The sequence below is a fragment of the Pantherophis guttatus genome, chromosome 13 (assembly GCF_059756535.1).
Source record: "Pantherophis guttatus breed Tessera chromosome 13, ASM5975653v1, whole genome shotgun sequence".
Taxonomy (NCBI): domain Eukaryota; kingdom Metazoa; phylum Chordata; class Lepidosauria; order Squamata; family Colubridae; genus Pantherophis; species Pantherophis guttatus.
Window position 1 is genome coordinate 23272114 of NC_142075.1, and position 521981 is coordinate 23794094.

The 521981-nt window shown below is 44.8% G+C and overlaps 5 protein-coding genes across 16 annotated transcripts; 2 read left to right on the forward strand and 3 right to left on the reverse strand.

Moving 5' to 3' along the window:
- Positions 1 to 1002: 1002 nt before the first annotated feature.
- On the reverse strand, positions 1003 to 309189 carry LINGO1 (leucine rich repeat and Ig domain containing 1). Of its 12 annotated transcripts, XM_087878154.1 has the most exons (7): positions 308753 to 309120; positions 279131 to 279337; positions 216427 to 216470; positions 177764 to 177920; positions 113324 to 113394; positions 86324 to 86584; positions 1003 to 3279 (listed from the first exon to the last, which is right to left on the reverse strand). In XM_087878154.1, exons 6-7 carry the CDS (start codon positions 86462 to 86464, stop codon positions 1423 to 1425), a joined length of 1998 nt encoding a protein of 665 aa, XP_087734280.1. In that variant the 5' UTR covers positions 86465 to 86584; positions 113324 to 113394; positions 177764 to 177920; positions 216427 to 216470; positions 279131 to 279337; positions 308753 to 309120; the 3' UTR covers positions 1003 to 1422. The 12 variants fall into 12 exon arrangements, with proteins under 12 accessions (XP_087734280.1, XP_087734279.1, XP_087734282.1 ...); XM_087878153.1 differs by lacking the exon at positions 177764 to 177920 and having other exon boundaries at positions 308753 to 309129; XM_087878156.1 differs by lacking the exon at positions 86324 to 86584.
- A 90434-nt stretch (positions 309190 to 399623) lies between these two features.
- CIMAP1C (ciliary microtubule associated protein 1C) lies at positions 399624 to 408492 on the reverse strand. Its single transcript, XM_087878201.1, has 5 exons — positions 408228 to 408492; positions 406235 to 406413; positions 404117 to 404227; positions 401956 to 402069; positions 399624 to 400507 (listed from the first exon to the last, which is right to left on the reverse strand). The coding sequence occupies exons 2-5, from the start codon at positions 406362 to 406364 to the stop codon at positions 400029 to 400031; spliced, it is 834 nt and encodes a 277-aa protein (XP_087734327.1). The 5' UTR covers positions 406365 to 406413; positions 408228 to 408492; the 3' UTR covers positions 399624 to 400028.
- A 13132-nt stretch (positions 408493 to 421624) lies between these two features.
- CSPG4 (chondroitin sulfate proteoglycan 4) lies at positions 421625 to 472782 on the forward strand. The gene is made up of 10 exons (XM_034409454.3): positions 421625 to 421922; positions 455382 to 455545; positions 456211 to 459783; positions 461111 to 461590; positions 462776 to 462952; positions 464543 to 464741; positions 465700 to 465834; positions 467216 to 467379; positions 468181 to 468364; positions 469356 to 472782. The coding sequence occupies exons 1-10, from the start codon at positions 421826 to 421828 to the stop codon at positions 471308 to 471310; spliced, it is 7128 nt and encodes a 2375-aa protein (XP_034265345.2). The 5' UTR covers positions 421625 to 421825; the 3' UTR covers positions 471311 to 472782.
- An 18564-nt stretch (positions 472783 to 491346) lies between these two features.
- On the reverse strand, positions 491347 to 504189 carry SNX33 (sorting nexin 33). Its single transcript, XM_034409457.3, has 2 exons — positions 500645 to 504189; positions 491347 to 493161 (listed from the first exon to the last, which is right to left on the reverse strand). Exons 1-2 carry the CDS (start codon positions 502074 to 502076, stop codon positions 492908 to 492910), a joined length of 1686 nt encoding a protein of 561 aa, XP_034265348.2. The 5' UTR covers positions 502077 to 504189; the 3' UTR covers positions 491347 to 492907.
- A 1915-nt stretch (positions 504190 to 506104) lies between these two features.
- On the forward strand, positions 506105 to 516681 carry SNUPN (snurportin 1). Its single transcript, XM_060689496.2, has 9 exons — positions 506105 to 506210; positions 507845 to 508019; positions 508904 to 509096; positions 512199 to 512303; positions 513122 to 513218; positions 513363 to 513460; positions 514203 to 514280; positions 514861 to 514941; positions 516254 to 516681. Exons 2-9 carry the CDS (start codon positions 507862 to 507864, stop codon positions 516572 to 516574), a joined length of 1131 nt encoding a protein of 376 aa, XP_060545479.1. The 5' UTR covers positions 506105 to 506210; positions 507845 to 507861; the 3' UTR covers positions 516575 to 516681.
- The last annotated feature ends 5300 nt before the right edge of the window (positions 516682 to 521981 follow it).

Here is a 521981-nt window from a genome sequence, read left to right on the forward strand (position 1 = left end):
CATTGCCCAGGCTACCAGTGTCCCACCCCATTGATTATTTTAGGTGGGAACCGTTAAGAGTGGGATATCTGGAACATCTGGAGATGCAAATACTCTCTCACCAGATGGGAACATGGCACAGCATCTTGAAATCATGGTCTTTGGCATGATGCTATCACCTGAAAAACTCTCCAAAATCCATAGCAGAGACATGAAGGCCCAAAGGTAGCTTGGCTATTGCAGATCAGATCATTCATTCATTTAGTTCATTGTTGCCTGTTCAGACTGTGGCTCACCCAGGTCTCAAGCTATGGAGATATTTCTCATCCCTTGTCACCCGGTCCTTTTAACTGGAAGATCAAAGCTGGGGCTTTGACCATGCAAAGCAGATGTTCTACCACCATAGTACTATTCTCCCCTATGGAATTTAATCTGGCCTGATGGAATTGGGATACCTTGAAGGTGATCTCCATCGGGATGAAGAATTCCTTGACAAGGGAGCAGAAACACCATTGAGAATAAAACGGTCAAGGAACCTCTGGTTCTTCAAATGTTGCTGAACCTAGCATCATGCAAACCAGAGGTTTCTATTCCTACAGCATCATTCCAAGAAATTTGCCCACTGATATCGGAGGAGGCCCAGATATGCAGCTCCCAACATCTCCTGCTATAGTGGATGAAGATGTCGCAACATCTGGAATGCAATTGGTTCCAGGTATTTAATATGGACATATCATCCTTTCTTCTTGGATACCCATACTGTGTCTTAGCAATCAATTCAATCCAAGAAACCCAAATCAAAATCAACGGTTCAAGAGAGACAGAACACTAATAAATTATATCCCCTTAAGGGGTACATTATATATAAATCACATCTCCTTGAGGTTCCTTCATTATCAACAGGTAATCCTTATTTCTATCTGAACTGTATCAGAAAGCCACTCTAATCCAGGTTTGAAAGGAAGGACCAAAAGAAAAGGAAGCGCACAGATCAAAAAGTCAAGATGTTGCATTCCAACTAGCTATAGGAAATAGGTTTTTTCTTTTTATTATTTCAAGTTTTCATAAAAATCCGTAATTATTGAAATCAAAAGTTACAGAGGAAGTATGTAACTTTTTATGGTTTGTTGTTTTGAATTTTTGTTTTTTTCAGTTTGCTGCTGTCTTTTTAAGATCGACACAGAAGTCCATCAGAGTTGTGTCCTACAAACAGAGGAAGATTCTGGAGACGTCAGCAGAACATTTTCACAAAGGAGGACAAGGAGGAGGAGGAGGAAGTGATGCGGGATTGTGGGGAGAGAAGGAGGGGGCTGGGAGAGCTGAGTGGAGAGAAGAGAGGTTGGCATTTGTGTTGACTGTTTGTAGTCACCGTCGTCATCGTTTGATAAAAAGAAACACTGCCCGTCCTTAGTAGTGGTGTCTCTGTTCGCCAGTTCTTCACCCTCAGATCATTTTCATGTTGAACTTGCGCGGCGCATCGGCAGCGGAACTGATGCCCGCATCGGATTTCCGTGGGACGTACTCGATTTCGATATTGTGCTTGGTGTTCCCTTTGCCTCTGCTCCAAAGGAAGAGAAGCACCAGGCAGAAGAGCACGACTCCCAGGAAGGAGATGAAGCCCATGGTGGTGGCGATGATGAGGGTCTTGATGTCGAAGGGGAAAGGCACGGTGGCACGCGTGCTGTTGGCATCGCTCTCGTTCGGCTGGTTGGAGATGAAAGCGAAGGTCTTATTGGGTTGGTGGGGCCAGTCGGGGGAATAACTGCGGACGTGCAGGTGAGCCAGCATGGTGTCATTGCCTCCGGCGTTGCTGGCGATGCATAGGTAGGTGCCATTGTCCTGAATCTGGGCGTAACGCACCTCCAGAGTGCCATCGGGGAAGACGGTGAGCCGCCCGTTGGTTTTGGTCGAGATGAGGTGCTTCCTTGGCGACAGCCACATGATGACCGGAGGTGGGTCTCCATCTGCACGGCAGATGAACTGCACGGTGTGGCCCTCGTCCACAAAGATCTGCTGGGGTTTGCGGTCCCGTATCCGCGACCGGCGACAAATGAAGTAGTTTGGCAGGAGCGCCTCAGAAAAATCCTTGAACTGTTTCCCCTGGACAAATTCAGGTGTGGCACAGGTAGGCTGCCGCTTATTGAAGTTCAGCCTCCAGCGACGTCGGAAGATCCAGAGAAGTCGGCAGTCACAGGCCAAAGGATTGTTATCTATGATAAGGGTTTCCAGATTCCCCACAGAGTGGAAGGCTGATTCTTCCAGTGTATTCAGAAGATTCCCTGAAACGTTCAAGATCCGCAAGTAGTTCAGGCCCCGGAAGGCGTATGGTTCCACCACGGAGAGTTGTCCCCCAACCAGCTGTATCTCCTGAAGCCTGAGTAGGTCGTGAAGCATGGAGCCTTCGATGCTGACAATGGGGTTGTAGGACAGGTTCAGAAACCTGAGATAGACCAGGTGCCTCAAGGAGACGTAAGGTATTGATGTCAGGTTGCAGTGGGTGATGGACAGAGATGTTAGGTTGAGTCCATACAGGCAGTTGGATGTCATGGTGTCTAGATAGGGCCAATGTGAAATCTCCAGGACCTTAAGTCGATACAGCCTCTTAAAGGAGTAATCCCTGATGGCGTTAATATTCAGGTGGCGCAGCTGTAGCACAATTAAGCCATGCAAGTGAGAAAGGGCTTCCGTAGGGATGGAGGTCAAGTTGCATTTCTCCAAGGTCAGATGTTCTAAGCTGTTGAGGCCACTAAAAGCCCGGTGGGAAATATAGACAAGATCATTGTCCCCAACCTCCAAAGACTTGAGGTTGTACAAGTCCTGGAACATATAATCCAGAAGAATCACAATTTTGTTCTCACTAATGTCCAACTTGGTGAGGTTGCTGAGTCCCGTAAACACCCCAAGGGGGATAAGTTTGAGCCGATTGCTCCTAAGACCAAGAGTCCTGAGGTTGAAGAGGTTATTGAAAGCCCCGGGCTCAATGCCACTGATAATATTCTCGTTTAACTCCAACTCCTCCAAGTGAGGAAAGTTGACAAACTCATCCTGGTTCAGAGTCTTGATGCGGTTTTTCCCCAAATCCAACAGTTTGGTCTCGGTGGGGATGCCCTCAGGAACAGTCATGTATCGCTTCCGGTGGCAAGTCACCGAGCGTTCCTGGGCAGAGCAGTCACAGCGGGGTGGGCAACCCGTGGCAGAGCCTGAGAGGATGGATCCCAACATCAAGATGAGAATCGGCTGCCAACAGGCTAAGATTGGGCAATACATGCTCCACTTCCCCGCCACCATCCTATCTTTTACCTGCAGAGGAGACAGGAGAGAAGAAAGAAAACAAGGGTGAGGAACCAGGGAGCTTGCTCGTGCATTCAATCAATCAATCAATCAATCAATCAATCAATCAAAACAGAGCTGGAAGGGACCTTGGAGGTCTTCTAGTCCAACCCTCTGCTCAAGCAGGAGACCCTATACTGTTTCAGACTGTCCACTCTCTTCTTAAAAACCTCCAGTGATGAAGTACCTACAACTTCTGAAAGAAAGTCATTCTGCTGGTTAATTGGTTCAATACATTAATCAAAATGCTAATTAAACACAAATAGTCCTCAAATTATAAATTCATTTAGCAACCATTTGAAGATAATGGCCTTGGGGAAAAAAGGGACTTACAACCTGTTGGTAAACACCCAGTCTGGCAGAGAGGTGGGATCAAGGCAGGGGTGAAATGCTCCCGGTTCAGACCAGATCACCCGATCCGGTAGCGATGGAGGCGGGTGGTTCGGAGAACCGGTAGCAAAAATCCCTGCACCCCCCAACATGCCCAGCTGAGCCGCACAATCATCAGAGGCTTTTTTTTTTTACTTTTAGAAGCATTTTTTCTACAATCTCTTCGGCCGAAAAAATGCTTTTAAAAGTAAAAAAACCGCCTCTGATGATCGCGTGGCTCAGCTGGGATAATCAGAGGCTTTTAAAAGCATTTTTTCTACAACCTCTTTGGCCGAAGAGGTTGTAGAAAAAATGATTCTAAAAGCTTCTGATGATCCCAGCTGAGTTGCCTGATCTGCAGAGGCTTTAAAAAGCATTTTTTTACAACCTCTTCGGCCAAAGAGATTGTAGAAAAAATGCTTTTAAAAGAAAAAAAAACCTCTGCCGATCAGGCAACTCAGCTGGGATCATCAGAGGCTTTTAGAAGCATTTTTTCTACAATCTCTTCGGCCGAAAAAATGCTTTTAAAAGTAAAAAAAACGCCTCTGATGATCGCGTGGCTCAGCTGGGATAATCAGAGGCTTTTAAAAGCATTTTTTCTACAACCTCTTTGGCCGAAGAGGTTGTAGAAAAAATGATTCTAAAAGCCTCTGATGATCTCAGCTGAGTTGCCTGATCTGCAGAGGCTTTTAAAAGCATTTTTTTTACAATCTCTTCAGCCGAAGAGGTTGTAGAAAAAATGGTTTTAAAAGTAAAAAAAAATAAAATTGGCGACACCCACCCAGTTACATTACCCCCCCCCCAAGCCACGCCCACAAACTGGTACTAACAAATTTTACATTTCACCACTGGATCAAGCACAGGGTTAGCCTGGAGTCATCATCCTCCCTTAACTTTCTTGGAAACATATCTATCTTCCTTAAATCAAAATGGAATCAAATTTAATCATTGTCCCAACCTGGCCCATACCTGTATTCGGTTAGAACCTGTATTTCCCATCCCCCTTGCCTATGGCAACTCGAGAGCACGCCAGGGATGCTTTGCCAGTTGACAGTTGGGTTTTCACCAGCTGTGCTAATAATAAACAAATAATAATTCATAATAAATTCTTACTTTGAGGAAACTACAGGCCTCGGAGTTTTGATTTCATTAGGTCCGTTACTTGGAATCCTGACATTAACTCGACTCTGCCGGACCCAAGGTTTTCCCCACCCAAATCGACAAATCTGGACAAAATTAGATGTGACACCAGAAGACGGTGCCTCTGCCCTGTATCAGTGGGGATGGCAAGATACCCCTTGTTGCGATTGTGGTGCTGATATGCAAAACATGTTGTGTTTTGGTTACCACCTTTAAAGCGCTCCATGGCTCAGGACCTGGGTACTTGCGGGACCGCCTACTACCACCAATAGCCTCCCACCGGCCGATACGCTCCCATAGAGAGGGGCTCCTCCGGGTGCCGTCGGCCAAACAATGCCGACTGGCGGCCCCCAGGGGGAGAGCCTTCTCTGTGGGGGCACCTACTATCTGGAACGAGCTCCCCCCGGAGATACGGAGGATCCCGGATCTGCGCACCTTCCGCCGCGCTCTAAAGACCTTTTTATTCCACCAGGCGGGCCTGGCCTAACTTTCTCCCTCTTTTTAAACAATTTTTAAACAATTTTAATATTTTCAATATTTTCAATATCTTTTAATTTTCAAAGTTTAAATCTGTTTTAAATTGATTGGGGTTTTAATCTGTCTGGGCCAAATTATTTAATTCGATTTTAGTTCTGTTTTTTAAATTTTGTATGTATGTATTTTATTGTTGGCTGTTCACCGCCCTGAGTCCTTCGGGAGAAGGGCGGTATACAAATTAAATAAAAGTAAAGTAAAAGTAAAAGACTACCCACGACACACGTTCTCTGGTTCTTTAGAAGATCAGCACAAAGCAACACCAGAGGATAGCTGAACTGGACATCCAGTTAAGGGGGCACTGCCGTAGCCCCGTAGAAGTTCTGGATATAATTATGCAGATTGTGTTTGTGTGTGTGGTTTTACTTCTCTTTGTCATGTTCTCATCATACGCTACATAACACGAGGTTGAGAGACTGCTTATGTTCTCCGAGAAACCCTGTTCAGGGATCCTGTTGTGTCTGGTATATCAAATAATCTGGCAGAAGTGATGGCTTTGTCAAAGCCTCACAATCATACGACAGCTCCTTCGCCTTATCGGAGGGATGCTAACCCTATGACTTCTGGGACCTCCATATTTTATGTCGCTCAAGCTGTTACAAAGGATTGCGTTGTGTTGATATTGCCTATTGTCCCCGATTCTGATCTGCAGCCCCAGGAGCCACGCTTATCTCCATTGTGATGTACATGTTCAGCATTCGCTGTGGCTATTCCTTTTTACGGCCGGGGATGGGTGGAAGCAGCATGTTCCTGTTTGAGGTTTGGAGGGATGGAGGCTGCCGAACGCTATTTATGGCTCTTGACTATGTACATCGCTTTCCTGGTGTCTGCGTAGATTTTTTTTTTCCTTCGTTCGACAGAGATGTACTGCTTCAATTTCTGCAGGAGGCATGGCCCTGACAGTACCAACAAGACACTGATGTTCACAGAGAAAACTCTGAATTGGAGATGTAAGAATATAAGCAGTGACTGGCTTAATTTTCCATCCATCCATCCATCCATCCATCCATCCATCCATCCATCCATTTATTATTTATTTATTTATTTATTTATTTATTTATTTATTTATTGGTTCGATTTATATGCCGCCCTTCTCCGGAGACTCAGGACGGCTTACAATGCGTTAAGCAATAGCCTTCATACTTTTTGTATATACCTGCTTAGTAGGGCTTTCGCCCCCACCCCCCCAAAGCGGTGTTCTTTTTTTATACAAAGTCAGCTTATTGCCCCCACAATCCGGGTCCTTGTTTTACCTACCTCGGAAGGATGGAAGGCTGAGTCAACTTTGAGCCTGGTGAGATTCGAACTCGCAGTAATTGCAGGCAGCTGGCAGCTAAGTGCTACTTTAACAGCACTTTAGTCCACTGCACCACCAAGGCTCTTGGTGAAATAAGATCATTGCTCTTATTAAATCAGGTAAAGGCACCTACACTCTTCTCCACTGAGTAGTAATGGAGCTATCCAGCATCCACGCAAATGATAACTTGATAAGCTATCCCAAATGATAAGGGCATTGATAACTGCCCTCTGAGCTGGTATCTTACTGGGTTTTAATTCCCTCAAATAACATCTGGAATGCCGCTGCCTCTTATCTACCTTACATATCCGAAGAATCAGAGAAGGGGAAAAAAAACCTGGTTTCACAAAACATCTTTTTCCTCTTGTTATGCTCATTTAGACCTGTCATCTTGCTGATAAGGGGATGTTGTTTTTGCAAGTGTGAGGGGAAAAAAAAAACGGAGAAGAAAGAATAGGCATTTTCCTTTTAGGAGAGGGAGAAAGGAGAGGGAAGAAACACAGCTTCAGACAGGTTAATAAACTTCCTAATGATTCTGAATCAGAACAGCGTAGTAGATACTACTCTAGACTATTTTACAGCCTGACAAGTGGAACGGAGCAGCAATTGGGATCTATTGTTTTTTGGTGTGTATGTGTGTGCACAGTTTCACACACACTTAGAACATTTATGGGGTCCTCTTGTTAAGACCGATCGTTGTTATGTTCCTTAAGAATCACATCTATTGTAGTCTCTGTGTTTTTTGAGAGAGAGAGAGAGAGAGAGAGAGAGAGACACTGAAAGGAAGGAAGAGAGGAAGTAGAAACATCACTTGCCAAGCAAAATAGTGTCATCAAGATTATTAAAGAAATCTAAGGAGTCTAATTAAGATGAAATTCAAAGCTCATTATATTGAAGAGAACTTCAACGGATGCTGGAATGAAATGTTTCACAGATAGCTTCTTGATGGAGAGCTAATCTTCCACCAAAGGGAGAGGAAGAGCGTACTTGTCATCCCTTGATATAACAAGACCTATACTTTTAGGTGATTCATCCAACAGGATGATGAATTCCCAAAGTGGACTTCTTTTCATTTTGAACATTCAGAGGAACATAGTTCTGATTTACACACAGAAAAAGAAGAAAAAGCCCAACTATTTCCTACTGCAGGACAGACCTTCTCCCCACCCCAGTTCTCCTATGCAACACAGGAGCTGAGCTAACTTTGGGGTTGCATCAGAAGACATCAGCAGGGAAGGTTCTACCAGCGTAACTCCACCAAACATCCTATTGACCTCTCCCGACCGAAACTGTTGTTCGATCAGGCAGCCGCAGGATGAGTGGCGACCTAGCAAGCTCCTTATCCTATTACCAACATCTTTTCTTGATCTACCTACATGAGGATGGGGAGATGGTTGAATGCATTCCATTTGGATCCCAGCTCCAAGGTCCACAGGGTGGAACAACAACTGATGACCTCCTTTTAGTGGTCCACAATAGAAAGCGTCCTCACTTATTGTATCAAGGTATGGCATGCCGGTTTGACAGTCGCGGATAGAAAAACATTACAGAGCACAAAACATTGTGAGCTGTCCCCTGATACCACTAGGGCTCGCTGCCTTAGAAGAGTGAGGAAACTCCTCAGGGACGACTCTCACCCTGGTCATTTATTTATTTATTGGTTCGATTTATATGCCGCCCTTCTCCGGAGACTCAGGGCGGCTTACAATGCGTTAAAGCAATAGCCTTCATACTTTTTGTATATACCTGCTTAGTAGGGCTTTCGGCCCCCCCTAAGCGGTGTTCCTTTTTTATACAAAGTCAGCTTATTGCCCCCACAATCCGGGTCCTCATTTTATCTACCTCGAAAGGATGGAAGGCTGAGTCGACCTTGAGCCTGGTGAGATTCGAACTTGCAGTAATTGCAGGCAGCTGGTGCTACTTGGTCATCACTTCTTTACCCTCCTACCATCGGGAAGGAGATATAGAAGTATAGCCAGCCACACAAACAGGCTGAAGGCCATCCGTGGGCTGTCAGACTCCTAAATGCAACATAACATCATAACTACATAGTATGATGGACTGCAGGGCCGGCGCAATGTGTAACCTGTTCACACGGGTGCAATAGGACTGGGTGTTTTGTTAATATGATTTATTGGGTTAGGGGTTTTCTGTCTTCACTGTGAGTTGTATTGTGTTGTAGGGGGGGGAGGTGCACTGAGGGAGCTCCACCAATCTCATTGTACATAGTGTTGTGCACTGACAATAAAGATTTGAAATTGAAATTTCCAAGCTCTGAGTAGACCTGGAGAGTCTAAATGACAACTTTGTGGACCTCTTTAGGGAAAAAGTCCAGTAGAAAATCCAAATTGACACCCTCCCAACATATACCAATGGATTATATAACCTGCCATTTAGTCGCTTCCCACTTTGATGTGATAACCTTGATGACTTTCGTTTCTCCTTCTGATAGCGGCCAACAATTTCTTTTCTGTCTTCTCTTCAATATGCAGGAGCCGTTCTCTTCCTCTCCTTTCCTTCTTAATCTTAATTTCCCAAAGCTGAAACAGATTCATTTCTTTCTGCCCGGTCTTCATGTCTTCCAGATGCTTTATTGTTGGTACTGCTCTTCCCTGATAAGTTCAGTGTCATTAATATATTTGAATATATTTATCCTCAGAAAGCCCTTGGATGGGAGGCAAGGGCCACTATCTCATTTTCTTTTATTACCCTGGCCTTCATTTATCTGGCAATGCGCAAAAACAACATCTCAATACATTTAGATAACGAGATGTTGACGATAAAGACGGGGATTGTTTACAAAATGTGGTGTCCTGAAGAGGCAGGTTGTACAAATTGCAATGGAGGTCACCAAGACAGGCTGGGACTATATTCTTTTGGGTCCAATCTCTCTCACCCTTGCTTATATCAAACTAACAGATCAAGAATAAGATTGGTCTTGAGATACTTTGAGAGGAACACCTTCCTGTCTTACTCATTTATGCCCTTAGACCAGATCAGGGGCCTCCAACCTTGGCAACTTTAAGACTTGTGGACTTCAACTCTCAGAATTCCTGGCCGAGGAATTCTGGGAGTTGAAGTCCACAAGTCTTAAAGTTGCCAAGGTTGGAGACCCTGGACCAGAGGACTATCTGTAGTCAATTTGTCTTATCCAGAAACTTCAAGACTTTCCCTTTGAGGAAGGTTGGGGCTGCCAACCTTCCTCAGAGGGGGGTCAACCTATTCTCCAAAGTACCGAAGACAAGAAAAGAAGGAATGGATGGAAACTAATCTAGGAGAGAAGCAATCTAGAACTAATTTCCTGACAATAAGAACAATGAACTTGTGGAATGGCTTGTATCCCAAAGTTGTGGGTGCTCCATGACTGGAAGTTTTCAAGAAGAGACTGGACAACCACTTGTCTGAAATGGTATAGAGTCTCCTGCTTGAGCAAGGGTTGGACTAGAAGACCTCCAAGCTCCCTTCCAACTCTGTTATTCTTGACTGGAGAAGATAACAATGTACAAATACCTCCAAACTGAAATAACTTTGCAGTATGGGGGGTTAACTGTGAAGAGAGCCACTCCAACATTAATCAGCAACTCTCCGAAATGGTACAGAAACTCCTGCTTGAGTGGGGGTTGGACTAGAAGACCTCCAAGGTCCTTTCCAACTCTGTTTCTCTATTGTTACTGATCCTTCTCCTGAATCAAGTTGGTTACTCCATCTAGTCAAATATTATAACTTGATTTCTAATAGTTGGAACACAATCCAATACTGTCACATATTTCACGACACCAAGAGCTGCATTCCAGCTGTTTTGGATGTCGGTTTTGACCAACCCACACCATCCTGATCCACTGGTTAGGACCCTCCATACCCCAATGGGCTATTTTGGTTGCGAGGAACAGCAAAAAACACATGTGCCCCTGTTCCACATGTGAGCTCCAATGAAACGTTGCTTTGAAAGAGGAATCTCAAATCATTACGGCGTTAGAACAGGTTGAAGAACCTGAGCCGAGGCACCCTTGATTATCATTAGGTTTTGACACCCACTGGGAGAATCCAAAATAGAGACCAGGGTCTGCATGCTTCCTTAGGCATGTCCACAAAAGAATCGGGAAATGAATGGAGATCAAGAAACCAGGAGGGCCCAACTGGAATGAGAGTCAACAGGTTTGTCTTGATATCTCATGTAGCTTTCAAACAATTCAGACCAGAAAAGCTGGCTTTGAAGGGCTCCCAAGCAGGCCTGACATCCTGAAGAGCTGCGATGATCAGAAGAGGGCCAGCTGGAACCATCCTCTGACTTGATAAATGGCCAATCTCTAAGTTCTCCAAGAATCCCTTTAGATGTCCATTCAAAAACAATGTGATAAAGAGATCGTGCATGGTAGACTTAGCACGGCAGCAAATATATGGCTCGCTTTACAGAAGAAACTCCTCTAACTGAAGGCTTGTCATGGACAGGTATCTCTGTGAAAATATCATTTTTATTTCTAGGCTGAGCAACTCACTGCCGCCAGACTCTCTTCTCCAGCTCATGGGGCCTCTGACTGCAGATTTCAAGGCTAAAATTGGGTAATAAACCACACAACCCAGCGTACTCTTGTTTTCTGACCTTGGACAGGAAACAAATGAAAAATAGATAGGTATAACTTAAAGAATCTTCCCTCAAAGCAAGAGAAGGAAGGAAAAACAAGGTTTGAACTCCAGCCTCCTCCCCCCAAGCCATGGTCACTATTACCATCAAAAGACCAACACACATCAAGTTGTAACAAATAATTGTTTCTAACTGATGCATGTATGCACATAAACACTTGTAAACCTAAATAAGTGGTGGCACACTTTCATGTTCTGGAAATACGTAGCAAGAGAAGAGAATATTTGTAGCACAGGGTAGAAATGGGGTCTCTGAGGTTGGTGTTTTGCAGATGTTTCATTACCCAGCTAGGTAATCATCAAACATTTCATTACCCAACTAGGTAACATCATCAGTTTGGGTAATGAAACGTCTCCAAGAAAACCACGCTCAGAGGGCACCAAGGACCCCACAGTTCAACCCTGAGCTACAAAAAAGTTCTTCTACTGATAATCAAGTCATTAGATGTTTCATTACCCAAGTAGGTAACATCATCAGTGCACTCATGATATTACCTACTTGGGTAATGAAACATCTGCAAAAAACACCACCCAATTCAAAGCGCACCAAGGAGTCCAGGTAATGTTGCTCTTCACCCACTAAGGAACATTAAATTCGAACACTGGAGTAATGCTATGATATTACATAGGGAGGCTGCCCCTTTGTCTACCAATCTATCTTCAAATTTATATGGCTGACTATCTCTCCAATTGAACACTGGATGACATATGGAATAAAAAGCATAATCAACCTATAAACCCCCAAAACAAGTCAAGTCCCCTCAAAAATCTCAGATCATATCTGATGAGCCCACACCCATCCCAGAGTTCCTGTAACTGACACATTGGTCCCAGTCCCTGGCTGAAGATTGACGGCTTCAAGGTCTTCTGAAAGGCTAGTAGATTTAGGGCCTTCTGTGAGGGAAAGCTCTTCCAGAAAGAGCTTCCAAGACCAGAAGACAATGCTTCTAAGGATCTTCCAAGGAACACTGCTTGAGGGAGAGGAAGTGGAACATGAGGACTCTGCCAAGTTCTGGTGGGATTTGTCTCTAGGTAGGTTGGAAGCTGGCTGGTATTATCTGGACTTGGAAGTGGACCAAATTTGGGCCTGTTGAGCATTTGGATAAGGACTTATCAAAGAATCCCCAGATCTGTCAGCTAGTGTTAGAAGGTGAAGAACATTTCAGAAGAAAGCAGTTGCAAACCCAATTTTGTAGCATGGCTACGAAACAGCCTGGATCTGACTACAAAATCACCAGAAGAAAGCACAAAGGAGACTTAAAGAAGGAACATTTTCTCTGGAAGATTTTCTATTCTCCCAATTTTTCATTGTGCAATTAAAAAAAAAAAAAAAACTTGAGAGGAACATTTTATTGCCTATAGCAATGGCTGTCTGTTCAGAATTTTGTGAAATATAAATCAGGGCAGTTCTGTAAAAATCTTAAATGGAGACCCTAAATTTTCTATTAGCTCATTTCCAGGCCCAGGAAATGTGTATTTTAAAAACAAAATGGCAAGAAATGGGGAAGGGGAAAAAAAACCCACCCCTCAATTCAATGAAAAAAAAAAAAGGAAAATGGACCAATCTGGAGCCCAAAGAAATGACAAGAGCCCATAAGCCACAATTCTTAAAGGGCTGTCATGGGGAAGAGGACTTCAATTTACTCTCCAAAGCATCAGAAGGCAGGAGAAGAAGCAATGAATGGAAGCTGGTCAGAGGGAGACCCAACTTGGAAATAAAGAGGAGTTTCCTGATAGTAAGAATGATCAATCAATGGAAGAGCTTCATCAGTGGAGGTTTTCAAAAAAAGATTGGACAACCACTTCTCCGGGATGGTATAAGAAGGATATAGGCAGGAGGTTGGACTAGAAGACCTCCAAGGTCTCCTCCAGCCCTATGATTCTGGAAGGAAGGAAGGAAGGAAGGAAGGAAGGAAGGAAGGAAGGAAGGAAGGAAGGAAGGAAAGAGATAATGGGTGAAAGCTGGTCAGAGGGAGATCCGACCAGGAATTAAGGAGAAATTTCCTGACAATCACTCAATGGAACAGCTCGTCTCCTGGAGTTGGGTTCTCCATCACTGGAGGTCTTCAAGAAAAGACTGGAAAGTCATTTGTCCAGGATGGTATAAAGACTCCTGCCTTGGGTAAGGGGCTGAACTAGAAGACCTCCAAGTTCTTTTACAGCCCTACGATTCTAGGATCCTCTTTCTACTTAATCTTTGGAATGGAGACGTGTTTATGATCTTGATTTGTCCTCTTTGATCATTTCAGAAAGCACCTTGACTGCAAGTTTTGGGGAAAAAAAAATCTACCTATTAATTGCCTTCCCACTTCAGACTTCTGGGACCAAAGGTGACGCCTGTGTAAGCACCGGTGAACCCTCCGTGAAGGAGAAACTATGCTGACAGAGCACAATTGGGGCAGGACTTTTTGTTAAAAAATGGAGAGTGAGAAAAATAGTCCCCAAACAAAGTTTTGGAGTCAGCTAATTAGGGTCCATCATAAATGACCTCTCTGAGGGTCATCCATGAACCAGCTGCGTCTCTGAAGGATTTCATTTCTGACTTCAGCAGACCGTTCAGGGTGGAAGAGCCAAAGAATAAATGAGAAGTGAGTCAGCAAGCACGGAAGGAGTGCTGGGATACATCTTAGCAGGTGAAGATGGAAACTACGGGAAGGACCACCTTAATTTGGTATGTTTTGGGGTCTTCTGTCTGCTCCTTCTGATGTTTGTCCTCTCTGCTGGTTTTCTGAGGAAAAGATCTAGTCAGAAAATTTAGAACATTCCTTCAAAAAGGAATAATTTGGGCAGAGATTGGGAACAAGGTATTGATGATGTTACCTAGATGGGTAATGAAATGTCTGTAAGGAAACAACCAAGCCCAGAAAGCACCAAGGACCCCACAGTTCTCCTCCTCCTCCTCCCACCAACCCCTCTCCCTACTACCCTGTTTCCCCGAAAATAAGACCTCCCCTGATAATAAGCCCAATCGGGCTTTTGAGTGCATGCGCTATAATAAGCCTCCCCCCTGAAAATAAGCCCTCCCCGAAAATATTTAAACGCAGAGCTGGAAATCAGGTAAGATGGCAAGAGGAGCCCCATCTTGCTCCACGCGCCCCAAAATAATAACACCTCCCCGAAAATAAGGCCAAGCGCTTATTTCAGGGTTCAAAAAAAATATAAGAGAGGGTCTTATTTTTGGGGAAACATGGTAGCGCTGATGATGTTATCTAGTTGGGTGAAAAAAACATCTGCAAGAAAACAACCAAGTTTAGTGAGCACCAAGGATCCCACACTGGGAACAATCCTAACCCCAGTTATTAAAACAAATAATACTGAATGGTTTTTATGCTACTTAAAGAGCTGTCTGAGAGCTTTGCAGAAATTACATTTTATTGCATATTGTTATGAAGCAGCCAAGCTTCCTAGAAGAGCGGATCTTAATCCCTCAAGGTACCCTGGCCATGGTTGATGGCAAAACTGAAAATTAATCTCTGCGTCTCCATTTTGGAATACCAATAATGGCCCTTAGGTCTGAACTTTCGGGTGCAAATGCTTGTGGTTATCCCGGCTAAATTAAGTTTGATTGAACATAGCTCTGTTTTGGAGATAAAGACTCCAGGTTTACAAATAAATATTTAATATCCATTCCTGCTGCTCCGAGAGACCTCGGGCTCAGGGCTAAGAATTCCTCTAGATATCTGCAAAGCAGCAAAACAAAAAGAGAAAAAGGCTTTTAGTTCCAAAAACATTTAAGCCTCTGCTTTCCACACACCATTTATTTGCAGGCTGTGAGGACACCACCGGCTTAACTTGCTTACTGAATTAAGCCATTTTCAACAGACCCACATCAAAAGGATCTTGCTAGGAATCCCTGTTAAAGCTGCTTTTCAGTATGGAATGTCCACCAAATGGACCAGGGCACTGATGAGATGTTTGGAAGTCCAGGATCCATACCTCCCTCCCTCTCTTCTTCCCTCCCTCCTTTTCTCTTTCCTTCCTTCTTCCCTCCCTCCCTCCTTTTCTCTCTTTCCTTCCTTCTTTCTTCCCTCCCTCCTTTTCTCTCTTTCCTTCCTTCTTCCCTCCCTTCTTTTTTCTCCTTCCTTCCTTCCTTCCCTCCCTCCTTTTCTCTCTTTCTTTCCTTCTTCCTTCCTCCCTCCCTCCCTCCTTTTCTCTTTCCTTCCTTCTTCCCTCTCTCCCTCCTTTTCTCTTTCCTTCCTTCCTTCTTCCCTCCCTCCCTCCCTCCCTTCTTCCTCCCCCTCCCCACCAACCAGGAAAACATCAAATTACGGCTACCCACTATGCCTTTAGGATCCCCAAATGTATTTGCAAAAATACGTGTTAGAGTTGTGGAACTGGGCTTCGTACCACCTTGACTTTACACATGCTGTGTATTTGTTTTAACCCAAGGAGGAAACGGTCTGCTAAGGGCAGAGGGCAGGCGCCACAGATCCAAAGGCTAATGTGCTGGGGGAGTGGGGGGGGGTTGTTATTTGAATCTACTGTGCTTTCAATGGTCTTTTCTTAGTCTGGAGACTGTAAATTCTGCTCCCTTTGTAACCCTGGAGAGAAGTGTAAAGCAATCAGTGGTACCAGATTGATCTTCCAAGATCCCAGGAGGATCCGACCAGATTGGCAGTGGAGATGTTCTCCAATGCTTCCCCCTCCCTCCCCCCTCCCCCTCTCTTTCTGTCTTTCCCACTCTCTCCCCTCTCCCTCCCTCCCCTCCCTCTTTCCCTCCCCCTCTCTCCATTCTTGTTTCTCTCCCTCCCTCCCTCCATCCCTCCCTCTCTCTCTTTCACTCTCCCCCTCTCTGTCTTTCTCTCTCTCTCTCTCTGACTTTCTTTCTTTCTGTCTCTGTCTCTCCCTCCCCTTCTCCCTCCCTTTCCCTCCCCCCCTCTCTCCCTCCCTCTCTCTCTCTCCGTCTCTGTCTTTCTCCCTCTGTCTTTCTCTCTGTCTCTCTCTCCCCCTCTCCCTCCCTCCTTCCCTCCCCCCTCTCTCTCCCTCCATCTCTCTCTCTCCCTGTCTCTCTCTGTCTTTCTCCCTCTCTCTTTCTCTCTGTCTTTCTCTCTCCCTCCCCTCTCCCTCCCTCCCTCTCCCTCTCTCTGTCTGTCTGTCTCTCTCCCTCCCCTCTCCCTCCCTCTCTCTCCCTCTCTGTCTCTGTCTCTCTTTTTCTCTCTCTCTGTGTGTATGTGTTTGTAGGTAGTTGATTACTTGTGTGTGATCGAAGGAGCGTAGGCATGCTTTTTACGTCCTCTAACAATACGGCACACCCATTCCTTTCCCTCCCCCCCCCCATGTCTAACCTTTACTTCTTAGGAACTCTGCTGCATTGAATTATTCTGTGGATCAATTCCACCCAACAACACAAGCTCCATTTGAATGTGTGTGTCTCGCTGTCTGTGTGTGTTTGTGTGTGTGTGTGTGTGTGTGGTTTCTTAATTACTTCAGCAATCTTCTGCTGGAACCCTGATAAATATTTTACCAGACGTAAAGTAATCTGGATGCAAAAATGTCATAGGCGAGTTGATTAAGAAACAACCCAAACTTAGACAGGCTTTCTACATGCTTTCCATGATGACTCCATTATCCCTGATCCATGGCCGAATTAGTGCCTTTGGGAACGGAAGTCCAAAATATCATGAGGGCATCGGCTGCCTATTGCTGAACAGTTCCAGCAACCGTTCTTTATATGTTTGAGCCTCCAGTCCCCTAATCATCTTTGGTGCTCTATAAACCAGTTAAACCAGTTCATACCAGTTGATCCTTAGCTCTGTGGCTGACATTTCTCTAAAAGAGGGACCCAGGTACATGAAATGAATGCTCAGATTCCAGTCACTTCCTGCTTAGTTCTGAATCCCAGTTTACGGAGGAATGCAAGCATTCTGCTTCACTTCAAGCTCTTTTCTACCTGATTAAGAGTTTGTATTTTTTTTTGGGGGGGGGGGTTGGATCTTTGTTATTGTATAGGTTGCCTGCAGCGAGAACTCTACATGCACAGAAATACATACATCAATCGCCATAACAGAAGAACGGGGAGGAAAAGTGATGGAGTCAGCAGAAGTAATGGCAACATTTAATTAGAGAAAAGAACTGCTTGGTTTCTACTCAGATACCGCTTCTGGATTTTGTGCTCAATTTTAGAACAAAGTAAAGTTATGTCAGGCGAGGAGACCCGAATTCATTGGTAGCCTCACATTGCAAAGAACAAGGACATACCGTATTTTTCGGAGTGTAAGACGCACCCTAGTTTTTGGGGAGGAAAATAAGAAAAGCCACCAAGAGCCTTGGTGGCGCAGCAGCCTAAAGTGCCGTTAAGTAACACCAACTGCCTGCAATTACTGCAAGTTCAAATCTCACCAGGCTCAAGGTTGACTCAGCCTTCCATCCTTCCGAGGTAGGTAAAATGAGGACCCGGATTGTGGGGGCAATAAGCTGACTTTGTATAAAAAAGAACAATTTTTTATAGGGGGGGCAAAAGCCCTACTAAGCAGGTATATACAAAAGTATGAAGGCTATTGCTTAACGCATTGTAAGCCGCCCTGAGTCTCCAGAAAAGGGCGGCATATAAATCGAACCAATAAATAAATAAATAAATAAAAAAAAAAGCTGATTGGTGGGTGGATCGGCTTCCCGGAATACCCCCAATCAGCTGTTCCCAGAGGTGAATTTTAGCAACAGTTTCGTTGGTTGTGAGCTCTGTGCCTTGCTTTTTTTTTTTCAGCCTCTGAAACTTCTGAAACTCTGTTTCAGAAAAAAGTTTTTTTTCTGCCTCTGAAAGCCTCCGAAACAGAGCTTCAGGAAAAAAGGCTTTTTTAAAAAAGCTCTGTTTGGAGGCTTTTTTTCCGAAGCTTCTTTCAGAGGCTTTTATTCTGAAGGACTATCTGTACTCTGTTCAATCTCCTTTCTTTGGTATTGGTATATAGATTAACCTCTTCCGATCTGTTGGTTATTGTGTCATTCTCCAGATTTGTTAGCATAGTTTAGTTAGAACCTTTACTGATTCTTCTTTTGTTGCTTGCCATATTATTTTAGATGAAAGCCTTTCGGAGGCCTTTTTTCTGAAGCTTCGTTTCTGAGGCTTCTTTCAGCCTCTGAGATCTCCGTTTGTGAGGCTGGGTGGGGCTACATTTGGAGTATAAAACGCACCCTCTTTTTTGGGGGGAAAAAGGTGCGTCTCATACTCCGAAAAATACGGTACATTGTTTTGCAGCTACTATTATTGTTGGACGAGCAGGTACAAAAACAGCCAGGGAAGGGATTGAAGCCTAGGAAATGGGGCCCCTTGTCAGTCAACATGAGTGTTGATTTATCACCAACTTATCAGGTATTTAGGCAAGGGCACAAGGAAACAACAGCCAATGACTTATTAGCCAGCCATCAACACCCCAATCAACAACTAAAAAAACCCACACACAACCAGGCATCACACAGAGAATAGCTTAAAGCACACTCTGCTAGAGAGACGTTCCCTGAGGATGGGCTCCAGCACAAGTTCAAAACCTTGGAAGACTAAACCTCTGGTCCCATATTATATAATGATATAAACTGTAGTGGCACAGTGGTTAGAATGCAGTACTGCAGGTTAACTCTGCCGACTGCCAGCAGTTCGATTATGACAGGCTCAAAGTTGACTCAGCCATCCATCCTTCTGAGATCGGTAAAATGAGGACCCAGATTGTTGGGGGCAAGATGCTGACTCTAAACTGCTTAGAGGGCTGTAAAGCACTGTGAAGCAGTATAAAAGTCTAAGTTCTATCTTCTAAAAGTCCTTCCTTCCTTCCTTCCTTCCTTCCTTCCTTCCTTCCTTCCTTCCTCCCTCCCTCCCTCCCTCCCTCCCTCCTTTCCTTCCTTCCTTCCTTCTTTCCCTCCCCGAGGTTAAAATGCAGTATTACAGGCTGACTCTGCTCACTGCCAGGAGTTCGATCCTGACCAGCTCAAGGTTGACTCAGCCTTCCGTCCTTCCGAGGTGGATAAAATGAGGACCCAGATTGTTGGGGGCAAGATGCTGACTCTAAACTGCTTAGAGGGCTGTAAAGCACTGTGAAGCAGTATAAAAGTCTAAGTTCTATCTTCTAAAAGTCCTTCCTTCCTTCCTTCCTTCCTTCCTTCCTTCCTTCCTTCCTTCCTTCCTTCTTTCCTTCCTCCCTCCCTCCCTCCCTCCCTCCCTCCTTTCCTTCCTTCCTTCCTTCCTTCCCTCCCGAGGTTAAAATGCAGTATTACAGGCTGACTCTGCCCGCTGCCAGGAGTTCGATCCTGACCGGCTCAAGGTTGAATCAGCCTTCCGTCCTTCCCTGGTTTGGATCTTGAGCACTATTTTTGGAAACCGCTTTCACCCCATTGTCTTCTCCAGCTTAGATGATTCCTATCCTTCCTCCACCAGTAACATTTTTTCATGCACCTCAGGTACACACCTCTAGATATTGTGCAACGTTTCAGAAGCAATTGGCCAGACAGCTAGGGAAAGGCTGTGGTGAGGAGAGATCTCCTAAATACGAAGAAGGGAGCAGGACAAGAGGAATAAATCAATTTTATGTGGAGGAAAGAGCACCGTGTTCTGAGATAATGTCCTCTCGGCCTTTTGATGTTCTCCATATCTGCAAGACCAAAGCATTTTTTTCACTGCAGTGCAGAAGGGCTCCGTGTTTTCTATCAAGAGCGAAACGAGTTGGGAGAAAGACTTTTTTTTTTTTTTTAAAAAGGAAAACTAAAATTCTTCCAGGTTGCAAAAGGTAGAGAAACTGTAGAATCATCTCCCACGAGAAACGCTGGCAGTTTCATCACTTCAGGCAAGAGGTTTAAAAACTAGGTTAGATAAAACGGAGGAGAAGTGATCTAAAAAGGGAACTGGAGGAAGGGGGGGGGGCTCTTGCCTGCACAGAGCTTGGCTTGAAGCCTAAGCTAGCAGGGGGGCTGAGGAAGATGGGATCTGTGGTCCAACATATCAGGCGGCACCCAATTGTAGTCAGCTGTCTTTATGTTTGACCTGAAGGTCAATATTGATAGATGCATGCTGTCAGGACAAATCAAATTTCCATGTGGTCCTTGTTGCTCTCTGGGCTTGGTAGCTAAGATAGCACTGATGTTGTTACCTAGTTGGGTCGTGAAATGTCTGCAAGAAAACAACCAAGCTCAGAGAGCAACAAGGACCCCACAGTCTCTTTCTCCTCTCCTCCGCGAATTCCACTCCCTTCTAGCATTGATGACGTTACCTACTTGGGTTATGAAACATCCACAAGGAAACAACCAAGCTCAAAGAACACCAAGGACCCTGCAGCTCAACCCTGAGTTACAAATATTCTCTTCCAGCAAACATGTTTCCAGATCCTTTGTACAAAGTAGACATTTACAATTGAGCAGGAATGGACGTCTTTTGTTTACAGTATGTGCCAATTTAAACTCCAGTCCAAGATTTCCAACATCTCAGGGGCTGCCCCAAAGAAGAGGGAGTCAAGCTACTCTCCAAAGCTTCCAATGGGTGGAAACTAATCAAGGAGAGAAGCAACTTAGAACTAAGGAGGAATTTTCTGACACTTAGAACAATGAATCAGTGGAACAACTTGCCTGCAGAAGTTGTGAATGCTCCAACACTGGAAGTTTTTAAGAAGATGTTGGATAACCATTTGTCTGAAGTGGTATAGGGTTTCCTGCCTAAGCAGGGGGTTGGGCTAGAAGACCTCCAAGGTCCCTTCCAACTCTGTTATTCTATTCTATTCTATTCTATTCTATTCTATTCTATTCTATTCTATTCTATTCTATTCTATTCTATTCTATTCTATTCTATTCTATTCTATTCTATTCTATTCTATTCTATTCTATTCTATTCTATTCTATTCTACCAAACAAGCCACGTTAGGGGTTCACCAGCTGTGGGGACCCCATCATTGTTTCAGAAGAAATCTTTCGGATCATCTGAACCAAATCCATGGTTGGAGGTAGGCCCTGCATTGACCCAACCCATGAAGGCTGATGATCCAGCAAGGACGGCCAACCCACCATCAAGAGCACTGTTGAACGATTCTTGCTGTCAGATGCTTGTTGAGTCAGAATCTATTTTCCTGAAGTTTCCTCTGACTATTTCTAGTCTCACTACAGGGAATAACACAGAACCTTTTTGCTCTTAGGCCAATCTTTCAATTATTTAAAGGCAGCCACCACATCTGCTCACGAAACCTTTTTTTTTCTCCAGACTAAATACGCTCAGCTTCTCCATCCAGCTGAATTATTTCCATCTAGTTTGCCCAGTTTGGACATGTTCCACTTTTTCTGGGCTTTTCCTAAAACCCAACACACCATATTTGATTGCTAGATCATCTCCTCGATCATATCACGACAACTGACATGGCACTAAAGCATCGTGATGGGAATATGTAATAGTAAGCCCTCGGTTTACGATCACAATTGAGCCCAATATTTATGTTACTAAGTGAGACAGTCGTTAACGTGAATAATGACCTTTCTTGCCACAGTTTTTTGAGTGGATCACTGCGGTTATGAAATCACGGGTGTCAATCTGGCTTCCCCATTGCTGGTTGCAAAAGGTGATCGCACCTGACCCTGGGACACTGCAACGGTCATAAATACGAATCAGTTGCCAGGTGCCTGAATTTTGATCATATGACCATAGACCATATGACTACTAGGACCGTCCTAGGCTTGAAAGATAAACAGAAGTCACTTTTTTTCAAGGGCTGTTGTAGGGAGTTTGAAAAAGTAGAATATAAAATATAAAAGGACAAGAAACTTTTTCCTGTTGTGGCCCACCAGCGGCCAGTGGATGTGGTAGCAGATACGGACAGTGAGGAGGTTGGGGAGGAACATGGGCCAGTCCTGGAGTCTGGGGAAAGCTCTGATGAGGGCTCTGCATCAGAGGCAGAGAGGGGGCCAGGGCCGTCTGACAGTTGTCAACTGCCTTCGGAGTCAGACATCAGTGAGGCAGAAGGACAGCTGGATCCTGTTCCCAGTGTGCACATGCGCAGAGCTGCCAGGAGAAGGGAACAGCTAAAGAACAAGGGTCGACTCGGGAGTAAAGCCACAGGTAGATGGTGAATGGCCCCTCCCATAGGGAATAAAGAGGAGCGAAGGAGAGGGGAGTTTGCAGGAGACAATTAGTTCATTTGGGTGAAGATCTGTTCCTGCATTCTTGCCAAGTATTGCGGGCATCTGAAAGATATCGGCCTGTCCACTCTCCAAGCCTGATAAAGGTCGGTAATTGGGAGCTATCTTGAAAGACTGTGGGAGAGGAACGACTTTGCTGGAGAAGGAATTCACTATACATTTAATAAAAGGGGTTTATCAGGACGAGGACTCGGCTTCGTGCTGCTGGGGAAGCCAAAGTCAGAACATTTCCCTTCCTTCTCCCTTCTCTTCTTTGGCGTGTTCTCCCTGAAAGCTGGGTTCCCTTCCCTCCCTCTGCTTCTGTGAGAATTCACCTAAATTATTAAAAAAAATGGCCCCAGGGAATATCCAGAGAAAAAGGAGGGGATGAAAGGTGGAACTGGGAAGGAACGGAGTTGACAAGAATCAAGTGTGATGGTGATGATAGCTATTCCGCCTCTGTGGTTATTTCCATAGACGTCTCTTCTCGGGCGGGTTGCTGTTTGCGTTATTGATTGCTCCATCCATATTTGCTGTTATTGTTCCATTCCGCAATAAAATAGATGGGAGAAAAACAGACTGCGTTCGGCCACATTTGCTTCTGTTCATCCTTGGCACGGAATGCAACTGGTGGAAAAACAGCGAGAGGATGAGTCGTCTTGTAGCTTTGGATTTAAATGCAGGTTTGCGGGAGGACGTCCGATTCGTTCATTTGGGGAAGAAATATTTCGACCATCCACGATCTGCCCTTTTCTCCAGCATTGCTGAAAACGGATACGTGCCTCCTGGGTTCATAGGCCAGTGATGGGTTTCAAAATTTTTTAACTACCGGTTCTGTGGGTGTGGCTTGGTGGGCGTGGCATGGCTTGGTGGGCGTGGCAGGGGAAGGATATTGTAAAATCTCCATTCCCTCCCCACTCCAGGGGAAGGATACTGCAAAATCCCCATTTCCTCCCGATCAGCTGGGACTCGGGAGGCAGAGAATAGATGGGGGCGGGGCCAGTCAGAATTTTTACTACCGGTTCTCCAAACTACTCAAAATTTCCGCTACCGGTTTTCCGGAACTGGTCAGAATCTGCTGTAAACCCACCTCTGGTTCATACAATAAGATAAACCAGTGTTTCTCTAACCTGGGCAGCTGGAAAATGCATGGACTGGGGAATTCTGGAGCCTGGGGAATTCTGGGAGTTGAAGTCTGGGAGTTGAAGCCAGCCTGGGGAATTCTGGGAGTTGAAGTCCACGCATCTTCCAGTGGTCCAGGTTGAGAAACATTGATATGAAACCCTAAGCAGGTTAATCAAAAATTATAGTGATTACATAGCGTGCTAAACCCATGTTTATGCCAAATGCTGGCTTAACACGATGGTCTGAGTGTTAAGACAATGGCAAAGTTCCTCTGATAAGATGAACCACAAACCATCAAGTGCAATCTTAGGCTAATCTTAGCTGTTATATAAGCTTAACCAAGCAGCTTCGGAGCTTTCCAGGTATGGCCGGTTGCTTAGTGACCATTCAGAGTGATGACTCCAAAAGCTCCATTGTGGCCATATGTCGAGGACTGCCTTAAATCTGGCCGTTTCTGAATGGGCTGAATGAAGTTCAAGGCTGCCGTTATACTGAGGCAGCACACAACAGCCAAGCCAAGGAGATATTTCTGTATTTCTTGGAAGGGCTCACAAATCTATTGTTTAATATATTATTTTTTCTAGTCGTTCAAAGCCCAGGATGGGGAGAGAAGGGCTTGGAAGGTCACCCATCAACTAATTTTGGTCTGGCCTTGACAATTTTGTTAAGCTCCGGACTCTTCAGTTCTATCATGAATCATGTCTGGGTTTTTTTTTCTTTTCTTTTCGTTTTGCAAGAAGAATAAACCGAGCCTGCGCCTCTGGGATCAGCGTTCAGCAGAAGAGAACCGGTACGTGACAAGGATAAAAATCGCTTTAATGCTCATCTCTTTTTTTCCCCCTCACCTTTCATCGATTGCTTCGGATGAGGTGAGCAGACCACGTGGATCAAGTTGCTTTTCCTTTTAGGAATGTCTGCTCTGGATGTTTGCATGTTATTGATGGCATCTTTTAAATGCTTCCCCGCCACCCTAATCATGGTCTCTCCTCCAGGGCTGCTCTGGGATTTCCAGACCACTGTTCACCGTGGGTGGATTCTCTTGGGAGAAGGTGAAATCAGTCACCAGAATCCACTATGGGCATCTAAGCACCAATCAAATGACATTTGTGGGGTCCTCGGTGCTCTCTGAGCTTGGCTGTTTTCATGCAGACGTTTCATTACCCAGCAAGGTAACATCATCAGTCCTGGAAAGGAGTGGGGTTTGCGGAGTGGAGGAGAAGGAGGAAAAGGAAGAGGAGGAGGACTGTTGGGTCCTTGGTGCTCTCTGAGCTTGGTTGTCTTCTTGTAGATGTTTCATTACCCAACTTTGCTTTGTTGATATACAGGTAGCTTGCTTGCAGATCAAAACCATAAATCACAAGTTCATTTCCCCCCCCCCTCAATTTTTATGCCCAAAATCCATAGGAGGTTTCCAGTCATCAATAAACATAGATGGTACCTTTTCTCTAATCAAAGAAGTCAATTTGTCAATTCCGTCGAGAGCTGTCAATTTCACCAACCAACCCTCCATAGTGTCAAATCTTTCCCTTTCGGTGCATGTAATAATCTCGCTGCAGTAATTATATATTGAAAAGAGCCTGCTCAGTCCTGGGCTTTCTCTCGCTGAGCTCCTTGGCGGCACGTAGACCAGCAACACCCAAAACCTCACAGCTTGACAAGAGTAGACAATGTCAAAATACTTCCTTGCGGTGGCCTGATGAAATAATTTCCCATTGGAGAGCAATCCAGTTAAGGTGCTGGTTATGAAATTAACCGTAATTACACGAGAGGGAAAGTGGATGTTTTGCATATTGATGAAAATGGGGTGGGGGGAGGGAGAGGGAGGGATGGAGAAATCCTGAAGAACTTCAGGGATGGAGAAAGCCATTCCAATTAAAAAAAAGGGAGAAGAACCAGGTTGCTTCTACTCATCCTGAAGAACTAACACCTGGTAGGATGGACCACATCACTTAAAACAGAATGGACTGCAGGTGGTCCTTGACTCCCTTTGCACTTCTGTTGCAAGCTGCCCAGAGTCACCTTGTAAGAGCGATGAGTTGGAGACCCCTGCCCTCTCTCTCTATGTATATATATATCATATGTCACATACATACATACATACATACGAATGGTAGATAGGTAGATAGAGATAGATAGATGATAGATTTATTTATTTATTTATTTATTTTGTTCAACGTGTATGCCGCCTTTCTCCGAAGACTCGGAGATGATAGATAGATGGATAGATAGATAGATGGATGGATGGATGGATGGATGGATGGATGGATAGATAGATAGATGATAGATAGATAGACAGACAGAAAGACAGACAGACAGACAGACAGACAGACAGACAGACAGACAGACAGGCAGGTAGGCAGGCAGGCAGACAGGTAGAGATAGAGATAGATAGAGAGAGCGAGAGCGAGAGAGAGAAAGATAGATAGATAGATAGTCAGATAGACAGATAGGGAGAGAGAGAGAGAGCGAGATAGACAGACAGACAGACAGGTAGGTAGAGATAGATAGATAGATAGATAGATAGATAGATAGATAGATAGATAGATAGATAGATATAGATAGATGACAGACAGGTAGGTAGAGAGATAGATAGATAGAGAAATATAGATAGATAGACAGACAGAGAGAGAGATAGAGAGAGAGAAAGAGATGAAGAGATAGAGAGATGAGTGAATGGAATATATATATATATATACTGTATATGTGTGTGTATATATGTATATATATACATACACACACACACATGCACATACACATACACACACGAATGAATGAATGAATGAGAATTTTAAAAACATGACCTTCAGTTTGTAGCTGAAGTAGCACAATCCCCAGCCGCAACTACCCCACCCCCCCCCACCCCATAGCCTCCCTTTCTGCCAACAGTGAGCGTAAATCTGGTTTTCTCTCGAAAGCCACCAGGGAAACTAATGAGTAAAACACAGCAGAGCGACAGGCAATGAAAAAGAGGAGATGAACAGAGAGAAAAGGGCTGCGGGAGAATACGAATCAGGAGGAAGGAAAAAAGAAAAGAAAAGAGACATCTTTTGCAAATATCTCTCTGCAAATGTGGCCAGATGTCTTTAAAGGTCAAATTTACAATACCCAGGAGTGCAGGCAGGATGTGTGTGTGTATGTATGTATGTATGTATGTATGTATGTATGTATGTATGTATATATATATATATATATATATATATATATATATATATATATATATATATATATATTTATATATATATATATATATATATTTATCAACCGGCAGAAGGGAGGATGGCGAATTAGCACCGTTTCGAATGTAGATCTCCAGGGCTTAAGACCGCAATCCTGGGCCAGGTCGGCTCCTTCTCACTTGGGAAGCTGGTAGCCCCATTGGTTGGGGCCAGGATGAAGAAGAAACTTTATTTTTTTTTCCCCACCCCCCTTTTCCTGACAAGTCATTTAAACTAAATGGAGCTAATAGGATTACTCTGCGCTTCATACATATAATCCTCTTCTTCTCTGGCTTTCAAACTAGAACGTGTTAAGGCAGAGTGCCGGGGTCTTCTCAAAAGTCCCTTATGCAGTGGTGAAATCCAATTTTTTTAACTACCGTGGTGGGCATGGTATGGCTTGGTCGGCGTGGCAGGGGAAGGATACTGCAAAATCTCCATTCCCACGCCACTCTGGGGCCAGCCGGAGGAGGTATTTGCCGATTCTCAAACTATTCAAAATTTCCGCTGCCGGTTCTCCAGAACCTGTCAGAACCTGCTGGATTTCACCCCTGCCCTTATGGCTTTGGAGAAGCATTTGTTTTAATCTTTTTTTCCCCCACTTTTGATTTATCAACTCAATCAAGGCATGGCCATTCCTTGGATTTTCAGATGGCGGGATGATCCTGAATCTGGCACGGGGTTCCTGGTCAACTGAATGGGGTTCCAGGAGCCCCATCCAATCCTGGATCCAGCAGATCCAGGAATATCCACAACCTCAGAGATGCAGATGATACCACTCTAAAGGCAGAAAGTGAAGAGGAACTAAAGAGCCTCTTGATGCGGGTGAAGAAGGAGAGTGCAAAAGTTGGCTTGAAACTCAACATTAAGAAAACTAAGATCATGGCATCCGACCCTCTCAATTCCTGGCAAATAGATGGGGAAGAAATGGAAGTAGTGACAGAATTTATTTTCCTGGGCTCCAAGATCACCGCAGGTGGGGACTGCAGCCAAGAAATTAAAAGAAGCTTGCTCCTGGGGAGGAAAAACATGGCAAATCTAGAGAGCGTACTAAAAAGCAGAAACATCATCCTGCCAGCAAAAGTGCGTATAGTCAAGACTATGGTTTTCCCAGTTGCAATGGATGGCTGTGAAAGTTGGACCATAAGAAAGGCTGAGCGCCAAAGAATGGAGGCCTTTGAACTCTGGTGCCGGAGGAGATTTCTGCGAGTCCCTTGGACTGCAAGGCAATCCAACCGGTCATTCCTAGAGGAGATCAACCCTGACTGCTCTTTAGAAGGCCAGATCCTGAAGAGGAAACTCAAATGCTTTGGCCACCTAATGAGAAGGAAGGACTCCCTGGAGAAGAGCCTAATGCTGGAAATGATTGAGGGCAAAAGACGAAGAGGACGGCAGAAAACGAGGTGGCTGGATGGAGTCCCTGAAGCAGTTGTTGTGAGCTTAAATGGACTCCGGAGGATGGTAGAGGACAGGAAGGCCTGGAGGAACATTGTCCATGGGGTTGCGATGAGTTGGACATGACTTCACAACTAACAACAAAAGATCCAGGGGCAACCATGACCTGATAACTGAGAACCTCCATAGGCAAGAAACGGGATCATGAAGGTCTCCATTATCCTCTGTATCTTCAGTTGCTGAACATCTAAAAAGAGTGATGATCACCATCTAGAACTCCATCCCATGGCATGCACAAAAACAACAGTGGACAACTTGAATTGGCCCCCTTTTCCACGATTAGCAACTTGCCTGGAAAGGAAGGCCAAGAAATGCATGGAGCAGTCTTGCAAGAAGTCAGACCAACATGAACATCGGTGATGGGGTCCTTGGGGCTCTCTGAGCTTGGTGGTTTTCTTGCAGATGTTTCGTTACCAAACTAGGTAACATCATCAGTGCTAGAAGGGAGTGGGATTTGCTCCTTTTCTAGCACTGGTGATGTTCCCCAATTTGATAATGAAAAATCTGCAAGAAAACAACCAGGCTCAGAGAGTACCAAGACCCCACAGTTCCCCTCCTCCTCCTCCTCCTCCTCCTCCTCCTCCTCCTCCTCCTCCTCCTCCTCCTCCTCCTCCTCCTCCTCCTCCTCCTCCCCCTCTTCCTCCTCCTCCTCTCCCTAAACCCCATTTCCTTTTAGCACTGATGACGCTCCCTAGCTGGGCCATAAAACGTCTGCATGAAAACAGCCAAGCTCAGAGAGCACCAAGGACGCCCACCAAAGCTCAGTCCTGAGCTATAAATATTCTATATTCTCTTCTAGTTGGACATCATTCAAGATTCAGACTGAAATCTTCTCAAGCCGCATCTGGAGATGTCAAAATTGGATATATTAAAATAATAACTCCCATTGGTTTTTCTATTTTTGATCGTGTGTCTTTTTAACTCGGCACCTAGTAAGCTTTATTCAGAGAGATAAAAAGAAATTGCGAGGAGTTTCATTCCAGGGCCTTTGTGCATTTCAGATTGCAGCTTTGAATGTCTTAACCAACATCTGCTGGAGTCCTTAGCTCTTTATGGTTGCTCATTAACATAGTTACATTTGTAATGTGCTAATATCATTAATATTTTAACTGCTGCTCTTTGATCGTTCTTATTGATTCGCTCTATAACTTCCTTTCTCGGTTTTGTCCTTTTGTACCTTCCTATTTCTCGTTCTGTTTGCTTACCGTAAGCCACAATGATTTAACAGAAAAGCAGAATATAAATATTTAAAGTAAAATAAACGAAACAGCTGAACAGGGCAAACACAGGAGAGGAACAGTTTGTGTGCAGAGAAGGTATTTCCACATCTAATATGGAATGTGGGGCAGAGAGGGAAGGGAAACAAGTTTAAACAACGACACTCCTGGAACGGTGCGCTAAATAATGCCAAGCAATAGAGCAATATTTATCTCAAGTTTGGCAACTTGTAGCTGTTGTCTCAAAGATGCTTTTCCAAAAGGCAACTGGAACTTTTCTTTCTTTTTCTTCGAAGACGTTTCGCTTCTCATCCAGGAAGCTCCTTCAGTTCAGAACTGAAGAAGCTTCTTGGATGAGGAGCAAAACCTCTTCAAAGAAAAAAAACAAACCAAAAGTTCCACTTGCCCTTTGGAGAAGTGCCTCTGGGACAACCCTAACCTGGATGATTGAGAATCTCCATAGACATTGAAGCTGTCTTGACTTCAACTCCTACAATTCCTCAGCCAACCACACCAGCCCAAGATATAAAAGTCAATGGGAATTAAGGTAAAGGTAAAAGTTCCCCTCGCACACATGTGCTAGTTGTTCCCGACTCTAGGGGGCGGTGCTCATCTCCATTTCAAAGCCAAAGAGCCAGCGCTGTCCGAAGACGCCTCCGTGGTCACGTGGCCGGCATGACTCAATGCCAAAGGTGCACGGAAAATGCTGTTCCCTTCCCACCAAAGGTGGTCCCTATTTTTCTACTTGCATTTTTTACCTGCTTTCGAACTGCTAGGTTGGCAGAAGCTGGGACAAGTCACGGGAGCTCACCCCATTAGGCGGCGCTAGGGATTCGAACCGCTGAACTGCCAACCTTTCGATCGACAAGCTCAGCGTCTTAGCCACTGAGCCACCACGTCCCCTTCAACGGGAATTATGTTTTAACAAATTCAATTTTGACATCTTCGGATGTGGTTTGAGAAGTTCCAGGCTGAACCTCGGCTAACCGATATCCATATTGGTCCAACATGCTGGCTGGGAGTTGAAGTCCACCCATGTTGGAGTGATCAAGGTTGAGATACGATATATCCAAGGTGGGATGCCTTTATCCTGCCCCGCCCCCCAATACTGGATATGGTCTCATGAAGCCTTCACATTCAGTTATCATTTAGAAGGCGATCAAAATCTGAATTCAATGTCCTTTGCCAAGGAAATGAAATCAAATGGAGACGTTGTCCCCGGCGTTGCTAAGAGATATGACTTTATATGGATTAGAAGGGAAAGATGGATGACCCTTCTGTCTTTTTTCTCTCTGCTATCAGCGTGGACCAATAAGCTGCTTCAAAATGAAACGCCATCCTTCCTTGTCATCGATTTATAGGGCTTCATGTATTTTGCGGATACTAAAGAGAAAACAGGGGTCGTCCTGGCATTTATTAGCATTTATTCAATTATGCAGGTCAGGGAGGCAATTAATGTTCACCTGCCTTGTCACATCAATTGTTCATCTATCCATCCGTCTTTAGAGAGCCGGAGCTCACTTTGGAGACAGCCCAGGGCAAAGTTAGGACTGAGGCCAGCTCAGGAATGGAAGGCGGGAGAAGGAAACTCAAATCAGGGTCTTTCTTACCAGGAAGAGAAGCCATTGATCTTCACTGGGTGCTTGGGATGGAGGCAGCATCATCAGAGCCAGTGGTGAAATCCAATTTTTTTTACTACCGGTTCTGTGGGCGTGGCTTGGTGGGCTTGGTGGGCATGGCTTGGTGGGCATGGCAGGGGAAGGCTACTGCAAAATCTCCATTTCCTGCCCACTCCAGGGGAAGGCTACTGCAAAATCTCCATTCCCATCCTACTCCAGGGGAAGGCTACTGCAAAATCCCCATTCCCACCCCACTCCAGGGGAAGGATATTGCAAAATCCCCATTCCGTCCCCACTCCTGGGGGAAGGAGATTGCAAAACCTCCATTCCCACCCCACTCTGGGGCCAGCCAGAGGTGGTATTTGCCAGTTCTCTGAACTACTCAAAATTTCCGCTACTGGTTCTCCAGAACCTGTCAGAACCTGGTGGATTTCACCCCTGCCTTGGAGGTCTTCTAGTCCAGCTTGTTGCTCAGGGAGAAAACCCCCATACCACTTCAGACAAATGTTTGTCCAGGCTCTTCTTGAAAACCTCCAGTGATGGAGCCTTCACAACTTCTGGTGGCAAGTTATTCCACTGGTTAATTGTTCTCACCGTCAGGAAATTCCTCCTTAGTTCTAGGTTGCTTCTCTCCTTGACTAATTTCCATCCGTTGCTTCTTGTCCTGCCTCCTGGTGCGTTAAAACATCTTTAAATGCAACTCAAAAAATGCATTTTCCTCCTCCCCTATTTTGGGTTCCTCTCCCTCTTTCTCCATAACAGACAGAAGGGGAGAAATATCAGCTCCAAAGAAAATTGAGCTGACAACTTTTTTCAGGATAATTTATTTATCTCCCCGTCTCCTGGAGAGTGAAACCATTATAACCTCACTCTCCCTCCGCCTCTTCCCTTTTCCCGCCCCCACACCCAGTTGTCTTGGTGACCAAATTTATTCAGTCCTCACACTTATGACAACAACAGCGTTCCCACGATCAAAATCCAGGAGCTTGGCAACAAGCGTGTATTGCCATCCCGAGATCATCTGATCGCTTTTTCAACTTTCTCAGCCAGCTTCCTTATCAAGCAAAGTCAACAGAGGGAACTGGATTCGCTTAACGACTTTCAGGATTCATTTAACAACGGCAGTGATTGGCTTAACAACCATATCAAAAAAAAAAGTAGTAAAATCAGGCGCCTTTGCTTAACAAAGGAAATTCCAGTTCCAGTTGTGTTCGTAAGGTGAGGACTAGCCGCATTAGTGGATTTAAATCCATCCTTTATTTTCTGCAGATGGCGTACGTCAGAGTTTCTCCACCTGGGAGTGAGAAGTGAGCAACGCTAGTAGCTCCTAGAGACGTTTCTTTTTGTAGCCGTGACAAGTGGCACTTGTTGAACAAGCACCCAAAAAGAGCTGCAGCTGGAAGTTTATAAATAAATTTAGACTTTCAGGAAAGAACGATTTCTGAAGCTGAAAATCGCAAACTTACCACTTGGAGATTGCAATGTACAGCTTTAGTAGCATCTTCTGTTGGGGGAAAATTGTAGCCCACGACGCTTAAGTTTGCCTCGATCTCTAAGCATAGTTCTAAAGCTTTTTTTAAAAAAAATCTTATTTCTTGCGGTAACGGTTATCTCTGGGTCCTTAATTCTTAGCCAAGGGAAAACTTTGCTGAAACGGGGAAACGAAACTTGAGGAATTGAGAACATCCTATAAGCTAGGACAGGAGTCAGCAACCTGCGGCTCTAGAGCTGCATGCGGCTCTTTGGGCCCTCTGCTGTGGTTCCCTGTCAGGTGATCCCACCACTGGCTGACCCCTCCCCTCGCCCTCCCCTCCCAGTCACTCCTCACCTGGCCTGAGAAGGTAAGGGCAACGGCAGTGGATGGAGAAGTGGCCAGGGCAGAGGGGGAGAGATACAGAGAGAGGGGGAGAGAGAGAGACATAGAGAGATAACAGAGAGAGAGGAAGAGAGAGGGAGGTGGAAGGAGGGAGGGAGGGAGGGGAGAGACAGATATGTCAAAACTGTTTTGTGGTTCCTGGTGTTTTTTAACAACCAGTTCTCTGCCCTAATGACCGGCTGGGTAGGTGTGGCTAGGGGGGTGTCACATGACTGGTGGAAGTGAGTGACATTGAGTTGGCCAACCAGGTTTTGTGGCTCCCGGTGTTTTCTTTTCTGTGGGAAACGGGTCCAAATGGCTCTTTGAGTGTTTAAGCTTGCAGACCCCTGAGCTAGGACAATGAATGGTTCCCAACCTTTCTGGTTTGCGTGGCCCGGTTCTGAATGGGTCATTGTCCCAGCCCGGCGGGTTGTTGGGGACCCCTAAGCTAGGATATCTGAAACTGCCTGCAAGCACACATAAGGTGAGCATAAGGTATGATTTCACGACATCTTCCGAAATATCTCCTAATCGCTCCCCGAAACTGTAGAGCGATTACAGAGAATTAGGGAGAAGCCCAGCTGAATATCTTCTAAATTCCCTCCTTGATTGGTTTCCATCCATTGCTAATCAAGGAGAGAAGCAACCTTAGGCCGAAGGAGCATCTTGCCTTCCCAGAAGTTGTGAGTGCTTGATAATGATCAAACATGGAATTTATGTTACCAATGGTTGGAAAAAAAGGGGTGGGGATGAAGGATGTACATTTGCATTGTTAAGCGAATTAAATACCCAGACAATGAGATGTTCATTAAAGCACTTAGAAATGTATTTAATAGAAAATCAATAAAAAATAGAAAACAGGGAAAAATAAAAAAAAAGAGGGGTCCCAGCCTCTGGTAAACATAGTCAAGATAGCAACCACGATGGTTACAATCTGTCTGCTTGGGTTTTTTTTATGTGTAATGAATATTGTTCATTGCTTTGTTTCCTGTATTCTGTTCTGCCCCAGCTACGGAACCCAAAGAACGCAGCACACACAAAGTCCGTTCAAACCTTAGTTTGCTAAATAAACCAGTCTTTACAACAACGGCTGGTAATTAACTGCATTAACAGCCGCCAAGAATTCAAAGAATAATAACTGAAAGCTTACTGGGGTTGGCAGAATGCCCAGAAGCAATTTGCAGGAAGCTGATAAGATAAGCAAGACAAGACACGAAGGTATGTGAACGAAGTTGTTCCCTGCAAATTGCTTCAGTCGGTGTTCCTCCTTAAATAGGCTAAGGGAGTGGCCAATTAACCCCAAGCCTTACTCTCGAGGAGACCTCCTCCGGAAGAGCCACTCCTGCCTTTTCGCAGCTCTGCGCGCCTGTGCATCGAGAAGAGGCTCCTCCTCTTTGTCCTCTTCACTTAAGGGAGCTTCTGGAGGTTCTGAAGGCCCTGGCTGAATCCCCGCCTCTGGCACCACATCTTCTCCAGCCTCCTCATTGTCTGACTCGAGTGCCAGCTGCACAGGCTGCTGGCACAGCACCACACCAGCCTCCTCACTGTCTGAATCAGCTACTAGCTGCAGAAGCCACCGACGGGCCACAACATATGCCTTATAATTATATTCCTACGTTACTACCAAATAAATATTTCCTAATAAAAGAAAATAAAAGAAGAAGTTGTGAGTGCGCCAAAACCGGAGGGTTTTAAAAAGAAATTGAACAGCGAGAATGATATAAAGAAGTCAGCCTTGAGCAGGGGGCTGGACTAGAAGGCCTCCCAGGTCCCTTCCTATTCTGTTATTCTATTTTGTTTCTCAGGTTAAGTAATGTTTCAGTCAGAGTTTTCTTTTTTGTTGTTGTGGTTTATGTGACAGCTCCTGCCTATTCCTCTCAAGGTCATTTCTCTAATTCTCTGCAGTGATGGAGTAGGGGATTCAACTAGTGTGACCCTTCATATATTGCTTTGACAATCTTATCCACTGTGAAGTCCCCAGAGGGGTTAGATTTTGCCAAGCAGTCCACGGGACCACAGAATTGGGGGAAAGATGGTTTAGAATAGTGGTCCTTAAATCATTTTAACCCTCTTAGACAGTGGTGAAATCCGATTTTTTTTTTTACTACCGGTTCTGTGGGCGTGGCTTGGTGGGCATGGTGTGACTTGGTGGGCGTGGCTTGGTGGGCGTGGCAGAGGAAGAATACTGCAAAATCTCCATTCCCTCCCCACCCCTGGTGGAAGGATTCTGCAAAATCTCCATTCCCACCCCACTCCTGGTGGAATGAATATTTGCAACTTGCAAAATACACAGCAGCTCCAAGAAATGGTAACTCACATCCTCTGTTTACTTTACAAATTAACAGAGTTGGAAGGGACCTTGTAGGTCATCTAGTCCAACCCCTCGCCCAAGCAGGAGACCCTCCACCATTTCTGACAGATGTCAGTCTAGTCTCTTCTTGAAAGCCTCCAGGAATGAAGCTCCCACAACTTCCGAAAGCAACTTCTATTCCATGGGTTGATTGTTCTCACTGTCAGAAAATTTCTCCTTATTTCTAGGTTGAATCTCTGCTTGATCAGTTTCCATCCATTATTCCTTGTCTGGCCTTCAGGTGCCTTGGAAAATAACGCGAACCCCTTCTTGCAGTACTTACTTCTTACAGTACTTCTACTTACAGCAGGACAGCCTACTAACTGGAGTAGCCACATCCCTTCACTAACCACCTTTCCACCCCCAGGAGCATAACAAATTAAAGTTTAATTTGTGTGTATTGTTTAACGGACTGCTAAATTGGCCACGCCTGCCCAGTCACATGACCACCTTGTAACGCCCACCCACCCGGTCTGCCCCCCCAACAGTCTGAGGGACCGTGAATTGGCCCCCTGTTTAAAAAGTTTGAGGACCCCTGGTCTAGTTTAACGAAAAGAAGGACCAGGGGTGACATCATAGGAATCTTCCAATATCTGAGGGGCTATCACAGAGAAGAGGAGGCCAACCTCTTCTCCAAAGCATCTAAGGACCAGCTGGCATTTAGCTTTAGAACATTGGGCAACAAGCAAAACCCACAGTATTTCGAATTTCTGTTCCTTCAACCCTTCCCTGCATCGCTTCCATATGCAATTAGGAAGACAGCACGACTCAGATCAGTTGCACTCATTGGGAAAATAATCCATTAGATGGGGACATCTGTGGAAGAGTGAGGTTGGGTGGGGTGGGGTGAAGGTCAGAAGATGGCAGCTGCAACAGGGCAGTCCCAGCCACTCTCTATGTGAGCCCCTCTTTGCAGAAGTCCCAGGGTGTGAATTTTTAAGTCGCTGCCAGAGTCTTTTGCTAGCTGCAGTGTAATCCGAGCCCTGGACGAGAGAGAGAGAGAGCGGTAACAAATCCTGGTAATACGGCTCTAAGTGAAATGAAAGCGTAATGATACGTCAATTTCCATGTTGTAGTACAAGGCTGACACACTACAAGGTGCGACTTCGAGGTTAATATTCAGGGGTTAGTGGAGAACGCCCGATCTTAAAAGCCAGGCATTTAATGCGCTTGAAATGGAAGTATATACTCTTTTGACGGTTCAGATTGTATCATGCTGTAGTAACAAGGAGTGCCAGGAAAGAAATTGCATTACAGATACATTGCAGGGAGACCAGGATTGAGGGGTGGGGGGTGGGGGAGCAGACCCGTGTTTCTCAGCCACGGCAGCTTGAAGGTGTGTGGACTTCTGGAGTTGAAGGACTCCAAGAACAAAGGAAGGAAGCTCTCCGGCAAACAGAAAATGAGTCCTCTCCAAAAAGAAGCCAACCACCAGGATTTTTTGATGTGCCTATACCAGGCCTGGGTTGATTCAGATGTCCTGGGAAACCACGGCTTCCCAGGGCAGATAAACCATACTGGATGATGATTGAGCACAGTTTCCTTTGCTTCTTCTCTTTCTCTTCCATAACTACTCAGGTGTGTTAGAAGAAACATCCTTCTGGGTTCAGCTCCAAGTGGGGAAAAAAAGACACTGGACACATGGAGACTGCTTGGAAAGATGGTTTAATGGTGGACAGGATCACATGGTTTGAGTTCCTGAACAGAAAAAAAGGGGCGAGATGCAGCGAGTCCCTGGGTTTTATGACCTCTCTGGCTTTGAACTTCCTGGGGCCCCGAAAGAGTATCCTGATTGGTTGTCAGACTCCCAGGGGGTGGGGGTCTCAGCTAGCCTTGCTGGCTGATGTAATCTTCCCAGGTGCCATGTGGTGAGTTTCTGTTGCTAGATGGGTCCTATTGTGTTAGTTTCTGTTGCTAGATGGGTCCTATTGTGTTGCAGATGATGGTCCATTGACAAAGGGGGGGCAGGAAGGTGGGAGCTGCTTTGTCTTTAGAACATGTTTCTCCGTTTTTCAACCAGGGAAATATAATATTCTGCCTTTTTAATATTTCCTAACATATTTCATTCTTTTAGGAAAGGGGTGGGTGCTAACTTCCTACAGGTGGAAGGTTCAACTCCTATTTTTTTGAACAAGCCACAGTTCTCTCTGATATCCATCTTTATTTTGTTTGTTTGTTTGTTTGTTTGTTTGTTTATTTATTTATTTATTTATTTATTTATTTATTTATTTATTTATTTATTTTGTTGAGTATGTATTAGATAATATATATAAGTATAAGCATGAATTGAATACATAAAATGAGTACAATTAAAGGGAACATTAGGACAGGGGCGGTGTGCACGCTGGTGCTCTTATGCACACCCCTTACAGACCTCTTAGGAAAGGGGTGAGACAGTGGTGGATTTCGAATTTTTTTTACTACCGGTTCTGTGGGTGTGGCTTGGTGGGCATGGCTTGGTGGGCGTGGCAGGGGAAGGATACTGCAAAATCTCTATTTCCTCCCTATCAGCTGGGACTTGGGAGGCAGAGAATAAATGGAGGCGGGGCCAGTCAGAATGTTTACTACCGGTTCTCCAGAACTGGTCAGAATCTGCTGAAACCCACCTCTGGGATGAGGTCAACAGTAGCCAATCAAAGGGTTAAAATTTTGGGGGTTTTGGGATTTAAGAGGCATTTGATTGAAATCTTTTGTGCAAAATAGCCCCTTGAGTTGGGACCCTGCCTTGTTTCAAATAACTATGGTTTCCTCTGGCTGACTATCTCCAAAACCCTATCTACCTCAGATCGTTCATTGTTTAAAAGAGGAAACAACTATCTTGATCTCAAGCAGCAGAAAAGCGGCTCCATTGGGGAAGCCCTGATTTCATGTTAGATCCCGAATCGAGGGTCTTGCTAAAGAAACAAGAGTTTGCCCTAGGTTTAGAAAACAATTGCTTTAAATATGGAAATATCAGCAGTTAGGGGGAAAAAAAAACAACCCCAAGCACACAACCAAAATAGGATGCATTGCAATTGTTGGCATTATTTTACAATTGTTCAACTCTCAGATGGGACATGTTGGTGCTGTCAATTTTTGGGCTACCGACAGAAGCAGAGATGTGGGAAGAAAGAGTCGCAACTGCCTTATCCTTTGGCAAGAGTTATCTTTTGGTTAGAAAGAGGTCCAGAGCTCGCCAGCCTAGGATGAACTTGGAAGCTAAGCAGGACCTGGTTATTCTTTGAATGGGAAATGCTTAGGAAAATCCTCAGGGCTAAGATAAACCGGAAAAGCCAACCAACCAACCAACCAACCAACCAACCTCTATCCTAGAAGAAGACAATGGAAAACTATGGTCATATCATTGCTACAAAGGATTCAAAAAAGCTTCCATAGCTTGCAGGACTGCTGAGGGGACGGTTAGAGGAGGAACATTTATTTATTTATTTATTTATTTATTATTATTTATTAATTAATCAAACAATCAATCAATCACATTTTGAACACCATTTCCCAAGAACTCCAGCCCATCTGCAACAATGACAGACCTCAACATATACAACATATACAAGCCACAAGTTTCCTCCAGTTCTCTCTCAAGCCATCCTGAAACTGAGCATTGCCCCCTGGGTGAGTCACGCTGATAATCCCACCACCGCCTCTGGATTCCTGGATGGACATGTTGGCAGTTAGTGTTGGATCAGCCTAAATTCTTTCTCTCTCTCTCTCTTCTGTCACAGCATCTCCAGCCAAAATTCCTACCGTTCTTGTGTGAACAGTCATCGAAGCTTTATCCATGCTGAGAGACTTTGCACACGGAGCACATGGTGTGGTGAGTCAAGCTATTTTTTTTTTAAAAGCATAGTTTTGGTCCTTGTACACAATCAAGTAGGGAGTATCACTCACACACAGATTCATCCTGCTGTTTTCTTAAATTGATGGCCCTTGTTACACGGTCTTGTCTCTCGAAGCTAAGCTAAAGGTTTGTAGAGATTCTCAGTCACCCAGGTCATGGCTGTCCCAAAGGTGCTGTTTCAGGAGGCAACTGGACTTTCCTGTTTTTTCTTTTGAAGACGTTTCGCTTCTCATCCAAGAAGCTTCTTCCCCACTATCCTGTCAGAGCTGAAGAAGCTTCTTGGATGAGAAGTGAAACGTCTTCAAAAGAAAAAACAAGAAAGTCCAGTTGCCGCTTCAAAAAGCACCTTTGGGACAAAGCTAAAGGCATTTCCATACTTTCATAATTACTTGAGGAAGGTCAACTGAAGCTCATGAGTAACTGGACTTGCACTAAGCCAGGATTCGGGGCACTAAGCCACAAAGAGGTGGGTCCCTACAGCATAGTAAGCCAGAAACCATAGCTTGTCAAACCATAAGTGGCTGGACTTGCACAAGATGCTAAAACAAACCATGGTTTAGAAAGGATAAGGCCAAAGTTCAATGCATAGTTTGAGCCCATGGCTGAACAGACTCAGGAGACACCAAGCAAGTAGGATTCTGCCCAACTGGTCGGTCGGTCGGTCGGTCGGTCGGTCTGTCTGTCTGTCTGTCTGTCTATCATCTATCTATCTATCTATCTATCTATCTATCTATCTATCTATCTATCATCTACATATCTACCTACCTACCAACCTATCTCTTTATCTACCTACTACATCTATCTATCTATCTATCTATCTATCTATCTATCTATCTATCATCTATCTATCTACATATCCATCTATCTCCATATCTATTTACCTACCACCTACCTACCTACCTACCTACCTACCTACCTCTATCTACCTACATCCATCCATCCATCCATCCATCCATCCATCCATCCATCCATCCATCATCTCTCTCTCTCTCTCTCTCTCTCTCTCTCTCTCTCTCTCTCTCTCTCTCTCTCTCTCTCTCACACACACACACACACACACACACACACACACACACACACACACAGAGAGAGAGAGACACACACTTCCCTGGAATCTTTTTTGTGTGGTTGATAAACATTATTAAAGAATAAAAGTTGATGGGGTTGGTTTGTTCTAACTCTTTGTCCAGGACTCTTAGAAGTATGTTACCCAATCCAACTGATGATGATTGGGTGCTTGGTTTTGACACTAGAATAAACTAAGGGCACTTTGATTTCATCAAACACCTACGCTCCTTTTATCTAAAGATACTTAAATTAGCCTCACCAATCAAACCACATCCACAAATTGTGGACTACAGCTTCCATCCATGTCAGTAGGTTGGGGACAATGAGGCCAATGGTCCAGAAATCATGGTTTATAGTGTCTATCGCTCCTACCAGATTAGAGGCAATGGATCTGTAATATGCTACATGCAGGGATGAAGCAAGCTCCTTTAGCTTCTCTCCCAAAGCATTGGACTTCATCTGGACTTCTTTTCAGAAGCCAAATACTCAAAGCAAAGCTTTAATCTGCCAGAAAGAAAACCCACATGCTTCAAAGAGTGACATATGATTCAAGACCAAGGGCTATTATCTTTGAAACCACAACTGGATCATATCCAGCAAGGCTTGATCAAAGAGCTCTAATTTGTAGGTTGTGGTCCATCCTTAACATAGTTATTTATAGTAGAGAAAGGAACCAACAGAGCTGAGGGACACTTCTCAGCGACTTTCACGCTTCCCTGGTCTGGGCCTATCACAGAAGGGGAGAGATGGTCTGATTCCACTTTCTCCAGCTTTTAGATCAGTGTTTCTCAACCTTGGCTACTTGAAGATGGGTGGACTTCAACTCCCAGAATGCACGTTGGCTGGAGGATTCTGGGAGTTGAAGTCCATCCACCTTCAAGTGGCCAAGGTTGAGACATACTGCTCTAGATGGTTTGGAATTGTGCCAACAAACACAAAAGATGGAGGTAAGCCTTGAAAAAAAAAAGGACAGGTCAAGAAAAATGCTGAAACAAGGAACCCTAACATGGCCTAAGAAGGAGGAGCATGTTTGGAGATCATGGAATAATCAATGTTTGGGAGTGGGCTGCTTTTTAAAGGAAAGGATAAAGCATGGCTGGCGGGCATTTGGAACAGAACAGTTCCATATTGTAACCTTCTGTCTCCTGCCTCTACATGAACATCTGGAGAAACTTTCATTGGTCCAGAAGCTCTTTTTCAGAATTCTTGACCAATCTGGGGCATCTCTAGCCTCAACTCTGATGATGTTACTGAGTTTGGGTCATGAAACATCTGCAAGAAAAGAGCTAAACCCGGAGAGCACCAAGGACCCTTCAGCCTCAACTCATCTACCGGCCTAAAGTCAAGTTGTTCTTCTCCATTGTTTTGGTCAGCGTTCCAAGTAACACCTCCAACCAACAAAAGAAAACTCCGAGGCTTGCGTTCCCTCAAAGTTCCATTTTATTAGAGATGTCATATTGGCACATCTGGGAAAACCCGAACCTGAAAGCTGCCAGGTTTTCCCCACCCAACAGAAAGTCCAAGTCCCTGCCTAGCACCCACATGTCCATCACATGGTCCAGTCAAAGCACCATCCCAACTGGAGATGCCTCCCAGTTCCAGCCAGGTGCAGGGCAAGATGTCCTTGACACTCTGAGAAAGGAATGTTACTTTGACTATATATCCCCCTGGCTCCATACAACCCCCCCTCCCACTTTCTCGCAGTAGTAGATGTGGCAGGCTTGAAGGCCCAATGCAAAAGATGGCTTCCAGGCCTGACAGTTTTTTGATGTTCTTCATGCTTCAGTTCCTGTTTGGACCGGGTTTTTCCAGATGTACCTGATCTCTTTCCCATCTAAGCTTTCCCTGGGATGCTTGGTTGTATTTGCACAATTCATGTCACCTGGCCCCTAAATTCACCCCTTTTCTGAGTTTCCCTAGGATACCGAACCACAAACAAACCCAACAATCTGGGTTTGGACGGGAAGCTAAGACTCTAACCAAGGTAAACCTGAACCAAGCTTCTCGTGGCTTACAAAAACTAGCTGAGTTTTTTTGCTAAGTTACTGAAGCATGGCTGATCACAGTTCATTGTCATCTTTAGTCTTGCGGTGCATTACTTCTGTTGGACGCATCGAATGTTTTCTTAATTAAAAAGCCGAATACATTTCCTGGGGAAAAACAACAACAAAAAGCCCAATCTTATAGGCATTTGCTTCCTGCTCTATCAGCACTTCTATCTGGATTGAGCATCGCCGCTTCATTCCCAATCCTTAACCCGGTTATCGTGAAGTTTTTAATTCTGGAAATCTCTCTTGTTTATGGCTAAAACTGCTTAACCGATGGTTATCAAGGGTTCTTCTGGAGAGCATGTTGGTTGGAAAAAGGACCATTCCTGCACTGAGAACTGATGTGGTTGTATGGGGCAGCATGGAGGAGATATTTTCAGCTTGTGGGACTGAAAAGGCTCGAGTTCAAGTTCTACCAGGACTTTCATCTGGCTTTTATGGTATCTTAGGTTCTATTCATGAGTTTTTAGTAACTTAGGAAATTGCATGATAGTTTTGAGCGGGCAATTTATAGGGCAGTTGGGAGGTGGGGCTCAGGGAAAAGATAAAAGAAGGTTTAGGTGGAGAAATCATCAGATCCAAAGATTTGATGGCAGGGAGAAATAAAGACTCTTCAAGCTGAACTTGGCTTCTGGGGATGACGTTGTCATAGTTTTTCTTGGCAATAATGTGGAGGGAGATTTCCCTTGTCTTCTTCTCCAGCCTAGATCATAACCTGGAATTTCATGATGGCTGCCCTCCAAGAAAAATACATTATTTGAGGACTCTTGGAGCTGTTTGGAAGTAGAGGGGCAAGCTGTCATAAAATAAATACAAGTAATATTCAAGTATAACTTGGTTAGGGTTTATTTTTGAGATCTACTAAGATCATCCTAGATTGATCGTGTGCTATTAAGTTGGTGTCAATACTTAGTGACCAGCTAGATGGATTTTCTCCAGGAAAGTGGCCAACCAACTTGGACCTTCAAGTCTTCCAGTGGTGCTACACTAGTCCACCCATCTTGCATTTAGGTGAGAAGTTAGGCTTTCAACAATAATCGTGCCTGAAGGAAACATTCTCAAAGATTCCTCTTGTAGATTAACAAATATCAGCACCAGTTTCCATGGATATAAAGCTGTCCTTCTCGTGGTTTGCCTGTGAACTGAATGGTCCAATTCAAGCAGCAAACCCGGTTCATGCATCATCCTAAACCATGGTTTATTTAAGCACAGTTTCCAGGAAAAACCATAGGCGATCAGATGCTAAACCAAAGAAACTCCATTATGGCTTATAAAAAAATGTTTGAACTTAGCCTATAAACTATTATTAGCAGGACATCTTAACTAGGGTTGGAAACATTCCAAATTTTCAAACCAGTCATGATGATTTAAGCTTCTTCTCAGCTTTCTTCTTCTTACTCTGCTCCTGAGACAAACTGACCTCCTATCTTAACCTTACAAAAGTTGCCAGTTTGAGAATCCGTGGCAAATCAGAGGGAATACAAACCATGGTTTGTATTCCATAATTCATAACTTAATTCCTTAGTCAATAATAACCGTGTCCAATAGTACAAAACATAATTCCTTATTCTATTCCTTAAAGATCCTTTAACTGTGGTTTAGCCTAATGTCTGAAGCCGGAAATAGGATTTCTGAATACTTCAAGAAAGTTAGCACTGTATTTTATAATGTTATCAAAATGCCCAAATACTAACGTGGGAGTAATATAACATTGTGATTCTGAGTGATAGAATGCATCTCTCTCTGTGTGTGTTTTAAATACAACAGGTCAGAAATTCTAACACCAACTGAGTAACAGGCAAGAAATTAACGAGGAGTAATTAGCCCAAACCAATCGATGTATCGATTGTTAAGATTTTCAGGCTAGTTGATCAGTAGAAATTACCAGTAACAAAAGGTGGCAATAATCCTTTGGGGCGGAAATGTTTAGATCTATCGAAACAGTTAGAAATAGGCTCCCATTTTACAAATGGGACACACTGAGGCTCTGGGCTGTACAGTTTTATCTGACTGGACATTATGCATAAAAGACTATTTATTGCATTATGGATCTGAAAAAGAGCTCCTGGCTACATACAGGAAGAGCAGAAATTTTGCTTCCATGCTTTAAAGCTCCCCAAACAGCAGAAGCCACTATGCCTTGATGCTCCACTCACACAAAGAGATGTTTCACTATGCGCATCAATGAACTGCCGTGGGGTTAAGGGGGCGTAGAATCAGGTACGGAAACTCTTATCACCACCTAGGTGTCTCTCTTTGAAGTCCCTGGCATTCACCATACAAAAAGAAATTTTGGGAGGGGGGAGGGAGGGGGTAAACGCGAAGACTCCGGTCCTTGTTCAACATCTTGGACAGCAGTGCCATTGCTTAAGTCAAGCATCTGATTGAAACCCAGGCTAAATCTCAACTCCTGATTTTCCCACCAGCCTCCCGTAGTTAGGAGGAACAACTGCTTGGAAACGGTCTGGACGTTGGTTGCCACACTGAAAAAGGTACCCCCCTTTCATTTCTCAAACGGTACCCCACTACTTCTGGGGGCCCACCTGGTGGTCTCCGGGAGGCCCATCCTATCCAGACCAAGCGGTACAGTTCTTAAGTCCCCCCCCCCCCCAAAGTCAATGACTCTCCATCTATTTGCCAAGAAAAAGCAGCATCTTTGAAATGTGACCTAGGGGCCTCCTGGAGAAGAGAGAAAGAGTCTCCCACTTTTTTTGGGGGGGGGGGAAGAGGAAAGAGACAGGAAGAAGGGGAGGTTGGATGGGAGATATTTGTGATGGGAAATAAGCTGGCAAAGCAGAAGGGTGGGAAATGAAGAGGACACAGCCAAGAAAACCCCCAAATTTGCTTTTCAGCTCTTGGAAACTGTCCACAATGCTGGTCTTAAAGCTGATCTCTCCCTCTTTCTCTCTCCCTCTCCCTCTCCCTCCCCCTGTCTCTCTCAGCTAAAGCCCACCCTGTGCTCCAAAAAAACGTGTCCAGACCCCCAACTCCCATTGACAATTCAGGTCTTTCCATCCAATAGCTTCTCTCCCTCCCTCCCTCCCTCCCTCCCTCCCTCCCTCCCTCCCTCTCTCTCTCTCTCTCTTACACACACACACACACACACACACACACACACACACACACACACGGAGGGGGGAGAGGGAGAGGGAGAGGGAGAGAGAGAGAGAGAGAAAGAAAGAGAGAAAATCAGGCAAGCCAAAGTGGATCAGGAGGACAGCCGGTGGCACAAATACAGCACACACACACACACATAGGCACCCTGGTTGTGTAAGAACAGAGGGAAAGGGGGGCACAGAGCCGCAAAGACACCCCCCTTGGAAGCCAGACAAAGCCCCCCTCTCCACTTGCGCCCCCCCCCAAGGATACCCCTCCCCAGGACCCAACCCTTGCCTGAGACACACACAGATCAAAGGCGTCTTCTCTTGCCTCTGGCACACGCAGGCTTCTTCCAAAGATTAGAAAAGGAGGGGAGGGGGTCCAGACAATAAGCACACACCCTTATCACCTTCACGGTGGGTGAAAACACAGGTGAATTGTCCCCTTCTCTCCCCCCCACCCCCCACCCGTCCCCGCTCAGAACAATCCACCCCACCGGCGTGCAACCATCCCCGGTACTCACAAACTTCGGAGCAAACGCGCTGCAGGCACCCAGCTCGAAAAAAGACACATTACAGCTCCGGTGGGGGGGCGAAACCGGCTCCTGATGGAGCGGGTGGGGGGCGGAAACGACACCTCTTTCCTCTGCCCCCCCCCAAAAGGCGTAGAGGACCAAATCTCTCCAGGAGGGGGAGGGGGTCGCGATGCCCCTCCTTCCCTCCCGGAGCCTAGCAGCTCTCCTCCGAAGCATCGCCTTCCCAACTGGGATTGGAGCAGCGCCCCCCCCGCCCCCCTCCCCCGCCTGCGAAATCCGGCTCAGAAAGGCAACCGTGCCCGGATGCCGAAGGAGGTATTTTCAAACCTCCCCTCTCTGCGCCTCCCCGCGGCCCCCCCCGCCCCCAATAAATCCCGAAGCCTGCAAACGAGCCCAGCATCCGAAGACTGTCGGGAGAAGGGTGGGGGGCAGGCGCGCATCAGGAGGGTTGCGCGATACCCCCCCCAAACCCCCCCCAAACCACACAAGCACCCCGAGAGAGCCGGAGCAGAGTTGCAACCCCCCCTCCCCTTCCCCCTTTCCCCCCTCCCGCCGGCGATTCCAAACCGAGCATCTCCGCGATGCCGAATCCGGAGTTGGAAAAGGCGCAGGGAATCCGGATCGGGGGTTGTGGTTGGTGGCGGCGGCGGGAGGGGAACGGTGGGGGGTAAAAAGAGGGGGAGGGCGGGGGGAGGGGGTCCGTCCGGGTCCGGGGTCTGCAAGCCAGGAAGGCGTCCCCCCTCCCCAATCTCCCCCCCCCTCCTCCCGCAATAGCAGCCTTCTCCCCCCCTCCCTCCCTCCCTGCCCAGAGACCCCAAATCGAGCATCTCCAAGAATCCGGGGTTGGGAAGGCGCAGGGAATCCGGGTCGGGGGATGGTGGCGGGAGGGGAACGGGGTGCAAAAAAAAAAAAAAAAAGGGGGGGGGTGTCCGCCTAGGGTCTGCAAGCCAGGAAGGTATCCCCCCCTCCCCCAACAGCAGCGGGACCCCCGCGGCCCACAGGAGCCCCCCCCCCCGCCCTGATCCGGAGGGAAGACGCCTTACCTGCATCTCTCATTCTCGCCGCCCGCCTCGCCCGGAACAGAAACGGCCAGGTGGGTCCCACCCGGCGCCGCCACCGTTCAGCGCAGCGGCGGTGGCAGCATCAGCATCAGCAGCATCAGCAGCATCAGCGGCGGCGGGGACGGCGACGGCGGCGGCTCCCCAACCTCCGCCCGCCCGTCCGCCCGCTCCGGCGAGCCAGCCTCCCTCCCTCCCTCCCGGGCGTTCCCGGCCTCGGGTCGAAGAAGCGCGCCGCCGCTGCCGCTGCCGCCCCTCTTGCCCGCCGGCTGGGCTTCTGGCTCCTGGGCGCGCCCCCTCCCCACCTCTGCGGGCCGGATCGGGCCCCCGCCCGGCTCCCCCCCCCCTCGGCCGGCTGCAGCAGCCAAGCCCGGCGCGCCTTCCTCTCTCTCCTCCTCCTCCTCCTCCCGAAGGACAGGTGGGGAGCCAGGCAGGCAGGCAGGGGCGGGAGCGCGCACGCGGGAGCGGCGGAGGGAGCGCGCGCCGAGGCGCGGATTTGGGGGCCGCGCAGAGGGGAAAAAAAAAAAAAGAAAGAAAAAAGAAAGGAAAAGAAAAGAGGGGAGACTCTGACCGGCGCCCGCCTCTCCTCCTTTCTGACTTGGGGAGGGGGAAAAAGAAAAGAGGATGCTAAGCGCCAAAGAATAACCAAGATGCAGCCGGGGAGTGGGGGGTGGGTGGGCTTCAAATGCCAAGAGGAAGAGGGTTGGGGGGAGAGGAAGAAGGAAGGAAGCGATGTTGGGGAGCTGGAAAGGAGGAACGAGGACGGGGGACCCCTGAATCTGGGGGATGGTCGCCTATTATGGTCTCTATTGAGACGGAGGCAAAAGTGGCAGAAGGAATAAACGGGGAGTGGGGGGGATGGAGAGGAAGGAATGGGAAGGGAGGGGCAGGTCAGGCAAGGAAAGGGAGGTGTGGAGCTTTTTTTTGCCCCCTTTGGCTTCTTCAGAGAGCTGGGGAGGGAGGGAAGGGGAAAGGAAAGGAAAGGAAAGGAAAGAAGGAAAGGAAGGAAGGAAGGAAGGGGAGAGAGAAAGGAAGAAAAGAAGGAAAAGAGGGAGAGAGAAGAGGGAAGGAAGGAAAAGGGGGAAGGAAGGAAGGAAGGAAGGAAGGAAGGAAGGAAGAGATGGAGAGAAAAGATGAAAGGAAGGACAAGGGATGAGAGAGGAAGGAAGGATGGAAGGATGGAATTTATCTTCACAAACAAACAAAAGAAAAGGCTTCTGGATTTTCATTGCCTGACATTCTACACCCAGGGTCTTCAAGAAAGGGAGGGGGAAGGTAATTTGTTGAGAAATGCTTCACTTATTCCCACCCACCCACTCAGAAAATAAGATTCTTAAACTGAACCATAAGGAACCTGGCTTTTTTGATGTCCCTTATGTTCTAAAAGAAGGAGGAGCCACCACTGTTGAATGACCACAGCTGCTAGGTCAGGTTGGGTCAGCTAAGGAGCCACATCTAGCTGATCTTGGTTGATTTGGAAAGCTAGACCTTGGTTGATCACAATCCTCCAGGACCAGGAAGTCAAAAGCATCCCTGAAAAGAGGCCTGGTCAATCTCTTCCATATCAGGCCAAGAAAACATCATGGAGCCAGCTCTGAAGACCTTGAAAGTTGAGCTGGACTCAACATGACATCACTTCATACCATGACCTAACTTGACCCCACATACCCAGGGCCTTGCACAACAGTTCACCAGACTGCAAAATCTGCCATGAATTGGCCAATGGGAGAGGGATACCACCAAGACAAGAAGAGGTTGGGGAGGACAGGATGGAAGTAGAAAGAAGAACATGGGCAGCTGATCTTCTACCCATGCGCGTGCCGGCCAGCTGTTTTTCGGGCCTTCTGGGCCCACCAGAAGTAGGTAAACAGGCTGTTTCCTGCCTCCGGAGGGCCTGAATGGGTGGGTGGGGAAGGCCCATTTTTCTTTCTCATCTGGCTCCAGATCCTCTCTATGCATCTGGGGAGGGTGAAAACAGCCTTCCCCACCCCCTCAAAGGCCCTCCGGAGGCCCAAAACAGCCTATTTCCCAACTTCCAGTTGGACAGGAAGTGACGTTTTTTGCTGTCCCCAGCCTCCAGAGACTCCTAGAGTGCCAGGAGCAGGGGGCAAGGGGGGTGGTCGTGTGCACATGCGCAGAGCGGGGCACATAGAATTATGGGTGTGGGCATGTGCACGTGCGAACCTCCCCCACCACCCACTCTTGGCACTCAATGGCAAAACGACGGTGGCAAGTCAAGGACTGCCTGTAACCCTCAGGCCTTGAAGAAACCGATCAACTATGGCTGTTTTCCTTCTGGTCTGAGCCAAGGAGAGAGAGCTTCCTTCCCAACGAAGTAAACTTACTTACCGGATTACTCAGAGTAAGAGGGAGGGCAGAGCAGAAGAGCTGAAAAAGCCCAAGGAAATGGACCTCAGGTTGCCAAGTGCATCAGCTGACGCTTCCTACCCTTGGAGAAAACATTTAAACTCCAATCTTCCCTTTACAAATGGTGCTCAGGTGAAGTCCTTGACACTGAGTTAAAAGCCTGGTCATTATGCAGCTGCTGATATTGCTCATATGACTTGATATCTGTTAATTGGTTGGGGTGATACTTCATTTGACTTCCGATCCGTTTTCAGACAGCTGCAGTTCAGCGAATGTCATCCGATATATTTATTTATGGGTTGTATTTTTAAACACCCCTGTAAATTGCCTCAGCGGGAGATGGCACCTGCCTTGATCTTGTTTGGCCCCAAAGGTAGGTGAGGGCTTGAGCCTGGAGTGGGGCGTCAACGGAAATCCCTTGGGGTTGTAAGAACAGGAAGTTGAAAAATATTTGGGGAGACCACAATGGGGAACGGCTTAGCACCATTGCCAAAACGACAATAGGGTGTCCATGAAGTCACATGGACTGTTGAGATTACTTCTTTCATAGACTGGGTTCTAAACCATCATCTGTTTCTAGAGGAAGTTGATGATGGGATCAGAATAATTAGATTATGGAATAACAGAATAACAGGAGAGTTGGCAATGGACCTTGGAGGTCTTCTTGTCCAATTGCCTGCTCAGGTAGGAAACCCCTATACCATTTCAGACAAATCTCTTCTTGAAAACCTCTACAACTTCTGGAACCAAGCTATTCCACCAATTAATTGTTCTCACTGTCAGGAAATTCCTCCTTATTTCTACATTGGTTCTCTCCTTGATTGGTTTCCATCCATTGCTTCTTGACCTGCCCTCAGGTGCATGTAGATTCTACAGGTTCTACAGATTAACAGAGTTGGAAGGGACCTTGTAGGTCATCTAGCAGAAGGCTCTACAGAATTTCTGACAAATGGCAGTCCAATCTCTTCTTGAAAGCCTCCAGGGATGAAGCTCCCACAACTTCCAAAGGCAACTTCTGTTCCATGGGTGGATTGTTCTCACTGTCAGAAAATTCCTCCTTATTTCTAGGTTGAATCTCTCCTTGTTCAGTTTCCGTCCATTATTCCTTGTCTGGCCTTCGGTTGCCTTGGAAAATAGCTTGACCCCCTTCCTCCTCTCTGTGGCAGCCCCTCAAATAGAAATAGAGAGGCAAACTTAGTAACACACGAGTTGGCTTAGTAGCAGCTTTCACTCCTTGGCTCTTTGACCCAACCTCCTCTGTTGCTTCTAGATATGTTAGGACAGTGATGGCTAACCTTTTTGCCTTCACATGCCAGGAGTGGGGGGGGGGATCGTGCACACGCATGCCCACACGCATAATTCTATGTGCCCTGCTCCCACACATGCATGCAACTCCTCGCTGCCCCGCTCCTGGCATGCAATGGCTCGGTGGGCCCTGTAGGCCCGTTTCTCTCTCTCCCCAAGCTCCACAGCCTTTTTAGGAGCTTGGGGAGGGCAAAAATGGCCTTACCCACCCCCTTGGAGGCCCTCTGGAGGCCGGAAACGGCCCATTTGACAACTTCCGGTGGGACTGGAAGGCCCGTTTTTTGCTCTTCCCCAGGCTCCAGAGCCTTTCTAAGAGCTTGGGGAGGATGAAAACGGCATTCCTCACCCTCCCGAGGCCCTCAATGGCCCATTTGCTGACTTCCGGTCTCACCAGAAGTTGGCAAATGGGCCGTTTCCAGCCTCCGGAGCAGCTCCTGGGTGGTGGTGGTGGGGAAGGCCGTTTTTGCCCTCTCCAAGCTCCTAAAAACGCTCTGGAGCCTGGGGAGAGAGAAAAATGGGCCTTCCCCACCAACCCCCGAGGTCCTCCGGAGGCAGGAGACACTGTTTTCCTACTTCCAGTGCGCCGAGAAGGCCTGAAAATCAGCTGGCCAGCACGCGCATGCACGCCGGAGCTGAGCTCGTGTGACCACCGATATGGCTACACGTGCCACCTGTGGCATGCGTGGCATAGGTTCGCCATCATGGTGTTAGGACAACCAACCCATGTTTGTCCCAAGACTTCTGGAAGATGCCAAGTGGGCAAAGATCGATTGAAATCTTTAGGAACTCTACTGCTTCTTGTAAACCCAAGAGATCTGTTCTCATGCCTTGCTTTATAAGTTAGGCTAGCCAGACACTGAATTTAGGGATCTCAGCAAACAGAGTCTCCTCCTGGCCACTGATGTTCACTTCTTCTTCTTCTTCTAACTTTCTTCCTGGTTCCAGGCTCGTCGACACACGAAGCCAAGATCAAAGCATACGGCGGACGATCTCTGAATTCCCCATATGGCTGAGACAAAAGGGGGGGAGGGAGAAATGAAAAGGGAGAGGGCTGTAGCTGATGCTCCTCGCAAAGAGAACATGCTATTCCCACCCTGTGCCGCCTGGTTGAAATGCAGACCAGGGCAGTCTGCTCCAAATGGTAATCAGTTTGTCTGCTTGCCATGTGGATTGTGTTCTGCTGGGGCCCAAGCCAACCAGAACGCAAAAGCTGGCTCGGTTTGCAAAGCAGGTGGCCGTGGACGAAAACTGCGAGACCTACAACGGGGTGGTGCGACGGGTGCGTGCGGCTCTGTCCTAGCTGATGAAGCTGTTGCAGATCGGCAGGTCAACCCTGTCCTGGGGTAATCTTTCTGTCCGTGTGCGTGTGTGAGTTTCAAGGCTGGTCGGAGCAAACTGGAATGGAAGCCAGGCAAGAGGGTGTGTATAACTAAGTCTAATCAAGGAGAGATCCAAGGTAGAAATAAGGAGAAATTCCCTGATGGTGAGAACAATTAACCAGTGGAACGACTTGCCACCAGACGTCGTGGGTGCTCCGACACTTGAGGTTTTTAAGAAGAGGTTGGACAACCATGAGTTTCCCGCAGGCCTGGGGCCGTTGCTCTCGCTCTTGTGATTTGGCGAGATCAGGCCATGAATGGCGTGAATGAATCTTTAATGTTTTTAATGTTTTTAAGTTTTCAATGTTTTTTTATAATTATTTTTTAAAATGTATTGTGAATCGCCCTGAGTCTTCGGAGAGGGGCAGCATATAAATTAAATTAAATTAAATTAAATTAAATTAAATTAAATTAAATTAAATTAAATTAAATTAAATTAAATAATTAAATTAAATTAAATTAAATTAAATTAAATTAAATTAAATTAAATTAAATTATTAAATTAAATTAAATTAGTTCGGGATTGTATAGGGCAATGATGGCAAACCTTTTTGGCACCGAGTTCCAAAAAGGGATCATGCGTGCTCGTCTGGGCTGCAACCCCGGAAGAGAAACTGCCCAGGATGCATGCGCGTGCCGAAAAATGAACTTCCGGTTTCAGCCAGCTACTCTTCCGGGTTTCTAGCGCGCAACGATCAGCTGGCCAGCACGCACGCTCACGCAGGAAATCAGAAGACCAGCTCTTCCAGTTTCCGGCACTGTCACACGCAAAAAGGCTAGGTGATTGTTGCACACGCATGCACACTGGAAACCTGGAAGAGGAAAGGGCGCTGCTGTGAGTGCCAGGCAACATGGCTCCGCCTGCCATGAGTGCCAGAGGTTCGCCATCATGGGTATAGAGTCTCCAGCTTGAGCAGGGGGTTGGACTAGAAGTCCTCCAAAGTTCCTTCTAACTCTGTTATTTTGCTATTCTGTCTTCCTCCCTCCCTCCCTTCTTTCTCTATCACTGGAGGTTTTCAAGAAGAGCCAACCCCTTGTCTGAAATGATCGTGATGGCAAACCTATGGCACATGTGCCACCTGTGGCATGTGGAGCCATATCGGTAGGCACGCAAGCGCTGCCCTAGCTCGGCTGATTTTTGGGCCTTCTGGGAACACCGGAAGTCGGAAAAGGGGCCATTTATGGCTTCCCGAGGGCCTCCGGGGCGATGGGGAAGGCTGTTTTTGCCCTCCCCAGGCTCCAAGAAAGCTTCTGGAGCCTGGGGAGGGCGAAAAACTGGCCTACTGTACCCACCGTACCATTGTGTGCCAAAAGGGGGGAGCGCAGGGGTGTCGCACGCACATGCTTGAGGGGGTGGGCTGGGCACACTAAATTATGGGTGTGGGCACGCATGGGTGCGACCGCCCAAGGCTCCCCCCGCTTTTGGCACATGACGGCAAAAAGTTTAGCCATCACTGATCTAGGGTCTCCTGCTTGAACAGAGGGTTGGACCTTGGAGGACCCTTCCAATTCCATTATTCTGTTATTCTGGAGGTGAGTAATGTTCCCACCGTTTTAGTCTTCGGGAAAGGTATCAAAACCTGGTTTTGCTGGTTGGCCTCGAGGCCTCGAGGGAGGCGCTCATCACTGGAGGTAGTTGATGAGGTAGGAAGACCTCATTCCCCCATTCTTACTTCTGGGTTTAATATCATTTTTAAAATTTCAACTCGTGCCGTTTCAATATTTCAATTCTATTTGTCTCTTTGCAAGCCGTAAGTCGCCCAGAGTCGCCTGATGGGGGAGATGGGAGGCATAAAAATGTAAACAAACAAACAAACATCCTGCTTTCCTCATCTGGTTCCTGACTGCCTTCCCGATATCAGTTGAAGTTTTTTTTTAAAAAAATAAGTTGAGCTTCTCTTTTCGACCATGATTTCAACCATCATGGAGGCGTCCATCTGTTTTTCTCAAAAAAAGCATGGAAGCGATTTGCTCTTTCATTTCTTGGGGAAGGGTTTTTGAGTTTCTTCATCCAACCTCATATCCACCTCCCTTGTGGATTTTTGGGTAGCCTCCTGGGGTGAAATCCAGCAGGTTCTGACAGGTTCTGGAGAACCGGTAGCGGAAATTTTGAGTAGTTTGGAGAACCGGCAAATACCACTTCTGGCTGGCCCCAGAGTGGGGTGGGAATGGAGATTTTGCAATATCCTTCCCCCAGGAGTTGGGTGGGAATGAAGATTTTGCAATATCCTTCCTCCTGGAGTGGGGAGGGAATGGAGATTTTGCAGTATCCTTCCCCTGCCATACCCACCAAGCCACGCCCACAGAACCGGTAGTAAAAAATTTGGATTTCACCACTGGTATAGAGTTTTCTGCTTGAGCAAGGGGTCTCCCAAAGGTGCTTTTTCAAAAACTTTTCTTCACTCAGAACTGAAGAAGCTGGTTGGATGGGAAGTGAAACCTCTTCAAGGAAAAAATTCCGGTTGCCTTTTGAAAAAGCATCTTTGGAACAACCATGACCTGGATGACAGAGTATCTCCATAGATATCTAATCCAACTCCACCCCCCTGCTCAATAGGACCCCCATACCATTTCAGACAAGCGATTGTCCAGTCTCTTCTTAAAAGCCTCTATAGATGGGACACCAACAACTTCTGGAAGGAAATCGTTCCACTGATTAATTGTTCTTATTGTCAGGAAATTTCTCATTTCTCGGTTGCTTCTGTCCTTGATTAGTTTCCATCCGTTGTTTCTTGTCTTGCCTTCTGATGCTTTGGAAAATTGGTTTCCCCCTCTGTTGGGAAGACTCCCTATTGCAAGAGGCATGGAGACGTGCTGAGAGTTGAAATCTAAGATCTGGAGAAAGCAAGCCACTTGACTTCATCCACCTTAGAACAATCCTTTCAAAATTTTGAAGAACCTAGGCTGGCTTTTGTGTTCTCAACCTGGGCTCAGAACATCAAATGATGCCCATTTAGAGATGCCTCATTTAGCCCATCATCTCAGCTTCCCAGAGATAGTTCAACCCACCAATAAAAAATTCAATTCATCGTGGTCATTTCCCAGCAGGACGTATTCAAGGCTGTCTCAAATTGGAACTTCACTACAACCGTAATGACTAATTATCATTGACAAATCTATCCAGTATGAATGTGTTTCTTCTCTTCTTCTTCTTTTTTTTTTTCACATCTATTTTCTTGGAACTTGATGTACCTCAACATAAGGGCTATTCTCAGTTCCATGGCTACATAATTGATTCCAAGATTTGAAGCTGCTGGATCATTTTCTTGCTAGCTAATCTCTCCATGATCCCTGGTTGCCAATAGACTCCAGTCGTCAATGAGCAAACAATGTCAAGATGTTCTAAAGTGAGGCCTCCTACCATGCTGTCTTCTAGACAACTGCTAAAATGACAACCCAGAGCCTATTTCCTTGCCTGTGACCCATTGTGATTTCTGAGATAGTAAGAGGACTCACATTTTAGGCACAACCTATTAGATTCGATACCCAGGAAATTCTAGGTAGATCTGAAAGTTCTAGTGATGATTGGCAGAGAAGAAGATGGACTGATGACTCGAGCCCCCATATGGCAACTTCCTATGGATCTGATAACCATCACAGAACTGTAGGGAATCTCAATATGGGTTCAGATCACCTCATTGCACCTTGCACATCATGGACATGTGAAACTGAAAGTGATGGTGGTCAGATGTTCTTGGAATGGCCTTCTAGAACCCCAAGAAATGACGGTCTTTGCAAAGTGGGGTCAGAAAGGTGAAAGATGGCAGATGCAATGGGATGAGCACTGCAATACAGTTACCATCTTGACTTTTTTCCCCTTATCCTGTGGGTGGGGATGCTCCTTTGGGGTGTTGTGACCTGCTGGAGGCCAGTGGACCTGGCAGCAGAGTCAGACAGTGAGGAGGTTGGGGAGGAACTTGGGCCAGTCCTGGAGGCTGGGGAAAGCTCAGACGAGGGCTCTGCATCAGAGGCAGAGAGGTGGCCAAGGCCATCTGATAGTTATGTGCAGCCTCTGAAGTCTGACAGCAGCAAGGCAGAAGAACAGCGGGAGCCTGTTCCCAGTGTGCACATGCGGAGAGCTGCCAGATGACAAGAACAATTAAGAAAACAGGGTCGACTTGAGAGTAAGGCTTGGAGATGACTGGCCCCTCCCATAAGATATAGAAGAAGAGCAAATGGGCCGTGAACTTTTGCAGGAAGCAATTAGTTCATCTGGCCAATTCAAGATTTGAACATTCTGTTTGTGCCTCTGTGCCAAGTTTGGCCTTGCCCTGCGTCTGGCAATTAGTTCTCTGGCAGCATTCCATGGGAGATAAGGTGGGTGTTGATAACCTTCCTCTGAAAGACTGTTGATCAAGCCTTGTGGACTGTAAATGAAAGTAATTTACAGTCGTATAAATAAAAGCGGTTTTGCAGGACTAAGATTATGCTTTATACTTTCGAAGGAAGCCTAGGCCAGAACACGGGGAACTCTATCGGCCAACAATTTGGTTGGCACCAAACTGCGGGAAACATAGATGATAGGAGGGGTTGCATTTCTGTGTTGGTCAGAATACCTCGAGTGTCATTACTATGACCATCGATATTCTTTTGCTGGGGGTGGGGAGAACATGTGAATGAAAGTCTCAGAGCAAGGGTACAGGAGGAAAAAAAAATGAGGATGAACACCAAACCCTCCGTTCAGTGTGGATGTGACAGTCGGCATCCCAAGGAATGAAGCTTGGATCGGCAGCCGTATCACCGAGCTGAAAGTTTTGAGTCAATCCCTCCATTGGGTTTTGTGTCAATTGTTCAATAGATCAGCTCTGGGCAGCCGTCCACCATGGGCTCATCTTGGTCTTTTTCCAGACAGATTGTTGGCAGTTGAAAATCATTAATACTTCAGAGAAGAGGAGGAAGAGCTGGGGATTTGATCAAGATAACGAAAAGGGCGTTTTTTGGAGGGAGGAGGGGCGGGTGCCGCCGAGGGAAGCAAAATGCCAGAGCATCTGTGTGTATTTGTCATTTGGAAACATGTTGGAGAGTGGGAGGGGAGAAAAAGGGGGGAAGGAAAAGGAATCGAAGACAGGAGGGGTTGAAACGAGGAGGGGGCGTGTTGGGGAGCAGAGCATTTGGAAGCGAAGGAGGGGAGAATGGCTATTCTGGGATGTCTCAAAAGGCACGGGGTCAACTCACTTGCGCTGAACAGATTTTTTTTTTTTTTTTTTGCACCCACGATGAAAAAAAAAAAAGATTAAAAAAAACCCAACAACGAAAGAAGAAGACACCAGAATTAAAGCCCTCGGAACGAATGGAGAAAAAAAACGTAATTGAAAGAGAAACCACTCTCCACTCCTCCCTCCAAGGCCTTCAGCAGATTTTTCTAGTTGGGCTGGGATCAGGGGTGTGCAGATCGTCGATTATGACATCCGGGCGGGTGGGCGGAGCCTCCTGCCACTTTTACTACCGGTTCTAAAGAACCGGACAGAACCGGGAGCAACCCATCACTGGTTGGAATCTGTTGCGTGGAATTGGGATCCAAGAAATCGGAGAGAGATGATGCCCCTGTTTTGGGTGCAAGAAATGTCAGGATTCACACACAGCGGAAGCTTTGAAAGCAGGTCAGAACGGGCAGTATGGAAGTTGATGGATCCCTGGCTTGATTCTTTTACCTATCAATACACATGGCTAGGCTGACAAGCAACCTCGCTGGGTCCCTCTTTCTCCCAAAGCCAGGAAGCATCCTAAGGGAAGACAACCCTAAGGGAAGACACCCCTAGAGCAGGCGTGTCAAACTCAATTTCACTGAGGGCCACATCAGGGTTGTGTTTGACCTCAGGAGGCCAGGCAGGCGAACCGGTAGTTGTGACTGTGCCTCATTTGGATTATGCTGAGATGGCTGGCTCAACAGCCAGGCTGATTGCTGAGCTCTTGGCATGAGATGTCAACGAGGTGAGGCCTGGCTCACATCGCGTGGGAAAAGGCCCTGGAGGAAACCAAGCTCGGGAGACGTGAGGTTAAGACACCTGCGCCTTGTCTTGCTGCGCCGCTCGCTTGCTCGGCAGGTGAGTGTCAACATTAGCAGCAGCAGCAGCTAGCTTTCGCTGAGTGAGTCAGGAGGGATGGCCGTCAGCATCTTCTTACGAGGAAAGCTCTCCTCCTTTTTTTTTTTTTTTAGGCAAACATTTTCTGTAGAGAAATGGACTTGGCAAACTAGCGTGTTCCTTCTTATCCGTTCCCTCTGGTGCATTGCCTTTCCAGCAGCTGTCTTGACTCATCTCTTCTCTTTGGGCAAAGTTGCTGATGGTGTTATCTCCTCTGGCTTTGTGGTCCAGGCTGTTAATGATCCTGACTTGTCCAGCAATCCGTAGCTACTGAAGGTTGATGATGAAGGGCTGTCTTTTCCCAGTCCTATCTACTCAATTCGCCAGAATGGAGAAGCAGGGAATGTTATGGGTCAACTCTCTTAAGGAGGTCCATCCAGTGGCTTCTCCACGGTGGCTCCCTCCCTGTGGAGCATCGTCCTAGCAGAGATAGGATTGGCCCCAAACCTTGTTATGCATTTGAAAGGACCTGAAGACATGTTTTTGCCCCCAGTTGGGGTCTAGGATTCCAGGGTGGTAAGGGGCCCATCAAGTGGTTGGAGGGAGGAAGAGAGAGAGAGATAGAAAGAGAGGTTGATGATGGAGAGAGAGAGATATGAATGAATGGAAGGATTGGATGGATGATAGATAAATAGATTATAGAGAGAGATCAGAGATATAGATGATAGCTAGGTAGTTCCATTGCTAGATAGCTCTATCTAGCTAGGTAGCTAGGTAGCTAGGTAACTAGCTGGATGGATGGGCAGATGGCAGACAGACAGATAGGAGACAGAGAAATAGAGATATGATGGAGAAAGACAGATGGACAGATAGATGGATAGATAGATGGATGATAGCTAGCTACATAGCTAGATAGAGCTATCTAGCTATTTAGCTATCTAGTTATCTAGCTAGGTAACTAGGTAGCCAGATGGATGGATGGATGGATGGATGGATGGATGGATGGATGGATGAACAGATGGATGGATGGACAGCCATCCATCCAGCCAAATAGATAGGAGAGAAAGAGAGATATGATGGAGATAGGTAGAGAGATAGATAGAGATAGAGATATTTGTATTCTTCTAGGATGCCCAGTGGCTGCCTCCTCAAAGAAACCAGCCCTGCCTTTGTAAAGCTCCATTTTGCTCTCCTAGATTTAGTGACCAGCCCTCCCCCAGTACTCCTGGCATCTCTGTTCTCCCCCCTTCCTCAACACACATACATCAAAATCCTGCTGAGCTTTGAAAAGGGGCTCCGCTGGCAAGAGATGGAGAGGTTTTTAATTACTCTCATTATTGCTCAGTAATCCTTTCTTCTTTCCCATTTTCACACATTTCTTCTAACAAGCTGAACTAAAGAGAAATTTCAGGGGGAGGGGAGTGGAAATGATCAAGTCTGAGGGGAAAAATGCTTTTCGTTGCTTTGATGAGGCACTAGCAGAAGCTCTTGGATCACTCTTGGTTCAGCTTGAAGATGGGTTGACTTCAACTCCCAGAATTCCCCAGCCATTATTGGAATTCTGGGAGTTGTAGTCCACCCATCTTCCAGTTGGCAAGGTTGAAAAACACTGCTTTGGATTTTAAGCTTTGCCCAAGGTGTCTCTGAGATTTTTCCCCTTCATGGTCCTTTGAGTTGTCCCTCATTTTGAGAACATCCCCAAAATCTGCAACCACCTTTCAAAGTCTTCTAGGCCCTCTTTGCTCATCCCCACAGCCTCTTTGGATTCCCCCAGAAGAGGCTAACAACAGACATGGTTTTCTCCTTTTTGCAAACGATGAGTAACTCATTGCTTGGCCCCCCAAAACATTGCTCATCATCGACACCCTTTCCAACTCTCTCTGGGCTAGCATTCCAACGTCTTCGCAGAGATGCACTTGAGAATGATTCACCGTCGCCAGAGACAAGATTGTGGAAGGGGTGGCAAGTCCACCCACTCTTCCGTTGAATAGTGGCCACGGGGAATAAAATTCCAAATGTGTGAAAATGCTACCCACTGCCTGGGGTGGCAACGGATAAAGTCAATGTCCATTTAAGGCTGTGTGTTGAATTAGAGAAATGCCACCTTTGTATTACTCAAGAAGAGAGCAGAGTAAGTGTGGCTTGTAGATAACATGAAACAATAGAGATAGTCGTTGACTTACAACCACAATTGGACCATACTTTCGGTTGCCAATTCTGTGCCCAATTTTACAATCTTTTTTGGGCCACAGTTGTTAAGCAAAGCACTGCAGTTGTTAAATGAATCCTGCAGTCTTGCCATCAAGCAATACCTGGATTAGGGTATTGTTGACTTCTTGATTAAAGGCTACTATTAATCTTGGTGTTAATCTCTGTTTATGTGGGTGTTGATTGCCAGTGAGGAGATATTCTGGTCTTTTTGTTACCTTTTTGGCTTTTTGATTGTCTCTTTTGAATGATTCCTAATCAATGAACTACCAACTCAGACAAACAAGCTAACAGTAAACAACAGCCTGATCAAGGAACTCCCACAAACACCAACATTTGTATATAAACAGAGAGCAAACCCACTCTTTTCCAGCACTGATGATGTTATCTAGTTGAGTAATGAAACATCTGCAAGAAAACAACGAAACTCAGAGAGCACCAAGGATCCTACAGAAAGATCCTACCCAGATAAGCATGGATTAACACCAGACAATCAAGCAAGCGAAAAAAAAAGAAAAAAAAAATATACTGTTGAAGCAATTGTATATAAACAGAGAATCCTTCTAGCACTGATGATGTTACCTAGTTGAGTAACGAAATATCTGCAAGAAAACAACCAAGCTCAGAGAGCACCAAGGCCCTCACAATCCTCTTCTTACTTCTCCTCCTCCTCAGCCTTCACTCCGTAAAGCATTGAAAATGTCACCTTGTTGGGTCATGAAACATTTGCAAGAAAACCAAGTTCAGACAGCACCAAGGACTCCACAGAAAGAGAAACCCAGATAAGCGTGGATTAACACCAGACAAACAAACAAGCAGAAAACAATCAAGAAACTAGCAAGAAAAGTAAGGGAAAGTTAAGAGCTTATAGTTAGTTTGTTTATGTTAGATTATGTTTGTTAAATGCAATACCCTGTATTTTGCTCTGGGAAGTTGGCGGGGGGGAGGGGAGGGAGAAGGGAATGGGTGGGGGGAGAGGGGGGGAATTTGTTTGTAAAACTTTTTAAAACTTTTCAATAAAAAAAAAAAGAAATTAGCAAGAAAAAAAATTGCCACATTCTCACCAATTCTGCCAAGACAAGCAATTGTATATAAACAGAGACCAAACCCCACTCCTTTATAGCAATGATGATGTTCCCTAGTTGGGTCATGAAACGTCTGCAAGAAAATCACCAAGCTCAGAGAGCAACAAGGACCCCACAGACCAGGAACTCCTGCTTTAGAACTCCTGATCATCCTGATTTTTGCACACGTCTTTCTTTTGAGCCATGGTGACACAGTGGTTAGAGAGCAGTACTGCAGGCTAACTTCTGCTGCCTGCTGGCTGCCTGCAATTTGGCGGTTCGAATCTCACCAGGCAGGCTCAAGGTTGATTCAGCCTTCCATCCTTCCAAGGTGGGTAAAATGAGGACCCAGAATTGTTGGGGGGCAAGAGGCTGACTCTGTAATCCGCTTAGAGAGGGCTGTAAAGCGGTATATAAGTGCTATTGCTATTTTAATGCCCCTCAATAATGTTCTTTAGAGGATCTGAATGTCAGCGCCAATCCATCAATCCCTACCCTCTCTTCCTTCCCCCTCCAAGTTTGCGAGTGACAAGTACTCTTCCGAGAAGGATTAAAAGCAGAGAGTAAGAACCATATAAAACTGCTGGTAATTATGTGCAAAAGGGCCTTCCATAATTTATAAAGGTAGAGAATATAAACATTTCCGTGCCTGATTCATATTAATTCATTTTGGAGGGTTAATATCCACATCGTGCCCTTCATTGACGGGAGCACACCGCCTTCCATCAATAATTGAATATATAAAAGAGAAGGGAAGGTTTCTTGTAAATATCTTGTTAGCAAAACGCTAACAAAAGGGAAGTTGGTTAGCTCTGTTAGTTTTCACCTCTCGCTCCTCACCCTAAACAAAGAGACGGAATAGCCTGCGGTGAAAACTTGCGTCTGGCAGAAAAATCTCCATTTTTCTCTATTATTCTTTGATATAAATATAGATAACACATTATTCAAAGGTTTTCCAAAGATAACGTGAACCTGTTTCTGGTTTCAAACATATTATTGCACCAAGTTTTCCTTAGTCAGTGTACAATGAGGACTAGAAACCTGCATATGAGCTGGAGTCCTGAAATCACATGACATAAATTCCATCCAGTGCCTAAGTCTGAATGACCATGGGGATTCTTAAGACTACTAAAAAAAACAAAAACAAACAAACAAACAAACTGGTGTTCCTATTTCTGGTTCCAAATATGCTATTACACCGAGTTTTCCTTGGCAGTGTACAATATGGACTAGAAACCTGTATTTGAGCTGGAGTCCTGAAACCATGTGATATAAACTCCATCCAGTCTTTAAGTCTTAAAGATCGTGGGGATTCCTAGACCACCGAAAAAAGCTGGTGACAATGTGTTTCTGTTTCGGTGTTGTGGCTATCAGTCGCCGGTCCCTCCAGCAGCTGAATCAGAGGAGGAGGAGGAGGAGGTGTGGGAGTCGGGGTCAGCATCAAGGCAACCTGAGAGCTCCAAGGGGGAAGAGGGAATGGAGATGTCAGAGAGACAGAGGAGGAGCCTGGGCCATCCGTCAGCCCTAGATGGAGAGTCAACAGCCCCCAGGTCTGGAGGTGGCTGATGAGGAAGAGGAGGAACAGCTGGGTCCAGTGCCTGATGCGTGGATGTGCAGAAGGCAGAGGAGAGGAGAGCAGTGGAAATCTATGGGCCGGTCCTTGGGACGGAAGAGCCACCACTGCTAGCAAAGCACCACGTTAGCTCTGGGATAAAAGGCAGGGGCCAGAGATGAATAGATGTTGCAGACATTTATTCATCTCCCTGACGGACAGACTTGTTAGCCTGCTGTAAGAGAGAAACCTTTTGCCGGGCTGACTGGCGCTCCTAATAAAGGAATCATTGATTTAACTACAGAGCGTTTGTCGTATTTGGGGAGCTGGGTCAGAACATTCTGGTTCCAAAAATGCGATTATATCAAATTTTCCTTGGTCAGTGTACAATAAGGACTAGAAACCTGCACCTGAGCTTTGAAATCACATGCTATAGCCACCATTCAGTACCTAGGTTTGAATGACTGTGAGGATTCCTAAGCCGGAAAACCCAGGCAGGGCTGCTCAAAGGATTTGAGATTCAACAGCTCCACTGTCTATTAGAATAAATCTCCTTCTGGGCCATCTCTCCTATAGCAGCTGGCAGGAAATAAAGCTGTCATTGGACTGTGTTTATACTTTCATTGAGTTATTTGAGAAAACAGACCGAGGGAATCGCCGGCACTTTGGACCATTTGCCTGAGACCCTCCGTGGACAGACCGCTGTCTCCTGCAGTCAATTTGTCCTCTTGTGTTTGCTTAAATAATTCAGCACCAAAGTAAATATTCCTCCACTGAGCATTTATTTCCAAACTGAAAAATTGTTGGTATCCAAGTTAGGCACTTGGTGCTAGGCAAAGGCCCTGGGAGGACATAATAGAATAGAATAGAATAGAATAGAATAGAATAGAATAGAATAGAATAGAATAGAATAGAATAGAATAGAATAGAATAGAATAGAATAACAGAGTTGGAAGGGACCTTGGAGGTTTTCTAGTCCAACCCCCTGCTTAGGCAGGAAACCCTACAGACAAATGGCTGTCCAATCTCTTCTTGAAACTCTCCAGTGTCAGAGCATACACAACTTCTGGAAGCAAGTTTTTCCACTGATTCATTGTTCTAACTGTCAGGAATTTCCTCCTTAGTTCTAAGTTGCTTCTCTCCTTGATGAGTTTCCACCCGTTGCTTCTTGTCCTGCCCTGAGGTGCTTTGGAGAATAGCTTGACTCCCTCTTCTTTGGGGCAGCCCCTGAGATATTGGAACACTGCTATCATGTCTCCCCTAGTCCTTCTTTTCATCAAACTAGACATACCCAGTTCCTGCAACCGTTCTTCATATGTTTGAGCCTCCAATCCCTTAATCCTCTTTGTTGCTCTTCTCTGCACTCTTTCTAGAGTCTCCACATCTTTTTTACATCGTGGCGACCAAAACTGGATGCCGTATTCCAAGTGTGGCCTTATGAAGGCATTATAAAGTGGTGTTAACACTTCGTGTGATCTTGGTTCTATCCCTCTCTTTATGCAGCCTAGGACTGTGTTGGCTTTTTTGGCAGCTGCTGGACACTGCTGTCTTATATTTAAATGGTTGTCCACTAGGACTCCAAGATCCCTCTCACGGTTACTACTCTTGAGCGAGGTACCACATATACTGTCCCTGTGCATTTTGGTTTTCTGGCCTAAATGTAGAACCTTACTTTTTTCACTGTTGAATTTCGTTTTGTTAGATAGCTCCCAATGTTCAAGTCTGTTCCACAATCTGGTTGCGTGGCCAATGAACAAGGAGGGGAAGAAAGCACGGCTGTGCTTGGTAAGTCTTCCTTGGTTGGAGACAAATGGAGAAGGTTGGCATCTGACGGCCATCGGAAGTCTGCAGAAAAGACCATGTTTTGCAAGAAGAACATGGAAGGTCCAATCCTCCAATCCTTGTGCCTTTCAAGGTGGGCTTTATTCCACTGGTGGGATCTTGGAGGTCACCATGAACAGCTGAGCCAACTTTGGAGAGCCAATATAGGGAAGGAACACTGAAAAGGAGCATGTCCCTCAGTCAATTTAAGGGATCTAGTTTAAAACAGGCACAATCTGGATAGTCTTTCATTTATGGAGTCTTTGGTGCCCTCTGAGCTTGGAGATTTTCTTACAAATGTTTCATGACCTAACTAGTACCTGATAATTACCATTCTTACCAGAGCACCATCAACACTCTAAAAATGCTGATGATGTTACGTAGTTGGGTCAGAAAACAACCAAGCTCAGAGGCCACCAAGGACCCCTCATTTCAACCTGAACTACGAATCTTATCCTTTATCAGATAAAGGTCAACCTATAAGAAGGACATCAACTTCTAGAGAAGTATCTGCTGACCTGATTATCCCCATGAGTGCCCAGCAACGGGTACATCAACAAAGTTTTGATGTATCCCCGTTAGCTTGTCCATATTTTGGGCTGGGCAATCAAGTTGCATGACCGAGTTTAGCTTAGTGTGTTGTGTGAACGCAACCATTATGATTTGCAAATCATGGTTTATGGAGCCTAGGCGTTCCGTAAACTAGGAACCTAACCTGTGTGTGGAAGTGTTTAATAAATTATGGCTCACTAAATGTGTCAGTTAGCATGACTTCAGAAATTCTTAAGGATCTCAGTGAGAGATTGTAAGCTTTTATTGATTGTTGACATGTATGACGGGAGCTGAATTAAGATGGAGTATTTTTCCAGAACATATGAGAATCAATTTAGCGTAGGGGTTAAACGCATCAGGCTAGAAGCCAGGCGACTGTGAGTTCTAGTTCTGCCTTAGATATGAAAGCTGGCTGGGTGACTTTGGGCCAATCAACAGGAGACAGTGAATTTTAGTCCCGCCTTAAGTACAGAGCCAGCTGCTTGACCTTGGGCCAGCCATCCTCTATCAACTCTAGGAAGTAGGCAATGGCAAACCAGTTGCAAAAATCTGGCCAAGAACACTGCAAAAACTAATTGAGTCACCAGGACTCAAGACATTCTTAAACAAACAAAGCAGATAGATCTTTTTTTTTCCAGATTATATTTTTGAATTGTATTTGGTTTGCTTTCGGGATAACAAAACTACATTCAGGTTTGTTTTAAAGTAGTTCTGAGCCTAACTGGCAGATATATTTCCCAAATTACTTTGGATGTTGTCAAAATATACCAAAAATAAGAGCAGGCTGTTTATTATCCAGAGGAATGGAGAAGAAATCTATTTGGTTAACACGAACTGATCGAATTCGCACTTCCCAGGCCAATAGATAAACGTAATTATATTTTGATACCCTGCTTTTGTTAGTTTTCCAGTACAGTTCTCCAATTCATTAAGTTCCCTATCAAAAACATCCAGATAACATTTCATGGCTTCTGAGCAAGTTTTGTCCCACTAGAGGTTGTTTCTTCTTCTTAACTTTCAAAAAGTTTTATTTCTACAAAACTTGATTTCCACTTAAGTTGATCAAGGCTGCTTTTTAAACGTGGGGGAAGTAGTGTTTTAATGCCAGAAGCATTACCACGCACCACCTAAACATCGGGTATAAATGGAATGTTGTACGAATACACCAAATTTTTTTGCTGATACATGTACAGAAATATCAAATAGGGATGTTTAAGATGTCTCAATTTCTCTTTAAAGTTTTTAAAGTCTCCTGTCACTACCCCTGTCTCTCTCTCTGTCTCCTGATTTTTCTTTTCTTTTTCTTGATGTTGTTTTTGGCATTTATTTACTTATTTATATATATACAGTATATATGCCACCTTTATTTTTTTTACATATAACTCAAGGTGTCATACATATTCAACACACCTTCCTCCAGACTATATATCTGGTTTTGCATATATTAACAGCAACTAGAATTATATTTGGATGTTGAGATTCCGTCAGAGGGAATGTAATTAAGAAAAGATTAGAATGCACAGAAATGGATAGTTTAATGCTCACTGTTAAGGATAAAGAAGAAACAGGGTATTTTTTGATATGGGATGTATTTTATCAATGGCTAGACAATAGAAACAGAAGTTAGAAAGGAGGAGACATAAAAAGAGGAAATGTTAATGTGGAGAGTTGTTAAGGAAGATGATATTAGGTATTATTATTATATTATTAATATTATTGTGATGAATACTACAACAAATATGTTATCTAACAAAATGAAATATGCAATATTTTGTATATGAAATATACAAAATGAAATAAGAACATATCTAACAAAATGAAATTCAACAGTGAAAAAAGTAAGGTTTTACATTTAGGGAAGAAAAACAAAATACACAGGTACCATATATGTGGTACCTTGCTCAATAGTAGTAACTGTGAGAGGGACCTTGGAGTCCTAATGGACAACCATTTAAATGAGCCAGCCGTGTGAAGCAGCTGCCAAAAAAGCCAACACAGTTCTAGGCTGCATAAACAGAGGGATAGAATCCAGATTACATGAAGTGTTAATACCACTTTATAATGCCTTGGTAAGGCCACACTTGGAACACTGCATCCAGTTTTGGTCGCCACGATGTGAAAAAGATGTGGAGACTCTAGAAAGAGTGCAGAGAAGAGCAACCAAGAGGATTAGGGGACCGGAGGCTAAAATATTTGAAGAAAGCTACCAAGGCTGAGAAATACACAGGCTTAGTCATTTCCTCTGCCAGGAATCTTGAGAGTGAAAGCGGAGCGCAGCGGCTGCCATCAAAGCAGAGAAAAGGGGAAGGTGAACAGCCTATCTTGTTATGACAATTAAGATGAAAAAGGGTGACACCTGCATTTTCTCTCTCTCTTTTAAAGCGAAGCCTTCACCTGAAAGAGCATTTTAAACAGAGACGGATTTCTCCCAAAATTGCACATCAAGGGCCTGTCTGTTAGTTCAATGCTGGCTCAGGGCAAGCGAAATGTAAACACCGTTGCAGCTTCTGGGGGGGGGGGGGGGGAAATCAGTGCCCATTAGATGATGTTCTTCTCCTCCTCCTTCTTGTTTTCTCCTTGTTTTCTCCTCCTTCTTTCTTCCTTCATCTTTCTTCCTTCTCCTCTCCTCTTCTTTTCTCATTCTCCTTCCTTCCTTCCTCTTTTCTCATCCTCCTTCCTTTCCCCCTTTCTTCTTTCTTCCTTCTTCCTTCCTCCTTCCTCCTTCTCTTCTCTTCTCCTCTCCTCTTCTCATTCTCCTTCCTTCCTTCTTTCCTTCCTTCCTTCCTCTTTTCTCCTCATCCTCCTTCCTTTCCCCCTTTCTTCTTTCTTCCTCCTTCCTTCCTCCTTCTCTTCTCCTCTCCTCTTCTCTTTCTCCTTCCTTCCTTCCTTCCTTCCTTCCTTCCTTCCTTCCTTCTTTCCTTCCTTCCTTCCTCTTTTCTCCTCATCCTCCTTCCTTTCCCCCTTTTTTCTTTCTTCCTCCTTCCTTCCTCCTTCTCTTCTCTTCTCCTCTTCTCATTCTCCTTCCTTGCTTCCTCCTCTTTCCTTCCCCCTTTTTCTTCTTCCTTCCTTCATCCTTCTTTTCTCCTCCTCCTTCCTTCTTCCCCTTCCTTCCTTCCTTCCTTCCTTCCTTCCTTCCTTCCTTCCCTCCCCCTCCTCCTTCTCCACCACCACCGCCCCACAGAGCAGAACCAGGGAAGTGTCAGATCATACTTGTGCTCTACCAGTTGACCTTTCACCCTTGGCTAACCCAGCCTGCTGTTCCCACCTGTCTCCGCTTGAAAACGCGACCTGTTTGGCAAAGCCAGGGAGCAGCGGACGTCTGAGTCTCAGCTTGTAAGCCTCCCTAGAGGGCCCTCGTCTTCTCTCGCTTTGATTGCAAATCCCTTAGGATGTCCCCTGGTGGAAGAATCTAACGTCAGCACCAACAGCTTGTGTTTGTCCACCCTGGAGATCGTGCAGGGCAGAACAACGGACAAATAACGGCAGTTAATTAAAGGGCTGGAAAACCGCAGAGAAGCCAGAAAGACGGTGCGATCCATAAATAGTCTTCCACGTTGCTTTCCTCTCCGTGCACCGAAACAGGGACCCCACTGGGACAGCATTTGCATGGATTCTGGGCACCGGTTCATGGGGGCGTGTTTAAGCCAACTGGAATGCACAGAGGGTGGGTAATGTGGTTTGTCGGTTTGCCTCTTTGGGGACGATTTCCCAAGTCCCTCGTGATATCCTCTTTACTCTTCTGCAATAAGCCAAGAGTTGGTAGGCAGGAGTACTATTGGAAGTCGCACACAATGGAACATCTCAACTGAGTTAAGAAAGCACAAATGGCCTAGACCTTTCGTTCGTGTTTGTCTGTGTCAAATCACATACTCCAATGTTTGGGGCCGTGGGTGGCCGAAGTACTCCCGACACTACTTGAGAAGCCACGGTGAAGATTTGGCCTTCATTGGAACAACAGTGTTCACTCTTGTGGAGACTCTGAAGCTTCTCAGGTGGATATCCAGGGGGTATCATGAAGAGCTGCTCGGGAATTTATGGGGCTTGGAACATGTAGTTACCGTTGAATGTCCTCTTTCTTGATATGTGAGGAAAGTTCTCCTGAACTTCGTGCAGATTAGCTTCTGGGGGAAATATGGATCCAGCCTCTCTTCGATACAACCCTGTTGATCTACACTGTAAATATATGCAGTAGTAGATAATTTATATCTTTCTTGTATTTGTCCTCTGTCATTCCCAAAAAGAACAATTCCGATTTGACGTCTATGTTTGTTAACAAAATTTCTTCCAACCAACTTTTTCGATTGCATGTGATTCCAGTGGCGTTGATAAGAAAGCCAACTCCCTATCGCAGGTTTATTTTCACCTCCGTTTGTCCAAGAGGTCTCTATCGTTGTTATTTGTGTAAATCTAGCATTAGAGAAGTCAGGGTATCATTAATATGAATTCATTAGCCAGCAGGCTTCCATATCTGAGATTCTGCTCTGCCCTCTTAGATCCCATAAACTCATGGAAACAGGTTTTTTAATCATTGCCTAGCGGAGCTCTAAACACACGAACAGTTAATTATAATGGCAGCCAATTGCCTTTTTGATTCCTTCACTGTTGAAATCATTAGTAATTATCAAATTACACTCAAGCAACCAACTTGCCTCAAGGGGTCAGTCTGTTAGTAAGGCTAGGGAAATGATGGGAATGTGTAGGTGGGAGAGAATATAAATATAAATGAAGATTGACAACCAAGAGGATGGGAATTGACAGGAGGAGATGCATGGCCTGGACTGAGGGGTCGCTTGCCCCAGGAATCTGCTACTTAATGATTATTGTCTGCACAAAGATGGAAAGGCTGAGTGATGTTCGCAGCGGAGGATTGGTTAGCGAAGATGATGGAAGATGCTAAGATGACGTCTTTGAGTAGAGAAAAGGCAATATATTGCTGACATCAATCAATGACGGACTTTTTATGGGAAGCCAAAACAAAAATAAAATAATGTATGAACTTCATATTTATTGTTCTGATAATTAGACTAGATTATACAAAGAAGACAGCTATGTCGTAACCACAGAGTAAGAGGTAAGCATATAATTGTACTGATGCTCAGGAGAGACCAAGAATCACCCAAGGCTGACCAAACATAGGAACCATCTGGAGTAATCAGACGATGATGTAGAGCCTCTAAGCCCCTGGACTTGGAAAGTAGAGAGCAGAGCAGAGCGAAGAAGCTCATGGAGGCTCCTTGCCAAACGAGGGAATAACTCTCTTGATTAAAGACTTCAGTCTGATTTAAGAGACAGCCATGAGCCCTGCTCCTCAGTTAGAAACAACCATCGGATCTCTTGCTGTAGTGTGTTCTTCTCGGGATTCCTGCTCCTGAAACTCCGACCACAGAGTGGTTGACAGTTCTGACTTGTCTCCAGGGGTGAAATCCAGCAGGTTCTAACAGGTTCTGGAGAACCGGTAGCGGAAATTTTGAGCAGTTCGGAGAACTGGCAAATGCCACCTCCGGCTGGCCCCAGGGTGGGGTGGGAATGGAGATTTTGCAATATCCTTCCCCCAGGAATGGGGAGGGAATGGGGATTTTGCAGTATCCTTCTTCTGCCATGCCCACCAAGCCACACCCACCAAGCCACACCACGCCCACCAAGCCACGCCCACAGAACCGGTAGTAAAAAAAAAATGGATTTCACCATTGCTTGTCTCTCTGAATTTTGGGCTGGATTTGAATTCTCTTCTGCAGGGTCCCTACTGAACGTGAAAATACCCAGGCCAGCTTTCTTTCCCACAGACTCTGTTCTGATTTACATTCCTTTCCTCGTCTGCTGTTATCTACTCTGCCTTGAGTAAATTGCTGTTCTCACCTAGCAACGAAGAGCGTGTGAGTTTAAAACCTGAAACGGGACATATGTAGCCGCGAAAGATGCAAAAGCTTCATCGTTCACCCCATTGCAATATTTGGCACCCAATAACCTTGATCCCATGTCTCTCAAGGGCACGCCTCCCCAAAAACCTCTTCCCCAGATTCAACAGGTATTAGAAGCACAAACGCTAACACTAATGTTGTATGTATTGTTTTTTACTTTGGCTGTTCACCGCCCTGAGTCCTATTTTGGAGAAGGGCGGTATAGAAATTTAAACAAACAAACAAATAAATAAATAATGATATTACTTAGTTGCAAAGTGAAAGATCTCCAAGTAAGCCACCAAGCTCAGAAAGTACCAATGACCCTACAGTCTTCCTCCTCTTCCACTCCAGAAACCTCATTCCTTTCTAGCACTGATATTGTTGCAAAGTTGGGTAATGAGATGTCTCCAAGAAAACAACCAAGCTCAGAGAGCGCCAAGGATCCCACAGATAACAGGAGTTTATTTGGCGAGAGCTGCAAGGAAAATAGGCATTTACAGTTGAGTTTACAGGTAGCCTGACACTCTATAGATCAATCTGAAGAAACAAGAATAGCATGCACAAGCATTTAAAGCAAGATGTTGATGCACTTCCTACTGGTGAATTTAAGGGAGAACAGTGCACAGAGGATAAGCCAGTTCTTATTGTGAATCTAGACAGGTACACAGGTCTCTATTGGCAGAAGGCAAAGGAGACCAGAGACATCACTCATGTCGTGATGTCAACACACGTGTGCTTCCTATTTCTGCTGAATCAGTACAATAGAAAAGAAATTGAAAAGAAAGTATATATAAATAGAAAATCGGGGTTGCTTGGATACCACTTTGGAAAATATTGAATTGAAAATAAATACAACAGTGGAGAGAGAGAATGGAAAGAGGAGTAGAGGGTTACATGGGAGGGGAGAAGAGAGGAAGGAGAGAAAGGAACAGAAGAAAGGGAAAAGGGGAGGAAGAAAGGGAGGGGAAATAAGAATAGGAGAGAAGGTAAGAAAGGGAGGAAGAAGGGAGGTGTGGGGGAAAGGAAGGGGAAGGAGAGAAGGGGAAGGAGAGGAGGAAAGAAGAAAGTGGAAGAGGATAGAAGAAGGGAGGGAAGGGAAAGAGAGGAGAAGGAGAAGAAGTATTGTTGTAAAATAAGGGAGGTGGAATGGTAAAAGAGAAACCCCGAGTATAGCCTAATTTTTTAGGATTTGTTAGTTAGATTTGAAGAATGAACTAATATGAAAAAAAATTCTATTCTATTCTATTCTATTCTATTCTATTCTATTCTATTCTATTCTATTCTATTCTATTCTATGAAAGTTAAAAGAGAATATGTATGATTAACAATGGATAAGAGACTGTACATTTAAGACATGTTTATGAGAAATAAAAATAATTTTTTTTCCAAAAAAAAAATCTGTATGACCGACCTGTGACTTGACTTTCACCTTATAATTCATCTTCAAGACAGTGGGATTAACACAAACCCAGATTAGTAAATCTGTCCTGTTCAGATTAGAAACTTGTAAATTTGTTTTCTTGTTTCATAATCATTGCGTTCTAAATAAAATCGGCTTATTCCATAAAATGTTTTTTTATTCCTGTCTGACAGCAGGGAAACAACTATTTCGTAAAATTACCCAATTTGGTTTCCATTGACTTTTTTCTTAACCTAGTAAATACTTACTTGGGTAGACACTTTTCCGAATGAATGTATTTTTGTAGTCATTTTTCTCCAAAGACAAGCAATTTCCTTAAAATAATGGCATTTCTCTCTCCCCCCGCCTTTCAGGTGATATTTCATCAATCCACATATTTTTGTGTGTTTCTTTACCCACCTACCCCCAAATAAAAGTGTGCACTGTTCCTTAATAAATTTGAGCAGTATATTGGCACGTTTAAGGAAGCCGAGATTTTAAAAAAGCAAAGAATAGGTTTTGTAATGGTATATGTGGGTGGCCTTGGGGGATGAGGAGAGGACATCAGAGGGAGACGGGGAGGGTTAAACACCAGGAAAATCAGGCAATCCAGACAGTTCAAATGGGTATAAAGCAGGGGTGAAATGCTCCCGGTTTGGACCGAATCGCCTGATCCGGTAGCGATGGCGGCGGATGGTTCGGAGAACGGGTAGCAAAAATCCCTGCCCCCCCCATGCCCAGCTGATCCGCGCGATCATCAGAGGCTTTTTTTTTCACTTTTAAAAGCATTTTTTTCTATAACCTCTTTAGCCGAAAAAATGCTTTTAAAAGTAAAAAAAAAAGCCTCTGATGATCATGCGGCTCAGCGGGGATCGTCAGAGGCTTTTAAAAATATTTTTTCTACAACCTCTTCAGCCGAAGAGGTTGTACAAAAAATGGTTTTAAAAGAAAAAAAAGCCTCTGATGATCAGGCAACTCAGCTGGGATCGTCAGAGGCTTTTAAAAGCATTTTTTAAACAACCTCCCTCGGGCTCCTGTAGTGACCGCCTGTAGGAGATGACAGTCTGTTGAGAAATACAAAGTATAAGTAAATAAATAAATAATAAAGCAAGCTTAGGAAGCCATCAGAGTAAAGGGGCAGGAGTCCCCAGTGGCTCAACAGTCAGAGAAAGAAATTTAGGAAGGACCTGTCTTAATCAGACTGTCAAAAGTGGTGGTAGGAAGTTTGTACCTCTCAGATCTGCAAGCCGGTCTTACCAGGTAGACCAGATAGGAAACATAACCAGATGAGCTAATTCTACTTTATTATAAGGCTACCTTAACTGAGCGCCAAAGAATGGAGGCCTTTGAACTGTGGTGCTGGAGAAGATTCCTGCGAGTCCCTTGGACTGCAAGGCGATCCAACCCATCAGTCCTAGAGGAGATCAACCCTGACTGCTCTTTAGAAGGCCAGATCCTGAAGAGGAAACTCAAATACTTTGGCCACCTAATGAGAAGGAAGGACTCCCTGGAGAAGAGAGGGCAAAAGAAGAAGAAGGGACGACAGAGAATGAGGTGGCTGGATGGAGTCACTGAAGCAGTCATTGTGAGCTTAAATGGACTCCAGAGGATGGTAGAAGACAGGAAGGCTTGGAGGAATGTTGTCCATGGGGTCGCGATGGGTTAGACAGGACTTCACAACTAACACCACCACCAATACCTTAACTGACCTTTCACTGACCATTAAAACTCCTGGGGCCTCCTTCCTCTCTTGTCTAATTGTTTCCTAGGAAGCATCTCTTCTCCTTCTCCTGCAAGGTCAACCACATACTCCATTACAGACTTAATCTGTGACGGCCCTTCCGCTACTGATAGTCAGTTATCATGAATTACTTCATCGGGTCTAACTCCTATCCCTTTTCCAATATTCTTTCTCAAAGAATTTGGCTAGACTTGTCTGCTAACCATACCCACTACTCTTAACTGTTCTGGAGGACATCTGATTCATCTGGGGCATCCCATTCAAAATCTTGTTTTTGATTTTCTACTTGGCTTCCGATTAGATCCAATGAAACTCATGGGGGATTGGGAGATCATTCACAGAGAACTTTGCACCCATCTTCTCCAACATGTTTTCTAGCTTTTGTGGAAAATAATAATAATAATAATAATAATAATAATAATAATAATAATAATAATAATAATAATATCCTGAATCTGTGGCATTCAAAACTCCAGAGAACAATCCAAGCAATTTGCCAGAAGTCACCTATAACCCGAAAGCACCAAAATAAGTATTGTCAATAGTGGATGGATGGATCACGGTTATGACTTAGAAGAAAGAAGCTTCCTAAATTCAGATTCAAGGCCAGCGGCCATGTACTATAAATGGAGAGAATGAATGCATGCATCTGGGAACTGTTGAATAATCCATTTGCAAATTGTTGGCAAATGGATATTGCATGAGATCAGATTCTTGTAGTTCAGTTCAGGACAATGGTTACCCTGGAGGTAGTATGCAGTTCTTAAAGGCCTTACGAATCAGATCAAGGTCTACAGCTAGTGTCTCCTGAAAGCACACAACAGAAGTAGAGAGGTAGCAAAAGTCTACTCACTCTTTTTCAGGACGCTTAATCTTCATTCTCAGTCCATCATGAGGATTTGGGAGAAGAACGCATTCAAAATTAAATACCCAGCAAGCTTGGTTAATAAGAACCTCAACCGTCAACATCTAATTATAACGCCACTGTCCAGCTGCCCACATGAAGTTTCACAAGCTAAACGTAATGCTAGGACTTCTAATCCAACCTGGAGGGTAGCTGGAGGAGATATTGGCAATTTCTGGAGTTCAACCAAGCGGTCCTTTGAAGGCATGCAGATGTCTTTACAGCTTTCCCCAAAGATCAAAAGACAAACCAGGGGAGACATGATACAGTAGCAGTTTTCCAATATTTGAGGGGCTCCTACAAAGACAAGGGGGTCAACCTATTTTCCAAAACACCAGGAGGCAAGAGAAGAAGCAACAAATGGAAACTAACCAAGGAGAGAAGCAACCTAGAGTTAAGGAGAAATTTCCTGACAGTGAGAACAATTAACCAGCGGCTTGCCTTCAGAAGTTGTGGGGGCTTCAACACTGGAGGTTTTTAAGAAAAGACTGAAATGGCATATAGGGTCTTCTGTTTGAGCACGGGGTTGGACTAGAAGATCCCCCAAGGTCCCTTCCAACTCCATTCTTCTATGTCCCATGATCTACTTCGAAGCAGGTGAGGATTCCAGGATTAAGCAGGATGAGGCCCTACAAGGTCTGAGACTGTTCTTAATGCCGTATCGTTCAAGGCAAAGCAGGTGAGACAGTCCAGCCTTAGATTTCCAATCAAAAGCTCGTGGCTTGCTTCATTAGAAAAACACCAGCGGCCTTTCCTGATGTGAAAAAGATAATTATTTCTCCCTCGTTGGAAGTGATTGAATTTCTCTGTTGGTCGTGCAGAGAAACGCCGGGGTGGTAGACGAACCAGTCCCTTCCTAACCAGTATCATTTTTTTCCTATGCATTTCCCAATAAAGCTCCAGTTTCTGCATTCGTGACCTCAGGTCCCTTCCAACCTGATGATGCCACCTGTAGAGATTCTCAGTCATCCAGGTCATGGTTCTCCCAAAGGTGCTTTTTCAGGAGGCAATTGGATTTTCTTGGTTTTTTTTTTTCCTTTTGAAGACGTTTCACTTCTCATCCAAGAAGCTTCTTCAGCTCTGGCAGGATAGTGGGGAAATGGAAGGATTTATATAATACATTACATATCCCGCCAGTGGTGGTGGGGACTGCGGGAGGCTCTGCCCTCCTGCCCCGACGTAATGCGTGAGCAAAGAGCATGCGCAGAAGGCCATGCGCGTGTGCAGAGGAGGCACGCGCAGTCACATTTGCAAACCAGTAGGGAAGGTAGGGAAGGGACGCGGTGGCTCAGTGGCTAAGATGCTGAGCTTGTCGATCGAAAGGTCGGCAGTTCAACGGTTCGAATCCCTAGTGCCGCGTAACGGGGTGAGCTCCCGTGACTTGTCCCAGCTTCTGCCAACCTAGCAGTTCGAAAGCAGGTAAAAAAAACGCAAGTAGAAAAATAGGGACCCCCTTTGGTGGGAAGGGAACAGCATTCCGTGTGCTTTTGGCATTGAGTCATGCTGGCCACATGACCACGGAGACGTCTTCAGACAGCACTGGCTCTTCAGCTTAGAAACGGAGATGAGCACTGCCCCCTAGAGTCGGGAACGACTAGCACATATGTGCGAGGGGAAGCTTTACTTTTAGCTTTACGGATTGGTTGCATAAGGTAACAGCATTCCGTGCGCCTTTGGTGTTGAGTCATGCTGGCCACATGACCATGGAGACGTCTTCAGACAGCGCTGGCTCTTTGGCTTTGAAACGGAGATGAGCACCGCCCCCTAGAGTCGGGAACGACTAGCACATATGTGCGAGGGGAACCTTTACTTTTAGCTTTACGGATTGGTTGCATAAGGTAACAGCATTCCGTGCGCCTTTGGCATTGAGTCATGCCGGCCACATGACCACGGAGACGTCTTCGGACAACGCTGGCTCTTCGGCTTTGAAACGGAGATGAGCACCGCCCCCTAGAGTCGGGAACGATTAGCACGTATGCGCGAGGGGAACTTTCACTTACCTTCCCTAAAGGTAAAAGGTAAATCTCACCTCTGCATCCCCACTATCCTGTTAGAGCTGAAGAAGCTTCTTGGATGAGAAGCGAAACATCTTCAAAAGAAAAAAAAAAAAGACAGTTCAGCTGCCTCCTGAAAAAAGCACCTTGGGGACTGATGATGCCATGTTCCATGTTCTAGTCATCCTCACAGAGAAGTGAGTCTACTTTTGCTCTGATTTGGGGTGTTGTTGTTTTTTCTAGCTTCCCAATCTAGTCTGCACGCTGGGAACAATTCGGCTTTCTCTCCTGAATTATTTGACAGTTCTACGAACTCCAGATTTGTTCTAAGCATGTGCACCTATGCCTTTGTCTCTGTGTGGGAAGACTCCACGGTTAATTTGGGCTTATTTGCCATAAGATTTTGACGTTCTTCTAAGTCCACAAAGCTCCCCACTGAGCTGCGAACATCTGCTAGGCTTGCTGTCAAGAACATTAAGCAACCTATAGGGGGTCTGTCAACATGTTATTTTTTTAAAAAAAATTTATTCCCCCCACATCCCCCAATTTTGCCCACAAAAAAATCTTGGAAGGCTCATTTCAGCCTCCAGGAAGTGACTTTAGTTCACAAATGTACAGCTGCCTCTTCACACCAAAATGTCACAATGTGGGTTTTTTTTTTTTTTTTTTTAAGGAATAGGGAAATTGAAATCCTAAGCCAAATCAGTAATTTGCTTATCTGCGGCGAATTTCAGATAGAAATTGTTTTTTTTTTTTTTATGTGATAGTGTCAGGGTTCTGTGGCGTGCTATTTATTTATGGGATTCGGGTTTTCTGCCTTTTCTGGTGAGCTCAAGGTAACGGGACTCCAGGATCCACTACAAATGTTGTAGCCATTTTATGCTTACAACAACTAAGCTAAATTGAACAAAAAGTACCTTGGAGTACTCATCTCAAACGATCTAAGCCCCAGAGCTCACTGTAACACCATTGCCAAAAAGGCATTAAGAGTTGTTAACCTAATCTTGCGTAGCTTCTTCTCCAGTAACATTGTACTGCAAACTAGGGCATACAAAACCTTTGCTAGACCAATTCTTGAATACAGCTCCTCTGCCAGGAATCCGCACTGTATATCGGACATTAATACAATTGAGCGAGTCCAGAGGTATTTCACGAGAAGAGTCCTCCATTCCTCTGCTAGCAACAGAATACCTTATGCCACCAGGGTTGAAATTTTAGGCTTAGACAACTTAAAACTACACCGCCTTCGGTTCGACCTAAGCATAGTACACAAAATTATCTGCTACAATGTCCTACCTGTCAATGACTACTTCAGCTTCAACCGCAATAATACATGAGCACACAATAGGTACAAACTTAAGGTAAACTGCTCCAAACTCGATTGCAGAAAATATGACTTCAGCAACAGAGTGGTCAATGCCTGGAATCAGAGGTGGGTTTCAGCAGGTTCTGACCAGTTCTGGAGAACTGGTAGCAGAAATTTTGAGTAGTTCAGAGAACCGGTAAATGCCACCTCTGACTGGCCCCCTCCCCATCTATTCTCTGCCTCCCGAGTCCCAGCTGATTGGGAAGAAATGGGGATTTTGCAGTAACCTTCCCCTGGAGTGTGGAGGGAATGGAGATTTTAGTTGAAAAAGTTTTTTATTTTATTCCCCCTGATAAACATATCTTAAATGTACAGTTTCTTATCTAACATACATATTTTCTTTTAACTTTCATACTAATGCAATCTTCATCCTAAACGATTTAAGTATATTCGGAGTTGCTCTTCTACCATTTCATCTCCCTTGTTTTACAACAATCCTTCTTCTCAATGCTCTCTTTCCTTTCCCTCCCTTCTTCCATCTTCTCTTCTACTTTCTTCTTTCCTCCTTTCCTCCTCCTTCTCTAGGAATGGAGATTTTACAGTATCCTTCCCCTGCCATGCCCACCAAGCCATGCCCACCAAACCACACCTACAGAACCGGTAGTAAAATTTTTTGAAACCCACCGCTGCCTGGAATGCACTACCTGACTCTGTGGTTTCTTCCCCAAACCCCCAAAACTTTAAGCTTAGACTGGCTACTGTTGACCTCACCCCATTCCTAAGAGGTCTGTAAGGGGTGTGCATAAGTGCACCAGCGTGCCTTCCGTCCCTGTCCTACTGTCCCTATTTATTTATATCCAGTGGTGGGATTCAAATAATTTAACAACCGGTTCTCTGCCCTAATGATTTCTTCCAACAACCAGTTCATCAAACTGCTCAGAAAGTTAAGAACCGGTTCTCCCGAAGTGGTGCGAAATGGCTGAATCCCACCACTCTTCGTATCCATTTTCTGTATTCATAATCATGTTTATACTTATATCTGTTATCATATACATGTTTGACAACCTAAATAAATAAAATAAAAAAATAAAAAAAGAGAGAGAAAGAGAGGAAGATACCAGTGGTGAAATCCAATTTTTTTTTACTACCGGTTCTGTGGGCGTGGCTTGGTGGGCGTAGCTTGGTGGGCGTGGCAGGGGAAGGATACTGCAAAATCCCCATTCCCTCCCCACTCCAGGGGAAGGATATTGCAAAATCCCCATTCCCTCCCCACTCCAGGAGAAGGATACTGCAAAATCTCCACTCCTCCCCAATCCTGGGGGAAGGATATTGCAAAGTCCCCATTCCCTCCCCACTCCAGGGGAAGGATACTGCAAAATCTCCACTCCCTCCCCAATCCTGGGGGAAGGATATTGCAAAATCCCCATTCCCTCCCCACTCCAGGAGAAGGATACTGCAAAATCTCCACTCCTCCCCAATCCTGGGGGAAGGATATTGCAAAGTCCCCATTCCCTCCCCACTCCAGGGGAAGGATACTGCAAAATCTCCACTCCCTCCCCACTCCTGGGGGAAGCATATTGCAAAATCTCTATTCCCACCCCACACTGGGGCCAGCCAGAGGTGGTATTTGCCGGTTCTCTGAACTACTCAAAATTTCCGGCTACTGGTTCTCCAGAACCTGTTGGATTTCACCCCTGGAAGATACCGAATGGCCCAAATTCACTCAATGAGCCTCATGGTTGTATGGAGACTTGAACCCAGGTCTTTCCGCGCCCAAAATCTTAACCCCTAAACATCACCTGCGTGATGGTTATTCAGTACTTAAATGGAGATTCTTCCTTCACAGCGCTGTTTTGATTCTGCTGAGCTACAGCAAAAATGAGAAAAGAAATGATGGGTTTAAATTACAGGGGAGAAAAAAAGCGAATTCTTTCCCAGCTTGATGGAGGGGTAAATCCACGCTTTTGAACAGGCTCGGTTCTTGTATGCAATACAGATTCATTCTGAATTTTGCCGGGTCAAAAATGCGTAGCTCCAGCTGAATTCACGCAGAAGAGGCTAAAATAAAATGTCATATAATTGGCCAGGTGAGTCTTTTCGAGCGTATCAATACTAAGACCCTTTTAGGGTTTCAACCGTGATGGAAATTGTGCTTCTGATTTTCTAAAAATGACGGTTAGAAGTCATGGAAAGCTGTTTTAGTAAGTCACCTGTGGCCGACCCCTGCTTGTTAGGGTGGGATTCTGAGCAGAAAAATGCTAGGTGCTGAAAGACAAAATGACCCCTTCCCAGTGGCTTCTGTGCAGCACTCTTTGGTTTCTGCTTCTCATTAAATTTTTTTAAAAAAAATCAAAATTATATAACACAGGGCTATATTTTGCCCAGCTATTCTCATTCTTTCGGATGAAAAGAATTCTGTTTTTCCCCTACCTCCATCCTCCGAGGAGTTGGCAGTTAGTCCTCAGTGTATGGCCACAGTTGGGAACAAAATTTCCATGGCTAAGCAAAGCAGATGAGAAGCGAGTCGCACCTGATTTTATGACCTGTTTTTGTCACAGTTGTTAAGTGAATCACTGCAAGTGAATGGTGTGGTGTGAATGTTTAGGGAGATTCTCCATCATTCAGGTCCTGGTTGTCTTCCAAGAAAAAACAAGAAAGTCCAGTTGCCTCCTGAAAAAGCACCTTTGGGACAGTCACTAAGCAAACTTTGTAACGTTGTAAGTCAAGTACTCTTCCATCAGTAAAGTTCCCATAGGTCGCGTCTAGGGGGTCTTGCAAGTTTCATGACCAAGGGGGTCTACAAATAAACACGGATGGCTTCAATTAATTAAATCAAAACAGAATCCCCACTTTGGGGCTTTCATATATCAAGAAGTAACGATGTCAACGTATGTCATGCACGGACCCTTCCCAAAAATACACAGAACTCCCAAATATGATTGAATATACAATGAGTCTTCTTGCTACAAGGTAGGCGGCTAATAAATTTAATAAATAATAATACACTGAAAACTTGATGAATAATTGGTAGAAACTCAGAAGTTTCTTCTGAAGGAGATTAAATATATATATATATTTCTAGAAATGGAGAAGGGGGGCAAATTTTGAGGCCCTGTCAGAATAATAGACTTGGAAGGAACCTTGGAGGTCTTCTAATCCAACCCTCTACTCATTGCAGACAAATGGTTATCCAATATCTTCTTGAAAACTTCCAGTGTTGGAGCATCCACAACTTCTGGAGGCAAGTTGTTCCACTGATTCATTGTTCTAACTGTCAGGAAATTTCTCCTTAGTTCTAAGTTGCTTCTCTCCTTGATGAGTTTCCACCCATTGCTTCTTCTCCTGCCCTCAGGTGCTTTGGAGAATAGCTTGACTCCCTCTTCTTTGTGGCAGCCCTTCAAATATTGGCAGACTGCTATCATGTCAATCCCTAGTCCTTCTTTTCATTAAACTCGACATGTCCAATTCCCATAAACGCTCTTCATATGTTTTAGCCTCCAGCTCCTTGATCATTGCAACTCATTTTTGCTAATATATATATATATATATATATATATATATATATATATATATATATATATATATATATATATATATATATATATATATATATATATATATATATGAATGATTGCATTTGGCCCCAAGAACAGCCAACTTTCTGGATCTAGAAAAGCATTTGTTTAGCTTTATGTTAGATTTATTTATCATGCACAACTTGTCACCTTTTGAAAAGTACTCTTCTCAGGCTGTTCTTCCTACAGTTGAAATCTGACAAGTGGGAGACACTGCAAATGTCACTCTTAACAAGACGCCGCGTATGTGGTATGGATCTTGTGGCTGTGTTAGATCATTATTTCTGGAGATGCCCTTTGTATTCAAAGAAGAAAGAGAGAAAATGGCAGATCATTGGGAGTTAAAGTTAATATACTGGGCAATTTAAGAGGAGACAATCTGAGTTTTTTGTCCTTGGTGATCAATTCATTGAAGGGATCAATGATTCCTAGTTCTATCAAAACAAGGAAATTACCAAAGAACATCCTGCTACTAAATTAAAAGGCAGCCATTCTGAGTTTTTGTACCTGGGTGGGGGGGTGGGTGGGATGGGGATCTTGAATGCAAAGAAATGTACAAACATAGAACAGAAGTCTCCAAATTAAATGTTTCCTCCTATAATCCCTGGAAGCTTATTGCTGTTAGAGCAAAGGAGCACAGCTGGAAGGTTGTATGTTTCCTCCAATTCTTAAATAAATCCCCTGGATGTTTCCAAGGGCTGGTGTTAATCTGGAATTTTTAATGTGACAGAAGGAGAAGTTATTAAACAGAGGGGAAGGAATAATATCAGCCGAATGTAATTCATTTCCATTCTTTTCCATTTGAACTTTGAAAGTGGGTCAGGAGGGAACATTTCTCCTGGCTCTGCCCACTCCGGGGAGGGCAAAACTCTGCAGAAATTTTGCATGACCCTCCGCTTCCGTTGGAGACGCAATGGTTTTGACCTGTGCAGAATGCAGAATAACAGCCTGATAAGAGCCTGGTGGCGCAGCAGACTAATAGCCTGTTATTAACATTCAGCTGCCTGCAATTATTGCAAGTTCAAATCTCACCAGGCTCAAGGTTGACTCAGCCTTCCATCCTTTCTAAGGTAGGTAAATTGAGGACCCAGTTTGTGGGGGCAATAAGCTGACTTTGTATAAATATACAAAAGTATGAAGGCTGTTGCTTAACGCATTGTAAGCCGCCCTGAGTCTCCGGAGAAGGGCGGCATATAAATCAAATTTAAAAAAACAAAACAAAAAACAAAACAGAGTCGGAAGACATCTTGGAGGTCTTCTAGTCCAACCCCCTGTTCAAGTAGGAGACCCTAGACCCGTGATGGCGAACCTATGGCACACGGAGCCATATCGGTGGGCACGCAAGCGTTGCCCTAGTTCAGCTCTGGTGCACATGCGTGTGCTGGCCAGCTGATTTTCGGGCCTTCTGGGCCCACTGGAAGTCAGCAAATGGGACGTATCTGGCCTCTGGAGGGCCTCTGTGGGGGTGGGGAAGGCCATTTTCACCCTCCCCAGGCTCCTAGAAAAGTTCTGGAGACTGGAGAGAGTGAAAAACGGGCCTTCTGGACCCACTGGAAGTCAGCAAACGAGCCATTTCTGGCCTCTGGAGGGCTTCCAGGGTGGTGGGGAAGGCTGTTTTCGCCCTCCCCAGGCTCCAAGAAAGCTTCTGGAGATGAAACTCAAATATTTTAGCCACCTAATGAGAAGGAAGGACTCACTGGAGAAGAGCCTAATGCTGGGAAAGATTGAGGGCAAAAGAAGAAGGGGACGGCAGAGATCGAGGTGGCTGGATGGAGACACTGAAGAAGTCGGCATGAGATTAAATGGACTCCAGAGGATGGTAGAGGACAGGAAGGCCTGGAGGAACGTGGTCCATGGGGTCGCGATGGGTCGGACACAACTTCGCAACTAACAACAACAGTTTGGTACTCAACTTCTTTGAAACTCATTGAATTTGGTACTCAGCACATTTTGATGTGAAAATTTTGTCCCGGTACTCATTGTTTGTTTGGTACTCAATGCATAAGTTAGAACTTGTTGGTGTCAGCTGCCTTCTGACTCACTACATTATTCCTTATGGGGAAAAATTGTTTGGTACTCATCGTTTTCGGTACTCATCACACCTCCCGGAACCAACTAACGACGAGTACTGTGGAACCACTGTAAGTTGAGAAATACCTGAATATTCGAGCCATATGAACAAAACCTTGAAATGAAGGTAGATTACAATCTGGCACTAGGGAACTCTGGGTGCAGCCTTCCCACAAGACTGGGATTTGTAGCTCAGATTAACTTAGATGAGCGCTTAACTTAGTAAAAGTCAGCTTCTTAAATTAAAAGAATGAGGCTTACTGGTAAAACCCAAAGTCTGAATTATAGGATCACAGAGCTGGAAGAAGACATTTGGGTCATTGGTTAAATTGCTTTGTTCCTTCCATTTACATCAAACTCCACTTCTGGAGACTCTCCTTGACAGGTGGGTATCAGTTTCCGCTTGAAACAAATCCTACAGCTCAGCTCTTCAGCTATTCTTAGTACGGAGGTTTTTCTTACTGTGCAAATAGGATCTGCCCTCCTGTCACTTAAGGCCATTATTCTGGATGTCCAAGATTCTGGGATGATGGAGAACTGGTTGCTGCCTTCTTCTGTTAGACATGCCTTTGAGGAGTTGAAGGATACAACGACAATCATATCCCACTTTTGCCTTCTTTTCACAAGGTTATGCATACCTTCTGTCCAGTGGTGAAATCGCCTTTCACCTTTCAGCCCCAATCCAGGAGCCCTCCCTCCCACATGCTGGGGTAGACCAGGTGTCTCGATAAAAAACCACTTAATCTCTCCCTTGGCTCAAGATGATGAAGGGAGGAGAACTTGTGGCTCAGAGGTTAATACAACGGTAAAACATGCAGGCGGCCCAAGTTCAAATCCAAGTAAGGGTATGGCTAACAGATGAGAGCTAAATAGCTTGAAATAGATCTATACTAGTCTCCCTTTATTTATCAGCAAAATATAATACATATATGTATGTATGTATGTATGTATGTATGTATGTATGTATGTATGTATAGTATATATAAATGGTATAGCTCTGTTATTCGGTAATTCTGTTATATATATATATATATATATATATATATATATATATATATATATATATATATATATATTTAGCTTTATTGATTAACCTATAGGCCATATCAAAATACAAGGTTCAGACCCATATCATTGGTGCCGAAAAGTTTCGCCATCATGGTCTAGATGCTTCATAGCCCATGGGCCCTGTTCTACTAAAATATAGTTCTATTTACTCTGCCTTTTCCGTGGCACTCATTTCTTTAGGTTTCGAGACAGTTCAAAAGGGCACAGAGAACAAGCCAGAATAGAGAGCGGAAGAACGCAGATAAAATGAGCTGTTAGAGGGAAACTCTCCCAGGAGAAGAGACAAAATGCGATTTTGGAGCCGTTGATGTGATTATGCTCGCTCGCATTTCCCAGTTATGCAGGTAACTTAATCAAGGCCACGGAGTCACCGTTATATCAAGCAGCCTCAAGATGAAAGCGTAGACTTGCCAGTATTCTGGGTGAAGTTTGTGTTTGGGGAAAATATTGCTTGGTTCCCGAAGTGGAGAAATGTTCATTTAAAATGCTGCTAGTTATGTTGCATAGGCAACTCACCTGACTGGGATTTACAGTCAGCCCTTGATTTGCAATCATTGGTTTAGCAACCGTTCAAAGTTACAGTGGTCCTGAATTACAATTGGCCCTCACGCTTACTGTATGTTTTTATATTTGAATATTGAATTTTATGTGTTTTTTATCGTTGTGAGCTGCCCTGAGTCCTTTGGGAGAGAGGGCGGCATACAAGTTTAATAAAATAAAATAAATAAATAAATAAATAAATAATGACTGCTGCAGCATTTCCCACAGTCGCACGATCAAAATCCAGGGCTTGACAACTTGGAATGAATTTGTGATGGTTGCAGCTTTCCAAGGCCACGTCATCGTGACCTTCCCAGCTGGCTTTGGACAAACAAAGTCAATGGGGGAAGCCGGGTTCGCCTAATGACTATGTGACTCACTTAACAACTGCACTTAATTGCTTAACAATTGCGGCACAATTGCTTAACAATTGCGGCAAAAAAGGTTGTAATGCTGGGCATGAGTCTCTTTACAACTATCTTGTGGAGAAGGATGAGGTTGAGAAGAAGAAGAAAAGGAGGAGAAGAAGAAGGAGGCAAAAAGAAGGAGGAGGACGAGGAGGAGGAGAAGGAGGAGGAGGAGGAGAAGAAAAGGAGAAGAAGGAGAAAAGGAGGAGAAGAAGAAGGAGGCAAAAAGGAGGAGGAGGAGGAGGAGGAGGAGAAGAAGAGGAAGAAGAAGAAGAAGAATCTGATGGCAGATCTGTTCCTTACTTTCTGGTGGACACGCTTACAGTCTTGTTGTTCCCTCTTCCCACATTTCTGCCACGTTGTCGCTTTTCCATCTCTTGGCTGGGTTATTAGCTTTACAGCCATTGTCTTGGATGTGAGCAGCTCTGGTGCTTCAAGGGACATATTTCTTTCCTGACAATTTCGTAGATCTTCTGCTGTATGAAACTGACACTACAATTATTAGGTTTTACAGCTTCGCCTCATCTTTATTCAAAGAAAACATACACAGCTTTTGCTGGGGCTCTACAATGAAAGAGAGAAAGAGAGAGAGAGGGAGAGAAGGAGGGAGGGAGGGAGGGAGAGAGAGAGAGAGGTAGGTTAGATGTAGATGTTCCTGTACACAATGCCAGCTATTGTGTAGAACAGGGCTAGGGACGGACATACACACATACACCACCCATATTATCTATCTATCTATCTATCTATCTATCTATCTATCTATCTATCTATCTATCTATCTATCTATCTATCTATCTATCATCTATCTATCTATCTATCTATCTATCTATCTATCTATCTATCTATCTTATCTATCTATCTATCTATCTATCTATCCATCCATCTATCTATCTATCTATCTATCTATCTATCAATCTATCTATCCATCTATCCTGTTTCCCCGAAAATAAGACATCCCCTGATAATAAATCCAATCGGGCTTTTGAGCGCATGCGCTAAAATAAGCCTTCCACCAAAAATAAGCCCTCCCCAAAAATAAGCCCTCCCCAAAAATATTTAAACACAGAGCTGGAAATCAGGTAAGACGGCAAGAAGAGCCCCATCTTGCTCCACATGTCCCAAAAATAAACCAAGCGTTTATTTCGGGGTTCAAAAAATGTAAGACAGGGTCTTATTTTTGGGGAAACACGGTATCTATCTGTCTGTCTGTCTATCTCATCTGTCTCTATTTATCTCTTTCTCATCTATCTCTTTCTATCTGTCTATCTATCTATCTATCTATCTATCTATCTATCTATCTATCTATCATCTATCATCAATCTGTCATCTATCTATATCTACTGTATATCTATATCATCCATCCATCTTCTCTCATCATGTTTGCCTATCACCTACCTACCTACCTACCTACCTACCTACCTACCTATCCAATCTCCATCTCCATCTCCATCTCCATCTCCATCCTCCCTCCCTCCCTCCCTCCCTCCCTCCCTCCCTCTCTCTCTCTCTCTCTCACACACACACACAATTTACATCTGTCTAACCCACAGCTCTGGGAATTCCTAGCACTCTGCCATGCAAATCCTTACCTGGGTCTGATTCTGCTTAGCTTTCTAAGATCAGCCAACTCTAGCTAGGTGCTGCCACCAGCTGTAGGCTGAAGGTAAAACCTTCTCCCCCAGTCAGATTTGATTCATGTGAATTCCTGATAACTTCATAAAGACATCCATCTACGGTCACAATATACAGTCCTTTTCACTAGGGAGATATTTTTTGCTGCCAAAATAATGAGCACCCATCACTCCAGAAGGCAGGCTATTCCACTGACTAATTGTTCACACCATCGGGACATTTCTCTTTGGTTCTGGGTAGGATCTCCCTATGAGGAGCTTCCACCCATTTCTTCTTCTCCTGCCTTCAGGTGCTCTGGAGAATAAATTGCCCCACTTCTACCCTGTGATAGTCCTTCAAGTATTGGAAGACTGCTACCATATCACTCCTAATCCTGCTCTTCGTTAGGCTAAACATACCTAGATTAACAGAGGTGGAAGGGACATTGGAGGTCATCTAGTCCAACCCCCCGCCCAAGCAGGAGACCCTACACCATCTCTGACAGATAGCAGTCCAGTCTCTTCTTGAAAGCTTCCAGGGATGAAGCTCCCACAACTTCCAAAAGCAACTTCTGTTCCATGGGTTGATTGTTCTCACTGTCAGAAAATTTCTCCTTATTTCCAGGTTGAATCTCTTCTTGATCAGTTTCCATCCATTGTTCCTTGTCTGGCCTTCGGGTGCTGTGGAGGATAGCTTGACCCCCTTCCTCTCTGGGGCAGCCCCTCAAATACTGGAAGACTGCTGCCGTGTCTCCCCTGGTCCTTCTCTTCACTAGACTAGCCAGGCCCAGTTCCTGCAAATGTTCATCGTAAGTTTTCACCTCCAGCCCCCTAATCAGTGGTGGGTTGCCCCTGGTTCGGACTGGTTTGCAAGAACCGGTAATAAAACCAGCGGGAGGCTCCGCCCACTGACCGAGACATCATCATAGGTGATCTGCGCATGTGCAGAAGAGTGCGTGTGTGCGCGATGCGAACCGGTAGTAAAGATAAGTAGAACCCACCCCTGCCCCTAATCATCTTGGTTGCTCTTCTCTGCACTCTTTCCAGAGTCTCAATATCTTTTTTATAGTGTGGTAACCAAAATGCAGAATTCTAGGTGTGGTCTTACTAAGGCTTTAGAGAGTGGCATTAATACCTCTGTTGATCTTGACTGTATCCCTCTGTTAATGCAATTTAGGATTGCATTGGCTTTTTTGGCTGCCGCCGCACACGGCTGGCTCATATTGAATTGGTTGTCCACTAAGACTCCGAGATTCCTCTCACAGTTATTACCTTGTTTCCTTCTCCCTTCATCATACTCATGGCTTGCACGCCCAGAGAAATGGATGACTTGAGTGGCTTCAAATATGGCCGCACACTCCTTGCATACAAAGCTGAACCTCATGTGGGGAGCCCATCAAGCTGCCCAGCTGGACAAAGACTTATCTGCTGCCTCTCTGGTGTTAGTTACATGTTGACTTTATGGATCATAGCTAGTCGAGGGTGATTGGGTCCGTGCTTTTGGGGGGGTTAATTGCACATTAAGCATCTGCTGGTGTGCCAGCGAAACTGCCTTCGTTCCGGGCAATTAATGCTACCTGAGTTTGGCCATTAGAAGGTTTTATGCTGGGATCCACAGGTAACCGAGAAGTCAGGGGGAAAATGGCTCGCTGGTGTCTTTCCCGCATTAGGGCAGCCACTGCTGACAATAGAAAGCAGATGTAGAAGATGGAAATTGCTTCCTAGCTGGCACATCTGAGAAATGCATTTGCTTGGCAGGGGTGAAATAAAGAGCAGCGGAGAGTCGTGCAAAGTAGCTTCATTAGAAGTCTGGCTAAGAACGAAATTTTGCTGGCTGGAGTCAACAGCATCTCTGGAATACAGCCTGGTGCTGACATAAGATTCCTAGAAGGTTCAGGATGGAGAGCATGGGGCCACAGGAGGATTTGGAGATCTGGAAGAACATCCTGAAGGAGTCGCTGATGTCTTCTCCTCTGGGTTCAAAGGCAGCCCTTCTTGTTTTCCTCCCAGGGTAGAACTGTGATCAGATTTCCTGGTCAAACAATTGGGTCACCAAATCCAATTGTTGCTTTCCCCTTTGTTTGATGGCAGGGTTATTCGGATCAAGGATGGGCCCCTTAGGATCTTCCTTAGTCAACAGTTATACTGTGTTTTAAGATAGCTCGTTTTCTTCCCTGTCTTGTAGCACATAAGACCCACCACCAAGATTCTAGCTTTTCACAAGAGCTGCTGTGGATGTGGTCGGAGTGGGCATACCAAGCAAATCTGCTTGGAGTTTTGGACGATATTTAATAGATCCTTCCTGCCTCCCTGTTGGCGAACTCCCAGTTAAAGTGGAAGGAGGAGTCAAGCGAGGGCCTAGTTTGGAATCCTTGCGCAGCCACAAGCAGCATCAGCTTGATCTCCTCCAAGATCCCTGAAGCTTTATCTGGCCATTCCCAGGGAAAGGCAAGCAGCCTGAGTAGATTCTTGTAACATAAACAGCAGGTAATAAAGTTACTGATTTTCATTATTCGCACACTGGCTCTAGTTGCTGGCACCGAGTTGCATGAAACCAGCAGCAAATCACAGCGCAACGAAGACACGACAGCCCATTGGGGACCAATGTCCTACTAGAAGGGTTGGTCTTAAAAAGACTTCTTCCTGTCACTGCCTGCCATAGCAGCGATGACACCTGCTCAGCTACAAATCATTTCCAAGGCTGGCACTTGTCTCTGGCACTGAGATTGAAAAGGCAGGACAAAAGGGGAGAGTGTTCATTTGACAGGAGTCCAACATTTGGAGACATTTCAGCAAGGCTTGGCCAGATGCTGGGAGCAGGGCTCTGTGGCACTTTCTGTCCCTGCACTGGGGCATCTGCATGCAATATGGAGAACAAACGGAACAAAAAACCCCCAACAACAACGACTGAACAAAACTGTTCTCGGCCTCTCTCTCTTCTGCCTCCCCTCTCCCCTTTCCATCCTCTGCATTTGAACAATCCCAGCAGGGCAAACAAAGGAGATAAAAAGAGCTTTTCCTGCCTGGTTTTTCGTGCAGAACGATAGAGGTGAGAAGACAACAAGAAAAATGGCGACAAGGGCATCGTTGGCAGGGAGGCAGGGTAGCCCTGTAGGAATACAGGCTACAATCGGGACCAGAAAGTCCATTGCTGACCGAGGAGGCCAATTTTACAATCTTTTTTTTTTTTTTTGGCACCATCGTCAAATGAATAACTATAGTCATTAAATGAATCACACAGTTATTAAGCGAATTTGGCTCCTCCACATTGGCTTTCCTCGGAAGCTCTCTGGTAAGGCTGCAAACAGCCATCACATTAACCCCCAGGATACAGCAATTATTATAAATACAAACTGGTTGCCATGTGCCAAAATTGTAGTTGCATGACAGTAGGGATGTTGTGATGGTCATAAGGCCAAGGACTAGTCATAAATCACCTTTTTTAGGGCTGGGATAACATCAAGCCGTCTTTTTTTAAAAAAATTCATTTCTCAATCGAGCCTGGTGTTTCTTAACAGTCTCCGAGTAATAACCAGATTGCGCCCTGCTCAGCTTTGCCCGTTCAAGCCAAGACAGACGAGTCCTTTGATAAATTGGGTTTCTTTTATTTATAGAGCCCCATTTGCCGCCTCCTTCCTCTTTCTTGTCAAAGCTTCATGCGCAAATTGGGCGCAGAAGTTTCAGCCTGACATCAAAGATGGCTCTTTCGAGTTAAAGGGAATTGTTGAATAAGTAGAATAAGTAGCATCCGTTTGATTGTTCTATCAGATGGGGCATTTTGCTCCCACCATGTCAGCAGTATAAGTGTCTTACACTGGCCCAACTCAGAGGAAATAACTCATTACTCAACGCGGTACTGAACCTGGGCCTGGTGGCTCAGCAGACTAAAAGCATTGTGATTAACACCAGCTGTCTGCAATTACTGTAAGTTCGAACCTCACCAGGCTCAAGGTTGACTCAGCCTTCCATCCTTTCTAAGGTAGGTAAAATGAGGACCCAGTTTGTGGGGGCAATAAGCTGACTTTGTATAAATATACAAAAGGATGAAGGCTATTGCTTAACGCATTGTAAGCCGCCCTGAGTCTCCGGAGAAGGGCAGCATATAAATCAAATTAAAAAAAAAAAAAAAAAACTTCATCCACGGTTATCACTGCCTTAACAAGGAAATTGGATTTTGATTAAGAGCAATGCATCAGTCAGGATGACAAACCCTGGGTATAAAGCAGTGGTGAAATCCAAAATTTTTCCCTACCAGTTCTGTCAGCGTGGCTTGGTGGGTGTGGCTTGGCTTGGTGGCAGTGGTGAAATTCAAATTTTTTTATTACCGGTTCTGTGGGTGTGGCTTGGTGGGCGTGGTGTGGCTTGGTGGGCGTGGCAGGGGAAGGATACTGCAAAATCCCCATTTCCACCCCACTCCAGGGGGAAGGATACTGCAAAATCTCCATTCCCACCCCACTCTGGGGCCAGCCAGGGGTGGTATTTGCCGGTTCTCCAAACTACTCCAAATTTCCACTACCGGTTCTCCAGAACCTGTTAGAACCTGCTGGATTTCACCCCTGGTATAAAGATAACTTATGGGTTCCCACCTGGTTCTGCTGTGTTCCAGGCCCTGCGCAACAAAAAAGGCACATCAAACTTTCCCATCAGAATTCACATGGCATCTTGAGCCATCAAGGAGACCCAAAAACCCATGGCTCTTTGGCCTAATCAAACTTAGCAGGTGATATGAACATACTTCCTAGATCTTTAAGTATCTTGGTTAGATGTGTCACGTTGAGTAGTCCTGATGATGGTTGATGTGAACATTCAGGCACTGTCCTCCCTGGTTAGGTTTCAACGAAAGGAATATTTGCTGTGACACGGCCTTCCCGGTTGTACGAACGATCCACAAAGTCCTGGGCTCACTTGCTCCTCACTTCCTAAATGCAACCGTCAACCATGAAGTTGGCCGAACTGTGGCCATTTTCTTTTGGTTGTTTTTCTCTAGGGAGGTTTCTCTTCTCATGGCTTCGGGGCTGACACAGCCTTGGAGCAAGAGGGCCAGGGAGTGGGGGTGTAGAGGTAGCTGGGGTGTTGTAGCAGGGGTGAAATGCTCCCAGTTCGGCCCGTTTCGGCCGAACCGGTAGCAATGATGGCCAGTGGTTTGGAGAACCAGTAGCGATGGGAGCTCGAGGCTCCACCCACCCAGTCATTGTTACTTCCTGGTTTTAACCTGTTTTTTACCCTCTGTGCATGCGTAGAAGGGTTTGCACATGCGCAGACAGTCGCCGTGTAAGCCTGTGACGAGCATGTACTTCTGAACCAGTAGGGAAGGTAAGTAGATTTCAACCCTGTGTTGTAGTCTAAATAAAATTCTTTCCCCTAGGAATCAAGGACGTTGGGGCAAGTGTTCGAAAGGTGGAGACTTGAGGTCACCTAGCAACTGGGCTGCATGCTGATTGGACCATGTGACTGGAGACTCTGGGGGGGTGGGAAGTGACAAAGTTTTATTTTTAATTGGGTGTAAAACCGGCGGCAATTTAGAGCCGGTTTTCCACCAAGTCTGTGCCAATTTGCTATGTCCCAATAAAATGTTCTTTGAGGAAATTGCTTGCCTCGGAGTTTTTATTGAATGGGATGTATTACCTGGAACCTTGACAGCAACATTACTAGGAGGTGAACGCAGTAGGAGAGATTATAGGTAAAATACCAAGAACAAACGATCAACACAGTTGAGATTTCCAAAGATACAGGACCAATCCAACCCCCTTTTCTTTCTGGGTCACGTCTCCATTTTCCTTCCAAATTTCTCATCACCTGGTCCCAATCCTGAGCTGGAAAATATGGTAGACCTTCTAAGGAAGGACTCGGCTTCCATGCATCTTGGGTAACCTGAGACCCATCTGAAGTGAACGATGGATGTTACTCGGGTAACCCAGATGTTCCCAGCCAAGATAGCACAGCCCTCAAACGTTCTCAGGCACAATTTATTATTTCCCTCTACCTGCAGATTGGGAAAAAAAAAAACCTGCTTTAATGATAATTGTACAGCCTCCGTATTTACAGAAAGCAGCTAATCCGCCACTACCCAGTGTGTGAAGCTATAAATATGGATTCTGCGTGTGTGTGTAAGGCTGTGGTGTGTTCCCAATTCTCTTAGGCAGTGTGAAACTTAATCTAAGCAGGTGATTGCAGCACAGACGGCCTGTGGAATGCCAAAAAGGACTGGCCATTGGACAGATTCACCACAAGGCCCCTTAAATGAATTTTTGAGTGCCAAATGAACTCGGCGGGATGAATACAATTTGATCCTTAAATGAGAGATCTGGATATGGTATTGACCTCTGAGGAGAGACTACTCATTTGCAGCTTTCCATTCTGTAGGTTAACTTGGACTCCTGCCTGGACCTTCCTAACCTCACCCCTCATGCTAGCCACATAGGCAGAACACGCGTGTTTTCGAAGCCCCGGAGGACAAAAAGCTAGCCACAATGCTGTCTCTTGCTTGTTTGTATACAAGAAAAAAAAATCTGCAAGTTTTTCACTGTAACAACATTGCCAAAAAGGCATTAAGGCTTGTTCACCTAATCTTGTGTAGCTTCTTCTCTGGTAATATTATTCTACTAACTAGAGCATACAAAACCTTTGCCAGACCAATTCTTGAATACAGCTCATCTGTCTGGAACCCGCTCTGCATATCGGATGTAAATACAATTGAGAGAGTCCAGGGATATTTTACGAGAAGAGTCCTCCATTCTTCTACCCACAATAAAATCCCTTATGCCACCAGACTTCAAATTTTGGGCTTAGACAACTTAGAACTACGCCGCCTTTGGTCTGACCTAAGCTTAGTACACAAAATTATCTGCTACAATGTCCTACCTGACAATGACAACTTCAGCTTCAACTGCAACAATACACGAGCACACAACAGATACAAACTCAAGGTGAACCGCTCCAAACTCGATTGCAGAAAATATGACATTGACCACAGAGTGGTCAATGCCTGGAATGCACTACCTGACTCTGGGGTTTCTTCCCCAAACCCCCAAAACTTTAACTTTAAACTGTCTACTGTTGACCTCATCCCATTCCTAAGAGGTCTACGCAAACACATGCACGTGCATTCCGGTTTGGGCACTCGGTGCCGAAAAGGTTTGCCATCACTGAACTAGGCTCTCTCTGTGTTTGTGTGTGTGTTTACATGCACCAGCTCACCCCCACTGAGCTACCTATTATATACTTTTTATTCTTTTGGCTATTCTGGTCTCCCCCGTCCGTATCTCATCAAAGAAGATGGATCAGTTTCATTTTTCATTTCATCTTTTTCAATAAAATGTCATCTTCCTTCTATCCTGTCCAGGCCAAATGCAATAAATACAGTTATTTCCAGCCCAGGAAGGATTCGGCATGTCCCTGGTGAGGACTCCATTAAAAGACCGAATAAAGCACAGAGGGGGTCACTTGAGGTCAACTTTGAAAAACCGGAGACCCAGGCTAGATTTTATTTTTCCCAGAGTGATGATGCAAATCACAAAACTCGGTTTCATTTTCCCCACACACATTGGAGGGTTTGGAGTTTTGAAGGTTTGAAGAATCAGGAGGCCGTGAGTTCGATCCTCAGTAGAGGCAGATATTTCTCTCTCTGGGCATGTTGAGAATAGATCTGCTGAATATAACTCCGCATTGGCAACAGGAAGGGCATCCTGTCATTAAAACACTCCGCTAGCTCCATTCCGTTGCCCCGACTCCACCCCGCAAGGGATGATGGGGTCATTAAATGAAGAAAATGATGATGATGATTGGAAGGTTTGGAGTTTCCAACACTGTTGCAGAGGCCATCAGGGGCCACAAAACGTGCCAAGCATTGTGTGGCACCTCCAGGGCAAACACATCAGTTATCTTTTGTGGATCACGGTTGAGCTCATCAAAAGCACGTGATGAATTGAGCTGTGGATGATGGAAACGTAAACCATTTTCAATTTGTTAGCTGCTACGTGGCCTCCAGGATTTTTGGCTCGCTTCCCAAATTTGCATTTTTGACAACTCAATGCTTTTCTGTCACGTTGACTAAATGTGGACGAACCTGATTAGCATTCAACAACGTCTCCTGTTTCCTTCAGTTCCATAACTCTTGGAATCGGAGAGAGTCATATCTTTGGGACCTTGCTTTGCAATCTCTACCTCAGCTTAAAGAGTTTCATCCCAGGACAGGAGTGGGCAAGTAGGGCACCTTTATTTATTTATTATTTATTTATTTATTAAATTTATATACCGCCCTATTCCTAAGGGACTCAGGGCGGTGAACAGCGAACGATAAAAATACATGTAATACAAACGTTAATAAAAAAAACCAATTAAAATATACTAAACACTCTGGTCCTTATGACCCGTGGATGATGGTGAACTTGGCTTGATAGATCCAGAAAGTTCTGAGGCCTCTAATTTTTCTCAAGGAGGCCTCCAAAAACGGAGTGTTTTCTCTTGGAGACACCTACCATTCTTCTTCTTCTTCTTCTTGTGCCATATCCGTCATCGGACGTTGGCGATCGTGTTGGCGATCCTATTTTTATCCGCAGCTGCATGAAAAAGGGCTGCTGAGTTTTGACAAAACCGGTCCCTTAGATTTTGAATACATGAGGTTCTTCTTACACCTGGACCTCATTTGCCTTTAATCTTTCCCTGGAGGATTAAATGGAGGATGCCGTATTTTTCCGGGTGTCCGAAATATTCTAACTTTCGCTTTTTAATGGCTTTGATGCAGGGGTGAAATCCAAAATTTTTTTCTACTGGTTCTGTGGGCATGGCTTGGTGGGCCTGGCAGGGGAAGGATATTGCAAAATCTCCATTCCCACCTCACTCCAGGGGAAGGATACTGCAAAATCTATATTCCCTCCCCTCCTGGGGGAAGGATATTGCAAAATTTCCATTCCCACCCTACTCTGGGACCAGCCAGAGGTAGTATTTGCCGGTTCTCTGAACTACTCAAAATTTCCGCTACCAGTTCTGCAGAACCTGTTAGAACCTGCTGGATTTCACCCCTGCTTTGATGGTTTCCCTTGGCTTTCCCAGGCGGCTTATCACCTCCTCATTTCTGATTTTGATTCTGACACCTACCATGGCTCCTGCCATTTTCAAACTTCTTTCAACCAGCTCTTCTTTGGTAGTTTGAGTGGGAAGCTAGAGAGCCTTGGTTCCTTCCTTAAAACCCACACCCTTAGAAAGTGGAGCTGCCATCCACGTCAGCAAATGTTCTGCTGGGAAGTGGTAGCTGGGAGTTAAATTTTTTCAGGTTAGTGGAGACGGGAGATTTTTACTACCTTTTATCCCCAAGCTGTTAAATATGTATGGAAGTGGCCATACCAGAGATGTACTTAAATCACTGCCGAAGTGGAATTTTAAATCCCCCTCTTTTTTCTCCCCCTCTAACGATGGAATGTATTTTTTCCTCCATATCTCCAGGTGATATATACCTCCAAAGAGACGTCAGAGAATGGAAGAAACGTTCGACTTTGAAGTATCCTCCTTTGCACCTGCCACACAAAATGCTGCTCTTGTCTGGAATCCAGCTAAAAGGCAAGGCAGATCACGAGAACTCCATCCCCGTTATGGCTCGATCTGCCCAGGAACAAAGCGCGGCACCAGGAAGTAGCGGCCAGGTGGCTTATGGGTCAAAAAGGGTTGGCAGAAGAAGAAAACAGGTGAAATCCAAGAGTGGAATTCTTTCTTGCCCTTCCTTTTTTTAAAATGGCAAACTTACAAGGTGAATCGACTCCTGGAGGTTCGGCAGGGTTCGTGCAATCCTCTAGCCAAAGATCGCCGGGATTCAGCGAACCCCCAAATGCCACCCCTGGCTGGCCACGCCCACCCTGCCCCTCCTACCCCACCCCGCCCCTCCCAGGAATCTCCACGCGGCCCGTTCATCATTCCAGGTAAGTGAAGGGGCTGCACGGAGAGTCTGGGAGGGCAAAAAAACGGGCCTACCGGAGCAGTGGTGGGTTGCCCCGGTTCACACTGGTTCTATAGAACTGGTAGTAAAACCGGTGAGAGGCTCCGCCCACCAATCCCGACATCATCAGAATGCTTCTGCGCATGTGCAGAAGAATACGTGTGCACGCGAACCCCATTGCGAACCGATAGTAAAGATAAGTAGAACCCACCCCTGTACTGGAGGTTCTAGAAGTCCGGCACCGGGCATGTTTCCAGCCTCCGGACCGTAGGGGAAGCTGTTTTTGCCCTCCTGGAGGCTGGAGGGAACCCTCCAGAGGCTGGGGAGGATGAAAAATGTCCCCCCGCATGATGCAGGCAGCTGACTAGGCCATGCCCACCATGGCCACGCCGACCCAGCAACGGGGCAGCAAACCCATTGCTATAGGATCTCAAGCCCCCCCCCCCCAGGTGAATCCTTGTACAACACTGCCCAAACCAACTCATGGATCATCCGTGCAGGAGGAGAGACCCAGGAGTGCCACTGAAGGCAAGTCCATCCAGGGGAAAAGAAAATAAAACTTTTCAGAAGAGGAGAAGTTTGGGAAACCAGTCTGCTAATCTCCAAGCCATTAGAACAGATTTGTCCTCACCGGCACACCTACACACTCCTTGGCATTCATCTGCGTTTGGACTAGCTGGATTGTTAAATGGGACGCCCACACATCCTGTGCCACCTCCCTGCTTGGTATCTGCCAGCATTTGTTACGCGGCGTGCTTCCATTCACACTCGCTAATGCACACGCCTCCCCCCCCCCTTATGCTCAGCCCCAGAAACATGGATCTCGTTTCTACCTATAAGAGTTCACCGGATCGGGCAGATTTAGAATTAAGGAGATCTGGGGACGTCTACGGAGATTCTCGGTCCTCCAGGACCTGGTTGTTCCAAAGGTGCTTTTTCAAGAGGGAACTGGACTTTCTCGCTTTTTCTTTGAAGACGTTTTACTTTTCCTCCCAGAAACTCCTTCAGTCCTGTAGCTTAAAGGCTAGCTCGCTTACGAACTGAAGAAGCTTCTGGAATGAGGAGCGAAACCTCTTCAAGGAAAAACCAAGGAAGTCCAGTTGACCCCTTAAAAAAAACCTTTGGGACAACCATGACCTGGAGGACTGAGAACCTCCGTAGATATTTAGCTATATGCCCTTTGCAGTGGTGGGTTTCAAAATTTTTTACTACCGGTTCTGTGGGTGTGGCTTGGTAGGCGTGGCGTGGCTTGGTGGGCGTGGCAGGACTACCTGTATTTAATGAAAGTGACATCGGAGGGAGAGAGAAGGTGGAATATTTGTGGGGATGGAACTTGACTTTGGCTGCTGGAGACGAAGCCAGAGCTGCGGGCGACAACTGCTCTTCCATCCATTGAATTCTTGCATTGGTTCGCCAGAGATTAATTTTAATAAGCTGGCTTTAATAGCCGGTTTAATTTTAATATGAACCTTGCAATTCAGCCAGGTGGAAGGCGAAACTGGAAACCTCAAGCCAAGTTGAGCAATGAAGGTTTCTAAGCCTGGATATTGATGTTAACTTCTCCAGAGGATGATCCACCGAGATGATATTAAAAGGTAAGATAGAGAGGACAGAATAGTGAAGGTTAGAATATAATAGAATAACAGAGTTGGAAGGGACCTTGGAGGTCTTCTAGTCCAACCCCCTGCTTAGGCAGGAAACCCTACATCACTTCAGACAAATGGTTGTCCAACCTCTTCTTAAAAACTTCCAGTGTTGGAGCATCCACAACTTCTGGTGGCAAGTTGTTCCACTGGTTAATTGTTCTCACAGTCAGGAAATTTCTCCTTAGTTCTAAGTTGCTTCTCTCCTTGATGAGTTTCCACCCATTGCTTCATGTCCTGCCCTCAGGTGCTTTGGAGAATAGCTTGACCCCCTTCTCTTTGTGGAAGACCCTCAAATATTGGAAGACTGCTATCATATCACCCCTAGTCCTTCTTTTCATCAAACTAGACATACCCACAGAGGTGGGTTTCATCAGGTTCTGACCAGTTCTGGAGAACTGGTAGCGGAAATTTTGAGTAGTTTGGAGAACCGGTAATACCACCTCTGACTGGCCCCCTCCCCATCTATTCTCTGCCTCCCGAGTCCCAGCTGATTGGGAGGAAATGGGTATTTTGCAGCAACCTTCCCCTGGAGTGGGGGGTGTGGGGGAATGGAGATTTTACAGTATCCTTTATATGGTTTATATGGTTCTTCAATGTAACGAAAAATCTCTCCAATTCTGTGGTCTGTCAACTCGGAAGTATTCAATATTCATTGCATGCGATTCTCCGTTTCTTTCTTAGAAACAGACAATTTTTAAACCGAGTAGCCTGCAGGGAAAATATATTTAAAATGGTCTTCTTAAACCATTTAAGTCGCAGGGACGTTTCTCCCAGAAAAGCATTCTTGCTGTTTATGAATACTCACAGAAATATTAATATCGCACAGTTTTGGTTATTGTCTTAGGCAGGGGTGAAATCCAGCAGGTTCTGACAGGTTCTGGAGAACCGGTAGCAGAAATTTTGAGCAGTTCGGAGAACTGGCAAATACCACTTCTGGCTGGTCCCAGAGTGGGGTGGGAATGGGGATTTTGCAATAACCTTCCCCCAGGAGTGGAGAGGGAATGGAGATTTTGCAGTATCCTTCCCCTGCCACGCCCACCAAGCCATGCCCACAGAACCGGTAGTAAAAAAATTTGGATTTCACCACTGGTCTTAGGGCAAAAGACACCTCAAATGACACATGTAGACTTTTATCCCTGTCAATTTCTGCCCAATTTCCTCCTCTGCAATCTTAGGGAAGCAGAGGGAATTTCAAAACAAAAACACAAATAAAAATGCTTATGCATCAACCCTTTTTCTGGAACTCCTTTCAAACGGAGAGAAAACGCTTGGTAACTTTTTGAAGTGTTGTCGGAATATTTACTTTTGTAATTTTCCCCTCCCTTGTTTTTCCCTTTAGTGTGGCTTAACACCTAACAGTGTGTCGGGAGAGAAGGGAGGAAGAGGAAGATTCCGGTCTCACCGATTAATTACAATTACTCACCAAATTATAAGCGATGCCACCCTCCCTTCCTCTTTCCCATTCTTCTCCCCTGCCAAATCCACTCCAAAGTAGACCAGGGAGGGGGAAAAAAAAGGAATAGGAGAAAAGAAAGAAAAAAGTGCATTATTTTGTCAGCAAAAATCCCTTTCGCAGAGGCTGAATTATATTTAATGCACGGAAACCAACATTATGCAAAAAGCACGGAGGGAAAAAAAAAGATAACCATTGCAGCCTGACCCAGAGCCATTGGGCTCCTACTGTTATTAATCCTGAGTGACTTCAATTAGCTGTAAAATAGCTCTGAATACGGAGGGCAAAGATGTTCTGCCTGGATGATGGGAGATTACAGTTAATCTGCCCTTGTGGTTTCCAGGAGCAGTTAAACAACTTCCCAGAGGAATCCGCCTTGAGCAGGAAAATCAAGATGGACTCCCGAGACCCCTTAAAGGAGGAACGCATCGACTCTGGCAGGAGATTTTGTGGCTAACGTGGACCTCAACCGATGTATAGAGGGTCATCCTGAGATAGCAGTGTGCAGCTATAGGTCTCCTTTTCCTCCTCCTCCTCCTCCTCCTCCTCCTCCTCCTCCTCCTCCTCCTCCTCCTCCTCCTCCTCCTCCTCCTCCTCCTCCTCCCTTTCCCTCTTCTTCTTCCTCCTCCTCCTCCTCCTTTTCCTCCTTCTCCTTCTCCCGTCCTCCTCCTCTTCTCATCTACCTCCTCCTCCTCATCTATCACCTCTTCCTCCTTCTCCCTCTCCCTTTTCTCCTCCTCCTCCTCCATCTCTTTCTTCTCTTTCTTCTCCCTTTTCCTCTTCTTCCTCTTCTTCCTCCTCCTCCCTCTCCTCCTCCTCTTCCCCCTCCTCATCTATATCCTCCTTCTCCCTCTCCTTCTCCCTCATCTCCTCCTCCTCTTTGTCTTCCTTCTCTTCTTCCTCCTCCTCATCTATCTCCTCCTCCTCCTCCTCCTCATCTATCTCCTTCTTCTCCTTCTCTTCCTTCTCCCTTTCCCTCTTCTTCCTCTTCTTCTTCTTCCTCCTCCTCCCTCTCCTTCTCCCTCCCCTTCCTACTTCCTCTTCTCTTCGTCTTCCTTCTCTTCCTCCTGCTCCTCCTCCTCTATCTCCTCCTCCCCTTTCCCTCCTCCCCCTCCCCCCTTTGTCCTTTTTCTCCCCCCTTCCTTTTTGAATAATCACTGAAAAGAGGCCATCGGTAGCCACAGCCTACCTGTCCTCCATTCTTGGAGCACTAATGGAAGGGGGAAACACCCCCCCCCCATTTCTGATTTTGGATAACGGAGGTTGGGAAAGAGACAGGTGGGAGAATCCCTGGGTTTATGGACAGGAAGGCCTGGAGGAACACTGTCCAATGGGATCGCGATGGGTCAGACACAACTTCGCGACCAACAACAACGACATAAACTGCCGTTTCCCATACGACATGAAACTCAGGGTAATGCGGTGACCCCGAAGCCTTCTTGGAGGAAACAAGGACTCCGATCGGTAAACAAGGTATTTAAAAATATCAAAAGCACACCTTCCCCGCCTCCCTCACACTCTTAAGTGACTCAAGGAAGGTGTTAGGAAAGTCACTCTCTCTGCCGAGATGTCAGATTGACACCATTTGCTGGAGAAGACCGGAGCAAAGCACATCAAGAATCCCTCGTGTGTGCTTCTCTTTGCACTGGGGCTACACATTAAAAGCTTTTCAATTGGCTGCAGAGACCCTTTGATGTGCATCTTCTAATTCTCGCCCGAGTTCCCTTGCTTTGCTGCCTTCATCCTGGCCCGAAACGGCTCTTGAAAAAATGTCGAAGTGGCCCTGCCCTCTCCAGGCTCAATGGTGCCATGGAGGACCTTCCAAGGCCACCTGGACGTGCCCGGAAGATGCCTCTCTACTGAGCCAACGAGCAAAGTCCTTCTCCAAACGATCAGGGCCTCAACGCTCCCCCTTCGGAAACTCAGGCCTTCCATCAAGGCTTTGGGAAAAACCCTTGCACGGAAGACAATCCTATTTTCTTTTCCCTCCCTTCTCTTGCATCTTTGGCGCTAATTAGTAGATTGCAAACCTCTGGGGAGAGAGAACGTGCTACGATATCTCCCAGGGATTTATGTTTACATTCTTTGCAAAGAGTCCCATTCACAGATAACTGCTACCATTAATTTAACTGCGGCGTGTTTGAATGCACAGCCGAACACCAATTGTATCTACTATCTGCAAGCTTGGGGAAAGTGAAGGAATGCCACTCCGTGCCTGCCTTTAAATAAGCTTGCCCTAATTTGCGAAGTCCCAATCAATGGATAGGTCAGGAGGCAGCTGTTTGTCAGACAAGGCATCTCTTTGGATTTTGGGACATGCTTTGGGGAGCTTCTGGAGCTACGGGGTGGGGTGAGGGACACCGTCCCTGCTTTTAAAGGGAAGAGGGTGGGGATTCCTGGTTTGGTTATGCTTTGACATTATCTTGCTGTGATGGCAATCCTCATGGAGGTCAACCACTCTGCATGCCTCAGCTTGGATAATGCTCGGGTCGACATTGAGGAAAGGAAGATGAAAAAGGAAAAGGAGGAAAGGAAACAAGAGGGAGGGAGACGGGAAGAGGAAAAGGGAAGAGAAGGGGAGGGTAGGATAGGAAAGGTGCCATGAGCCGAAGTGGTGCAGTGGTTAGAGTACAGTACTGCAGCTACTTCAGCTGACTGCTAGTTCAGCAGATCAGCAGATCAAATCTCACCGGCTCAAGGTTGACTCAGCCTTCCATCCTTCTGAGGTGGGTAAAATGAGGACCCAGATTGTTGGGGGCAATATGCTATTTAGTATACTGTCTTCGGTGTAAGCCGCCCAGAGTCCTCGGAGAGTGGGCGGCATAGAAATATGACTAATAAAAATAAATAATAATAAAAAGGAAAGAAAGAGGAGGAAGGAGGAAGAGAAGGGAAGGAAGGAAGGAAGGAAAGAAAGAAGGGAGGAGGAAGGAAGGATAGATGGAAGAGAAGAGAGGGAAGGGGAAGGGAGGGGAAGGGAGTGTGGGGGGAGGTGAAGAAGGAGGGAAAGAAGGAAGGAAAGAAGAAAGAAGGGAGGAGAAGGAAGGAAGGAAGGAAGGAAGAAAGAAAGAAAGAAAGAAAGAAAGAAAGAAAGGAGGAAGGATAGATGGAAGGGAAGAGGGAAAGGAAGGGAGGGGAAGGGAAGGGAGTGTGGGCGGAGGTGGAGAAGGAGGGAAAAAAGGAAGGAAAGAAAGAAGGGAGGGAGGAGAAGGAAGGAAGAAAGAAAGAAAAAAAGAAAGAAAGAAAGAAAGGAGGAAGGATAGATGGAAGGGAAGAGGGAAAGGAAGGGAGGGGAAGGAAAGGGAGTGGGGGGTGGATAAGGAGGAGGAAGGAAGGAAGGAAGGAAGGAAGGAAGGAAGGAAGGAAGGAAGAAGAAACATCAGAGATGTTGGCTCCAAGCCAACTGCCTGAGATTTTCTTTCGTTCCCCCAAAGGAGCTCTAATGCCTTTGCTGGATGAACCTGTTTAAATGCCTCAATATTTAACTCTCATTCAACAGTTCCTCCTTCAGCCCCAGGAGAGATGGAACCGAAGGCACGTGCTTCCTTTTTTTCCCTCCCTCCTTTCTTTTTCTTTCTTTCGAGCTGCTGGCTTCAGAATTCTCCACTTGATGATTTCTCTCTTTTAAAATGCATCGCTTCCCCTTTTGAATGGAAAAGACTCTGAGTGGATGGCCCTGGGCGTGGGGGGCACATTTGTTGCATAAGAAAGGAGCCGGTGCTGATTTTGTAAGCCTCGCTTGAATCTCCGATCCCTGGGGGTGGGGGTGGGGTGGGGGTGGTGGAGAGGGGGGAATCTAAACAGCCCTCTACTTATTTAAATCCTAGCAAAAACCCCAAAAACCTCTGGCCTGAATTTGCATTTGGTTCTTTGCTGGTCCCCCTTGCTTGGGGTAATAGTAGAATTCCTATTTAATCCTCTTAATTTTAAACATTTGGTATTCACTTTTTAAAAATATCCTTTTATGGCATCGTCAGCGGCCTGGAGTTGCTGTGACAGTGAGGTGGCCAGCATAAAATTTTAATAAATAACTACATAAAATAAAGACATAATCGACCATAGAAACTCTCTTTTCCAGGTGCTCCAATTGAACCAATAAATAGGGAAGGGCAGAATTCACTAAGCGAGTGTCTCAACTGATTTGGGAAGAAGAAGCAGGAGGAGGGGGAAGAGGGAGAGGGAGAAGAAGAGGAGGAAGAAGAATAGGAGGAAGAAGAAGGAGAAGGAGGAGGAGGAAGAAGAAGAAGAAGAGGAGGAAGAAGAGGTGGAGGAGGCAGAGGAGGAAGGAGGAGAGGAAGATGAGGAAGAAGGAGAAGAGGAAGAAGAAGAGGAGGAAGAAGGAGGAGAAGGAGGAAGAGGAAGAGGAAGAAAAGGAGGAGGAAGAAGAGGTGAAGGAGGAGGAAGAGGAGGAAGGAGGAGAGGAAGATGAGGAAGAAAGAGAAGAGGAAGAAGAAGAGGAAAAAGAAGAAGAGGAGGAAGAAGGAGGAGAAGGAGGAAGAGGAAGAGGAAGAAAAGGAGGAGGAAGAAGAGGTGAAGGAGGAGGAAGAGGAGGAAGGAGGAGAGGAAGAGGAGGAGGAAGAGGAGGAGGAGGAAGAAGAGATGAAGAAGAAGAAGAAGAAGAAGAAGAAGAAGAAGAAGAAGAAGAAGAAGAAGAAGAAGAAGAAGAAGAAGAAGAAGAATGGGTGGCTCTAACATCCTAGCTTTTCCAAGCTGTTCTTCCCAGCACGGCTGGCTTTCAAAATGCCTTTTTTTAATTCTGCTTTTTCTGTTCCACCCACTCACAGGGTTTTTTTTTTCTTTTTTCTTTTTTGGGTCTTTCCTTCTGCCTGAGCTGCCATCCTTCTCCTCTCGCCCACTCGCCCAAACTCCCTCGGTGCTGCTATTGTCCAGGATGACATTAATAAGCTCCCTGAAAACAATGCAATTATGAATTATGCCTTTGTGGCGGTGGAATTACTAATTATTGCTCAGATAAATGGCGATATCATTGATGAAACGCAATACGATCGCTGCCTTTTGTTCATGTTTGTTTTATTTGGGGTTGAAAAGACCAGCCTCCTCGCTCCAGGATGCGGTGGAGGGAGGGAGAGCTGGAAGGCGTACTTCTGGCAGGCGCACCGAGAAGGCCTCGCAATTATTCCCAGGCTCGCTGAAAGTCTCTTGAAAAACCAAGATTTCGGGCCAACACCCTGTTCTTCGTTAATTCAATTTTAAGAAAATAAAATTAAAAAAATGTAAAAGGCACGTCAGGTTTGCCTCCTTTGCACGGAAGGGATATGAATAACGGCGTAAGAATATTGCCAAGACTTTTTATTAGATCTGAAAAGCCTTTTTTTGCCCACCAAGGAAACACAGAGAAACTGCTTTGAGAATTGCTCCTTGGGGAAAGCTTGCTAGGGAAGGAGATGGAGTTAAGCAGCCCTACGGGGCAACTCTGGAGTTGTGTGTTTGTTTTCGTTTCTTCTATTTTTTCTTCCTTCCTTCCTTCCTTCCTTCCTTCCTTCCTTCCTTCCTTCCTTCCTCCCTCCCTCCCTCCCTCCCTCCCTTCCTCCTTCCCTTCCCTTCCTTCCCCTCCCCTCCCTCCCCCTCCTTTCCTTTTTCTCATTTTTATTTCCTTCCTTCCTTCCTTCCTTCCTTCCTTCCTTCCTTCCTTCCTTCCTTCCTTCCTCCCTCCCTCCCTCCCTCCCCTCCTTTTCCTTTTTCTCATTTTTATTTCCTTCCCCTGCCCCCCTTTCCGCCTTCCTTCCTTCCTTCCTTTCTGAGCCATGGTGGCGCAGTGGTTAGAGTGCAGTACTGCAGGCTACTTCTGCTGCCTGCCAGCTGCCTGCAATTTGGCAGATCAAATCTCACCAGGCTCAAGGTTGACTCAGCCTTCCATCCTTCCGAGGTTGGTCAAACGAGGACCCAGATTGTTGGGGGCAAGACACTGACTCTGTAAACTGCTTAGAGAGGGCTGTAAAAGCACTGTGTATACAAGTCTAAGTGCTATTACTATTCCTTCCTTTCTCCCTCCCCTTCCTTTTCTCATCTCTCTTTCCTTCTCCTTCCCCTTCCCCTTCTTTCCTTCCTTGAACACATTCGATAGGGAGGCTGCTTAGAACTGCAACAGCAAATTTACCACCTTGCAAATACTCTGCAGAAATTCACTGGAACGGAGCAGAATCCTTGCCAGTTTGCATGTTTGCAAACCTTCTTTCTCACCTTACAGCCTGTTCTACATAGGCAACATTTTACCTTTGTCCTGGGAATAACCTAAAAGGATGTGTCGAGTGAGTGTGTGTGTCTCTGGGAGGTTATGTGCATGCAGGAAACACGTCCTTTAAGCTGTGTGTACAGTAGTCCTCGAATTAGGACCACAATTGTGCCCGGAATTGATACAGTGGTTAAGTCAATTTCACCTGATTTTACTACATCTTTTGCTGTGGCTGTTAAGCAATCATCATTTAACATCAAGCGAAACCGGCTTTCCCCGTTGACGTAACTTGTGGGAAGCCCCCTGGAAAGTCTTTTTTTTTTAGCACCATTGTAACTTCAAATGGTTGCTAAGTGAACATTGCAAATCAGGGACTACTTGTATTTAGATTGAGGGATGCTCTAGGGAGATGGATGTCCTCCTTTAGCTGTGGGGCTGCTACTTTTCTGAACTTTTCATTTAAAGAGAGGAGCGTGGGACATAAAAGGTGAATCATCTCATTGGTACCATTAGATGAGGGAAGTCAATACCTAGAGCAAAGGTGTCCAATCTTGGCGACTTTATGACTTCTGGACCAGTGGTGGGTTGCTACCGGTTCGCCACGGTTTGGCGAACTGGTAGTAGCAGTGGTGGGAGGCTCCGGCCACCCACCTGGACATCATCAAATACGCTCTGTGCATGCGCAGAAGCTTCTGCCCATGCACAGAAATGATGCGCACATGCGAACTGGTAGCAAAGGTAAGTAAAACCCACCACTGTTGTGGACGTCAACTTCCCTGAATTCCTCAGCCAGCCATGGGGAATTCTGGGAGTTGAAGACTATAAGTCTTCAAATCTCCAAGGTTGAATAACCCTGGAACCAGAGTGAACATGCGTCTAGGAAGGTCTGAATCTTTTCAATTCATCCTGGGGCACAAGAGCTAAGAAATCTATTTTGTTAATTGGCCCAATCTCAAGACTTCTGTGTGTAGGACAGTGGTGGGTTGTCCCTGGTTCAGACCGGTTTGCAAGAACTGGTAGTAAAACTGGCAGGAGGCTCCACCTACCGCCCCGGATGTTGTCATTGGCGATCTGCGCAAGTGCAGAAGCTTCTGCGCATGCACAGGAGCTCGGCACCCGCACAATCCCGTTGCGAACCGGTAGTAAAGGTAAGTAGAACCCACCCCTGGTGTAGGATCTCATTTTCCGTCCGGATGGGAACGACAGAAGAAAATGGGGACATCCATTTCAACTGTCCATTCAATATGGACAGTTGCTGGCCAGATGGAGAGAAGATGCTGAGCACATTGTAAGCCGCCCTGAGTCTTCGGAGAAGGGCGGCATATAAATCAAATTTAAAAAAAAAAAAAAAAAAAAAAAGATCAAAAAATTGGTATTCTGCAGCAGGATGAAAATCTGATAAAGCAAATAAGAGATGAAGGTCAAATGCACATAAAAAGGTTGTATAATGCATTATTGGAAATAGACTCAGAAACAGACTTAGTCAAGGATTGTATGATAAAATGGACACAAAATGTAGGTGAACCAATAATGATGGAAACATGGGAAAAGATATGGGTTAGAAATGTAAGATTTACACAAGCACAAAATTTAAGGGAGAATTTTTACAAAATGTTTTATAGATGGCATTTAGACCCAAAGAAACTAGCTTGTATGTATCCAAATTTACAACCCAAGTGTTGGCGATGTGAGTGTGAAGATGCTACATATTTTCATATATGGTGGACATGTAAAAAGATTAAGGCTTTTTGGATAAAAATATGGTGGATTATTCAAAATATTTTGAAGAAAAAAATTAAATTTACACCACAGTTTTTTTTGTTGGGAATAGTTACGGACTGTACTGTAATAGAGACTAAGCTGGTTTTGAACTTAATAACAGCTGCCAGGTTACTGGTGGCACAGTACTGGAAGAAGGAAGATCCACCTACTATTGAGGAATGGACATTAAAAGTTGTGCATTTGGCGGAAATGGCAAAAATTTCATCATACCTTAAAGACCATTCAAATGAGAGATATATATCGGAATGGAGAAAATGGATTGATTACATACAGAAGAAGTATCCGAATAAGAAGATTCACATAGCTTATGAATGAAATAATATTAAGTAGTTTATGTTTGTTTTTTCTGAGTTATAAGGAGTTAAGGACCTAGGGAGAATAAGAAATGTAATAATTTGTTAGCTTATTTTAGTTTTTGGTTTGTGAATGCTATACCCTGTGCTCGTTCTGGGAAGTCTAGGGAGGGGGGTGGGGGGAGGGAGGAGAAGGGAAGGGAAGGGAGGGTGGGCAGGGGAGGGGGGTTGAGGGGGGAAGGGTGGGGGGGTGAAAATGTTTGTATCTTTTATAAAACTTTTCAATAAAAAAAAAAAAAAAGAAGAAAATGGGGACATCAAAGCAACACCTAAAATCTGTACATCATTCATCCCACTTCCCACGCCAGGGAACACCTGCTGTACAAATACGCGCACCCTCCTCCCTTCACCGCACTGTCATGTGTGAACCAAGCTGCTAATGAGCTCAGAAACACAGAGACACTTGAATTAACATGGTTGAATGGAGACAGCCTTGCCCAGTTATGGAGCCTCCCAGATTTTTTTCACATTGGGAGGGCGGCTGATGAATTCTTGAGCCCAACACTATTTTTTCTTTTCAATTAACAAGGTCAAAGAGGAGCCATTCACTCAGGCGGGCTTTTTCAAAGAGGCAGAACGCCTTAAATATTTCATCGAAAGTAATTCCCCACCCCTGTCAGAAAGCTTTCCTTTCCTTTTTAAGAAAGACATCTCCTTCCCACCCCTTTTGTTCATGTCAGGATGTAATTAAGCATGAAAGATCAGAGTGCATAACAAAAAGACTCAACAACCCCATGACTTCGCTGGCTTCCTCCAACCAACCACCTCTTTCTCCTCATTTAACATTAACACGCCATCCTTGGGTGAACACAGAGCTGTCAAGATGGGATCTCATGCCCCACTTGTCCTCGGAGAGAAGAAGAAGAAGAAGAAGAAGGAGAAGGAGAAGGAGAAGGAGAAGGAGAAGGAGAAGGAGAAGGAGAAGGAGAAGAAGAAGAAGAAGAAGAAGAAGAAGAAGAAGAAGAAGAAGAAGAAGAAGAAGAAGAAGAAGAAGAAGAAGAAAGAAAGAAAGAAACCACTTCAGATTGCATCCAGTTTTGTAGACCATGAATCTTGGAGAACCACAGGTTTGCAGAAGAGACAGGTACAGAATAACAGAGTTGGAACAGATCTTGAAGGTCTTCTAGTCCAACCCTCTGTTTGAGCAGGAACCTTTCTGGACAAATGGTTCTCCAAGTTGTTTCACTGATTAATTGTTCTACCTGTCAGGAAATTTCTCCTCTCTATCTCCTCTCCTCTCCTCTCCTCTCCTCTCCTCTCCTCTCCTCTCCTCTCCTCTCTCCTCATCTCATCTCATCTCCTTTTCTCTCTCTCTCTCTCTCATCCATCCATCCATGTATCCATGTATCCATCCATCATCTATCACCTATCACTTATCATCTATCTATCTATCTATCTATCTATCTATCTATCTATCTATCTATCTATCTATCTATCTATCTTCTTCATCATCATCATTATTATCATCTATCTATCTATCTATCTATCTATCTATCTATCTATCTATCTATCTATCATCTATCTTTCTACCACCATCTATCTATCATAATCTAATCTAATCTAATCTAATCTAATCTAATCTATCCACTCATCCGTCTCTCTTTCTCCTAGAAATCTCTATCAGAGCCACATTAAGTGATCACGTAGCATTGGTCCGTCCAATTTTACTTCCCATGAAATCCCTTCTTTCAATTTTGCTGCCAAAGGAAACAATTACCCTTTCAGGTGGCAGCAGATACTTTTAAGACAATCGTCAGGCCATAGGCAGTTTTTGGGGACTAGACGGAGAATTCCGTCTCCCATTGATTTCTCTCTTCTTTCTCACTTGCAGAGTGCTCCGAAAATGAAGTTATTGGCGGGTGTAATGTTTTCTCTACCTGACAATTTATGCTGTTGGTTCTCCAGGAAAGTGCTGACCTCTGCATTGACAAACCATCCCTGGATAGACATGTTTCTATAAATAAACCTGCTTTCTTTTCCTCTGACTGAAGGGATAAAGCTTTCGATTATTTTGACTTGCGTAGCTCATTCTCTTTCCCAGCCTTCTCTTACTGGCTGGGTTAAAACTACAGAAAACCCTCCCGCGATTTAGATCCGGCATCCATCTTATTTTGTCTTTGGTTTCAGCAACGGGAAACCTGCCTCTAAAACAATCCAAGCTGGTATGACAATCATCGCAGATGTTTGCACAATGCAGTAAATCAGCCATGCCGAAATGAGTGCCTTTAGACTTGTTACAATTACAGCTTCCAGAATTTCACAGCCAATGCACCCGAGACGTTTCAAGGGGGACCCGACTGCAGCAAGCAACAGTACACCGTGGTTTGCTTAACTATAGTTTATATACCATTCAACCCCTGTTGGCTGAATTCGAACGACCGTCAGAGGCTCATTCCCCTCACAGCAATCCTAAACAGATCTGGTTAAGATATTGTACGAACAAGGCCATTTTCTCAACTTTTAGTTCCTGTCCTGTATCTTTTTCTCCAAGTAGGAGGTGAACGTATTTACATGATCGTGTTAAGCTGAGACTTCCACTAATTTGAAGGACCATTGACTTAAGTTTCCTAAGTCTGATTTTGGAAAATTATAAAGGAAAACCTTGAAGGAGCCCTACTTGTGAAATGAAATTTCTTCAGGTGTGGTTCTTAAACCCATTGAATGGATCACAGAATTACATACCAAAAGTTTGAAGGTACCACGGGGAGCATTTAATCAGGTGTCCTGCCCAGGACATGAATCTATCACTACAGATGTAGAAGAAGAGCAAGCAGAGTTGGTGGATGGAGTTAAGAGTGTCATCAGCTTAGAGTCGTTGCATTCCCACAAATGATCCCAATCCAACCTCTCTTGAATTCTGTTGATTCTTATCTAGCACCAATTTAGTGTTGACCGTTAGTTGACTAACTTCTTGTGCATGAGAAATCAACTAGCTTAATTAGAAGTCAATGAAGAGTCCTGATTCTTTGCGCCTGACACATACAGTTGCATTCTAGTGCAATGGCTTCCTTAAAGCCCCCCCACCCCGACCCACAGCCAGAGAAAGGGACGCTGGAATCATCCTGATAGGTTTTTTTTTCCCCATTAAGAAACTAAATTTTGTTCTGCACTGAAACCTCTCCTTGTTCCCTCCAGAGAGCTGTCAAGCTGGGAAATTGCCGGAGAACAGCCAGCTCTGATGTTTGCTGTCTCACACACTGCCTTATCAAACTGACAGTTCACAAATTTTAATCTAGGATTCTGTACATACAGTACAAGCTGGAACCTGCTCCTGTCTCTTCTCAGTGTCCTGGAGAGAGAGCGAGATAGAGAGAGAGAGGGAGAGGGAGAGAGAGAGAGGGAGAGGGGAGAGAGGGAGGGAGGGAGGGAGAGGGAGAGGGAGGGAGGGAGAGGGGAACGAGGGAGAGCAAGAAAGGGAGAGAGAGGGAGGGGAGGGAGATGTGAGAGGGGGAGGGAGAGAGGGATGGAGGGGGGAGGGGGAGGGAAGGAAGGAGGGAGAGGAGAGAGAGGGAGGGAGAGAGAGGGAGGGAAGGAGTAGTGAGAGGGAGGGAGGGAAGGAGGGAGGGAAAGAGAGAGAGAAAAAGAGAGGGAAGAAGGGAGAGGGAGGTAGGGGGAGGTAGGGGAGAGAGAGTGGGAGGGAGGGAGGAGAGGGGAGGGAGGGTAGAGGGAGTGGGAGAGAAAGGGAGAGAGGGATATATATGTATGCGCACACACACACACACACACACACACACACACACACACACACAGGCTGGAAAAAAGGGGCCAGTGATTGTCACAGACCAAGAAGGATGAAATGCAAGAGAAGACTCTAGAAAAATCTACGGTCTGACACATCCAGGGTCATCCAATCTACCCTCTGAATGCTGCACCTTGGCAGCCTTTTGTTGGAAATTTCTCCTTTTAGAAAATAATAATATCAGCCAACGGATTTAAGATCTAACCTCTAGGGAAGTCTTTCTCAACGGGGCAACTTTAAGATTGGACGGACTTCAACTGTGAGAAGTAGACTTTTTCCTCAAGTACAATATTTTACATAAAGAAATATGGGACTTTGGAATGAGTAGAAGGCCATCAAGTTATTTTTCCACGCTGAGCAGAAGAATCTAAAATCAAGTGACCTGCAGGTCAACTGTATCAATGAACACCCATAGATACATCATGCTCCAATGTGCAATAGAAAATTCCCACTTGTCCAAACCTTGGGTGGTCTATTTTCATCGTTCAGATACATCCCACAGATTTCATGCTGTTGCTGGAGGAAATACAGGCAGGCTCATACTCTGGACTTCAACCGAACAGAATGTATTCCATTTCTTAGGAGACTTCTCAACTCACCTAAGCAAGTGTAGGATGACCAGTTTCCAGAGATGTAGTGCTGATCTTCCCCTCGCTGGTCCAATCATGCACTGAAAATGAAAAGAAGAAGACATTTTGAGATCGGCTGCCTCACAGAGAATTACATTCTTCAGGAGTGACTTGGGGACCCATCACTCCTTCAGGCCAAGCCACCTCCTAAGATTCTGGTTGTGAGGCTTCAGTAGGAATAACTCTTTGGGGTCTATCACATTGATTGACCAGAGGAAAAAAGCAAGCGATCAATAAAATGTATGGAGTAAATATGGTGATATAATGGTCTGTGAGAATGGCCTTGGGAGGCAGGAGGGAGGGAGCTGAAAACAGCACAACCGGCATTGAAAAGGTGTCACAGACCACAGAAAAGGGGAATGGTGGGGAAAACATTTCAGAAGACACCCTCCCTAGTTTTCTGAAGAGTAAAGGGGAAGAGGTAAGAAAATATTTTCAGACTTGCAAAATTATGTTAATGTAACCTTACAATAGGGATAGAGTTAGTGGAGCGGAGCAGAGCAGAGCAGAGCAATGTAGGCAAAAGAGAGGCAGAACCTAAGGTGGAATCAAGAGAAGAACCAGCCTAGAATTATTACATTCCCATAAGCAATCCAAGTCCAACATCTCTTGAATTCTGTTAACTCTTATTTAACACCAATTTCATGTTGGCCATTAGCTGATTCTTGGAAATAGCCATGAGCAATAAATCAGCTTAACTAGAATTTATTGTGTGCTCTTGATTCTCATGCCTGACATGTTAATGCATGTAGTTGTGCTTCTTATTTGGGCAAATTTGCAGGAGCTAACAGGTAAGCAAGCAGGCGACTGAGATTACGACTTAGCAAAGAACAAACAGACATTGAAAACTGTAGCAAAGCTTTAGCCGTTGCTAATTCTCATACAAGAAATGGCCAGCGGGGCATCTGCTGCAAGGTTTGAGCCAGCTTCAATTGTCACACTGATGACAAGAATAATTGAATACCTCCAGCGCAAGCCTATTAAGCCGACATCAACCAACGCTTTATATAATCCTATATAAAAGGATGCAGAAGGGAAGAGAACAGTTGAGGAGGAATATAATTGGAAACACAGCTTGAGAAAACCTTGCTGGCACGTGGAAGAAACACGCCAGCTTTAGTTCTCAGACAGATGGCATCAGCCTGGAGATTTCATACACAGGTGACAAAAAGTTCCAGGCCTAACATTTTCATTGGCATATTTCAGTTTTGGGCAAAATGCCAAGCTTTTCAAAAGATCATCCAAGCGTAGATCTACCCTGACAAGGAATGAAGTCGAATCATGGTTGCCTAGATCTCAGGGTTATCCTTGGAGTGGTGCTTCTCAACCATGATCATTTCAAAATCTGTGAACTTCAACTCCCAGAATTCCCCAGCCAGCATGGGATCGTCTCATCCCTTGAGATGAATCAAGTCCCAAAGTGCCAAAGATTGGAGAAACGATCGTCAGATTAAAGGACGCGATTCCAGTCTTTGGCCACCCAGAAAGATTTCACAGAAACTCTCTTTTTTCTTGGAAGGACCCCTCAGAAGACACGGATATTTCTTGCAGCTGAAGGAGAATTGGTAGGGAAAATAAGGCAGATAATTGTCCTCCTGCCAAGCCTGGGTTTGCTTGCTATGCCCCTGAGGACAAAGACATGGGTCAAATCCTGACGTTCTCCAGAAGGTTCTTCAGAAGTTGAAGTTAGGAACACTGCCCTGTGGAAGCATCTCCTAGCTGTCCATCAAATGGCTATCACTTCACCCCACCTCAATCCCATTCACAAAGTTTGAATGCCTGAAATCAGCGTTGGCTTGGTGTAGCACCAACCCTTTCTGGATGCTGTTTTCCTCGCTTGAATTGGCAGGAAAGTGACAGCATCAAGCCAACTCTTGCCTTCCCATCAGCTTTCCACATGCGGGTAAGAGGACACTTTAACTCCCAGCAATCTTTTTCCCAAGGAAGGCACTTAATGCAGTATCATTAAGTCATTGCTTCCCTTTCTTTTCTGATAAACCAGAAAGACCGAGATGAATCCCTGCTTACAGTGATAGGTGTATCCTCCTGCCCTCTAATCTCATTCCCATTCAGCAGTTGCAGCCTGCTTCACAATGCATTAATGAACAGTTTCATAGCCCAGATGCAGAACTGGGATGAAGCAAGCCAGCAGCATGTCTCTAGACGAGCCAAAGCTGGTCTGAAGGGAGTTGAACAGAAGTGACATCTCCCCAGCTACTTCCCGTGCATACATACTGTATCAGGAAAGCCTTAAGAGGTCAATAAGTTAAGCTTGGTTCTGGGTAACTTCCTGGAATCCACATCGAAGTGGTTGCCCATGGTCTCCAAAAAAGGTCCATGATGCTTCTTGATGTTCTAGTCCAGTGGTTCTCAACCTGTGGGTCGCGACCTCTTTGGGGGTCGAATGACCTTTTCACAGAGGTCGCCTAAGACCATCGGAAAACACATATTTTCGATGGTTTTAGGAATAATTTTATGGTTGGGGGTCATCGCAACATGAGGAACTGTATTAAAGGGTGGTGGCATTAGGAAGGTTGAGAACCACTGTTCTAGTCCATCCCATTGGCCTGGGATTCTCAGGGGATGTCCCATTTATGGACTGATTTGACCCAGTTGTCTTTAGCTTCAGACATCAGCCATGGTCAACTGAAATATTAAAGAAGAACCTAATCTACATATATAAAAGCCAAATACAAGTATTATATTCACACGCTCTGATGCTAAGGAGCTAGATATTCTACTCCCCCTCCCCACCTGAAAAGAACTCTGTTCCAACTGCCAGTTCCCTTATATTAACACCCTCTGATGCTACCCCTTCGCTAAACTGGGTGTGGGCATGGCCAGCGCGTAACTCATCCGGCCTGCGGGCTGGGACATTCTACTCCCCTCCCCCTCTGTTCCAACTGCCAGTTGCCTTATATTAACACGCCCTGATCCTATGGAATTACACATTCTACATTAAGTTTCAGGCTTTAAGTGTCAATTTATCACATAGTTTTGTAGTGAAGTACGGGCATCCAGCTAGTCATGAATAAACCCTTTCCTCATGAGGAGTCTAGAATCCCTTGAGATGAATCAAGTCACAAAGTCACAAAGATTGAAGAAATGATCATCGGATCATTTCAGATTCAAGGGAATCTTGAAACTCTACCATCTGCATTCCCTAAGGAAAAAAAAACAATGTTTTAAAATTCAGAGGGGACTTTCCTACACCTCGAGAAGATTCTTCAGGAATATTTTCCCCAAGATCAGGGAATCCCTGGTCCTCTTCAAGGTCTCCAGGAATAGAGAACTTGTTCCTCACGGTCCTTATTTCCTTAAAACCCCCATCTTCAATTGGTTGGGTTTCATTACACATCCATCCATCACATTACAAGAACTTAGATCCACAGGCAAAAATAGTAAAAAAATAAATAAATAAATAGCATGTCAATTTTAACACTGAAGGTCTTAACTTTAGAATCCTCTCTCTGTATTTAAGCGATATCACAGCATCCAGGGTGTTTGCACCACCTAGTGTCCAGCTGTCCAGGAAGGCTGGAAGATCAATCCGTGGAGGGAAGAGGGACCTCTTATCTTATCCCACTATCCCCTCCCTTCCCACTCGGGATCTGTGGAGGATTTACAGAGAAGAGCCACAGAAGGACAACATAAAAATAAACTATGGTGGATTGTTTCTTTATAAAACAAACCGAAGAGCATTTATTTATAGCTTCTCAACACCTTAGAGGCTTTCTCTCCTGGGTGTGTTATCCCAAGGTACACAACATGATGTGCAATCATTTGGAGTTTTGTTCAGGCTGTGTGTGCGTGTTTGCCTCTCCTTTCTCTGCCTGACATATGTCCTCTCCCATTCTTTCTCACATTCCACTAATTTTGTCTCCCTGGGGGCGGGACCCAGTTTAGCAGCTGGCTTGGGGGTTGTGTAGTGTACCCTTCCTTTTGGAGAACTTCTCTTCCAGATCCAAAGGGTGGAAGCATTAGAATAAGTGGAGGGGCAGGGTTTTTTTTTTGGGGGGGGGGGGGAAGGAGGGATGAGTTATCCCAGGCAGAAGAACAGATCAAAACCCTCTTTCTGAATCTTATCTTTCCACTTAAGTCTCTGATGGCAGAGAATTGAGCAACCCCCTCTCAAAATCCTCAATTTACCCACTTACAGCTGAAATATTGTATTGTAAGGTAGTGGAGAAAAGATGACAAGAAATTCTTCCTTCCTTCCTTCCTTCCTTCCTTCCTTCCTTCCTTCCTTCCTTCCTTCCTGCCTGCCTGCCTGCCTGCCTGCCTGCCTTCCCTCCCTCCCTCCCATCTCCCTCCCTCCCTTGTGGAAGTTTTACTTGACTTTGTAATGTGCCATCTCCCTCCTTTTTCTCATTTTCATTTCCTTCCCCTTCCCTTTCCCCTTCCCCTTCCTTCCTTCTTCTCTCCCTCCATTTTCTTTCTTTCTTTCCTTCCTTCCTCCCTCCCTCCCTCTCTTGTTGGAGTTTTACTTGGCTTTGCAATGTGCCATTTTTAAGAAGTCTGGTGGGAATTATATAATCATTTGCAGAATATTATAATCATTTGTCTAGGGGAAGGGTCAAGGTGGGTACAAGGATGAGCAATTTGCCGTCCTCAAAAGTCCATGGCATGAGGCCAAATGGTAAAGAGGGCTAGGGAAGGTTGAATCGGTCTGCAGGAAACCATCTGGTGATGTTATGATAATACCAGAGCATCTGGCCAAAGCTGTCGGCCTGGTTTTGGCTTTGAAGTGGGACTAATTGTGGGGATTTCAATTGGAGACACATACCTATTTTGAGCCTTGGACACGTGGGGATGTCAAACTATGCACTTGGGGGCATTCATGGTCTACCGTCTATGGATTGTCCACTTGCTACCTAGCCACCGATTTTCCCCATGGTGCTGTCCTTGCTCGTGGAACCACCATAGATCATCACCTGGAAGCCATCTCTGGGAGTTTACAAGAAAAGATTGAAAAGCTATTTGTCCAGGATGGAATGAAGATCCCTGAAGGAGGTTGGACTAATAGACCTCCAAAATCCCTTTCAGTACTAGGATTCTACATTACTTTATGCAGCTAGTACTCCTATTTTACAGAGCTATGTGAAACCATCAAAGATTATCTTGAATTCCCTTTTTTCCCACCTTTATATATGTGCTCTGACTCATTGCCACATCCGTTTTTGATGACTGTTCTCTCTTTTTTTTTAGAAAGGGAACACAAAAGTTAAGATGTCGTTCCGTGAGCATTTTCCCCAATGGACACATTATGGGGCTTTCTTTGTCCTAATGTCCCCATCTTTCATGTATTTTTTTCCTAAGATCCACTTTTTAAAAGCCATTCTCACCAGAACAATGTGTTTTAATGTGCCTTTCCCTTAGCATATGGGTCTTTAAAAAAAAATCATTAAGGCTGTAAGTCGGTGAAAATAAGAAGTTCAGAAGAAGAGCACATTACAAATTGGTACATTTTTAGAGAGGACAAATAAGGTATTTTTGGATCGAGTGGTAATTTCTCATCCAGCTTTATTTTCCAGGCCCTTATGCTAGTCAATCCTTTTTTTTTTTTTCATTTCGACCACTTTTAAAGTGGGCAAAAGCATTTCTGAGTTCATTACCTTTTCCAAGTCAACCTAAATAACAACGGAATTCCTAGGTAGTTCTTAGCTGTATCCTTTCTCTTGCAATGACCCTGGGTGGCACAATTTCCCAGTCTGAAGGCAGTGTAGGAAGTTAGCACCCACCCCTTGTCTAGAGGAATGAAATATTTTAAGGAAATATTAAAAAAAGGCAGAATATTATGTTTCCCTGTATGAAAAATGGAGAAGCATGTTTTACAGACACAGCAGCTCCCACCTTCCTGCCCCCCACCCTTTGTTAATGGGACAGAGGTAGAAACCCAATCCTTTGTCAAAGGACATTTGCAACACAATAGCAACAGAAACTAACACAATGGGACCCATCTAGACAGAAACTCACCACATGGCACCTGGGAAGATTACATCAGCCAGCAAGGCTAGCTAAGACCCCCACCCCCTGGGAGTCTGACAACCAATCAGAGTACTCTTTCTGGGCCCCAGGAAGTTCAAAGCCAGAGAGAGCATAAAACCCGAAAAACTCGCTGTATCTGCCCTTTTCTGTTCAGGAACTCAAGCCATGTGATCCTGTCCACCATTAAACCATCTTTCCAAGCAGTCTCTATGTTTCCAGTGTCTTTTTCCCCACTTGGAGCAGAACCTAGAAGGAGATTTCTTCCAACAGCAGGAAAGCTGTTCCTTCTATGGTTAGAAACACCATCCAAAGAAACCTGTAAGACGTTCCAAAGGGTTCTAGAGCAAAGTTTCTTAAACTTGACCACTTGAAGATGGGTGGATTTCAACTCCCAGAATTCCACAGCCAGCCATGCCCAAACCCACTCATTTTCAATGTCTATGGAGATACTTATTGATCCAGGTCCTGGTTGTCCCAAGGGTGTTTTTTCAAGAGGCAACTGGACTCTCTTTGTTTTTCCTTGAAGATGTTTTGCTTCTCAACCAAGAAGCTTCTTCAGCTCTGAAGAAGCTTCTTGGCTGAGAAGACTGAAAGATTGAAAGACTTATCTGAGAATACTGAAATGGAAGAAGATTCTTGGTTGAGAAGCGAAAGGTCTTCAAGGAAGAACAAAGGAAGTCCAGTTGCCTCTTGAAAAAAACATCTTTGGGACAACCAGGACCTGGATGACTAAGAATTTCCATAGATGTTGAAAATGAGCAGACTTCAACTCTCAGAATTGGCTGGGGAATTCTGGGAGTTGAAGTCCACCCATCTTCAAGTGTCCAAAGTTGAGAAATACTGTTCTAGAGAATGAAGAGGGGGAAAAAAAACAAGAAATCTGTTCTGCAGGAACGTCAATTGCTCGGGAAATTGGGAGACAACTTGGCTTTGGCATCTGGCTCTTTGTGTTTAGCTGCTCTGACAATCCATCTGAGTGGAGAGAAGTAGGACGGCAATGTTTTACATCAATCATCTTGCGTGAGTCGTGATTGGCATCCCGGATGACGTTCCTCATCAGAGAAATGAATCCTGGCGCTTCAGAGATTTGGCAAGGGAGGCCTGTCAAGTGTAAGTGTTCTCCAGCAAGAGGGGTGCATGAAGAAAGCAACTGCTCGTAAGTGATGAGGCTTTCTCTCCAGAGCAACATCTCACGCCAGCCAGCTCCTTCACAGTCTGGAGGATTCTCAAATCTCACCCCACAAACATCTTTTGAATGAAACTAACAAGGACTCTGTGATAGAGATACCAGTTCTAAGGAAAACACCCACCCACTCATTACATGGCAGGGAGGAGTCTGGGTTTTTTTTGGGGGGGGGGCATCACTTTGCTGCTGTGATGGCACTTTGGGAGACTTTGGGACAAAGGCAGACTGCCTAGGGAATGGTTAGATAAGAGAAGGCATAGCCCTCAGCTGCACCATGGGTGGGGCAGGAAGTCAGAAGGGACCTTCCCTAAATTCTCAGGCTGTAAAGGAGATGGGGGAAGATTTGTACTTTCAGACTTGCAAGACTGATGTCAACCTTCATAGGTAGACCAGAAAAGAAACACAACCAAATTCTACTTTATTGTAAGTCTTACATTGACAGAATCTTGCTAGTCTGAAAGTACCAATCTCCCACCATCTCCTCTACAGCTCAAGAAATTAGGGAAGGTTCCTCTTAACCAGGGATGGTATTCACTTACCTTTGCTACCGGTTTGCAAATGTGAGCGTGTGCACGCACTCGCTTTGCTTGCACGCGCCACCTCCGTGCATGTGCCACCTCCATGCATGCACAGGGCCTTCTGCGCATGTGCAGAGTGTCCAAAACTTGGATAAATGGGACATGATTACATCCGGGCGGGTGCCCGCAGCCGCCGCTACCGGTTTACCCGAACCAGATGTAACTGACTGAATACCACCACTGCTCCTAACCCACCCACTATCCAGCTGAAGGTTATGTTGCCCCTTATTTGTCTGTTCTCTAGGCAGCACCTCTTTGCCTGTCTCCCAAAATCCTTCTCACAAGCCATGCAGCTGCATCTATAGGTCATTTAAATTTCTGCAGTTCAAATTAGATTCTATTGGTCTTTTGCTGTTCTCCCTGTCTCTGGAGATCTCTGGAGAATATCCAAATTTCCAACCCCCTTTTTTATGTACATTAGGTTAGGTTAGGTCAGGGGTCTGCAACCTTAAACACTCAAAGAGCCATTTGGACCTGTTTCCCACAGAAAAGAAAACACCGGGAGCCACAAAACCTGGGTGGGCGTGGCCAACTCAACGTCACTCACTTTCACCAGTCACATGACTCCCTCTCTGTATCTCTCTCTGTCTCTCTCTCTCCCCCTCTTTTTGTATCTCTCTATCTCTGCCCCAGCTGCCTTTTCAGGCCAGGCAAGGAGTGACTGGGAGGGGAGGGCGAGGGGCGGGCCCAGCCAGTGGTGGGATCACCCGACAAGAGAGCCACAGCAGAAGGCCCAAAGAGCCGCATGCAGCTCCGGAGCTGCAGGTTGCTGACACCTGGGTTAGGTAAGGTAAGGTAAGGTAAGGTAGATGATAAGATAAAAAAATGAATAAAAATAAAATAAAATAAACCAGCTTGATGAAAAGGAAGGAGATGTGTAGAGATATCAGCAGAAGATCAACTATTCTAATTTGTGTGTGTGTGTGGGGGGGGGGGGTGTTACTTGCAATTTACAAGCAATCGGGGATCCAGTATGGATCATTTGGTGACCTTCTGTGCTTTCACTGCTGAACTCGGTCATCAAGGACCACCCTAAAAGTTTCTGGCAAAGGAGAGGAGTGGTTTATGATAAAAGCTTTTGCCTTGATGTTATTATCAGGAAGTGACAAGATAATAACCCTGGTTAAAAGTATGAGAAACAGCCCCAACTGAAAGTTAAACATGCATAAAGCACCTGATCCCAGACGGAATGGCTGTTAATATTTCATAACAGAGCCAAGCCATAAGAGGTAATGAATTAATGCTTTATATACTAGGAACCAGCCCAAACTCCTGGAAAAGAGACAGTATCCTAGCGACAGCCGAAGCAAATAAGGATCCCTCCACTGTCTTTTTATACGGGGTCTGTAAGATTACCAAATACTTGTAAAATATTTACTACCATTTTGGCAAATAAAGCTAAAAGCAAAGAGCTTCTAATTACACAGACCGAGATTCAGCTTTGGGTTTTCATCAATCTGAAATTTCACAGAGGTGGTAGACAAATAATCCACCTTCCCACGCGGGATCCAAGCACAACCTTATTTAAGAGGGTTCAAAAAGCAACAACGCCATCGGTTGTCCGTTGGACAGAACAGAATGACATTGTCTGTAGAAGATGACCTGGCTGAGCCCAAGGGAGGAGGGGTCAAATTCCTTGTGTATCCAATCACACTTGGCCCATAAAGAATTCTGTTCTATTCTATTTTTTTTTAAATTTGATTTATATGCCGCCCTTCTCCGGAGACTCAGGGTGGCTTACAATGCGTTGAGCAATAGCCTTCATCCTTTTGTATATTTATACAAAGTCAGCTTATTGCCCCCACAAACTGGGTCCTCAATTTACCTACCTTAGAAAGGATGGAAGGCTGAGTCAACCTTGAGCCTGGCGAGATTCGAACCTGCAGTAATTGCAGGCAGCTGAATGATAATAACAGGCTATTAGTCTGCTGCGCCACCAGGCTATTCTATTCTATTCTATTCTATTCTATTCTATTCTATTCTATTCTATTCTATTCTATTCTATTCTATTCTATTCTATTCTATTCTATTCTTATTCTATGCTTTGGTTTTAATTTATTTATGTTTTAATGTAGATATATTTTTACGACTGTAAGCTGTACCTTTTGGTAAGATTGAAAGCAAACAAACAAATCTAATCTTAATGCTGATTGTCTCCAGCCACCAGGAAGCTGAGTAATATTATACAGTAGAAGAGAATATTTGTAGCTCAGTGGGTTTTCTCTGATGATGCTATCTAGTTGGGTAATGAACCATCTTCAAGGAAACAACTGAAACTTAAGCTTGGGGAGCATCACCGTATTATTCTTATTTGGCATGGACTTAAATATAAGCATATTAAAAATCACAACACAACATGTATGAATTTATCTATATTTGCGGATACATGTGTACATACCTATATCTCTATGAAAAATCCATCTATTTGACCACTATGGGTCAACTACTGCTTGATGGCACATAATCCATCCATCCAGGGATATATAAATTTTACAAAGGTTATCTAAGGACAGCAATGCCATGATTTAAACTGAGATCTGCTATGGTTAAAAAAAAGAAAAAAGGTTCTTGCAACTTCTTAAGCATTTGAAAGATTTGACGGAGCCTTGTCAACCTCTGGAGATTGGGCTCCACGCTACATTAGATGGTAGGATGGATTCAAAGAACTAGGTGGGAGACAACCATATTTGGTATCAGTGATGGGTTTCAAAATTTTTTACTACTGGTTCTGTGGGCGTGGCTTGGTGGGTGTGGCGTGGCTTGGTGGGTGTGGCTTGGTGGGCGTGGCAGGGGAAGGATACTATAAAATCTCCATTCCCTCCCCACTCCTGGGGAAGGTTACTGCAAAATCTCCATTTCCTCCCGATCAGCTGGGACATGGGAGGCAGACAATAGATGGGGGTGGGGCCAGTCAGAATTTTTATTACCGGTTCTCTGAACTACTCAAAATTTCCATTACCGGTTCTCCAGAACTGGTCAGAACCTGCTGAAGCCCATCTCTGGTGCTCTCCTGCCCAAATTCACGATCAAGTCTGAAGGACGGAACCAACTTCTGAGCTTATGATTCCTCCTAGTCTTCTCCTTGCTACCTCTTGGCTTCTGAGAGGCTTAACTACTGAGGGACCATGATTGTCTAATGCAGACAGCTTTGAGTTCCTGTGGTGGGAAGCAAAGTCTTGGCAAGGTTGAAAAAAACCACAAGCCGGCCTCTCCTGGGTTTAACTGGGGAAAAGACAGTGAGCAAAGGTGGAGCAGAAGAACTGCCCCTTTCTCAATGCCCCTCCCCAGCTCTCCCATTGTTTTGCTGTTAATTAATGAATGGGAGAGCTAATCGTTGCATGAAACTCCTCATTATTTGAAAAGCCCCATTAAGACAATTTAATTACTGCGCAGTTCGGGCAGCTCCCACTTGTCTCATTAGATCCAGACTGGGATGAACAGGGGTGATGAGGAGGCAAGATAAAATAGCGATGGGAAAAGAAGAAGGAAGTATGATGCATGTAAGGTTACAGCAAGATCCTCAGATTGGTGGAACTGGTGGAAATCCCAAAATCCCCCAACCAGCCATGCTTGAAATTGCCAAGTTTGGAGACACCCCCCCCCCCCCCACGACCTACTGTAGGTTCCTTGGGCCATTCCTTATAGTGATATTTTTTCCTGATTGCTTATTTGTACCCATGACTATCATTAAGTGTTGTACCTTATGATTCTTGATGAATGTATCTTTTCTTTTATGTACACTGAGAGCATAGGCACCAAAGACAAATTCCTTGTGTGTCCAATCACACTTGGCCAATAAAAAAATTCTATTCTATTCTATTCTATTCTATTCTATTCTATTCTATTCTATTCTATTCTATTCTATTCTATTCTATTCTATTCTATGACTATCATTAAGTGTTGTACCTTATGATTCTTGACGAATGTATCTTTTCCTTTATGTACACCGAGAGCGAATGCACCAAGACAAATTCCTTCTGTGTCCAATCACACTTGGCCAATAAAAAATTCTATTCTATTCTATTCTATTCTATTCTATTCTATTCTATTCTATTCTATTCTATTCTATTCTATTCTATTCTATTCTATTCTATTCTATTCTATTCTATTCTATTCTATTCTCTCTCAGCCCTAGGAAGAAGACGACAATGACAAGGGCCAATCACTTCCAAAAATCTTGCCAAGAAATCTGCAGGGGGGTTATCCAGGCAATTGATTTGAAAGCACACACACATACCTACACACCGACACACCCGCACAATTACAAGCATTTCCCAGCTCCATGCCATCTTCAAAAGTGTCCCTCCTTTCCCCACAAATCCATCTCAGAATTACTGAAGCATTTTCCTCTCTCCTGGAGCTTCCAAATCAATTTGGCTTCCTCCTGACCTTCCTTCAGACATCTGCATGCACACACACACACACACACACACTCACACACACACACACACACACAGAGAGAGAGAGAGAGAGAGAGAGAGAGACCCCATCTTTCCTTTTTCCCCTCTCCCTCCCTTGCGCATGAAGTTTTGGGCTGGCGAAAAGAGAGTCTTAATCTCCTCTGTGCAATCTCACTTCGCTCTGACGGCCAGGCTGCTCTCGACGGATAAAAAGGGTTGCTTGGATAAAGTCAAGCAGGACTCACAATGGGGTGTGATTCTGGTTACAAAGGCATGCAGGAATGAGGCCTGGAGAAATCTCCGCAGGCAGGAGGAAAGCGGGCTGCTCTTTTCAAAGAGGAAGAAACGGTGGCAAAATAGCATGTCCTGTTTAGCCCCAGGATGCCTCCGAATGAACAATCTGGCATTTCGGCCTCACAACAGACAGTAAGACTTTCATGGCCGGTGAACACGGTTCTATTATTACTATTATTTTAAAATTCGGTTTATATACTTACATCCCCGAGTAAGGATGTTCAAAGCCACTCACAGTGGAAAGAAAACGAAACAAACAAACAAACAAACAAAAAAGTCAGGGGAAGGTGGTGTCCATATTGTTTCTTGAAATATCTAGCAGACTTTAGAATCTTTAGGTATTTAGGTGCCAAGAGCCCGTTTGGTGTCGTGGTAAAAGCAGCAGGCTAGAAACTGGGAGACTGGGACTTCTAGTTCTGTAGGCATGAAGGAGGCTGGGTGACTTGGGGCCAGTCAGTCTCTCTCAGCCCTAGGAAAGAGGCAATGGTAAAGTCTAGAAAACTGCAAAGACTTGTCAAACCAAAAACATCATAAATTGTGCTCATGTGATGGTGGGACCAGGGGTGAAATTCAGCAGGTTCTTACAGGTTCTGGAGAACCTGTAGCGGAAATTTTGAGTAGTTCAGAGAACCGGTAAATACCACCTCTGGTTGGCCCCAGAGTGGGGCGAGAATGGAGATTTTGCAGTATCCTCCCCCTCTTCGGCTGAAGAGATTGTAAAACAAAATGGTTTTAAAAGGCTCTGATGATCGCAGCTGAGTTGCCTGATCGTCAGAGGCTTTTGTTTTCTTTTAAAAGCATTTTTTTATCTTTTAAAAGAAAAAAAGCCTCTGACGATCAGGCAACTCAGCTGGGATCGTCGGAGCCTTTTAAAACCATTTTTGTTTTTCAACCTCTTTGGCCGAAGAGGTTGTAGAAAAAATGCTTTTAAAAGGCTCTGATGATCCCAGCTGAGCTGCAAGATCATCAGAGGCTTTTTTTTTTTAACTTTTAAAAGCATTTTTTCGGCCGAAGAAAAAATGCTTTTAAAAGTAAAAGTAAAAAAAAAAAGCCTCTAATGATCGCACGGCTCAGCTGGGCATGGGGGGGTGGGGGAGGGCAGGGATTTTTGCTACTGGTTCTCCAAAGCACCACTCTCATCGCTACCGGATCGGGCAATCCGGTCCAAACCAGGAGCATTTCACCCCTGAGCATATCACACTGGGCTAATTGTTCTTGTTGTTGTTAACGGTTAACACTTCTAGTTGACTGACAAAAAAACAACAACAACAACCCTTTTCCATCTACTAAGGACAGATGGGTGGAGACCTCTCTGGCCCCTGGATCAAGGCTCAATTGTGTTCAGCTTGTAACTAACAGTCTGATAAGCAAAGCAAGGAGAAAGTTGCATCTTTTCTTTCTGAAGTGAGCCGTTCCTTTGTCCTTCTCTTCTGTTCCTACGTGGAGGTTGGTCCTTTGCTAAATAAATGTTTCTTTCTCATCAGGTTGCAAAGCAATTAACTTGCAGGGGAAGAATTTGCATAGACTGAAGAGCGAGTCAATTGTTTTGTTCATTCCTTTGCTGCAAAGGAACTTAGAGCCAGAGGTCGGCGCCGAGACCCAGTCTGTTGAATAGGAAGCAGGGAAAAAAAACAACAAAAAACTAGGAGGTGACTCGAATCAGTTGGAAAGGGGTCTTGGTGGGGGGGGGGGCAGGATGTGTGATTCAAATGGAATCCATTTATGCAAATAAACACATTTTCATTCGGATCACAGAATCCCACCTACACCCTACCCAGTGCAAATTTGCTTTATTCAGACAGTCATAAATCACCCTGGAATATGTCCTTGCATGCTGACGGTACGGTTTCATGATTGGTTCGTTGGTATATTTCCGTCGGTATATTACTTGGGTGGGAGACAGCCAGGAAACCCCAAATTGTAGGAGAGACTACAAATTAAAAATGATAGAAAAATATTTGTAGCTCGGGTGGTAGATGTTGGTGGTGGGTTTTTTTCTTCGGGTTTGCTGTTTAGCTTCCAAACATTTTGACACCAGGCTAGAATAGAATAGAATAGAATAGAATAGAATAGAATAGAATAGAATAGAATAGAATAGAATAGAATAGAATAGAATAGAATAGAATAGAATAGAATAGAATAGAATAGCAGAGTTGGAAGGGGCCTTGGAGGTCTTCTAGTCCAACCCTCTGCTCAGGCAGGAAACCCTACACCACTTCAGACAAATGGTTATCCAACATCTTCTTAAAAGCTTCCAGTGTTTGAGCATTTCCAACTTCTGGAGGCAAGTTGTTCCACTGATTAATTGTTCTAAGTGTCAGAAAATTCCTCCTTAGTTCTAAGTTGCTTCTCTCCTTGATGAGTTTCCACCCGTTGCTTCTTGTCCTGCCCTCAGGTGCTTTGGAGAATAGCTTGATTCCCTCTTCTTTGGGGCAGCCCCTGAGATATTGGAAGTCTGCTATCATGTCACCCCTGGTCCTTCTTTTCATTAAACTAGACATACCCAGTTCCTGCAACCGTTCTTCAAATATTTTAGCCTCCGGTCCCCTAATCCTCTTTGTTGCTCTTCTCTGCACTTTTTTCTAGAATCTCCACATCTTTTGTACACCATGGTGACCAAAACTGAATGCAAGTGTGGCCTTACCAAGGCCTTATAAAGTGGTATTAACACTTCACGTGATCAGGCTAGATGACATCTTCAGCGGGACTTCGGTGGAAGCATCTTGTTCCAGTTCTTCATCGTTTTTATTGCTCTCATGTGATCATATAGCTGGTGAGTTGTGTGACCAGCTAGTCATGCCGTGTGACTTGCCTGTGACCCGAAAGGACCCCTGGCATGACAGGTCACACACAATGACTGATCAGTCCCATGTGTCAGGGTTCCAGGTAACATACATGTAGCAAACAAAACTCCAAGGCAGGTAGATTCCTCAAAGAACAGTTTTATTGGATATGTCATATTGGCACAGGCTAGTGAAAACCGACTCTGATTATTCCCACGGTTTTCACCTAATTAAAAGTAAAAATTTGTCTTTATATGAAGAAATATATATATAAAGAAGATCAGTACAAAATGTTCTTATCGGTGGCACTGAGCCCCAACAAGACTTGCAAAAATGTACCCCACTCTAAACCCTAACTGCTGGAAATGTAAAAAAACGTAAGGTACCTTTTTTCATGTATGGTGGCTTTGCCCAGAAATAAAAAAATACTGGATTAAAATACAAAAATGGTTAAATGAAATTACACATTGCCAAATAGAATTGAAGCCTGAACTGTTTCTTCTGGGGATCATTAAGGGAAAATATCCTAAAAAGATTAAATATTTGATCATTCATATTATTACAGCAGCGAGAATTGTACTCGCACAAGCCTGGAAAATGTCTACTACACCGACAGATTGTGTAATAATCTGGAAAATTTTTGAGTGTGCAGAAATAGACAAACTTACTATAGAATTAAATAACAAGGAAGACTAGGGATATTACTCAACCTGGGAAAACTGGTATCACTGGATAGAAAATAAAAATAGGAAATATATAGATCAAAATAAGACATAAATTGTGTTTACATATATTTGATCAAGAAGGAATATCTGAGAATATATGAATAGAGTTAAGATTTGTGTACTGTTGGAACAACATTGAATTGTATAACTATCTTGGACGTATTTTTGTTTCAGATGTATTTGTATTAGTATTTTAATATTTTAAATTTTAATAAAGGTTTTTTAAAAAAATTTAAAAAAAGTAAAAATTTGTCACTTTCCCAAAACAACCCATCCCATGGCCCAATCAGGATACAGTCCAGTTGCTAGGTGACTCCAGTCCCCTCCTTCCAAACACCTGCAGGAATGTCCTTGGTTCTCAAGAGAAAAGTATTTTGTTTTGACTATAAAACCCCAACTATCACTATTCACCCCTCCCTGTCCCTCTTCTCCAGTGTATCAGCGGTGAAGTCTCCAAATGGCCTCAGTCAGGCCAGCTTCAGGGCTGACACCACAACCCACCAATCACGTGACCACATGGGAGCAATAAAAGCAGTGAAGAACTGCTGTGGGGCCAGTCAGAATTTTTACTACCGGTTCTCCGAAGTACTCAAACTTTCTGCTACCGGTTCTCCAGAACTGGTCAGAACCTGCTGAAACCCACCTCTGAGGTGATTCCTGTCCACCATTAAACCATCTTTCCAAGCAGTCTCCATATTTCCAGTGTCTTTTTCCCCACTTGGAACTAAACCCACATGAATATTTCTTCCAACATAACTATGCCACGGAAGTCCCGCCCCTTTTGTATAGCCTTTCCGTGGGAAAAAGGGGCGTGGCTTTGGTCAGGCAGCTGCAGTGGGCATCTCAACTTTTCTGATTCCCCGAAGATGCCCTCGCGTGTTTCATTTCAAAATAAAAGTATTTCACATGTTTACTTACCAGACATGCCTTTAACAATTTTCTCTCCCTGTTGCCTTAAAAATTATATTAAAAAACAGGAAATCACTTTTGGAAGCCTCTGGGGACTATTATTATGGCCGTCCAAGCTCACATCAAATTTCAGGGCTGCGGGATAGGCCCTCTATAAAAATCACGATCTTCCATAAAAAAATGAAAATAAAATGAAAATGCTCTATATCGGTTGGGATTTTTATTCTCCTTCCTTCCTCCCTTCCCTCTCATTTCCCTTTCTTTTCCTTTTGTTTAGATCCCGGCTGAAAATAACTTCAATGATTATTTGGGGGTAAGTAGCACACATGTTGCTTTTTACATTTTCAAGGTTACTTCTCATTAGAGGGACCAACTAGGCTGATTAACACAACACACAATAAAGAACAAAACCCCAAAGACAAGTAAACATTATGTTTGAAAAGGTTTGAGAAGTAGATTAGAGGGATTTTAGCAACCTATCCACTGAGGTTACTAAGAAAGAGGTGGAAACAGGGGTGAAATCCAGCAGGTTCTAACAGGTTCTGGAGAACCGGTAGCGGAAATTTTGAGTAGTTCGGAGAACTGGCAAATACCACCTCCGACTGGCCCCAGAGTGGGGTGGGAATGGAGATTTTGCAATATCCTTCCCCTGAAGTAGGGTGGGAATGGAGATTTTGCAGTATCTTTCCCCTGGAGTGGGGTAGGAATGGAGATTTTGCAATATCCTTCCCCTGCCAAGCCCACCAAGCCACACCCACAGAACCGGTAGGGAAAATTTTTGAAGTTCACCCCAGGTGGAAATAATGTCAGGCTTGATTAGATAATCTTCCTTCCAGATATCTTGGACAGCAGGTCCCATAATTCCCAGCCAGGCTTAGGCTCTCCCATTGAGATCCTCCTACAAGGATCCAGGGAATGAGTAAGAATTTAATGGGTTTTTAATGGGTGTTTATCATAATATAAGCATTTTATAAAAAGTAGGCATCACTGCCCAGAATCACTGGGAATCGGACAGCATATAAATCTAATTGAATAATGACCTGAAAATAGAAGTAGAACGACAGTGGAAAAAGAAAGCAAAGATAGTACCAATGGTAATAGGTGCCTTGGGTGTAATCCCAAAACATCTGGAGCACCACTTGAATACCACTGGCATTGACAAGATCACCGTCAGTCAATTGCAAAAGGCAGCTTTACTTGGAACAACTTACATCAACTTACATGATAACTTTAACAACATCAAACAACCACATCCTTGAGAAGGACTCGGTAGGTGGAAAAAAAATGCCCAATCCAGTGTAAAATCTGTCTGACTGGGTGACCAAACTTAATAACAATCCCAAAACATCTGGAGCACCATTCAAACACTATTGGCATTGACAAAATCCCTGTCAGTCAATTGCAAAAGGCAACTTGAATTGGAACAGCTTACATCCTACGACGAGACCCCTAACATCATCAAACACCTGCCTGTCGCAGGTCCTTGGGAAGGATTTGATAGGCGGACAAAAATGCCAATTTTGGTCTAAACACCTGTCTGACTGTGCGACCAACCATAATGCCTTTGTTGGACGCTGCCTAGACCCTGTTAGGAACTGAGTAGTCTCCGCATACAGTATTATAATAAACCAACAGACGAATAAAACCATTTAATGCTTTTTAATTTTCATTCACATGCTCTCCCTCCCTCCTTCCCCCTCCCTCTCTCTCTCTCCCCCCCTCTCTCTTGCCTTAAGCCTAGAGATGTTAGACCTCCTAACCAATTCAGAAGAGAAACATGGAGATTTTCCAATGCCTCAAATTCTACGTTGCAAGAGGAACAGAGCAGAAACAGAATAACGGAGTTGGAAGGGACCTTGGAGGTCTTCTAGTCCAATCCCCTGCTCATTCATTGCAGGAGACCCTGGACCATTTCAGGCAAATGGCTTTCCCGTCTCTTCTTAAAAAAAAACCCCCAGTGTTGGAGCATCCACAACTTCTGGAGGGCAAGTCGTCCCACGGATTCATCATTCTCATTGTCAGGAAATTCCTCTGTATTTCTAGGCTGGATCTCTCCTTGATTAAAACTCAACTTTAGAGAGAAAACCTTGCTACGACCTAGCCTGCTTCTTCGGGAATTCAGAATAGAGTCCCTGTAAAAGCCACCGATTTACAGTGTGACCCTGGCAGGTTTCAAAGTATACAATATCCAAAATAATCTTCGTCAAACAGCCTCCGCCGTCGATCGTTTTCTGGGTCCCAATTACAATCACTTGCCAGAGCCCGACTGGATTCAGTAAAATAATAGATGGCAGGCAACTTTATTTGTGAAGTGTTATAAATCTCACCAAATTCATCATGGTGGATTTACTACAGCTGGGGGAAAAAAAATATCCTATGGAGAATAGCAAGCATTTCTTGTCGCTGGCAGCTAGATGGAATAAATCTGCCCAGGAGCCGAAATTGTTTAAGCAAAGATCGTTGGCTTTTGAATATTTGGGGAAGAAGAAGAAGAAAAAAAAGGAAGAGAAAAATGTATCTAGTCAAGGTCAAAGCTGTAATTCTCTTCTATTAAAAAAGGGAGGAGAGCAATTTTGCTTTGGGAAGTCTGGCCTAAGAAAGCTAAACAGTGTGGAACAGAAAAAATTAGCGTTAGAGGTAGACCTCTACTTATGACCGGTTACTTAGCAACTCAAGTTATGACGCACACATAAAAAGGTACTTAGGATCTGTATTTCAAGTTCCAATGGCTGCCACCACCACCCTCCCCAGAATCACTTGATTGTGAATTACAACATCTTTGTAAAATGTTGGAAATTGGTGTTGATTTCTGGTTTCTAGCAAAAAAACATGCATTGCGGAGAAGGGGCTGATTTAACGACTGTGTCTTTCACTTAATGAGTGTGGATTTACTTAACAGCTTTTGCAAAAAATGTTGTAAAATCAGATCGGTCCATGTGACAACCCGCTTATCCTGACTTGACTTATGACCGTAATTCTGGGCTCAATAATAGTCATAAGTCAAGGACCACCAGCTCTCCTCAAACGGTCTGCTTATCTTAACTAAAGAGCTCCCATCTAACAAGGAGTTAGATCTAGGTTTTTGAGATGCAGTCATTTCTTAGTGAGTTTGTAAATGAATAAAAATAGTGGAAAGGGGGAAGGCAGAAGATAAACTGCCCTCCAGATGATGACCAAAACAGAGAGAAAAATGAAGTCTTCACAAGACCAAAGATAGGATCTAGGCTTACTTAAGACAGAACCTCTGGAACTCAATAGTATTAATACCACTTTATAATGCCTTGGTAAGGCCACACTTGGAATACTGCATTCAGTTTTGGTTGCCATGATGTAAAAAAGATGTGGAGACTCTAGAAAAGAGTGCAGAGAAGAGCAACAAAGATGATGAGGGGACTGGAGGCTAAAACATATGAAGAACGGTTGCGGGAACTGGGTATGTCTAGTTTGATGAAGAGAAGGACTAGGGGAGACATGATAGCAGTGTTCCAATATCTCCAGAGTTGCCACAAAGAAGAGGGAGTCAAACTATTCTTCAAAGCACCTGAGGGTAGAACAAGAAGCAATGGGTGGAAACCTATCAAGGAGAGAAGCAACTTAGAACTAAGGAGAAATTTCCTGACAGTTAGAACAATTAATCAGTGGAACAACTTGCCTGCAGAAGTTGTGAATGCTCCAACACTGGAATTTTTTAAGAAGATGTTGGATAACCATTTGTCTGAAGTGGTATAGGGTTCCTGCCTATGAAGGGGGTTGGACTAGAAGACCTCCAAGGTCCCTTCCAACTCTGTTACTCTGTTCTGTTCTGTTCTGTTCTGTTCTGCCCTGCCCTGCCCTGCCCTGCCCTGCCCTGCCCTGCCCTGCCCTGCCCTGCCCTACCCTACTCTATTCTATTCCTTAAATAAGACACAACTAACTTAAACCACACTGTTTGCCAGAGGTCTACTAATAGGATAACTTGATCTGGAAGCCAACCCTGTGTTTTCTTCACTTCTTCATGCAAGGGTTGGTCTGCCATTTGAAAAAAATGGACGTCGACTACATGAGATTATGGTCAGGTACGCAAATGGCCTTAGATTGAACTTTTGATAACTTTCTACTAGTAATACACATTTCTCTCCATGTTCGAGGACAAAAGGATTGATCACCAAAATTAATTGATGTCTGAAGGATTCAAGAAACATTTTATCCTCCGAGACATCCCATCTAGGTCCTGAGATCACAAATGTATGAACAACACAAGCTCTTGGCCAGATCTTCTTGTTCTAATTTGATAATTCTAGATTCATCTTATTGTAGCAAAGTAGTGGAGTCTGATTATTTTACTCATTTCTTTTGGTTACAGGCCTCAATGCTATCCGGGTGCCTCTTTCCTTGCCAGAAGGAAAGAGGTGCCCTTTGGGATGTGGCTGAGATGTGCAAAGCCACAGAGGCTGCGAAACAGGGAATACTTGAAAATCACTTGTTCCCTTTGGGTATTCATCACCAAGTTAAATGCAAAAAACGGGCATTCCATCTATGAAAGCTTCGCTTAACATTCCTTCCGGCGGGGATTTAAAGAACTATTTTCTATAAACCGTAGAAAAGTCTAAGCAACCAGAAGTCTGACTGAAATCAGCCTGATTTTCTACACCGCTTTAAGAGACTCCCACGGAAGGATGCGATCGATTTCCCACATGAGTTTGAAAGTTCCAATTGGATTGGATTGTTTGGTCTGTGGAGATCAATTCAGATGTTTGAATAGGCTCAAAGGGATTCAGGGAGTCCAATGCTCCTTACTGGATCCGAAACCCGGGATTTGGGGAAGGACTGAGGAACAGAAGGGTGCTTTCCAGAATACTATTGGAAGGGAGGGAGGGAGGGAGGATGGAAGAAAGGAAGGAAGGGAGGGAATAGAGGGAGGGAGGAAAGAAGGAAGGAAGGAAGATGAAGGGAGATAAGGAAGGAGGGAGAGAGGGAGGAGGTGGAAGGAAGGAAGATGAAGGGAGATAAGGAGGGAGGAGGGAGGAGGGAGGGAGAGAAAGGGAGGATAGCAGGAAGGAAGGAAGGAGTGGGAGGGAAAGGAAAGAAGGAAGATGAAGAAAGAGAGGGAGGAAGAGAGGGGCAGAGAGGGAGGATAGAAAGAAGGAAGGAAGGAAAGAGAGGGGGGAGGAAAGAAGGAATGAAGGAAGATGAAGGAAGATAGGGAGGGATGGATGGATGGAGGAAGAAAGGAAGGAAGATGGAGGGAGATAAGGAGGGAGGAAGGAAGGGAGAAAGAGTGGGCTTTGATGTTTCAACTCCATTGCAGCTAAATGGCAAATAAATTAACTCAGCTCTCCGCCGCTATCACTCTCGTGGGATTAGACAAACCAGAAGCTGTCTTGATACACCATCCTGGGTACAGAGCTGCCTGCCGAAAAGGAAGCATATCTTTGTGCACCAGGTAGTCAAAGCGCGCAATTTCTCACCGCTGCTTCAAATGTAGATAACTTTAGAAGGCGATTTGTTAATTTGCCGAAGACACGGCTGTCAGCGGTTACTAATGAGGATCGCCATGAATTACTTCCCCACAACGGAGGTGGGATCCTTTGCAATAATGCAAGCGGGAGACAGGGTTTCATTGTTGAGTCCGGCTTGAAGGCTTTCCGGGCCTTTGACCTTGGATTTGGTGGGAAAGAGCTGGATGAACCAGAGGGCACCTTTCCTATAGACTGTGGATCAGCAATTACATTCAAAAGCAGCCGTTTCCCATGCATAGCATCGTTTCCTCCTTCTGTCCTCTTAAAAATGCACTCTTAAAAGGCGATGACTTTTGGAGCAGCTCCAAAAAGAGATTGAGCAGGGCTGCTATAATACAGAGCAGTGGATTTCATGCCTGCTATTTGCCTTAGACTTCCACTGTTTATTCATTTGTAAAACCAAGTAAATATTACGCTAAACGTCTCCAGTGCATTGTCTGACATTGTCTCAAGAACATCTGGTGCCAATAAAAAGCGTATATTCCTGACATTTTCTTTCCGTCAACTCACTCATTTCCCATGCAACCAATCCAGGAAAGAGAAAGAAGAAACCAGCAGGGAGGAAGGATAGAAATGCTCTAAAACCATGATGAGAACGGCATCAAAACTCAAACTCTATTGCAGCGCTGTGGACTCTGTCCCAGATTTAGAGGACAGACGCAAGAGACTAAACTGTCAACTAGCAATCTGCATTTTGGCTTAGCAAAATGAACTCAGCTGGCTTCAAAGGACTGGAGCAACTGAAACATCTTAACAACATACATACAATTCTGGCACCATCTGATGGAACGTCTGATTGCTAGGATCGTCTGAACCCCCCATGTTTGCATGTTTATTGCTTGCATCCTTGGCACAGTTTCCAGACCCAAATGTAAAAATCACCCAGGGGGTTGAGTCCAAGCAGGGTAGACAGCTCCAGAATCAGAGAGGGGAGCCCAAGAGGTGAGAAAGCTTGCTAACACGTTTTGAAACCCTGATGGGTTACCATGGTAAATTGGTTTTTCTGGCACAGTTTCGCGGCAAAGCAGGCTGTGTCCCTGTACCCACTTGGCATCCATGCCTGCCCTTTCCTCCTTGCACAATTAATCATCTCCTCTGTTAATGATGATTAATAGTTGGAAAACTCTCCCTTCGTAATGGCAGAGTCTGTGACTTTTCTAAACTCTAATCGCCCAGCAACCTTTGCTCTTGTTCAGAGATGCCGGTACTAAAATGACATTTCATGGGCTGGATCTTAATTTAGAGTAGAACCATTCCATTGAACTGGATTTAAGCTGTGGGCCACTAACTAGCTCTATCCTAAAAAGCAGAACACGACATATGTAAACCATGAATTGGACAACTGAGCTTCCATTTTTGTTTTCCTTTTTTGCTCAGATCTAATAGTGCAGAAGCCTAAATATGGGTGTCCTTGAAGTCCACCCATGCGGACTGAGGAATTCTGGGAGTTGAAGTTTATCTAGGACGACTCAAAGTCCACACTTGCTAAAGTTGTTAAGGTTGAGGAAAACTGGGCCAGGGTACTTTCTCCTCCCAAACAAAGGAAGCTGTTCTGGGGATGGTGTCAGGTCCGAAGAACCAAGAACGACATATGGAATTACTCCTAAGTAGTTTCTTTATCGTTGCTTGCCTACAGACAGAATCTTGCCAGACTAAAGTGACCAGCTGCATAAGTTATACTCTGTGAACTCCTAGGGAGAATCCACCTTGTCCTCTTCCTGCCTGCCATACATTTCCAAGCTCTGCTGCCTTTTTGCCTTCTGAGAAGCAGCACCTCCCTTTTGGGACTGCAGACTCCATCTTCCCCCATAGAAGGACTAGCTTTGACTTTTCCAACATGATCCACTTCAGGGGTGAAAAGCTACCAGTTTGCTCCAGTTTGGGCAAATTTAATTTAATTTAATTTAATTAATTCAATTTATATGCTGCCCCTCTCCGAAGACTCAGGGCGGCTCACCCTCACGAATTGGTAGTGATAAAAACTACCGGTGATAAAAACTACCGGATCGGGCGAACCGGTAGTTTAAAAAGCTACCAGTTTGGTCGAACCGGTAATTAGCTACCGGTCTGATCAAATCAATAGCTTTTTAAACATGCAGTGTGGGTTTGGTGCGCCATGTGCATGCGCGGCCAGCGAACCGGTAGGAAACTGGTTCAGATTTCACCACTGATCCATTTGATCCACTTTCTTGATCCACTAAATCACTATTTTCTTACACCCAAGAAGATAAGAGTCAGTGCAGCGATTCACAACTTAACCACTGTGGCAAGAAAAGTTGTAAAATGGGGCAAAACTCACTTAACAAATGTCTCACTTAGCCAGAGAAAATTTGGGCTCGATTGTGGTCGTAAGTCAAGGACTACCCGTACCACCCAATCTTTCAGCATAACACAATACATCATGCCATTTCCTGCTGGCAAATAGTGGTCATGGCATTTTTTCCTCCCCCCTTTGAACTTTTTCTTCTTAGAATGCTTACTCTGTAAAGCACAAGAATCTAAGCTTCTGAGTCCAATAAATCATTATGAAGTAACCACATTCAGTTCTCTTTTGCTCACTTTTATATGCGACACAATTAAGCATTCGCTCTCACGCGTCTCTCTCCCACTGCCAATTCTGGCTTTAGTCATTCTAAATACTGCCTCAGTGTCTTCCAAGTCCTCCATCATATTGTCAAGACCTACCGCTGGTGCAGGCACCATAGGCTAAGATAATCAACAAATGTCACCTCCCAGGGATCAGCCTCACCAAGCAGCTGGAGTCCTTCCAGTACCATAGATGGTGTGTCAAGGTTTAAAAATAGTGCTTTTGACACCAGGATCCTTCACAAAAGCCTGGGCATCAGAGAGTAGACCAGACCCCATAGTGATGGAAGGCAAGAGACAAAGTTGAATTGGCTTTGCCTTTCGGCACAAGGAATCAGCTGGGAACCATTGCTATTTGTGCACCATGGCTCCAAATTTATGCTTGAGGCTAATGGTTAGTATAATTATTAGCGCATGGCATTGTTACAGTAGCCAGCAGACCGCAATGCTAATGCAGAGTAGTAGTTTGGTTGGCCAGTGTACGAGCCCTGTTATAGGAAATGCTTGTGCACTTCTCAAGGTGCTCCACAGGAGGGCAAGCTGGCTTTGCACTCAAAAGACTCTTCCTACAGTGTCACCCAAGGCCTCCTCCCTTCATGGAGCTGCCTTGCAAACAGGCATCGCAACCGGGAAGGTTCAGAGCCATCAGGAATCTGACTGCCTGCATAGAGCACCACTTGTCTCCCTATCTATCTACCTACTTGCATAGGACATTCTTCCAACGGTTGGGTGGACACAAGCTGAGACGAGTGACAGGAGCTCACCTTGCCACCCAGTGCTTGGCCTCAAACTGCTGGAGCTGAGACCATCTCCAGCATCAGGAAGCCACTGAGCCACCATACCTCAGGCTAATGGTTGTTATGAGTAGTTATGGTAGGGTCTTAAGTCTTCATGACTCTTAACAGAATATGAATGGAGAGACCCCTTCCCTAAAAACCAAGGAGTTGATGCCACTCCAAATTAAGCATCACCAGTTCAAAGGTGATGCTCATTTCTTTCCTGGAGAAATTTAACACAATTTCCCTTCTTGTAATAACATTTTCCCCAGAACATGCTTCATTAGGCATGAATGTCTTTGACCTTTTCAGTGTTCTGCAATCGGATTGGCCAGCCAGCCAGCTTCAAGACCACTCAGCAGCTAATTACCCTGTGGGGACTGAGAGAAAGTGGACAGCCAATCAAAATATAGAATATTGAAAAGGTCAGCCTGGGCGATACAGCAGTATAATTCATTCCATTTTGAAGACATTGGGACGTTATATTTCCAGTGGTAGCTATTATTTCCTTGGCCAGATGAGGAAAAATAAAATTCAGCATAAAGTTTCTCTCTGAAATGATTTGCATATACAGGATAATTTCTCATAGCTCTGGTGGAGAAAATGTCAGCGGTGTAGAACAGGGGATACTACACGCTTACTACATATCACAGAGTGCTAAAATGCTCCGCCCTTGGATGGGAAAGAAAGTGGTGTAGATCTGTTGTTGTTCAAAAAAAGAGAGCCACATTCTGTCCTCCTCTCCTCTCGTCATGCTCTATCTGCTCTCCAGAATCTGCAGCCTCCTGGGCTTCTCACCTTTCAGATGGAAGACCACAAGTGAAAGGTGGCACAGAGCCAGGTTTCAAATTAGGATGTAAAAGCCGACTGAATCTGCAGAAGACTGAAGAGATGATTCACTGGAAAGAAAATCACAAACAGAAGGGCAGATAAACTCTACTCAAGGAATCTGTAATCGACAGGAAAATGGAATCAGGAAACAAAAATATCTTTTTGAAGGGAACTGGAGTCACACCGGGATGCATAAATTGAAAGAACTTTGTTTATATGCGGGAACTGAAAGCCAACATCGCAAAAAGGCATCGACAAGAGTTATGAACCCACGGCCAGCTTCTCGTGAAGTTGAACTTGGTGTGATGGCACACACCCTTCCCAGAAACACATTTTTAATGAAATAGTTTCATTTCTGGAAAGAAATAATAGTTTTACAGATTGGAAATGGAGAGCAGGAAAGTTCTTTCTGCGCCAACTCAGAAAGCTCAAACTGCCCAAGGAGCTGCTGATAACAGTTCTACAGAGGAATGATTGAGTCTGTCATCTGCACCTCTATAACTGTCTAGTTTGGCTCTGCAACCCAACAAGACAGACACCGACTTCAGAGGATCATTAGAACTGCAGAAAAAACCATGGCTACCAACCTGCCTTCCATTGAGGACCTGTATACTGCACCAGTCAAAAAGAGGGCTGTGAAAATATTTACAGACCCCTCGCATTCTGGACATAAACTGTTTCTACTCCTACCCTCAAAACGACGCTATAGAGCACTGCACCCCAGAACAACTAGACACAAGGACAGTTTTTTTTCCCCAAACGCCATCACTCTGCTAAACAAAGAATTCCCTCAACACTGTCAAACTATTTACTAAGTCTGCACTACTATTAATCTTCTCATCGTTCCTCCTCCCACTTATGACTGTATGACTGTAACCTTGTTGCTGGTATCCTTACGATTTATATTGACTGTTTCCTAATATAATTTGATTGCTTATTTGTTCCCTACGACTATCATTAAGTGTTGTACCTTATGATTCTTGACGAATGTATCTTTTCTTTTATGTACACTGAAAGCGTATGCACTGAAGACAAATTCCTTGTGTGTTCAATCACACTTGGCCAACAAAGAATTCTATTCTATTCTATTCTATTCTATTCTATTCTATTCTATTCTATTCTATTCTATTCTATTCTATTCTATTCTATTCTATTCTATTCTATTCTATTCTATTCTATTCTATTCTATTCTATTCTATTCCATTCCATTCCATTCCATTCCATTCCATTCCATTCCATATTCTACTCTACTCTACTCTACTCTACTCTACTCTACTCTACTCTACTCTACTCTACTCTTCTCTCTTCTCTTCCCTTCCCTTCCCTTCCCTTCCCTTCCCTTCCCTTCCCTTCCCTTCCCTTCCCTTCCCTTCCATTCCATTCCATATTCTACTCTACTCTACTCTACTCTACTCTACTCTACTCTACTCTACTCTACTCTTCTATTCTCTTCTCTTCTACTCTATTCTATTCTATTCTATTTTTGGTAACAAGAGATAACTGTCTATGGAGATTCTCAGTCATCCTATTCATGGTTGCTTTTTCAAAAGGCAAGTGGACTTTATTTTTATTTTGAAGAAGTGTTGCTTCTCGTCCAATGAGTTTGTTCAGTCCTGACTGAATTCAGTTGCCTTTTGAAAAAAGCACCTTTGGGACAAGAAATGGCAACATTTCTTGAAACTCAACGGTTTCATTTCAAGGTGTTTGTTCTTGGACCATAATGTGAGATGGATGACCTGCATTGTTTTCTATTGATATTATGTATTGACATTGTGGGTCTCTAGGGCAGAATAAAAAAAACCCTTAAAATAGCGGTCCATACTAAGAAGAGCTGCTGATGTACTGGGTTGAGTTAGCATTGTTCATCCATCATAATATCTCAAGAAGGTAACATTGTGAGACACAATCTCTAACTTACTCTACTGCTCAGGTTGGTTTTCAATATATCTCTATCTCAGTAATTTGCCTTCTACTGTAAGACATTGATCCAACTCCGGATTGCTTTGGTTCTTCTCCTCTATGCCTTTTCCAAGACTTTGAATTTTAGGGTCTCAAATCCCAACCTCTGTGCGGGAATCAAATCAAAACACCTGAAACAGATGACTGTCCAACCTCTCGTTATAAAAAAAAACCCAATAAAGGAAAACAGGAGACAGCAACACAAACAATAAATCTTACTTTAAGATTCAGAGGTTTATTTCATGAGCAATTTGGAACCCCATGAACAGCTATCATAGCAATGCAACTTCAGGACAAAATTTACATTATTAAACCATTGCAATGGGGTCCAATGACACATAGTTCATGTAGCTTTTTAGGGCCTACCATCCTTCTGAGGAAGGGATGTGGTGGCTCAGTGGCTAAGACGCTGAGCTTGTCGATCAAAAGGTTGGCAGTTCAGCGGTTCGAATCCTTAGTGCCGCGTAACGGCGTGAGCTCTCTTGACTTGTCCCACTTTCTGCCAACCCAGAGCAGCTGTGGCCCGAATCAAAGCAATGGTTGATCCTGAAAACACACCATTTAAGTAATAAAGTCTTTATTTTAAAGGAGGAAGGGACATCTGAGGTTGGTCTGCCACATGTGCCACCAAGTTCCAGATTTCCTGGCCAAGCTGGCTATGGCCATTTTTTTTTAGCACAACTAGAAGGGACTTAAAAGAGACAAGGTGGCTCAGTGACTAAGACACTGAACTTGTCGATTGAAAGGTCGGCAGTTCAGCGGTTCGAATCCCTAGTGCCGCGTAACGGGGTGAGCTCCCGTGACTTGTCCCAGCTTCTGTCAACCTAGCAGTTCAAAAGCATGTAAAAAAAAAATGCAGGTAGAAAAGTAGGGACCACCTTTGGTGGGAAGGTAACAGCGTTCCGTGCGCCTTTGGCATTGAGTCATGCCAGCCACATGACCACGGAGATGTCTTCGGACAGCGCTGGCTCTTCGGCTTTGAAATGGAGATGAGCACCACCCCCTAGAGTCAGGAACGACTAGCACATATGTGCGAGGGGAACCTATACCTTTACCTTTATCCTTCTGAGACTTATGGACTCTGGTAGTCCAATAGGCTATTTGTCCTTTTCTTACATTCTACATGAATAGATAAAAAATGGACAGCATCCTGTGTCTCAGGGTCTTTGAAACCACTGGTCAAACTTCTTAACTGGTAAGAAACTTTTCTTCTAACATTCCACTGACATCTCTGCCTTCCTGCCCTAAAATAACTAAATTATTTAGTATCCTGCACCCTCAAATGAGATAGAACAGGTCTTCATTTTTTTTTAGACTACAGTACATGACCTCCATTGAGAGGCTTCAAAACTGCTATCAAATCTCATCTTAGTCATCGTTTCTCAAAATATATCCATCTCTCTTCATAGGAAATGGTTTCTTGCCTCCTTATCATTCTTGGTGCCTTTCTCTGAAGTGTTCCAATTATTCTAAAGTCTTAAAGGGCGATGCAAAGAATTGGGGGAAGTACCTGAAGTGAACTCTGACCTGTACAGCAGGAAGTGGAATGATTTTTTCCCCCCATGACTTCAAAATTATACATTCTTTGAGATAACATAACTATGCTTTTTTTGGAGCCAATTATGTTTCCACCCGTTTCAGGTGGAGATCCAAATGTCACATTTGCTTTGCTGAATGCTTTTCTGAAGTTAAAGATATATTATGTTTACACCCTTCCCACAATCTATTAAGGATATTGCCATATATAGAGAGAGATGCATACAAATATACACATACACACTATGAAAGGAAACAGGTTTAGTTTAATCTTTTTTCAAAATTAAATCTTTAACATTTGACAGGTTTTCCTAAAAAAGAAGAAAGCTCTATCTATCTATCTATAAAAACGAAAACTACTCATGCATTAATCTCCAGAACCGTAAAACCTGCAAACTTGAAATTTGCCACGTATGTTCCTCTTGGCTTCTAGGTGCTCACTAAGAAAGGATTTTTTGAAATGTTCATCAGAGCATTAGTATTTCCTATATTATTATTAACATGCTCTGATGCTAAGGAGTTGTACTCTCCCTCCCCACCTGAAAAGAAATCTGTTCCAAATACAAAACACAAGCAGAGGAGAGGAGTTTCACTTTCAGTTTTACTCTCACAGCAGCAAGCAGCTTTACTATAGAACAATTGAGCTAAACCACGTCCAGCCTCCTTCCTGTCTCCTTCTTGCTCACACAGCAAATACTGTTGGAGTTTCCAAACACCCCGCAACTCTCTCACACACTGACAGGAGCCAGATGAATACCAATGGATGCTGCGGGCTGGGACATTCTATTCCCCCTCCTCCTCTGTTCCAACTGCCAGTTGCATTATATTAACACACTCTGATGCTATGGAGTTACACATTCTACATTAAGTTTCAGTCTGCAAGTGTCAATTTATCAAGCCCGAGCACATAGTTTTGTAGCGAAGCATGGGCGTCCAGCTAGTACTCTAGAACAGAGGTCTTCAAACTTGGCAGCTTTAAGAATTGTGGAGAATTCTGGGAGTTGAAGTCCACGAGTCTTAAAGCTACCACATTTGAAGACCTCTGCTCTATAACATCAGGGATATTTTAGTGAATCAATCAGAGCGTATGCCTGCCAAATGATAATTGTTTTGGGGGTCACCATAAAGCGGTCATGTTCCAATTTTCACCCACTTCCCCAGCTCTTGAGTTTAAGAGTCCAGTCAACTTTTAATTTTGGTCCTACCTCTGTTGTGTCATACCAGGGTAACAATAGTCTGCTATAATAGAAATAAATGGACATCAGGTTGTGGACATTTCCCTGTAGTTGCACGTGTTTATCATTCCTAACTGAAAGGGAAATAAACTAATTTAAAAGGATGAGAATGTCATTGTGCAGCAGAGCTGGTTATAACAGTATTCAATTAACTCGGTATTGATCCAAGTGAAATTAAATCTGGGGAGGGAAAATTGTAGAAGCGCCCGCTAACAAAGTGCAAAAAAAGATGGGCACAAAAGAGGAAATTTGATTGGCAATTTCTTCATTTAAATTTGATTTTCTCCTTGGCTCCATTCCTCAGTTGCTTGGGACGATTTAACAATGACAGTAAAACATCACTCTTTTTTTTTAAAAAAAAATCATGTTGATTTAACCTCTGGCATGCAAAATTGGATAGCCTGAGTGGTAATTGATACATCTGGGAATTGACATCCTCACATCCTAAAGTTGCCAAAGTTGAGAAATTCTGTGTTGTGGTCTGCCAGCAGCCTGCGGAGCTGGCAGCAGTGTCAGACAGTGAGGAGGTTGGGGAGGAACATGGGCCAGTCCTGGAGTCTGGGGAAGGCTCTGTGTCAGAGGCAGAGATGAGGCCAGGGCCATCAGGAAGTTATGTGCTGCCTCCAGAGCCTCCAGAGTCAGATATCAGCGAGGCAGAGGAACAGGCAGGGGGAGCCTGTTCCCAGTGCACGCATGCGCAGAGCCGCCAGAAGGCAAGAACAGTTAAGACAAAATGGATGACTTGGGAGTAGGGCTTGGAGATGATTGGCCCCTCCCATAAGACATAAAGGAGGAGCAAAGGCGTGTGAGCCTTTGCAGGAAGCAACTTTGTTTGTTCTGGTCGGTTTAAATTCTGAAGCTCCGTTTTGACTCTGTGCTCCGTGTGGCCTTGCAAAGCTAATTGCCAATTAGGTCTTTGGCAGCATGTCAAGGGAGATAAAGGTGGGTGCTTATCAGCCTTATCCCAAAGGACTGTGGCAGACTTCTGTCGGAGTCTTTACCAACTATCTGTGACTCATCATGGGCTGGGAATGAACATAATTCACAGCTGTTGAGATAAAAAGAGGGTTTTTGGGACTAATCATGTGCTTTTTACTGTCTCATGAAGCCCAGGTCAGAACATTCTGCTTAAAGGAGACTTTGGGGTGCAGGATGGTGGAATCACAAAAATACAAACTCTGGGAAGCACCGCTGCTGGTGGCCAGAACGAGAAGACCTCCGAGGCCCCTTCCAGCCTTATGACTCTACAGTATTTGTATGAAAGCATGACTCCAAGACTTTGAACTGTGGCTACGGAATTTTCTTAGCAAGGTTTTTGGAACTGGGTTTCCCTTACTTTCTTCTTCCTAGGGCTGAGAGAGAAGGACTGGCTCAAGGTCAACCAGTTGGCTTCATGCCTAAGTCAAGACTAGAAGTCATTGTCTCCTGGTGACTGGCCCAAAGTCACCCAGCTGGCTTTCAAGTCTAGGGCAAAACTAGATTTCACCACCTCTTTGTGATTGACCCAAAGTCACCCAGCCAGCTTCCATGCCCAAGGCGGGTCAAGAACTCAGCATCTCCTGATTTCTAGCTTGATGCCTTCACCACAACAACACTCAACTGGCTCAATTAATCTGTCAGACAACTGCTGACCAGTAAACATCATATCTAAAGTTTCAACCATGAGCTATTTTGCTTTTCTTGCATGGAACTGCCCCCTGCTGAACATCCTCCTTTGAACAATATATAAAAAGGATTCGCTTGCAATTTGCAGAAGGGATGATCGAAATACAACTCCTGTTAAAGGAGAAACTTCGCTGCCCTCTTTTTTGGCACAGCGCTATCTGTAGCATCAAAGCAAAACTGTGTAGGGTTCAGAGCTGTTCCGCTAGTCAAAGAGACCTTTCACCCATGCGCAGCTCGGCCCCAAAAAGCTACATCCCCTTCCGTTTCTATAAACTTCTGATTTCAAGGCCAAAAAGAAAAAAGAAAAAAGAAAAAGAAAGAAATGGAGCCATCTGTCATTGAAATTGTTCTGTTCTTTCACTTAGAATCATAAACAGCCATATCCAAGAGAAGAAGCTATATCAAACATTGGCTGGAGAAATGTGATTTCCTCTGCCTTTGGGCAGGCGAGAAGGGTGCTGTTTGCCTGGCTTGCAAAGTAGCCGAGAGAATATTTGCACCCAAATCCTGCATCAACTCGCCAACAGCCAATTTACCGCGGAACAACTCATTGCGGGACGACAAGCGTTACTCGGCTACGGCATCAAAGAAATGGTGGAATAAAATCATGAAAAGAAGGATGCAAAAGGAGGGACAGAATGAAATGTGGATGACGAAAATTAAAACAACGTCTTAATTTTTTAAAAAAAACAATTAAATCGAAATGTTAAATTGTTCGGTGGCAAGTTGGCTGCGGCGAGTTGTCCCGCTCCGCGAAGAAAAGGCCTACTACAAACGTTGAGGAAACAGGGATGCAAAGGACTCTCCAATTTTAGCCACATCTATTTTAGGGATAGGGACACGGTGGCTCAGTGGCTAAGATGCTGAGCTTGTTGATCGAAAGGTGGGCAGTTGAGCGGTTCGAATCCCTAGTGCCGCCTAACGGGGTGAGCTCCTGTGACTTGTCCCGGATTCTGCCAACCTAGCAGTTCGAAAGCGGGTACAAAATGCAAGTAGAAAAATAGGGACCACCTTTGGCGGGAAGGTAACGGCGTTCCGTGCACCTTTGGCGTTGAGTCATGCCGGCCACATGACCACGGAGACGTCTTTGGACAGCGCTGGCTCTTCGGCTTTGAAATGGAGATGAGCACTGCCCCCTAGAGTCGGGAACGACTAGCACATATGTGCAAGGGGAACTTTACCTTATTTTAGGGATGCAAATTTCAAAGTCCGCGGAGAGGAGACGGGGGGGGGGGGGAGAGAGACGTTAAGCAGCGTTTGCCCTTCTGGTTGGAAGCCCACCTCCTGCCGCGGCTGTTTTGACAGTCCCAATTCAGTGGCTCGTACGATATCTCTGCCTTGTTAAAGGTAATTACGGTTCTCCCTGTATAATGAGATGGTTTTTAAAGGCCATTCAAAAGAAATTTTCCATAATGAGGTTAAGGGTTTTATGGTGTTATACATCATGGGAGCTGGTAATTGGTCGGATCCAGGAAGGAGCATCCTGATGGGAGGAAAAAAAAAAAAAAGCCCGTGAATCAGCCAGTAACTCTCCCAGGCTTCCCAGGATAAGCTCTGGATTTCCCTTCCTTGAGGGGAAGAGAAGGCAAAGGGAGCCATAATGGGAAAAAAGGAGAAAAGCCATGGAAAAATTAGAGTTTCTCAAGGGCCTCGAACAATTCTCAGCAGTGTAAGTCTTTATTCGATATATGACAGCTCTATCCGACGTTGCATTTTGTTCTTTCAATCACATCCCCTCCAAAAGATACAAATTTATGCATCAGCGTTTTATTTTAACATTTCAACAGGCACCAAAGTGCTGAACTTGCTGTCTGGGCTATGGGGAGTCCTCAATTTGTGATCATTCATTTAGTGACTGTTTGGAACTGTGCTGAAAAAAAGCAGCTGACACCCCCCCCACCCGCCCTAGTCCTTGCAACCAACTCTCCGGGTGCCTCCGGATTTGCTAGCAGGAGATGTGACGAAGGCCAGGTTTTATTTCGAGAGGCAGCACCACAGCCACAACTTGGCAGTGACTAACTTGGACAGATGGTAGGAGAGGCGGAAGAGGGAGAGGAGGGAGAGGAGGAAGAGGAGGAGGAGGAGGAGGAGGAGGAGGAGGAGGAGGAGGAGGAGGAGGAGGAGGAAGAGGGAGAGGAGGAAGAGGAGGAGGGAGAGGAGGAAGAGGAGGAGGAGGAGAAGGAAGAGGGAGAGTAGGGAGAGCAGGAGGAGAAAGAGGGAGAGGAGGAAGAGGAGGAGGAGGAGGAGAAGGTAGAGGAGGAAGAGGTGGAAGAGGGAGAGGAGGGAGAGCAGGAGGAGAAAGAGGGAGAGGAGGAAGAGGAGGAGGAGGAGGAGGAAGAGGGAGAGGAGGAAGAGGAGGAGGGAGAGGAGGAAGAGGAGGAGGAGAAGGAAGAGGGAGAGGAGGGAGAGCAGGAGGAGAAAGAGGGAGAGGAGGAAGAGGAGGAGGAGGAGGAGGAGGAGGAGAAGGTAGAGGAGGAAGAGGAGGAAGAGGAGGAGGAGCAGTTCACAAAATAGAGAAAAGCCTTTCTATAATTTGTGTGTCTATATTTTTCTTGACTGTACACCGCCTTGAGTCCTACGGGAGAAAGGCGATATAGAAATATAATAAATAAATAAATAAATAAATAAATAAATAAATAAATAAATAAATAAATAAATAAATAAATAAATAAATAAATAAAATGTTATAACTGAATTGTTCAAACTTTCACCTGGAGGTGACAAAGAAGCATCTCGACTGGCAAATCGTGATCTACCTGGCACTCTTAAACTTGCTCTTCCTGCAATGGGAAAAGGATTCCTGATTGATCTTGGGAAATATTGCATCCAGTTTTGGTCACCACACTATAAAAAAAGGGTTGAGACTCTAGAAAAAGTGCAGAGAAGAGCAACCAAGAGGATTAGGGGACTGGAGGCTAAAACATACGATGAACGTTACAGGAACTGGGCCTGGCTGGTCTAGTGAAGAGAAGGACCAGGGGAGACATGATCACAGTCTTCCAATATTTGAGGGGCTGTCACAAAGAATAGCCAAGCTATTTTCCAAAGCACCTGAAGGCCAGACAGGGAACAATGAATGGAAACGGATCAAGGAGAGATTCAACCTAGAAATAAGGAGAAATTTACTGACACTGAGAGCAACCACCAATAGAAGTTGCTTTGGGAAGTTGTGGGAGCTTCATCACTGGAGGCTTTCAAGAAGGGACTGGACTGCCATTTGTCAGAAATGGTGTAGGGTCTCCTGCTTGGCTGGGGGGTTAGTCTAGATGACCTACAAGGTCCCTCCCAACTCTGTTAATCTGTACAAATGGAGAGAGGAGATCTCTCAACTAGATCTTTATTTTCCTAGAATGGGATGTGCCCTTTGGCTCTGCTAATTTAATCACCTGGCAAACAGTCTCAGCATTAACTTTTGGTCCTCCGCGGTTTAAATTGGGAGCCGTCTAAATGTTCGCAATTAAAATTTCAATGAACGTGAAAAAGGAGATGCAGCTGGGAATAGTTTTGCAACCTTTCTCCCCCCCCCCCCCATCTCTTTATATACTGTATCTTATACACACCTGCTCGACCGCTACTGATTGGCAGAAAGAGATGGCGGGGGAGAAGGAGGAGAAGAAGAGGATATTCCCTTTCAATGTCACCCATGCTTCTGCTCCAGGCTCACCGTTGCCAGATCTCATTAGTCGCGAAAGAGAATTCTGTAAACGTTCCAGCCAGTTTCAAGCGGATGATGGATTCGTGCGTGAGCTGCTGCCTCTCTTTTGGAACTTCTCTGGTTCACAGCTTTAAGCAGTGGCTTGCAATTTTAATAATGCTAATATAAAATGCTAATAATAGAGCACGATGATCAATATTCATGGAGATTGGCAGTGTATCAGAGGCTTTAACAACCCGTAATGTGACATTGAAGGAGGAGTGAAGCCTTGGTGGCACATTTTCACAATGTGGCGTATCCCATAAAGGCATCATTTGCCATATATAGGCAGTCCTTGACAGTTCACTTAGTGACCATTTCAAAGTTACAACTAAAGAAAAGTGAGCTACGACCGTTTTTCAGACTTACGACCATTGTCGCATCCCCATGGCCATGTGATCAAAATTCAGATGTTTGGCAAATGACCCATATTTATGACGTGCGATGACCCATATTTATGACGTGTGATGATCTTTTGCAATCTTCTGACAAGCAACGTCTGTGAGGAAGCCAGATTGACTTAACTACATGTCCCTAACTGAACAACTGCAGCAGTTCACTTAACAACTGTGGCTAGACAAGTCGTAAAATGGGGCAAAATTCACCTAACAAATGTCTCACTTAGCAGCAAGAAATTTGGGGCTCCATTGTGTTCGTAAGTCAAGGACTACCTGTCATTTATGCACTGGGAAAGGAGAAATGTTTCACCTGTTCGGGGTTTAATGTAGAAGGATAGTCTCAATATCCACGAAGAAGAACATTGAGTTGAGAAGGTGTCAGACAAATCCGGGAGAAGACTCCGTTTATAAATAATTGGCACTCTACTAGACCACATGTTCATTTCAAAGATTTTGATCTTTCCACAATGAACCTCAAGTGAGAGGTTCCTGATGGTTGGGGAGTCTTGGCAGGAAACTGTATTTCTTAAAGACAATCAAACATTCTGAACACTGCAAAACAATTCTGAGAGCTCCAAAAAGGAAGTAGTAAAATATATATATCTAGACCGAGGCAACATTGCTCTAAAATCATGTCAAAGGAATATACTAAACTCTAAACGGAAGGAATATACTAAATGTACTAAAGCTGCAGCAATCAATGATCGAAGAGACCGAAATGATAGGAAAAGCAGGACCTTCTGATCATTTATGGTGGCCCTGCCTAGTTCCACAGAGCCATTGAATTTCGCAATGTGGCATAATTCATTCAGTAGACCCTAGAATTGTAGGAAAAATGAGGAAAAGGAAGAAAGGAGGAGGAGGAGGAGGGAGGGAAGGAAGGAAGGAAGAAAGGAAGGAAAAGAAAGAAAGGAAGAAAGGGAAAGAAAGAAAGCAGAAAGAAAGAGGAAGGAAGGAGGGAAGGAAGGAAGGAAAAGAAAGGAAGGAAGGAAGGAAGGAGGGAGGGAGGGAGGGAGGGAAGGAAGGAAGGAAGGAAGAAAGGAAGGAAGGAAGGAAGGAAGGAAAGAGGGAAGGAGGAATAATTCATTCCTTCTTTTTGCTTCATGAGTGATGGTGCCTTCAGAACAGGTCTGCAGCTGAAGAACTTAAGCTATAAAGGCAGCTAAATTAATTCTGGGCCGAAAGGAAAGTGAATGCATGCCGACTATTTAGGTCAATCCCAAGATAGCCGTCGCCCACTCAACCAATGTAAGTATCCTTTATGAGCGCATAGAGGCATTGTGTGAATGGTCATGGGTACCCTTTTTCTCTAAACACCTTACCTTGCTCTACGGTGGGATTAGCTGAATTCAGTTGGCTGTTGAGCAATGAAATCCATTTTTTTTAAAAAAAAAATTGCTCAAGTCAGGTGCATTAGAATAAGAAACGGGAGAGTGTGGAGGTTTTGTGTTTCACTACCTGGTGTGTTCCTATAAGCCAAAGAGCTCTAGGGTTTTCTGCCTAAGCAAAGGGTTGGACTAGAAGACCTCCAAGGTCCCTTCCAACTATTGTATTGTGTTGTGTTGTGTTGTGTTGTGTTGTGCTGTGCTGTGCTGTATTTTGTATTGTATTGTATTGTATTGTATTTTGTATTTTGTATTTTGTATTTTGTATTGAATTGTATTTTGTATTTTGTATTTTGTATTTTGTATTCTATTCTATTATTCTATTCTATTATGCTATGCTATGCTATGCTATGCTATGCTATGCTATGCTATGCTATTCTATTCTATTCTATTCTATTCTATTCTATTCTATTCTATTCTATTCTATTCTATTACAGTGAAGGTTTGCACACACTCTTCTTTTAATACAATTTGGACAATCTCACTTATAATTGCTTAAAAAGCCTAGTTCTAGCAGAAAAGAGAACTTGCTTTCTATATATATATATATTAAAAAAAAAGGTTAAGCACCTTAATTAAGAACTTTATTAGATGCTATTACAGAAATGGCTCAGGGCAAGCCTCTAATTTTTAGATTTTTTTAAAAAAAAATCTTCTTGAAGCTGCCTACGAAGAGCGAAATCTCATCCGAGCTGAACTCCACTTGCGGGAAACTCAGTCCATATTATTTTCTTGGTCAAAGTACAGCAGTTTTCGGCTTCATGGCCGCAGTTGGGACCAGAATTTCCTTTGCTAAGCAAGAAGGCTATTAAGTAAGGGGCACATGTTTTTATGACCTTTTTCTGCCAGGGTTGTTAAGAGAATCACAAGGTTGTTCTGCGAATCCAGCTTCCCCCATTGACTTTGCTTGTCAGAAGCTACCTGGGAAGGTCCCAGACAGAAATCACATGACCATGGGGATGTTACAATAGTTGTAAGTAAACATGGAAGGGCTACACCAAGGCATTACTCAAGAGCAAGAGAGAACATCTAAATAGCTTCTCAAATCTAGGAGAAGGAGCAGAGGGAGGAAAAATGCCCCAGATTATTCCTGTTTACTCAAGAGCTCCTCCCATGGAACAGTGACATGGCGAGGTTTCCATTAAAGAGTTTAATAGGACAATGTAGGTTAATAATATTAATCATCAGACATGTTCTGGTCTTTTGTTCACCACAATTCCGCCTGCCCGCTCTCTTGATACCAGGGTCTGGGTGCCGATATAATTGATAGAATCCCAAATGTTTATTTTCCCTGTGTACTTATTCCTTATGATATATAATTACTATTATTAACACACATACAAAGAATGTAATTAGATCTTATCAAGAGATCTCACTGCCTACGATGAGCGAATTCTCCCCTCCTGTAGGATTTTTTTTTTTTTAAATACTTAGCGTTCATGAGAGCTAAAACCAAAAATGAAAGAAAGAAAATATAAGAAGGGATGTTTTCTTTTGGCAACATTCACACAATGTAAGTGCTGGGAATCGTACTTCAACAATATCTGAACAGCCTTCAACTTTCCTTACAAGAATACGAGATTATTGCCTTGCTATGAAAAGATTTACTGTAGGAGAAGAGAAGGCAGAAATAAGAGGGGGGAGTTAAGTGAGTCATTCGTTTAGAATTGCCACAAATGATCCAAGCCCTTCTGAATTCAATTGACTCTGATCTGGTTATTCTGACCTAGGCTTCCTGAGAAAGCATAAATCACAATCTTAGTCCCAAAAACCTCTTTTATTGAGACGGCTGTGAATTATGGTTATTCACAGCCCGTAATGATTCACAAACACTCCATGAAGATTTCAATAGGTGTCTGCTTGAGTTCACACAGTCTTCCAGGGTAATGTTGATCAGCACCCACCTTTATCTCCCTTGAAACGCTGCCAGAGACCTAATTGTCAATTGGTTGTGCAAGGCCAAACAGAGCACAGAGTCAAACGGACTTTTCCGAGCTTGAATTGACTATATGAACTAATTGCTTCCTGCAAAAGCTTGCGTCCGTTTGCTTTGATGTCTTATGGGAGGGGCCAATCATCTCCAAGCCTTACTCCTGAGTTGCCCTTTTTTCCCTTAATTGTTCTTTCCTTCTGGCAGCTCTGCACATGCGCACACTGGGAACAGGCTCCCCCTGTTCTTCTGCCTCACTGATGTCAGATTCTGGAGGCTCTGAAGGCAGCACATAACTCCCAGATGGCCCTGGTACCCTCTCTGCCTCCGATGCAGAGCCCTCATCTGAGCCTTCCCCAGACTCCAGGACTGGCCCACGTTCCTCCCCAACCTCCTCACTGTCTTGAATCTGCTGCCAGCTCTGCTGGCTGCTGGCAGCCACAACACTGGTACTGATTCAGTGTTGCATTTCAGTTGACTAGTTTCTCGTACATAAGTTTGAATTGATTCTTCTATGGTCCTGATTCTTTGTGCCTGGCATTGATCTACTCACAGCCGATCACATGTTCCAGATTCGTCTTTCTTCCAATGTCGCGAATCCAACCCTTTAAAGGCCCTTCAAAGGCAATGTCCTGGTGGACAGCTGGCTATCAAAATCCCATTTCTAGAAGGCGATAGGAAGCTGAGCTACATCCGTTTACCTGGCCAAACCAAAGAAGTCCTCTTATCGCCGCTTATTTTGTAACAGAAGCTACCAAAATAGATCAGAAGAATATATCAATGTATATTTTATTGCTCAGAGCTTCAGGCAGGCAGGGAAAGATGCCAAAGAAGCTAATGAGGATGGTTTTGAAAAGAGAGGAGCTGCCAGGTAGACTGGCACATCGGTGAGTTGGGTTGCACTCCTGTGCGCGATACACACCCGCAACAGCCACCTCGCTGAACAAAAGGCAGCTCAAGGGATCAGGAAATGGGGCACTGTCAGCCCAAGGCAAGAGCTGCAAACGTCAAGACAGGGAAAGGATGGGTTGTTTTCAGTTTTTGCTGGGACCAATTCTGGAATACGGATGATAGCTTTCAGTTATTACAGGTGTTCTCAACTTACTACCTATGGCTGGGAAAGTTGGGGCTTAAAAAAACAAGACAGGAAGAAATTCAACTCATCTGAACTATGGTGCTGGAGAAGGCTCCTGAATATTCCTTGGACAGTAGAGGTGACCAACAGGCAGAGGTGGTATTCAGTTGGGAAGAGTTAGCGGTAAAAGGAAACCAGGACACCAATGAACATGGTGGCTGGACACCCTCAAAGGTGACACCAGCTTTGAGTGAAGAACAACTCAAGTAGTGCAAGATCAGAAGATACAAAGAGGCTTTTCCATTGCTAAGGCAAGGCAGTGGGTTAAGCCCGATTTTGTGACATTTTCTTTGGCCATGGTTGTTAAGTGGATCACTGCAATTAAGTGAATCACACGATTGTTCAGTGAATCTGGCTTCCCCCATTGACTTTGACTTCAACTTTGAAGTTGACCGAACTGTGGCCATTTTCTATTGGTAGTTTTTTTTGGTAGATTTATTGATTGACTGTTTCCTAATATGATTTGATTGCTTATTTTATTTATTTGCTCGTTAAGTGTTGTACCTTATGATTCTTGATGAATATATCTTGTCTTTTATGTACTCTGAGAGCGTATGCACCAAGACAAATTCCTTGTGTGTCCAATCACACTTGGCCAATAAAGAATTCTATTTTATTCTCTACGGAGGTTTCTCTTCTCACTGCTTCAGGGCTGACACAGTCTTCGAGCGAAGGGGCCAGGGAGTGGGGGTGTAGGGATAGCTGGGGTGATGTAGCCTAAATAAAATTATTTTCCTTGGGAATCAAGGACATTCGTGCAAGTGTCTGCAGGGTGGAGACTGAGGTCATCTAGCAACTGGGCTGTATGCTGATTGGACCATGTGACTGGAGACTCTGGGGGGAAAGTGACAAAGTTTTACTTTTAATTGGGGAAAAAAACCGGTGCCAACTTAGAGCCGGTTTTCCACCAGGAATGTGCCAATTTGATATGTCCAAATAAAAATGTTCTTTGAGGAATTTGCCTGCCTTGGAGTTCTTATTGAATGGAATGTATTACTTGGAACCCTGACACACTGCTTGTTGGAAGCTGGTTGGGATGTTTGCAAATGGTGACCACATTTGCAAATACATTTGCAAATGTATTTTGATCATAATACATTTTGATCATATGACCATAAGGATGCTCTAACAGTCATAAGTCTGAGGACTTTTTTTCAATTCTTCAGTCCCAAAATGAATATTGTAAACCAAGGACAACCTGTTAAAAGTGACAATGGCAACTGATTATCTTCTCAGGACCGAATGAACCAAAGACCTCAAAAATATAAGGGAAAAATGCTGGAGTTCAACCTGGCAATTTGAGTTTTAACTTTAGAACAAAATTGGAATTTGCGCGACTGCGGAGCAATCGTTCGATGTACCCCATATCTTTACTTCTAGAAGTTCTCCTTTACTCTCTCCCTTCTCCTATTAGGAAAAACCCGAAGCTGGCTTTTATTTCCCCCCAAAAAAATAGCAAGGGAAGGAGACTTTGAATGATGTATGGGTGCGGGGGGTTTGCCATTTGTATGACTTAGACGGTAACACGTCGGCATTCCGCAAGTGTGATATTTGGAATATAAATGTTTATACCCGCAGTCTCCCCAAATGTTCGGGCTATCTAATCAGTAACAGGAGACACAGTGACCTAAATTGCATCTAAGATGGAATACCTGCGTTAAACCTTGCTGAGACAGAGATAGGGAGCAACGGTATGATAGATCTTCAGGTAGATATAAATGCATCGGGCAGAGAAAATATGCCAGCCCAAATAAATGAAAGGAAGATAATGAACTCACACCTCACCTCGCCAAGGATGTGGAGCAGGCAGGCAGGGACCATTTTTCTAGGGGCAGGAGATGAGAGGGCCTCGGTCCGATGCCCCCTCCCAATCCCCCTTGGGGGCATAAATCTTTCATGTCCCCCTCCCACCCCCAGACAATGAGGTCTGGAGAGAGGGGGGGGGAGAGAGAGAGAGAGAGAGAGAGAGAGAGAGAGAGAGAGAGAGAGAGAGAGAGAGAGAGAGAGAGAGAGAGAGAGAGAGAGAGAGAGAATTAAATATTTCATGAGACCATGGTCAATCCTGCTGATCCTTTTCAGCTGATTTTTCCAGGTCTGTTTTTGGCACCAGCTCGCTTCCTCCTGCAAATGATGGATGGGTTTAGGAGCAGCCAAACCTCTGAGCAAATCCAAGTTAATGTGATTAATAAATAAATAAAAATAAAAGCAGTCATAGAAGAGAATGTTTGTAGCTCAGGGTTGGACGGTAGGGTCCTTGGTGCTCTCTGCATCATGCAGAATACAGACCAACAGAGTTGGAAGGGACTTTAGAGGTCTTCTAGTCCAACCCACTGCTCAAGCAGGAAACCCTGTACCACTTCAGACAAATGGCTGTCCAGTCTCTTCTTAAAAGTCCCCAATGACGGAGCACCCACAACTTCTGAAGATGATGTTATCTAGTTGGGTAATGAAATGTCTGCAAGAAAACCACCAAGCTCAGAGGACACCAGAGAAAGATAAGCAGGGATTAACACCAGACAAACAATCAAGCAGAAAACAATACCTCAATCAGGGAACTACCCAGTCAAGCAATCAACAACAGTCTAATGAAGGAAGCACCAAGAACAAGCCCTCCAACACTGACAGGGCAAACCACTAGCACATAAACAGAGAACAAACCTCACTCGCTTCTGATGATGTTACCTAGTTTACTCATGAGATGTCTGCAAGAAAACAACCAAGCTCAGACAGCACCGTGCCCATTCTGTCTGCCCCACCTAGGAAGAACTGTGAATTTTGTCCAGTTCTTTTCAGAAAATGGAGAAGAAGATTCTGTTTCACAATTCACAAAATACAATGCAGACCCCAGTTTACAGGTTTTAAATTCAGCATCACAACCAGAGCAAACAACCAGTACTGAATTGTAACATATTTCTGTAGGACAGTCACCAAGGAACAAGGAATCAATAGCAAAGCAATCCCGTGGCCATTACTTTTTTTTGCTTGCGAGTTCTCCATGTTCTTATTAGCTTTCTTGAGTGTCTTCAGCATTTGACGTGACCCAGATGTTCTTCTAATGCTTTAGAAACTTTGGGATTTCTCTGCTTCTCTTGGATGGGTTTTCCCTCCATTTCCAAGGAAGACAGAGAACTGCTCATCCATCTCATCCCACCTTACATTTTGAAGAACGTTGAAACATGTTCCACATCAGAAAGGGAGCCAGGCTATCAGCTCTTGAGCAAATGCCACCATCTGCTATTGTCAGAGAAGTTTATGGGCCTGTTTTATCTCATTCTGAAAGTTTATGAGAGCTGAGATGACATCACCAACCATGCTCCCCACAAAATGATGTGTCTCTGTCCACGGTGATATTTTACAGCAGAGGTCTTCAAACTTGGCAGCTTTAAGACTTGTGGATTTCAACTCCCAGAATTCTCCAGCTGGGAGTTGAAGTCCACAAGTCTTAACGCTGCCAAGTTTGAAGACTTCTGTTTTACAGCATCTCAAGGTGCCAAAAAGTCTTTTAAGATAACAGATTTTTTTTTTTCAGATTTGCCTCAGTCCAACAGCTTTAGAAACTCCCGTGGTCTTGGGAGGGAGGATTTATAGTTGAGAGAAGGTGAGAGAAAAATCCATGTATTCACCACAAAATGGAAAATGATTAGAACAGAAGTCTGGTCATTGACCAGCAAAATGAATCAAGCGGCAGGCAAAGACCTCTGCATAATTTTATTTCTATCGATAATTTGCTTTATGGTCTTTCTTTTGTCTGGATGTTGAAGACATCCATAAAATCTTACAAAGGCTGTTTCGTTCATGTTTCTGCTCCGAGAAAGAATCCATGTTAAAAGCTGTCCAGTGTCTGCTGGAGCCATCAAGCAATTAAGAGACCATCAGTTCTCCAGGCATACTCAAGTGACTTTCTCTGTTAGAAAATAAATGTCTTAGCCATGAGATGTTCTATCTTCACGGCCACTAGCTTGTATGATAGGTTGACCTGAGAGATCATGACCGAATCAGTTACCCAGTGGGTTCCACTGTTGAGACACGAATCTGGATTTCCAGATCTTCCTTCAACCCCGGAAAAGATATGCCCCAGTGGCTCTTGGGGCTATCATCTCAGGCTCTGTGGTGGGTCTCCACACAGTGTCCAGGAGTCTTCCTTTTTCTCATTAGATGCTGCCCCAACTCTAACAATAAAACTAGAGATGGATTGTTGTCTTTACCAATTGCCCAAAGTTCACACCAAGATCACATTAAGAGGAGCTAGCAGTGGGAGAGGATTGGTTGGATGATACTCCTGGAGAAAGCAATGGTGTAAACCCCACATTTTCATTCTAGGGTACAGGAGGTCGAGGTTCAGTCTGACAGCCCCCCATTTCTACCTCTCAAAATGCCCATCAGAGCAAGGCATTCTGGGAGATCTAAAACGGCGGCCATCAGCCCAGCACAGTTGGGAGAGCTGGTTTTCCTCCAGAGGAACCTTACACCAAGGAAATAAAGGAGGCTTGAAGTAGCTTTCATAAAGTAAGCACGATGTTCAAAATCACAGCAAATTTGAAAGAATGAAGCATCACCATGCTGGCTTTCTCCCGTTCCCTCCTTTCAGTTCACGGTCAAAAGGGATCCTGCTGAATGTTAGGGTGGTTTATTTCTGACTTTCTTGTTTGTGTGTTCCTGGGAATGTTGGGTTTCTCTGAGCCTGTTCACACATGTCTTGAGAAGCAGACAAGGGAGGCACACGTGACTCATTTGGGAAAGGACGCAAGAAGAAAGAATGACTTTAGGTTGTCTTGGGTGTTTTGTTTTTTTTTAAAAAAAAGCTGGGGTGCTTGTCACAATCGAGATGCTAAGAAAGCTTCATTTTCACTGTCCTTGGACAGTCTGCTGCGCTCCCTTTTTGCTGTTAAAATTCATGTTGCACAGAATGACAAGTGTTAGTTACTATGACTGACAGAGCAGCCACAGAACTATTACTGGAGACAAAGCAAAGGGGGAAAAAATTAATCCATTGATGGGAAGGTGAACAAGACCAAGGTTTGAATGTGCTTCTCTCAACCACCATCTCCTCCTCTTCCTCTTCCTCTTCCTCTTCCTCCTTCTCCTCTTCCTCCTCCTCCTCCTCCTCCTCCTCCTCCTCCTCCTCCTCCTCCTCCTCCTCCTCCTCCTCCTCCTCCTCCTCCTCCCTGTCTCTCTCTCATTCTCCATGCCCAAAAACAGACATAAGCAATCACTTCCGCCTTTTCATCTCAAATCCCTGCAACCCGCAAAGCAACTTATTTGCATTTTTATTTGCAGTTGTAACTCAACTCTTCATCCGGTGTGCTTTCCGCACAGAGTAACTGGCCTTAATTTAATTGGAATTTGAAGATTATTTGAAGCAGCGACAATAAGAATTTGCTGGTAATCTGTTCCATGAGAATATGTTGTATTTATATTTCCTTATGACGTAGGTTTAATTGCTGATGGCTTCCAATGGGAATAACTTGACAAATCTCTGAGAAATTTGACACGGCCTGATTGATCTTCCTCCCTCTTGTAAAAACCAGATCATCAAAACAGAAATGCATTTGCGGATTATTATGGTCTGTCTGGAGGCAAGCTGAATTTTTGATACTGCTTGTGATACACTGGGACTACAGACGCTGCCTTTCCATGGTCATTTTAATATTTCAAAGACAACATATTAGTGCAAGCAGCCCAGAGATGTTATTCAGCAGGTCTCCAGAACCGGTAAATACCAACTCTAACTGGCCCTGTCCCCATCTATTCTCTGCCTCCCGAGTCCCAGCTGATCAGGAGGGAATGGGGATTTTGCAGTAACCTTCCCCTGGAGTGGGGAGGGAATGGATATTTTATAGTATCCTTCCCCTGCCACGCCCACCAAGCCATGCCCACCAAGCCACACCATGTCCACCAAGCCACGCCCACATTAGTGGTAGTAAAAAATGTTTGAATCCCACCACTGAAGCAGCTCACTTTCTTGAGTGAATAAATACCTTTGGGGGAGAATACCTGGGGGTCTCGGTTCCATCCCTGAGGAGAGGGAATTAATGTATTAGCAGAAGCTCCTGAGAATATCACGGAGCAGCAAGGAAATAAATCAATACCTCATTGAACAAATCAACTTAGGTTTCTCACTTGGGACACCAATGATCAAATTATCTTACTTTGCAAACATTATGCAAAGACCCAGCTCTCTGGAAAAGGCTCTAAGGCTGGGAAAGGTGGAGAGTAGAAAGAAAGAGAAGAAGAGGGCAATCAGCAGCGAGCAGATGGACTCAATTACTGTGGCTGGACCTTTGGAAGATCTGAAGGACCAGGTTGGAGACAGAGCAAAATGAAATTCAACGGTGAAAATAGTAAGGTTCTACATTTAGGCAAGAAATACAAAATGCACAGGTACAGCATATGTGGTACCATGCTCAATAGCAGTAACTGTGAGAGGGATCTTGGAGTCCTAGTGGACAACCATTTAGATATGAGCCAGCCGTGTGCAGCAGCTGCCAAAAAAGCCAACACAGTTCTGGGCTGTATAAACAGAGGGATAGAATCAAGATCACATGAAGTGTTGATACCACTTTATAAGGCCTTGGTAAGGCCACACTTGGAATATGGCATCCAGTTTTGGTTGCCACGATGTAAAAAAGATGTGGAGACTCTAGAAAGAGTGCAGAGAAGAGCAACAAAGATGATTAGGGGATTGGAGGCTCAAACATATGAAGAATGGTTGCAGGAACTGAATATGTCTCGACAATATGTCTAGTTTAAGGAAAAGAAGGACTAGGGGAGACATGATAGCAGTCTTCCAATATCTCAGGGGTTTCTACAAAGAAGAGGGAGTCAAGCTACTCTCCAAAGCACCTGAGGTTAAAACAAGAAGCAACGGATGGAAACTAATCAAGGAGAGAAGCAACTTAGAACTAAGGAGAAATTTCCTGACAGTGAGAACAATTAATACTTGCCTCCAGAAGTTGTGAATTCTCCAATACTGGATGTTTTTAAGAAGAAAGTGGATATCCATTTGTCTGAACTGGTGTAGGGTTTGCTGCCTAAGCAGGGGGTTGGACTGGAAGACCTCCAAGGTCCCTTCCAACTCTGTTATTCTATTCTATTCTATTCTATTCTATTCTATTCTATTCTATTCTATTCTATTCTATTCTATTCTATTCTATTCTATTCTATTCTATTCTTCTATTCTATTCTCCAGTTGTCTTTTGGGAAAGAACCTTTGGGACAATCATGACAAGGATGATTGAGAATCTCCACAGATATCTATGTGGTTGCTAAGAATCATTGACTTGATGGCATGTAATCAATCAATCAATCAATCAATCAATCAATCAATCAAGTGGAGGTAAATCACAACATCTCTTGCAAACCTGGAGAATCAGAGACCTGATTTCCTAACTAGGTTTTCTAGGATCACTCATATTCCTAAGGACAGCCACAAATTCAGCAGCAAAGTACCTTCAGCCAGCACTGATCTTTTCCCTCTATTTAAGGAACAAACAATACACACACACACACACACACATACATAACACACGTCCCTGAGCACATCTGCACACAAAAATCCTTCGCCGGGTGCACTTGTATACTTAGGTCTAATTGTTGCTGCTCGGAATATTCACATTTACCGAAACGTGGCAAACCATCTGCAGATGGTGATCAAAAGCTTTGCATTGCTATCTGCTCTGGTGTTTATTATTATTTTATTTTTCCAGAGGATTTGATACAGGAATTCCTTGAGTAACATCTAAGAAGAAGCTGGAAACGATTGACAGAAGAGGAGACAGAAAGAAAGAAAGAGACAGAAATCGCGACGAAGGTGTCCAGATGGCATTCTCCCCATCACTTAAGTGGGTTGGCACAGAAATGGATAACTTTGAAAAAGTTGGTAGCTTTGAGGAGAGCTCAAGTCAGTTTACTGGCATTTTATTTTTTGTTGATAAAAGAAATGTGTCGAAAGAATCAAGATATGGATTTTGGCATTCTTGTTTACGGAGTAGCATGTTTCTACGTATGCTTTAAGAAGCCCCACTGTTGAAAGTCTTAAGATGAATGTAAGAATTATCAACTCAGAAGTTTTACTTCTTCTGCCATTATGGTCATAATAAATCAATTTAAAATAGATGAAAATGCTGATAATTGGAAATGGGGATGACACTTTGATATACTTCATGAGATGGGACATGAAAGCTCCTGTTTTGAGTGGAATTGATCTTGGCACTAAATTAAAGCATAATTTGCCGCAACTGTTTTGCTCCTTACAGCATCTCCTTATGTAATAAAGATTATTAATTTGGATGAAATGAGCACCACTGTATCTACAATGCAAACATAAGTTTATGACTACCCATTGAGAAGAATTATTGACTAGACTCTATTTACACTGCATGACACGGAGGAAGATTTGAGTCATAATTTTAGCATCCTGCAGAAAAAGCAGCATTGAGGAAAGCCTTCTCAGAAACAAAGAGAAACAGAGAAATTGGATATGTCTAGTTTGATGGAACGAAGGACTGGGGGGACATGATAGCAGTCTTCCAATATCTCAGGGGTTGCCACAAAGAAGGGGGTGGGGGTGTCAACCTATTCTTCAAAGCACCTGAAGGCAGGACAAGAAGCAATGGGTGGAAACTAATCAAAGAGAGAAGCAACCTGGAATTAAAGAGAAACTTCCTGACAGTAAGAACAATTAATCAGTGGAACAACTTGCCTCTAAATGTTGTGGGTGCTCAAACACTGGAAGTTTTTAAGAAGAGATTGGACAACCATTTGTCTGAAATGGTACAGACATTTTGGTCTCAATGGTGGTCGTAGGTTGTGTTGTGACCCAGGCCCACGTAGTTTATTTATTTATTTATTTATTTATTTATTTATTTATTTATTTATTTATTTATTATTGTGATTTATATGCCGCCTTTCTCCCGAGGGACTCAAGGCGGCTTACAAAATGACAATTTCCGATACAAATCACAATAAAATTAAATTAAAATCAACACCCCAATTAAAACAGTTTAAAATTATAACAGTGTACATCCAAACGGATCAGTTGAGTTGATAGAAGAGCCACGTCTTCAGCTCACGACGGAAGGAAAGGAGGTCGGGGGCTGTCCTGAACTCGGTGGGCAATCCATTCCAGAGGGTCGGGGCTCCCACAGAGAATGCCCTCCCCCTGGGGGCCGTCAGCCAACATTGTTTGGCCGACGGCACCCTGAGGAGGCCGACTCTGTGAGAGCGCACAGGATGATGGGAGAGCGGCAGGAGATGGTCCTGCAAGTACCCCGGGCCTAAACCATGAAGGGCTCTATAGGTAAGCACCAGCACCTTGAAACGAATCCAGAACGCCAGTTGATATATATATATATTTATTTTATTTTTTAAATTTGATTTATATGCCGCCCTTCTCCGGAGACTCAGGGCGGCTTACAATGCGTTAAGCAATTAGTTGATATTAAATGCAAAACAGCTCCAAAAAACAAACAGATTTTATTAAAACAGCTGAGAATTAACTCATTATCAGAGTATTCCAAATTAAATGAAAGCAAAGTCCTCAAAACACCAGTCTTTAGGTTATCTCTGACCTTGGGATAATTAGGCAAACTGCCAAGAGCTTTTCTTGGCAACAGTTCAGGAACAGAAGACGCTGACAAGAAAGAAATACATCCAAACACGAAGCAAATCTCTCAACGGTTGTTTTCCAGCAAAGAGGCCAAGAGCCTTTGCTGGTCTCTTAAGCCTTATGGGAGGGGCCAATCACCTCTTGGCCCTACTCCTGAGTTGTCCTCTCTGCTTTAGCTGCTTCTGCCTTCTGGCAGTTCTTCTCATACATGCACTAGGAACAGGCTCCTCCTGTTCCTCTGCCTCTCTACTGTCAGCCTCTGGAGGCTCCGGAGTCTGCACATCACTCCTCGATGGCCCTGGCCCCATCTTTGCCTCCGACACAGAGCCCTCATCCGGGCCTTCCCCTGACTCCAGGACTGGCCCCTGTTCTTCCTCAGCCTCATCGCTGTCCAACTCTGCTGCCAGCTCCGCAGGCTGCTGGCGGACCACAACAGGTTGAAGCCTACCTATATAAATTTGTTTCATATACACAACAAATAAACGACAATGAACACGGCTGATTTTAGGACCTCCAAACTATCTGAAAAGGCAAATCGCTACACTACTATTTCAAAGGCACGCTAAGATTGATACCCTACAAAGCAGTTGGGAAAGTCTCGGCCTCAGCAAAAAAAAAATTCTCGATGACATCTCTACTGAGAGCTACCCAAAGCACCTCTGGGCATTTTGCAAAAGCGAACTGAGCTCTGAGATGTTGTTTGTATGTCAAGAAGCGGTAAATTCAACGGAGGGGCAGGAGACCAGAAGCTGTTGATTCGTTTCCCCCGAAAAAGGGGGAATCAGTGGCCTCATTTCCTGGGAGACTTTCAGGAGGCACCGTGGTTAAAATGAAGCGTGCATCTTCGGGATGTTTGGCAAAGGATCATGTGAAGAACTTAAACAACCGTTCCTTGCTTTTTGAGGGCAATCTTTTTCAAGACTGATGACATGCTTGATCCCTCCCTCAGTCTCAGCCTGGCCATCTTCTACAGGATCCTCCCTAGTTTTCCAGAGCGTAAAATTAATAGGGGCCCTTTCAGACTGGCAGGATTCTTATGAGCCACAGTGACGCAGTGGTTAGAGTGCAGTACTGCAGGCTACTTCTGCTGACTGCCAGCTGCCTGCAATTTGGCAGTTCGAATCTCACCAGGCTGAAGGTTGATTCAGCCTTTCATCCTTCTGAGGTGGGTAGAACAAGGACCCAGATTGTTGGGGGCAATAACCGCTTAGAGAGGCTGTAAAGGACTGTAAAATGGTATATAACTCTAAGTTCTATTGAGTCCCTCTTTCCTCCCTTCCCTTCCCTTCCCTTCCCTTCCCTTCCCTTCCCTTCCCTTCCCTTCCCTTCCCTTCCCTTCCCTTCCCTTCCCTTCCCTCCCTCCCTTCCTTCCTCCCTCCCTTCCTTTCCAGTGGTTAGAATGCAGTATTGCAGGCTAACTCTGCCCAGTGTCTGGAGTTCGATTCTGACTGGCTCAAGGTTGACTCAGCCTTCCATCCTTTCGAGGTGGGTAAAATGAGGACCCAGATTGTTGGGGGCAATAGGCTGATTCTGTAAACCACTTTGAGACAGCTGTAAAGCACTGTGAAGTGGTACACAAATCTAAGTGCTTTTGCTAAGTGCTATTGGCTATCTTATAATAAAGATAGAACTAATGTTGATGGTTGTGTTTGTGGTCTCCCTCGAAGGGCTGACATCTGTCTCGCAATTCTGAAAGTATTTATCTCCTTCCCTCCCCCCCCTTTTACTTTTCAGAAAACTAGGGAGAGTCTCTTCTGAGAAGTTTCCCACATCCTCCCTCCTTCTGTGGGACACCTTTTGCATGACAGTTGCCCAATCAGTTGTGGTTCTTCCTTCTGTCTCCCAAGGTCATTCTCACAGACCATTCGAGGTAAGGCATAAATGTATATTTCTTTAGAATTTAGAAAAGTGTCAAATATTCTCATTGAATTGTCTGGGGATTTTGCTGGAAGTCTGGTGTCCTTTGGTGTTAGAGGCAAAAAAAAAACACAAAACCCTTTCAGCTCTTTGTTTTATCCACGCAGGCCTTTTAAACAATGAATTTGATGTTCCTGTGACATTCATTATTCTTTCTTTTGCTTTCTTTTTTCTTTTAAATTACAGCTTGGAACTGCTAATGAAATCTATTTTCTACCATCAGAAAAAGGAGATTTTGGAAAATGATTCATTTTAGCCTTTTGGAAGTTTGGCGGAGGGGTAGGTGGGTTGGATATTCATTTTCTCTCTCTTTTTTTTGCAATTATTATCTTGTATTTTTAATATCACAGTAGTGTTTGACACCTTTCATTGTAAGTTTCCTTAGGAAGGTTTACCTCAGAGTAGATGCACACCAGGGCAGGTACGGTAAATTACCTTGTGTGAATGAATGAAGGTGCATTTTATACTTCTTTTTTCATTGTTGCTTTTGAGAATTTCATCCCAGATAATGGATGGCGTAACTTATTGCACAGGATTAAATTATATTTATTGAGAGTGATCCATGTGAACAATTTGTGTTAATTGGTGTTTATTGAGAATGATAAAAAGTCTCCTGACTTAATCACTTCCTAGTTATTGTATATTACTTTTGGGCCTTAGTTTATGCAGGACTCTTAACTCAGGTAAGGGAAAATCATCTCAGTTAGTTGCATGTGTGTGTGTGTTAATTTTAGACCCAAACATGGTTTAATACCCTTATGTTATGGGACTAATATCTTGCAGAGCAAACCAAGCTGAGTAGGATAGTGGGATACTGATTCTGTGTTCCAGTTCTTGGAACAAAGACAAAATCCTAGACTAACCCTGCAATGATGAGGCTTATCTGGGCATGCCATCGCTGTCTCCACTTCCATTCTAGAACCCCATCAGCTGCTTGTGGAGAAGATCATTCCATTCCATTCCATTCCATTTCATTCCATTCCATTCCATTCCACTCTCCACTCCACTCCACTCCACTCCACACTCCACTCTCCACTCTCCACTCCTCTCCACCCACCCCACCCCACTCCACTCCACTCCACTCCATACTCCACAATCCACTCTCCACTCTCCACTCTCCACTCCTCTCCACCCCACCCCACCCCACCCCACCCCACCCCACCCCACCCCACCCCACCCCACTCCACTCCACTCTCCACTCTCCACTCTCCACTCTCCACTCTCCACTCTCCACTCCACTCCACTCCACTCCACTCCACTCCATTCCATTCCATTCCATTCCATTCCATTCCATTCCATTCCCACTAAGTATCAGCCCCTGAAAGCCTTTCTCCTTCTGTTAACAATATTATCCCTTCGACATTTTGGCCCACAAAACGGATCCGAGAACTTTGAAGCACCATTTTTGCCCACCTTCAACATCCCTGCCACGTTCTGGCAGAAGATGCATGTTTCCAAACCAGAGTCACCATCCATCCAGAGGTCTTCCACAAAACACGGATGTTTCACAGAGGGAAGAGAACCTCTTCGATCTACAGACCTTCCGTCTTTCCCGTTGGCTTTATTTATTTATTAATTTATTTTGCCTCGCCGAGACCGGCCTCTGAAGCAAGCTGTTGCCTTCTAGCTATAGCAGGAACATCCCTGAAGATGTTTTGCTTGGCTTGTAATGAATAAGTAATCAGACCCGGAGACACCGCATCGCAAGTCACATCCTGACAGCTCGGTACAACTTTCTCTAAGCGCTCAGATCTGCCCGTTCGCCTTTCTGCAAACATTAAGTCATGGGGCTTGACTGGTAGCGGCTGAGATATCTCTAGGCACAGACATCGCCTGTGGACATGTTTTGTGCTCCTGGGCAGCCCAACCAGCCCAGATAATTTCAAGAAGGAAAAGCAAGAAAGGAAAGGAAAGATCTAAACACTGCCTAACTTGTGGAATTGCATTCAGGTCTATTCAGATCTAAGTGTGGCTAAAATTCAGGATCTCGGCCTGAATTTGGTTGGAATGATGTGATTAAAAATTTATTCCTGTGTGGTGAAAGATTCAAGACACTGTTTTGTCAACAGCCAGCTGCAACCCCCTTCATTTTCAATGGGGGGGAAAAAAACCCCCATCTGCTTCCTTGCCAGATCACAGGAAGGATGGAACATAGGAATATACTGGTTCTGAATGGGAAGTAGTTTAGTTGCTGGGATTCCTCCAACCATATCCTTTTATTCTCAGTCAGTCTCCCTAAAGAGCTTCTGAAAAACTTGTGCTGGGAAATAATTACTTTCAGTTTTAGACAGCTGTCAAAGGAGGCTGACAGATGTCTGACTCTATCTGTGCCGGTGCCTGAATCTAACAATGATGACCAGATGTGGGGGATACAAAAATCTTGGGAACTCAGGTTCAAATCACAGCCTAAGCATCCCATTTTTAATGAACAATAGTCTTCTGGTTGAAGGGCTCCTCCGTGAATGGTGAACCCATGCCCCCTTGATGGGGAGTGGGTGGACTACAACTCCTAGTATTCACAATTACGATGTTACGATGGCAGGGGAAGGATATTGCAAAATCTCCATTCCCTCCCCACTCCAGGGGAAAGATACTGAAAAATCTCCATTCCCTCCCCTCCTGGGGGAAGTATATCGCAAAATCTCCATTCCCACCCCATTTCAGGGGAAGGATACTGTAAAATCCCCATTCCCTCCCCACTCCTGGGGGGAAGGACATTGCAAAATCTCCATTCCCACCCCACTCTGGGGCCAGCCAGAGGTGGTATTTGCCGGTTCTCCGAACTACTCCAAATTTCCGCTACCGGTTCTCCAGAACCTGTTAGAACCTGCTGGATTTCACCCCTGATCCAGACACAATAAAATAACAGGCCCCATTGCCCTGTACATGATATATTGTTATCAAATCACTAGTTCTCATGAAATCCTCCCATCCTCAATTCTTTGAGAAATATAGATATTTTCCAGATTGGAAGATACCTTAGTAAACAATCATATAAAACTTGGCATTATGGCATTAGCAACAAATACACAATTTTTTTTTTAACAAAGAGATATCTTGTGTTGACTCAAGGACTTTCTGCATAATTCAGCTACTGAACAATACTTACCTAAACTCCTTAGCTAAAGAATAAAAAATCTGCAAGAAACAGAGCTGTAAAAGAGGACTAGATATGTCTCCAGATGCAATTAATGCTATTGATTTATTGTAAACGCAAGTGCAGAGAATGTGTCGTCCAGATCAAATTGCTTGGATTGAAAGTCTCTAATCTTGCTACTGTCTCCACTGACCCACAAACGCAAGGGCACCAACCCTCAGACGAAGCAACCAAGAGCCCAGAGAGAAATCGTGAGTTTGCACCACGAGAAAGGCACAGCCTTCTTCCGCAACCATCTAATGTAAGCATGCATAAACAGATGGCTCCACTATGTTAAAGCTTTTTTTTTTAACAGCCTTCCAGCTTCTGCTTCCTTCTGATAATAAACATTTTTCTGGCTCGCCTCCTGAAGGAATGAAGGGGATGCTGTAGCTTTGTGTAATTGTAAATCTTCTAAACTATCTACTTACCAGATACTTTGGTGGAGAAAAATGCCCTGGTTTTTATGGCTGATTTGCATCCTGCAGTATTCAGATTAGTCTCTGAAAAGTAGAGTTTTGCTTGCTTGTTTCCGGGCCTTTGCAGAAAGACAGACACCACGGGTCTGGGATTCATTCCAATGAACGCTGGGACCAGGGCTATAGAAAATGTAGACCGTAAAAGTTCTAGAGGTCAATCCTTTCACAGCTAGAGCACAAGATAGAAGCTCTGAATAATTTGTTTATCTCTCCTGGACCAAGTCAAGGGTTTCTCTTCCATGTCAAGCAAAGACCAAGTGAGCAGATGCACTCCGGAAGATCACATAAGCATCAACAAGATTGTGGTGAAGGTTTTCTAGTTTGGCTTCCTAGCAGTTGCTCTGCACAGCGTATGGCCTCTGATTTTGGAGACAGCAAGGTGTTTTGGAGACTCGTACTTTTGATGGATCCAATTCTTCATGAGTTTGGATGGCAGCAAAAATTTAACTACTCAATCTTCTTTTTGATACTGTTGCTAAAGGAAGGAAATCCACCAACATCCAAGATAGATGTTGATCCATCTATGTTGAGTCAACCCAACATTGGTTTGCCTTGAAAGACATACAGGTAGTCCTTGTTTAATGACATCTTGTTCAGTAACCATTCAAACTTATGGGGATGCTGAACAAGGGGGATTAATAACCAGTCCTCAAAGTGACTGCAATCTGGGCATTTGGCAACTGGTCCAGAACTCCAACATTCATAGCATCCCACAGTCATGTGATCGCAATATGTGACATTCCCCCTTGGCTTACCAGAAGCAAACTCAATGGGGAAGTCACATGTTGCAATCATGTGAGGTCCTCCTCAAATTGCTGTTGCTAAGTGGCACAGTTATGTGATGTTGTTTTTATGTCTGTGTTGCTTAATGATGGACATTCTGATCCTGATGACTCTCATTAAGTCAGGACCGTCTGTATCCGGGGTGAAATCCAGCAGGTTCTGACAGGTTCTGGAGAACGGGTAGCGGAAATTTTGAGCAGTTCGGAGAACCGGCAAATACCACCTCTGGCTGGCCTCAGAATGGGGTGGGAATGGGGATTTTGCAGTATCCTTCCCCTGGAGTGGGGTGGGAATGGAGATTTTGCAGTATCCTTCCCCTGCCACACCTACCAAGCCATGCCCACAGAACCAGTAGTAAAAAATTTGGATTTCACCACTGGTCTATATGGTCAGTGTGTGGAAGGCTACATTTGAAGGCCAGACCCAAAATGGAGGATCAAGATGGCTTGGGAATTCTGGGGATTGAAGTCCACACATCTTCAAGTTGCCAAGGTTGAGAAACACTGCCTTAAAATGAAAGAAGAAAGAGGAACTGAACACACCTGTGTTGTATTGTGAATCATCTTTGCCCCCAACCTCATTATTATCTGCCAAGCTTGACGTAGGGGTAGATATGAAGGAGAAGGAAGAAGAAGAATGATTCCCTTGTGGAATCATCCATTCTACAAGGGCAGCTCCCCAAACCGGGATATATACAAAAACATTAAAAATGCAGATTAAAATCGACAACCAAAGACAGACTAAAATCATTTAGGAGCCTGGAGGAAGAGATGCATCTTGTAACTTGGCTAAACACCGACAGGCTGGCAAACTAACCCAGCTCCCAAGTGAGTCTTTTCCACAGCTCGGGAGCCAAGCAGGAAAACGTCTCCTATGTGCTAGAAAGATGGACTTCCGACGGGAGGGCCCTCTTCCCACCCATCTTCTCTGCTGGAGAGAAGTCAAAGGTGAGAGCCGCTGCAAATTTCATTCGGTGCTCAGAGGTCAGGAGGAAATTATAAATTTCATCACCGGGAAAAGATGTGTAAAGCATGCCACCAGCTGTTTTAGCTGTCAAGTCAAGATGAGTCAGCTCCGAATATACCTTTATGTTTCCCATCCCTTCCGTCTCTGGCTCTCTCTCTCTCTTTTTATTCCTTTCCTCCCTGCTATTGTTAGTCCTATGATTTCCAAACCCCAAATTAAAGATTCATGCATGAGATTGCGTACATAACTCTTTTGCCCAGTTCAAAGCAATAACAATGGCGGAATGCAAATCGGGCTGGCCGGCTACGATTCAGCTGGAATGAGCAACTTGGCATTAATAAGCGAGACAGGCAGGCGGGAAGGGACTTACAGACTACAATCCCTTGTCATTATGTATTTCTGGGCACCACCCAAAGCATTTTTCAATGCGGAGAAGACGAATGCAAATTCCCACTGAAGGACTAGTGATTCAAGGGACCACAAAGCTCCTGTTCTTCAAAGCAAGGAGGTCAGTGGTGGGTTGCCTCCAGTTGAAGTTCACAGATACTGGCCAGGGAATTCTGGGAATAGAAATCCACATATTCTTCTGGGGGAATTCTGGGAGTTGAAGTCTCCCACATATCCTTATGGGGAATTCTGGGAGTTGAAGTTCACAGATACTAGCCAGGGAATTCCTAGCTAAGGAATTGTGGCAGTTGAAATCTACTTCTTTTCTGGGAGTTACTCTACTTCCTAACCACGGAATTCTGGGAATTGAATTCCAGCTATCCTTCTGGGGAATTCTGGAAATTGAAGTTCACAGATGCTGGTTGAAGAATTCGGGAGCTGAAGTCCACTTCCTAGGTAGGGAAGTCTGGGAATTGAAGTCCACATATCCTTATGGGGGAATTCTTGGAGTTGAAGTCTCCCACATATCCTTTCGTGGAATTCTGGGAGTTGAAGTTCACAGATGCAGATCAAGGAATTCTGGGAGTTGAAGTCTACGTCCCAGGTAGGGAACTCTGGGAATTGAAGTCCACATATCCTTATGGGGAATTCTGGGAGTTGAAGTTCACAGATACTAGCCAAGAACCGGTAGTAAAACTGGCAGGAGGCCCCGCCCACCACCCCAGATGTTATCATCGGTGATCTTTGCATGTGAACCGGTACCCTCAGGTGCTTTGGAGAATAGGTGGACCCCCTCTTCTTTGTGGCAGCCAAAGCAGCTGAAGGCAGAACAAGAAGCAACAGATGGAGACTAACCAAGGAGAGAAGCAACCTAGAACTAAGGAGAAATTTCCTAACAGTTAGAACAATTAACTAGTGGGACATATATTATTCAGGTGCATCATGGCCATATTAAATAACCAGAGGTTCTGGAGAACTCTATTATCTCTAACCCTTGTTGGAAGAGTTGCTATTCCTGATGGGCCATTCCAAGACTCCAAACCCAATGGGGCTGGAACAGGGAATCCCAAGGCTCCAGATCTAGATCCATCAAGCACACCACATCCCACTAAATTTCTGCTAATAACTACTTAAATCAATTCCAGGTTATGCCCAACTGCCTCTTCCATATGGTTGGCCAAGAAGATGTGTAGAGGTGGGATTTTTCTCCATGGCTCCTGGGCTAAATCTGGCCTGCTTTTCAACTCCACCTTCCTTTCACCAGCTTCTCCCCTTCCACCAAATTTGATCCCATTATGTCCAGCTTTTGGAGAGAGTCATCCTGTGGGTGGAGAGATGGACAGATGAGGGGACCTCTGAGTCCATTATCTAGTTAGTTTCCTGCATTGCCCAGAGTTGGAAAAAACAACAACAACAAGGACCTGTAAGACATTGTCTCCTTCTACACGCTTTTTACTTTCCTGATTTTAACTCTTAATTATAATTAATAATTTTACTTCTTGCGCCTGGTTTAATTGCGGCTTTTAATGTCACGTTTTTAAATATGGTGGTTTCGTTGCTGTTGCAATCACCCAGGAGACTTTGTCGTAGGAAGGAAAAAATACAAAATCAATGCTTGCTCCAGCTTCAAAGAAGAGTAGACCCACCTGCTTAACAACACAACGGCCCACTCAGCAAAGATCAGCTGCTTCTGTCAAGGGCATGTTGTTTCTTTCATTAGTTTGCATTGATCCGGGGATATTTATAAGGCTCCTATCACCTTGTCACACCAGCACAAAATCTTGTTTGAAGATAGCCATTAAACCAAGAATCGTAGCGGCCTCCCCAATTATTATTATCTGCGGTTTGGTATTTCTGTAGCCACACCAAGGTAGCCCGGACTTGTCTTGGAGACATTTAAAGAAGCATCAGCACTTCATTAATGAAGTCTTCCAAATCCATACAACAACCTACTTCCCAATTCTGGCTAAACAATAAATAAATAAAAGGATGCTAAGATTAAAGTCTGCAGAGTAAGTCACGAGTGCTTCCCTGGCACAAATACTGGCTACAGAATCCTCACGATCTGGGCTTAAGGTGAGCAGAGGATTCCAGATGAGCAGAAAGGGAGTAATTATTTTTCATAAAATAATGAAGATGAAATCTTTGTGCCTTTGTCAAGTCCCACCCAAGCTGGGCCAGGAGACGGATTTTGGTACGATGTCACTCGTCATCTTGACATCCCTTGGTGTCAATATAGAATCTTGGAAGCTGCAAAGGAACAATTTCCCACTCTCCATTATTTGTGAGTTCCTTGAAGAGGAGATTCTGAAGGAGCTGAAATGTTTCTTCCTAAGTTTATTGCCACCTGGGCTCAACTGTGTGGCGGAATGTAGTCTGGATTCCCAGAAGGGAGAGGCTGCATTCCAGAGGAATAAGAGATGGATAGCAGAGTTTAGATTGGTTGGGTGGGTGGAAAAGCTTCAAATTAACTCCTTCTTAGAAGTTCTCAGAATATAGATTCGGTAATGCAAGGAGCGTGCTTCTGTTTGGCAAGATTCTGTCTATAGGTGAGGAACTGCTTAGAAGTAAGTGCTTAGAAGTAAGTCTTCCTTGGTTTTGGAGCCTGACCATTGCCATTTGAGATAAGTTGCAAAGAAATTCACTTTTCCTTGATGCTTTATATCTCTTCTCCTTTCTATTTCTTTTCTAGACTCCTCACAACCTCTCATGAAGATGAAGATGAATAAAGAGAGGAAGAGTTAATGCTTCATCCTCACCGAGAACAAATGGATAGAAATTTAATGGGTATATAGACACCCATTATGGAATAATTCCTGCCATGTTGATAAAAATATCTCCAGTGGAAGGGACTGGTGTGGTTCAGTTCATAGAAGATATTAATGTTGGCTGGGGAATTCTGGGAGTTGAAGTCCACCCCTCTTAACGTTGCCAACTTTGAAAAAGTTTGCATTAAACCCAGTGGTGAAATCCAATTTTTTTTACTACCGGTTCTGTGAGCATGGCTTGGTGGGCATGGCAGGGGATGGATACTGCAAAATCTCCATTCCCACCCCACTCCATGGGAAGGATACTGCAAAATCTCCATTCCCTCCCCACTCCTGGAGGAAGGATATTGCAAAATCTCCATTCCCACACCACTCTGAGGCCAGCCAGAGGTGGTATTTGCCAGTTTTCCAAACTACTCAAAATTTCCACTACCGGTTCTCCGAACTTCTCAAAATTTCTGCTACCGGTTCTTCAGAACCTGTCAGAACCTGCTGGATTTCACCCCGATTAAACCTCAACTTAGGTTTACCACCCAAAACTCACAATGGTTGCATTCCTATAATGTCTCCAAAGAAGTGAATATAGTATTTTGGCTTAACTCAATGCAATATGAGTTCAAGAACATGCTACGAGAGACTGACTAATTGAGTGCGTGGATTGTGTTACCTGCGGTAAAAACATTCTATTTGAACTATTTTTTTTTACAGGATAATCTTTCAGCTGTACCTTGAAACACGTACAGCTTTTGTGAATTCAAAGGTGTTAGGAAACAGACGGAGATCTTAAAGACAACTGTATGTTTATGCCATTAAAAAAATTCCATGTATGAAAAAGTTCCATTTCAGAGGGACTAACTCGCACATCACAGCTTCTTGCTGTTCTCCTCCGGGGAACATTAATTGATCAATGAATGTAGATACCATAAAATGACCTCCCCATGTTTGTCCCCTCCTCTTCCTCCACCATTCACGTCTCTCCTCTGCTCCACAAGGTGGCAGGCTTTGAAATGCAAACCCAGGAAGGTGATTATACAAACCTTGGCTATCACAGAAGCATCCTGAATCTTTGTTTAAAAGAGCCACTTTGGGGAGCATTGAAACACAGCTGTTTGCGGCCAAGGATGGCAACGCCAAACAAACCACGCCCGACCCGACAAGGAACGGCTGTCCAAGCTTTTGTGTCTGAAGGAAGGAAGGAATAGCACTTAGATTTATATACCACTTCATAGTGCTTCACAGCCGTCTCTAAGCTGTTTACAGAGTCAGCCTATTGCCCCCAACGATCTGGGTCCTCGTTTGACCGACCTCAGAAGGACGGAAGGCTGAGTCAACCTGGAGCCTGGTGAGATTTGATCTGTCAAATTGCACCAGCCGGCAGTCAGCAGAAGTAGCCTGCAGTACCGCACTCTAACCACTGTGCCATCACAGCTCAAGGAAGGAAGGATGGATGGAAGAAAGGAAGGAAGGAATAGCAATAGCAATAGCACTTAGATTTATATACCACTTCACAGTGCTTTTACAGCCCTCTCTAAGTGGTTTACAGAGTCAGCCTCTTGCCCCCAACAATCTGGGTCTTCGTTTGACCAATCTCGGAAGGATGGAGTCAACCTTGAGCCAGTGAGATTCGATCTGCTGAACTGCTGAACTAGCAGTCAGCTGAAGTAGCCTGCAGTATTGCACTCTAACCACTGCACCACCTCGGCTCTCCTTAATCCCAGAAGGACCTAGAAAGGGTGCCAAAACCACATTCATACAACATGAACTCTACTCTTATCTCTCTGATTCAGTCTTCCAAAGGAAGAGAATTTTGGAGACATTCTCATGGTGAATGATGGTCTTTCTGCTCTTGTTTTGTAGCACATTGGCCAAGGAGAAGGTGCAGACACCCTGCCTTTTTATTATGCCATTGTCCCTTTATGGATTTTTCTCTGGCTTCTCACACTTTTGGCCAAACCAAGAGAAGACCTCAAGAGGAATTATCCCTGGATCTTCTAAGCAGGCCATGCTTCTTTCACCAACAGAGGAGATTCCTACTATTAAGAAATGGTTGGAGATGTTCTCCTTCCCCTGGAGATGTTTGCAGAAATGGCGCTCCCAATTTGTCATCCCTCAAGTCTGGTGGAAGATCCCATAGGCCATTTATAGGTAGTCCTTGACTTATGGCCAAAATGGAGCCTGCCCATTATGGTTATAAGTCATGATGGTCATGAACCAGTCATGTGTTGATCAACCTGATTTTATGACCATTCCTTTCTAGAGACCATTAAGTGAATGCAGCCTTTGCTATTGGCCAGTTTTGCCGAAAACAAGAAATAAATACTGGTTTTCAATTAAAAAAAGTCATAAAATTTGGTCATGTGATGTGGGGGAGGGCAGCCATTGGAACTTTGGAAGTGGATCATAAATACCCCCGGGGAGGCCCATCGTACGTTTGAATTCTGCTAATTGACTTGTCATAAGTCAAGGACTCTCGGTATTCCATCCTTAGACAACCTGGTATTGAGACTACAAGTCCCAGGATTCCCAGGGCCTGTTCCGGTGACCATGTTCTGCCTTTGCAGCTGGGGGACGGAAGGCAGCGGGTGGAGGGTTAACTCTTGGCCAGGGGAGCAGAAAATGAGATTCCAGTTATTAGTTGATTTATTGCCCTTTCCTCCATCTGCATTCAGGACTCGGAAGAAAATGTTCCACTCCAGAGCATTAAGCATTTTCAAAAGAGCAGGAACATTAAAAATTGAAATCATAAAATAGACATGTAAATATAGTGGAGGTAAATGGGGTAAGCGAGGCAGCAAGCCAGCCAGCCAGCCAGCCAATCCCACTACCTCTGTGTCATTTTAGGGACTCCGTGGTGGATCTAAGTTGGAAGCTCTTACCGGGATAGAAATGGAGAAGAAGAACAGTCCATCAAGCTTCATATTGTCCACTCGACTGGCCATTTGTCTTGGGAATCTCCTACATTTGGTAAGACCACACTTGGAATACGGCATCCAGTTTTGGTCACCACGATGTTAAAAAAAAGATGTGGAGACTCTGGAAAGAGTGCAGAGAAGAGCAACAAAGATGATTAGGGGACTGGAGGCTAAAACATACGAAGAACGGTTGCAAGAATTGGGTATGTCTAGTCTAAAGAAAAGAAGAACTAGGGGTGACATGATAGCAGCGTTCCAATATCTCAGGTGCTGCCACAAAGAAGAGGGGTCAAGCTATTCTCCAAAGCACCTGAGGGCAGGACAAGAAGCAACGGGTGGAAACTAATCAAGGAGAGAAGCAACCAAGAAGAAATTTCCTGACAGTGAGAACAATCAATCAGTGGGACGGCTTGCCTTCAGAAGTTGTGCTCCAACACTGGTGGTTTTCAAGAAGGGACTGGATGATCTGTATGGTATTTAGGGTCTCCTACTTGAGCAGGAGATTTGATTAGAAGACCTCCAAGGTCCCTTCCAACTCTGCTGTTCTGTTCTGTTATGTTTTATGGATGTTCTCCTAATTTCTTGGCTGATTGTTGGGAGCTGCCCTGCCTCGCAGGGAGTTGGGTAGGATACATGTTTCATAAACGTATCTTTATTATCACAGTTGCCATTGTTAATTTGTTCATCTTCTTCATTTCTCCTAAGGGCCCTTTGAGGTCAATTCTTATTGTGGATCTCGATTGAAAGCACATTTGCAACAAAGACTTGGTCAAAAGGCCTGCAGAAAAGAAGGCAGAAAGAGGCTTCTATTGTGTCTAATTCCTCCTCCTCCTCCTCCTCCTCCTCCTCCTCCTCCTCCTCCTCCTCCTCCTCCTCCTCCTCCTCCTCCTCCTCCTCCTCCTCCTCCTCCTTCTTCTTCTTCTTCTTCTTCTTCTTCTTCTTCTTCATGACCTTTTGCCGAAAAGAAGCATTTGGGGACACGTGGTGGGCGGTCATACTTTTCTCTGCTAAGTGATTTCTTCCAGCCCTTTGGCCACGTTGCTTTCACTGGGGTGTCAATTTGTGTTTATTTATTTATTTGTTTGTTTGTCAAACATGTACAAGATAGCAGGTATAAACATAAACAACATAAACAAAGGAAGTAAGTACAGATAAATGGGGACAGTAGGACAGGGACGGTAGACAGGCTGGTGCGCTTATGCACGCCCCCTTTATGGACCTCTTAGGAATGGGGTGAGGTCCACGGTAGACAGTTTGAGGTTGAAGCTGTGAGGGTTTGAGGATGTAACAACGGACTCAGGTTGAGCATTCCAGGCGTTGACCACTCTGTGGCTGAAGTCTCATTTTCTGCAATCGAGTTTGGAACGGTTTCTCTTGAGTTTGTATCAATTGTTTGCCTGTGTATTATTGAGGTTGAAGCTGAAGAAGTCATTGATATGTAAGACGTTGTAGCAGACAATTTTGTATACTATGCTGAGATCAGACCACAGGTGGTGCAGTTCCAGATTGTCCAAGCCCAGAATTTCAAGCCTGGTGGCATAAGGGATTCTACTGTGAGCAGAGGAGTGGAGGACTCTTCTCGTGAAATACCTCTGGATTTGCTCCATTGTGTTAATGTCCGATATACAGTGTGGGTTCCAGGTGGGCGAGCTGTATTCAAGAATTGGTCTGGGAATTGTTGATGTCTATCCAGCACAGAGAGATGGATTGCAGGCCTCTGTCCACGTTAGATTCCCAGGGTTTAGTGTTCTGCCCCAGCTATGGACCCCAAAGAACACAGCACACACAACATCCGTACAAACCTTAGTTTACTAATTTAAGCCAGTCTTTTCTGAACAAAGGCTGTTAATTTAATTTCATTAACAGCTGACAAGAATCCAAAGAATAATAAATCAATTCTGAGGCACAATATTTCAGATAACTGTAATCTTACTGTGGTTGGCAGAATGCCCAGAAGCAATTTGCAAGAAAACTGATAAGAGAGAAACAAGAGCTGAATCAAACGTTTTCTGGAATCAAGACACGAAGGAATGTAAACGAAGTTGTTTCCTGCAAATTGCCTCAGTCGTTGTCCTTCCTTAAATAGGCTAAGGGAGTGGCCAATTAGCCCCAAGCCTTACTCTCAAGAAGACCTCCTCCTGAGGAGCCACTCCTGCCTTTTGGCAGCTCTGCACACCTGTGCATGGAGAAGAGGCTCCTCCTCTTCTTCCTCTTCACTTATGGGAGCTTCTGGAGGTTCTGAAGACCCTGGCTGAATCCCTGCCTCTGGCACCACATCTTCTCCAGCCTCCTCATTGTCTGACTCGAGTGCCAGCACCACACCAGCCTCCTCGCTGTCAGAATCAGCTACTAACTGCACAGGCCACTGACAGGCCACAACAGTTAGGATAGAAGCCATGTAAGAGAGACGGACAGGGAATTTCAGGCAGGATGGATTTCCAGAGGTGGGCGGTGAGAGAAGGAGTTGCAAGGAGAAACAGGGCACAAAATGGAGAATTGTTGAAATATTTTCTTTTCTGAAAACGAAGGAGGGACGGTTTCTTTCTTGGCCTTTTTCATTTCAGCCCATCCATCCTAGATTTTGGGATGAATAGGAGTGCTTTTATCCCAAATCTGGAATTTTCGTGGCTTAGCGGTACAATACAGGTAGTCCTCAACTGACAACGGTTCATTTAGTGACTGTTTGAAGTTACAGCGGCATGGAAAGAAATGACTATTTTTCATACTTATGACTGTTGCAGCATTCCCCATGGTGATCAGAATTCAAACGCTTGGCAACTGACTATATTTATGACAGCTGGAGTCTCCCAGGGTCACGCAATCCCCTTTTATGACCTTGGAGTCAATGGGGAAGCCCAATTCACTTAACAACTGTGTGACTAACTTAGCAACAATAGTGATTCGCTTAGCAACGGTGGCAAGAAAAACTGTAAAATGGGGGCCAAACTCACTTAACAAATGTTTTCTTAGCAACAGAAATTGTGGGGCTCGGATGTGGTCATAAGTCAAGAACTATCTGTAGAAGGCTCATGGCTGCACGGGGGCAGCTCACTTAACAACCACGTTGCTTAGCCACAAAAATTATAGTCGTAGTCATTAAATCTGCAACGAATGCAGCGCGCATCGAACAAATTGCATCTGTTTTTTTGTAAATCAGATTCGACTGCTGGGAAAAGCAGAATTTGTTCTGTTAGATTTAGATTCTCTAAATCTAGATTTAGATTTCTGCCTGGAGTAGCAGACGGATACCCAAATATTCCCTCCCCCCTTCCCCCCCCATAAAGTAATTATGTGGGAGGAGTGGGCTGAGTTATTGGCCCCAAATCACCCTGAGAGCTTGCAAGATCTGAGGTGGACTCCAGCCTGGGTCTCAACAGTCCTTGGCCAATAACTTAAGCACTTTACTACCCTGGAAATTGGAATAAATAAAAACTCAAATGCCATCTGATTTAATACACCGATAACATTGATTTATTATTTCAAGTTCCATCTAGCAGTCGGAGAACTCTGCGACATAAAAAACAGATGAAGCCACTTTGAGACGTGTTTTCAGAGGCAGTAGAATGTCATCGGACCCTGAAATGGTAATAGATCTCCTTCCCCTAGAGGTGGGCGAAGAGGGAATGGCTGGCCCAAAGTCGCCCGGGTGGTTTTCATGACTAGGTGGTACTAGAACTCACTGTCTCCTAAGGATTAGGCCAAAGTCATCCAGCTGGTTTTTGTCACTAAGGCGGAACTAAAACTCACCATCTCCTGGTGATTGGTCTAAAGTCATCCATTTGGCTTTTATGCTTAAGGCGGAACTAGGACTCACCATCTCCTTGGTCCAAAATCACCTAGTTGGCTTTTGTGCCTAAGGTAAAACTAGAACTCACCATCTCATGGTGATTGGTCCAAAGTCACTCAGTTGGCTTTCGTGTCTAAGGTGGAACTAGAACTCACCATCTCCTGGTTGTTGGTCCAAAGTCACTCAAGAAGCTTTCATGACTAAGGCAGTACTAGAACTCACCATCTCTTAGTTTCTAACCTGGTTGTCTTCACCACCAGACTAAATTGACATTTTTGGTCATACTCTCCAGATTTCAAACAAAATTATCTAGCCAAGCAAACTAAACAACTAAACTGCTTCTCTTCCATCCCATACCTGAACAAACTTCCATGGTTTCCCCACCGTTGGGTCAGCGTTCCCAACTTAGCAAGTGATCTCCAAAAGGACCCCAGGCCTTGAATGAATACAGCAATCATGGCAATAATCAGCCATACAATTTCTGCAATTGTGGCTGTTGGATAAGAAAAAACAAAACAAAATCCAACCAATGTTCTCCTCGCTTAGCCCCCTAATTGGCCAATTCACAACTGGCGTGATTGCGAACATGTATCTGGGGGTGGTGAGCATGGCAAGGGGAAGATCCTTCAGATGACTCAGTTCTTCAAAGCTGTCCAGGGAAGGCAATCTTAGGAGAGATACCGATGAATGCAAACCAGCTTCCAATGTCCACGTAACCATTGTAATTACAAGCTTAGTGTCTAATCACAGCTATAATGTCTGTAACAAGTACCATATAATGAGTAATGGAGTTGCTGAAAGGTTTGCTAATTCCTTTGGTATGCAAGGCACTAGAAAACACCTAGCATTGTTTGGAAGTAACTGTTCTAATTTTCTTATGATGGATCATCAGCAATCTTTTCTAAAGCTGACCATGTCAGGCCCCACAAACCAAGAATGACGTGTGGAATTACCGCTAAATAGTTTCTTTATGGTTATTTGCCTACAGATGGAATCTTGCCGGACTAAAACCACTTCCTGCATAATTATAGATATACTCTGTGAACTGGTAGGATGGGCCCCCCTCCTCTCTCTCTCTCTTCCTGCCTACCAGACATTCCAAGGTTGGCTATGTCTTTGCCCTTTTGGGAAGCTGCCTCTCCATTTTGGGACTCCAGACTGCATTCCACCATTGGCAACCTACTACAGATGAACAGATGAACTGATGATGTTATCTAGTTGGTTAATCAAATGCCTGCAAGAAAACCACCAAGCTCAGAGAGCACCAAGGACCCCATCAGTCAGCATTTCTGTCGTGCATCAACTTAAATCCAATATATTCTGCAAAGGTTTGAATAATCTTGAGAACTCTAGAACATTTCACTGGGGGAGGGAGTCTCCATGGGCAGGCATTATTCTAGAACGGTTGTCTTAAAACTGATCCAGGCAGCACCTTGAAATAGCTACAATCAATGTTTCCACAGTGATGGAATTGAATTATTGGACCCTTTGCTAAAAGCTGAGGGGAAAGATGATTTGCTCTTGAGTCATGGACGTGGTGGTTCAATGGCTAAGACATGAGCTTGTCAATTGAAAGGTGGGCAGTTCAGCGGTTTGAATCCCTAGTGCCGTGTAACGGGGTGAGCTCCCATGACTTGTCCCAGCTTCTGCCAACCTAGCAGTTCGAAAGCACGTAAAAAAAATGCAAGTAGAAAAATAGGGACCACCTTTGGTGGAAAGGTAACAGCGTTCCGTGCACCTTTGGCGTTTAGTCATGCCGGCCACATGACCACGGAGAAGTCTTCGGACAGCGCTGGCTCTTTGGCTTTGAAACAGAGATGAGCACCACCTCCTAGAGTCGGGAACGATTAGAACATATGTGGGAAGGGAATCTTTACCTTACATCAGGGGTGAAATCCAGCAGGTTCTGACAGGTTCTGGAGAACCGGTAGTGGAAATTTTGAGTAGTTTGGAGAACTGGCAAATACCACCTCTGGCTGGCCCCAGAGTGGTGTGGGAATGGGGATTTTGCAGTATCCTTCCCCAGGAGTGGGGTGGGAATGGAGATTTTGCAGTATCATTCCCCTGCCACGCCCACCAAGCCATGCCCGCAGAATCGGTAGTAAAAAATGTTGGACTTCACCACTGCCTTACATCATCAAATGTCTACTTCTCTAAGTCTCACAAGCAGCTTTTGATGTTCTTTCTGGTCCACATGAGCACAAATCTGAAGATGATTCCTGGCTGGCAAGCCATCATTGGCACATGCAGATTAAAATTGATTAAGAGGCCATTGTCCTTGGAGCGGAATGAAAAGAGCTGGAGCTTAAGATCCGAGGCTTCAGTAGAAGGAGGTCCCTATCACAGTGGGATGGAGAGCTTTGGATGTTTGAGACTCTAAAGATAATCAGCAAGCTCCTTGGTTGCCAGGAACACAATGAGAACAGAAGGGCTAAATGAGGCTTTGCAATGCTCATTTTCTATGCAACGAATGTTTGATTCTGTCTAATCTCACACTATACCAAGCTACCCCATAGCTTTCTTTAATTAAAAGCACACTTGTGGTTTTCTGGACTGACTTATTAACTTTGGATTCTGGTTCCAGTTCCAGTCTGAAAACATACCACAAGGCAACAACAGAGTGGATGGCCAAAACTCTCCAGGACATACAAGAAAGAAAGAAAGAAAGAAAGAAAGAAAGAAAGAAAGAAAGAAAGAAAGAAAGAAAGAAAGAAAGAAAGAAAGAAAGAAAGAAAGAAAGAAGAAAGAAGGGAGGGAGGGAGAGAGGGGGGAGGGAGGGAGGGAGGGAGACATTGGCTGAATTGCTGGTCTCCCCAAAATGGGTTCTGATCGTAACCAATTCCTAAAGAGAGATTCTGTATGAAACCTACTTAGGGAGCTGTCCCAACTTCTGTTAAAAGAGAAAGGCCAAACTTTCAGCCCTCTTATCAAATTCAACCAATCTCTGCAGGACCACTGATCTTGGAGCTGAGCTCCCACCACGACAACCTGCAAGGATTACCTTTTATTCTGCCAGCGATGAGAAGAAATCTGAACAGGAGGAGGGAATTCCGTGCAGCAGAAAGTTGAGCCCTGATTCACCAGTTTGCAAATCGTCCCACAATGGATATAATATAATGTGCAACGGAACTTGCAAAATTCCATCCCTTCAAAGCTGTTAGAAGCCTGACCTGAAATCATCTTCGTTCCTGCCCACTGGATAACCCTGGGAGCATGCAGAAATCACCCTTTGTCAATCAAGGCTCCTTCCAACCGACTAATTACTGCAAAAAAAACCCCAAAAAAACCCAGCATTTGGTTAAATTACTGCAATTCCCTCTCCTCACTTCATACGAAAAGGAATTGAAACAAATTGCCAGCCTCCCACGGACGTTTTCAGAAGAGGAAGTGTGTGAGTTGATCTGCTGGAAAATCTGGCCAGTTGCTGAAAAGAAGAGTGGCAATGCAGACCAGCCATCATTTTTCTGATCTTAATGAGGGTCCTATGTTGAGGGCTACCTGTATGTGACTGGAGTAGAGGACAGGTATTAACTTCCTGAGAACTCATTGAACACAGCAGAATAGCAGAATAACACAGTTGGGAGGGACCTTGGAGATCTTCTAGTCCAACCCCCTGCTTAAGCAGCAGACCCTATACCAGTGATGGCTAACCTTTTTGCCATCGCGTGCCAAAGCGGAGGTCGCGCGGGGGGCTCGCGCATGTCCATGCCCACACTCATAATTCAATACAACCCCCCCTCACTTTTTTTTTTTTAAAAAAATTGATTTATATGCCGCCCTTCTCCGAAGACTCAGGGCGGCTTACAATGTGCTCAGCAATAGCCTTCATCCTTTTGTATATTTATACAAAGTCAGCTTATTGCCCCCACAAACTGGGTCCTCATTTCACCTACCTTAGAAAGGATGGAAGGCTGAGTCAACCTTGAGCCTGGTGAGATTCGAACCCTGCAGTAATTGCAGGCAGCTGGTCTTAATCTTAATAACCAGCTTAATAACAGGGTGCCTTAAACCCCTGTACTACCAAGGCTCTTCCCCTGCTTTTGGCACATGATGGCATGGTGGGCCCGGTAGGCCTGTTTTTTGCCCTCCCCAGGCTCCAGAGGCTTTCTAGGAACCTGGGGAGGGTGAAAACAGCCTTCCCCAACCCCATGGATACCCTCCAGAGGCCTCCAGCATGCGTGCTGGAGCTGAGCTAGGGCAACGCTTCTGTGCCCACAGATATGGCTCTGTGTGCCATCTGTGGCACGTGTGCCATAGGTTTGCCGTCATAGCTCTATACCATTCCAGACAAATGGCTGTCCAATCTCTTCTTAAAAACCTCCAGTGTTGGAGCAGCCACAACTTCTGGAGGCAAGTCGTTCCACTGGTTAATTGTTCTCACAAATTCCTCCTCAATTCTAGGTTGGATCTCTTCTTGAGAAGTTTCCATCCGTTGCTTCTTGTCCTGCTTTATGGAAAGCTTTCCCCTCTAGCTTGACTCTTACCATCAGGTGCTCAGAAGCACCTGCACCCAGCTTGAAAGGCACAACTCGGAGGGAATGTAAGAGGAACTTATTTAACAAGAATGAACGCAGAACGTGGCCCACGGAGACCTCTGCAAAAATTAATCTGATCATCCCTGTTCTCCTATTTTAATTAATGTGCTCCCGAGACTCAGCCAAGAGCCTCCTCGCACTGCAGGCCCCCATAATAACACACATGTGCTTCTCCCTCTTTCTGAGGGCTGTGGATTTATGTTCTCAGCGCCTGAACAAAACAAGGACATTGCTACAACAACCATGCCATGAGCACCACACACATAAAGACGCTTCTTATTTTGCACGCTTAGTGCACCTAAAGAGGAGGAAGCTCTTCAAAACGTTGGCAATGCCATCATGGCTTCTGATCCCACTGCGGGTGTCCTTGGATGGGAGGTTGCCATTGGTGTATTCCAAAAATTGTGGGCATGGTGTCCTTCCCCCGTCCATCCAATTCCATCCCCTGACTCCTTTCATTCACCTTTCGGTCATTTTCCTGCCTCTGATGTACTTGTAACCTGGCCTCCTCACCAACTCAACATTTACTGGACTTCTGCGGCTGGCCTCATTGCCCTCAAAGGAAGAACATTGTACATGAAGACCTGGATGCCCATAAAATCGTAGGGACCAACCTGTGGCCTCTAAACCATTCCTTTATGAGGGCCTCTTGTAGCCACAACTGTCACAAAACAGCAGTGTGCCCTCCTGCTATTTTGAGCCAGGACAGACCCACAAGCTATGGTGGAATTCAGCCTTAATAAGGGCTTGATATGAGCTTTCAGGAACAAACCTTCTCTGTGTGTGTGTTTGTGGGTGTGTATTTGTGTGTGGGTGTGAGGAGGGGGCAGAGAGAGAGAGGGAGAGAGAGGGAAAAGGGAAAGGGAGAGAGGGGGAGAGAGAGAAAGAGAAAGGGTGTGTGTGAGAGAGAGAGAGAGAAAAAGAGGGAGAGCGAGAGGCAGAGAGAGAGAGAAAGAGAAAGAGGGAGAGAGAGAGGGAGGGAGAAAGGGAAAGAAAGGGGGGAGAGGGAGAGAGAGAGAGAGGCAGAAGGGGAGAGAGAGAAAGAGAGAGGAGAAGGGGAAGAAGGAGGGAGACTAAACCCTCAAGGTCTAGATATTTCTTCTACCCCATGATTTTTGACTTCTTCCACCAATCTTGGTTTTCCCCTCCCCCCGCCCCCAGAAATCTTAAAGTGTAATCCCACTTAACTCCTAATTCCTGCTATATGAGTTTATAAATTAATCCTTGGCGCTAGAAGGCTAAGTGTCAGCAGAGATGAATGAGATCTTTGACGATGATTACGTCTTTTTCCTTATGCAAGGAAGGAAGGAGAGTTAACTCTCTCCTTACATTTTCATCCGGCCGAGCCAAAGACAGGAAGATTCCTTCGGGAAAGACGAAATGAGCGCTGGCATCTACCCAGGACTAAGAAAAACTGAAGTCCACAGAGTCCAACTTCCAAATACACCGAGGAAAGGAACAACTCAAGCGCAAAGCCTATGGGAACGTCTGGATGGACTTAATAGGGCCCCCTCCTTTAAGTAAAGGCATACAGGAAGTCCTCCTTTTAAGACTCTAATTGAGCCTGGCAGTTATGGTCATAAGCTATGGAGATCATAAAGCGGGCTCACTGGACCAGATGTGGGATTCATTTCTCAAACACGGGCTTGCTCATCTCCAACCCAGCGTCGTAATCAGTGGTGAAATCCAATTTTTTTTACTTCCTGTTTTATGGGCGTGGCTTGGTGGGCGTGGCTTGGTGGGCATGGCACTACCAGAAATGTGAGCGCGCATCACAAAACATGGCAATTCTCATGCGTGCAACGTCAAACAACACGGCAATAGGATCGTGAGTGCCGTCCACGCATGCGTGCATCATCAAAAACACAGCGATATAGGACGGGATTGTGCCCGTCGCCATTACCGGTTCGTGTGAACCGGTACGAACCGGCTGAATACCACCTCTGGACTGGACCCGATTTTGAGACCTTTCCTGTGGCAGTCGTTAAGTGAACTAACTGGTCATTAAACAAAACTCATTTTTGCTATAGGTTTTTTGATGGAACCAGAAGTAAATGGCCATTTCCCACAAAACCCGAGTAAGTCTTTGTGACTGCAGGGCGCTGCAAAGGGCAGGTTGCTGAGCCCCGATTGTCACATGACTGGGGGGGGAGGGGAGGAATGTCAGAACTTCGAAACTGAGTAGCTTTTGGAGGGTCTGTTGTAACTTTGACCAGTCTCTAAGCAATAGTCATTAAGTTGAGGACTACCTGTATAGACTTTCAGATCCATCCATCTATCCGTCCATCTAACTGAAGATGTCTAGAAAAACAGAAGTGATACCCCAAGCTTCCTCCTAGATTTGGGGTCTCAAAATTCCCCTGATTATGATTATGGAGTGGCATTAGGGCATTAAATCTATGCCATCCATTGGTTATGGAGTACCTCCATCTTAAGCCTTGAAGATGCTCAATTTTTTTACTCCAAGCCAACCGAGTTTTAAAGGGAAGATTTTTGAGGAAAGGTATATTTTTTTTTCTACAGCTTATTAATAGAACTTTCTCGGCACTCTTTCTCAACATTTTGCAGCTACTGTTGACCCCTCAACTTCCATGTCAAGATGATTTCCTATCTCTCCAGGGTTTGGGGCTTCTTGGAGTGATCCCAATCATCAACATAGCATGCATGATATCAACGTGATCCTAACAACCAATCAGAGTTAGCCATGCTACTATTCGTGGCCAGAACGTAATCTTGAAATCCCAGAATAATTTTAAGGAAGGGTTAATCCCTGACAACTGTAGGAAATGCCCCTTTTGATCCAGTTCTACAGAGGAATTATTGAGTCTGTCATCTGCACCTCTATAACTGTCTGGTTTGGTTCTGCAACCCAACAAGACAGACCCAGACTTCAGAGGATCATTAGAACTGCAGAAGAAACAATTGCTACCAACCTGCCTTCCATGGAGGACCTGTCTACTGCACGAGTCAAAAAGAGGGCTGTGAAAATATCTACACACCCCTGACATCCTGGACATAAACTGTCTCAACTCCTACCCTCAAATCGACGCTATAGAGCACTGCACACCAGAACAACTAGACACAAGGACAGTTTTTTCCCAAACGCCACCACTCTGCTAAACAACTAATTCCCTCAACACTGTCAAACTATTTACTAAGTCCGCACTACTATCAATCTTCTCATCGTTCCCACCACCCATCTCCTTCCACTTATGACTGCATGACTGTAACTTTGTTACTTGGATCCTTATGATTTATATTGATATTGTTTCCTGATTGCTTAGTTGTACCCTATGACTATCATTAAGTGTTGTACCTTATGATTCTTGACGAATGTATCTTTTCTTTTTATGTACACTGAGAGCGTATGCACCAAAGACAAGTTCCTTGTGTGTCCAATCACACTTGGTCAATAAAAAATTCTATTCTATTCTATTCTATTCTATTCTATTCTATTCTATTCTATTCTATTCTATTCTATTCTATTCTATTAATTTTCCATGGTTCTATTCTATTCTATTCTATTCTATTCTATTCTATTCTATTCTATTCTATTCTATTCTATTCTATTCTATTCTATTCTATTCTATTCTATTCTATTCTATTCTATTCTTTTCCAAGACAAAGGAAACCTAGACCACTAGTTTCCACCAAATCATCTTGTCACATTTGAGTTTCTCCTTGGAAGAAAATGAAAAAGCAGATTTTTTTTCATTCATGAAAAAAAAAAAAAACTCATGGCGGGCAAATCCCTTGTGCTTTCTTCAGCTTGGCGAAGTCCTAATAATCATACATCACGAAATGTGTGCTAATGACCTTTGGAGCAGCAGAAAAGCAGGCGGTCTTGATGTGAGGAGGACAGCTTCTTCAAGCCATCGTTGACGGAGAATCAATAAATAAGCCAAGTCAGGATTTTTTTTCCGTAACCTTCACAGCAAGGACCGTGCATTAAGAGGGAACGCATAATTACCTGTATAAATTGTAACAAGTGGGAGGCTTCTAAGATGTCAATAAATCTTGATTCTTATGAACCTCGCTCCCGTGCACTCATGATTGACTGCAGCCAGTCTTAATTGCAAGGAGCAGCTGGGTCGCAGGCAATGTGGCTTCCTGAATGAGGAATAAGGTGGGGCATTTGAAAGGTCTTGACCTCTGATGATATCCATCAGTGGTTCCTTCCCAAGGACCTTGGGCCACGGAAGAGAGTCAATAGCAGGGTGCAACGGTTGGGGAGGTTGAGCAGCAATTATCTGCCCAAGAGCAGATTCAGATGCAAGGGATATGACTCCACTTTAATATTCGATGAAGGCATGGACCAGCCTAAGGCTGCCTTGATGGTTGATGCTGTCCTTCAGCCAGAAATTAGCAGCCAGGAAGCTAGAGGACAAAACACAAGACCAAAGAGCCACACTTGGCAGAGGTTTTATCTCCCCCAACATCTGTGAAACCTTATCTGGCCATTCCCAGGGGAAGGCAAGCAGTGTGGGGAGATTCTTGTAACATAGGTGTAAACAGAGGTAGGATTCAAAAATTTTAGAAACCAGTTCTCTGCCTGGTTGCTGGCTGGGAATGTGGCCATGGTGGATGTGGCCTACTCGGCTTCCTGCACCATAGTGGGGGGTGGGGCATTTTCACCCTCCCCAGGCTCCAGAGGCTTTCTTTGAGCTTCTGGGAGGGTGAAAATGGCCTCCCCGGGCTCCAGAGGCCCTCCGAAGGCTGGAAACAGGCCCATTTCCAGACTTCTGAAACTTCCAGGACGCCTGTTTTTTGCCCTCCCCGGGCTCCGGAGGCTTTCCTCGAGCCTCTGGGAGGGCGATAATGGCCTCCCCTGGGTTGTGGAGGCCCTCTGGAGGCCAGAAACAGGCCCATTTCCAGACTTCCAGAACTTCCGGGAGGCCCATTTTTCGCCCTGGTGCTGCACTTACCTGGCATCCAAAACGGGCCAAATGGAGACTCCTGGGAGGGGCGGGGAGAGGTGGGCGGGGCCAGACAGTCCTTGCAACTACCGGTTTGGTGAACCAGATATAAAATTAGCATCTGGTTTGCCCGAACCAGTCCGAACCGGATGAATCCCAGCCCTGGTGGTAAGTAATAAAGTTCCTGACTTTTGATATTCACAAGTGGCTCTGGTTGCTTGCATTTGACATTAGCTTAGGCATCGTTCTGATAGGTCCGGAATCCTTGTTTCAAATGTTTTTGTAAGCCCTCTGAAGTGGTTTAGCAGTGAAAGATGGGGTACTCCTCTACTGCACTGCACAAGCCCAGTTCCGCTTCATATACTTTGAAGATGAGCCAGCCAGGTGGTCCTCAGGTTTCCGGGGCTCCGGCACGCGCTAAGATCTGCTGGCTGTGTCACTGCATTTTTTTATTTACCAGCTGAGCTCTCATTTCTGGACTACCAGACTTTCCGTAGCTTGCCAAGAATCCTTATCAGTAAGCTAAACTGCGCATGTCCACCCACATTCCTTCACACACACTTTCCTTTGTTCTCTTGCCAGAAAGGTCCGGCTGAGAAATAGCCGGCACGAACTTTTTCAAAAATGTAACTAATTAGATCAGTTAGATGTTTTATTTTCTTCATAACTTCATAATTATTTAATGATTTTAAATTTTAATTGTTGTTTTGTTTCTGTGTTTTTAAATAGGCTGTACACTGCCCTGAGTCCTTCGGGAGAAGGGCGGTATAGAAATAAAATTATTATTATTATTATTATTATTATTATAACAAATAAATGAGTTTTCTTAGAAGAAATATCTTCGGGTTTTGTTTTCTTAAAAGTATGCTTGCAAGGAAAAGCCTCGATCCACTCCTCTTAATCAAGGTGCGATTATCCCAAAGGCAGAATGGGATTAATCAGCGCCCTGACAGGCTGGTATGCATGCACACACCGGAAACCAGAAGAGCAGCTGGCGATGGCACGCATGCCCACAGAGAGGACTCTGTGTGCCACCTCTGGCACACATGCCATAGGTTCGCCGTCACCGCCCTAGACCATTTCAGAATTGGATGCCTGGTCCCTTCTTAAAAACCTCCAGTTACTGCAGCACCCACATAGCTTTTGATATTGCTCTGCTCAGTTTTGCAACCATTCTCGGTGGTGACTGAGAGAGAGAAGAGTCTGGCTTTGCATTCCCCCCCCCCCGCCTCTGTCTGTGGCACACAGAGCATGCTCAGCCCCCCAGAAGAGGGGCAAAAGAAGGGGTTAATTGGGGAGCAGCCTGGTCTCCAGACCTGGTGATAAATTAGCCCAGAGATCCAGGCATTTCGTGCAGCTGCTTTTCCCTCTGCCACGTATGACAATGTGATTAATTTTCTCTGCCAATTAAGCTCATTTATCATTGCCACGTGACTCCGCTTGGAGCCCGCAGGAAGGGAAGGCAAGGAGACCGGGAGAAAGGGAAGGAGGGAAGATGGCAGAGAAGGAAACTGAGGCCAGAGTGGGGGGGGGGGGTGTCAGGTGACCAGAAGGGAGCGAAACTCAAACCCACCGTATGTTCTCAGCCACTGATTCTGTTAAGGAGGTGAAGAATCATCTGTTGAGGAGCATGGGATTTAGATGCCTGCACCGAACGGAAGGTTGGACTCTGTTGCAGCCCCCATTCTGATGTGTGTGGGGGGCGGGGGAATCTTCTGGTAGGTGATAACGATGCTGGGCTGCAACCTCTTCCCTTTTGTATAGTCCTCAACTTACAACAATTCATTCAGGGGCCATTTGAAGTTACAACAGCCACTGAAAATAATAGCTAGTTTGGCAGGGGTCTGTTCTCTGAATTTGCTGTTTAACTCCCCGACGTCTCCTTAACCAACCTAGCTAACATCTTCAGTGGGGTTGTGGGCTGATGGGTCTTGTTCGTTTACATAGGCTGGGGTGGGGCTGCTGGGGCTTCGCAGGGGTTCGGGAGAACCTCTAGCTAAGATTCTGTGCAGTTCAGAGAACCCCCAAATCCCACTCCTGGCTGGCCCCTCCCACCCCACCCTGCCCCTCCCAGGAGTCCCCAGGCGGCCAGTTTTGGATGCAGGCAAGTGCAGGGTGAGCGCGGAGGCTCAGGTAGGGCAAAAAATGGGCCTACCGGAAGTTTGGGAAGGCCGGAAACGGGGCCGTTTCCAGCCTCCGGAAAGCCTCTGGAGCCTGGGGAGGCCATTTTTGCCCTCCCGGAGGTTTGAGGAAAGCCTCCGGAGCCTGGGGAGGCCATTTTTGCCCTCCCGGAGGTTTGAGGAAAGCCTCCGGAGCCTGGGGAGGCCATTTTTGCCCTCCCGGAGATTTGAGGAAAGCCTCCGGAGCCTGGGGAGGCCATTTTTGCCCACCCGGAGGTTTGAGGAAAGCCTCCGGAGCCTGGGGAGGCCATGTTTGCCCTCCCGGAGGTTTGAGGAAAGCCTCCGGAGCCTGGGGAGGCCATTTTTGCCCTCCCGGAGGTTTGAGAAAAGCCTCCGGAGCCTGGAGAGGCCATTTTTGCTCTCCCGGAGGTTTGGGGAAAGCCTTCGGAGCCTGGGGAGGGCAAAAACATACACATCCCGCCGTGGTGCAGGAGGCCGACTAGGCCACACCAACCATGGCCACGCCCACCCAGAAACCAGGCAGAGAATCCCTAGCTAAAATTTTTGAAGCCCACCCCTGTATATAGGTCCTGGGTGGTAGGTTGGTTGGTTGGTCTTGTAACTGACTGAATCCCAAGACTGGTGATTCAAGACTAACTGACCACCCAGGACCTATATAAACGAATAAGACCCTTCACCCCACTGAAGTTGTTACCTAGTTTGGCAACGAAACGTCCGGGAGCTAAACAACAAGCTCGGGGAACAGACCCCTGCCAAACCCTACAACTCAAGCGATGAATATTCTCAATATAATAGTTACTATTAGTTTTAATACCCAATGTTTATTATTAGAATAGTTATTAAAACAAAAAGGGTTGGATATGAATAAACGCAATAATAAACATATTTTAGGTTAAACAGTTCCCCTTCTTTTTCTCCCCATTCCCCTTTTCCATTTCTTTCCCTGTTCTTTCCTTCCATTCTTTCCATTCGTTTATGCTGGCTTTCCATTCCGTTCTTCCAGAAGTATTATGGGTTGTTTTCTGCAATCTTCTTCCTGTGTGTGTATGTGAGAGACACACAGAGATATATATATATTCTCTCTCTCTCTGTCTTTCATTCTCTCTCTCTCTCTCTCTCTTTGTCTTTCTCTTTTTTCTCTCTGTCTGTCCTTCTCTCTCTTTGTCTCTCTTTCTCTCTCTTTCTCTCTCTTTCTCTGTCTTTCTCTTTAACTGTCTGTCTCTCTCTCTTTCTCTCTCTCTGTCTCTCTCTCTCTCTGTTTGTCTGTCTTTCTCTGTCTTTCTCTTCTTTCTCTCTGTCTGACTTTCTCTCTGTCTCTCTGTCTCTCTCTGTCTGTCTTTCTATCTTTCTCTTCTTTCTCTCTGTCTGTCCTTCTCTCTCTTTGTCTCTCTTTCTCTCTCTTTCTCTCTCTTTCTCTGTCTTTCTCTTTAACTGTCTGTCTCTCTCTCTTTGTCTCTCTCTGTCTCTTTCTCTCTCTCTGTGTCTCTCTGTCTGTCTGTCTGTCTTTCTCTGTCTTTCTCTTCTTTCTCTCTGTCTGACTTTCTCTCTCTCTGTCTGTCTGTCTGTCTGTCTGTCTTTCTATCTTTCTCTTCTTTCTCTCTGTCTATTTGTCTGACTTTCTCTTTCTCTCTCTCTCTTTCTCTCTCTCTCTCTTTCTCTGTCTTTCTCTCTGTCTAACTGTCTCTCTCTCTCTCTTTGTCTCTGTCTGTCTTTCTCTCTCTCTCTCTCTCTCTCTCTCTCTCTGTGTGTGTGTGTAGTGTGTTCAGAGAGCTCAGGGCTACAATCCATTCCAGAAAGCACACTAATATATTGTATTTCCCATGCCTGTGAGTCTCTCTTAAAAGCATTCTAGTACATCCAAGGCTCCAGGCTCCTTTCTATTCATTAATTCAAGAACTTGTTTGCAGCCATCAATTTGTTAAAAGAGAAAAGGGTGGGAGTGTGTGTGTGTGTGTGTGTGTGTGTGTGTGTGTGTGTGTGTGTGTGTAGGGGGTGAATGGAAATGACATAATGTGCTGACCCGTGGAAAGCAGAAGCCCTGAGGTTCTAGGAATCCATTTATATAATGGACGCCAACTGCATGAAAGATCTCACAACCGAAGGGTCACCCTTGAATATATCTCCCAAAGAACCGGCAGGCACAATCTCAGCTGCCTTCTTCTGCTCTCTAAAAATTAAAAAGCTGCAATGGAAGAACAAGCCCTTTGGCCACAAGATGTTAGAGACCTTAAGTTTGGGGCGCAGAGGTCCATAAATTTACCTTTTTTAAAAAATAGGACAAACAACGGACGAGAAGCAAAACATCTTAGAAGAAAAACCAGAGAGTCCAGTTGCCTCTTGAAAAAGCTCCTTTGGGACAACCATGACCTGGATGGATAGATAGTCATCCAATAACTTAGATAACATGCATCTATCTTGCCTATCGGCCAACATCTCAAGGGAGAGGATGGGTTTTCCAGGACGGGGGATCTGTTGACACCTTCCTCACTCATGTCTGGTGCTGACTTGGTCTAACACAGGGCTCAGCAACCCACGGCTCTGGAGCCGGATGTGGCTCCTTCATCCCTCTGCCGTGGCTCCCTGTCACTCAAAATATGTGTCACAACCGGCAATGTGCGACACCCACCGGCACACAATTTATTGAGCTTTTTGACCCCCGGTAGGCCAACCATGGATAGATAAGCTTTTTTATACATAGCGTAAAGGTAAAACATGATATATGCAGTGTTATCTTCATTTTAGATGTCAAAAGGGTTCTGTGACTCCCGGTGTTTCCTTTTCTGTGGGAAACAGGTCCAAATGGCTCTTGGAGTGTTTAAGGTTGCCGACCCCTGGTCTAACATCTCATTCTCCTTCACATGAACCTTCCCTGTTAGACTTCCCTTATTGCTAATTGAGGGGTAGCTTTTGGCTCGCCCCTTACCTCGCTTTCCAGCCTTTTGGAAGCACCATGTTCACTCACTGCCCTGGTATAACGTAGACACCATCAACTTGTAGATCAGATCAATATCTGGGCCTCACGCTCATCAGAACGAGTCATACTGGTAGAAAGCTTTGGTTTATGTCAGCTAAGAGATGAGCGTGGGATGAAAGCCACAGGTGTTATTGCAGTGGTAAAATTCAATTTTTTTTACTACCGGTTCTGTGGGCATGGCTTGGTGGGTGTGGCAGGGGAAGGATACTGCAAAATCCCCATTCCCACCCCACTCCAGGGGCAGGATATTGCAAAACCTCCATTCCCACCCCACTCCAGGGGAAGGATACTGCAAAATCTCCATTCCCATCCCACTCCAGGGGCAGGATATTGCAAAATCTCCATTCCCATCCCACTCCAGGGGCAGGATATTGCAAAATCTTCATTCCCACCCCACTCCTGGGGGAAAGATACTGCAAAATCTCCATTCCCATCCCACTCCAGGGGCAGGATATTGCAAAATCTCCATTCCCACCCCACTCCAGGGGCAGAATATTGCAAAATCTCCATTCCCTCCTCACTCCAGGGGAAGGGTATTGCAAAATCCCCATTCCCACCCCACTCTGGGGGCCAGCCAGAGGTGGTATTTGCCGGTTCTCCGAACTACTCAAAATTTCTGCTACCGGTTCTCCAGAACCTGTCAGAACCTGCTAGATTTCACTCCTGGGTTACTGGAATGTAACTTGTAGCCCTTGAATGAAGTTTCTAGTGGAGGAGACTCCATGTGACCTGACTGTCTCATTGGAAATGTCTTTGGGAAAAGTGTCCTTCCAAGTCACCAACGAGCCAAGTCAACTCATTTTATTTTGGAAAACAGCTTTGAAAAAAGAAATCTTTTGCACACAAGCTAGGGGTAAGTTTATCTTCTGAGCTGGTCCAACACAGAGGAGATGGAAGCCAACCAGTAGTGGGTTTCATTTACCTTTGCTACCGGTTCACTATTGGGAGCGCGCATAACTTCTGCATAGGCACAGAGCATCCGTGATGACATCCAGGTGAGTAGGCGGAGCCTCTCACCACTGCCGCTACCTAGAATGCCTAGAATTCTACCTAGAATGCTAGCAAATATTGGAAAAAGGCTTTCCAAAAAAATTGGGTCCAAAAGCGAGATCAGGTTGAATCATAGACAGGGCATTATTGTTTTCATGCAGGGAAGCGTTTAAAACTGGGAAGCATTCTTAGGAAATAGGAACAGATGGGGTTTATGTATTATGGATTAAAAGTGCAGGAACCCTCATGCTTATCCTATTGTCTTCCGAGATCTTCCAAAGACTGCCAAGCAAGGCAAAAAATTATGTTGCCCTTCATGAATTAATTCATGTCCTACTTGATGAAGTAGCAAAATAATTAGTGAGAAAACTAACCTAGCTTTAGCCAACAGGCTTCATTTATTACTGCTACTATTATTTTTTTAATTGTCTTCCCATTTTCCTCCTCTTCGTTGCCTGTAATAACTGTATTAGCTGTTCGGCTGATGTAATGAATAATAGCAGCGAGGCCTCTTTCAGGAAATCGATCGTTCCCAATATTTGCACATTTAGGTGAAACCTTCCTCCTTTGCGATCTTGCTAGAAATGGATATGAAAAGGGGAAGGCGGAAAGGAGGGAGGGAAGGAAAGAAGGAGAGAAAGAAAGAGGAGAGGGAGGAGAAAAAGGAAAGAGGGAGGGACGGAGGGAGGGAGGGAGGAGAGAAAAGAAAGGAGGAATGAAGGGAGGAGAGGAATGAGAGAGAGAGGGAGGGAAGGAAGGACGAAGAGAAAGAGAGAGGAGAGGGAGGAGGAAGGGAGGGAGGAGAAAAAGGAAAGAGGGAGGGAGGGATCAGAGAAAAGAAAGGAGGAATGAAGGGAGGAGAGGAATGAGGGAGGGTGGGAGGAGGAAGGAAGGAGAGAAAAGAGGGAGGAGACAAAGAGGAAGGAAGGGAGGGAGAGAGGGAGGGAGGGAGGAGAAAAAAGAAAGGAGGAATGAAGGGAGGAGAGGAATGAGGGAGGGTGGGAAGAGGAAGGAAAGAAGGAAGGAAGGAAGGAAGGAAGGAAGGAAGGAAGGAAGGAAGGAAGGAAGGAAGGAAGGCTCTTCAGAATTACCTAACTTGTCAGGCTAAAATGCAGTTGGGTTACTTGAGGTTCAGTATGTCCTGAGAATCCTTGGATATTGTCTGCCTTGGTGCCTCTCCTTCATGCCACACAGGACTTTTGCCACCGGCTAAGGGCACCCCGGATGTTGAAGGGGTGAGACTTCTACACATGTCCGCCTCTCCTCTCCAGTATATTGTCAGTCATTTGCAACACCCCTCCCCCAACTCTATAGCGATGATGCTGACATATGATGCTCCATGTGCCACATTGAGTTGCTTTAAATGCCAACAGTTGGCACATGTTGGGGAAGGAGAGAATCAGGATGGGGGAAGGCGGGAGGAGAATTTAACTCTTTGAAGTCCTGATCCAAACAATTACTTCCACTAAATTTATTCTCCGTCTTGGGAGGGAAGTTTCTACTGAGACCTCAGGTTCAAGAGAGAGAGGGGGGAGGGAGGGAGGGAAGGAGAGAGAGAGGGAGGATGGTGTAAGGTCTTTTTCGGAAGGAAAATGCTGAGATTCTATCTCCTTCCTTCCTTCCTTCCTTCCTTCCTTCCTTCCTTCCTCCCTCCCTCCCTCCCTCCCTCCCTCCCTTCCTTTTCTCTCCCTCCCTTCCCCTCTCTCTCCTTCCCTTCCCTCCCTCCCTCCCTCCCTTCCTTTCTTCCTCCCATCCTCCCTCTCCCCATCTCTTTCCCCCTTCCTTCCTTCCTCCACCCTCCCTCCCTCCTTCCTTCCTCCCTTTCTCCTTCCCTTCCCTTTCTCTCCTCCCTCCCTCCCTCCCTTCTGTTTCTTTTCTTCCTCCCTCCCTCCCTTCCTTTCTTCCTCCCATCCTCCCTCTCCCCATCTCTTTCTCCCTTCCTTCCTTACTTCCTCCACCCTCCCTCCCTCCTTCCTTCCTCCCTTTCTCCTTCCCTTCCCTTTCTCTCCTCCCTCCTTCCCTCCCTTCTTTCTTTCTTTTCTTCCTCCCTCCCTCCCTCCCTCCTTCTCTACTTTTCTGAAAATATTTTGTGATTTTTCATTCAAGGGGATAATCTACCATTCCCTATTCTACCATTTCAAGACCCCTAAAGACACCATTTGTTTTCCAAGTTCACCAACATTTTCTTTCCCTAAGAAAAAAAATAAAGGCTTCTATCTTTCCACCCGATTCTCAGGTAGCTTGAAATTTTCTTCCTAATTTCTCTGGATGGAGCTTTGGAGCTGACGGATGCTAGGAGCAGCACCAAGGGCTCCTTCTGCTGTTTTCTCTAACCCACCTTTCCATCCTTTTGAAGCCTCCTGGGCTTCCCATGTTCCCCAGGACCCTTGGGGCAAAATCCTTGGGATGAAGAGTAGCACATCACTTATTTATGTTTTCAGCGTATATAATTTTTACCTTTTTTATGGTAGTAAGACCCCTTAAGGCAGTGTTTCTCAACCTTGGAAACTTGAAGATGGGTGGACTTCAACTCCCAGAATCCCCCAGCCAGCGCTGCTGGCTGGGGGATTCTGGGAGTTGAAGTCCACCCATCTTCAAGCTTCCAAGGTTGAGAAACACTGCCTTAAGGTAAGCTGGGTGGCCTATAAATTAAATCAGTTAATCAATCAATCACGTGGCTGCCATCCTTAGAAAGCAGGTTAGGAATGGATGACGCAATGCTTGCACCCACTCCCATCCAGACAACCTTGCCAGCTTATCGTTAAACGAGGTCAAGGGACACCACGCCGTCCCTGCCCGCTTCGCCTAATTCCCCTTCTCCTTCACCAACAAGTCTGCAACCCAAGACTTTTCCTGCAAGCAAAAGAAGAAAAGGCAGGACAGTTTTTCTGGCTGCGGGAACTGGCTACTTCCCACCACGTTTTTCCGCAGCATGCCACGCTGAGGAGGGTGGGTGGGTGGGAAGACATTCTACGGAAACGTGGAGGCAGTTGGTAGGCATGGTGTTTTCACTCCTAGCAGCAATCACAACCTGTTTGCAAAAAAGAAGAGCTGGTGGGGAGGGGGGGTGGGAAGAGGACCCCACCCACCTTTTTCCTGTTTTCCCTCCAAAGGTAATCTGAGCTGTCACAAGATTGACAGCACAGCCATCTGTTTGACGGGAGAAATCCTCTTTCCTGGTGTGAGAAGAGCTGCAGATTGGGCTTCATCCCCCTCCCACCCCCCAGCCATTTTTGTGTGTGGGGGGGATTCGTGCCCGAAGAAGATCTCAAACCCAACATTTCTGGTGTCTTTTTCATTATTAAGCATGAGACTCAGTCAACTGACCATTTAAAAATGTGTCAAAATACGATTGACTGGTGCTAATGGTTGATAAGGGTTGCTGCCAGCGTCCTAGATATCAACCAAGTACCTTCTTAAAATATATGATGTTCCAAGTAGCTTAGCTTTTTGCAGTTCCTCTGGTGTTATTGCAGGAAGCTGCAATTTGTTGATGTACCTTATAAAATTCTTGGACATGGTACTAAGTGTCCCAATGACAATGGGTATCACTGTCACATGTTTCATCCATAGCCGTGTAGTTTCGATGGCCAGGTTGCGATATTTCGTGATTTTTTCCAGTTCTTTTTCTTCGACTCTGGCATCTCCTGGTACCGCGATGTCAATAAATTGTACGTTTCGGTTTTCGACAACTGTCAATATCTGACGTGTTGTGTTCCAAGTGACGATCTGTCTGTATTCAAAAGTCCCACAAGATCTTCACCTTCTCGTTTTGTATAACTTTTTCCACTTTGTGTTCCCATGACTTTTTGGATACAGATAAGTCGTACTTTTTACATAATGACCAGCAACTCGGTAGTGTCTAGCTTTGTAATTCAGATTTGCAAGATTCTGTTAAGGTAGCCTTATAATGAAGTGAAATTAGCTCACCGGGATGTTTCCTGTCTGGTCTACATAGGAAGATTGACATCAGTCTTGCAAGTCTAAAAATACAAATCTCCCATCGTTTCCTTTACAATCTGGGGCCCAAGCATTGGGCGCTATCTAACAAAATGAAATTCAATGGTGAAAAAAGTAAGGTTCTACATTTAGGCAAGTAAAACAAAATGCACAGGTACAGTATATGTGGTACCTCGCTCAGTAGTAGTAACTGTGAGAGGGATCTTGGAGTCCTAGTGGACGATCATTTAAATAGGAGCCAACCATGGGCAGCAGCTGCCAAAAAAGCCAACAGAGTTCTAGGTTGCATTAACAGAGGGAGAGAATCAAGATCACGCGAAGTGTTAATACCACTTTATAAGGCCTTGGTAAGGCCACACTTGGAATCCTGCATCCAGTTTTGGTCGCCACGATGTAAAAAAGATGTCGAGACTCTAGAAAGAGTGCAGAGAAGAGCAACAAGGATGATTAGGGGCAGTGGTGAAATTCAATTTTTTTTTACTACCGGTTCTGTGGGTGTGGCTTGGTGGGCATGGCAGGGGAAGGATACTGCAAAATCTCCATTCCCACCCCACTCTAGGGGGAAGGATATTTGGAAATCTCCATTCACACCCCACTCTGGGGCCAGCCAGAGGTGGTATTTACCAGTTCTCTGAACTACTCAAAATTTCCGCTACCGGTTCTCCAGAACCTGTGAGAACCTGCTGGATTTTACCCCTGATTAGGGGACTGGAGGCTAAAACATACGATGATTGGTTGCAGGAACTGGGTACGTCTAGTTTAATGAAAAGAAGGACTAGGGGAGACATGATAGCAGTCTTCCAATATCTCAGAGGCTGCCACAAAGAAGAGGGAGTCAAACTCTTCTCCAAAGCACCTGAGGGCAGGACAAGAAGCAATGGATGGAAACTCATCAAGGAGAGAAGCAACTTAGAACTAAGGAGAAATTTGCTGGCAATGAGAACAATTAACCAGTGGAACAACTTGCCTCCAGAAGTTGGAAATGCTCAAACATCTTACTTCACTTTATGGTTTGCAACTGCTACTGCTGCTGACTTCATTCATCTGCTCTTTCTTCTAAATCATCCTTCATCTTTTTCTGCCCTCTTCAGTTACCCACTCACATGGTTTCCCATCTGATAGAACACCCATTTAATTTCTTTTAACAATAATGCTAAAAATCTCTCTGTCAAACTCCCCGACTAAATTCTGAAGTCTAATCTTTTAATGAAGATTTTTTTGTGAAATAGCTCCACTCTTTGGGCTGTCATTAGTGAGGGTGGGAGACCCTGGGCTTCCCTCGCAAATGATGGCTTATTTGCTCACGAAACGCTCCATAATTGCATATTTTGCTTCGGGAAGGGTGAACAAGATCCAAAATCAGTGTCTAGTTTGTCTCAACATATTGAATGCCAAAAGCACCACGCTAAGATTTCGGAGGCTGTTCTTTAGACTAGACATTCCGAATAGCTTCAGGCAATTCCTTTGAATAAATCAGCTTTATCAAGTTAAAAGAGACCAGTCCTTTAAGAGTGATGGAGTGGATGTATATGGAGGCTAGGGGGGCAGACTAGTTAATATGCTAGACCAAGAACAGGAAAACAAGTCTTCCACCCCCTAACCCTAACCCTAACCCTAACCCTAGCCCTAGCCCTAGCCCTAGCCCTAGCCCTAGTCCCAACCCTAACCCTAACCCTAACCCTAATCCCAACCCTAACAGTAAACCCAACTGTAACCATAACTATAACTGTAACCCTAGTCTTAGTCCCAGTCCCAGTCCCAGTCCCAGTCCCAACCCTAACTGTAACCCTAGTCCCAACTCTAATCCTAACCCTAACCCTAACCCCAACCCCAACCCCAACCCCAACCCCAAACCCAAACCCAACCCCAACCCCAAACCCAACCCCAACCCTAACCCTAACCCTAATCCCAGTCTAACTCTAACCCTAATCCTAAACCTGCTTCCAAACAAGAACAGACAGAGGGGTCTCGAATATGGCTCAGAGGATCCTCTCCGGTTTGAGTTTGTAATATTTCCATAGGTGCCCATCTTCAACTATTCCCTGGGGATGAGCAAATAAAATCTTTTAAGTGGTGTTTCTCAACCTTGACAACTTTAAGATGGGTGGACTTCAACTCCCAGAAAGTCCCTGGATGTCTTTGTCACAATCCAGCCTATCTCACTGGCTTTCTCTGATGGGGAAAATTGGAGGAAGGTATGTTCTTGAGCTTCTGGATCAGGATTGGGTTCTACTTACCTTTACTACTGGTTCTCAATGGGGCCACGGGCGCGCTCTCGCTTTGCTCGCATGCATGCACAGAAGTGTTCCGATGACATCGGAGTCGATGGGCGGAGCCTCTCTCCGGTTTTACTACCGGTTCTATAGAACCAGTCCGAACCGGGGGCAACCCACCACTGTTCTGGATGGCAGAATATAACTCTTAACAAATATGTGAGTAAGTTTCCTCCGTGGTTTATTTTCTAGCTTGGGAAATGAATCAGATGGAAGAGTTCATCATCATCTAGCTTGGTTGACCTCCATAACTGTAAGTTCAGTTATTTCTGGGAGCTGAATGTAATATTAATTATCTGGCCTGGTTTTTGAAAAATAAGAGTTTTATTCCTACATATGGCGAAACTAAACCCAGGAAGTAGGGAAAACTCACATGCGTGGTGAGAGTTCATATGGGTTACTGTGTGAAGATTCTTTGTCTAGTTGTAGTGTTTTATTCACACAAACGAGTACGCCAAAGAGAACCTCAATGGAACTATTTTCATCGCTTCTAAAAATAGGAACTATCTTAATTGTAGCTGGCCTTTGAACAGCAGTTCATCAATGTACAAGTCACTTGTAGATTGGGGGAAGGGGAGGAGAAATAACTTCACAAAGCTGCAAACCAGATCAAAGCACTTATGATCCAAGATGTCAGCACACTCTTAGTTAAACCCGAGTAAATACTACAACAGAAGCACGCGGCAAAAACAACAAAAAAACTTGCGGCACCTTGAAGATAGGGGATTGTATTTTGCGGAAGCTTAGCCTATATAAAAATGAGCCTTTTGATACCGCAAGACCCCGCTGTTGACATCGCCGTCTATTAACATGGCTTTGAAAAGCTCTCAAAAGGAACAGAAGTTACAACAATGGATTTTTAATGGGAAGAAAGCCACGCAGCTTGAATTTTACGCCCCGGTTATAAAAAGGCATTGATAAATCGAGGAAATCCAGAGAAGGCTACCGGGTGGGAGAAAGAACTGGAAATCAGGTCCTGTGTGGAATGGTGAAAAGATCTGGGTAGGTTCTGCTTGTAGAAGAGAAACGTAAGCAAGGACGAGATGACTATTTTGAAAGATCTGATGGTTTATCATACTGTAGAGCAGGGATGGCGAAGCTTTTCGGCACCGAGTGCCAAAAAGGTCGCGCAGAAATGTCATACGCATGTTCGTCAGGGCTGCGCTCCAGAAAAGTCAAACTTCTGTGTTCTAGTGCACATGCGCACCCAACATTCAGCTGGCTGGCTTGCAAGTACAGGCCAGTTTTTGGCACTGCCACACATGTGAAGGGATCGCGCTCTGGAAAAGCCAAACTTCTGGGTTCTAGCAGGCATGTGTACCCAACGATCAGCTGTCCAGTGCGCATGCACAAGCCGGTTTTCAGCACTGCCACGCATGCAAAGGACAGCTGATCGTCATTTGCACATGTGTGCCAGAAACCCAGAAGACAAACAGGCAAGGCCGCATATACCGGGAGACATGGCTTTGTGTGCTACTTTGAGCACATGTGCCATAGGTTCGCCATCACAACTGTAGAAGGCTTGGACTTCTCGCTTACTCCAGAGACTAAGACCAGAACTCATGGTGGTGAAACCTCAAGGATGGCGATACGGGTGAGACATGAAGAAGAACAATAAGAACTGTCAACCAACTTACCACATGGAATGGTTTCTTCATCTTCACCAAAGGTTTTTAAACACAGCTTGGATAGTCCTCTACTGGGGATAATGCAGTGAATCTGGCAGCGAGCAGGGTGTTGGACTTGGTGATCTCTTGGGTCCTTTTGATTCTATGATTCTGTGATCGATTCTATGATCCTATGATTGATTCTATGGTTGAGTCTATGTTCTTATAATTGATTCTATGGTTGAGTCAATGATTCTATGGTTGAGTCTATGATTCTATGGTTGAGTCAATGATTCTATGGTTGAGTCAATGATTCTATGGTTGAGTCTATGATTCTATGGTTGAGTCAATGATTCTATGGTTGAGTCTATGATTCTATGGTTGAGTCAATGATTCTATGGTTGAGTCTATGACCTTATGACTGATTCTATGCTGCTGTGATTCCTTCTGTGATTTATTCTATGATTCTGTTATTCACTGTATGGTTCCATTATTCCTTCTAGATTCTACAATCTTACTAGGAGCTTAAGGAGAGATTTTTTTTTTCCAGCCAAGAAAGGCTTATTTGTTCCAAGATGTGGCAGCCTTTAACTCCAATGAATGTCCTTCATTTCCTGGAACAGTTCCACCAGAGGTCAGACCTGCAGGTGTGCAATGCACTCAGGGGGCCGAGTTCTTTCTATTAGGTATCTTAATATGGAATTGAACTTCTGGCTTTCATCGCCTACTTACAGAAAATGTAACAGCCACGGAATGCTTTTACGCTTCTGGCAACAGTGGGGTCAAAATGATCTGCCCTGCAATCAGAGATGAATTACCAAAAAAAAAGAAAAAAAGAAAAGAAAGAGGGATTTGTAATGCCCTCCTCGCTTCCCTGGTTTATTGCAAGAAGATGAACTCGAGATAGAGATAACTCAATAAGGAGCTGTTTCCAAACAAGAACATACAGAGAGTTCTTGAATACGGCTCGGAGGATCCTATCTGATTTGGGTCTGTAACATTTCCATAGATGCCCATCCTCAAATCTTCCCTGAGATGAGGAAAGAAAATCTTTAAAGCAGCGTTTCTCAACCTGGGCAACTTTAAGATGTGTGAACTTCAACTCCCAGAATTCCTCAGTCAACCATGCCGGCTGGGGAATTCTGGAAGTCCAAGACCCACCCATCTTAAAACTGCCAAGGTTGAGAACTTTTGCTTTAAAGTACCAAGGATCTCAATTAAGAAAAGATTTACCTATCAGTAGTGTCTGACTCTAAGGTGTGTGTTTGATGTTCGTCTCTGTTTCTTGGCTGAGGGAGCCGGCATTGTCCGAAGACAATTTCAGCGGTCATGTGATCAGCACGCCTATACACCAAAGACTCACAGAATGCCGTTTCCTTCCCACCAAAGTGGCACCTATTCATCTACTCGCATTTGCATGTTTTGAATTGCTAGGTTGGCAGAAGCTGGAGCAAAGATACGGGAGCTCACCCCATCTCATGCGGCGCTCGGGTCTCCAATCTGAGCTGTCAGCTTTCCAATTGAAAAGCTCAACATCTTTAACTGATGAGCATTGCGGCGTTCAATCAGTGGCAATTAAAAGGGGCAAGCATGGCTATATTTCCTTGAAGACAATGTGCATTAAACCACTAGCAGATTAGAAACAACATGAAAAAAAAAACATCTTATTCTAAAGGTTTCAAGCAGAGGCAAAGAATAAGACTAAACCCAGAAACTTTCAGCATCAACAAAACATTATCAACCACCAAACCAGGAGCTCAGCCCTTATGTGAATTCAAAGAGCTACATCTAAGGTCCAGAGATGAAATTCAAAAATTTTCCCTACCGGTTCTGTGGGCATGGCTTGGTGGGTGTGGCAGGGGAAGGATACTGCAAAATCTCCATTCCCTCCCCACTCTGGGGCCAGGCAGAGATGATATTTGCCGGTTCTCCAAACTACTCAAAATTTCCGCTACTGGTTCTCCAGAACCTGTTAGAACCTGCTGGATTTCATCCCTGCTAAGGTCCCAAAACAAAGGGGGAATGATCATAAAGTTAGAGTAAGAAAGGAGTGTTGGTGCATTTCCCGTGTCCCCTTTTGTTCATTGAGAAATGTGTCTCCAAATAAATATTTTAGAAAATCTGCTATTTGTTTGTAGGCTTTATCTTAGACGTCTAGGTATTTCTTTCTTTCTTTGGGAAAGAATTTAAACCAGACCGTATCAGGAAGGGGAATGAAATAGATATGTCAAAGTGGGAAAAGGAAGAGGGGTTTGGAGAAAGAGAACAGGTTAATTCCTTCGTAGCAAGATGCTAAATATGTCGTCTTTCTCCGAAGCTCCAAAAGGTGGACCAAAGCTTCACCAGGAATAGGAGCAAGCAAGAGATGGTTCTGTTTTTCTTCCATCTGACCTCTTAATTCATCTCGCTGGCTTCTCTGGAAATAGCTTTGCACAGACATCTCTTTGATTCAGGGGTGGGCTTCCAAAATTTTAGCAAGGAGTTCTCTGCCCAGTTGCTGGGTGGGCGTGGTCATGGTGGGCGTAGCCTGGTTAGCCTCCTGCACCACAGCGGGGGAGGGGGGCATTTTTGCCTTCCTTGGCCTCCGGAGGCCTTTTTTGAGCCTCCGGGAGGGTGAAAATGGCCTCCCCAGGCTCCGGAGGCCCTCTGGAGGCCTTCCCGAACTTCCAGTAGGCCCGTTTTTCGCCTTCCCAGAGCCTCCATGCATGCCCTGCACTTACATGCATCCAAAACAGGCCGCATGGGGACTCCTGGGAGGGGAGGGGTGGGTAGACCCAGCCAGGAGTGGGATTTGGAATTTTAGCTAGAGGTTCTCCCGAACCCCTGCGAACTCTGAGCAGCCCCACCCCTGGCTTTGATTCTGTCCTAACCCATCCTTCTCCTTTCAAATGATTCCCAATGCACAATGCTTCTTCTCCATTCCACCCTTCTCTTGATCAATTGCTCTTGGTATTTTCTCTGGATTAGTGCAAGAACCGAGGAAAGGGGTAGAGAGAAGCCAGTTGCAGGAGGGGGTCGTCGTTGCCCTTCCCCTGCCCGTTTTTCCACCCTTAAAAACCTTCCTCCCTTTGATGTCTACAGAGGCAAAATGTGAGGGATGATCCCATCACCCTGATTTGGGCCCCCAGGGGGACTATGATCAGGAGAAAGACGGTGCTATCCATAACTATTTAGTCCTGCTTTTTTTTCCCCCAAAGCTCTTCACCCAAGCATTTTCAGATGCTTCCTCTGTCAGGGATCATTTAGCCTGGGGTGGGGGGGGACTGTGATGCAGCCGAACAGCTGGTCCTGTAATTGGAATTTAGGTGTTTAATCTCACGGTGACGATTCATAATAGAAGCAACTTCCTTAATGCTGAAAGATGAAGGGGTGCCTATCTGCGCGGCTCCAAAAAAATGGAAAATGAAGAGACAAAACTCAGATAAATCGCAGGGAGCGAGGGTCTCGTTCATTTTAAGGGATGGAAAAAAAGAAGGGCATTGGGTTATTTGTTTTTGTGGGGTAGCAGATGATCTTCTACCTGATTTTCTCAGGGCCGGGGTCCTTCTCATGTGGCCTTTGCTGGGCCTGGGTCCTGTAGAGAAGCAGGGAGATGACCTTGAGAGAAACAGACAAGAGGGCTGAAAGATTTCTCATCTCCTAGGAAACAAGATTATATTTGGAAGACGTACAGGTGTGGGTTCCTGTCTATGGAGATTCTCCATCATCCAGGTCCTGGTTGTCCCAAAGGTGCTTTTTCAAGAGGCAACTGGACTTTCTGGTTTTTCTTTGAAAACCTTTCGCTTCTCATCCAAGAAGCTTCTTTGAAGAGAAAAACGTCTTCAAAGAAAAATCAGAAAGGTAGGTCCCTTCCTGATTTACTGGGATCTAAGAAGGATTAAGTACGTAAGAAGTACCTAAGAAGGGACGTGGTGGCTCAGGGACTAAGATGCTGAGCTTGTTGATGGAAAGTTCGGCAGTTCAGCCATTCAAATCCCTAGTGCCACATAACGGGATGAGCTCCTGTGACTTGTCCCAGCTTCTGCCAACCTAGCAGTTCGAAAGCACCTAAAAAATGCAAGTAGAAAAATAGGGACCACCTTTGGTGGGAAGGTAACAGCGTTACGTGCGTCTTTGGCATTGAGTTATGCCGGCCACATGACCACGGAGACGTCTTCGGACAGCGCTGGCTCTTTGGCTTTGAAACGGAGATGAGCACCGCCCCCTAGAGTCGGGAACGACTAGCACATATGTGCATGGGGAACCTTTACCTACCTAAGAAGGATTGGGACCAGCCCTTTGGGGTTGATCAGGAAGCAGACCCTATAGCAGTGTTTCTCAAGCTTGGAAGCTTGAAGATGGGTGGACTTCAACTCCCAGAATCCCCCAGCCAGCGCTGCCCTATAGGAAAACTATATCTATAATCTATAGTACAGGGAGGCCTTGACGAATGAACTAATTGTTTTACAATTGTTCAGAGTTATGATGCTGCTGAACAAAGTGACTTATGACCGGTCCTTGAACTTATGACCATCGCAGCATCAGGTGTTTGGCAACTGCCATTCGCAACGTTCCTAGCAGGCTCCCAACGAAGGGGAAGCCAGATTCACTTTTATGACCATGACGATTTGCTTACAGATTGTGATTAAAAAAAAAAAAAAAAAAAAGGCTGTAAAATGGGGTGTGACTCACACAGTGACTGCATTACTTTGCGATAGATTTTTTTTATTTATTTATTTATATGCCGCCCTTCTCCGGAGACTCAGGGCGGCTTACAGTGCGTCAAGCAATAGCCTTCATCCTTTTGTATATTTATACAAAGTCAGCTTATTGCTCCCACAATCCGGGTCCTCATTTCACCTACCTTTGAAAGGATGGAAGGCTGAGTCAACCTTGCGCCTGGTGAGATTTGAACTTGCAGTAATTGCAGGCAGCTGATGTTAATAACAGTGCTTTAGTCTGCTGGGCTACCAGGGCTCCTAAATTCTGGTCCCAACAGTTGTCGTAAATCAAGAATTACCTGTAACAGAAGCTTGTAAACCTGATAGTGCTATGCTTCCTCTCCCTTTTATGTCCCAGTGAATATCCCAGCCCAGATCTTGCTAGAGATCAGCAATTTCTTTGTTTATGGTCAGCACTTCACACTTCTGCTAATTATCCCCAGATATTATTCATTATGTGTGTCTCATAAAAGCCAGCACTCAGCATCTAAGGCTCTTAATTTCTCTGCAATCCACCAACTCTGTGTTGCTTCTTTTTTAAATTGTCCAGGGAGAACAGAACAAGTTCTACTTCCCCACCCACTCACCCAACAGCCCCGGAAGGTTCCCTGGACAGTTTAAAGCCAGTCGGTATCACGTAGCCCAATACCACAGGGACATTACTTGGGAACAAGTTGAAAGAGGAGGAGGAGGAGATGCTGTAGGACTGTGATGGCGAACCTATGGCATGCGTGCCTCTCTGTGGGCACATGCGCCATCACCAGCTGCTTTTCTGGTTTCCGGCGGACACATGAGCACCAGCCACCTGGTCATGCTGGAGCGCCAGAATCCCAAAGACAACTGGCTGGTGTGCATGCATGCACGGAAACCCAAACACCAGGTGGCCGGCGCACGCATGCACGTCGGCCAGCTGCAGGAGTGGGTTCCGCTTACTACCGGTTTGCAGCGGAAGCAAGCACACGCTTGTTTTGCTTGTGTGCACACGCGCTCTTCTGCACATGCATAGAAGCTTCTGCGCATGCACAGATCACCCATGATGATGTCGTGGTGGGTGGGCACAGCCCCCCGCTGGTTTTACTACCGGTTCTATAGAACTGGGAGCAACCCACCACTGCCCAGCTGGTCTTTGTGTTTCTGGCGCTCTGGCGCACATGTGCATTCTGGTTTGGGCACTCGATGCCGTAAAGGTTCGCCATCACTGCTAGAGGAGATTGTAGGAGATGGCCAGGCTGAGCCCAAGGGAGGGAGGGGTCAAACATCACAAGTCCCTTTCCCCCCTTAAGAGATCTAAATCCATCCCGTATTGACTTCCTTCTACTCTTATCTCCCACTAATTTCCCCTGGCTGTTAGTAGTTCAGATTCTTGTAGAGAACTCACAATAAATCTTTACACCTATCTGAACTGCCTGGATCTCCTGATTTTCCAGGTGCTTGACAGAGTTGCTTTTTAGATGGCTGAAAGAAAGCTGGACAACAGATCTGATGAATCAGCCAAGCTTGACGGCTAAAGGCCATAGTAAAATGAGTGGAACTGAATGAATGGAGCAACAGAAGGGTATTTCCAAGATCATTTCGGAATGGAAGATTTGCTCTATAACAGAACTAGGTGGAACTCAAGCTTTTGAATGCCCCATGATGCCATGAGTCACTTAGACCTCCATCCCTGGAAGAAAGTCCTGTAGCCAAATTCACCAAAAACCCAGGAGGCTAGAAGGGAAGACGGCCACCACAAGGAGGAGGTCAACCAAGCTCCTCTTCATTTCAGAGTTTGCCATCAACGCGAAAGAAGATGAGGGCACTTAACAAGCAAATCTCTCATCTGCTTCTAACAGGCTTTCAGCATAAGGCTCACTGACAGCTAAGCTCTGGATCCACTTAAAAGATCAGATGGAGGCGAAACTGGTGCTGGAGAGAGAAGTGGACATGGCTCTCGCTATCATTTCCATCTGGGCTTGGTGCCAACAGGCAGCAGCAAAGAAGATCTTTGTTGCCAGCTGTGGCAGCCTTGTTACTCCTCCTCCACTCTCCTTCCTGAGACGGGGATGGCAAATAACAAGGATTCCCATCTCGTGTTTATTTGCACATTATGGACATTTTACGTTTAGGTGGGTGGAGAGTTTAGTTGGTCTGCTTTCCAAAACAATTTTCAAGCTCCCTGCTAGGATTGAAGAGCATTTATGGCCTTTCCACCAGATCAGCTCTAGGATTGTCTTCAAGTTTCTTTCCCCATTGATTCGCCCCTCCAAATCTAACTAGGAGAAACTGAGCATGGTCATCTATCTGATGCCATTCACTCTCCTATGTTGTGTGTGCTCCCATCCAGGGACTGGAAAAAAATGTAGAAGACACAGTGGTAAGGCACCAAAAGTGGTTAAGGAAGTAAGACTCAGAGGGAGAAATATGCTAGCATTTCATCACAAGAAGATTTAACCTGGCCTAAATCTTCTCCCCTTTTTAAATGTAAATTTTAATTTGTTTTAAATTATGGGGTATTTTAAATTCAGCCAAATTATTTAATTCGTTTTTAACTTATTTTAAACTTTTGTATTTATGTGTTTTATCTTGTGGCTGTTCACCGCCCTGAGTCCTTCGGGAGAAGGGCGGTATAGAAATTTAATAAAATAAAATAAAACTAAAAGAGAGGACATTCTACAATGAACCTTCTGTTCCAAAATGACGTAAGGATCATCTCGGATGGAGCAAGCGAATCTAGATTTTGCAGAGTCTACATCTTACAGATATTTATTGAGAACTCACCTCCCACCGCTCAATAGTTGAGAAAAATTACACAACATTCAAGAAGCCCCCACTAACAGTCCTGAATTAATCCTCCTTTGAATGTGACAGGAATTGTTCTTATGTGGTTGTCCACCCCTGTCTCAAGCACAACCACAGCCAAGAAACGGCTCTGTCTACCACCATGCAAAAATATCTACCAATCATCCGGCAGAACTTCCTAATTTAACATAGTCACACAATTGGAAATCTATCCATGACAATTCAGCACTGGACTGAGCTGCACAGTTTGCTTAAAGAGGAGAAGGGGGGATCCCATGTTGCCTAGAATGAGCCAACATGCTTTGATTTCTAACTCTGTGACTGTGTGTTGCCCAAACCTTGCTCGCTTGTTTATTTCATGGTTCAACATATTGTATTGTGCAAACCCAGAAAAAAATGGGTTAAAGACAACAATCAGGTTCAGCATCCTGTCAACACGGAGCCAGTCCTCCCCAGTACTGCAACATGGGTTTTATCAACCATCTCTCTGTTTTCCCAGTTCCACATAACCAATTCATTTGTCACTGAAAGCATAGAGCATCGTCTTGCCATCTGCGATGGGCGAAGATCATGTCAGAAGCTCGTTCTTGAATAGCTCAGGTCATGCAAGAAGAGAGAAACTGAAATAACACCAAGGAGCAGGAAAATGGGGGAAATATGTTCAAAATGAAAAGAAATACTGGTGGTGTTTTTTTTTTTTTTTTTTTGGAAGGCCTTTGTATCGCATTGCACATGTCCCCTAGGGCAGTGTCTCTGAACCTCAGCAAGTTTAAGCTTTCTGGCTGGGGAATTTTGTGAGTTGGAGTCCACACATGTTAAAGTTGCTGAAGTTGAGAAACACTGCCCAAGGGCACTTCTTCTAGCGCAAATGCCCAGCGTGACACATTCTTCTTGACCTCACCTGTGAAAGCCTTTGCAGCAAAAGCAACCTTGCAATTGAGAAGGTTTGGAGTTTTGTGGATGTCAACCAAGTGGATGTGGCTTGGCGGTAGCAAGCCGGGAAAATAATTGAATTCATGTCATGCTCAAATGTCTTCTATAATACTCCAGGAATGAGCAAAAGACCACAGTGAAAATCATCTGTGCAAAACCCATGGCGGAATCAATTACAGACCAAGGGGAGACATGATCGGGCAAGTTACATTAAATAGATTATTGGTGAGAAAGAAAGGAAGGAAGGAAAGAAGGAAGGAAGGAAGGAAGAAGGAAGAAGGAAGAAGGAAGGAAGGTAGGAAGGAAGGAAAGAAGATAGGAAGAAAGGAAGGAGAAGGAAGGAGGAGGAAGGAAGAAGGAGGAAGATAGGTAGGAAGGAAGGAAGGAGAAGGAAGGAGGAAGGAGGAAGGAAGGAGAAGGAAGGAAGGAAGGAGAAGGAAGGAAGGAAGGAAGGAAGGAAGGAAGGAAGGAAGGAAGGAAGGAAGGAAGGAAGGCATCTCACTTCTTTGCCCTTTACAAAAGCAAATTACTTACGAAGGAAAGTAGGAAAATACTGAATGCCAACTCCTTGTCCTTCTTTCAACAAATCCCACTTAGAGCAACATTTGCAATCCTCTTGATTATTAACCTATTTCTTCTAGGCAAGAAATGAAGGACTAAAGACCCCTCTATGAAAATGATGGACGGCTGCGGTGGCATGAAAAGAGGGCTATTTGGTCATTCCTCTGCAGACCAGGAGAGACCTTTAGATTACCCACAAGTAATCCAGACACTCTTTCAAGTCAATAGACTTTTCGTCATCATCTTCTCAGCCCGAGAACTAGAGATTTTTTTCCCTCACTGTTAATTTCAGTGGGTCCTCTCTAACGAACTCTCCATCATCAACATTTAGGGATCCATCATCAAATGCTGTTTATCTATCACTTCTAAACCGATTCTTTGTATCGATTCTTGAATTGATTTTAAAATTTCATCTCCTTTTTTGTTTTTCCCTCTCCTCCCAAACACACACGGATTTATAAAATCTTAAATAAAACAATTAATTTTCTGGATGTAGCTGGAGCAATAAGGACACCTCAGAAAATATTCTGTACAGACAATAAGAATCTTCTCCTGAATCAACATGGTTTATTTTGTTATTTATTAGGGTTTTTTTTTAAAGAAAAAAGAACAAGCCTTTAATTTGTAGGTTATCTGAGCCCTGTGGGGTGGATGAGCTTGTATTCCAGGCCGGGAAATTAAAGGTTTGGGCAACCTCTGCTCCACCTCATCACACATCACTGATTTTTCTATTACACTGTTTTTCAATGGTTTAGCATTTCTACCTTGCTGGAGGCATTAATTCTGAGAGAAACAGACCTAATGCAGTGGGAGCATACAGATGGGAAGGCTCTTTTTGCATCCACAATGCGCTTTGCTGCCAATAAAGCATCCTAGCTGACTTTCCTCCTTCTTCTTCTGAATTCTACTATTCCCTTTTGTTACATCCACAAATGTCTCCTCTGCTTTCCACAATTCATTGTTCTTTTGTCAGATATGTGTGTGTGTGTGTGTGTGTATGTATACACACACACACACACACACACACACACACACACACATACAAGTGCAACACAGGGCAGATTGATTTATCACTACCTTAAAATATGAATAACGCCCTTTAAAAAAAATAAATAAACACAAGGTCAGTCTTCAGGAATAATAGACGGGATGTTGACTTGAAAAGAAGGAAAGGGGGAGCTTTCTCTTTCTGCCTTCATTGACATGAAGAAGTCAGAGGAGACCACGGGCTGGGGACTCCAACATTGCTACCTTCTGCCTTTCTAGGTCAGTCCTGCGTTCCCACCTCAGATACCAATCCTTTTATCGGGAACAGGATTGTTGTGTTTGGAGGGGCACGTTGAAATTCCCCACAAATCGCACCTGTGGGTGTGAAACTGACAACTGTGTATGTCCTTAGTGCAGATACGAAGTGGAAGCTATCAAACAGAGGAATGTCTTGAGTATGAGTTAGATGGAGATTGGACAATTGTGCAGCACTTCAGTACCATAGACAGCTCCTACCGAGTTCTCTTGGCAATCTTAATATCCCATTCCATCCCATCCCATCCCACTCCACTCCACTCCATTCCACTCTACTCCACTCCACTCCTGTCAGAGTGTTTACAGCGTGACTACTATTTTGAGATAACCCAGGAGCAAAATACAGGACACAGAGGTTTTGTCATTACAAACAGTGGTTTATATGCAAGTCATAAATATATACATACATGTGCTAAGCAAAGCCAGTCAAACAGTCTTCTGTATATAAATGCCTGTATATAAACCACTGTTTGTAATGACAAAACCTCCATGTACTGTATTTTGCTCCTGGGTTGTCTCACAATAGTAGTCACACTGTAAACACTCTGACAACTCCACTCCACTCCATTCCAATTATACTAATTCTAATTCTGATTCTGATTCTATTCTAACTTTATTGCAGCAGAAACTGACGTCACTGTAAGTGAGATAGATTTTCCGATTAGTCCTCTTCTACAAAATCGGTGCCCCAATTTTTTATAAGGCTCCCCCGTGTCTCTTTTCAGGGCAATGCAATGCAAACGGATCCAGTATGAAATAGCCAGTGGCTCAGGAATTATTTAGCCACTCTCAAATTGTTGGATTTTGGCAATGTTGAACTACCAACAACCATTACTTTGTGTAATCAGTGTGGGATCCCCCATATGCTGTGGTCATTCATAACAAGCCAGATTTGATCCACGAGTATTGCCTGCATGAGAAAATATCTCCTTATTTTATTATCATTTAGATGGTCCTGTTTTAGTTTAGTTCATTGCCTTTACTTCGTCCCAGGAGATTTCTTAAGACCCTTGGGGGTCACCATATAATATCTGATGAGCCACAGCTCAGAGCTGCCCAACCATGAAAGTTTGTTTTAATCTACCTGCTGTTTTACTAAAATAAGCAATGGATCTCCACAGGGGTGCAACATAAACACAATACTCTATCTTATAAAATGGAGAGACTTACCAGGAACAGCAGTCTGGCTAAGGTCTTCTGTGTCGACAAGATTCCTGTAAAAGAACACAGAGATGCAACAATAGGTAAATAAGTTTGCAGAAGAGCAAAATAACTCAGCTCAACCCAAACTTTTAGGAAATTTCCATACAACTCAACAATTAAACCAAGGCTGTTCATAAGAGGCACTGGATTGTAATCATTTATGGGGAAGAACAAACCTATCAATGGTTATCTGTCTTGGTGGCGGTATAAAAACATCAGGAAAAGGCCAGGGGAGCAGGCTACCTAAGAAGAATTTCTGAGGAGTCACAATATGCCAGCCCTACAACCCCAAACTTCTGCTTGGAGACTTCCTTGTTCAATCACTGTAGGGTGGTAAATTGATCAGTCCATCCATCCATCCATCCATCCATCCATCCATCCATCCATCCCAAAGGTGATTTTCCAAAAGGCAATTGGACTTTCTTGGGTTTTTCCTTGAAAACATTTCGCTTCTCATCCAAGAAGCTTCTGAACTGAAGAATGAAGACGTTTCTTGGATGAGAAGTGAAACATGTTCAAGGAAAAACATAGGAAAGTCCACATGCCTTTTGAAAAAACATCTTTCGGAGAACATTGGATGATTGAGAATCTCCATAGATCATCCATCCATCCATCCATCCATCCATCTCAAATGGGTTCCACCACCAGATACAATTGGACTATTTTGCTTGGAGCCTTCCTGCTACAAACATCATTTATCAACAATATCAGCTGATGTTGCTTATGATGCCGATTAGTACCCAAGACAAAACAGGACGAGCCATCCTAAGAAAAGGGGGAAAGGTGGACATCCTGCTTCTTCCAAATTTTTGCTCCATTTATTCTTTGCTTTCCCACTCCATTTCCCCCTTCTAATCAATGAGTCTGATTCATGATCTGTGTCAAACACCAAGAAAGCTTACTACTTCACACGATATCCACCACCTCTGGACTACTCCATTTTAATCCTTTTTCCTGGTCAAAAAATTACCAGTTGCTGGAAGCAGAAGTTCATCTCCACTGACGAGAGGCATTTCTCCCCTACAATTGTTATCCCCCCAACCAGTTATTAATGGGGATTAGAAAAGATTTGAATATGGTTAGAAGAAATGACAGAGACTGGAACTCAAACCAGAATTATTCTTATTAGGAATGATAGAAGAAGATCTAAGTAAAGGGTTAACATATTTAATATTGCATATCATAACAGCGGCGAGAATAGTTTATGCCCAACAGTGGAAGAGTGAAAACATGCCTAAAGAAAGGGAAATAATAAAGAAAATACTACACTGTGCAGAATGTGATAAACTGATGCTAGAACTGAAAAATAAAGGAGGGACAGAATGCTATGAGATTTGGAATAGATTTTATCAATGGTTAGACTTAAGGAATAGAAGTCGGAACGAGTAAGAACAAGGATGCCCAGATTGAAACAAGAGGCAATATATGTAATATATATGTAAGTGTAAGCATGTATAAGAGGTTAAGCATTTGTATATAATTAGTAAGTAGTAATGTATATTGAATACATAAGAGACTTGTGTTTTACTTTATATGGCGGAGATATCGCCCAGATGGTTCCACCATGTACACATTTTTTTAACAATATTTAAAAAAAAAATTTTTTTTTTTAAAGGTGAGACTAAAACCTTGATTCAGAGGTGGGTTTCAGCAGGTTCTGACCAGTTCTGGAGAACCCGTAGCAGAAATTTTGAGTAGTTCGGAGAACCGGTAGTAAAAATTCTGACTGGCCCCGCCCTCATCTATTCTCTGCCTCCCAAGTCCCAGCTGATCGGGAGGAAGTGGGGATTTTGCAGTAACCTTCCCCTGGATTGGGGAGGGAATGGAGATTTTACAGTACCCTTCCCCTGCCAGGCCCACCAAGTCACGCCCACCGAACCAGTAGTAAAAACATTTGAAACTCACCATTGCCTTGATTCCCCCAAACATCTAGATCACCGGTCTCTTTGAAACCCTCCCCAAACCCCGGATGAACCCATCAGTCAGATTCCCTCGTATCCACCTTCAATCATTTTTAACCACTAATTGTTTCTATAATGATTCTGTAGACATTTGCGAAGTTTGCTCGGTTCTTTATTTCTTTAAATAGAAACCCAATTCTCACCATCCCTGGAAGGGCTATCAATCTGCTTTACCAGCAGTTTTCTAAAACTTCTTTTTTTTCCCCCCATCTTTGACTCCTCTTATCTCTTCCCGACAGGGAATCCAAGAGGAAAACAAGACCGCACCAAGGCAGAAGTGCCAAGGGAAGGTGTTGTAATCATCTAAGCAGTAGAAAATCAACTGTTTTGTGTTTTGTTCTCTCTCCCTACCCAAGTCGCTTGCCCTTTCCCTTCCTTCTAAGACTGGGAGCTGTACAATTTGTTAAGATTGATCGCCCACCAAAACAGAAGAAATAAACTCAATATAATTAACTCAGCCTTTCTGCCTGCTGGGAGGGAGAATTTTTTTGTTTTTAATAAAAAAGAAAGAATGCAAAAGAGGCAAAATAAAGCTATTCAGAGCCTTTGACCAAGTTTCTCTTTCCTGTGAAATAAGAACCCCTTTTGCACCACCATGTGGTGAGAGAACCCATATCAGTGGTGAAATCCAAATTTGTTTTTACTACCGGTTCTGTGGGCGTGGCTTGGTGGGCGTGGTGTGGCTTGGTGGGCGTGGCAGGGGAAGGATACTGCAAAATCCCCATTCCCTCCCCACTCCTGGAGGAAGGATATTGCAAAATCTCCATTCCCACCCCACTCTGGGACCAGCCAGAGGGGGTATTTGCCGGTTCTCCAAACTACTCAAAATTTCCGCTACCAGTTCTCCAGAACTGGTCAGAATCTGCTGGATTTCACCCCTGCCCCATATGGAGATAGAGCCCTTGTGGGTCTTTCTCTCCCCCCCCCCCCCAATCTACCTGCTGCTTTGATTTCAGATACAGTGGACAACATTCAGAAGGAAAACATGGGATCCGTACAACCTGTGTTTCCCAAATTTGCACAACTGGAGATCAACAGAGGTTAGAAAAGAGGGGAACTTCATCTGGAACAGCTGTAAGAAGGACTCCCCACTGAGGCTTGACCTACATCAAAGGTGTGGATTTTTTTCTCATAGTTGAGAACCTGAAAAACTGTGTCTACTACAGGGATCGGGGCTTCCTAAATCAAGAGAAGTCCAGTTGTGATCCTGAAGGTTTGAGGCAAACCTTCAGGATCTTAGCAGAGGGACAAAAATTGCACCATATAGATTGCAATACAGAGTGCAATAAGAGCCCTGGGTGGCACAGTGGTTAAAGCGCAGTAAACTCCGCCTACAGCCTGGAGTTCGATCCTGATGGGGCTCAAAGTTGACTCGGTCTTTCAGCCTTCTGAGGTCAGTAAAATGAGGACCCAAATTGTTGGGAGCAAGAGGCAAATAATGCTGATATTGTAAACCACCCAGAGAGTGCTGTAAAGCACTATGGGGTGGTGTATAAAATACAGAATAATAATGGAGTTGGAAGGGACCTTGGAGGTCTTCTAGTCCACCCCCTTGCTCAAGCAATGGTAGGAAGTGGTAGGTAGGTAGGTAGGAAGCCCTATACCATTGATGGCTAACCTTTTCCGGATAGAAGTCTAACTTCTATTGCTATGGTTTTGCGACTCCAGAACTTCCCCAAATGTTTGGATTAGACGCTTTCTTTCTTAGAAGGAAAAACGCTTGCAGAATCTCAGGGAATCTGTATCAATTTTAACCTCTGGAATCCATCCTTTGGCACTACATCAAGAGCCTACTGTGGCCCTTAAACTTGTGTGTGTGTGTGTGTGTGTGTGTGTGTGTGTGTGTGTGTGTGTGTGTGTGTGTTTGTAAAGCATAATTTTCACTAGCAGGAGTGAAAAGCCCGGGACTAACAGTGTGGTGTCGAATGGGCTGGGCCAAAGCGTGTGGGACGGAGGGACCGTGGCTGATTGGCCGTGGCAAATGAGCGGGGGCATGGCAGCCGAGGAGAAAAGCTAGAGGAGAATCCCCTGAGGTGGAAGCCTGACGGAGAAGCAGGCGCGACCAAGGGTAGGAGTCGAAAAGTCCCATTCCGGGTTTTAACAGCAACAAGCTTGGTCTGTTGGATGTGGATTGTTAAAGAGTTTTTTTTTTTTTTAAAATAATAATAATACTCAACTGATCTGGGGAAATTCATGGAATTATTTTGGATCCCCAGAAGATTAGATAGATCTTTGGAGAACCGTTCTGTTTGAACACAGCTTTCGCCCACTGAGTGGCCTCATCAGCCCCTTCCAGAAAGGCAACTAAAACCCAACAAATGTTAATCCTACATCAACCAACTTTAGCCTGCTGTAGAAATGCACCTGCGAGATCTCAACCTCCTCTGATGAAACATGCTTATATGGACATAAAGGTTCTGAAAGCATCTGGGCAAATTTGCTTACTTCTGGCTTTCAATAAAAGCCAAAAATGGACAACCTGATCCTAGAATCATAATCATCCCACTCTAATCCTTTAAAGTCAACTTCCCAGCCCCAGGTGCAAACTGAAAATATGGGGGGAGGGGGGGGGGGCAGAAAGCCATTCATTTAACATTGAAGGAGTAGATTGCTTGTCAAAGAACGGAACCTTTCAGAAGGATCTAAGATTAGCTTCTAGACATCCTTCAGGAAATGGTTGGTTACTGGCACTTAGGCAGCTACGAAACTGCTGTTTACATTTTTAGTACCAATGTCTTGAAGGGAAGACTAAAATTGGCAAGAGTTTGTCTCATAAGCTGCCCTTATGTCTGTTAGCTGCCCCTAATGCCGTGGTGAAATTCAGTCAGTTCTCTCCGGTTCGGGCGAAATGGTAGCGCCAGTGGCCGGAGGCTCGGGCCACCTGCCTGGATATCATCATGTCCCATTTTTTACCCTCTGTGCATGCACAGAAGGCTCTGGGCATGCATGGAGGAGGCACGTGCACTCATATTTGCGAACTGGTAGCAAAAGTAAGTGGATTTCACCCCTGCTCTAATGGCTGCAGGAACATGAATTCTGAGATTTTTTTAAAAAAATAAAGAAACGGATGTCTGGAAAGCAGTTAAAAAATGAAGCATGTCCTTCTGGGCTGATCACGTTCTTTGTCACAGGGATGGAACAAAATTGGCAAACCCCAATTTTGTCCTGCTCTTCTAACTTTATGTGGCAAGAGTACAATAAGTGGCCTATTTAACAAGCTAAAGGTCAAACTAATAGAGACCAAAATGAGCATTATTTGTTCAGGTTAACCTCTCCCAATCTTCCCCAAACAGATGTCCTTCCCATCTGTTACATTTCAATCCTCATCATTCCCAACCCTCCATTTCCCCCAACTTGGCATTCTGTGGATGTATTCAAACCACGGCTCCCATGATCCCCAGCCATGCTGACTGGGGATTATGGCCAGTGAAGGTCAACGCCTAGGAAGATGGCTGAGTTTGGATAAGCTGTAAATAGGTTATGCTTTAGTTGTTTAATGTCACAACTGACACCCATGTTCACCGATACCTGAACAAAGAACAGGTGGCGAGCCGAAAGATCAGAAGTAAACAGAAATCAGAAAATTGAGAAAGAGTGGAACAAGATAAGCATTCTGGAAAATGTTCTCAGTTAGACATACTGTACTAGAAGGCATGGATTTCTGTAGTAAATGAACGGAACCTTTCAGGATTTCATTAGAATATGAGCCCCTTAAAGTTAGAAAATGTTACATCTACACTACAGCAGTCATTCTCAATCTCGGCAGGTTTAAGATGTGTGGGCTTAAACTCCCAGAATTCCCAGCCAGTCATTGAGAATGACTGTTCTAATAATCATCTTTGTTTTTCAATCTTTGAGGTTGAAGAATGTTGCAGAAATTGTTTTCTAGCTGGTGAAAAACTGCCCAGCTTATTAAAGTTATTTACTTATGGAATTTAGATCCTTTGGATCAATTAGAAGAGTCCACACTGCTAGGAATGATGGGTTCGTGATAATACCATTCCTTCAGAGCTCCTTGGTAGAATCTATTCTGGAGAAGATGTGGGCCAGCAGAATATGGACATCTCACTAAAGTTTGCAGGCAAACAATTTAAATCCATGAGGCATCTCTTAAATTCCATCTTGTAGGATGATAGATGAGCTAAGCATTCTGGTTAACAGTGAACCCAAGACACAGTAGGAGAATGTCTGCCCAATTTCTCTGCCTTGAATGTGGTGGATAATTCTGAGTGATGACTGCATCTATAGAAGTGCTCTCTCTGTGTCTCTCTCTGTCTTGCTCTCTCTCTGTCTCTCTCTGTCTCTGTGTCTCTGTCTCTCTCTGTGTCTCTCTCTGTGTCTCTGTCTCTCTCTCTTCCTCTGTCTGTCTCTCTGTCTCTGTCTCTGTCTCTCTCGCTCTGACTCTGTCTGTCTCTCTCTCTGTCTCTCTCTTTCTCTCTCTGTATGTCTCTCTGTCTTTCTTTCTCTCTTTCTCTCTGTCTGTCTCTGTCTCTCTGTCTCTCTCTGTCTCTCTCTGTGTCCCTTGTCTCTCTGTCTCTGTCTGTTTCTCTCTTTGTAAGTCTCTCTCTATGTCTGTCTGTCTCTGTCTGTCTGTCTCTCTCTCTCTCTGTGTGTGTGTGTCTTTCTCTCTGTGTGTCTTTCTCTGTCTGTCTCTCTGTCTCTGTCTGTCTCTGTCTCTGTGTTCCTTGTCTCTCTGTCTTGCTGTCTCTGTCTGTCTTTCTCTTTGTCTGTCTCTCTCTCTGTGTCCCTGTCTCTGTCTCTCTCTGTCTGTCTGTCTCTGTCTGTCTGTCTCTCTGTCTGTCTGTCTTTCTGTGTGTCTTTCTCTGTCTCTGTCTCTGTCTCTGTCTCTGTCTCTCTCTCTCTCTGTCTGTCTGTCTGTCTGTCTGTCTTTCTCTCTCTCTCTTTCTCTCTCTCTCTGTGTGTGTGTGTGTCTCTGTCTGTCTGTCTGTCTCTCTCTATCCCCGTCTCTCTCTCCCTTTTCAGTGGAATTCTACACCATTCATTGTTCCCTTCTCTTATTTGCATCACTGGAAGATCTCAAGATCATCACTATTATACCGAGATGCAACAAAGGAAGCAGAAAATAAAGCATTTACTAAAAAGGTTAGAGAAGTTATTTTCCCCTTCAAGTTGCCTAAGAGTTGACAAGTCTTTTTTCTCCTCTTAACAGGATAATCAGTGGGCGTATCAGCTGATCAAGAAGGGAAGAATGAATGGTGGGGGGGGCACAGGGTGGGGGGAAACAGAAAGGAAACACAAGTCGAATCAGCGCCTGCCTCAATGGAAAACACACACAAGGCGATGAAGGAATTAATTATATTACGGTTAGGCAGGAGAAAAGCAACTGAATAGTGAATGAAAGTCAATGGCACACTGATGCAATACGCTTAGTGACAGGTTGTCTCAAGCCTACACCGATTCAGAAAATGCATTCTTTCGCTGGTATTGCCGCACCCAAGATCAGGAGAGAAGCAGCAACAAAGAGAATCAAGCAAGAGAATGATCCATGACAACCTCTGACCAGGCAGGTGCCCCAAGCCCACCGACTCAGATCTAGGAACCACTTTAAGGCAAGGACATTCATTCTTCAGGGTGCACAGGAACAAAATCGAATTAAAAGATGGAGGAAGGAAACCATCGAGCAAGGAATAATATTAAACGAGGATCTGACTGAAGGCTCAGACCTCTCATATAGTACTTGGAGGACCTTGAGTAGGTTGAGAGTTGGAGTGCCTAAGTGTAAAACCATTATGCTCAAGTGGAGGATTTTAGCTGATAACAACACACTGAGTGAATGTGGAGAGACACAGAGCCCAATTTGTCTGCTGGTATGTCAGATTCTACCTGAAACGTGTACCAATAATGACTAATTTTTTTGGCTAACAATGAAGCCAGGAAGGTAGCTTCATCTGGGTAGTTTAAAGTTTGATGTAGACAAGGAGGAGGAGGAGAAGGAGGAAGAGAAGGAGAAGAAGAAAGAGGTGGTGGTGGTGGTGGTGGTGGTGGAGGAGGAGGAGGAGAAGAAGGAGGAAGGGTAATAGGATTTAGCTTTGCTTCCTGCATTACTGAGAGAGGAGAAGGAGAGGGGAGGGGGAAGGGGAGGAGAGGGAGGAAGGAATGGGAGGAGGGGATAAGAGGGGAGGGGAGGGGAAGAGGAGGAAGAAGAAGAGGCTGAAAAGTTGACTTGTCTGCCAATCCTTGGACAGGAGGCCTCCTGCATTCTCTCTTCTTTCTTTCTCTGAGCTTCTTACTTAACATGTTGGACATTGAAAGATTTCTGCCCACTGAGCTTCATAGCAGTGCGATTGATTAACATTACATCAGAGGCAAACTGTTGTAAGACAGATATTCATTCACTTTGACCCTGAAACACCAAAGGATACTGCCAAACATAAACAATGGCTCCAAGCTAGCCAGTGAGCTCTGGCCTAGATCAATATCCACAACACTCAAGATACAAAATTCTGACACGCATCTGGGGAAAACACGGAGATAAGGACCCCTGCTGCTCCTTCTGTTTCAAAAATTGATTCAGAATCAATTTGAAGCGTGAGCACAGCCTTCCCTAAGTATTTCTCTGAGTTGGATTGTCATTGGAACTGAAAAAAAAAAAAACCAATCATTTCCTTGGCTGATCTAATACAATTTAGGGCTAGGTCTACAGGTCCAATGGTGGGACACGGTGGCTCAGGGGCTAAGATGCTGAGCTTGTCGATCGAAAGGTCAGCAGTTCGAATCCCTAGTGCCGCATAATGGGGTGAGCTCCCGTTGCTTGTTCCAGCTTCTGCCAACCTAGCAGTTTGAAAGCAGGTAAAAAATGCAAGTAGAAAAAGAGGGACCACCTTTGGTGGGAAGGGAACAGTGTTCCGTGTGCCTTTGGCGTTGAGTCATGCCGGCCACATGACCACAGAGACGTCTTCGGACAGCACTGGCTCTTCAGCTTTGAAACGGAGATGAGCACCGCCCCCTAGAGTCGGGAACGACTAGCACACATGTGCGACGGGAACCTTTACCTTTACTACAGGTCCAAAGTATCTCAGCCCATCCTAGGATGGTTGGTGTGGAAGTAGAATTAGAAGCCCTTCCATGTATGCTGTTGGAGGACTCAGAGAAAAGCAAGAACGTAAAGAAGAAGGAGAAATAAAGGAGAAGGAATTTATGTACCATTCATTGAAAGGGTGGAAGACGTCCAACTGGAGTCCAGAGATAATGAGATGAAGGCTCAGCTTGGCTTGTTACCGAAAACACGCTGCACCCTCCCATCCTTCCTTGACATTATTGTAATGCTGAATGCTTTGGCCCGGCCCGGCATTTTCTTAACTAAAGAACTTCTCTCCAGCTGAACCAAAGTTTTTTTCTGCCAGCTCAGCAAGCTATCTGGTGTGCATTTTATTCACCTATGAGCTTCACAGAGCTACAGCATCTTTTTAAAGTCCCATTTCCCTGTACATTTACATACGCTCTAATGTCGTGAAAAAGAAATCGGTTCAATTCTTGAGCACAGCCAATGTTTATATATTAAATTTACTGGCCTCCCGTCTTGTAACTCTGGGCGTCCAATGTCCAATGTTTTGTGATCACCAAGATCTGAGCTGACACTCAAACAATGGAAAGACCTTTCATGGAACTGCTCCAGTGGTGGGTTGCCCCCGGTTCGGACCAGTTCACAAGAACCGGTAGTAAAACTGGCAAGAGGCCCCGCCCACCACCCCGGATCTCATCATCAAGGCGCGCACGAGAGAGAAGCGAGCGTGCGAGCGCAATCCCATTGCAAACTGGTAGTAAAGGTAAGTAGAACCCACCCCTGAACTGTTCCCAATAATCCAAGTGGCTCAAGACAGGAGCTATATCAATAAACAAGATTCCTTATCAAGGAACTACCAATAAGAAAATAATACTTCCACCAACACTAGCAGGACAAACAGAGTATACTAGCAGTATAAACAGAGGGCAAAGCCCACATTTCCTTCTAGCACTAGTTGGGCCATGAAATGTCTGTAAGAAAACCAACAAGCTCAGAGAGCATCAACAGAGAAGAAACCCTGATAAGCAGGGATTAACACCAGACAAACAATCGAACAGAAAATACTACCCCACTCAAGGAACTACCGACTCAGGCAAACCACAATATATTGCTTCAGTTGTTCTATTCTCAGAAATTCTTGTCTAAAGCCAGACTGATTCTTCCATTAAAGATGCTCCTTTGAACCAATTGCTTAGCCAGAAGAATTGGCTTCTGCTTTGATTTTTTTTTCCAGAAAAAAAAGGAGGGCGTGTTAACAAAGGAGAACCATTAGAGAAATATTTTCCTGAGATTGATTCTGTCACACTCGAGTTTTTGCTAAATACCATAATGGTTTTCTGCATGAAAGCCCGCACGGCTAATAATATCGTTGATAATAAACAGTTGAAAAACTTTGTTCAGAAGGCCAAAGATCAAACAAGACAGCAAGTAACATGATTCTATAAAAGGAAAGTCAAGCTTCAGAGATTTGATTGTCATGGACGTGTTTGCTTGGCAACAACGAGGAAGGAATTAGCTGATGATGTCTTCTATGGATTGGTTTAAAATCTGTTTCTGGAGGATAAACTCAAGCTGGAGAAGCAATGAGCAGCTTCAGAGAGGATGGGACTTCAGGAGAGTCAAGAGGTTGGCCATAGCGAGATGGGTAGCATCCAAGTCTAACGAATAACCACATCACTGGACACTAGGAAGGGATGCGTTCAGATCATGCAGTTGGGGCCACCATCCTAAATATTGGGGTCCTTGTTGGACATTTCTACATAGGTAGACCATGACTTATGACTGTTGGGCACAAGAAACTAGGAACAGGACCAGAGTTCCAAAGAATTATGATTATTTCATGCCACCTATATGTGAGAATCTAATTTACAAAGGACCAAGAATTCATGGGGAGGGCTGGATCATTTCAAGAGGTTATTTCTTATAAAGGGCTTCTTGTGGCCCTCTTTTTATTTTATTTTTTAAGTCAAGTTCACTTGATTATTTTTTAAGCTCTGGTTTTGCTTCCTGGTTATCTTTACTCAAGGCATTCAGTCTCATAATTGCACCGTTCCGACATCTGTTTGCACAAAGTTCAAAGGAAAACAAACGAGAAAGAATGCACATATTTTAAGAGCTAAGTACATCTGTGTATTATAGGGAGCATTCCTTTTCCTGATATCTTCTCCAAGTCTCTCACGCACAACCTGAGAAGAAGAAAAAATAAATGACCGTTTTGATCTTTAGAGCTCGGTGGCCTTGCTTAAATCGTAAGATGGTAACAATGCATAAAATGCCAACGTCCCAGTTTGCAAATACCAGGTCCTTACGGTGTGAAATGCCAGTTCCTTTAACGTGCAAACACCCCGCATGAAATGTCACCCTCTCCAAAGTGCAAAATCCTCAGGTCCAGTAAACAGCTGGAATTGGAAGGGACCACACAACAGCAATGAGGCATGGAAAGACTTAAGTGTTTTCACCAAGACACCAACAAAACAGGAGCATCAGCAAAACAGGAGTTGAGCTGGGGAGTATCGTCAGAGGGTCTGAAGCAGCGTTTCTCTAGCTAAGCAGGTTTAAGCTTGGACTCTTTCCGGCTGGGTGGTCCTCTCAAGAGACCATGGCTGCCATCTTGAATCACCCATAGTGGAAGTGACCCTTTGACCCGTTGATCTTTATCTAGCATCAGTTTGGCTTGGCCATCAGTAAATCATATTCTCATGTATACGTAGCATGAAATAACTTCATAATACTTTTAGTAGTACTCTCTTCCTGTAAAGGGCTCTCTTCCTGTTTCTGGCTTCTTTCACCAGTCATAAGTCAAGGTCTACTTAGATAAATAAAGTTGTCTTTATGTAGAGTTCAGTTTCTGGTGATGTGATGGACACATCCATGCCATCCATTTTGGATGGCTTGTGGGATGACGCTATAAGTTGACCACTTGGTGTCTCTGATCCAGGGGTGAAATCCAGCAGGTTCTAACAGGTTCTGGAGAACCGGTAGTGGAAATTTTGAGTAGTTCAGAGAACCGGCAAATGCCACCTCTGGCTGGTCCCAGAGTGGGGTGGGAATGGAGATTTTGCAGTATCCTTCCCCTGCCACACTGACCAGGCCATGACCACCGAGCCATACCACGTCCACCAAGCCACGCCCACAGAACCAGTAGTAAAAAAATTTGGATTTCACCACTGCTCTAAGTATTGAAAGCAGAAGATTCCATTCCTATCCAGAGCTCTGCCAGACTCAATTCCCCCCCCCCTGAGATCCATAATTCCCTGGTCAATTATTTTTAGAATGGTTACTATTTTGAAAATCTCCAAGAGGACTACAACTTGAACCACCCACCCCACCCCACTCCAAAAAGGTGCAGTCGTGACAGAGCAACTGTCTTCATTCTTGCTTAGTTATGGAGAACACAACAATTTAAATGATGAATAAACCTCCTTAAACTGGTCTCATCAAAAGCCACTTCACCTTTTCCTTTCTTTCATCAGAACATCTCAAGTCCAATGGGCTTCTTCAACCCAATGAAGTGTTTCAAAATCCTTTTGGGTCTTCTGGGCAAGCCCAAATCATACCTCTGAAAAAAGTTCTACCTGGTATTTTCCTCTCTCTTCCTCATTGTCATGGAGGCCACAACTTAGTAGGAAATGGTCCTACATTTTTCTGTCCCCTCACTGTCTTCAACCCATCTTGAATTCTTGCTTCCTGGCAATGCACAAACACAGCATAAACGTGTTTAGGATACAGCCCGAGGAACTAAGGACTGTAACTAAGTTTACTTTTTTCCCATCAGGGTTACTATGCCAACACTGGATGAATGACATAGAGGCATTATGAAATCAAAGGTTTCAACGTCATTCTTTCTCCACAGGACTTTTTGAGAATGACAGGTCCATGAAGGCTGTTTGACACCTGTAACTCAAAGGTTTCTCACATTTCACCAAATGTGAATTTTCCTGGGATTCTCTCTGAGAAACTATGACAAGTTAAGCCAATATGGGTTTGTAGTTAATACCGGCTGTCAGAAGCACACCTGTCAGGCTTCCTACCTGAACTCAACAGCAAATCACAGCTCTCCAAATACTTATCCTCTTATTCGGCTCTCACCTAGACTTGGTAGAAGACTCCCCAGATATCTCAGCTGGGTTTGAATCACTGTAACGGAGGCCAATTCCAAATGATGGAACGTCAAATGCAATCACCGATTCTCCACTTTACGGGTAGAGAAATCACAACCAGATGTATCAATGTTGCACAATCTTGGCTCCTTCTTTCCATCATTTCATAAGAGAGACTCGGCTGGTTATTTGATGGTCTTAGAGGCAGCTGATGAAATGGCTCACAAAGCTACTCTCTACAGAATTAGTTCCTGCCTCACCAGATCCAGGTCTTATTTTCTCAGTTCTTATAATACCCTTGATAGAGAAATAATGATGGGTGATTAGATGCTGAGCCAAACCAGCAGACTATTCACTCCACCTGGCAAGCTTTCTATAATTATGAGTAAACCCCAGACCGCTTTCGTGTTGCTTGCCTTCTACTATTATTTGTACAATATGCTAAGTTAGGCTCAAGCAAAAAAAGAGTTATTGTGGTTCAGTGTGTAATAGATATATCAGTGTGTAATAAGAACTCTACAATTCTTTAAGCATATGCCATAGGTAAGGTCACTGCATTAAACCATAAATGGTTTTTATCTGGCCTAGAATATTTCTGTGTTTGATTAAATCAAGTTCGGGCTTTGTTCTGTGAATCTAGCTATGGAATCGTAGAGTTGGAAAGACCATTAAGTCCAAACTTCTGCTCAGTTAAGATGTCCAAGCTAAAGCCTACGATAGCAATAGCACTTAGACTTACCCTGTTTCCCCTAAAATAAGACATCCCCTGATAATAAGCCCAGTCGGGCTTTTGAGTGCATGTGCTAAAATAAGCCCTCCCTGAAAATAAGCCCTCCCCGAAAATATTTAAATGCATGCGCAGCCGGTTCCCGCCATTTCCTCTAGTTAGAGTTAGGGAGAAAGAGCTGAAAATCAGGTAAGACGGCAAGAGGAGCCCCGTCTTGCTCCATGCACCCCAAAGTAATAAGACATCCCCGAAAATAAGGCCAATCACTTATTTCAGGGTTCAAAAAATATAAGACAGGGTCTTATTTTCTGGGAAACACGGTATATACCGCTTTACAGTGCTTTACAGCTCTCTCTAAGTGTTTTACAGAGTCAGCCTCTTGCCCGCAACATTTTGGGTCCTCTTTTTACCCACCTCGAAAGAAAGGAGGGAAAGCTGAGTCAACCTTGAGCCTGATGAGATTTGAACTGCCAAATTGGAGGCAGCCGGCAGTCAGCAGAAGTAGCCTGCAGTACTGCACTCCAACCACTGCGCCACTGCGGCTAGACCCGGTGAGACACTTAGAAGGTTCTTTTTGAATAGATCCAGTGAAGAAGAGGGCCTTCCTTCCTTTAGTAATTCAATTCAATTCAAATCTTTATTGTCAGCGCACAACATATGTACAATGAGATTAATTGTAAAAGAAAAACAGGCAGAGCTGCAGGTAGTGGAGTTAAGCGAGTCATCAGCTCAGAATCATTACGTTCCCATAAATGGTCCAAGTCCAAGCCATCTTGAATTCCTGGCACCAATTTCACATTGAATTTTAGTTGGCCAGATTCTTGTGTATAGGCTTGAGTAATAAATCTTCTGAACTGATCCTTTGCACCTGACGGTAATTGATCCCAAGGTCAATCTGCTCTTACTATTAGGACAGTGTTTCTAACATTCAGCTGGAGTCTGCTTAGTCCATTAGCCTATGTCCCACCGTCTGGGATAAAAGGCAAGTCATGTTGTTCTTCTGTGCAATCTCACATTAAATATTCTAAAAGGGCTATTATCTCTCCCATCAGCTTTCTCTTCTCAGGACTAAAAACACCCAGTCCCTTTGATCTCTCCTCGTAGAAGTTCCAGTAGTGAAGCCAAACTATAGTCAATTCTTCCCGTGCATGTCTCAAGAGAAACATGTTTCTTGACTAGGGAAGTAAGTAACGCATGAAAGAAAAGAATAGGAAGGGAAGAAATTAGTCTGTGGACCTCATCCTGAGCTAGAAAGGGTCTCCTTGGGTATGTTAAGAACTTCGTGGCCTGTGTGGGGCTTCTGTCAAGCACCAGGCAAATTAGGAAATTCAGGCAGTTCAAATGAGCATAAGGATTTATTGCAAGCTTAAGCTCTCTACAAGAATCTGGCCAACTAACAGTCAAGGGAAATGAGTGGGAGATAAGAAAGACATTCAAGATGGGCTGGATTTAGATCTCTTGTGGACATGCAGGGACTCATGACTGATGACATATTTGACCCCTCCAACCTTGGGCTCAGCGTGGTCATCTCCAAGTTCCCAGACATGAACTTGTATATATAGATAGTTTCGATTTAACAACCATTCATTTAGCACCCATTCAAAGTTACAATGGCTTTGAAAAAGAGTGACTTATGACCTATCCTCCCACTTACAACCATCGTAGCATCCCCACAGTCACATGATGAAAATTGGGCACTTGGCAACTGCCCAAGTGTATTTATCTTGGTTGCAAGGTCCTGGGGTCACGTGATTGCCATTTGCGACCTTCCCAGCTGGCTTCCGACATGCAAAATTGATGGGGGGGAAGCTGGATTCACTTCATGACCATGTGATCCACTTAGCACCCTTAAAAAAATTGGGCATGACTCATTTAACAATTACATTGCTTAACAGTGGAAATTCTGGTCCCAAATATGGCCATAAATCAAGGACTCTCTGTGTGTGTGCGTGTGTGGGTATTTAACAGGCACATTTACATAATTGGAAGGGACCTTAGAGGTCATCTAGTCCAACCCCCCACTCAAGCAGGAGACCGTACACCATTTCTGACAGATGGCAGTCCAGTCTCTTCTTGAAAGCCTCCCGTGATGAAGCTCCCGTAACTTCCGAAGGCAACTTCTGTTCCATTGGTTGATTGTTCTCACTGTCAGAAAATTTCTCCTTATTTCCAGGTTGAATCTCTCCTTGGTCAGTTTCCATCCATTCTTCCTTGTCTGGCCTTCAGGTGCTTTGGAAAACAGCTTGACCCCCTCCTCTCTGTGGCAGCCCCTCAAGTATTGGAAGACTGCTATCATGTCTCCCCTGGTCCTTCTCTTCACTAGACCAGCCATGCCCAGTTCCTGCAACCGTTCATCGTATGTTTTAGCCTTCAGTCCCCTCATCATCCTGGTTGCTCTTCTCTTTTTTATAGTGTGGTGACCAAAACTGGATGCAATACTCTAGGTGTGGTCTTACTAAGGCTTTATAGAATGGTATTAGTACCTCCCTTGATCTTGATTGTATCCCTCTGTTAATGCAATTTAGGATTGTGTTGTGTGTTGCAATCAGGACTAGCAAAAATTTGCACCTCACCTGAAAGCTTTGTTTTTGTCTCTTCCCTAGAATTGAGCAGTATCTATTTTTGCTCCAATCCCCTGCATCCGTGTCTGCTTTCTCCAGTACGGGGCAGGAATCCTTATTCCTTATTAAGTTAGAGGTTGCTGAAATATGCAAGAAGAACATCCGTGGCATTCCTATTTAGAATATCTGACTTATCAAAGCTTCTGGGCCCTGAGAAGAACCAGGGAAGAGGTCAGATAAAGGCAAGAGGAGCCGAGCACTTTCAGCAAAACAACGCCGAGGGAGGAAGGGAAATGTTCTAATTGTCTATCCTTCCACTCTTTGGCTCTTCAGCTGCGTTTATCTGCTCCCTGGGGAAGACGCATTCGACCAAAATACAATTAAATACTAATATTATTCCTGCCTCATTCACAGTGATAAAGAAACCCACGGCACAGGCAAACACAGAGCTTTCCTTTGCAATTGAAAATGTTTAATGATGCTGGCCTTGGGAAGCCGGGAATGGGGAACAATATACGATTACAAGAAAGGAAGGGTTACCCCGAGTGGGGAAGCCCCAGTTTGGAAATGGGCACGCACAGGGGTGGGTTCAGTGATGGGATTCAGCCAGTTCGCGCCACTTCGGGAGAACCGGTTGTTAACTTTCTGAGCAATTTGGCACACTGGTTGTTGGAAGAAATCATTAGGGCAGAGAACCGGTTGTTAAATTACTTGAATCCCATCACTGGGTGGGTTCTACTTACCTTTACTACTGGTTTGCAACAGGGCCGTGAGCACACGCTCACTTCTGTTGCCCATGTGTGTGTTTTTCTGCGCAAGCACAGAAGCATTCTGATGACATCAGGGTCAGTGGGCGGAGCCTCCCGCCGGTTTCTATAGAATCGGTGCGAACCGGGGGCAACCCACCACTGGGCACGCAGGAAGGAAAGGAAGGAAGGGTGGGAGCAGGAGATGTGGAAGAGAGTAAGGTTGATGTGTGGCAGGAGACCCACAAGTCAACCCAGATTTCTTTGGGGCCAGTCCCTCTCTCTCCCAGCCCAACACCCTTCACAGGGTTGTTGTAAGGAATGAGAGAGTTGGAGGGAGGGAGGGAAGCAATAGCAATTATATCTTAGATTTATATACCGCTTTACAGTGCTTTCCAGTGGTGGTGAAATTCAAAATTTTTCCCTATTGGTTCTGTGGGCGTGGCTTGGTGGTCATGTGACTGGGTGGTCTTGGCTTGGTGGTCATGTGACCGGGAAAACCAACTATCACACTTTACACATAAATAACACAAAAGCTACACAACTGACTCTCACACAATGCAAAAGCAGCTGGACTTGCAACAAGCAGGAACCTCACAGAGTCACAGACAGCTCAAAAACAAACTATCACACTTTACACAAAAATAACACAAAAACTACACGCAAAAGCAGCTGGGCTTCACACAAAATGGCCCCTGCAACGAGCAGGAACCTCACAGAGTCACAGAGTTCGGGCAATATGTAGTAAAAAAAATGCAGGCAGCCGGCAGGCAGCAGAAGTAGCCTGCAGTACCGCACTCCAACCACTGCGCTATCACGGCTCAAGGAAGGAAGGAAGGAAGGAAGGAAGGAAGGAAGGAAGGAAGGAAGGAAGGAAGGAAGGAAGGAAGGAAGGAAGGAATCTTTGTGAAAATCTCTCTAGTTCCTTTCCCCAAAGTCTTCTGCATTAGAATGGGTAAAAAGAAAAAGTGATCTCAAGACTGCAAAGCCCATGTGATCTCAAAATAGGAAGGTATCAGTGCTCTAACTCTGTTTTTTACAGCTTTTTGCAGTTTGGCAGCTTTTCTAGGAAAGAGACATTCCTGCAGCAAATGATTTTTCAAGAGGACAAAAATTCAAATTGGCAGGAAGTTTTTCTATAGGCATCCACTGCTCAGTTTCAAGTATCTCTGCTTAGCAATGGATGCCTCTCATTCCAAATTCACCCATTTAAATCCGTCCAATCTCACGGCAGCAGGCTACACTTATTCCCTATCTCTGCCGAAGCACCACTATTGTGCGTCCTTTTTCGTCTTGCCCTGTGCTTCTGAGCCACCAAAGAGCAAACAAAGTCTGGGAGGAAAACCCATTAATCCTCATTAACGGAGTAAGAAACCATGGCACAGATAGTGTTTTTAATTATACAAAAAGCATAGCTGCAACACGGTGCAAAACCATTCCCAAGACTGATGTGAATAATAATGGCCACTTCAATAAATAACCAAGGAATCTGTTCTCTGTGAATTAGGCAAGGTTTTAAAGGAACCATGAACTGGCTAAAGCAAGGCATGAAACCACATTAGCATCTGTGGAATTCTCATTTTTTAAAAAATAAATAAATAAAGATTGCTCCAAGATTATTCTGGAGATGAGAGAGAGCGAGGGGGGGAGGGGGGGAAAGAGAGAGAGAATTGGATGGATATATGTAGATAGATAGATAGAGAGACAGACAGATTAGATAGATAGTTGGATGGACATATGGAGATAGATGATAGACAGACAGAGGGAAAGACAGATAGACGGATAGACAGATGATAGTTGGAAGGATATATGGAGAAAGAAGATAGATAGATAGATAGATAGATAGATAGATAGATAGATAGATAGATAATTGGATGGATATATGAAATTAGATGATTGACAGACAGAGAGAAAGACAGACAGATAAGGTAGACAGATGATAGTTGGGAGGATATATGGAGAAAGAAGATAGAGAGAGAGAGAGAGAGAGAGAGAGATAATTGGATGGATATATGTAGTTAGATAGATGATTGACAGAGAGAAAGACAGACAGACAGATAAGATAGATAAACAGATGATAGTTGGGAAGATATATGGAGAAAGAAGATAGATAGATAGATAGATAGATAGATAGATAGATAGATAGATAGATAGATAGATAATTGGATGGATATATGAAATTAGATGATTGACAGACAGAGAGAAAGACAGACAGATAAGATAGATAGACGGATGATAGTTGGGAGGATATATGGAGATGATAGGTAGATAGATAGATAGATAGATAGATAGATAGATAGATAGATAGATAATTGGATGGATATATGAAATTAGATGATTGACAGACAGAGAGAAAGACAGACAGATAAGATAGATAGACGGATGATAGTTGGGAGGATATATGGAGATGATAGGTAGATAGATAGATAGATAGATAGATAGATAGATAGATAGATAGATAATTGGATGGATATATGAAATTAGATGATTGACAGACAGAGAGAAAGACAGACAGATAAGATAGATAGATGATAGTTGGAAGGATATATGGAGAAAGAAGATAGAGAGAGAGAGAGAGAGAGATAATTGGATGTATATATGTAGTTAGATAGATGATTGACAGAGAGAAAGACAGACAGACAGATAAGATAGATAAACAGATGATAGTTGGGAAGATATATGGAGATAGAAGATAGATAGATAGATAGATAGATAGATAGATAGATAGATAGATAGATAGATAGATAGATAATTGGATGGATATATGAAATTAGATGATTGACAGACAGAAAGACAGACAGATAAGATAGATAGATGATAGTTGGAAGGATATATGGAGATAATAGATAGATAGATAGATAGATAGATAGATAGATGATAGATAGATAGATAGATAGATAGATAGATAGATAGATAGATAGATAATTTGCCATCCTCCCTTAATGATTGTGCTTCCCGAATTTTATGCACGAAAAATGCCGTGGAGGGATTCCAACTTTAACACGCCTGCAAAAGGAAGCAGATTGGCTTGCCACTCACAAAGCGCCCCTTTGCGCAAAATGCCACCCTTCTCCATTCAGACAAGAGATGGCACCGTTCGAGCCAAGCCGGTAACGCAGCTGTGGGCGATTGAGAAAACCGTCCATTTGCATTGGCTTTGTTTTGTGCTGTTTTTTTTCCCTCTCGTTTTGCCATCAGTGGAAGGGAAGGAACAGGAGCTGAACTTCTGCTCTGCATTATCTCTCTCGCCAACGACCACAAGGAGACCAATCGACGGTTCGCTAAACACGGGTGGAGGCTGGCAGAGCCGGGCAAGGAAAATGTGGGTTGTATTATTCCCTCAGCTGTAACTCTTCAAAGCAGGTGAAGGGGTCAATCCATCTGATGGTCTGGCCTCTTTTGACCCCACCAATTGCAACCCCAGAGATGGAAGCTTTGGCTTAGACTTCTTCCAGGAAAAAGCAGCGCGGCCTCATTTAATGTAGGCTGGGTTTTGCTTAATGTCGCTTCTATTAAAACATACGCCCGGCAGCAGGAAATTATACAGTCACGAATGGACAGACATGCGAAGAGAAATTCTGGGGTAAAACACAACAGCGTATATAGAAGGATTGTGATTGCATATTTTAATTTTTTTCCCCCATCTATTTTCTACTTTTAGTAAATCCCAAAGGTGGCTTTTTCAAAAGGCAACTGGACTTTCTTTGTTTTTCTTGGGAAAAAGGTTTCCCTTCTCATCCAAGAAGCTTCTTCAGTTCTGACTGAATGGAGAAAGGGCGTCAATCAATGCGGAAGAAGCTTCTTGGATGAGAAGCGAAACGCCTTCAAGGGAAAACAAAGAAAGTCCAATTGCCTTTTGAAAAAAAGCAACACGTTCCCAACTGTGGTTTATTTAAATTCGTCCTCGATGGCACCGTTCTAAAATTTGTTGGTCTTTGTTTGGAAGCTGCATGGAGACTGATGTTCTTCTGATGCTTCTTAAGAACTGTCCTTCTAGAGCAGGGGTGTCAAACTCGATTTCATTGAGGGCTGCATCAGGGTTAACCTCAATTAACCCCTAACCCTAAACCCTAAACCCTAAACCCTTAATCCAAACCCTAACCTCTAACTCCCAACCCTAACCCTAACCCCTAACCTCTAACCCCTACCCTAACTCCTAACCTCTAACCTCTAACCTCTAACTCCTAACCCTAACCCCAAACCCAACCCTAACCCTAACCCTAACCCTAACCCCTAACCCCTAACCCCTAACCTCTAATTCCTAACCCTAACTCCTAACCCTAACCCTAACCCTAACTCCTAAGCCTAACCTAACCCCTAACCTCTAACTCCTAACCTCTAACCTCTAACCTCTAACCTCTAACCTCTAACCTCTAACCTCTAACTCCTAACCCTAACCCCAACCCCAACCCTAACCCCTAACCCCTAACCCCTAACCTCTAACTCCTAACCCTAACCCCTAACCTCTAACCTCTAACCTCTAACTCCTAACCCTAACCCTAACCCTAACCCCAACCCCAACCCTAACCCTAACCCCTAACCCCTAACCTCTAACTCCTAACCCTAACCCCTAACCCCTAACCCGAACCACTAACCCCTAACTCCTAACCCTAACCCTAACCCCAACCCCAACCCCTAACCCATCTCGACAACACTAGTGTCTGGGGCGCCTGTGGTGGCCCAAGTGCTCTGCCAGTTAAAATGGACTCCCGAGCTCCGATTTCGGCTGTGACAGCCTCCTGCAACCCTCTGCCACCAAATACAGAGCTCGGGATGGCCACCCATGGCCCTCACAAGCTCTGTTTTCATTGGCAGAGGCACCCCGGACCAGTCCTTTGCTGTTTCCAGGGCAGCCCTGAGGGCCAGATCTAAGCACCCCGAGAGCTGGATCTGACCCCTGGGCCTTGAGTTTGACACCCCTGTTCTAGAGTCTTTGGTAAAGAAAGGTGGGAATTGAAGCCCTGAAAAGAGGGGAAGGAAAACTGGCAGTCCATTCCCTGATCTTCCCTGGATGATTGAGATTCTCCACAGACTTTTAGTAAAGATTTTGTCAAGATTTGCAAATTAATTTTCTTATTGTAGGGTGGTTCTTTTTTTGCCATAGCTTGTATAAGGTAAAGGTAAAGGTTCCCCTCACACATATTTATATATATTTTAATTGTTTTTTAATATTTGTATTTTATGTTCTTAATTCTGGCTGTACACCGCCCTGAGTCCTCAGGGAGAAGGGCGGTATATAAATTGGAAATAAAAAATAAATAAAATAAAAATAAATATGTGCTAGTTGTTCCTGACTCCAGGGGGTGGTGCTCATCTCCGTTTCAAAGCCGAAGAGCCAGCGCTGTCCGAAGACGTCTCCATGGTCATGTGGCCGGCATGACTCAATGCCAAAGGCGCACAGAACGCTGTTCCCTTCCCACCAAAGGTGGTCCCTATTTTTCTACTTGCATTTTTTACCTGCTTTCGAACTGCTAAGTTGGCAGAAGCTGGGACAAGTCATGGGAGCTCACCCCATTACACAGCACTAGGGATTCGAACCGCCGAACTGCCGACCTTTCAATCAACAAGCTCATCATCTTAGCCACTGAGCCACCACATCCCTCCTATCCTATCCTATAGCTTGTATAGCTTATGAATATTCAACTTTGTTTCCCAGCCTCAAACCAAAACCTGGATCTTTGGTGCCCTAATTTGAAGATCCACATTTCTTGTTGCATCATACAACCTCTCCAACATTGGAGAGATTTGCATTTGTTGCAAATCCTCTGTATGTCCGGCCACCGATGCAGCATTATCTGCATGCAAAAAATGCACGCATGTCTTCAACAAGGGCCTCTCTTGGTGCCACTACAAGCAGCATCCAGCTCTTTGTTGCTTCATCTACCAATTGCACATTTTATAGACTGTAATATTCGTGGAGAGCAAATATTGTACGGTTTCCCTGTAAGATATTTGCAGGGCCGCTAATTCCCGTGACACTTAATGGAGTTTGAGTCGACTTTGCATCAGCCTCAGTCCAGGGTTGCTGCAAAGCTTAAGGCCTCACTTCAAGCAGGGATAGAGTTGCCATTTTGATTTCCTGCATGCAGGAATAGGGGGAAGGGGAAAAAACCCCAGTTAAACACAGTGTGGGTTGAATATTTTAACTTTTCATTTCCTGTGTCTTAATATATTCTCTCTTGACACAAGAGGAATTCTGTACAAATGGGGTGGGGGGGTCAGAGAGAACTAATTTTGCTATTATTCTGCGTTCATGAGACAGTAAAGGTCTCGGAGTTTATCAACCAAATTAGCTTGCGCACAAATCTCAAAAGCGAGACAGGGAGAAAGAAAGGGGGGAAAAAACCCTACATATTTGACACCTCTGCAATGGAATGCTCCCAAAAGAAGCTGGAAGAGAAGACAAATAAAACAATGACAGGAAGGATGACTCAGAAAGAGGGGAGTTCTCCCTTTAAAACCCAACTCTTTGTTTCGCTAACAAGGGGATGACAAGATACAGATCTGACCATCCAGACAATATCTAGCGGCTCCGTGAATTTTCAGAGATACGGCAACGGATCCCATGGGGGGGGGGGGGAACGGAAGGAGCTTGGCTAACGTAGATTAAAAGTCACACTATGTCAGCCTCGCTGGGTAAACCAGATAGGAATCATGACCAGATGAGCTAATTCCACATTATTGTAAAGCCACATTGGCAGAATCTTGCAAATCTGAAAATACAATTCTCCCCTCTTTACAGTCAGAGAAACTAGGTAGGATCTCTTCTGAGCTTCTTGCCCTGCCCATTACTCAACTGTAGACCATGTGGCCTCTTATCTACTCTTCCCTTGACCACATCTCCCACAGTCTTTCCCACGTGCCATGTCACACTAGCCCACCCAGCCTTCCCCACTCCTAAACAAGGACACTTGGGAAGACCTCAGGGTGTTGGGGCAGGGTATGAAGAGAGAGAGAGGGGGGGTCCCAAAGGTGCTTTTTCAAGAGGCAACTGGGCTTCCTTTGTTTTTTTTCATTGAAAACGTTCCATTTCTCATCCAAGAAGCTTCTTTGGTTCTGACTGAATGGTGGGGAATGGAAGGATTTATATTCCTTGCAGTCATCTGGTCATTAGGACTCTTCCTGAGAGTTATTGAGTTTCCTTAGAGGTTGGTCTGTGCCCTCAGGGTCACCTGAAGAGTGCAAATGGGTGTGGAACCTTTTTGGAACTGGGAAAGGACTGGGTGGTAAACAGGAGATGGGTGGCGTTGTATCCCTCCTTCTCCCCTGAGAGAGAGCTGTTCAAATCCTTGCATTCCCCACCATTCAGTCTGAAGTGATGAAGCTTCCTGTGGATGAGAAGGGAAACGCCTTCGAAGAAAAACAAACTCCAGTTGCCTTGAAAAAACCATCCCTTGGATGATGGAGAATCTCCACAGGCAGAAAGAGAGGGAGATATTCAGAGAAGGCATCCAAAATCAAGCACCGGTGACTTTCCAGAGACTGCCCTGCCTTTTCTCTAAGGTGTAATAGGATGAAATGAAATGACAACAGCAACAGCAGCAGCCGCCACATTCATAAGACTCCTGCAGCGTGCAATAAGACCACAGCTCTTCTGGAAATAGCATGCCAGTCCTTGGAGAACCATCTCTGCGGACATCACGTCTTCTGCAGGTCCCAGGCAGAACCTCCCTCTGAAATTAAAAAACCCAGAATGTCTCCCGGCCAACAGATAGCATTGCAAGCGAAGCAGGCAAAATGAAATGCAACTTATAATTAAGACAGTGTGTTTGAAGAAAAACACAATCTCCGTTCAGAGGGATTCGCTGGCACAACAGTAATTAACGTCTCATTAACATTCACCTAATTAAGCAGCTTATGAAAGTGGAGAGGCTTTGTTGTTACATCTCACACATTGCTCCTCTTCAGCTTCAGTGGGTGCAGCTGTGTTTAGGCATGGAAATTAACCCTTTCCTGCTGGGAGGGCACCCCCTCCTCCATCCCTCCATCCATCACCTGGATTTCGAAAGTTGGTACTCACTCTGGCAAGGCAGACACCTTAGGAAGGATGTAGAAATGCAGGTGACACCAAGAATGTCAAAAAGGCAAGAGCTGTAGCAAAGACAGAGGGTGGAAGTGGAATTTAGATCTTCCTCCTGACATCAGTTTTCTCGTCCAACCCCTCCCTGTTGGCTTTTGATGCAGCCCAGTGTCCAGCTGAGAGAAAACTGCTGGATGGAACTAGCCTCAGCAGGAAGAAAAGAGATTGAAGAGGAAGAATTAACACATAAATTTGACATATCATTGAAGGGGGACTGGAGATATTGTCTACTTTTTCAATCATAAGCAATTCAATTTTTTCCCCCAAAACATAAGAGTGTTTGCATGTGGAGTTCTGAATGGAGAAGGATGGTGTCAGCACTAAAGTAAATGCAGGTTGAAGTGCACAGCTATCGCTGTGAAAGAGAATATTTGGAGTTCCAGATTGAACTGTGAGGTCGTTGCTGCTCTCTGAGCTTGGTTGGTTTTTTTGCAGACATTTCATGACCCAACTAGGGAACAAGATCAGTGCTAGAAGAGAGTGTGCAGGGAGGAGGAGGAGCAGGAGGAGGAGGAGGTGGTGGTGGTGATGGAGGAGGAGACCACTGACAATGATGATGATTGTGAGGTCTTTGGTGCTCTCTGAACTTGGTTGTTTTATTGTAGACGTTTCATGATCCAACTAGGAAATAACATCAGTACTAGAAGAGAGTGAGGTGTGCAGGGAGGAGGAGGAGGACTGTGGGGTCCTTGTTCCTCTCTGAGCTTAGTTCTTTTCTTGCAGACTTTTCATGACCCAACTTGGTAACATCATCAGTGCTAGAAGAGAGTGGGGAGCAGAGCAGTGAAATCCATGTTGTGGTGGTGGAGGTGGAGGTGGTAGTTTTCCAGGACATTCAAATGGCTCTTCCTGTTCTGACCTAGGCTTCCTTAGAAAGCAAAAGCACAATCTTAGTCCCAGCAAACCTCTTTTATTCATACAGCTGTGAATTGTTGTCATTCACAATCCGAAAAGCTTCACAAATAGTCTTTCAGGGGAATGTTTATAAACACCCACCTTATCTCCCTTGGAATGCTGCCAGAGAACTAATTGCCACATGCAGGGAAAGGCCAAATTTAGCACAGAGTCAAACAGAACTTTCCAAAGCTTGAACTGAGCAGATGAACTAATTGCTTCCTGCAAAAGCTCATGTCCCATTCACTCCTCTTTTATGTCTTATGGGAGGAGCCAATCATCTCCAAGCCTTACTCCCAAGTCGACCCTGTTTTCTTAGTTGTTCTTGTCTTCTGGCAGCTCTGCACATGCGCACACTGGGAACAGGCTCCCGCTCTTCTTCTGCCTCGCTGATGTCAGTCTCGGAGACTCCAGAGGCAGCAAAGAATTACCAGATAGCCTTGGCCCCCTCTCTGCCTCCGATGCAGAGCCCTCGTCTGAGCCTTCCCCAGATTCCAGGACTGGCCCATGTTCCTCCCCAACCTCCTCACTGTCTGAATCTGCTGCCAGCTCTGCTGACCGCTGGCAGGCCACAACACTTCCCTGAAGAACATCAGCCTGAAAAAGCTCATCTCCCCAACAACACGGAGGCAATCACACGGCTGCTCTGAGGATCATGCCAAGCCCCCTCTACATCTGCACAGCAGAAATGACCTTATTTGTGTATTTCTGAAAACTGAGGAGAAATAGCTGGGTAATTCTGCTTCTTCCCTGCTCCAATCACATGCAGGGTTTTGCAGTGAACGACTCTTGCAAGGAGTCGTTTGATCCAGAAAACTGATCAGGCAGTCAAAAGAAAAGCAAGATTGTCAGAATATTCTTGAAACATATATTTTTTTTCCCTGCGTGTGTTCCTACAAGGCAATTAGCTTTGGCTGTTGGGCAGGCACCCTTTAAATTGCTTTACACTACAAACAAGTAAAGAACGTATAAGAGAAATTGTGCTTAGATAGAAACATATTAGACAATTACGAGCTGGACACCTCTGCTTTCCACGATATTACCGCTTGGAAGGAAGGGAAGAACCTACAGCGAGGCCCAATAGGATGGACCTGTGGCTGGAGAAATGAGTACGTGGTCCAGAATGTTCCTCAGGATGGTTCAGCAGAAGATTCAGGAGGAAAAGGAGCTAGCTCTGTATCGATTTTTCCAGGAAACGGCTGATTGTCACAAGGACAGGATTATCATTATGTGGGATGGCTGAGGCTGTGCCCCAGGACAATTCCAAAGCAGCTGTTGGGACATCTAAAAATAGTGCAAGCCAATCAGAAGACCAAAGCTTACTTGATCGTGATCCTATAACTACAATCAGTGGTGAATAGCTAAAGTAAGCAATTTTATTGTTCTCGACCAATATTACAGGAATCTCCCCAGCTTGCTTGACTTATCTGGAAAAGACCAGATAAGGCTTCATGGATCTTGAGCCAGAGTCTCCAAACCTGGCAACTTTTAAGACTTGTGGACTTCAATTCCCAGAATTCCACATGCTGGCTGAGGGATTCTGGGAGTTGAACTCCACAAGTCTTAAAGTTGCCAAGGTTGGAGACCTCTGATCTTGAGGAAAGTCAAACAGATACGTCTTGTGACTGCGCAACAACACTAGGCTAGACTTGGTGGCTTTCTTGCAGAGGTCTCATTACCAAGTTACTTAACACCAGTAGCACTGATGATGTTACCTAGTTTGGCAAGAAAACCACCAAGCTCAGAGGGCAACAAGGACCCCGCAGTTCAACTCTGAGCTACAAATATACTCTTCTACTTTTTCCAGCTTTGCGTTGAGATCGGAGTCAAGGAAAGCCACCCAGTTCTAGCCAGAGACCAATATAATCCCATAACTAATCTTCTCTCTCTTCCATCCTTCCTTTCAGCCCGCGAGGTCCTAAGCGTTAACCCCGGGAGAGTCCAATTGAAACGAATGGCTGTCGTGTTTGTCAGAATATTGCACACAAAGCTTTTAACACTTGCTGACTGTGGGGTGTTGTATCAGCAAAGCCGTGGCCCATATATCAGGCTCCAGGAGTGTATGTGTGTGTGTGGGGGGGGGGGAGTTACCATCACTTTTTATTTATTTTTGTGTAAACAGAGGGGAGAAATGAGTTCCCACATTTATGGCTAATGCTCAGAATTGACGTATAACTTTGCAGCCCCATTCAGAGGCCAGGAAAAATTCATGACCCAGCCTTTCAGGAGAAATCAATAAAAATACACCGGAGTGTGATATACACATGCAATTTATTCTTGGCAAGGCTGGCTTCTCTCTCTCTCTGATAAGCTACTATAGCCCGTGTTAAGGATGGGAGGGAGAAATGGCTGATCTTGTATTCCAAGGTGAATTTATCCAATGCATCTCCCTTAGATTAATATGAAATAAATTAAAGAGAAGTACAGGATGCAAATTCAAAGTTTAACCCGAAATAACCAGAGAGGTCATATGTAGGAAAAAAACCACTCAACCCTCTTGAATCTGAAGGTATAAAATCTTAACACACTGACGACGCACGCTCAAAAGCCTCTTATCGTCTTCTAGAGCCCAGTCAGAGTTGTCTAGAAGGAAATGCTACGTGATTTGTGAATTATGACCTTGTCAAATTCATTGGCCGGTTGTAATTCATCTACCGCACGGATGTGAAACTCAAGGCCCACAAGCCGGATCCGGAATTCGGGATTCCAAAAGGTTGGAAATTGTAGAGAATAGAATAAGAGTCGTGGTGGCGCAGTGGTGAGAGCGCGGTACTGCAGGCTACTTCTGCTGATCACCGGCTGCCAGCAGTTTGGCAGATCGAATCTCACCAGGCTCAAGGTTGACTCAGCCTTCCATACTTCTGAGGTGGGTAAAATGAGGACCCAGATTGTTGGGGGTGAGAGGCTGACTCTGTAAACCCTTTAGAGAGGGCTGTAAAACACTGTGAAGCGGGATATAAGTCTAAGTGCTATTGCTATTTTCCTTCCTTCCTTCCTTCCTTCCTTCCTTCCTTCCTTCCTTCCTTCCTTCCTTCCTTCCTTCTTTCCTTCCTCCTTCTCTCCCTCCCTCCTTCCCTTCCCTCCCCTTTCCTTCCCTTCCCAGTGATTAGAATGCAGAATTGCATGCTAACTGTGCCCACAGCCAGGAGTTCAATTCTGACCAGCTCAAAGTTGACTCAGCCTTCCATCCTTCCAAGATCAGTAACAGAAGGACCCAGATTGTTGGGGGCAAGAGGCTGACTCTGTAAACTGCTTAGAAGAGAGCTGTAAAGCACTATGAAGCGGCCTATAAGTCTAAGTGCTAATATTCATATCTAGGGTTGTAGAAGAAGTCAGAGGCTTATCATCCGAGCTTGCTGCTTGGCTCCCCGACGTTTCATTACCAAACTAGGTAACATCTTCAGTAGGGTTTGTGGTGAAGTGTCTTGTTTCTTTACTTCACTCAAAACCCCACTGAAGATGTTTCCTAGTTTGGTAACGAAACATCGGGAAGCCAAGCAGCAAGCTCGGACGACAAACCTCTGCCTTCATCTACAAGCCGAGCTATGAATATTCTCTACAATTTCTAACCTTTTCTCAGACCCCCTCAACTCTCTGCAAAATAACTGCTCATCCCCTGGCTTGGTGACGTGGAGGGGACAGTAAGCCAGGTGCTCCTGAGTGTGGCAAGAAATCTGGACGTTTCCTGCAGCATTGTGAATTTGCATTCTCCTTGAGTTTGCAGAATGACCTACTTTCTCTAGCGCTGAGAGCACAGAAGTGGTGGCAGCATCTGCATGGGCTCTTTCTAAGTGTCTCGGAGCCGAGTCGGGTTTCTGCTTCACCCTACCACCACCACACCCAAACGCAGACACAATTCCCCTCCTCCCCGCTTCTGTCTGGGAAGGAAAACGGACGATGCAGCTGACTTGCACAACTGGGTGGAGAAGTGAGAAGGAAAGCAGAGCAGAAGAGAAACAATGTTGGAGCAATCCATTATTTTAACCCGTCTTCTCCTGCCCGGATAGACTTCCCTTAATGGAGCAAGGGGAGAAACATTCAAAGCACATCTGTAGCAGAGAATAATTAATCAGCCACCTTTCTCGGTGTCTTAATACCAGATGGGATTTGGTGCTAAAAGGCGGGCAGTCAGGCAAAAATGGAGGCCTTTCAAGGTCTCAGCGTCTTTGATGGGGAAAAAGCTGGCCAGGTGGATTCCTAAAACTTCCTCCTTTTGGTCATGATATGCTGGCGTGTCACAACAGACCTATCACTATGTTGATCAGCTAACGTGCATGCAGTTTAAACTTCTCCACAGTTGTGGAGTCTCTATCCTGGACCTTAAACCCCAGAAGACAAGAAAGAGAATCCATGAATTCAGTCCCCAGGTTAAGAGGAACCAACTTCACCCACCCTTAAAGCTAGCACATCCCACTGATATTGGATCCCATTGGTCAGAAATGTACATCTGGTGGGACCATGGAAAAAGATCTTCTCATTGGTGGCCCCTTCTCTAAAGGAATATCCTTCCTCTCAAGGTACGATTCACTCCCACTCTGTTGCTTTTCTGAAAAGTCCCGGAGATGTGGTTTTATGTCAGTGGGCCTGGGGACCATGAATGGAGAGAGAGCCGGTCAAGGGGTTGAGTTGATAGTGTTACAGCTGCCATGGGGTGGAGTGGATTTTTTTTTTTATGTTGTGGATTTTTAATGTTGTAAGCTCACCTATGAGCGAGTTGGATGGCTGTCTAAATTTGTTCAGTAATAAAAAGTGAATATTAGCTGACCAACTTGACAAGAAATACAATTAGGTCTGCATTTGGTGGTCATTGAATTGAAAAGGACATTTATGAAACATGACTATTTTGATACTAGTGTCCTAAGATGTACATTATTAATGCATACATTCCATTTCAGAATCTCTCCCTCTCTCTCTCCCTCCCTCTCTCCCTCTCTCCCTCCCTACATCTCTCCCTCCCTATCTCTCTCTCTCTCTCTCTCTCTCTGTCTTTCTATATCTATTTATCTCTTATCTTTCTATCTCTCTCTCTCTCTCTCTCTCTCTCTCTATCTATCAATCTATCCTCTCTGTATATATATACATTTATACACCTTTCTCTTTCTCTTTCTCTTTCTTTTTTCTCTCTTACTTTCTCTCTCTCTCTCTCTCTCTCTCCTCCCTTTCCATCTCTTTATCTATCTCTACCCATCTATGTCTATAATATCTTCTCTCTCTCTCCTGTCTGTCTGTCTGTCTGTCTGTCTGTCTGTCTGTCTATGGAAATTTCTGGAGGTGTCCTCCATGAAGATTTTTAAATCCTCTATTGCAGGCTGGAACAATAACACTCAGAAAATGCTTAACCTCTTTCTCACTGTGGAAGATCTCTGCATCTGCAAGTGAAAAGCGACAAGAATCCATCAAAGCATAGCTTGACTTGAGCGGCATGCCAGAATGTTTCCCTGTATCTACAGGACAGCATCTCTCCACTGCGGCCATGGTGATTATTGTTGTTGCTGCTTTTTAATGCAACCAATTAAGTGCTGTGTGGGCCGTTTGATTGCTCGCAGCTCTGAGGCCTGAAGGGTCCCCTTGCTGTGATTGGTTTGAGCTGGAGATTACTCCGAGGGCATGTAGGACAACAGTGACGGTCCCTCCACTTCCAAATCAACCTTAATTACAAAAATGGCAGGCCACCAGATGCAGGTGAGCTCTCCCTCGGCTTTTGAAAGGCTGATTTGGAGACCACACGTGAAAATGAAATAACCTGTGTGAAGAGTTTTCCAGAGTGGGGGAAAAAATCCCAGGAGCCTGTACAGAAGACAGAGGAATTGTCCAGTAAGGGAAAGGAGCCATGGTCAGCACCATGGATAGCTCCATAGACTACTAAAACTTTAGAACAGGAGAAATCATAGAATTTAGAATCATAGGGTTGGATGGGACCTTGGAGGTCTTCTAATCCAACCCCCTGCTCAAACGGAAGACCTTATACCATTCCAGACAAATGGCTGCCCTCTTGATTCCTCAGTGGTCATTCAGCCCAACCCCTTTGCTCAATATAAAAACAATAAATCGAGAAATAGCTGCAGGCACACGCGATATCCCAACTTTTGTTGACGTATCTCCTGCATGTTAAATGAAAAATGTAGTGCTTTTTTGTTTATTCATTGGATATGTATCTTGCCTTTCTTTCAGAAGCTCATAGCATCTCCTCGTTCCCTTCTCTTAATATTTTTTCCTATGTTACCAACCCAGTGAAGGAGGCAGAGAGATAGTAAGCCTACAAAGTCACGTGATGAATTTCCAGTGAAGGTGGACTTGACCTGAATTTCCTTACTCTTAATTCAATGCCTTAATTACTGCAGCCAAATGTCTACAATGATCTTCCTCAACTTCACGGTCTGCTCTGAACTCATTCCCACATGAGATAACGTTGAAAGCCACTGGTGCTTTTGAACTACGGTTCTGGGGAAGACTCCAGAAGATGTTGTGAGTAGCTATCAGACCAATGGATCATAGGACAAATCAACCCATTTGATAAAATATAACCAGATTCATATTTTGGATACATTGTGCAAAGATCCAGCTCTCTTGAAAAGTCCATCATGGTGGGAAAAGCAGAAGGAAAAAAGCATGATCAACAGCAAGATGGATGGATTCAATTGCACAAGCAATGGAGGAACTGTTTGAAGACCTGAAGAGCCAGGATGGAGATAAATTATCATGGAGAAGGAACATCTATGTGGTTGCTGAAAGTTATTACCAATTGATGGCACTGGTCGATCAATCAAATCTTGTGGGAAAATCTACTGCCACGTTAAGCACCTTGCACTAAGTGTGCAAGAATGCTGAGAATTTTCTTGAACTCCCCCACCCGTCCATTTTTGATTTCCCATCAGCCAAAGCCAAGTCTTCAAGCTGAACATAAAGCAGTGAAACAGAAGAGAGAGACATTCACGCTAATTGTTTATAGAAAATCCATGGTGGAAAGTATCCGTTTGTACTTTGTAACCCTGGGACTTTGCAGAGAGATAATTGCTGTAAAGTTACTGAAGCCGAACAAAGCAATGGCCAAACTTTGCAAGAGAATGTGCAGAGGGCATCCTAACTTATTATAATTGGGTCTGTGACAAAGCAATGAGGGTGAGGCGAATGAACATTAAGAAGACTCAAAGCCCAGGAATGGAGAATAGAAGAAGAAGCACACTTGTAGACATCTTGTACCATAAATGGTGCTTCTGCCCAGGTGTCCAGAAACATAGGAAAAATCATTTGCAAACATTGAAAAATAAATTCACTGATAATGAGGGTGAAAAATAATCTCTCTTGCAGGTTCCTAGATTTTTGAATCGACCGCAAGAAACCCTTCTGACATTTGTGTAGTTCTTGCTTCTAAGAATTTGCCCAGCTGTTCAAGACTTGGCAAGGAGGAGAATCCACTTCAGGCTACACCATCAACAAAGAGATCAATCAATCATCTGAAGGCACTTCATGACCCACAAAGAAGGGTGAAATATGGAGAAGTAAGAGACAGAAGTGGACATCTCAAAGAAAGCATGGAACAGTGTTTCTCAACCTTGGCAACTTGAAGAAGGGTGGACTTCAGTCTTGGCAACTTGAAGAAGGATGGAATGCTAGCTGGGGGATTCTGGAAGTTGAAGTCCACCCTTCTTCAAGTTGCCATGGTTGAAAAGCTGAGCACTAAACATTCCATGCAACGCTATAGCAGAAGATAGAAGGTCCTTCACCCAACAATGAAGTATCAGCTTTGTCCATCCTACCCTTCAAATTCTTACCACTGCAGCGTGCTTTTACATACGTCGAAGAAGTGGATCAGTGCATAGCTAATCCAACTCTACAGCTCAGTTCCTCACAACATTATTACACCATCCCATGAAGCATTGTCTGCAAATTGTTTTAAAATGCATACACACAGCTCTAACACTCCTTCAGATTTTGAATTCAGAATCCTCCAGTCTTTGTATCACGGAATGCCACGTACGTAGCTCCTCCATTGCCTTTTCTCTATGTATTTTTCATTATTGTATGCTTTATTGAAACTCAATGAGCCCTACCTTTTCTCAAAGATGCGCTGATTTCATAGACAATTTTTCTAAACAGGGTTTTTTAAAAAAAAAACTTTGTTGGAAAAGAACAATGAACTGGAGTAGAAGGTAGAAGCAGAAGTTAACCCCTCCTAGAAGATTCGTCTTTTGCAAGGAGTCACAGTTCCAGACAGGCTAATGGTCTGGCCATGATTTTAGGAAAACAAAGAGTGGAAAATTCATAATTTAAAACGGTTTCACATAATGGGCACCTCATTATAAAATTAACCTGAATGTCCTCCCACTGCTACCAAGCTGCCCAATCCATTAGCTATCTAACATGCAGGGAGTCCTTGACTTATGACCACAACTAAGCCCAAAATGTCCGTTGCTAAGCAAGACAGCTGTGGAATTGCGCCCCATTTTTTGCGCCCCATGATTGCTCTTTTTTAATAAATGTTATTCATTTTCTATTAACTACATTTCTTAGTGCTTAATAAACATTGTGTTATCTGGGTATTTAATTTGCTTATTCCATTCTTACTCTCCACCCCTTTTTTTTCAACCACCGGTAAAATAAATTCCATGTTTGATAATATCCTGTGTCTTCTTTCTGTTTGATTTTCAAGGTAAGCCTATCCATTTCTGCACAGTCTAGTATCTTCTTAATTATCTCTTCGTCTTGCGGTGTTTCTTCATCTTTCCAATATTGTTAAGCAAACAGTTGTTAAGTAAATCATGCAGCTGTTAAGCAGCTCTGGCTTCCCCCGTTGACTTTGCTTGTTGGAAGCTGGCTGGGAAGTTACCAATGGTGATCACATGACCATAACACAGGAAAACAGTCATGAGTACATGCCAGTTTCCAAGCAACCAATTTTTGATCATGCGACCACGGGGGTGCTGCAACAGTTGTAAGTGTGAAACCAGTCATAAGTCACTGTTGTCATTGTAACTTTGAACAGTCACTAAATGAATGGTTGTAAATCAAGGACTACCTGTGTTATATTACGGGAGCTGAGGACTCAATTAGACCTCTCTACAACGCACAAAAATCGGCTTTCTTTTCTTTCCCTTCCATCTCTTAAAGTTGCCCGAGTGAACCTAAAGGATTCAGTATTATTTTTTTTTTGTCACTGTTGAAACATTCATTTATTTTACTGAATAAATCAGTTAGATTCACACTCTGTTCATTGAGTTCTTAATTCACCACCTCTAATTAAATTAAGTAGCCACACTGGGAGAGAAACTCAATTACTGGAAAGGAACAGTGTAAACTCACTAGAGTTGCTTCAAATTCCTGGGGAATAGAACAATTGATTTAACACCAAGGGTGCCGTCTGGAGGAAAATTTTGGCTGGAGCGTTTTGCATAGCTTCCCAGCAGTTAAGGCCCCACTATCACTATGAAGATTTAGTTCTCTGTAAATACGCATAGAATTAGGATTAATTCATTCCTAAACCCAACAACTCTATCGTTCGGGACATCCAATTTCAGACTAGCTATGGATGTTTTCTCGGAATCAAAGTCCATAAGAAGAGCTGATGTGATTTTCAAAACTAGTGCATGGAATTGAGCATGAATCATGGGGTAACTATTGAAAGTTTAAGCCTATTTGATGGATGAATTTTCTCTCCTGAAAATAAATTAAGATACATCTGCAGCAGATACAGTAACTGTTTGCCATTGCAGCTTCATAGAAGAGGGATAAAACCATTCAAGCTCATGTTTAAAGGACTGGTTTTATAAGTATCTTTGAATTTTAGCTAAGAACAACTCAATCCCATTCCCGCTTGGAACTTAGGAAGCTGATGTAGAATTAATAGCACCCTTGATGTCTTTAGTTCAATAATGCCTCTTCTGATCAGTAATTGTTCTCCAAGGATTCAAAAGAAGACCACTCCAAATAGTTCCATCTGAGCTTCTTTTCAACCCAGGACCATCAAATTCTATGCTCGGGGATAACAGTCTTTCTCCAAGAGAACATAACTAGTTCTCTTAACCATTCATTGCCCAATTTAGCCTCCAGGCCTCTCATCATATTCGTTGCTCTTCTCTGCTCTCTTTCTAGAGACTTGGCATTTTGGAATACTGCATCCAGTTTTGGTCGCTACGATGTAAAAAAGACATTGAGATTCTAGAAAGAGTGCAGAGAAGAGCAACGAAGATGATTAGGGGACTGGAGGCTAAAACATATGAAGAACGGTTGCAGGAACTGGGTATTCCTAGTTTGATGAAAAGAAGAACTAGGGGGTGACATGATAGCAGTCTTCCAATATTTAAGGGCTGCCCCAAAGAAGAGGGAGTCAAGCTTTTCTCCAAAGCACCTGAAGGCAGGACAAGAAGCAATGGGTGGAAACTCATCAAGGAGAGAAGCAACTTAGAACTAAGGAGAAATTTCCTGACAGTTAAAAAAATTAATCAGTGAAACAACTTGCCTCCAGAAGTTGTGAATGGCCCAACACTGGAAGTTTGTTGGACAACCATTTATCTAAAAATGATATAGGGTTTCCTGCTTGAACAGGGGGTTAGGCTAGAAGATCTCCAAGCTTTCTTCCAACTCTGTTATTTATTTATTTATTTATTTATTTATTTATTTATTTATTTATTTATTTATTTATAAATACATACAGAAAGAAAGAAAGAAAGAAAGAAAGAAAGAAAGAAAGAAAGAAAGAAAGAAAGAAAGAAGGAAAGTTTATTATCACTGTACGTGTATACACAGTATACCCATACAACAAAATTCACGTAACACCCGGAGACCAGACCCAACTCACATGACAATCCCCATCCACCAAAAATTCCCCACCCTTAAAACCACCCACGCATCCACACAACAGACCAAGTAATGCTGTCCAACAGCTCACTGATGGCGGCCCTTATCCTATCCTATCCTATCCTATCCTATCCTATCCTATCCTATCCTATCCTATCCTATCCTATCCTATCCATCTTTTTTGTACAATGGTGACCAGGATTGAGTGCAGTCTTTTGAATGTGGTTTCACCTCACCTGTTTATGATGGACATTCCACAATCCCAGATAAGCTAAATTCAGCTATCAACCCCCTCCCTATATTTCTGATTTTGAAATATCTTCAGAATGTCGATGCTAATTCCCTCCTCTCTCCGTAGCCCATGAATCAGGCTTGGCTAAAACACCCAGAACTCTACCTTCTGCTGGCCTGAACTAATCTAAACTGGCAGCCAGCTAAAATACCACCCTCCCTTCCCAGTGGCCTAGGCACATATCAGCCACATCTCCAGGGAACTGTCAAACTCCATTGTGATGCTCGCAGTGATATTCCTCCCGCAGATGGGGCCGATGAATGATTTAAGCGTTTGCTGAGAGAGAGAGAGAGAGAGAGAGAGAGAGAGAGAGAGAGAGAGAGAGAGAGAGAGAGAGAGAGAGAGAGAGAGATGAATGTAGCTAGAGAAATACCTGCTGCTGGCGTGAGGCTCAAGAAGAGCTTTGATACCCCATGGGTCTGGGGGCTCTTGAGCTAAAGGTCAGGATCAGAACTGCGAATGCACAGCAGAGGATAAAATGAACCTGATGGTTTGTAGAAAGCCACAGAAATGCAGGGTAATTACAGCCAGGAGCTGGGCTGGGGAAGAATAACAAAATACCAGAATTGGAAGGGACCTTGGAAATCTTCTAGTCCAACTCCCTGCTCAGGTAGGGTCCCCTAGCATGGCATAGGTACAAAGGAGGGAAGAAATCCAGCAGGTTCTAACAGGTTCTGGCGAACCGGTAGCGGAAATTTTGAGTAGTTCAGAGAACCAGCAAATACCACCTCTGGCTGACCCCAGAGTGGAGTGGGAATGGAGATTTTGCAATATCTTTCCCCCAGGAGTGGGGAGGGAATGGAGATTTTGCAATATCCTTCCCCTGGAGTGGGGTGGGAATGGAGATTTTGCAATATCCTTCCCCTGCCACGCCCACCAAGCCACGCCCACAGAACCGGTAGGGAAAAATTTTGGATTTCACCCTTGGTACAGAGATGTTCATCCAGCTTTGGCAACTGGCCTTAACAAAGTCTCTCTCCATTCCAATTCTTAATAGCCTTCACTGAAAAAAAAAAAAAACCCGGCTTCCCACACTCAGCGTCTTCTCCCAAGCTTCCCCTTTTTCCCTCCTGTAGTAGCAGCTGGCTTAATTAAAAAGAGGAAATGGAACCCAAGTCATCTTAAAGATGCAAACTGAAATGAAACAGGCGTCTCTCCTCCTTGACCTCAACAGAAGAGGAAGAAAAAAAATGGATACCTAGCCGAACTAAAACTCTCAGGCATTGGGGCCAATTAGTAGGCTGCATTTATTACGCCATTAAAGGAGAGGAAAAACAAGCAAAAGGACAGAGCTAAAGTCATTTCCTCCCCCGTGGGCGCCAGTTCAAATCCAGAGATGCCAATTCCAGGCTAATGAAAGTTCTTCCAACTTCCAACATATGCTAATAGCACCTGGACTGCCAACAACAAGCACAAGATGCTTCAAGGAACTTCTGACTTCTCCGCTCTTTCTCAGAAAACTTCTTCAAAGCTTTAGCCAACCTTCCAGCAGTCTGGAGGGAGGCTGTTCATTAAAATATTAGCATTGTGCAAAAGAAAAAAAAGAAAAAAAGGCAACAGTCGTGTCTAACAGGTGCAAGTCGCTCTCCTCTTCAGCCTGGGCATCCTGAAGATGCTCAGATGCTTCACAGAAGAACATCAGACACTCTGAATAGGCGATTCTAGTCTACATTGTGAAAGCACAGACACAGAACAGCTTGACCTTGGATGAGCCACCTCTTCCCTTTGCAGGAATTTATTGCTGACATTGATTCACAGTTACATTATACTTCCTCTGAGCAAGAAACGGAGGAAATCCAATAAGCAATAAACTCTTTGAAACACAATAGAATTGGACATTCGCAGGTGGGGATGAAATACAGAGCGCAGAAGCTGTTTAGATCCGTACAGCTACTGTACACCTTGACTGCCTTCCGTAGTAAACACCCAGCTGCAATTTTTACGATGACAAAAAAAAGGGGGGGGGAGGGTGGGAGGGAAGGGAGTTTAGACACATAGGAGAGCGTTCTGTCAGTGGCGTTGAATTTAACTGTGTCAAATTTACATTTTATTTAAAGTCCCAAATGTGCTCTTTTGAAAGGCAACTGGTCTTTTGTTTTTTTTCCCAGAAGACATTTCGCTTCTCAACCAAGAAGCTTCTTCAGTTCTGACTGAATGAATGGTGGGGAATGGAAGGATTTATATTCCTTGCAGTCATCTGGTCGTTAGCACTCTTCCTGAGGGTTGCTGAAGGTTGATTCTGTGCCCTCAGGGTCACCTGAATAGTGATAACGGATGTGGAACCTTTTTGGAACTGTGAAAGGACTGTGTTGTAAACAGAAGGTAGGTTGTGTCGTAGCCCTCCCCTTCTGTTGAGAGAGGGCTGTTCAAATCCTCCCGTTCTCCACCATTCAGTCAGAACTGAAGAAGCTTCTTGGACGAGAAGCGAAACATCTTCAAGGAAAAGCAAAGTCCAATTGCCTCTTGAAAAAGCATCTTTGGGACAACCATGACCTGGATGATGGAGAATCTCCATAGACCTTTCATTTAAAGGTAGCTTTTTCTAGGCCGTCTATTTTGTGGCGTGCTGCTTAATATGGACAACCCAAAGTTCGTATCACGTTCATCCTAAAGGAACCCAAAGACATTCAGTTGCCATGACTCAACTTCCAGACAAGTTTCTCTGAACAAGAATAATAAGTTTCTCCTCTTTTGTTTCCTATGGGAGGGGCCAATCATCTCCAAGTTGTGGCTTTACTCCCAAGTTGACCCTGCTTTCTGAGTTGTTCTTGTATTCTGGCAGCTCTGTGTATGCGCACATTGGGAACAGGCTCCAGCTGCTCCTCTGCCTCACTGCTGTCTATCTCCCTCTCTGTCTCTGTTGCAGAGCTCTTGTCTGAGCTTTCCCCAGCCTCCAGGACTGGCCCATGTTCCTCCCCAACCTCCTCACTGTCTGACTCTGCTGCCAGCTCCACTGGCTGCTGGCGGGCCACAACAGCCCTGATTTGGCTCACAGGATAGAGAAGCTACCAACATCTCACTTTCTCCTCCTTTACATTTTTTTTCATATAAACAACCACAGATTGTGATTCTGAAGAACTTTCTATGCTCAGATCTGTGAAGGAGGAGACTTTCAATGGGAAGCGGTGGTCACGACCCGAAGCTGCTAAATTCTTGGTGTCCTCCAGCATTATCCACGTTGCTGGTGCTGTTAGGAGTTGGAATGCAGCCACACACACACCCCCCCATGAAAACCACAGCTTCTCTACTCTACCTCACCAGATTGGGTGAAATAGATCATTTAGGAGCAAGTAAATTAGCAAATCCAAAGATAGATCGCATTCTTCTCCAATCTGGGATTATCTCTTTGCATAGCACTAGATGATAATTTGCCTCTTGTCACTCCATCATGTGCAGTCATGAGTAGCTATTGGAAAGCCTCTGGTGGTACTACTTGTTACTCTTCCCTAACCCATATCTTATCTGCAGAGGTCAATTAAGACCCATTCGGAGCAATTCCATAATCACACAATATTAGCATATTATTTTTGCTTCCTGGGCACCATCTTTTCTTCTTTTCTGCCAAATGGTTCCTCATCCATCTGCCTACACGCCTGTCTTCTCCTTCCTTCTTTCACAGGTACATGCATATATATTTTTTGGCATGGTCGATCCCATAACCATTCTTCTTTCTTCATCCCAGGAAGTGGCACAAAGTGATTCCGATCAAGCTTATTTTGTGCCAATCCCCTTCCATTCACTACAGGCAGAAAACAACTTGAGGGAAGATATCTCTCCTGCTGACTTCGCCCACCCACATTCTTTCCACTTTCAGATGGAGCCTGTGCTGCCCCCACCCCCCAAACACACATGGTGTTGTTAAGTCTTCCCAGAGCCAAGAACAAACAGTCAGTGAGAAGCTGTGCCGAATATAATTTTTGTCTGCCACATGGTTCTTCCTTTCTTTGGTAGATTATTTTATTCCACAGACATTATCTTCACCCAAGCTGCCTTTAAGCATTTGGCTTGAAAAAATTGCTATTATTGACGGTCTGGTATCCTGAAGAGATAAAGATCCACAAGGCACCGGATGTTGGATCCGGAACAATATTCTGCCTGTCCACTTAGACCAGGGGTGAAATCCAGCAGGTTCTGACAGGGCAGGGGGTTGGACTAGATGACCTATAAGGTGCCTTCCAACTCTGCTATTCTGTTTTTCTTATTAATAGATCACAGGTATATCTTTGGATATGCCAGAAGGTCACAGCACCAATCCAATCTTGGTTGATCTAAAAAGCTAAGTCGAATTATCCTTCCTTACTACCTGGATGGGGGTCCACCTGCAAACCAGGATTAAAAATTGAATGAATCAAAAAGTGCCTAGAGGAACTGAATCTCATCCAAGAAGATGGAATTGCTAAATCACATTGGTACCTTGCCAAGAAAACAGCGTGGACGTCTCCACATGGTCACTAAGACTGAAGCTCAACCGAAAGCAGTTTGACTCTTTTTATGTTTCTGCAGGTGTCAGTGGTCTGTTTTTTTTTGTTAAGGTGTTGATTTGTTCTCCTGTTCTTAAACACAGTAACTAAGGAAGCCTACATTTATAGACAGCATTGGGTGATAAATGCTACTAATAAAAGCAAAGCCTTCAAAATGTATTGTTTTAAGATACTTCCAAGAGCTTTCCAAGGACAGAAGGACTAGTGCAAGGGAAGACAAAGGCTAGGAGAGGGATTAGTGGAGGACAATCTGTTTGAACTAGAGATGCCGGATGAAGGTTTCTCCATCTGGATCTTGTGACAATGATAATTACTAACCTTCTTCACTGAGAGGCACCAATTTATGCTTATTCTCCCAACACGGAAATTGTGAGGCGTGCTGTAGATTCCGACATGTAGGCATAAATCAAATAAATCAAATAAAGATAAAGAACACATCTTTCGTCAGAGAAAGATTGCCCAGCCTGGGGAAGGAGTCAAGCGGGGAATTAAATTAGAATCTTTGTGTAGTCACAAAAGACAGCATCCAACCTCTCTTGAATGCCGTTGAACCTTATCTGGTTTTGACCATGGTGCAAACTGTTAGTCTGAGAAGATTCTTGTGCATAGATTTGAGCAACAAAGCAATAAACTGAACCCTCCACAGATAGACCCCGTCGCTCTTTAAATACACAGTCAATCGTGTTGCAACAATTGCGGCCTCTCCTGCTCAAAGAGAAATTGACAGATATGCTGTAGATTACCCAGGGCCATTAGGAGACATACAGCATTGCCCACATAGATGCTAATTTGCTAAATGACTGCTTATGTAAAACACAAAGCGAGGAGAGGATCGGACATCAAGATATGACAAAGCTTTCCCCAAACCAATTTAGGCCCAGCCAAATCTCGAGCAAGGGATGATAAGCCATCTCTAAGTGGAAAATATCTCATATCGCGCTGCTGGTTTATGCAATTCATTCGCCTGCCGAAAACTCATTTGCTTGCGGTCTTTCAAAAATGATGTTCTTATGGTGTTTTTCTCCCGTATTTGTGTTAAGATCTGAGCTGCGTCTGATACCAAGCAAAACCAAGCGAGCTTCAATCTGTCTGCTCAACTTGGTGTCCTCTCAACAGTTAGGACTGCATGTCCCAGAATTCACAGCCAGCGTGCCCAACAGCTGGAATTCCATGACCCCTACCTTGTCCGAAAGTAACTTTTTAAAAGTTTCTCTACTAGGAAGGACATGTTGAAAGCCTCCTTCCAGTCCCTGGATATCGACACCACCTCCTGGGAAACCCTGGCACAAGATCGATCAACCTGATGCACGCTGATCCACGAAGGCTGCCAGACATTTGAAGACAGAAGGACAACCATAGCACAAGAGAAGCGAGCACTCCGCAAAGCCAGAGCTGCAAATGCTGCAACAATGGTGCCCACACATCTGCCCAACATGTGGCAGAACATTTCGTGCTTGAATAGGCCTTACCAGCCACCTGTGGACATATTGTGGACAGCCACACAACCTGTTAGATGTCAAGGTCCTCTTTGAACACGATGGATGCACATCATCACTGGGAAGGAAGAGGATGACCTAGAATAGGGATTGAGACCTTGTGGTCCCCCCAAAATTGCTGAACTTCAGCTCCCAGCGTTGCTCCACATGGGTTGCAACTGGAAGTTTCAGTTCAACAATATCTGGAAGAACTTACATTTATCATCATTCAGCTTATTTATGGAGAAGTGGAATCTTCTTGGCCATTGAAATAAAAAGAAGAGAGCCCGAAGACCTCTCCGTAGAGTGCAAGTCATCTACAGGAGATGAGTGGGAAGGAAGCTAGACTTTCAGACTAAATTGGGAGGTTTTCCTGGAGGCTCTTCGGTTGGTAATAGAACCCTGGATAACAAGATCTTCCTTGAAGAAGACTTGCCTTCTGAACTTTCATACTCATAATGAGGTCCAAATTACTGGTCCAACACAGGAGGATCTCACAGAAGCGTCTCTAAGAAGTGGGAGGAAGCAGCCTTTGGTCCTTGGCAACTACAGCAGCTGGGAGGAATACGTTGCCAATTTCTTAAAGAGATTTCATTACATATTTTTCTTTAAAAGGGAAATTCTTTTCCGAAGATGCAATGAGTGTCATATTCAGATCCATTAAAGAAAATATATGTATATCTTTTCTGAAGTTGGTGGCGTGAAGCCACTCACAGAAAAAAAGAGACAGCTTCTTGCCTGATCAGAAAACGTACGAAACAGGATTTGACAGAATGAAACTTTGGTTTCCCCCAAATCATATTTTTCTGACATGATTTGTCTGCCCCATCCATTCATCCTGCCTGCACTCCAGAATGTCAAAAATATATTTTAGACATTCTCGTTGAGGCTCAAAGCATCTTTCTGTGACTCAGAAATATCAACCTTGTGTATGAGAAGTGTATAAATCCAAAGATATTATGAGTAGCTGGAGCAGATGGGAACTGAAGACAATAAGTATGGAAGATGGGAATCATTGGAGTTTAATTCATATAAAATAGATATGCTGGTTTAGGGAAAGCTTTGCTACCTTCCCTACTCAAAGTTCTGAGAAGCAAGCATGGTTTTTTTCAGCCTATGGTATTCACACAACCATTCTAACTCACCCACTAAAATAAGGGGTACTGCTTTCTTGAATCCCAACAAAGCAGCCATCATGGGCATACAGAGATAAACAACATCTACATACCCTTCAAAAGAGTCAATCAAAAAAAAGCCAACAAGGAAACAAAGTGGAACTTCACCTAGCTCATGAGTTAACCTAAGTTAAGAAGGAAAACTTAACATAAGCCAATAGTTAAGATCCTTGACCAAGAGAAAAGAATTAGATATTCAACAAGAGTTTGTAAAATAGTCCCGAGAAATTGAAGATGAATGGCACCATTTAATAACCGACATTTTACATTATCTTCAAAAACTTTCGGCATTGCAATATTGTAATTTCTATTCCAGCACAACCACCATCAATGTCCTCCTTTAGACATTCTGTAGAATAGATCTTTGTCATCGTGCCAGCAGCCCATTGATAGAAAAAACAATTCCTAGATATCAGAAAGACAGGATTTGTTCTGTGATGTTCCTATTAATTTGCTCTCTACACCTGCGGTTTGCAAGTTTCTTTGTTAAAACGCTAATGTTCATGGTTGTGTTTTTTTTGTTAACAAAACAACAAAAAACAGCTCTTTTCATGATTAATTCTTTTTCTATGCAATGGGAAGCACAAAGCCCTTAGTTAATGGATGCTGCTGATTGAACTGAGCAGCATAAAAAATTGCAACTCAGGTGGTGATGTTCATTTTTTAATAAGTGAAGGGATCTGTAAATTGATAGAGGAATTAGATAGGAGTGGGCAAAGACACAGCCTGAGTTGACCTCTTTCCATAAAACGATTTGAACAGAGCTACGACCTAAGCTCCTGTGTCTAAGGTTTTGCTATAATTGGGCCATATCTATATTAATACTTCTAACTTTCTCGAAAACCTCTCTCTAGGGATCAAGTCAAACACATCTGATAATGTTTCCGAAGGGCACACTGGAGCATTTCCACGACAGATGTTGTGAAATCTGATATTGGTCCATTATTGATCAGCCCAACCTGAATCTCAATGTCTCAATTGTTAAGACTTCTATTCTGCTAAAAAACAGAATTGCTTCTGATATTCTTCACAGCAGTTATAAACTAATATATAGTCTAACCTTTTTCTCTAAAGTTACATCGTATTCCTCTTCTTTCTATAATCTATTTTATCTAGTACCCAAAATCATAGATCACAAGTTCTTCTTTTTCATTTTTTCCCCAAAACTCCATACGAGATGTCCAGTCATCAATAAATGTAGATGAAGTCTAGATTGATCATAATCTTTGTATCCAAGGGGGCAGGGGTGAAATCCAGCAGGTTCTGACAGGTTCTGGTAGTGGAAATTTTGAGCAGTTCGGAGAACTGGTAGCAGAAATTTTGAGTAATTCAGAGAACCGGCAAGTACCACCTCTGGCTGGCCCCAGAGTAGGGTGGAAATGGAGATTTTGCAATATCCTTCCCCAGGAGTAGGGAGGGAATGGGGATTTTGCAGTATCCTTCCCCTGACACGCCCACCAAGCCATGCCCACCAAGCCACTCCACGCCCACCAAGCCACGCCCACAGAACCGGTAGTAAAAAAAAATTAGATTTCACCCCTGCAAAGGGGAAATCTATCAATTGGGGCAAGGAAGGACATCCCATTCCACAGCATTTTCTCCTTCCATTTTTCCCTATAATAAGCCAACAAGACTTGAGATCAAGTGTCTAGCCCAAAGTCACCTAGAAATATTCAGTGATTTAGAACCTGATTATCTCCAAATCTTACTGGATTTATGGAAGGATTTATAGTCCTTGGAAACAGCTGGTCATTTGCAGACAACTGGTCATGCAAGGAGTATAAATCCTTCCATTCCCCACCATCCGGTCAGAGCTGAAGAAACCTCTTGGATGAGAAGTGAAACATCTTCAAAGAAAAACCAGAAAGTCCATTTGCTTCTTGAAAAAGCACTTGTGGGACAACCACGACCTGGATAACTGAGAATCTCTATAGAGCCCAAATCTTATAACCCACCAGGTTCCTAGGTATTCTAGGAATGCAATCATCCTTATCTTACAACACAAACCATGTTTAACAAAACCATAATTAGAAGTGGGCAATGTAGCCAAAGAACATGAGGCAGACCCAGAAGACAGATAACATCAAAGACATGCTGCAACAAGTAACAATAGTTGAGGCCACCAGAAGTGTAAGAATTAGAAAGCTACATCTGAAGTGGTAAAAGAGAAGAAAGGAAGGAGGAGGAAGAGGAGGAGGAGGAGGTGGAGGTGGTGGGATCCAGTGGTGGGATCCTCCCGGTTTAACAACCGGTTTGGTAATTGCGCGATTTGCACGCTGTGCGTGCATGCACAATTTCAAGAAATCTTCACTTCATCCAAAGTTACTTTGGAGAAGTAACACAGCTGATTCGCGCAGCAATCTGCTCTATCGTGCCCATCAGATGAGAAGATAAAGGTCAGATAATAGTGCGGGCGGGCAGATGGGCCCATCTGAATGTCAGGGCAAACCGATTCGCTCCCAGCTGATTGTCAGAAATACTGGTTCGCACGAACCGGTCCAAACCAGAAGAATCCCAGCCCTGGTAGTATCCTTGACTAGAACTTTTTCCAATAATACTTTCTAAGAAGTAATCTCAGGATGACAATTGAGGAAATTCCCAATGCCTCGTCATGATTCTACTCTCTAACTAGACATGTGATACAGGGACGGGTTAGTTAATTAATTAAATTAATCTCCTCTTTATATTGATGAAACAGCCAATAAGCCATTTACTCCTGCTTTATTTTATTTATTATTTATTTATTAAATGTCTACACGGCCCATCTCGCCTAAGTGACACTGCGTGGTAGATGACAACAACCAGTTTTCAATATTTCCCCTCTGATCATCTGCAGCAGCGATTTGCATTTGAGTCCTACACATTTGCGGAGTCAAATTTCTCCTCCTTCCTTCTCATCCTGGTTTCCAAGCTGGCATACATGAGGATGAAAGCATTAACTGTTTTCCCCCACCCCTCAAAGGAGGGGGAAAATGCGGAGACCAACTGCTTTTGCAAGAGACCGAGTGCCGCGGAGCATCTGTTATTGAGAAAAAGGAAAAATTCATGAACAAAAATAGCATTTACGGATGAAGTTCTAAAGCATTTAAAGCCAATCTATCAACCCGCATAAAGAGGAGCCAGAATCAGCAAGGAAAAAGAGGAAACGGTGGTTGTCAGTAGTATTGTAAATATGCATGTGGCTTTTATGTCTCTCTCAACAACAGTCATGGAATATGCAACTTGACAGTTGCAGGAATAAACAATATGGAATTGTTGGTTGCAAATTGGAGATGGTTTGGACAAATGGATGGGTTGTGATGCAATAGACATTCTATTGTGGCTAGGTTTGTGGCCATGATGACTGATGTGCAGGAATGAGCACTGGGCCAGAAGATGGTGCAAATAGGGATTGGGAAGGAATAAATTCTCAGAGTTGTCCAAATTCTACAGAAATCATGTCAAGACGAAGGGACAATTCCAGATGAAATCCCTGGGGACTAGTAGAGTAGATAAACCATGCTTTGAGCAAAGCAAAGCTGCCTCAACTATTTATGGATCTAGATGGACTATGTTCTTCTAGAAAAGGAATTATTTTTCTGGTATGATATCTCTGATGGGAAAAAGTTGAACATGTATTGAGGTGCTACAGCCATCCAGGCCACCGTGTCTACTCTTCTATTTCAAATGGGGCTTCTTTACTCCTAATTCTGAGTTACATCTACCACGTTTCCCCAAAAATAAGACCGGTCTTATAATATTTTTTTCTCCAAAAGGGTTTATTTTCTGATTAGGTCTTATTTGGGGGGAAATACAGTACTAAATACATCCATCTGGCTGACAATCTTAACTGGGGCTTGTTTTGGGGATATGGCTTGTATTATGAGCATCCTGAAAAATCATGCTACGACTTATTTTCCAGTTGGGTCTTATTTTCAGGGAAACAGGGTAGCTTTCTGCGAACTTCTCATTGTATGAATGGGGCAAGTCCCTGATCCTCGGAAACACCCTTGCCTACAATGTTCAGACTTTGAGATCTCTCATGAAAGGGTACAACTTGATCCTCACCAGGCTGGGAGAGAAAGCTATTTAATAAGCTCACAATAGCAGTCTAAATATTGAAAAAGGCTGCCACACAAACGATGGAAAATAATCCTCTCTTTCCCGTCACGGGGGAAGCATCGAGAAATGATATATTTAAACAGCAAGGGGGAAAAAATGGATCTTGTTTAAGCCAGTGAGTAAAACAAAGATTGCACTGCTGTTTTTTTGCAGAATCCACAAATAATTTTTTTATGATATGGATTTCACCTAAAGGGTCTTTGGTGCTCTCTGAGTTTGGTGGATTTCTTGCAGATGTTTCATTACATCATCAGCATTGGTGAAATATCTGCAAGAAAACAAACCAAGCTCAAAGAGCACCAAGGACCTCTCATTTCAACCTTGGACTACAAATATTCTTCTTTATTGGGATTTCACTTATTGGGGAATTTCCAGGTATTCTCGACTTATTCCCATCATTAACCCTGGTCAAGAATTAACAAAATGATCTGTATGTCATTTAAGATAGAGTATCTTAATAAAGTATATAATAAGTATCTCATCTAAGATTAAATAATTTGGCTGAGACAAATTTAATTAATAAGATTATGGAATGTGCAGAAATGGACAGACTTACAAAAGAATTACAAGATAAAGAGGAACATGATTATTATCTAGTATGGGAAAAGTGATATACCTGGTTGAAAAATAGAAAAAGGAAAAAAGAATAGGGAGTAATTGGAGTTACAGAAACAGGAACATAAATCACTAACATAAATTAACAATGAATCATAAAGATAGATATATGAGTAAGATCAAACAAGGAAGAGTCAAAACACAAATAAGAACATACATTACTGTTGTTTATTTGACAATATATATTTGACAAAATGTCTATTTGAAATCTTTGTTTACATGTTTTGTTCTGTATGTTTTGTTGTCACTAGTTCTGTTTTGTTTGTACTTTTAAACAAATAAAAATTTATTTAATTAAAAAGAAATGATCTCTATGTCGACCCTGAAGAGAACCTGGCTGAGGCCATCTTTGAGGCTTCAGGGTTGCTAGGTGGGAGGGGGAGGGAAATAGTTAGCTGGGGTTTTGCAGTCAAAATAAAAAGTTTTCCTGTGGGAACCAAGGTCATGCCAACAGATGGCTTGAGAAGAGGAAAGAAGTAACCAAGCAACTGACCAGCACCTCAATTGGGCCATGTGACTGTTGACTTGGGGAAGGGGGAAAACTTTCTCTTTTAATTAGGTGAAAACTGCAGGAACTTTCAGAGTCAGTTTTCACCAGTTGTGCCAATATGATATATCCAATAAAATTGTTCTTTGAGGAATCTGCCTGCCTTCGAGTTCTGCTTTCTACGGGTGCATCCCTTGGAACGCTGACACTCTATTTATGCCAACCAATTATGAAACTTATTGAAACAAAACTTATCCATCTTGAATACAGAAGCAACCCGAGAAGAGGACCCTGCAAAGATCTGTCGGGGTGATCTGATTCCAATGTGATCGAACAAAGGAAGGCATCAATTCAAAGCATCAAAGCAAATTAGATGGCCCTGAATTGATACTTTCTCTATGCGCTAGGTTTGAAATCCATCTGGAAAGCCCAACTGAATTTCTCCAAATTGTCCATCTGATTTGACCATCCAGATTCAATGACGCCGATTTTCTGGACGGCGTTGGCGATTCAGGTCCAACGTTGCCCAATTCACCCCGGCTTCACAGATAAGCTTTCTACTGCTGCTAAAAACCCAGGCGCAGATGGGGAGGTTTAATTTACAGAGCAAGAAACTCCAATGCACAATATTGACACAGTCCCACGTAGCACGCAGTAATTAATGACAAAAATCCCCCCTGCACCATAAACGGCTGCTTCATGCTGAAAAGATGAAAATGTTCTCATTTTTTCCTCCGTGTGAACAGGCGGTTGGGAAATCTCACAGTGGCTGGGTTACGTAACAAGGCTGCTACAACTGGCATTGGGGAGAGAAACTGAGGCCCGGCCAAAGCAAGAAATTGGGCAGGGAGATCAGGAGTTAGGTCTAAGGTAGAGAAATGAGGTTCACCTCACCTGTCTGTCCAACTGTAAAAGAAGAGCAGGAGGAACTGTGGAGGGGGAGTTAAGTGAGTTGCTAGTCTAGAATTGTTACGTTCCCACAAGCAGTTCAAGTCCAACCCTTTTTGAATTCCGTTGTCTTTTATCTGGCACCAATTTAGCACTGGACTTTAATTCTTCTGAACTGCAGCTTAACATATAGTCCCGACACCAACTATGGATTGCTACTAAGACCAAGTCAACCTAAAAGAAGGAACTTGCCTACACAACTGAGTCAAAATGTTTGGCCAGATCAATATTTTGCCATGGGAACACCAGTTCAAACTACAGCACCATATAACTGCCTGGGGCATTCTGGGAGCTGGTCCACTTATCTTAGAGTTGCTGAGGTTGGGAAACATGGGTTTTTTTCTATGGGAATCCAGAAGACCTTCTACTGAACCATGCGTCCTCTTCCTAATTACAATTGAGCCCAAAATTTCCATTGTTCAGTGAGACATTTGTTAAGTGAGTTTCACCCTCTCTTACGACTTTTCTTGCCACAGTTGCTAAACGAATCACAGCAGGTGTTAAATTGGTAACCTGGTTGTTAAGTGAATCTGGCTTCCCCATTGACTCTGCTTGTCAGAAGGTCGCAGTGATCCTGGGACTACTGAGCCTGTCGTAAATATGAACCAATTGCCAAGCATCTGAATTCTGATCATGAGGATACTGCAAAGGTTGTAACTAGGAAAAACGGTCATCGGTCACATTTTTCAGTGCTATCCTAACTTTGAATAGTCACTAAATGAACTGTTGTAAGTTGGGGACTACCTGTATAATACAAAGTTAGAACAGAATAACAGAGTTGGAAGGCATCTTGGAGGTCTTACAGTCCAACCCCCTGCTTAGGCACTTCTGACAAATTTATATGCCACCCTGAGTCTCCGGAGAAAGGCGGCATATAAATTGAACTAAATAATGATTGTCCAATCTCTTCTTAAAAACCTCCAGTGTTGGAGCATCCACAACTTCTGAAGGTAAGTTGTTCCACTGATTAATTGTTCTCACTGTCAGGAAATTTCTCCTTAGTTCTCGGTTGCTTCTCTCCTTGATGAGTTTCCACCCGTTGCTTCTTGTCCTGCCTTCAGGTGCTTTGGAGAACAGCTTGACTCCCTCTTCTTTGTGGCAGCCCTGAGATATTGGAAGACTGCTCTCAAGTTGCCTCTCGGCATATCCATAAAGGCCGATGATGAATTTAAAAAATGAACTTTTAATTTAGAGGGTAAACTTAGATTTAATCATCCGCTGTGTCCCACTTGTGACTCAACGACGATAAAGACCCAACTGTCTAAGGGAGTCAGTTCCGTTTTATAACGTTACGTAGCAAAAAGGGGAATTCACCTGTGACTAACTGCAGCAGGTTAGGGTTTTCGTAGCATCATCTGCTGTTTCACAACTAACCCAGCCTATAAATTATTTGGCGGTTTTATGATTAAGCCAGTCACAAATAGGAAGATTTAATGTTATTACAGAAGAGAGAATTAATGGCATTATTAGAAGCATAAATCTGAACCGAAGACTCTCTTTCTTCCCTTTGTCATTTTCAAAAAGGCTCTACAAGGCATTTTGTTTTTGACAGCTGGATGGGGCTTTCTGGAAATTCAGAAGAGGTCCATGGGTTGTCATACTAAAATTGGGCTTAAGCCAATTTAAGGAGAAGAATATGAGGATCTGATTGAAGTTGAGTCATGAGAGCTTGCTAATACTAGGAGCTAGTATCCTGCTGGATCAAATGTATTCCAAGTGGCCAGCAATACATCTCATGGTGACACAACACTAGACACAACTCACACCAGAATTCAGGTTGGCATTTTCTCCAGCTGTGCTCCTGTTCACCTATAGTAGTGGCCAAAATTGTGGAAACCTTTTGGGAAAAGTGTATTTTCTAAAACTAGCTAATAACACCACTTTTTTTTTTTTGAGTAGTACCATCAAATTATATATCAATGGAAAGATAATTTAATCAAGAATGTAATGCAATAACTTTTATGAAGGATTTGCTATTAGCATAGCAGTTACAGTATAAAGAAGGAAAGTGAAACACGTAGAAAAAACGAGATATGCAAAAATGATCACCATAGAAAAAATGAGATATACAAAAAGGATCACCATGTCAGTTAATACTTAGCTGGGTAACCTTTAGCATGAATTATGGCCTTACAATGTCTTCCCATGGAATGAATCAAGTCTTTTAGTTCTGCAGCTGTTCTTATGTGAAATCAATATTGAATGATGGCTTCTATTAACCTGGTTTTATTGCTGGGTCGCTTCTGACTAACCAGTTTCTTTAGTCGGCTCCATAGATTTTCAATTGGGTTAAGGTCTGGGCTATTCCCAGGCCATTCCAGCAGTGGAATAGGATTATCTTGAAACGCCTTGAAACGCCAAAAAAAAAAAAGTGGTATTATTAGCCATCAAACCTCAAAAATACACTTTCTTCCTCCTTAATTGAGCTCCTCACCTTTCTGCCCACAGTAATACAGGGAACTAATTTAATTTCACTACCACTCAGTATATTCCTATACAGTGCTACCTTGGTACTCATTGTTAATTGGTTTGGGGAGATGCGATGAGTACCAAAAACAATGAGCACCAAACAATTTTTTTCCCATAAGGAATAATGTAGGGCGTCACAAAGCAGCCAACACTGACAACTCCTAGCTTCTGTGTTGAGTACTAAACAAACAATGAGTACCAGGACAAAATATTTGTGTCAAAATGCATTCAGTACGAAATTTGATGAGTTTCAAAGCAGTTGAGTACCAAGATACCACTATAAATTAAATTCAATCAAAGTTAATTTTTGCTTGGCTTACCCATTTTTCTTGGGTTTGGTACCTTGAGAAGCCACTCAATGTTTGTAGAAATGAAAAAAAGGGGGGGGGGTTCTCCCCCAGTTTAGATCTGTAAAAGTGTTAAGGAAACCTGATTGGTCAGAAATAAATCTTTTTGCTATAAATGGCAAAGAAAGCACATATTAATGGCTCTCATTACTCCCCAAAACTCCCACTCATTGCGGTAAACGGAAATCCAGCTGGAATTAAGATGCGTGAAACCTCGGCTATCAATCAGCTTATTAAACAAAGAATCCGTAATGTTGCTTTTTCTCTTCATTGTTCATGTGTGCGGTGAATTATACCTTTGTAAATAAATTATTAGGATACCTAGCTCTGCCTTCTTTTTTTATCCTACCGAGATTCTATGAAGTTTATGAATTCATCAAGGATTATAGCAGGACCTCATTAGCGTAAATTAATATAGAGCTTAGCAGCTCCTTGTTTATTAGCTAAATGTTTGTTATAAATTAAATTGCTGGTCCTTTAGGTTTTAATTCCCATCAGATTTGCATTTCAGCCGTTTGGTGAAGAATTTACCTGCATTGTTATAGCTACTAATCATCCCTTGAGTGATCAGAAGCTATGACCATCATTGACAAAAAAACCCCAATGGACACAATTTAAAAAGTGCACGCTCCAAAAAGTTCAGTACAACATTTGCTTATTCATAAAATAATTATATGTTTATATCAGGGGTGAAATCCAGCAGGTTCTGACAGGTTCTGGAGAACTGGTAGCGGAAATTTTGAGTAGTTCGGAGAACTGGCAAATACCACCTCTGGCTGGCCCCCGAGTGGGGTGGGAATGGAGATTTTGCAATATCCTTCCCCTGCCACGCCTACCAAGCCACGCCCACAGAACCGACAGTAAAAAATTTGGGTTTACCACTGGTTTATATCTACATATCTACATATCTACATATCTACATATCTACATATCTACATATCTACATATCTACATAGATACATAGATACATAGATACATAGATACATAGATACATAGATACATAGATACATAGATACATAGATACATAGATACATAGATACATACACATACATACACACAGTCAATGTTTTTCAACCTCGGTGCGTTTAAGATGGCTGGACTTCAACTCCCAGAATTCCTCTGCCTCTGAGATTGGCAGACCGTCTTATTAGGTCCTGCTCATCTTAATAGTAGTTTATGGAAAGTAGCATACAAGAAACTCGGGCTTTTCAACCTTTTGAATGGGTAGAGCATTGGATGCAGCTAAATTTATTTATTTATTTACTGGTTCGATTTATAAGCCGCCCTTCTCCGGAGACTCGGGGTGGCTTACAATGCGTTAAGCAATAGCCTCCATACTTTTGTATATACCTGCTTAGTAGGGCTTTCGGGGGCCCCCTAAGCGGTGTTCTTTTTATACAAAGTCAGATAGATAACATGGAAATAGTTGTGGCATTGACATAGATCTGATTGGGAAGCATTCTCACATCATTACCCATCATTAATAATATCTATGGTTAAAGAGTTAGTTGTGTTTGTACAATATAATACACTTGGTAAGCATTAGTCCCCTTTTCATGTTTGGTGTCTTAGCCTTTTGTGCAAATTCTGTTTGTTTGTTTGGCTCTTTCATGGTTTGCTGTATTCTTCAAACCCTGATGATGTTTCATTTAGCATCCAGGTTAATTGTATTGTCTGAATGCTCCCACCGACGTTAAAAACTAGCCACACCTTTCAATATTACAATATATTTTTTAAAAAAATCAAAAGGTGCCCAAGAAGAAAACAAAAGAGGTTATTTTGATGTAAAATAGCCCTGTTCTGTTGGGAACACCCTTCTTGAGCAAGATTGATTTTCTCAAGGTAAAAGAGCAGAAAACCCAGTAATGAAGGTGCGTGAAGAAAAGAAAATGTAAAGTTCCCAGCGGAAAACTTCAAATTATAGTTTATTACGCGGAAAAAAAAAAACCCAGACCGTGCTTAGTTATAAATGCAACTACTTGCAAACTCCCCGCTGAGGAAAGACTCTGCATAATACAGGATTTTGATTGCACCCGTTTCCAGGCTTCCATTGTGTATAAAAGTAAGCGAGTCATCTTAGGGAGACCTAAAAGTCTTTTTCTTCATTCTCCCAGGACAGGAGTCAGCAACCTGCGGCTCCGGAGCTGCATGCAGCTCTCTGGGCCCTCTTCTGTGGCTCCCTGTCAGGTGATCCTACCACTGGCTGGCCTCGCCCCTCGCTCTCCCCTCCCAGTCACTCCTCGCCTGGCCTGAGAAGGTAAGGGCGACAGCTCAGGGGATGGAGAAGCGGCCAGGGCAGAGACAGAGAGATACAGAGAGAGGGAGAGAGAGAGAGAGAGACATAGTGCTCTTTAGAAGAGCACATGACGGCCATGGCCAAGGGGGCCTTTTATCAGGTTCGCCTGATCCGCCAGTTGCAGCCCTTTCTGGACCGGGATGCCTTGCGCACGGTCACTCACGCCCTTGTCTCCTCCCGGTTGGACTATTGCAATGCTCTCTACATGGGGCTCCCCTTGAAGAGCACTCGGAGGCTCCAACTGGTCCAGAATGCGGCCGCGCGGGTGGTTATGGGTGCAACTCGTTGCGCCCACGTGACACCCCTCCTGCGCGAGCTGCACTGGCTCCCAGTGGTCTTCCGGGTGCGATTCAAGGTGTTGGTTACCACCTTTAAAGCGCTCCATGGCATAGGACCCGGGTACCTTCAAGACCGTCTTCTGCCACCAATAGCCTCCCACAGGCCAGTCCGCTCCCACAGAGAGGGTCTCCTCAGGGTGCCATCGGCCAAGTCATGTCGGCTGGCGACACCCAGGGGGAGGGCCTTCTCTGTGGGAGCCCCAGCCCTGTGGAACGAACTGCCCCCGGAAATACGCAAGATCTCCGACCTCCGGGTGTTCCGCTGCGCATTGAAGACCTTGTTGTTCCGCCAGGCAGGGCTGTCAATATAATAATTTTAAATTGGGGTATTTTAATTTTTAGAGTTTTAAATCAGCCAAATCTATTTAATTATTTTAATTTTTAATTATTGTTGTGTCTTGTGTTTTTAAACTGGCTGTACACCGCCCTGAGTCCTTCGGGAGAAGGGCGGTATAGAAATAAAATTATTATTATTATTATTATTATTATTATTATTATTATTATTATTATTATAGAGAGATACAGAGAGAGGGGGAGAGAGGGGGGAGGGAGGGGAGAGGGACGGAGGGGAGAGAGAGATACAGTATGTCAAAAGGATTTTGTGGTTCCCGGTGTTTTTTAACTACTGGTTCTCTGCCCTAATGACTGGCTGGGTAGGTGTGGCTAGGGGGGGGGGTCATGTGACTGGTGGAAGTGAGTGACATCGAGTTGGCCACGCCCACCCAGGTTTTGTGGCTCCCGATGTTTTCTTTTCTGTGGGAAACAGGTCCAAATGGCTCTTTGAGTATTTAAGTTTGCAGACCCCTGTCCCAAGGTAAGCTCATACTGGCATTAAAATTCCAAAATATTACAGCAGGTCGATCAACCTTGGTAGCTTTGCAGTGGTGAGTCATGCGGTCTAGTGTTTCTCAACCTTGGCCACTTGAAGAAAGGGTGGACTTCAATTCCCAGAATTCCCCCAGGCAGCACAGCTGGCTGGCTGGGGAATTCTGGGAGTTGAAGTCCACCCTAGTTATAATGGACAAGGTTGAGAAACGGTGATCCATGAGAGGACATTAAGCCATTCATTGAATTCACGGTGGCGCGGTGGTTAGAGTGCGGTACTGCAGGCTACTTCTGCTGACTGCCGACTGACTGCAAATTGGTAGTTCGAATCTCACTAGGCTCAAGGTTGACTCAACCTTCCGTCCTTCCGAGGTGGGTAAAATGAGGATCCAGATTGTTGGGGGCAAGAGGCTGGCAAAGTGAGAACAATTAACCAGTGGAACAACTTGCCTCCAGAAGTTGTGAATGCTCCATCACTGGAAGTTTTTAAGAAGAGACTGGACAGTCACCTGTCTGAAATGGTCTAGGGTTTCCTGCTTGAGCAGGGGGTTGGACCTGAAGACCTCCAAAGTCCCTTCCAACTCTGTTATATTGTTATTCTGCTTTTTTCCAGCCATTTCAGTTAAGATCAAGGTTACTCCCTAAAAATACCTCTCTGGATTTTGCTTCATTAATCTCTGTTCAGAGGGCCTCTCTCTTTCTCCATTTTCCCCTTTAAATATCCTTCTTTCTTTCACCTTATTATCCTTGCCAGCTTCTCTCATACCTGTTTCTCCAATGCCCCCCCCTCCAAAGGTAGCTCAGCAGCCATGACTGGATCTGCAACTAGCTAGCTAATCAAACTAGCTAATCAAACATAATTCCTGCCTCCTTTGCTAAAGAGGAAACGAGATGGGGCACCCTAGGAAAAAAAGGATTTGTGTTGCCAGATTCATCAGCTAAAGTAAATGATTCCAAAAGACCGGGCAAAGTGATTTAAAAGTTAATTTGTTAACGGTTGGTCTAGATAAATCACAGCACCCAAGAGGTGAAGTTGGCAGAGGGTTTAACAAGGTAGCCATGGGATTTTATTTAAAAGCCATTTGTCTGGAAGACCTACAGATAATTCTTGGGGAAAACGATGCTATTTAAAAAGAGGAATTGTCAAGATCTGGGTTGATTTCTGGAAATCAAGGCATGGACCAGGGGGTGAAATCCAGCAGGTTCTGACAGGTTCTGGAGAACCGGCAGCAGAAATTTTGAGTAGTTCGGAGAACTCCAGAGTGTGGAGGGAATGGGTATTTTGCAATATCCTTCCCATTGGAGTGGGGTGGGAATGGAGATTTTGCAGTATCCTTCCCCCAGGAGTAGGGTGGGAATTGAGACTTTGCAGTATCCTTCCCCCAGGAGTGGGGAGGAAATGGGGATTTTGCAATATCCTTCCCCCAGGAGTGGGGTGGGAATGGAGATTTTGCAGTATCCTTCCCCTGCCATACCCACCAAGCCATGCCCACTACGCCACACCATGCCCACCAAGCCACGCCCACAGAACCGGTAGTAAAAAAATTTGGATTTCACTACTGGCTTGGACTAGAACAAATTGCGTTCAAGTGCAGAAAAATCAGGAGTCCAGGCAGTTCGAATGAATTTATACATTTATGTATGCTAAAGCTCTCTACAAAAATCTGAACTACTAAGAGTCAGTGGAATACAAGGAGAGTTGAACTTAGATCTCTGGTGGGCATGAAGGGACTCAGAACTGATGAGACCTCTCACTCAGACTGAGCCTGGTCATCTGGTCATACGGCCAGCATGGCTGTATGCTAAAGGTACACAGAACACTGTTACCTTCCTATCAAAGTGGTACCTATTGATCTACTCACATCTTTGCATGCTTTTGAATGGCTAGGTAGGCAGGACCTGGAGCAAGTAACAGGAGCTCACCCCAGCACGTGGCGCTCAGGTCTCAAACTCGGGCCGTTGGTTTTCCGGTGGACAAGCCCAGTATCTTAACTCCAGATAGGGGGAGCACAGCAACTCCCTCTATCATGGCAGATCCCAGGTTATTGTCTGGGAGATCCGAATCAACACCTTTGAAATACCAGTTGTCTACTCACTGCAACCCACAGGCCAGAAAGAAGCGTTTAAACTTCTTTGGGAAAATGATAGGCACTTACTGTCTCTCCAGGAGCTCTAGCGAACCAAATCAAGAAATTGCCTCTTTAGCTGAAGTGAAAAATCATCTCACAGGAGGCTTTGGAAATGAAGAGTCCAGGAGACATGGAGAGTCAAACTATTGTGCGCTCTGAGGGAAATTGTTTGGGGGAAGATGGGTGACAAGTTGCAAAGCATTTCTAGTCTGCTCTCGAGTTGCCATAGGTCGAAAGGGTGGAGAACTGACGGAGCAGTTTGAGAGCCATGTGCAAAAACACATTCCACGCATACCTTCCTCCAAGATTGGATCTCAGATTACCAGAGCCGGCTTGTGAGGTGTGTTTTCTACAGCCCGCGAAAGTGCCTCATTGGAGAATGAGGCTGAGAGGAGGTGGGGGGGGGGGACAGGGTCAGAATTGAGCCATAAATTACGTGCGGCAGAGTTGACTACACTTGGGAAGTTGCTGACATGTTGCTCCTAATAAATAACTGGATTTCTTTTGAAACTTGGCTCGAGGCTCATGAGTTAATTAGGGAATCTATTGGAATGCTGACAATGGGAATTTGGGAAGAAAGACCAGTCCGGGGTGGCAATGCATTTCCAATGAGGTAATGAGGTTTGTTTGGGTTTTTTGGCAAGGTGAAAATCCATCAGAGAACAACATCTGTGCCTCTCCTAGGTCCTTGGGAAGGGCCCGATGGGTGGACAAAAATGCCAAACCCAGTCTAAACATCCGGCTGACTGCGCAACCGACCACAATAATGAGAGAGCGGGAAAGAAAACCAACCAATACAAACAACAGAGCATGAGTAGGGTTTTGTGTTCGGACAGGTGTCGCTTTCAAACAACCCCATGCTAATGATCTGCCTCTCGCCCAGAAGGTGTGTCAACAACTCCTTCCCCCATCTCTGCCCCCTTGGCTGAAGGAAACCACCAGTTTCTGACTGCAGGAAGGAAAATAAGGGAAGAAAACATGGTGTTTATTTTGGGAAATCTCCAGGGTTTTATTAAGATGAATTCTAGAAGCTCAGGAAAAAAAAAAAAAGGAGTATCAAGAGAGCTCAACCGGCTGCAAGGCTTCAAGTTTACACACCTCATTTAAGCCTTGTTAAGAATCTCAAAAGTGGGAGAGAAATTGGTTTGGCAAAGGCAGTGCTTGCCTTGCAGAAAGAGATCCCGGACGTGTTCGGGGGGAGGGGGAGGAAGCTAAACTGTGCAAGTTGATCTCATACGCACACGCATGCACACACACACACAAATACACACACTAGAATTTCTTGCAGCATCTGCCTCTGAACAGGCTCGAAAGCATTGGCCAGGGCTGATTTGGGAAGAAACCAGACCCGATTTGCAGCTCAGAAATAAATAAAATTCAAATGCATTTAAAAATGAGCGTTTCGAGGGAGGGAGGGAGGGAGGGAGGGAGGGAGGGAGGGAGGGAGGAAGGAAGAAAGAAAGGAAAGAAGGAAGGAGATTGATGGAGGGAGAGAAGGAAGGAAGGAAGGAAGGAAGGAAGGAAGGAAGGAAGGAAGGAAGGAAGAAGATTGATGGAGGGAGAGAAGGAAGGAAGGAAGGAAGGAAGGAAGGAAGGAAGGAAGGAAGGAAGGAAGGAAGGAAGGAAGGAAGGAAGAAGCTTGATGGAGGGAGGGAGGGAGGGTGGGAGGGAGGGAGGGAAGGAAGGAAGGAAGGAAGGAAGGAAGGAAGGAAGGAAGGAAGGAAGGAAGGAAATACATTCTGAAATATACATCCAAATCTTCTCCCAAAGCTGCTTTCAGTTCAGGTGTTGAACTGAAAAGTAAAAAAAAAAAAAGTAAAAAAAAAAAAACCAAGAAAGTCCAGTTGGACTTTTGGAAAAGCACCTTTGGGACAGTGGTAAAATCCTCGGCGGATCACCACCGGTTTGCTGCCTGCGCATGCGTAGTCCACGCCAAATGTGTGCTTCACGCGGAAAAAGAAGACTTCACTAGGTAAATAGAACAGTGAAGGGGGGGGAAACAGCTGTGCCACGCAATTTAGCTTCACTAGAAAGCAAGATTTCCTGCTTCCTAGCTGATATAAACCGTGCAGCACAGCTGATCATTGCAAATACCGGTTCGCCTGAACCGTTAGCTTTTTAACTACTAGTTCAACTGGACTGGTAGCTTTTTTTTACTACCTGTTCTCCCAAAACGGTAGTTTTTATCATTACAAGTTTGACCTAACCAGACAGAACCGGTAGCATTTCACCCCTGTTTTGGGACAACCATGACCTGGATGGTTGAGAATTTCCACAAACATTCAGATGTTGGCTTGGGTGTACAGATTTAATTCAAACATACTTGGTAAAGCTTGCAGGACAGAGGTGGGTTTCAGCAGGTTCTGACCAGTTCTGGAGAACCAGTGGAGGAAATTTTGAATAGTTCAGAGAACCAGTAGTAAAAATTCTGACAGGCCCCAACCCCATCTATTCTCCCCAACCCCATCTATTCCTCCCAGCTGATCGGGAGGAAATGGGAATTTTGCAGTAACCTTCCCCTGGAGTGGAGTGGGAATGGAGATTTTACAGTATCCTTCCCCTGCCATGCCCACCAAGCCACACCCACCAAGCCATGCCATGCCACGCCCACCAAGCCACACCCACAAAACCGGTAGTAAAAAAAATTGAAACCCACCACTGTTGCATGACAAATGAAATGTATGTACTCAGCAAATAGGAAGGCAAGACCCAGGATGACTTCTCCAAGGAAAAGGGATGTTTGGGTTCCTAATGAAAATGTTCTGTTCATTTGAAGCAAGGAGAGAGCCATGTTTTCATCCTCCACTGGTCAACCCAATTGTGATTGATCTAAATATGGCAGATTCTGTGAAGTCAACACATAGTCTTCAAATCTCTTAAAGATGGTGAGTGGTGAGCTCCATGCCAAGTGCCTTGTTGAACAGACCACACCAAAGTACCAAGAGTTGTCCAAAATGACAACAAGGAGCCTTCTTTGGGCAACAACAACCATTGCACAACCTTGTAGGTGTGCTTTAACTTGTATTAAGGGTTCACACAACACACAGTCCAAATACTTATGTATCATTTCGAGCAGCTCTTCCTGATCTAACACCATTTGGTTAGATCAGAGTTTCTCAACCTTGGTAGATTGAAGATGGGTGGACTTCAACTCCCAGAATCCCCCAGCCAGCTGGCTGGGGGATTCTGGGAGTTGAAATCCACCCATCTTCAAGCTACCAAGGTTGGGAAACACTGGGTTAGATCAAGCTACACTTTCCATCCAATGCACTAGCTAAATCTTTCTTTCATAACCTAAGATGCTAGCATACCATTTGCACTATCAAACTTCTCATCCACACCTGGATGAAGACACATTGACAAGAAAAACAACCAACCATTTAGAGAGGACCAATAGATACCCATCAAATTAGGAAAATGTCTACACTCCAATCATCTCTTCCTTCAAAGAAAGGTTGATGAGACAATGGATTCGCATGAAACAGACTTGCCATTATTTTTTTTATTTGCACTTTCCGTTTTTAAACATTTTTGGGGGGGGGGGGTTGGCATTCTTGGATTTGGTGAACCAATCAAATAAATCTTCATGCTTGCCCCAAATTTTACTCGGTTACATCTGAGCATCTCAGATTTTGGCTGGCATCGCGACTCCTCTAGCACAAAGAGTTAGATATTACTCTATTTCGCTTTTTTAAATAAAGATCTTAGGAAGCAGAAAGCAATAACCTTTAAAATAATTACTAGGCACTTTATGAATGTTGACTTTTGCTTGTTGTTGAAGGTAACCTAAATGAGTAAATTCCTACCTTGGTAGAATCCCAGGAACTTGAAAGTTGCCAATTTTTTTTAGAGTCCAAAATTACAGACTTTCCTTTCCCACAAGACGTTGGAGACTAATAAGGTCTCTTGTGAAAATGTAGGTTCAGTAGAAGTGCCGAGTTTGGGAGAAAAGCAAATTTATTCCCTTGTAAAGCAAGTTACAGGAATTGCTTCTGAGCTCCAGGTGCAAGAAACTGGAAAGAGAGGGAAAAAAGGGGAGAAAAAAATTAAAAGGAACCAAGAACCTGCTAATTAACTGCTGTAGACTTAACCGAAAATCAAAATCACATATACAAAATTATCTTTTTCCTGTTGCAGAAAAGAAGTACCGGTATATTCCATGCCATGCCTTCAAAGGTGAGCAAATAAGGAAAAGTGGGGCTAAGATACCTGGAGAAGGAGGAAGCTGTCCTTAAATCTAATCAAGATTAAACTGCAAATAAACCATGAAATAGAGGCGTTTGCAATCTTTGGTTGCTTTGCTTTTTCATATCTCATAATAACTAAGATAATTAGAACTCTCGGGCAGTTGCAGAAATGATAGCCGATCAATCAACTGATAAAAGAGAATCAATTTAGTCTGCAGAGAAGGATGCATAATGGGGGGGAGGGGGGAAACGTGGTTTGAGCAGGGAAAAGGTCACTCCGACTTTGAAGATCGCACAGACATTTCCCAAGTTTATTTTCAATCAGGAGCAAAAGACCAGCAAAAGACCAGGTCCGCACATGAAGGTTCAATTAAGCTGATTTATTGCCAAATATTGCCTCTGTACAGGAATCTTTTCAACTAACCGTGGGCACCTGCTTAGAGTTAAATGAGGATCGACGGCACTCAAGGGATGTTGCTTAGTTCATTTGTGACTACGTAGGGATGGCTGATTCCTCTTTTAACTCCACCCTCCAGTTTTTGCCACACCTTTTCCGACATCTTGGATGCTTCATCCTGAAGCTCCATTGATACATTCGGCCCACTTCTACAGCTCTCCCAATGCTCCTCATAGAAAATTTAGGGTACAATTTCCTACCAGTTTGGAAATGAAAAGAATCTGCAAAATTGATTTCAATGATTGACTGACTGACTGACTGACTGAGTGAGTGACTGACTGACTGACTGAATTTAGAAAGCCAACCAACTCCATAATAGTTGGGTGACTTTAAAACTTGTAAATAAAATCACAATTACTTTAGTTTGTAAAAATGCCTACGTTGTTAATTATAACGATTGTTAATAGGGGTATACAAGGCATCCATTAAATATTTCAATGGAAATAAATTGGAGGAATTAGATAGTTCAACTTACTTGGGTTGCGTTAAATGCATCACACACGCATGCATGCACACACAAAAACGTTCACTGTTGCATGGAAAGCTCTACATAAGATGAAGCTTTGCAGAAGCTCGGTAAATGAAATATACATTATCTACATATCTCTCTGTACAAGAGAATGTACCAAGTAATGGGAGACATAAAATTTCCAGCATTTTTAAAAACATGCAAGGAAATTGCCAAAATAGATGAAAACATGCAGTTCCTTAGATGAGTAGAAAATAGCTCAATGTAGTTGACTCCCGGATCTAACTAGCTTTGCCCTTAGGGGGAAAAAAATCCCAGAGGTTTAATTGGAGGCCCAAAAAGTGAACACTGAACAGCCCGTAGCTTTCTCCCATTGGCCAAAAAAATTAACCCCAAGTCATAGAATACAGAATAACAGAATCGGAAGGGACCTGGGAGGTCTTCTAGTCCACCCCCATCCCCCGCTTAAGCAGGAGATACTACACCATTCCGGATCACCCAATGCCTGCAAACCAACTTCATTCTGTTGACAATTATGATGGGTGCAGACAACGTGAAATTGAATGCAAGTTGATCAGCCAAATTGCTGAGCAGCTATGACCAAAAATGCTCCAATTTGGAGAATGGCCAAGCAGAGTAAACCGAGACAGAGGATGGAACACTGGTTAAGACTCCTGCGATGGGAGGGGTCATTCGGTGGTGCCTGTCAGAAGACGGTTTTTCGTAGATAAAACTCCACCAGCTAAAGGTCTGGGAGATAACATTATAGGCCACCTTTGTTTCAAAAGGTCAGCCTCGGACATCCAACTCAGTGAGAGATAAAAATGCATATTTAACCAAATAACTGGTTGCCGGAACAATGGGAAGAAATGAATGCCACGCAATGGCATGACCCAAGATAGGATTTGACCCATCCTTCATGACACCAGAGGAAATAAAGGTGCTCAGGAGAAGCGCTTTTCTGAATCCAGACGGAGATTTATCCTGGGTTCCTCCATTGCACACAGCTGGCTTCCCTTAACTGTTGCTTCTTCAACAAACCACCACAACTGATGGGGCTAACAGGATGCACCAAATCAACTGTGCGCAGTTGGTTTAAGACAGCCAAGGACATGCTGGCATAACCAACTGCACACAGCCAGCTGCAGAGTTCAGCCTAGCCTTTCCAGAGATTCCAAGGATATATAATATGGGTCCAAGGCACCCAGAACCAACTTCTGATCTCAGGTTAGCTTTTCACTATCTGATTGTTATAGTCTTTCCCTCCCTCCTAGGCCAAGGAAACAAAAGATGGCCTGGGTTACGTTCATTGTTGTCCTCTATTGGCAAGCAGGGAGGAGAGGAGAGAAAAGGAGAGGAGAAAACAGAGACAAAGAGAGGAGAGGAGGGCAGGAGAGGAGGAAGAGAAAGGGGAGGAGGAAGAGGAAGGGGAATGAGGGGAGGGGAGGGGAGAGGAGAGGAGGAAGGGAAAGGGGAGGAGGAAGGGGAGAGGAGAGAAAAGGAGAGGAGAGAACAGAGACAAAGAGAGGAGGGGAGGGGAGGAGAGAAGAGGAGGGGAAGGGAGAGGAGAGGAGGAAGGGAAAGGGGAGGAGGAAGGGCAAGGGGGAGGGGAAAGAGGGGAGGGGAGAGGAGGGGAGGGGAAGGGAGAGGAGAGGAGGAAGGGGAAGGGGAAGGGAGAGGAGAGGAGAGGAGAGGAGAGGAGAGGAGAGGAGAGGAGAGGAGAGGAGAGGAGAGGAGAGGAGAGGAGAGGAGGGGAGGGGAGGGGAGGGGAGGGGAGGAGCGGAGCGGAGCGGAGCGGAGCGGAGCGGAGCGGAGAGGAGAGGAGAGGAGAGGAGAGGAGAGGACTTTTAGTGAGAGCAGAGAATTTCTAACAGGATCTCCGAAAGATTTTTCTCCCAATACTTGGTCTCCGTTGAATTATCCCCAGTACTATGAAAAGATGAGAAATTCATTCGGTCTCATTTCTGTTTCTTCTTTGTCAAGCAACAACTGGTCAGCATTAGCTAACTTCTCTATCAACCTGGCCTGGTGGAGACCACCAGCAAAGCATATCAGCCCAAACACTGTAACCTACATCAAGTCTTGGCCATCCCAGAAGACCAAGGGCCGGTTTGATTTATGGAACAGACCCAGCTGAGAAACCCTGTCAAACTTTGGAAGCAAATCTCACAAACCAACTGAAATGCCGAATCTGAGATCCGATCTCCTTTATTTCCACGATCTGCGGTGGTCTTGGCAGGCTGCAGGAGCCTCTTATTATTGAAAGTCCCATCTCCAGTCCAAGCATGGCACCTTGATTGCTTCTCCGTGCCCTGAATACATCAAAGCGAGCCATTGGCCATGGACGTCTTGGCCGCCTTGGTTTTTTCTCTCTTTGCAACAGGACAGCCAAGCTCGCTTTGTATTAATGGACCCAGATCACTCCGGCCTTCAGCTTTCCAACTAAGCTTTGTCAGAAATCAAATCCCTGGCCCTCTGCCACCATTGTGCGGGGAATGAGGCCATTTATAATCATTCTGCAAGACATCGTTCCTCGTATCCCCGCCTTCGCTTTGCCTGGTGGCTGCCAAGAAGCCAGCTCCCTGCTAGCAATCTGAAATCCTTCACTTCCAATGACAACTTGGCATTAAGAGTCAAGACTTTCGCAGATGTAAAGGCGGGGAGGCCCTTTTGCACACGGCTTACGGTGCCATTCAAAGCTCCCCGGAATGTAGAAAACACTCAACCTTAAGCTTTCCTCTTGTAGAAAGTGCACGGTTCATAAAGAGACAAGTTTGAGGGGATTCAAAAAAATCGAGTGAAAATAAGAGTATTATTTTATGCATTTGCATAAGAAGATGGAAGGTTCGGTTCTCTAACAGATGGCCCGAGGTTGAGAAGCAGCAATGAAGTCTCACAACAAAGGAACCAAGAGAAGCATCAAAGAAAGTGAAGAAGGTTGTGGGCAAATCAAGGACAAAAGAACTTTGAAAAATGAGCTGGGGGGAGGGATCAAGTTGAGAAAAGGTAATATAGATCAGAAGTCTCCAACCTTGGCAACTTTTAAGACTTGTGGACTTCAATTCCCAAAATTCCTCAGCCAGCTTTGCTTTCCTCAGCCAGCTTTGCAGAATTCTGGGAGTTGAAGTCCACAAGTCTTAAAGTTGCCAAGCTTGGAAAACCCCTGATATAGATGGCAATGTCTAATAATATTATGCTCTGGAAGTTGAGAGAGCTGATCTCAGATCCGGTTTCATTGTTAGGTTGCCCGCAATGCATTTCAAACTCTACATTTCATTTTGCCTTTTTGCTTTAATAGTGGCGCCATCTGGTACAATCCTTGTCTAATTATCTTGTAACCACACCACGGCTTAGACTTCAGCAGGTGTGATGATATCAATGAAGCCACAGCATTTAACCTAGGCCAATAGAAGACTTCTCCCATTGTGAGAAGTTTCACTTGTCTCTAAAAGGAAGAAAGGATCAACTGGAGCTTGGGTTTGTAACCATGGGGGGCAAGGAGAAGCAGGAATCAACCTAAGCTTTGGAGCCATTGGCTGATTCCCTCTGGCTTGCTCCATAATTGATGAGATCTCACACAATGATGCTGTATCAGGACATCGTCATTGTTTGGGTTGGGATCTCAGTTGTGGGATGTGTCAATCTTTGGAAAAGACAATTATTTCCACTTACCCTCCAAAATATCTCTGAGTTGGTAGCTTCTACTAACATATCATAAATGCTCAAGGTATGATGCCCAGCATAGGATCTTCTGTTGCTGATTTTGATGCTATAACATCATCTGGATTTCATAGCTATTCCCCTTAGTTTTTTTTCCTGGCTTACTTCTATTTCATTACAGCTCTTACATGTTTAATGGCTATGGTGATAACTTTTCTCCTCCCCCCAAAATGGACACCCTGTTTCTCTCTAGATGTCATGGAACAACTCCAGTGAGAATAGCCAATGCAGAGAGTTGACACTCAACAATTTATGGCCATCTAGGCAGCTTCCATCTCACATCCAAGCACCATAACTCGCAGTTTCAGTGTTGGGGAAGCCGAGATGCTCAATGCTACCTTAAGCCACCTTTATTCCTGGTATGACAAGTGCTAATTTCACACCTTCTTAAAAGACTCACTCATTGAAGACTGTCTTGACACATTCTTGAAGCTCTGGCTTCTTCAGCGCACAGCTGCATTTAATTAACCTAATAACTACCCATCGTTGCTTCCTGTCTGTAGAGTGTTGTACACCCCCAAATAGAAGGAGAAGATCAGAGAAAGTGTTCTCCCAGAAAGTGGGTGACAAGGACATGTTCCTTCAATTATTCACTTCCCCGTCTTCTGTTGTTAAGCTGAGATGGTGCGAAAACAGCATCCCTCAATGCAGTTTGCAAACACGGATTGCAGAAAAGATGGCCGAGGGTTACATATTAAGCATGCAATTAATAAAAGATTTTTTTAAAAGCCTTCAAGAATAGGAGCTTTCTTCTGAAAGACGGAAATAACCAGAAACGGGTTTCACGCTGCTGAGGACTCTCTCTGCACTGCTCCCAGGAACAAATTCAGCACCATGGAGAAGAACCAACCGCATGAAGGCAGTTTGAGGATCAGTCAATGGGAAGTTGCCGGAACCAACATGGATGGGGTTTTTTAAACCCTTTCTTTTAAACCCACTTCCCTATCTTGAATGGTCCTTCTAAATGCCAGTGGGAGTTGAAATGAAACAAGGTTCATATTTCCAACCGTTGCAAACTTGAGGTGTGAGAAAAGAGTCCCAAGAAATAGAAATAGCAGCGTAGACTCCATTAAAACTGGTCAAAGGTGGAGCACAATCACAAAGGCTTGAAAATTCTCCCCAACGGAAAGTGAAGGAGGAACTCGACTGATTCACTGGAGGAGAGGAGTCACATAATTAAGGGAGCCACCATGGAAAAAGCCCTGTGCTGTGAACCCAACGTATAGCCAGATATTTATTTATTTATTTATTTATTTATTTATTTATTTATTTATTTATTTATTTATTTATTTTAAATTTATATACCGCCCTTCTCCCTGAGGACTCAGGGCGGCGTACAGCCAGAATTAAAAAACATAAAATACAAATATTTAAAACAATTAAAATATATATAATAGATATAATAGATATGTCCTGGTCCTATTAGATCTCTCAGCGGCTTTTGATACCACCGACCATGGTATCATGCTGCACCGGTTGGAAGAGTTGGGGGTGGGAGGCACCGTATTACGGTGGTTCTCCTCCTTTCTCTCCGACCGGTCGCAGTCTGTGTTGACAGGGGGGCAGAGGTCGACCCCGAGGCCCCTTATATGTGGGGTGCCACAAGGATCGGTCCTCTCGCCCCTTCTGTTCAACATTTATGTGAAGCCGCTGGGCGAGATCATCCGTGGTTTCGGGGTGGAGTACCATCAGTACGCTGACGACACCCAGCTGTACATCTCCACCCCAGACCACCCCAACGATGCCCTTGAAGTGATGTCCCGGTGCCTGGAGGCCGTACGGATCTGGATGGGGAGGAACAGGCTCAGACTCAACCCATCCAAGACCGAGTGGCTGTGGTTTCCGATGTCCCGATATAGTCAGCTGGTGCCATCGCTGACTATTGGGGGCAAAGCATTGACCCCCACGGAGAGGGCTCGCAACTTGGGTGTCCTCCTGGATTCACGGCTGTCTTTAGAAGAGCACTTGACGGCCGTGACTGGGAGGATTTTTCATCAGGTCCGCCTGATTCGCCAGTTGCGTCCCTTTCTGGATCGGGACTCGTTACGCACGGTCACTCATGCCCTCGTCACCTCCCATCTGGACTATTGCAACGCTCTCTACATGGGGCTCCCCTTGAGGAGCACTCGGAGGCTCCAACTGGCGCAGAGTGCGGCCGCGCGGGTGGTGATGGGAGCGACGTGGCGCTCCCATGTAACGCCTCTCCTGCGCGAGCTGCACTGGCTCCCGGTGGTCTTCCGAGTGCGCTTCAAGGTTTTGGTTATCACCTTCAGAGCACTCCATGGCTTAGAACCTGGCTATTTACGGGACCGCCTGCTACCACCAATAGCCTCCCACCGACCAGTACGCTCCCATAGAGAGGGGCTCCTCCAGGTGCCGTCGGCCAAACAATGTCGACTGGCGGCCCCCAGGGGGAGAGCCTTCTCTGTGGGGGCACTTACGATCTGGAACGAGCTCCCCCCGGAGATACGGAGGATTCCGGATCTGCGTACCTTCCGTCGCGCGCTTAAGACGTTCTTATTCCATCAAGCCGGCCTGACCTAAACTTTTCTTCTTTTAAATGGAATTTTAAATTTGGTTTTAAATTATTGGGGTTTTAAAATGGTTCAGCCAAATTTATTTAATTAGTTTTATTTCTATTTTAAATTTTGTATCTATATGTTTTATTTTATGGCTGTTCACCGCCCTGAGTCCTTCGGGAGTAGGGCGGTATACAAATTTAATAAAATGAAATGAAATGAAAAAAATGAAAATGAGATATATCTAATAGCCTTCCATACTTGGCTACTGAGATGGACAAAGACAGAGCAAGGGGTCTCTTGAGTCTCCAACTGGGGGCACGTGCATGAGTGGGCTGTGAGTGCCCACGCGTGTGGGGCCATGAGTTCCTGCAACTCATGTGACCCGTTGGGCAATAGGTTGGGGACCCCTGCTTTACAACATTTCAACAAGAATAGGTAAAGGTAAAGGTTCTCCTCGCACATATGTGCTAGTCGTTCTTGACTCTAGGGGGCGGTGCTCATCTCCGTTTCAAAGCCAAAGAGCCAGCGCTGTCCGAAGAAGACGTCTCAGTGGTCATGTGGCCGGCATGACTCAACACCAAAAGCACACGGAACGCTGTTCCCTTCCCACCAAAGGTGGTCCCTATTTTTCTACTTGCATTTTTTACCTGCTTTCAAACTACTAGGTTGGCAGAAGCTGGGATAAGTCACGGGAGCTCACCCCGTTACATGGCACTAGGGATTCAAACTGCTGAACTGCCGACCTTTTGATCAACAAGCTCAGTGTCTTAGCCACTGAGCCATCATGTCCCTTCAACATGAATCCACCACCCCTATTCCCGTTCACAAACACACACACACACACCAATCTGACATCTTTCCAGACCCATCGGTCTTAAGTAGACCACTCTCTTTGTCAGTCCAATTTTTTGGGCAGACTGTTACTACGGAGATGACGCAGAACTAGGAAAGCCACCCAAAAAGAGGAGGGAGAAGCAGAGACGCCTGGTAGGTGTTAGGTGATCTCCAGAGCCACATCGTCGCGCGATATAGAAGCGGAGCATAACTAATATAGATTCCCTTTATCATCTGCCATAGATTGGACTCGATAGAGGACGCGCCATTAACTAAGCGCTCTGCGGGCTTCCTAATTTCCGCAGAAATAGGATTTCCCCAGCCATTAAAGCCGATCGTCGGCCACCATCAAACCTGCTGATTTCATTAAGAGACGCCATCTGCATCCAGAAACCGAACAAAGCGGTGATATCAAACAATGCCATTAGCTGGCATTTATCCTGGCTCGGAAACGAGCTATTGTTTTAGAGGCAAGGCATAATTTAATCTACATAAGGGAGAAGAATGCTGATGGTTCTCTCTTATTCTACTTGTCATCGTGGGCCAGGTAAATGGGAGGAATGCAAATTTCTACTCCTGTTTTGTTCTATCAACTCCCAGCCCTCTTTTCTCAAACGGAGTTGGCTAGTACGGGGAAGGAGATCTCAAGCTGCTTCTTCTCGTTCAATCTGGCGAGAGGTCATTTGCTTTACACGGTCTCGGAGGGGCAGGAAATGGGGGAGAAGGGACCATTCTCCTGGATGGATTGTGGTGTTCTCGAAGAAGATGGATGAGAATGCTTCCTCTTTCATTCTCTGTTCTGACCTAGGCTTCCTTAGAAAACAAACAGCACAAACTTAGTCCCGGCAAACCTCTTTAATTCAAACAGCTGTGAATTATTGTCATTCCCAGTCCGAAAGGCTTCCCAAACAGTCTATCAGGGGAGTGTTTGCAAACACCCACCTTATCTCCCTTGGAATGCTGCCAGAGAACTAATTGCCAGACGCAGGGCAAGGCCAAACTTAGCACAGAGTCAAACAGAGCTTTTCCAGAGCTTTTACCGACCAGATGAACTAATTGCTTCCTGCAAAAGCTCACATCCCATTTGCTCCTCTTTTATGTCTTATGGGAGGGGCCAATCATCTCGAAGCCTTACTCCCAAGTCAACCCTGTTTTCTTAATTGTTCCTGTCTCCTGGCAGCTGTGCACATGCACACATTGGGAACAGGCTCCTGCTCTTCTTCTGCCTCGCTGGTGTCAGACTCCAGAGGCTCCAGAGACTCCGGAGGCAGCACATAACTATCAGATAGCCTTGGCCCCCTCTCTGCCTCCGATGCAGAGCCCTCATCTGACCTTTCCCCAGCCCCCAGGACTGGCCCAAGTTCCTCCCCAACCTCCTCACTCTCTGACTCTGCTGCCAGCTCTACTCGCTGCTGGCGGGCCACAACATCCTCCAAAATTTTTTCTCCAAGATTTTGGTGCTTCCTTGATTTCCTGCAGTCCTTAAGGAAAAGTGCGGGAAGGAAATCCTGCCCTGTGAACTTTTTCAGTTGTGGTGCTCTTCTTAAGAGCTCAGGATGGGGGAACCCGCCCTTAAGGAACTTTCTGGAGAAACTTTCGTTCTCCAGGAAGCCTTTGGAGAACGGGTCCGCTACATTGGTTTAAGAAGATTTATGCAGCCACCCCACTCTTGTGATAGCACTGCCCACAAATGTTAGTGAAGGATGTGGAAATTCACAACCTGGTTGGAATTAGGAATTATGGCAATTAAATCAGAAGGTGCATGTAGAAGAAGAAAAAAAGAAACAAACTTGGAAAAAAATGTTCTCTGATTTCAAAATAATAATAATAAAAAAATACACATAATATCCAGTGGTGAAATGTAAAATTTGTTACTACCAGTTCTGTGGGCGTGGCTTGGTAGGGGGTAATGTGACTGGGTGGGCGTGGCCAACTTTTTCTTTTTTTACTTTTAAAAGCATTTTTTTCTACAATCTCTTCGGCCGAAGAGGTTGTAAAAAAATGTTTTTAAAAGCCTCTGATGATCAGGCAACTCAGCTGGGATTGTCGGAGGCTTTTAAAAGCATTTTTTCTACAACCTCTTCGGCCAAAAAATGCTTTTAAAAGCCTCCGATTATCCCAGCTGAACCACACGATCATCGGAGGCTTTTTTAAATATATATATATATATACTTTTAAAAACATTTTTTCGGCCCAAGTGGTTGTAGAAAAAATGCTTTTAAAAGTTTTTTTTTAAAAGCCTCTGATGATCGCATGGCTCAGCTGGGCAAGGGGGGGAGGCAGGGATTTTTGCTACTGGTTCTCCGAACCACACGCCGCCATAGCTACCGGATTGGGTGATCCGGTCCGAACCGGGAGCATTTCACCCCTGATAATATCCTACGCAGAGATATGTAGAACTCAAGAGAACTGAAGTTTTAAGTAATTCAGTTGGATTCACTTTTCCTAGGGCACCGCTTCTCAATTCGGCCAATTGAAGATGCATGGACTTCAACTCCCAGAATTCCCCTGCCAGCCATGTGTGTGGGCTTCAATTCCCAGAATTCTCTTGCCACCCATGCTGGCAGGGGAATTCTGGGAGTTGAAGCCCACAAATCTTCAAGCAGGCAAGGTTGAGAATCACGGTCCTACACGAATACGAAAGTTGTTGAGAACGAGGGCACTGTTCCTTCTCAAGGGGTAAAATTGAGATAAATGTCATTTTTCTGCGCAATTCGCCTCCAGTTCCTATCTGCTCCTTGACTTTATGTAGGTTCCGTGTTTTCTTACCATTCTTTTGAGTCAATCCAACCGGTTAGAAATCGCTCGGGAACCAAATGATTCTTTCCCTACAAGACTACAAAGCCATCCAGAATCAGCCCCCCCCCCACCTGACTTGGCTCCCTAATTATGTCACGTCCACAGAACTGGATGATCTTAGGCCCCCGGAGCTATCCAGGGTCTTGAGAAGGGGCAGATACGCATCCGTGGCAAAGCGGCTGGTTTGAATGGGGAACAAAATCCCTTTGTTGGGAAAATGCATTTCAGCTCAACCCTGGTGCAAAGCTCAACGTTGCTTCTCATCAAATCTCTGCCTGGCTATCTATTATGCCTGGGTTTGTTTTCCGGCCTCGCCTCTCTTTTTTCCTCATCTGTTCAGCATCCTTCACAAATCTTCAAAATGATAGCTCCAATTTCCAGACTGTCTCTATTTCGAGAGGTTGTAATTTGAGTTTGTTTTTGATGATAGTACCAAGAAATATTCAACTCCCCTGGTGCTATTGTAGACCTCCCTCCGCATCTCTCTCTCTCTCTTTTCCCCCTCTTGTCTTTCTCTCCCTCCCTCTCCCTTCCTCCTTCTTGTTCTCTCTCCCTCGTCTCTCTCCCTCCCCCACCCTCCCCTGTCTCTCCTCCCTCCCTCCCTCCCTCTCCCTCCCCTCCCTCCCCTCTTTCTTTCTCTCCCTCTCTCCCTCCCTCCCTCCTTTTCTTTCTCTCCCTCTCCCTCCCTCCCTTTCTCTTTCTCTCCCTTTCTCCCTCCTTCTCTTTCTCTCCTCCCTCCCTCTCTCCCTCCCCCTCCCTTTTTCTTTCTCTCTCCCTCCGTCCCCCACCCTCCCTCCCTCTCTCCCTCTCTCCCTCTCCCTCTCCTTCTCCCTCTCTCCCTCCCTCTCCCTACTTTTCCTTCTCTCCCTCTCTCCCTCTCTCCCTCCCCCTTTCTCCCTCTCTCCCTCCCTCCCTTCCTCTCCCTCCTTCTTTCTCTCCCTCTCTCTCCCCTTTCTCTTTCTCTCCCTCCCTCTCCCACCTTTTCTTTCTCTCCCTCTCTCCCTCCTTCCCTCCTTCTTTCTCTCCCTCTCTCTCTCCCCCTCTCTACCCCACCCTCCTTCTCTCTTTCCCTCCCTCCCTCCCTCCCTCTCTGTCTTGGGCACCCAGGTAGCCCTCGACTTACAACAATTCATTTAGAGACTGTTCAAAGTGACAACAGCACTGAAAAAAGGGAAGTGACTGTTTTTCACACTTAATGGCCGTTTCATCTTCCCGGGGTCACGTGATCAAAATTCAGGCACTTGGCAACAGACTCATATTTATGACGGTTGCTGTGTCCCAGGGTAATTTGATCCCCTTTTGTGACCTTCCTCACCGGAGGCTTTTAAGAAGAGACTGGAAAGCATTTGTCTGAAACGATATATGGGGGGGGGAGGTCTCCTACTTGAGTAGGGGGTTAGACTAAAAGACCTCCAAGGTTCCTTCCAACTCTACTTTATTCTGTTATCAAGGATTAGGGGAAGAGTCAAGCAAACATTTTACAAAATCCACAGACCGGAGACTGTTCTCCAGCTTCCACTTCCAGAAGCAATGAAATGGAAGCGAGACTCTGGGCCATCACGGATGCCTTCCCCATCACATCTTGTCCTCCCCTAGGAGAAAAGATCTCCAGCATTAGCTCATTGACTCCGGTTTGGTCTCCAAACCATTTTCCGAATGTTTTATTACTCCTCGTTACTGCCGATGTCTGTCTGCAACAGACTTTTCCTTGGGTTGGAGTCACACAGCTCAAGGAAGGCATCAGTATAAATTAAGAAGGGAGCCGGTGGGAGTCTCATTTGTATTCTGGTCCAGCGGTCTCAGCCTTCAGCGTGGCTAGGAAGAACACAGGCAAGCTTTGCCGAGGAGGCTTGAAGAATATTTCACTCCAATTCCAATTTATTTCCCATTATTAATGCTTCTGAAAGCTGAGCCTCTCCTAGAAGCAAAAAACAGCACATCCAGAAGGACTGCTGGGCTCGACTCTAATCTCATTAGCCAGTTTAGACAATAGGGCTCAGGATTCAATTTGGAAGAAGTTATATGAAAACTTAGAGGAACCAGTCCTGGGGGAGGTCAAAGATTCCCATTTGAATGAGACGTACATATCTCCATTTGACGTTTTTGCCAGAGAACCAGGAGGAACAAGATTCTCGGGTGTGATGGAGGAATCTTGGTCCTACTTTCGCATTCACACTCATGTCACAGGTCAGCTCTGCTCTCTCCTTTATGGATCCAGAATTCCCTGGTGGGATGGATGCTTTTGTGGGTGGAAAGTCCCCAGTTTCAATCTTCAGCATCTCCAGATTGGGCTGAAGAAGTCTGAACTGAAACTTTGGAAAGTCAACACCAGTTGGAAGAGGTCCTATTGGATCAAAGATGAGAAACGGCCCAAGAGCTGTTGGCATTTTGTGGGAGAAATCCATACCACTTATTCCCTGTGGTCCGATGAGTGCTCCATTGAAAGAGAAGATCAGAAACAGAAGCAAGGTTTCTTAGGAGACCTGTCTACCCTATGCTACTGACCTCTCTGACAAAGCTTGCATGAACCTTTAAGGAAATCTAATAAGCCTCAGCATGTTTACTCCAGCACCTGAGTGTCCTTTTTTCATCCTGAAAAAAGATGGTGTTACTACATCACACTAACCATTATTTAACAAACCAGTATTTGTAGAACAAGATGCAATGGCTGGGCTTACACAGGACATGCTAAGCCACACCAGATAAACTGTATTTGTGGTTTAGCCTAGGAAGGAAGGAAGGAAGGAAGGAAGGAAGGAAGGAAGGAAGGAAGGAAGGAAGGAAGGAAGGAAGGAAGGAAGGAATTAATTTCTTGCACATTGTTGCTGGAGACAAATCCAGTTCCCTGGAAATACATAGACGTTAAGTCCCCCAAATCCCATGTTGGCTGGAGAACATGGCCAGCTGAATTCCACACACATACCTGGAAGTTGTCCAGGATGAGAAAAGTTGATGGGTTGTTTGAAAAACCGAAGAAAAGAGCCCATCGCTGAATTCATTCCTGTTTCTAGGCCTCCTACCAGTGTTTTCTCAGGCACTCCCACCAAGTAATGGATAAGTTGGTCTTTGCCAACTTGGGTGTCTTCCAAGTATGTTGGACTGAGCTCCACAGAGTTCCCGGCCAACTTGGCCAAAAACCATGGAGGGATTATGGGAATAGACATCCCTCAAATCCAGAAGGTTCTGGGCTGATGAAGGCTGATAAAGACCTTCAAGCAGATCCAGAAGCATCCTTCTGTTTGTTGAGAACAGATTGCAACCAAGCAAGAAAAAAGTCAAATGTCAGATGTTGAAAAATACTTCATTACCCAAGCAGGCATACACACATTTCTCAAAGAACAATAGGATTTCCATTAAAATTCATTGCTGATCATAGTTTCAGGCTCAACATGTCCTCATGAATAACCATCTCTACTAAGAAGGAAAGAAAGAAAAAAGAAAAAAAGAAAAAAGAAAGAAAGAAAGAGGAGGGGAGGGGAGGGAGGGAAGAAGGAAGGAAAGAAGAAAAGAGAGAGAGAGAGAGAGGAAAGGGAGGGAAGGGAGGGAGGCAAGAAGGAAGGAAGGAAGGAAGGAGGAAGGAAGGAAGGAAGGAAGGAAGGAAGGAAGGAAGGAAGGATAGAAAGAAAGAAAGAAAGAAAGAAAGAAAGAAAGAAAGAGAGGAGGGGAGGGAGGGAGGGAGGAAGAAAGAAAAGAAAGAGAGAGAGAGAGAAAAGGAAGGGAAGGGAAGGGAGGGAGGGAGGAAGAAAGAAAAGAAAGGGAGAGAGAGAGAGAAAAGGAAGGGAAGGGAAGGGAAGGGAAGGGAAGGGAAGGGAAGGGAAGGGAAGGGAGGGAGGGAGGGAGGAAGGAAAGAAAGAAAGAAAAAAAGAAAGAAAGAAAGAAAGAAAGAAAGAAAGAAAGAGGAGGGGAGGAGAGGGAGGGAAGAAGGAAGGAAGGAAGAAAAGAAAGAGAGAGAGAGAGGAAAGGGAAGGGAGGGAAGGGAGGGAGGCAAGAAGGGAGGAAGGAAGGAAGGAAAGATAGAAAGAAAGAAAGAAAGAAAGAAAGAAAGAAAGAAAGAAAGGAAGGAAGGAAGGAAGGGGAGGGAGGAAGAAAGAAAGAAAAGAAAGAGAGAGAGAAAAGGAAGGGAAGGGAAGGGAAGGGAGGGAAGGGAGGGAGGGAGGGAGGGAGGGAGGGAGGGAAGAAAGAAAGAAAGAAAGAAAGAAAGGAAGGAAGGAAGGAAGGAAGGAAGGAAGGAAGGAAGGAAGGGGAGGGAGGAAGAAAGAAAGAAAAGAAAGAGAGAGAGAGAAAAGGAAGGGAAGGGAAGGGAGGGAAGGAAGGGAAGGGAGGGAGGGAGGGAGGAAAGAAAGAAAGGAAGGAAGGAAGGAAGGAAGGAAGAGAGAGAATGAAAGAGCCAATCTGAAGCGTAAGCCCAAGCTGAGCCTGCTACTGCTGCTATTCCTTAGACTCTAAAAGGTTATAGCAAATAATATGATGGGATAGATTTTCCCCGTAATGTGAAGAAAATTGCTTTTTACCAACTATCTGGCAGTTCCAAAGCAATTACACTTTTGGGGAGAGCTGAGAAGGCGAGAGAGAATACCTGAGTGCTGTGCATATATAGATATATATTTGGCCTGTTGTTGTTAATGTGGAAACCAAGTAATAGCAGAAAAATGCCTCTAAAAGCAGCAATTTCAGGTATCAGACATGCGAGTATTAAATATTTACTTCTTGCAAAAGAGACGGCTTGTGCCGGGAACCGGACAGTATTGCTAAACAGTTTTATTGGCAACGGGATCCCGTTAGCATCTCTGACCTGGCCAAGGTGGGCCGTCATCATCCAGGTTGGACTTCTCCAGTGGCATTTGACTCTCCTTCCCACCCCATTGTCCTCTCGCTCTGAAGCCCTCTGGATTAACTTTGGCACTGGTCTTCTTCCGACACATACAAAGCGATTTGTTGCTTGTTGTAGCAGTGGCTTGGTGGAATTGAGCAGTGGCTTTCTACAAACCAAGTCTACCGTAGAACAGGCCACAGCAAGCTTGGTTCGTACAAAATTGGAGCCATGATTTCGTGGCTTAGAAGCCAGAGTGCCAGGACAGCAGCCTCTGGAACAAGGCATAATAATACCCATCCATTGAAGGTGTGATTGTGTCACAATGTCACCATGCTCCATACAAGTTCATTGGTCAAGTCAATTGGAGGAGGGTGTCATCATCCATCGTCCTTTGCCATCCCATGGACACCCATGTTTCTTGACGTACGCATCACACACCAGTGTAGAGGTCCTTGACTTCTGAGGTTGATGAATACAGTACATTTGGCAGGTTCTCTTGACAAAATGGTTGCCATCTTGCAGACAATACCTAGTCAACAGACATCTCCTCACCATCTCTTCTGGCCCTTGGATGTTCTGCAGCACCTCAACATCCTTCTCTCTTTTCTTGAAGATCAGTGTGGACACTTCTCTAAATCAAAGGACTGGGTTTCTGAAGGTATCATTCCCCGTTCAGAATATGCCTCTGAGCTCCAGGTAGATCTCGGAGGCATGGTTAGAAATACCCAACTATCCTTTCTTCTTCTTCATTGTGATGGAGAAGTTGAGCTTGGCCTTTCATTGATGACCTGGAGAGGAACGTATCCTGAAGAAGAGGCAGGACCAAGACATCAAGAAAATTATTTTGGCATCCCTTCCCTTGGCAACTGATTACAGGGACAGGAACTGAGCAGGTCCATGGATCTTTCCTTGTGTGGCCTTCAACATTTCCTTTTCTAACTCCAGCGAAAAATGTTTGGAAGATTTCACAAGCCATCCCAGATGTTCACAGCAGCCCAATAAAGCCCTATGGACTCGGCTTACACAAACCATCAATAAAACATGGCTTATAAACAATGATATGGGTTCCATCCACAGCACAGAGAAGCACACTGTCTTTCTTCGTCTGTCCCTTCAGCCTCGGTCGATGGGTTGACTTGCTTTCATTACCAAAGACTCATCTGCATTCTGGATTCCTGACGGACACGGCCAAAGGAGTTCGATCGATTTTGCTGCTAATATCAACCTGGGCATCCCGTTTATCAGCTCCAAAGCCTTTTCCAAGAATCTGTGCTACCTCGTTTCTCAAGACGGTGCTGGGGGAGGGGGGTAAAGGAAAAGCCAACCCCGACTTGTGAAGGATCCTCTTTTAAAACAATCATTGTCCTGCTATTATTATTGACACTTGCAAAGTGAAATTGAAGCATGAAGTAGATTTGTGCCCTACATAATGACCTTTATTAGACAAGCTATTTAGGGAAAAACAAAAGGCAGCCAAGCCAAGAACCCGTAGAGGCGACGCTGAAAATCCATCACAAGGCAACAAGGAGAACTGACACTAATCACCCCCATTTCTTCCCACCGGCTAGGGACCTTCGTGTGCCCCTCTTAACCACGCCAGGATAAATGGGATTAATTTTATTGATCGGCAAAAGTTACATTGCAGAGACAAAACAATCAGATGAGTTCCACGCTCCTAGGAACCGAGAGAGGGGGCTCCATTTTTCCTTCGGGGTGGAAAGGGAGAAGACCAAGTCGCTTCCGTAAAGAGACTCATCAAAGGTTTCAGGGAGAGCAGTCACTCAATTTAGAGATCTGATTAATTGATTGTTTATTTATTTATTTATTTATTTATTTATTTATTTATTTATTTATTACGTTGGTATGGTTGCCCATCTCGTGGAGATGTCCCTTCAGGTCTCCTCTTTCAAATGTTGGACTTTGGGGCCTTGTGTGTCTTCGGGATGAATTCCTTGGACATCTGCTGCAATTTTTGGTACGCAATTCACAGCAGCTGCCTTCAAGGCCTTTCATCAAAGTGTTGGCCTGGTTTGGAATTTGGACCTCGATTTATGCACAATGAGCAGCAGTCCTTGGCTTGACATGCATCATTCCTCATGACTGAAGTTGTCCAATTCATGGGTTTTCTGTTGTTATCTGCATCTTGGCTTTTCCTCTTGAGCATCTCACTAGCCTCTCTCCCCTCTTCCAAACCTCTTTCTGCCTTTGTATCCTGCAGCTAAAGTCTCCAACCTACATGCCTTTGCTGTGTCTTCTCATCCCCTACTTCTCCCACCGGTCTCACCATTAGAATTAACAGAATAACGGAATAGCAGAATAACAGAATAATGGAATAACAGAATAACAGAATAGCAGAATAGCAGAATAGCTGAATAGCAGAATAGCAGAATAACAGAATAACGGAATAACGGAATAACGGAATAACGGAATAACAGAATAACAGAATAACAGAATAACAGAAAAAGAGAATAAGAATAAGAGAATAACAAAATAACAGTTGGAAGGGACCTTGGAGGTCTTCTATTTTGACCCCCTGTTCAAGTAGCAGACCCTATATCAGTGATGGCTAGCCTTTTTCTCTTCATTCTATTCTATTCTATTCTATTCTATTCTATTCTATTCTATTCTATTCTATTCTATTCTATTCTATTCTGCCAAAAAGAGTAAAAAGTCAATGCTTTTCTTTTTCTTTCCCCCTACTTTTTCTTCTTCCCCTTTTCCTCGCCTATTTACCCATCGTTTTCTGGATTTTACATGTCCATAAACTAATAAAAATACCTTCTCTGATGTGTGTTTTCCTTCCCCCTTCAGGACAGCTGTTATTAGAGAATCGTTTATCCAACCGATTTTATCCGTTGTCGAGCAAAAATTCGACACTGTATATTATTCATCCTTTAGAAAAGGTTTATCTGCCCGGCAATCATTTGTAACCGTGAATCATACAGCGTGACGGATGAGAGAAAGAGACAGCAGAAAGCAAGCGTTGTACAAGATCAAAGTTAGAGAACAAAAACACCGCATTCTCCATCTCACTTTTTCAGGTCTCGGTGTAAGATCTTTTCAGACCTTTGAAACGTCGGCTTTCAACCGAATGAGCGCAACAAAGGTGAGTTGCCTGTGACCAGGTCAGAAATGAGAGCTTACAGCCCATATCATATGAATGTGAAACTGCTTTGGAGGTCATGAAAAGAAAGAACAGAACACGGCACAGTTTAAACCTGGAAATAAAAGAGGAATTAAACCAACTACAGGGATAATTCAGAACTTGGACAGAAAGCCGTTGACACGGACACTGGATTGGATTCAGTTTAGGGACGTGAAACTGAAAAAGAGACTTTGAAGTAGATGTTGGCGCCTCCAACAGGTTGGTGCCTCCTGAACAAAACTTCAGCTTTTCCTCAGCTCACACAGTAGCTACACAATCCCAGGAAAAGTGGGTTTGAGAACAATCAACCGGTGGAGCAGAAGTTGCCTTTGGAAGTTGTGGGAGCTTCACCCCTGGAAGCTTTCAAGGAGAGACTGGATGGCCATTTGCCTGAAATGGTATAGGGTCTCCTGCTTGGGCGGCGTTGGGTGGGACTAGATGACCTACAAGGTCCCTTCCAACTCTGTTAATCTGTTACGTCTGTTACAAATGGCCATAGGTTCCTTTTTTTCCAGGGCCATTTTAACTTCGAATGGTCACTAAACGAAAGGTTGTAAGGCAAGGACTACCTGTATCTATCCATCACCCATCCCAATTTACAGGGATAGAATTTACGAGTTGTGAAAATGGACTTTTAGCTCCATAGCTTTGCCTGATAAACCTTTGGCTTTGCCTGCTGACTAGGAAAAATTAACAAAAAGGGAAATATTTGGCAACCTGAACATCACAAAATGATGAATTCTGAGATTCGGCTTCTCTATTTCTCCCATGCCTCCTCTGTGGAAGGGGAGAAATACTCAGTTGCCAGTTTCCTAAGCTTGTTTTGGAGGACATCTAAGAGATCTCCCAGGAGAACGAGGCAATCGTTGAGGAAGCATTTATTTTCCCTTGTAAAACAGGAAGAGTCTCGTGTCAAGCCAGCTCTAAAAATGAGCCCGTTCCCAGGAGGGAGAAGAAAAAGTCCAGAAAAGGTCACACACATGAATGTATCAGCGAGTTTAACTTAGACAAATTTTGCATTCCAAGGTGGCATCCATTGCACGAAGAAGGTACTTTCCAGTGAAGTTATGATCCAAAAGGTCTTCAGCGTTTTGCTTCTTGAGAAGAAGGAAACCGGACAAAAGGGATTCAGGAGCAGACAGTTTGAAGCTCTTTAGATCTAACTTATTTCCACACAATCACTGATATTCATTTTTCCACCATTCTTTGGAGAACAACTTGGAAAAATCTCAGTTGTACCATGGGATGAAGCCCCCAGCATAGATCCTCCTTCATTGGAAGGAATGACGGTCCTGCTTCTTGCCGCCTGGCCCAGGTTTCACCACCTGGTTCAGAAATAACTTCATGTTCCAACTCTTCCCATATCAGAAAAACATCAAGAGAAAGCCATTTTTTAAAATTATCTGGACTTTAGAGGGAGATCTTCTTGATGCGACATCAGATTTCAGTTGCAATCAGAAGCAAGATTTGTGGGTCCTTGGTGTCTCCTTGGTGCTCTCTGAGCTTGGTTGTTTTCTTGCAGATGTTTCATTACCCAGCAAAGGGTAATACCAGACCAACAATCAATCAGGAAACAATAATCCCAATCAAGGAACTACCAACTCAAACAATCAATCAGGAAACAACAGCCCAATCAAAGAGCTACCAAGAAGAAGAAAAAAACACTCCCACCAACAATAATCGGGCAAGCCACTGTAAATAAACAGAGAACCAACTCCACTCCCTTCTAGAACTGATGACATTACCTGGCTGGGTAATGAAATGTCTGCAATCATGGGACTATCATGGAGAACATCAAGGAGCCCAGAATTCAACCCTGAAATACGAATATGCTCTTCTTATCAGAAGCAAGATTTATGAAAAGGCAATCGACTGTAAACATGATCTGCTTGGAAGCACGTCTCACAAAATTCCTGTAGGAAGTTAGCACCCACCCCTTTCCTAGAAGAATGAAATATTTTAGGAAATATTAAAAAGGCAGAATATATTTCCCTGCATGAGAAATGGAGAAACTTGTTTTAAAGACAAAGCAGCTCCCACCTTCTTGCGCCCCCCCCCCACCCTTTGTCAATGCGCCAGAGGCGGAAACTCAATCTTTGTCAATGGACCATCATCTGCAACACAATAGGACCCATCTAGCAACAGAAACTAACACAATGGGACCTATCTAGCAGCAGAAACTCACCACATGGCACCTGGGAAGATTACATCAACCAGCAAGGCTAGCTAAGACCCCCACCCCCTGGGAGTCTGACAACCAATCAGGATACTCTTCCTGTGCTCCAGGAAGTTCAAAGCACAGAGAGTACATAAAACCAAGACACGCTCAGCATCTCTGCCCTTTTCTGTTCAGGAACTCAAACCATGTGATCCTGTCCACCATTAAATCATCTTTCCAAGCAGTCTCCATGTTTCCAGTATCTTTTTCCCCACTTGGAGCTGAACCCAGAAGGAGATTTCTTCCTACATTCCATAAGGTTTCTTCATTCATAGGTTTGGGCATGACCAACCCTTGGCATTCCTGAAGTCTCTTTGATTCAAAGAGAAGAAAAGCTGGAGTTAACCAGCAAGAAACGAAAACCATCTCTTGCACTGCGCTATTTGTGTTCAGCCCCGTTCCCAGATTCTAATTTGGAAACTCTAAAATTACATTTTGGAACGGGGAGAGGTGCCATTCGTTGCCCTTTTGGGGAGGCTTATTTTATCACAGCTGCAAAATGTTGGTGCGCACGGGCACACGTGCTCTCTGATTCAGGCAATGAACAAACAAGGAATGTGGCCGATCCAGGCTGGAATGCAGATGGAAGGGGAAGGTGGTTTAAAAATTGTTTGTACCAGGGGTTTTGCTCCGTTGATCACACCAGGTTGTGCAAATTTATCCCGGGGCTAGCTCAATTTTTTTTTTTTTTTTTTTTTGCACTCTAGGGATAACGAGACACAAGTCTATTCCCTTCTCATCACCACAAGGGTGGAATCTCCTCACAATGGACCTCTTGATAGCACCCCCAATATGCCAGGGCTTCCAAAATCTTGATTTATCCTGGATTCATTTCTCCCGATAAATATATTTTACTCTCCTTGGTAGTGGTGGTGCAAAATTACTCCATTCATTTCCATGACACTGTGCTGAGCTAGCCTCTTGCTCTTTTTATCCATAACTTCTATTTTTCTGCTATCATTTATTCTCCCTGTCATTGGTTCCCATTTCTCTGATGCTGTTTTTATATCGCATCTGATGGTTTACAGTCTCACCTGTTTATCGGCTGAGCTGTCCATCCGTCTTGACGTCCAGGTTTTGTGGGGTGCCAAGATTAATTCCTTCTACTCCAGCTCTATCCATCTTGTGGGACCCCCTCCATTAGAATCATGTATCCAAGGTTAAATGTAACCCTAGAAACTTGGTCCTCCTTTGCTTTGGGATTTAACCGAAGACTGAGATGCCCAAAGGGCTGTAGATCAAGAAATGGTCTGGTGGCTCAGCAGACTGATAGCATTGTGATTAACACCAGCTGTCTGCAATTACTGTAAGTTCGAATCTCACCAGGCTCAAGATTGACTCAGCCTTCCATCCTTTCTAAGGTAGGTAAATTGAGGACCCAGTTTGTGGGGGCAATAAACTGACTTTGTATAAATATACAAAAGGATGAAGGCTATTGCTTAAGGCATTGTAAGCCGCCCTGAGTCTCCGGAGAAGGGCGGCATATAAATCAAATTAAAAAAAAATAAAAATAAAAAATAAATGGTTATAAAGTGAACATGAGAACATATATGTAAGGAGGACCGGAGATCAAGAAATCAAAAGGACAAGGATTTCAGCTTTCAACGAGATTTCAGCTGCTTTCGTTTGCCATCCGAGCCTTCAGCTATTAACAAATCATTTCCTACTGAAAAATACGAAGGTGGCATCAAAAACGGTGACATTAAAACAAACAGAAAGCAATTCCCTAAGACCTTCCAGCTGGTTTCACGCATGCATTAAACCACGGTTTGATTGACCTAGAAGTGGCTAGTACACACACCAAGCCAAAACAAATCACATGAGGTTAGCCACAACGAGAGAATGCCAGTCACTGCCAGCGCGTTTGCAGCAGGCATCCTCAAATAACAATAATAATAATAAAAAAAAAGCTGATACAGGATTGCCATATGGAATATTAAACCGCAGTTCAGCAGGAGGTACAGCTGCCGCTTGAACAAATTATTAGTAGCAGTAGCAGCATATCCCACTATATATTTTAATCAGATCACTGGTGCAAAAATTCCTCTGTTCACCCAGCATCTGTTTGGTGAAATAGTCCCTTGTCAGTAAGGCATGTATATCACCGATAGAAGGGAATACTTGGAGATTCATTATCCATTACCCCTTGTCATTACCCACCAGTAGCACTGATGGTGTTACCTAGTTGGGTAATGAAACATCTGCAAGAAAACCACCAAGCCCAGAGACCACCAAGGGCCCCACAGACTTCCTCTTCCTCTTCCTCTTCCTCCTCCTCCTCCTCCTCTTTCTCCTCTCTGTCAACCCAACTGCCTTCTAGCACTGATGATATTACCTTGTTGGGTAATGAAACATCTGCAAGAAAATCACCAAGCTCAGAGACCACCAAAGGCCCCATATTCTTCCTCCTCCTCTTCTTCCTCTTCCTCCTCCCCTTCTCCTCCTCCTCCTCCTTCCTGTCAACCCAACTGCCTTCCAAAACTGATGGGTAATGAAACATTTGCAAGAAAACCACCAAGCTCAGAGACCACCAAGGGCCCCACAGACTTTATCCTCCTCTTCCTCCTCCCCATCTCTTCCTCCCCACCTCCAACCCCCCCCCTCCTTTCTAACACTGATGATGTTACCTTGTTGGGTAATGAGACACCTGCAAGGAAACCACCAAGCTCAGAGACCACCAAGGGCCTCACGTATCTTACTCTGACCCGACTTGTCGCAATTTTTTCCCAAGAATATTTCTTATCAATGTGCCTATTTCCACATCGGTTCTCTTACAAACACAAGATCAGAAAACATTGCCTCTCAAAGCGCACATCTCCAAAGCATTTATTTCATCCTAATATATCCAGGCTTCTGAAGCACGAAGGTGGTTTTATTTTTAACAACAACAACAACTTCAACGCACCTTACAAAATTCATAGGAATACATCACACCAAGGAGACTGGAGTTTGTTCAAACTGTATCACAGATTTTTTAAAAAATCCTCAAATATCCGTGCCTGGGATCACCTCCCTAGGTAGATCAACAGGGGAGAAAGATACCTGGAGATCCTGGAACACCAGCTGTGACCCGGAGGGAAAATGTAGCACCCTTCCTTCCTCTTTTAAAAGTAGGTCCCCATCACGATTAGTGGGTTTTCTTCAGACTTACACAGCATCAGTTGCTGAATGTTGTGAACCTTTGGGAGCCACACACATCCTTCCTTAACAGAATAGAAGAGTATTTTTTTTTTCAACTTGGGGTGATTTTAAGATGGGGTGGACTTCAACTCCCACAATTTCCCAGCTGGTCAGATGGATGGACTTCAATTCCCAGAATTCCCCAGTCTGCATGCTTGAGATATGTGGATTTCAACTCGCAGAATTTCCCCAGCCAGGCATGGGAGAATTTCGCAAGTTCAAGTCCACACATCTGAAAGTTGCCCAGAAGAATGGAGCAGAAAGACTATGATTTGCATCTTCACATATATTTGGAAATCCATCCCAACCCATCAATTGGACACCCTGGTTAGAAGTCCTGGAATAAGAAACAGAAAAACGAAGAAATGGGTTTTGCCTCGCTCAGCGCACATGTTTTGCCCGTCCCGTCGCAACAAAAAGAAACCCACTTAGCTTTCGGATGCATTTCCATCTGGGATTCCCAGCTATTCATTCATACATGGAATTTCCAAGTTCTGTTTCTGATCCATCGCAGAGACCAGCTAGCTGAGCAAGGCACCGCAGGGACTGGGTGGAGAAACAGATGTTCCCTGCCCATCAACCGCCTGCTCAGAACCGAGCTGGAAGGCACTTTGGGAATTTTTGTGTTTCTAACGGCAGAGTTCCAAATCGGGAGATAAAATTGCATCCGTCCTCTGCCCAGACAGCTGGACCCAAAACAGCTTCAAGCTAGTTGGGTATAGTCGTTAAGATGTTGACCCAGAAACTGAGTTCTAGTCCGGTCTTAGTCAGGGGAGACATCTGGCTGATTTTGAGCCAATCACCAGGAGACTGTGAGTTCAATAAATCGCGGGCTGGCAGGTGTCGCCCATTGGCTGTTGTGACGCCTATTTTGAGTGACAGGGAGCCGCAGCCGAGGGGTGAAAGAGCCACATGTGGCTCCAGAGCCGCAGGTTGCTGATTCCTGGTCTAAGCCCAGCGGCTAACCAAGTTCAGACCCGGTTAGTACCAAGGTAACAGGATACAACCGTAAGCCACTTCCATAATGTGTCCAAGAAAACTCAGTGGCTGGATCCATTGAACTCATCCATAAGCCAGCTGAACATGAAGGAGATTTTACAGTTTATGAAAAATCAGTGGAAAAACCACAGCCGCTGCACGGGAGAAGGTTTATTCTCAGAAAAGAGGGCAGGGATTAAAATCCATCCCACCCCAAGGAGCTCATCGGTTGGAGGTGGCAACTGTTGGTTGGAGGACAAGCCGCATAAAAGATGGATGACTTCGTTTTTATTTCTCCTGATGCTGTCTGACACTTGACTTTTAAATAGCCACCTTCCTCCAACACTCCAAAACAAATGAGAAAATCAAAGCAGTTGGCTGGCCATTTGCGCTGGCCCAGACGGAGACCTCCACCAAAGGGCGGAGGGAGAATCCAAGAGCAAAGCGCTAAAACTATCGTTTCGCGGCAATGAAATGCGCCTACGGGAAAAAAAGTAGCAGTGTCAACGTTTATTTTTTATTTTTTAAAGGAATGACACCAGGAAAATCCAGCAAGGAGCCTCGGGAAAGGGAAAGCTGGTTCTCTGCCGGTTAATGAACCACGCAAGCTACACAAACTTTGCCAGCCTCGGTGCAATCCAGAAAATAGCCCCACCTATAAAGGTAGACTCTTCGTTTTCTGGAAGCTCTCCTTCTCATTCCAGCCAAATCCAGACCTATTTTGGTCTGGGGTACGTTCTTTAGAGATTCATCCTGGATATCATCTGTTTCCGCTCCTTCCCTCAGGATGGTGCTATGGGGCATTTGTATGCCAAAACAACTAGACACACGTGCCATCCCTCTGCTGAATTTAATTCGTTAATTCACCTGAATTATTATTTATCCTTATCTTCTTTACTTCCCTGTTCATTGGTAATATTATTATTCTGTTGCTTTGCATGTATGCTGAGCACTTCTCTGCTAGAGACGAATTTCCTTGTGTGTCTAATCACACTTGACTAAATAAAATATTCCATTCAGTTCAGGTTTTTTGATTTTCCCCGAGCGTCTCTTATCTCTTTCTTAACCAAACCTATATCAAAGCACACCCAAAAAGCTGGGTCCCATTTTTTCTATCCAGAGCTGATTCTGTTAGGATCCACCCCTTGCCCACTCCCCAAGTACCGATAATCCTTGACTTATGACCATTTTATTTAATGATGGTTCAAAGTCACAATCGCACTGACCAAAAATTGATTTTACCATCGGTTCTCGCACTTACGACCGTCATAGACTTCCTCAAGGTCACGTGATCTAAATTTAGATGCTTGGCAACTGGCATGCACCCGTGTTTCCCCGAAAATAAAACCGGGTCTTATATTAATTTTTGCTCCAAAAGACGCATTAGGGCTTATTTTCCGGTTAGGTCTTATTGTCAGGGAAATACGGTACTCAATGCATCCGTCTGGCTGACGATCTTAACTGGGGCTTATTTTGGGGGTAGGGCTTATATTACAAGCTTTCTAAAAAAAATCATGCTAGGACTTATTTTCCGATTGGGTCTTATTTTCGGGGAAAACCAGCAGTTATGACAGTTGTAGCATCCCAAGGTCACGTGATCTCCATCGATGGCTTTCCCACCCAGCTTCCAACCAGCTAAGTCAATGGGGGGGAAGGGAGGGGGAAGGGGAGGGAAATCTGATTCACTGAACGACCACAGGGATTTGCTAAATAACCACTACAAGACAGTTTGTAAAATTGGGCATGACTCACTTAACAACCGCCTCACTTAGCATCAGAAGTTCCATTCTTTGAAGGTGATCATGAGTCACCTATTTCTCATTTTCCAATGATTCTCCCATTGGGCGTTTGAGAAGGTATTTATGCATGCTCAGAGTAAGCCTGATCACCAACTTTGCACCATTTTGACAAGGTAACATTAGGGCAAAGGAGGATAGGAAGAATTCCTCAATCGCTACAGTTTCTGGTTAGCACTGATGGTGTTACTTAGCTGGGTCATGAAACGTCTGCAAGAAAATCACCAAGCTCAGAGACCAACAAGGGCCCCACAGACGACCTCCTCCTCTCCCTTCCAGCACTAATGATGTTACCTAGTTGGGTAATGAAATGTCTGCAAAAAAAACCCAACCAAGCTCAGAGAGCATCAAGGACTCCACAATCCACATTCTTTCTCCTCCTCCTCCTCCTCCTCCTCCTCCTAGCACTGATGCCATTAGCTAGCTGGGTCATGAAATGTCTGCCAGAAAACAACCAAGCTCAGAGAGCACCAAGGATCCCTCCGGTTCCTGATTAATTCTCTGACTTTTCTTGAACTCACAGCCCAGCAACTTCCCCCTGCTCTTTAAACGACCCTTTTTGTACACCTGGCAGGCAAGCTAGAAATATGTTGTTGTTTTTTTTATTATTATTATTAAATAACATATGACCTGGTTTACCCACCTCCTTTCTCTCCTCTCCGGACCCCCTCTTGCATTTCTAAGACTGCCCACCAGCAGCAGCAGCAGAATCGGGGGAAAGAAAATCCCATCCCTAATAATGGAATCAAATCCTTGCCTCGAAGAGGCTCCCTGTCTCACCTGCTCCAGGAATACATTATCCAGGTGATCAAAAGCACATCCTGCTTTTTTTTTTTTTTTTTAAATCTCAATAAATACACACAGCTGCGACACACATACACACACACACACACAGCTGTACACAATCCGGGCAGGTAGCATTTTGCTAGCCAAGCAGGTGCAGAACCTTTTGCAAAGAAGCTCTTTTTTCTTACTCCCTCCTCGCCCAAAATCCTTGGGGGGGGGGGGAGCGGTTCCCTTAAAACGCAGGCAAACTCATGTCTGAAACGGGTCAAATCCCGATTTCTCCTTCGGGCGAACAAAGAGAAGCGGATTCGATCCAGAAGCCAGGCGGTATTTTTGACTTTTGCTTCCTCCAAACCCGTTCCTGCGGGGGAGGGGGGAGGGAGGGGTCAAAATCGCCTCTCCCCCCCCCTCTTCCACCATCCCCCCCTCCCCCTCCTTCCTCTTGCCTCCTTGCTCGGCTCAGCGCCGGACCCCTCGCGTGCAAAGACCGCCAACCGCACCTGCGAACCTCGGCTGTCGGGTTAACCTTGGCTCGTCGCGCGGTGCTCAAACCTTTCCGGGCAGCCTCTCTAACCCGCGGCGTCTCGTGTGAACGCGGCCAGAGTGTGAGCTTGCTAATCACACTTTTCCCCGCAGGAAAGCGGGGGGGGGGGGAAGAGAAAGCGCGCGGGGTGGGGGGCGAGGGTTGAAAGGCGAAAGAAAGCGTGAGAAAGCGAGCAGGCGAGAGGAGGAAAAGCCTTCCTCGCCCACCGATAACCCCCCCCTCCTCAAATATCGCCTTCGTAAGGAAGTCTTAGGAATAACAAGAGCCCCGAAAACCCCACTGTCAAAAAAAACAAGAGTGTTCCTGAGCATACCCCGAGCGCCTTCCCCATTTGGAAGGGAGGCAAACCTTCCAGATTAGGGCATTGAGGGGAGGGGGACACGCCAAGAACCAGCCCCCCTCTCCCGGACTGCTACACCAGCCTCCCAGCCCGGCCAAGACGCCCTCCGGATTGAGACTCATCCTCCGCGTCCCACCGGCCCCCCTACCCCCCACCCCTTAAAAAATCTTGCCTTCGTAAGGAACTCTTAGGAAAAACAACAGCCGCGACCCCATTGTCCAAAAAGGCAAGAGGGTTCCGGGGCATACCCCGAGTGCCTTCCCCGTTTGGAAGGGGGGGCAAGCCTTCCAGATTAGGGCATGGGGGGGATACCTCCAAAACCGACCTCCCCTTCCCGGTTGACCCCTTCCCATCCCGGGCAAGGTGCCCTCCGGAGCGAGACTCACCCTCCGCGTCCCAGCGACACCCCCTCCCCTTTAAAAAATCTCGCCTTCGTAGGGAAGTCAGGAAAAAAACAAAAGCCACGACCCCAAAAGCCAAGAGTGTTCCGGGGCATACCCCGAGCGCCTTCCCCAGTTGAAAGGGGGAGGGAGACACCCCCGAAACCGAGCCCCCTTTTCGGGCTGAACCCCCTCGCCTTCCAGCCCCCCCCCCCCCCACTCCCCATCCCGGCCAAGGTGCCCTCCGGAGCGAGACTCACCCTCCGCGTCCTGCCCGGCCCGGGAGCCAGAGGCCGGCGGCGCATCCAATCTCGCGACCCGGCATCCAATCCCGCCGCTGCTCCGGGAAAGAATCCCCGCCGGCCGGCCGGCCAGCCCGCTCGCCCGCCCCGGCGTCCAGCGGCGCTCAGTCCCGCGGGCGGCGAGCGAGAAGAAGCGGCGGCGGCGGCGGCGGCTGGGAAGGAGCGCGCATTCTCCCGGCGCCTGCCCGCCTCGCCTGCCTGCCTGCCTCGCCTGGCTGCGGCGGCGGCGGCGCCCGAGAGATGCGCGGGGCGGCGGAGGCGGCTGCCGCGCTTCCCCTCCGCTCCTCCTCCTCCTCCTCCTCCTGCCGCCAGCCCAGCCCGCGTCTGGCCGCTCCTCGGGGCTTCCCGGGCGGCCGCGCCAGGCAGAGGCGCGCCAGCTGCGGATGACATCAGCCGGGAGGGAGGCCCGAGCCGGGCTGGGCTGCACCGGCTCCCCCCGCGGCGGGAGGGGCAGGACAGGAGGAGGAGGAGGAGGAAGGTTTCCCAGCCCATCTCCCCCCCCCCCCCAGCCGAGGACTGGACAGCTCCAACTTCCCCCAGCACCGCTCGGTCCTTTGAAGTGGCCCCCTCCCTCCAAGCAGATTGGGGAGGGGGAGGAAGAGTGATGGGTTCCTTGAAACTCATCCTTGGACTTGGCCAAGAGAAAAACCCTGGAAGACTTGAACCTGGGACTACTCGCTCCTCGGGGCTTCTCCTTGGCAGAAGTTTCTTTTCTAGAACTCCCTCCCTCCCTTCTCTCCTTTCTTTCTTTCTTTCTTTCTTTCTTTCTTTCTTTCTTTCTTTCTTTCTTTCTTTCTTTCTTTCTTTCTTTCTTTCTTCCCTTCCTTCCTTCCTCCCTCCCTCCCTTCTCTTCTTCTTTCCTTCCTTCCTTGCCTCCCTCCTTCTCCTTCCCATCTCCTTCCTTCCTGCCTGCCTGCCTCCCTCCTTCCTTTCCCTCCCTCCCTTCCTCTCCCTCTCTTTCTCTCTATTCCTTCCTTCCTTCCTTCTCTCCTTCCTTCTTTCTCTCTTTCCTTCCTTCTCTTCTTTTTTCCTTCCTTCCTTCCCTTCCTGCCTCTCTCTTTCTCCTTCCCATCTCCTCCCTCCCTCCCTCCTTCCTTTCCCTCCCTCTCTCTCCTTCTCTTTCTCTCTATTCCTTCCTTCCTTCTCTCCTTCCTTCTCTCTCTTTCCTTCCTTCTCTTCTTTTTTCCTTCCTTCCTTCTCTTCTTTTTTCCTTCCTTCCTTCTCTTCTTTTTTCCTTCCTTCCTTCCTTCCCTGCCTGCCTCCTTCTCATTCCCATCTCCTCCCTCCCTCCCTCCTCTCTCCCTCCTCTCTCCCTCTCCTTCCTTCCTTCCTTCCTGGTCCTGATCCTCGGTGGGGGGGGGGGGGAGCCTGCAGGTTCTTCTGGCCCTCGGATGCTTCACTCCAGGACATCAGCGGCATAAAGCTAATGAAATCCCAAAGAGTTTGCTTGTGTTACCCTGGGCCATTAAGACCAGAGCCTCCCTATTCAGGGGCAGTATACCTGCAAGAGGCAAACCCTAAACTCTACAGGCCACCTGGGCATTTCACTAAAGCAACTACTGTATTCCAGGAGAGGTGGAGAGGGATTGATCTCCAAAATTTCCCCAATCTGGGATGTGGTCCTCCCAACCATCAAGCTCATTGCGGGGTTTAGGAATGTGGAGAGCAGAAATGCACAATCTGGGAAGGGACCCCACACTTCCTTTCAGAACATCCCCCCCCCGGCCCCCACCCCGTTGCACACATTTGTACTCTCCCTGCACACTTGCACGTATTGGAAGCAGTCGGTTGTTTTGGGGATGTTTTGTGTGAAAGCTCTTTGCCTTTCGAAATGCAATCCTATTGGTTCTGGGAAATTCCTGTTCCGTTTGGATGAGGATGAGGATGATGATTTTTAATTCTGAATGCAAAGAACGTAGCTTCTTAAATCACGAAAAGCCTTCTCGATCTTCTCTGGCCCGGTCCAAGGATTTGCAAGGAATCTTAAACTTGGATCCCTTGATATGCAAAGCAGGAATTCTCCCCTTGAGTTGCCTTCAACTCCCGGTCGGACCCTCTGACTGAAGGGCGCGGCAGCCCCAAACGCCCGCAAGAGAGAAATATTGGGGAGGGAGGGAGGGATCCCCTCATTGCGCTTTCCAGGCACCTCCATCTTCCGGCAGTGGGGCTACCCCCCCCCTTCTGCCTGGCTTCTGAGCACCCCCTTTCTCTCCCCACCTCCCCAAAACAGGGTTCTGAAACCCCCCCACCCCTTGCCTGAAGGGGGCCCAGCCAAGGACGCCTAGCCCCAGCTGCGCTCTGCCATGCCAGGGGAGGGGGACAGAGGGTCCCCCTCCATGCTTGGATGGCCGCTAATAACTTGAGTTCTCCAGCTTCGTTTCCAACCCAGATAAGTCTTGTGTGTGTGTGTGTGTGTGTGTGTGTGTGTGTGTGTGTGTGTGTGTGTGTTTTGCTATGCCAGAAGAGCGCCTCCTCTCCTACCCCCGCCCCCCCCCCCGCCCCTCAACCAAGCTCTGGTTAGCCTCCAAATCCAATTACGGCTCATTATGCAGTGGAACCTGGTCTCTTATCGAGGCACGCAGGGCAGGCGGGCGGGTGTTCATTTCTGGGGGTAGCCAACCTGCAAATTGCTCCCATGGGCAAAGAGGGATGGAGTTTGGGGCCGCCTGGGATACGGTTCTGCATCCCAAGATAAGGAAATCTACGGTTTTTCCCCCGCTGCTTCCTTCCCATTTTCCCTTCTCCTCTCCTCTTTCCACCCTGCCCTTCCTTTCCCCTCACTCTCCCTTTCTCTTCTTTCTCTTCTTTTTTTCTTCCTTCCTTTCTTCCTTCCCTTCCTCCCTCCTTTCCTCCCTCCCTCCTTCCCTCCTTTCCCTCCCTCCCTCCTTTCTTCCTTCCCTCCCTTCCTTCCCTCCCTCCCCACATCCTTTTCTTCCTCCCTTCCCTCCCTTCCCTCCCTCCCTTCCCTCCCTCCCTCCTTTCTCCTTCCTTCCTCCCTTCCCTCCCTCCCATCCCCTCCCTCCTTTCTTCCTTCCTTCCTCTCTTCCCTCCTTCCCTCCCATCCCTTTCTTCCTTCCATCCCTTCCTTCCCTTTCTTCCTTCCTTCCCTCCCATCCCCTCCTTCCCTCCTTTCTTCCTTCCTTCCTCCCTCCCATCCACTTCTTTCCTTTCCTCCCTTCCCCTCCCTGCCTCTCTCCCTCCCTCCCTCCCTCCCATCCACTTCCTTCCTTTCCTTTCCTCCCTTCCCCACCCTGCCTCCCTGCCTCCCTCCCATCCCCTCCTTCCCTCCTTTCTTCCTCCCTCCATCCCTCCCATCCCTTCCTTCCTTCCTTCCTTCCTTCCTTCCTTCTTTCCTTCTTTCCTTCCTTCCAGCCATTGTCCAGAATGCTATAAACAGGGTCTCTTGCTTGTGCTGGGAGCTGGACTAGAAGACCTCCAAGATCCCTTCCAACTCTATTATTCTGTTATTAAGTCTTAAAAGTTGCCAGGTTTGGAGAGCCCTGATGTAAACCCTGGCCATAGAGGTGCCTTGCTGCCCTGTGCTTGGCTGGAAGGCTGGTAGCTCTGTGGCTGCAAATATAATTTGGGGAGAGGCCATCAGACGATGCGGAGCTGACAGGCATGGGTGGGGGGGAGGGACGGGGGAGGGGGCTCCGGTTATCCTTCAAACCCCAAATGAAAAGGTCTGGCTGTGACAACAGCATCGTAGCAGACGGAGGATTACAAGGAGTGCTCGTATTTTTTAGGAGCCCAGCAGAAAAAAGGCGCTGAGATGGCAACCGAGGCTGATCTTGCGACCATAAATAGCTCCTGATAGGATGAGGAGGAAGCCTCTGCTGCCATGATTTGAGGTTCATTCCAGGAGGTTTATGGGGCAGGTGAGGGCCACAGGCCATCAGGTACAAAATAAAAATAAAGCGGAGAGTTTATCTCATCTGGCTGGGTTCAGGAAGGGATGGATAACTGGGGAAGCAGCAGAAGGAGAGCAGAAATGCTGAATAGGGAGAAGGAAGGACCGAAGAACCAAAGCAACTGACCTCCAGCCATAGATCTCAATCTAGGGTTCTTATTATTATTTATTCTTCATCTAAATTGGGGAGGGGGGAGGGGCGCATCCAACCTTGAAAACGTTAACTCCCGTGGACTTCAATTCCCAGAATTCCCCAGCCAGCCTGGGAGTTTATTTATTTATTAGTTTGATTTATATGCCGCCTGTCAGGTTTCGATGCTATCTCAAAATAAATGAACTTCCAAACTGCCGATCTTTAAGGAAATTTTCTCTTTATTCGAGCACAGCAACCTGATCCTGACTCTTCGCGGTCAGTACTGACCTTTGCCCCCCCAATCCCTCCCTTTCCGATCCCCAATTCTCTGCTTCTCATTGGCTATCTTCCAAGTCACTTTCCTGATTCCTTTTTCGTCAGGTCACAGGAATGTCTCCCCCCTCTCCCATCTCCGAGGAGACCGAATCTTCAAAGAGATTTAGCAGGCAAAAGTTCAGGCTTCTCCTCCCTTTTCTATGTCAGTTCTGAGATGCTGACACCGCCCTTCTCCGGAGACTCAGGGCGGCTTACAATGCTTTTTAAGCAATAGCCTTCATACTTTTGTATATACCTGCTTAGTAGGGCTTTCAGCCCCCCCAAGCGGTGTTCTTTTTTATACAAAGTCAGCTTATTGCCCCCACAAACTGGGTCCTCATTTTATCTACCTCAGAAGGATGGAAGGCTGAGTCAACCTTGAGCCTGATGAGAATTGAACTCGCAGTAATTGCAGGCAGCTGGCAGCTAAGTGCTACTTTAACAGTAGTTTCGTCCACTGCACCACCGAGGCTCCTGGTGTTGAAGTCCACAGGGCTTAAAATGGCCAAAGTTGGACTTAGACGGTTTATTGATCTTTCCCCAATGATTTCAAAGCAACCTGCCTAAGAAATCGCCCCTTATTTTACTCTCAGAGTAACTGAAGAGTAACTAGAGTCATCCTGTAGAGCTGTGCAGCCAGGTGGATCTTCGTTGTCCCTGCCGGTATCTTAATTTTGTCTCTGGAATTATTATTTTTTTAAAAAAAATCATTGTTCAGCCAGCTCTTCAGCTAAGAGGCTGGCTCTATTGATTTTTCGGCATTTTTATTTTCACCTTTAATGGTAACTAAATAGTTCTACATCATCTCAAACCACTGGGTCAATCTTTGCATCTTCATACATTCGAGGGATCCACAAAGTTCATCAAAATGCAAATCAGTATTGATCCGGATTGCCGTCCATATATTCAGTGGATTTTAACAAGCCTTAGAATTCCATGCGGCCTTTCTCTACAAACAGGTCTTTGCAGGACATTCATTTTGGCCTTCAGATTAACAGGTGAGTTGGGAGGGACCTTGTAGGTCATCTAGTCCAGCCCCCTGGCCAAGCAGGAGACCCTACACCATTTCTTTTCTCTCTTCTTCATTCCTCCGCCCTCCCTCCCTTTCTCCTTCTTCCTTCCCTCTTTTCTTCCCTCTTTTCTCTCCTTCCTTCTCCCCTGCTCCTCCCTCCCTTCCTCTGTCCTTCTCCATAGCAGTTAGTAGAGCTCGCATGCCATTTTCCATCAGCCATCCTGCAAAAATGCCAAGGATCCACTGCTTCACTCTCTTTCTGCCCTTCCATCCACCATCCGTCATCCTCTTCCTGTCTTGGCTGGCTATGACGGTTGATGCCCCCCCCCCCTTCCCATCCAGAAAGTCAAGAGCCCCGGCTGATTACGAAACCTTGATTTGACATGGCAGACGGGGAAGAGGAAAGCTGATGGGTTCTGTTTGAACTTTCCCCATTTCCATTCTGCGAACCCCGCTTAGCCATTTATCTTTGAAGTTTAGCATCTTAAAAGCATCGCTGAAAGAAAATATGCCCACGAACCGCCGCGTTTCATCCCTAGGCACCGCGAGGCAATCCGCCTCTATGAAAAACTTGGGAGAGATAAAATGACGCTTTATCTTCGGCGTTAAGGCTGAGCTACGGTTGTCCTGCCATAAGGAAGGAAAATCATTAACTGATATTGCAACGGGGTGCGCTGCGTGCGAGCGAATCACATATCAAAGTACCGCGAAGGAAACGCTTTAGAGAAAATGAACCTCATCTGCCAACCTGCCTACAAACATCGACTGTGTGTCCCCACCTTGCTCTAACCATGATTTATATAACCATGGCCTAATGGGGCATACCCGAGATCAGGGGTCGGCTGCTGGAGGTTCGCAGGGGTTCGGGAGAACCTCTAGCTAAGATTCGTTGCAGTTCAGAGAACCCCCAAATTCCACTCCTGGCTGGCCCCTCCCCTCCCAGGAGTCCCCACATGGCCCATTTTGGATGAAGGTAAGTGCAGGGCAGACACAAAGGCTCAGGGAGGGTGAAAAACCGGCCTACCGGAAGTTGGGCCTGTTTCTGCCTTCCAGAGGGCCTCCAGAGGGCCTCCAGAGCCTGGGGAGGCCGTTTCCGCCCTCCTGGAGGCTTGAGGAAAGTCTCCAGAGCCCAGGGAGGGCAAAAACGCCCCCCTCCCCCACCGTGGTGCAGGAGACTGACTAGGCCACGCCCACTATGGCCACGCCCACCCAGCAACTGGGCAGAGAACCCCTTGCTAAAATTTTTGAAGCCCACCCCTGCAGAAGATGCAGTGGCTGGAACCCCACCGATCCCACAAGGGGCCTCCAAGCCTTTCCCACAACCCCACGGAGAGACCCACAGAGGTGGCCATGGGGAAAGCATGTGCAGGTAGGAAAACATTATTTAAGTTGGAGACGAGAGGAGAGCATCAGGAAGCAACTTCATTGAGCTCTGCCTTATCTCTGTTTGGAGGAAGAGGGGACCTGATGAAGGTTTCAAGATATTGTTACTAGAGTCTAAAGCTGAGCTTCTCAACCTTAACCAAGCTAAGATGTGTGGACTTCCGCTCCCAGAATTCCCCAGCCAGCATGGGGAAGAAGTCCACACATCTTTAAAATGCCCAAGGTTGAGAAACACCAGCTCAGATGTTCCACCTGCAACACTTTGAAATTTCAAGATGACAATCCCTAGATTCAACATATATAAGCAAATGTCTCACAACGGGTCAGGATCCCAAGATCCCTTAAGCCACCAGCTCTTCTGCATTTCTTGCAGCTTCCTAGCTGATCCCAGCCTAAAGCCAGCCTGCCTTCCCTTCCCCTCAATCCCAGCCACTTGACAAAACCTCATCCCAATTTGCAAACCTACCATCACGGTCCATCAACCGCTGTTTAGGTCTTAGTTTCTCCTTGAAGCTTCTCCAACTTGCAAGGATCCAACGCACCATCGCCTAGTGTTTTCTGCAATGCAACCCCGACTCAAAACCATGGGAAGATCAAGAAAATTAAAGTTGGTGTCTACAACACCACAATGGAACTCATGCTTCCCCATCTTTTTTTTTTTTTTTACAGATATCTGTGTGCAACATTAATTTAAAAACGTGTGTGTGGCTTCAATCATTTTATTGCATCCAATACGCTGACTTTTTAAATACATGCACATGAATAGCAAGGTTTGCAAAAGACAGTTTGGCCAGACTCCTGGGTGTGCAAAAGACAGCTTGGGCAGAATCCTGTGTCATGCGTGAAATCCTACCTTTGTAAAGAGTAAAATTAAAGCAAGGCCGGCATCCCTATGAGAGATAATTGACACATTTTTTTTTGCTCTTCCTCTCTTTTTCTTTGAGAAAACTTCCTTGCTTCAGAGGGAGCCAGCCTCCCATTTTCCCATTCATAACTCCACCTGACACAACCCAGCAAAAATCAATTCATACTTATAAGAGAGTGCCAAAACAAATTACTTTTTGAAGCTTCCAATGAGGTTTTCCCTTTCTTCCATTGACTCCGGCTGGGGTGATGAGTTTTCCATCGTAAATTAACTTATTCTGGACTCCAAGAGATACGGAAGGGACCTGGAAGGTCAGTCGGCTTCATTCATACCAGAGAATGAGTGGGTATCCCTCTGTTTTGTCCTCCTCTTTTCCCACCTGCAAGGCACAAAGACATGTTAAAATTCATGCAGCGGAGTAAAAAATGCTGGGAGTTTTTTGAGAGCAAGTTAAATCTCTCTCTTTTTTAAAAAAAATGCCTGTGAAATTCCCATGGGAGTGAATGTGAGATTCTTGTTCTTATTTAATTATAGGATGGTTGAGAGGATGTTTGGCTCCCTCTGAGTGTGCATAACAGAGAAAGAATATCTTTCACGTTATAATCTTTTCTTTTGCTTCCAACTCGGTGTTTTTCAGAGTGACAAACTGGGAAAAGAGGCGAGGGTTGGGGATCTCCATGTGGTCTCCTTTCCCCTTTGCGAACAACCTCCAAGGATCATCAACAGAAGTGGTTTCTTCTGTAATTCAAAACAAAAAAGGGCTTTTGGTATTCAAATAATAGCAAGATGAATAAACCTTAGCAGATGGGGGGAAAAAATACCACAATTCCAGGTTTTTCAGAGATTTAGCAATTGGGAGGAAGTGATATTTTTCGATCATCAGAAAATGCCACATTTTTTTCTTCTTTGGATGAAAATTCTTGGAAAGGCTTGTTCAAACAATGAAAGTATAATTTTCCCCATTAAAGACTGATAAAGTTGCATGTCCTGGCAAATAGATGGGGAAGAAATGGAGGTAGTGACAGATTTTATTTTCCTGGGCTCCAAGATCACCGCAGATGGGGACTGCAGCCAAGAAACTAAAAGATGCTTGCTCCTGGGGAGGAAAGTCATGGCAAATCTAGACAGCATTCTAAAAAGCAGAGCCATCACCCTGCCAACAAAAGTGCGTACAGTCCAGGCGATGGTTTTCCCAGTTGCAATGGATGGCTGTGAAAGTTGGACCATAAGGAAGGCTGAGCACCAAAGAATGGAGGCCTTTGAACTCTGGTGCTGGAGAAGATTCCTGCGAGTCCCTTGGACTGCAAGGCGATCAAACCGATCAGTCCTAGAGGAGATCAACCCTGACTGCTCTCTAGAAGGCCAGATCCTGAAGAGGAAACTCAAATACTTTGGCCACCTCATGAGAAGGAAGGACTCCCTGGAGAAGAGCCTAATGCTGGGAAAGACTGAGGGCAAAAGAAGAAGAAGGGGACGGCAGAGATCGAGGTGGCTGGATGGAGTCCCTGAAGAAGTCAGCGTGAGCTTAAATGGACTCCGGAGGATGGTAGAGGACAGGAAGGCCTGGAGGAACATGGTCCATGGGGTTGCGATGGGTTGGACAAGACTTTGCAACTAACAACAACAAAGTTGCACGAACTTGGAATGTAGTTCTTTTATGTTGGGTTTTTAATGTCTTTGTTTTTTTCATTTTTTTCCCCTTTTGTTTTCGAATGGTTCGTTTTTATTTTAGGTATGCCTGTCGGAAAGTGGATTAATACAAAAAAAAATCAATTGTTTTTTTTTTTTTTTTTTAAGAAAGTAGTTCCTTATCCCTATTTTATTGGTTCGATTTATATGCCGCCCTTCTCCGGAGACTCAGGGCGGCTTACAATGCGTTAAGCACTAGCCTTCATACTTTTGTATATACCTGCTTAGTAGGGCTTTCGGCCCCTCCTAAGCGGTGTTCTTTTTTTTAATACAAAGTCAGCTTATTGCCCCCACAATCTGGGTCCTCATTTTACCTACCTCGGAAGGATGGAAGGCTGAGTCAACCTTGAGCTTGGTGAGATTTGAACTTATTATTATTATTATTTATTCAATTTATATCCCGCCCTTCTCCAAGTGGACTCAGGGCGGTGCACAGCCAGAACTAAAACTCATATCAATACAAAATTTAAAATTATTAAAAGAATTAAATTGCAGGCAGCTGGTGTTATCTTAACAGTGCTTTAGTCTGAAGGCTGCAGGGTATTTACCAACAAAATTAGCTTAGATGCCCTCTTCTTGAAAATATTCTTGATTTCCAGATGAAAACGGAGTTGCTGATGGTAGATTTTTTTTTTTTTTTGGCCTGACAACCTCAGCCAGAATCAAGCCTCAATATTTAAGAGCAAGCACATTTCAGGAGCCAAAGCTGGGGCATAAAAATGAATATCCTCTCTTCTTCCTTTTACAAGCACAAGCTGTTGACGTCTCTCTTTAGCTGAAACCCTGTGATTTAGCACCATTACGAGGTGGTGAAATCCAGGAGTTCGCAGTGTGCAATTCCAAATGTAAAACATGCATTTGATTCCATTTTTGCACACTGGAGAAGAGAGGGGTTTGTCGGTAAATAAACTCGCAAGGTTGCAACCTGCAGAAATCTCTCATTTCTCTCTCTCTCTCTCTCTCTCTCTCTCTCTCTCTCTCTCTCTCTCTCTCTCTCTCTCTCTCTCTCTCTCTCTCTCTCTCTCTCTCTCTCTCTCTCTCTCTCTCTCTTTCAATGTGGGAGATCAGAAACTGCATGCATCTTGATTGTATTCGATTTTTGTAACTGTTATGAATAAACCCGTTTTTGAGCTTCCTGAACAAACAGGAGGAGCATCCAGTTTTGGTCTCCACACTACGAAAAAAATGTTGAGACTGTAGAAAGAGTGCAGAGAAGAGCAACCAGGATGATTAGGGGACTGGAGCAGTGGTGAAATGTAAAATTAGTTACTACTGGTTCTGTGGGCATGGTTTGGGGGGGGGGGTAATGTGACTGGGTGGGCATGGCCAACTTTTTTTTTTTTACTTTTAAAACCATTTTTTAAATAACCTCTTAGGTTGTAAAAAATTGCTTTTAAAAGCCTCTGACGATCCCAGCTGACTTGCCTGATCATCAGAGGCTTTTTTTTCTTTTAAAAACATTTTTTTCTACAACCTCTTTGGCTGAAGATGTTGTAGAAAAAATGCATTTAAAAACCTCTGACGATCCCAGCTGACTTGCCTGATCGTCAGAATCTTTTTTTTTTCTTTTAAAAACATTTTTTCTACAACCTCTTTGGCTGAAGATGTTGTAGAAAAAATGCTTTCAAAAGCCTCTGATGATCCCAGCTGAGCCGCTTGATCATCAGAGGCTTTTTTTTTTTTTTACTTTTAAAAGCATTTTTTTTTTGGCCGAAGAGGTTGTAGAAGAGACTGGACTGCCATCTGTCAGAAATGGTGGAGGGTCTCCTGCTTGGGCGGGGGGTTGGACTAGATGACCTACAAGGTCCCTTCGAACTTTGTTCATCTGTATGTAAGATGTGTTGCCGCTTTTCAAAATGTCGCAACCTTTTTTTTTTGTTTTGTTTTTTTACCCTGTCATGTGTCCATGGGGAAACTGGAAGGGAAGGTCGCAAGTCCTGCATTGTCTCACTTAACGACCACATGGTTGGTCGTATGTCCAGGATTAACTGTAAGGGAAGGGAGAGGGAGCTCAAACTTTTCCTGCAAATTAGTTTGTGTCGAAAACTGGTGAACTTTCTTGAGGTATTTTAAGAAACGCTGGAACACGCCGATGCCTTTTAAGGAGTCAGCTGTTTTCATCTTTCCTTTCTCCCTTGGAATTGAGGTTTTATTATGCTATTCCAAAGTCAGAGAGAATGCCTGGAGGCGAGCAAGTCCGATGCCATCTTCTCCTCCTCTTTTTTTTTTTTGACTATATTCTGCTATAATGTTTTAAAAAATGTATTTTTTTAAAAAAAATTTCAGGTGCCTCCGATGCCATGGATGGGGTGTGTGCTCTGGGATGTGACCTTGAAACAAATGCAAGTGTTCTTTTTTCTCATTCTTAGAAATGTGCATAACGATCCTCCTTATTTAATTGATTTATTTATCAAATTTACAGGGCTGCCCTTGGGGGTAACTCTTGGTGGCGTACGCCAGACTACCCAATAAGGGAGCTGGAAGCCATGGCTGTCGCTGACCCAGAGTGTCTCAGTCTTGAAGATGGGTGGACTTCAACTCCCAGAATTCCCCAGCTAACCTGCTGGGAGTTGAAGCCCAGCCCTCTTCAAGGGGCCAAGTTTGAGAAAGACTCTTCTAACCCAAACCAACCATCCACACTCCACACAAGGAGGCACTTCACAAAGTATAAATCAGATCATTGAACCCAGGAGCTTTCAGTCCTACCGTCCTCAACCATTATGTCCTTCGAACTGCCCTCGCTCCATCCTAGCACTGATGGTGTTACCTAGTTGGGTCATGAAATGTCTGCAAGAAAAAAACCAAGAGAGCACCAAGGACCCCAGACTCTCTCCCTCCCTCCTCCTCCTTCTCCTCCCCCTCTTCTCCTCCTCCTCCTCCTCCCCCTCTTCTTCTCCTCCTCCTCCTCCCCCTCCCCCTCCTCCTCCTCCTCCTCCCCCTCTTCCCCCCCTCCTCCTCCTCCTCCTTCTCCTCCCCCTCTTCTCCTCCTCCCCCTCTTCCCCCTCCCCCTCCTCCTCCTCCTCCCCCTCTTCTCTTCCTCCTCCTCCTTCTCCTCCTCCTCCTCCCCCTCTCCTCCTCCTCCTCCTCCTCCTTCTCCTCCCCCTCCTCCCCCTCCCCCTCCTCCTCCTCCTCCTCCTCCCCCTCTTCCCCCCCTCCTCCTACTCCTCCTTCTCCTCCTCCTCCTCCTCCTTCTCCTCCCCCTCTTCCCCCTCCTCGTCATCCGCCTCCTCCTCCCAAAACCCCACTCCCCTTTAGCACTGATAATGTTACCTAGTTGGGTCATGAAACGTCTGCAAGAAAAAAACCAAGAAAGCACCAAGGACTCCGAACTCTCTCTCTCTCCTCCTCCTCCTCCTCCTCCCCCTCTTCCCCCTCCTCGTCATCCGCCTCCTCCTCCCAGAACCCCACTCCCCTTTAGCACTGATAATGTTACCTAGTTGGGTCATGAAACGTCTGCAAAAAAACCCAACCCAGCACAAAGGACTCCACAGACCTTGCTAAGGACAGGATTTAGACAGTAAATCAATAATATCTGATTTCCAGGTATTTGCAACTCCATATTTGCCCCGTTCTTTTTCTCTCACTGCTGAAATTTTGCAGGGCCTTCCTCCAGGAGCCAGCAAGCTGTTTCCCCTTTTCTTTGCCCTTTCTGTGATCAGAAAACATTTGCAACGACTGTCAGCCTTGCAGGTGCTCTTAGCAAAGGTTAAGCATAGTTCAGAGAGAACTACACAGCCGCAGGCAGAACGGAGTAGATAACACCGGCTCTCGTTCGCCTTCCCAGGGCTAATTTAATTAGTCCAATAATTTAGTTTGATTTTTAATGAACTTGGTCAGACTCTGGGTGAATTGGGCCAATTAGGGCAACGTCAAAGTTATCAAGGGGCAGAGTCTAACCAGAGCATCTTCCAGCCATCAAAGCAGAGATCCGAGGACATCCAAGGTCGATTAGCTAATTTCCACCTCAGCTCTTCAGTTCTGCAATGGAGCCCAGGAGAAGCTTGTTCAGAATTGAGCAAGGCTGCAAGTTCAGAGGAAGGACATTTTTTTTTTGACTTTATGTTGATTTTCGAGGTTCCTTGTGTTAGACAGCACCGATTTTCCAGTGGGGAAGCAGCAGGCTGATTGAAGGATGCAACCATTTCTGAATCTCGATTCCATAATAGTTGTGCAAATCTACCTCTGATTTAGGGGACTGGAGACTAAAATTAGGGGACTGGAGACTAAAACATACGATGAACAGTTGCAGGGACTGGGACTGGCTAGTCTGGTGAAGAAAAGGACCAGGGGAGACAGGATAGCATCTTCCAATATTTGAGGGATTGCCGCAGAGAGGAGGGGGTCAAGCTATTTCCCAAGGCACCCGAAGACCAGATAAGGAATCATGGATGGAAACTGAACAAGGAGAGATTCAACCTAGAAATAAGGGAAAAAAATTCTGACAGTGAGAACAATCCACCCATGGAACAGAAGTTGCCTTCGGAAGTTGTGGGAGCTTCATCCCTGGAAGCTTTCAAGAAGAGACCGGACTGCCATCTGTCAGAAATGGTGTACGATCTCCTGCTTGGGCGGGGGGTTGGACTAGATGACCTACATGGTCCCTTCCCATTCTGGTAATCTAATCCTTCCGACCAGGACAGATTATACCAGAATAACAGAGTTGGAAGGGACCTTGTAGCAGAGGTGGTATTCAGCAGGTTGTGACCATTTCTGGAGAACCGCCCAATTTTGAACCCATCGAATAATCTTCCTTCCGCGAGCTGAAGGTGGGATCGGTGGGTGGAAAATCGGAAGAGTGACGCTCCCTCTATATCTGGAAGGTCACAGCTGGAGGAAAGTATTCTATTTAACAGAAGGAAGAATCCAAAGTCCCTCTTCAGTGCCTTGTTATTTTTTCTTTATATCTCTGAACATTTCTTTCATTTGTCACAACCACTCGGCATAAAGAAACAGTGATTGCTTTTTTTTTCCTTTTTTTTTTTTTACCCTTGTGGTTCTTTGTTGCCTCGTGCTTTATGTAGTAGGCAGGGAAAGGCTGAGCTATCATGCAAATAAATACAGAAGTAATGAATTGCGCGGATGCAAAGAAGAGGGGGTGTCTCTTTGGGTGTATTGAGTTAAAATAACCCTCGCGGGTTTACCATTTGCCAAACAACATCAATCAAATCCGAGTATTCCAAATCAGATTGGGAGCCAGCAGAGCTCCCTTCGCTTAGAGACCGAGATCCCCCTTCTCTCTTTCTCTCTCTTTCTCTGATGTTTCTCATTCTGTAGATCAGTGTTCTGACCTAGGCTTCCTTAGAAAGTATACAGCTCAATCTTAGTCCCGGCAAAACCTCTTTTATTTACACAGCTGTGAATTGTCGTCCTTCACAGTCCACAAGGCTTCACAAATAGTCTTTCAGGGTAATGTTTATAAACACCCACCTTCTCTCCCTTGGAATGCTGCCAGAGAACTAATTGCCACATGCAGGGAAAGGCCAAACTTGGCACAGAGTCAAACAGAACTTTCCAAAGCTTGAACCGACCAGATGAACTAATTACTTTCCGCAAAAGCTCACGTCCCATTCACTCCTCTTTTATGTCTTATGGGAGGGGCCAATCATCTCCAAGCCTTACTCCCAAGTCGACCCTGTTTTCTTAGTTGTTTTTGTTTTCTTGCAGCTGTACACATGTACACACTGGGAACAGGCTCCCGCTCTTCTTCTGCCTTGCTGATGTCAGACTCCGGAGGCTCCAGAGACTCCGGAGGCAGCACATAACTATCAGATGGCCTTGGCCCCCTCTCTGCCTCCGATGCAGAGCCCTTATCCGAGCTTTCCCCAGCCCCCAGGACTGGCCCAAGTTCCTCCCCAACCTCCTCACTTTCTGACTCTGCTGCCAGCTCTGCTGGCCACCAGTGGGCCACAACAATCAGACAGTGGGTGCTTTAATCCTCTTTGCACAAAATCTGGAGTCCCTGAAGTTATGATTAGCCCAGTAAGGTAATCTAGCCAAGAAGCCCAATCAAGACTACTAGCTCGGTCTTTTTCCTAAGGTTACATGAATAGAATCTTGCAAGACTGAAAGTTGGTCTTCTCTCCTTGTACTCTCTGGAAAACTAAGGAGGATGGATGCCCCTCTTGAACATTGCCCATGCCTCCTCTTCTGTGGGCTGAGACATCTCTTACTCACTAGTGGTCCTGTGGTTCTCCTTCGGGCCTCTCAAGATCTTTCCTACAGACGGCTGGCTGGTCTATATAGATTGTTTATCGGGAGAGCTTGTCTCCAAGGAATGAAGTCCAACCTAAGGACATCTGCTCTGGCTTTCATCCTGTGTGAAAGGGAACTCTGAAAAAAGATTGGCGAAGCTTTATTCTACTCCTTCTCTTTCTCCTTCTCCTTCTCCTCCTCGCTGTCTCCTCCTCCTCCTCCTCCTCCTCTCTCAGAAATGCAGGAAGCAAAGCTAACCCCTTTTCTTTCTGTTACCCTTCCTTCTCCTCCACCACCACCACTGCCTCTTTCTTTCTTTCTTTCTTTCTTTCTTTCTTTCTTTCTTTCTTTCTTTCTTTCTTTCTTTCTTTCTTTCTTTCTCTTTCTCTTTCTCTTTCTTTCTTTTTCTTTCTTCTTCTTTCTTCTTCTTCTACTTCTTCTTCTTCTTCTCCTCCTCCTCCTCTTTCACCTCCTTTTCTTCCTCTCCCTTTCCTTCTCCTCCTCCTTCCTCCTATCTCCTTTCTTCTCCCTCCTCCTTCCTCTTCCTTCCTCCCTTTGCTTATCCATATGGATCTGGCTTACAGTAAATTAAATCCTGCTTCCTCCCCCCCCCCACACACACACAACTTCCTTCCTTACCTGCTGGTCCCTCTTTCCCTTCCTTCCTTCCTTCCTTCCTTCCTTCCTTCCTTCCTTCCTTCCTGTACTTCTTCTTCTACTTCTTGTTCTTCTCCTCCTCCTCCTCTTCCTCTCCTCCTCCTCCCTCCTATCTCCTTTCTTCTCCCTCCTCCTTCCTCCTCCTTCCTCCTTCCTCCCTTTGCTTACCCATATGGATCTGGCTTACAGCAAGTTAAATCCTGCTTCCTCCCTCTCCCCCTCCCCAAACTTCCTTCCTTGCCTGCTGGTCCCTCTTTCTCACTCCCTGCTTTATATGCAAAGGCAATGAGTCAGAGCAACCTAGTGGAGAAGCAAAATGATTGTGTCAACTTGAAAGAGAACAATAAGTCGCCTTCAATGTACAATCCAAGGTTTAACAAATTGGGAGGTAGGGGGGAGGCGCCAGAGGAGTGAACAGCACAGATGTGTCATGCTGCAGGCTGAGAAACTTGGGAGGAAGGGTGGGGCAGCCCAGCTGGTCAGGGGAGAGCCAAAAAAAAAAAAAAAGGACCCGATGGAACCAAGCCACGATAGAAGCAGGTTAGCAGATGATTTAGGATGAGATTCCTTGGCAACAGATTCATGGCTTGTCGTTGTTTTATAGGAAGATTCTGGACTACCATTCCCTGTTCCGATTTCACTGCAAATGGGAGGGAGAGAGGGAGAGAAAGAAGGAAGAAAGGAACTCTGAAGAACTGAAGAAGCTTCTTGGATGAGAAGCAAAACATTTTCAAAGAAAAATAAAACCAAGGAAGTCCAGCTGTCTTTTGGAGAAAAAAAAAGAGCACCATCCAGTCTTGGTCACCACACTATAAAAAAGATGTTGAGACTCTAGAAAAAGTGCAGAGAAGAGCAATCAAGAGGATGAGGGGACTGGAGTCTCGAACATACGATGAACGGTTGCAGGAACTGGGCCTGGCTAGTCTAGTGAAGAGAAGGACCAGGGGAGACAGGAGAGCATCTTCCAGTATTTGAGGGGCTGCCACAGAGAGGAGGGGGTCAAGCTATTTTCCAAGGCCAGACAAGGAATAATGGATGGAAACTGACCAAGGAGAGATTCAACCTAGAAATAAGGAGATATTTTTTGACGATGAGAACAATCAACCAATGGAACAGAAGTTGCCTTCGGACATTGTGGGAGCTTCATCACTGGAGGCTTTCAAGAAGAGACTGGACTGCCATCTGTCAGAAATGGTGTAAGGTCTCCTACTCCTACTCCGGACGGCTCCTGATCTCCGCTCCTTCCGTTGGGACCTGAAGACTTGGCTGTTCAAGCAAATAGGCTGACTCTGATTCTGGGTTTTATTATTCATTAGTTAATTTGGTATAAAATGGGATTTTGTGGTACATGTTTTTAACTTGTGAGTCGGCATATAAATACATGAAATAAATAAATAAATAAATAAATAAATAAATAAATAAATAAATAAATAAATAAATAAAAAAAACATCGGTTTGCTGACATTGTGGGTGGGCCAAGCACAGTACCGCTTTGGTTCCTAGGTCCAATCCTTCCTACCTTTGTAACGCCTTCCAACGTTGCCCCCAGAAGATTGGGAACGTTCAGGAAAACCAGGTATTTAAAAAACATCCATTCATCCTGCGGTGGGGATCAAGACCATAACAACACCTCCTTGAAGGAGGTGTAATGCTATTGATGCTTCTGGCATCCTTCTTTTTAAAGCCTCTTGCAAACAAAAAAATGCTACCAACTCCACCTTTCGCTTCCCGTGGTGGCTGTCCTAATTAGCAGAACAGAAATGGTGTGAAGTGTGTGTAGGAGTTGTGTAAGGTTATGGAAAGAAGTCAAATGGCTAATTAGTTGCCTTATATAGATCACCTTTTGCTCGAAACTGGAATTTAACACTGGTGGTGATTTCCACCCCTTCCCTCCTTTCTCCTCCGGTGAAGCCCCGGTGATTAAATACAGTATATGGAGACTTTCAGCCAGGTAATAGAATTATTTTTGAAGGAAGTGTAATATATCACCCACTCTCTCTTGCACACTTGGTCACACAGAGTAGGATCAATTGAAATGGAAATCACCCAAGGGCAGGGGCAAAGGATTAGCAAGAGGACTTCAAGCGTTTCTCCGAGGAGAAGACATCGTGTCAGGTTTAAGTGGATTGGCTAACCTTGTAGAAAATCCTATTTCCTCTCTGATGATTGGAAATGCAATGCCACAGTTTCAGGCACGATGATAAGAATAAGAGCCTCAGGTAGAAGTCAGGTAGGATGGAGATTAAGCACAAGATCTGGAGATACAACAGGTTTCCCCCACCCTGGTCGTGAGAGGCAACTTAATCTCTTGGGATACCTTTGTTTAATTGCCACTAATGTTAAACCGCAAGAGATTATATTGTAGCTAGGTTCACCTATGATGCTAAAAATCTGAGCTATTGAAATAATGCAGCTTCCTTTGGGGGGGGGGGAATGGAGAAGTCATAAATCATGGCTTACAAATCAAGTGAGATGGTTGCATACACCTTGCTAAGCTTATATGTCATCTTTGTCCAGAGGTGGGTTTCAGCAGGTTCTGACCAGTTCTGAAGAACCGGTAGCAGAAATTTTGAGTAGTTCGGAGAACCGGTAGTAAAAATTCTGACTGGCCACGCCCCCATCTATTCTCTGCCTCCCGAGTCCCAGCTGATCGGGAAGAAATGGAGATTTTGCAGTATCCTTCCCCTGCCATGCCCACCAAGACATGCCACGCCCCCCAAGACCCGCCCATAGAACCGGTAGTAAAAATTCTGACTGGCCCCACCCCTATGTATTCTCTGCCTCCCAAATCCCAGCTGATTGGGAGGAAATGGGGATTTTGCAGTATCCTTCCCATGGAGTGGGGTGGGAATGGAGATTTTACAGTATCCTTCCCCTGCCATGCCTACCAAGCCACACCCACAGAACCAGTAGTAAAAAAAATTTGAAACCCACCACTGCCTTTGTTACATACATTTTGATTGCTAAAGATGGTTAAATGCAGATTCTAGCCTCAGCTTGGGAGCATCTATGGGAAGGGGGCAGCTGTCAAAAAAAAAAAAAAAGTCAAAATGGCTGGGGAAAGCTAGGAGTTGAAGTTTGCCCATCTTCAAAGTTGCTGAGATTGAGAAATATCTATCTAATTCATTTCTCTTATTGGAACCCTCCATTGATGGTTCAGAAAACTCCCTCAGTTGGGAAGGCAGTCAATCTTGATGCCAAACAGATTGTACCATCCCAATATTCTTGAAGGGAAGTGACATTTATGGACATTGGAGCCTTCAAACTGGTCCCATTTTCTGGAGCAAACAAGAACGAAACAAGTCCTTGTCCAACTTGGATGAGAAGCAAAATGTCTTCAAAAGAAAAAAAAAAAGCAAGAAAGTCCAGTGGCCTTCTGGAAAAGTATCTTTGGGACAACTATGACCTCAATGACTAAGAATCTCTACAGACTTTGAACCGAGTCCTTCCACAGAATGAGCCTTCCAATGTTTGAAGATGGCTTTGTAAGCAAGGTTTACCCAATTCCTTCATCTTCCACCACAGATCTCCAGAACCTCACTAGATTCTCTGTGTCTCCTTTGATCCCATCACTGCTCTTATTTCCTGCACACTCGGGAATATCTATCGAATACCACCAAAATAATCAAAATGGCGACCTCCAATGGTGAGCTCAAATCCCCAGCTGCTTTTCTCCACGTCATGTTGTATGTGTGACACATGTAAACGTCAGGCAGTGCCTCCATTTCACTATCCTGGTCAATCTCTTGACTTCTGTTCGCAGCATCTCACAGACTTTCCTACCTGCATTATTAGGTAGGAATTAGGTAAATGTCAACCTCATAAACCAACCCAGTGGAGCAGGGAATCCTCTCACTTTGAGGGTCTCCAAAGGGATGAAAAACACCGATGAAAATGCACCAATTAGTGTAAAAGAAAATAGAATAGAAAACCCGGTGGATCATGCAGCTCCTAATAACCAAAAAAAAACCCCTATCCTTTTCTGAATGAGCAGAGTGCTGTTTGCAGAAAGATTCGGCATTCAATCTACATGTGTGTTTGTGGAAGTACCAAGAAGGGTGGATTGAATGTGCTTAAGCATGAAGGGGAAATTGGTTTGTCTCATTCATTTGTTGGGACTATGCTTTCAAGAATGTTGAAAGAAATGTTCCTCTGGGTTCAGTTCCAAGTGGGGCAAAAGACACTGGAAACATGGCAGCTGCTTGGAAAGATAGTGTTGTGGTCCACCAGCAGCCTGCAGAGCTGGCAGCAGAGTCGCACAGTGAGGAGACTGGGGAGGAACATGGGCCATGGAAAGGAACATGGGGAGGAACATGGAGTCTGGAGAAGGCTCGGACAAGGGCTCTGCGTCGGAGGCAGAGATGGGGCCAGGGCCCTCAGGGAGTGATGTGCAGACTCCGGAACCTCCAGAGGCTGACCGTAGAGAGGCAGAGGAACAGGAGGAGCCTGTTCCTAGTGCGCGCATGCGCAGAGCTGCCAGAAGGCAAGAACAGTTAAAACAAAAGGGACAACTCGGGAGTAAGGCCTGGAGATGATTGGCCCCTCCCATAAGGCTTAAAAGAGGAGCAAAGACACATGGGCCCTTTGCAGGAAAGCAACATTGTTCATTCTGTTCCCAGAATGCATGCACATTCCTGTTTGGGCACTCGGTGCCGAAAAGATTCGCCATCACTATCCTAGACTATTTCATTCTTCTAGGAGAAGGGTGGGTGCTACCTTTCTGCAGGAAGGTTCAAAATTAAAATTGTGACAAACAGCAGGGCTGTGCACACACACTCCGTGAAAGGCTCCAGTTCAAAGCCAAAGAAATCAAAGCATCCCTTTGAATCAAAAGCGTTGGGTTCTAATTTCCCAAACAATTCAGTCAGTCAAGGCATTGTAGAGTTGGCTTCAAAGGCAGCAAATGAAATGCAGCTTCGCCTCGCTTCGTTTTGAAACACATCACCGGAGTCAATGAAAATGATTTTGGTTTAGTTTTGTTGATTTATTAATCAAGTTGGCAAGGCCACCAGCCTATCCAAGGAAACCCCACCCACTTCTGTTACCAGTTTATTTTTTTTCCTCTTGCACCCCCCCCCATGCCTCCACCCCCAAAGAAGTCCTGCAATGCATTCTGTAAGAAGCCCATCGTTTATGCAAAGGAAGAAGAGATAAAAGTGTCTTTTTACATCAAAAGGAAGTTCTTCTTGATTGTGCTAAAACAACTCATTGCTAACAGGTTGTAAAAGATCAAAAGACATCAGGGGGTGGAGGAAGCTGACAATTATCCCAAAGTATAATTGAAAGTCCTATAAACATATCAGAAATATTAATCCCTAAACTGTCCAGATGTCTGCAAGGAGGACAAATCCTTCCATTCTCTACCATCCAGTCAGAGGCTGAAGAAGCTTCTTGGATGAGAAGCGAAACGTCTTCAAAGAAAAAAACAGAAACTCCAGTTGCCTCTTGGGGCGGGAAAAAAAAGCAGTTTTGGGACAACCATGATATGGAGTTCCAAGAGTCTGTACAGACTTTTAGCTATACCATTTGGGATGAACACCCTTGGAATGGTGTGGGAGGAGGAATGGATTTCCAGAGGGGGTAAAAAATTGCAGACTACAGGAACCATTTGCACCACTCAGGTGACCCTGAGGCAGTGGTGGTTTGCCCCCAGTTTGGATCGGTTTGCAAGAACCGGTAGTAAAACCGGGGGGAGATCCCACCCACTGCCCCAGATGTTGTCATCGGTGATCTGCGCATGAACATGCACAGAAGCAAGGCGCGTGCACCAGCAAAGCAAACTCACGCGCGCAATCTTCTTGCGAACCGGTAGTAAAGGTAAGTAGAACCCACCCCTGCCCGGAGGACACAGATAAAACTCCAAGTGGCCTCAACTGCTCTCTCTAAAAGGATGCAAATGACCAGCTGTTTGTAAGGAGTATAAATCCTTCCATTCCTCACCATCCAAGTCAGAGCTGAAGAAGTTTCTTGGACCAGAAGTGAAACATCTTCAAAGAAAACCCAGAAAGTCCAGTTGCCTCCTGAAAAAGCACCTTTGGGACAACCATGACTTGGATGACTGAGAATCTCTACAGACGTTTAGCTGTGCAATTTGGGATGGACACCCTTCGAATGGTGTGGATGGATTTCCAGAGGAAAAATTGCAGACTGCAGGAAACATTTGCACTACTCAGGTGAGCCGAGGACACAGGTAAACCTCCAAGTGCTTCAACGACCCTCTAAAACAGTGGTTCTCAACCTTCCTAATGCCATGACCCTTTAATACAGTTCCTCATGTTGTGGTGACCCCCAACCATAAAATTATTCCTAAAACGATTGAAAATATGTGTTTTCTGATGGTCTTAGGCGACCCCTGTGAAAGGGTTGTTCGACCCCCAAAGGGGTCCCGACCCACAGGTTGAGAACCACTGCTCTAAAAGGATGCAAATGACCAGCTGTCTGCAAGGAGTATAAATCCTTCCATTCCTCACCATCTAGTCAGAGCTGAAGAAGCTTCTTGGACGAGAAGCGAAACGTCTTCAAAAGAAAAAACAGAAAGTCCAGCTGCCTCTTGGAAAAAGCACCTTTGGGACAACCACGACCTGGATGACTGAGAACCTCGGTAGACATTAACCTCTAAATGCTTTGAGAAGAGCATCAAGAAACGTCCAGCTCCTTTAACTGAAAACCAGCCAAAACAGCTAAAAAGGATGCTGAATTTTACAGCCGTACCTAAATAGGATTGTTTTCTAAAGCACAAAACTCATTTTAAAAAAGCAAGGATGGTAACCCATTATGGAATGCAGACAATAGGTAATAACCAACACACCGAAACTTGTTTTAATAAAGAAACACCACAATAAACCATTTACAGTAGATTACAAAAATAAAACCTCATTAAAATAATATCACAGAGTCGTCATAAAATATCTCCAATGGCTTTCTTCAAAAGGAAGATACACTGTACGGTAGTATTTTTTTTTTTTTACCTCTCTCCCTCTCTCCACTTCTAGTGCCTTCAACCAGCTCATTTTCTTGTAAGACCAGCCCCATAATGAGATCTGCACAGATTGAGGAGAGCTTTCGTTTTGACCCAACCTGCTGCTGCTCCAGTTGGCTGACGCTCCCTCCTTCCTAACAGTTTCAACAGTGGGATGAAAGGAACGCATCCTTAATCAACGGTCAAACTCCAACCTGTCTTCTGAAATACACTGCCAAAGTCTGGAGATCAAGATGATTTAAGTTCCTGTGAAATCCGAAAGCTTCATCTGGGTCCAGATTCCTGGAGAGATCTACTATCACGGCCTGGCTAATCGGGGTCAGAAAATGCTTAGCACAGAATAACAGAGTGGAAGGGACCTTGGAGGTCTTCTAGTCCAACCCAGTGCTCCCAAGCAGGAGGACCCCATAGGACCCAGTGATGGCGAACCTTTTTGGCACTGTGTGCCCAAATCAGAACACTCGTGCATGTGCAGGCACTGGAGCACCGGAAAACTAAAAACCAGCTGGCTGGTGCACGTGCCTGTTTTTTGGCTGTTTTTAGCCGTTTTTCAGGGTGTTTTCAGGCAGTTTTGGGGCCATTTTCAGGCTGTTTTCTGGGCCATTTTCTAGGCCAAAAATGCCCTGAAAATGGCCCAAAAAATGACCTGAAAACGGCCTGGAAAATGGACCAAAAAACAGTCCAGAAAATGGCCTGAAAACAGCCTGGAAAACAGCCATGAAAATGGCCCCAAAAATGGTCTGGTTTTTGGCTGTTTTCAGGTCATTTTCCGGTGCCCCATCACCCATGAAGACCAACTGGCCAGAGAGCAGTTGCGCGCCAGAAGAGCAGCTGGCGATGGCATGTGTGCCCACAGAGAGGGCTCTATGTGCCACCTCTGGCACGCGTGCCATAGGTTCACCATCATGGCCCTATACCATTCCAGTCAAGTGGCTGTCCAGTGTCTTCTTAAAAGCCTCCAAGGATGGAGCACCCACAGTTTCTGAAGGCAAGCCATTCCATTGATTTATTGTTCTCACTGTTAGGAAGTATCTCCTTAGTTCTAGGTTGCTTCACTCCTTGTTTAGTTTCCATCCGTTGTTTCTTCTCTTGACTTTTAGTCAAGCCTTCTTGCCCTGCCTTGCCTTAGAGGGGTGTGCAAGCTTTTGAAGGTCCATTGATGGAGGAGCAAGGTCCATGAAAAGGAGAGGAATAAGGAGACCTCTTCCACTCAGCTTTAAAAAAGAAACGTGTGCTGATAAAAAAAAACAACAGGAGCAGAGAAAATAGCAAGGAGAAAGAAGTAATTGAGACCTCTCAAGGCTCATTTTGGGCTCTGATTGAGGGAGATGCCTGTTTATGGTCCATGGAGTCACCACCAGGACATGACTTAGTGACAAAACAACAACAGAAGTCTGCCTTGTTTTGAGTTAGGCTCGTCTCAGCCTGTCTTTTTGTACCGTCTCAAGTAGGAACTTGTCCGTATGGTGGAACCGTTTTCTCCTTCCCCCCCCCCCCCCGTCCTGTAAATGAAAGTCTAATTACACAAGGGTTGCAGGTGAAGGGAAGAGCGAGGAAGGAACCCTTCTGATTCCTCTCTTTGCTCAAAGTGATTAGCTTTTTCCTCCACTGTCTGTCACTCTCTTATTAGCAGGTGGTCAATTTCATTTAATTTGTCCAATACCCTTTTCCGCAAAAAGTAAAAACTGAATCCAAGCAGAGCTGGTCTACCTTTGCGTGCTATGCTTGGTGGTGGAGATAGATCCTTAACAACGAAGGCAAAACACACAAGTTGGCACTCACTAAAGGAAGTTTTGGCTGTGTTGTCTTCTCTAATATCCCTAAACACACCAACCAAATGAGCACTGATTTACCAATCAGGTGTTAACTTCTTCGGTTAACTTCCCATCACACGCCTTCAGTTGATGTCAGAAGTGTTAAGAGAACCAAGCTGAGAAGAATCGATAAAATACAGTACCAACAGATTAACTCCAGAGGATTTGACTGTAAGAAGCTGTTGTTAAACAAACAAAACTCCTAATTTGGTAGAAAAGCAAACTGTAAGCATAGAGATAGATAACAAAGCCCAACAAGTACCCTTAACAAAAAGAAACTTCTAGAACTAAGAATGCACGCATTTCATTCTCGTTGTGGTTGCTAGGGAACCCTTCCTACCACAGTTTAAGTCTTGATTTGATGTGGTTGTCCATTATTGTTGATCTGCGTCCGGCAGTAAGAACTTCCTTGCTGGAGTAGGTCAAGGGTCTATCCAACTTCCCAGAATGGTGAAGAAAAGACATTCTGATCAGGGATTCAAAAATTTTAGCAACCGGTTCTCTGCCTGCTTGCTGGGTGGGCGTGGCCATGGTAGGCGTGGCCTATTCTGCTTCCTGCAGCACAGCGGAAGGGGGGCGTTTTCACTCTCCCCAAGCTCTGGAGGCTTTCCTCAAGCCTTCGGGAGGGCAAAAATGGCTCCCCCCAGACTCTGGAGACCCTCCAGAGGCCGGAAACAGGCCTATTTCCGGACTTCCAGAACTTCCAGGAGGCCTGTTTTTTGCCCTCCCAGAGTCTCCGTGGGGGTTTTCCCTTACCTGGCATCCAAAACAGGCTGCATGGAGACTCCTGGGAGGGGAGGGGCAAGGTAGGTGGGGACAGCCAATCCTTGCAACTACCAGTTCAGTGAACCAGATGTAAAATTAGCTGAATCCCACCCGATTCTGATAGAAACACACGAGTAGGAAGTGTCCCAGACATATCCAACTAGTGGGACATGTCTCATTGTCAGTTGCGACTTATCTATTGTCACTTGAGATATTAAACTTGCTACTACTACATTTTGGGAAAGGATCATCTATGATTGTTGGGAAATAGCTGCGGTGGGAAAGTAGAGATGGGATGAATATGTTGCTACCAAAAACAGCAGCTCCCCAAGTGAAAGTCAGATGCCCAAGGATATATTTTATGTGGTATATAAAATGTCCTTGCTTGAGGGGAGAAGGGGGAATTCCTCCACACTGAATTCCTTGCTTTTGCATAAAAGTCAGTCCAGCTGACAAAAAAATTCAGCCGTGTGGGACTTGATGAGCCTGTGAAAGTTCTACAAAGGGTAGTAGCAGATGCAGTCTCCAAGGACGTTGGCCCAGAGGTAGCACGTGGAAACCAACAATAACAAAAATCAATACCTCTGTCTCTCATGGTACAACAATTATCTGGATTTCATGTCACTTGATATGGAGATCGACCTCACTGTTGCTTTTTTAATCTTGACACAAAAGGAGATTGAGAATCGCCGAGTAAATAAACAGGGTATCTGGCTGAGATTGTCTGGGGAGGACAATCAAACCTTCTGCTGCTCCTCAGAAGCAACCAGGTTCCTCAGAGACCAGCCGATGCCAAGAGAGGGATTTGCGAGGCAGGAGTCGGTGCTCTTCGGCTCCTGTTATCCATACGTCCATTTAGCAGACGCCTCTGATCGTCACTGCATCAAGATTGAAAAGCTGAAAAGAAGCCCCTTTCCCTCAGGTGGAAGCCTCCACCGATTCTCCTTTGATGAACCTCAAATTAGTTCCCAGCTCAGCAGGACCCCATGATAATCATGTTCTTTTCTCTCCCCTGTTTATGGCTCCAGCTGTTATGCTTCCTTCCATGCAACAGGTCCTACATTACCTTTCAGGTAAGGATGCTATTGTTCCACCTGATTTCCCTCAAGGCTCCTGAGCTGATGGTCCCTGGAGCTCTGCCTTCACATTTCCACTTCTAGGTTTATCCTGAAATGTTGTGAGGAACAATGAATACAGTGATTCTTAAGAGAAGGCATCATTAAAGCAGTTTCTGGATTCATACTTACTTCCTCCATTTTGGAGACATCTGAGCTACACATGGACTTGTTTCCCAAATCATTTGTTAGAGAGCCATCTTACCTTGCTTCCTGGGTTTCAAGGTGACTTAAATTGCACTCCATTTTTTGACTCATCCCGTGGGGTAAACTTGGCAGAGAAGGAGGGACTGACACACACACCCCAAACCATCCTAACTGCTTCTAGAGATGAGGATAGGTTTCGATTTGACCATCACTTTAACCACTACATGACTCTGCCTTTCCACATCTCTAAAGTACCACATTAGGAACACTTAAAAATCCTCATATGGTCAACTCCTAGTCTGTAAAGTCCCAGATTTCTGCCATCTTTCTGAATCTCTTCTTCTTTTGTTTCCTGATCCTAACCTTGAATAAATTGCTATTTATAAGCTAAGCTAGCAATTTACTTGGCCCCGTTTTCTGAGCTTCCCCCAAGCTCTTACTACGGGCAAGGAGTTACTTCATTTTATTTAAATAATTAAAGATGCCAATTGAATGTTATTGCTTTGATTAGTTCCCATCAAATTCTTTTCCTCTCCTTCCTTTTCTTTTAAAAATACCTTTATCCACCTTTTTTTTTGGCAGATGTTTTCAGTCTTTTTTTAACTATCTCAGTCGTCCTTCTTGCTTTGTTTCCTTCTAAGGGTTAAGGAAACACAGGCTCTTCATTTTGTGTCCTCAGATGGTAGCATCCTGGGGCCACCATGGCAATGCAAAATTAACCAGGTCTCTTTAGGGACTTCCTGCTCCGGCTGGTTAACCGTTAATTGCTAAGAATCTTTGCTAGGATCATTAAAGAAATACAGTTGAATTGACCTGGAATAGTAAGTCATATGTTCCTGAGGACAAAATCAGATGTGAAACATTAAAAAGCAGAAACTGTTATGGTCTCTGGGCATTAAGGTTGGTAGGGTATTGTGTGTTGTTGTTTTGCATCCTTAAAAGCCACTTTCCCCTCTCTTGGCTTTGTGTCCCTATCGAAAAGGAGAGGACCAGGGGTGAAATCCAAAATTATTCCCTGCCGGTTCTGTGGGCATGGCTTGGTGGGCATGGCAGGGGAAGGATATTGCAAAATCTCCATTCCCACCCCACTCTGGGGCCAGCCAGCGGTGATATTTGCCGGTTCTCTGAACTACTCAAAATTTCTGCTACCAGTTCTCCAGACCCTGTTAGAACCTGCTGGATTTCACCCCTGGAGATCACCTTTGTTTACACTATGTCCATGGCTACCTTGTAGATGCAATTATCTTACTTAGTAACTTAGTTGGATGCAGGTATTTGCCTAAAGCCCCATGCTCTTCTCTCGTTCCAACCCAGTGGAACCCAGCTGACCGGGGAATTCTGGGAGCTGAAGTCCACACATTGTAAAGTTGCCAAGGTTGAGAAACATCGTTCTAGTCTAAATGGCTATAAAAACCACGAAAGGTCAGAGAACATCATTGACCTGCCCAAATATATGGTTTCTCTTCAATCTATAAACTATTCGGTCTTGGAGTTCTCCTCAACAGGGAATGAGAATAATGACCCAAAAGAACAAGTAAATCAGCTTGGAATTCAAACTTGGCCAGCAACTCAACTTGGCTTCAAGCTGGCTTCCAAATCTGAGCAGTGAAATTTGCAGGCCAGATCCTTCTATGTTCAGTTGAATGTCTGCCTCCTCTTTTCAATTATGGTTCTTGTACTCTGAGAAGCATCCTCCTCCTCCTCCTCCTCCTCCTACTCTGAGGATCTAGAGAACTTTGATGAGCCAAGCCTATAAGCTGTCAGTCTTCAGGAAGACAAGTGCTAAATCAGCAATGTCCAACCTTGGCAACTTTAAGACCTATGGACTTCAACTCCCAGAATTCCTCAGCCAGCCAAATCTTGGCAAGATTGGACAACCTTGTCCTAAACATTGAGATGGATTGCCTTGGCTTGCAAGGGACATCCTTAACCATCAGTCTTTAGTAAACCATAAGCTTGGATCGAGCCCTTTTCAATGCATCATTTTCAGTCCTTGCTCCTGGCACCTTCCCTGTGCTCCATCACTCCTTCTGCATGCAGCTTTTCGTTTTGCCTTTCCTCCTGCAACAGTTCCACCATCCTAACAACACCACATCAAGGAGACGTTGTTCTTTCACCATTGCCTCTTCCAGGCCTGCTGCATGCCCCCCCCCCTTGCTCTCCCACTTCAGCCTCCTGAAATGAAACAAGCAGCCCATGAGTTAATTAAATGACATCTTTTGCTTGTAAGAGGAGATCGAAGGCATTATGCATGAGAACACAGCAAAGGCCGGCACCAGGAGAGAAAGTATTTATCTCATTAACATGCATCCGAGGTATGTCCTCATTCCATTTTAATGTTCGGTGCGCAAAGAGTGACAAAGGGACAGGAGCCAAACTGGCAGAGATGCTCAACCTGGTTCCATTGGGTTTGCAGAGGCAGACAGACAATGATCTGGGCTAGTGTTAGACCACAATGCCTCCTTTTCTCTTCCTCTCCCTCTTTCTCCCTGATCTGCCAAGTGAGAAGCATTCCAGCTTTGGCCAGAAGTCTGAACTGATTACCCACAGAGGGCTCCTGAAATGATGCTGAAGCCGAGCTTGGGTTTTGACGCGTAAATTGTTTGTGCCTGAGTTTCAAGGCAGCCAGATGCACTGTGGTCTGTTATGACAAGCCTCCCCTCTCTCAAGGACTGCGGTACATCAAGGGGAATCTGCTGGGGTCTGCCTGGTGAAAGGGGTTTAAAAAGGAAAGGAGTGCATAAGCCCAGAGTTCAAATATGCACCTGTGGCTGCGTTCACACAGTTTAATCTAGTTCTGCAACAAACCCATCTTCTACATTTGCCCAGATCACTCAACCAGAATCTCATGTTGATATGTTGAGACTCTAGAAAAAGTGCAGAGAAGAGCAACAAAGATGTTTAGGGGACTGGAGGCTAAAATATACAAATAACGGTTGCTGGAATTGGGTATGTCTAGTTTGATGAAAATAAGGACTGGGTGGAATATGATAGCAGTGTTCCAATATCTCAGGGGCTGCCCCAAAGAAGAGGGAGTCAAGCTATTCTCCAAAGCACCTGAGGGCAGGACAAGAAGCAACAGGTGGAAACTGATCAAGGAGAGAAGCAACCGAGAACTAAGGAGAAATTTCTTGACCGAACAAGTAATCAGTGGAACAAATTGCCTGCAGAAGTTGTGGTGCTCCAACATTGAAGGTTTTTAAGAAGAGATCGGACAACCATTTGTCTGAAGTGGTGTAGGGTTTCCTGCCTAAGCAGGGGGTTGGACTAGACGACCTCCAAGGTCCCTTCCAACTCTGCTATTCTACTCTAGTCTATTTACAAAGTGGATTTATGACAGGTTCTAAGCACCTCTAAAAACTAACACCAACTAAGCATACCGTGTTGGGTAAATGCATCTGGTCAGTCTTTAAATGAATTGTTCCTATTCGTGTTGTATGAACACAGGCATTCTTTGCTATTCCTACCATTTTTTTTTTCCTGCCTGAATATATCTTCCCTCTCTGTCAGTCTTCAGACTAAAAGGAAGGGATTTATTTATTCACCTTTAGATACACCCCATCTCACAGAGATAGGTAGACATCTCTAAAGGTTTGTCCTTTTCATTAGGATGGGGAAATTAGTCTAAAGACTTCATAAAATGAGGCCAGGGTCACCTGTGGGTGACAGGTTGTCCATCCTCGGTTGAGAAGGAAATTATATGGTCAGGAAAGGTTCGATGGGAAGTCCTTTTTTTATGCGTAGAAGAGTCTAGGTTTACTCTCTGACATCTCCAGGGGGTTCAAAGCAACCATCTGAAATTGAGTAGTTACTTCCAGGTCGAGATGATGGTGGCTTGGTTTGACTCCTGGGAATGTTCCTGGTCTCCAGAGATGACAAAAAGCCAAAAAATGAGTCAGAGGAAGAGTGACCTGACCCTAGGCCATTCCTCAGATCCTACCTTTAAGTTTGTAGCTTTAGCCTGTTCTGTGCTGGAGAAGACTCCTGTGAGTCCCTTGGACTGCAAGACGAACAAACCGATCAGTCCTAGAGGAGATCAACCCTGACTGCTCTTTAGAAGGCCAGATCCTGAAGATGAAACTCAAATGCTTTGGCCACCTAATGAGAAGGAAGGACTCACTGGAGAAGAGCCTAATGCTGGGAACGATTGAGGGCAAAAGAAGAAGGGGACGACAGAGAACGAGGTGGCTGGATGGAGACACTGAAGCAGTCGGCGTGAGCTTAAATGTACTCCAGGGGTTGATAGAGGACAGAAAGGCCTGGAGGAACGTTGTCCATGGGGTTGCGATGGGTCAGACACGACCTCGCAACTAACAACAACAACAGAACTTCTGATGACCTTCAGTGCTAATGGAAGATGAAACATGAATCCCTGCATCACTCCTAGCCCTCTGCAGTCGAGTTACAACTACCCCTTCTGGCAGCTGAATTAATTTGGGAGAGTCAGCATTGCTCTCTGGTGTATTTTTCTCCTGCTGATTGCAATCAGAGCCCCATCAGCTTCTCACGTGTCTTCTTTCTGTTCTTCGGTAGATGCCAAAGCAGTGAACCAGATCTGCAATCAGAAAGTGAGCAAGAACTAAGCACAAGCATCAATGAGATCCAGCGATCAAGAAAGGCCACGTCAATTATCCTAAAAGACTGCGGGAGGAGGAGAAAAAAAAAAAGTCAAGCGCCATAGATGGTGGTGTATGATCCATTGATGGTGTGACTCAGGTTTCACTGACTCTTGTGAGCAACTCTTCAATTTGTCTCTCCAGAAGATCTCCTAGCCCCCAATTTCCTAGAATGCAAGACGTTGCCTAAGTCACTTTAACGCTGTGGTGTTTGCATACATTTGAAGCTTTGCAAATGTTGCTACACCTCTTCAGCCTGGTGTTGGCTGGAAGCTCCCAGTGGATCATAGGATGAGCACCTAACTAGAACAGAGGTCTCCAGACTTGCAACTTTTAAGACTTGTGCTGGCATTCAAATATTTTTACTACCGGTTCTGTGGCCGTGGCTTGGTGGGCATGGTGTGGCATGGTGGGCGTGACTTGGTGGGCGTGGCAGGGGAAGGATACTGCAAAATCCCCATTCCCTCCCCACTCCTGGGGAAAGGATATTGCAAAATCTCCATTCCCTCCCCACTCCTGGAGGAAGGATATTGCAAAATCTCCATTCTCACCCCACTGTGGGGCCAGCCAGAGATGGTATTTGCTGGTCTTCTGAACTACTCAAACTACTTCCGCTACCGGTTCTCCAGAACCTGTCAGAACCTGCTGGATTTCACCCCTGCTTATGGACTTTAACTCCCAGAACTTCCCATGGTTGGCTGGGGAATTCTGGAAATTGAAGTCCCCAAGCCTTAAAGTTGCGAAGTTTGGAGATCAGCACTAGGGAAAAGTCTGACATGCTAGCTACAGTCCACTTCGGGGGGAAAAGGCTATTCTAAATTTGATACACAAATATTCTGTAGCAGAATATACGTGACAGGAATTGCCCCCACATCACACCTTATACCTTGTTTGCTATAAGTCTAAGACATTGGGAAATTTTACACTGCTAGAAATATCTATCCCCAGGCAAAGAAAAGTTATAATGGGAAATTTCTTGAGCTATTTCTCTCTTCCTCTGGATCTAAAATACGTAGAAGACGCTTCATGATGAAAGTTGCTCACCTGAGCTAGCTTTAAGATAAACCTAGCCAGGTGATGTGAGTTCGTTGGTTAGCAAACTTGCCTTGTCAACAGTTGTTGAGGTGTCTAGCTGATTTTCCTTTGCTGTGTTGGTAAACGGTTATTCAACGAGGGTTGGTGGGACGTCTTCTTCAGTGGGAAAGAAATTACTTTTCATGGAGGACGGTGGCTATCTGAGGATCTCAGCATGGGAGAAATGAGCCAGAATTTCAGACAAATAAAAGCCACTTGTTAATCCATGACATTTTGGCGGCGCAGGCCTGCTCTGGAGGGCTTCTCCGGAGTCCAACCATTGAAATGTCAGCTTGGAAAATGAAGCATATCTTATATAAATGCCACAAGTCTGCAGTGCAAATTTGTTCCCGCTGTTTTATCCAAGATGTCGATTGGAAAGTTATCAGCTGCTTGCCAGGCTCAGGTGACCAAAACACAGAGAGTCCCCAATTTATGACAATATCGGGACCACAATTGCTAAGCAAGGCGATTGTTAAGGGAGCCGGGTTAGTGGTGGGATGGTCCCGGTTCAGACCGGTTCGAAGAACCGGTAGTAAAACCGGTAGGAGGCCCTGCCCACCATCCTGGATGTCCTCATCAGCGATCTGCGTTGTGAACGGGTGGTAAAGGTAAGTAGAACCCACCCCTGAGGCGGGTTTGATTTTACGAACCTTTTTGCCACCGTTGTGCTGTGAATCACTGCAGTTCTTAAGCGAGTCTTGCGGTTCAGGGGTGAGTTCTAATTTTTTTTACTACCGGTTCTGTGGGCGTGGCTTATTTTGTGAGTGTGGCTTGGAGGTCATGTGACTAGGTGGGCGTGGCTAGCTGGTCAGAGTCATTTCTGGAAGGTCCCCGCACTTACGACCCGACTCATTTGTTTGCTTTTAACACTGATCAGCTGTAGGACGGCCCTTTGAAGCCCCGCGGCAAGAGTTTAAACAGTTTTTTTCGCTCTAGTCATCAGCTGGGACTCAGGAGGCAGCAATAGATTGGGGGTGGGACCAAATAAAAGGTGAGAATAACATGGGGGGGTGAGGGGGTGGGAGGGCGGGGGGGAGAACCGGTTCAGTGACGTCATATCGTCACCGCTACCGGCTCTCGCCGAACTGGACCGAACCGGGAGGAACCCACCACTGTTGCGGTTGTTAAGCAAACCCAGCTTCCCCCCCCCCCCCCACATAGACTTTGCTTGTCGGAAGCCAGCTGGGAAGGTCACAAATAGCAACGAGGCGACTCTGGGGTGGCCAAGGGTCTGGATTTTGATTCCCGGACTATGGAGATGCTGCGACAGTCGAGAGTGCAAGAATTGATTGTAGATCACTTTTTTTCAATGCCGTTGCAAATCGGAAAGTCACTCAACGAACAGTTGTGAATCACGAACTATGCAATGAATCAACCTAGACATGCAGAGAAATTTCCTGACCGTGAAAACAATTCGCCAGGGGAATATCTTCCCTCCAGAAGCTGTGGGAGCTCCATCACTGGAGGTTTTCAAGAAGAGATTGGACAGCCGTTTGTCTGGAATCGTATAGGGCAGGGGTAGGCAAACTTAGCTCTTTTACACCTTGTGGACTTCAACTCCCAGAATTCCTGAGTCAGCCAAGCTGTTTTAGGAATTCTGGGAGTTGAAGTCCACAGGGTGTAAAAGAGCCAAGTTTGCCTACCCCTGGTATAGGGTGATGGCGAACCTATGGCACGCGTTCCACAGGTGGCATGTGGAGCCATATCTGTGGGCACGCGAGTGTTGTCCTAGCTCAGCTACGGAGCACATATGTGCACCAGCCAGCTGATTTTTGGACCTTCTGAGCCCACCAGAAGTTGGGAAACGGCCATTTCTGGCTTCCGGGAGGATGGGGGAGGCTGTTTTTGCCCTCCCCAGGCTCCAAGAAAGCCACTGGAGCCTGGGGAGGGAGAAAAACGGGCCTACTGGGCCCACAGTAACCTTTTTTTTTTTTGCGTGCCAAAAAGCGGGGGAAGCACATGGAGGGGGTTTGAATTATGGGTGTGGGCACACACATGCGCGACCCCCCCCTGCTTTTGGCACACGACAGCAAAAAGGTTAGCCATCACTGGAATAGGTTGGACTAGAAGACCTCCAAGGTCCCTTCCAATTCTGTCGATCTGTTAAACCCAAGTCATCCTGGCTGGGGAATTCTGGGAGTCGAGGTCCCCCTCAACTTAAAAGTTGTCAAGTTTGAGAAATCTCGGACGCGTTGATCCAAAGTCTCCTTTCCTGGGGCCAGATGTTGTTTCTCCTCAGCTGGGAATCTCTTCTCTTTTCACATGACTTCAGCGCAAAACCGGCTCCTTGTCGCTCGCTGGCAAATTTGCTTCCTGGCCCAGCGCTCCGGTAATTGCTTTGCAAATGAAATGTTCCTTAAGCGAGGCAAGAACAATGTTAGAAAAATCATTTCTGCACAAGTAAACAAACACAAAGCCCAGCCTTTTAATCTAGCCCCATGTGTGCTGCAGGAGGGAGGGAAGGAAAGAAGGAGGGAGGGAGGAGGAACAGCGTAGTTGCACGAGCATCGCATTAAACCCCGGTACATGTCAGCGGAAGGTGTGTTACATCTGTAAGAGTGAAAGGCACCTCCATTTGCAATGCTTCATTAAAACCAGAATGCTGGTTTTATTTTCATTTCCTGTGTTCCAACCCCCCTCCTTTTTTTTTTTCTTACTGCACCAGAGGTTGCAAATAATAATAATCATTTTTTAAAAAGAGAGAGAAAGAGACAGGCATTTTGGAGAAATATAGATAGTCCCTACCTTACAAACAGTTCATTTAGTGATCACTCAGAGTTACGCCGACACTGAAAAAAGTGAGTTATAACCATTTTTTTTTACCCTTGAGATCATTGCAACCTTCCCTTAGTTATGGGATTAAAAATTCAGACGCTTGGCCATTGACTCGTATTTATTTATTTATTTATTTATTTTTATTTATTAAATGTATTTATATGCCGCCATTCTCCCAAAGGACTCAGGGCGGCGAACACAAGTTAAGAAACAAGTACAATAAAATCATAATTTAATCCAAATAATTAATTAGTAGTAAATAATAAAGCCCGGAATCAGTCTCAGCCTATTTGTTTGAAAAGCCGAGTCTTCAAGTCCCGACGGAAGGAGCGGAGATCAGGAGCCGTCCGGAGCTCAGTATTTATGACGGTTGCAGTGTCCTGGGGCTTTGGCGATTGCGTTTTGCAAACTTCTGGCCAACAAAGTCAACGGGGAAATCACCTTCACTTAACAACCATGTGACTGAATTAACAACTGCAGTGTTTCACTTAACAACTCTGGAAAGCAAAATGGAGGAAAACTCACTTAACAAAGGTCTTACTTAGTGACAGAAACGTTGGGCTCAATTCTGGTCGTTCGTTGGGGACTAGCTGTAATATTCTCCTTGTAAATAACCCCCCATTTTTAGGAAGGTCTTTCAGAGGCAAATTTAATCTTCAATCACGGGATGGTGTATTTCCCAAGAAGTTAAATCGAAGTGACGATCTGCTTCTGTTCTTTTTCTTTTCGTTTTTCTTTTTTTCCTCGTGCGGCTTCTGGCATGTGATTCCAAGGGAGCGACCGGCGCCTTCAATTTAGTTAACACAAGTCTCGAGATTTCTGCTTCTTGCTTCTCTTTACTGGCATTTGACCTGCATTTCAGATTGGTTTCTGACCCAAATAACCTGGTTGCTAGCTGGATTTTCTTTTCAGATAGAGGTGGAATAAATTGCTGGTTTTTTCAGGCGGACTCCTTCCAGACATTTTTCCAATCCTTAGTGGGTAGACGTTGGTGGAACCCCTGTTTTGTCATTGATGACGTGACCCCAATATCCAAAACATGGCAGTCAAGTGCAACCATTATCTAATATGTTCCAGATCAGATGAGATATTCACTCACAATTAATCAATGGAACGGCTTCAGGGGTGGGACTCAGCCGGTTCAGACCGGTTCGGGAAAACCGGATGCTAATTTTACATCTGGTTCGCCAAACCGGTAGTTGCAAGGATTGTCTGGCCCTGTCCATCCTGCCCTGCCCCTCCCAGGAGTCTCGACATGGCCCGTTTTGGATGCCAGGTAAGTGCAGGGCCCGCATGAAGGCTCTGGGAGGGCAAAAAACAGGCCTCCCAGAAGTCCAGAAATGGGCCCATTTCCAGCCTCTGGAGGACCTCCAGAGCCTGGGGGAGGCTGTTTTTGCCCTCCCAGAGGCTCAAGGAAAGCCTCTGAAGCCTGGGGAGGGCAAAAAACAGAGCTACTGGAAGTACCGGAAGTCCAGAAACGGGCTTGTTTCTGGCCTTCAGAGGGCCCACCACCACCGTGGTGCAGGAGGCTGAGTAGACCATGCCCCCATGGCCATGCCCACCCAGCAACCGGCCAGAGAACTGGTTCCTAAAATTTTTCAATCCCATCCTTGAACAGCTTGCTTTCAGATGTCATGAGCGCTCTGTCACTGGACGTTTTGAAGAAGAGATTGGACAACCACTTGTCTGAAATGGTAGAGGGCCTCCTGCTGGAGTGGGAGTTGGACTAGAAGACCTCCAAGGTCCCTTCCAACTCTGTTATTCTGTTAAGTGGCCACAATGATGGAGCTAATGGGATAAGAACAGGCTGAGAAGGTCCTCATTGTTTATCAGATTCCGTGCTATCAGGGTGATTATCTGATCTTCCATAATGACTATCTGATCATGATGATTATTTGATCATTCATGAGGATTACCTGATCGTCCATGATGACCTCACATGTTCCATGTTGGTTCCATTGGTTAGGTTCCCTCTAGGACGTCGAATGAAAGAGCAATAAACCATAATATCAAGGTCCCCAGTGATTGGGTAGCAACAGTAGCTACTATACTTTTCACAGACGAACATTAAAGAGCAGTGAGGACATATTTCAGTTCCAAACTACTTCAGAAGAACATTCAATACAGGCCTAGTTAACTTTGTCTAGAGGAATGAGAAATTCCAATGACTTCACAGGGTGCTGAAGTACGCGCTTGTTAGTTGTTAATATATCTTATGATTGTTTGCTTTGGGGTGCCTAAAATAGCATCCAACATATATTAAAGGAAACAGCCTTTGCTGTTTATATATTAAAGATAACTTCTCACTGTCCAAATCTGCTGCCAGCTCTGCTGGTCACTGGCAGGCCACAACAAGCCCTTAGAATCAGTTCAGCACTAGTAATCACTTTAGTTACTTGTTTGATTTCTATAGCCATCTGTCTCAAGAAAGGATTGAAATCCTAGGCATCTTTTTCTGTAAATTTCTTTTTCAGCAGCCTCTACCACTTGTCCATCTAGCTCTCTTCAAGGTTTCAAGGCTAAACGTCTGCAAAAAAAAACCTTGATGGTACTCAAAGGAGCCGCCAACCGATCGATGGAACTAGATACAATCTACCACCTGGTCAAGTGCCTGATTCAAACTGTACACAATGAAGCAGGCCAATCAAAATAGAACTGGCACTCTTCCCAACCACCAATCAACCGATGCTTTCTAAAGAGCTCTCAACACCAACCAACCTCACGGAATTCAAATTCCTCACAGACTATAAATGCCGCAAGGAATCCTCCTTTCTGACCGGTTGCTCTGAGGCAGGGAGGAAAATCTGCCAAATGTCTCTACTTTGGGAATGGTCTCCTGTAGAGCAAGGGTATCCAACCTTGGCAACTTTAAGACTTGTGGACTTCAACTCCCAGAATTCCTCGGCCAGCTTTGCTGAGGAATTCTAGGAATTGAAGTCCACAAGTCTTAAAGTTACTAAGGTTGGAGATCCCTGCTGTAGAGTATGAGGGAGATGATCTCAACCGAAGCCTTAGAAACTCCAAACAGAACTGTGGAGAAATGGGTGGAAATTGTCCAACTGCTGTCAATCAATGTCCCTAGATAGCAGGAATGGGCAACTACGTCTGCTTTATGACCTATGTGGACTCGTGGCTGGCTGAGGAATTCTGGGAGTTGAAGTCCATTGGTCATGAAGTTGCCAAGGTTGGATACCTCTGATTTAGATTTATAAATCTTTCCCCCAGGGATCTCAAGGCAACCTGCCTAGAGTTTGCTCCTTATTTTTCTCTCAGAGCAACCAATTTTGGTCACCAGAGTACAAAAAAGGTGTTGATACTTTAGAAAAAGTTCAGAGAAGAGCAACTAAGATAATCAAAGGCCTGGAGACTAAACCATATGAAGAATGGCTTCAGGTTTTGGGTTTGCTAGTCTAAAGAAAAGAAGAATTAGGGGTGACATGATAGCGGTATTCCAGTATTTGAGGGGCTACCACAAAGAAGAGGGGGTCAAATTATTCTCCAAAGCACTAGAGGGCAGGACAAGAAACAATGGTTGGAAACTAATCAAAGAGAGAAGCAACCTGGAATTAAGGAGAAACTTCCTAACAATGAGGACAATTAACTGGTGGAACAGCCTGCCTCCAGAAATCATGGGCGCCCCATCACTGGAGGTTTTTAAGAAGAGACTGGACAGTCACTCACCTGAAATGGTATAAGTTCTCCTCCTTGAGCAGAGGACTGGACTAGAAGGCCTCCAAGATCCCTTCCAGCTCTATTCTGTTCTAAATTCTAACCCGGCCCGAGACATCCAGAGAGCTGCTGTAAAGTGAACTTCCAACTCTAGGTAAAGAAATGTCTCTACAATAAAAGATTGAGATCTTGCATCTTTTTCTTTAACTTTTTTTTTTTTTTAATTGTCATTTTCTGGGGAGGAAGAGTCTTTGATCTTTGAAGGTCCTTTTTCCTTCAGTTTCCAATTGAACCAACACAATTCAAATGTTTGATCATTCCCTTGCCAATGTTACATTAATAACTCTTATTATGGAGTCTTTGCTCATCTGTTATTTGACATGGTTAGTATAAAACGTTCCGTGTGTCTTATATTTTAAAAAAGACGTCAGAAGTCATGTCTCAGTAAGTACATGTGAGATATATTCCATCTTTTAGAAGAAGTGAGAACTTGAGTCTTTCTGACAGAATCGTCCAGTGAGGAGATATATTTCAATCTCCTTAAAGAGTCTGTTGAGAGAAACTTCATATCATAAACCTCTTTTAAGATTTCTTCCCCAACCCCATCAGCTTCCTTTTTTAAAAGGAAAAGTGAGATCACCTATCTGACAACTTCCACCATGGAAAGGGCGCCTGCACTTCTAACCCTGTCGTTGTTGCCTTTCCTGAATTAACCCTATCATCTCTGCAAATCCCAATGCACCTTTGAATTCAAGCTACAGGTGCTATTCAGCAGGTTCTGGGGAACCGGTAGCGGAAATTTTGAGTAGCTCAGAGAACCGACAAATACCACCTCTGGCTGGCCCCAGAGTGGAATGGGAGTGGAGATTTTGCAATATCCTTCCCCTGCCACGCCCACCAAGCCATGCCAACAGAACCAGTAGTAAAAAAAATGTGAATTCCATCAATGCTACAGCCTATGGTAGTATGAATTCGGGAAAGACCCCCGTTTTACAGGAGGTGCTCGTGGAAATAAGCTGGGTGCTGAAAAGGATACCAGGTAATTATTCAGCAGAATGACACATTAAAATGAATGGAAATGGACATAATAATCTAGATGTTTAGTAGGGAAAGGGCCCAGCTCTGTGTTAAAAGAATAATTATATTCTTTTAACAACCCCATAATCCCTTGCGGGGTGGAGTCAGGGCAACTGAATGGAGCTAGCCGAGCGTTTACTGGCTGGATGCCCTTCCTGTCACCAGTGCGGAGTTTAGTTCAGCAGATATATTTCTCAGTGTGCCCAGAGAGAGAAAAATATCTGCCTCTACCTAGGATCAAACTCACAGCCTCCAGATTGTGAGAAGAGAGCTCCACCTTTAGGCCACCACTCATGGAAAGATCTAACAATTCTGTGGCCAAATTTAGTCGGGCAGTTTCTTGAAAGATCTCTTTCTCCCTTGGCAAACAGTACTTGCTCTTCTGCTTTATTCTCAAGTTACCCTTGTAGGAAGTTAGCACTCATCCTTTTCCTAGAAGAATGAAATATTTTAGGAAATATTTAAAAAGGCAGAATATTATATTTCCCTAAATGAGAAATGGAGAAACATGTTTTAAAGACAAAGCAGCTTCCTGCCTCCCCCCCCACACACACACCTTTGTCAATGGGCCATTAAGGCCTCAGCCAAGCTCACTCATTCCCCCCCCCCACTTTTGTCAATGGGCCATCATCTGCAACACAATAGGACCCATCTAGCAACAGAAACTCACCACATGGCAAGACTCAAGCAAGCTTGAGAGACAACCTACAAAGTTAGCTAAGACCCCTAGACCAGGGGTCTCCAACCTTGGCAACTTTAAGACTTGTGGACTTCAAATCCCAGAATTCCTCAGCCAGCAAAGCTGGCAAAGCTAGCTGAGGAATTCTGGGAGTTGAAGTCCACAAGTCTTAAAGTTGCCAAGATTGGAGACCCCTGCCCTAGATCACCTGGGATTTTGACAACCAATCAGGATACATTTCTTATCCAGGAAGAAGAAACTCAGAGGTGGGGCCCAACAGAGGGCATGAAACCAAGGCACTCCCAGCATCTGGGGCATTTTTGGTTTCTACTCAGGAGCTCAAGCCATGGGATACCTGTCTACCATTAAACCATCTTTGCAAGCAGTCTCCATGTTTCCAGTGTCTTTTTCCCCACTTGGAACTGAACCCAGTTGGACATTTCTTCCAACACCCTTCTGGTCTCTTCTTCTTGGCAGTGGCAGGGGGTTGGACTTACTGCTGCTGTTGTGTTTGGTGTCATCTCTTTCCATCAAAGCTCAGCTTTTCTGGTTGGTCCACAGCCCAGATGTGGGAGTTGAGGAGGTTGCAGAATGCTGGAGAAACAATTGTCCGAGCAAGTAGGGTATGGACCTTCATTCTTTGGCTCTTGTGACTTCAATACACGCCAGAGCAACCCATTCATGCCATGCAAATTCCTCTGAAATTCTCTTCTCGTTTGAAAACAACTTCAAAAATAATTTCTCCTGAAATAAGAATCGGGGTTTTTTAAAAATGCAATGGAATTCTTCCGCACAGCACTAATCTGAAAATCCTCTTAAAACACAGTTTCTTTTATGTGACTCACAAGTGGATAATGTAGCAATATAAAAAATGCAAGGATCTGAAGAACGTTCCTCAAAATAAAAGCTCGCCTCCTAAGGCTATTAAGCCGAGGGGGAGGGGGGAAGCAACGGGGCTAAAGAGGAACATTGTGAAAGTTCCTTCTTAGATGTTCAGAAGTAAACAGCTTGAGATTAGACTTTGTCCACTGCCAAAATAAGAGATGAGTAGAAATTGAGTCCTTTACACAAAAGAAAGGGGCACATGCAGGGGTGAAAGTCAGCAGGTTCTGACCAGTTCTGGAGAACTGGTAGCGGAGAACTGGTAGCGGAAATTTTGAGTTCAGAGAACCAGCAAATACCACCTCTGACTCCACCTCCATCTATTCTCTGCCTCCTGAGTCCCAGCTGATCGGGAGGAAATGGAGATTTTTACAGTATCCTTCCCCTGGAGTGGGGTGGGAATGGAGATTTTGCAGTATCCTTCCCCTGGAGTGGAGTGGGAATGGAGATTTTGTATTATACTTCCCCTGGAGTGGGCTGGGAATGGAGTTTTGCAGTATCCTTTACCTGGAGTGGAGTGGGAATGGAGATTTTGCAGTATCCTTCCCCTGGAGTGGTTGGGAATGGAGATTTTGCAGTATCCTTCCCCTGGAGTGGGCTGGGAATGGAGATTTTGCAGTATCCTTCCCCTGCCATGCCCACCAAGCCACACCCATAGAACCGGTAGTAAAAAAAAAATTGAATTTCACCACTGGGCAACATGGCACTGGGCAGGTGGGAAAGAATTGCAAGGACTTGGAACAGGTAGTCCTCAACTTAGAACAATTTGTTTAGTGACCATTGGAAGTTACAGCAGCACTGAAAAAAGTGACTTAGAACCATTTTTCACACCGCAGCATCCCCGAGGTCACACAATCAAAATCCAGACACTTAGCAACTGACTCATATTTATGATGTTGCAATATCATAAGTAGGACCGTGATGGTGAACCAATGGCAAACCACAGGAGCCATATCTGTGGGCACGTAAATGTTGCCCTAGCTCAGGTCCAGCACGCATCGGCCAGTTGATTTTCGGGCCTTCCGGGCCCACCGGAAGTTGGGAAATGGGCTGTTTTCAGCCTCCAGAGGGCCTCGGGGGTGGGGGGAAGGCAGTTTTCACCCTCCCCAGGCTCCAAGAAAGGCTCTGGAGCCTGGGGAGGGTGAAAAATGGACCTACCTGGCCCATCGGTAACCTTTTTGCCATCGCGTGGCAAAAGTGGGGGGAGTGTGGGGGGTCGCGTGCGAATGCGCAAGGGGGTGGGGTGGGGGTGCATTGAATGATGGGTGTGGGTACATGTGCATGTGATACCCCCCCTCCCCGCGTTGGCCCAAGCTCGTGTTTCATATCCAGCTTTTCCTAGAATTCTTTCGTAATGGATTCGTAACTTTCCCGAAATAAACCAATTTGGTTGTTGTGTTCTTAAAAACCTACATCTGAAGGAGAATTTATCATTGTTGTTATTGTTGTCATTATCTCAGGTCCCAGTCTAGCACTTGATAAAATGGGTAATCAGTTGTGATAGCTCCTGCTACTCTCTCCGTAAATTCATTTCAACTCTCTCGGAAATGCCCAACTCCTCTCTTTTAATAAATCCTTCTCCTTATATGGTCCTGTCTACACGGTTGTGCAAAACATGAGGATGCCTTCATTAACAGAATATAAATGGGTGGGTTTCTTTTCTGCCTTGACAAAAGTAGAGTAAATTTAGTTCTCTCTCTCTCTCTCTCTCTCTCTCTCTCTCTCTCTCTCTCTCTCTCTCTCTCTCTCTCTCTCTCTCTCTCTCTCTTTCTCTCTGTGTGTGTGTGTGTGAGAGAGAGAGATTTGCACACCAAACACATAACCTTGGATGTCTGGAGAAGCTTTCTCTCTAGCTGGCATTTGCAGCTGGTGTCTTTGCTACACCATCCATCACAGTCAAGCATTCTTGACCATTAAAGTCCCTAGGTAGGCCACTTGATAAGTGGGCCTTAAATTGCTCCACCAATTTTCCGTTATGGCTGGTCCTTGCTCTCTTGCGCATGTGTGAAATTGCTTTTGCTCACACGCAAACACGCAGAGGGAGTCCTTGTGGCGACCTTGCCCTGGGGGCACCCGTGGATCTGAAGTTCAATAGACTAGAATAGAAAATCACAGAGTTGGAAGGGACCTTGGAGGTCTTCTAGTCCAACCCACTGCTCAGGCAGGAAACCCTATACCCGTGATGGTGAACCTATGGCATGGGTGCCACAGGTGGCACACGGAGCCATATCTGTGGGCACGCGAGCGTTGCCCTACCTCAGTCCAGCACGCATGTGCGCTCTGGCCAACTGATTTTCGGGTCTTCCAAACCCACCGGAAGTCAGGAAATGGGCTAGTCAGGTGTCCTTAGTTAGTGAGTTAGTTAGTTACTTAGTCAGTTAGGTAGGTAGGTAGGTCTCCTTAGTTCTAAGTTGCTTCTCTCCTTGAGTCACTTCACAGCTGGGTTACTAACTTAAGAACTGCAGTGGTTCCCTTAAGGACTGTGGCAAGCAAGGTCATAAAAGTGAGGCAAAACTCACTGGGCAAAAATGTCTTCCTTAGCAACAGAAATTTCGGGCTCAATTGTGGTCGTAAAGTCGAGGACTACCTGTATTTCAGTCTCAGTTCCTCCAGGAGAATCCCTGCCTCCGTGCTGAACCCTTGCAGTCTCAGACAGTCCCAAAACAAAATAAAAATATCCGGACAGAATAGATAATTCCCTGTCCCTCAATACCATCACTCCTTTCTTGTGGTCCCCCCCCCCTTTTTTTTTTCCCCTTGCCACTGGAATGAGATCTGGTTTCGGTCCTCCCTCCGGAGTCTTGGCTGCCTTCATAATCCCTCCAATTGCACAGAAACCTTCAAAATACACCTTGACATTTCACTCAAATTGAAAATTGAGCAGCAAGTTAGTGGTCTGTGGCAGATCCACCCACCCCCCTTTCGCCCCCGCTCCCCTTCCCACGAGACCCTTTCATCACATAAATAAAATTTTTGCTTCTCCGTGGTTCCCTTAGATCTTTCATCTGGGCTAAGAAGCGAAAGTCCCTCGGGCGGGAGGGGAAAATAACCATCCTGCTTTTGATGAAATTCAAGGTTGGCCAGGCAAATTAGTCGAGTCCTGAACAAGTAGTTCACCTCCTTAGGGAAGCCCCTTCTCAGGGCCGGCTCGTTGCTTTCTGATCCGGAGGCTGTCTTGGCTATAAACCAGGGGGATGGAATGGGAAGTTGGGAATCTGGATGGAGCAGATTCTGCTCCAAATTTAAGAGCCTTCGGCTTTGCTTAGCATTTTCACGGCAAGGTATACAACCTACCCAGGGGTGAAATGCTCCCGATTCGAACTAGATCGCCCGATCCAGTAGTGATGGCGGCGGGTGGTTCAGAGAACCGGTAGCAAAAATCCCTTGACACTCTTTGACAGAGTGTCAAGGGAGATAAAGGTTGGTGATTATCCCAAAGGACTTCTCCCAAAGGACTTTTTGCAACTAATTGGGACTCAGCTGTGAATGAACGTAATTCACAGCTCTTGCAATAAAAGAGGTTTTTGGGGCTACTCATGTGTTTTAATAACTCAGGAAGCTTTGCCTATCGCAGGGGATCCTATACCATTCTGGACAAATGGTTGTCCAATCTCTTCTTGAAAACCTCCAGTGATGGAGCACCCATTACTGATCGACTCTGGAATCACTCTTGAAATAGTTTGGTCCAATCCGGTGCAGGAAGAGAGTTTTTCAGCATTCATCATTCTGCATTGAATCCAGACCAATATCCTGGTGCTGCTTCCCAAAACACCTTCTCACAATGATTTGCACAACTCTACAAAATTACACCAAGCAGGTCTGTTCGTGTAGGATATTCGGGTCATCCACCCTTATCTTGTTTTTATTTTCTTATGAAGAATTTGATTTCTACCAGGAATTAGGCAGCTCCCATAAATCTTAAATCACCCTAAGCTGGGCTGTTAATTCCTCAGCCTCATCTGTTTATCCACTTGCTCTCTATCTATTAAATGCATCTGCCAAAATCCGCCTTCCTTTCCCTCTAGAGATCCCTCCAGCGAGCCAAATGTAGCTGCCCAAACTCATGTGAGATTTCCAGCTAATTTATAAAAGGGTAATAAAAAAAAAAACCCCATGGTTTTTAAAATAATTCCAAAGAAGGCAGCTGTAAGGCAGTCAGTCTCAAGGCAGCTGTAGCCTTCCTTGGGCCTTGGTTTGAAAACAGGGGTGTGAATCGGCAGTCATTGTTGTGTAGTCCTTTGCTTGCACACCAAAGCTGGATTTGGCAGAGCTCAGGTTGGTTTCCAAAGCCGGAGAGAAGAACATGCCAACCAGCATCTCGACAGGATCAGAAGTGAAGAAAAGGACATGCCAGACCATTTTGAAAACTGACCTGCTGGTCCCATCCAACAGATGAGAGGTTCAGCTTGAATTGGTTCCCAGTGTTTCATGTAGCAGATTCTTATTTTACTCCGTCGGCAGGCTCCGAGCTGAGATTGTAGGTAGGCAAGGAAGAAATGAGATCTGAACTCTGACTCCAGAGCTAGTCAGACAGATAATTAATTTTTGGGCTCTTAATTGAATGGCATTCTGCAGTGGAGGAATATTTGAAAATAGCCATGCTTACTCTAAAGTGCTTGCATAGGGAATAATATACTGTACATTGTTTCATTGCAGAAATGCACCATATATGCCTTCTTAAATCTGTGTTCATGAGACACGGCTGCTGTGTTCGCACAACAGCTTCGCTCAATATACAGTACAGGAAGCTGAGCAGTAAAAAAATGCCCATTTGGGAGAATGGATTCAGACTTAAGACCACGAGATTCGCTTAACGACTGCCATGGAAATGGTGGGAAAAGCAGTAATGTGGGGTCTTAACCAGAATTCTGGTCCCAATTACGGTAATAAGGATTACCTATAAGTGGCTTAATGCAATGTTTCTCGACCTTGATCGCATGAAGGGATGTGGACTTCAACTCCCAGGATTCCCCAGGTAGCATAGGGAATTCTGGGAGTTGAAATTCACACGTCTTGAAGTAGCCAAAATCGGCAATCACTGGTTTAATGTAATGTCCTGATTTCTATCACTTGCTAATCTATGAAAATAGACGTTGCTTAGCGTAGAGCATTGCATAACCCATGCCCATGGTGTGTATGTACATACGTGTAGTAGATATAATGCAACCAATATGACTCGGATGCTGCTGGCTGGGGATGTTGGATGTTGTAGTCCAATAGATCCAGAGCATATTGAGTTGAAGGAAAGTAGGTCCCTTAATAGAGAGCTAGAATTATTAGCGGTTTAGTCTGATATACTTTTCTCTTCTTCGGGGGGAAAAATGATGTCAACTCCACCATGATAGATGAAAGTTATACGACCAAATATAAGACATGATGGATGCATTTCCAAACAAGTGAGAAATTAATGGCTAAATAATGAAGAAAAGAAGAGCTCAACAACACTTTAAAAAATGCACCACCACCCCTCACTCCTCCCTCAAAGACTGAAAGTCACAGGCAAGCAAGAAGCAGAATTTTTAAAAATAAATATATTCATTTCCCTGAAGGCCATCCATAAAGTTAAGAAGCAACTTTTCTGGCCTCCCAAGAAGAAATTCTGCTTCCTTATCCAGTTTGTTGGTTGTCAGAAGAGTCCTCCCCACACACACACACACCATTCCCCCTTCCTGCCTCTCACCATTTTCATCCTGGGGGATGGTCTGATGGCATCCGATTAATGCCTGAGGACGCGGTGGCTCAATGACTAAGACGCTGAGCTTGTTGATCGAAAGGTCGGCGGTTCAGCGGTTCGAATCCCTAGTGCTGCGTAACGGGGTGAGTTCCCATGACTTGTCCCAGCTTCTGCCAACCTAGCCGTTCGAAAGCACATCAAAAATGCAAGTAGAAAAATAGGGACCCCCTTTGGTGGGAAGGTAACAGCGTTCCGTGCGCCTTTGGCGTTGAGTCATGCCAGCCACATGGCCACGGAGAAGTCTTCGGACAGCGCTGGCTCTTCGGCTTTGAAACGGAGATGAGCACCGGCCCCTAGAGCTGGAAACGACTAGCACGTATGTGCGAGGGGAACCTTTATCTTTATCTTTACCTTAATCCCTGAGCAGGAAAGACTCGCTGGTTGATGACAGGGAAAAAAATCAAATCAATTTGATAAGGCGAGTTCTGTGGCGGTTGGTGTGGGGGTTGGACTAGATGACCTCCAAGGTACCTTCCAACTCTGTTAATCTATTAATCTGAAGTTTATTATTATTTATTTGTTTTATTAGTCATATTTCTATGCCGCCCACTCTCCGAGGGCTCTGGGCAGCTTACACCAAAGACAGTATACTAAATAGCATATTGCCCCCTAACAATTTGGGTCCTCATTTTACCCACCTCGGAAGGCTGGAAGGCTGAGTCAACCTTGAGCCGGTGAGATTTGATCCGCTGATCTGCTGAACTAGCAGTCAGCTGAAGTAGCTGCAGTACTGCACCCTAACCACTGCGCCACCTCGGCTCTTTGTCCTCCATCCATGATTTCTGGTAGTAACAGGATTTGCGTTCCTCCCTTCAAAGAAGATAAACGATGCCGGAGACATATTAGTCATATAAATATAGTCCTTTGTTTGTTTCTCAAATTGATACGGCTACCCAAAGTGTTACTCCTATATAAACATCCATGTGGAAGGGAAAAAAAAGCTGAGCTTTTGAACTAAAGCCCAGTTGATGCCCGTCTCCAGGACGGGCATCCGGATAAAAATGCTTCCCCGCCAGGTTCAGCAAAGCTTTGCTTTCATCTAAATCTCTCAATGGATCAAGAAGATCTTCTCTCTCACCCAGCTGACTCTTTGTCCGTTTGCAGCCGCTTTCAGCAGCTTTAGTTAAGCCTGGGCTTCCATCAGCCACAGCTTGTAGTGATTCACGTCGCCCAATTAGCCCTACATCCCTTAACGTTTTGACTAATAGGAGTTATCTCATTCAGCTGGGAAGGAAGGAGGCGGGCGCTCCCGAAAAGAACCTTGAAAAAAAGAAATTGTGGCAGAATTGCAGGATCCCATCAAAAGTGCTAATGGGACTCTCACCCACCTCAACACCTGAGAAAGCCGAACAATTTCATCTAGTTCAGCAAGCTTCAAGAAGGGATTATGGCCGGGGTGGGTTCTAAATTTTTTTACTACCGGTTCGGTGGGCGTGGCTTATTTTGTGGACATGGCTGGGGGGGGGGGTAATGTGGCTGGGTGGGCATGGCCAACTTGGTTTTTTTTTTACTTTTAAAAGCATTTTTTCTACAACCTTAAGAGGTTGCAGGAAAAAATGCTTTCAGAAGCCTCTGACAATCAGGCAACTCGGTGGGGATCGTCAGAGGCTTTTAAAGGCATTTTTTTTTTTTCTACAACCTCTTCGGCCGAAGAGGTTAGAGAAAAAAATGCTTTCAGAAACAATCCCAGCTGAGCCGCGCGACCATCAGAGGCTTTTTTTTTTTTTTTTTTTTTTTTACTTTTAAAAGCATTTTTTCATCCGAAGAGGTTGGGCAGAAATTCCAGAAATGGCGCTTCCATTTGAAAGACGACAAATTGAGGAAGAGGCTCAACACGCTGTATCTGGATAGACCACCCTCAAGCCTGTTTTATTCTGCATTTTAATTTTAAAAGCTCTCGAGGACGATCCAAAGGGAATCAGCTCCCCAAACGCAGCAGGATTCGCTGTTCGAGTCGGCACGTATAAAATTGTACTTGCAAAAACACTTTAATCTACTAAAGCTTGCAATCCGGTATTGTTGTCATTTTTAATGCACTGCACGGAGAAGGCTTGAGTAAATAAAATGGTTCAAACCCCCTCACCCGGCAGTTTTCGATACACAGAAAGCAATCCAAAATCTCTTGCTACCAGCCATCCCCATTTTGCTACAACATGTGCCTTCTTCTTTTCTCAGCTCATCCATCTTCCCAACAATGACCAAACAATTTTGCGGTGAATAAATCCTCATTTTATTTCATTCCTTCTAGAAGAAGGAGGTGGGAGGGGTGGAACTGCAAAGCCCAATTTCCTCACCCTGGCTTTTAATCAACACCCAGGGCTCTGAAATGAGCAATGGCTCAATTCCGGTCTCCAAAGGCATCCGTTATCTGTCGACATTTCCAGAGTCTCAAATGGAGGTTGGCAGGTGGCAGTGGAGGAGGAGACCGAAGACATCTCATTTGATTTGCTGTCAGCTCATCCGATGAACAAAACGATCATTTAATATGTTTCGTTCCAACAAAGCAAAAATAAGAAATGAAGTATCTGAGATATACCTTCTCATGATGGTCATCGCTCAAACCTTCATGAGGTTCTGTTGGGATGACCGCGGACTTCTTTTCGGCCCCTAAGCAGAACTGAAAGATGCTCTTCTCCTTTTGGTAGAACACCAAGGACCAGGTGATTGCTGAGCCATGAAGGGCTGAAGCAGATCCTGGAGATTTAAATTGGGTGGAATATCTGTAGAAGGAAAGAAGAAATATGAGTATGGAATAGGGTTTCCTGCCTGAGAAGGGGGTTGGACTAGAAGACCTCCAAGGTCCCTTCCAACTCTGTTATTCTATTCTAAATGTTACATGTTTTAAACCTTGATGAGATTTTTCCTCAACCATCCTTTTGTGTAGATTTCAACAGGGGCCTTGAAAAATGCAGGATTGATAAAAAATTTAGATGAAGACAACTTTGGTCAAGAGAATTGAGATGTTGGTAGGCCTTCAATTGTAAGAAAGAAATTCTTAGAACAGCTTAAAGGTAAAGATAAAGGTTCCTCTGGCACATGCGTGCTAGTCGTTCCTGACTCTAGGGGGTGCTGCTCATCTCCATTTCGAAGCCGAAGAGCCAGCACTGTCCGAAGACGTCTCCATGGTCATGTGGCCCGCATGACTCAACATCAAAGGCGCACGGAACGCTCTTACCTTCCCACCAAAGGTGGTCCCTATTTTTCTACTTGCATTTTTTTACCTGCTTTCGAACTGCTAGGTTGGCAGAAGCTGGGACAAATCACGGGAGCTCATCCCATTACGCGGCACTAGGGACTCGAACTGCTGAACTGCCGACCTTTCGATCGACAAGCTCAGCGTCTCAGCCACTGAGCCACTGCGTCCTCAGGCATTAATCAGATGCAATCAGACCATCCCCCAGGATAAAAATGGTGAGAGGCAGGAGGGGAAATGGTGTGTACATTTGGGAGGACTGCCAAAGGTTCTGAACTGCCAACTTTTCAATCGACAAGCTCAGCGTCTTAGCCACCGAGTGGCTTAACGCCATGGAAGAACCCAGTCTCAGAAGGAACTTCTCACCTTTGGCCACAGTTTTGGGACAATGACAGACAATAAGGTGGTTTGGATTTCTTCCAGCGCTCCAACCAAGCTTGTCCAGCCTTACCTCAAGAAGTATCCCAAGGGAGATGGACCTCTTTTGGACATGCCCTGCAAGAACTTGGTGAACACTTTTTAAAGGAGAGTTTCTTTGACTTATTCCTACCGTATTCGTGATCGTTATAATCCACCCACTATAATTTCTCACTTAGAGAAATTAGTATGTGGTAAGCATTCAGGCTTAGCTCTACAATGCGTTTTTCACCCTAGGTAGATATTAGGAATTGAGCCACATGCAAACCCTGATGAAGGGTGAAGCCAAGGGGACCTTCCCTTTACCAGAAGACCTAATGACATCTCATCTGCTCCTTCTCCTAAGCCAGGAGTCCCCAAACTTGGCAGCTTTAAGACTTGTGGACTTCAACTCCCAGAATTCTCCAGCCAGCTATGCTCCCAGAATTCTGGGAGTTGAAGTCCACAAGTCTTAAAGCTGCCAAGTTTGAAGACCTCTGCCCTAAGCAGTTGAGAAATTGGCTTGATCTCTGTGGGGCAACCCTTTCACGGAGGACAATTAATTTCGCCCTTTCTTTTATTGCAAAGTTCCACTTTCTAGTAAGCTAAAAGGTTTTTTTTTTTTCTCTTCCCCCCACCTCCCCCTCCAGATGGTGGCTGAACAATCATGCAAGACAAAAGAGATAATTAAATATGCGACTGGGGGTGCTACTCCTGGAGTCTGACTCAGCTGTAAAATGTGTGTAATTACCAGCATGGAGGTTTTTCACCCACAACATGTTGATGTTCCCAAAGCAATTGAGAGAGAGAGGCTAAGGATGTGCACATCACAGGAAGCCATGATATTATAGAGGGAGATCGCCCGAAGGGGCTATTTAAGCTATCAGAACTAACCTTTTGTTCACTGCAGGGATTCACATTAAAGGATCTCCAACAGGAAGTGGCTGGCCAGCTTCTATCCAAGCATGCCTAGTGAAGAAGAACCCACACCCTTGCTGGATCATTAGGTCCATTGTCATTCCGTTCCTACTGTAGGAATTCTTTTCTAACATTCTGTCGGTGGGGTCCAGGTTGCTCTCTGAGCTTGATTGTTTTTCTTGGAGACGTTTCATTAGCCAACTAGCTAACATCATCAGTGCTAGAAGGGAGTGGGGTTTGTGGAGAGGAGGAGGACTGTGGGGTCCTTGGTGCTCTCTGAGCTTGGTTGTTTTTCTTGCAGATGTTTCATTACCCAACTAACTAACATCAGCAGTGCTATGATAGTGTTGATGCTACTTCATTGGTGAGCATCATCACCATTAATGGTGATATAGTCTGGAAATGGAACCAAGCTCAGGAGCATCAAGGATCCCACAGTCCTCCTCCTCCTCCTCCTCCTCCTCCTCCTCCTCCTCCTCCTCCTCCTCCTCCTCCTCCTCCTCCTCCTCCTCCTCCTCTCCACAAACCCCATTCTCTTCTAGCACTGATGGTGTGATCTACTTGGGTCATGAAATGTCTGCAAGAAAACAACCAGGCTCTGAGAGCACCAAGGGCCCCATCGTCCAGTCCTGAGCTACCAATATTTCTTCTACTGGAATCTATCTGGCTGTCCCTTTTTTCCCCTTCTCTGTATCTGGGGTGAGCTCATGGTCTTCTAGCTCAACTTCAAACTTCCTTTCTTCCATCTTTGTCCATGCGGTCAAACATCCTGACATCCTGCTCATTCTTATTACCTTTCTTGAAATCGGTTTCACTTGGACTTAAGTTGTGATGCCCAGAACGGGATGCAATGCACCAGGTGAGGACGGTCCAATCAAGAATAGCATAGTACTTTTCTACGGATGTACCCTAATGTTAGGGGGTCTTTTCCACCTTTTTTTTTATAGTCCTTCTACCACATGGCTCCATTGGATGGGATGAGAAAGGATGGCAGGTAGGATGAAAGTTGTTATCTGAGTCATCTGTACAGGAGTGAATTGAAAAGCCACTGTGTCGTGTGTCAAAATGCTGTTCTCTAAATACCCAATCAACCTTAATTGGGGTGACCTTCCAGGTGTTGATAAGCCACAATTCCCAGCATCCCTTAATAAGGTTGGGCAACTGGACTGCTGGGAGTCATAATTTAGCAACATCTGGAGGTCCAAATATCACCCAACGTGATGACATTAGGACCGAATTAGCATCGCACACAGTACCTCCTTTCCTAGATTATCTATGGCCTGATGGATGTCGGCCCCATCTTCTCCCCCAAATCACATATTAAATTACAACCCCCTGTTATTGTTTCTTTGCTGGTTACCATTGGTCAGGGAGGAAATGGAACGAGGAAATGGGTTTTTTAACCTTAGAATCCCGTAAACAGTATACAACAAATGAAAACATTAAAAAAAAGGGAGCCATAAAGTTTACAACGTAAAACGAGCAATCTCAATCTAAAGCCATCGCGAGGAGTGGGATGGACCACGGACCATTAAGTGAAATGGCCCCCAGAACACCTCAACCCATTTGCTGCTGCTGATGCTGCTAATGAAATTTATATCTCTCCATTTGCATTGTTAGTGCCAAGAAAGCTGCGATGTGATTGTAAACTTCTCCTGGGTTGTTGTTGGTAGCAAAAAGGTGACTTCTCTTTCTCTCTCTCCCCACTCCCTCCCTCCCTCCCTTCCTTCCTCCCTCCCTCCTTCTTCCTCCCTCCCTCCCTTCCTCTTTCCTTCCCTCCCTCCTTCCTTCCCATTTCTCCTTCCTTCCTTTCTTCCTACCATTTCTCCTTCCTTCCTTCCTACCATTACTCCTTCCTTCCTTCCTTCCTTCCTTCCTTCCTTCCTTCCTTCCTTCTTTCCTTCCTTCCTACCATTTCTCCTTCCTTTCTCCTTCCCCCTCCCTTTCTATCATTTCTCCTTCCTTCCTTCCATTTCTCTTTCCTTCCTTTCTCCTTCCTTCCTTCCCCCTCCCTTTCTATCATTTCTCCTTCCTTCCTTCTATTTCTCCTTCCTTTCTTCCTTTCTCCTTCCTTCCTTCCCTCCTCCCTTTCTATCATTTTTCCTTCCTTCCTTCCTTCCTTCCTTCCTTCCTTCCTTCCTTCCTTCCTTCCTTCCTTCCTTCCGACATTCATGCATTCATGCATTCATGCATTTGTGCATTCATTCCTTTTTAACACCAGTCAGCAAGACTGCAACTGTGGTTATCTCCTGGAGAAAACTCCTTTCAGCCCTTTTAATGAAATAGAGATTGCCATCCAATAGCCTAAACCCAGAATCTGCCCACATCTAGGATCTCCAAAAATAATTACTGCTTCTTTCCTCTTTCTCATCCAATGAGTTGAGGACTGGAGGGGAGGGTCGAGAGGAGGGCTCACCCACACGCACACTTCCGTATCAAAATTTCACTTCCTACTGGCATCCAAGCGGTGCTTTCACGTCTATACACTTCTTCGTGTGCGATCTCTTCTTGATCTTTTTAATGGAAAGGCTGTGGTAGAATGTAGTCTGGATTCCCAGAAGGGAGAGATGGAGGGAGAGAGCGGCTTCAATCCAGAGGACCAAGAGACAGCCAAGTTTAGATAGTTTGGTTGGGAGAAAGAGTATGAAGAACGGTTGCAGGAACTAGACATGGCTAGTCTAGTGAAGAGAAGGACATCTTCCGATATTTGAGGGGCTGCCACAAAGAAGAGAGGGGGATCCACCTATTCTCCAAAGCACCTGAGGGCAGAACAAGAAGCAACGGATGGAAACTAATCAAGGAGAGAAGCAACCTAGAACTAAGGAGAAACTTCCTTACAGTGAGAACAATTAATCAGTGGAACAACTTGCCTTCAGAAGTTGTAAATGCTCCAACACTGAAGGTTTTTAAGAAGAGATTGGACAACCATTTGTCTGACATGGTATAGTGTTTCCTGCCTGAGCAGGGGGTTGGACTAGAAGACCTCCAGGGTCCCTTCCAACTCTGTTATTCTATTCTAAACCCTTTACAGACCATTTACTTGAAGATAATATTCTTCCTGATTATTCCATTCCATGAAACTGGCTGATAGGCAGGAATTGCAGCCAAAAAAAAAAAAATCGCCCATAATTAATCTAAATGTTATTCTTTGGAGGCCCAAGGAGATGTTACTTACTCCCAAGAATGTCTCCTTTTAACCCAAGGATGACTTAATAAATAACTTGAACTCCTAAAACACCCACACACACCCATTGTCGCTTCTGGGCATTGTATGTATTGCGAGTTTTGTTGGTGTTAATTCTCAGCGATGGGTCCAAAAACAATGCAATTAAAGAGATTCCATTCATAATGCAAGAGATGATAGCAAAGGGTTTCCGATATCAACGATGCCCTGTGGCAGAGTGATAGAAAAACACACTCTGATCTTTTGGTATTTATACTTGGTTGAGCTTCTAACTTTTTTTTTTTTTTAAAAGACTGATAACATCACCACAATAATAGCTAGATAATGATTGGAGCCCTCGAAATGTATGCTTCTCAGGATAAGATTCTGATTCTGTTGAGGAGTGAAAATTCTCCTCTGCATTAAATTACGCTCTCTCTCCCCCCCCCCCCCCCCCAGCATCTCAATCTCTTCAGTGCACAAACAGATGTCTCTGGACGCTCAAAGTAAGACATCAAGGCTGCTAGGCTGTCTTTGTGTTCTTTATCTTTTGTGTTGAGCATGTAGAAAGATAAAATCATAGGGCTGGAAGGAACCTTGGAGGTCTTCTAGTCCAATCCCCCAACCGTTGGGGTATTGTTAGAATAGAATAGAAAATAGAATAGAATAGAATAGAATAGAATAGAATAGAATAGAATAGAATAGAGTAGAGTAGAGTAGAGTAGAGTAGAGTAGAGTAGAGTAGAGTAGAGTAGAGTAGAGTAGAAGAATAGAATAAAATAGAATAGAGTAGAGTAGAGTAGAGTAGAGTAGAGTAGAGTAGAGTAGAGTAGACTAGAGTAGAGTAAAGTAGAGTAGAAGAATAGGATAGGATAGGACAGGACAGGAATAGGAATAGGAATAGGAATAGGAATAGGAATAGGAATAGGAATAGGAATAGGAATAGGAATAGGGTAGGGTAGGGTAGGGTAGGGTAGAGTAGAGTAGAGTAGAAGAATAGAATAGAATAGAATAGAATAGAATAGAAGAGAAGAGAAGAGAAGAGAAGAGAAGAGAAGAGAAGAGAAGAGAAGAGAAGAGGAATAGAGTAGGGTAGGGTAGTAGAATAGAATAGAATAGAATAGAATAGAATAGAATAGAATGGAGTGGAGTGGAGTGGAGTGGAGTGGAGTGGAGTGGAGTGGAGTGGAGTGGAATGGAATGGAATAGAATAGAATAGAATAGAATAGAATAGAATAGAATAGAATAGAATAGAATAGAATAGAATAGAATAGAATAGAATAGAATAGAATCGTAGCTGAGAAGAAATAGAAGGCTTGGCTTCAAATTTCAGAAAGGGAAATCTTTGGAGTTCAACTGAAAGAAGTAACATGTTTCGTATGCAAATTGTGAATGTGTTCCCGGGGTGTGGATGTTACGCCGAGCCAAATGAGAAGAAAATATTGCCTAATTTAGGAGAAGGCCCAAGGTTTACAGAAGCTGAGTTTACACAGCGCATTAAGCCATAGCAGGATTGTTTGGCTTTGACATAACCAGCCAAGTGTGCCTTATGCAATAATCATAGCTCAACCCGTCACAACTTCATGCCATTTTCTGAGAAGAAACCCCCGAGGATTAGAGGAGCATCAGATGTGTGTAAAAGAAATTGCTGCTGTTTCTTTCTCTCTCCCCGAGCACGTTTTAATTTCGTGGTATCTTGTTCGGCATTCGTGCTCTCCATCGGACTGCAAATGAGCTGGTCCCTAATGGGATGAAATTCACACCTCAGGAGAAGGTGGGGATTTGAGTAGAAAAAGAGGTCAAAGAAAAGATGAACTATCCCATGGTTAATTTAATGCACTGCCTCCCTCCTTCTTCTACTTAGGATAATATTCTATTCAGCATTTTTGGTTTTTCTTTTTTGAAAAAGGCAACGAGACAAGAATGAAGCGTTTGGCCCAGTTCGGCCCGAATTGTGTCCGTCTGCCATTCTCTGAGGAGAGGCAGCCGATCTTAGGGATGGTTGGACAAGGATGGCAGAAGAGGGGTTTCTATGGCAACAGCAGGGAAGGCAGAGCACAGAAAAGTAGGCTTGGGGGCTAACGGAGAATTAGGTCAGAAAATAACTTTATATGCAATGTTGCCCAGAGTGGGCCTCTAAGGAAGGCTGCAGAAAGGCAATGACTTCACCTTCCAACCAGATTGCTATGGAAACTAAGCTGTGGACACAGCTTCGGAGCGCCATGCCCTGTTGGTACAACTCTTCCGGGGCCATAGGTGAACAATCGAGCAATTCTCATGACTTGCGAAAGGCAGACGTGGTCATGCCATGATCTGCCATCTTGATCCCTCGACCAAGCTGATGCCTTCCATGGGAATCGTGGTTCTGGAACTCCTTGGTGTAGTAAAAAAACTGGGAATTGTGATCTGAACATTTTTGGAGGACATTGGCTTGGTCTAAACCACACCTTTAAGGTGTGCAGGCTTCGAGCCCAACATTCCTCAGTTGGCTGGAGAATTCTGGGAGTTGAGGTTCACCCATCTTAAATTAAAACTAAAGAATTTATAACTGACTTCAGGAGGAAGAGAGGTGTAAATTTACTATTGTACATAAATGGCGAGGAGGTGGAGAGGGTTGGTAGTTTTAAATTTCTGGGCATTTATATCTCGGAGGCCCTCTCATGGACTATGAATGTTAACATGCTTGTGAAGAAGGCACAGAAGAGGCTCTACTTCCTGAGAATGCTCAGGAAGATAAATCTATCTCAGCATCTCCTTCTGTCCTACAATTGCAGCATCATTGAGACTGTCCTGACATACGGCATTCTTGCATGGTATGGGAGCAGCTCTGTAGCGGACAAAAATGCTCTACAGAGAATCATTAAAACTGCCCAGAATATCATCGGACTCCAGCTACCAGCCTTGGACGACATCTTCGAATCTCGCTGTTTGAGGAAGTTGCATAACATTCTCAGAGACTCTTCCCATCCTGCTTACAATCTTTTTGGACTGTTGCCTTCTGGCAGAAGATACAGAGAAATTAAAACTCGGACCACACATTTTCTGAATAGTTTTTATCCCAGAGCTATAATTGCACTCAACAATGAACTAAAGGGCCACCATCAGTGAGCTGTTGGACAGCATTACTTGGTCTGTTGTGTGGCTGTTTGGGTGGTTTAGGGGTGGGGAATTTGTGGTGGGTGGGAGCGTGTTTGGGGATTGTTATGTGTGTTGGACCTGGTCTTTGGGTATTAAGTGAATTTCGTTGTATGGGTATACTGTGTATATACGTACAATGGCAATAAAGTTATTATTTGTATTATTATTATTTGTATTTGTATCAGAAGGTTGAGAAACACTTGTTTAGTTTGAACGTTGGGGTTGAATGGAATCATGTCACTTGGAAGGTAGTAATTCACACCGATCTTAACGTTCCCCTAAGAAAAGACAATGAACCCATATTGAGAAAGCAGGGCTAGATCTGTTCTTCTCAAAGATACATTGAGATCCCATCCAGTTATAAGTGAAAAATTCCATTCTTTGATCCCGGTGTTGGTTAGCATTCTTGGTTTACAGGGAGACCATGGTCTCTTTTCGACGTAGAGAAGCTGTTTATCTTAAATGCAGAGAAATGAGGAGTGAAAGAGTTCTGTAGGATCCCGTATGGCTGGACTTCTACTTTCTGCTTTCCATTTCTGTGCTTGAGGTATTAAAACTTTCTGCTCAAATATTTTTTCTTAATTTTTTTTTAAAAATCAGATTTGCATTTGGCAACCAGCATTATCACTGTCTGTTTTGACACCTCTCAACCGACGCAGCTATTTTGAATTATATTTTTCATGCTGATATGCTGAGGCTAGGGGATGCACCAGAAAGCTAAACCAAATGAATGAATAAAACTTTTGGGCAGAAGATGATTTTTTAAAAAAAAAAATAATAATACAAGCTCGTGTTCCCCCTGCCAGCAGCTGAATTCTGTCGGCTTTGCTCCCAAGAGTCTCGCTTTACTTCAAAAACCTTATTTCCATCGTTGAAAGATTTTTGCACAAATGCATACCCTGTTCAGACTTGAGAAAGTGTAGCTGGGGGCAACGTAAGGCGCGTATTTCGTTCAAAGAGAGAATTGGCTACCCATCCACCACCCACGCCTGGCATCAATGGTTCTTATTCATAGAAAAAGAATAGCGGCTGATGACATCCTTTGTATACACTGCACTAAAAGTGCCACGCAAGCCACAAATCTGATTAATACCAGCATATAAATAAATCCAGTGCCAATAACTAAGGAGATCAAGTCTAGAGGGAACAGAACTAGGAATGGAACGTAGGACAGAGGATAGAAAAGAAAAGAAGCAAATCCTGTAACTCCCAAAGGTGCTTTTTCAGGAGGCAACTGGACTTCTTGTTTTTTTCTTTTGAAGACGTTTCGCTTCTCATCCAAGAAGCTTCTTCAGCTCCTTCAGCTCTGAAGCTTCTTCAGAAGAAGCTTCTTGGATGAGAAGTGAAAGGCCCTTCAAAAGAAAAAACAAGACAGTCCAATTGCCTCCAGAAAAAGCACCTTTGGGACAATCATGACCTGGATGACTGAGAATTTCCACAGACCCAAATCCTGTAAGGCAATGTTTCTCAACCTTGGAAGCTTGAAGATGGGTGGACTTCAACTCCCAGAATCCCCCAGCCAGCAACGCTGGCTGGAGGATTCTAGGAGTTGAAGTCCACCCATCTTCAAGCTTCCAAGGTTGAGAAACACTGCTGTAAGGAAAGAAGGAAAGATGTCCCTTTCAACACTAGCTTTAAGCACCTGTCCCATAAGCGAGCAGATGTCTTCTTCTGAAAAAGTTCTTCTCCAGACCCAAGGTCCTGAAAATCTTGCTGATGCCATCTGCAAGATAACTATTCTACAGCTAAGCAATCTTGTTCGGCATCCATGCTCTCCGTTGGACTGCAAATGAACTGATCTCTAATGGGATGAAATTCATACCTCAGGAGAAGGTGAGGATTTGAGTACAAAAAAAAAAGAGAGGAATTATCCCAGAAGGGCTCTTAGCAAAAACAGCTTCTGTACATCTTTCATCTCAAATACAGAGATGGTGAGTGTAGCTGTGACTGTCTCTACTCAGGAAGTCCCTCCCAATGTGGTACGGAGATTTTAGATCCTCAATTTCCATTCTAAATCATTGTCTGTTTTGGTGCGTGGACCTGAGGGTGGCAGTTCAAAGATCTAGCAGTTTCTCCAGATAGCCCCCATCAAGTTAAAACATGTCATGGGTTAAATTAGAGCTCTAATTTAGCCAGTCAGGCAACAGAACATCTCTTCTCAAGGAGAAAACCAATTTAGAACTCAAGAGAAATTTCCTGACTGTGAGAACAATCAATCAATGGGACAACTTGCCTCCAGAAGTTGTGGATGCTCCATCACTGGAAGCTTTAAGAAGAGATTGGACAACCATTTGTCTCGAATGGTATAGGGTCTGCTGCTGCTTAGACAGGGGGCTGGACTAGAAGGCCTCTAAGCTCCCTTCCAACTCTGTTATTCTATTATTCTACCTCATGAACACAAATGATGTGGTAAGCAGATTCTCCAAAATCACCCTGAATTCCTTATGGCTACGGAATTCTGGGAGCTGAAGTCCACACATCTCCAAATTGCCCATTTAAAAATTTACAGGCATCAACTAGGAAATGAACACCTGAGTACACCTAGAAGTTGACTCTCAACTCTTGACAGGACTGGAGACTCTTCATTAAACCTGGTATATGGTAGCAATGCTCCAGTATCTCAGGGGTTGCCACAAAGAAGAGGGAGTCAAGCTATTCTCCAAAGCACCTGAGGGCAGGACAAGAAGCAATGGGTGGAAATTAATCAAGGAGAGAAGCAACTTAGAACTAAGGAGAAACTTCCTGACGGTGAGAACAATTAACCAGTGGAACGACTTGCCACCAGAAGTTGTGGATGCTCCAACATTGAAAGTTTTTAAGAAGAGATTGGATAAATATTTGTCTGACATTGTATAGGGTTTCCTGCTTGAGCAGGGGGTTGGACTAGAAGACCTCCAAAGTCCCTTCCAGTTCTATTCTGATTGATTCTGATTGATTCTGATTGATTGATTGATTGATTAATTGATTGATTGATTGAGATCTGAAGCCTCACCTGAGCAAATCTCTGCCTATCGATGCCTCAGCAGATGACTCCAGAGAGACCCTGAGCGGCTCCCTCCCCGTGTTCTCTGCTGAGTGCCAGATGTCAGGGGAAAGTCCCACATATGTTCCTGGTGTCTAAACTCTACAATTTTGCAGAGGCTGCTCACCTCCTCGTTGCCTTGAGGTCAAGAGCAATGCATTTTAAGCCAGCCCTGAGAGTCAGAGACTCCAGCAAGCCCAGTCTCCGCTCTCATTTGAAAGTGTCTCGTTCAAGGAGAAAAAGATCCATCTGCGAGCATCACCAGGCCGAAGCAATCTGGGATGGATGAAGTGACTCTCGCTCAGCCGATTTTAAATTTGTGGCCAGCTTCATTCTTCAGAGTTTCATTCCAGAGTTCGACCTTCTGAGCTATCTTATAGATGGTTTTCCAATTCAACCTCGGCCAGCGTCAGAAACAAGCGTCTGTGATATTTTAGAAACATGTTATTGCCTCATTGAGACCTCTAACAGATCCAATCCATCACTGCCTCTTCTGCTCTGCTGCCACAGGTAGTCCTCGGCTTACGGCCACAACATTCCTCCTGCTAAGCGAGACCGTTACGCTCATTTTGCCCCATTTGGCCATCTTTGTTTGCCTCTGTGGTTAAGTGGGTCATCGCTGCAGGGGTTACGCCAGTCACACGGTTGTTAAGCGAATCTGGCTGCCCATTGACTTTGCTCGTGAGAAGGTCGCAAAAGGGGATCACGTGACTCCAGGGATGCTGCGACTATCATAAAGATGAGTCAGTTGCCAAACATCTGATGGGCCACAACACAGTGTGAACATGTCAAGTCCCACCAAAATAGGGGAGAGAGAGAGAGAGAAATGACAGACAGACAGACAGAGACAGAGAGGGGGGAGAGAAAGAGAGGGATGGATGGATGGATGGATGGATGGATGGATGGATGGAGAGAGAGAGAGAGAAAGAGATGTAAGATAGAGAGAGAAAGAGAAAGATGGATGAATGGATGGATAGATGGATAGATAGATAGATAGATAGATAGATAGATAGATAGATAGATAGATGGAAAGAATATGAAGGAGGATGGATGATAGATAGATAGATAGATAGATAGATAGATAGATAGATAGATAGATAGATAGATAGATAGATAGATAGATAAGGAAGGAAGATGGATGATAAATAGATAGATAGACAGACAGATGGATGATAGATAAATAGATAGATAGACAGACAGACAGACAGACAGACAGACAGACAGACAGATAGATAGATAGATAGATAGATAGATAGATAAGGAAGGAAGGAAGGAAGATGGATGATAGATAGATAGATAGATAGATAGATAGATAGATAGATAGATAGATAGATAGATAGATAGATAAGGAAGGAAGATGGATGATAGATAAATAGATAGATAGACAGACAGACAGACAGACAGATAGATAGATAGATAGATAGATAGATAGATAAGGAAGGAAGGAAGGAAGATGGATGATAGATGATAGATAAATAGATAGATAGATAGATAGATAGATAGATAGATAGATAGATAAGGAAGGAAGATGGATGATAGATAAATAGATAGACAGACAGACAGACAGACAGACAGACAGACAGACAGACAGACAGACAGACAGATAGATAGATAAGGAAGGAAGGAAGGAAGATGGATGATAGATAGATAGATAGATGATAGATGATAGATGATAGATGATAGATGATAGATGATAGATAGATAGCTTGCTGCTATGCTGATTGATTGCTTGATCGATTAATTAGACTTCTACCCACCGCAATCAAAAGACTCTCAGTCGTACACAATATAGTCATCCAATACAGTATATCATCCACAGTATAAACATTTTTTTTTAAAAAAAGATAAATGCGAAAGAGAAGACATGAAACATCCCCAGCAACTATCCAGAAAATAACATTCATCTGGGCTGAAGACAGGGGTGAAATGCTCCCGGATCGGACTGGATCGTCCGGTCCGGTAGCGATCTTGGCCATTGGTTCGGCAATCTGGTAGTGATGGCGGAGCAAAGCTCTACTCACCTGCCCAGGTGTCATTACTTCCTGGTTTTAACCAGGAAGTAATGTGTTTTTTACCTTCTGCACATGTAGAAGGTAAGTAGACTTTCTCATGGCCTGACAAACTCAACTTTAACCATCTCGAATAGCTAAAGGGCAACCCATTTGGGCGTACAACTTATTGATGTAGCACCTGGATAAATGCTGGACTGGACTGGTCTGGACTGGGTCTTCAGAGGGTTTGTGGGATTCTGTGTGTGTGTGTGTGTGTGTGTGTGTGTGTGTGTGTGTGTGTGTCTGCGAGTGTGTCTGTGTGTTGTTAACTATGATGTGTCATGTCCAGCCTACTCCTAGCCTTCCCCAGCCCCCAGGAGCAAAATTACTTATTGATTTTCGAAAGAGCTATCTCTTATTCCACTCTGGAATCTGCTACTGCATATAAATATCAGACAAGCTACAGGGCCAGAGAATGAAACCAGCAAGCAAATATATAAAATCAGGAGGCAGTAAACACAGATCATCCTCGACATGCGACCACAATTATGACCAGAAGTTGCTAATCATACACCACAGCTGATCACACACATACAAACCCCACGTGCTGTTCTACTTACCCCATGCCTCCTTTTGGTGTGCATTTGGTGCATGGTGCGCACTGTGCATGCATGCAGTGCATGTTTGGCACGCAGCGTTCATGCGCAGCCAGCAAACCAGTAGTAAACCGGTTCAGATTTCACCACTGACCTGAAGGCAGGAGAAGCAGCAACGGATGGAAACTAATTAAGGAAAGAAGCAACCTAGAACTAAGGAGGAATTTAGGGACAGTGAGAACAATTAATCAATGGAAAGGTTTTCCTCCAGGAGTTGTGGTTGCTCCATCACTGGAGGCTTTTAAGAAGAGATTGGACAACCACTTGTCTGGAATGGTCGAGGGTCTCCTGCTTGAGCAGGGGGTTGGACTAGAAGACCTCCAAGGTCCCTTCCACCTCTGTTATTCTCTTATTTATTTGTGGGGGTGAACAGCAGATGGAAGTCAACCACCTATCTGTGGTAACTTATGAATAATGGGAGACTGGCCAAAGGAGAGCCGTTTGCACTGAAACTCAAAATCACAGTATGTGTTCGGCCAATTAAATACTTGTGCTGTGCTATAAGACAAAAACGAGCCATTTAGTGCTCTTAATTTCTCCTTGCATCCTGCTAAGTTGCACTGACTTTCTTTACTGTACGAAAGGCACCTCCTTCAACTGTTAAAACCTTTTTCTTTTCTTCTTTTTTTTTTTCGGCTTTCTTTAAGGGTTCCTCAATTTTCCTGCAATGCTGTCCAAGTTGAGCACCAGTGATTAAATTTTATTGGCATTTAGAAGGACTTATTTTTTTATTATTATTATTATTATTACGACTTTCTTAATGAACCAGTATTTTCAAACCATTTTGCACCATTAACCTGAGACAAGTGGGTGGAAAAGGAAAGAAAGAAAGAAAGAAAGAAAGAAAGAAAGAAAGAAAGAAAGAAAGAAAGAAAGAAAGGAAGGAAGGAAGGAAGGAAGGAAGGAAGGAAGGAAGGAAGGAAGGAAGAAAGAGGGAGGGAGGGAGGGAGGGAGGGAGGGATGGAGGGAGGGAAGGAGGGAAAGAAAGAAGGAGGGAGGGAAGGAAGGAAGGAAGGAAGGAAGGAAGGAAGGGAGGAGGGAGGGATGGAGGGAGAGAAGGAGGGAGGGAAAGAGGGAGGGAGGGAAGGAAGAGGGAGAGACGGAGGGAAGGAAGGAGGGACGGAGGGAAGGAACGAAGGAGGGAAAGAGAGAGGGAAGGAAGAAAGGAGGGATGGAGGGAGGGAGGGAGGGAAAGAGAGAGGGAGGGAAGGAAGCGGGAAGGAGAGAAGGAAGGAAGGAAGGAAAGAGGGAGGGAAGGAGGGAAGATGGGAGGGAAAGAGGGAGGGAAAGAGAGAGGGAAGGAAGTTAGGAGGGAGGGAGGGAAGGAGGGAGGGAGGGAAGGAAGTAAGGAAGGAGGGAAATAAGGAGGGAGGGAAAGAGGGAGGGAGGAAGGAGAAAGGAGGAAGGGAGGAAGGGGGGAAGGAAGGAAGGAAGGAAGGAAGGAAGGAAGGAAGGAAGGAAGGAAGGAAGGAAGGAAGGAAGGAAGGAAGGCAGGCAGGCTTGGGGACTTTCTTTGCCACCTTTTTAGGCCTGCAATGAACGTGAGATATTTTGCAATTAAAGAATTGGCAATCGGCAACACCAGCCCTTTTCATTCTGCTCTGACACCTCACATGACCCCCGAAAATGATTTCATTAAGCAAAGCAGTTCATCCTGCTCTTTCAACGTATCGCTTCGAGTCCTTAGATCCAGGGAAGGATTTGCATTTGATTATCTATTACTCCTTTCAAATCAAGGGCTTCCAGTCTTGACTCCTTCATTTAGATGGTTACTCCAGCTAAATCAGGGAGAGGCAGACATTTCCAAGCATTCACACATCGTCTCCAGGCTGCCATCAACCCTTAAAAGGAGCAAGCAAAGAGGAGACTCCAGTCAGTCCATTATCCTTGAAATCAAATAAATTACGCGTTTCTATTTACTGTTAAGTTCTCCCAAGTCAGGCAGAGAAATTGTCTGGAAACCATCCAAAGAACCAGGAGCCAAACTAATCCAAAAAGGTAGGTTTCAGGGACCAGGAAGGTGGGAAGGTAACGGAAGATCAATAAATGCCATCCCATTAAATTGTTTGTCATTGTGAAGAGCCCCGATTGTAATGTTTTCCTACTGAACGGAGAAGCAACTTGCTTTTGGGGATAGTAGCTCCTTTGTAATTACGAGGTTGCGGAAAGATCATTTATGCTATTAAGTCTCATACTTCCACCTGGCACTTTCAAGAGTCTTCGGTTTCTAAAATCGTCTTTATCAACCACCTTTGCTGGGCTCATCTTCTGGAAGCTGCACCTCTGTCGGTCTTCCATGCTCTCGATCCTAATGTTACTCCTCCCTTTTCAGAGGGGGAATTCTCCTATCCTATGGGGACGTGGTGGTATCATGGGTGGGCTGCTGGGGGTTTGCCCCCAAATCCCACTCCTGGCTGGCCCCGCCCACCATACCACACCACACCACACGCCTCCCCTCCCAGGAGTCCCCACGCAGCCCGTTTTGGATGCAGGTAAGTGCAGGGTGTTCGCGAAGGCTTGGAGAAGGAGAAAAACAGGCCTACTGAAAGTTCAAAGGCCTCTAGAGGGCAGAAAAGTATCTTCAGCTCCTGGGAACGCTGGATGTGCAACAGAAAATAAAGCAACTCAACCACTTTGGTTCGTGTTTAGAAGGGATGGAATATTCCCTTGTAAAAGAGCTCAGAAGCGATGCTTTGCAGATGCCTTCAGACAGAAGTTCTCCTTTGAACTCCTTTGAAGTTCTGCACACCACTCTAATATTTACCATCTCACACTAGCATCTTTTAACATCACTTGTCACCCCAAAAGACAATCATGCAGAGCCCAATTTGCGTCAGTGGTTTTCTAAGTAGTGAAAAATAAGTGATGTGAAGTGATGGGCCATGATAGATAAAACTCTACTGAACAGTTTTAGCAATATGGATTTATTAATGATTGCAAAAACTCTGACGTGGATGGATGGATGGATGGATGGATGGATAATAGACACATTCCTGAATAAAGTATACATTCTAGATCATGGGTTCTCAACCCTGGCAGCTTGAAGATATGTGGACCAACTGCCAGAATTCCCCAGACTGTGACACCTGTCTCATGGGCCCTACATTGACTGCTTGTTAGCTTCTAGGTTCTATATAAAGTGCTGGTCTTAACCTATCGACCTTCTTTATGGCTTGTCACCTGAACTGAACTGCATCTCCCCGCAGAGGTTGGCTTCGTTGTTAGAATCCTGCTGGGAGAAGCAGCTGGATGGTTGCTCTTTTAAGATTTAAACAGGTGAGAAGATCACCCTTGCCCATCGATCGCCATGGGGAGGCAGCTGTGACAACCCAGCGCATTACCAGCAAACGGGCAAGAATCCAGCTGTAACATGGCAGAAGAGTTGGCTCTCCTCATTTAGGTTTGATCAATGACCTACTAAATCGCACAGCTCGATGGCTGGAAAGAGTTGCATTCTGACTGCTTTCGGAGAGGAAAAGACTTTCCATCAGCCACCGAAGGTCAACACCAGTCAATAGATAACTTTGTTTTAAGAAGGAAACAAGGAAATTTAAGTTTCAGGTCATTCGCATGCGGTAGGCAGGTCTATCCGAAGACCTCAATTTAATTCAGTTCCTGAATTATGATCCTGCAGCATCGTACATTTCAGGAGGCCTGAGAGAACTTAACACATTGTTGGACTTTTTGTGATCATCACTTCCAAAACAGAGTTTTCCATATCTCTGGACACTTGCTATTCGTTTTCCTCTCTGCTTTTCTTTACCAGATGTGTTACATAGGTAATATCTAGCCACGCACACCCCAAAATAGGGGGTGGGGGGAGCCAATAATCTTCATTCGATCAAATGAATGTCTGTTCCTGAGCACTGACTAAAGCAGTGCACAGGAAGAGAGACGTACGCCAGAAAAAAATCCCCCCAAATGGATCACGGTGCAATAACTTTATCCTTCTTAGTGTTTTATCAATACAAAACATTTTTCAGGGAGGCAGGGAATCGGAGGAGATACAAGCAGCTACACTTGGCCCAACTTTGGAATGTGTTTTATAAATGTGCCTAATTTAAACACATGGAATAGAGGAGAATGCAGAGAAACACGAATGCCGAAAGAGTGGAGCGATCAAAGGGATGGAATCGAGAACAATCCCTCCAGGGTGGAGCTGGGTTTCCAGCTGCAAAGATCTGGAATGGTCTTCCCCGCCATCACTCCATACTTACCCGCCCTCAGGCTTAAAGAATGTCCATCCTACCGTAAGATTTAAACAGAGTTTGCTCTAATAAGGAAATTGAGATGTTCAATCTGAAGAAAAGAAGACCTGGGAGAGACACAGGATAACAGAATTGGAAGGGACCTTAGAGGTCTTCTAGTCCAACCACTGCTCTGTTGTGGCCCGTCAGCAGCCTGTGCAGCTAGTAGCTGATTCCGACAGCGAGGAGGCTGGTGTGGTGCTGCACCAGCGGCCTGTGCAGCTGGCACTCGAGTCAGACAATGAGGAGGCTGGAGAAGATGTGGTGCCAGAGGCGGGGATTCAGCCAGGGCCTTCAGAACCTCCAGAAGCTCCCATAAGTGAAGAGGACGAAGAGGAGGAGCCTCTTCTCAATGCACAGGCGCGCAGAGCTGCGAAAAGGCAGGAGTGGCTCCTCAGGAGAAGGTCTCCTCCAGAGTAAGGCTTGGGGCTAATTGGCCACTCCCTTAGCCTATTTAAGGAAGGATGACGACTGAGGCAATTTGCAGGGAACAACTTCGTTCACTCTCCTTCGTGTCTTGATCTTAGTTCTCTGCAAATTGCTTCTGGGCTTTCTGCCAACCATAGTAACATTACGATTATTTATTCTTTGGATTCTTGTAGGCTGTTAAGAAAGTTAATTAACAGCCTTTGTTTGAAAAAGACTGATTTAATTTAGTAAACTAAGATTTGTACAGGCTTTGTGTGTGCTGCGTTCTTTGGGGTCCGTAGCTGGGGCAGAACAATGCTCAAGCAGGACACTAATGGTTGTCCAATCTCTTCTTAACAACCTCCAGTGATGGAGCATCCACAACTTCTGGAGGCAAGCTGTTCCACTGGTTAATTGTTCTCATTGTCAGGAATTTTTTTTTTCTTTAGTTCTATGTTGCTTCTCTCCTTGAAGATGGCCAAGAATTATTTTCCAAGTCCCAGAAACCCTGGTCAGAAATACCAGGTATAATTTGCAGCTACCTAGATTCCATTAAAATATCTGTCGAACAATGAAACGGTCTACTGATGGAGGTTATGGGTCTTCTATCTCCAGAGGTTTTTAAGAAGAGGCTGGAGAACCACTTCTTGAAGATAGTTGAATTGGTGTCCTGTACATTGCTGAGGGTTGGACTAGGTGATCCTTGCAGCTTCTTCAACTATTATGATTGTATGATTAATAGAACTACACGGGCTTCCATTTTCAATAGATATGAATGGGTTTTAAAAGTCCAAATTCGTTCCTAATTTCTGGAAGATCAATGCAGGAAGAGCCAGAATTTAAAGAGGGAATTATATCCATCCTGTATTTAATTTTTTTTAGAAGAATTAAGTTCTAGGATGCCTAATACTACCTGCTCGATTAAAATGAAATTCACCCACACGTAAAAATGTTGAGAGGATCTCTCCTAATTATCAACATTTGCTTTGGCAGCTGCTCACAAAGCCTTGGGCTACTCTTCAGACCATTTCCTGGTTCCTTCCATCCTTGCAGGTGAATTAGTCAGAAGCTGCCAATATTGCTCACCCATGGCATAAATCTCACCAAAGAAATATTCTGGGTTTCACAAGCATCACTAGGAAAAAAACAGCAGGCCTCTGGAGTGTAAGGCTCATTAAAAAAATACAATGGATTTTTTTCTTTCTTTCTTTCTTTCTTTCTTTCTTTCTTTCTTTCTTTCTTTCTTTCTTTCCTTCCTTCCTTCCTTCCTTCCTTCCTTCCTTCCTTCTTTCCTCCTCCTCCTCCACCTCCTTCTCCTCCTCCTCCTCCTCCTCCTCCTCCTCCTCCTCCTCCTCCTCCTCCTCCTCCTCCTCCTCCTCCTCCTCCTCCTCCTCCTCCTCCTCCTCCTCCTCTTCTTCTTCTTCTTCTTCTTCTTCTTCTTCTTCTTCTTCTTCTTCTTCTTCTCCTCCTCCTCCTCCTCCTCCTCCTCCTCCTCCTCCTCCTCCTCCTCCTCCTCCAGCATTGCTCTTCCCTGATTAGGGTGCAGACCATAAGCAATCTGCAGTGGTGGCTGTTCCCATAACCGGAAAAAAAACCCATAACCAATAAAACACCTATAAGCCATAGGCAGTTATTACATTTATATTAACCAATATCGAATAACGGAGGAGGCTTTTTCCAGCTTCACAAGGGTCTTGCAAAAAGGAGCATTTTACGGCGTGGTTAAATTTCAAGGGATCAGACATCCTTCAAGAGGGAGCTGAGCCTTAATCCGTTTAGCAATGTTGCCCCATCACACTTAACCATCAATTGCTCTCCAGAGACGGAAGGAGAGGTGAATCAGACGAATGGAACTTCCCTGTCCAATCTTGAGTGTCAGAAACAGATTGTCCAGGTATCCTCCAAGAGCTTCAATCTTTCTGAGTCTCTGGTCTCAGCACGGGATGCCTTACAACACTTCTTTCTCGACTATTTTAGATCTGACAGCACGTAATTGGCCGTCTCCGATTATTTCTGGGCTGTGGTATGACTACTTGACAGCTTGTGAAATCACAGATGGGCTGACAGTTGAAAGGAGCCCAGAGCACTCAAATTGCAAATATGAGGCTCCAGTTTTGTATTTTTTTTCCTCCTGTGAAGGAAGGGGGGGAAACGAAATAAGCCAACTACCCTAATGCCAAATTAGGGATATATATTTTCGTAGGTTTTATGTGTCTTTCTCTTTAGCCTCTAGGTAGGCAGAACCTAGCTAAAGAGAAAGACACACACACACACACACACACACACACACACACACACACACACACATATATTAAAATCTCGGGTGTTTTCCTGCATCATGTTAAATAAGTTAGTTTAAATGTTTAAAATTCTGGTTAAAATCCTAGCTTAAAATCTTCCAAAATTCTTACAGAGCACTCTGCAAAGTCCTTTCAAACCTTAGCCTTTTCTTTTAACTTTCATTTTTACTTTTTGGGGGCTGCTCTTTTACCCTTTACCTTTACTCCAACCTTTCTTCTTCTCCTCCCCTTCTCTTCCTTCCTCTTTCTCCTCCTACTTCCTTCGTTCTTCCTCTCCTTCTCTTTCCTACTTCCCTTTCTCTTCCCCCACTCCTCTCTTCTTCCCCCACTTCTAACCTTCTTCTCTGCTCCTCTTTCCCCTCCCTTTTCTTCCTCTCCTTTTCCCTTTCTTCTTTCTCCCCTCCTCTCCTCTCCTCTCTTCTCCCTTCCTCTCTCTCTACTCCTTCCCCTCTCTCCTGTTGTTTCCCTTTTCAGTTCAATCTAAAGTGGTATTCGAGCAGCCAAATATGGGACATTTATACTGATTTCAAGTTTTTAATCCCACGTGCAGAGAGTTATCACAGAGGAAGAGAAGAAGAAAGGGAGATGGCATGATATCAAGACAATGCCCAAGTTCAACCTTTGGCTGGGTGGAGAAATCCAAAAGAATGCTATTTTCTTGAGAAATACATAGTCATTCAGGTTTGCCATCAGAACCTCCACTGGGGTGAAATCCGGCAGGTTCTGACAGGTTCTGGAGAACTGGTAGCGGAAATTTTGAGTAGTTCGGAGAACCGGCAAATGCCACTTCTGGCTGACTCCAGAGTGGGGTGGGAATGGAGGTTTTGCAGTATCCTTCCCCTGGAGTGGAGTGGGAATGGAGATTTTGCAGTAACCTTCCCCTGGAGTGGGGTGAAAATGGAGATTTTGCAGTATCCTTCCCCTGCCACGCCCACCAAGCCACACCCACAAAACCGGTAGTAAAAAAAAAATAATTTCACCACTGGGTCAAATGTAACTCTGATGCAGCCCTCAATGAAATTGAGTTTGACACCCCTGATCTAAAGCACGAGCGGAATTTGCTTTGAGCAACTTAAGAGTCCAAAAAGAGAGTAGGAGCTCACTTTGGGGGGAGGGAAGAGAGAAGGAAAGGAGGGCAACAGGAATATTGGGCTCCATTGTGGTCGTAAGTCGAGGTCTACCTCTATCATTTCCACCGAGCGTTTACTAGAAGCACAGCCGAGGATTGTAATGGGCCTTTAAACCACCCTCTTGCTCCGTTGACCCTGTTAAAATAGTTACTCAGAGAGATGGTTTATTACACACCTGGTAAATACTTGCTATTGGAGTTTAATTCAATTAGCGCCGCTTGCAGTCCATCAAACAGAGAAGGGGGCTATTACTGAGGAACATATACGACAATATAACTAACACGGAGAGAATTGGGAGTATTTTCCCCAATCGGTATTATGTGTGAGGTTTCTCCTATTGATCTGTGTGTGTACTGTGTATACTTCAGGGCTATTGAAAACAGAGCCCAGTGGAAGGATTAACTAGGCAGTTTTCAAATCTTTGACGGGCCTTTTACGGTTCCAGCTTTCTCATATTTCGTTTCTACTGTTCCCTTTATTCCTATATTTTCACTCAATTACCTGCCGGGGTCTTCCAAGGAAAATAATCATTTGGTCCTCCTCCCCTTCCCTTTGCCGGATTTTTATTTATCATTTCATTTATCTATTTTTGCCCTCTTAAAAACCCATTCTACGGGCCACGCGCAATCAAAGCAAGAGAGAGCTATAATTCTACCATCCAGCCACACAATCACGAAATAGACATGGTAGGTTAGAAGTTTAATAGCTGCTAGCAAACAAAAGATTGTGGGGAGGGAGAGGGGAATACAATAGGCTGCGTTTGGCCAAATTTTGGGAGAGACAAAAGAGAGAGAGAAAGAATGAAGCTGCTAATCAAAATCACAAGCTACGATTGCTCTGGGATGGGTGAGAAAAGAATTTGGCATGGATTTATTTATTTATTTTTTGAAGCACGCAAAGCCCCATTTATGGATGACTGCAATTTGCGGCAAAAATAATAATTCTTGAGCACGCAGTAGGTTTTTCCTGGGGATAGGAGAAAGTATTGCTTATGGAAGTCTGCAAACTATGAATTCCTTAAAAAGATGGCCTTCCTGTCTAGCCACAGCTTTCACAAAGAGCAGTTGGCTGGTCAAGTTCTGATTTGAATTTTCCAGAAGCTTCTAATCAGAATTCTTTACTCGTTGGTAAATATGGTTCCTCTGCTCTTCCTTTAAAGTAATTCCAATGCTGGGCACTATGAAATGTATGAAGAAAACCAGAACCAAAAATTGGTTGACCTTCAGTGACCTTACAACAGAAATCAGCAACTGCAATCTGGGTTGTTCTCCAGAAATATGGCTGCTGGAATTCTAGAATTTCAGAACAGAACAGAATAACAGAGTTGGAAGGGATCTTGGAGGTCTTCTATTCCAACCTCCCCACTCAAGCAGGAGACCCTATACCATTTCAGACAAATAGTTGTCCAATCCCTTTTTAAAAACCTCCACTGATGGAGCACCATAACTTCTGGAGGCAAACTATTACACTGGTCAATTGTTCTCACTGTTAGGAAGTTTCTCCTTAGTTCTAGGTTGCTTCTCTCCTTGATTAGTTTCCATCCATTGCTCCTTGTTCTACTTTCAGATGCTTTGGAAAATATGTTGACCCCTTCTTCTTGAACTTCTTGACCCCTTCTTGCTTGAACTCAGCTAATTGTAATTTATGTAACCCACCATAGATGAAGAAATGTAGACATGAGATAGCAGGTCTTTTTCCTCCAAAGAGGGCCCAGCAAAAGCAGATTTTCCAGCCATGGCAAGTGTGTGGGGCACTGTGCAAACTCTGCTGAAATTCAATCATTGTTGTTCTGTCCTGAGAATGTCTATGAGAAGTTAATCCCATTGATCTTGGACTTAACCAGATAAGCTTCCGTCACTCAAATACTCCACTGAGTTTGTGAATATGTGAACTTGGTTTTCCTGATTTGCAATCAAGATAGAGCTTCTTCATTTCCAGGTCTGTAAAGCAATTACCCCAAAACACACCACAATTCACACTTTCTCCAAATGAAAAGAACAAGGTGGCCACATGGTCCCTGGACTCATAAAACCAGGGATATCTATAGTTCCTCATCCTTCGCAATTTCCAGATGTGGGGACTTCAAGTCCCAGAATACTCATCAAGGACCACATAGGTAGTGGTGGAATTCTGGGATCTGAAGCCCACTTACCTGGAAATGCTCAAGGTTGGGAGACACAGCCATACAGGATGGTCCAAAAAGTGAAGATGCAGCCACCATGGTGTGATAGAACCTCTACCTATTTTTTAATGCAGGTCATATTTGTTGCGGTAGCCCTTGCTTAGGATGTCAACCCTGAAGTGATCATGGTCGAGGCCATCTTGGAGGATTCAGGGCTGCCACATGACAACGGGTGGGGGGAAATAGTTAGGTGGGGTTTGTAGCCAAAGCAACAAAACTTTCCTGTGGGAACCCAAGGACATTCCCACAGGTGGCTGGCCAGAGGAGGACTGAAGTAACCCAGCAACCAGCCAGCTCCTGGATTGGACAGCGTGACCAGTGACTTGGGGGGGAAAGGGGAAACTTTTACTTTTAATTAGATTAAAGCCGTGGGGACTTTTAGAGTTGGCTTTCACCAGTTGTGCCAATATGATCTGCCCAATAAAACTGAGGAACCTGCCTGCCTCAGAGTTCTGGTTTCTGTGGGTGCGTTATTTGGAACCAGGGATGGGATCAGCTGGTTCGGACCAATTTGGGTGAACCGAATGCTAATTTTATATCTGGTTCACCGAACTGGTAGTTGCAAGGACTGGCTGGCCCCTCCCTTCCCAGGAGTCTCCATGTGGCCCATTTTGGATGCCAGGTAAGTGCAGGACCCACGTGGAGGCTCTGGGAGGGAGAAAAACAAGCCTCCCAAAAGTTCTGGAAGTCCAGAAATGGGCCCGTTTCCAGCCTCCGAAGGGCCTCCAGAGCCCAGGGGAGGCTATTTTCACCCAGCTGGAGGCTCGAGGAAAGCCTCCAGAGCCTGGGGAGGGTGAAAACACCATTCCCTCCACTGTGGATGCAGGAGGCTGAGTAGGCCATGCCCACCATGGCCACACCCACCCAGCAACCAGGCAGAGAACCGGTTGCTAAAATTTTTGAATCCCAACCCTGCTTGGAACGCTGACATAGGATTTTATTAGGAAGAAAAGGACTTTCGCCCCGGAAGGCAGAATTATAGGAAGGTATAGAGAGACGCCCCCTTCTTTCTCCTTTTTCATTGTGGAAGCCAAGAGAGGCTTTTCATTCCTGAAGTGTCCCATCCATCGCCTCTCACTGTAACTATTGTGGCATCCCTGTGGGATCCAGCTTTACAATGCACTGACATTTTCATTCTTTGTACTTTGTCTAAAAGGTCACTCATTTCTTTTTTAGTTGTGTGTTATTATGGGGGGGTTTTTTTGGAAGGGGCACGTAGACACCAACAAAAAAACCAGTAATAAATCTTTCAAAGATTGTAATTGTCTACTCTGGAACCCCCTCTTAGAGAGAAAAAACTACACTGCTCAAAAAAATAAAGGGAACACAAGCAGAAGACATCCGAGATCTGAATGAATGAAATAGCCTTATTAAATACTTTGTTCGTTACATACAGTAGTTTTGTGTTCCCTTTAGTTGTTTGAGCAGTGTATAAACTACTGTATGTTAAGAACAAAGTATTTAATGAGAGACTCTATGGTGGGGGAACTGGACTTCCGGTCAGCTCCAGAATTGAACAGGGGGGAGGGGGGCTTCCGGTTAGGACCTTTGTGGCTCTTTGAGTGTTTAAGGTTGCCGACCTCTGCCCTAACCCATTCTTCCAATTCTGGATTGATGCAATGACAGAATAAACCCGTTCTTAGCACGTGGGGCATCCCTTTTTAATTCAGCATCTTTCCTCCACTTCAGAAGGATGGCTGTGAAATGATTCTGTCTGTCAACAGCAGAAGGAGGGCATCAATGGCCAAAGCATCACCTTGGCATGCTTCAACAAGCTCTCGAGGTGAGGCGAAAGGACAGGCATCTGACAGCTCTTACAAACACTTGGCACCTCTCTTCCCATTGTCAAGGGCCTGAAAGAAATCATTTAAGTGATATTTGTTTGTTCTGCCTTAGCGAGCTCGCTTCTCATTTTTTCAATCAGGCCGTTTCTGCTTTTATTCCATCATGCTCAACCGGTCTGGCTCCCATTCGCAGCCAGAGGTGTCTTTGCTGCAAAGGTACAGCACCAAGGGCCACCGGAGTTGCTCGTTTGCACATGATGCTTGCATAGATGTGCTGCAGCCCTGCAAGCCTAAGCAAATTGAAAAACCAAGAGGCAGTCAGAATGGATTGCTCTGAGAATCGTCGCTGGGAACGGCAGGAGACATTAAGTTCCTGGTCCTCACGGTGACTGCAGAAATACAGGTTGGGGCAGTGGTGGAATTCCAATTTTTTTATTACCGGTTCTGTGGGCGTGGCTTGGTGGGCATGGCAGGGGAAGGGTCCTGCAAAATCTCCATTCCATCTCCACTCCAGGGAAGGATACTGTAATATCTTCATTCCCACCCCACTCCTGCGGGAAGGATACTGGAAAATTCCCATTCCCTCCCCACTCCAGGGGAAGGATACTGTAATATCTTCATTCCCACCCCACTCCTGCGGGAAGGATACTGCAAAATCTCCATTCCCACCCCACTCCAGGGAAGGATACTGCAAAATCTCCATTCCATCCCCACTCCAGGGAAGGATACTGCAAAATCTCCATTCCCACCCCACTCCAGGGAAGGATACTGCAAAATTCCCATCCCCTCCCCACTCCAGGGGAAGGATACTGTAATATCTTCATTCCCCCCCCCCACTCCTGCGGGAAGGATACTGCAAAATCTCCATTCCCACCCCACTCTGGGGCCAGCCAGAGGTGGTATTTGCCGGTTCTCTGACCTGCTCAAAGTTTCCACTACCGGTTCTCCAGAACCTGTCAGAACCTGCTGGATTTCACCTCTGGGTTGGGGAGACCTCACATTGAAGCAAAAAATAAAAGGCCAGATTTCCTCTGGGGTGAGGGGTTTCCTCGCTTCTCTTATCCAGAATCTGGATTCAAAATATGATGGTGCCCCAAATGGTCCTCGTTCTGAATTTGGAGATTCCATGAAAATGTATCTTGTTCGATGGAGGAAAGGTTTTATTGATTATTGTTATGGTGGATGACACAACCAGCCAGATGTTTAGATTGCATTTTGCTTTTTTTTTTTTTTTTGTCCGTCTGTTGAATCCTTCCCAGCACCTGGGATAGGCAGAGATTGTTATTCAAAGGTCTCATCGTAGGATGTAAGCTGTTCCAAGTCAAGCTGCCTTTTGCAATTGACTGATGGGGATTTTGTCAATGCCAATGATGTTCAACTGCTTCTCCAGATGTTTTGGGATTGTACCAAGGTGTCTATTACTGTTGATACTATTTTTTCCTTTCTTTTGTCCTAGACATTACACTTTTATTTTATTTTATTTTAATTTTTTTGTATATTTGTTCTATTTGCAGATCTTCATATTTTGGGATTCCCCCCCCCCCCGTTTTTTTTCTCTTCTCCTGTCTCCAGGTACTGCCACATGCACTATCCAGACTCTTTTGTCTTTCTTAGTGACAATTGTTATTATTATTGCATTTAGTTCACTCCTGTTGAAGAGACTGGATAAATCTCCTCGATGGGAACAGCGAGATCATTTTGCTTCCGATCCAGGACATGTTTTTTGCTCATTTCTAAGCCCCTTTTTATTTGGTTTGCAATTTTTTTTTTTTATTAAAACTCCCTCTTGCAAATCTGCCAGCCTGGCCTCTTCATTAAATGTCCACTTTTATATGCATCGCATCCTCGAATCCAAATTCTTCAAATTGGATGCCTTTTCGATGCATTTATTTTTAGCCGGGATTGGCAGAAATGCAAACCTTGAAAGACTGGGGGGACTGGGGTACAATTCTGCAAATCCAAATGAAACTGGCCACTTTTTTTTTTTTTAATTGCCCCCAGCACAAAACCCAGAAACAAGTCAACTTCTGAAAGACACGATTCTAATCATCTACAGATATTAGAGCAGGAGGCCGTAGAGAACATCTCAACCGCGTTGGTCTTGCATAGTGACGGTCTCTGGAATAAATATGCCAATACCCTTCACTCTTGGAGGATCCTTCACTCTTGAGTCCTAGCTCCTCCCAAGGAGCATTGTAACCAGTTAAGTCCTGCAAGTTCTCCTTTTTGCGGCTCCTTTCACCAGAGAGAAGATGCAGTTGGGTTTTTAAAACACCTGGCTCAGTGCCTCCAGCAACTACCAGCAGTAATTCTGTGCCACCCCCTTCCAGATTCTTGGAATCTACAATCTTTTGTTTTTGTGTTCTTGCAAAAGAAGAGCAAGAGGAAGACAAACCGATAATTAAGTTTCTTTAGAAAGCATTTTTGCATCTGGACATCCATTGTCATGAACAAGCTTATCAGAAGCCGTTCCTTGATCTCCAAGCAGCCTCCATGTTCCTAATTGCTAATTATTATTATTATTAGCATGATTACAGGATCCTTTGTTTCTCCATTACACATTCAGAACAATCTCGAGGAAAACACAGCAACAGAAAGGAGTCCTCAGAATTAGGATTTAGTTGTGCGACTGAATAGGCAGCAGGAATAGGGGTACCTGATATTGTACATTTTGTAAAGTCCCAAGAAAATCCAAGAAGAGAACACATATTGTCAAGACTTCTAAGTTTGGGTGGAAGGTATAAATAAATATAGGCCAGCTTTGTGCCAAGACCGTCACTTCTTTTTTAGGTTAATGCATTTCTTCTATTTTTGGCAACAGCCTGCAAGTGATAAGTGTTCCATTAGAGTAGTGAGCACATCATGAAAAAACTCATCTTACTCCATGTAGCCTTCCCTGCTCCTCCAACATCACCTCCAGCCAATATTTCTAGACCCAATCTTCTTCTCTTCAGATGTTGAGAGAGTTAGGAAAGTCTGGATGGTCGCCAGATGTCAGCAAAGGAATATCTAAAGCCAGGTTGGGTTGGCCTATATTTTCCCTATATTTCCATGTGTCCTTTCAACTCATTTGCGTCCAAGTGGCCTCAGCTCTGGGCCTCCATAGATAGCTTCATTGATTGCTGTTTCACTTTGCATGATGGTTTCTCCTCCTACATTTGCTTTGCATGATGGTTTCTTCTCCTACGTTCGCTTTGCATGGTGGGTCTTCTACTTTCACTTTGTGTGGTGGTTCTTGTTCTACTTTGTATGGTGGTTTCTCCTCCTACTTTCACTTTGCATGATGGTTTCTCCTCCTACTTTTGCTTTGCATGGTGATTTCGCTTCCAACTTTCAGTTTGCATGGTGGTTTCTCCTCCTACTTTTGCTTTGCATGGTGATTTCGCTTCCAACTTTCAGTTTGCATGGTGGTTTCTCCTCCTACTTTTGCTTTGCATGGTGATTTCGCTTCCAACTTTCAGTTTGCATGGTGGTTTCTCCTCCTACTTTCAGTTTGCATGGTGGTTTCTCCTCCTACTTTCAGTTTGCATGATAGTTCTCCTCCTACTTTTGCTTCGCATGATGGTTTCTCCTCCTATTTTTCACTTTGCATGGCGGTTCTTGTCCTACTTTCACTTTGAATGGTGATTCTCTTCCTACCTTCAGAGCAATTCTGGTTGCTGGGTCAAACCTTTCTCTCTCGCCCCAATCATGCAAAAGCTCGAAAGCATTATGGGAAATGAAACAGAAATGCTGGGGCCAGACAAGACTTCCATACCCAAGGGAGGACCTTCCAGAATCCAAGAGAAGATATGTGTTGGGTGAGAGGAGATGTTGTTCTCCATGTTTCTGCTTGGAGTAGACCCTGGGGGCTTCCTCCCCAGTGGGCAGCTGACTAATGACAATGACACAGCCACCATAAAATGTTCTGGCAATGAGATTTTCTTGGCTGTCACTGCACTCTGGAAATAGCTTTATTTCTACCTACTGCCAGCTGACAGGTCTCCCCAAAGACTCCCCAGAGTTCTAGCAGAGCTGAGATGGCACAGCCTCTTCTGGGGTGGAGAGGACAAGCATGACTTTGGAAGGTCTCTGGGGTGAGGAAGCTGCCAGCCTGAATGACACTTTTAATATTACACTTATTATCGGTGGCACATCAAGGGCAGTTCAAGTACTGCTGTTTTCTGGACCATTTCCATCCTATATGTTGCCAGTCTTCCCATCTGAGGGGTGTCTGGCATCAGCCGGGTTTGGTTTTCATGAAAGAAGAGGAAGAGGAAGGGCAGCACTATTTCCAGAAGGACCAGCCCATTTTCATTTCTGCCATATATAGGGTAGTCCTCGACTTACGACCATAGTTGATCGCAGACTTTCTGTTACTAAGCAAGACAGTTGTTAAAGGAGTCACTGCAGTTGCTAATGGCAATAGCACTCAGACTTATATACCGCTTCACGGTGCTTTACAGTCCCTCTCTAAGTAGTTTAAAGAGTCAGCCTATTTTCCCCAACAATCTGGGTCCTCAATTTCCCGACCTTGGAAGGATGGAAGGCTGAGTCAACTTTGAGCCATTCAGGATCACACTGCTGACAGTAGGCAGAGTTAGCCTGCAATGCTGCATTCTAACTACAAGGAAGGAAGGAAGGAAGGAAGGAAGGAAGGAAGGAAGGAAGGAAGGAAGGAAGGAAGGAAGGGAAGGCTGAGTTAACCCTAAGCCTGATGAGATTCAAACTGCCAAATTGCAGGCAGCCGGCAGTCAGCAGAAGTAGCCTGCAGTACCGCACTCTAACCACTGTGCCACTACGGCGCATAACTTAAGTTAGGAACATGGTTGTGAAGTGAATTCCCCATTGACTTTGCTTGTCAGAAGGTCACAAAAAATGATCACATGATCCCCAGGACACCAAATCGTTATAAATATGCATGTCCAAATTTTGCTCATGTGACCATGGGGATACTGCAACGGTCATAAATTTGAAAAAAGGTCATTTTTTTCAGTGCCATTGTGGCTTTGAATGGTCCGTAAATTGACTGTTTTTAAGTCAAGAACTATCTGTATTTCTCTTGCAACCAGGTCTCCAAATCATCAATGCATTTCTTCTCAGAGAGCTGCAAAAGGCTATGCATGCATTCTTCAGTAAAAAATCTTTTATTGGTGTATTAAAATTATTGGCCACCCATCTTCCCACACGTAACTCTGGGCAGCCTGCACTATTAAAAGGATAAAGCTATACAAAAGTTATATGCAATGAGAGTAAAATACTTTAAAAATATAAATATTCAACTCTAACCATAAGATAAGGAGTGAGGGAGAGAGTAGGATGAGCAAGGAGGAAAACTGTTATTTCTTTGAGAGAGTTGTTTTTAAAAACACATTTCTGGGTCAAGTTGGATTTAATTAAGATGTACATAAGAGAAGTCGGCATAGGGAAAAAAAAAACACATGCGAGAAGCAGCAATGAGACAAACTCAGATTAAAGTAATAGATTAATTATCAAGTCAGTTGCACGCAGTACATTGGACTTCGCTCCGTAGCAAAATACGTGACTTAAAATACCGACTTAGCTCACGTTGTATAGAAATATAACAGACAAAATAGATTTAAGAAATATATAAAATTGCAGGAAAGTCACCTTGTGGCAAGATGAGCTGGAAATAAATAAAATACAAATAATAAAAGGGGTACAAAATCTGTCTCGTAGCTAGTACAGGTAGTCCTCGATTTACAACCACTCATTTAGTTACAACGGCACTGAAAAAAAGGGATTTAGGACTGTGTTTCACACTTACGACCGTTGCAGAATCCCTGTGCTCACATAATCCAAATTTGGATGCTTGGCAACTGATTCATATTTATGATGGTGGCAATGTTCCCAGGGTCTGGTGTGATTCCCCCTTTGGTGACCTTCAGATAAACAAGGTGGAATGGGAAGCCAGATTCATTTAACGACCATGTGACTAACTTAACAATTGCAACAACTCCCTTAACAACAGTGGCAAGAAAATTTGTGAAGGGGGGCAAAAACTCACTTAACGAATGTTTCATCTAGCAACGTAAATTTTGGGCTCAAATTGTGGTCATAAATCAAGGACTACCCGTACATCAGTTCCCTTTTAAACACATGCACACACTTTGCTGAGAAATTGAACAGAATGGCATCAGCTGTAGCTCAATGCAGTTTCCATCCAGACCAAATTTCTACTGGGTGACATCTCCCTTTCTACCATCATGGCTAAGCCCTACTTTAACCCAAGTTTTGCACTCAAGTCAGAAGCACCGAGGCGCTTTTCATGCCCCTGGCATGAGCTGGAGCGAAGGACGGGAACTCAACCCTGCCCCACGGGTCTCGAACGTGGGCTTGCTAACCTCCAAACCAGCTTCTTAATCATGTGAGCCACCCTGCTGCTGGAAACAGATCATTCTGGAGAACATCAAACTACATGGTCACTAAAAGTTGACACCAGCCTACTCAATCAATCAAGGGAACGATCCACCTGGAAAAGGTGAAAGGAAGGAGTAGATGAGAATGAGGGATGGATAGACTCCGTTACTAAAGTGATAGATACACTATGGGAAGACCAGGATGGAGATTCCTTGAGTCTCCGTGCTCCTTTCAACCCCATAAATTGAGAACATTTCCATTGGTGCCCATTAAAAAGAAAACAACTAGCAAAATGGAGCATCAATCAGTGGATTTTCCTCACATCTTAGTCGCCCCTGAATCAAGTTTCCCTTCAAAACAGAGTTGGAGTACAATGGGGTGAACTTTCTACCCATGAGCCACCAAATTGGTCGGAGCAGAGAAATTGAGCATGCAGACAGTAAGCTGGCTTTCTATAACCTTTTCCAAGAAGCCGTTCAGATGAGGCCTGGATCCCCTCACCCACCCTCCAAGGCTGGACCTCTCCCCGTCTAACTAATTTCCCCCACCGCCATGATGAATAGCTCTGTCAACAGAGTGACAACTTTCTAATCTGCTCAAAGACAGATGGGCTCCCTCTGAGGAGAGGGAAAACTCACCAATGAAGCTTGAGCAGGACTGAGAAGAAAACAATGAGGTGGAGAATTGGGCTGGGGGAAAAAGAGAGAGAGAGAGAGAGAAATGGGAAGGGGGGAATGACAGGATGTTTTTTTTGAGCTTCTCACAAACCTTAGCTTTCTACTTTCAATTAAAACTCAGGTGTTGCTTAAAGGTGGGCCGTTGAAGAAGGTGGAAACTGAGATGGTAATCTGAACATCTACTAGGAGATGTGTCCTCCCTTTGTGGCTTCTCCTCCTGTCTTCCACGGGCACACAATCACAATCACAGGCACAGAGACAGAGACACAGCCGCACACACCCTGCCACCAGATAATTGGCTACTCCTCTGTGTCACAAGATGCAGATAAATAGTTGTATTTCGGATGATGAATTCTAGCTGCTAGCGTTATCCACCGTTCTGGCTTGTCTTGTCTGGTGCCTAAAATAGTTAAGCAGTTTTGAAAAATGAGGAGGATTCTCAGGGTTCTTCCAAGGTTCTCAGTGCCACAGTTGCCAAGGGGTTGTGTGTAATGAATGGAAGAGGAGGAGGAGGAGGAGGAGGAAAGGAGGGAGGGATGGACGGAGGGAATGAGAGGGAGGGAGGGAGGGAGGAAGAAAGGAAATGGGAAGGAGAGGTAGGAAGGGAAGGAGGGAGGAAGGAAGGAAATGGGAATAGGAATGACAGGGAGGAAGGGAGGAAGGGAGGAAGGAAGGGAATGGGAATGAGAGGCAGGAAGGGAAGGAGGGAGGGAGGAAGGAAATAGGAATGGGAATGAGAGGAGAGAGGGAGGGAGAAAGGAAGAAAAGAAGGAAGGAAGGAAATGGGAATGAGAGGCAGGAAGGGAAGGAGGGTGGAAGGAAGGGAATGGGAATGGGAATGAGAGGGAGAGAGGGAGGAAGGAAGGAAGAAAATAAGGATGGAAGGAAATGGGAATGACAGGCAGGAAGGGAAGGAGGGAGGAAGGAAGTAAATGGGAATAAGAGGGAGGAAATGGGAATAAGAGGGAGGGAGGGAGGAAGGAAATGGGAATAAGAGGGAGGGAGGAAGGAAATGGGAATGGGAGGGAGGGAAGGAGGGAGGGAGGGAGGGAGGGAAGGAAGGAAGAAAGGAAGGAAGGAAGGAGAAAGGGAAGGGATTGAGATTTCTGGGAGTTGAAGTCCACCCATCATAAAGTTGCTACGGCTGAGAAACGCTACATTAGAAAAATCCTGGTGGACAAAACCCAACGCAATTCACCTAATCCGACACAGATGCATCCATTGAACCCGGCTATCCAATCCTGGCATCCGGATATATTGGACTACACCTTGTAGGAAGCTTGGTTGAATTCAGAATCGGAATCACACCGCCCAGACTTGGCGGCCAGACCTGTGCTCCTCCTTCACAGGAATGGTCACGGCCCAACGGAGGATCATACCAGACTTGATAGTCACGTCCTCTTGAATTTTAATCTGTGAGACCAAAATCAAATTCTGGGCCATCCAGGAACAGCAACCAGTTTTCCCTCCCCAAATGATAACCCTATTTATCATTGTGATTCATTTCTAAAGCCCAGCTTTCAATTGCTGATGCTTTGCCGTATCTCGATCCTTTTTCCCTCCTGTGTTCTGTGGTTTTCGGCAGGAACAGCTTCCCTGCAGATCCAGATGTGTAGATATTAAGGCCCAGTTTGTACAAGCCTCTTTAGTATCTGATGATGTTGGCAATTAAGCAAAGGCTGACAACAAGCATGTCATAATAACCACCAAAGTTCCCACACCACAGCGAGGGCCCTTCTAATTACTACTAAATCAACTGCTGATCCAAACCTATTTTTACCCTGTTCCCGTTTCAGTTCGAGGGAGCAGACGTGGCTTTTGATGTCTTTTCCCCCCCTCAAGGAGAAGAAAAATTCTGCAAGGCTGAAAAAAATTTTCGGAGCCGAGGAGAGGAAAGGGAGGTTTCAAACCAAGGCACTTTTCAGCCATACCTCCAGTGAGTCCTGAGTCCATCCATTAGGAAGTCCATGTGAAGTGACATCAAACAGCTCGCAATCCCTCTGCCTTAATGTATCACTAATTAATGAGAGCTGGAATATACATTACCTAATTTCTAGGATTCTGCAATTTAACTCTCTTCCCCCCCCCCCCCCCCACTGGCATTAAACCTGATTAATGAGATCTTGTTTGCTTGGTTTTGTAGGACCATCATCCTCAAAGTCCTTCTCATGGGTAGAAGATGAGGCTTGCAATATGCGTTCCTATCTCCAGAACTCAACCGCTTTAAGAAGAGATTGGACAACGATTAGCCTGAAATGGTCTAGGGCAATTTTGGCAAACCTTTTCGACACTGAGTGCCGTAACGAAAGCGCTCGTGTGGGGAAGCATTATAAACTGGAAGAGCAGCTCCCCGGCATGCATATGCGTGTCGGGAACCTGAGCTTCTGGTTTCTGGTGCATATATGTACATGTAAACCAGCTGGCTGGTGCACATGTGCATGCCATAACCCAGAAGAGCAATGGGCAACAGCTGGCATGCCCAGAGAGATGGCTCTGCATGCCACTTGCGGCACACATGCCATAGGTTCACCAACACGAGTCTAGGGCAGGGGTGGGCAATTGTGAAACTTTTACAACTTGTGGACTTCAACTCCCAGAATTCCTGAGATAGCTTGGCTGTCTCAGGAATTCTGGGAGTTGAAGTCCACAAGTTGTAAAAGAGCCACAATTGCCCACCCCTTGGTCTAGGGTCTCCTCCTTGAGCAGTGGGTTGGACTAGAAAACCTCCAAGGTCCATTCCAACACTGTCGTTCTGTTAAGTCTGCAACCTCCTTGGCTTCTCATGCTTCGGTTGAAACCCAGGGACAGAAGAATTCCTCTCAGGGAATTCTTGTGTTGTTTTCAGATCAAGAAAGAGGGACAACCAGGGGTGATGGTACATAGCCAGTTCAATCTAGGAGTGTCACATTCTTTCTAAAATGTCTGTCCCAGATAGAGATGGAGCAGTTCAACTTGATTGCATGGCCAACACTCAACTGCTCAAGGACCTCTGATGGTCACCATCCTGATCTGGAGTAAGAGGCAGGATCTGAGATAGCCCAGGGCACCGACCTAGCCCCGTTGTGTTGTGGCCCGCTGGCGGCCAGTAGAGCTGGCAGCAGAGTCGGACAGTGAGGAGGTTGGGGAGGAGCATGAGCTAGTTCTGGAGGCTGGGGAAAGCTCGGCGAGGGCTTTGTGTCAGAGGCAGAGAGGGAGCTAGACAGCAGTGAGGTAGAGGAACAGCTGGAGCCTGTTCTCAGTGTGCGCATGCACAGAGCTGCCAGGAGACAAGAACAACTAAGAAAGCAGGGTCGACTTGGAAGTAAAGCCACACCTTGGAGATTGGCCCCTCCCAAACAAAAGAGGAACGAATGCAGGAAACAATTCGTTCATTCGGTCATTTGAAGAGCGGAAACTTCTGTTCGTGACTCTAAGAGACTCTGTGCCAAGTTTTGCCTTGCCCTGCGTTTGGAAACTAGTTATCTGGCAGCTTTCCAAGCGAGATAAGGTTTGTGTTGATAAACATTCCTCTGGAAGACTGTTTGCCAAGCCTTGCTGACTGCGAGTGAAAGGAATTCACAGTCATGTAAATAAAAGGGGTTTGGCCGGGACCAAGACTCTGCTTCACGCTTTTGAAGGAAGCCAAGGTCAGAATACAGTGCTGTTGTGGTGGCCTCCATGATGGTTGCCACCATCTTCCTGCTTCTCCTCGAGCAACTGCAATTGGAAGACTCAGCCTGAGTCTGTTTCTGGTCAGTAGGAAAAACAGCTGGTGCTTCCTCTCTTTCTCCTCCAGATTTTTCTTATCCTGCTACCCCTAAGCCTCTAGCAGCTCCTTCAGCCATCTCCTCAACAGCCCTGCTTTACAATAGCTTGCATTATGATGAAATTCTGCAGGGTTAATCAAGCCAATCACGACTCGAATCATCGATTTGATTCAGCGAAGTGATCCGATTTGATTGACTGTTCATCTTAGGCATTCAAATTAAACCATCAAGTTGATTTCATTTGAATTCTGAATTGATTTCCCCCCCCCCCCAAAAAAAATAGGCTGCTTTGGCCCACGGATAAAAAGTGGGCCAATCACTCCACTCAATCCAATTCAATCCGACACTTTAAACTGACTTTCTGATCTGGAGAATTGGAGCAGAACAGTGACGCAGCCAGGGGTGAAATCCAGCAGGTTCTGACAGTTCGGGAGAACCGGTAGCAGAAATTTTGAGTAGTTTGGAGAATCGGCAAATGCCACCTCTGGCTGGCTCCAGAGTGGGGTGGGAATGGAGATTTTGCAGTATCCTTCCCCTGCCACGCCCACCAAGCCACACTCACCAAGCCACACCACGCCCACCAAGCCATGCCCACAGAACCAGTAGTAAAAAAAATTTGGATTTCACCACTGGATGCAGCCCAATCACCTTTGAATCAAATCTCCAAATACCATACTTACACAGCCCTCCTTAAAACCCAGGGCTATAAAGCAAATCCTCAGTTTTATCTGTAAACACAAAAATAGCAGAGCAGATGGAATTCTAGAGAAGCTGATTTGGGGAAGAGGTTCTCCTTGACTCCATGGATGGCAGGAGAACGCCGGTGCGTGGCAATGCGTGCTAATTTAGGGTGTAACTCCTAAATCCTCTCCAGAGGTGGCCTAATGCCAAACCAGCAGTCGCAAAGCTGACTTTGGGGAAGTTGTGATGGGCGTGGAAGGGAAACTAAGGTTAAGATTGCCCATTCATAACCTTGAGCCGTGATGGCGAACCTGTGGCATGCGTGCCAGAAGTGGCACGCAGTGCCCTCTCCGATGGCACGCGAGCCATCACGCCCGTTCAGCGCTGCACATTCGCACGTATCTCCCACTGGCCAGCTGGTCTTTGGGTCTCTGCTGCGCATTCATGGGGGTTGGGGGGCATGCGTGGGGGCCGTGCACACATGAGCGGGAGGGCAGGGTGCATACGCAGGGGCTGTGTGCGCATTGCATTTTGGGGGTTCTGGCGCGTGCACACGCTTTGGGTACTCAGTTTGGAAAAGATCAGCTATCATTGCCCTTGAGTGTCCTCTAAGTTATTCAACCATTAGTTACGTATTCAACTCTTATTGTAGCATGAAGACAGCAACAGCTGGATAATGCTAATTATTAGCGAGAAAATATCCATGGAGATTCTAAGTCACCCAGATCATGGTTGTCTCAAAAATGGGGTTTTTTTTCCCCCCCAAAAGGCAACTGGACTATGTTTTTTCCTTGAGGAAGAAGACATTTCGCTTCTTACCCAAGAAGCTTCATCAGTTCTGGTGAGAAAATGATCAGAGAGAACTCAAGGCCAACCGTATGAGAGAAGGAAGCAACATTGATGTTTAGAGTGGAGATCTGGCACGTTGTATTTTGACCAGTTCATTCCAATCTGCTTCCAAAAACTCTTCTTCCTTCTTCTTTTTCTTCACCAGATGGTCAATAGCCACCAGATCCACATCAGAGGAAAATGATAGTTCCTCTAACAACTTGTGGCTTTTGAACATGGCTGACATCCTCATCAGTTGCATAACTATTGAGGATAAAACTACAAAGTCTTCCAAAGGGAACAGAGTCCAACAACATCTGGTCTGTATATTTAGTAGGATTTTTTCTTTCTTTCTTTCTTGTAATTATAGTATTGCTTCATTTAGGAACAGTTTCAAAGTCTTTTTTTTTTTCCGAAGTGTATTTTGCAACAAAGTTCAGTACAATATTATACAGAGTAAGGGTGTGCAATCCACTGAAAATCCATCCTTCAGTTGTCTTCTCCTTCTCCTTCTTCATCGTCATTGTCTTTTCCACCAACTGATAATGCACAGTTCTCTGTTCATTTTTCTAAGGGATGTAAGATTATTTAAGATTGATAAATAGGTGATAGACAGACAGGGAGACAGAAATATGAGTATGCATGTCTACATATACCATGTTTCCCCGAAAATAAGACCCTGTCTTATATTTTTTTGAACCCCGAAATAAACGTTTGGCCTTATTTTCGGGGAGGTCTTATTATTTTGGGGTGCGTGGAGCAAGATGGGGCTCCTCTTGCTGTCTTACCTGATTTCCAGATCTGTGTTTAAATATTTTCAGGGAGGCCTTATTTTCGGGGGGAGGCTTATTTTAGTGCATGCACTCAAAAGCCCAATTGGGCTTATTAGCAGGGGAGGTCTTATTTTCGGGGAAAGAGTGTATTATGCAACTAAGCCCAATTTGTGGTTTTCAATTTCTCAGCAATCAAGACTCATGATGGTGAATAAGCACCCTGTAAAGTTCACCGAAGGCACACACATTTATGGAGTTTATTTCCTAAGTGTAACACTTTATCTGGCACACTTAAATGCATCTTCTGTACTTGCGAACTGGCTGTTACACCTTCCCTAATGTGTGCAGGATTTGAATATTCCAAACATTCTCATAAATGTACAAGCTTGAGGTGTTGCACGACAAAGCTTTTCACGCAGGCTTGAAAATATGCTTTATGGAATAGAGAGACCTTGCATTTCTAGAGTCCTGGGTATCCGAAGGAAAGAAGCTGGGAGCTTGGAGAAGTAACATATCAGTTGGAAAGTTCAAGGCAGAAGGAAAATATATTCGGTGAAAGTCTTTAACGAAAAGCCGGGTTGACTTACAGCAGTGGTGAAATCCAATTTTTTTTACTACTGGTTCTGTGGCTTGGTGGGCGTGGCAGGGGAAGGATACTGCAAAATCTCCATTCCCACCCCACTCTGGGGCCAGCCAGAGGTGGTATTTGCCGGTTCTCCAAACTACTCAAAATTTCCGCTACCGGTTCGCCGAACTGCTCAGAATTTCCACTACCGGTTCTCCAGAACCTGTCAGAACCTGCTGGATTTCACCCCTGATTTACATGAAGGAAGAGAAGGAAGAACATGTTGGAAGGTCCAGGGGTGACCTTCTTCCTCTTCCCTAGGACAAGGAGACATTTCAGGAATGGGGACACAGAAAGTCTAATCTCAATTATGTTTAATGTTATTGTCATAACAATACAGGCATCTAAAAAGATCCAGAACCAGGTGAGCATTTCAGAACATGATTCTGGATCCTTTTCCAATAGTCATCTGGAGAGTGAGTCCACCCACTCCAATTCTGAATTAAATTAAAGATATCTTAGCTACATGAATTTCACCCATGGAGGGGTTGACGAACGGGTGACACCAGATGGGTCTGCATGGAACATAAATAACTAAAGAATAAGGTTGGCTTGGAACACTGTGTGGTGTGCAGTCCTTTCTTTCTGGATTTGCCTTTCTGAGCAATCTCAGAATAAATACTAGCCCATCCCTTTACTTTGGGGAGTCTATATCCAGAGGCTCTGCTTTCTCCTTATTTCCTGTTGGGTTGCTATCACCTACAAAAGGTAGAGATTCAATGGAGACATTCCAGATTTAGTCCAAAATCATAAGTCGAGGGTGCCATCTTCTGGAGAAGGTCTGTAAACCTACCACTAAACTTCATATTGTATATTCCTTGGTGTTGCGTCTAACTTGCTGAACTACAGTTCCCAAGAGGCCAAGGCAACTTGGCCAATGGTGTGGGATGCTAGGAAATGTAGTCCAGCATCATCTTGTAGTTCAACTTTTTGGACCTGCAGATAACCCCAAGTGAAGATTCCTACTGAACTGAATTCCAACTGTATTGATGGCAGAGCTTCAAGGTGAAATAATTCAATCAAATCTCTGGATTACTGTAAATAATCAAATTACTTTCCCAAAACGGACAGCAGGATCCAAGGCCCAGGAGAACTTCTGCATCAAAGAAAGTGTACTGTGGACATATTGTCTATAAATTATTTTATTGTACTTTAAGCAACCACAGAAAAAGGACAATTCGTCTCCCTTTTCTTCAGAAACCTTTTCCAAACATAAATCCATGGGGAAGAGTAAACCATAGATAAAAACACTTTCTTGAAAAAACATTATCAGGAGATTCCAGAAGGCGAGGAAGAAGTCAGGAAGGACTTGGCCAGGTTTTTCCGAAAGAGAACTTTGGTTCCATGGACTCAAAAAAATGACCTGTAGCCCCAACTGAGCCACCATCCATCCACAACTTCTTAAAGCACACTCTCTCCTCACACTGCCCACCTGCTGGCTTGAACCTAGTGGAGGAAGCTCTCCCAAGACAAGACCTTTGGCAGCTGAACCTCACTGAAGATCATCTGGTCTTCCAGTTGTGGTCCACGCTCACTCTTGGATGAGGCAAACCGTAGGTGTGCCATGGGAATATTCAGAATGGCGAACGCCCAGACTGAAGCATGGAGCTCTGGGCTTGTGGATGGTAACCTGTTCTGGGCTATAGTCCAGAGGGCCCGGAGTATGTTCCTTGCTCGAAGGAATTAACCTTTGAGATAGCGTATAGGATGGTTGATGTCGCAAGTAAACGTCTGGCTCTGGAATAGTGTAGGCGGCTGGACCAGGCCCTTTTCTCACCATATAATCTCGTCCGGGAGCAATGGATCTGATTGACGGGCAGGGAGCTGCCCTTTTATTGGGCACCTTGGGGCCCAGGGTCTCAGGCAATGCATATTTGTTGGGAGCCGGAGTTGGGTTGTTCAGCCAATAGGGCGTTCTTGCACCGATGGTATACGCGGGAGCATTTGGTTCATCAATGGGATGCAATTTCTCCACGGGATACTCATTCGGAGAAGGAGTTGTCACTATATCTAGGAAGGCCAGAGAATATCATTACCGGCAATGAGTCTAGCAGTATTAATCAGTGGAACAACTTGCCTCCAGAAGTTGTGGGTGCTACAACATTGGAGGTTTTTAAGAAGAGATCGGACAACCATTTGTCTGAAATGGTGTAGGGTTTCCTGCCTAAGCAGGGGGTTGGACTAGATGACCTCCAAGGTCCCTTCCAGCTCTGTTATTCTACTCTAGTCTATATGCAAAGTGGATTTATGCCAGGTTCTAAGCACCTCTAAAAACTAACACCAACTAAGCATACCATGTTGGGTAAATGCATCTGGTCAGTCTTAGAATAGAATAGAATAGAATGGAATGGAGTGGAGTGGAGTGGAGTGGAGTGGAGTGGAGTGGAGTAGAGTAGAGTAGAATAGAATAGAATAGAATAGAATAGAATAGAATAGAATAGAATAGAATAGAATAGAATAGAATAGAATAGAAAAATAGAATGGAATGGAATGGAATGGAATGGAGTGGAGTGGAGTGGAGTGGAGTAGAGTAGAGTAGAGTAGAGTAGAGTAGAGTAGAGTAGAGTAGAGTAGAGTAGAATAGAATAGAATAGAATAGAATAGAATAGAATAGAATAGAATAGAATAGAATATTTATTTATTTATTTATTTATTTATTTATTTATTTATTGGTTCAATTTATATGCCGCCCTTCTCTGGAGACTCAGGACAGCTTACAATGCGTTAAGCAATAGCCTTCATAATTTTTGTATATATTCTATAGAATAGAATAGAATAGAATAGAATAGAATAGAATAGAATAGAAATGTATAGAGTAGAATAGACTAGGAATAGAATAAAAGTTCTGTCACTTTAAATGTACACTAATCAGCATACATTAAAATGAAACTTTGTGGCGTTCAGCTCTCAAAAAAGGTCATCGTTATGCATCTATCCACATACACGCACATATATGACACAGAAACATCACAGTCTAGTTCAAATTTATACATATACATGGGGTGGGAGCGGGGACGAATCTTGCGAATTTACAATTCAGAATTTACAATTCAGAATGTATAGGTTCTCCTGCTTGAGCAGGGGGTCAGACTAGATGACCTCCAAGGTTCCTCCCAAATCCTGCCATCCCATTTAAAAGAACTAGCCTAGTTCCTGTAAAACATGTTGGTCTTTCTGCTGGAACTAGTAAGGAGACACCATATCAAGGAGGCCAAAGAAAGTGCATATGTGATTCCCCATCTTGAATATGGTGGGGGTCTTTTTCAGAACCCTTGGAAAATACCATATCAAGAACTTAAGTATCTTTTCGTCCCATTCATAGTTTCTAAGAGTGACCACCAAGCTGCTTCCCTTTGACTGGGAAAAGCTTCATTTCATTCTCAGGAACCTTTTCGTCCCCATAGCTCCACCCCATCCGCCAATCGTTCCAATGGAAGCACCTACAACTTGCAACTTACTTGTGCTCTTTCCTCGCTGTTGCATGAAGAATGACACCGGCCTCCATATCCCTAAGCGGGAAACGCTAGGATCCACATAGTAACAAGGTCCAGGGCTTTCCAGAACCATGATTGCTTGCAAAGGAAAGAAGAATGGTCTTGTGAAGTCAAAACTGGCTTTCTGGATTACATCATGTGGTTGGTTTTTTTTATATTGTTTTTTTTTTTAATTTGATTTATATGCCGCCCTTCTCCGGAGACTCAGGGCAGCTTACAGTGCGTTAAGCAATAGCCTTCATACTTTTGTATATTTTATACAAAGTCAGCTTATTGCCCCCACAACTGGGTCCTCAATTTACCTATCTTAGAAAGGATGGAAGGCTGAGTCAACCTTGAGCCTGTCAAGATTCGAACTTACTTTAATTGCAGACAGCAGGTGTTAAATCACAGTGCTTAGTCTGCAGAGCTATCCAGGCTCTAATGGATAGAGGTTCCAGGTTCTAATGACCATCCATTTATCTAGCTACCAAAATGCTTGAGGTGGCAAGAAGGGCCACTTCCCAAATAAACTGGTCACCGTCTTTCAGGAGGTAATTAACTTCTAGCTGAGCTTCTGGTCCTAAAATTGCCAATTCAGGAAACGAATGAATCAAAACGGGCCTTTATGAGTCCTCTGCTCAGGAAGGGAAACCACTCAGTCCACTAAATTCCCAGCAGGTGGCCGTCCAACCTTTTTATCAACTTCTAGGGAGGAGAATCCAGCATTCTTCCAGCCCTTTAGAGAGTCTGCTGTAATAAACTCTCAGCTGGACTTTTATTTTTGCAACGGCTTCGGGAAAATAGCCGTTGCTAAGTCATCCAAAGATATGGAACACATCGCTTTAATATTATACCATCTTAGCTTCTTACTCGGTTGCCAAGCCCAAACTCAAAGTTTTGATGGAATGAACATGGACTGCTTTCACACACATATGTGTGAATATATATGTATATGTATATACGTACTCACTTTTGTTGCCAGCAGTTTAGATATTAATGACTGGGTGTTAAGTTATTTTGAGGGGACAGCACTTTTACAGTGTTATACAAGCTGTATACTCACTATTTTACATTGTAGCCAAGTGTATATATATGCAGCCCAAGTTTGAATCCAAGTAGGGGTATGGCTAGCTGATGAGAGCTAAATAGCTTGAAATTGATCTATACTAGTCTCTTTATTTCTTTATCAGTGAAATATAAATTTGGTATATCTATCTATCTATCTATCTATCTATCTATCTATCTATCTATCTATCTATCTATCTATCTATCTATCTATCCAGGAACTGCAGGTCCTGTCAACCCATAGCATTAGTCAAGCTAAGAATTGTTGATGAGAACTAAAGTTCAACAGGTAGAGAAGCCACAGACTGATCATCCTTACTTTAGATCAGGGATTTTCAAACCTGGCAACTTTCCAAACCTGGCAACTTTAGATCAGAGGTCTCCAAACCTGGCAACTTTAAGACAGGTTGGCTAAGGAATTCCGGAGTTGAAGTCTGTAAGTCTTAATGTTGCAAAGTTTGGAGACCCCTGATTTAAATGAACTCAGAAATTTTTCTCCAGGTTTTCAGCCATAATACAAGAGTTGCTTTTGAATCAGGCCACTTCAATCACAACCTCATTACATTGAGAATGTCTTCTGAAGAAGCCCCAACAGAGTTCTCTACCGTGTCCTTAAGACCTCATTTTCTCTAAAGCGTTGAAAAAGGTCATTTAGAACAGTGAATTGTGTCATTGAGCTGATTTGATTCAGGATTAGCTGAAGATTCTGTTGGAAATACACAGGATAGGAAGGTTTAATATTGTTTGTTTGCTTCCAGACTCGGTCTTATAAACCTCCAAAGTCCTACTTTGATTTTTGCTATGAAGGTGAGAATAACAGAATTTAGCTTTTATCCTTCCTGGGCCATTACTCCTGTTCAGACTTTTTAAAAAAGGAACAGAGGAGTTTTGATCATAAATCTCCTGAGTTCTGTTCATTTTGGACCTGAAAATATGGTAGGTCTCAGGAATACAAATTGCACAATACAGTAACGTTTTCTGGGTATGGTGATTAGAACACATGCATTCGTGATTAGCATGTATCCATAAGAATCCTTGATGAGTTTCTTCAGGATCCAGAATCCCTTTCCCTGCTTACTTTTTGGGCTGGACTTCACACGCATGGTATAAGCTGGCTCAGCATACTTAGTGCAGTCGTGATTCTTAATGCCAGTACAAGGACATCGGTTATACTTCCCAGGTCCTGGACCTGAAATGGGATCAAAACCAACATGGACTCACAAGTAGAGAACCAGAGGAAGCTTCCCTTAGAAACGCAACAGGACAGGTGGAGTAACACTCAAAGTCTTGCCAGAAAAGCAACAGGACTTTGTCTGGCCATTCTTTCTTGGGAGCATTAATCATCTGGTCATCCAAGTTCTGTAGTGAACATTTCCCTTTTCCTGCAAGCTCAATTTTGGCAAGATTACTAGGCAATATGTATCTCGTTGGGTCATCGTTTTGGAGGTATTTCCTTACCTAAATAAAGAAACAGAATGACCAAAGATGGGCTAAAAACCCAGGAATGACTTCCCGCTGGCTTCCCCATTGAGTTTCCTTGTGAGAATCTAGCAGGAAGCATTGTCAATCTCCCCTTCCCCTTCCCCATCCCCATCGCTTTCCTCTTCCGCTTCCCCTTACTTCTCCTTCCTTCCTTCTTTCCTTTCTCTATATTTCTTTCTCTCTCCCACTTCTCCCTTCCTCTTCCTTCCTTCCTTCCTTTCTCTATATTTCTTTCTCTCTCCCACTTCTCCCTTCCCCTTCCTTCCTTCCTTTCTCTATATTTCTTTCTCTCTCCCACTTCTCCCTTCCCCTTCCTTCCCTCCTTCCTTCCTTCCTTCCTCTCTGTTTCTTTCTCTCTCCCACTTCTCCCTTCCCCTTCCTTCCTTCCTTTCTCTATATTTCTTTCTCTCTCCCACTTCTCCCTTCCCTTTCCTTCCTTCCTTCCTTCCTTCCTTCCTCTATATTTCTTTCTCTCTCCCACTTCTCCCTTCCCCTTCCTTCCCTCCTTCCTTCCTTCCTTCCTCTCTGTTTCTTTCTCTCTCCCACTTCTCCCTTCCCCTTCCTTCCTTCCTTTCTCTATATTTCTTTCTCTCTCCCACTTCTCCCTTCCCCTTCCTTCCTTCCTTCCTTCCTTCCTTCCTTCCTTCCTCTATATTTCTTTCTCTCTCCCACTTCTCCCTTCCCCTTCCTTCCCTCCTTCCTTCCTTCCTTCCTCTCTGTTTCTTTCTCTTTCCCACTTGTCCCTTCCCTTCCTTCTTCCCTTCCCTTCCCACCAGACAGGTAAGTGACTGCTGCTGGATGGGGCAGGAAGTGAGGGATTGCATGAGTGGCTGGGAAATTGTCCCAAAATGTTGTAAATGAAGATCACGTGACCACAGCAGCAGCAGCCAGTAGCATTGAAACAGCCACAACTTCCCCAAGTGTCCTTCCCTTAGGAGTCATGGGTCCCGGATTGTGGCTGCATTCTGTAAATTAGCCCCATCTGAGGTAACTTGATTCAAAATTTGTTGCCCTATGATGCACTGTTTTCCCCCAGTTAAAAGTCACCATGAGAGTCTTCTATTACTCTGTTCCAGAAGATGATAACTCCTTTCCTTTTCCTGTTCTACGTTTTCTAGTAGTCTCACCCTATAATTCTGAGCTGGGCAGATGAGGTGAATGGACAAATAAAGCAGTGGGCTAGACTGGATCCAATGGCTGAAGGCTGATAATTCTCTATTTGTGGAGGCATCAAGAAGAATAAAAATAGAGTAGAGTAGAGTAGAGTAGAGTAGAGTAGAGTAGAGTAGAGTAGAGTAGAGTAGAGTAGAGTAGAGTAAGAAATAATAGAAATGGAATAGAAATAAACAGAAATAATAGGAATAGGAATAGGAATAGGAATAGGAATAGGAATAGGAATGGAATGGAATGGAATGGAATGGAATGGAATGGAATGGAATAAAGAATAGAATAGAATAGAATAGAATAGAATAGAATAGAATAGAATAGAATAGAATAGAATAGAATAGAATAGAATAGTTTATTGTTACTTTTAATGTACACTAATCGGCATACATTAAAATACGATGACATAGCATACATGCAGCTCTCAAAGGGTCTCCATCTCTAATATAAACATAAACGCGATAAGAAGCAAAGAGACCCTTCTTTCCTGATCATTGGAAATACTCTTTGTATCTGGGCATCGTTCCTTTCCCCCTGGCACCCAACTCACCTTTATATTTGGCACTGATTAAGGCGTACTTTTTCTGGCTTACTGGTGCTCTGGCTGGATTTGGAGAGGAACCGGGTTTGATGAAGTAAGAAACTTTCTCAGCGGGTTTTTTCAGTGCAGAGGTTGCCATTGGAATAACAATGCTACGCTCTGTGAGGAGGAATGCACCACTAAGTTCCCTATGCATAAAATAAAATTGAAATGACTTCAGGAAATGCAGATCTGGAACCCCGGGAGCTGGGATCAGGGCCGAAGGGATCAACAAAGGCAAGATTGCACCCACAGGGCTCTTTGATCAAATCTCCACCCAACCCAAAAAGGTAGGACTTCCTTAACCATGCTCTTGACTCCCCCTCCTCCAAGTAATTGCTTTAGTTCATTACAAGATGCAAATCTTTCATTATAAGCTACAGATACGAGTGCTGGGCCCAGTGGTATCAGCCAGTAATTGTTTAGACTAGGGAAGTTTAAATACATTGAAGATAAGTTCAGATAAATGGATGATAAATTTAGATAAGAAGAAGGAGGTTACATCAGTGTTGAGTATAATTTCAAATATGTGAATATACATGGTGGTAGGGAAAGGAAGGGAATGGAAGGAAAAGAAGGGGAGGGGAGGGAAGGGAAGGGAGGGAAGGGAAGGGAAGGGAAGGGAAGGGAAGGGAAGGGAAGGAAAGGAAAGGAAAGGAAAGAAGGAAGAAAGGAGGAAGGGAGGGAGGGAGGAAGGAAGGAGGAAGGGAGGGAGGGAGGGAGGGAGGGAGGGAGGGAGGAAGGAAGGAAGGAAGGAAGGAAGTTTGGAAAAGTAGGTATTTGACTTCTCCCTTTTTTATTCTCCAACCAATTTGTACTTGAAGTATTGTATATATGTTTCACGGATGTTCTTCACTGTTCTGCTCATCCTGCAGATGTCCCTGTTCCTAGCAGCCTAAGACAAACCCACCGCATCCTCTCTCTCTCTCTCCCTCCCTCCCTCCCTCCTCCCTCCCTCCCTCCCTCCCTCTCTCTCTCTCTCTCTCTCTCTCTCTTGTCTAAAAACATGGCCAGATGAAAGCAGCCATCATGGCCATCCAAGAGACAGCTCTGACAGGAATCCAGAGGGATATTTCTCACTTGGGAACATCAAACATCCTCCTGCCTCGGGATCACAAGAGTCCACTCAGAATTCAACAATGGAAATTGTTGCCATCACAGGAGCTGACAGATCCCCAAACAGATGGATGCAAGCATTTTTTTAAAAAAATCAGTCTTCTGGTCCTCTTTCTTTTCAGGAAGAATGGATGGAGGGAGGAAGGGGGAGAGGAAGAGGGAGAATGGAAGGAAGGAAGGAAGGAAGGAAGGAAGGAAGGAAGGAAGGAAGGAAGGAAGGAGAGAAGGAGAGGGAGAGGGAGAGAGAGAGGGAAAGGGAGAGGGGAAGGAAGGAAGAAAGGAGAGGGAGAGGGGAAGGAAGGAAGGAAGGAAGGAGAGGGAGTGGGAGTGGGAGTGGGAGAGGGGAAGGAAGGAAGGAAGGAAGGAAGGAAGGAAGGAAAGAAAGAAAGAAAGAAGGAAGGAAGGAAGGAGAGAAGGAGAGGAAGAGGGAGAGAGAGGGGGGAAAGGGAGAGGGAGAGGGAAAGGAAGGAAGGAAGGAGAGGGAGTGGGAGTGGGAGTGGGAGAGGGGAAGGAAGGAAGGAAGGAAAGAAAGAAAGAAGGAAGGAAGGAAGGAGAGAAGGAGAGGAAGAGGGAGAGAGAGGGGGAAAGGGAGAGGGAGAGGGAAAGGAAGGAAGGAAGGAGAGGGAGTGGGAGTGGGAAAGGGGAAGGAAGGAAGGAAGGAAGGAAGGAAGGAAGGAAGGAAGGACAGTGCCAAATATAAAAAGTGGACATTTATTTTTATCTTGACAACCCAGTGAGCAAAGAACCCCTTCCAAGCCATCTTGACCTACCCAACCTTGACCGAAAATTCAACCGGCTTGAAGCTGGCCAAGGCTGGGTAGAGAGATCCCCGGGAAACCCAACAGACCTTGTGGCTTGCGCTATGGAAGAAGCCAGATGGTTCTTGTCCTTAATGGGGAATGAACCTGGGGTGGTTCTTATGACAACCAATTAAAATCCCCGCTTTTTGCTTCAATAGTGTTACTCGGCTGTGGCAGCTTTTCGGCTTAGCTGGGAGGTGAAGCAGGCGGTCGATTGAAAAGAAATCACTTCTGAAGCATCTTTCCGGCCCCTTCCCCTGGACCCACACGCCCACCAGCTGCCTGGTGGAACATCAACAGTTCCTCCTCTCCACATTGGCTGCCTGGTTGCTAAGGCAACAGCGATGCAGGCTGGAAGGCTGACTTGTTTATTTTCATTTTGCTATGGTTCTGGCAGAATACGGCCAAAACTGGCCTGCATCGGAGGCTCCTGGCTGGGCTTCCTCCTTGCAATGAACAAGAGCTCTGGAGGCTTCATCTTGGGGGCAAACCTGGTCCTTGAATAGCCCCAGTTATTTTCATTCCTTCCAAAAGAGGTTTCTCTCTCTCTCTTTAGTCTTCTTCTTGAAGCGCTCTAGATGTTCATCCAGGTGTTGGGTGGCATGGCTTAGATCTTCTTTTATTGAAATGAGAGAGGCGGCCTTGAGTTCGGTTTCTGCAATATTCCAAGAGGAACAGACAGAGGTCAAGGCAAGCAAGCCACACAAGAAAGCTTAACATTGCAGGATCCAATCCAGGTCGGTCACCGAGACCAGAGGTTTAATCTTCCGGGTTTTCAGTGTCGTACTGGAGTTCATCCTCAGAGAACATCCGTCAGATTGGACCAGGGGTGAAATTTATTTACCTTCGCTACCAGTTCGCAAATGTGAGCGTGCCCGCCTCCTCCATGCATGCTCAGAACCTTCTGTGCATGCAAGGAGCCTTCTGTGCATGCGCAGAGGGTAAAAAACCAGACGTAATTACATCTGGGCGGGTGGGCAGAGCCTCCCACCACCGGTGCTACCAGTTTGCCTGTGCCAGATAGAACCGGCTGAATTTCACCACTGGATTAATCCCAGATTGGATCCTGCAACATTATCCTGGGACACGTATATTTGTCTTCATTTAGAAATAGAAATAGAATAACAGAGTTGGAAGGGGCCTTGGAGGTCTTCTAGTCCAACCCCCTGCTTAGGCAGGAAACCCTACACCACTTCAGACAAAGGGTTATCCAACATCTTCTTAAAAACTTCCAGTGTTGGGGCATTCACAACTTCTGGAGGCAAGATGTTCCACTGATGAATTCTTCTCACTGTCAGGAAATTTCTCCTTAGTTCTAAGTTGCTTCTCTCCTTGATTAGTTTCCACCCATTGCTTCCTGTTCTACCTTCAGGTGCATCATCATTTGTGATGCTTAATATTGTTTACAGCAGATGGTGGCGATCACAAGGAACCAATCCTTGCCATGAGATATGTGACTATCAGGTATCTTGACTGAAGGCTCCTATCGCACGTCCCATCGAAGCAGGAAATGGACATTCCAGGAAGCAAACATCACATGGAAACTCCAAGATGGACTCTGGAGCCCCGTTGTGGTGGACAATTTTTGCTTGAAGGCTTAGTAACCAGAAAACTGCACACCTTGAGAACATTTCCAACAACGATGGATCGGCCTGGTTTAAATATCCATTGCATTTTTGCAATAATAGCTCTGCCTTGCTGTGAAAACAGGAAGGGCAAAGAAATTGAGAGAGATGGAGAGGGAGGGATAAATAGACAGACAAAGACAGAGGGGGGGAAGAGAGAGAGAGAGAGGCGGAGAGACAGAGAGAGGGGGAAAGAGACAGAAAGAGAGAGACAAACAGACAGAGAAAGACATAGAGAAGGGAGAGAGAGAGGGAGAGAAATAGGCAGACAAAGACAGAGAGAAGGGAAGAGAGGGAAAGAGAGAGAGAGAGAGAAAGACAGAAAGAGACCGAGAGAGACAAAGACAGACAGAGAGAGAGGGGGGACAAGAGAGAGAGAGAGAGAAATAGGCAGAGAGACAAAGACAGAGAGAGGGAGAAGAAAGGGAAAGAGAGAGAGAGAGATAGAAAGAGACAGTGAGAGGGGGAGAGAAAGACAGAGAGGGGGAAAGAGAAAGAGAGAGAGAGAAATAGGCAGACAGACAAAGATAGCAAGAGGGGGAAGAGGGGGAAAGAGAGAGAGAGAGAAAGACAGACAGAGGGGGGGACAAGAGAGAGAGAGAGAGAGAAATAGGCAGAGAGACAAAGACAGAGAGGGAGAAGAGAGGGAAAGAGAGAGAAAGATAGAAAGAGACAGTGAGAGGGGGAGAGAAAGAAGAGAGGGGAAAAGAGAAAGAGAGAGAGAAAAAAATAGGCAGACAGACAAAGATAGCGAGAGGGGGAAGAGGGGGAAAGAGAGAGAGAGAGAGAGAGAGAAAGACAGAAAGAGACAAAGACAAAGAGACAGACAGAGAAAAACAGAGAGAGACAGAGAGATTAAAGTTAGAAGAAGCCATTCCAGATGAAGGGGGCCCATAAAATTATTTATTTGTTTGTTCATCAAATGTTGGTACCGTCCATCTCTGTTGGACCATCCTGGGTGCTCCAGCTCTGCAGATGACCCACTGGGAGTATTTTTAAATGGCAGGCGTTCCGTGCTGCCTTGTGGGACGCCAGGGGCGAGATATAATTTTCTTATTGGCTCTTCAAAAGGCTCTTAAAACATGTCATCCTGGGCAGAGCTTGTTTTAACCGGGGGAACGGCTTCAATTCATTTTTCATATTCATGGTTTTCACCTTGGTTTTATAGCCTTATCGTAAACTGCCTAGAAAGGTTGATAGCTGCGGTAGATAGGAAATTCATCGTTATCCCTGTCTTGGGGAGAGATTTGCAGAAGTGATCACGCTTCTTCCCTTTTTTACGACTTGGGTGGGCGATGCACCATCCAAAAACAACAACCATGAGAGCCATTGCAATTCGGTGGGAATTTTTTTTTTTAGGCCGGGTGTTCAGGATTCAAAAAGAAGCACATCATTGCTCCTTGGATGGATGGGGCTGGAATTGTTGACATCCAACTCCTTTGCAAATTTACTCATCGGGTTTGAGACCGTTCCGGGCCAATCCAATCCATTTATTTATTCCTCCTTGATGCAAAAGACATTATCCTAACAATGATATCGTTTTGACCACACATAAGGAAAATGGCTGTGTGTGTGTTTGGATGGACAATGTTGAGTGGCCAATAAATATAAAAATAATTTAATGGAGGATAAAGGGTCGGGAGGCTAAATCATATGTTTAACGATTGAAAGGACTAGGTATGTCTAGCCCAGTGATGGCTAACCTTTTCCAGACCGAATGCCCAAAGCACGTGCGGATGTGTGTGTCAAGTTTCCGAAAGATGCCCTAATTAATTCAGGAGCCATGATCCAAACTTCAAAGGAAATATAATCATTTATTAGGAGCACCATTCCGGCAATACTTGGATGCAGTTAGGACTGATCCTACGTAGATTTACGTTCCCTATGACCCTGTCTCTCCCCTCCTCTCTGGCCATGTCATAAATCACATTCTCCAATTAACCACTTTGGCTGGCTGTGAAACCTAACACCCTCCTTCTGATTGCGGTCAGAAAGAATGTATGGAATGCACTTCAGTTCTCCCTCCCTCCTGCTCATGGCAACTTGAAAGCTTTGCAAGTTGACAGTGTGTGTGTGCACCCAACCCCCCAAAATGGACCGTGTGTGCAGCCCCTTGCATGCACGGCCCCCACATGCACCCTATGCATAAACGCACAGCCTCCTGGATGTCCCCCGCGCCTCTGTGCATGCACAGCAAAGACGCAAAGGCCAGTTGGTTGGTGGGAGGCACGTACATGCACGGCGGAGCTAAACTGGGGCAATGGATCACATGCCCACAGAGAGGGCACTGCATGCCACTCTGGCACCTGTGCCATAGGTGCGCCATCACGGATCTAGCCTATCGAAGAGAAGGATGAGAGGTGACATGATAGCCATCTTCCAATACTTGAAGGGCAGTCAAAGGGAAGAGGGGGTCAACTTATTCTCCAAAGCACCTGAGGACAGAACAAGAAGCATCCAGTGGAAGCTTGTTAAAGAGAGAACCTAGAACTAAGGAAAAAATTTCCTGATGGTGAAAACAATCTATCATTGGAGTAGCTTTCCTCCTGGAGGTTGTGGGTGTTTCCTCACTGGAGGTTTTGAAGAAGAGACTGGACAACCATTTGACTGGGGATGGTATGGGGCTCCTACTCTGAGCAGGAGGTTGGACTAGAAGATGTCTGAGGTCCCCTCCAGCCCCATGATTCTATGTTTGGGGTGATTCTTCCAGTGTTTCTCGGCTGCACCTCCATGGGGCATTTAGCAAAGTGCCTCTGACCTTCGTCTCTTGAAGTAGGCTTCAAAAGTCCTATCTTAAAGACCGTGGAGAATATTTCTTTGAGTCAGTCTACTGATATCAGCTGCCCTGAACTCCTGGAGAAAGAAAAGAATCAAAATCTGTCAAAATAATAGTTTTTGAAGCGCCATCGACTAAAAGCATGGTTTGCTAGTCTGCTTGGAAGTGAGGAAAAAGTGGGGTGACTCACACCAGCATCTGCTTGTGTGGGCACCAGGGTGGGGAGGAAGATACCTGAATGATCCTGCGTGAACTACATGGTTTTGGAGAGGAGAAGAACTTGGCAAGGGCCGATCAGTGGCTGAAGAAGTCCAGAGCAGTTGGCGACAAAGGTTCTTCCCTCCCAAACATTGAGAAAAAAAAGATGATAGCATCTCTGAACTTCTCAAAGGAAGAATGCCAAAGAACTACAGTTTGTCGCAACCATAATAGGGATGTTTGGTTTATAGGCAAATGGCCAACATCTCATCCTTGGATGGAAGAACCTGAAGGATGTTGAAGGCATAGCTGTCCACTGCACAGGAAGTCAAGCCCCCCTCAATGGCCTGGCTGGATCCCTCACAGTTGACTTTTCCCCCTACGTGTGGACCCAGATGTTGAGCTGGAAAGGATGACAAGCCAACAGCTGCTGAGAAACGAAACGTTTCTTCTGAGAGCAGTCTTGGCTGGAATTTTTTTTACAGATGGCTGCAGCTCCCCTAGACCTTTCTGATGTTGAAGGAACCAGGGAGAGGGAAGGGAACATTGTTATGAAATGAAGATCCCTATATAATTTATTTATTAAATTTGTTTGCTGCCCATCTCATCATGAGATGACTCTGGTCCATCCCCATATTTTCTTTGTCAGGAATCAGACAAATGTGAGTGAAAAGGCAGCCCACATCTCAAAACCACCTGGAAAGAGGGATGCTCCACACAGGAAGCCCAGGATGGCCTGAGTACTCACAGAATACCACGATTAAATATGTATTATTTTATTAATACACATAGAAGAGGATATTTATAAGTTGGAGTTGAACTGTGGGGTCCTTGGTGCTCTCTGAGCTGGACGGTTTTCTTGCAGACATTTGAAGACCCAACTAGGCAACATCATCAGTGCTAAAAGAGGCTTATGGAGAGGAGGAGGAGGAGGAGGAGGAGGAGGAGGAGGAGGAGGAGGAGGAGGAGGAGGAGGAGGAGGAGGAGGAGGCATTCAGGAGTATCTTTAGGACTAATGAAAAAAGACAAGTGGGCTGCCCTAACTGCCCAATCAAAGCCCTCCAAACTCAGTGTACCCCCCCCCCAAAAAAAAGCTTGCCAGCAACCCTTCCCCCCCTTTTTGTTTTTCCATACTCCTATTTTGGCTCCTGTCCTCCTGCTGTTGTTGTGATGAAAATGACAACTGGTTCCACATATTCCCCCAGAGGCCTTTGAGAGCGTTCGCCCTTGGCTTTCACAAAGAGACCCTTCTTGTTTTTGACACAAACACGGTCAAGTGTTCGGCCGATCATCTGATAGGAGGATTAAGGAAGTCCTCAAATGGAAACGGGACTGGCAGGGTGCGATTGTGATGACACGATAGAGGGAACCGGCAGAGCTGATGGACTGCCCTTTATTGAGATGAGATCTAGAAGATTATTGGTTGCAGCTCATTAAAGTCTCCTTACAAGGTGGGTGGAAACTGGCTAGATCTAAATAGTTGTTAGAATCAGGTTGTAGAAGGACAGAATGAAGAAGATAATTTTGAAGATGGAGTACTTTTTGCTATTTGTATCCTTCCTTCCTTCCTTCCTTCCTTCCTTCCTTCCTTCCTTCCTTCCTCCAATCCTCCCTCTCTCCCTTCTTCCCTTCCTTCCTCCAATTCTCCCTCCCTCCTTTCCTTTCCTTTCCCTTCCTTTCCTTTCCTTTCCTTTCCTTCCTTCCTCCCTCCCTCCCTCCCTCCTTCCCTCCCTCCCTTGTTCTTTGCCTTTCTCCTCTTCCTCTCATCCTCTCTTCCTTCCCTCCTTCCTCCAATCCTCCCTCTCTCCCTTCTTCCCTTCCTTCCTCCAATCCTCCCTCCCTCCTTTCCTTTCCTTTCCTTCCTCCCTCCCTCCCTCCCTTGTTGTTTGCCTTTCTTCTCTTCCTCTCGCCCTCTCTTCCTTCCCTCCTTCCTCCCTCCCTCCAATCATGTAGAGAGTGATCTTGAGATAGGGGATATAGTCATCGAGCCCTTGTCATGGTCGGATCACTCTCTCCTTCGCCTTGACCTTCGAACCGCTGCACCCCGCCGCAGGGAGGCGGAACCGATAAGATGGTACCGCCCCAGGTGCCTGATGGAACCTGATAGGTTCCAGATGGAGCTTGGGCCAATCCCTGAGGTTCTGGCTCATGCCTCGACTGGAGACCTAGTGGCCGCCTGGGATAGGGCGGCTGCTGGAGCTCTGGATCGAGTCGTGCCTTTGCGGCCTCTGACCCGGTGGCGATCTCACCTGGCTCCTTGGTTCACTGAGGAGCTAAGGGAGATGAAGCGCCGGAAAAGACGCCTAGAGAGTAGTTGGAGGGCCAGTCGTGCTGAGTCTGACCGGACACTGGTAAGATCTCATATTAAGAATTACCTAGTGGCGATAAAAGCAGCAAAATGTACTCATTATGCTGCTCTTATTGCGTCATCAGATAATCGCCCGGCCGCCCTGTTTAGGGTGACCCGCTCCCTGCTCCACCAGGAAGCGCGGGAGGACCCCTTGGAGGGAAGAGCCGAGGATTTTGTTCAGTATCTGTATGACAAAATCACTCAGATTCGGGAAGATCTGGACTCCGACTGGGTAGATCCAGCGGGGATGACGGAGGCAGGTCCTGAGAATGTTATCTGGGATGAGTTTGATCCTGTGACCCCTGAGGACGTGGACAGGATTCTGGGCAGACTGAATGCGACCACATGTTTGTTGGACCCGTGCCCGTCCTGGTTAGTGCTGGCTTCCCGGGAGGTGACACGAGGCTGGCTCCAGGGGATTATAAATGCTTCATTGGGTGAGGGTGTCTTTCCCGCCGCCTTGAAAGAGGCGGTGGTGAGACCTCTCCTCAAGAAGCCTTCCCTGGACCCGGCAGTATTGGCTAACTATCGTCCAGTCTCCAACCTTCGCTTTGTGGCGAAGGTTGTTGAGAGTGTGGTTGCACGACAGCTTCCCCAGTACCTGGATGAAACGACGTATCTAGATCCGTTCCAGTCGGGCTTCAGGCCTGGGTACAGCACGGAAACGGCATTGGTCGCGTTGGTGGATGATCTCTGGAGGGCTCGGGACAGGGGGTGCTCCTCTGTCCTGGTCCTGTTAGACCTCTCAGCGGCTTTTGATACCATCGACCATGGTATCATGCTGCACCGGTTGGAAGAGTTGGGGGTGGGAGGCACCGTATTACGGTGGTTCTCCTCCTTTCTCTCCGACCGGTCGCAGTCTGTGTTGACGGGGGGGCAGAGGTCGACCCCGAGGCCCCTTATATGTGGGGTGCCACAAGGGTCGGTTCTCTCGCCCCTTTTGTTCAACATTTATGTGAAGCCGCTGGGTGAGATCATCCGTGGTTTCGGGGTGGAGTACCATCAGTACGCTGACGACACCCAGCTGTACATCTCCACCCCAGACCACCCCAACGATGCCCTTGAAGTGATGTCCCGGTGCCTGGAGGCCGTACGGATCTGGATGGGGAGGAACAGGCTCAGGCTCAACCCATCCAAGACCGAGTGGCTGTGGTTTCCGACGTCCCGATATAGTCAGCTGGTGCCATCGCTGACTATTGGGGGCGAATCATTGGCCCCCACGGAGAGGGCTCGCAACTTGGGCGTCCTCCTGGATTCACGGCTGTCTTTAGAAGAGCACGTGACGGCCGTGACCGGGAGGATTTTTCATCAGGTTCGCCTGATCCGCCAGTTGCGTCCCTTTCTGGATCGGGACTCGTTACGCACGGTCACTCATGCCCTCGTCACCTCCCGTCTGGACTATTGTAACGCTCTCTACATGGGGCTCCCCTTGAGGTGCACTCGGAGGCTCCAACTGGCGCAGAGTGCGGCCGCGCGGGTGGTGATGGGAGCGACGTGGCGCTCCCATGTAACACCTCTCCTGCGCGAGCTGCACTGGCTCCCGGTGGTCTTCCGAGTGCGCTTCAAGGTTTTGGTTATCACCTTTAGAGCGCTCCATGGCTTAGGACCTGGTTATCTACGGGACCGCCTGCTACCACCAATAGCCTCCCACCGACCAGTACGCTCCCATAGAGAGGGGCTCCTCCGGGTGCCGTCGGCCAAACAATGTCGACTGGCGGCCCCCAGGGGGAGAGCCTTCTCTGTGGGGGCACCTACGATCTGGAACGAGCTCCCCCCAGAGATACGGAGGATCCCGGATCTGCGTACCTTCCGTCGCGCGCTAAAAACCTTTCTATTTCACCAAGCCGGCCTGACCTAAGCTTTTCCCCTTTTTAAATGGAAATTTTAAATTTGGTTTTAAATTGCTGGGGTTTTAAATTTGTTCAGCCAAATTATTTAATTGTCATTTTAATCTATTTTAAATTTTGTATTTATTTGTTTTATTCCATGGCTGTGCACCGCCCTGAGTCCTTCGGGAGTAGGGCGGTATACAAATTCAATAAATAATAATAATAATAATAATGTAGAAGGAGCAACCACCCAGCCAAACTGGAAAGAATCATCCCAACAGACTTTGATGAATAGTAACTCCCGGTGCTGAACTGGGCCAAGGTTTCTCCACCAAGACTCACTCCCAAGTGAACCCTGGGAAGATGCTACAATAGTCAGAGCATCTTGAGTTATGTCTGCTTTTCCTTCCTCCCTTGGCAGAGTTACAATCAGTAACACCAATAATAAGGCTTGGAAATCTCAGCTTTGTACAGTGCTGGAGATTTTATATCCAACCTCTTGGGAATGCTGCTGTCTACAAGCATCGGCATTCCTGGGAAAGGGAAGGAAAAGGAATGGTGTAAACAGGAGTTAGCAGGCGCAATGATCTATACATTGCATTGTTGTGGGGTGTTGCCCGTCGCCAGCCTATAAATAGGACTGGCAGAGTGGGCAGAGCAGTAGGCCCAGCATGAAGGAAATGTTTGTCCGGGCAGTTGGCAGTGGGGTGAAAAGAGATCCTTTGGGTCTGGACTCTGGAGCATGAAATAGTTGTGTAGGAGAAGAGATGGTCCATTAGTAAACCTTACTGCCTTGGTCCTATTGTGGTTGCTGTATTGGTTGGTTCCATTTTCTGTTGGCCATAGTTGGTTTCACCATATTTAGTTTGCTAAATAAGGTATAGTTATTGAGCTAGAGCACAATGCAAAGCCATAAACCATGGCTTACAAGGTGGCTGGGTTTACTCAACATGGCAAGCCAAAGCCAAGCAACCATTGTGTGATTTAGGACAATAGGCCAATCAGTTGCTTGGACTGATTTACATAATGTTGCACAAGTCATAGTGTCCATATTCACTTGTTGCCTCCATCACTGATATTTCCCAGAGGAGCCTTCATTTGTCAAAAATCCTACCCCACCTTCCTAGCTAAGATGTGAGGATGACCCCCAACAGCCATTTTCAGACATGGGGTGGACTCCAATACCCATCATTTCTGACTATTGTCATATTTAGACTAGCAGTGGCTCAGTGCAAGGTAGAGTTTGAGGTTTGAACGTTACAAGGTCCATAAATTCTTCATCCAGCATAAAAGGGCTCAGATTGATATTGTCCATTTCAAATTTACTGGCTTTCAATCCATGCTGGAGGTCTAGACTCCTTACGGTGAGTAGATCTCTCATCTCCCATGTTCTGACTGCCTCACCTCTGATGAGAAGAAATTTTCTAAGCCAGACAGTCCATGGAAGGGAAGAAGCTGTTGGTCAATTCCAGGATAAATAATTTGCACACAGAAATCTCCCAGCGTAGCTTACTTATGGAAATCTTCACTTATTGGCAATTATAAAAAAGTCTCTATTGGGTTCTAGAGATCCACTGTCAGAGATCTACTGACAGTCCTGGGGTTTCTGCACCAATAACTTGCCTCCAGAAGTTGTGGATGCTCCAACACTGGAAGTTTTCAAGAAGAGATTAGATAACCATTTGTCTGAAATGAGATAGGGTTTCCTGCCTAAGCAGGGGGTTGGACTAGAAGACCTCCAAGGTCCCTTCTAACTCTGTTATTCTATATTCTAAATATCTCTTAAGATATTTAATTTAGTAGCTGGAGCAGTGGAAGTTTTCAAGAAGTTTTCATGAAGCTCCCACAACTTCTGAAGGCAACTTCTGTTCCACTGGTTGATTGTTCTCACTGTTCCGGAGAACCGATAGTAAAAAAAAATGCTTAAAAAGGAAAAAAAAGTTCCGACGATCGCGCATCACTCAGCTGATCGTCGGAACTTTTTTTTTTTTACATTTTTTTACTACCAGTTCGGTGAACCAGTAGCATTTTTTACTACCAATTCGGGCGAACCGACCCGAACCAGTAGCATTTCATCCCTGGTTTTAGCCTCCAGTTCCCTGATCATCTTGGTTGCTCTTCTCTGCATTCTAGATTTCTAGAGTCTCAGCATCATATTTGTTTGAATATTTTGTCACCTTCTTCACCATCGTGAAAAGTAACGGAAAGGATGGAAGCATCTGGCCTACCATGCGGAGCTATGACAGGGAAACGGAAAGGAATCTGTTGTAAAACCCAATCAGGCCAAATTACTCAAGCTTGGCCAAAGACGATATTCCAGAATCTTAATTCAATTAAGCAATGAATTGACTAAAACCCAGAGGGAGAGGCTCATAAAAGTCTTCCAGAGCCAAGCAAGCGCTACATTTACGTAAGATCTTTATTAATGATCTAGGAAACAAGTATAAACAACCCATTAATTCCGTTTCATAGTTCTTGCCCAAACAGGAGCCACAACAGTTGTTGATTCAAAAAAAAAAAAAAGAGGTCAGACTTTCAAGTCGGAGCGAGCAAATCTCCAAGCAGGTCCCCAGGCTGGATCAAAGGCCCTGGTTGCCTGGTGTGAATTGTGGGTATTTGTGAAAGAAGCAATCCTTGCGAAAATTGGGACTCCAGCAGAAAGCTTGATAGATTCAGGAGTGAGCTGCTGGGGGTTCGCAGGGGTTCGGAAGAACCTCTAGCTAAGATTCTGTGCAGTTCAGAGAACCCCCTAATCCCACTCCTGGCTGGCCCCTCCCACCCCTCCCCTCCCCTCAACTCCCAGGCGTCCCCACGTGGCCCCTTTTGGATGCAGATAAGTGCAGGGTGCGCATGGAGTCTCAGGAGAGCAAAAAACGGGTCTACCAGAAGTTCGGGAAGGCCAGAAACAGGCCTCCAGAGGGCCTCCAGAGCCTGGGGAGGCCATTTTCTCCCTCCTGGAGGCTCAAGGAAAGCCTCCGAAGCCCAGGGAGAGCTAAAACGCTCCCCCATGCCACGGTGCAAGAGGCCGACTAGGCCAGGCCCACCATGGCCACGCTCACCCAGCAACTGGGGAGAGAACCCCTTGCTAAAATTTTTGAAGCCCACCCCTAGCTAGATTGAAGGAAAGCCAACTGCAAAAGCAGCCATTGTACAATGCAAACCCACCCAGAAATTTCACTCCAAAGCATGAAAGCAGAAGCATCTTCTTTCCAGTGGCTTAAGGACCCTCAGAGTCAGGGATAGTAAGGTGACCAATCATCCTCCTTTAGGGAGGACAGTCCTTCTTTTGCAAGTTCTGTCCTCTCTCAAAAGGTGTCCTCCTACATGTCCTCCTTTTCGATATTTGAAGATTGATCTGTAAATCTCTGTATTCAATCGATGCCAAGCCAATCCGTTGCGTGTGATGTGACGTATTTGTATTTGACATGACGATTCGTCAGGGCTCGGTACAGTGCGGCGAGATGCGATTATGAGATGCATGCGCTGCGCACAGGAGAATCGTTTTGAGAGTGCGCCGCACGCAAGTGGCTTTGTTTACTTCTTACCGAAACACAACATGGCACATGTCCTCCTTCTCATTGTAAAAAAGTTGGGTCACCTTAGCGATAGGCAATTAATTTTCCCAAGTTTTCCGTGCAAAACTGGAACCGTTGTGGGGGCCCAAACCAAGAAGGCTGTGAAAGTGCACAAACACACCTATATAAATTGGGGGGGTGGCAATATAGCAGTCACTCCCAAAATAAAAGCAATGCAGTTATATGGCATGCATTTATTTAGATTTGATTTCTAATTTCCAATTGATCTCATGTGGGCCGGAGAGGAACAGCCAATGGGCTGGAAATGGCCCAGGAGCCCCAAAATGCTCAGTTCTTCTCAAGGTGGATTTACAGAAAGATCTGGGGATCAGCCACATACATCTGTGTTACAAGTAGCCTTTGGAAATGAAGATTGCCATTTATGTGAAGGGTGCTCCATTACTAGAAGTTATCAAGAAGAGACAGGACTGCTTATCGATGGATAGAAGGAAGATATCTACCATATCTATCTCTTCCACAGGCTGAAGAGATAGTCCACACTCCCAAAGCAGTGAAAGAGGAAACTGACCAGTAGTGAAATCCAACTTTTTTTACTACCGGATCTGTGGGCGTGACTTGGTGGGTGTGGCGTGGCTTGGTGGGCATGGCTTGGTAGGCATGACAGGGGAAGAATACTGCAAAATCTTCATTCCCTCCCCACTCCTAGGGGAAGGATATTCCAAAATCTCCATTCCCACCCCACTCTGGGGCCAGCCAGAGGTGGTATTTGCCAGTTCTCCAAACTACTCAAAATTTCCGCTACCGGTTCTCCAGAACCTGTCAGAACCTGCTGGATTTTCACCCCTGAACCAGACAAACACACAACTGGTCCGTGATTTTTGAAGAGCAAATCCACCAGATCCGCATTACAAGTTGGCCTTCAAGTTTTAAGTCCGATTCTTCTTCTCTGCGTCGTGAAGCGTGTTCCTGTCCCCCATGAAAATCGGAACGAAGTCAACCACTCCCTTGGATTTGGGGGAGAGGAAGAAAAGAGAAAGAAAGTGTTATGTGCCTTTGAGGAGAGAAATGGGGAGGAATTGACGTTCCCTTTAAGAGGGGAACTCATCTGTAATATGAGAGGTGCCTGCTTTAGCCCAGCCTGCTTGTGACTGCTGAGGAAATTCAGATTGTCCCTCCCTTGTCCCAGCAACAAGTTTATTAAATATAGTAGTAGCTGAAACCTCAATTGGAAACAGACAGCCTCTGTTTCTAAACGCCTGACTCACCCACTTGATCCTTCTCGGGGTGAAAGGAATGATCTGGAGCCACTGGCCACAGTTGTAGGCAATATCATGGCATCTAGACTTCCTCGAGGGACCTGGGCTTGCTGGCCAATCTTCCAACTTCTGCTGCATCTTCTTCCTATCTACGCCGATCCAGCATCAGGAGGTAAGTCATCCTTCCAGCCTTTCCTTATCGTTTCTTCTTCTGGATCTGGGTTCTTGCTTTCCAGGGGACGAAAAGCAATGGATGTTGGAGCTCTAGCCAAAGAAAAGTACGAGCAGAATTCACACGTCAAGCCAAGTTAATACATTGGAAGGTAGAAGGTTTGCATCCTTAAGGGACAGAGAGAGGCGGACATGTGTCTGATAGCCTCACAAGGAAAGGGATGGGGGCAAGGAGTGAGCCAGAAACTTGAAGAGATATACAGTTTTTTTTGGGGGGGGGGAAGTTATCCGTCCAGCTAGAACTTTTGGAATTTTCAAGCACAATGTTTGGTGATCTTTAGAAAAAAGATTGTACTTAAATTCCAGTTTTCAAGTAGCAAAAAGAGCAGCCTTCTTAAAGGCAGACTGCGCTGAGTAGATGAAATCAGAGATTAGTTGAAGCTGAGGGCTACAAGAGCATCAATCTGAGATGGACATCTCAACAATGTGAGATGTGGAGTCAGATATCCTTGAGGCCCCAGTTTACAACCATGACAAGTTGGGTGCATGCTAAGCTATGAAATGAGTCTCATGGGTGGAAAGATGAGAGGACTTGGTCTCACTTTATCTTTTTGTGGGAGATTAGAGATGAATGCAATCTGAAGGTCAAGGTTCTACCTAGCAGGTTATGGGATTTGAATCAGTATCTTCTTCAGATCTTCTTACAGAGGGCACAGCAAAGTCCTCCTCAACCCTCTTTTTCCCTTGCTGAGATTGCTCTGAGGACATCACTTCTTAGAGGGTAAGAGCCATGGAGATGTTGAGTGCCAATTATTGAATGCAAACAGGGTAGGATCTGAGCATACCATCTGCCTAGTTGCTTGAATCTAGCTGAATATTAGGTGATGAATAATGTTTCTTGATATACAAGGAATCCTAGAATCCTCTAAACTGCTGATTGTCCTTCCGTGCGGAGAAACTGCTTTTCCACCGTGGAGCTAGTCAGCAGTTACTTGAAAAGAAGCATGACCTTAGATTTTCATTATTATCAAGAGGAAACTGAAAATGTTACAGATCCGATAAAGGCTGTGAAGTTAAAAGGAAGCTGTATGTTAACTGCAGACCTCGTGAAGCACCGATTCATCACTGCTGCCCATTTACGACGCCATGTGCTTCTTGCCCTTATATAGCAGAAGTATTTTGCCCTTATTTTATTTATCTTTCCAATTGGAATATGCTAGGAGAAATAAATGCATCTATTTTTATTTCGTTGGGTTGGCCTAGGTTCCCAAAAATGACATGCCGTACATGCATCCTTTATTTGCTCCTGAGAAGGAAGCTTCTGATGCCCTTTGCCTTCACAAACTGGTTGCCTAGAAAACAAATCCGCTTTGAGTTGAACTCCCATGTAGGAAAGGAAAGTCATCAAGCTGACTAGAGTGAAAGAAACACTGATTTACATGATACTAGTTGGTTAATGCCAAATGAAGACTCGGAGGTTTATTGCACCTCAAAGTCTTGTTTTGGCATTAACCAACTAGTATCATGTACTAGTATCAACCAACTAGAGACAAGAGGAAAGGAATTGGGATGCTGAAGATGTGGAAAATGGGTTGAACTTTTAGGAAGTGTAGGTTCCTTTTAGGAAAACCCTAAACTTTTAGGAAAATCTGATTTAGGAGAATCAGACATTTGAATAAAAAAGTCTTGATCAGAGAGAAGAAATCTCATGGTTCTTAAAATTAGGAAGACTTGATTGATTGATTGATTGATTGATTGATTGATTGATTGATTGATGAAGGAAACAAATATTATCGATGTTGGTCAAATGTCACTAAAGGGTCCAAGACTCTTTTAGGGTCCAAGACTGAGAAGAGAATTGGTTTAATTACCAAAACCACAACTCACAATTCCAAAATTATGTAGCTAGGACTCCTTAAAAATAACGTTTGTATCAGATGTCTGCTAGTGATGATCAACCTGAAAATGTCCACATTGTTCTGATCCCCAACTCCAGCCTCCCTCATCACCAACCATATAGTGATTACATGGAAATCACAATAGCGTAACATCTAGAAGTCTTTAAGTTCTCCACCGCTTGGCATATCCTTAGAAATAATTCCTCCATAGGTTTACTTTGTGCCTACAATGCATGCTCCACCATTGATGGTATCGGGGATCTTTCATGACACTTAAAGCAGGAGGCCACCAAAGTTCATGGTGGTTTAGAATGAGAGAGGTTGAAGTCAAACGCATTGGGAGAAGGCTGCTTTCTCCATTTTCCCATAAATATCTTGTGTATGTCTGCAGACTTTGGGCTCCCTGGAGCCTACTGAAATATTCCCCCGTTTATGGAGTGGTGCCACTTTGGCTGGAGCAACCAGGGAGTGCCCAGCCCACATCCTAGAAATAGAGAAAATCCTGCCAATGAATCCGTCTCTTTTGAATCTGCCTGGGTTTTTTTTGAAAGTGAAGTCAGGTGGTGCCATCTAGGTGGGGAACCGATCCCGAAGAATGAACAGTTACTTTCATTCTTCAAGATAAACAAGCATGCAGAATGCCAACCAATTTCCAGAGGGTGTTAACCATATTTTATCCACTGGGTGGTTTCTGTAACTTGGCCCTTATAAATCTTTGGCAGTTCTCCCTTGTTTGCTCCACTGTCTTTTCTATTTCATCCTTATCCTTGCTAGGGCAGCTTTATCCATTTGGATCCAACCTAATGCTGGATTCTTCTGACCATCCAAGAGGTCCCTCAGCTTCCCACTGGCTCTTGCTTGAATATTTTGTTGCAGTAGAATACAGAATAACAGAATTGGAAGGGACTTTTAAGGTCTTCAAGTGTAACTCACTGCTCGAGCAGGAAACCCTATACCATTTCAGACAAATGTTGTCCAATTTCTTCTTAAAAACCTCCAGTGATGGAGCACCCATTAATTTCTGGAAGGAAGCCACTCCACTGATTATTTTTTTTCTCACTGATTTCTCTCCAATTCTAGGTTGGAATTCTTAATTCTAGGTTGGACTCCTAGGTTAGAATTCTCCTTAATGCATAACTCCCACTTCGTTCCTTTATTTCCCCCTCCCCATCTATGAAGGAGGATCAGGTTTGCAAGATAGAGAACTCTTCAACCAGCCTTGGATTTCCTGAAAGCCAGATTATTTTTTTCCAACATCACACCCCTACATTGGAAATTACTGAGTTTCTTTTGTCGGTACCTGTCATGAATAATTTTTTCCATTATTGTTCATGCTTGTTCTGGCATCATTCATTGATCGTGCTTTCTGTAAAACGCACTGATTTGAATTTTTTAAAAATGATGATGGCGAGATGGTATTTCAGTTTATAGCCACAGGTTGAACTGCATTTTGTAGCTAAGAGGTGGAAAAAATTACGCAGAGACAGCAGAAGTAGTTGGTTTTTTTCCTTTTTTTCCTTTTTTTTTTTTTTTTGGTGCCCTAGGAAAATTGATTTGATGACTATCAAGAATGGCTGCCTTATGAATTAATAGTCGATATTTGAGTCAGGTACTGCTGTGATATATTGGGTTGGATAGATAAGCTAATCTTCATTGCACTTCTTAGAGAAACATGGTGGGCCATAAATATTGCACTTAGATATTTGTATATTTAATGCCTTGAAAGATTTTGTCACTGGCTAATTGCTTAATTGATTGAGCTATTGGATTTGGTATTTTCTGGCATTTAAAAGAATAGAATTAAATTACATATACATGGATTCAAATAGCTTGTTTGCTCATCAGTTTAATGAGCCTGATTAACGGTAATTTATTTTCTCTTGAAAGCTAATGTGGAATTAATAGATTCATTATCGTGGAGAGATCATCAGAAGAACAAAAGAACTGTTTATGTATTTATTATTGGAAAATCAGTAGATCATTAATGTGAGAAACGTTTTCAAGGTAATAACTGTGTGATGATAAATACAATTAATTATATTACTTCAGATTAATCAGCAAAATAGCATTATGGAATATTTTACATTACTCTCTAACGTGTGGATTTCTGTACAATTCTTTGACCGATTGTGCTAGTCATTAATTCCACAGTCCTCTGACACCATATTTCTTATACCATCTGCTGCCAAACCTTTGCGTTGAGACAAGCCATCGCGGGTTCCATTCTAACGCTTTACTAAAGGTGTGCAATTTCTCAATTCTTTTCTTCTTTTTCTGCAATCATCTCACCCTTGATCATCATGTCACCCAAATTCTCTTCTCCTCAAAAGAAATCTTGAAAGCTGCTTCTTCATTTCCCCAAAGGGATTTTTTTTCCTCTCCACTAGCTAAGACTCTTCTCTTTTCCAAGTTTTTCGAACCCAATCATCTTGAACTAGACATAACCCTTGATTATTTCATTGGCTTGATTGTAGCTCTGGCTGTGAAGTTTCATACGAGCGCACGGTTTCCAAAGAGAAAAAGAAAAAAGCTGGATCACCAGACTTGGGTCCAGCAAAGCACCAGGGACATTGAGTCAATGTTCCTCCTGGCTTTTGAGAAGAAGACAGAGACAGCTTCCAGCTACCTCAAAGAAAGCATTCTTCTCAGGCCTTGCCGTTACACACTATTAGCATATGGAATTGAATGTTCGGGTGTGACTGAAGCTGAAAGGAATGGTAAAATGTAATTATTTTTCTTTGATGCTGTTGTTTTGCCATTCCTGACATTAGTTTGGATTTCCTGCTGTAGCCTATGAGTTTAGACACACTTCGTAGTACAATATCTGAATTCTCAAGATTCCTGATATTTTCCCTAATTGGTTCTTGGACCAATTAGTTGCTCACCCAAAGGAGCCAGAATAGATCCAGGAACTGATTGAGCCTTGCTATCACTTGCCAATCTGAATTCTACCAGATTAATTCCTCTTCGTTCTATTAATTCAGAATCCCAGACCACCCCAGGAAATCAGCCAAGACTTTACTTGGACAAATGGTTGTCCAAACTTTTTTTTGGAAAAAATAAAATATCCAGTGATGGAGCATTCACAACTCCAGAAGGCAAGCTGCTCCACGGATTTATTGTTCTCACTGTCAGGAAATTTCTCCTTATTCCCAGATTCCTTTTGATGAGCTTCCACCTATTGCTTCTTGTCCTGCCCTCGTATTGCTTCGGGAAACAAATTGATCCACTTTTTGCTGTGATAGCTCTTCAAGTATTGGAAGATGCTGTTATGTTTCTCCTAATCTTTCTCTTCATTAGATTAGACATACTTAGTTCTCTCAACCATTCATTTTACACTCCAGACCCCTGATCCAGTGGTGAAATCCAATTTTTTTTACTACCGGTTCTGTGGGCGTGGCTTGGTGAGCGTGGTGTGGCTTGGTGGGCGTGGCTTGGTGGGCGTGGCAAGGGAAGGATACTGCAAAATCTCCATTCCTCCCCACTCCTTGGGGAAGGATACTGCAAAATCCCCATTCCCTCCCTACTCCTGGGGGAAGGCTGCTGCAAAATCCCCATTCCCTCCTTACTCCTGGGGGAAGGCTACTGCAAAATCCCCATTCCCTCCCCACTCCTGGGGGAAGGCTACTGCAAAATCTCCATTCCCTCCCCACTCCTGGGGGAAGGCTACTGCAAAATCTCCATTCCCTCCCCACTCCTGGGGGAAGGCTACTGCAAAATCCCCATTCCCTCCCCACTCCTGGAGGAAGGATACTGCAAAATCCCCATTCCCTCCCCACTCCAGGGGGAAGGCTACTGCAAAATCCCCATTCCCTCCCCACTCCTGGGAAAAGGATACTGCAAAATCTCCATTCCCACCTCACTCCGGGGCCAGACAGAGGTGGTATTTGCCGGTTCTCCAAACTACTCAAAATTTCCTCTACCAGCTCTCCAGAATCTGTCAGAACCTGCTGGATTTCACCTGTGCCCTGATCATCTTAGTTGCTCTTCTTTGCACTCTGCATTTTTTAAAAAAATTCCTCATTGTCTGAACGTGTCCAGCTGATCTCAAAGACATTGTCGATCACTGATAGTGAAGGCTTTGGCATGTCGATCATTTAGCAAACGGGCTAAATTTCTAGAAGGACTTTATAAACTTGCTTTTCTGTTTCTTACAAGCTTCTTCTTGACCTCAAAAGTCAGGACAGCCCCTTGCAACACCCTTGGCAGGGCGTCTGGCTGATTTTTCTGTGCTACTTGGAACTATCTGAGTAATTTACTCCTTCTCTCCCTATCCCGTCTGCCCCCACTCTTCACCGCCTCACTTATTTTAAGGCTGCTTGTGTTCTAAAACAGATGGGAAAAGGAACTTCCAGCTGATGGGAACCAGGGGATAAAAAAGAATTGAGTCAGAAGAGGAAAGAACCACTGATATCGTGGGAATCTAAGAGGGATATGTTGATCTCACTCTCATTTTTAGCAACCCAATGTAAATTCATAAGGCCAAGTTCCCCACGAAGGTTAACATGGGTTTAATCCAGGGGTTGGAATCTGTTTTGTTTTTGTAGCCTGATTTAAAGTCAGCAGGAAATGCGGTTTCATCAGCAGATAAGGAAGGATGATGTAGATTCTCCAGGAGCCTCGGTCCTTTTTTCCCAAAGCTGGATGAATTTTACTTTTCCAAGGGGTCAAAAAATGAGTACAAAGTTTATTTTTCTTTCCTCCAACCCCCCACCCCCCACCCCACACACACACACACTCAATGGCAAAATAGTTCGTTTTGTTGCAGGATGCTTGAGGTTTTGTGAGCTCTTGCCTGCAAAACTTCTCTCCTTCCTGGAAGGCAACTGAGTAACGCATAAGCTTTAGAAGGAGGGAGGGAGGCAATGAACTAGAGAAGACACAACATGAAATTCAGAGTGAGTTACGAGCTGAGCTCTAACATCTCCAAAGTTGGGCACAGTTTGGAAATAGTGCAGCCGTGTTCGTAGCCCAGCTTTGTAGCTGCCTGCCTTCCTTGCACCAACTGATGCAAGAAAATTTTATTTATAGATTTTAAATGTAAAGGTATTGCAGTGTTATGTTGATTTGTAGAGTGGAGAAGGGTCCTGTTAGGATCTCTATCTATCTATCTATCTATCTATCTATCTATCTATCTATCTATCTATCTATTTATCTCTGTCCATCTATCTATCATCCACCCATCCATCCATCTATCATCCATCCATTCATTCATCCATCCATCCATCTATCTATCATCTATCTATCTATCTATCCACCCATTTCTCTATTCTGCCTCTTTCTCTATCTCACTGTCTCTCTCTCTCTCTGTCTACCTATCTACCTACTTTTTTTTTTTTTATTAGATTTATATGCCGCCCTTCTCCGAAGACTCAGGGCGGCTTACAATGTGCTCAGCAATAGCCTTCATCCTTTTGTATATTTATACAAAGTCAGCTTATTGCCCCCACAAACTGGGTCCTCATTTCACCTACCTTAGAAAGGATGGAAGGCTGAGTCAACCTTGAGCCTTGGCGAGATTCGAACCCTGCAGTAATTGCAGGCAGCTGGTCTTAATCTTAATAACCAGCTTAATAACAGGGTGCCTTAAACCCCTGTACTACCAAGGCTCTACTTACCCACCCACCCACCCACCCACCCATCTGTCTGTCTATCTACCTGTCTGACCACCTGTATGACTGTAACTTTGTTGCTTGTATCCTTACAATTTATATTGATATTGATTGTTTCCTGATTGCTTATTTGTACCCTGTGACTATCATTAAGTGTTGTACCTTATGATTCTTGATGAACGTATCTTTTCTTTTATGTACATTGAGAGCGTATGCACTAAAGACAAATTCCTTGTGTGTCCAATCACACTTGGCCAATAAAAAAAATATATTCCATGCTATGCTATGCTATGCTATGCTATGCTATGCTATGCTATGCTATGCTATGCTATGCTATGCTATGCTATACTATGCTATGCTAACTACTCATCCATTTATTTATCCATCCATCCATTATCTATCTATCTCTCTTTACCTATCTATATGTACTGGTATTTACCTGTTTATCTGCATTCAGCCATACCTTTCAACAGGCTACACTATTTCACCCCTCTCAGCTTTCTACTTCCCCTACAAATGGAGTTGGAAAAATGGAAGAAAACATCTAAAAAGCTATTGTTTCACCACTACTACTCAAAGTCTACGAAGGCATATGGATCACCTGAGAATCTGATTCACAAAGCAAACTCTTTAGAACTAAATCAGATCTGAGCCTCCATAGGAGAATTACAAACAAGCTTAAAACCAATTATTCTCAAGTAATATCTGATGGTATTGTTAGAAGTTATACAGCTGCGTTTTTTTCTATAAATTGGCTGAACAAGTACACATTGCAGTAAACATTATGTGGTTTCTTTATTTCTGGCTTAGTTTACAGTATAAATCTGGCTATTTGAGTTATAACTATGGTTTATATCTATTATCCCTTATCTGTGAGCCTAACCAGGTATGTTTTATTCAACACCTTTGGTTGAGCAATTAATAGCTTGATGCAATATAGGAATTCAGACCCTTAAAAATGACATGTTTTGATTTATATATTGATCAATGATTTGACCAAATTAGTATGCATAGAATAAAAAAAATAGGATGTAACAGAGGATCTTCAAGATAATTTTGTCCAAAGATGTTACCTAGCTGATTTGATCCAAGTTACAAGCTAAACTGTCACATACATTATGCCTAAGCCAAAAACTCACCAAAGCCTGAAGTCTGAATGGGACTGGACTCTTGCAAGCCCAAGGAAAGTTAGATCCTTGATAGAGCCAAGTTCCGCATTTTGCTGATAGATAATTTGTCCAAGCAAAATAGGGAAAAATGTGGACTTGCATCTTAGCTCTAAATGTATTGAAAATACCGGGACTCAAGCACAGAATGAGGATTTTAATTTCTATTAATCCCTTTTTAATAGAACTTCACAGACATAATCGTGATTTAGGGATGAGCATTTCTCCTGTATTTGAATATGTATGTATTCCTATTTAGTCCAGTTGGACACAAGCTGTATTGCCTCAAACCAAGTTTAATCAGAAGTGCGCCCAGTGAGTTCTAGATCAGTGTGATGCCTCTTAACTGGGGAAGCCCTTAAAACCGTTTTAATTATCAGTACACCATACCTGCAATATTAAAAAGAGAGAAGGGAAAGTTTAACGGGGGGGGGGAGTATCTCTAAGCATTCATACTTTCACCATCTACTCTCAATAGAGATATTAACCTATTCTCCTTCAGCCCTCTGAAAACTTAGATCTTTAATCGTTTTATTCTAAAAATAAAAATGTCATCCAACTCAAAGGGAATTTTTTTTTATATGGAAAATGTGTGTCTGACAGTTTTAATATGCCCAAACTGCTACTTTTCCCCAGGGTTTGGGTTTAACTCTAGTTAATTGTGTGGGGTTTTTTTAGAGCAGACTCTTGGATTTGTCATAGAAAGGGCCCTTACTTGAAATGATAGTGACTGATGACACCAACAAGTTTGAAAACTCCTGTTCTATTCCCTCTTTATTCTATTCTATTCTATTCTATTCTATTCTATTCTATTCTATTCTATTCTATTCTATTCTATTCTATTCTATTCTATTCTGTGTCTTTCAATTTAAATAATTGCCCAGCCGAATATAAGGTAGTCCTTGATTGACAACAGTTTCAAAGTTACAACAGCACTGAAAAAAGGTGACCTATGACCATTTTTCACACTTATGACCATTCACACTACAGCAGTGTGCCCTGTGAACAGACTGTTGCAACCTCCACATGGCCACGTGGGGATCAAAATTCAATGGCTTGGCCACTGACTCATATTTATGACGGTTGCAGTGTCCCAGGGTCATATGATCCCCTTTTGTAAACTTCTGACAAGCAAAGGCGACGAGGAAGCCAGATTCACTGAACAATTGTGTTACTAACAACTGCAATCATTCACATAATTGTGGCAGGAAAGGACCTAAAAATGGAGTAAAATTTGTTTAACAAATTAGCAACAGAAATTTTAGGCTTAACTGTGGTCATAAGTTGAGGGCTGCCTGTATTTCCTTGCTAGATGCAGAGCGTCTACAACAGTGTTTCTCAACCTTGGTAGCTTGAAGATGGGTGGACCTCAACTCCCAGAATCCCCCAGCCAGCAGCGCTGGCTGGTGGATTCTGGGAGTTGAGGTCCACCCATCTTCAAGCTTCCAAGGTTGAGAAACACTGGTCTACAAGAAATGCCCCATTTAACATTCTAGGTTTCCATAAAGAGCTAATCCTAGAACGTAGCCCACTCAACCAGAATTGGTGAATTCACTTTCTAAGCAATTATCTTTCAACCTTGGCAGCTTTTAAGTATGGTGGCTGGGGAATTCTGGGAGTTGAAGTTGAGGCCTCTTAAAATTGCCAAGATTTGGAAATCCAGCTCTAAGTGTCTCTAAGTGTATAAGGAATCCTCACCCAAATTGTGTCATTTCTATCATTGGAACAATCCCACCATCATCACCTGAGCCATGTCACTAGGGTTTCTGATGGAGGCCAAAGACAGCTTCCCAGTTCCGTCTCTTTAGGTTTAAGCCGTTGTGTGATTCCAATTCGCAAACTAGGGTTCGTGACTATTAATGGATCGCCCACGGGCAGTGGTGGGATTCAAGTAATTTAACAACCGGTTCTCTGCCCTAAGGATTTCTTCCAACAACCAGTTTGTCAAACTGCTCAGAAAGCTAACAACCGGTTCTCCCGAAGTGGTGCGAACTGGCTGAATCCCACCACTGCCCACGGGGATGTCCACAATAGGGGTGAAATGCTACTGGTTCGCACCAATTCGGGCGAACCGGTAGCAGCAGCAGCGAGTGGTTCAGAGAACTGTTAGCGGCGGCAACGCAAGACTCCACCCACCCACCCGGACGTCGTTACTTCCTAGTTTTAACTTCCTGCATGCACTTCTGAACCGGTAGGGAAGTTAAGTTAGATTTCACCCCTGGTCCACAAGATATGGTCCAAAAAAAGGTCAAAACATTGTAAGTGGACCCCACCAGGTTTTTCTAGGCAACCCAGATGTTTCCATTCAATCCCACCACTTCAGCTGTCATCTTGACTTTTTTTATAACTACCCTGAAGACCCGCCCCCGGCTATGCAAGCCGGGCCCGTTGCAATTTATTCCACAGATACAGATAAACCAATATATCTCGGCATGACGGATGAACCTCACTTACGTCAAACCCCAATAAATCACGTGCCGGTTTGGCACCGAGGGCTGTAATTTGATCGCTGCAGCCTTGGAAAAGAGAATGGGGTGGGGGGCGGTATAAACAGGCACAGGAATGGGGTGCTTTGTATTCCTTGCAACCAGAGGCTGCAAGAACAGCCAGGGAACAAGAGCCAAGGGAGATCTATGTTTTTTTTTTAGTTTTAGGGCACCCTGGAGATTTCCCCAGTCCTCACAACCGTGTCTTCAAATGAATCAGAGTCATCTTCTCTTTCTCCTCTCTCTGCCTTCTTTTTTTTTTTCCCCCGTTCCTTTCCGACTAAGGGAAAGGGTGAATATTTATTTTCAGCTGATGAATACATATTTTCCACTCCTCCTCCCTTCTAAGGCATGATCCGCTCGTTGTAATATATATAATTTTTCAGGACAGCTTGTGCAGTACAGCTGGAAACCACCCCCAAGATATTACAGCACCATTGGCTGCTGGGCAGGATTGGCAAAAGCTGAGAAACAACAGCCCAGAAAGAGAGAGAGGGGGGGGGGGAATTTTCTCTCCAAGTGGCTGCAGACAAGGAAAACTGCAACTAGATTGGGGGAAAGGGGTGGGGTGAGGGTGGGGCTGGGCATGTGTGCCCAAAGAATAGGAAGATGCTTTAAAGTGGGGTGGGGCAGTGAAGAAACCTAAGGAACGATGGATGAGTCAGCTTTTTATAAGAGCCTTGGTGGCGCAGTAGACTAAAGTGATGTTAAGTAGCACCAGCTGCCTGCAATTACTGCGAGTTTGAATCTCACCAGGCTCAAGGTTGACTCAGCCTTCCATCCTTCCGAGGTAGGTAAAATGAGGACTCGGATTGTGGGGGCAATAAGCTGACTTTGTATAAAAAAAGAACACCGCTTGGGGGGGCCGAAAGCCCTTCTATGCAGGTATATACAAAAGTATGAAGGCTATTGCTTAATGCATTGTAAGCCGCCCTGAGTCTCTGGAGAAGGGCGGCATATAAATCAAACCAATAAACAATAAAATAAATGCACGTGTCTGGATTGTATGAAGGGATTAAATCCTTGGGAGAACCAATATTGCAGAGAAGAGCAACTAAAATGATTAGGGGACTGGAGGTTAACATATATGATGAACGGTTACAGGAATTGGGAATGTCTAGTCTAATGAAGAGAAGGACTAGGGGTGACATGGTAGCAGTTTTCCAATATTTGTGGGCTGTTATAGAGAAGAGGGGCTCAAAGCACCTGAGGGCAGGACAAAAAGCAATGGATGGGAACTCATCAAGGAGAGAAGCAACCTAGAACTAAAGAGAAATTTCCTGACAGTTTGAGCAATTAATCAGTGGTACCGCTTGCTTCAGTGATGAGTTGCTCCCGGTTTTGTCCAGTTCTATAGAACCGGTAGTAAAATCGGTGGGAGGCTCCGGCCACCTGCCATGGCATCATCATGGGTCATCTGTACATGCACAGAAGCTTCTGCACACGCGCAAAAGCGTGTGTGCGCTCTCCCGCTGCGAACTGGTAGTAAAGGTAAGTAGAACCCATTCCTGGCTTGCTTCCATAAATTGTGAATGCTCCAACATTGGAGGTTTTTAAGAAGTGGTAGGACAGCCATTTGTCCAGAATGATGCAGGGCCATGATGGTGAATCTCTGGCACATGTGCCAGAGGTGGCATGCACAGCCCTCTCTGATGGCACGCGTCGCCCCAGGTCAGATCTTCGTGGCATTTCTTTCGTGAGCTTCTGTTTCCCTGCAAACGACAAAACAGAAGCTCACAAAAGAAAAAGACCTTACCTCTTACTATGCTGCCGGTGTTGGGATGCCCCGCCTCCCGCCAGCCAGCTGGTCTTTGGCTCTCTGCTGCACATGCGCGCATGTTCGCGCATGTGTGCATTTTTGCATGTGTGCACACCTTTCAGTTTGGGCACTCGGTGTCTAAAAGGTTCGCCATCACTGATATAGGGTTTGCTGCTTGAGTAGGGGGTTGGATTAGAAGACGACCAACTCTGTTATTCTGTTACTGTCTGTGTTGATTCATATGGTACCTGAATTGAATGGAGTTTTCATTGGTGGTGCAAAATCCAGAAGATTATGCGGAAGGAGGCTTCAAAAAAAACTAACCACAAACTACAAAGGGACCATTCTCATTCTTGGTCAACCACAACATGATCTAACACCCCACTGGGGGAACAAGAATACACACATTATTCCGCAATTGACATTTGAATCAGTTTCCTTCACAATAGGAAACAGAAGGGGCGTTAGAAAGGAGGTCAGCAATTCAAAAAAGTCCTTCAAGTTGGGACACCATTGGCTGGGTTTTTTGGGGAGCATGGTTGCCTTTCTGCAGGCATCTCATGACCAGGTTAGGGAGCATCATCAGGGTATCTTTGAAGTCAGTGGGATGTTTCTCCAAAACCTACAAGTTCCTGTTAAAATGGATTAAGAATGACAATCCTTTTAATCTTGTTGCATCAGTTAAGAGCCCAATAGAGCCTTGGTAGTATAGGGGTTTAAGGCACCCTGTTATTAAGCTGCTTAAGACCAGCTGCCTGCAATTACTGCAGGTTCGAATCTCGCCAAGGTTCAAGGTTGACTCAGCCTTCCATCCTTTCTAAGGTAGGTGAAATGAGGACCCAGATTGTGGGGGCAATAAGCTGACTTTGTATAAATATACAAAAGGATGAAGGCTATTGCTGAGCACATTGTAAGCCACCCTGAGTCTTCGGAGAAGGGCAGCATATAAATCAAATTTAAAAAAAAATAAAAATAAAAAAAATAAAAAAATAAAATATATCCATTGTCTTCTCGTTTTTAATTCCCAAGTTCAAAGAAGGCCCTCAAAGAGACTCGAACTAAATGAGGACAAGAAGATGTCAAGTGACCTATAAGACTTGCAGCTTCTTGTAACCAAAAATCCAAGCTCCAAAGGTGCTTTTTCAAAAGGTAACTGGACTTGTTTTCCCTGAAAACATCTCACTTCTCATCCAAGGAGCTTCTTCAGTTCTTCAGAAGGGAAATGTCTTCAAGGAAAACCAAGAAAATCCCGTTGGCTTTTGAAAAAGTGCCTTAGGACAACCGGAACCTGAGAATTTCCACAGACAAAATCCAACAAGACTATGCTTTGTGAATTCTAGTTGACCAAATTTGTGAGAATTAACTACAGAAACTGAACTCTGTTCAGGATTCCCTTATCCAGCCACCCACTCCCCCTAAGTAAGAGCCCCCCCCCCCATGCCTCATTTCTTTTAAATGATTATTTGGCCCTGCACAACAAATACAGAATCTGGGGAGGCCTTCGGGGAGAGATTGAAAATGATGCGTGCTACATCAGCAAAAGGGAGCCAGCTGCCAAGAAATGTAGTGTATTAATTAAAAACAGATCTTTCCTTGCCAACAGACTAAACCTAGGAATGAGATAGTCTCTCCCTCTTTGCCTTTGGGAGCAAGGAAGCTCCCCAAGGAACGTGCCCGTCCTCTTCTCTGCTTGCTTTTCTAAAAACATGGATGCCGGTGGTCTTTTTTTAATGCATCCTGTCCCATAGAATTTCAGGGATGCTGGTGTCATTTCCTCTGAGAACCCAGGCGGGGGCTGGCTGAGAAGAAGACTGTGTTGGCCGAGAGAGAGAGAGAGAGAGAGAGAGGAAGGTGGGCCGGCAGAATGGAGAAGGCAAGGCTCCGATTCGGCCTTTGTTTCCGCAACCTTCTAAAACTATCTTGGGGTTAGGTTGAGGAGAGCCCTCATTAACGCCTTCCGTACCTCGTTCTCAAAATGGAAAAGAAAGCTGGGTTGTATATTTGGGTCTTGAAAACTTGGCAAGCGCCTCTCCTGTAGAAAACCACGGGAGGAAAGCAGCTCTCGGTTTTTCAGGTGGCGTGGGGGGAAAAAAGGAAAACCTCTGTCAGCCTTTTTTCAGAAGATAGTTTTGATGGTCTAAATGTGTTTTCTTCTAAGTAGAGCAATTGTTTTTTTAAGAAAATTAGCATTTATGTTCATTCGAGGGGTGGGGGGGAAGAGCGTGCAGCTGTTTTCTCTGTGGGTTGCTCCCATGGTCTGCAGCCCTCCAGCTTCCCAAATCCATTGGATCTCAAGGAAAGATGCCAAGGGGGTGGCATTTCTTGAGACATGGGGGGTAGCAGCAACATTTTTGTCAGAGTTCAGGAGGAATCCAGCCCTTGCGACAGTGGTGGGATTCAGCCAGTTCGCACCTATTCGGGAGAACAGGTTGTTAACTTTCTAAGCAGTTCAGAGAACCGATTGTTGGAAGAAATCTCATTTTGTTTTTGTTTCCACTTTACAGGGCTAATCCTGTAAGGAAGGCAGGAAGGAAACATTCTGGTGGTGTTTCTAGCCTAATCTTTATTGCCCTGCTTACAGAAACTGCCTCTCTGGTTAACCCTGATTACATTGTAACAGTAAGGTGAAGCGCCCATTGACGTGAGTGACATTGAGTTGGCCACGCCTACCCAGTCACATGACCACCCAGCCACCCCTACCCAGCTGGTCATTAGGGCAGAGAACCGGTTGTTAAATTATTTGAATCCCACCACTGCCTTGCGATGTTTCACAACCTAACTAGATAACATCATCAGTGCTACGGTAGAAGGAAATGGAGAAAAGGGAGGAGGAGGAGGAGGAGGAGGAGGAGAAGGAGGAGGAGGAGGAGGAGGAAGATGAAGAGGAGGAGGAACAGGAGGGAAGAGGAGGACTGTGGGGTCCTTGGAGCTCTCTGAGCTTGGTTGTTTTCTTGCAGATGTTTCATTACCCTAGGTAATATCATCAGTACTAGAAGGGAGAGGAGGAGGAGGAGGAGGAGGTGGGGGAGGACTGTGGGGTCCTTGAGGTTCTCTGAGCTTGGTTGTTTTCTTGCAGATGTTTCATGACCCAACTAGGTAACATCATCAGTGCTAGAAGGAAGGAGGATTTGCTCTCTCTTTTATATATAAGTAACTTAGTCTGTCAGTGTTGCTGGGGGTGTTCTGAGCGGTTCCTTGATTAGCTTGTTGTCTACTAGGTATTAACTTGTTTGTCTGAGCTGACAGTTCCTTGATTGGGATCTTGTTTACTGCTTGATTGTTGGTCTAGTGTTAGTCTTATACCTGGCCCTGATGATGTGACCCTGGCCAGGCAATGAAAAGCCTGTAAGCAAACGACCAAGCTCAGGGAGCACCAAGGACCCCACAGATATTATAGTAATGGGTAGTGGTAAAGGGAGAAGCATTTTCCTCTTGTGCCTCTTGAGAAAGGATCCTTTCCACAGCATCTCTAGGCACCAGTTTTTTTAAAAAACAAAAAACAAAAAACAAAATGAAACTTGCTTTTTAAGGCTGTTAAAACCATGTGGAGATGTGTGCTGATTTCATTCATAGATTCACCGAGTAGAAAGCACTTCAGCTCAGAAGATAATTGAGCTAAAGCTTTTTCACTGGGCTGAAACCTACGCTAAAGGTCATCCAAGCGGATTTCACTTCAAATAAGGACCGGTGGGATTTTGTCACTTTAGGAAAACAGTTTAATGTTTCAGATGTCCCGCAATTCCATGGAGGTCTGGGCTTTTCGGTAGTAATTTGCAGCCATCTCTTTCCTCGTTTGTGATGAGAGTAGTGCATCTCCCACAATCAGTGAGAAGGAGCTGGTCTGCCGTGGACCTTTCATGTTTCTTAAGAGGTCCCTAAGGGGGCAGGCATAAGCGCACCAGCGTGCCTACCATCCCTATCCTATTGTCCCCATTTATATGTACTCATTCTATGTGTTTATGGCTATGTTTTGCCTATTTATATCCTTTTATTTGTGCCAATTTTTTTTCATGTGTCCATGTCTATGTCTATGCTGTTACTTATTTCCTTGTGCTTGTTGACAAATAAATAAATAATAAATAATAATAATAACTTCATGGATGGCAGAGAGTTTATAGGCCGAAGGCCCAGATTCCATTGTTTCTAGAGAGCTATGGTATAGCCACATCTGGAATGGCAGATCTGGTTATCCTATTTGAAGTAGACTCAGCAATCAAAACCCAACCAAATGACTTTCTTATGTGTAAATGCAGACAAAGGGAGGGAGGAAGAGGAGGAGAAGAAGAAGGAGAATTGTGGAATTCTTTGCCATAAGATGTGGTGCTCTCACTAACCCAGATTGTATCAATGTGAGATTGGATAAACTCATGGAGAGTGGGGAATCAGAGCTATTTGTCCCCTCAAGCTGAAGCAAGAGGAACATCTCCAACTTCTACTTGTGAGCCCCCCCCCAAAAAGTCTGCTGCTAAGAAATGAAATGCTAGACTAACATCGCCCTTGGCCTGATCCTGCTGGTCTCTCCTTATGTTCTAGACATCTCCAAATAGGGCCATTGTTAGCATCTTCAAATAGATCTGGCAACCAGGCTTGATCTCCATCGACTGAGTCAGCTCGAGGGGACCAAAACAGCTTCCTGTGTTCCTAATTTAAAGCAGCTCTGTGTTCAGAACATTAAGGACTGCAGTCCTACATTATTTTTAGGGGTAGACCATAATGAGTTCGTGGTAAGAGAGGGCGCCAGCTTTGCCCACAGAAGTTCTATCCTGGGCAGTTCCGAAGAGAGCTGGCCAAGATGGGAACTGTTGAACATTACAAAAAGAGGGCTGAAACATTGGCTCAGACAGGTTCTCAGGAGTCCTAATACATAAACGTCCTGGGTTCCTACATTAAGCTAAAAGATGGCTTAATCTTGGCTTTTTGAACAAACCAATGGTGGCTAAGTTGACACAGTACAATACCTTAAGCCAGTGATGGCTAACCTTTTTGCCGTTGTGTGCCAAAAGCGGAGAGAGCATGGGGGAGTTGCGCGCATGCATGTCCACACTCATAATTCAATGCCCGCCCCCACTAGAACAGTGTTTCTCAACCTTGGAAGCTTGAAGATGGGTGGACTTCATGTACTGCCCCCCCCCGTACATGTGCACGTGACACACACACACCCGCGCGACCCCCGATTTTGGCACGTGATGGCAAAAAGGTTACCAATGGGCCCAGTAGCTTGTTTTTCACCCTCCCCAGGCTCCAGAGGCTTTCTTGGAGCCTGGGGAGGGCAAAAACAGCCTTCCCCACTCGCACACACCCCAGAGGCCCTCCGGAGTCTGAAAATGGCCCATTTCCCGACTTCCGGTAGGCCTGGAAGGCCCCAAAATCAGCTGGCTGGCGTGCGCATGCACACTGGAGCTGAGCTAGGGCAATGCTCACATGCCCACAGATATGGCTCCGTGTGCCACCTGTGGCATGCATGCCATAGGTTCGCCATCACGGCCCTAAACCCTGGCTTACAGGGCAGAATTGTTCGGTTCACAGATTATGTTACATCAATGCCAAAAATCACAGAATGACATGGGGTTCAACTACAGGCATTGACAGACCAGGCATAAGGTAGATGAATGACCAGCTAAAGGAACTGGAAATATGTAGTCTAATGAAGGGGTGACTTGATAGCAGTCTTCCAATATTTTGAAGGGCTGTCACAGAGAAGAGGGGACAATCTATTCTCCAAAGCCCGGCGGGCAGGACAAGAAGCATTGGTTGGAAGCTCATCCGATGGAGATTCCAGTCTGGAACTAAGGAGGAAATTTCTTAACTGGCCAATTTGTTAATGGAACAGCTTGTCTCCCAGTGTTGTGGTTCCCCATTGCTGGAGGTTGTCAAGAAAAGATTGAACAACCAATTATCCATGATGGTATAAGGACTCCTATATATATATATGGTACATGGACTAGAGATCTCCAAGTCTCTTCCAACCCTATGAGCCTATGAATTTTTAATGCTGCAACTTGCAAGAACAAGAAATGTTATTTAATAATCTTAAGGCACTTTCTGGAACTATAACCCCCTACAAAAAAGTTGGAAGGACAGTCAAGGAGCTGTACATCCCTTCAAAATTTACCCCACAGTTGACCATTGCTGTCTTGTCCACCTCATGGCCTTCTGTGGCTTACAGAGATAGCTGCCAAAATTGGGTAGGAGGGCATGAAGAGTCCCTGACCCAACAGCACAACACACTCACCAGAGACCAGCCTCAAGTACAATACATAATGTCTTTCTAGAACAGTGTTTCTCAACCTTGGTAGCTTGAAGATGGGTGGACTTCAACTCCCAGAATCCCCCAGCCAGCGCTGCTGGCTGGGGGATTCTGGGAGTTGAAGTCCACCCATCTTCAAGCTTCCAAGGTTGAGAAACACTGTTCTAGAAGATGATATTACAGGATAAGAAATTCCACCAGAAATCAAAAGAGATGACATGGGAAGGAAGAAATAATGGCGCTGGACACACCTCAAGTGCAAACTTTACAACGGGGAGACCAGCTGAGTACTGGATTGCACAGTAGAGACTTAATAATAAGTTGGCTGTCCACACCTCCAATGTTTCACTATTAATAGCTGTGAGTCATGCTTTTCCTTTCTTTATTTTGCTTTATTTTTCCCTTCCATGCCAAATGGAGTTTGCTGGTCCTCCATCAGAGGCCCTTCTGGTCTTCCCACAGTTGTCTCAAGGCCAAGAGATCCCCCAGGAACCTTCCAAGGGGAGGTTCAAAAAGCAAGTTGGTGGCCTGCCAGCATCTGCATTGGATGAAGAGAGAGGGAGCAGATTCCTAGGAGAAATTCAGCAACGGGATCTGCAAACAATTGATTTTTTTCAGCCCACACAATCTGTCCTCTGGGTTCGTGAGCAATGCAGCTCCGGTCTCAGCAAAGGTGGTGAGTTCTTGAGGTCCAAAGGGCTGTAGAAGACCTACAGGATTAGAGCTTTGCTCCAGTGATGGCTTTTAGGTCTACCAAATCAAGAAGAAAGGGTGCTTGGACTAGAAGGAATTCCAACTTCCTTCGTACTGGGACATTAACCCTTCTGGTTTTGAAAGCATTCCATCAGAAATATTTTTTTTTGTTTGTCACTGGCCATGGTAGTTGGAGATGATGGGACCTGGAGTGGAACACCTCTGGGGGAAGAAGCTGTACCTCCTCTTGCAGATATCTACCGCCTCTTTCAAGAAATTAGGCATCTGGTTGGATTGGACCAGTGGAATCAGTGGAAATAGCCAGAAAGCCAACACTTGTTCAATGTGTGGACAAATATTTTAATGATGTTTATCTACAGTTTTCACAGGAGATAAGGCTGCATCCTGGAATTCACTTAAGAAGGTAGAGATACTGTAATTGCATTTCAGATCCAATTGTGGTTTAAAATAGTTACCTAAAACGCTTCCTAACCTTTGGTGGTTCTATGAAAGTGGATGAGAAATCACTGAAAACTCTTGAGCATAGAATCTTAGAGCTGGAGAGACAGCCAAGGAACATATGAAGGCAACGTCATGAAGACATGGCAGAAAAGAAGAAGTAGATAGAACCTGTTGGTGCCATGGTGTGAGGGACAAATGGAGAAAGTCATGATTGACATCTTGGTGTGGGTTGGTGAAGTTGCAACTGAGATCATCCTTCCTCAACCAGTTACAACACCCAAGATCCAATTTGGATTGGTCACCAGGGCCAGAGGTTTAGTCTTTCAGACTCATGCTGGAACCCATCCTCAGGGAACTTCTAGAAGTTGGATAGGCTCCAGTACAAGTCCAGAAGCTCAGAAGACTAAACCTCTGGTCCCAGTGACCTACCCAGATTGAATCTTGCAACATTATCCTAGGATACGTATATTTGCCTTCCCTCATGAGTTATGACACTATCTCCCTTTCTTCGCTTTTTCCTAATATTTACAAGTTTTCTCTTTTTTTCTGGGCAGCTGTTCAACAGTATCTGTTCTGTAGACTTTTCCCTTGGGGAAAAACAATTTACGAATCAGCTACAGAGAAGCATTCTTCAAAGCTGATGCCTCAGGAGCTCTTCTGGCTCCTTTTTAGCATCATTCCTCCAGAACAGGAAGTTTCACATTCCCAGAGGAGACTTTTCACCATCATACTTCCTTTTTGGGTGGCTTTCCATGGCCCAAATCTACATTGCTGAGATGACCATTTGGGGTCAACATCTTGCAAGGAGTGGGGGGGGGAGCCGTTCTCCGTATTCATGCATGTTAACAATGTGCTGTTTCCAAGCTACTACTTGATTAGTGTCAACCTCTCAAGTAGACCAGACTGGAAACATGACATGATGAGCTAATCTTACTTTATTGTAGGGCTACGTTGACAGAATCTTGCAAGTCTGAAAGTATAGATCTCCCATCATCTTCTTTTATTCCCTGATGAGTTAGGACAGATCCTTTCTAAGTTTCTTTTTCACTTCCTGTTATTCAGCTCTGGGCTCCCCTGCCTTTTATCAGATCGTTCTCTGGGTAGCATCTCTCCCCTTTGTTTCTTAAAGTCATTCCCACATATCGCTACGTTTTGTATGAAGGAAGAGATGGGCAAAGGCCCCCACCCCCAAGTGAAGCTCTTGGCCAAACTGTCCCCTTTCTAGAATCTGCATTCGGTTCCTGTTTCCTCAGTGCAGGGGGAAGGAGGGGAGGGAGTCAAAAAAGTCAAGATGGCAGTGGCATGCAATCCTAGCCCCACCTCTTCTTCACACATTGTAGGTGTGACCCATATCTTTGATGACACCAGCATGTCATCATCTTGACTTTTGGGCATCCATATTCAAGTGATTCCTACCAGGTGTGTTTCATTGACACGTGAAAATCCCATTCCGGCATGGACAATTACTTGTTCTGGAGCTCAACTAAAATTTGATTGGACATTCTGGCCAACGTTTGGACATAGCAGGCAGCACGAAAGCAATTTCATTTTTAAGCTCGCATTTACTCATCCTTCCTCTCTCTCTCTTCTTCTAATTAGCAGCTTTCCTTGAGAGTCAAGCATAATAAGATTTGTCACCCTTTCAGATACGGAGAGTCTTGGCTGTTCTTCGTAAGGAAAAATAATACAGCTACCTCTCCAGAAATTAAGTACCAATGGCTGCACCTGGAATATTAATGTTCATTGATTGAATATTATAAGAGTGGACAACAGTACCAAGTACATCAACCTCTTATTGATGTCTGCATTTCTCTATCGATTGCTTTCTTCCCAATTGAATCTGGTGCTGTTGAATCTGTTGGAGAGCAGTCATCCCAGTCGGGACAAGGGATCAAGTGAGGAATTAGTTTGGACTCCTTACATAAACACAACAGGGCAAAGACTGATCCTCTGAATGCTTTTGAGCCTTATCTAGTCTTTCCCAGGTGAAAGCTGCCAGTCTGGAAAGATTCCTGTATTATAGGCAGAGAACAATAAAGTAGCCAGTTAGAATGAATCTCGGTCTAGTTGTCTGACAGAATCCTTCTTTTCCCCACCATTCCATGAAAGGGGGCAGACCAATTCATCAAATGAAAGCCCACCAACCTTGGTTGGTCCTTCTTCAAATTGGTTTAGGCCAGAGAGGCAATAGACCAGGGGTCCCCAAACTTGGCAGCTTTAAGACTTGTGGACTTCAACTCCCAGAATTCTCCAGCCAGCTGGAGAATTCTGGGAGTTGAAGTCCACAAGTCTTAAAGCTGCCAAGTTTGAAGATCTCTGCTGTAGACCTTCGCAATTCCTCATCTGCTATCCAGGCTGGAGATGCCTTTTTGCAGAAGCTTCCCCGCAGGATAGAGAAATCTGGGAGTCAGGGTGGAGTCCGGATGTCCACACCATAAAATAGAAAGCAGGAGAGAAGGGGGGGGAGAGAAAAAGAGCAATGGGTGAAGTTGGAAACCACATCCTGTGGGGCCGTGATCATCTTTCCAAGCCAAATTCGCTCTGGCAGGGCTTAGACCATGAGTGCAGCTGAGCCACACTACAAAGGCTTCATTTAGACTAAGAAAAACGCCGTCTTTTCCCCTCTCTGGCTTCGTTTCCCTCTCCTTGTGCAGCTTCAGCCTTCGTTTCCAACTGTTTGGGGAGAGGTTTCCAAGGCAGGACGTTGAAGGGACGTAACTTATCCTCATTTGTTCCACTCGACAGCACGCTAAAGATCCGTTCCTGGCTCGAATGTGGTCTGCTCTTGACAGACATCGAGCCAAGCCAGGATCTGCCTTTCGATTATACACAAGTCTTCTTCTGTCACTAAAAGAGAGCTTGTCGGCTGTAGTCTCAAACTTCTGCAGAGATTTTTTTTCTTCTCCATATTTCTCTGGACAAGATTTTGGAGCTGACTTCATTTGGGACGATGGAAGATACAACTGTCTTGTTTTCTCAACCACATCGTTTCCTTTCTCCCCAAAAGTTCCAGACATGGGACTCTCTTTTGGGGTCTTCTTCAGGATTGAAGAAGATTCCCATGTGGGAAACCAAGGCAGGCTGTAGACCTTTTCAGGACAATCTCACCAATCTAACAGATTTTAACAGATTAACAGAGTTGGAAGGGACCTTATAGGTCATTTAGTCCAACCCCCCACTCAAGCAGGAGACCCTATACCATTTCTGACAAATGGCAGTCCAATCGTTTCTTGAAAGTCTCAATTGATGAAGCTCCCACAACTTCCAAAGGCAACTTCTGTTCCATGGGTTGATTGTTCTCACTGTCAGAAAATTCCTCCTCATTTCTGACCATCTCTCCTTGGTCAGCTTCCATCCATTATTCCTTGTCTGGCCTTCAGGTGCTTTGGAGAATAGCTTGACCCCCCCCCCTCCTCTCTGTGGCAGCCCCTCAAGTATTGGAAGACTGCTATCCTGTCTCCCCTGGTCCTTCTCTTCACTAGACTAGCCACGCCCAGTTCCTGCAATCGTTCTTCATATATTCTTCATGTATCTCTTCAGGGGCTTCCCTTGGAGGTGTCAACAGCTTCATGTAAATAGTCATGACATTGCATGCATGCTGGCTGGAGTATTCTGGGAGTCCACCCATCTTGAAGTTGTGAGATTGCTGAATGACATCTTTACAGATAGACACCCCATTCCTCCTCCTCCTCCTGTCGTTAAAGCATGTTTCATCATTCACCATCACGAAGCAAACTCCATCCTGAGTTATTGAGGAGAAGCCCACGAACCTTCTTAACTTTCCTTTCCCCAAAATTTTCCATTATATTTTTGCAGTCGTTCAAATTCCATCCGGAACCTCTGAGCCCATCGTCCAATTCTTCTGACTTCCCCAAAGCAGATTGTGCCTATTAGAAGGAAGGAGACCTTTGCACGGTATTAGCTGGTATGCTGCCACGAAGTCTCTTTCCAACACAAAATCAGCTTTAGAGCCCACCCGTCTTGGGGAGGGAGGGGATTCTTGACTTTTCCAATCAAGCCTCTTTAGGTCTCTTTCTCCATAATGGGGGTCTTTGTCTCTCTTATCCAAGCTGCCAAATGAAAATTTTGCTCTGAGCAAAAAAAAAAAAAAACCCTGTTATTGTTAGTCAGAAACACACAAGGAGTGGATCTTGTTATAATTATTATTGCAACTGTTTTATTCACACACTGGGTAAAAGAAGGAAATTGTTCGTCCTGCAACAGAAGGGAAGAAAAGGCCAAGGGGAGTGGGAGATCTGGCTGGCCCCTTCCTGCTGTTAGGAAGGGAGTGTGGTTTTTGTTTTCTTCTTGGAGCAAATTGGCTGGGCGCTGTCTGTGTGGGGAGATGGGTTGGTTGGCAAAGGTTTACCAACCTTTTGGTGGGGCAGGACTCCATCCGGTGATTTCCTGCAGGGCCTGCCAGGGGCTTCCCACCCTTCTTCAGTAAACATCTTCATAATTCTGAATGCCAGCTTTGTTATCTGGCAGGATGGATTTGAAATACTGTGTGGGGGTGGTTGCATGTAAATGTATAGTGTATGTTGTTGTTAGTTGTTAAGCCGTGTCCGACCCATCGCAACCCCATGGACAACGTTCCTCCAGGCCTTCCTGTCCTCTACCATCCTCTGGAGTCCATTTAAGCTCACGCCGACTGCTTCAGTGACTCCATCCAGCCACCTCGTTCTCTGTCGTCCCCTTCTTCTTCTTTTGCCCTCAATCGTTCCCAGCATGAGGCTCTTCCTTCCAGGGAGTCCTTCCTTCTCATTAGGTGGCCAAAGTATTTGAGTTTCCTCTTCAGGATCTGGCCTTCTAAAGAGCAGTCAAGAGCAGTTGATCTCCTCTAAGACTGACCGGTTTGACCTCCTTGAAGTCCAAGGGACTCTCAGGAGTCTTCTCCAGCACCAGAGTTCAAAGGTCTCGATTCTTTGGTGCTCACTCAGCCTTCCTTATGGTCCAACTTTCACAGCCATTCCTTGCAACTGGGAAAACCATGGCCTCGACTATACGCACTTTTGTTGGCAGGATGATGTCTCTGCTTTTTAGTACGCTTGCCATGCGTAGTTTGCCATGGTTTTCCACCCCAGGAGCAAGCATCATTTAATTTCTTGGCTGCAGTCCCCATCTGCGGTGATCTTGGAGCCCAGTAAAATAAAATCTGTCACTACCTCCATTTCTTCCCCTATAGTGTATAGGTATATCAATCTCTCTAAATATATCTATAGCTGTATCCTAATCTATATATCCATATCTGAATCATCTCAATCTATCAATCTATCAATCAATCAATCTATCTATTTATCTATCTATCTATCTATCTATCTATCTATCTATCTATCTATCTATAGTATCTATATCTTTATCTAAATCTATCTATCTATCTATCTATCTATCTATCTATCTATCTATCTATCTATCATCTAGCGAGCTAGCTATCTGATAGCTCTGTTTCACCTCTATTGATATCCATACATCTTTGCAAAATGAAGACAAAGATAATAAAGATGTAATGGACGGAGATTTCTTTCTCTTCCAGAGGTTTGAAAAACTCTGTTGAAGCCTGCAAATGTTTATGGTTAACTTGCACTTTGGAAGACAGGCCCAGTCAAGGCTGTTTATATACTAATCAGGGGTTGCCAGTTAAAAGCCCTTAATATTATACCTTTTAAACAAGCTTCTCCTTTCTTAAGTCCGTACTTTTCTGCGGCAGAGTAAATGGAAGCTAAAAGCAGGGAATGAAAAGCCCCCTTTTTAAAATGTTGCAGCTGTGGGAGCCTCAGAGTGGTCCCTGGTGGGCTTATATATAATTGAGTCTTTTTGCATGTGTAGAAAGTGGGAGGGGAATGTGTTCCTCTAAAGAAGACGTTATTTGTACTGAAGCAGATCCGGAGATCTGGAAAAATGTAGTTTAAAGGAGGGTCTCAGAGCCCCTTCTGTCTTCACCAAAGGTGGGTATCCACCACCTTTTCCGGTCTCTAGATTTTAGCTTGTCCACAAATGGTCTTTCAGATTTCTCCACCCAGATTTGAGGGCAAAACAACCAGACAGATGAATCTTACAGGTCCCCAGATCCAGGAAAAATCCTTCAGCCACCACTGATAGGGTGATCATCCCTACCAATATCACTCATGAATAAGATTCTGGGAAGAGATCCTTCAAGGTGGTCTTGCTTAGACTGGAAGGGTCAGAAGAAGCCAAGAAGGCTGCAGATCCTTGGGAAAAAAAAGGTTGAGTGAGGATTTTCCCCAATCTCCTTGCTCAACGGTTGACCCATTTCTGAAACTCATCGGATGGATGGGGCGGATCTTGGAGAGAAAAATGCAAGATAATTTGTCTAAATTAACCCACTTCTTCTCGTTCTCTGCTCTCCAGTGTCACGCCCAACCACTGCAAAAAATGGGAAGGATCAGGCCCTCTTCCATCCATCTGGGCCTGCCTTTCAGAAAAATTTGACCCCGTGCACAGCTGGCTTGAAGTACACCAAGTTTTTTCTACCTTCTAAGGTCGTCCTTGGATCCCAAACTCTGCTTCCACTCATGCACAGAATAGGGTTTGTGAGAGGGACTGGAGCTGCTAGCTTCCTCTTAAAAGGACCGCCGCAAAGCAAGGCTGGTTGGGGGTCCAATCCTTGATCGCCCCTCTTCCCTGGAAATGCAAAGCCTCCCCCCCCCCACTTTTCATAGGGCCTATGAAAACCAAGAATGATTTGTTGGGTTTCTTCCAACATTCTTCTGCTTCTTCTGCTTTAACTTTTCTCGTCCTGTAAGAATAAGCATACAAGTCACAGAAATAACGGACTCGGTCAAGCCAGATGTGCTCAGGAATGTGGTTATTCCTCTCCTTTCCTCCATCCAATCTCCCTTTGAGAATTCCAGCTTGGCTTTCCTAAAAAACAACAACATTGAGGTCCATAATTTCAGGATGCTCCTTTGTCTGCGTATAATGGAAGCATTCTTTCTTCCCCAGAGTAAAAAGAAAAAATTGGAAGAAACCTTGGGTCACCTGCTCTGAAATGGGTCCTATTCTTGCTGTCATCCTTTTTTCCTAGTGCAACTGGCAAGGGGAGCTAGAACCCTTCCAAAAGATGAATCTTCTTGAAGGACAGCCCTTCTCTAAAGAAAGACTTGGCAGGGCACCCAGGTTGGATTGGTCTGGGAGTTGAGGACAAAGAAAGTCCAGAGATGGCCTGACTCAAGAATGTGGGACCTCTTGGACCCTTGCAGCTTCCTGGGAATAAGCACATCTTGCTTGCTTTTTCATTCTATGGGATGAGAGAGGGGAAGGAGGATGGAAGGGAGGAGAGGAGAGGAGGGGAGAGGAGAAGAAAGGGAAGGGAAGGGAAGGGAAGGGAAGGGAAGGGAAAGGGAAGGGAAGGGAAGGGAAGGGAAGGGAAGGGAGGGGAGGGGAGGGGAGGGGAGGGGAGAGGAAAGGAAGGGGAGAGGAGAGGAGAGGAGAGGAGAGGAGAGGAGAGGAGAGGAGAGGAGAGGAGAGGAGAGGAGAGGAGAGGAGAGGAGAGGAGAGGAATGAAGAGGAATGGAAGGGAAAGGAAAGGGAAAGGGAAGGGAAGGGAAAGGGAGGGGAGGGGAGAAAAAGAGAAGAGAAGAGAAGAGAAGAGAAGAGAAGAGAAGAGAAGAGAAGAGAAGAGAAGAGAAGAGAAGAGAAGAGAAGAGAAGAGAAGAGAAGAGGTCTCTCTCATTGGCCATGGTGGGATGCCATCGTCTCTGAAAGCAGCTTTCAGTTTTGCCTTCGGCCTCAGGAAATCGTGTGGTGGCTTAGCTCCCAACACGTTCCACAAACACAAGCAGACAAGGCCCCGGCTGTTCGGCACAGCAAGGAGGTCCATTCCCCCGATGTGTTTTTCTGACTTAAGAAAACGGTGCGGCTACAGCCAGAAATGGACGAGAACAGATGGTCCCTTTCAGGATGAGAAACAGTCTGTGTGTGCTCACAGGTAATTAAAGAATCCTTTTAATAAAATCTTGCACACACCACTGATTTCCTCTGGCACACCTGCCATCTTCGTTTTCTCTCACACACACATACACAAACACACACATACACACACATACAAGCTCCTCAGGACTTTTCATCAAAAGCCTGGTCATTTTTCTTCTTATCAACTGGAACCTCCTGTGAAAACACCCTGTGCCTTTCTACAGGAAAGCTCTTTTCCCATGGATGGGCCAACCCGTCAAACTGAGTTGAAGATTTGACTCCATCTGAAATCCCTAAGGCAAAATTCCACCAACTCTTCAAGCAGATTCAAAGATCCCGACTGGATTCCATATCTTGGCCCCAGTAAGCTGCTTCGCTGTTGAACAGCAAGGTGGCCCAGAATAGATGGCTATCTTAACTTCTCTTGTATGGCATTGCTCTCCATCCATTTACGTATCTGTTGGGATAGCAGAAATAATATTTATGCAGCCCGTCTTAAGGGTGGCTATGTTTGTTTTGGAAACAGCGAAAAGAGATCCTTTTTTTTTCATTTATTCATTTTTATATGCCGCCCTTCTCCGGAGACTCAGGGTGGCTTACAATGCGTTAAGCAATAGCCTTCATACTTTTGTATATTTTATACAAAGTCAGCTTATTGCCCCCACAAACCGGGTCCTCATTTTACCCACCTTAGAAAGGATGGAAGGCTGAGTCAATCTTGAGCCTGGCGAGAATTGAACTCGCAGTAATTGCAGGCAGCTGGATGTTAAATGCTGCCTTAGTAGGAGGCATTAGCCTTCTATGCCACTCAGGCTCCTTTTATTATTATTATTTAATATTTTTCTTTTTTTAAAAAAAATAATTTTGGAATTTCAGTCCAAAGCAGTTAGATAATACCCTTGCGCTACAGGAAACGATGACTAAGATTTAGGGTAGGAAATGACTAGATCTGCTATGGACCATTAGGCAATTAATGAATAATTCATTAATCAAATTAATTCACAATTAATAGCATAAAAGTAAGCCAACACATCCTGTCTGTTGCCTTTCAAGTAAGTCTCCCTCCCTCCCTCCCTCCCTCCCTCCCTCCCTCTCTCTCTCTGCCTCAATTTCCTTTCTGCTGTCCTGATCTGCATTTGCTGTGGGGGATGGGGGAGCCATTGATTTTAGCCATTGATTTTGGCTTAAAAACTATTTCAAAGGATTTAATTTCTTTGTTCCTAGACTCAGGAGTTCCTCTTTGCTCTCTCTGTCTTTTTTGGATGAGCCACTTCTAACAGTACAAATGAAGTTCATGCTGGCACTGACTGTTCATTGTTTGGAGACAAAACAAGACACAATGGCAATCAAACATACAAGAATCCTGAATGAGTTTCTCTCGGTCTCTTGCAAGACTCCTTCTCTTCGTCCCCCTCTCTCCATCTTTCTTGGGATTTGAGATGCAAATCTTTGTTCTTGAAGTACAACAGGGTGAAGTTTTGAAAAGCAAGGAAGTGCTGATGTTGAAGGGTCCTGGACAGGGGTGAAATCCAGCAGGTTCTGACAGGTTCTGGAGAACCGGTAGTGGAAATTTTGAGCAGTTCAGGGAACCGGCAAATACCACACAGGCAAACGTAATACCAAGCACGCCTGCCAATATTTTATTAGGTAAACAAATTAGAAGAGGACTTATCTTCAGTCCGTTCCAGGAGCAACAAATTATCCATGAGACAAGACTTTAGTCAATGTTCAGTCCAAAATATATCCAAGCCGAATTTCAGAGATCACAATGTAACTTTCAGGGTTTAACTTTGTCCGTCACAAAGCCTGAAGAGCAATTCCACCCACTTTTATTCCTGGTGGGGCATGGCTCCATGACTCAGCTCAATCTCTGGCCCTCCCACACCTCTTCCGTTGCTGAGCACACTTCTCCCTCCGACGCTGCCTGGGATCAAGGCAGGATTCATCATCCTCGCTCCCTATCAATTGGTGCTCCGATATGCCTTCCTCCTGGCACATCCCAGGCTGTTCCTCCTGGCCTTCGGATGGAACCTGAGGCATTGCCAGAGAGGAGGGTCCTGGAGAGGGAGGCCTTGTCAGTTCCTCCCCATCACCTTCTGAGTCCTCTTCCTCTGTTAGGACAGGCTTGGGAGTCGGGGTCACAACAATGACCTAGATGAATGTGAATCTCCATAGATACTTGTTAAGCAATGTTTGAAAAGGGTTGATATGAAAAAGGCCATGGAGATATTCTGCCAAGGCTCCATCCCAGTCTGACCTATGACCAGGTTAGAGTGATTACTATTATGGTGACTGTGGTTATGAAGATGAATGAGAAAAATGGATCTTGGCTTGCCAGCCAACTTGAAAAAACATGAACTGCAAATGTTTCTAGTGAGGTATAATTTTTATCGGGCGTTTGATATACACAGTTTGCATTTGATCTGATATGAAGTCAGTACAAATAGATATAATGGTTTCAAATTTCCCCGCATCCATTTCATACCGTTTGTAGTGCTTCCTCTAATACATGCTGGAAATCAATAAATGAGCTTGTCAGCTTTATACCAGAGTGGGGGAATGTAGACAATGAGCATTTATTAAAGGAGAAATCGTTTGCTTTCACTGTCTCTTATACGTTTTAAAAAATGTCTTTTTAAATGTAATATTCTTCTCAAATTCTACTTGTTCCTGGGATTGTAAAGAGGACAGGCGAACGATAAATGAGGTATTCTATTTTCCTAAAATGAAAAATGCAATTCTCAGAAATGAAGATATGCCTTAATTAAAACCTTAATTAAAATCAAAATCAAAAGTAATTTGACCAAAATGTCAAATGTCAAAATACTCACAGAAATAATTACTGGAGGGCCAATAGAATTGCTTTCAGAAATCAGCAACTCTGGAAATTATTAAACATAGAAAACCAACATGTAACACTAAGTATAATTTTCCTGTTAACATGCTGGAAGACACTTCTTTTCCAATTTAATACAAAATGATAGCCATGGTCTTGCTGAATTTTTAAAATGCAGTGTTCTAATTCTTTTTTTAAAAAAAAGATGTAATGCTAAGAAAAAGCAATGTGCTCCTTGTTTTAGGTGGGTTCTACTTCTTTGGGAGATGTAATTTATTTTGAGTCTAATAGGGTAGCAGCTGCCTTTTCACCAAAGGGAAGAAGAATGTTTATAACTGAAGGTTGACCTTCAACGTCCTCTACGGATAAAAAGGGAAGCTAATCCCTCCGTTTTCCAAAAGGCTGGGTGTGTTTGGGACTCCAGACGCCGAGCCCAAGTGTCAATCTTCAGGCAGAGCTAGAAGTCCCATGGCCTGGTGACATCCCAGTCCTTAGAGGATTTGAAAATGAGGACAAGGTTCCAACAGATCTTAAAGTCTCCCTGCTTTCTAGATTAAAAGGTTGCACAAGGTAATGGGAGCGGAGAGAGCGGCATGGAATTCTGAGGACATCTTGATCAGAAGGGAAGAGAAGAAGAGAGGGAAGGGGAAGAAGGAAGGAGAAAGGAAGGGGAAGGGGAAGGGATAGTTGTTTTCTTGCAGATGTTTTATTACCCAACTAGATAACATAATCAGTGCTAGAGGGATTTGCAGAAAGGAGGAGGAGGAAGTTTGTTTTATCCAAGTGCATATCTTGCAAACAAGCTTTGAATTATTTGAACAGGCCAAAGGTGGATAGAATCTAGGCCAGCCTTTCCTCAATCTTGGCAGCTTTAAGATAAATAGACTTCAATTCCCAGAATTCCCCAGTCATGCAAAATCTGCACATTCTTTAATGTCGGGCAATTAGACTACACAATTGAGAAAAGTGCAGCTTCCAAAAGCTAATTGCATTTCATGTCACAATATTGGCACTAAAATGCATGTTTGAGTAAATCTGCAGCATCAGATGTAAATAGAATTAATTTCTTCTGCGGTCCTTAAATAGAAAGAACAGGATTTTTTAGAAAATTGGTCATTTGTCCTCCTTCTGCCTGGAATCTGACCAAGAAGCTGTACAGTTAGCACACCCACTCTTGAAATGAATTGCTGTCTTTGCAGTTCGTCCCTTTTCCCTGCGAATGTGTTTCCCGAATCTGGTGGAAATCTTGCAGAGAGAGGAAGCATAAAGCTGTTCTCTTCTTCAGAGAAAGTATCTGGGCATTAGTGGACAGGGAGTAGTTAATTGGGGAGGGGGCTACATGACCTTTCCTTAGGTTGGTGTGGGTGACATCATCTGCCTCCTGCTATTGTGGAGGTTCCATGGCTTGAAATTTTCAAGCAAAGGTTGGATTTGGATAGTCCATTGTCTGGGACAATGTTTCTCAGCCTTAACAACTTTAAGATGTGTGGACTTCAACTCCCAGCAAGCCATCTGGAGAATTCTGAGACCTGAAGTCCATAAAGTTGCCAAGGTTGAGAAACATTGGTCTGGGACAATCTGAGGATTCCTGATCTGGTCAGAACTGGGACTAATAGAATTCCAAGATTTCTTCCAACTTTGGGGTTCTGTGATTTGTCATCTTGCTAGGAGAACAGACAGAGCCACATCTCCCACAGAGACCGATGCTGGTGATAACAAAGCTTTCAAGATTCACTGTTTTTAGTTCTTCTGAAGAAACCCCACCACTTTTTTGAGCATGTAACTTTCCCATCTGATAGATTTTTTGGGTCTATCTCCCAGACTGTTTTTAATCCAAGTAATATGGCCCTCAGACAAAAGCATTTCCTCACTTCTGCCCAAATGCACAATGTGTGGGGATTCTCTGGTTAGTGTTACTCAACTTGTAACGTCTTTCCTTGGGTGACGGTGGTGCATCTTATTCCTTCTTTTCAGGTCTTGAAAACTGAGCTCTGTTACAAATTAAGCAACAGCTGGGTTTTGTAAACTGCAAATCCAATCAACTAATAAATAGGTTTCCTCGGTAGCTAACCTATACTTGGAGGTGAGATGGTTGAGTGTTCAAAGACACTGGTCTTCATAGATGATATGGAGTCATCTCCCCATCTAATGCCCGTGACTGGTACTGCAAGATTTACCTCTCGGAGGTTTTCTTGATTTTCCTCCAGCCAACCGCTTTGCAAAATCAGTTCTCCCGTTTGCATTTGCAGGAAATATTCTCAAGTACCTCACTGGATTTACCCAAAAAATTAATTGTTGAATCCATCTGGGTTTTGTTTTGTTTTTTTGCAAGAAATTGATCATCTCTCTCAACGTTGCTTCTTTTTCAGTGTCTTTTTTTGGAGATGACCATGTGGAGATCCCCTTGGTCCACAGCTACAGCACCATCCATCTTCACGTGCAGTTCCTCACCGGCTATCACAGTGCCCTTCTCTTCTTGGCTGCTGGGCAAAAGGACTACCTTCTTCTAGAGCTCCGTGCTGGTGTCCTACAGGTCAGCAAAATATTTCCCTGGCTTGGGGAGGGAGGAGGTGAAAGGAATATTTAGAACATAGGATAATAGGTTGGGAGGGACCTTGGAGGTCTTCTAATCCAAATCCCCTGCTCAAGACAGGAGACCCTATACCTATATCTACACTACTGCTATTTCCCATTGCTTAGAGCTAAAAAAAAAAGGAAGAAGAAGAAGAAGAAGAAGAAGAAGAAGAAGAAGAAGAAGAAGAAGAAGAAGAAGAAGAAGAAGAAGAAGAAGAAGAAGAAGAAGAAGAAGAAGAAGGGGAAGGGAGGGAATAGAAGCCTTTGGGAACAAGCTTGCAATTACAGACTGCAGAAAAGCCTGTGATTAATTAAGAATTAAGCTGGAGAAACAAGAGAGCTTTACTTCTGGGGGTGGGGTGGGGCGGATATGTCTAAATTTTGAATGCCAGAAGGAGAACGTTGTTTTTCCTTGTTTGTTTGGAAAGGAATGGTGTACATATAATGCAGAAAGGAGTTTGAAAAAGGACTATTCCTTCTTGGTTTGCACCATCTGCAAAAGTGAAGTCCTCTTCACTTCACCCATCAGGGCAGCTGGCAAAAGCAAATTCCTCCCCACCCTTCAGAAGATGGAACCTGGCTGTCCAATGTGTTTCTGATGCCTTTTGTCTTCTCTTTGTGCAGGCCACAATGGACCTGGGCTCAGGAGAGCTGTCTGTCAGGTCCCCAGCAGAACCACAACTCAACAACCTTGTGACTCATGATGTTGATCTTCTGGTGACGGATGGCAAGATGATCTTGATTGTGGATGGGCTCTTTAATGCCTCCACAGAAATTCCAGAGCCTCTTCAAGAATTGGATGTTGATTATGGGCTCTACCTGGCAGGTACAGGAAATCTGGAATTGCCGTACCTCACTGGAGTGAGTTTGTCATTCCGGGGCTGTCTCCATACTCTGACATTTAACGATCATGATGTCCTCTCGGCACTGGCAACCGGCACTGGCGTCAAAGCAACTCATGGCATCCGTGAAGGATGCAGTGAAGAATTCTCTGCTGGCCCCGAGGTTCCTTTGGGCTTCCTAGGATCAAACTCTTACATCACATTTCCTGGTTGGAATGCAAGGAACGAAGGAACCATAGAGTTTGTGATCACCACAAGTGTCAAACAGGCCCCTCTGTTTTACCAATCGGGGCTGGAAAAGGATTTCTTCTACCTGGAAATCTTTGATGGACATTTAAGAGGTGTGGTGGAGAAAGGGAATGGCCTGGTACTGCTTCACAACAACATCTACCTCAGCAACGAGCAGGATCACTACGTCAAGGTCTACATGGACAATCGAAAATTTGAGATCCTGGTTGACTACTACGTCTCACAGACCTCTAACAAGGGGATCCATAGCTACTTTGATCTTCAAGGACCTCTTTTTCTCGGCGGTCTGAATGAGAAGGCTGCCAGCAGAATGAAAGACCGTGAACTGGGCTTTATATCTGCAAACAGCTTCTTCAATAACTCCTTTGTGGGTTGTATAGAGGACTTGAGGATTAATGAGGAAAAGATGAGCCTACGAGAAGCTCTTGTGACTAAAGACACAAGCGCTGGCTGTGGAAAGTCAGATCAGTACTCAGATTATGACAATGTTTATGAACAGGATGAGGCCACCACAAGCTCTCCTCTAGACAGTTGGCAGGGCTCTGTTATGGAGCCCTGTCGCCCAGATCCTAGCTTGCCCCCAGTCTTCACTAACTTCACCAAACTATTGCAGGTCAGTCCCCTGGTAGTTGCTGAAGGAGGCACAGCTTTTTTGGAGTGGTGGCACACTCAGCCGACCATTGACCTCAACCGTGCAAACATCAGGCAATCTCAAGTCCTCTTCAGTGTCACTACAGACCCAAGACATGGGCAGCTGGAGTTAAACCTCTCCAAAGTCAGGAGCAGAGGCAAGTTCACTCTCTTGGACATTGTGAATCGCAAGGTCAAGTATGTTCATGATGGTTCTGAGGGCCCCATGGATCAGCTGCTCTTGGAGGTCACTGTGACTGCCAGAGGAGATATTCCGGAGTGCTTGTGGCAAGGCCAGATATATTTGCTCCCCATTAAGATCAACCCAGTCAATGATGCTCCTGAAGTGGTTTTTCCACATGGAGATTCCATGGTCATCCTGGAACACACACGCAAACATCTCAACCCAGCCATCTTTCAAGCCCATGATGATGATACCCCCTGTGATAGCTTGAGATTCCAAGTGCTTGGTGGGAAGAGAATGGAAGAAGGATATCTGGAGTATGACTTCCATCCTGGAGTCCCAATTGAAGAGTTTTCCTGTAGTGATCTGGAAGCAGGCCAGGTAGTCTATGTCCATCAAGATGGGCCTGTATCCACCCTTACCATCCAAGTGAACGATGGCATGGTGATGAGCCCGGTGGCCACCTTGAGGATAGATGCAGTGGAGCCAGATATCCAGATCCACAACAACACAGGACTCTTTGTCCTACAAGGGGACAGAGTTTCAATAACCAAAGCCAACCTTTCTGTGGATCTTAATGCCGTCCAGCAAAAAGTACCTGTGTTGTATCACTTGGTCTCCCCTCTCCAGTATGGTGAGATCCAGAAGCAAGGAGGGATGAGTGGAGAGTGGAAGAAAACAGAATCTTTTTACCAGCAGGATATTGATCAAGGACACATCCAGTATGCTAGCACAGACGATGAACATCGAGTAGAAGACACGATTGAGAAGCTGCAGTTCACCATCCAGGTAGGCCAGAAGATCCTGAAAAACAACACCTTCCCCATCAGAGTCCAAAAGGCTGCCATCAGGATGAAAACTATGGTCCCTCTCCAGATGAAAAACGAGAAAGAGAAAAACATCACATCTGCTGAACTGGAGGCAGCTTTGGAAGAACCAGGTTCTGAGCAAGTGACTTTCCACTTTGTGATCCTTCAGCCACCCAAAAAGGGAAATCTTGAACTTCGGGGCACCAGGCTGGCTGAGGGCTTGAGTTTTACCCAGGAAGATTTACAGAGAGGACAACTGAGTTACATGGCAACTGTTAGAGACTCCAAGGAAACAGAAGATGTTTTCCAGTTCCGGGTCATGGCTAAACCCTATTATTCCCCTGTGTATTCTTACAAAATAGAAGTAGGGGGAGATCCAGATACTCCCATCTTGACCAATGTCCTTTTGTCCATTTTAGAAGGAGGACAGGCCATCATTACCAAGGACTACTTGTTTGTCAAGAGTGCCAACAGCATGAACTACATGTATGAGGTGATAGATGGTCCTACACATGGGAAGCTTATCTGGAGAACCTCTGAGCCTGGGTCAACCAGGAAGGAGATGATAACAACATTCACAAATGAAGACATCCTACAAGGTCGCCTTGTCTACCAGCATGATGATTCTGAGACTCTAGAAGACGACATCCCATTTGTAGCCATCAAGCAGGAGGAAGGAAGCTTTGACTCAGAGGCTGAGGAGGTGAGAGGTGTCTTCAGGGTCTCCATTCAGCCCGTCAATGACCACACCCCAGTTCAGGTGGTCAACAAGGTGTTCAACGTGGTGCGTAAAGGTCAACGCCTGATGACCACAGAAGACATAGCCTTTATCGATGAAGATTCAGGTTTCTCAGATGTTCAGCTAGTGTTGGTAAGAAAAGATATTATTTTTGGTAGCATCATTGCCGCAGATGATAGAAATAGCCAGCTCTATCGCTTCACTCAAGATGACTTGAGGAAGAAAAAAATCCTCTTTGTCCACTCAGGAGCTGACCGAGGCTGGATTCAGTTCCAGGTTTCTGATGGTCTTCACCAGATCACAACACTTCTGGAAGTGCAAGCTTCAGACCCTTACCTCAAGATCAACCATACTGGCTTGGTCCTTCACCAAGGTGGCCAAGTGGCCGTGGACTCCTCTGTCCTCAGGTTGGAAACCAACATGGACATCAGGAACGACCAAGATATCCTCTTCCGTATCATGGCTCCACCCATGTCGGGAATGTTGCTACGAGATGGCCAGGAAGTATCGTTTTTTACCAGAAAGGACCTTCTGGCAGGAGATATTATTTACCATCACAACGGGAGCAGAAAGTCCCAGGATGCCATTCATTTTTCTGTTGATGCAAATCAGGTGTCCGTGGAGGAGACACTGAAGATTACCATATTAGCAGATTCCCATCCTGACCCACTAAATCTTGTCCACAACGAGAAGATACACGTCCTCCAAGGAGAAGCAATGGCGATTAAAAATGACTACTTGCTGGTAAGCTCTACTTGGCCTATTTTTTGTTGTTGTTTCTATGTTTACTTTTCCTTCCCTCAAGGCTGAAAAAAAAAAGTCTCTATGAAGATTCTTAATCATCTAGGTCATCTCAAAGGTGCTTTTTCAGGAGGCAACTGGACTTTGTTTTTTTTCCCTGAGGAAGAAGACATTTCGCTTCTATTCGAGAAGTTTCATCAGTTCTAATTCCATCTTTCCATCCTCCCCAACGTTTACCATATTTTTCAGAGTATAAGCTTAGTTTTGGGGGAGGAAAGTAGAGGGAAAAAATCTGCCTACCTGGTATTCATCTGGCTAGCGTCCTTAGTCTGGTCAGCTTCAGCACATTAGTTTGCTGGTTTTTTTATCCCCTGCTTAGAGATAAAAAACAGCTTCTAAGGCGCAGCTGAGAGGAAGCAGCAATGAGAAAAGCAGGCAAAGCACGGTGAGATTGCTTCACTCGGCTAGCGCCTAGTTACGGCTGAAAAAAAGCTTCTAAAGAACAGCCGAGAGTCGGAGCAAAGCATGGAGATCGCTTCACTCTAGCACCTCGTTAGCACCTCGTTAGGGCTGAAAAAAAGCTTCGAAAAAGCTACATTCGGAGTATAAAATGCACCCAAATTTTCAGCCTCTTTTAGGGGGGGAAAGATGCATCTTATATTCTGAATAATACGGTAGTCAGAACTGATGAGGCTTCTTGGGTGAGAAGTAAAATGTCTTCTTCCTCAAGGAAAAAACATAATCCAGTTGCCTTCTGAAAAAGCACCTTTGAGACCAAAAAAAAATAACCCCCCAAAAAAACAAGAAAGCAAGAAGAATAGGACTATCTGTGAATTGACGACTTAAGGGGTCTTTATCGTTTAAGGAAATTTAGATAGCAATCTTGTAATATGTGGAACCGTAGAAGTGCTAGAAGTTCTTGTAGGCTGCCTAAGCTCACCAGACTTTATTACATTAAGAGATTCAACTGTTTACTACCGTGTTTCCCTGAAATAAGCATTTGGCCTTATTTTTGGGGAGGTCTTATTATTTTGGGGCACGTGGAGGAAACCAGAGGAAATGGTGGGGACCAGCTGCGCATGCATTTAAATATTTTCAGGGAGGGCTTATTTTCAGGAGGGGCTTATTTTAGTGCATGGGCTCAAAAGACTTATTGGGTTTATTATCAGGGGATGTCTTATTTTAGGGGAAACAGAATATTAAGATTACCATGAGAGCAACTGATTCCATTCAAGAATCAACCTTTTTATCAAGAAAGTAAAGCACCATCCAAGGTGATTGGTGTGAAACAAAGAAATCTCAAACTTTTCCTTCCTCATCCAATTTTCAGGTTGAGCATGATGAAATTGAACCCCAAAACATCATCTATACAATCATCAACTCTCCCAACTCAGGGTTTCTGGTGGCTTTGTCTCAAAACCATGCTTCGGATGAACCTCCAAGCCTGGATCCCATCCAGACCTTCACCCAGGAAGATGTAGACGAAGGCAAAGTCCTCTTTCTCCATTCCAGCCCCGAGATTCAGAGGGATCAGTTCATGGTTGATGTTACTGCTGATGGAGTAGATGCTCTGAACGGAGTAGTGGTGGAGCTGGAGATTCTTCCAATTTCAGTTCCTCTAGAGGTTCACAATTTCACAGTGACCGAAGGCCACAGCCAAGCGCTTTCCATGGACATTCTGAATATTCCCAGCACTTACTCCTCATCTTTCGATGTAGAATTTGTAGTTGTTGAGATACCAGAGCATGGCACCTTCCAGAATTTGGAAAGACCTGAAGAGGGTAGCTTAAATCTTTTCTCCTGGTATGAGGTAGGAAACAATACAATCTCCTCAAGTTTTGTTTTTTGTTTTTTAATTTGAAATAAATATATGTATGTGTTCATTCATTCCAGGCCCCTTGAAATATCTCTGCTGGCTTAGACATAATGCAGGATTTACTATCACATTTGAAAAGCTCAAGCTGAATGGATGAAAACTAATTCTTTAGGTCTTTACGACCATCATGATTTATGTCTATAATGGGCAGGCTCCATTACGGTCATAAATCAAGGAGTGCCCCTAGTTCTCCAATCTGCAGGTCTGCAATTCTATATTTGTATGCAAAAGAAAACTACTTCACCGGGAAAATAAATGGGCATTTTTCTTTTAACTTAAAAAGTGGCTGTTGTTTTTTGTCCAATCATATGGACACCTATAGAGGAAACATGAAATGCATACCTGATAGTCATCCATTATATGGAATCCATTATATGGACATGCATCTTTGCTGGATGCAGTCTTGGTATTGGGGTGAAATCCAGCAGGTTCTGACAGGTTCTGGAGAACCGGTAGCGGAAATTTTGAGCAGTTTGTAGAACCGGTAGCAGAAATTTTGAGCAGTTCAGAGAACTGGCAAATACCACCTCTGGCTGGCCCCAGAGTGGGGAGGGAATGGAGATTTTGCAGTATCCTTCCTCTGTCACACCCACCAAGCCACACCCACGCCCACAGAACCAGTAGTAAAAACAATTTGGATTTCATCACTGTTTGGTGAAAGTTGCCTTATGTTGGCTCACTTTGTAATATCCTCTCTCTAGACTATTTGGGATCATGTCTAATCTCTTTAGGATTATACTGGCTAGGTCAACTGATCCCGTTTTCCTCTTGACTCAACACGATCTATTAAGCATGTTATGCAAACTGAACTACGAAATTAAATATTTGGCGGTTGGTTCAAAGAGTACACAATATTGTCCATCTAATAGGCCATATCTCTGGGTTTCTAGATTTCCCAGTCCTCCATGGCACTGACTGAACTTTCTACATCTGTGTATCCTGTGACATTTAAGCAGCAAGGAATATTTGTTTGCCCAAACATCTTGGTTGACCCAGCTTTCAGAATTAAACCACCCCAGTTGAATTGAAATTTAATTTCTCCATAGTGCCTTTGAAATAAATGTGAAATGGGTAGAACCCTAGCCCTAACCCTTATCATAATGTCCTCTTTGTGTTTAGGTAGAGAATCAGCTCATCAAGTATGTACATGATGGAAGTGAGTCCTTGACTGACAGATTCACAGTCATTGCCAATGTTTCTGAAGTTAATCAACAGAGTCAACCCAAGACCATCTCCATTAGCATCTCTCCAGTCAACGATGAGGCACCGGTGCTAATGGTCAACACAGAACTGCAGGTATTTACTTCAAGAGTGTTGGATGGAATTTTGAGGTTACCCCAATGGGTTGTCCCCAGAAAACTTATTCTAATTATAGCTATTAAGTAGAAGCTTCAGATGGTCATGGAGAAACCTACAACTCTTGGCCTAACCAATGGGAGTCGCCTAAAATATATATTTATTGTGAATGTTTTTCACTTGTTGCGTTACCTCCAGCTCTTTGTGAACCAACAGGTATTATTTTGTCGAGACTGAATTCCTTTCAGTCTTGTAAGGTCCTCCTTACAGGTAGTCCTCAATGTACAACCACAGTTGGGACCAGAACATCCACCGCTAACCAAAGCAGTTGTTAAGTGAATCAACATCCCCCGGAAGGGAGTGCCCCAAAACCATTTCATTCTTTTTGCCATCTTTCGCCTGGCAGTGTAAGAAGTTGGTCGCAAGATGGCAGTAGAAATCTATGCAACAATTTCCAACTTGTAAGAGAAGTTATGGCCAAGTTGGAATTTTTTTTTTAATATACAAGAGGAAAAAGGAAAACATTCACTCAAAGGCAGGCAGTTTTGGATCACTGGAGCTTTGCTTCTTAATCAGGGGTTCTGGCAATTATTATTTATTAAGAAGTCCGATCCTAAAAGTTGGAAAACCCTGTTCTAGATTATCTCTGACAGAGGACCATCCAAGGTTTCTCATGAAGCAAAATTCATGTTTTGCAGCCAGTTCAATCCTACTGTTAGTCATTTCTCCCCTTCCAGTTTTAATCCTCTAGTTCTCGTCCTTCCTTCTGGGATTAATAAACAAACTGACTGCCTAGTGTTGTGATGACTTAGCAAGGAGCTTTGTGTTAATCCAAACAAAGAATAACGATGGCAAGCAAAGGCTGGCCAGCAGAGTCCCTAGATATTTATGACTGCCAAGTCCCTTCAGTCAGTTCTGCTCTAAACGGATTCCAAAATTAATCCCCCAAAGAATTTAAAAAATACCAAATCTGGGCTGTAAAAATTCCAGAGAACGATTACCAGGAAAAATGGAGTTCTACTTATTCTCCAGGCAGATGAGGAGAAGTGGTGTCAAAGGCCATCTCCTGAAGAACATGTCCATTGGGTCAGCACAAAAGATTGAGCTTATGCCAGAGGAAGGAGGACAATTTCCACCTAGAGGGGTTTTTTTGTTGTTGTTGTTATTGTTGTTTAGTTTTATTTTGAGAGACAGGCTTGTTGTGGAGAACAAAACTGAAGGGGAAGATGTTATTAAGAAAGACTAAATCCAAAATGACCGAAGGCAATGTCCTCATTCGGTATGATCTCATTGTTGAACAGATGCTCAACAGGATCAGAATTTTTCTGGGATTCTTTTTTTTTTTTTAAAAGAATTGTTTTGCTTTCAAGGACTTGTAGCAACTCAGGATTTATTCCTGCTGCAATTCTTGCTTAATGCCAGCGACCAAAACAAATTGAAACAAACAAACGCTAAATGAGTTTTCAGGGTCAGAGGTGGAGATCTCTGAGTTCTCCTCAACTGAAGTGTTTTTGATCTCATCCGTATCATATTCAGACTCAAAGTTGGGTTGGTGACTGACTCCAGTGTTTTCTCCATTTTTCCGGCCAGATTGAAGAAGGGGGCACTGCCGAGATTACTCCAGAGATTCTCCAAAGTGAAGATGAAGATACCCCTCTAGAAGAAGTCATCTATTCCATCAGGACCCCAGTCAATGGGAAGGTGGTGTTGAAATCATCACCTGACAGTCCAATCCAGCGGTTCACCCAGGCCCAGATAAACAGCCATCTTGTTCAGTTCATCCACGAAGGTCCGTACCAGAACAGAGGAGAGCAGGAGGTTTGGGTGTAGAGATGACAAAGTAGACAAAACTCTGCCAAGTCAGATGGTTGGATTAAGTAGTTCAGCTTTGTCAGCTCTTCAGAGTTTCAGATATGGGTCTCCCCAGTCTTCCTCCAAAATGCCAAGATTGTACTTGAGATCTTTCTCCAGACCAAGACATGAGATGAAAAAAATATTTCTCAACTCCCTGTGATTTGAATTCATGAAAGGTATCTAAAAGCAGAGTCCCTACAACATCAAATCACTTCAGTTGAGTTCCTAGTAACATCAAAGAGCAATCAGAACATTGTTGGATTCTCATTGCCTTCTCCTAGAAGGTCTTCAAATTTCCAATCTAGCCTATGGTTAATCTCCCATCTCAGTCCTACCCAAGGTCAACCCTGCTTAGTCTCCAAGCCTACACAAGATTAGCCAGGTCTTTCCACCTTCTGAGACATTTAAATCCTTAATTTGCAGCCCAGCCCAAAGCCACCATATGAATGAATCTGTCCAAGAGAAACTTGCAATCCAGAATATGCATTATGCTTACTTTCACAGTAAATGCAAGCAGGGATTGCCACTTTCCATGTGGTCAAGACAAGATATGAAATCCTAACTTTTGCAAGGCAGAGCAATCAATTAAACAACAACAATACAACTGCAGATTAAACAACAGAATGTTTTAATGAACAGATAGCCATAAAAAAAGTGGTTGGTGAACATTGAATGAAAAAAAAGAAAATAAGCAACACATTGGAGTATCCCAACAGAAGGGCATAAGCAGAATTAGCCTTACCAGAAGTAAAAAAATGCACATCAACATTTTTCTACAGGTCCCACCTGCAGTATCCAATATCCAAGAGTAGCAGAGGTCAAGAAGTGAGGGTATGAATGACCACACCGTGTGTCCTTGTGTTCTAACCTTCTTCTTGGTTGTTCATCTCCAGGACCTCTGGAGGGAGTGTTTTCCTTTGATCTATCTGATGGCGAGAACATGTCCCCAGGACACTTCTTTGCTGTGAAAGCCCAAAAGAAACTTGTCATCACTCTGAAAAATAAGCAAGATCTGATGGTGTGCCCAGGTAAGATATTTCATTTGGGACCTTGTAGGACATCTAGTTTAGAAAATAGCTTGACCCCCTCCTCTCTGTGGCAGCCCCTCAAGTATTGGAAGACTGCTATCATGTCTCCCCTAGTCCTTCTTTTTCCTAAACTAGACATGCCCAGTTCCTGCAACCGTTCTTCATATGTTTTAGCCTCCAGTCCCCTCATCATCCTGGTTGTCCTTCTCTGCATTTTTTCTAGAGTCTCAATATCTTTTTAACAGTGTGGTAACCAAAACTGGATGCAGTACCCTAGGTGTGATCTTACTAAGGCTTTATAGAGTGGTATTAGTACCTCCCTTGATCTTGATTGTATCCCTCTGTTAATGCAATTTAGGATTGCCTTGGCTTTTTTGGCTGCCGCTGCACACTGCTGGCTCATATTTAGCTGGTTGTCCACTAAGACTCCAAGATCCCTCTCACAGTCACTGCTATTAAGCCTAGTTTCACCCGGTCTATAGGTGTACTTTTGGTTTTTCTTACCTAAGTGACGTCTTCTGTTCCAGAAACAACATTATACTTTGTGAAAGGCTAGGCTAGTCTAAGTTCTGACTGATGATGTCATCAGCTTTGCTATGAAATCCTTCCTGGAGCACCTGTCTCCTCATGTCCCCTCCATTTATGTCCCCAGCTCTACCCTTAAACTAAATTTCCTCTCCTCTGCATTAAAGTCACTTGTGCTTTCACCAGGAAACCCAGTGGGTTTCCAATATTCTTACTACTGGTTCACCGCATGCGTGCATCAGTGGTGGGTTTCAAAAAATTTTACTACTGGTTCTGTGGATGTGGCTTGGTGAGCGTGGCAGGGGAAGGATATTGTAAAATCTCCATTCCCTCCCCAATTCAGGGGAAGGTTACTGCAAAATCCCCATTTCCTCCCGATCAGCTGGGACTTGGGAGGCAGAGAATAGATGGGGACGGGACCAGTCAGAATTTTTACTACCAGTTCTCCAAACTACTCAAAATTTCCGCTACCGGTTCTCCAGAACTGGTCAGAACCTGCTGAAACCCATCTCTGACACATATGTTGCTTTTCTCACACACCCGCCTTCCATGCATGCACCCGGCCCTTGAAAATGTGGCTAAATAGGATGGCATTATGCCAGGGAGGATGGACAGCTCCACTCACAGTCGCCACTACCAGTTCGCCTGAACTGGTCTGAACCGGCTAAATACCACCTCTGGCTTTCACGTGTTGTCAATGCATGTAAGCACCACGAGATGAACATGATATGTATATGGAATGCATCAGGCATTTAGAACTTGGAGAAACCATTTCCAATGGTTTCATAAATGAGCAGCCTTTTCATTGCGTGGCATCATCCTAAGGGGCGGTTCTCCCTATCTTTTACTTTTCAAGGTTCTTCTGAGCCAATCAGAAGTCAGAACCTGAAAGCAGTGACCAATCAAGAAGAAGCTGAAAAGTCTTTATTTTACATCATACGACAACCTCCACAGTTTGGCAAGCTGTTGAATAGCCAGAAGAACAATGGAGAAGAGCTGAGAAATTTCACCCAAGCTGAGGTTAAAATATTTGGGACTTCTTTTGTGTGTGTGATGTAGGCCACCAATAAAAGATCTTAATAATGATCATAATTGATCATCAACTCTAGGGGGAGGGCTAAAAGTGATCAACTTTTGGGTGGGAGACACCATTTGCATCTCTTCCTGGTTTGAATGATGACCAGATGTGGTATGAAGCTGTTTCCTTTTAACCATGTGCAAACTGGGTCCTACAATATTCTTCCTGATGCATTTTTTGAACAAGGACCAAAAAATAGGAGAAGAAAAGGAACACAACATTCATACACTTTTTCAGTGGGGCAAAGTCAGTTTACTATAACCTGAGTGCACCAAAATTAAGTTGTACAAGACAGGCATCATAACAGGGGTCTGGTGTCCTCTCTCTCCATGGAAAAACAACACCATCAGGACATGAAAGAGCTTAACTGGTGGCGGTGGGATACCACCAGCGTTTCCAATGGGGAAAATAGAATGAGGAAGGATACAGAAGAGAATTTGGATGGAGTGAAGTAGGCAACCTACATATCAACTTTCTCCAACAAGATGTTCTCATGAACTTCACCATCTCCCATCAGCCCCCACCCAGAAAGACCCCCCTTTCATGCTGGCTTGGTTTTATAGGAGCTGATGTCCACCATATCTAGAGAAACCCAACTGGGGAAGGTTCCTTTTGTGTGGACATAAGTAGACCTGCCTAGAACCCAAAGGGCTAGAAATAAGAGGTTCCAATCAAACTAAGGTTCTTGTTTCTTTTCACCTTAATGAATGTTTTGTCCTTCCTTTCTTGTCTTTTGCAAACAGGTGAATGCTGGGATGATTGCATACCACCATGATATGCCACCAGAACCTTTCTGGATCCGGGAGGATAATTTCCACTTCCAAATTTCTTCTCCGTCGGGGACCACAGACCTATTTGTTCTTGGCATGACGATATCATTCGAGGCCAGCTGTCCTCAGGGCTCCTCTCAGCTGTGGAGAAATAAAGGTAGGAAGCAGAGACGTGGAGACATGCTCAGAAAGCAGATCTGTGGCTGCTAGGAAACTGGGAGATTTTTTTAAGGGAGTGGAACTATTTTGCAATGGTTGGGCTGATCCATGAATCAGAGCACAGTTATCCAACCGTGTACTTCTTTTTTTTTTTTTTCATTGTTTTTGTAACAGAGATCCCCACTTCTGGGTGGGTACAAAGAATGAAGTGGGAAAGGCATGCATACAAAATTCAGAGTTTAATCTGTGGGTGTAATCGTGAGCATTGGAGGAGAAAGATGTTCAAAGCTCACATGCAAATATTCATGCTTTTAAAAATGTAGAAACTGGGAAGCGGAGGTCGTGAAACAGGCCTGGACCAGAAAGAAACAGATTGATCCATTTCTAGCAGTGCTTCTCCTGAGAAATGAGAGCAGGTGGCAGGAACAGAAGCACTGGAGAAAGGGAAAAGAATGTTCTTATTCTTTGTTATTTGAAAAATTTGTTGTTATTTGAAAAAAAAATATGGGTTACAGAAGTCCTCGACTTATGACCATAATGGAGCCTGCCGAGTCACATGACCTCAAGAGGGGCCAGCCATTGGAACTTTGGAACAGGGTCAGTCATGTGCCTCCAGGGAGCTGTAGGATAGAATAGAACAGAGCTGGGAGGGGACTTTAAGGTCTTCTAGTCCAGCCCTCTGCTCAAGCAGGAGAACCTATGCTATTTCAGATAAGTCGAAGACAACCTGTTGAATTTTCTCATGGCCAGGTATGAAGAAAGGCAGATTAAGTACAGCTCAAGAAAGTAGTTTCAGAAGGCGGACCTCTGGAACCTTCTGATGCTACTTTCTTGAACTGTACTTAACCTGCCTTTCTTCATTCTCTACCCTTCTTCTATTTCTCCTTCCCTTGTCTATTCTCTCTTTCTTCCATAGCAGCTTCTACGTTGCCTCCTTGTTTTGAAGCAAAATGACCACCCCTTGTTTCTCCTTTTCTTCTCTCTTTCAGGCCTGACTGTCCCAGAAGCTCAAAGTGCAGCCATCGACATCTCATTACTTGATGCTTCCAACCTTCTTACCAAGGAACTGGAACCAACGAGAAGCTCCTATGACGTGGTCTTTCTGGTGACCAAATTGCCCATGTATGGGGCCCTTTCTCTTCCAGATGGTCGAGTTAATAAGAAACACCCCTATTTTCTGCAATCTGACCTTGCTGCAGGTGGATTGGAATATTCTCACAACGGTCCTGGATTCCTGGATGATTATTTCAGATTTGATGCTTGGCTCCGGAACAACACAGTGAAATCTATTCAGCCCCCACAAAACGGAGAGGAAGTCGTTATCTCTGGGTTGTTCAATATCACAGTGAAAGACAGTAATGAGATGCCACCAAAACTAGTCACCCAAGGAAAAGTCTTACAAGTTCTCCAAGGTTCCTCCCTGGTGATCTCCCAAGAACATTTGAATGTCATAGATCCAGACAGTTTCCCTGAAGAAATCCAATTCAACATTACTTCTGAATCTTCAACTGGATTTGTTGCTAAGGCCCATAATACATCCCTAGTTATAACCCAGTTCACACAAGCAGACATCAATGCGGGACACCTGATATTTGTTGCCAATAGAACAAGTTCTACTGGAACTTTGAAGCTGGTTGTATCAGATGGACTCCACAAGCCAATTTCCATTTCTCTGGAAATCATGGTTCTTCCAGCAACCACGTGGGCAACCAATCAGACCATCTTGGAAATACCCCAAGACTTGAACATGGCTTCACTGTCTCACAAACATCTTCTAGGGTCTTTAGACCAAGGAGAGCAAAATACCCTCTATGAACTCATCAGGGACCCAGAGTACGGGCAGGTGGAAGTCCATCAAAAGGCCGTGAGACGTTTTTCACAACAACAGGTGGACAATGGAGAAGTGATCTTTACTTTCACAGATTTGGCCTCCTCCTCCAAAGACGAATTTCAATTCCTTGCCACCTCAGGAGCCATCAATATCTCAGGGATTGTGAATGTAACAGTCAAGGCCTTAGTGAAAACCCAGAAGGAGATTCTTTGGCCAAGAGGAACCACTGTCCTGCTTAACACCAACGTCCTTGATGCACGTGATCTGGCCGACAGGACAAACAGCACCCCTGAGTTCAGAATTCTCCAAGCACCTCAAGGGAGCAACTTGGTGAAAGTCTCCAGGGACAACACGGATCGCCCTGTCTCCATCGACGCTTTCACCCAAGATGACCTCAAGGAAGGGTTAATTGGGTTAGAAATCTGGGAGGCAGAAGATTCAGGGCCAGATCTCCAAGAGGACCGCTTTCAATTTGAATTGGTGGCAAAAGGTGTACCCCCTGCCTTGGGCTGGATGGTGTACACTACTGAGACCTTCAACTCCTCAACCCCCTATAGGGCCACTTTGATCAATATGCCTGGTCCCCAGGAAAGCAGCCATAGCTCTACCCCACAGAGCATAACCTCCCCCTTCCCGACTTTTACAACCATGCCTTATGAATCCAAAGTGCCCCCCGCTAATTCCAACAAGTCCCACGTCCTTCCAACAACCAGATCAGGCCAAGGACCAACATCTCAGACAGAAAAGGGTTCTCTCCTAGGCTTCATTGAAGCCAACATGTTCAGCATCATCCTCCCCATTTGTCTCATTCTTCTGCTCCTGGCTTTGATCCTACCTCTGCTTTTCTATCTCCACAAACGGAACAAGACTGGCAAGCACAATGTCCAGGGGACGCCACCCAAATACAAGAATGGAACGGTAGTGGACCAAGAAACCTTCCGTAAGACTGATCCTACTCAAAGCATACCTCTGACCACCATCAATACCTTGGAGGCCAAAGAACCAGGATCCAACTCAAAGGGACCTGGGCCAGGAAGACAACAGGATCCAGAATTGCTCCAGTACTGTAGGACATCTAACCCAGCTTTGAAAAACAGCCAATATTGGGTTTAAGTACTGGAACCAAAGACTAAACAGCCCATCAGTCTGTCCGCAGGCTGCCACCGTTTCTTGAAGTTTTCTCTCACCTCATCCTGCCATCCTTTCTCCTCTATCTGCAGATATGTAGAAGAGATCAAAACCTTTTTAAGAGTATGAAGCTTTGGTGCCTTCAAAGATATTTATTCAGTGGGAATGATGCCTTTGGAGTAAGTGTGGGCAGCTATGGCCCAGTGGTGAAATCCAAATTTTTTTACTACAGGTTCTGTGGGTGTGGTTTGGTGTGGCTTGGTAGGTGTGGCTTGGTGGGCGTGGGAGGGGAAAGATATTGCAAAATCTCCATTCCCATCCCACTCTGGGGCCAGCCAGAGGTAGTATTTGCCGGTTCTCCAAACTACTCAAAATTTCCGCTACAGGTTCTCCAGAACCTGTCAGAACCTGCTGGATTTCACCCCTACTATGGCCCCTTTACGACCTGTGGACTTCAACTCTGAGAATTCCTGAGCCATCAAATGGCTCAGGAATTCTGGGAGTTGAAGTCCTGAATCAGCATTGTCATTGGCATCCTTCGGTCTCAAAAGACTATGGTATCAGCTATGATTGGCTCAGGAATTCTGGGAGTTGAAGTCCCAGGTTGTAAAGGATCTATAGTTGCCCATCCCTGCTTTGGAGCGTATCATAAACTACTGAAAGTCTTTAGAAGAACTAAAGCATTTTTAAAGATCTATTCTTCATAAGAATAGATGCAACAGAGTCCTCAGGAGTCTGCAGATAAAATTTGAGAACCCAAAAGGAAACCAGCCATGATATCCAGAAGCCGGTGGGAGAGATTTGGGGCGAGATTCATTGACTAGCAAAGGCCATCGTGAACGTATGGAAAAGTGGGACCATTGCAAAGTAAAAGATGCAAAATAGAATAGGGAACAAGCACCGCTAAAAGCACCATTTACCCTTGTGCAAAATTCCAGCTTTTGGAAGATCATGGAAGTGAAATAGGTTTTATGCAAAATTGTCAGTCTTCTTTATCCACATCTTAGGAATTAACAGGGTGATTCTTAAAGAGAGTTAAAACATGCAGATGGTTTAAAAGTTCCCAAAAGACTGTCAGGATTTTTTTTTTCTTTTTGAGAACGTATGTTTTCGGTGTTTAGGTGATTAAATGTCAGTTGATCCCACAAGAGAACAAGCGCACTTGAGTGTCTTGTTCCAACAAGCCAAACATGGCACAGTTATAGATTACATTTGTGTCATCCTGAATCACTTGCTCCGGCTCCTGACAGGAATTTCCCATATGGAAAGTTTTTGAAAAGTTCTTTGTAGAAGTTAGTTAGAAATTCCAAAGTTGTTTCTCTCAGTATGAAGCCTAAAGAGCTTCCAACGCTGGTTTCAAAGAGAGAAATAGATTTCTCTAGTAGATCTAGAAAATCTAAGGAAAAGCCATGGTTGAAATCTGGAATTAGAAATAAGACTCTCCAAATAAGAAAAAAAAAAAAGCAAGGGGAAGGAAGGAAGGAAGGAAGGAAGGAAGGAAGGAAGGAAGGAAGGAAGGAAGGAAGGAAGGAAGGAAGGAAGGAAGACAGGCAGGCTAGGTGGCTCATGGCTCAATGGCTAAGACACTGAGCTTGTTGATCAGAAAGCTTGGCAGTTCGGTGGTTCGAATCCCTAGTATAGGTCTCCTGCGTGACAGAGGATTGGACTAGATTACCTCCAAGGTCCCTTCCAACGCTGTTACCATTAAAAAGGAAGGAAAAAAGACTATTTTTCTTCTAATTTTCAAGCTACAATAAAAGGGTCCTATCAAAATTCCAGCCACCTATACAACAAATTTTCTTCTGCTTTTCCGTGAATCAACAATTGTGGGATAGCTAAATGCCCAGCCTTTATTTTGAAGGAGATGTGTATTTAATGCAATTTCATAATTTTGCAAATATTATGTCTGTGTTTATTTATAAATTGGTTATCCTATGATGATTCACGGCTCTATTGTGACTTCCCCCAAGCCTAAAAAGAAGGAAAGAAATCCAGAATATATATTTTTCCCTGATCTTTCCTGCGCTATCAACTTTCAGACAAGACTCTTCATAGGAGCAATAGATTACGATACCCAGCTTTGGAGAGGCCCTTGGTTTTAAATAGTCTGAGCGAAAGAAAGTGCATTTCTCATGCAGAAGACCCAAGTAGGGAAGCCAACGTCCATGAAGGTCATCTGAACACCTGAAGTAGATGACTTCTCTATAAAGCATAAGACTTGAATCGGTAGATGGAAAAAATCAGAGAAACAGAGGTTGCATCCCCAACATAGTTAATGGGGACCCTTGAAGACCGAATGGCTTCAAACATGATAAGTTTGCTTTGTTCAAACCATAACTGTATGATTTGAGTGGTTGAGTATTTTAGGCAAACCCAACAGGTTGATGGGTACCCAACTTTGTGTCAATCCAGAACATGGGTTACCTCCCTTAACTGGATGAAGCACTCAAAGAAAGATAATAAGGAGAAACAAGGGTAATGTCAGCATTCCAGAAAAACCACCAACTCCAAGTAAAAACTCTGAAGAAAGCATTTTTCAAAGTTCTATTTACTAGAATAGGTATAATGGCACATCTGGGGAAACCCGAATCTGAGAGGTCCAGGTTTTCTCTCAGTAAATCAAAAACCCCAAAACCATCCCCTCAGTCCTCAGTCGATCACATGCTCCAATCACCATCCGTCCCATCTCGAGACATCACTCCGACCACTCCTTCTCCAGATGCAGGATAGTCCTGATCTTGACCTTGACAGGAAGAATGCTATTATGTCTAAAGACAACCCCTCTACTAATTCCTCCCTCCTACTTTCCCACAGATGAGAAGGTGGCAGCATATTCTGGCCTAATATGGCTTCCAAAGCTGACAGGTAAATATTGTCCTACAGTGGCCCATTCCATCTTGAGAAGGTATAGTTTCTTTGACAGTAGGATTTGAGCAACTTCTGGATAACCTTTGCCCACCATATAGGTGTCATATAGCTGACACCTATATGAAGGAGGGGGCTGGATTAGTTAGGATTGGATCATGCTGTAACTAAGATGGACCCACTGGATTTTCTCTTTGTGGTCCACTCTTCAGCTCTAAGCATCCATTTCTCATCCTACAAACCAATCCCTTCATCCTTTTCTCCGCTCCCAAGAAATTCTCCAGAACATGACATCCTCTGCTTTGGTCTTCCATAAATCCTCAAGAAATGCTAGTGATATTTCAGAAGCACCAGGAGATACCAAAGTGTACCCCCAAAAGGAATGGTAAGCACAGATCTCCATGAGCTGGTTAAAAGAAATGCCCGAACATTTGGAAAAACAGCTCCGTTCCCATGTTGCTTCATGCTCATTGAGCAATTTGGCCAACTTTGTAAAGGATAAATAAAGCAGGTTATTTTTAAAAATTGTGGGTATGTGGAAAATTCTTGGGGGGGGGAGGGAGAAGATGCCTTTTAAAGCCGAGCAAAGATATTTGTCTGACCTTCACATTTTACAACTGCAAACATCTGGAATCTGTCTTTGAATGCATGGATACAGCTTTGAACCCATAATATTTATTTCCATCCCCGTGTTTCTCAACTTTGGCTGCTTGAAGCTGGGTGGACTTCAACTCCCAGAATTCCCATGCTGGTTGGGGAATTCTGGGAATTGAAGTCCACCCAGCTTCAAGTTGCCAAGGTTGAGAAATCCTGATTCTAGCTTATTTCTATCAGACAAAGGAATACACAGGCTGGTTTATAATGCCTTTGAGTAGCTCCTGAGTAACTCCAGGAAATATCCTGGATAACTCTAATAACTCTTGGATCAACATATGCCATTTTCTTGGCATCAATCCAAAAGGTGACTTCTGACACAGCAGTGAGTCTGAAATATGGACCAGAGACAGACTGTGTGGCTATATAATTTCATCTACCACCGGTAGAACGGCAAATGATTGATCCCTTTGGTCCTAGGTGGTCTTCTCCTTCTTTAACTCCCCCTCCCAATGTGGTTGGGCTACACTAACCATCGGTAGGGAAGCTGCAACCTGATGCTTTTGAAAAGCCACCCAACTGGAGAAGACTGTATGGAATGAAGTGGGGAAAAAAGATTTCAGGCTTCGGTTTTCATGTGGCCCAAGCCGAATGGGAGAACTTCCATTTCCTAGTGAGCCTTCACCGGATGTAGAACATCCTGTTTTTCATCTCAAATTTTCTGGAACAAATTCCAGGAAGAATCATTTTTCTCTTTCTGTTTTGCTTTCTTCCGATATGTAGAAATCCTGTTTTTTCCACCCTGCTCCACACAGGGAGGCGGAGAGTAAAATAACCACATAAATAATATCCAGCACTCACCTAAATAAATGTCAAATGGTCATCAACAAACAGCTGCAGTCCACTGGCCCTTTATGAGATTTCTACAGCAAAACCACATTCCTGATGCAGTTGTGAGCCAAGATCTGAACTTTGTGAGACCAGGTTCAACCACACACACATATCATCCAGTTTTTTACAGCCAAGTGTCGAAATTCCCCCAGGAGAGTTAAAAAATTATTTTTCAATATGCAATCTCCAGACTTAAGGATGCAGCTTTCTGAAGTGACGTGGTTGTTGCATGAGTCGCATCCAATTTTACGAACTTTTTTGTCCCAGTTGTTAAGTGAATCACCACAGTTGTTAAATTAGTAACATGGTTCTTAAATGAAGCTGGTTCCCCCATGGACTTCGCTTGTCAGGATCACATGACACCCCCCCCCCCCAGGACACTGCAACAGTCATAAATACGAGTCAGTTGCCATATGTCTGGATTTTGTGTTCAGCGTGGCGATGCTACAATGGTCGTAAGTGTGAAAAAGAAGTCACTTTTTCAATGACGTTGTAACGTTGAACCATCATTAAACAAATGGTTGTAAGCAGGGGTGAAATCCAGCAGGTTCTGACAGGTTCTGGAGAACTGGTAGAGGAAATTTTGAATAAGTCAGAGAACCAGCAAATACTACTTCTGGCTGGCCCCAGAGAGGGGTGGGAATGGAGATTTTGCAATATCCTTCCCCTGGAGTGGGGAGGGAATGGGGATTTTGCAATATCTTTCTCCTGGAGTGGGGATTTTGCAGTATCCTTCCCCTGGAGTAGGGAGAGAATGGGGATTTTGCAGTATCCTTCCCCTGGAGTAGGGAGGGAATGGGGATTTTGCTGTATCCTTCCCCTGGAGTGGGGAGGGAATGGGGATTTTGCAATATCTTTCTCCTGGAGTGGGGATTTTGCAGTATCCTTCCCCTGGAGTAGGGAGAGAATGGGGATTTTGCAGTATCCTTCCCCTGGAGTAGGGAGGGAATGGGGATTTTGCTGTATCCTTCCCCTGAAGTGGGTAGGGAATGGGAATTTTGCAGTATCCTTCCCCTGGAGTAGGGAGGGAATGGGGATTTTGCAGTATCCTTCCCCTGGAGTGGTGTGGGAATGGAGATTTTGCAATATCCTTCCCCTGCCATGCCCACCAAGCCACACCCACCAAGCCACACCCACAGAACTGGTAGTAAAAAAAATTCGATTTCACCACTGGTTATTAAGTCAAAGACTACCTATATACCCCCACAGTTTTGAAAAGACAGTTGCTATGTCCTACTCTATTTATTCCCCAAAAATCTTGTCTTCTAGTTGTGTGATTTTAGACACGAAAATAATGTTTGCCGTTCCAGTTCAGAATGTACTCCGGTGAACTCTGCTTCAAATTAAATTCAGTCTCTTTTTCTCTGACTGGGATAAAGGGAATGTAAATACATGTAACAAAAGGAGACAGACTAGCCCAGCCAGATTATCAATAGTTTCAAAATCTTTCAGTTTGTAGAATTCAGCTCCAAGCGTACAAATTGTGAAACGGCTGCAGCCACAAGCTTTTTCATTATTTTCCACCACTCGCTGCCTTTACAGCCGGGAAAAGAAAAATAAGGTTGGGCCCATTTCACAGATGCAGTGGCTGCAAATTCAACATGATACCAAACGTACAGCTAACAAGATCCAAAGGCTCAGGTTTTGGCAAGCCTACTTAAGCTACACATACGTTTGCAAGAAGTGAATGTCGTTCTGTTTGATTTTGGATTCGGGGAGCTGAAGTCCATGCCTGTCGGGGGATTCTGGGAGTTGAAGTCTAGAGGTTGAGAACCACAGCTCTGGGGAAACAAGTTGTCCAAACAAGACCATTTCCGTTAAGCAAAGGTTATGTAAAATGGTGCTTGTTGGACAGCAGCTATCGCCTGGTTATCTCTTGGTTGTCCCAGAAATTACACAATCCTTCCTTTTTTGTCAACTCTTTGAGATAATCAGGCCCAGAAATAGATTGTAGAGAGTCCAGGAATGAGAGGAGAAATATCTTGAGGCTTTGACAAATAGACTGTAAAGGCATGGTCCAAAGACTGGGTGAGAGAACCACACAAAGATTTGGAGGAAACAACCAGGAAATCAAATGATATTTGATGCTGGATATGAGAAACACAGCTGCAGGTACAATGATTCTCCATGCCTTTAATCATCTCCCCTATTGGTTGCGCTGAACAATTTAACATTTGGTGGAACCTGCTGCATCAGGTGGTTGCCGGGCCCAAGGCTGTGCGTAGCCTTGTGGTGTTTGTGCAGTTTTGGCAAGACGTTCAGAAAAGTTGAAGTCTTACGAAGTGCAAAGGAGGACGTAGCCTTTACTGGAACAGCTATCCCCAGAAGAATAACGCCCTCTTTGCCCTTAAAGCTCTACAAACCTCACCTGATCCCCACACAATGACAGGTAGGAGAAGAAGCAGGAAGAGTCGAAGGCAGCAGGTGGTAGCTTTTGTGTTCCACAATAGGGGGTTATGTAAACTTGAATCGGAACAAGTCTTAAATAACTGGGAATTTCCTTCCCTCGGTTGTCTCCTGGGAAAGAAATACCACTTATTGGTAGCTAGGGCAGGAGGCGGTATCAAGTTTTAAGGTGCAGACTGTTCTCAAGAATGGAACGAGCAATTGCCTACTTTTACCGTTCAGTTTAACATTTTGAAGGTAGTTCATTTCCTCGTTTTGCAAACAGATGATATCATAAGCCTGGGCTATTAGCTGCTTATCTGCCACCCCATTAACCTTAGCTATATATCACTTCTGGACTTTGGGATTCAAACGATGCGCCATTAGCAATGGACAAAGAGTAATCTTGAGCAAACTATCAGCTCTATAGAGATACGCAATAGCTCAACTGGGTAACAGGAGACCCTGGAAATGTTTTAAGGTACAACTGAAATTTGTGAAGTTATTAGTCCTCATCATCCTTTGCTCCAAAGTTCTGGTGGAGAACTTTCAAGAAGATGTCTATTGTCATTTGACTGCTCGACATGCAAAGTATTGGTCATTGATTAACATTAGAGCATGCAAAACATGTATACACTCATACAATAACCTAATTGAGGTTCTTCAGAACTTGTGCATGTCATCCGTCACACTAATTTGCAAAGAGAATAGAAGCTGCATCTGTATTATTTTGCATCTGTTAGCCAGAGCAACTGATTCTTCTCCAACCTGGTGCCCTCCAGAGATGGGAGTACCCACAGTGCCCAACCAACAGGTCTGGAGGATAATGGGTTTTAAAGTTCAATATCGTAGGAAGGCTCGAAGGAGAACTAGGGAGAAACTATAAAACACAAATCCTGTTTTGTAGCTTTGTTTTGTTTTGTTTTTTGTGAATTTAAGAGTTTCCATCTATTATCTAGAAGCTAAAGAACTAAGTGAGACCATAGTTGAGTTTTCTACTATGGACAAAAAAAAAAGGAGGGGGGCCTTTTTGCTTCCAGGAGACAAATGACCTCTGTTCAGACAAGTAGCTGTTTTTTTTTTAAAAAAAAAACAAACTTTTGACTGTCATATGAAATGGAACTCGAGTAAAAAAAAATATGGAAGATGAAATGGGAGATTGGAGAGAGAAAAGACAAGCTGCATAGTTCTGTAAATCCAGGTTTTTTTATTATTATTATTTTAAAAAGTGCACGGTTTCTTGTTTTTCTGTCTGGCTTCCTCTTCATTTCCACCGTTAAGCATGTGGATTTTATTTTTGTAAAAATTCAGCTGGGAGGGAGTGAAGTCACATTCCTCAGATTCCAGAGAAGAAGAAGAAAACCTGACATTTTGTGTGTAAGCCACTCTATGCCAGAGTCCAAAATTGCTGAAGGGGGTTTACAGTGTATAAACTGGAAAAAGAAAGAGTTACTGCTTTGGACATCCATTGGAGCAATGGACAAGCATGATGGGGAATGGAGTTCCTTTCTTAAACTTCTACCCATGAAAGACTGAAGAAATAAAGTGAATAAAGTGAGATGGTGCCAACCTGTAGAAGATCCAACTGGCTGGAGGGTGTTGAGTCACTTTTCAAACTGAATACAAACACACCCACACTCACACCCTCCACACATTTGTTGACTTCGACCCAAGAACCAGAAACATCAGACCGTGTTCAGCCTTTCTCTAATTCAGTTTCAAATTGAAGTTGGTCAACCCCGTCATTGGTGAAGAAAATCAATTGCAGATCTGGAGGGACAGAGTCTTCTGCCTGCTTTAGTGTTATTAGATGGGTTTAGCAATCTAGAGTTTTGTAGTGTTTTGTTCCCTCTCAGCTCTTCCATGCTCCATTTTTCTCTTCCATCGTCACTTTCCTGTGGTATTTTGGTGGATAGATGGATGGATTTTGAACCAGTGAGGCCAAATGACTTCTAATTGCCCCTACAGTAGACTTTCTGCTCATTTCCAGGTGGGGGGGAGGGCTTCCAGTTCCATCTCTGATCATCCTTAAGAATGGAGCACCCAGAACTTCTGGAGGGAAGCCAATTCACTGATTAATTCTTCTCACTTGTCAGGAAATTCCTCCTTAGTTCTAGGTTGGTTCTCTCCTTGATTAGTTTCCATCCATTGCTTCTTGTTCTATCTTCAGGTTTGTGTGTGTGAAAGTATTTAAACTATGAACATATAAACCTTTCCAACAAGATATTGTTTTCTTCTTTCTGTTGATTACTTTCTTTCTTTTTTTAAAATTGAAATATTTCCTTTTATTTATTTAACAAACACTATCATCTTGAGTTCTGAAGAATGTGTATTGAAAGAAAGAAAGAAAGAAAGAAAGAAAGAAAGAAAGAAAGAAAGAAGGAAGGAAGGAAGGAAGGGGAAGAAGGAAGGAAGGAAAGAAAAAGGAAGAAAACAACTTTTTTGCTTTACAAACAAAAAAAACAGGAGGAAGGGAAGAACGAGAAGAAGCTGAAGGAAGAAGAATTAAGTTTTTTAAAAAATTAAACAACCAACAACATATGTACAGACTGAAAAAACTTTGCTGAGCTAAGGAGGGAAAGAGAGAGAAAGAGAGAGAGAAAAAAAAATAAAACAGAAAAAGGAAGAAAAAAGTCTCAGCAGGGACGGGCTCGGAAGGAGAAATCAAACGGAAGATGTTTTAATGTGCAATTAAATTAAAAATGCAAACACCGAGAGAAGGAAAGTCCTATGTTCTACTTGGTGGCTATAGAAGCAATCTATACAAGAAAAAATCAGTTCAGGCCCTTTTTCCCCTGGGCCGGAACGACAGTGTTGTGATACATTTTTAAAACAGAGCAAACATATTGCTTAACTTTTGAGATGTTTTGACTGTAAAAATATTAGTTGGTGGGAGCCAGGGATGGGAGGACAATGGAGCAATGGAAAGGGACAGTGGCTTTCTTTTGCACTGAAAAAAAATGTCCCTTCTGTTTATGTCCCTTTTATAATAAAATTTGCCTTGCAACCTCAGAGCCTCAGCCAGAGTAGAGTTGAGGTTTGGAGCCAAACTAGCAAAATGCTGGACCCCTTTTGAAACCTGGCAGGCGTTTCGAGCCCTTGATACCCAGGAAAAGAAAATGAAAAGACATGTCAGCAAGTGTTTTAGTGATTATGCATTTTCCACTTGCGGTTCCTGGCGTGGCCTTCTTTCAGATTCCAGGTTGCTCTGAGTATCGGAATCTGCTCATGTCTCTTCCCCAGAACAGCCTTAAGCTTCCTTTTGCACAAAGGGGAATAACCGATGTTACATTTCAAGAAAAGTCAGGGAATTTTGAAATTAACGCAAAATACCCCGTTTTTCGTGCACGGCCCAAAGCGATCTTGCAAACAACGGGCTTTCCTTTAACAGGCACTGAACTGCTCTGATTCTCCAAAACAGATGTTTTCCAAAAAGCCTCCTCTGACACAAATTGCAAAAAAAAAAAAAAAAAAAAAAAAAAACCAAAGATTATTTTTTGGCATTAAGGAATGGACAGAGATAGGGGTCTGTTACCAGTTTTGGAGAAGACTTCATCTTTTAAAAATGAGAAGACCTTTTTCTAGATTTACTGACAACTTTAAGGATGGATTTAATCCCATATTGAGGGATTTTTCTCAATTAGTTTGAGTTTTTGACTTTTTCAATTAGTTTTCCCCACCCCCCCACCCCCTTTCGGTTATTTTAGTTTAAAATTTCATTTATTGGCTAACTTATAGAAGCTCTTACTGGGTAGGGCTCATAATAACCCCAGTCGAATTTCTGTCTCAATATTCACCAGTCCTCTTAAAGGTAAACACAGGGAGGATGATTTATGGGGAAAGAGGGTGGTTTTCTATTTTTCCAAAAATAGAGAGCAAACAAAACGTTCAGGTTCTGAATTTTGCAAACCGGAGGACATTGATTCACCTCCATTAATCAGGTATTTGCACAAGGAAGGATCCATTCAGAGACATCCGAAGACTTCAAAACACATACGGGAAACTCATCTGCAGTTTTAGCCCACGAGCCAAAAAGAGAGAGCGCGCCGGAGACTCATCTGCCTCGACTCAAGGAAAACTAGAAACACCCTGGATTATTCTGTGGCTCCCAGTGTTATTTTGCTTTTACCAAACCGCAGGCAAAAAAAAAAGAGAGGCTGGATCGAAAATAGCATTGGAAACCACTAAAATATTTCTTTTTTTAAAAAAAAAAAAAAAAAGGCTTTCCTGCATTAAATTAGCTCAATGTTTTTCCGTTACAGCCTGGCACGGCAACGTGGACATTAGAAGAATGGAAGGAGAAGGGAAAACACTTCTGGGGAAGGGCAGCTAGATGGTGATCAGAACCAGATACCAGTTCTTCTAGCCTGGAGAAGACAGTGGATGTTAGGAATTTAGGACTATTTTTACCCTACAGAGCATCTTGTGAAATTAGCCACCTACTGCTGTAGAGGGTGTTGAAATGCTGATTTGGGATCTGTTGGATGGAAAGCACTGGAAGATGCTGTAAACCTCTAGGGTGGAATTGGTTGCAGAATGAAGGATTTGGAGGCCTTCAGAAAACAGAAAGTTTACAAAAGATGAGGATGGATGTAGACATTATGGACATTCCTTCCTATTATCTTGGATGGATGGATGGATGGATGGATGGATGGATGGATGGATGGATGGATGGACGGAGACCAAGCATTGGATTAGGGTTGGAGACACCCAGCTTCAAACTTATCTTCAGCCATGAAGTTCATAAATTGCCTTCGGGAAAGTTTTTTCCAGCCTAACCTACCCCATGTGGACATCTTCATGTAAGACACCTTGGAACTCCTGAAGTAAAAGCAGGATATAAATCTAAGCAACAGGCATATAAAATCTCTATCCTGCCGCAAAGTTCTCTGAGTAACATAGAGCTATCCAGTAAACTGCTTGATATCACCCACCACCCTGGGTTCCTTACCTAAAGTTGTATTAAACCATGAGTGGTTGGGCATCATAGTGCCATTGAGTCATTTTCAACTCCTAGTGACCACATACATAGGCCTTCTGCAGGAGGATCAGCTCCCAATTGGACCTTCACATCTTCCAAGGTTGCCCTCATCACCACCATAACTGAGTCCAACCCCGTGACTGTTGATTGTCTTCTTCTCTTCCTTTCCACTTTTCCCAACATTAAAGCTTTCTCCAGGGAGTTAGGTCTTGGCATAGTTAGACCTTAGCACCCAACATGCTGAGCTGTGAGTACCAACCGTAGTAGTCTTTCTACTATGCATTAAATTAAACCAAGGAAACCATGTTACAAATTGGCATGTTATAGGAACTCACTCCTTTAGAATTTTTATGGATAGGGATACGATGGCTTAATCATGGTTTGTTAAATAACCCTCTTTTGGCTGGGTTTGTGCATCAAACACACCTCGTCCCATTTGCTCTCAAGATGTGTGGCTACCTGAGGCAACGATGGAAGCGGAACTTGCATCAACGTGATTTCATCATCAACATGAAAAATGCAAGACGATAATGAACGAAATAATTCTGGCAATGGGCCCAGCTCAAGATCATTTTTCTTTCCTTCAAGGGTCTCGCTTTGGCAAATGTCAGGGTGTTAAAAGAAACCATCACCCCTACATTTCACCTTCTGTCGCAGTTAAGCTGAAATGCTCCTCACCACCTGGTATCCATTAAGAGTCCCATGGAGGCATCTTAAACACCAGCTACAGCTCCTGTTGATGGTTTCCGGCATGAATCCCATTTAGAGAAGCAGACCTGCAGCCTGCCCATCTGCCTATATAAGTCCAGACCCATTTCTATTCTCCTTGGAGAATTTCTACTCGGCTTCAACTTCCCCTCCAGACATCTCGCTGGAGACAGCCGCTGAGAGAATAATTAATAAACTCAACATGAATATCTCTCTCTCCCCACCCCCTCTCTCTCTCACTCACTCACACACACACACACACACACACCTCTTATGGGTATGGTGTCAGTTGCTATAGAGTAATTGAGGAAAATCTCCATGCTTCGGTTTCCTTCATCTTTCTATGGCTCAGCAGAGCCCTTTTCATTGTTGTCCTTGAGATCTAAAGTCTTGTAGCTTGAAGTGCCTCAAAGTTTGGACTGTCTTCATGTAGACCAGGGTTTCTCAGTCTTAGCAGCTTTCAGATGGGTGGACTACAAGTTGAGGTCCATACAGCTGACATCCACCTAAGTTCAAAGTTGCCAAGGTTGAGAAACACGGATGCGGTCAAAGAATAGTAAGGGAAGCTGTGATGAAGCTACCTAACCTGGAGTGTTAGGAGGAGACCAAAACCTAGAGGTGAACTAGGGTACCTGCAGAGCACCCTGCCTTGACTATCCCAAAAGCATGTCAAAACTGGAGATTTTGCTTCTGCTAAACCACATTATGTTCTTATGACAGCAGCCGGTTGCCATAGAGATGGGATGAATAGCAAAAATATTGGAAGGAGACTCCAGCCACTGTTTTCTGAGCTTCCTACCGTATCATCCAGCGCAGTTGGAGGTCAGAGTCCATTTGGTGCCACGTCTTCTTTTTGGTGCTCTGCCTTGAAGGCCAACATTTATTTATTTAGTTTTGTTTCATTTCTCTACTCATTTGTTGACCCTACTTGGGTCTAAGATTTTCTTCCAAGTATAGGCCATCTCATTGCACATCATCTGGTTTGTGGCCTGCTCTTTTGGCAGCTGGGCAGTGGCCTGAATTTAGAAAAGGAAAACGACCCAATCAAACTATAACTTGGTTAATAGCCACTGGAGCTGACCAACCAAATACCCACTAAGTTTAGAGTTTCTTAATCTGGCCAATGAAATGCTACACTCAATTTTCTGGCTTCTGATTGATTTGTGTCATAAAGTCGTAAAAAGGGATCACATGACCCCAGGGAACCTGCAGCCGTCATAAGTATGAGTCCGTTGTCAAGCATCTGAAGGTGGATCACATGACCATGGGGATACCACAATGGTCATAAGTGTGAAAAAGGGTCATAAGTCCCTTTTTCACTGCTTTTGAAACTTCGAACAGTCACCTAAGCGAACTGTTGTAAGTCAAGGACTACCTATGCATTTTAGGTCATCTTAATGTATTCTTTAATATATTTATTACAAGGGATAAATATGTACAAGGAATGGAAGCGATGGCTCAGTGGCTAAGACGCTGAGCTTGTCGATCGAAAGGTCGGCGGTTCAGCGGTTCGAATCCCTAGTGCCGCGTAACAGGGTGAGCTCCCGTGACTTGTCCCAGCTTCTGCCAACCTAGCAGTTTGAAAGCAGGTAAAAAATGCAAGTAGAAAAAATAGGGATCATTTTTGGTGGGAAGGTAAGAGCGTTCCGTGCGCCTTTGGCGTTGAGTCATGCCGGCCACATGACCACGGAGACGTCTTCGGACAACGTTGGCTCTTCGGCTTTGAAACAGAAATGAGCACCGCCCCCTAGAGTTGGGAACGACTAGCACACATGTGCCAGGGGAACCTTTACCTTAATGCATCCTTTAACCATCTATTTTTCATATCTGCATCCAGCTATCTTTCCTCCACTGCCCACATTCTGCCAATCAAAGGACAAATTCTGGCTCAATGCCTCCAGCCCACAGCCCTGCTGGCCCCAGTCCGTCCTCCTCCTCCTCCTCCTCCTCCTCCGAAGATTGAACCCTCACCCCCGTTTGACAGCTGCCTCTGAAAACTCCAGAGTACGTGCCGATCAGTCTCGGCAGCCTCCATCCGCATGCAAAGAAAGAGGTTGTTTGTCTGAGGTTTCTGCAGACAACGTCTTTGTCAGAGGCAGAGCCCACGAGGACACATGTACTGGCCTGTGAATGGCTTCCCGCTGGCCCGCATACCTTATCTCTGAGCTCACCCTCTCTGCGGCAAGCTGGGCATGGAAAGGCACGCAGGGCGCAGATTCTTTTGCTTTTGCTGCTAATTGCAAAAAAACCCAAACGATGCCCAGGCTGTGCAGAAGTTCTGCAGCCTGGCTGTTTGTTCCTTGGAAAAGCCCTGAAGGAAAGCAATAGCATTTAAGACTTATATACCACTTTGCAGTACTTTACAGGCCTAAGAGATTTACAGGGTCAGCCTATCCGCCTTCCCGCCCCAACAACGATCTAGGCAGTGGTGAAATCCAAATTTTTTTTTACAACTGGTTCTGTGGGTGTGGCTTGGTGGGAGTGGGGCGTCCCACCCCACTCTGGGGCTGATATTTGCCGGTTATCCGAACTACTCAAAATTTCCACTACCGGTTCTCCAGAACCTGTCAGAACCTGCTGGATTTCACCCCTGAATCTGGGTCCTTCCAAAAATAGAAGGCTGAGTCAACCTTGAGCCAGTTAGGATCGAACTACTGACAGTGGGAAGAGTCAGCCTGCAATACTACATTCTAACCAGTGGTGGGTTGCCCCCGGTTCAGACTGGTTCGCAAGAACTGGTAGTAAAACCGGCGGGTGGCTCCACTCACTGCCCCGGATGTCGCCATCGGTGATCTGTGCATGCACAGAAGCTTCGCGCAATCCCATTGCAAACCGGTAGTAAAGGTAAGTAGGACCCACCCCGATTCTAAGTATTGCACCTCGAAGGAAGGAAGGAAGGAAGGAAGGAAGGAAGGAAGGAAGGAAGGAAGGAAGGAAGGATAGCATTTAGACTTATATACCGCTTCACAGTGCTTTCCAGCCCTCTCTAAGCAGTTTACAGAGTCAGCCTCTTGCCCCCAACAATCTGGGTCCTCATTGTACCCACCTCGGAAGGATGGAAGGCTGAGTCAACCCTTAGCCAGTCAGGATCGAACTCCGGACTGTGAGGAGACGTTTGCCTGCCATGCTGCATTCTAACCACTGCGCCACCACAGCTCTTAGGTAGCCCTTGGCATATTCACCTCTCGTAAATTTCCACAACCCGCTTAACCCAGTTCCCCGTTTCCAGCTTGGAGCCATCAACTAAGCAAGCAGGACTGGCTTGGCAAAACACACTAAGCCATGTTTCTCCAAGTTGACAACCTGAAAGTGGGTGGACTTCCAATTCCCGGAATTGCTGGCTGGAGAATTGTGGGAGTTGAAGGCCTCAAATCTTCATGCTGCCAAAGTTGAGGGACATTGATTTAGAACATAGTCCTTGAGTTATGACTATAATTGACTCCACAACTTGAAGATGCATGGACTTCCAATTTCTGGAATTGCTGGCTGCAGAAATTCTGGGGGCTGAAGTCCACCCAGCTTCAAGGTGTCAAAGGTTGAGGAACAGTCATTCAGAGCGTAGTCCTTGACTTACGAGTATAATTGATCCTGCAACTTGAAGATATATGGCAGGGGTCTCCAATGTTGGCAACTTTACGACTTGTGGACTTCAACTCCCAGGCTGAGGAATTCTGGGAGTTGAAGTCCACAAGTCGTAAAGTTGCCAACATTGGAGACCCCGGATATATGGACTTCCAACTCCTGGAATTGCCGGATGGAGCATTCTGGGAATTGAAGTCCACCCAGCTCTAAGGTGTCAAGATTAAAGAACCCAGCATTGCTATAATGTATAACTACAGCTTAGTTAGTGCAGGGTTTATAATTAGATCTCGGAGTCTGGATGTTTGTACTTCCTTTTCAGTGTGTGGAGCCAAAGTCCTGCTCTGAAGTCCCACCAGACTTGCAAAGTCGTCTTGAGAGGGTACAAGCGACGTGTTTTTTGATAAGCAGAGCCAGGAATCTGCTTCTCCCGGTCCAAAGTTCATTGAACTTCTGCAAAGCTGCTTGCCAAGGAATTCTTAGGCAGAACAGCACGCTCTAAAACCCTGAGCAAGGAGTGGGGGGGGGGGGGGGAGAGGGAGGAGGCGAAGGGGGTTTGCGGGTTGACAAGAAACAAGAGCCTCTGATGGGTGATGACAACCTCTCTCCAACTTGTTTCAGATTGGGGCAAATTTCCCGGTTCACCCAGGGCTTTTGCGGCGATCTTTGCAGGTAGCAGAAAACTACCTGCCTGTAGATCTGATGATGTTACCTAGTTGGGTCATGAAATGTCTCCAAGAAAACCACCAAGCTCAGAGGGCACCAATGACCACCAAGCAACTCTAGGTATTGGATTGTCAAGGATTCCTCATCAATCGAAGTTTGGCACATTCATACATCCTCTTCTTCAGCTGAGAAGAATCTAATCCAGCTGCCTGGAATCTGCCCACCTCAACTTCTGGATTCTTTCCTTTATTTTATTTTATTTTTTTGCCTTTCTCAGCGGGGATCCTCCTTTCAGCCTTGAATACAAATCACTTTTTTAAAAAAAACAACAACAAACAACCACAACTTTTCCTTCTGAAGTGACAACTGTGTGTGCGTATGTGTACCAGGCCAATAGAGTTTGTTGCTTTTGGGTGTTGCATCGTTTGTCTTGCCTGTTGTGTGAAGACAGCAATCCACTCTACCAATTGCTCTTACTATCCTTTGGTAGAGAAATAGCTTTTTTTAAAAACAAAACAACAAAAAAACCCAGACATAATCCGGTCATCATTTTTGCAAAACCACCAAAAGAGAGAAATGCAACTTTTCACTGTGGTTTTCCACAAGCTAATTTTGCTTGGAAAAGGAGACCGACAAAATCGCTAGGATTTTGGCCAGCGAAGGTGAAGGGATTTTTGGTTTACTAGAGCAGACAGGAGACTGCTCAGAAGAAAATATTTGAGATTTGGAGATGGAGGAGGGATTCTCTCACTCTCTTTTACACACACACACACCCAAGCAGTGGTGAAATCCAATTTTTTTTACTACCGCTTCTGTGGGCGTGGCTTGGTGGGCGTGGTGTGGCTTGGTGGGCATAGCAGGGGAAGGATACTGCAAAATCCCCATTCCCACCCCACTCTAGTGGAAGGACACTGCAAAATCCCCATCCCCTCTCCACTCCTGGGGGAAGGACATTGCAAAATCTCCATTCCCCCCCCCACTCCAGGGGAAGGATACTGAAAAATCCCCATTCCCTCCCCACTCTGGGTCCAGCCAGAAATGGTATTTGCTGATTCTCAAAATTGCTCAAAATGTCCACTACCGATTCTCCAGAACCTGTCAGAACCTGCTGGATTTCACCCCTGCCCCCAAAGCACAGGTGTGAGTTTGGAAGCTCAGATGGAAGAGCCAAAAACCCCCCAACTTCCTTTGACTTCAAGAAACTTGAGGGAGTTGGAATTTGATTTTAAGCTCTTGTGGACCGACAGAGGTAGAAGACCTGGCTCACATCCTATTTGACTGTTGCTTGTATAAGGGGGGGAGACACAGGTACCTTGGTCCATATACCAAACGAAGGACCCATTGGGATCCCCAAATCAAAACAACTTACGGTACTTTATGTGCAGCCAGAACCTGAAAATAATATTTAACACAGCACAGTCCTTAAAACAAAATGGTTCGGTTGAGATCTGCCTACGGGGGACTGATTGGGGTAGATTGTAAGGGTGACACCAAAATATAATTTGATGTCATTTTACTCTATTTCATATATTTATGCATCAAATTAGATTGTATCTTAGCCTATAATTATTGTATTTTACCCTACCTTTTATTTTAAATTGTTTGTATAAGGTTTTCTTGGTGATATGTGTTTGCACCTTTGTGCTTTGATATGGCCTATAGCAGGGGTCTCCAAACTTGGCACCTTTAAGCCTGGAGGACTTCAACTCCCAGAATTCCCCAGCCAGCAAAGCTCCAAAGATCTCCAAACTTGGCACCTTTAAGCCTGGAGGACTTCAACTCCCAGAATTCCCCAGCCAACTGGCCGGGGAATTCTGGGAGTTGAAGTCCACCAGGCTTAAAAGTTGCCAAGTTTGGAGACCCCTGGCCTACAGGCTAATCAACAAAGCTAACTGAAACTGAAACAGATTTTAAGCTCATTGCTTATTTGAAACAAGATTATGACAGCCTGAAAGTTAGACCCACAATGTACCCAGGATGGGATGGCACAATTCGGAGACCCTTTTCACGTGACAAGTTGAATCCAGGTTCTCGAAGCTGCAACGGGCCATCTCTCAATTTGCACAACCCCGAGGATTCCGTGCAAAATCAGAAACAATCTGGATTGGGCGTGAAATGCTTTCCTTGCTTGTTTCGGGGGCTCCTCCTGTTTTCCCCAGGAAGCCAGGTTACGGCCTCCGTCTGCCAGGGAGGTGCCAGGCTCCTGACACAACAATAAGCCAGTCTGTGGCTCGTCCCAGGGTCACAGGCGTGTTTTGTGTGTGTTTCCCGACAAGATTAATCGTTTCCTTCTTGCCCTGGGTGACATTTTGAGTTGGCTGGTTTCCTTTCCGCACTTTTGATTTATCTGCAAAATCTCCCTGGAGAAACAAAGCCTGGTGCATCCAGCCAATTGACCCGTCCAGCACCAGTGACGTTTGCAGGGTCTCCCACTCCAACCTCCACACCCTGGGAAGGAAGTGCGCTCAAAAGCTGCGGGTTCAGCTCCTTCCCTAGAACTCTCTGCCGCTGCGAGGAATTCAGGTAGTCCTCGGCTTACGACTGGGTGCTCAGCAACCATTCAACATTGCAACCGATCCCCCAAAGACATCCAGATCCAGTGACGTTTGTAGGTTCCCCTGCCCTCATCCTCCCAGAGGTGAAATCCAGCAGGTTCTGGCGAACCGGTAGTGGAAATTTTGAGTAGTTCGGAGAACCGGCCAATACCACCTCTGGCTGGTCCCAGAGTGGGGAGGGAATGGGGATTTTGCAGTATCCTTCCCCTGCCATGCCCACCAAGCTGTACCCACCAAGCAATACCACACCCACCAAGCCACGCCCACAGAACTGGTAGTAAAAAAAATTGGATTTCACCACTGCATCCTCCACGCCTCGGGAAGGATCTGCCCTCCAACGTTGTATGTGCCTAGTTCTTTCCCTAGAATTCTCTGCCACTGCAAGGAACGCAGGTACAGTAAGTCCTCAACTTACAACACTTCACTTAGGGACCGTTCGAAGTTTCAATGGCCCTTAGGACCATTTTTCACCCAACTGTTGCAGTATCCCCACAGTCATTCGGTCAAAATTCCTCTGCTTGGCCACTGACTCCTTTTTATGACGGTTGTAGCATCATCGGATCCCCTTTTGCAACCTTCAGACAAGCCAAGTCAATGGGGGAGCCAGATTCACTCAGCCACTGGGTTACTAGTTCGAGAACTGCAGGGATCCACTGAACGGCTAGAAACGTCGTAAAGCGGGAACCGAAAGTCACTGAACAAATTTCTCACTTAGCAAACCTAAATTTTTTTTTTTTTTGCTCCGTTGGGGTCTTAGCCGAGAACTTTCCCCCAGAGACAATGAAGACGAAGCTCTCTTTATCTCCCAGACCCCAGATTTTATTCGCCAAACATTTCAACCCCCCACCCCCACCCCAATTCTTTGGAGACCAAGAGAAGGAAAGAAGAAATGGATAACAGCAGGTCAGAGGAGAAACGACCCAGAGTCCAAGGAGCCACTTCTTGATTAAGGCCATGGACGACATCCATCTCAGAGTCCCGTTTCCCATGGAGAAAACCTTTTTTTAAAACAAAAACAGGTATCAGCCAACTTGGACATCGGAACATCCGTCTTGCAGACAACAAATCAAAACACACAACGGCAGTTTCCACGGACTGCTCTGCTTTCAAAGACGGGGGGAGGGGGAGTAACTCTGGATTTACTCAGGTGAGTGCAGAGGTGAGTGGCTTTAAAAATGCATGCTATGACCTGTATGTCTATAGACAAGTAGTCCTCGACTTACAACAGTCTGTTTAGTGACCATTCAAAGTTGCGACGGCACTGGGAAAAAAATGACTTACGACCGGTTTCACTCTTGCGACCGTTGCAGCGTCGTGATCAAAATTCAGATGTTTGGTGACTGGTTCGTATCTATGACGGTTGCAGTGTCCCGGGGGGGTGGGGTGTGAGTGGGGGGTGGGACATGATCCCCTTTGCGACCTCCTGATGAGCAAAGTCAATGGAGAAGCCAGGTTCATTTAGTGACCGTATTAACGAACTTAACTGCAGCGATTCGCTTCATAACGACGTCAAGAAAGGTCATAACGTGGGGGAGAAAACTCACTCGACCGCTTGACTCACGTAGCAACATAAATTCTGGGGCCACTTGCGGTCGTAAGTCGAGGACTACCCGTCACAGACCTCAGGAGTGAGATTGTGTTGCTTGTGCGACTTCCTCAGAAGAGTCACTTTGGTGGGCCAACCTTTTCACTCCTTCCACTTCACCTCCATTTTTGCTCTCTGTTCTCTTGCTTTTGCACAATCATCCTATCTAGAGAGAGAAAGAGAGAGAGAAAGAAAAATAAACAACAACAACTCTGAACTGAGTTCAACCTGATTTTGTTCCTTTTCTGGAGGGGAACAGGAAGTGCTGGTGTCGGAAAAGATCTGGATAAATTAGAGTGCTTTTTTTTTTTTTCCCCAGAAAAATCAAGCCTGAGAGGGGGGAAAAAAGGAAGCTGGCTGGAGCAAAAAGCTACATTTCCTTTGGAAAGCAAATTCTTTTACTTCCTTTGTAAACAACAAGGCTAGAAGCTCGGCTCTTCTTGAGGAAAAGAATTCCGCTCGTCAAAATGTCTTTTGTGCAATGATTCTTGGCTGGGTCCTTGCGATTGGATCGGGATGGGTGGGGAAAACACCATCATCCCAAACTTTGGTCATGACAGGGCTACAACCTTCCCTTTCGGTGCTCAAAAGTTTAGCATCGTGAAGATGGCGGAGAGCACAAGTCAACAGGGAGAACTTCCCAAGATCCACCACGAGGAGAAGACCTCCCTTTCCCAGAGGCAGAGAAGAAAACACGGTCGCTGCTGCTCATCCCAGCTGAGAGGCATGGTAGCGTTGAGGACCATCCTGAGCTCCAACATCTGGCGAGCTTACTAGAGATTGTCGTATCTCCTCAGTGTCTCTTCCAGCTTCTGGCTGACTCTCTGGTAGAAGACGATCTGCTCCCTGATGTAAGACTGCATCATCTTTTTGAAATCCAAGATGCGCCTCTCGTGGAAGTGATTCATTTCAGCCTGCAGGGCAAAACCAACCACTCGGCAACGCTTCCGGATCCCGTCTGCCTCCTCCTGGTCCATTTTCCCTTCGTCGCTCATCCGCTGGCTCTCCTTCACTTTGGCAAACGCACCTGAGGGAGAAAAGCAAAGAGACAGCTCACTGAGGTTATAAAGCCCTCTGGAGATCGGACTGACCAACGTTGAGTTGGGCAAGCGAGAGGAAAGAATTTTCCAGAATGAAGAGAACTGTGTTAGTCAGAATAACAGAGTTGGGAGGGACCTTGGAGGTCTCCTACTCCAACCCCGTTCACGCAGGAGACCCTCTACCATTTCACACAAACGATTGTCCAATCTCTTCTTAAAAACCTCCAGGGATGGAGCAGCCACAACTTCTGGAGGCAAATTGTTTCACTGACTGGCTGTTCTAACATCAAGGAAGTCTACGATGGCCAAGAGTTAAAGAGAAGTTCTGTAAGCATCTCTTGAGTTGTCTATTCGAGTCAAAGGCCTTGGATTTCCTGAGCTCACTTCAAAAGCTAGGCGTGAATTTTTGGTAATGAAGTGAGTTGTAGCTCACAAATTGGCTTGATGGAAAATGTGCAATGAGACTTCTGATTTGTGGTCTCGGAAGGGGGGCGGAAGACCTGAGTTTTATTCAGGAGCTGGAAGAATATCTGTTTATAATTCATCATCACCTTCATCCACCTTATTTCATTCTATCACGCCAAAGAATTTGGGGAAATGGACAAGTTGTCCTGCTCCCCCATTTCTCCATGTCTGCCCACATGGCAATCATGATTGTCTTAAGGCAGAGGTCTTCAAACTTGGCAGCTTTAAGACTTGTGGACTTGAAGACTTGAAGTCCACAAGTCTTAAAGCTGCCAAGTTTGAAGACCTCTGGTTTAAGGAGATTCTCAGTCAACCAGGTCACGATTGTCCCAAAGGTGCTTTTCCAAAAGGCAATTGGACTTTCTTGGTTGTTTTTTTTCCCCCTTAAAAACATTTCGCTTTTCATCCAAGAAGTTTCTGAGACCCAAAGAAGCTTCTTGGATCAGAAGCAAACCATTTTCAAGGGGAAAAAAAACCCCAGTTGTCTTTTGAAAACCATCTTTGGGACATCCGTGATTGTCTTTATTTTCGTCAACCCAAGTTTGCCATTTGAGTCCCTGGGTGAACCCATCCATGGTGTCATGTACAACATGCCAGCTACATCTCGACCCAACCAATCGCGGATTGTTCCCTGAACTACGGCTTCTCCTGAGCTGCAACCCTTGTCTTGCTGATGTTCTCGCAAATTCAGGAGTTATGCAACGGGGCCTCTGTTGCTACCTCCGCTTGCACGCCTCAGGGCCTGCAAACATCCCCCCCCCCCCCCGTGATTCAGACTTTTGGGAGAAAAAAATACATCAGTCAGGGCCAACTTCACCTTGAATCGACAGGTGTGGCTTTGGCATTGTGTATGAATCACCAGGGAGATAAACCACGCCAGCCAAACCGCCTTGTCCCCAGATTCCCCTTATGGAATGTGCTGCTCAGGGACAGGTAGCAAATTCTGTCACACCTGTTGAACTTTCAAATCATTCTGCTATCGTTCATAGATATTTAAGTCTCAGGGAGCATCGGCTGCACGGACAATAGTTTTTGATAGTTTACAATAGCTTTCTAATGCCTTGGTAAGGCCACACTTGGAATCCTGCATCCAGTTTTGGATGTAAAAAAAGACGTTGAGACTCTGGAAAGAGTGCAGAGAAGAGCAACCAAAAGGATTAGGGAACTGGAAGCTCAAACATATGAAGAACGGTTGCAGGAACTGGGTATGTCTAGTTTGATGAAAAGAAGGACCAGGGGAGACATGATAGCAGTCTTCCAATATCTCAGGAGTTGCTACAAAGAAGAGGAGCAGGGTCCACCTATTCTCCAAAGCACCTGAAGGCAGGATAAGAAACAATGGGTGGAAACTAATCAAGGGGAGAAGCAACTTGGAATTAAGGTGACCAAAACTGGATGCAGGATTCCAAGTGTGGCCTTACCAAGGCCTTATAAAGTGGTATTAACACTTCACGTGATCTTGATTCTATCCCTCTGTTTATGCAGCCTAGAACTGTGTTGGCTTTTTTGGCAGCTGCTGCACACGGCTGGCTCCTATTTAAATGATCGTCCAGTAGGACTCCAAGATCCCTCTCACAGTTACTGCTATTGAGCGAGGTACCACCTATTCTGTACTTGTGCATTTTGTTTTTCTTGCCTAAATGTAGAACCTTTCTTTTTTCACTGTTGAATTTCATTTTGTTAGATAGCGCCCAATGTTCAAGTCTGTCAAGATCCTTCTGGATCTTGAGCCTATCTTCTGGAGTGTTGGCTGTTCCTGCCAGCTTGGTGTCATCTGGAAATTTGATCCGTTCCCCCTCTATCCCCTCGTCCAAGAGATTGATGAAGATGCAACTATAAAAGATTTCAGCATAAGTGCTGTATGGATGCTGTTAAGGAATTGTAACTTGGACACACGCATGAATGCTGCCTCTGTTAATATTAGTTTTCTGCTGATGTCCGGGACTTGAGCCATTGAGATAAGACACTTGTGCGACATGGCACAGAAAAACGTGCAACTCTGCACAGTGGCCCTTTGTGTGTTTTGAACTGGAAAGCCTTTTAAATATTAATCCTGGCCGTCCAAGCTTCTCTTGGCCACCCGGCTAAGGTCAAGACGGATGGTTGCCTATTACAGACATTAAATGAGGCACGCAGGGAAGTGTCTTGCAAAAACCTTGGGCCTGATCTACAAAGTTATAGGTCCCGATCAGTGGTGGGATTCAAGTAATTTAACAACCGGTTCTCTGCCCTATTGATTTCTTCCAACAATCAGTTTGCCAAACTGCTCAGAAGGTTAACAACCGGTTCTCCCGAAGTGGTGCGAACTGGCTGAATCCCATCACTGGTTCCGATCCAATCCCCAAATTTCTAACTTGCGAGCGTAAGGAGAGAGGAAGCAAGTTGTTTTCCACCTAGTAGAAAAATAAGAGAGGCATTTCCAACTGAATTACCCGCTGATCTGCATAACTATTGCAGACGCCTAGATGAGGAAGGAGCCTGAAGGATTTCTCTTGTTGCAATGGAAATGTAATTCAGATTTATTACAGTCCTATAGAAGAACGGAAGGAACGCAGTCTTTTAACACCCTTTTTTTTAAACTCCTGAATAATTCTGCAGAAATTAGGCTGGGATGGGGAAAAGGGGATAGGTCTTGTCTCTCCTACACCTGAGTTGTCAATACACACCTAATAAAACCGTCTGTTTAATGGAATCCTATTGAATGGACACCGGAAGCAGGGGGGGCATGCTGGCTGGGGAATTCTGGGAGTTGAAGTCCGTCTGTCTTCCAAGTTGCTAAAGTTGGGAAACGCTGGTCTACCAAACAGGTAGTTCTCAACTTACGACCACCAACCGGGAGCAGAATTTCCATGGCTAAGCAAGGCAAGGGAGTCACGCCCAATTTTATGACTCTTTCACCAGGACTGAGTTAAATCACTGCAGTTATTAAGCCAATCACGCAGTCATTAAGTGAATCGACATTCCCCCCCCCCCCACTTTGCTCATCAGAGGTCGGCGGGAAAGGTCACCCATGGGGGGGGAGGTGTCACATGACCTAGAGATGCTGCAACCATTGTAAATACATGCTGGTTGCCAAGCAGATTTTGACGTAGGGATGCTGCAATGGTCGGAAGTGCGAGGACCAGTCATACATCTTTTTTTTTTCCAGTGCCGCTGTAACGTTGAACGGTCAGTAAACAAATGGCTATAAATCGAGGACTATTTGTATTCTGCAGTTCCGATGATATATCATGGTCTGTTTGCAAAGCCCTGTCTTAGCATTTGCAAGAACATAAATCCACAAATTATTAAGAATGCTCCTGAGTAGGTGCATACGTGTGTGTGTGTGTGTGTGTGTGTGTATGTATATGTATGTGTATGTATGTATACACACACACACACACACACACACACACACACACATATACATATATATTAAGTGTTCTTTCTGTCGAAGCACTTGGTCTACCCCAATATGGGAGAGAGCCTCCTGCTTCCCTTTCGCCTTTCAGCTCCAATCCAGGAGCCCTCAGGCAGTTGCTATCATGACAATATCTCCTCTGGCTCAGTTGATAAAGGGAGGAGAACTTGTGACTCAGAAGTTAATACAACTGCCTAATATGCAGGCAGCCCAAGTTTGAATCCAAGTAAGGGTATGGCTAACTGATGAGAGCTAAATAGCTTGAAATAGATCTATACTAGTCTCCCTTTATTTCTTTATCAGCGAAATATAAATTTGATACATGTATGTATGTATGTATGTATGTATGTATGTATGTATGTATATACATATATACATATATATAAAGTGTTTTTCTATTGAAGCACCTGGTCTACCCCAATATGGGAGGGAGCCTCCTGCTTCCCTTTCGCCTTTCAGCTCCAATCCAGGAGCCCTCAAGCAGTCGCATTCACGACAAACCATTTTATACCAAATTTATATATATATATATATTTTCCTGTTCCAAGCCTTCTTTATCCTGGAGAAAACGATTTGCAAAAAAACTGGTGAGGATTGCTCCCTGTGGCTCTCCAAAGATCCAGGGTTTTTCCACTGGAAAGGAATTCACTCCATCCCTGCAACCTGCAAGGTTTTTTTTTTGCAGCCAAGATAATCCTTCCGCTTCCCTCCGGGCTCCAAGTGTGAATTTAAGAAAGTGGACATCCCTGAAGCCACCCAATGAAAGCCGATCAGAGTTCTCCTACCTAGCCATTCCGAGATGTATTAAGAGCACAGCTCTATCTTTAGAGACAGCTTTAATCTCTGGAGCTTGTTCCTCTAACCTCCGGCTAAAGTCAGTGTTTGCCTTCAGCCGGTTCGACCTGCCCAGCCAGACAAGCTCTCCTACTTCCTGGTTGGAGAACTTCTGTCCAGGAAGCTTTCAGCCAAAGCTAAAAGACCTTTTCAGCTAAAAGTCCATGGGCAAAGCTAACCTTGTAAGCCATCCACGCAGGTGCCCAGCCTCAAAACTTGTGGGTTTTTTCCAAAAGAGGACACGCCAGCTTCTTCTGCATTGCCATTCTGGGGTTCCTCCTGGCCTTCAGGTTGACAGGACTCTGCCCTTCTGCAGCGGCACTACAGAAGTACCCCCCTCCTCTCTCAGTGCAGATACCCCTAGGGAGATGGCTCAGGGGTGTCTGGGGACCCTCTGCCTCTCTTCTGCTCTCTCTTCAGGGAACGCCATCCTCTCCTGAAGAGGTTCCCTGGCAAAGATGTGGCCTCCTTTGAAGGCTGTTTGGCCTGAGCAGGACCTCCACTTCACCTCCCAGGTTGCTCAGTTTTCTGCTTCCAAAGGGATTCTGTCTTGCCTTATGGCTGAGTGGAGGAACTGTATAGATGTGTATGCTGTATGTGTTTGTGTGAGTCTACTGTCTGTCTGCCTGTCTATCATCTATCTACTATCATCTAAGTCTGATCTATTTATCTCTCTATATCTATTATCTATCTGGTATCTATCATCTATTTATCCATCTCTAGTATCTATCGATCGATCAATCGATCTAAACTATCAAGTATCTATCATCTACTATGTATCATTTATTTATCTATCTCTATATCTATTTCTCCATCCATCTATCTATCTGTCTTCTATCTATCTATCTATCTATCTATCTATCTATCTATCTATCTATCTATCATCTATCCATACGTCCGTATGTACGTCCATCCATCTATCATCTATCCATCCATCCATCTATCTATCATCTATCTATCATCTAGCTATCCATCCATCCATCCATCCATCTATCTATACATCCATCCATTTATCTATCTATCCATCCATCCATCCATCATCCGTCCATCCATCTATCTATCATCTATCCATCCATCCATCTATTGATTATCTATCTATCTATCTATCTATCTATCTATCTATCTATCATCTATCTTCTATTCATCCATCCATCCATGTATCCATCCATCCATTGATCCTATCATCTATCTATCTATCTATCATCTATCTATCTATCTATCATCTATCCATCTATCTATCATCCATCCATCCATCCATCCATCCATCCATCCATCTACTTACCTACCTACCTACTAGTATCTATCTAATCTCTATCTTTCTTCATGTGATCACTATTTGTGACTTCCCAAATAGCTTCCAACAAGCAACATGAATGGGGGATGCTAGATTCGTTAAGGGTGACTCACTTAACAACTGCAGCAATTCACTTAATAACCATGGCAAAACAGATCATAAAGTCAGGCCTGGCTCACATATCAACCGCTTTGCTTAGCCAAGGAAATACTACTCTCAACTGTGGTCGTAAGTCGATGGCTACCTCTCCTCCTATCTCCTCCTATTCAGCTGCTCACTGCTTACCCACAGGCCCATCTCCCTTACTTGCCCCTACTCGTCTTCCACAGTAGCTTCTTCAACATATGGGATCCCTTTCCAGAGCTCCTCCTCCTCCTCCTCCTGTGGGAACCATTTGCTTCTCTTTCTCACACACAGACCCACAAACACGTCAATTGGCCTCTGAGCCCTTGGAATGTGTCTGCCAACCTTCTGCGGCCTCCCAACAGGTGAGGCAAGACCAGCGATGCCCCCAGTTATCCAAAGACAAGACGGCTGCATGCCATCACATCCTTCAGAGGCCCCCAACGTTCTCTCTCCTGGTTTACCTGGATCGGTTTACCTTTGCAGCAGGCCCACTTCCTGCTTTAACTTTAAAAGGAAAACAGGTGGAGCACACCTGGGAGGTATTGCAGAGAAGTGGCGTGATCTCCTGGCAACCGGTTTGTGAGATCAGCGTCTCCTTTTCCTGCTTGGGCCACCCCTCCTTCCTTCCCCTCTCTCCCAACCAGGAAAAGCCAAGGTTTGTTTCCTAGAGATATTGTAATGATGGATTTCTTCAGGCCGTCTAGTTATGGCTGTGTAAACAGGGCGTCTTATCTCTGTCTGCTCTTTTCTTAATCATATATTGAGGAAGTTGGCCTCCCACTAATGTAGGAATTAGATCAATCCAGTGGTCCCTAACTTTATTTGGGGGTGGGCCAGACTTGTGGACTTCAACTCCCAGAATTCCTCAGCCAGCAAAGCTTTGCTGGCTGAGGAATTCTGGGAGTTGAAGTCCACAAGTTTTAAAGTTGCCAAGGTTGGAGACCCCTGGACTAGAAGACCTCGAGGCCGCTTCCAACTCTGCTACTCTGACTTCAACTCCCAGAATTCCCCAGAGGCTGCTGTCCTAACCCTGAGCGCTGTGCATTTGCAATTGCAAAAGGAGAGACACTCCGCCCGCTGCCATTTGCATCCCTTTCGCTCCTTGCCCTCTCCTGGGGGGCTGAAACGTTTGCTCCGGCCTTTTGGGAAGCCTCAAAAGGACTTTCCATGGGATGAAAGGCAAAGAGGCTGCAAGATGAGCCAACAATCCTGGCTCCAGCCTGCCTTCAAACCAGGAAAGAAGCCATCCAACCAACCTCTCTGCCTGCCTATCCCCAAGGGGCATCCCGCTTAAGACAGGTTCTGCCACATTGTTATCTCGGTCCTTCGGGGCCAAAAGAGAAGGATTTACCTTTCTGAAGATGGATGATGTCTGGGAAGTTGGAGAGGAGTCCCTGGTACAAGGAAAGGCTGTCCAACATGAGGAACAAGTCGTTCTTGGGCTGCTCAGCAAACATCTCCCCCACCATCTCGTAGGTCTTGCCCGTGTGGGAGATGGCGTTGTTGAGGGCATCAAAGCTGTAAGGTGGGTCCATCTGGAAGGCTTGGCTGACCGCTTGGAAAGCGTTGCCCAGTTTTTGGAACTCTTTACGGAAGCCCCCAATGTGCTTCCTGGCCAGCTCAGAAGCTACGCTGGTCAACTGCAGAACGCTGTCGTCCATCTTCTTGCTGAAGGCCTTGAAGGTGTCCACTCGATCCTCCACATCCTGCAGGTCTTGGTGCTCGGTCGGGATCTGGAGGGTCAGGAGGAAGCTAGCCCCCACCATCTCGTCCTTCTCCGCCCGGCGTTTCCCCATCTTCCACTGCTTGTTGTCCCCGCAGTTGAGGAAGTGTTGGAAGCCCTCGTACTGGGAGAGCGCTGGGTGGCTGGTCATGTGGTCCATCCACAAGATCAGCCTCCGTTTGCGCTTCTCGATGAAGTCCTCCCCGAAGCGCCCCGTGGCTTGCTTCTCTGGCAGGTGGGGCACCGAGATGACGGTGAACTTGTGCAACAAGCGGTTGTACAGCCAGTCAAAGTGTTTGTAGCGCCGGTACACCGGCGAATTGCCGTTGCTGGGCGTCAGGCGGTAGGAGATGTAGCTCTTGATGCCTTTGAACTTGGTCTGTTTGGTGGGCTCTTCCACAGAGCAGAGGAAAGGGTGTGGGCTGGCTCTCCACTGTGGACCTTTTGAGCCCATGTCTATGTAGTAGGCCTCTGAGATCTTGCCCATCATGGGCACGTCTCCCAAAACGAAGGCCTCCACTCCAGAGCGGACAAAGCTAGAGAAACGGTTGAGGTTCCGACTCACCACGCTGCCTCTCTTGGAAGACCCAATGCTGTCCTGCCTCTCCAGAGACGGCTTGGCCCGACCGCCGACGTTGTTGGGGTGAGTCGCGTAGGGCCTGGGACAGGACAGGCTTGGCGAGGGGTGCCCGTTGGTCCCTGCCCCGCTCCTGGGTTCCTCCACCACCGTGCTTTCGTCGTCCCAATCATCCCAGTCATCGTCATCATCTTCAAAGCTGCCCTGGTGGGGAATGCCGGGGACGGACGAGGGGACGTAGAAGGAGGAGCCGTTTCCAGGAGAACCAGCGGGACTGTTGGTATAAGTGGAGGAGGACCTGGAGCGAAGGATCTCCACATAAGAGGCGGGAAACAGGCCCGTCTCCCCTCGAGAGTTGGTGCCTTGCAGCCATCCATCCAGGGACTTCTCGTTGAAAAGCATCAACTCTTCATTCTCACGGATGCTGATTTCTTCCTTGTTCTCACTCTGGAAATCGTAGAGCGCTCGAGCCCGGATTGCCATGGGGGTGTCCGGTGAGGCGGCCAGGTCTCTGCCCCCAACCCCCCCTGGGTGCTGTTGAAAAGGGGGCCGTCCCCAGGAAGCTAGCAAGGCCTGCAGCAGACTCGGCAACGGCTCGAAACAAAGAGCAGAAGAAGACTATGTCCAAAGAACAATACCATCTGGTGCTTTTACAGAAGGAGATTTAAGACGGGCAGTTGCTTGCTTTCCCAATCAGCGGAGGGAGGTTAAGAATGGGGCAAAGCAAAGAGCATTTTCCTCGGGGTCACAGACCTCAGGCAGGGACCAGGAAAAGCAGAAAAGGCTCATTACTGTAGCCGTATCAAAGCAGCCCATAGGGTATCCGTCAATGTCGGGTCTCTCTTGGAAGACTGAAATTATAGGTCAGAATTAAGCATCTTGATCCGAAGATATTCGGTCTGTGCGTTCTAAATCTGTTTGGTCTACAATTAAGAAAAACCAGGTTTTCTTTTTCTTTTTTAACAATAAAGAGAAATACAGGGCAATTCAGGATTCCTCAGCCTTTCAACCCAAGCCTCTCTGGAAGGGGAAAAAACAGGAAGAGAAGTCCCCGTTCTTATAAACCAGAAATGTTTTGCAAGGCTGAATAATAATCCCCGTTGGATCAGATTGGAAGCCCACCAGGCTCCTGAAGGGTGGAGGCAAAATGTGAAAAAGCTACAAATCAACTCCTCTCCATCCAGAGGTCACGCCTCAGTCCACACACACAACAAAGTCCACGTGAATCTGTTGCTGTCTCTTCCACCCAAAACAAACCCCTTGTTTTTTGGCCACAAAAAAAAAAAAAAAAGGAAGAGAGAGGGGGGGAAAGAAAAGAAAAACAGGCCCCTAAATAGAAAGTTTTACCTCTTTGCAGGATCTGAAACTTTGGGGGCAAGGAAGAAGCAGATCCTCCAAAGCAAGCAGAGAGTTCACCCACCAAGGTGTCCTCCTCCCAACCCACCGAAGCGCTTTCTGCAAACCGATTCAGATCCACCAGCCAAGCGTAAAATCCCTCGGGGCGCTCCGAAGATGTCTCTTTTGTTGCTCGCTCTCTCGCACTCTCTCCCTAGTCGATTTCCAGCGGTTCAGAAACCAGGACAGCGTTCAAAAACAGATCGCCAACAGGGTAGGTTTAGGAGAGAGAGAGAGAGAGAGAGAGAGAGAGAGAGAGAGAGAGAGAAGGACGCGGGTCGCTGCCCGGGAGACTGGATTTGCGTGCGCCCGTTTGACTTGGCAGCAAAGCCCTGGGAAAGCCGATTGCGCGAGGAAGAGGAGGAGGAGGAAGAGGGTGGAAGCCCAGGAGAGGAAGAAGGGACACCCATCCACTGCAGAGCTTGGAGAAGTCAGGAAGAAAGTTTGCAGGACTGGCAGGGAGACAAAGTTGGGGGAGGGGGAGGGCGGCGGAGACCCCCTTTTTTTTTTTTTGGAGAGGCGCGCGGGGCCGACGGGTGTCCGGGCAGGCAGTCCAACCGGTTCCACCGCAGGCGCTTCCGGGAGGGACGAGAGCGACAGTCCCGGGGACAAGGGACAGGGCGCTGGCGGAGTCCCCTCCTCTGGTGGCGCCTTACGCGATCCGGGTGCCCCTCGAGCGCAGCCAAACGGTTCTCCTGCAGAGGAACGCGCGGCCACCTCGCTGGGGCGCAATGCCCGTCCGCCTCTCCGCGGGGCTGGCAAGGGGGGTGGTGGTTCCTCCGTGCGCCCCGCTGGCAGCGGGTCTCTCCGGGGGTGGGGGGCGCAGTTGGCCTCGTTGGGTACCCCCCGTCCTTCCGTAGGGTAGCGAGACCACAAGGCTCGGTTGCCTCCGCGCTCCTGGGCGCAGCTCACCCGCCGGGCTGTTCCATGACGCACGGGCGCAGCTGCTGCAGCCGCGAACTTTTGCCAAAGGCGCCGGGCGCAAAGCGACCCGCGGACGCAGCAGGCGGGCGGGCCAACCTGCGGCCGCCCTCTATTGGCAGCCGCCGCGGAGGGCGCCGCCTTGACGCTCCGGCTCGGCCCCGGCACGGGACTGGGGAGGCGGCCGGCGCTTCCAGCCCCCGTTGGGTGGGGGGGTGGGGGGGTTTCTCTCCCTTTCTCTCTCTCTCCGCGGAGGAAGCTTCACCGGATTGTTTTGACTGCGCGCGCGGTTGGCGGGGAGGGGGAGACGGTCAATAGGAAAACCACCGGCGCTGTTGCGAAGCCGCGGACGGCGGCTGAATTGCAACTCTTGGAAATCCTGGGGAGTGTTTGGTACTCTCTGCACTTGGTGATTCGCTTGCAGACGTTTCATGAGCCCCCTAGTTCAGAGAGTATCAGGAGGACCCCCAGTCGTCCTCCTCCTCCCATCTCCTTCCCTCTGCAAACCCCACTCCCTCTCAGCACACTGATGATATTACCTGGCTGGGTCATGGAACGTCTGCAAGTAAATAAACAAGTTCAGAGGACACCACAATCCTCCTCCTCCATTCCCTAGTAGCATTTTTTTTTTTTTAATTTGATTTACATGCCGCCCTTCTCCGGAGACTCAGGGCGGCTTACAATGCGTTGAGCAATAGCCTTCATCCTTTTGTATATTTATACAAGTCAGCTTATTGCCCCCACAAACTGGGTCCTCATTTCACCTTCCTTAGAAAGGATGGAAGGCTGAGTCAACCTTGAGCCTTAGAGAGATTCGAACCAGCAGAAATTGCAGGCAGCTGTGTTAATAACAGGGTGCACTAAACCACTGTACTATCAAGGCTCTTGATGATGTTCCCTAGTTGGGTCATGAAACATCTGCAAGCAAAGCTCAGAGGACACCACAGTCCTCCTCCTCCTCCTCCTCTTCCTCCTCCTCCTGCCCCCTAAACCCCATTCCCTAGTAGCATTGATGATGTTCCCTATTTGGGTCACGAAACGCCTGCAAGCAAAGCTCAGAGGACACCACAGTTCTCCTCTTCCTCCTCCTCCTCCTCCTCCTGCCCCCTAAACCCCAAGTTCAGAGGACACCACAATCCTCCTCCTCCTCCCCCATTCCCTAGTAGCATTGATGATGTTCCCTAGTTGGGTCACGAAATGCCTGCAAGCAAATAACCCAAGCTCAGAGGACCCCACAGTTCAACCCAGAGCCACACCGATGCTCTTCTGCCAGGTATGACGTCATGACTTGCAAGCAAGGCGTTTTAGAGGGGCTCTCTGAGTTGGGGTGATGGAGAGAGGCTTCCTATTGGGTCACGAGATGCCTCCAAGCCAACCAGCCCCCTACACAAACTGCTCCTCTCTTTTGGGGAGCCTGGCACCAAGGGGGATAGCTTGGCCTCACAAGGTGGAGTCCGGCTCCATCGGAAAACCTCCAGGGTTGTGTACTTGCCACCTGCCCTATCCTGGCCTGAGACAGGTTGCTCAGCCTCGCAGGTGCCAGGATGCATCCCAATCTTTCCCCTCTGGGGATTGACGTTGGCCGTCCCAACCCGCTCAGTCTCCAATGAAATTTGGAAGGCGTGCAAAGGTTGCCTCTCCGAAAATGATCACCATGGTTGGAAAACCAAAGGTCCTTTATGGCTTCGCTGCATCAAAGCAGGCAATCGAAGCATCTACCTCGGGGTTGGTGCAACTTGGCTGCTTTAAGAGGGCTGGACTTCAACTCCCAGAATTCCTCAGCAAGCCAAGCCAAGCCAGGAAAGCAAAACCAAGCTGGCTGGGGAGTTCTGGGAGTTGAAGTCCAGCCCTCTTAAAGCAACCAAGTTGCACCAACACTAGTTTAAAAAAATGGAAGGTTTGGATTGCAAACCACATTTCAGGATGGTTAGGCGCCGCCTCCCCCCCCCCCCAACCTAGAGGGCGAAGATGCTGGATAGAAGGGGAGGGGCAAGCTCTAGTTTAGCCCCGCCTCTTGATCCGCGCATGCCTCCAAACGCGGTTTGCAGCGAAGCCAGCTGGACGTTCCATTTAAAGCTGCGCGCATGCGCCGCTTGCACGTTCCAAGCGGAGGGAGGGAGGGAGGGAGAGAGAGAGAAGGTGAAGAGGAAGAGGCGGAGCGGCCCTTCCGGAAGCCCCGCCCCTCGCACTGTGACGCAATCGCGAAAGGGGCGGGGCAGGGCGCGCTTCCGTTGGCCGCGCTCTCGGGAAGGCGAGTTCGCGGGTTCGAATCCCGCCTGGCGGCGAGCGAAGCTGGGTTGGGTAAGCGTTGAGAGGCGGAGACGACCTCCGGGCGGGGTCTTTTCTCCAGGCCATCAGTCCTTCTTTCCCTCCCTGGTCCTCGTCCCCGGATTGGGAGAGTGAAAGGGATGTTCATTTAAAAACAAAAAAAAGCAGTCCCCTGGGCATGTGCAGAGTGCATTCAAGCCGACCTCTGAGGTGGGGGTGGGGGTGGGAAATCTCCTCTTCCCTCCCTCTTTGGATTCCTCTCTCTTCTTCCTACCCCTGCAAGGAAAGGTTGGACTACAGTTCCCATCCTGGCTGGGGATGATGGGTGTTGCAGCACCAGCCCTCTGCTGGGAGGTGGATCGAGCTGGCGGGGCCTACAGCATCCCTCCAGGATGGGGTGGCTGGGCATCAAACCTGGGGCAAGAGCCTGATTTTATGACCTCTTTGGCCGTGGCTGTTGAGCGAAACATTGCAGTCATTAAGTGAATTACACGGTCATTAAATGAGTCTGACTCCCCCCTCCTTCCCCCCCCCCCCCCCCGCCGCCATTGACTTCTGCTGGTCGGAAGCTGGCTGGCTGGCTGGCTGGCTCTGGGATGCTGCAACCCTTGTAAATACATTCCGGTTGCCAAGCAACCCAAATTTTGATCACATGATCCTGGGGAACCTTATAATGACGGTTGTAAGTATGAGGAGCAACTTTTTTTCAGGGTCACTTGTGGAACCAGGGCCAGATTTTCCTATAGGCTAACTAGGCTTCAGCCTAGGGCCTCAAGATCAAGAGGGGCCTACATTCAAATTGTTAGCAAAATTAAAATTACACTTTCACTATAGGTGAAAGGGCCTCATAAGTGGAATAGCCTAGGGCCTCTTTTCATCTAAATCCGGCCCTGTGTGGAACAGCCACTACTCCCAGAATTCCCTAAAAAGCATGGCTGGCTGGGGAATTCTGGGAGTTGAAGTCCACAACTGTTAAAGTGGCCAAAGGTTGGAGACCCCGGACAAGGAGTCAACTCGGGAAGCAAAGCACATGTGGACGCTGAATGGCCCCTCCCTGGCTGGGGAATAAATAGAAGGAAAGGGGAGTGGTGGTCGTAGGAGACAACCGTTCGTATTTCTGAAGATTTTGGCCCTGTGGGACTGCTTGCCAGAACTTAATTTGCAGCCTTTTGGGCGGGGAGTTCATGGCCTGACAATTATCGCAAGGAATTGATAAGGTCTGTTGCTGCATTTAACTCCTTGAAGGACTATCGCTTGGACTTTTCGGTGGGTGAATGCTATTAATTCACAAGAGGTAAATAAAAGGGGTTTTTTTCGTGGCCAGGAGTCTGTTTCTTGCTTCTGCTAAGGCTGGGCCAGAACAGGGTCAAGCTATTTTCCAAATCTCCCGAAGGCCAGAGAAGGAATAATGGATGGAAACTGAACAAGGAGAGATTCAACCTAGAAATAAGGGGAAAAAATTCTGACAGTGAGAACAATCAACCAATGGAACAGAAGTTGCCTTCAGAAGTTATGGGAGCTTCATCACTGGAGGCTTTCAAGAAGAGACTGGACAGCCATTTGTTAGAAATGGTGTAGGGTCTCCTGCTTGGGTGGAAGGTTGGACTAGATGACCTACAAGCTCCCTTCCAACTCTATTAATCTGTTATATTCCTTCCTCCATCCAGGCTGCCCCAGAGGAAGAATGGAGGAGCTGAGCCAGGCTCTGGCCTGCAACTTTGTCGTCTCGCAGGACCTGAACAGCCCCGCAGCTCCACACCCACGCCTGGCCCAGTACAAGCCCAAGTACAGCTCCCTGGAGCAGGGCGAGAGACGCCGGCGGCTGCTGGAGTTTCAGAAGACGTAAGAGAGGCCCCCACCCCCGGCATTAAAGCCAGCAAGTCTCTTGTCCTGCCCCACTGCGGGGTGGGGAAGGCCTTCGAACGGCTCCTCTGGAGAATCAGAGGGTTTTTTTCCCTGCACGGTTTGGAGCAGAGAACACCCCACTTAGTTGCTATTTCTTTCCTTTTAAAAATGTAGTTATTTTTATTATATATTTATTATGGCTGCTCCAGAAAGTCTCAGAGGTGCTTATAGTATCCAGGTAGCTGATTAAAAACAGTTTAAGCAAAAATTTATAAAGGGCAACTCAGACTAAAAGGAACCATAGCAATAAAAACATGATGTTTGAACTTCCTTCCTTCCTACTATTCTCCCTCCCATTTTCCCCTTCCTTCCTTCCTTCCTTCCTTCCTTCCTTCCTTCCTTCCCACTGTCCTCCCTCCCATTTCCCCTTCCTTCCTTCCTTCCTTCCTTTCATTCTTCCTTCTCACTATCCTCCCTCCATTTTCCTTTCCTCCTTGTTTTCTCCCTTCCTTCCTCCTCACTATCCTCAATTTTCCGTCCTTTCCTCTTTCTTTCTTCCTTCCTTCCTTCCTTCCTTCCTTCCTTCCTCCTCCCTCCCTCCTTCCATTTTCCTTCCCTCTCTGTTTTCCTCTTTCCCTCCTTCCCTCCTTCTCCCTTTTCGGAGATCAATCACAACAGTCTTTAAGCGATCCATCCTTAAGCAAAGACTTCCTACATTCAAGAAAATTAATCCCATTTTTCTTCCCTTTCTGACCCTTTGTGCAGAACTTCTGAATGTTGAGCTCACCTCATTACTGTCCCTTTGAGGTGGTTCTTCCCCTGTAGGGTTAAACTTGATTTTAGGGTTGTTTTTTTTTCTCTCTCTCTCTCTCTCTGTCAAGTAAGCGGCTGGACTATATAAATCATGCCAGAAGGCTGGCGGAGGATGATTGGACCTACACAGAGGAGGAGGAGGAGGAGGAGGAGAAGAAGAGAGAGACGGAGAAGGAGGGAGAGACAGCCAAGGCTGATGGAGATCATGAAGACATGGAACTAGACATGGTGAAAAAGCTACCCAGGCGATATGCCAACCAGGTAAGCAGGAGAAAACGGGAGTCAGTTCTCCTTATTTTTTTCATTATTGTCATTTTATTTGTTAGTGGTCCAGCCCTCTGAAGAAGGATCTAAGTAACAGGTTGTTGCAAGAGATAGGTGTTTTCAATATTTCTCTCGTTGATGGATTTTCATCAAAGTCATTGACACCTCCAAAAAGTTCAGCTTCCCTAGAAAACTTAGGAAATAGAAGTTGTGTTTTTACATAGGCATCATTTAGGAGCTGAAGGTGGAATAAGGAATCAGGTTGTCCTGATTTTATGGTGGGTTTTTAAAATTTGAAATTGGTTTTAAATTGAAATGTTTTAAATTATGGGCCAAACTTATTTAATTATTTTAAATCTATTTTAACTTTTCTGTACAAATGTTTTACTTTGGCTGTTCACCGCCCTGAGTCCGAAAGGAGAAGGGCAGTATAGAAATCTGATAAAATCAATCAATCAATCAATCAATCAAAATGGTCTCAAAATGTAAAGCTGACAGAGGTATGAAACAGCAGGCAGGGTGGCCCAACTAAGAGAGTTTTAAAAAATTAACAAATTTATTTCTAGTTGTTACAGTTTTTTCCTCCCTTTAAAGTAACACATGCATTGAATCTTTTTTAAAAAAAGAAACTAAACAAAACAGTAAAAACAAAGAAACGGGAAAGGAGTACTTCTTCATACATAAAATAAACTTTACCTTAGAGCAAAAAGTGGAAAGTCTTAATTTTTTTGATGTAATCATATTTTCACATCCAGTTACTTTTTATCTTGGATTGATACAATAAAACAGTTTTTTTAAAAAAAAAAAAAAAAAGCAGGGGGGGAAACCGTCCATTATTTTCCATATGCCTTACAAGAATACTTTGGCAACTTTGTGTTACATTATTCTTCAAACTTTAAAATAATGATAAGATCCGGCAGAGAAAGAGAAACATTGGTGTTCAAACATTTTCTCTTGTGTGTATAAACGCAGTCATGAAAATAAATAATACTCAACTTGTGAAAATCATACAGTTTTTTCCCACTCTAAATTCCTTCCTGCCTAAAGATTCTTAAATGATTTTCAGATACTCTAAATTTTAAAAAACACACCAAGCTACCAGGGTTCCAGAATCCCCTTTTCAAAAATAGTTCATGGAAGAACAAAAGACCCAAAATTATTTATAATTTTCCTTCCTGTTTTTATTTCTATTGATCAGATGGGTAATCAAACATTTAAACAAAATTACTCCCCAGGAAAACAGAGACGGGGTTCTCCTTAGCCACTTTCCACCTATCCTAAAAAGGACCTTCCATTTCAGAAAAAAATTCCTAGAGAGTTGATTTCCTGTTGTTAATTTTTTTTATACATATATGCATGTTTTTATTCAAAGTTTTAACAACAGTTGTAAGAAGTAAGACAAACTAAAGTAGAACGGGAAAGAAAAGGAGAAATAAAAGAAAAAGTTAAAGGTACAAAAAAGAAAAAAAGGAAAGAAAATAAAAGTAGAAAAAGAAGAAAATTTTAAAAAAATATGTAAAGAACTGGCTTCTGAACATCTTCAGAACATTTTAACTGCTCTCTCTAAAGTTGCATCGACTCTCTTCTTTCTATAACCTATCCTTCCTTCTCATCAAAACTATAAAACTATCTTCTCATCGTTCCTATCACCCATCTCCTCCCACTTATGACTGTATGACTGTAACCTCGTTGGTGGTATCCTTACGATTTATACTGACTGTTTCCTAGTATGATTTGATTGCTTATTTGTACCCTGAGACTATCATTAAGTGTTGTACCTTATGATTCTTGATGAATGTATCTTTTTTTTTTATGTACACTGAGAGCGTATACACCAAAGAGAAATTCCTTGTGTGTCCAATCACACTTGGCCAATAAAGAATTCTAATCTAATATAATCTATAAATCGCAAATTCATTTTTTTTCTAACGGGCTTCCAGTCACTGATAAATGTAGATATTGTCATTTCTCTGATCAGTTTAGCCATTTTTGCAGGTCCCGTCACCTTCACTATAGTATTGTTAATTATTTTGATGGCTAAGTGGCTCAGCAAGGCCATCCTTATCAGTCCCCAGAAAATTATCTACCCAGGCAATCAAACCTCCTCATTAAATCCAAGGACTCTCTATTGCAAATGTGGTTTCCTTTATTTATTTATTTTACAGAGGCTGCCCAAGCCTGAATTTTTTTTCCTGCCTATTCATTTCATCTTCTTACTTCTTAATAACTCACTAAGCTTTATGTTTTGCAAGGTGAAAAACAAGATGAGAAAAAGGCATCTAAGAGTTACAAAGAAAACTGTGGAGATTCTCAGTCCTCGAGATCAGGGGTCTCCAACCTTGGCAACTTTAAGACTTGTGGCTTTGCTTTGCTGGCTGAGGAATTCTGGGAGTTGAAGTCCACAAGTCTGAAAGTTGCCAAGGTTGGAGACCCCTGCTCCAGATCATAAATGTTTTTCAAGAGGCAACTGAGCTTTCTTTGTTTTTCTTGGAAGACGTTTCGCTTCTCATCCAAGAAGCTTCTTCAGTTCTGAAGAAGTTCTTCAGTTCTTCTGAACTTCAGGGAGCTTTGAACTTCCCAGCACAAGCCAGGGTGGGGTTTTAACTCACAGTAGGATCCGTTGAAAAATTAAACTTTGGCAGCCTATCTAATGTTAGGGAGGTGAAAGCTAGTTTGATCTTTGGGAGAAAAGAGGAGCAGATGGGGATATTCAACTCTATGCGTCCTGAAGATGACAGTCCAAGAAGGAGTTTGAGGGAGGTCTACCTTCTGGGAGTCTCTTCAATAGCCAACTTCTGAGTTGATTCAAGTTGTTGGCCCAGGGATGTTAACTCAGGAGTTGGGTTGGCTGAATCCTGTGGCAGGCAGATGTCATGGGAAATGAGAATCTGTTGTATAATGCATCATTGGTTGGGGGGGTTTCAGATCTTGGAGACCTCAGGGGAGAACTGAAAATCTTGGGCATTCACAGCAAGCACTCAAAAAACTGACCTTCAACTTGGCGTTTCTTCATTGGGGTCAGATGGTTCCTTTTCTCGTTCTGGATCTTTAGTGGGTTTTCTCAAGGCGGTTGAACTGTCTGCTTTCTCTTCTCTGCAGCTGATGCTCTCTGAGTGGCTGATCGATGTCCCCCCAGATCTGGATCTGGAGTGGCTCTTCGTGGTGTGTCCAATAGGGAAGAGAGCGCTTGTCGTGGCCTCCAGGGTAAGAAACCAGGTGGAGAGCCAACCTGGCGTTGCGGTTAAGGGTTGGACGGTCAGTGGGAAACTCAGATTCATGTTCAATCTTGGCCATGGAGGCTTTGTGGGTAGCTCTGGGCTGGTCCCTCTCAACCTTAACCTGCTTCTTCAGATTGTTATGGGGAAGAAGACGAGAGCAGTGGGTACATCAATTTGTGCTTCTATGTGAAGAAGCAGGAGGCCATCCTCCTCTTCCCCTTCTCCTCTTAGTCCTCCTCCTCCTCTTCTTCCTTCTTTCTCCTCCTTTCCCCTTTCTTTCTTCCTTTTCCTCCTATTCTCTTCCTCCTTCCTTTCCCCATCTTTTTTCCTTCTCCTTCTTTCTCCTCTTTTCCTTCTTTCTTCCTTTTCCTCATCTCCTCCTCCCTCTTCCTTTCCCATTCTTCTTCCTTCCTTCCTTCCTTCTCCTTCTCCTTCTTTTCCCCTTCTTCCTTCCTTCCTTCCCCTTCTCCTCCTTTCTCCTCCTCTTTTTTCCCTTCTCCTTCTTCCTTTTCCTCCTGTTCTCCTCCTCTTCCTCCTTCCTTTCCCCGTCTTTCTTCCTTCTCCTCCTTCTTTCTCCTCCTTTCCCCTTTCTTCCTTTTCCTCTTCTCCTCCTCCTTCCTTTCCCTTTCTTCTTCCTTTCTCCTCCTCCTCCTCTTTTTTCCTTTCTCCTTTCTTCCTCCCTTCCTTCTCCTCCTCCTCTTCGTCCTCCCAAGCTTAAGACAAGATGCCCAGGTCAAATGAATGCTTTGCCCTGGGAAAAAAAAACATATTCTCATTTTTTTCTCTCGCTTCGCACACTTCTAGGGCAACACGGCAGCGTACACCAAAAGCGGTTTCTGCGTCAATCGGTTCCCGTCTCTTTTGCCTGGTGGGAACCGGCTTAATTCAGCAACAGGGAAAGGTGAGTTTTCCAGTTCTTTTCTCTTCATGACCATCATTGTCGTTCTTGGCAAGGACGAAATCAAAAAATTTTGCACAACCTCCCTGATTTACAACACAGCCAGAATTTAACACAAGGACTAATCCCGGTGGGTGTCACTTACAGAATACACCATCTTGGATTGCATCTACAACGAGGTCCAGCAGACGTACTACATCCTTGACGTGATGTGTTGGCGGGGACACCCTGTTTATGACTGCCAGGTAACTATGGCCGACCACTCACACCCCTAGGTCAACGAGAGATGCCTCGGAGGTTCCTCCTAAACCTGGTTACTGTTAGGCTTCATTTGGTGGTTTGTGAGTTAGGACGTTGGGGGGGGCTCCTAGGATTCAATTGCTTGGGTGAACCGCAGAGAGAAGGTTAAATCTGCTTGAACCTGTAATGCAGAAGTCTTCAAACTTGCCAGCTTTAAGACTTGTGGACTTCAACTCCCAGAATTCTCCAGACAGCTATGCTTGATTTAAATAGTTCTCTCCTTCTTCCACAATATTTTTGGTTCCCCCTAACTTCAGAATTACAGCCTTCCCTTGTGGTGGTTCCTCCTTTTTTCTTGCTAGGGTTTGGAAAGTCCAGGAAAATCCATTGATTTATATATATATTTATTTCTTTTTGCAGAAATGAGTTATGTAGGTGGCATTAAGGCCTGGTTTAAGCATGCTTCATGGGCTGGGTTGCAATTGCCATGTAAGCCCTAAACCATGGCTTATAAACCTGAGTGAGTTTGTGACAATATGCTTGGCCTAATAGAGAAGGCTCCAGCCTTGTCAACTTACAGACTTCAACTCATGGCTGGCTGGGGAATTCTGGGAGTTGAAGTCCACAAGTCTTAAAGCTGCCAAATTTGAAGACCTCTGCTGTAATGGGATATGCAGATGACATTGGGGGAGGAAGGAAAGAGCCTTTCACACCTCTTGGTCCCCTTTTCTTCCCTTCCTTCTCCAGACAGATTTCAGATTCTACTGGCTACATTCCAAAATGGAAGAGGAGATGGACTTGTCGGAGAAAAGCCGACTTAACCCAGTGAGTCATTTTTTTAAAATTTTATTTTGACCAAATATTTTCACAGCCCTCTTTTTGACTCGTGCAGTAGACAGGTCCTCCATGGAAGGCAGGTTGGTAGCCATGGTTTCTTCTGCAGTTCTAATCATCCTCTGAAGTCGGTGTCTGCCTTGTTGGGTTGCAGAGCCAAACCAGACAGTTATGGAGGTGCAGATGACAGGCTCAATAATTCCTCTGTAGAACTGTTATCAGCAGCTCCTTGGGCAGTTTGAGCTTCCTGAGTTGGCGCAGAAAGAACATTCTTTGTTGGGCTTTTTTGATGACGTTTTTGATGTTAGGTGTCCATTTTACCACATTTTTTAAAATTTTGATTTGGCTTGGTTTATGTAGTGTTGGCAGGGGAATTCTGGGAGTTGAAGTGCCCCCCCACCCCACCCCGACACTTTCAAATTGCGGTGATTCAAGTGGCCTACCTCATACTCGCCGAGTTGTTTGGAGGTAGACTGCCTCTAAGCCTGGAGGCTCCGTTTCCCACTCATCTATCAAACAAAGCATAGGGTTTACATAACGTGTGTGCTGACTTCTTCGGCCTCTTTCTCAGTATAGGTTTGTGGGCCTCAAGAGCTACTCCTGCAATTCAGCCAGCCTGTGTGAGGTTCTGGCGATGACCTTCCCCTTCGAGGTGAGTTGGCCTTGTTCACATGAACGCATCTCAGTTTTAACGTCCTTCGTTAAATGGCTTTCACGCCAGGCTGGGTCTGCAAGGGAGGGGTTCTCCTGCTGGGTTCCCCAACAAAGGGGCCCCCAAAGCAGCACCTTCCAGATACCAGCACCCTCATCACATACATACAGACCAGGGGTGAAATGCTCCCGGTTCGGACCGGATCGCCCGATCCGGTAGCGATGGAGGCAGGTGGTTCGGAGAACCGGTAGCAAAAATCCCTGCCCCCCCCACTCCCATTGCCCAGCTGAGCCGTGCAATCATCAGAAGCTTTTTTTTAATTTTTAAAAGCATTTTTTCTACAACCTCTTTGGCCGAAAAAATGCTTTTAAAAGTAAAAGTAAAATTTAAAAAAAGGCCTCTGATGATGACGTGGCTCTGCTGGGATCATCAGAGGCTTTTTTTTAAAAAAAAAGAAAGCCTCCGCCGATCAGGCAAGTCAGCTGGGATCGTCAGAGGCTTTTAAAAGCATTTTTTTTTACAACCTCTTCAGCCGAAGAGGTTGTAGAAAAAATGGTTTTAAAAGAAAAGAAAGAAAAAAAAGTGGGCCACGTCCACTCAGTCACGCCCACAGAACTGGTAGTCACAAATTTTACATTTCACCCCTGATACAGATCCCGCACAAACAATTCACTCACTTATGTGGATATTCAGTAGTTGCCTCCAGAGGTTGTGGGTGCTCCATCCCTGGGGGTTTTTTAAAGAAGAAACTGGACAGCCACTTGTCTGGAGTGGTTTAGGGTCTCGGGGTTGGACTAGAAGACCTCCAAGGTCCCTCCCAACTCTTTTTGTTATTCTGAATTCTGTTTAAGCAAAGTCACTCTGACCGTATAGGCTTCTCAAAGCGTAGAGCTCCCCCTGCTGGACTTGTGGTGCAAACACAGCTCCCCTGGTGGAGACAGCCAGCCACCCCCAAAACTACTAGAAGTTCCTCCTTTTGAGGCGAATGGTGATCCCAGGGCTCTGAGATGCTGCAACTGTCTTAAATGCGGGTTGCCAATCGCCCGAATTATGATCCCGTGGCTTTGGGGATTCTGCAACGGTCGTAAATGCGAGGACTGGACATAAATTGCTTCTCTTTCCAGTCGTGTTCTTGCTCCGAACGGTCATAAGTTGAGAACTATTTTGATGTGTTATCATCAAAATTCTTAATCAGGAGCTTCCAATCACATCGTTTCGGTCGCCATCTTGACTTTTTTGCCCTCTTCCCCATGGATTCCCGCGCCTTATCCTGAACCCGACCCAGCTGTTTTCATCCGGTTTCTCCTTGCAGGTAGACGGGATCCTTTTCTATCACAAGCAAGCGCACTACAACCCCGGCAGCACGCCGTTAGTGGGCTGGCTGCGCCCTTACATGGTCTCCGACATCTTGGGCATCGTGGTGCCCAGCTGCCCGCTCACCTCCAAGCCCGGCTACGCGGGGCAGCAGCTGCAGCAAATCATTGAGCACAAGAGGAATAAAAACCAGCAGCCGGGCGCGGCTGACGATCCCCCCTCGCAAGACGGGCGTTACGAACTGGAGCATTTGTCCACTCCTCCAGTGGAAGCATCTCAGCCCCTCTCACCCAGCGGGGAGTGCCAGATGGACAACTGACCGGAGATCAGAAAGTGGTCGAGAAGATTCTCTGTCAACCCAGATAGGAACCCCCATTATATATATATATATATATATATGTAGGTCTTTGGTTATTCGGGTCTTCTCCCATGTAAAATTGGAAGTGTCTTGGCGACGTTTCGACGAAGTCTCATTCGTCATCTTCAGGCTGGTGTTCTCGGCTTCGTGCTTCCAGGAGCAATGCTGGAAGCTCCTGGAAGCACGAAGCCGAGAACACCAGCCTGAAGATGACGAATGAGACTTCGTCGAAACGTCGCCAAGACACTTCCAATTTTACGTGGGAGAAGACCCGAATAACCAAAGACCTACATACAAACACCCGCGAAAACCTGAGAAAACATATATATACTGCGAACTCCGGAACATAAGATTTTAAAATTTTAAAAAGAATTAAAATTTTATTTTACTAAGCTTAGTAAAATAAAATTTTAATTCTTTTAAAATCTTAAGTTCCGGAGTTCGCAGTATGTCTGCTTCTTTATATATAAAGAAGCAGAGATACTGCGAACTCCGGAACTACATATATATATATATATATATATATACACATCTTCAACATTTGGGTGGAAAAAACATGCCTTTAACACGCGATATTTTCGTTCAGAGGGTTTTGGGCTGTGGTCCCGCGTTAGAGAGGCTGCCGTTTGCTCACCTCGTCCTTAAATGAGAGTCAAATCCATCCATGCCAACCTCTTGAGTTTCTGAACAAATTGGGAGACGAGCTGGTTCGAATCCGGGTTCAAATTCTCACAAGTCACACACACACACACACCTTGGATTGCCGGGTGTTTTGTCACAAGCCATCAAGGCCATTGGGCTTCACCAGTACCAGATTCCAAGTTTGAAAGAGAGATGTGAAGTTTTAAAAAAAACACACACATAAAAAGACACGGATTGTGCCATGTGCACTGCAGGGAAGTTAGTTTTCAGTCTAGACCAGTGTTTCTCAACCTTGGTAGCTTGAAGATGGATGGACTTCAACTCCCAGAATCCCCCAGCCAGTCCACCCATCTTCAAGCTTCCAAGGTTGAGAAACACTGCTCTAGAATCAAATGGCGTGGGTGGTAGTGGCTGCCATCTTGACTTTTTTGACCTACCTTGCGGTCATCGCTGCACAGATTGGACGTTAAGGGAGCTACACTATGCGCTCCTCACGTAAAAGGAAAGAAAACCCAGAATAGATAAAAGGACACCCCATTCACATGCTGAAGCCTTTCGGCTTCCCTCTTAATTCTGCCACGTTTGCGGTGTTTGGGAATTTTGGTGTTTGCACTCTTGGGATTCACCAAATAAAGAACTTTTGAAAGATCTGAAAGAACTTTGGAAAATAATTAATCCCCTTTTTCTCTCTCCCGCCCAATCTTTCTAATCGCCCTTGATTCCAGGTGATTTCATGGGCTAAGAGAATGGCTGACTCAAAGTCATTAAAATTCACTGTTGGTCCAATGCGTGAACCATTTTTCTTCGTTTCAAATATTTTCTGGTTGCTGATTTCAAATATTTTCTGATTCTCTCCATTTCAAATATTTTGATTCTTGGTTTTCTAGAATCTCTTATTCTTTCTTGATTTCAAATGTTTTCTGATCCCTCAATTCATACTTGGTGATTCCAATTAGTTCCTGATTCTCTCCTGATTTTGAATGTTTTCTGATTCCTGGTTTCAAAGATTTTCTGATTCTTGATTTAAATAGTTCTAGATTCTCTCCTCCTTCCTCAACATTTTTGGTTCCCCCTAACTTCAGAATTACAGCCTTCCCTTGTGGTGGTTCCTCCTTTTTTCTTGCTAGGGTTTGGAAAGCCCAGGAAAATCCATTGATTTTTTTATATATTTATTTGTTTTTGAAGAAATGAGTTATGTAAGTGGCATTAAGGCCTGTTTTAAGCATGCTTGATGGGCTGGGTTGCAATTGCCATGTAAGCCTTAAACCATGGCTTATAAACCTGAGTGAGTTTGTGACACATGCTTGGCCTAATAGAGAAGGCTCCAGCCTTGTCAACTTGCAGACTTCAACTCATGGCTGGCTGGGGAATTCTGGGAGTTGAAGTCCACAAGTCTTAAAAATGGCCGATGTTGGACAGCCCTGGCCTAAGCCATGTTAGAACTGGACTGCATACTGGGACACCTTGATTTTTTTTGTTAAATAGGCTCTTTGGAGAGCTGAAAATTCAGGCATCATTTTTTAAAAAAACTTCTTGAGTTTCTCGTGTTCTCACCGAGGGCTTTGGAGCGCTGAGAATTTAGGGTCCCTTGAGTGAGAAAGCTAGCAGTGTTTTGAGCCTGGGAAATTGGCTTTCCTCTCGGCATCCAGACAGGAAATGCTCTTCATTCTGGAAAAAAAAACAACAAAAACCCAGAGCATCGTCTTAGCAGAAGAAAGGGACTCCCCACTTGGAGCCCGGCCATTTTCATCCAAAGCCAACTCTCAAGCGTAGCTTTTGGGAGCAAAAAAAATCTGCAAATCTATCCCTCCTCTTGCAAATTCCCCTCCTTGCCTCATTCATTCCTGGTCAACTCTCAGCAATAGATCCTCTCTGGCTTGCTGGGGCGATTATGTCCATTTCAGGTCCCCTGCAGGCGGAAGCATTTTGAGAGGACTTAAAAAAAATCAATATTTGCAGTCGGCTCCTTCGTATTCTAAGCGAAGAGAGGCCAAATCTTGCAAATTTGGCTAAATCAGGCCTTCTCTCCAGTTTGGCCTTTTGTATCCTGCCAGAGAAGAGATATTAGTCACCTGGGATTCAGTAGTCGGCCCTTGTTGAGTTTTCCTGCCATAAGGACTAGAAACTTCCCAAATCCAGACAGCTGGCCACCTATTTTCAAGTAGGCGCCCCTTGTTACTTTTCCTGCCGTTAAGGATTAGAAGCTTCTTTTTTTTCAAAGGAAGGAAATCGAGACCAACTCCGGCTACACTTTCCTTATTTCATTCCAAAAAAAAAAAAAAAAAAAACCAGAATGCCAGCAAGCCTAAACTCTCCCCGGTTGCTCAGCAAAAAAAAATAAGAAGCAAAAATAAAAAATAAAAATGTTGAATTTGCACATCCATTGGGAGATTCGAAGCCAGGTGCTCTCCTCCTCGAGAAATCCATGGCTCACGAAAAGTCCTGGGTTTGCGCAAAAGAGGTGCCAGGAAACCAACTCAAGGCTTAGAAAGCTGCAACGAGGTGCAAGCTTTCTAACTATAAATACGGGCGTGCAGCCTGTCTCCAATTCTCTGAATAGCCCAAGGTGGTTTTCAAGAGAAATGACATCATGGTTAAGGGGCCGATGCGTTTCTCGATAAACTCGGAGTCGCTCTCCATCTCCAGACAGTGGGCCTTTTTAAAATCCACCCCGCCCCCCCCTCCACCCGCCCCCTCCGGCCCTCTTTTCTCAGAAAGCCACGTTTTCCTTGCCAAGAATGTAAGCGGCTGGCAACTCACTGGTGGCTGTGCAGCCAGAGAGCAACCTGGCCCAGGATTTTTATTTTTTTTCGGGGTGGGAGAGAGCACCCCTTTGCAAGCTAGAGATAATTCTGCACCCCTTTGCAAGCTAGAGATAATTCTGCACCCCTTTGCAAGCTAGAGAAAGCTGCAATCTTAAAAAGATGATTAGGGGACCAGAGGCTAAAACTTAGGAAGAACGGTTGCAGGAACTGGGTATGTCTAGTTTAATGAAAAGAAAGAATAGGGGAGACAGGATAGCAAGTCTTCCAATATCTCAGGGGCTGCCACAAAGAAGAGGAGCAGGGTCCACCTATTCTCCAAAGCACCTGAAGGCAGGATAAGAAGCAACGGATGGAAACTCATCAAAGGAGAGAAGCAACCTGGAATTAAGGAGAAATCTTCCTAACAGAACAATTAATCAGTGGAACGGCTTGCCACTAGAAGTTGTGGGGGCTCCATCGCTGGAGGTTTTCAAGAAGAGACTGGAGAACCATTTGTCTGAAATGTTATAGGGCTTTCTGTTTGAGCAAGGGGATGGACTAGAAGACCTCCAAGGTCCCTTCCAACTCCGTGATTCTATTGTGTTCTGTTCTGAAAACATATATGAATGCAATCCGTGGACCCCTGTCTCGTAGCAAGGGGCTGCCCTGAAGGCGTCTTCTGGCTAGATGACCTCCAAGGTCCCTTCCAACTCTGTTACTGGCTGAGCTTTGCAAAGACCAGACACCCCCCCCCCCCTATTTGTGAGGGGGCGGGATGATGGGATAGAAAGGCTGACTTGATTCTATGGATGGAGAATATTGTGTCCATCTGAGCATGCAGTTCAGGGTGGGGTTTTTATTTATTTATTTATTTATTTATTTATTTATTTATTTATTTATTTATTTATTAGTTCGATTTATATGCCGCCCTTCTCCGGAGACTCAGGGCGGCTTACAATGCGTTAAGCAATAGCCTTCATCCTTTTGTATATACCTGCTTAGTAGGGCTTTTTGCCACCCCCACCCCCCAAGCGGTGTTCTTTTTTTATACAAAGTCAGCTTATTGCCCCCACAATCCGGGTCCTCCTTTTACCGACCTCGGAAGGATGGAAGGCTGAGTCAACCTTGAGCCTGGTGAGAATTGAACTCGCAGTAATTGCAGGCAGCTGGCAGCCAGATACTACTTTAACAGTAGTTTAGTCCACTGCGCCACCAGGCTCTGCAAGGCCTTCAGAGGACTCTGCTCAGATGGGACTCCCGGCTGCACCATCCTGATAGCTTTGGGTTCCCCTCGCCTCTCCGCTAGCTGTGGGGAACTGCAGGATCAAAGCGACAGCCCTTCGAGGTAGAGCAGACCCGGGGACTTTACCTTGAGAGATGGTGAAGATCAGCTTGGTTGAGTCCGGCTCTAATAAAGCTCAACTTTTGCAAGTCTAACCGTGCTTCCCCCTTCTAATACTTCCGTGAATTAGGTATCGGTGTCTGCTGAAGCCACTTCCAGATGTTGTCTGGTTGTTTTACACCTAAAAAAATATTTAGGCGATGGGTTTTGTGTATTTCCATCAAGCTCACATTTGCTATTCTGTTCACAAGCTGCCTTGTCATCTTCACCAATACATTTTTACTCCCAGCTTCTATGGCTAACATTTTAGAATAGGTAAACCTCGAGTTATGGCCATTTCCCAACCGTTCAAGGTTACGACGGTATTGGGGGGGGGGGAATGACTTATGACCACTACAGTGTCCCTGCCATCCTGGGATCAAACTTTGGGCGCTTGGCAACTGGCCTAGACTTATGACGATTGCCGTGTCCTCTGGTCAACCTTAGCGACCAAACAAAGGTGGTTGAACGTGCGGAGATAAATCTCTCTCAGCCCACCTCACAGGGCTGTTGTTGTAGGGAAAAAGAAGGAGGACTATTAGGTATCTTCACTGCCTTGAGTTATTGATTACAACGACAATAAAGGTGGAATACAAATAAA

What these genes read in the sequence shown, in the direction of transcription:
- LINGO1 (XM_034409469.3), bottom strand. Translation starts at nt 46,003, where the DNA reads ATGCTTCGGAGGAGAGCTGCTAGGCTCCGGGAGGGAAGGAGGGGCATC. An exon ending in GCGCGTTTGCTCCGAAGTTT is followed by an intron (nt 3,280 to 45,775) that starts GTGAGTACCGGG and finishes TCTCCTCTGCAG; the next exon opens with GTAAAAGATAGGATGGTGGC.
- CIMAP1C (XM_087878201.1), bottom strand. Translation starts at nt 406,364, where the DNA reads ATGGCAACCTCTGCACTGAAAAAACCCGCTGAGAAAGTTTCTTACTTC. An exon ending in AATCAGTGCCAAATATAAAG is followed by an intron (nt 404,228 to 406,234) that starts GTGAGTTGGGTG and finishes ATCCCATTTCAG; the next exon opens with GTCCAGGACCTGGGAAGTAT. An exon ending in TGTGAAGTCCAGCCCAAAAA is followed by an intron (nt 402,070 to 404,116) that starts GTAAGCAGGGAA and finishes TTCCTTTGCAAG; the next exon opens with CAATCATGGTTCTGGAAAGC.
- CSPG4 (XM_034409454.3), top strand. Translation starts at nt 421,826, where the DNA reads ATGGCATCTAGACTTCCTCGAGGGACCTGGGCTTGCTGGCCAATCTTC. An exon ending in CGCCGATCCAGCATCAGGAG is followed by an intron (nt 421,923 to 455,381) that starts GTAAGTCATCCT and finishes CTTCTTTTTCAG; the next exon opens with TGTCTTTTTTTGGAGATGAC. An exon ending in GAAATTTCACCCAAGCTGAG is followed by an intron (nt 467,380 to 468,180) that starts GTTAAAATATTT and finishes TTTTGCAAACAG; the next exon opens with GTGAATGCTGGGATGATTGC.
- SNX33 (XM_034409457.3), bottom strand. Translation starts at nt 502,076, where the DNA reads ATGGCAATCCGGGCTCGAGCGCTCTACGATTTCCAGAGTGAGAACAAG. An exon ending in CATCATCCATCTTCAGAAAG is followed by an intron (nt 493,162 to 500,644) that starts GTAAATCCTTCT and finishes TTTCTCCCTCAG; the next exon opens with GTGCGTTTGCCAAAGTGAAG.
- SNUPN (XM_060689496.2), top strand. Translation starts at nt 507,862, where the DNA reads ATGGAGGAGCTGAGCCAGGCTCTGGCCTGCAACTTTGTCGTCTCGCAG. An exon ending in CTGCTGGAGTTTCAGAAGAC is followed by an intron (nt 508,020 to 508,903) that starts GTAAGAGAGGCC and finishes CTCTCTGTCAAG; the next exon opens with TAAGCGGCTGGACTATATAA. An exon ending in CGATGACCTTCCCCTTCGAG is followed by an intron (nt 514,942 to 516,253) that starts GTGAGTTGGCCT and finishes TTCTCCTTGCAG; the next exon opens with GTAGACGGGATCCTTTTCTA.